At 40.1% G+C, this 576716-nt stretch overlaps 3 protein-coding genes across 5 annotated transcripts; 2 read left to right on the forward strand and 1 right to left on the reverse strand.

Annotated features, from left to right (window-relative positions):
• Positions 1–49433: 49433 nt before the first annotated feature.
• Positions 49434–414197, forward strand: ENOX1 (ecto-NOX disulfide-thiol exchanger 1). Its single transcript, XM_034074319.1, has 17 exons — positions 49434–49543; positions 124111–124184; positions 163768–163845; positions 275656–275790; positions 276631–276768; positions 308444–308617; positions 310516–310722; positions 317207–317440; positions 329245–329457; positions 346231–346337; positions 349631–349748; positions 369428–369612; positions 385202–385309; positions 390226–390282; positions 407015–407117; positions 410000–410085; positions 413229–414197. Exons 4-17 carry the CDS (start codon positions 275781–275783, stop codon positions 413358–413360), a joined length of 1872 nt encoding a protein of 623 aa, XP_033930210.1. The 5' UTR covers positions 49434–49543; positions 124111–124184; positions 163768–163845; positions 275656–275780; the 3' UTR covers positions 413361–414197.
• A 36149-nt stretch (positions 414198–450346) lies between these two features.
• DNAJC15 (DnaJ heat shock protein family (Hsp40) member C15) lies at positions 450347–476425 on the reverse strand. Of its 3 annotated transcripts, none has more exons than XM_005145654.4 (6): positions 476249–476425; positions 469126–469177; positions 467124–467197; positions 459880–459956; positions 456215–456285; positions 450347–453105 (listed from the first exon to the last, which is right to left on the reverse strand). In XM_005145654.4, exons 1-6 carry the CDS (start codon positions 476348–476350, stop codon positions 453035–453037), a joined length of 447 nt encoding a protein of 148 aa, XP_005145711.1. In that variant the 5' UTR covers positions 476351–476425; the 3' UTR covers positions 450347–453034. The 3 variants fall into 3 exon arrangements, with proteins under 3 accessions (XP_005145711.1, XP_030901775.1, XP_030901774.1); XM_031045915.2 differs by lacking the exon at positions 476249–476425 and adding an exon at positions 473654–473877; XM_031045914.2 differs by lacking the exon at positions 476249–476425 and adding an exon at positions 469861–470051.
• A 9128-nt stretch (positions 476426–485553) lies between these two features.
• On the forward strand, positions 485554–534889 carry EPSTI1 (epithelial stromal interaction 1). Its single transcript, XM_034074555.1, is given in 11 exon segments — positions 485554–485803; positions 496039–496097; positions 498046–498129; positions 502240–502313; positions 502942–503025; positions 508437–508510; positions 518267–518360; positions 521602–521685; positions 526285–526358; positions 527891–527996; positions 534327–534889. Coding segments are annotated over 10 exon segments (912 nt in total). The 5' UTR covers positions 485554–485606; the 3' UTR covers positions 527979–527996; positions 534327–534889.
• The last annotated feature ends 41827 nt before the right edge of the window (positions 534890–576716 follow it).

A 576716-nucleotide genomic window follows, 5' to 3' on the forward strand; every position in this document is an offset into this window, starting at 1 on the left:
ATTCACTTAACTTTGTGTCAGTGTCCCTTGCAGAAACTGTCTGAACTCTCTTGGTGTATCTGCGTAGAGGGGTTACGATGGTTGGTCCATTTCCTTTGTGCACTTGCCGCTAAAATGGAAAAAGGACAAGAAAAGGCATCAGCCACCCTTAATCACATGTGCACACCCTAGGCAAGACTCAGCAGGCTAATTCACTTAACTTTGTGTCAGGGTCTTTTGCAGAAACTGTCTGAACTCTCTTGGTGTATCTGCGTAGAGGGGTTACGATGGTTGGTCCATTTTTTTTGTGGACTTGCAGCCATATTTGGAAAATGACAAGAAAAGACAACAGCCACCCTTGCTCACGACGGAACACCCTAGGCAAGACTCTGCAGGCTAATTCACTTAACTTTGTGTCAGGGTCCTTTGCAGAAGGCATTTAAACTCTCTTGGTATAGCAGAGTAGGAGAGTTACCATGGCTGGTCCATTCCCTTTGTGGAGCTGCAGCTGAAATGGCAAAAGTACAAGAGAAGACATCAGCCACCCTTTGTCACATGGGCAACGTCTGACAAGTGCTCTACAGTATCAAGGACTTAAATTTGTGCCAGTGTCCTTTGCAGAAGGCATTTAAACTCTCTTTTTGTAGCAGAGTAGAGGGGTGCACGAGTGTTGGTCCATTTCCTTTGTGGACTTGCAGCTATAATGGGAAAATGAGAAGAAAAGGCATCAGCCACCCTTGCTCATGTGGGAACACCCTAGACATGGCTCTGCAGAGTAATTCACTTAACTTTGTGTCAGGGTCCTTTGCAGAATGTATTTGTACTCTCTTGGTGTATCTGGGTAGAGGGGTTACGATGGTTGGTCCATTTCCTTTGTGGACTTGCAGCTGAAATGGGAAGAGGACAAGAAAAGGCATCAGCCACCCTTGCTCACGTGGGCACACCCTAGGCAAGACTCTGCAGGCTAATTCACTTAACTTTGTGTCAGGGTCCTTTGCAGAAGGCATTTAAAGACTCTTGGTATAGCAGAGTAGGAGAGTTACCATGACTGGTCCATTCCCTTTGTGGAGTTGCAGCTGAAATGGCAAAACTACAAGAGAAGACATCAGCCACCCTTTGTCACATGGACAACGTCTGACAAATGCTCTACAGTATCAAGGACTTAACTTTGTGCCAGTGTCCTTTGCAGAAGGCATTTAAACTCTCTTTTTGTAGCTGAGTAGGGGGGTGCACGAGTGTTGGTCCATTTCCTTTGTGGAATAGCAGCTATAATATGAAAATGACAAGAAAAGGCATCAGCCACCCTTGCTCATGTGGGAACACCCGAGACATGGCTCTGCAGACTAATTCACTTAACTTTGTGTCAGGGTCCTTTGCAGAATGTATTTGAACACTCTTGGTGTGTCTGCGTAGAGGGATGACAATGGTTGGTCCATTTCCTTTGTGGACTTGCAGTCATAATGGGAAAATAACAAGAAAAGACAACAGCCACCCTTGCTCACGTGGGCACACCCTAGGCAAGACTCTGCAGGCTAATTCACTTAACTTTGTGTCTGGGTCCTTTGCAGAAGGCATTTAAAGTCTCTTTTTGTAGGAGAGTAGGAGAGTTACCATGGCTGGTCCATTCCCTTTGTGGAGCTGCAGCTGAAATGGCAAAAGTACAAGAGAAGATATCCGCCACCCTTTATCACATGGGCAACGTCTGACAAGTGCTCTACAGTATCAAGAACTTAAATTTGTGCCAGTGTCCTTTGCAGAAGGCATTTAAACTCTCTTTTTGTAGCAGAGTAGAGGGGTCCACGAGTGTTGGTCCATTTCCTTTGTGGACGTGCAACTATAATGGGAAAATGACAAGAAAAGGCATCAGCCAACCTTGCTCATGTGGGAACACCCTTGACATGGCTCTGCAGACTAATTCACTTAACTTTGTGACAGAGTCCTTTGCAGAATGTATTTGAACTCTCTTGGTGTGTCTGCGTAGAGGAGTGACGATGGTTGGTCCATTTCCTTTGTGAACTTGCATCTGAAATGGGAAAAGGACAAGAAAAGGCATCAGCCACCCCTGCTCACGTGGACACACCCTAGGCAAGACTCTGCAGGCTAATTCACTTAACTTTGTGTCAGTGTCCTTTGCAGAATGTGTCTGAACTGTATTGGTGTAGCTCCGTAGAGGGGTTACGATGGTTGGTCCATTTCCTTTGTGGACTTGCATTCATAATGGGAAAATGACAAGAAAAGACAACAGCCACCCTTGCTCACGACGGAACACCCTAGGCAAGACTCTGCAGGCTAATTCACTTAACTTTGTGTCAGTGTCCTTTGCAGAATGCACTTGAGCTCTCTTGGTGTATCTGCGTAGAGGGGTTACGATGGTTGGTCCATTTCCTTTGTGGACTTGCAGCTGAAATGGGAAAAGGACAAGAAAAGGCATCAACCACCCTTACTCACATGGGCACACCCTAGACATGGCTCTGCAGACTAATTCACTTAACTTTGTGCCAGTGTCCTTTGCAGAAGGCATTTAAACTCTCTTTTTGTAGCAGAGTAGGGGGGTGTACGAGTGTTGGTCCATTTCCTTTGTGGACTTGCACCTATAATGGGAAAATGACAAGAAAAGGCATCAGCCACCCTTGCTCATGTGGGAACACCCTAGACATGGCTCTGCAGACTAATTCACTTAACTTTGTGTCAGTGTCCTTTGCAGAATGTATTTGAACTCTCTTGGTGTAGCTCCGTAGAGGGGTTACGATGGTTGGTCCATTTCCTTTGTGGACTTGCAGCTGAAATGGGAAAATGACAAGAAAAGGCATCAGCCACCCTTGCTCACGTGGGCACACCCTAGGCAAGACTCTGCAGTCTAATTCACTTAACTTTGTGTCAGTGTCCTTTGCAGAATGCACTTGAACTCTCTTGGTGTATCTGCGTAGAGGGGTTACGATGGTTGGTCCATTTCCTTTGTGGACTTGCAGCTGAAATGGGAAAAGGACAAGAAAAGGCATCAACCACCCTTACTCACATGGGCACACCCTAGACATGGCTCTGCAGACTAATTCACTTAACTTTGTGTCAGGGTCCTTTGCAGAATGTATTTGAACTCTCTTGGTGTGTCTGCGTAGAGGGGTTACGATGGTTGGTCCATTTTTTTTGTGGACTTGCAGCCATATTGGGAAAACGACAAGAAAAGACAACAGCCACCCTTGCTCACGTCGGAACACCCTAGGCAAGACTCTGCAGGCTAATTCACTTAACTTTGTGTCTGGGTCCTTTGCAGAAGGCATTTAAACTCTCTTGGTATAGCAGAGTAGGAGAGTTACCATGCCTGGTCCATTCCCTTTGTGGAGTTGCAGCTGAAATGGCAAAACTACAAGAAAAGACATCAGCCACCCTTTGTCACATGGGCAACGTCTGACAAATGCTCTACAGTATCAAGGACTTAACTTTGTGCCAGTGTCCTTTGCAGAAGACATTTAAAGTCTCTTTTTGTAGCAGAGTAGGGGGTGCACGAGTGTTGGTCCATTTCCTTTGTCTAATTGCAGCTATAATATGAAAATGACAAGAAAAGGCATCAGCCAATCTTGCTCATGTGGGAACACCCGAGACATGGCTCTGCAGACTAAATTCACTTAACTTTGTGTCAGGGTCCTTTGCAGAAGGCATTTAAAGTCTCTTGGTATAGCAGAATAGGAGAGTTACCATGGCTGGTCCATTCCCTTTGTGGAGCTGCAGCTGAAATGGCAAAAGTACAAGAGAAGACATCAGCCACCCTTTGTCACATGGGCAACGTCTGACAAATGCTCTACAGTATCAAGGACTTAACTTTGTGCCAGTGTCCTTTGCAGAAGGCATTTAAACTCTCTTTTTCTAGCAGAGTTGGGGGGTGTACGAGTGTTGGTCCATTTCCTTTGTGGACTTGCAGCTATAATGGGAAAATGAGAAGAAAAGGCATCAGCCAATCTTGCTCATGTGGGAACACCCTAGACAGGACTCTGCAGACTAATTCACTTAACTTTGTGTCAGAGTCCTTTGCAGAATGTATTGGAACTCTCTTGGTGTGTCTGCGTAAATGAGTTACAATGGTTGGTCCATTTCCTTTGTGAACTTGCATCTGAAATGGGAAAAGGACAAGAAAAGGCATCAGCCACCCTTGCTCACGTGGGCACACCCTAGGCAAGACTCTGCAGGCTAATTCACTTAACTTTGTGTCAGGGTCATTTGCAGAAGGCATTTAAACTCTCTTGGTATAGCGGAGTAGGAGAGTTACCATGGCTGGTCCATTCCCTTTGTGGAGCTGCAGCTGAAACGGCAAAAGTACAAGAAAAGACATCAGCCACCCTTTGTCACATGGGCAACGTCTGACAAGTGCTCTACAGTATCAAGGATTTAAATTTGTGCAGGTGTCCTTTGCAGAATACATTTAAGCTCTCTTTTTGTAGCAGAGTCGTGGGGTGCACGAGTGTTGGTCCATTTCCTTTGTGGACTTGCAGCTATAATGGGAAAATGACAAGAAATGGCATCAGCCACGCTTGCTCATGTGGGAACACTCTAGACATAGCTCTGCAGGCTAATTCACTTTGTGTCAGGGTCTTTTGCAGAATGTATTTGAACTCTCTTGGTGTATCTGCGTAGAGGGGTTACGATGGTTGGTCCATTTCCTTTGTGGACTTGCAGCTGAAATGGGAAGAGGACAAGAAAAGGCATCAGCCACCCTTGCTCATGTGGGAACAACCTAGACATGGCTCTGCAGACTAATTCACTTAACTTTGTGTCAGGGTCCTTTGCAGAATGTATTTGAACTCTCTTGGTGTATCTGCGTAGAGGGATTACGATGGTTGGTCCATTTCCTTTGTGGACTTGCAGCTGAAATGGGAAGAGGACAAGAAAAGGCATCAGCCACCCTTGCTCACGTGGGCACACCCTAGGCAAGACTCTGCAGGCTAATTCACTTAACTTTGTGTCAGTGTCCTTTGCAGAAGGCATTTAAACTCTCTTGGTATAGCAGAGTAGGAGAGTTACCATGCCTGGTCCATTCCCTTTGTGGAGCTGCACTTGAAAATGCAAAACTACAAGAAAAGACATCAGCCACCCTTTGTCACATGGGCAACGTCTGACAAGTGCTCTACAGTATCAAGGATTTAACTGTGTGCCAGTGTCCATTGCAGAAGGCATTTAAACTCTCTTTTTCTAGCAGAGTAGAGGGGTGCACGAGTGTTGGTCCATTTACGTTGTGGACTTGCAGCTATAATGGGAAAATGACAAGAAAAGGCATCAGCCACTCTTGCTCATGTGGGAACAACCTAGACATGGCTCTGCATACTAATTCACTTAACTTTGTGTCAGGGTCCTTTGCAGAATGTATTTGAACTCTCTTGGTGTATCTGCGGAGAGGGGTTACGATGGTTGGTCCATTTACTTTGTGGACTTGCAGCTGAAATGGGAAGAGTACAAGAAAAGGCATCAGCCACCCTTGCTCACGTGGGCACACCCTAGACAAGACTCTGCAGGCTAATTCACTTAACTTTGTGTCAGGGTCCTTTGCAGAAGGCATTTAAACTCTCTTGGTATAGCAGAGTAGGAGAGTTACCATGCCTGGTCCATTCCCTTTGTGGAGCTGCAGCTGAAATGGCAAAAGTACAAGAAAAGACATCAGCCACCCTTTGTCACATGGGCAACGTCTGACAAGTGCTCTACTGTATCAAGGACTTAACTTTGTGCCATTGTCCTTTGCAGAAGGCATTTAAACTCTTTTTTTGTAGCAGAGTAGAGGGGTGCACGAGTGTTGGTCCATTTCCTTTGTGGACTTGCAGCTATAATGGGAAAATGACAAGAAAAGGCATCAGCCACCCTTGCTCATGTGGGAACACCCTAGACATGGCTCTGCAGACTAATTCACTTAACTTTGTGTCAGGGTCCTTTCCAGAATGTATTTGAACTCTGTTGCTGTATCTGCGTAGAGGGGTTACGATGGGTGGTCCATTTCCTTTGTGGACTTGCAGCTGAAATGGCAAAAGTACAAGAAAAGACATCAGCCACCCTTTGTCACATGGGCAACGTCTGACAAGTGCTCTACTGTATCAAGGACTTAACTTTGTGCCAGTGTCCTTTGCAGAAGGCATTTAAACTCTCTTTTTGTAGCAGAGTAGAGGGGTGCACGAGTGTTGGTCCATTTCCTTTGTGGACTTGCAGCTATAATGGGAAAATGACAAGAAAAGGCTTCAGCCACCCTTGCTCATGTGGGAACACCCTAGGCATGGCTCTGCAGACTAATTCACTTAACTTTGTGTCAGGGTCCTTCGCAGAATGTATTTGAACTCTCTTGGTGTATCTGCGTAGAGGTGTTACGATGGTTGGTCCATTTCCTTTGTGGACTTGCAGCTATAATGGGAAAATGACAAGAAAAGGCATCAGCCACCCTTGCTCATGTGGGAACACCCTAGACATGGCTCTGCAGATTAATTCACTTAACTTTGTGTCAGGGTCCTTTGCAGAATGTATTTGAACTCTCTTGGTGTGTCTGCGTAGAGGGATTACGATGGTTGGTCCATTTCCTTTGTGGACTTGCAGCCATAATGGGAAAATGACAAGAAAAGACAACAGCCACCCTTGCTCACGACGGAACACCCTAGGCAAGACTCTGCAGGCTAATTCACTTAGCTTTGTGTCAGGGTCCTTTGCAGAAGGCATTTAAACTCTCTTGGTATAGCAGAGTAGGAGAGTTACCATGGCTGGTCCATTCCCTTTGTGGAGCTGCAGCTGAAATGGCAAAAGTACAAGAAAAGACATCAGCCACCCTTTGTCACATGGGCAACGTCTGACAAGTGCTCTACTGTATCAAGGACTTAACTTTGTGCCAGTGTCCTTTGCAGAAGGCATTTAAACTCTCTTTTTGTAGCAGAGTAGAGGGGTGCACAAGTGTTGGTCCATTTCCTTTGTGGACTTGCAGCTATAATGGAAAAATGACAAGAAAAGGCATCAGCCACCCTTGCTCATGTGGGAACACCCTAGACATGGCTCTGCAGACTAATTCACTTAACTTTGTGTCAGGGTCCTTTGCAGAATGTATTCGAACTCTCTTGGTGTATCTGCGTAGAGGAGTTACGATGGTTGGTCCATTTCCTTTGTGGACTTGCAGCTGAAATGGGAAAAGGACAAGAAAAGGCATCAGCCACCCTTGCTCACGTGGACACACCCTAGGCAAGACTCTGCAGGCTAATTCACTTAACTTTGTGTCATTGTCCTTTGCAGAATGTGTCTGAACTGTCTTGGTGTAGCTCCGTAGAGGGGTTACGATGGTAGGTCCATTTCCTTTGTGGACTTGCAGGCATAATGGGAAAATGACAAGACAACAGCCACCCTTGCTCACGTGGGCACACCCTAGGCAAGACTCTGCAGGCTAATTCACTTAACTTTGTGTCAGGGTCCTTTGCAGAAGGCTTTTAAACTCTCTTGGTATAGCAGAGTAGGAGAGTTACCATGGCTGGTCCATTCCCTTTGTGGAGCTGCAGCTGAAATGGCAAAAGTACAAGAAAAGACATCAGCCACCCTTTGTCACATGGGCAACGTCTGACAAGTGCTCTGCTGTATCAAGGACTTAACTTTGTGCCAGTGTCCTTTGCAGAAGGCATTTAAACTCTCTTTTTGTAGCAGAGTAGGGGGGTGCACGAGTGTTGGTCCATTTCCTTTGTGGACTTGAAGCTATAATGGGAAAATGAGAAGAAAAGGCATCAGCCAATCTTGCTCATGTGGGAACACCCTTGACATGGCTCTGCAGACTAATTCACTTAACTTTGTGGCAGAGTCCTTTGCAGAATGTATTTGAACTCTCTTGGTGTGTCTGCGTAGAGGAGTTACGATGGTTGGTCCATTTCCTTTGTGAACTTGCATCTGAAATGGGAAAAGGACAAGAAAAGGCATCAGCCACACTTGCTCACGTGGACACACCCTAGGCAAGACTCTGCAGGCTAATTCACTTAACTTTGTGTCAGTGTCCTTTGCAGTATGTGTCTGAACTGTCTTGGTGTAGCTCCGTAGAGGGGTTACGATGGTTGGTCCATTTCCTTTGTGGACTTGCAGCTGAAATGGGAAGAGGACAAGAAAAGGCATCAGCCACCCTTGCTCACGTGGGCACACCCTAGACAAGACTCTGCAGGCTAATTCACTTAACTTTGTGTCAGGGTCCTTTGCAGAAGGCATTTAAACTCTCTTGGTATAGCGGAGTAGGAGAGTTACCATGCCTGGTCCATTCCCTTTGTGGAGCTGCAGCTGAAATGGCAAAAGTACAAGAAAAGACATCAGCCACCCTTTGTCACATGGGCAACGTCTGACAAGTGCTCTACTGTATCAAGGACTTAACTTTGTGCCATTGTCCTTTGCAGAAGGCATTTAAACTCTTTTTTTGTAGCAGTGTAGAGGGGTGCACGAGTGTTGGTCCATTTCCTTTGTGGACTTGCAGCTATAATGGGAAAATGACAAGAAAAGGCATCAGCCACCCTTGCTCATGTGGGAACACCCTAGACATGGCTCTGCAGACTAATTCACTTAACTTTGTGTCAGGGTCCTTTCCAGAATGTATTTGAACTCTCTTGCTGTATCTGCGTAGAGGGGTTACGATGGGTGGTCCATTTCCTTTGTGGACTTGCAGCTGAAATGGGAAAAGGACAAGAAAAGGCATCAGCCACCCTTGCTCACGTGGACACACCCTAGGCAAGACTCTGCAGGCTAATTCACTTAACTTTGTGTCATTGTCCTTTGCAGAATGTGTCTGAACTGTCTTGGTGTAGCTCCGTAGAGGGGTTACGATGGTAGGTCCATTTCCTTTGTGGACTTGCAGGCATAATGGGAAAATGACAAGACAACAGCCACCCTTGCTCACGTGGGCACACCCTAGGCAAGACTCTGCAGGCTAATTCACTTAACTTTGTGTCAGGGTCCTTTGCAGAAGGCTTTTAAACTCTCTTGGTATAGCAGAGTAGGAGAGTTACCATGGCTGGTCCATTCCCTTTGTGGAGCTGCAGCTGAAATGGCAAAAGTACAAGAAAAGACATCAGCCACCCTTTGTCACATGGGCAACGTCTGACAAGTGCTCTGCTGTATCAAGGACTTAACTTTGTGCCAGTGTCCTTTGCAGAAGGCATTTAAACTCTCTTTTTGTAGCAGAGTAGGGGGGTGCACGAGTGTTGGTCCATTTCCTTTGTGGACTTGAAGCTATAATGGGAAAATGAGAAGAAAGGCATCAGCCACCCTTGCTCATGTGGGAACACCCTTGACATGGCTCTGCAGACTAATTCACTTAACTTTGTGGCAGAGTCCTTTGCAGAATGTATTTGAACTCTCTTGGTGTGTCTGCGTAGAGGAGTTACGATGGTTGGTCCATTTCCTTTGTGAACTTGCATCTGAAATGGGAAAAGGACAAGAAAAGGCATCAGCCACACTTGCTCACGTGGACACACCCTAGGCAAGACTCTGCAGGCTAATTCACTTAACTTTGTGTCAGTGTCCTTTGCAGTATGTGTCTAAACTGTCTTGGTGTAGCTCCGTAGAGGGGTTACGATGGTTGGTCCATTTCCTTTGTGGACTTGCAGCTGAAATGGGAAGAGGACAAGAAAAGGCATCAGCCACCCTTGCTCACGTGGGCACACCCTAGACAAGACTCTGCAGGCTAATTCACTTAACTTTGTGTCAGGGTCCTTTGCAGAAGGCATTTAAACTCTCTTGGTATAGCAGAGTAGGAGAGTTACCATGCCTGGTCCATTCCGTTTGTGGAGCTGCAGCTGAAATGGCAAAAGTACAAGAAAAGACATCAGCCACCCTTTGTCACATGGGCAACGTCTGACAAGTGCTCTACTGTATCAAGGACTTAACTTTGTGCCATTGTCCTTTGCAGAAGGCATTTAAACTCTTTTTTTTGTAGCAGAGTAGAGGGGTGCACGAGTGTTGGTCCATTTCCTTTGTGGACTTGCAGCTATAATGGGAAAATGACAAGAAAAGGCATCAGCCACCCTTGCTCATGTGGGAACACCCTAGACATGGCTCTGCAGACTAATTCACTTAACTTTGTGTCAGGGTCCTTTCCAGAATGTATTTGAACTCTCTTGCTGTATCTGCGTAGAGGGGTTACGATGGGTGGTCCATTTCCTTTGTGGACTTGCAGCTGAAATGGGAAAAGGACAAGAAAAGGCATCAGCCACCCTTGCTCACGTGGACACACCCTAGGCAAGACTCTGCAGGCTAATTCACTTAACTTTGTGTCATTGTCCTTTGCAGAATGTGTCCTGAACTGTCTTGGTGTAGCTCCGTAGAGGGGTTACGATGGTAGGTCCATTTCCTTTGTGGACTTGCAGGCATAATGGCAAAAGTACAAGAAAAGACATCAGCCACCCTTTGTCACATGGGCAACGTCTGACAAATGCTCTACAGTATCAAGGACTTAACTTTGTGCCAGTGTCCTTTGCAGAAGGCATTTAAACTCTCTTTTTGTAGCAGAGTAGGGGAGTGCACGAGTGTTGGTCCATTTTCGTTGTGGAATTGCAGCTATAATATGAAAATGACAAGAAAAGTCATCAGCCAATCTTGCTCATGTGGGAACACCCTAGACATGGCTCTACAGACTAAAATCACTTAACTTTGTGCCAGTGTCCATTGCAGAAGTCATTTAAACTCTCTTTTTGTAGCAGAGTAGAGGGGTGCACGAGTGTTGGTCCATTTACGTTGTGGACTTGCAGCTATAATGGGAAAATGAGAAGAAAAGGCATCAGCCACCCTTGCTCATGTGGGAACACCCTCGACATGGCTCTGCAGGCTATTTCACATAACTTTGTGTCAGGGTCCTTTGAAGAATGTGTCTGAACTGTCTTGGTGTAGCAGAGTAGGAGAGTTACCATGCCTGGTCCATTCCCTTTGTAGAGTTGCAGCTGAAATGGCAAAAGTACAAGAAAAGACATCAGCCACGCTTTGTCACATGGGCAACGTCTGACAAGTGCTCTACAGTATCAAGGACTTAACTTTGTGCCAGTGTCCTTCGCAGAAGGCATTTAAACTCTCTTTTTCTAGCAGAGTAGGGGGGTGCACGAGTGTTGGTCCATTTCCTTTGTGGACTTGCAGCTATAATGGGAAAATGACAAGAAAAGGCTTCAGCCACCCTTGCTCATGTGGGAACACCCTAGACATGGCTCTGCAGACTAATTCACTTAACTTTGTGTCAGGGTCCTTTGCAGAATGTATTTGAACTCTCTTGGTGTATCTGCGGAGAGGGGTTATGATGGTTGGTCCATTTCCTTTGTGGACTTGCAGCTGAAATGGGAAGAGGACAAGAAAAGGCATCAGCCACCCTTGCTCACGTGGGCACACCCTAGGCAAGACTCTGCAGGCTAATTCACTTAACTTTGTGTCAGGGTCCTTTGCAGAAGGCATTTAAACTCTCTTGGTATAGCAGAGTAGGAGAGTTACCATGCCTGGTCCATTCCCTTTGTGGAGTTGCAGCTGAAATGGCAAAACTACAAGAGAAGACATCAGCCACCCTTTGTCACATGGGCAACGTCTGACAAATGCTCTACAGTATCAATGACTTAACTTTGTGCCAGTGTCCTTTGCAGAAGGCATTTAAACTCTCTTTTTCTAGCAGAGTAGAGTGGTGCACATGTGTTGGTGCATTTCCTTTGTGGACTTGCAGCTATAATGGGAAAATGACAAGAAAAGACAACAGCCACCCTTGCTCATGTGGGAACACTCTAGACATAGCTCTGCAGGCTAATTCACTTTGTGTCAGGGTCTTTTGCAGAATGTATTTGAACTCTCTTGGTGTATCTGCGTAGAGGGGTTACGATGGTTGGTCCATTTCCTTTGTGGACTTGCAGCTGAAATGGGAAGAGGACAAGAAAAGGCATCAGCCACCCTTGCTCACGTGGGCACACCCTAGGCAAGACTCTGCCGGCTAATTCACTTAACTTTGTGTCAGGGTCCTTTGCAGAAGGCATTTAAACTCTCTTGGTATAGCAGAGTAGGAGAGTTACCATGCCTGGTCCATTCCCTTTGTGGAGCTGCACTTGAAAATGCAAAACTACAAGAAAAGACATCAGCCACCCTTTGTCACATGGGCAACGTCTGACAAGTGCTCTACAGTATCAAGGATTTAACTGTGTGCCAATGTCCATTGCAGAAGGCATTTAAACTCTTTTTCTAGCAGAGTAGAGGGGTGCACGAGTGTTGGTCCATTTACGTTGTGGACTTGCAGCTATAATGGGAAAATGACAAGAAAAGGCATCAGCCACTCTTGCTCATGTGGGAACACCCTAGACATGGCTCTGCAGACTAATTCACTTAACTTTGTGTCAGGGTCCTTTGCAGAATGTGTCTGAACTCTCTTGGTGTGTCTGCGTAGAGGGGTTACGATTGTTGGTCCATTTCCTTTGTGGACTTGCAGCTGAAATGGGAAAAGGACAAGAAAAGGCATCAGCCACCCTTACTCACATGGGCACACCCTAGGCAAGACTCTGCAGGCTAATTCTCTTAACTTTGTGTCAGGGTCCTTTGCAGAAGGCATTTAAACTCTCTTGGTATAGCAGAGTAGGAGAGTTACCATGCCTGGTCCATTCCCTTTGTGGAGCTGCAGCTGAAATGGCAAAAGTACAAGAGAAGACATCAGCCACCCTTTGTCACATGGGCAACGTCTGACAAGTGCTCTACAGTATCAAGGATTTAACTTTGTGCCAGTGTCCTTTGCAGAAGGCATTTAAACTCTCTTTTTGTAGCAGAGTAGGGGAGTGCACGAGTGTTGGTCCATTTTCGTTGTGGAATTGCAGCTATAATATGAAAATGACAAGAAAAGGCCTCAGCCAATCTTGCTCATGTGGGAACACCCTAGACATGGCTCTACAGACTAAAATCACTTAACTTTGTGCCAGTGTCCATTGCAGAAGGCATTTAAACTCTCTTTTTGTAGCAGAGTAGAGGGGTGCACGAGTGTTGGTCCATTTACGTTGTGGACTTGCAGCTATAATGGGAAAATGAGAAGTAAAGGCATCAGCCACCCTTGCTCATGTGGGAACACCCTCGACATGGCTCTGCAGGCTATTTCACATAACTTTGTGTCAGGGTCCTTTGAAGAATGTGTCTGAACTGTCTTGGTGTAGCAGAGTAGGAGAGTTACCATGCCTGGTCCATTCCCTTTGTAGAGTTGCAGCTGAAATGGCAAAAGTACAAGAAAAGACATCAGCCACGCTTTGTCACATGGGCAACGTCTGACAAGTGCTCTACAGTATCAAGGACTTAACTTTGTGCCAGTGTCCTTCGCAGAAGGCATTTAAACTCTCTTTTTCTAGCAGAGTAGGGGGGTGCACGAGTGTTGGTCCATTTCCTTTGTGGACTTGCAGCTATAATGGGAAAATGAGATGAAAAGGACTCAGCCACCCTTGCTCATGTGGGAACACCCTAGACATGGCTCTGCAGACTAATTCACTTAACTTTGTGTCAGGGTCCTTTGCAGAATGTATTTGAACTCTCTTGGTGTATCTGCGGAGAGGGGTTATGATGGTTGGTCCATTTCCTTTGTGGACTTGCAGCTGAAATGGGAAGAGGACAAGAAAAGGCATCAGCCACCCTTGCTCACGTGGGCACACCCTAGGCAAGACTCTGCAGGCTAATTCACTTAACTTTGTGTCAGGGTCCTTTGCAGAAGGCATTTAAACTCTCTTGGTATAGCAGAGTAGGAGAGTTACCATGCCTGGTCCATTCCCTTTGTGGAGTTGCAGCTGAAATGGCAAAACTACAAGAGAAGACATCAGCCACCCTTTGTCACATGGGCAACGTCTGACAAATGCTCTACAGTATCAATGACTTAACTTTGTGCCAGTGTCCTTTGCAGAAGGCATTTAAACTCTCTTTTTCTAGCAGAGTAGAGTGGTGCACATGTGTTGGTGCATTTCCTTTGTGGACTTGCAGCTATAATGGGAAAATGACAAGAAAAGACAACAGCCACCCTTGCTCATGTGGGAACACTCTAGACATAGCTCTGCAGGCTAATTCACTTTGTGTCAGGGTCTTTTGCAGAATGTATTTGAACTCTCTTGGTGTATCTGCGTAGAGGGGTTACGATGGTTGGTCCATTTCCTTTGTGGACTTGCAGCTGAAATGGGAAGAGGACAAGAAAAGGCATCAGCCACCCTTGCTCACGTGGGCACACCCTAGGCAAGACTCTGCCGGCTAATTCACTTAACTTTGTGTCAGGGTCCTTTGCAGAAGGCATTTAAACTCTCTTGGTATAGCAGAGTAGGAGAGTTACCATGCCTGGTCCATTCCCTTTGTGGAGCTGCACTTGAAAATGCAAAACTACAAGAAAAGACATCAGCCACCCTTTGTCACATGGGCAACGTCTGACAAGTGCTCTACAGTATCAAGGATTTAACTGTGTGCCAATGTCCATTGCAGAAGGCATTTAAACTCTTTTTCTAGCAGAGTAGAGGGGTGCACGAGTGTTGGTCCATTTACGTTGTGGACTTGCAGCTATAATGGGAAAATGACAAGAAAAGGCATCAGCCACTCTTGCTCATGTGGGAACACCCTAGACATGGCTCTGCAGACTAATTCACTTAACTTTGTGTCAGGGTCCTTTGCAGAATGTGTCTGAACTCTCTTGGTGTGTCTGCGTAGAGGGGTTACGATTGTTGGTCCATTTCCTTTGTGGACTTGCAGCTGAAATGGGAAAAGGACAAGAAAAGGCATCAGCCACCCTTACTCACATGGGCACACCCTAGGCAAGACTCTGCAGGCTAATTCTCTTAACTTTGTGTCAGGGTCCTTTGCAGAAGGCATTTAAACTCTCTTGGTATAGCAGAGTAGGAGAGTTACCATGCCTGGTCCATTCCCTTTGTGGAGCTGCAGCTGAAATGGCAAAAGTACAAGAGAAGACATCAGCCACCCTTTGTCACATGGGCAACGTCTGACAAGTGCTCTACAGTATCAAGGATTTAACTTTGTGCCAGTGTCCTTTGCAGAAGGCATTTAAACTCTCTTTTTGTAGCAGAGTAGGGGAGTGCACGAGTGTTGGTCCATTTTCGTTGTGGAATTGCAGCTATAATATGAAAATGACAAGAAAAGGCCTCAGCCAATCTTGCTCATGTGGGAACACCCTAGACATGGCTCTACAGACTAAAATCACTTAACTTTGTGCCAGTGTCCATTGCAGAAGGCATTTAAACTCTCTTTTTGTAGCAGAGTAGAGGGGTGCACGAGTGTTGGTCCATTTACGTTGTGGACTTGCAGCTATAATGGGAAAATGAGAAGTAAAGGCATCAGCCACCCTTGCTCATGTGGGAACACCCTCGACATGGCTCTGCAGGCTATTTCACATAACTTTGTGTCAGGGTCCTTTGAAGAATGTGTCTGAACTGTCTTGGTGTAGCAGAGTAGGAGAGTTACCATGCCTGGTCCATTCCCTTTGCGGAGTTGCAGCTGAAATGGCAAAAGTACAAGAAAAGACATCAGCCACGCTTTGTCACATGGGCAACGTCTGACAAGTGCTCTACAGTATCAAGGACTTAACTTTGTGCCAGTGTCCTTCGCAGAAGGCGTTTAAACTCTCTTTTTCTAGCAGAGTAGGGGGGTGCACGAGTGTTGGTCCATTTCCTTTGTGGACTTGCAGCTATAATGGGAAAATGAGATGAAAAGGACTCAGCCACCCTTGCTCATGTGGGAACACCCTAGACATGGCTCTGCAGACTAATTCACTTAACTTTGTGTCAGGGTCCTTTGCAGAATGTATTTGAACTCTCTTGGTGTATCTGCGGAGAGGGGTTACGATGGTTGGTCCATTTCCTTTGTGGACTTGCAGCTGAAATGGGAAGAGGACAAGAAAAGGCATCAGCCACCCTTGCTCATGTGGGAACAACCTAGACATGGCTCTGCAGACTAATTCACTTAACTTTGTGTCAGGGTCCTTTGCAGAATGTATTTGAACTCTCTTGGTGTATCTGCGTAGAGGGATTACGATGGTTGGTCCATTTCCTTTGTGGACTTGCAGCTGAAATGGGAAGAGGACAAGAAAAGGCATCAGCCACCCTTGCTCACGTGGGCACACCCTAGGCAAGACTCTGCAGGCTAATTCACTTAACTTTGTGTCAGGGTCCTTTGCAGAAGGCATTTAAACTCTCTTGGTATAGCAGAGTAGGAGAGTTACCATGCCTGGTCCATTCCCTTTGTGGAGCTGCAGCTGAAATGGCAAAAGTACAAGAGAAGACATCAGCCACCCTTTGTCACATGGGCAACGTCTGACAAGTGCTCTACAGTATCAAGGATTTAACTTTGTGCCAGTGTCCTTTGCAGAAGGCATTTAAACTCTCTTTTTGTAGCAGAGTAGGGGAGTGCACGAGTGTTGGTCCATTTCCTTTGTGGACTTGCAGCTATAATGGGAAAATGAGAAGAAAAGGCATCAGCCACCCTTGCTCATGTGGGAACACCCTAGACATGGCTCTGCAGACTAATTCACTTAACTTTGTGTCAGTGTCCGTTGCAGAATGTGTCTGAGCTTTCTTGTAGCTCCGTAGAGGGGTTACGATGGTTGGTCCATTTCCTTTGTAGACTTGCAGCCATAATGGGAAAATGACAAGAAAAGACAACAGCCACCCTTGCTCACGTCTGAACACCCTAGGCAAGACTCTGCAGGCTAATTCACTTAACTTTGTGTCAGGGTCCTTTGCAGAAGGCATTTACACTCTCTTGGTATAGCAGAGTAGGAGAGTTACCATGCCTGGTCCATTCCCTTTGTGGAGCTGCAGCTGAAATGGCAAAAGTACAAGAAAAGACATCAGCCACCCTTTGTCACATGGGCAACGTCTGACAAGTGCTCTACAGTATCAAGGACTTAACTTTGTGCCAGTGTCCTTTGCAGAAGGCATTGAAACTCTCCTTTTGTGGCTGATTAGATGGGGCTACGATGATTGGTTCATTTCCTTTGTGGATTTGTCGCTGTAATGGGAAAAGACAAGAATAGGCATCAGGCACCTTTGCTCACACAGGCACACTCTGGGCAAGTCTATTCAGGCTAATTAACTTAACTTTTTGTCAGTGTCCTTTTCAGAGGGCATTGAAGGTCTTTTGGTCTAGCTGTGTATTGCGGTTACGATGGTTGGTCTATTTCCTTTGTGGACTTGCAGCTGAAATGGGAAGGGGACAAGAAAAGGCGTCAGCCACCCTTGCTCACATGGGCAACATCTGATTATGGCTCTACAGGATGAAAGACTTAACTTTGAGTCAGTGTCCTTAGCAGAAGTCATTTAAACTCTGTCTTTGTAGCTGAGTAGAGGGGTGTATGATGGTTGGTCCATTTCCTTTGTGAGGTTGCAGCTGAAATGTCAAAATACATGAAAAGGCATCAGCAACCCTTGCTCACATAAGGAACCTGTGCCCAGTGCTCTACATGCTCAATGATTTAACTTTGTGACGGCGTCCCTTGCAGAAGACATTTAAACTCTGTTGGTGTAGCTTAGTAAAGTGGGGTATGATGGTTGGTCCGTTTTGTTTTATGGACTTGCAGCTATAATGGGAAAATGAGAAGAAAAGGCATCAGCCACCCTTGCTCCTGTGGGAACACCCTAGGCAAGACTCTGCAGGCTAATTCACTTTGTGTCACTGTCCCTTGCAGAAGGCATTTGAACTCTGTTGGTGTATCTGCATAGAGGGTTTCATGAGTGTTGGTCCATTTCCTTTGTGGACTTGCAGCTGAATTGGCAAAAGGACAAGAAAAGGCATCAGTCACTGGGTGTCCCCTAGGCATGCCTCTGCTTGTTCAATGACGTAAGTTTTGTCAGTGTCCTTTGCAGGAGGCCTTTAAGCTCCTTTGATGTAGATGCCCTTTGCTATGTATGATGGTTGGTCCATTTCCTTTGTCTGGTGGCAGCTGAAATGTCAAAATGACAAGAAATTCCCTCAGCCACCCTTGCTGTCATGGGGAACCTCTGCCTAAGTGTCTGCAGTGTCAATGGCTTAACTTTGTCAGTGTCCTCCATGTCATGGCTTGCATCTGAAATGGCAGATGGGCAAGCCACAGCATCAGTGTCATGGTTTAAACTAAATCTGCACAGTTCCCCCTTTGTTTCCCCTCCCCCCCCTCACCCTCCCACTCCCGGAGGGATGGGGAGGAGAGCTTGAGGAATACAACTCCCACGGATTGAGGTAAAATCAGTCCAGCAATTAAGGTATAACAGAAATCACTACCGGTACCAATAACAAATCAATGTTAGAGGAGACAAACAGGGAGAGAGAATACGACACCACCCGCCGCCACGAGGCCAGCCTGGAAGAGAGAGCTAACCCCTCCCCCCCTTGCCAGCTTCCAGTCCCCTCCCCGAGCAGGACGTGCTGTGGTATGGAATACCTCCCTGACTAGCCCAGACCAGGTGCCCTATCTCTCCCTCCTCCCTGGCAGAGCATGAGCTACTGCTGAACCCATGACATTATCCACCCCTTATTTCATACCATTCACATCATGCTCAGATCCCACATTTTCAATATACCATCATATATATATACATCTGCATACACCCAGACAGATAGAAAGAAATAATTTCTTAATACATGGACCAATCCCTATAATGCTATTGAGTCCATTTGGTCCATGATGTTAGGTTTGTAATAGTCTTTTGTAGCAGGAGGGTCTGTGTGCAACACTGGATTGTTGCCTGCTGATGTTGATCATTCCTTTACTGCAGAACTCATCTGGTTCTATCAAAGTTCATTCTCTGTTGGGACGATGGTTAGAGGGATTTCAGGGCCAGTCTCTGGTGACCTGAAGACATCTAGTTGATGAACTACAAAAATATTACACAGCAAGCAACAACATATAATTAAGTTCATTGGCTGTTTTCCCCTAAAATCAAATCCCCTTGAGGTATACATCGGACTTCCCCATCTTCCTGCATTACCCACCAAGTATATCCGGGTCCTTGAGCAAAAGCAATCCCACGAGTGGGTTTGCCTTGGCCTGAAACAGGAGTAACCCAGACTGTCTTCCCTAGCAAATTTCTCATGTGCACTACAGGAACCTTGTCCCCCTCTACAATATGTAAAAGTTCTGACTGGGCTGGGCCAGCCTTGTTAGCAGATCCTCTGGTGTTGACCAACCAGGTGGCCTTTGGTAAATGTGTATCCCAATGCTTGAAAGTTCCCCCACCCATTGCTCTCAGTGTAGTTTTTAACAGCCCATTGTACTGTTCAATTTTCCCAGAGGCTGGTGCATGGTAGGGGATGTGATATACCCACTCAATGCCATGTTCTTTGGCCCAAGTGCCTATAAGGTTGTTCCGAAAATGAGTCCCATTGTCTGACTCAATTCTCTCTGGGGTGCCATGTCGCCACAAAATCTGGTTCTCAAGGCCCAGGATAGTGTTCTGGGCAGTGGCGTGGGACACAGCATATGTTTCCAGCCATCCTGTGGTTGTTTCCACCATGGTAAGCACATAGCGCTTGCCTTGGCAGGTTGGGGGGAGTGTGATATAGTCAATTTGCCAGGCCTCCCCATATTTATACTTCAGCCATCATCCTCCATACCAAAGAGGTTTTAACCGTTTAGCTTGTTTAATTGCAGCACATGTCTCACACTCATGAATAACCTGGGCGATAGTGTCCATTGTTAAGTCCACCCCTTGATAACGAGCCCATCTGTATGTTGTATCTCTACCCTGATGGCCTGAAGTGTCATGGGCCCACCGGGCCAAAAATAATTCACCTTTATGTTGCCAATCTAAGGCCATCTGAGCTACTTCAATCTTAGCAGCTTTATCCACTTGTTGGTTATTGTGGTGTTCCTCAGTGGCCCGACTCTTAGGTATGTGGGCATCTACATGGCGTACCCTCACCACCAGCTTCCTCACCCGGGCAGCGATATCTTGCCATAATGCAGCAGCCCAGATGGGTTTACCTCTGCGTTGCCAGTTGCTCTGCTTCCATTGCTGCAACCACCCCCACAGGGCATTTGCCACCATCCATGAGTCAGTATAAAGATAGAATACTGGCCACCTTTCTCGCTCAGCAATGTCCAGGGCCAGCTGGATGGCTTTCACCTCAGCAAACTGACTCGATTCACCCTCTCCTTCAGCAGTTTCAGCAACTTGTCGCTGAGGACTCCATACAGCTGCCTTCCATCTCCGATGCTTTCCCACAATACGGCAGGACCCATCAGTGAACAAGGCATACTGCTTTTCACTTTCTGACAATTTATTATATGGTGGTGCCTCTTCGGCACGCATCACCTCCTTCTCTGGTGACATTCCAAAATCTTAGCCCTCTGGCCAGTCCATGATGACTTCCAGAATGCCTGGACGACTGGGATTTCCTATCCGAGCTTGTTGTGTAATTAGTGCAGCCCATTTACTCCAAGTAGCATCAGTTGCATGATGTGTAGAGGAGACCCTGCCTTTGAACATCCAGCCCAGCACTGGCAAGTGGGGTGCCAAAAGGAGCTGTGCTTCAGTGCCAATCACTTCCGAAGCAGCTCGAACTCCTTCATAAGCTGCCAATATCTCCTTCTCCGTTGGGGTATAGCTGGCCTCCGAGCCTTTGTATGCCTGACTCCAAAAACCAAGGGGTCGACCTCGAGTCTCCTTGGAGTTTTCCGCCAGAGGCCCCAGGTAGGACCATTCTCCCCAGCTGCGGTGTACAGTACATTTTTCACATCTGGACCTGTCCAGACTGGTCCAAGGGCCACTGCATGAACTATCTCGCGTTTAATTTGCTCGAAGGCTTGTTGTTGCTCAGGACCCCATTTGAAATCATTCTTTTTCTGAGTCACATGATAGAGAGGGCTTACGATTGAACTGTAATTTGGAATGTGCATTCCCCAGAACCCCACAGCACCCAAGAAAGCTTGTGTTTCTTTCTTATCAGTTGGTGGAGACATTGCTGTTATCTTATTGATTACTTCTGTAGGGATATGTCTACGTCCATCTTGCCATTTTATTCCCCAAAATTGAATTTCCCGTGCAGGTCCCTTGACTTTACTCCGTTTTATGGCAAAACCAGCTTTCAGCAGGATTTGGATTATTTCCCTCCCTTTCTCAAAAACTTCTTCTGCTGTATCACCCCACACAATAATGCCATCGATGTATTGCAAGTGTTCTGGAGCTTGCCCCTGTTCCAGTGCTGTCTGGATCAGTCCGTGGCAGATGGTGGGGCTGTGTTTCCACCCCTGGGGCAGTCGGTTCCAAGTGAACTGGACAACCCTCCAAGTAAAAGCGAACTGTGGCTTGCACTCTGCTGACAAGGGAATTGAGAATAATGCATTGGCAATATCAATCGTGGCATACCACTTGGCTGCCTTTGACTCTAATTCATACTGCAGCTCTAACATATCGGGCACGGCAGCGCTCAGTGGTGGTGTGACTTCATTCAGGCCACGATAGTCTACTGTTAGTCTCCACTCTCCATTAGACTTTCGCACTGGCCATATGGGGCTATTAAAAGGTGAGTGGGTCCTGCTGATCACTCCCTGCCTCTCCAGTCTACGGATCAGATTATGGATGGGAATCAGGGAGTCTCAATTGGTGCGATATTGCTGCTGGTGCACTGTTGTGGTCGCAATTTGCACTTGTTGTTCTTTGACTTTCAGCAACCCCACAACAGAAGGATCCTCTGAGAGACCAGGCAAGGTGGACAGCTGCTCAATTTCCTCAGTCTCCAAAGCAGCAATACCAAAAGCCCACCGGTACCCTTTTGGATCTTTGAAGTACCCTCTCCTGAGGTAGTCCATGCCGAGGATGCATGGAGCCTCTGGACCAGTCACAATGGGGTGCTTCTGCCATTTCTTCCCAGTCAGGCTAATTTCAGCCTCTAGTACAGTCAACTCTTGGGACCCTCCTGTCACTCCAGAAATATAGATGGGTTCCACCCCTTGACAGTTCAATGGCATCAGGATACATTGTGCACTGGTATCAACTAGAGCCTTATACTTCTGTGGGGCTGATGTGCCAGGCCATTTGATCCACACAGTCCAGTAAATATGATCGTCCCCTACCTCCACCTGGCTGGAGGCAGGGCCCCTCTAATAGTCATCATCGTCACAATCTTGGACACTTAAGTCGTGTTGAAAGGGATTATTCTTCTTTATCACAGGAGCTGGAGTAAAATCAGCTCTTCCACTCCACCTGGGAACCTGTCCACCAGAGACTGAAGCTGCAGCTCTCATGGGGCGATCAAACTTGGTCCTTGCTCCTCTCTTCAATTCACCCACATGTTCCTCCAAGGCTGAAGTAGGTTTTCCATCCCACTTTGTCATGTCTTCTCCGTGGTCCTGCAGGTAAAACCATAGGGTGGCCCGTGGTGTGTATCTTATATATTTTCTCTCTCGAGCAATAGGACGCCTTTTGTTAATAGCTGAAATGCGTGTTGGCACACGTGAGGAGCTAGATAAATCAGACAGATTGTCCCTCAACTATTTGAGATCATGAGACAGTTTTTCCACAGCTGAGATGATGGAAGGGGTAAGATTGTCTTTGAATTCTTGGAGTTTATGAACCATTACAACCACTGTTAGTGGTGCTATGTCATTCCAGGTTACCGTTGCCAATGGATGGGCATATGACGACGGTGCATTTTGTGTAAGTTTTCGCCACATGGGTCGTGTGCATTCGACTTCATCTGGGTCTATGTATACATTCCCATTATTCGGCTTGGTGTGGTAGATCATCTCTACGATAGCTGATTCCCTCAGGGACTGGATACCTTTGTCTATAGTAGTCCACTTGGCCAAACGACTCAACATCATCCTTGTATGGGAACCTCTCTTTCACAGCTGCCAAAAGCCGCCTCCAAAGACTGAGGGACTTTTTCTCTCTTGCAATTGCTTTGTCAATTCCCCCCTCTCTAGCAAGTGACCCCAGCTGCTTGGCTTCTCTACCTGCTATTTCGTGACCATTGGCCCCATTATCCCAACGTTGGAGCAGCCAGGTGATGATGTGCTCCCCTGATTGATGAGTGAAATCTTTTTGCATATTCTGCAGCTCAGTTGAGGTCTGAGATCGAGGAGTCACCTCTTCTTCTTCATCATGTGATGATGACCCCTGATCAGATACTAGACCAGGTAGTGGATGCATAGTTTCTTCATCCTGCCTCTTCCTTCTTGCCTCCTTTCTGGTTTTTCTCTTCTGTACAGGAGCAACCGATATTGGTACGAATTGGTCCTCTAGTTCAGCTGCAGTGATTATCACTGTAGTTTGAGTAGCAACTGTACTTGTTGCTGGGGTAGCTGCACTGTCTGTCACAGTTGAGGGTTGAATAGCCGCTGTACTCATTACTGGGGTAGCTGCACTGTCTGTCACAGCTGAAGTTTGGGTAGCAACTGTACTTGCCGCTGAGGATGGTGTAGCTGCTGTACTTGGAGTTGGAACAGCTGCGCTGACTTCTGTGTTGCTCTCAGATCCAGGGACATTTTTTATTTTTGAAGGGGTTGGGTAGTGTCAAACAAGTCCCTATAGGCATAGGCCAAGCCCCAGCACATTGCCGTAATTTGTCCATCTCTGGTATGGCCAGGATGACAACACACCTCATTTAGGTGTTTTACTAATTCTTCCGGATTCTTCACTTGTTCGGAAGTAAAATTCCAAAGTACTGGAGGGGCCCACTGACCTAGATGCTTGCCCATACTATCCCACACACCCTGCCACTCATGACTGTCCAGACTCTGGGAAGATCTCCTGGTCCTCCTATGTCGTCGTTTAACCCCAATACAGGACCAGACCTGACTCCGCTTAACTCTTGAAATCAGATGAAATAACTGTGGGCAAAACACACTCTGTATGCGTGCTACTATGGTGATCCCCATCACAATCAGCATACAAGTCTCAACAGTATTAAAAGGCCATTCAAAAACTTCAAAACCCTTAAATGATGTTGCAGACCATCTGGAGAGAACACCGGGAGGATAGAAGAATGTCTCCTTCACAGGTTGACCACCCGAGAAGGAGAAAAAAGATGTGAAATTGCTAAGCACTTCTATTATATACCTCCCAAAATATAAAGTTGGTGACCATACCGGGAGCATAAACCAGATCAGTTTCATGATCAATGCTTCTATTGCATTACAAGTCATTAACATAAAGTACAATGAGACCAGAACCTTAGCCCAAACCCCATACTTGATAAACACTAACACAGCTAATATATATGAAAAGTAATTGGTAAAATCCTGAAACTGTGAGATCAAGCGAAAAAACTGTGAGAGCCAATAAAACAGCATTGTGACAAATGACTATAAATCCCTTCAGATTTGTTGTTATTTCGTGGGTTTGTGCCCCACGCTGGGCGCCAAAACTGTCGTGGTTTAAACTAAATCTGCACAGTTCCCCCTTTGTTTCCCCTCCCCCCCCCTCACCTTCCCACTCCCGGAGGGATAGGGAGGAGAGCCAGAGGAATACAACTCCCATGGATTGAGGTAAAATCAGTCCAGCAATTAAGGTATAACAGAAATCACTACCAGTACCAATAACAAATCAATGTTAGAGGAGACAAACAGGGAGAGAGAATACGATACCACCCGCCGCCACGAGGCCAGCCCGGAAGAGAGAGCTAACCCCTCCCCTCCCGGCCAGCTTCCAGTTCCCTCCCCGAGCAGGACGTGCTGTGGTATGGAATACCTCCCTGACTAGCCCAGACCAGGCGCCCTATCTCTCCCTCCTCCCTGGCAGAGCATGAGCTACTGCTGAACCCATGACAATCAGCCACCCTTGTTCACATGGGGACCCCCATCCCAGGGCTGTGCCAGGCTCCATGACTTAACTTTGTGTCATTGTCCTTATGGAAGGTAGCAAATCTCTCTGCACGAGAGGCTGAGGACTGGATTGCACCAAGGTCTGATCCTGTCCTATTTCGTGCTTGTGACTGCAAAAGTCAAGATAACTGCAGAGCAGCCACCACTACTCACCATCCGCAAGCCCTGCGCAGGGCCCTGCCAGACTTAACTTTGTGTCCTTGCAGCAGGAGGCAGTGTCTGGGTGTGTGGCCGGGGTCAGGGGTGCACCAGGTTCTGGTCTTGTCCTTGTGTGAGCTTCTGGCTCTGGAAGTGAAAGGAGGAGCAGCCACCATCTGCCGTGCATGGGGCAGCCGCTGCCTCCCTGCCCAGGCCCAGCAGCCCGGCCCTCCTCTCCCTGCCTTCCTCCTGCCCTCCCAGCTCAGCCCTGGCTCACACAACTGCTCACCTTCAGGCTGCTGTTGCCCTTGTCACCACACAGCCCTTTACATACCAGTCCTGGAACCTGGGCTACTAACCCCTGTGGAATGGAATGGCCACAACAACTATCCATTCAGTGTGACACAGTCACCACGGGCTATCATGGCCACCCCTTCCCTGCGGCCCTCCGCTGCCAGGGGGAAAAGACTATCTTTGGCCTTGTTATACTCAGTGGGATGGACAAAGCCCGCAACTCAGGCCCATAAGGAAAACAGCCAACAGAGAGCTGACTGTCAGTCCTCTCTGTGCTGGAGCACAGCCTATGGATCTGGGCTCTCATTGTCCTGTTCCCCCTCAGTTCCCCTAGGCCTCCCCCTGAAACAAGGGGAACACAAAATGGAATATATAAACCTTTATAATTAGTTTTAAGTAATATTCAGTTCGATGGCTTTGTAACAGTAGCAGTGAAAAATTACTGAGGTGCACAGTACATAGAAGAAAAAATAGAGTACAGATAGAGAACATACTGGCACAAGAGAAATCGTTATAGTTGATGTAGTCTTTAGAAAAACAGTCTAAAAAACAGGACACAGGGATAAGGAGTATCTGGGAATAGCAGGTGTCCAGGATAGGCTACAGGTAAATTAACTGATAAGTAGGAGGATAGGAGGGTTATTATGTCTCTGGTGCTAATGAACCAATTAAACTGGTACAAGCATCTACTGCACATGCTTCAAAGGCTGCCAGAAGTGATGAAGATTGTTGGAAGAAGTAAACGACCCTCAGAGACCACCACCACAATTCTGTATGCATGCGGGAAGCTTTCTGGAAAATGATGTAATCCATACGTAGCCTGATGAATATGTATGTATGCCCGGGGACTATATAAGGATGGCTTGTGTAGCAATAGGGGGACACACGTTAGGAGGAATTATCCCCCGTGTCTCCCGGTGCCGCAATAAAGAATACCTGCTTGTCAGCTTGAAAACTTTGTTGGCAAGTTTGTTCCTGGAATTGTCTCCGAATCAATTTGGCTACCCAGGTGGGACCCTCTCTGCTCGGCTGCAGGACCCGCTGAGGACAAGGCTCCCTAGGGCCCTCGGGAATTCTTCCCGGAGGGACCCCTCGACTCATTCGGATCACTGCGGGAGCAGACAAGGACCATCTTCATCAAAGGTATTCTTTTCTTTTGTATAGTCTGTAAGGTGCAAGGGGCATCTTGCATAAAGACTACATTGGTAATTGGGTTGGTTTGGCAAGCGTACAAGAGGTTTGGAAGCCTTCCGTAAATCAAGATAAGAAATCTCGTGGGTAAAGGCGTATACCCGGCTGCTAGCGTCCATTTGGTACACACCCACAGGAAGCAAGGGGCTTCTTGTGGTTTGGGTCCTGCAAGATGCAGGGGGTGTCTCGTGGAAATGGTTTTGGATCTTGTTGTGGCTTGTTACATTAAGGATTTTGGTCTTGTGATTTTGGTATTGGTGACAGGATGTTATAACTGTGTTATTAATTGTGATTTGTTTGATAGAATTTTAGTCTCTGTCTCTGTTTCAAGTGTTGTAACTGTGTGGAGTGTGTCTGTGGGATCCCTAGTGTGTGTGTGAGTGAGAGATTGATAATGGAAAATCAGCAGAGTGAAGAGATCATGCAAAAGAGTCCTTTAGGGTGCATTTTGGCACACTGGAAAGAACGTGGAGGGTCTCTTGGGGGCTCGGTAAATAAGAAATTGTTGGTAAAATATTGTAACTGATGGTGGCCTTTGTATACTTTGGAAGATCAGGAAAAACGGCCTAAAAAGGGAACCTGAACTTTAATACATTGTTACAATTAATGTTGTTTTGAGGCTGCAAGGAAAATGACATGAAGTAATGTATGCCGATATGTTTTTCACTATAAGAAACCATGTGGAGTGACAGACGCAATGCAAAATTAATATAGCTCCGCCAGATCCCTTAATTTTAGCTTTGGAAAAGGACAGGGAAAAACTGAAAGTTAAGATGGAGAGATGTTGTTCAGCCTGTGATACTGGGGAAAGATGTTTAAAGTTAAAAAACAGTAATCAGGAAAATAGGCTGTAAAATGATCTATCACAGGTACCTTGGAGAGGAGCACCCTCTGCATCTGTCCTATCTGATATTCTTAAGGAGCAAGAGATCTCTGTCCCTGGCAACAAGTGGCAGATGCACATTCAGAGTTAAGAAAGGGTTAAACCAGAAGTGCTGTTGCAGAGGCAGGCATCTGCAGCCCCTGCAGAGCAGGGTGAGCAGCTGTGAGGAAGAAAAAGAAAGGAAAACCAAGGGGGAAAGGAGGGGAGCTCACTCAGCTCCTGTGTTTGAGCATGGGATGGGTGCTGGGGCAGGCAAACAAGTGGGAACAGACATGTTCATGGACGGGACTGAGGGGTTGTTGGATAAATGTGGACAGCAGGAAGCATGGAGAGCATATAAGAATTGGGAACAGGTAGAAAAAAAAGGGGGTTTGGAACTAGATGATCTTGAGGTCCTTTCCAATCCTAACTATTCTATGATTCTATGAAAAAGTTGGGTCGTGCTATAGCCACGGCTGCGGTGGTTGCTTTGAAACTGTGGGGAGAGTTTGAACGGTGGAAGTGAGACTGCCCTGGGGGGGAGTAGTGCCATGGTGTGGCTCCAGCGACTGAATTGGAACTAGACTGACAGGGACCTGGGGAATCTACCCTAGCAGATCCACTGGTTAAATTAAAAGTAGGGACTAGAGGAAATAAAGTGGAATTTTAGTGGATAGAGGAGCAACTTACCTAGTGTTAAATCTGACAGAAAAGAATTTGTTACAGATGTGGTTGCTACTGACCACCAAGAAAAAGAGAAAATAAAAACCCACAAACAACCAACCTGAGGCATTCTTTCTGAAACCCTTGAAATACAAATCAGGAAAACAAATAGGAATGCATAAATTTTTATGCATGCCAAATTCTCTAAAATCTTTATTAGGGAGAGAAGCAACATTTAAAGAAGGCAGAATGGAATTTAGAGTTAAAAACAAACAGTTAATTGCAGTTTTGAGTTTATTTTTATTTCAACAGAAAAGCAAACAGGAGGACCTCCCTGAAATAGAAGAAATCCTTAATCAGGTATATCTGGGAGTATGGGCATCTGAAGTTCCAGGTAAGGCGAAAAATGCTTTGCCTGTTAAAGTGGAAATAAAAAGGGGGGCCTGCCCAGTTAGAATAAAACAATATCCCTTCAAATTAGAAGATCAAAGGGAATAATTAAAAAAAAAGTCGTTGATAAATTTTAAAATATATATTATTCATTGAATGTAAATTGGAATATAATACTCCTATCTGCACAGTAAAGAAATATGATGATAAAAGTTGCAGATTGGTTCAAGATCTCAGAGCAGTCAACAAAACTGCAGAGGATATTTGTCCAGTAGTAGCTAATTTGTATGATTTATTGACTAAATTGAATAATAATCAGAAATGGTTTGCCATCTTGGATTTAAAGGATGCTTTCTTTTGCTTACCATTGGCCAAAGAAAGACAAAATTTATTTTTAATGGGAAATTTATTTTTATTTTTGAAGGGGAAAATACTGACACAGGAAGGGAAACTCAATTAACTTGGACGGCATTACCTAAAGGGTTTAAAACAGTCCAGCAATTTTGGAAATCAGCAAGAGAACTAGAATCATGGAAGCCACCTACTCAGATGGGGACTCTGTTACAATATGTGGATGACCTATTAATTGCTACAGAAAGAGAGGAAGAATGTATCCAGTGGACAGTGGAATTATTAACTTTTTTGGGACTGAATGGTTATCAGATACCCAAACAAGGCCCAACTAATCCAAACCCTAGTTTCCTACCTAGGATATGAAATAACAGGAGGACAAAGAAAATCTGGAGCTGCTAGAAAAGAAGCCATCTGTCAGACTCCACGACCGTTAACCGGCAAGGAGCTCCGGCCATTACTGGGAACGACTGGATGATGCAGACTTTGGACCCATGATTATGATGTTCTGGTAAGACCACTATATGAACTGTTGAAGGGAAACTCTACCTCTTTAGAATGGACTGATTCAGCAGAGGGGGCTTTCAGAGATCTAAAAATAGAGCTAATGAGAGCTGCATCTCTGTGGCTTCCAGATGTAACTAAATCCTTTTGGCTATATTCCCGTGAAGAACAGGGAATAGCTTTGGGGGTCCTTGGTCGAAAACTAGGACCCTACAGAAGGGCAGTGATGTGTTTTTCAAAACAACTGGATGAAGTGAGCAAAGGATGGCCCAGATGCCTAAGGGCTGTGGCAGCAGTTGTCATGAATATTGAAGAGGCTCGCAAATTCACCTTGGGACAAAAATTACTGTGCTAATGTCCCATGTTGTATTAGCAGTCCTGGAACAGAAAGGAGCCCACTGGTTATCTCCTTTGTGTTTTTTTAAATACCAGGCCACCCTTGTGGAACAAGATGATATAGAAAATGTGGTCACCAACATTGTCAATTCAGCATCCTTTTTGCAGGATCAATTGACAGAACCACTAACATGCGACTGCTTGACCACCATAGAGACTGTATAGTTGAGCTGACCAGACTTGAAAGAAAAACTTTTGGAAAATGCTGATTCTTGGTTTACTGATGGTAATAGCTTCATGAAAAATTGTAAACAAAAGGCAGGATATGCCATTACCACCATTTCACAGGTAGTAGGGACTAAATCTTTAACACTCTAAAATCACATCCTTAATCCCTGATGGCAAACTAACAATTGAAAACTCTAAAGCTAGGTATTCAAAAGAGGACAGAAAATTGATTCAAGATCTAAAAGGATGGGAAAATAAAGAGGATCGGGTTCAGACACCTGATGGGTGAATTGTAATCCCCTATAACCAACTCTGGAAGTTAGTTCAGGGAGAACATAATAAAACTCATTGGGGTAGCAACTCTTTGTATAAATATTTAAACAAACAAATTGTAGGAAGAAATCTATACACCACAGTCCAATTGGTGACAAAACAATGTCAGCTATGTCCTAGGAATAATCCTAAAACTGAAAATAGAAATCAAATTGGGACAACTGGGAGAGGAAGTTATCTGGGACAGTACTGGCAAATAGATTTTTCTGAATTACCAAGAAAAGGGGGTGACCGATATTTGTTGGTGTTAACAGATACTTTTTCCGGCTGGCCAGAAGCATTCCCTTGTAGGATAAATAATGCAAGACAACTGTTTAAAACACTATTTAATGAGATAATACCTCGCTTTGGAGTACCAGCAGCAATTTCTTCCAACCGAGGTTCACAGTTTAGTGCAAAATTGTTACAAGAAATTAGCAAAAATTGGAAATTGATTGGCAAGTACATGTTCCATACAGGCCTCAGGCCAGTGGGCAAGTAGAAAAGATAAACCATCTGATCAAACAACAAATTAGTAAAATATGTCAGGAAACGAATTTATATTGGTACCAAGGTTTACCACTGGCTCTATTAAGAATTCGAACTAAACCTCGGTCAAAAGAAGAGGTTAGCCCGTTTGAGATTTTGTATGGAAGACCATATCAGTCCCAGTTTAAAGGAGAAAGTCTTCAGGAAGTAGGAGAAAGCTATCTCTGTGTCTTTTTGATCAATCTGGGAAAACAATTGGAGGAGATAAATAAGAGCATAGTAGGGACAAGAGAAATGGCAGATGGGCAAGCCACAGCATCAGCCACCCTTGTTCACATGGGGACCCCCATCCCAGGGCTGTGCCAGGCTCCATGACTTAACTTTGTGTCATTGTCCTTATGGAAGGTAGCAAATCTCTCTGCACGAGAGGCTGAGGACTGGATTGCACCAAGGTCTGATCCTGTCCTATTTCAGTGCCTTGTGACTGCAAAAGTCAAGATAACTGCAGAGCAGCCACCACTACTCACCATCCACAAGCCCTGCGCAGGGCCCTGCCAGACTTAACTTTGTGTCCTTGCAGCAGGAGGCAGTGTCTGGGTGTGTGGCCGGGGTCAGGGGTGCACCAGGTTCTGGTCTTGTCCTTGTGTGAGCTTCTGGCTCTGGAAGTGAAAGGAGGAGCAGCCACCATCTGCCGTGCATGGGGCAGCCGCTGCCTCCCTGCCCAGGCCCAGCAGCCCGGCCCTCCTCTCCCTGCCTTCCTCCTGCCCTCCCAGCTCAGCCCTGGCTCACACAACTGCTCACCTTCAGGCTGCTGTTGCCCTTGTCACCACACAGCCCTTTACATACCAGTCCTGGAACCTGGGCTACTAACCCCTGTGGAATGGAATGGCCACAACAACAATCCATTCACTATGACATAATCACCACCAACATTCTGTCAGCTATCATGGCCACCCCTTCCCTGCGGCCCTCCGCTGCCAGGGGGAAAAGACTATCTTTGGCCTTGTTATACTCAGTGGGATGGACAAAGCCCGCAACTCAGGCCCATAAGGAAAACAGCCAACAGAGAGCTGACTGTCAGTCCTCTCTGTGCTGGAGCACAGCCTATGGATCTGGGCTCTCACTGTCCTGTTCCCCCTCAGTTCCCCTGGGCCTCCCCCCTGCTGTCAGGCCTGGGGCAGGGCAAAATGGAGCTCAGCATGAGGGTGCAGACAAATTAATGTGATGTCTAAACACCAGGAAGCAATTCAAATGTTTGCCATACTGACCTAGTGCCACCTGGGCTGACCCAGTATCCTTTAGATATGCATGATAGTTGCAGAGAGGATGAAGGACTTGGAAAAATACACTAAATGCTTATTTTAATTCCAATCGTAACATGACGAATTCTGCTCTCTCCAAGCATGAAGAGTCCATTCACACCTGGTTGCACAGAGCATGGTCCTGGGGTCTGGATTTTGTCACTTCAGGTGCTGCAAGGAGACTCACATGGGCTGTAGCCACTACACAAGGGCAGGTCAGGGCTGGTGGGAACACGGCACTGCGCTGGTCTGCTCTGCTTGGGGTCTCAGGCACAGGGGAGACCTCCTAGTGACAGTGAGGATTTATCTGTTTGTTAGGAACACTGCAGATTAATTAATGTGCTCCAAGTTTGGTCTCCGGTGCACTTCAGATATCCTGAGATGTCTGGCCTAATCGAGGCCACTTCAGAGATCTCTCATACACAGATCCTGTGTCAGACACAGCAGCTCTATGGCTGGGAGGAACAAAGTGGATGAGGGAAGTTATGTCTGGAGAAAAGGCCGTGAAGGGGGGGCTTTAGTTTTTGTCTTTTGTCTGTTTAAACTGGAAATAAGTTTTCCCAAGTGAATCCTGTTTTGCCAATGACAATAACTTGTAAGGGATCTCCCTGTATTTTTCTCTGCGTAGGAGCTTTTCCATCCTGTTTCTGTCCTGGAGGAGTGATGGAGTGGCTGGTGGGTAACTGGCAGCCACCCATGGTTAACCTGCCTCAGTAGGCTATGTACTGCAGTAATGCAGTTTGGAGTGTGTGTACTGCAGAAAGAAGGGGTGGGTGGTGGTCATTTTAGCCTATAAAATCTCCTGGTATATGGTCCTCAGATGGTTAGTGTTTCTAACCCTCTAGAAATCTTAATACGTATGTAAGCCTATTCTATTCCATAGAACAGCTCATGTGTATAGAACTGCTCAAGAGGACTTTATAATCATGCACCTTTTTTTTCCCTTGGCAATCATCCTTATCTACGGTCATCTAAAGATCTAACTCTCACCTTGCTTACTTGTGAGACTAGGATAAGATCTCAAAGAAAATACTGCTACAACTGTTCATGGTCAAACTGTGGTAAGACCCAGAGATTAATTTTTCCAGGAAAACTTTAATCAGAAGGAGCAGACTGATGCACTTGATTAGACCTGGGACTAATAACCAGGGCTGATGTTAGCTTTCCTGACCATAGTGGAGCAGTCCTTCAAACTAGTTTGCAAAAGGACACCTGAACTATCTCTGTAAATATTACTCGATGTGCAATTATACTGTATGCTGAAGAAACGGTACCTAGGTGAGGTTTCTTGGTTTTTCTTTTTTTTTTTCCTTTTTTGTTCTTTTTTTTTGTATTGTATTGTACTCTAGTTATTAAACTGCTCTTATCTCAAACCACAGGGTTTGCATTCTTTTGATTCTCCTCCCCATCCTGCCCCACAGGGAGGAAAGGGAGAGTGAGTGAGTGGCTGCATGGTGCTAAGTTACCAATTGGGTTTCAACCATATCTAGGAGTCATAGATGACTTCAGATTTTCAGTTTCAAGTCTGTCACTGCAGTTTAAATAAAGATGGTATCATTCGGTGATCTGCTACATTTTCTTGCATATCACATACCACATCCCATTGCATCTTTGGTCTTTGTCCTTGTGGAAGGCATTTAATCTCTGGCAGTGTGGTGGAGGGGAAGAGTGCTCCATTATCTGGTCGTGTCCTGCTCTGGGCCTGAAATTGTAAAATCCAGGTCAACCAACTAAGCAGTAGCAACAGTCACTCACATGGGTAACCCCTGCCTAGGCCTCTGCAGGTCTGGGTGACTTAACTTTGTTTCAGTGTTCTCTGTAGAAGGAAGTGACTCTCTGGCTGTGTGGATGAGGACAGGAGTGCACCATGGTCTGGTCCATTAACTGTCGGAGTGCCAGCTGTTAAAGACAGAATAAGAATGTAGAGAGCAGACACCCTGACTCACCATGTGCATCACTGCTTAGGTCTCTGCAGGACTGAATACTTAACTTTGTGTCAGTGTCCTTTGCAGAAGACATTTAAGCTCTGTTGGTGTAGCTGTGTAGAGGGGTATATGGTGGTTGTTCTATTCCCTGTCTGGACTTGCAGCTGAAATGGCAGAAGGAAGGACATGAAATGTCCCATAGAACATTGTTGTAATTCCTCTTGCCACTTGCAGTGCTTCCTCACAGTTTGTAGTAGCTGCTTAAATTTTTTAAGGTAGTAAGTATATCAGATGGAGATGTAGCACCTAGATCCTGCTGCAGCTCAGTACTGCATCTGCTCTTTCAGTGTGTGAGCTAGTGGCTCAGGTGTATTCCACCATCGTGGAACCCAATATTTTTGCTTTCTTTTCCACTAAAAAAGAAATGGCTTGAAAGTCCAATGTGGAAGAGAGTTTTCTCATTGATGTTCTATGTTATTCTGCAGGGTCTTCAGTGGTGTTATAGTTAGTTCCTAGACTTCTAACACACTTGTGATCTGTTTTTACATGCAGAATTTGAATTTCAGTGAGTTTCCTATAATACAAGTTATGGCTGAACTTTGAACCATACCAGGATTACAGGTTTTCACAGCAGCATGTGGAGAAGACAGTCCCATAATGCAGTTGTCATTTCCTGGTCTGCTTTTGAAAGAAGCAGTGTTAATGAAAGATTTGTTCTTCTAGATAAGAAAAGATTGTTTTTCAACAAAGTGTTTGTATAGCTCCACACAACCTCTCACTGAATTGCTAGAAAATCTCATTTCTATAGCCATACCCATTTTAATGAACTTCTCCATTAATTATTCAATTATTCATTGTGCTGTTCAAAAAAAACAGCATAACAATGATTTAACACAGCATGACAGCAATTAGCACTCACAAAACAACAAAGAAACACCTAAGTACTCAAAGAGGGATCAAAGTAGGAAATCAAAAGTAACTCATTACAAAAGTAAATCATTCCAATAACACCACTTCTGTTCGTACAGTAGCGATCACAATGGTTTGGTGCTTTTGACTCCTTTCCTTTTATACCTAAAAAGAAGCTACAGAACATGCTTACTCCATTTTCAAAAATATAGCAGTTAAGAATTTCAAAGCCTTTTTGGTTTTCTGTTGACAAGTAGGAGCTGTTGCTGATTTACTGCAGCTTTTGTCTAGTCTAACTCTCCTCACTTCAGTAAGTCTGGAGTTGAAAAAGGAACCACACGTTGGCAGTTACACCTGTAGGTAGTTTAGTTGTCACTTTGAAAACTCAATCTAACTCACTTTGCCTTCATATTGCGCAGGCAGCTGCAGATGGCTTGCTTTCCATCTGAACAGTTTTGCAATGTTTGCTTTGTTTTTCTCAGTACTTGCTGTTCGTTTTTTTTTTTTTTTTCTTGGTGTTACATTACATTATTACCTGATGGCACAGGGGATTTTGACTATTTTTGAGGTTATTGGTGCCAGGGACATTTTTAAGCATGCTTATTAGATCTCAAAGAGTGCTAATTTTCTTGAACAAAGGGAGTGTTGAACCTTCATTAGTGTATTTCCCAACTGCTTTAATTTTCTGATACCATTTAGTATAATTATGTTTGGTTTTAATACATAAGTGTGGAAAATAATGTACATGAGGAAACAAACAACACAAAAGCTGTCATAAAAGCATAAAAGAGCAGCTGATAAGAAAAACAGCAATGCAATATTGTTTTTAGCATCAATGGAACACAAAAAGAGCTGACATATTGTGATGCTAACAACTTTAATTAATGATGTATAGGTCAAGTATAAATGAGAAGATCTGTTAAAAGAAAACATGTGCTAGTATACTAAAATTGGAAGTTTGGAAACGTGCAAGACAAAAGCAGAGAATTCTGATTTAATGTTTGATTGGAAATACATTCGGTGAGATTCTTTTCTCTCCTGAGTGGAAAACGAAGCATACTTACTAAAGAGAACAAAAGGGAAATTTGGGGTATTGAGTCTAAATTACCAGTGTGAAATACGAGTCCACTTTATTTCTTCCTCATTTGTGTATGACAGTCATCTTTAGGGCAGAGTTCTAGACATGCTTAGCCTAACAGTTTGGATCAATAGCCATGTGGGAGTGTCTTTTCAATGGGGATTTAGTGGTCATGAAAGCAAATGTTCTATTTCACAGCCATTAATTCTACTACTTTTGCAGCTGTACCTAATAAACTCCAACTGCGAATGATATTCCTTAGCAGATACAGTACTGCATTTCTTCAGGGGTGGAATTCCAAGTAATTTATCTGCAAAACATTTCCCCACAGGCTGAACTGAGATGTTGTGTTAGCTGATCAGCCCCCTCTCCACTATGGCAAAGAGACTTTTAAGAGTGGAGTGGACAGCAAGGCAGAAGACCATTTGTACTGAAGCTTGATGAATCTATGTGGGACTCTTCTTCCTTAACCTTAGCTGTACTAAGGATGCAAATCAGAGAACCATAGAATAGTTAGGGTTGGGAAGGACCTTAAGATCATCTAGTTCCAACCCCCCTGCCATGGGCAGGGACATCTTCACACTAAACCATGCCACCCAAGGCTCTGTCCAACCCAGCCTTAAACACTGTCAGGGATGGAGCATTCACAACCTCCCTGGGCAACCCATTCCAGTACCTCACCACCCTAACAGGAAAGAATTTCTTCCTTATATCCAATCTAAAGTTCCCTCTGTTGGAAGTTTTAACCCGTTACCCCTTGTCCTATCACTACAGTCCCCAGTGAAGAGTCCATCCCCAGCATCCATGTAGGCCCCCTTCAGATACTGGAAGGCTGCTATGAGGTCTCCATGCAGCCTTCTCTTCTCCAGGCTGAACAGCCCCAACTTCCTCAGCCTGTCTTCATACGGGAGGTGCTCCAGTCCCCTGATCATCCTTGTGGCCCTCCTCTGGACTTGTTCCAACAGTTCCATGTCTTTTTTATGTTGAGGACACCAGAACTGCACACAATACTCCAAGTGAGATCTCACAAGGCAGAGTAGAGGGGCAGGATCACCTCCTTTGTCCTGCTGGTCACGCTCCTTTTGATGCAGCCCAGATACAGTTGGCTTTCTGGGCTGCAAGCACACACTGAAGCTGGCTCATGTTCTTTTTCTCATCAACCAACACCCCCAAGTCCTTCTCTGCAGGGCTGCTCTGAATCTCTTCTCTGCCCCACCTGTAGCTGTGCCTGAGATTGCTCTGACCCAGGTGTAGGACCTTGCACTTGGCATGGTTAAACTTCCTGAGGTTGGCATCAGCCCACCTCACAAGTGTGTCAAGGTCCCTCTGAATGGCATTCCTTCCCTCTAGCGTATCAACCGAACCACACAGCCTGGTGTCATTGGCAACTTGCTGAGGGCACACTCAATCCCACTGTCCATGTCACCAACAAAGATGTTAAACAGGTCTGGTCCCAACACCGATCCCTGAGGGACACCACTCATTACTGGTCTCCAGCTGGACACTGAGCCACTGACCACAACTCTTTGTGTCCGGCCATCCAGCCATTTCTTTATCCACCAAGTGGTCCACCTATCAAATGATGTCTCTTCAATTTAGAGACAAGGATGTCGTGTGAGACAAATGAATGAGCTAGATGGAAAAAAAAAGGTACCTTAAGAAGGTGATTCACCCTTTGCTCAAGTAAGTGTTTTGGTGAAATCAATTGCTCTAAGAAAACAGAATTGCCTGACAGTGATTTCCTTCACTAGAGATGTTCCATTTGGCTGTGCTGGAATTTGTCTTGTCTAATATTTAGCCATTTAAGCATTAGCTAATGTAAGCTAATCATCTAGGCTTCTTGGACTGAGAATCATATCCAGTGCACGTACTAAACCTGATGCCTTTTAGAGATAGCATGAATCACTCTGTAGATATAACTCGTTCTATGTGCTACAGAAGGAGTCAACAGAACTAGCTTCAGCTGGATTCCTGACTTTTTCAGGTAAAATACAACACAGATGCAACTTTTAGCCATGTAAAATCTGCGTGTCTGGTTTAAATGAGGACACTGTTTTCACTCAGCCTATCTTCACCACTTAGTTTGGGTAACTTCTGGTCATTTCCTGTTGAAAGAAACACAGAAAAGTCTTTCTTCCTGTGTTTGTCTAGGATAGAGTGGCAACATTAAAAAAAGTCAAGTCAAAATAGCTGCTTTTAAATTTCACATTCCCTTTTGTGTTGAGGTGCTACAATAATGGTTCTGCCAGTATTTCCCACTGCAATCTCTTATATTTAGAAATATACAACTCCATCCACAATGAAAGAATAGAACTTGGCCCTCCAGATGGTGACATTTTTTTCCATGTGAGATAATTAAACAGATCCACATGGACAGTAAAATTCCTTCTGTTTGAACACTGTTTTGAGAAGATATTTTATACCTCTTCCATTCAAAAGAGGTTTTGTTTGTTTTACTGCATTGCAAGTGGCTGATCTGTAATGAGTATAGTAGTTTAAGTTTCTTTCATTTTAATAAAAGACAAAAAAAATCCTTAAAAAACACAGAGAACTTAGCTATTCTGTTCAAAAGTGAAGGCAGACAATCACTAATATTGTACCTCCCTCGAAGCAGTATAATCACAGTCATTTACTGTCCCAGAGCCTGTTAAATATGGCAAGGACATTACAGAAGACAAAGCCATAATTGTGACTCCAAAAATACTAAGATTTGTAGCCAGCAATCTCTGAAAAAGAAGAAAGTGCAAAAGTAGCTTTACATGGTATAAAGATTGCAGTGTGTTGCCATTCTTTAAACTGGAACAGTTTGATGGAACAGCTCCCAGACCTTTCCACTGGTTCCAGCATGCTCCTGAATTCTCATCCAGTTTCAAGCGCAGTCTTTTATTCATGCTTCCGGTTGTGAATCCCACTTTTGCAATAAAACTTCTGTCATGCTCACAACTCTTGCTGAGTTCTGATCCCTTGTTTATGAACCTCTGCTCTCCTGGTAGTTTTCACCCAGCATACTTTTTTGCACATATGGTAGGCTGTTCTGCTTTTCTTCTTTTATAATAATTACCAGGCTTTTTAAGAAAGCAGCAAAAATGCATTAGAACTGACAGCTCTCACATAACATTGCTGCCTCTTGACACTGTAAGAGGGACAAATCACATCTTCTGGTCTATGAAGAGTGTGCCAAGTCCAAGCTGCCAGTTCTGTGGCAAATTTGTTTAGCACAGTTGAGGAAAAACGATTGCCTGCACTGAAGTGATTGCTGTTTTTACTTTCTTTTTTGTGATTCCCATATCTGTAGCTTTTTGACATGGCAAATCACTGCTAAGAGAGAAATGCAGTGTCTACCAGAGGACAGCCCAAAATCAAAACAGACCAATTAGCAATGTCCACATCTGCTGCCTAGACTCATGCTTGCTCCCTGGCTGTTCCTGAAGCCAAGAATTGCACTGGAACTTATGGTTTTTCTCCAGTGCTACACCTTATCTGGAGATCTTCTTATAGGAGCTGGAGAATGGAAGTACTGTCAGTGCCTTTCTTACAGGAGCTAGGCCTCTTCATAAAACCAAATGTTGTTCAAGAGATCACTACAGACTAGTTTGGGTCCTTTTATGACAAAAGGTTAGAGCTGGTGCCAAAAGAGAGCTCTTACAGTTTCACACTAATACTGGGACAAAACCTGCCCTGCTTTGTGGGAAGGAATCAATGTGCTGAATTTCCTCTTCATTAGGTGAAATACACATATGACTGTAGGGTTTTCAGCCTGTGTTCTGTCATTCTACTTTCTAGAGCAACTCCAGTGTTCTGTGTTCATTCCAGCACAAGTCCAAATGGAGTTGTATTGCATGAAATACAACTGTGGCTGCTACCCAAACTTGCACTCCTGAGGGCTATATAAAAATCTTAACTGGGGGTCTGGGAGTGGAGATGAGAGTTTGCAATGAGAGATACTGACTCTCATTGTACTTCTGATTCAGGCATGGAGAGATTTACATCTGTGTCAAGACACAGTTTCCATGAACTCTTGTACTTTTAGATTCTCAAAGCACTCTATGAGGCACTGATAAACATAATCTTCCTTGATAGGACGTGAAGCTGAAGCCCAAAAATCTGTAACTTGCTCTGATGTAGGTCCCATTTGTAGCAACACAAATCTGATAACGTGCATTTCCATTACATCCCACTTATCTGTTTCTACCAGGTGAAGCCCATCATGACAAATATATTTCATGAAAAACTGAAGGAAAGCACCTTCCTATGGATTTGCATCTGGTGGGGCTGCCTGATGACTAAGATGAACTTCTGCTTGTGCTTTTTCCTCTGAAGGAGTGTTGTCACCCTGCTTTTTGTGAAGCATTTGACAAAATTGTGTATTTTTGAGACTGTTTTCCCTTTGCCAGCTGCTGTGATTGCACTGGTCTCTTTTTCTTAGTAAATCAGACTAAAATAGCTCTACAGCTGATTTTGCCTTTTCAAGCAAATTATCCAGATACATTAAAAGCAACAGCAAGAAAATATTCTGTAGCAGTTCCTTCATTCAGTGAGCACAGTTGGGCCTCAGAAGAGGTGCCAAGATTGCTTGATGTACCTAAGAGTAGAACACAGCACACTTCATGAGGCGTAACTCAGAGAGTCAAATCTTGCTCCCGGTGTAAATCACAGAAAAATATTGAGCTTTGAGAATGAAATTGACCCATAACTTCTCTGTCTATCTATATTTCTTCTGTCAGGGCTGTTTACATTTACTTCTTTGTGTAATAGTGGAAACTGGAGTGGGTGGAAGGGAAAAAACAGCAGGATTGGCTATTCTTTTTCAAACAGAAAATTAATTGGGAGGGATTGGAGAATCTCTGTTCTTCTCTCTGAGGAATTTCATCACTGATTTGTCCTATGGGATGGCTGCATCTGGTTCTGTTTAGCTGTATCTGTCTTCAGTATCGACCCTTCATCCAGTTTCACATGTCTGCTGGAGCTCTGCCTTTTCTCCCTTGCTTGCATCTTGCCATTTTTCTTTCTCCTACTATTCTTATTTCATTGTAGGCTTGTTTGCTTTACAGAAACCCCTGTAAATCATTCCAAGATCTGTTGTCAGGAAGTATGCTAGCTACAGTCATGTTGGCTTGATTTCTGTGGTGGTTTAATGCTACTTGCAGTAGCTATACTGTACGATCTAACCCTGACACTGATCAAAGGCGAAAGAGAGCCAGTAGATGGCACCATTTATTATATTATAGAAGATTCATAACCAAAGCATGGAGGGTTTTTCCCCCTTAAACCTGGCTTTCTGTGAAACATAAATCAACTCACCATTTTTAGAGATGTTACTTATAAGCTTAGTAGAGACCTCACTTTATATCCTCTCCCAGAGCTTCCTGGGAAGGATTCAGTGGCAATGCCTTAAATGGAAAAACATTTTAGAAACAGTAATGGAACTAGAGGTCAATAGGATACAGCCCAGGGGAGCTTTCTTCTGTTTTGCTCTTAAAACATACCCCGTTGCTGCTTTACTTTCCCGATTCTATTAAACAACAGATTTGCTTTGAGGCATATCTCCAAACCCAATAACTTCAGAAAAGATTCAGGCAATGGTCAATTACAAACATGGTTTAGCTCTTCTGTAATAATGAATAGTAGTATTTTCTTACAACATATACCAGCTGATATCTAGGGCTCTCTGAGTGCTTCAGAACACTAATGAAGTGTGCCTCACAACACCTCTGTCAGATAAGGAATATTAATTCTCTACGACTTCTACTGACCCCAGTGGGTGCTTTTGTGGTTCTGCGTATCTGAGAGATACTCATGTGAGTAAAGAATAGAGAGCCAGAAGCAAACAGTGTAATATATTTAATGCCATTACAAGCCTTTATTTTTTGCTGAAAGAAAAAGAGAAAATAGTTTTGCCTTTCAGGAGTTGGCAAAAGCAACTGCAGCAGTTTTGGTAGGGGATCAGATTGCTTGTTTGTAGGTAGCTGCAAGTTTCCAAGTGGTAGTGTGTGCAGAGTATGTGCTTCTAAGACAGATTTAGTGACTTCAGCATCATTTACTATTACAGGTTAAAAGCAGTTGCTCCTTCTAATCTCCTGCAGCACAGCCAATGTAATTTTAATACTGTGTACTATAGGAAAGGAAATAAAAGCAATGCTGAAACATTTAACAGGATATATTTTTCCATCTTTATTTTAAGTTATGAAAACTGGCTGCAAAAAGCTGGTGTTTCCAGTCAACGATAGTTTCCTGGCATCAAAAGATTTAGCAACTGAAACAAAATATCTAGTAAAAAAAAAAAAAAAAAAAAATCAAACAAAAAACCACAACAAACCTCCACTTCCCTCACCCCCCCCCCCCCCCAAAAAAAACCCAAAAAAACAAACAAAACCCAAACCAAACAAACAAACAAACAACAACAAAAAAAAACCTCCAAGAGGAGAGGACAAAGAAAAAGAGAACAACTTGGAGTTTCTATATTTATCTGTGTGTCATGCGAAACCACTTCACTGGGCTGTCAATTTTAATTGGACTGCAACCCACTGTAGCTGGGTTCACACTGGTTCAATTAAAAAATCCCGTTGTTACTTTTTCTCCCCATAGCCCACAAATAGAAGTATTGTAGGAGTAATAATGTTAATGCCAGTGTTCTGGCAGAATGCCAGCCCAGGTAATTATATTCTGCCTATGGAAAATTCTGTTGCCATTTCAGTTGAATACATTAGCCTTAATTTTCAACTCCTGATCATCGTACTATATATCACTGCTGCATGTTGCTAAAGAGCCACCCCAGATGTGGCTGCATTTTAGTAATCACTGAACTAAGGAAAAAAATCAGGATCTCCCCTCCTAGTAAAATTCTAGACTATTTACAAAGTGCAATGGTGGGGGTGAGAGTTGCTTGAATTAGGGATTACTTGGTGAAAGTATGCATGGAATGTATGGATGGACTATATAGATACTTAATGGCTTGTAGCACCTTTGCACAGTGTTGTGGTTATGACAAAGTACAGTGGCAGGATTTTGTAGTCTCACTCAGCAAGATCTTCACAACAAGGTAGGTCAGGTGGAGTCTTTGACTTATAGAGTGAATAAAACTTGGGAAAAGTAGTCCTTTAACAGCCTATCTGATAGGTTTGCACAAGGACTACTCATCATCTAAGGCAAAAAGAAGATGAACAGTGCTGAAAAAGTGGTGATAGTGCCCTCAGGAAAGAGTGGCTGGAAATGGTGACTTAGTACACTATTTTCTGCATAGCTGTAATTAGGAATGTTTTAAAATAAAGATACACACAACCCCCCTAAAAAAATCCCAAAACACCCCCCTCCCCCCCCAAATACGCCTAGTCTTCCAGCATGTTTACTTTTATCTGTTTTGAAAACTATGGTGTTGTTGAAAAACCGGACATTTGTCTACAAAGAATCAGTAGCAGCTTAATGCAGCATTTATTGACATTGACATGAGAAAGGTTGAGCAACTCTGTGCTTTCAGTGCTCCCCCTGGCCTCCAGAATGGTCCAATAATATATGGATAGCCCATGTCACAGTTAAGAACAGGGATAATACTTGCTTTGTGTGACTTCTAAATAAAAATGAAACGTGTTACAAAATGAGCAGAATAGTGATAAAGTACAATGGGCATTCAGGAAATCAGCAGCAAAGTGATCATCTAATGATCAAACCACCAACCTTCTCTTTCAAAAGCTCTTTGAAGTCAGGGAGGTGTGTGCTGACTCAAATGGCAGAGAGATAGATACCTACTTCTCACAGGCTTTTGATGATGATTTGTCACCTACCTGTCACTTATGCCTTGGGGACATCTCCAGCTTACAAATATTGCTGGCTTTTGCTTCATTAAGGTGGAAGTAGAAACTGCATTTTAGAATTTATCATTCTGCTATTTAGCTTGTATTATCCACACTATTTCTGTCTGGTTTTGCTGAGCATACGTAGTGGTGCCTTGTAAACTGTCTTCAGGTTTTCTCTTTCGGGAATACAAAGACCTCATGCAGCAGATTCTTGCTGATCTAAGTAAGAGTGATTATTTTGATGACCCTGCTTGCGTTAACTGGAGTTTCAATGCAACCGGCATACCATATGGCAGAGAACCACCTGCGTGACCAAGGATGCAAAGTTTGCACCAAGTCTTCCACTTCCGTTATGTGATGGTTTTAAATTCACCCAAATTTTATTTTTCAGATAAAAATACAATTGTTTTAATTTTCTGATGGTAATTGGAAGATGAAAAAACAGCCTCAGGCCTGGGGACAGTTCTCAGGACTGACAGCATTAGCTTATGTATCCAATCATAGAGTAACGATGCAATCCGTTGGCATACACGGGGAGCTGTCAGGTCTGTAGCAATCCAATTAAGTTACATGGTTCCTAAAGCTAGGTGATTTGAGGAAGCTTAAAACAGAGTTAACACTGTGCTGGCTCAGTGACTATGTCAATTATCTGGTTGGATGTGCTTGTATCTCTGACTGCTGAAGCATGTAGGATTCTTTTTTTCCTTTTTTCCCTAGAGCAAGACCATGGAGAACACATTTAATAGTTAATTATTACCTAGCTTTATTATTATTTATCAAATGAGAATCTTCGTATATATTTGAAGGAGATGGTCATGCCACTTGGGGAAAATAAAACAAAACAAAACAAAACCAACCACGAGAATTAATTGGTTGCATAATGTATTTTTCAGGCTTTTTGCTGAAACTGAAATATTAAAGTTCATTTATAGTAGCTGAAGTGGTATTAATTTGTGTGGAGGTCACTGTTTGACCTTTGCTGTGGGAAGACTGTGGTTCTTGTCAAAATCTTTTCATTCTAACCTTTAGTTTCAAATATCTGCCCGTGTTTCTGTTTGTGCTGTTCTTATTATCTTTGTCTCTGAAACATGCAAGACAGAAAAGGAAAGCAGGCATAGCTATCTTTTTGTACAACTTCTCCCTTCGTGGCAAGTTAATCAAAAACCCTGTGTGAAGTCCCCTCTGAACACAGCCTTCCAGCATTTCAAGGTGTCCAAGGGCTTTCAGGTAACCCTATCATGCTCTTAATGCAGGCTCCTCACAGGTGCACATGCTTCACTCTTTGTTTAGTAATTTGCACAAGGAGCTATGTGCTTTGTGGAAGATACCTTGCTTCTCAGAACTCTGCTTCTTTTTAACCAGAGGGGTTGTCCATCAACCCAAGATAATTTAGCTCCCCCTTAGCAAAAAGCCTGAGGAAATAGAAGGGTCACTCATAGGCTAAGAACACAATGCCACCTTCATCTTATCTGGCAATTACAGTCAATGTACAGTCCTCCACCGATAGCCTGCTGCCAGTAGTGAGAAGGAAAATCACAGCTATGATGAAAGGATCAATGATAAAATTCAAACTGATTTCACTGGGGACACGATTTCAGCCCAGATACCTAGATCTAAGAAATAATCAACTTGATCTCATGTGCCACTTCAGTGAAGGAAGTAGGAGAGCTGGCTGCTTCTGTAGAGGGTTAAAGATGGTGCAGCTTGTCAGGTGCTTTGTTTTAGGAAAGGCAAATTACAAAAACAAGGGAAAATTTATGAAATAAAGCCAAAGAGGGAGGAACAGTGCAGCTGCACATTCACATTGGAGATCTTTGTGCCAGGTCTGCAAAGGTTCCTCAGAATTTAGCACTACCAGAATTGATAAAACCATTTAATTCTTATACTGTGTAATGGAGAACACGTCCTGCTAAGTGCAGCGGTAGGTGAGTTGTCTGGCCCTCTGTGAAGAATTTGTCAATATTGGTGGTTGTTTTTTGCAATGACTTTTAAAGAGTTGAACCATAGATTGGTGCTTGCTCAGTTGCTCCATCCACCTTTTGATATCAATATATTTGTGGATACATAATGATATATTTCTTCCTAGCCTTCTGTTTGCAGGCCAGCAAAGCTGGCCATGAAGACAGATGTGTACATGTCTTCAGAAGAAAAATGGTATTCTCAGTAAAATTCAAGTCTTGGGCTGAGAACTTGAGCACACCATTGTATGCAGAAGGCAAGGGCTGAAAACAAAATCAACAAAACTGGCCCATCTGCAGCCACTGGCAAAACTCCCGAGAGAAAGCCAGGAAGAAAAAAGGAATCAAGAGCATTTTTAAAAGCAGTTTCCCCTTGTATCATGCTTCTAGTCCCATTTTCTTGGCTTCTTTTTGTCTTCCTTCATTGTTGTCTCCAGCATGTACATTCTCGAGGCTATATAATGCTTCATCTTAAGGGGGAACCTGAAGAGTGTATTTTGCCTGCTAACAAACAACCTGAATATTTTTAATCACCAAAGCCAATCAGAGGCAGGGGATTACAGTCGACGGAGGACTGAGATTTGCATATTAACAGCACAGTTATTGAAGCTGCCTTGTATTTAGCACAAACCATGCCCTCCGATTCGCCAGCGCCGGCTGCCAGCCAATGCACATGAGGGATTCAAAGGTCAGATGTATTCTTCAATTATTTTTTTTAAAGAGAGAACCATACATTGCTAATATAAACCACATGGTGAAACCCGCGTGCAGGAAGGCGAGAAAGCACAGCAACCCTGCTTGGTGCCAGCTCTGTAGCGGCACGGCCACTGTGCCCCCTCATTGGCTCAGATGGGTCTATCCCTGCATAATGTATCATATTGTGTATATTAATGTTTCAGCTTTACAGTTCTATATCCATTAGGGGAAGATTGCCTGTGAGCCTCTTAGTGGATAAATAGGAATTTACAGCTTTCAAAAATTTTCTTAAAGCTTGCAGGATCCACAGAAGAAGGAATTACACATGACTATTTCTGAAGCTTTAAAAGGTCCAAAGGGCCTAATTGTGCTCTCAGATGTGACTGTGCAGTTCTGACTGAAGTCTTGGAGTATAATGCACAGTTATATGACAGCTAAAATGAGTCCTTTTTTAAATTAAACAAAATAATCCTTCAGTTATTAAAAAATTAGACTATAAAGACTTCAGGGTCAAGGCAGCAACTTCCCAAGAGCTATTCAGAATGTAACAATGTGAGGTCTTGGCTGGAACCAGGCACTGTACCAACCTAGGAATGGTAAATAAATGATGAAAGTGTTAGAGAAAATCACACAAAGAGGGCAACATCTTCTTCTACAGATCTGTGCATGTGTGTGTATGTGCACACACTGCTCCAGGCAGTGGGAGCTAAGGAGGGAACAATCCAAAACTGTCCTAATGAAATAACCTTATCAAGTGTTCTCACACCTCTGTTAGTTACATTAAACAAGACCAACACTGGCAGAGTTATTTTCTTTTACCTCTGTTTTATACTGAGCAATTCTTATGCTACAGTCAAGAGAAGCATGTTTAAACTCTGTGTTGTGGTGGTGCATGTGTGTGGCAGTATTTCTGAGCACAACTGCATTCAGTGTCAGCAGAAAGATGAAGATGCAAATTTAATACAAATAAGGGAAATATATTCAGATACTGGAGTTCGTGTGATTTTTTTAAGCAGTCCTTGATTTCACAAGCTGGTTGACACTACACATGAAGGATGAATTGTGTGTGAATTTCCCTGCAAGTTTTCTCTGTGCTTTCTGAAAAGGTGTTCATCTAGGAAAGAACAGGCTTAAGGCCTGTGCTTGAGAAGACTGACCAGGTGTGTTTTACTGTAAATAATATAGAAAAGGATGGCCAAGTTATAATTATGTCATACTTTCATCAGTTCTACCTAACAGAAACACTCCAGCAACTTTTCCTTTATTCAGCTATCTGTATGGCCATTGGAAAGAGAAGGCATGACCAGTCAGGAAGTCAGCAATCCACATCTGCATAGCTGGGCTAAGAGCAGCTTCTGCTCCCCAGCAAAGGTAGTTAACACTTACCTAAGCCATTCCTGTGTTTCATCTTCCATGCGTGTCCTTGTGTTACTCAGTAGAATTTGTGTCAGTTTTATTTGCTGTCGCTTCTCAAACTGAAGCTGTGACACAAACCCTGCCAGCCAAGGGAGAAAAGCTACACACAGAGGCAGTGCAAGCCAGTATTGTTTAAATCAGATGAGCCCAGCGGTGTGGAAATTGCTTCTGTTGCATAAGTGTGCTTGCTGGTAAACCCAAACAAAGGGGCTGGTTGAGCATATGCAATTAGCCCAGTACCTGTGGATGTAATTCAGTACTGCTTTGGCAAAAAAGTACTGTGAAAAAAGAGAAGCAGGAGATTTTTCTATCAGATTTTCTTCCTACCACCAGAAATCATAGCTGCTGTGTGCAATACTCAGTATCTGATGTTAGTTTCCACCTTTCAGCCTCAGCCACTTTTCACTTCCCAACTAATCGTCACCTAGAAGTGTGCTGAAACGTATTATAAATGGGCATATAAAGGCGCTCTCTAGCACTAAATCACAACCATCTCTCCAGAGGAAAGGGACTGCTTACAGCAGCCCTGCATAGTAATTCAGGCCAGGAGAAGAACAGGCTTTTCCCTTTCAAATAGCAGGAAGAGTTCAGATTAGCAAGCACCTTCTGCAGAAGGGAGCAAAGATGCAGCCACAAAAGCCTTTGCTAACTCTCTGCTCTGACAAGGTGTTCGACAGCATCTATAGGAGTAGCACGTGGCTTTGGGGAAGTACTTGTTGCCACCAGGCCCCTGGGCCCGGCACTTTACTCTGGAAAGGGCTGTTCTTGGCCACCTGCTGGCTTGGGGGACAAAAGGTGAAGTTCCCTGCTCTTGCCACGCTTGAGAGTTATCCCCTGCCTAGGAAATGAATAAAGAAAGAAATCAGACCTGCAGCACCAAGGTCTTCTCCTGAAGGGTGATGATTTTAAGACAGGTCTAACTGGGGCTGGGGAGCTTTTACAGATACGACATGCAACTACTTCTCAAGGGAGGGTTTCCAGAGGAAGCACCAATCCCATCGGATGCTGTGTAGCTCCCAGAGGTACACTGGCCGCTAAGAACAGCGATCGGGTGTGTTTGAGGGGCGGACAAGGGCAAGAGTCGCGTCAGGATGCTTTGCTGGGAGTCCCGCCTGGAGCCCTCACGGCTCCAGGGGTTCCCGTCCCCCCATGGCTCTGCGGGACCGCTCCCCGCTGCTCACCATCGACTCTCCCACCCCATAAGCGCAGCAGGGCGTACTGCCCTCGGCACCCGGCGGGGCTTCACCCCGCTTCTTGCGGCCCCACGGCAGCCCCAGGGGCGGCACTCGGGACCTCCTCGGCGGAACCGCTGTCCCCGGGATGCCGTGAGGCCCCGCGGCTGCTCCCGCCGCCGGGCTGAGCGCCGTACGCTCCCCGCCCTCCTCACCGCCCCTCTTCCCCTTCCTCCTCCCCCCTCCTCCTCCGGGAGCAGTGCCTCCCCTGCACACCTGCCTTGCCATTTGTCGGCGGCTTTGCTAGGACGGGAGAATTTTCCCTCGGTCCCTTGCAGCATCCCTCCCCGGCACACTCACTCACACACACACAGATCCAGGCACCGCGCTGCCTGTGCATCGGCGGCCGCCGCCACCCCGGTCCCCCGCACCCCGGCTCCGCTCTGCTCCCGCCGCCGCGGGGCGTCCTCCGCCTGCTGCAGCGCCGCCGGACCCGGCAGCAGCCGGAGGGGGGCGGCGGCGGCTGCTCCCGCTGCTCCGCGGCCCCGCACCGGCAGCCGGTAGGTACGGCGGTCCCGCCGCGGCTGCCCGCCGCGGGCGGCTCCCGGCCGGGGAAGGCCGAGCTGGCACTGCGGAGGGAGAGAGGCGCGGAGGGAGGGAGGGAGGGAAGAAGGAAGGGGAGGGCGGCGGGAGCCGGGCGAGACGCACTGCCCCAGCCCCGCCGGCGGCGCCCGCCTCTCCCGGCTTCTGCTGTGCTCCCCGGCGCTGCGGGGCCGAGCGCAGTCCCGGCAGCCACCCGGGCACCGGCTGTCCCCGGTGAGTCAGAAAGTTTGCTCTCCTGGGCGGCCGGGTTGTGTTGTTGTTTGGGGTCCGCCTGTTTAGGGTAGGTTTTAGTCTCCCATTCCCGCTAGCGGGCTATTTATTTATTTATTTTGACCGGCCCCTTTTTATGGTCATTGTTTTAATCGCTGTTGTTGCTGCAGCGGGAGGACGGGGTCTGCGCCTGCCGCTGCCCCGCCGCATCGGACAGCCCCCCCCTAGGGCACCCGTGCAGCGCGCACCGGGCAGCCGGGGTCGGGCCCGGGGCTTCCTCCCATTTGCGAACCCCGTTCCCCTGCCGAGAGTTCGGTGGGTCCCCGGCAGCGCAGCTGCAGTTTGCCCAACAGTTTCTGATGGCAGCTCGGCAGGCGGCTGTCCCATCCCTCTCCTCCTCTTCCTCCCCGCTTCCTTAGAGAGGGCTTTAAACCAGGGTTCAGCGGAGCTGGAGGTGACAGAACCTCTGTGTGCCGCCGGTGAGGAACAGGGGAACCGCTGTTGGTAACTGGAAGTGGTGTTGTCGTGGGTTACCAGCTGTGGAATAGCCGTGTCCTGCCTTGGTGAGGTCTGGGTTTTCTTGTGGGTCGTATCCATCTCTCCGTGCTTTGATCTAGAATCACTAGGAGTAGCTTGCTGTTGTCTGGGGTGGAAGAAGCTCTCTCGCCTTTTACTCTTTTGTTCTTTAATTCTAAGTGTGGCTTTGGTGAGGGCTCCTGGTTTCTGAGAGCAAGGTTAGAGGCTGAATGAATCCATCCCTGGGCAAGAGAGACAAGAAGCTTTCAGGAATTGTGTATTTTCTATGTTGTGTGTTATTAGTTCCCTTTTTTTTTTTTATTTTTCAATCACTGGAAGTTCTTCCCTAACGTGTCAAAAGCTTTGATGTCCTTTGCAGTGTACCTCTTCTTTTTTTCCCCCTCAAATTTAAAATGGAGTGATAAAATGCATAGACATTAACAAATAAGTTGAAAAGACTTTGAAATAGTGCGTGTTGTGCATGGTGTGAAATTGTAGATATACATAAAAGAGTAGCAACTATTCTGCAGGTTTTATTAAAAAACCTTTTTCTCTATGGCTTTGTGCTGAACTCTCTTCATCTGTCTCTCAGCTTTTAAGTATGATGGTGTTTTTGTTGTTGAGGTCTCGTGTTGTGCTGTGAGGATGCCTTGACTGGTATCCACGTTAGCCTGGTTTTAATGATCTTTTAATCTTTCACTTTACAAAGACTTGCCACTGTAAAAATACACGAAATTTACTATAGTGGCTTTTTAAGATCTCTTTTCCTGATGCTTTTGTTTGTTTATCTATTTATTTATTTATTTATGTTACAACTGAAGGGGAGGGGGGGGGGGAGGAGGAGGAGGAGAGTAGGGAATTGTCTCCAACTCTTCTCTCTGTCCAAATGTGTAAAACATATATGAATGCATAAAGAAATTAAGGCACTGAAACAACCCTGAGCTGAATTCCAAGAACAAAAATGATTCCAGCGTGTGTGCTTGCCCGCACCAGGCATTCTGCAGCATGTGGTATTTGCAGAACTTGCGGCGCACAGTAGCTCTCGAGTAGTAGGAGGACGTTTTGTATCCTCAGGAGCAAAAGAGTCTTTGACAAGTTGGCAAAACTATAGACACAGTTGAGGAACGTTGATACACGTGTGAATGTATGCGTATATAAATATCACCAGTCTGCTTAAGTTCCCTTTTCCTCAGGATAGTTTGTCTTCCTTAACCTGGAATATATCCATCCTTTCCCCTGAATTTTGGGGTGTTTTTTTTACCATTCCTCCCTGTTTGCATGTGTTTTGATGCTAGTTTTAATCTCTCTGTAAAACAGAAAATAATCCAGTAATAGATTTAGAAGACTCTATTGCCAGGCAAACCAGGCGATAGATCATGAAATCAGACAATAGTATTTTGTTTCCTAGCAACCCCCTACTGCAAACAGAAAACAAAACTATGGTGGATGCTTCCACATAATGATAGCTATGTGTCAAACCTCCAGGTACAGAACTACTAATTGTGCAGTGAGATTTGCTCCTATTTGTTTCAGCTGCTATCGTAATAGTCTCCTTTTGTGAGGATTTGCTGGGGTAAATGCAGTTAAATGGTTAACATTTCATTCTGCTCTCTTAGCTTTCTACTACTGTCTGTTAGAATGAAGTGGGCACAAAATTTAAGTAGTAACTGTAGATTTTTTCTGACAGTAAGAGTGATTTGAAATACCCTGTTCTTATTGCTGGACAAATATATGCTATTACAGACCCTTGAAAATCAGATTTCTCATCTCCGGTACCCAGAATGCAGTATCTTTTTGGACTTTGTTTTGTTAGTCATCCTTTAGTTTTGTGTTTAAACTACATTAGTTAGAATGTATTGAAAGAAACATCCTTTGCCTCTCACAGGAACAGGAAATAAATCCTACCTGCTGCTTTGCTGTGTTTATATTCTTGGCACCCAGTTCACCCTTTCAAAGGGCCAGAGCTATCACAGTGCAGCAGGATCAGGTCATAAGGCATGATCTTTCTAAAAAGTGCTTTTGATAATACAGTAATTCCCTTAGTTAAAGTGTCTGAGCATTGAAATGGCATCTCAACCCTGGACCAATCTCAGATGCACTTTGTGTACTGCCATCTATCTGAAAAACAAAATCCATTAGTGCAAGCTGTGGATCTAACCCGGTATCGGTGATTACTGCCAGCGGGTTTCATCCTTCCAGCCAGCGTTAGTGCTTAGAGTCTGCTGGGGATGCTGAACAGCAGTGGGGAAAGGAGGTGTGTAGGCACAGATGAGTAGTACAATGCAGCAAAGGAGTTTCTATACTTTTGTCTCTTTGCCACCTTTCCTTCCTCAAAGTGGCAAAAAGTTGTTCACAGAGTTTTACCTACAAATCTTTGCTATCCAGTGGTATTTACAGCCATCACACCGCAAATAAAAACAGTGGTAGTTTTCCTATTGGTTACACTGGTGAATCAGTAAAAATTCAGGTATTATTTCCATCTGGGAAACTATAATATCACATGAATTTTTTTCTGTAGGGATGGCAGCGAACATGTGTGCATTATTAAATGACAGTGTTTATGCTAGGTGTGGGAACGGTGCTCTCTGAGCAACTTTGGGGTTCACAGCATTATTTAACAGAACCAATACGCAGTCATATACAATCCTTTTATATTGCCTGTAGGTTTTTTTTCTGGTTCATCTCAAGTACTGAGATACAAAAGCATTCCAACAAATGCCACTCCAATAAGAAAGGTGGAAGTGGAATAGTTGGAGTATTATAATTTCGATAAATATCAGTGAGCAGCTATGTTTTTGTCTATGTTTGAAATCACACATTTTAGTGCTGTAGCATGTGTGGATGGTTTAGTTTAGAACATGTTAACTGAATTTTGGAAACCTTTATGGATGGAGAGGAAGTAATCATTTTCCAATTTTTCTTCTCCATTTCTTTCTCAGATGGCACTCCTTCCAAACCTTGAGTCTCACAGTTAGGTAGCCTACAGATTAAGCTTGCTATGGCTGCCTAATTACAGGCCCCGTTTAGCCTCTGCTGTGTTTACCAGGCAGCAGAATGAGGGAAGGCAAAGAAGACAAAAAGTAAAAACAGAAACAAAAGGGAGAGAAAGATTGTGTAGTATTCTGCATGTAAACAATGGAACACATTTGGAAATGATTTTAAATACTCTCCATGGAATTCCTGTTATGCCAACTGCGTTTGAGGCTGGTGGTGAATGTAAAATCATACATCTGCTGCCATGTGGGTTGGCTACTGATGGAAATAGTCAACCCATGGCTAAAACAAAAGGGTAGTACCCTCTTCCCCCTAAAACCCCATCTTTCATGGAACAGTGATTGAAGCCCTTTTCATTTAAAGGCATTTGGTAGATAGGAATTAGGAAACGGACAGCTTTGTTCTCACCATTTAATGATGGCTGTGGCTAATGAGCTACCTGGGAATGTGCTCTGTATCTTGCTGGGATACGTACGCTTTTTCAGATTTGGTTTCAAAATATGTTTTTGAAGGAGGGTACTGCAATAACAAGAACATAGAATTACTTAGTGCATGTTTCAATTCTCTAGTCTTAATGATTACCGTACAGTTGCATATTTACTTAGATATTTATTTCCTTATTTCAAGAAAGGAACAAAAGCATGATGTCAGGTTTGGACTGTCTTGAAGCTTCACTTTTAAATCCTGCAACATAAAAGCATTGAGCTGTCAATTCTTGCCAAATATGGAAAATAAACCATCCAAGTGATTACAGAAACTGAGGATTTGCTTCAGCAAAACACTGACTTGCATGCCTAACTTCTTGGGGGTTTTTGTTTGTTTTTTGAATGTATGCTTAGTCTCGTCTCTGCTTGCTGAGATCAACTGGATTTAAGCATGTGGTTAGACATGTAATCAAATGCTCTGTTGAATAGGGGGCTTAAACAAAACCTATAACCTTTGAAACTAATGTCTTGGCTTTGGAATAAACAACCTCAGGAGACTTCCTACAAGATAGTAGAGAGAAGGGAACAAATCTGAGGAAAAAGCAAGTTCACAGGGCAAGGGCTATCAAATTGAGAACTTACTGACAGGTAATAGCAGTGCTAGAAGGGATCTAGAATTAAGACCCATCAGGAAGTAATACATGAGTCTGCAGTATGAACTGATTACAGAACAGCACAGTTTGTGCTTGAGCTGACAAGAAAAAGGTACCGTGTCTGTGAACACAGAGGTGAGTTTCTTACTTTATATATGTGAACTCATCTGAAAACTGAATATTGTAGCAGGAAGATATTGGCAATTTGAGGGAAGCTCAAAGAAGAGTAACAAAATAACCTGGTGTCTGGAGGATCTAGTTTGAGGGGAAATATTAAGAAATAGACATATTTCTAGTCTGGCACTGAATATGGGGAGATAGGTAAGCTACATGTAGATATTTGAAATGTATTTTGGTCAAAGAAATCTGGGTGTTTTTTTTGGTGCATTATGTGAGAGAATAATAGAATAGTTTAGCTAGGACTAAATGGTGAAATTGAGGAAATGAAAGTTTAAGGTGAATTCTGGACAAAATGTTAATAACAGAAAATTGTATTGGTGCCTGTGTTAGTCCAGGTGTAGTGAGATTCCCCTGTGCCTCTTCAGATCTTTAAAATAAGACTGGAGGAGGCAATTCTGTGTTTTCAAGGAGACAGAGTACAAGATCCATCAGCCTTTTTTTGTGTCTATGTTTTGGTTAGTTTCAGCTAAAGGCTGCAAGAGAAACTAGGTCAGATACTCGGCCAACTATCTTTGACTTGATTTTTCTCAAATTGGGATGCTCGTACTTTGGCCAAGTGGTTTCCAGTGCCAGGACAGTTGAGTTTCACACTTTTATAAATGCGTGACTAGGAACAGGGTCATCATGTGGGCTCAGGTTATATCGATGCAGGGATGTTGGATGTGAAAGCATCTGATACAGTAGATGTTTTAATAAACAGCTCTGGTTTATTCATTTGTTTGTTTTCTCTTTTGAAAACAATGGGCATGGCTGGTGGTATAAAGGGCACAGAGGTGACAGCTTCTTGTTTGTTGACAGTTTCTGCAGCATTTTGTGTGATCGTCTAAGGAAGCTGACTGCCATCAGGTAGGAATGATGGATAGCAGGTACAACTGCTTCCTTCCCCTACCCCTATCATGATGCCCTGATATCATAGCAGCTGTCCTCTGTGATCTGGCTAGTCTGTGTGCAGTGGAAGTCCAGAAGACATCTGCCATCAGTGATGTGTTTTCTGGGAGAGACTGAGAGAGGAGGAGAGACATATGGATGATCTTTCCTAGGGTGTGTTACTTTAAATGTTTTTGTCATCCATGTAGACTGAGAAGTCTTAGCCAGGAAGGGTGCAGGTTTAAGGTGTAGTGGCAGTTTTATTGATGAACCCCTGCCTGGAATGGTATTATTACACTGGTTTCTGGCAATTTATTTTATGTGAAGCAATTATTCAGAAAAAAAAATGTTGTGCAGACTGATACCATCAGGGAATGTTTTCCAAGAGCCATGCCAACTGCAGAGGAGGAGGGGGATTCTCCTTTGCCATGCTTTGTGGATACCTGAGAGCTAATTGTTTAAACAAGGCCTATTTTGGTAATCATAAGGTAAAAACAGGTGATTCAGGATAACCCTTCCTTGCATGATAATAATTAAAACAGTGCTCTTTCAGGAGTATGACATACAAGGGAAATCTGATCTGGGGTAGAGGTGAATGGTAAGATCGACTTCTGGTTTAAGTATTTGATGGTGTGAGAAAGGGGTGTTTTGAAAGTTGTGGAAGCCAGGTTTAGGTCTTCTGTGCACAGAATAAGACAGAAAAAGTTGGTCTGTCTATTGGAAAACAGTACACACCCAATACAACCCAGGTGACTGCTTAAAAACAAATCCTCTGACAGGTAAGCCAGGATCAGCCCTTGTGTTTGTCTCCACGGGGTGGTTGACAGCATTGGTGACGGAGGTCTGAGAAGGAGATTGAATGAAGCTGGAAGAATTTTGGTGTTTTTCTCTTAGGGAGAACATAAAGATTAAGATTAAAGTTCCTGCTAATGCATTGCTGATGTTTGAGGGACTTGTTTTTGATGGGTGGATAAATTGTGGATGGATGGATAAGGTAGATAACAGGAACCTATACAATTGGGTGGCTCAAGCTTGGTAGTTGCTGGTAATGAAATGGGGTAGATTGGTTTACTTAGGTTTACTTGTGTGTGTTAATAACACTCTTCTGTGTAAGTCTGTCTAAGATCAGTCTTGTTGGATGGAATCCTTTAGACTGAAAGATACTGTGTAAATGTAAGATTGTTATTCTGATGCTTTTGCAGGGAGAAGGTAGGTCAACAACAATCTTAATTACAATTTATTTCTGTTAATAGATCTTTATTTTTAGAATTAAGTTAAATGAGGCTTAAAAGCATTTTTATACAGGTACTTTTAACACAATGTTAGCATTTAGAATGTAGGATTTTGTAGACTAGATCTCATTGATACATGATGAGGAGCAGTTCCTCCATGGCCAGAATGGATAACGTACAACTAGTTTGGTATGATGGGTTGGCTTTATGTACATTTTAAAGGGGCATGTGCCCTACACACAGTGTAAAAATGCTTCAGGACATAACAGCTCTGCCTGGGGTAGAATACAGTGAAGGTTTAACAGTATTTTTTACAACTCTGTTTAGACTCACCGCTTCCTGTTAGGAAGCACTTTTTCAGGGAAGCAAACAAGAAATGAAATAGAAGTAGCTGATAAAGGTGTGGAGTGAATTTAGGGAGGTGGAATACAATGACCAAAATGAAAGCATGCTCTTAGAATGGATACTGGTACTTGTGCCCTTATAAGTATTTCAGCAATGACAGCTAAGTTTGCTTCATCTGAAAGAAGCAGATTGCTTCCTAATATTTTGCTGGTCTGACATTCTGTGAAATTGTGTTATATCCTAATTTGGTGGCTTCTCTGCATATAGAATAAGAGCTTACTATTTTCTATCAAGTGAAGCAATTCCCCCTCATTCGGCAGTGGTAGAGGCCTGTAGTTTGGTGGCAAAGATCCATGGATTAATCTCTTCTGATCACTTACGATGGATGCTGGCATTACTTCAACACTGACTCAGAAGAAAGAGTTTCAGAAAAGCATTTTCTGAATAAGTAATCCATGTAGTTTATTGAGAGTTTTCCTTGAAGCTGTGACCCTTGCTTAGCAGTGAAATCTGCTGAGATCACAGCCCAAGGTAGTGCAGTTATAGATGCATCAAAAAGTTGTGTGTTTATGGTTGTCTGCTGGCAAATAAGGATGTTGGGCACCTGGATAAGATGAGAACAAGCACTCTGTGCAGAATTGCCAGCTGTAAATGGGTGGTCTCTTCATGCATGCTCATGCCTCTTCTGTATGTGCACATCTGGCTTCCACCATCTGTAAACAGAGGTGTTGGTGGCAGGCTGGTACATGTGAAAGCTGAAGAATTAAAGGTCCTGGGAAGTACATTTGATTTAGAAACTTCTTTATGTTGTCTTTCCTTTAGCTAACCTAAAATGACAATCTCTTAAGTTAATATCATTGTAGCAAATGAAGGCACCCTTGGCCAGTTTTTTGATTCAAGGTTATTCATATCTTAACAGTAAGAGAAAATAATTTATGCTGATGACTTTCTCTCTGCAATCTCACCTCCCATTTTGTATGAACCAGATAGCCATTACCATCTTATTTTGTTGTCAGCCTGTGAGAGATCATGCATTTTCAGTTCCTAGAGAGAGCTGGGCTAAACCTGAGCTGATACACTTGAGGTGAAAGGCTTGGTGTACTGTTGCCAATATACTTAGCTATCCAGTTTCTTGCCAATTGTGTAAGCTTAATACTATTACAGAAAAACATGGGAAACCAGGTGTGGTGCGTATGTCATTAGTTGGGTCTTGCAGTTTTATTTTTCATGATGCGTTTGTTTAACTTCTGTATCGTTTTGCAGAACGTATGTAATGTGTAGTTTGTATTGTTTCCTTTGCAAAATAGAAGGCAGCTGTAATTTCAGCTTGGGAAGGAAACTATTGGCATTTTTTAAGTAAAAGAGAAAGGCTGAAAAATTGACATTTTTTTCAAGTTTCTTGGAAAATATTAAGGGAGATTATGTAACTGCATAAAGTGTCTAGGGAAAAGGAAAGAGAAGACTTGTTGGTAATGAAAAAACAGAGTAGCTGCTTAATGTAATCCGCTCTTCATGGATAGCAATGAGATGGAAGAGCGTGGAGAACTGCACGGTCTGAGCAGGCTTTATTTGTTCAAATCTGGAAGTAGGCAGCACATCTGGCAGGGTGGCTTTATACAAGGCCAGTTTCACACCAAGGTTTACCTTTTCTGTAATAACAAAGTTGATTCTGTTCGGTACCACACACTACAAATAAAATAGAAATGATAAAAGTAGTAATTTTCAGGCTCATCTCACCCAAGAATGAAGGGAGTAGTGTGACGCGAATCAGTCAACCCACTGCGATCAAACAGTTCTTCTGTACCTGGACTATAAGTGTCGCACGAGTAGCTAGACAGAAAAGACTAGTGGTCATCCTGACATCATGCAGAAAAAATCCGTTTCTCTTGGTTCTTCAATGTCAGACAGGCTGCCAGGTGAAATTGAATGTTGAATTGGAAGCAGAAGGTTGAATTTGATAATCCTGAAGATGAGATGCTTTGACAACCCTGTCATCATTGAACTATAGCTGTGATGATCACTGAAGTCACTGTTCTAAGTTGCTTCAATGGCTTCAGCATTATTTTGTGCTAGAGAAATCAGTTTGTTTTCAGGGAGGACAAAGAGTAATAGCCACTCCTATCTTAAACACTAGGAAAGTGATGACTACAGACTTGGTAAGAAACTTCTTTTCATGCTAACATTGCAGTCAGCATAACACAAAGTGAACAATATAGAGTGAGATGTGTTGTGGTTTAAGCCTGAGGTAAGCCTGCGTGTACTGCCCTTTTAGAGACATTTAAATTTACTAGTTTGCTGTTAAATGGGTGAAGGAAAAGGGAAATGCAGAACTAAAAACACAAACCTAAAATAAACAGCACTTCTATTAAAGCAAGGTGTTCAGTGAATATGCGAAGTGTTCAGGGAGTGGCTCTAAGCATCCATTCAAGGACAAATGCAGACCTTTGTAACACTCTCAGCTGTGTCTCTAAGGGACGCCATGGGATGATTGTACAACGAGGAAGTGTTCTGTAAGTGCCTGAGGAGCAAGTGTAGTAGAGACAGGAGCAAATTGAAATGAGAACTTCTGAAGTAAGTTTGTCCTGATGCTGAGTTCATCTTGGTGAGAAAGAACCATCTGTGTAATTAGCAGTTGGCTGGAAGAAAGAGTATTTACGCTTCCTTCTTTCAGTTACTCTTGGACATCCTGTGAGTAAGATACTTCTTTATTTTTGCCTCTACTCTGTGATCCTAAATAATGCCAGTTTATCTAAACTGAAGTTGAATGTGTATTTCGTAAAAAAATTCTGTACAGGAAGATACTCCTCAGAGAATCACTAATCTTAGGAAGGCAACTGATGGTGGTTTAGGAAGGATTTTGGCCAGCTACAGCCTGCTGACTGGAAAATTTCCCTGATCACATGGACATTTTCTTCCTCTAACTTGCAAATAAATAACACCAAATATTTGAGACAAATATTGAAGAAGGCCTCCGCAGCTGTAGAAGCTGAATAGCAAGATTAATGCTTTGAATGAAGATGAAGACCAGGAAGAACTCTGACATATGGGAAAAAGAAATCTGCAGTGTCCTCAGTGAGTAGAGTAAAAGTAATAGGCTGAATATGTTGCAAGGAATAACAAGTTTAGGAAACGTTTTCTAATGGTAAGGATGCAGAAGGGTCCTAGAATGGAATGTATGAACACTGCGGGCCTTTGCCAGTTGAAGTCTTCGAGAGTGTGGTAGATTTAACTGTGTTGTCTTTAAAGGGTGCAGCCAATGCTGTTGCGTAGCTGTTTCCAACTGTATTTGCCTGTGATTCTCACTAAGCCTTACAGTGAGTGGGATGAAAGGAAGTGGGACAGTCAGAAGGAGCATGGTTTCATAACTTAAGCTGAAATACAGATGATCAGTCTGTTTGTGTCAGAACAGTGGAATATCTAGCAGACAGATTACAGGAGACACTGGCAGTTAAACATGAATGTTTCAGACTCGAAAATATTTTCGTCCCTGCCCAGCTCAATATGGAGCATTTTGCCATATTGAAATGTTACTTAGGCTTGAAACATTTTGATAAATTCACTTTTTCATGCCTGATTCCTTGCTAGCACAACTTGAGTTTCAACCCTGGATGGTGCAAAGGCATCATAAAGGTAGAGAGAAAACTAATCTGTCTTCAGAAAGCTTATGTAGACATGTCCCAAGCTGTTAAAGCACAACTGAAAATGCACTAAAAGAATGGAAGACCAAGCAGTTTGGAGACTCGTGATTCAGCTATGACATTTGTTTTTTGGTGTATTTTATTTAGAGTTGCATGCTTTCAGTTTTGGACCATGTTGGAGGAATACTCCTGTTACAAAATTAATTCAGAAGTCTGTGGTTTGTTTTAGCTAACAAAAGCTTTGTAGACTCTCACAGTATTTCCAGTGTCTGTCTTTGGCCAGAGGAAGAAAGCTGCCCGTGTTTTGGCAAGTGTGTGGGGAAAAGATGGAGGGTCTATTAGGCCCCAGGTTTTGCTTTTCTGCAGATGTTCACTCCATAGCTAGTAGCCAAAGTAGCATGTAGACCAATAAAAATAATATGTTAAGAGTACCAGAATATGAGTTCTTTTGGCAGAGAATTTTGAACTCTCATAGAAAATGAATTGGTTCCTCTGTATTATGTGTTGGTAGCTACTGCACCCTTTTTACATGAGTAATGAGTCAAATATTCTGTCAAGATGCATGGGGCCATATTCTGATCTCCAGTTATTTAAATTTTGAGTAATTCAAGAGATACTTATGATTTACATTACAATAACAGATTACAATCTGGTTCTTATTTGTAGGATTTAAATATGGTTATAAAAGGGATATTCATCTTTGTTTCCTACATGTGTAGCAAGTTACCTAATTAATCCAATACTGTCTTCATTCTGGAGGAGGTTGTTTAATTTGAATTTTGTTGTCAAATACCATACAGACGAGCTCGTATGGTGGTAATATTAAATGATAGAGTTACCCAAATATACAGTTCTATCATTATGTTGAATTACAGTGTAAATTCAATTGTTTTCAGTAGAGAAAGACCACATTGCTGAAAGGAAGAAAGCACACTATTTTTGCAGCCACTATGCAATTAACTCATATAACCTCTGTACTTGTCATGCTTTGTATAAGATCCAGGGTGACCAATTGTAGGTCACTTCTATGAGAACAAAGATCCTGGGGGCTGAGAGACAGTTTATTAAAATAATACTGTGGTGCGAAGATCAGCTGCCACAGCAGCTGCCAATGAAAGCATGTCTGTGTTTACTGTATACTGCAGTAAATAAGAGTTGCCTGAGTTGGGGTGTTTTGAATACTAGAAGAAAAAATACTAGAAAGAATGAGTAGAATAACCAGACAAATGGTGGTGGTTGTGTGAGCTTGGAGGCAGCATGTACTCTGCAGGTTCTCCTTTGGTGGTGATTGCTCTGTGGATTTTCTGATGCAGAGTTGAGTACCTACCATTCAAACCATGGAGCATTTAATTTTTCTCTATTATTCAACCACTTATGTTCATGAAAATGAAGGGACTCTGCCCTCTGTCGGTTTTGGATGCTCTTGACCAATGTCACCCAAAGTTATTGAAGAGAAGGAAAGCGAAACAAATGAAGATGCAGACAGAGCATTGCTTAAGCTTCATTCTCAGAAAATAGGGCTAAAACATATTTTGTACAGACATAGCTCTTTCAGATAGAAAAAAAAAGAAGCTGAATTGAATTCTTTCATCCATGTCAAGGAGTACAAAGTGTGTTGTCACTTGCTGGTGTCTTAGTGTATTTGTCATTGGGAAGCCCACAGCAATGTGCTTTCTAAATGGTCTATGAAAAATGGACATAAAATCTGTTTAAAACAAAATAAACTTGTTGCTTTTATCTGTTAAAGCAAAATGAAGCTGCTATGGTTTATAAACTGCTTGTTGACCTTAGAGTGTGTATAATGGAAAGTCTGGTGCATCACAACTGACCACAGTAAGAAAAGCAAGTTCTTCCTCACAATGCCTCTTTAAACATTTTCTGTGTAAGTTCTTCTTCTAAAAAATCTTTGATAATGTATAGTTAAGTTTGAAAGAGTGCTATTTCAGCTTTACAAGAGCATCACATTATTCTCTCTGAAGCACAAAGAAAACTACACGCTTAAGATTCGGTTTTGCAAACCCTTCCCCCTTCTTCAAACATTCATATGGAAATACACCATTAACTGTGAAATTTCCTAGCAACCTTAGCAGCCTAGGAGAAGGGATCCAAACCCCAGCAATACTTAATTCTCAAGAGAATTTGTTCTATTGTTTATATTCATTATATTCTAATAAGCAATTTGAGAAATTCTTTTCAGGGTCTCTCTCTCAACTGCAATGGTTGTTTTGTCGGAATGGTGCAATATTCAGTGGTGGAAAGGAGAACCCAAAGCTTCTTTCTTACCATGTATCTCTGGAAAGCCTTCAGAAAATCCACTTTATTTCATGATGATTCCTTTGCTAACTGCTTCAACAGCCTTTTTCTTTTTAATTTTGATTAATTAGTCATTGGCAGCTGATAGAAGAATGATTAGTACTTTATAACAAGATAGATGGTTTGAGAACTCTTCTTAATGGGAGAACTCATAATTTCAGCTACATGGTGGCAATAGTATGTGCTATTATGTGTAGTACCATGGTGTTTTTTATGCCTTTTAATTCTTTTACATTGTAAAGACTAGTCATCCTAAAAAATCCAGAGCTGATGTCTCAGGTGTTTAAGTGCAGAAAATCATTCAGGTGCTGCTTTAGCTCAGCCTTAATCCCATGGGAGCTTAGAAGGTCTGGAAAACAGTCCCACTGCTTGACAGAGATAGGACTGAGCCTTGAGCCATCAGCGCTGAATGAAACTTTGTTAGCCAATGAGGTGAATTTCACTCGCTTTCCTTCCAGCTCTGGTTTCTAGAATAATTTCTGGGGAGGAATGTGGAGTTGTGGTAGTTTGTAGGACTGCATTTTATTTATCTACCTATCTACTTGTTTATGTACATGTGTACCAACCTACCTACATACCTATTTATCATTTTAAGCAGCTTCTCTCCTTTCATTTTGATAACCCTCTTGTCTCTTTCTCTTTGTATCTGTCTGTCCCATGACTTTTTACTATGATCTCAATTTCTTTTATATTTTGAACTTGCTATTTTCTGTTTAATGCAGTGTTCTCTTTATTACTTTCATTTTCTTTGCTCCCTTTATCCTTTCTATTTACTTTTCCCACTTTTTTATATTACGAGGCTCTGTTGTAAGTAACCTAATTAATTTATTTCTACAGGGATAAGAATGTAGACCTAATTTTTTTATTACTATTTTTCTTTAATATTATATTTGAAATTTGACACAAGTGCTCTCTCTCTGGAATACCTTCTCCTCTCCTCTAACTTCTTTTTTTTTGTACAAGTGACAGAAACATGCCTGTGTTGTACAAAGTAAAGATGGGTAGTGGATGTAGCCCATCAGTGCTGTATGGCCACACTCAATTTCTTCTTGTTCTAAGGCTTAGAAACTTGAGCTCAGGACTGGGGTAGGCTGTCCTGTCACCTGAGTTCCTTGATCTCAAAAACATTTTCTGAATAATAATTATGATTTTGCTCCTCAGATTATAGAAGATCTGCTGAAGGGGGCTGTCTGTGCCCAGTGTAACGGTTATGTACAGTTGTCAGAGTTTTCATGCTCTACGAAAGGTGCTTGCTTTTATGTAGGGATCCTTACTTTGAGGCAGCTGTTCCACAGGAAAGAATATTTGTAGCGTAAGGGACTTTTATTTGTCTTTTTATGTGGGTAAGTCAATTTGAGAAATGTGGTTATGTATCGTTAAGGCCCATAATCTTAAATGTTTGAAACCCACACTTACATGTCTTTAGTATCAAAATTTGAGTGCGAAAGAGGTAGTACTATTGAAAAGCTAAATGAGTGGTGAGTCAAAGTAATTAAGGGAAAGTAAATAATCTCTAAGGTTCTCATTCCCCATGAAACTAATTTCATATCTTACCCTTCATGTATTTAAAAATAGTTCCCTGCTAATTCAAGATGCTTGTGTACTATGAGTGTGAAGAGCACTTCAGTCCTATTGAAAGGATGGCAGATTAAGGAGTTATTTTCAACGGGGTAATTTTTACTTTCTTTTTTTTTCTTAATTTTAAGAGACACATTCTTTTGCGCAATCTAAGTGAACAAGTCTTGCTGGAAAAACAGCTTGAGGTGCATGCAAGGCAGCAGGTGATCAGCCAATAATTTTGTGACGGCTTATGACTAGAAAGCCTTTGTTTTGGTATTTAAAGGCATATAATGGCAGTACTTTCTCAGCAAAAGCAGGCTCTTCTCCAGTCTAGTGAGGCCTTAAATGTTCTGCTATACCTGCTTTCCTGTTGTATTTCCAAAAGATCTGTGTTGTCTTAGTCATTATATTATTGTGAATACAAATTATTTTATTTTTCTTCTTAAACTAATAAAAATACTTTGAAGACGAATGAAATGTATTAGAAGGGCTGGACTGCTCTGGAGCTTGAGATCTGCTGTGCATGAGCCTGATGGTGGTCTGATGGGAGGGTGACAAGATTGCACTGTTAACTCCATCAGGATCCTGAGTAGTTATCTTAAGACTGATAATATATGTTCATGACATGTCTCCAGGTTTCTGTGCCGAAGAAATGTCAGTTATTTCTGTGTACATCTTGCCCTTTAACTCCTGAGGTTTTCTATTGCTCAAAGAGGCGTATTGCATATATAGGTTTATTTTGCTTACTCTTGGAGATACAGGTAATGAAATGAGGTGTCAAGGCTGAAATAGCAAACAGACACTGGTTTTGTATATGTATGCATGCATGAAGAATAGTAGCGTGCTAAATTGTGTGTGGGGACTGCACAGGCTTGCTCTGGGCATGTAACGTAAGTGCCTGCATTAGGAGCTTTCACAGTATATGTAGTGCAGCCCCTTGGGCTCTGAATTGCCTGCTTCAGGTGTCTGAGTATCTGCTGAGAGTACAGAAACACTAGAATTACAAGGTTAAGTCACAGTGAAGTTACATGTCTAAAGTAGACAGTCTGGATGTATCCCCTCTGCATCAGATAAGAATGCTGTGTGTTACTTATTAAATAAGGATGCTAACTTGTTTGATAGTGAATTCAGAAGAGCTGAAGATGGTATTTTTTTCCAGATCTGCAGCCTTCAAGACAAGCTGGTAAAGCTGTTTTTTAATGCAAGTTAACAGAGGCTTTCTGGTTTATTAACTACAGATCCTTATGCAAGTTTAGAAGGACTGGAACTTAATGCTTATGTCCTGCTGTCATCTTCATGCTGTCTGAGATCAACGAGGAGTTCAATGCAGAAGAAGTCAATGCTTGGGCAGAGCCCTGAAGATATGGTGAAAGAAAATAAAACCATTAGTATTCTCAATAGTGTAAATGTAAGAGAGAATTCTATCACCTGTTATCTGTAGCAGGAAAGCTGCTTTTTATTTATCAATCAAGAAAATGTTAAAAATAATTGGGAGAATGACTTGAGGGAGGGAAAAACAGAGTTAAGGAATATTAGTAGGAGGCTGATACTGTTTGTGAAATCAGACTATTCTTAAAGCTTTCATATGCTTTATGTAGTGTATAGAAAAATGTAATTCCCTTTTCCCTCCTGAGAGAAGCCATGATTTTATCTCAGTAATTGAAAATAATGTCCAAAGTTGCTTCTTAACTAAACTTACATGAAGCCCTTTTAAATCAGTTGTTATCTTTCAGTGAATTTCTCAATAAATGTTGCTGCCTGTGCTTGGATGGCATGATTCTATATAGAAAATAAGGCTGAGCACATCCTATTTATGACTGAAAGCACAGCATTTCTAGCCTAATTATGGTGGCATTTGGCAGTGATGCTTTAGTTAAAGGTGCTTGTTGGTGTTTATATTATAATTTGTGTCTGCTTGAATGGCTTAATTCATCCCAGGCAGAAGTCTGGCTCGCTATCTCCTTAGTAATTTCTTTTCCTTTTATTAAAAGTCCTTAAGTGAAGGAAACAATTTTGAGGTCAGAGCTTCTTTGATCACATCTGTTTGTCTATAATTTATTTTTATATATATGTATATATAAAGTTATGCTTTTCCTTAATTTTAAAACTTTCTTTTGTTGTGCAATATGAGTGATTGCTGTTCAGTGACTTGCATCACTCTCAGCACTTTGGTAGCTCAGAGAAAGCTATGACAGAGAAAGCTATGACAGAGAAAGCTATGACATCTGTTTGTCTATAATTTATTTTTATATATATGTATATATAAAGTTATGCTTTTCCTTAATTTTAAAACTTTCTTTTGTTGTGCAATATGAGTGATTGCTGTTCAGTGACTTGCATCACTCTCAGCACTTTGGTAGCTCAGAGAAAGCTATGACAGTGAAAAGAGGGAAAGAAAACACAAGAACACATGGAATTGTCTGTGTTGAGTAATCTGTGTGCAGTGCTGCATATGAGCAAAGATGATTTCAGTCACCTCAGTTACCGCAATTGGGCAATATTAATTTAGAGACTTCTTGCTTACTATGGATGTTGCCAAGTGAATTTCTCACAGTTCTACAAACTGAGCAGTCCCTCTAGACGTCAGGCAGTAGTGGTATCTGTCACACTTGCATTAATACACATAAACTATTCTGTTATTTCCCACTGCATAATGACCAGTGCTAGATCCAGCTGTATTTATTCAACACTTTTGGAAGACATGGAAAAAAAAAATGGATCAAACTGGACTCAACTAGCAAGAAAGCAATTCCCTCAAAAAAACCCCAAAAATCCAAACTGGTGAGTTTTACAGAAATACTGATATAGGTGAGGTTTTCTAAAGCATGTCCTTTTAAGAGTTCTCTTTTTTATTTATTTTTTTTTTTTTTTTGTTTAGGCAAAGAGCCCCATCTGAAGTCTGTTGAACTTAATGAGAGTTTTCTGAGTCACCTTGTAATGTCTGTTTAAGGTTGTAGAGGCTCCCAAAGTGGTAATGCTGAGAGGTGTAATTGGCCCTATAAATCTTAGTGGATCATTAATTCTAAATCTCAATAATGTTAAGACCAGGATGCATGTAGCTGAAGCAGAGTGATGAGCATAGTTGCAAGATTTATGCAAGCATTGTCTTGCTTTGGTTTGCTCAGTAGTAGAAATTATTTGTAGGTTTGGCTTGGAAGCTTGCTTTTTATCTTAACATCGGTTTACATGTATCACCTGTGTGTTTCTGGAAACACATAAAAGAATCTTTTTGAGGGAGATGGATGGGATTTTTTTTTTTTGCCTATCAAGAGGTAATAGAACATGACTTGGCGTCATTTAACTGTATAAAAACAGTTTTCAAAACTTTACTGAACCTAACACATTTGCTCCTAATAATCATAGAATGGTTCAGGTTGGAAGGGGCCTTAAAGCTCATTCAGTTCCAAACCCCCTGCCATGGGCAGGGACACCTCCTGCTTGACCAGGTTACTCAAAGTCCCATCCAGCCTGGCCTTGAGCACTGCCAGGGATGGCACAGCCACAGCTTCTCTGGGCAACCTGTGCCAGTGCCTCACCACTCTCAGAGTGAAGAAGATGACAGCTCAAATTTTAAAGCACATATGTAGTTTTTGTTTGGCCCATGGCGATGGGATCCTGAAGTTTGTAGTGTCTGTAGCTGTCATGCAGATACACCCCAAAAGGGCCTGTCCATATTAGGATGCATTATGAATCCATCAGCTCTGCATGCACTCTGAGATTTGCAGCTAATGAAACCTTTGCCATTATTTACCATTATTCTCATTATTTTACTTTTCACTCTGTTCCTTTGGGGAGGGGGGAGGAAAAAAGAATGGCTTGCCTCAGTGAGAACTTCTGTGTTGCTTCCTGCAATTGGAAATTATTGTCCCTCTTTCATGGTATGAGGTGGGAGTGGTTGTTGCTGTACAAGTGTATAAGCAAGGAGTCAAATAGAAAGTTAACCAATGCAGTGGCATTGGTTTACGACTTTTACATTATGTCAGTTAACTGTCAGCCATGTGTTCAGTCCATCTTAAAGTCTCCTTTGATCTTTCCCATTGAACAAATTTTACCCTGCTGTGCTTCCGTACCCTGCCAGGGATTGTTCAGGGAGATGACCTTTGCATCATACCTCCAGGGACCCCAAATAGCCCCAGTGTATCCCAGCATAAAGAGAACACTTTGAGGAAACAGTTAAGGTAAAAGAATATACAACCACACAAAGAGTGATCAAATTCAGGACAGCTGTGAAGCTGCTTGAAGACAAAACTGTGCTGATGTAAGAGGACAGGTCTGGCCTGGTTGCAGAAGATGTTGGTCTTTAAGGAGCCCTCAGCCAGGCTGAGTGTCACATCAAATATTCTCAAATAAAAGGTTCTAAAATGTTCACCGTACTTACCTAAGCAGGACAGATCCGTAGTTTTCAAGACAGGTTGTTTTTCATTTCATGTGATACAGTTCCTCCTGCCATTTTTGGATGTAAATCAGAGTACAGTCCCAGGTTCTAGATTATATAACATTTTCCTTACGAAGATTTTCCTTCTTCTTTGTTTAGCTTTACTATTTAGTTAATGAAACCTTCTTGGTGTTTTTTTTCTGTTTATGCCACAGAAATTAATGTTTTTTTTTAAGCTACAAATATGGTCGTGTTTGGGTTAACATTGGAAAGTGTCCTTCCTTTTGCTACTTTCATTTCAGAAATAACAGGATCTAGATAAGAGCATTTGCAGGATCAACTCACTCCTCTGGGTTGTCATTACAGTGACAGGAAAGAGATGTATATTGAAACTTCACTTCTGTGTGCTGTATGTGGTGTCATTCCCTTAAATGATATGAACAGGAGAATTATCCCAGTGGATGTCTGTTATGATCCTTCTCTCTGGAAAGGTTGTTGATAATTGCTGTTTATCGTTTTGGAGAGGATTTGTTCAAATATATCTTGAGTATTCATTTTCCATAGATTTGTGTCTAGGGGACACAAAAGTGACAACAAGAAGCTTGCGTGGTAGAAAATAACTTTGCACAGAAGCAGTTTTCAGTAGAACTGAAAGAAGGAAAGAAGGACAAAAGTAATTTCTAATTATTTTTTTTTACAACTTCAGCTCTTTATTTCCTGTCTCAAGCCCTCCATTTTCACCTCTCTGCCATTCCCCCCCATCCTGGTTATGGACAAAAGTTCCTTTCGCTTAGTGAAATCTGAGGAAAGCTCAGAAGCATTCATAAGAACTCTGAAGTCCAAATATTTTCCTCTGTGTGTAGCAAAGTACTAATTTTTTTTTCTATTTAAATTTTTTGTTGTCAAATTTTAGGTGTTTTGACTACATCTTCGGTGTTCTTTACATCAAAAATGTTGGCCTTCCTTTCTGCAAGCTCTTAGGAAAACACATCTGAGGGGAGGAAAAAAAGGTATAGTTTGTATCTTCAGACTGCAGCTTTATTGTGATAAGTATATAATTCTGAGTAAGGTTTAATTTCCGATCTTATTTGCTTGGCTGCACAGACTTGTATGTCATATACATATCACAGAGGATATTACTGCGCTTTGGTACATTTTCTTCCCAGAAAGAAGTGTAGATCTTACTGTGGCATCTGACAGGAATTTTAGACCGGTTTAGAGCATGAGGTAAAAAAAAAAACCCTCATGAAGAACAGCATACTTGCCTTAATTTTATATGTTATCGTATTTCTACATAATGCCATTAGCACTGTAGGCAAGAAATTTGAAAATGGAATTTGTTTCCTTAATTGGGGGATTTAGGAAGGGCTGAAGGAAAGGCAGGCTTTGGTTGTGTTTTATTTCAAGGTTAGATCAAAACTTCAGAATTCTGAGTGAGACAGCATCTTTTTCCATACAGAGAAGAAGGAAATCTGGTGATCTAATTACTAGATTACCCCTGCTGATGAGAAGTGCCTAGGTTCTGCATTAGTTTAGCCATTTACTCAATACAACTTCATCTGGAGTAGAAAAACCCAAGAATGAATCTTCTGTTACAAGAAAGCAAGTTTTGTTGATGCTAGCTCACTGTCCTGTTGATACAGTTACATGCCATGAACACAAGCCTTTTTTCATTTTGGAGTTGCTAATTTCTGAGTTCACCAAAAGACTTGCTTGATTTTTCAAAAACACCTTGTGCAAGGAGTGAGAGTTGGCTTGGAAACTGTTGTATTTATGGAATTTCAGCATTCAGCTTATGAATTCTGGTTCAGTTGCTTTATCATGCAATGCCTCAGGCAATACGCTGTTGGGGCCCAGAGCAGGAGTGATAGATGACCATTAGCCTTGATGGTGCCCACTGAAGTGGGAACAACTGGTGCTGGAGTCTTAGGAAGAGAGGCTTTGGCCAAATTACACTGCAGGGAAAACAGTGGGAACATTCAGTATTTTTTCCAGAAGCAGAACAAAGAAAATTTATAAACAAGACCCTGGGGAACTTGCAGAACTTCGGGAAGCTAGGCTGACTTCTGCAGGAAAGAAGTTTGCATTGCTTGACTGCCCAGCCTTAGGAGGAAGGAAATGCCCTGTGTGAGTGACAGGGCAAAGTGATGAGATTGACATATATGAGGAAAAAATAATCCCATATTCCTTCTAGGTTCCAGTGTAAACATGCTTTAGGAAAGAGAATCAGAGAAATATAAGTAAATAAGGTAAATCTGTGCTAGCTGTGAACTATAAAGCCTGAGTGTTTGTAGGAACACAGTCGTGGGAAAAGCTATGATTTAACTAGCATGGGCTTCTTTAGTATCTTTGCATGCCCAGATAACATTTCTTTGAAAAGATAAAGATGGCAGGACTGTCCAAAAAGCATGTGTCACATGGCTCAGGTAAAGAGCAAACACTTCCTGCTAAAGGCTGCCTGGGGACATGCTGGCTGAATCTGTTGGGACGTGGATTCATTCAATTTACTGAATGTCTAGCTGGGAAATCCTTCCTGAGCTTTATGAAAATGTGTGAAAGTATGCTGTCTAATTCGGATTAATTTCCATAGAAAGGCTAGAGCATTTTACAGCAAATCGTGTCTTGAATGATACAAATTGAATGTCAGGTTGGAAGGGACCTCAAGGATTATCTGGTTCAACCTGTCTTGGCAAAAGCACAGTCTAGACAAGATGTCCCAGCACCCTGTCTAGCTGAATCTAGAAAGTGTCCAACATTGGGGAATCCACCACCTCCCAGAGGAGATTATTGTGATGGTTGATTGCTCTTATTGTGAAAAATCTTCTTGAATCTCCCTGGGAGTAACTTGTGCCCATTACCCATATCTTTTCCAAGTCACTCTTTGTAAAAAGGGAGTCTCCGTCTTCTTTGTAGCCACCCTTTAAATACAAAAACAGGTGATAAGTTCTCCCTTGAGCCTTCTTTTTTCAAGGCTGAACAAATTCAGTTCTCTCAGCCTCTCCTCATATGGCAGGCTTCCCAGTCCTTGGATCACCTCAGAACCATCTCCAGCCTGTCCATATCTTGTTTTTGTATAGTAGGGACCAAACCACCAAATATTCCAGGTGTGGCCTGACAAGCACTGAGTGGGATAGTGGCTTCTTTATCTCTGTTGGTAATACCCTTGTTGATGTAACCCAGCATCCTGTTGGCTTTCTTTGCTGCAGCTGCATGCTGTTCACTCATATTGAGCCTACCAGGCCCCTTTCCATAGAGCTGCTTTGCTGCTGGGTTGATCACAGGCTGTGCTGCACTCCTGTATTGTTTACCTAGGTGCAAGACTTTACACTTGTCCTGTTGAACTTCATAAGGTTCTTCTTAGACCAGTCTTTCAGTCTATCCAGATCTTCCTGCAGAGTAGTTCTCCCTTCTGAAGTGTCCACTTCCTAACTCAGTTTGGTATTGTTGGCAAAGTTGATCCCATCTTTCAGATTATTTATCATGATAGTGTTTGGCCCAATATTGATCCCTGGGGATGTCACTGGGTCACTAGCTGGAAAAGGAGCAATTCACCACCACCCCCTGGGTGCAGCTGATCAGCCAGTTACCTACCCACTGCACAGACCACTTGTCTAGGCCATAATACATCAATTTCTCTAGGAGGAGGCTGTAGGAAACCATATTGAAAGCCTTTGAGAAATCCAGGTGGATAATGTCCAAAGCTATTCGTCAAATCAAGAACTAGATAGAAGGATAGTTGTGTTTGTCATACTAAATGTAAATCTGAAGCAAATGGTGTGCAGACCCTTTTAGTTCCTGCCCTGACTCAGAGATCTGGAATAGTTTCTCAAGTGTGTGTTTGCCAACAAGTACGGCTTCCATTGTGTAAAACCTATCAATCATCTGCTTGTGTATCTGCAGTGTGCAGCAGAGCTAACAGGGCATCAAAATCTAGACTACCTCCTCTGATTCCACAGAATGGCAACAAAAGAGGCATTGTATTTACTGAGAGTGTCCATGTGTGGGGATGTCATGACAGACTTCATATTTTGTTTGGGGCTTTTTTTTTTCTTTTTTTTTTTTTTCTGTCATATGTGTCAGTCTCTTAGATGTCTACTATACTGCATGACCAAAACGGTTGTGTGTCCTAGATACCCTTGATGCCTTTGATGTTGCTGAGAAAATGAGGAAGTAGTTCGTATCCTGGGAAAGAGTAGCCTGAATTCGTCCTAGGTAACTTCTGAAGTGTTTAACAAGGCCATCTATTCTAGATTCTAGAAACATGTCACCCAACTTTCCTTTGAAGAGTGGCAGATACCTTTATAGGTCTGTATCTGTAGGTGTAGGTTTTGGTCTTAGTGTGGCTGACATCTTCTAAAGATACCTACTTCTCTGCATTGACTAGACAAAAAGTGTAGGAGGATTGTGTATTCAGTTCAGGTCCTTCAGCTGGGAACAACATTTAGGTAGAATCTGTCTTTGATAGTGTGGGATTTGTGAACAGCACCTTCTGTCCTGCCTTTCTTCACCAACTCTATACTGTTGTGCAGTAATTTAAAATAGATGGGCTACCTATATAACTGAGATAGCTAATGGTCAGTCTTCAGCTGTGTTGACAAAAGGTTGGGGTCTAGAAGAAATGCTGACCACCCAGCACATGTTGCAAGTAGCATGAAAGAAAAGGGGGAAGCTCTAATGATTTCTTACTTTCTGGCAGTCTTTCAAGGTACAGAGCAGAGAAGACAGCTGAGACCTAAGCAGTGAAGTGACTACTTCACTGTAAGCTTGCTAGGCAACTTTGGAGAATGATTTTAAGGGCTGAATATGCTTATGTTCAGGTGTTTTATGTCTGCCCAATTCTAATGGAAGAGATTACAACTCCATTTTGAGAAAGAGTAGAGGAAGACACTGTCAGTGATTTGTTTCAGCCCAAAGAGGTAACTTACCCTTTGAGTGCACTCAGAGATACACTTTAATAAATGGGAATACATGGAAAAAAAAGGGGTACCTTTGCTGGACATTCAGGTAAGAATTTGTGTGTAACTCTACAGAGGGATCAGTACTGTTCATATGTCTCATATTGTGGCAAATTGGATTTTTTTAAAAGAGCTCATTAGCAACTTTATTATAAGTTAAGCAAATTACACTTTTGATCATTTAACTACTAATATTTTATTAAAGAACGTTATTCACTAACTATAAGTGCACTGGGCACTACTCAGATGTGATTAAAAATTAATTCATGTAATCACTGCATAAAACACAGAATAAGCATTACTTCAATGCCTGTAGTTCACTGAGCATAGTGCCATTGGTGTGTGATCACATGAGCACATGCCTTCCAAGCTTCTTGCCTACCTTTCTGCTCCTCCTGAGTAATATCAGGTATGGGAACTGGAAATTGTTTAACTAGAAGTTAGTAGCATTCATAGGGCCCAGTGTGTCCGGGGAACTTCCCTGAGACAGACTTCAAGTACCTTATGTCCACATGTTCAGACTCCCTGGTAGTTCTTTCATCTAACGTGTCTGGCCTCCTTTGTCTTTGCTAGCAGGTGTTAGTTCAACTCAAGAGTAATTTAGAGTTCATTGGAGAAAACCACAAGGAAAAATAAATGGGTCAGAAACCAAACACTGCTGATCCAGAACTCTGATACATATTAGGTAGCTAGGAGGTAGGTATTGGCTTAACTATTTTAAGTTAAGGTGCAGAAAATTGCCTCTGAGATACATAGAATCATGTAACAGTTCTAGTTGGAAGGGACCTTCAAAGGTTGTCTAGTCCAACCGCCCTTCAATAAGCAGGGATACCTTCAACTACATCAGGTTTTCCAGAACCCCATCCAATCCTGTCTTGGATGTCTCCAGGGGTGGTGCATCCACCACCTCTCTGAGCAACCTGTGCTGGTATTTTACTACCCTCACAGTAAAAACTTTATTCCTCATGTCCAGCCTGAATCTCCCCTATTTTAGCTTACTACATCTTACACTGATATTTAAGTATGACTTTGAAAGCTATTCTTGCACAAATGGAGATGAGCAAGCACTTCTACCATGTACAGTTTCTGCTGTCCTAGTTGCAGGCAGAGCAGAACCTTTCTGGAAATTGGACTTGTCTTTTCACTGGCCTGGGGAAGTGTAGATATGTAAAGGCAGGGTTGGACAGAGCCTTGGATGACATGGTTTAGTGTGAGGTGTCCCTGCCCATGGAAGGTGGGTTGGAACTAGATGATCTTGAGGTCCTTTCCAACCCTAACTATTCTATGGTTCTAAAGAGGCATCATGGTGCTGATCTTGTCAGCCTGCTCTATGCTTAGGGGCAGCTCACTGGGGTGTGAGTTCCAGGACTCGGGAGGAATGGGCTGGGGGACAGGTGGATCAAGAACTTGTTGAAAGGAAGAAGGCAGAGAGTTGTGGTCAATGGGGCAGAATCTAGCTGGAGGTCTGTGACTAGTGGAGTCCCTCAGGGGTCGGTGCTGGGACCAGTGCTGTTTAATATTGTCATCAACGACCTGGATGAGGGAACTGAGTGTACCCTCAGCAAGTTTGCTGATGACACTGAATTGGGAGGAGTGGCTGACACACCAGAAGGCTGTGTTGCCATCCAGTGAGACCTGGACAGGCTGGAGAGTTGGGCAGGGAGAAACATGATGAAATTCAACAAGGGCAAGTGTAGAGTCGTGCACCTGGGGAAGAACAACCCTATGTACCAGTACAGGTTGGGGGTTGACCTGCTGGAAAGGAGTGAAGGGGAAAAGGACCTGGGGGTCCTGGTGGATAGGAGGATGACCATGGGCCAGCAATGTGCCCTTGTGGCCAAGAAGGCAAATGGCATCCTAGGATGCATTAGAAAGGGTGTGGTTAGTAGGGCAAGAGAGGTTCTCCTCCCCTTCTACTCTGCCTTGGTGAGGCTGCATCTGGAATATTGCATCCAGTTCTGGGCCCCCCAGTTCAAGAAGGACAGGGAATTGCTTGAAAGAGTCCAGCACAGAACCACAAAGATGATGAAGGGAGTGGAACACCTCCCTTATGAGGAGAGGCTGAGGGAGCTGGATCTCTTTAGCTTGGAGGAGACTGAGGGGTGACCTCATCAGTGTTTACAAACGTGTAAAGGGTGGGTGTCAGGATGATGGAGCTAGGCTTTTTTCAGTGATATCCAGTGGTAGGACAAGGGGCAATGGGTGTAAACTGGAGCATAGGAGGTTCCACGTTAACATCAGGAAGAACTTCTTTACTGTAAGAGTGACAGAGCACTGGAACAGGTTGCCCAGGGAGGTTGTGGAGTCTCCTACATTGGAGATATTCAAGGCTTGCCTGGACAAGTTCCTGTGTGATGTACTCTAGGTTACCCTGCTCTTGTGGGGGGGTTGGACTAGATGATCTTTTGAGGTCCCTTCCAACCCTCGGGATTCTGTGATTCTGTGACAGGGGTCCCCTGAAGTCAGAATGCTGCCATGATCAGTCTCGGACTGTGCCTGGGGGTGTAACAACTATAAAGAGTTTCCTCTTAACTTCAAGCAGACAGATTATTCTTTAACTGCTTCATCTGTATATTTTCATTTGTTGTTTGATTTGTGGCAGGGAGATATTATTGGTGTAGTCCTGCATAGCAATTCTGGTGCGCTGTTAAGTTGCAGAATTGGAAAAATCCGTAAGAATCAATATTAAAAAATGAAATATTAAACTCTGTTCCAAACTAAAATGAATTTGAGAGAGCTTTTTCCTGTTTTCTGCTCTTGTAAATCTCTTTGTAAAGAAGCCACTATTTTTCAACAGCTGGGGCTTGTAATATTTCGATCATTTGTAGATGGCAGGATGCTGCCTGGCTGTGATGAGTATCCCAGGATGCTGACACACCACATTTCTCTGTCTCTTCAGCAACAGGGAGAGTTGAGTGGTTTCAAGGGGGGCTCTGTTTCATTGGGGGACTTTTCTACAACTAGAATTGCATGAGTGAAAACTAGCATCATGCATTCTTAATACCATGATGGCAGTAAAAGGGTTATGTATTATTGGTATTGTAGCTAGCTCACTGTATTTTGAATGCTTTTATTAGGTCTGAAAACTTTAACATGTGCTTGTTTCAGTCTGTGTTCTGAGCATCCCACATCTATTATATGCCATGGAGGCTATTAAGCTTAGCTTTGCTCCCAGTATCATTTCCATATTGCAATAACTAACTTTTGGGCTGAGGGCACTTCTGAGAACTAATCTGGGATGTGTTTACTTTGGCTGCAGGAACTGAAATGCTTTAAAGGGGAAAAAAAAATAATTAAAAGCTCCCCAAATGTTCCTGCAGCTTTGCTTTCTTCTCTTATTATGCTAATCTGATTGTTTTTAATGCGAGGGCTTCTTTTGCCCTGGGCCCTATGTACTCTGCAGTGTCATAAAAGGTATGCAACTCTACAGCTAAGTAACACTGACTGCCTTGAAAATTTGAAAATCTGAGGTTCTCAGTTGGAATACTGCACTGTGTATGAACCTATCCTTTTTTCCCCTTACCTTCCTGAAATGTAGGAAGTCACTACATTTAATGTCTATGAGGTCTTACTGAGATGTCTAACAAAGGCTGTCTAAGTGAGCAGAAGCTTAGGAAACACTAAGACCTACTTTCATATGCAGTCTTTTTCATCTTTTGAAAGAGAATTTCTTACATGTTTTGTTGGTTATTGCCATCACTTAGTTAACAGGTAGACTAATGTACCATTTGAATCAATTGTCCTGTCTCTCTGATACAAAGAGATGAAGTTTCTTGGTTCTGTGTTAAGTTCACACCTGTGTGCAGTGCAAACACAGAGGCTGTTCTTGCCAATTTTCTGGACTTCTCTTGGAAAAGACCATGCTGATGTTCATGCTGATTCAAGGAGTAATGCAGATCCCTCCTTCAGTATGCTTGTACAATTCTTGCAAGGGTACCTAGAATTACAGTTAAGAATCTCTCTTTCTGCTCCTCAGTTCCTTCAGAGAATGCCAGTGGGTAATAATTGACCTTCAGGCTTTGTAGTGAGTGGTTCAGGCAAGTAGATTTCTTTTCACAGCCATGTACGTTTAATGTATAGACAAATGTGGTGAAGGAGAGTGCAGCCTGGGGATTCATTGATGTCGTGATGCTGATGATATGCAGGCCTGCAGCCTTCGTGCTGGACCCAGCTGGTAATATCCTAATGTTTGGCTGGGGCCTGGGCTTGGATGAAAGGGAGCTGGCTGTAGCTCGGGCCAGATAATTTGGAGATGCTAATGGCTCATTTGTTAAAACAAGTAGAAGGCTTGGCAAAGAGAGAGGGAGTTTCTTTCTGTCTTGTCTCACCCATCCTCTCCACAGTTCACACAGTGCGTGTTTTTTTGGGATCCTCATGGATTCCAAATGCCTGTTTCCATTGTTTTTTGTGATTGCAAATGTTTTCTTGTGAAGATGGATCTTACTGTCAGTGTATGTACTTCCATTTGGTGCAGTCTGGCTTGTTGCAGTGGCTTGCTCATGACTGTATCTTTGCAAACCACTTCAGAAGAGAGAAAGAAATGTCAGCTGTTGTAGGCTATTGACTGCCAGTTACTGATTTGGGCTGGCTGGCATGAATGTCTGTGGTTTAAATAAGCTCTAGATTTCTTTTCTCTGCTGGTTTAGATTCAAAGGGCTTAACATAGAATATTGTAGCTTTACTTGTGATTTATGACTGGAGTTCAGACTGCAGCTTCCTCACGTTCATTCATAACAGATGAGGTCTGTCTATATGTATGTCTTCAGCATGTTAGTCTAGACGGTGTGTACACAAGGCTCTCCTTTAGGACAGCGCTTTCTGTTCCTTATGCAGAGACCATCATTCACGGATCATGTTTCCCCACCAAGAGGTAAGTTGCAGAAGGAGGTGAACTTTCTAGTTGTGAGATTGTGGCTTCTGTTATGGCAAAGAAGGTATCTTGTGTTGCTTCTTAAAGAGGTGAATCCTGTACTCTGATATTCTGTCTGTCTTCCATAGAATTGCCCCAGCTCAACAGCTTGAGGTTGGGTACTTTAAGCTATTTTATCAGGGTCATCAACACTAGTGCTGTGTGAAGACAATTTCTTATAGGGTAGTCAGACCCTAATTCTCTACTACCTACAGACGAATTTTATGGCATGCAACACAAAGGTGATTTTTTAATATATATATGAAAAGTATAATGTATATGTTTTGCTCACTCCATATTCTCTAGCTCCAATATGGAGACATATGGCTGCAAGTTTTACAAGCTGTAGCTTCCATTGTCAACCATAAGTAGAAAACATTATGGAAGTGATGGTGGGATGGATAAGGTGGTTAGGTCTGCATTTGGGTGGTGCAGATGAAATTCTGCTAGGTAATGAAGAAAAGATACTTGTAGCCACTATCTACAAGTGAGGTGTCCAAATGTAGAGATATGAATTTGAACACTCACCAAGAGGCATGGGATCTCATTGAAAGAGCCGCAAACTTAGCCAGATCTGTCAATGTGCATATTTTAACTATCTTGGATTCAGCCTGGAATGAACACTTCTGAATACAAGAAAATAAGTAGGAAATGGACCTTGAAGTGAGCTTTCAGGCTTGTGTACCAGGTATACTTCCATTAATATTTCTTATTTCAGTAGAAGACTATTTGATACTTACTATATATTTCAAAAGATATGTAGTCAACTGCGATTAAAATATTGGGATTTTAATGAAGTTTTTCTTTTAAATTAACAAACTCCTGTGTTATGTGTGGTTTTGGTCACTAAGCAGGGATAGTAAAATCCTTTTGATATAACTTTAGATAGATACTAGGAAGAAATTCTTCACTATGAGGGTGGTGAGGCACTGGCACAGGTTGCTCAGAGAAGCTGTGACTGCGCCATCCCTGGAAGTGTTCAAGGCCAGGTTAGATGGGGCTTGGAGCAATCTGGTCTAGTTTACTTGACTTTGAAGGTGTCCCTACCCATGGCACTGGGGGTTGGAACTAGATGATATTTTTAATATCCCTTTCAAACCAAACCACTCTATGATTCTATGATTTACATTTAGGCATTTGCTATTTCATATGTCCTTAAGTGATCTGGTTTGTTTTAATTATTTATATCATTTCGTAGTGGTGAATTTGTTCTTGTTGCAGTTCTGGCTTTGTCATTTCACCTAGCACTTTTCCTGGGAAGTCAGAACATTAAATAAGTGTAGAAAGGATTTTCTGTACATCAGTTTTGATTATGCTGAAAGTAGTGCACAGTTTAGATCTATGAACACATAGACATATATTTTAAACATGGAGGCAACTCTGCTAAACTTGATGAGTCTGTTTTCAGAGTCAGAGGAATGAACAGGAGTTTCTAATAGTGCGGTAAGTACACTGTTAGTTCGGTTTAGGTTTGCCTTATCTGTCCATGAAATTAATTCTTTCCAGACTGTGGTTTACTAAAGCAGGGTGTATATTCTTTTAAGTGAGGTAATAGAAAAAAAAATTAGAGGGAAGCAAGGTCTCTCAGCTAGATGAAACTGATTGTTTGAAAGATGCTGTGTGTGGTTCATTTTACAGCTGATGCCCCTTCTATCCACAGTTGACAGCAACAGAAGAACAACAAAATCTAGCTGTTTAAATTTGATGATTCATCTGTAATGATCAACTTTCTTTGATTAGTAAATCACACTACCTCTTAAGGGGTTTTAGTACATGATACTATATTTTAATAGCTATCTGATGTAACTCTTATATTGCCCATTAAACTTTCTTACTAATTACTGAAGATTTTCTTCTGAGAAGGTGGTTTCCCACCCCCATCTCCTTTTGTCCATAGGAAGCTCTATTAATTTCAACAGAGAATTGCTAGTGATGTTGCTTCCTTTCTACAAAGGCATTGGAGCTCCTTTTAGTAGGATCTCTGGGTGTTTCTGGAAGTAGAGACATTAAAAAATAAAGACAAGTTGGGTTGTTCAGAGAGAAAGGAGAAGAAACAAAATAGAAACATGGAAAATCAAGGTGAAGACTTAATATTGCTCAGGGAATAAAATTATCCATATGTGAGGCAGGGGGGGGAAAAGACCACAGTGAAGCAGGAAAAGAAAGAAAATAACAAAATAAAGCCAGCTGCTGCACATTGCCCAGACATACAAAGAGTCCCCAGTAATATCTGCAAAAGCGACATTTCTACATATTGTGATGGAATTTGGGCATTTTTGTTGTTTTTCACGGGTTTTTCTCACAATTGAAAAACAGCTTATCAAGGATTTTTTTTTTTTTCTTTTCTACGGTAATTCCATGTTCATGCAGGTAAAAAATCTATTGCTTGTGGAAAAATCTCTCTTACTGGAGAAGTGAAAATGGTGCATCTGGAATTGCATACTTATGTTAGCATCATATTAGCCACACTGAGCAGAGCAGAGACTTTGTACTCACTGCGAAGACTCTAAGAACTTTCCTTGTCTGGGGAGCTGCCAAGAACTTAAAAGATTTTCGAAGGCAGTGCTGGTAAAGATCAGTATGTTGTTAGCACTATGAAAGCACTAAAGAGGCAATGGTCCCTGGGCACCATTAAACAGAGGACAAGATCTTTGTGTCACCAAAAAGCCTACAGTTCCACTGGCTCCACTTTAGGGAACAGAGAGACCCTGATACCCAGCTGGAACACAATACAGCAGCACAGTAAAGGGCACTTTTGCAAGTAAAGCCCTCAGACATGATGACACAGCAGAAGTGTATGGAGAGATCTACAAAATTTGTTTTAAATACCCAGTGGCAGCCAACTTTTTTACACAGAAAGAAACAAGAGTTTTCATTGTTGTTGTTTTTCTGGGGCCCTCTACTTTTCCCAGCCTCTGTGTTCTCCAAGTGACATTTGTCTGTACCAGGCAATTTCAGCACAGTGACAACCGTTCCCTTGCAAAGTGTAGATCCTCCCCATGAAAGACCCATTGCAACTTCCTCTTTTAATCTCGTTGTGCATCCCAACACTCCCTCTGCTGAGAAAACTGTCCCTCCTGTTTCACAAGGTCAGATTAATGGTACCACAGTTGCCTACTTTTTCCTTGAAAGGAGTGTGATAATGTTCAAAATTACATTTCAAAACCATAATTTTGAATCATGAAGGGAAAAAGCAAATTCAGTCACCTGACAATAGTTTGTGGAGGACATTTTCTAGAATTAGATGTTTTTTAAAAGATACACTGAGATAATAAAGCATATTGTTAAGCAGTAATCATACTCCTGGCATAAATCCAGCATGAATGTTGCAAGGTGCAGAAGCCTTCTCCAAGCAACTTTTATTCAGTCATCGATATTTTCATAAGCTCTGAGAAAATAAATCAGCAGATACATATCCGGTCTGTTTGGTAAATTCTTTGAGCAAGTTCTTTGTTCTTGGTATCATGTACTGCCTAAGGAATGCCATAAGGTTGGGGCTCATAAGGATGCTGGGAGGGACTCTTCATTAGGGCCTGTAGTGATAGGACAAGGTGTGTAAAGGTTTAAAACTTAAACAGGGGAAGTTTAGACTGGATATAAGGAAGAAGTTCTTTACTGTAAGTGTGGTGAGGCACTGGAATGGGTTACCCCTGGAAGCTGTGAATGCTCTATCCTTGGTGGTGTTCAAAGCCAGGTTGGACAGAGCCTTGCGTGACATGGTGTAGGGTGAGGTGTCCCTGCCCATGGCAGGGGGGTTGGAACTAGATGATCTTAAGGTCCTTTCAAACCCTAACTATTCTATGATTCTATAAAATAAAACTATGCAACTTATCAGCCTACTGGTCTGTCACTAACAATTTAGATTAAAACAGACTGTAAAGAAAGGTGAAGTAAGGTATGTTTTAGGATGATCTCCAAGTGTATGCAACACTGAGAGCAAAGTGATGATTCTTCCACTGTTTAGAAAAGCAGTGCTTTATCAGTGCTACCACAATATTGGCAGCAGTACAGCAGCTGTTTGCCCTTTTCCACAGCCTTTACACTTAACATCCAGAGCACACAGGGGAGAGAACATTATCAACTGTAAAATGTGTGACATATCGCTGGGACAAGTGGAGAAGTTCCAACAATTAAATCTTTAGTGGCCTCTTGGTGGCATTACAGGAGGAGCTTTCCTGGATCTAAACTCATCTGTAAAGACAGAGGAAGGGAAAGTTGCAGTGCCCAGACACTAACCCAGCTGCTCTCACTGCCCCTACTCAGCAGGAGGGTGAGAAAATAAGAGAGAAAACCTCACGGGTTGAGATAAAGGCAGTTTAATGAATCAAAGCAAAAGCTGCATGCAGAAGCAAAGCAGAAAGATGTATTCCCTACTTCTCATCAGCAGGCAATGTCCATCCACTTGGGGGGAAGCAGAACACATAACAGCTGCTTCAGAAGACATGCCTTAATAATGAATGCTCTTCCTCCTTTCTCTTAGCTTTTATTGCTGAGCAAATTGTATGGTATGGGGTATCCCCTAGGTCAGCTGGGGTCAGCAGTCCTGGCTGTGTCCACTCCCAATCTTTTGCCCATCCCCAGCCTGCCAGACTTTGGTGGATGTTGGAGAGAGAGTTCTGGTACTGTGTGCGTGTTGCTGAGCAGCAGGCAACACATGGGTGGGCTAACAACACAAGTGCAAAGCACAACACTGTAAGGGCTGCTATGGGTAGAGTTAACTCCACCTCAATACAGAAAGGAAAGAAAACCTTCCATGAAGTGGTAAAAGGACAGAGAAACTGTCTTTGCAGAGGCAGAGAAGAGCAGGTACAGTACAAAACGGGCATCTGTGAACAGAAGCAGCTCTTGCAGTTGTGCAGAGGACAGAACTGGTGGTGTACATGTAAGTGTGATCTAGCACTGGTATAGCCATGTCCTACAGTCTCTACAAAGCAATGATCATAAGAAGTCAATGACTGTTCAAGTTTTACAGCAGATGTGCAATACTTTCAACATTTGATGCTCAGAGCTAGTAATGATTGTCTTCGGACAGTACTTTTCACTACCCTAAGCAAAAATTAGCAGTCAAAAATCTTGTACTTACAGATGCTCATGATCAAAGAGCACAATCACAAACAACATTTCAAAGTGTGACACTATATATGTGTGATAAAGTTTGAACTATCCTGCGATGTGGTTAGTTAGTACAGGAGAAATCTGCACATACTTACTTGGGCAGTAACTGGTTTTATTACTCATGCAGTTTCTTCAGGGAGTTATTTTGTACTAAAGTGCCACAGTTTTACAAAATGATCCATCAACTTATAATAAAATGCCCTTTTAGTAACTTACTACTGAAAAGATGTACACAGAAAGTAATGAAAATCTACCAGGCTTCATAACACAAGTTTTCATTTCCGTTCTTTCAGTCTGTTGCAAAGTTCCTAGACAGGGCATCCATAACAGGGCCATAATAATTTGCTTAGGAAGCTGTCTTGGCTGTATTTAACATTTTTTGTGTGTGCAGTATCTTATTTTTCTATATCCTACTTCATTAATGAGGTTGAAAAATGCTGCTATAGTGAATTAGTTATGGGTCAGCAGCTGCTAATTTTGCCAGGCTGCACCATTTCCTTCTCAGCTTTGCAGGCAAGCTCATATCTCATTCCGTGGTTGCTCATTGTAGATGAGAATGTCAAATAGAATCCAGAACAGGTTTTTTTCTCTTGTACCAAAAAAATCCTGTCCAATGGTTCCACTAAAATTTGGAGGAATAAATTAAGTCTTCTAAAAGTGAAGGGTTGTATGTATAGCTGAATAGATAAAAGGGTAACAGTTGTGAGGGGTTGTGGGGTTTTATGGGTGGGTTTTTTTGTTTGCTTGTTTTTATTTGTGGGCTTTTTTCTTTGTTCTTTTTTTTGGGGGGAGGGGGATAGTGGTTGTGGGTTTTTTTGTTTGTTTTGTGTTTTGTTTTGTTTAGTTTTTTGATAAAAAAATAAATATATCCTAGAGCTCATGGATGTGTCCAGCCTATGTGAGTATGAGAGTATGGTGTGGTTCTCAACTGAGAAACTTCTCTTTATGAATAGCAATGACAGTGTTGGTCAGAATGACAGAAGCTGTGCCAGGAAAAGTTAATATCTTCCTCTTCTTGTACTCCTTTGTCTAGAAGAGGTCGGAAACCTTGTGGCTTCTGCCATAGCTGTGTGACTTGTTGCAAATGTAATGTGTTAGTGACCGGAAGGGGAGGTGAATGTAGTATTTCCTCAACATTGGTTTGCGTAAGTTTGTAAATGCCGCAATGACCCACAAAGAAAAAGCTGTCCGTGAAATGTTAGGAAAGAATCTGGGGAATTACCTGGTTAACCAGTGTGGTTCATGGCTGTGAGTTCAGTGGAAAGCTGGTGGAAGCCAGATGTGTGGATCCAGCTATTCAAAAATGTTTCTTTTCAATCAGCTAGAGCATGAGTAGTGATGAGGGGAGAGCAAGCCCAGCAGACATTGCCTGTAGACAAACCCATGAAGCTGCCCAGGTTCTGGCTTCTGGCCTCTAGAATCTGAGATTTCTGGGGCTTGTCTACATATGACCTTATGAAAGATACAAAGGCTAGGGCCTTTGCAATGAAGAGTCAGGAGGAAACGTGTCTACGTTTTTAATTTGTTTTGGTTAATTTTTGTTGAAGACCAAAGCTCAGACCTGCTTTTCTGAGGATTCAAAGAATTAATAAGGTCATGTTTCTGCTTTTATTCATGGGTTTGTTATGACTTGGAGTTCAGTTAAGCAAACATGCAGACGAATTGCTAGTTCTAGACACTCTCAGTGAAATTTTTTTAATTTCATGCCTCTGGTTGCAAATCAACCGAACTATATTCAGTAAGGTCCTATTAGAGATTTTAATAATTTTTTTTAAACATTCAGTCTTTTGGCTTCAATGAACTTCACATGAAGTGGCACTTTTGAAAGTTTTTCAGGCAATGTCAGACTATTTTCATGATGCTTCAGAGATGTGGGTTTATGGAAGAGCTTGGACAGAGCAACCTGATGCTTCTGAGGTTCATAGAGCTGGCAGGAGTGTGAGCAAGAACATAGGCATAGGGAATTCCAGTCTCTGCCACAAAAATTTCCTCCTGCTTAGGGTTCTGATTTCCTCATTCCTCACTGGTAGCCTTTATGTCCCTTTTTATAGCAAGTGGTACTCTGTACTGAAGCAGTCCTGTGCTGGAGAATCAGGAGTCATGAGGGCTCCAAAACCAAATTGTTGGGTCCCTAATTCCTACTGAGTAGATGTGCATGTCTTCCACAAATCTGCTCCAAAATACATCCAGCTTTGCATGTTGTTCTCTTGTCTATTCATCTATCTTTTGTGAATATGCTCAATATTAATTGAAAGTCTCTAAACCCACAGCTGAATCCAGCCAAACACTTTAGGTGGTTTGATTTGTTTTGTTTCAATTGTACTGCAGGGATTTTCTCTTTTTTACTTTTATTCTATTCTCCAAAACCTATAGCCAGAAAAAGTAGTTACAACCAGCATTGCAGCTTTGGCTAAACTGAGAAAAGCAAAGCAGGAGTTCAGGCTGAAAGCTGGATTGTATGATTAACTATCCACCTCATTTTGTTGGTGGTGATTACATTAGTGCCCAAGAAAATGTGCGATCTTATATATTACGCATGCTATAGTCCTTAGGCATGACAGGGTTAGTTGAGGACAGAGTGTCAGATGTAGTATTTGTCATCACCCTTCCCTTGCCTAGTTGCAGACTATTAATATTTGAATGTAGATTTTTCTCTTAGTGATTTTTATTTTTTTTTTAATTTCATGCCATGCTTTATTTCCCTGTCATCTTCAATAGCAGAAATGTTTCCTGCTAAATGCAGTTTTGATTCTTCTTTAAAGAAAACAGCATGTTAAAGTGAATGGTACAAATGCAACTCTTCGCTTCTCTTTTGTGAATGCTGGTAATGTGTGTTATTAATTACACTGGGATTGTATGGTAAAAATCTCTTTTTTATTTTCCGTTCAGCAACTCTACCTTCTGTTGTGTAACTGTTCATAAAGGTCATCTTTTTACCAGACAATAATCTTAAATGTCATGCTTTCCAGTATGTTTAGCCACTTCATATCTAGATATATACTTGGTGGAGCAGAGCACTTTGCTAAATGAGTTTTGGAGACTGGAAGAGTAATTTAATTCAGAAGAAACTGAACTTCAGTATTCTTCCTATGTCTGTAGCTTGCTACTTTGATATCATCAGCCAATTTTGAGAATACATACAGTTGATCCCTGTTTTCTGTTTATAAATGTGACTGATGTACTTTACACCAAAAAACAGCCCTTAACCCAGTGGCAATGATTTAACAAAAAGAAACACTATGTCTGAAAGCCGTTTGCCTTCTGGCATTCTCTTGGGATTCCAATAAAACAGTGGGAAGTGAAACGACTACCTGCATGTTTGAGTAGGTCTGTAAATGCTCAGGATGCATGTATCTGACCAGAGGCACTTATATGTGGTGGTTGTGTATTTTTGGAACAGTGTTTTGAATATTTCATAGTAGCTCATTTGGGCATACATGTGCTAGGTGTAGACATGCTGTGCACACTATGGCAGAGAGTGACCTGTAACCTCTAAAACATTAAAGGCTTTTAGTGCAGGATTTAGCTTAGTATTTCAAAACCTCTTCCTCTCTGCTGTGTGTTCTTGAGGGAGAACACAAACCTGACAGTCTTTTGTTCCTATTCTCATTCTTTTCCATTATTATTCCAAACTCTTTGTTTTTAATTTAGATGCTTGGCATTTTGTTTCCTTCTTACTCCTTCCCATATATAGAATAGCTGTTTGGAAGGGACTAAAAAGGGGAGACAGGAAGGCTTCTTAATACCTCACAGAGGAGGAGCTTACTTCATGAAGCAAAGAGTTAAACTGTCTTACACAGCCAATTAAACGTATTCTGTCTTTTACTATGCATGCATGCCCTTGTACAGTTAAATGTAATTTATGTCGGTAGCGTATGTCAGTCATGCTTAGTGACCTGGGCTCACACTGTGACACGTTCAGTGCAGCCTGAAAATGAGAAAAAAATGACCTACATCTATACACAGGTGCAAGACAGAACTGTTAAAACCGAGGCTGTAAGGTGAAGTTAAAGATCATATTGTCTGCTTGCCATTTCCAAGGGGATAAAAGTCAGCTCTGGTAACTCTTACAAGGTCCTTGACCAGTCATTAAACTGCTTGCCTTTAGAAGGACCTGCCAAGTGGGCAATTAATGAGACTTAGTCTGGTTAAGAATGTTTTAAAATTAGTTGTGTATGAAATAGTGATACAAATTTCTTTTGCCTCCCTACAGTTTTTGCTGGTTCATAAGTGGTGAATCACTGACGGTCTATCTTTGAGCTGGGACTGAGCTTATCTGAAATGATACTAAATACAGAGATAATTTTGCACTTTCTGAGATTTGAAAGTGTGTTGCCATCTTTAAAAGATACATGCCCAAGTGTAAAGTAAGAGTACACTTTAAATCTATTAGGATTTTTTTTTCTGAGATTACATATATATGTAGCTGCAAAAATGTATCTAGATATGTAGGTATATGTGTAAAGTATATGTATTTTATAAAATACTGCAGTCTGGGTAATACATACTTTCCTTGCTCTGGCCTGAGTTTCAGCTTTGTGTCTTTTCATGTCACCAAGAAAAATATTTGGTTGACTTTGAGAAGAGCATCAACAAAAACATTCTCTTCTTTTGACACCATTATCATCTGGTTGCTTCTCAGTGTCTTAAACACAGTAATCCTCATTTCCTTATTCATATGTATGAAATCTCATAGACTAAGGCCAGTAAAGTCTCAAGATGTGAATCATGAATGAAGGACCTTTCTTTGTGTGGACACAAAACTGAAATGCATGTAAGCCATTTAGGAAAGTAACCAGAGTGTGAGGTAAGAGGTAACAGATGGCTATGGACAGATTGGAGGAGTACAAGGGAATGATGAGACAGTACTGACCAGCATGATAAACAGTAGTTTTCACAGTTAGCACAGTGAGAAGAAAAGTATTTTGGAGGCACCTTGACAAAGCATATTTTATTGGAGTCTGCTTGGACTTGGACGCTATTTAGTTAGTAGGCAGTGGAAGCTGGCATTGTTGGAAGAGCTGAGATCACCATAAAAAGTGAGAAAACATATCAGGTGTGAGATGATCAGTAAAGAACCTTAAAAGTGATAACAAATTGTACTTGATATGCCAAAGGCAAAGATGAGCAACATGGTTAAAGTGAATTACAAAAGAAAACAACCTTTGCAAACAGGTGTGTGTCAAGTATAGAGAGGAGGATGTTTGTAATGATGGATCTGATGAGAGCTTTGGCCAGGAACACAAGCTGTGTGAGTGGATAGGAGAAGCTATATAATAGAGAGGTTATGTAGAACAAATCCGCTGAACTGACACATAATTGGGATTTAAAAGACTATCTGAATTGAAAATATCATCCATGTTATGGTTTGCATGACAGGCAGGACAGTGATGTTGTCCAGAGTGATTATAGAAGGATGTGGAGAGCTGAGACAGGGGAAGAATTTGCCTGTTTTATTTTACTCATTCTGGTCTGAAGCAGGGGGGGGAAGAGGGAGAAGGACTGCAAGGGGCATGTTAGCAATAGAGGAAGAGGTTTTAATGGGGACAGAAGAAAGCAAGCCAAGAGCAGTAGTGTTAGATTTATGGTTTATCCATTGGGAATTTCTGTTTGCTGATGTTGTGCAGAGATAAGGCATGGATGAAAGGAGTTTAAGGACAGAGTTGCATTGGGTTTCTCACAGGAAGCTGTTGAAAAAGGATGAGGCGACTTGAAATTTGGCATTTGTTGATTAAGAGGATTTTCAGGATAAAATATCCATGAAGCTTTCATGGATATTTTATCATGTATCTACAACACAAGACGCTAGGATATAGTATATTTGGGATAATTTTCAAAGGCAGCTGACTTTATTGCCAAAACCATTTGGATTGGGGCAACTTTTAAAAGACTACTGAAAACTGATCTGCAGTATCATGGGCTTTAGGGAGCAATGATGACTCTGCCAGAAGATTACAAACTTGTTGGGGTGCTGCATTTTAGGTAAGAATAGTCTCTTTTTGAAGACAGCCATGGGAACCAAATAAAAGTTTATTCATCCTGTACTTCAATTAACCATAGATCAGAATTTTTGAGTAGATCATGCTGTAGCTGAGTAAATATGTTTTTTAGAGGTGTTGAATGATTGTTCTTTCCTCTCTTTAATGCTGATTTCTATGATGCAGACTTTGAAAACAAGGGAAGAAACCACAGCCTCCCCTGGGTTTTCAGCCATATTCAAGAAGGCAAGAAGCAAATTAGGATTTTTAGATTTCACTGGTTTCTAGGACCTAGATTGTCAGTTTGTGTAAATTGGCACAAAGCTGTTGAAATGAGGAGTTCAGAAGAACTGACAATGTACATTAAAAAGTGTGTTTGGAGCAGAATGCATGTTAAAAACCAAACCAAGTATTGTTTCAAGTTGCTTAGAGAATTTCTTTTGTTGTGTGAGACTGAAATATAAGAATATTGTGTGTGTGTGCATAAGGTCCCAAGTGACATCTGAAAACAAGTAAGTAGAATAATAACTTAAGGCACAAGATTAGCCATTTGTTGTAGTCCCAGACTTGAGTATGGCTAGACCAAGGATGTAAATTCTTTTCAGTACTCTAATTCATAAAATGACTCCTCAGCTCATTGAGAAAGTCTCAAGTGATGTCTCCAGTGATGCTTTTAAAGAATTTTTGTCAATAAATAAGAATAAAAGCATGAAACTTCTGAAAAAAACCCACCAAACCCTGAATCCCAAATAGAATTTATGCCCAATCTTAGTCATTTGTGGAAGATAAAATTACTATTTTGAGTTCTTGAGTAAAAAAAACCCCACATCTTTTGATAAAGAATATGAGTCCATATTCCTTATGCGGCTCTTCTTTTATTTTTTTATAACTTCCGCTTTAATGTTACACTATTGAATGTAGTATAATTTTTAATTAAAAAAGTTGAATGAGGTCTTTGAGTCAGAAGGGTTATGCATAGACTTTTATTTTGTTCTGTGTATTTGTTTTATCTCATTTTTTTTGTACCAGGGATTTTGAATTATTAGAGATTGCTGTGAAGGATCAGACCCTGCTCAATATTGCAGAAAAGTACCACAGGGCTCTTTGAATATGGCCTGAAAGGAGAGCTGAAAGCTTACAGTCTGCAGGGGACCATCAGTGGGCTAAAGCTGGCACTTCAGGCTTTCTGCCAGACTTCTCCCTCAGTCTGACTAACCTGACAAGGAGGGATCTCCAGGTGGCTAAACATCCTGTTTTACCTTCTCTCTGCTCCATTGACTGAATTCACCTGCAGTGCAGCCCAAATGATTCGATCCTACATTCAGAGATTAGGCAATATATAAAAACAAGGAAGCAAAGAGAAAAAATAAATAATAAAAAAAAGGAACCCGCCCCCCCAAAACTGAAAGAAAGGAAAGCTTAAAATCCATTGATGTTGTTGGCGAAGACTGAGTTTCCCCATAGCTTCCTAGTTAATGCTAATCGTCAGGGACCTCTGGAGGCTTGTAGTCAAATTTCCTGCTAAAAGCAGGATGATTACTAACACTACTTTAGGTCAGCCAGGCTTTCACTGATGTACATTTATAAGATGGTTTCATACACTGGAGCATTGTGCAGTCAAGGAACTTCTTTACAGAAAACACAGCTCCCTCTCTGTCTTTCCTTCTCAAACAGTCTGCATCCATGAAAATGCTTTGGTCATGTACATTACCCCAGATCTGTGATTTTGATCATGCCATAGCTCTGACATCACACACAGACTTCCACTTCTATCTGGTTTTTGCTCAGGCTCTGTGCAGTAGTGTACAGTTATTTGAGAAGTCTGAATGCCCTTTGTTTCATGACCTCCTCCAGCATGTATTTCTCCTTTACCTGCATTGCGTCCATATTTACTTCTGTATTTAGATACCATCCTCTCATGAACCCAGCTTAAAGCTTTCTCTACTTGGTAGCAAGCCTGTTTGTAAAGATATTCTTCCTGTATCATGTGAAGTCTGTCTCCTTCTCTTTGTTCTCAGGACTTTCTAGTACTTACCAGGGTTTTCATCTGAGATCATCCAGTAATTCCTGTTTGAAAACATGTGACTGGGAAAGGCAGAAGGAACTACACTGGACACTTGGTTGAGATTGAGATGTTACTTTACATTTTTACTGCCAGACATTACCCTTATGATAAGGCAGTGAAATTCACCTGAACACAGTCACCTCCTGCTGTGTCCTTAGTGCATGAGTTTCATTAAATTGCAAGGACTTAGGCAGCTTCCGGGGGCTTGTGTGAGATGTTCAGAAGTTAATGAGCTGAATTAATTCTAAGAAAACTGAAAATAAAGTCTCAACTATATATAGATAGAGAGATATGTATAGAAACGTATATAGCTGTCGGAGAGACCATTCCTGGGGAGGAAAAAGAGTTAATGAGGCATTTCAGTGTCTTTATATGGAGCTGTAGAAATTTCAGCCACTTAACTTTAGCCGGAATATCCTGGAGCGTTTGAAGTGCGGTGAATAATTTAAAATAAATAAGGTCAATGAAGAAGACCCTGTTTGCCATTCTGAAATGTAAATACTGAGGAGCCTTTAAAGTTTTTGCTCATACAGAAAAAAAAAAGAGAGTAAATGGTTAGGTCCTGCATTTTATGAACAGTTGGGGTGAGGACAAGTGCAGTTATCTCTACACTCTGTTTGATCTATGTCTTTCAGCATGTGGTCATCTGTCTTTGTTATGTGGAAATTTAACTGATTATTTTTTCCAAGCATTCTTGAATTGCGTCCAAGAGGGTTTATGAAGACCACATGAGATTTGTTAGGATGGTTTCCTCAGAAGCAGTCTGTGTAAAATATGGCATCTTTTACAAACATTATTAAAGCTGTTCTTGCCTGTTCCAGCATTACCCTTGGCTTTAAGAATAGGTAAAATTTTTATGGTGACATTTGAATTCTCTAGTATTAAATAGGTGAGTTTGTTACTAAATCAAAAGTTACAGTTTTACTTCAGGGCAGGTATTTGGCAAAACCAGCAACTCTCGCTAGTTGGATTGAATTCCTTTCCGAAAATTTTTATTGCCCATGAAAGCCCAGTGTGGACATCTGCAGTAAAATTTAAAGTACATATAGTGGATATCACAGAAAAGGTAATTTGCCAGCATTTTCTTTTTTTGTAAGTGTATTTGTAATCATGAAAATGCTCAGACAAACTTTGTCTTTTGACAGAATTTGTTGGTCAGTAAGTGTAAGACAGAGGGACCACATGAGTATGGTTTTGGCCAGTACTCATCTCATTTCTCCTCTGCCTTTGCAAGAAGTCATAAGGGAGCTTGGTGGAACTCTACCCACCTCCTTTGCTGTCACTGATGGCTCTGGAGGTCTGTGTTTGAACACCAGGAAGACATTCTGTGTGGAGATGTGGTGGTCACTGTGTGTCTGCCACGAGTTCTAACCTTTATGAATCAATCTGACACATGTTCCTCTGTTAACTGGCCCTGGGAATCATGGAACATCATTGGCACACATGATTGTGCACCTGACCCAAGGATCAGTAACTGAATTCAGCCATCTCCTGGGTTATCCTGGATCAGTTATATTGTGTCAGATCTCTGGTTTGTTCTTAAAAACCTTCTACTCCTTGCCCTTTTCTTACTGAAAGTAAAAATCTTCCTTGCTGCAATTTGAACACATCACATATCACACTGTCTGTCATGGATGTCTCCTCCTATTTTTAGCAGCCAGTTTGGTATATAGCAACTTACAGAGCTCTTTCTTGGTGTCCCTTTTCATACATTAAACAATCCTCATTCTGTCCATGTTTCCTCAGAGGTTATGTTTTCTAGCAGTCTGTCTCTGCAGTCGTTCTGCATCTTTCTTGGAGTGTGATGCCCCAAACTGAACATAAGACAGCTCTGTTGAGAGAGGATTATTTCACATGCCATAATTCTGTTATGGTGTTTTATATTTATGCAACAGTACGATACATATTCTTTACTTGCGATCCTACCCTGCAGAAATGCAACTGAAGAAGTGGTTCCTCTTCCTGCATTTATAAAGTTCATAATTTATACAGTTCGTCATACAATTAATTAATCAAGATATGCAAATATCTTGCATGTGTTCCTACTGACTGACTCCTATACTGCCCTCAAACTGTAGATTAGATACAGTTTCAGGTTATAAACATTTGCATGTAGGTGCCTAAATGTGCATTGTATCTTAGCTGGGTCACTAAATTCCCAATCTAGTCAATGAAGCCTTGCCAATTGGACCTGTCTTACGGAGGGTCAATTGAAGAGTCCCATTAAAGTTCACAAACACCAGTGACTCTATTGACTTGTCCTCCATTAACTGTAAAAATAATTTGTTTGCAACCTGGACCTGAATCCCATTCAATCTTTCCAATTTACCCATATGATTTTGGATTCTAATCCAGCCTTCAAAGTTACTTGCAGACTCTTAGAGCTCCGTATTGTCTGTGAATTTCATAAACATACCTTCTATTCCACTGTTGAAGCCATTGATGTAAATATTGAATGACATTGGACCTGAAACACAGCCCTGTGGAACCCTATGGAACATGCTGCTCATTTGTGGTTGTGATTGTTTTCTGAGTGTTTCTTCAACTAGACAGCACCCATGTTAGTACTTTAATAATTTATTTAAGCCTGCTGTTGAAAAATGCTTTGCTGTTTTGTGGTTTTGCATCCTCAGGATTACGAACTCTGTTACTTTTCAGTGACATTAGAACAGCCGTCCTGTTCCCCTCCTCCCTTTACTAGTTGCTCTCTATACCTTCTATATCAAAAGCTGACTTAAGTTTATTCTGATTTTTTGCTGAACAAAATGTCCTGATGTATTTCTTTCTCAACTACTCCCAGATGTGGGAGTAGTTAAAGTACATGTTATTCCAGTCCTTTACTCTGGATGATTCTACCAGTTGTTTCAAAAACTCTTTTTGCTCTAATTTTCCCTGGCTTGGAGATTTGCAATAGATCCCCACCATGGGAGTATCCCTGCTTTTTTAATCTCTAACTTCATAATCATTGCATGGAAGTTTCTCTAAGATCTGAATTTCCTTATGGCCTGGAACTACATCAATTGTGTATGTTCTTGATGCACAATGCGATATCCTTTTAGCATTGCCAATCCTTTTGAAAGAGCAGTACCTCTTTATATTCATATTTTAAACACATGGGTTATCTAAGATTTTGTTACTCCAATAAAATAATGTTTTCTTTAGATATTTGGCATCTTCAGTTTGCTTCCAGTACTATCCTGCAGGCACACAGAACTTCAGTGGACTCATTTATTGTTCTTCATTTATGTCCTTCTTGATTAGTTTATTTCAAGTAGCTTTTAGACCCTTCTTTAGATCATTCCTCTTAATACATCCACACAGGCTTTTGTTATTTCTCTCTGCCCCACACCAATCAATCCTGACTTAAAGTGTTTTTCAGTTAACGTAATAGATGAGCGTGTAAAGATGCTTATCTTTTTCACAAGAGAATCTCCACTCCCATCCGTTTGCTTGCACAGCACTTGCTAAGGAAGCCAAAATTCCTCAGCATCTTCAAAGTCTAAATTAGAAAAATGCCTCATCAGAAAAAGGAAGAGAGAAAAATCTTTTTGTTTATAGACCTAGCAAGTTCTTTCACTGCTGCTGCACTGGTGGCGTTGACAGTGGTAGCTGTAACAGTAAGTTGGCATCATCCACTGTGTTTCTGCTCCTTAGTGCTCCTAACCTGGATCCTGTTTGTGCTGGAGATGAGACTTTCCCAACCACTTTGTGTATTGCACAGGAGTGGAATGCTGTCTTTCAGATTTCACTCTAAAAACTTCTTTGATCTTTCAGTTCCATTTCAGCACATACAATTTCTGTCAGCACTTGTAAGAGCACAAATAAGAGCCCTGAAACTTTTAATCCAGGCTCCTTGTGCTCAAACCTGTTTCCTCATCAGGGGTGTAGAAATTAGCTATGCTTTGATGTGGCAGACTGAGAATTGTGTCTCATTTTAGTATTTGATGATACCAGAGCTTCATAAATATAAGGTGTGGTATTACAGCTAGGATACTTGATCTCCAAGTATTTATTTTCCATTCAAATAAATTAATTTTACATTGTTGTGATGAGGTCACAGTGCCAGCCCTTAGGTTTGCTTGATCTTATGAGAAGTGGGTGTTGTGCTAAAGAAATTCCACTGCGCTGGGAGGGTTTGAACCTTGTGGTTTTGGCAACTGTGACTTTTGGCTTGCCAGCAGACATGTGGGAAATACCAGGGTATCTATTATGAACAGCAGTGAAATAGTTAACAATGCTGACATTTAGAACAGCTGGAGTTAGTTCTCTGATGTTACCATCTAAAGAAAGGAGCAGGGTCTTGAGCATGGACCTCCCTGATGGCAAGGTGGGACCACAGCCAAGACACATGGCGTTCAGGCCCTTTGTATACAGCCAAGTCAGTTTAGATGGAGGATTTTTCTTGAAAGCCAGGTAAATCAGAAGTGAAATTGTAAACTATGGGCAAATACTTATTTCATGTGTTTTTTCTGGACGTGATGCCCAAGCAGTTTTAAACTGCTTTAATCTCCTTTCTTATATATATATAAAGTCCTGCCCTTTAGCTAATTTCTAACCCTACAATTTTTAGCTCCAAAAACTCCATCTTAGTCTTGGGTGTTACCCATTATTTGGGAGTCTCAAGTTGTAAAATTGTATAATTTTTCCCTTTGAATTGCTTAGTTCAGCAGTTGTAGGAAGAGATGTGCAAAGTGGGGCCTTTCCCTCTCCATGGCTCAAAGGGCCTGTGTGTGTTTATGACACAATCTAATCAAATGGAATTAGTGGGAGGATGCACACTGTGGTTTTGATTCCTATTAATAACAGCCTGAAAAATTACTTTCCTGCATGATCTCTGGTGTTCACTATGTTATTTAAAGACCTAGTGTCATGTATGTATGCCATAGAGGTGCATATCTATTGTATTAGGTGCAGAAAGATATTAGCAGCAGTAAACTTCTGTATTTATACTTTTTTTTTCTTCAGTGGTAAACAAGAGATACCACCAAAGATCAGGCTCTTTGAACAGTCTTTTTTTTTTCTATAAGTTTCTTTTTTCTGCTCACAGAACCATAGAATCAGAACTCTTCTAGGCTGGAGTGGATCTCTGAAGGCCATCTGGTCCAACCACTGCTCAAAGTAGGACAAACTAGGTTAAGTTGCTCAAAGCATTGTCCAGTTAGATTTTGAGCATCTCCAAGGATTCAGATCCCAGCTTCTGTTGCTGTGCATTCCACTCTGACTGTCCTCATGGCATTTTTCCCCTGTTGGGTTCTGAGAACATCCCTTATTGTACATTGTGTTTGTTGCCTTTTGTGTTACCAGTGTTCACCTTTGGAAAGAGTTTGCTTGTCTTCTCTATACTCTCCAGTTAAGTAGTTATAGACAGTAGTAAAATCTCATCTTAGTGTTCTCTTCTTAAAGATGCAAAAAAAAGTAATTTTCTCTAGAAATTCATTTGTTTATGGGACAAAACTATACTCTAGTGCAACTTGAAAGTTATATTTTATTTTGAAAAGTGCAAAAGAAATCCTCAAATGTAACATGTGTACTTTGAGAGATGGTCCTTTGTGAGATAGTTTTGTCGGGAATTCTAGATCACTGTTGTGTGCACTTTTTTGTTTTTGCAGAGCATATATGTTATTGTATGTGTTTGAAGTTTGTCTGGAGTACTGTATGTGGAGCTTGATAATTAATTCTACTGGAATTTTCAATCTTTTTTAAAAAAAAAAAACATAAAAGTAATATCAGATGGAAACCTACAGTAATATGTTATATTCATCTATATATCTTCAACAGCATGACATAAGAGGAGGAAAATAACTCTGTCCTTGAAGTTTTATCTCACTAAAAGTATGTCATCACCTGTTGATTTCTTCTGCTCAGCCTGGAAGACACAATCCTTAACTAGATTCCTCTGAGAGCTAATCAGAGTCAGCTTTACTGTTGGGAGTAGCAATGAGAAATTGCTGTGCTCCTTGGCAACTCCTGCCAACTCTGGATCATTTGTTGTCAACAGAAAGACTGAATTCAATCTCCACCAAACCTGACTGATAGTGGGCAGGAGACCATGCCCCGTAGCATCACACAGCCCTGCTAGAAAGGTTAGGAGGCTGCTGGCTAAGGTGCATAGTCAAGGAATATGGAGAATCTACTGTCCAGAACTAGCCCCTTTGGCACTCAGGTTTGCAGATTTAAATTAGAGATTATAGAGACTTTAAATTTCACTTTGGACACGGATGTTATTGTTTTCTATGTGCAGGTACCAGAACCTTTAGGCTGTCTTCTGGTAAGGCCTTGTAAACTAATGGCTTCTCAGAGAAGACAGTAATTGATGCTGTCCTTGAAGCCCTTGGTTTTGGCACAGAGTTTATTACTTACATATGAAAAAGACAGGAGTTAACACACAAACAGTTCCCTGATCTTAGCAGATGGCCAACTCCAGAGACCTTTTCCTCCTGTTCTTTCTGAGTTCCTGGAAAAGGGTATTCCCCTTAATTCTACCCTGGTCTTTGACTTGTCTGTTTTTTCCTCTAAGCCCCAGACCAAGCCAGGTACAGAATACACATGCTTCCCAGGAGATACTAAGTGGTAGGTTGTAACCAAACTGTGGGCTGGAAACAATCTACCACTGGATCACAGTGGATCACAGCTATTTCAGAGATGCCTGACTAGTAACTGAGTTATCCACTTTCTTAGCAAGGAAGTATCTTGGCATCCCATCTGCTGATTTCTTCTGGAAGAATGGCTTATTTACAAATTATGTTGGTTTTTCTTTTTCTCCTACTTGGAAGTAACTTTGTGTTTACTGGCTACTCTGTCTTTTAGCTCTCACTAAAAAGAGTATTTCTAATACTAAATTTCTAATTTCTATTAAAAAGTGTTTCTAATCTTCTCTTGAGTTCTTAAACTTTGGTAGAGACTATACCCTGCCTTGGTGTCCAGTGTAAATCCTTTCAATGTGAAAATTTTGGATCCTTTTACATCAAAATTTGAATATGTCTCTGATAAGATGCCTGTTTCCTACATATCAGGTCAAACAAATATTTGTGTACTTACAGCAAATATTATCTTTTTAGTGATATGTAATGAGATTTTAACTATAGCTATCATTTTCAGAGTCCTGATACGCAACTGTATAGGAATATATTAAAACCTGTGTATATGACCCATCTTTCTGAGCTCATTCTTTCCCACTTTGCTTGCTGTAGCCCCATAAATACACAGTTTTGTTTCATGTTTCTATCACTGAATGCTGCAAAACTCATGTTTTTAAAGAACTGTATAAATACCCATCTCCCAGAGCCTTTGTCTCTCTTTGCTGCTTTCCTTTCCCTTGACAATGATCCATCTTCCTGAGCATCATCTTTACAAATCGCCACTTTTATAATCCTGCCTTTTTTTTACTACTTTTACCTAGTTTTACATTCTCCCTCATTTCGATGGCAGTTGCAGCAAAGGATCTCAGCAGCTTGCTTGGTGAGGCCCCCTCTTCAGGATGTGCCATGAAAGACAGGCACGTTGCGAATTGGGCATGGGAGGTACAGCAGATTGGAGCTGTTGGAAGACAGGAACTTCTGAAGTGGCCTCTTTGCTTACTGAAGAGCCCTGTCATGGTGCCCTGCCTGAGAGCAGACGAGGAGTAGGGAGGAGACAAACTGAAACTGCCATTGCTTATCTCCAAACTCTTCTCAATTGCTCTGTTTTTCATGACTCTAGCCCAGCTGTAAAGCAATAATTAACCCGAGCCTTTTAATTTTTCCCCAGTTGGCTTTAAATTAGCGCTGTTGTCATGTTGTGTGGAGTAATCCTTCAGGCATCTGTGGGGTACACTACCATTTAAATTGTTCATGAGCGCACGGGTATTTACTGTTTGGTCAGTATTTATTTTACTATTATAGTATTCATTATTTTGGGGATTTCATGTTTGTGGAAGAGCCATAATAGGGGGCTTTATTGTCTTAGATACTGCACACACAGAGAATAAAAAGCAAAATCCCTGCTCTGTCTGTGCTGCAGGGAAGTCCCAAGCTCTTTAACAGCACTTGTGGCCAAACCTCCTAACATGAAAGAGAATGTGTCAAATTAGTTTGAGGAATTTTCAGATCAAAATCCTGTTGATTACAGAGCTTTGTTTTTTGCATAGACTGTTGCTTGTTTAGATGTATTGAAATGGTATTGTTTGCAGCTAGTTTAGATATAGACAGCTCTTTTCAAGGCAGGAAAATTTGTGATTTCTTGTAAATGGCATTCTTAAAATAGTTTGTAATAGGAAAGAGTCAAAGAGAAGACAGGATCTTTATTTAAGCCAATTAAACCTTTCTCACAGGTGCTCATAAATCTCATATTAGTATCAAAACAGTGGGACACGTGGGGGTTTTATTTTTTTTAAATCACAGGTGTCTTTGTGCTCTGTTTAATAGAGTCTAAAACTGGTATTTTATTAGTATTGTGCAGTAATATGGTCCATAACTATGGAGCCTATTAAACACTTCATAAATTCTTCAGGGAAACTTCTTTCAAATGTTGCACTGTGTTTTTATAAGTTATAACCCTCTGGAAATTGGCTTATTATCAGTTTTCCATCAAAGTAAAGTGTTCCAGGAAAGTGAAGGATGACTTAATGTGAACTAGATTGAAAGCATCAGTGAAACTTGATTATTATCCTTGTTTTGATACTGTATGTGTTACCAGTGGATTCTTGTCAAAACGCATTTAGATTGATGAAAGCCAAGCCAGAAAGACATACCTAGAAATTAAGGTTCCTGCTTGCATCACTGTAATAATAATGATTTTAAAAGTGAAGCTGTAACCTTCATATTTACTTGTGAATTGAGTGGCAGAAACCCCAGCACAGGACAGGATAATATGGATATGGTGAACTTTAAATATTCAGAACATGAACTTGCGTCTTTGCATTTGTAAAATGATGGTATGAAAATCTAGTAGCGTACAAAAACTAATCTAGCAGTGTGCCAAAGTAATTAAAGCAAAGTAAATAATCTCCTGTGTTCTTATTCCCCACAGAAATTGTTTAGTTAGTATCTTATCTTTTCAAACTAGTTTTCTGCTAATTCATGATGTCTTTGTAAGACTCTCCTTATACAGCCAGTGCTGTTGTTTTCCATGGTGTGGGAATATCTCTCCTCCTGTCTTTGGGACACACACACACATACATACTGCCCACATTCCAAAAAAAGGTGTTTTTTTTTTCCATAGAGTGGAAATGCTTATTTACATAGTGGAAGGACTTTGATTGTCTCAAGTGTATGTGGTATATGACACTTTTTAATGTTTTGGTGCTGTGGGATGTTTTGTTGCTGGAAACCAGGGACCTGATGCTGATCTTGTTTTGGTACAAATTAGACCTAACTCTGTTCGAACAAGGAGGGCATAAGACTGTTGTGAGGTAGATCAGATTATCTGTCTTTGAGATATCCCGAAATATTAGACCCCAATGACCTCTGGCTCTTCCAGTTCCCTATTACTGCAGCCAAGAGACATGAGAGGTGGAGCAGGACATAAATTATGTTAAAATCATCCAGTATTCTTACATAGGAGAGAATATTTCCTTACATACCTGTATATCCTGCAGCACAGTTTTAACTGGGAAAAGTAAGTAAAGTACAGGTTGGTGATGTGGTGCAGTGGTGTGACCTGGAACTTTTCCTTTCTGATGCTGATTAAAAGAATGTACTGTTGTGTGTAGATAGTGTAAATGACTTAAGACTGCAAAAGCAGACGCTGGGCAACTGTCATCCTTTTTTTGCCCCCCCCAATGATTTTTCTGTTTCTAAACAAAAGATCTTTCTGAGACTGCCATGACAAACTTTCTGTCTGGGCTTTCTGTCTGTGCCACAGCTGTGAGAGGATCATGACCACGGCAGTTGGCAGGGAATGGCCAGTTCTATTGCACCTCTTTGTTTCCAAACAAATGTTAGTTTGTCCATGATGAATCACACCTTTCTTGGAAACTTCTATATGTTATGAGGAGGCTGAATCCAGCACTCCAGTCAAGATGAGACTGCAGCAGCTCCCATGTCCTGGTGTCCAGACAACAGCAAGGATGGCTGCTGGATTCCTACAGTGGTGTGCCCATAGGCACACACAGAGACACACATACACAACATATGTATGACCAGGCACACAGATCAATAGATACAGTCAGTACTCATGCAAACATGAACACCAGCAGTGACCATATAGAATGGCTTGGATTGGAAGGGACCTCAAAGGTCATCCAGTTCCACCCCTCCTGCCATAGGCAGGGACACCTTCCACCAGACCAGGTTGCTGAAAGCTCCATCCGCACATGCTTCTCTCCTTACTGGCTGCTCAGGATTAACTCCTGTTGGTGGGGATATATAAGGTATATATGTGTGCAGTATGGATCCCTCCAGCAGCTGGGCTTAAACAGTCCCTCTCCCCAGCATCTGGCTCTAGATATCCAGTCTCCGATGATGCCGGCACCTGGACATAGGAGCCGCCAAAGGCAGTTACTCAGAGCCCCCAGCCCCTGCACACTAGAAAGGGCCCCTTGTCCTGCGGGAAAGCAGTGTTTAATGAGGAGACAGGACAGACTGTGCAGATCAAGGCAGGGCATGGCCAGACAAGTACAGTGACAAGCCTGTTCACATACAACCGGCCTCTTTTATCCATTTATCCATTTGCTTTCTTACAGTTGTTCCTCCCCAGATCACCTTGATGTCTCCTTCTCCCTACTTCTAGTTCCTCCTTAGACACTGAGGTCTTACACAATCCCAAAATGCCCTTCCCCTGCATCCCACAGTGTGCCCCATGCTCCCAGGCTGTGACCACTGACAAGCTGTGGGGTGACCTAAGTACCATTTCCCATGTCCTGACCTGATCCCCAAGGCTAAGGCTCTCTTGGGGGGTCTGGCTTGTGTCTTCCAGGGATTATTGGAGCTCTCCAAGCTTCTATGGTGGCTCTGGACTCCCCATGTGCTGCAAATGCATTGACTCCAATGATGGGCTCCAATGTGGGGAGCAGATGAATTTGGGTCCCCACCACCAAATTCCCCATGCTTCTTCAGGTGCGTGCAGAGTGTTTTTTTATCACAGAACCAGGTAGCTAGACAGAGCAAGTTCAATGGAGCAGTTTTTTAAATGTTTCTTGACATCAACAGCTCCATTTCTCAATTAGAATGGAAAATAGATTATGTGTGTCAGCAGGGTGACACTGTACTTTTGCCCAGTAACTGTAAAGTAAATGGGAAAGGTTACAATAAATAGTATTTCAGTTTAATTATTCCTAGAAGACCATAATGGCTCACTGCAGGGATTTTTGTTGTTCCTACAGCTAGTGAGCAATGTTTAGAAGACTTTATATATTTATAGAGGGACAGATTTGGATTACATGGCTCTGTTTTTTTCAATTTTTTACTTATAAAAAATATATATATTTTTTATGAGTAAAAATATATGTATAATTTTTTATACATATATTTTTACATATATATTTATACATATACTATATACATATCTATATGTATATATATTTTATTTATATTATATTTTATTATGTAAAATATTGTATTTTACATATTTTACAAAATATATGTAAAAATATATGTAAATATATTTTATACATATATTTTATACATATATATTTATACATATACTATTTTTTATAAGTAAAAATACATGTATACTTTTTTACTCTATATTTCTGTAAATATAAAAAAAGTGTTGTTCAAGTTTCTTTGGTAGCATTTCCATGTATTTGTTTTGGTTTCAGTAAATACTGCAAGCTTAAGCCTGCCTATAAAGTAGCTTCCATCTTCACATGCAATCTGTGACAGAAACTGCATTCTGAGATGAAATCTACAGATGATGATATTTGTAGAAAATAGTGGATTTGCTTAGATAATATTGATGCTTTCATAGGGTTGGTAAGAAAGATCTGGCAGAGCTAACAAAAGTGGTTCAGAGGGTAAAAAACAGAAGTGTTTAGTGTTAACTTTAGTTTTATTTTTGCTAGTTAGGCCACACTCATTTCCTCCAAGGAAAACAGGGCTGATTATTTTTGCTAGTTAGACATACATTACTGGTCTGAATCACATCTGTAATTAGTAGGAAGATTTTAAGTAGATGTTGGAGATTTTTTTTTTGGCACATGATTTGCATTGTTCATTTACTATATATACATACATATGTGTATTTACTGATTTAATGAACAAAAGGAACAGCCAGTTGTCATTCAAAGCAATCGGTTAAAGGTGCTTCATAGGCTGGCATTGCTATTACTTCTGCTTGGGGCTAAATTTGCTGCTTCTGGACAGCTTGAGTTTGTCACTGTAAAGTAAGTGGGGTTGGGAAACCAGAAAATAAGCCTGTGCTTTGCTCCTGTCATCCACTCAGTCTGGTAATTCACTCCACAGAAGTGCTGGTGAAAATAACACTCCTTAAGTTTGCTCAGCTGGTTTCTGAGACAAATAAAAAAATGCTGAAGGTAGGGAATGATTTTGAGGGAAGGCTTGCAGCAAAGCAGGCCTGGAAGATGGAAGAGCTGGGCTGGAACGTGGCTTGTGTTCCCCTGCTGCAATCCAAACTGAACCACTGAATAGGTACAAATGTAGATGGCAGGATAAAAATGGAAACTATTCAAACCAAAAGCAATTAACTTGTATACAGATGGCTTTCTGGCATTCACAGCTGTATAGATTTTGGTAGTGTACTTTTTCAGATGTGCCACGGAAGGTTAAAGCCTCTATATGTCTATCTCCAGCTGTTCCTGCACGTAAAATAGATAAGGAAATGAAGCCAAGTGAGCATTGTGTATAGCGCTAGACTTGCTTGCGGAGATAGGCATCTCAAACATTAGTGCAACATCCTGTCCCATCAAATGGCCCTTGTATTGGCCTTTTATGAGAAGAAATTACATATTTTGCATCAAAAGAGTCACTTCAATTTCATAAAAATGAAGTAAGGGGAACTGCTATTTATACGTCATATCTGTAGGATAAAGCCTAGGGCTGAGAATCCTGAGCAGAAGTGGAGGATTGCTGAAAGTATGAAACACATGAGATCTTCAAGCATCATCCGTATATGCTGGAAACTGTGTCTCTGGAAACCCTAGGAGTTAAACTGCTTCACATAGAGCAAAGTGTGCTGTTCATGTGCCATGATTCTTTACAGTGCAATGCAACTTCTCAAAACACTCATTTTGCCATGCTTTAAAATAACAAAACCATTTTGTGTTAACATGAAATCTACATTGATTTGCATTTTCACATAGAACATAACAAATACTAGTTTGGGTCTGTGGAAACCTGCATTCTTTTGTCTTGCATTTTGTCAGACTTTTAAAAATCAATTTAAAAAAAAAAAGTTGTAAATATCTTATTGAAATGGTCAAAATGTTCAGAGCAGGCTTCCCAAAACTGTGGTTGTAAGTGCATTTCTGAATATTTCAGGCTGGTACAAGGCCACCATTGCAATAACCAGCCTCATGCGCATGTATTGGCTGTGAGTTGTCACCACTAATGGAGAAACTGCTCAAGAGAAACAGTTACAGCCCTGGTGTTTATTTGTCTGAATTTTGTTTCTCAGTTTCTTTCTGGTGACACTGTTAACTGGAATGATTTGTCTGTAGCCTCAGGATTTTCTGTTTGGTTCCTAGTTGGCTTGCAGACTGCTGGAGTGCCTTTCAGAGGTCCCAGTCTTTCCTTATCACATTGTGTTATGGTATGGATCTGTGTATGGATTGCTTTTAGTTTCCGCCTGTTCCTGCTGTGTTTCCACAGTGGTGTCTGCAGTTGTAGGAGCCATGTGCTTTATCTTCCTGCTTATTTCTTACAGAGTGCTCTTTTGGCAAGTTAGATACCTGGGAAGGGGTGTCAAGAGCCCAGCTTGTATTCTGTTGTGAAAGGTGGGACCTAGTCTTTCACAGAGGAATTTTCTATGGGAAATGGAAGATTCCATCCCACAATTTCTAGATGAATATTGCACCTGTTTACTTATCACTAATAAGACTTCTCTATTTAATGTTCTCTGGGGTACGTGTTTTTCCCTTGATCCACTTGAAGTGCTTTCTCATGGTTAATGATCTGAATTTGCCAAGCACACTGACTCATTTCAGTGCTGTTTTTCATTATGTAAGCTGTTAACGGGTCACTGCTCAGATGCTGGAAAATCTGTTTCAGGCTAATAACGAGGTGCACAAGTGTCTCTCCATGGTATATTTGCTACTTGTGCACACGTGCTCTGGCTTGGTAGTTGGTAGAAAATCCCATGGCAATATGGGATGCAGCATCTATGCCATTAGCAGTCAATTCCTAATCAGCCTTTCATTTACACATACAACACTTTTTCTAGGATTTTTGCACTATATGACTGAAGGAGGGTGAGAGGAAACACGCTGATGTGCAGAGGAAGGTGTTGATAAGTAAGGAAGTAAGTTCTTTCCAGGAGAATCAGCGTTCTTGCAGTAGAGGAGGTAATAAAGCACAATAAAGAACTGTCTTGGAGCTGCATATGAAAATCTGGCTCTCTGGCATAGAATATTTTCCCTGAAAGTCAGTAAAAAGGCTGTTCAGGAGTATGAATTTATGAAGATAATTCAGAAGAGAAGTAGTTGGACACAGAAAAGCCTTGAAGAAAACATGAAGGAAGTTATTTTAGGTCCCAAGTTTTGACAGCTCAGAATTGCACTGTTACAGCAGACAGTAATTACTAGAGAAGCAGATCCTCATGTTGCCTTTTCTTTGTTTGATAATGTCCTTTTGCTTACAGATGGCTGCTTTCACATGCACACAGAAATTTTTAGTGTTTTCTTCAGTGTACAGACAAATTGTTTGAGAATGGATGAATGAAAATTAGAAATGGGTCCAAGCTTGGATTTTATTCCTGAACTTCACCCATTTTCCAGGAGCAGAAAAGAAGATCATATTTCCTGGATGTGGTAGAACATCTAGAAGAAAACAGTTCATGGTTTCCTCTTTTTATACACTGTTTCAAACAAAAAACCCTGAAAAACCCCACCATTCACACCTTACTCATTTTAGAGGGAGATCTAAGTTATGTTTCCCCTAACTAGGACAATTCTAGGAGGAGCTTTCATCCGTTCAGAGATTCACAACACCCAACTGGTAGAGTTCAGGATCTTTGATGTCAACAGCTTTCCTTATCAGGGGGAAAATTAAAAAGACAATCTTTGGATGCACTTGCACAGGAAGGAAGTATTACAGTTAATGCATGGTCTGAGGTCTGAAAAATCTTTTAAGCAGAGACAGTTTCCCTGACAGAAAACAGGGACACTGGAGGATTTCATAGAACCGTAGAATGGTTTGGGTTGGAAGGGACCTTCAAGATCATCTAGTTCTAACCCCTCTGCAAAGTATAAAAACACCTTCCACTAGACAAGGTTGGTCTAAGCCCCATCCAACCTGATCTTGAACATTGCCAGGGATGGGGCAATCACAGCTTCTCTGGGCAACCTGTGCCAGTGTCTAAACACCCTCATAGTGAAGAATTTCTTCCCAACGTCCAATGTAAATCTACCTTCTTTCAGTTTAAAGCCATTCCCCCTTTTCCTATCCCTAAATGCCCTTGTAAAAAGTCCCTCTTCATATTTCTTGTAGGCTCTCTTTAGGTACTACAAGAAGCTGCTGTAAGATCTCTGTGGAGCCTTCTCTTCTCCAGGCTGAACAAGCCCAACTCTCTCAGCCTGTCTTCATAGGAGATTGTGTCATTGTGTTTGTTATGTAAGAGATAATTGCATGATAGAAACAGAAAGCAGGTTTCATTCAGAATCAAGAGGACAGGATGAATGATGTTAATGAAAAGCTGATTGATGGAAGCAGGAGTTTGTCTACCACACCACTCACATTTTCTCAACCCCAGAAATCATTGTATGGACCTCTGAGTTAAATGACGGGTAGATTAATCCTTTGGCATGCTGAATTTCTATGGAGAGTCTGCTGTGCCACTGTGGAAGAGGAATGAATCCAGATCTGATCCTGTGGATTTTAGTTAGGTGCCTGCTCTCCTCATGCAGTCAAGAGGACAGCTTCAGAGAATGATTCAGCCCAGCTATGTTTTGCATTGCTTTTAGGCATTACCTATCTCTCCCTGCACTATATGGAAATGAGATACATCAAGAGCTTGGATTTACTCAATGCATCCCTAGGTCTTTAACCGGCCATCTCAGTCAGGAATCCAGTTGCCAGAAGCTCCTTGTTTTTCTCCAAACCTAGGGGCAACCTAGACAAGGGGTGGATGGCACTGCAAATGCGTCTCTTTTTTTCTTGAAATACAGAAACCTTGTGGTACTCTGACAGCTGGGATTGTTCTGTTTATTTTAGTTATTGTTCTAAGAATAAGACTGCTTGAATGGCTGTGTTAATAAATAGGATCCCAAGTAGAGTCATGTGTGTTGAAGAATATTTTGTTATCTGCTATGGCTTCTCCACATCCTCCTTTTATGACTAAGTCAAACCCACAGTCTGCCAAGTGTCTGCCAGTATAAAAACCCACCTGCCAGACTCAATGCCATTAATCATTTCCCTATTTTGTTTATTTCAGTTAACATCCCTAAGCATCTCCTGACAAGAGCTTGTCGGGTAGATTCTGGGTCCTGATTTCTCTGTGATAACTATTAGTGTTGTATTTCTGTCCATAGGTGGTGCGGCAGCATCCCAATGAGTTTTCTATGACATTGACAGAGCTTGAGATTTCTTTGAGCCCCTTTTGCAGCAAATGCAGATTTCTTACAAGGATTTAACTCTGCAAGGATCTGGGGCTTGTAAGTCATGCATTCATAATGACACCTTGAACTCAGGTACTGTGCAAAGCCAAAGAAGACGTGCCCTCACTTGAAGCCTAGCAATCAAGACAACAGTGTAGACATTGCCTTGTGATATCATATTATCAAGTAACCACCTGTCAGGGATGTTCTGTGATTCAGAGAGGCAATGGTTGGCTGGCTGCTGCTTTCTGGATAGTCCCTCATAATATGGTCCTATGTCCTCTGTTTTAGGTAAAATCTAATCCTTGACATTGCAAACAATTTGTATTCATGCTCATTATGTGATGCATGTGTGTGAGATGAGTCAGCCACACAACTCATCATGACCAAGACAGATGAAATTATACAGAAGATACTGATTTAGTCACTGTTATTGTTTTTCCTAATATATGGGAAGTCAACCGCATGTTAATTATTTTTCTTAAGGACAGCTCCATTAACATTTAAACTGGTGTTACTAGTGGCAAGAAAAATCTCTTCTAGTCATGTGAAAACATTGTGTAAACAGCAGACCTCATGATCCTATGCTTGGGATATAAATCCTTCAAAAGTTGGTGTGCCAGAGTGTGCCTTGCTTTCTTAAGTGAAAGATAGGGCTCTTTAGTCTTTGTATTTACAAGTAGTCTTGATTAGTTACACGTATTTTGAATTGTGGACAAGTGGTTTCCCTTTACCTGCACCCACAGAGGAATCTAATGCAGGAGGACCCCAACATGATTTTTTAAGACTGTAGTGGGGATGGTGGTTAAAGAACCCAGGCATTCAATTTGGATGAAGTTGTGGGATATGTGCCTCTATACCCACGTTTTCTGAATTATGAAACCTGTACAATGCTTTCAATATTTGCTTCTCTGTGCTTTAGGGAGGTTTAAGACGAAAAATCCAACCCACCTGAGATCTAAAGGAAAACTAGAAAGATCTTTTTCTTTCAAATGTTGAATGGGTTCATGTGCAGAAAGGGAGTATTATCTGATTGGGATAATTTTAAAATATTATATGCCTGCACTGCATGAATAAATGTGACACTTTGAGGCTTAATTGGGTAATGCAATTGCACTCACAGACACTTCAACATTGTGGCAACAATTAATGCACGTAAACTTGCTAGATTTTTGTGTGTAGTTACAGTACACTTAAGAATCTCATTTGTAACGAATTAGTCTCCTTTTCTTCTAATTCAGAATGCTAATTTTGATATCTTTTTGTAAGTGTTTCTCATTTTAAAAAGCTCTGTAATTGTTACATTTGCTCAGCGTGATGTTACACAGTGGAGGGGGAGCCCAGGAGCATTTTGGCTTTGCAAGTATCTGAGTGTGTCACCTGCTAGACACAAAAGGCCTTAATCCCTAAAAACTCTTGGGAAATACTGAAAAAATAGATGAATTCTTTCTAAAGATTATTATTCCCTTGTACTCTGTTTTTCTTCCCTCATCCCCAGAACTCAAAACCATCCAAACAAAGCCTTGCAAGAGTCTTCACTATGCACCTGAAAGCAAAACAAGAGGGGTACCCTTGATAGCAACCTAAGCTTAAAAGTCAGGCCCTCAAATTAGAAGACTGTAAAAATAAGGAAAATTTTTTTTCTTCCACTCTTCTTGGATTTTAATTTCTCTCAACTTCTCTCACTTGTGAATGGGAGCGTGTGGGAAATAATTTGATGATGAAAAGTGAACATTTAATTCAAAACCTTCTCTGCTTTCACCAGCTGAAGGTTTCCTTTTACTTACCCTAAAACAAGGCAGTTTTAGTTTCCTAAAAGTGAGCACACTGAATCAATGACCCCAAAACCTTCAGGTACCTAATGCTGAGTGTTATAGTGCATGATACTAAACTAGAGCAAAATTATTCTTAATAGAGAAAACTGTGACCTGCAATGAAAGACAGCCTGAAATAAAGGGACTGAAAAGAGGTCTGTCCCCCTGTAGATGGTCTCCTTGGGATAGTCTTTTCCTTTAGTCATTCTTTCCAGCCTGCAGCTCTCAAGTTTAACCACAGATGCTATGAAATTCTCATGGGAATATTTCCATGAGCAAAGCCCTGTTGTTTCTGCCACCTCTGGAGCCTTGCTGTGGGTTTACTCCCCACTTCCCTCTGCAGGAATGGCTGTCTCTCTCTCCCTTTCCTACCCACCCTTGAGAAACTACCTGTATCTGAACATTCTCCATCATTAAATCATCCCTCTTTCCAGATATTTCCTGCAGTAGCAAATTATGTGGCTTCATGGCTGCTGCCCAGCCACACATCTTCTAACAGAGCAAAGCAAAACTGGACAAAGAAATCAAGTAGTTACTCTGCTGTAAAGCTGTGAAGGTATTTTCATGGCATAGCACCTTTTCTATGTTGACAGTCCTGCTGACTACTGGAAAAAGCCATCCTTCAAGCTGAGCTTTATGTAGTCTTTACGTGAGATTAGTTTTCAATGATTGATTCTCACCAATTTAGTTAGAACAGAAATAGAATATTTATTCTCTCTTTTTTTTTTTCCTCAATACTTTCAACATTGTAAGTAATTGAAAAATTGCAGCAAGGTTAGGTTTTGGTCACAGTATCCTCATTAGAAATAGCTGAGTTAAGTATAATACAACCAATTTCCTAGTGATAATTTCCTAAAGCTTATTAAAAATATATAAAAAAATATTCCTTCCATTTCTTTCATGATCTGCCCTTCTGTGCAGGACTTGGAAAATGCTTTATTCAACTTCTCCATTGCTCTGTCTCATCATACCCTGGACTTGGTGTTTGTATTTTGGTTTTCCTTTGCTTAGACAACAAGTGGAAAAGAAACCCAAGTGCACCAGCAGAGATTTTGTGGCTGGGTTTGCATGCAGAGCTCTGCCCACATTGCCCAGAAAGCTGCAGGGTACAAGGAACTCCTCACATATCTAGGGCTTTCTGGTAGGCAGTGTCTTCTGCTTCATGGTCATTCTGCAGATGATAAAATGCTGCTTCGTATGGGCCCCTTCCCCATCTGCTCCATTTCCTCCTCCTGTTGTGCACCTCCAGTTCTGTGGTCTGTAGACCTTCATGTTGGACCCCAGTGCCTTCCTGCTGACTATCTTCTATCTTTTATGGCATCTCAAGCTGCTCTTTGAACACTGTCCTGCAGCAGTGTCCAACCCCTGTGAACTGTAATGCAGCAGCTGGTTTTTCTCTCAGCACGTGTTCAGACCAATTAAAAGTAGTGGGTCGCTTCTGCTAAAACAACCTCAGTTTCAGGTGCAGGTAGACTGCAGGGACACAGCTGTCACTTTATTGCCTTACTGCTATCGCCAGGAGTGGGAATTAGCAGCTGTATCGGTTAAAGGGTAACTCATATTTTATGTCTCGTATTGTCTTAAGAGAGCAGGAAAAATCTCAAATGTATAAGCATTTTGGAAGGATTGTGTGTGGTAAAATTCTAATACTTGCCTTTTCTTAACTCCTTTGACAAAGGATAAAAAAGGTAGGAAAATAGTAATTTGGGTTCTGATTTGAAAAGTTCCTTGTAAAAGGGGAAGAAATCAAGGAGAAATTGTGTGAATAATTCAGAATCAGTGGTGTAAGCTGTGAGCTGTTGATCACTGTTCTGTTATGCAGATGCAGGTTTCCATTAATATTGCTTTTTTTTTGGAAAACACAAATCCTGTCTCTGTTGTTGTATGCTTAATTGAGCACTTGAGGCAGAAAAAAACCAACAAACTGCAACAAAACCCAAACCCCCTAAGGCAAACCAACCCCAAACCCCTATGGCATGCAAATCTGTTCTTCAGATGATGATAATGTTCTCTTTTAAAATATTTCTTAGAGAAGCTGTCCCTCCTATATATCCCAAATACATTCTTTGAAATATCAGACTTCTCCATGAAGTGGATATAAGAGGTTTGGTCAGCATTACAGAGTGCAACTGCTATGGGAAAAGCAGAGTTGTGGTGGGTTATAGAAAGCTACTGTTACACTTGAAAGCACTTTCTCCAGAAAATATTTTTGTATTTATATACATATATATAGTGTTAAGACCATCTTGTATTCTTTGGAGAAGGGAAACCAAATCCAAACCCACAGTTAAATTGAATAGTCTTTCTTTAAGACTTCCATTAACTTCCGGCTTAAGCATATCTGAAACCAGACAGTATGTTAACACAGACTCCCAGCAAGATATTTTAACTATAAAATGTCAAAGCCTCTTCAAAACTAAAGAGTAAACTATTGCACAGCTTTAAACATGTGTATCATAGCTTTAGAAAAACATTGTTACTGTATTCCTTGTAGATCACCAGGTGGCAAGATTATTTCCGTGTGCCTACAGGCTATTCATTTTTTGTGTTTTGTTTAACACCAGTTGGCATTTGAGATCAAGAAAGCTTAAACCAATTATGAGTAGCTGGTGCAGCAAAAATCGTGATTGATGCATTCACAACACAGGGTCGATTCTTCTGGTAATGTTATTTTATTAAGGAGTGGAGCAAGAGGGAGAAGGGGACATCAGGCATTATGACTTTGTAGTACCAAATTAACCCAGTACTCTGACACATACAGATGTTTCCTCCCTCAGTGCAATCAGTACAAGGCACACTGATTGCAGCATGCAGACCTCGAAGAAGAGCCAGCTGTGCTGCTGTTGCTAAGCCTATTTCCCTCTTCCCTTTGGGTTATTGGATTATTTTATGCAGTGGAATGATAGGAATTTAAAAATGAAAAAGTGCTGTTGAGTCATCTAGTCCATCTTGCAGCTAATGCAGGATTGTTCTCTGCAGATCTTTGTCCAGTTGGCTTTAGATGTGATTGGACTTCAGCCAATTTCCTCTGGAAGGTTATTCTATAATAGAATACACTTCATTATTAGGATTTTTCCCCTGTCAGCCTAAATTTTACCTTGCTCAGTATAATCACATTACTCTTAGCTATAGTTTCCTGAAAATCCCTATTAAAAAAAATCCTTAATGCGTGTATCCTTCCAGAGCTTGTAGATAATTATCATATTTAGTTTTCAATAGTGGCTTTAGTCAAGCTATGCATATTTAGTTATTTTAATATTTTTTCATAAATTCGTGTTCCTGATGACTTTTATTGCTGCTATTATTGAGCCAAATCTCAAATTCTTCTATTTAAAATTCAAGAAGAAAAGGCTGGGCTGAATAAAGACTTAAAGACTAGAATATGGTGCCATTGAAAACCCATCCTTTGAACTCCTGTTTGTGACTTCAGATCTGACTAAATGTTAGCTCTCCTGAGGCAGACTTCAGCAATAGGATTTGTCTCAGCTACCCTGAGTTACCTACTGCATAATTGCCTGCATCAAAGCTACTCTCCCTAGATTCCTTTTACTATCATTGGACCCTCTAGTTGGGGGCAGTTTGTCTAAGATGTTTTAGATATCCACATTAGGATGGGAGGAGTTGAGCCCTAGGGGTAAATATTTGTTTGTCTCAGGTCTCTGTCGTGGGCCTCAGACTTCCTTGGGTATTTAATTATAGAGTCTGTGGATATTCAGACATCATGGTTCAAGCTGTGAGAAGTCTCACTGCTGTCCATGGTGTTACAACCACAGGAAACAACACCATGGCGTTCTGGCACTCAGAGAGACTTGATGCATTGTGTGTCCTAACACCATTCCAAACATAGTTGAATGGCATTGAATTCAATACAGAACTGTGATGGTGTCCTGGTTTAGGCTGGGGTAGAGTTAATGATGGCTCTTACATGATAGAAGTCTACTGCTAACTCCTGCTCTATCACGTATTTGTTCTCCACTGACAACTTAGTGCTCACAGTCCCCACTGCAGCCCTAGGCAGATGCTGCTCAGATGCAGTTCTTGTGTCTAGGCTAGCTATAGGTTATAGGTTGCTTTCCATGCAGGTATAATTATCCCTGATTTATACTGGAGTAACTAGGAAAAGAAATCAGCATCTGCCTTTTCGTCATTAGCAAAAAAATAAGTAAGTTCTCCCAGTGGATAGTTAGCTTCTGTCAGACTTTGTGACAAAATATGCCGAACCTCCGTTCCCTATAATTTGTGTAATATCCAGGAAAACACTTTGTTCTAAATACCTTTGAAGGGCAAACACTGGGGAGGGAGGAGAGCTGTTGAAATTGAAGGATAATACCAGCACAAGATAATATGTTTATTAATTAGTCCTGAATGAATTTAGACTGAAAATTGAAATAATTTTTTCAAACAACCCAAGAGGCCAAGTTCTGGAATAAACTCCAAGTGCATTACTTGAGTAGAAAACCAAAATATCTGGAACACAGAATTTGGTAAATTTAGGGAAGTTTTTGTGAGAATGCATAAAAGCATTTACGGAGGTTAATTAAAAATAATTAAGCATGCAATATGAAGTCATAGTGTTCCCAAAGGTGCTAAAAAGAAAAATGGCCACTGCTCATGTGTTTGCTAACAGACGCCAGAAGGTCCTAGTCTGAGGTTAGTGTACGAAACTCCTTGCTCCTTCCAGACCCTTGGGTTTGGGAATGTCAGCTGCCTTCAGAACTATTTGGGACATGGGTCTGGGTCTTTTACTGGTGCTGCTAGGAAGTTGTGTGCATGTGTCTGTGTAACAGATAGTGTGTGGTTAGTCCTCCTGAAGAAAGCAAGATCAGAAGACTAGACAAGACCCAGTTTAGCTTTCTGAGTAGTATATTCTTTCAATAATACAGCACAAGCACTGTACCCAGGCTTTTCCCAGCTGAAGCTTGTGCTGAAAGCTTGCCAGACAGCAAGGTTCTGCTCCTAATACACAGTAACTGAAACAAAATGCAGCTATCCTCATCATTCATACAGACACACAATCCCTGGAGACTACAGGCCTACCACAGCCTACCATGCTTCATCTTGCTCTAGCAGACAGAGTTGTCTGTTGGACAGTTAACTTTGAAGCATCGTCATAGTGAAAACAAGAAGGACTTAGAGGAATGTGCATTGTGCAGGTATTTTTAGCTCCCTTTCCTTAAAATTGCTCGGCTTTCTTAGTACTGTTTTATCATCACTGTGGTGAATTCATTCTGCCACTAGCCTGTCTGCTAATAATCTTTATCTTGATAAGATTTTCCTCATTATATCTGGCTCTTCAGGGAATGGCATCTTGGTGCTTGTCCTCCACTTTTAGCAGGAGATACGACTGACTGATTAAAAAGGCTTCCTAGACTCCTCTCAAGCTGTTTGATCCTGCTTCTCTTCACAGCTCCAGCTTCCATATTTGCTTCTGAGACAAGAGGGAACATTGGCCTTGCTTTCAGTTAATGCTAAAAATAATGTGAGCAAACACCAGTGGGTTTCAGCTAGCCCCCACTACAATGGGTGATCATTTCAAGGAGAGCATGATGGACCTCTTGTTTCTTCTGTGGATCTTTTTGAATCACCTGTAATTTCTGAGACTGGATATTACTGATGCCTAGTTCTAAATTATTCCTCCTTTTATGCAGGAATGAGGAAGCATGATTTCTTGATATTGTGGTGCTAGATGTTATTTAAGGGCCTTCCAGGACAACTAAATGTCATAGGCATGCCGAACTTACTGATGTTGTCCTCATAGAGCTTACTTGTAAAAAATGTGATCTATATTCAACTTACTGGAATCCCTTTTTACATTCTTTGTGATTATTTGAACAGGGTTTCCCAACAGTTGTCACTGTAGTTAAAGAGAGGGATTAGAGATTTATTGCATGTATTGCGTTCAGTTGCTTACTCAGTCTTTCACTGGGATTAAATAGTGCAGCTTAGTGCTTCTTCCTTACTTTTAAAAGAAAAGGGGGAAAAATCTATTTCCTTATGGAGTTTCTGTTCCAACCTCTAGACTGCAATGATGGCAAAGACACATTTCTGTGTATCCCAGACCCTCTGTAGACATACAGCAAGGTAGTGTAGGCTGCATGTTGTGAAACTCTTCACCTTCAGAAGTGCTTGTCACAGTAAAGTTGCTCAATACTTTCATGGAAATATTTCAGGTTGGGAGTCTTTGCACCTTGGACACTACTTTTGAGACAGACTTAAAAGCATTGAGTCCTTTCTCTCATATTCCCACACCCCAGGGGAAGAGGGCATTTTCAGCTCCCCTCTGAGCAGCAAAAGGTCTGTATTTGTACAGACCTCCCCATTTTAGCTTGTTCAACAGGGAGCATGGGTTTGTATTAGCTTGCCAAGAAGCTAATAAAAGGAAGAATTTCACTTTCTGGTCTATTTCACTGTCAGTTTAGGACAGTCCCAGAGCTGTTTGCTGTTATTGATTACACTGCTGTCCAGTATAGGTTACTTTGTCTGTAACAGAGGTAGGTGAATACCCTCGCTGTGACGGGTGGCAAGAATCTGTTAGAGCAGGGACTAGGGACTAGTAGGCTTAGGGAAGAGTGGCTGGTAAGCTGTTCAGTAGAAAAGGACCTGGGGGTGCTGACTGATGTAGCTGAATGTGAGCCAACTTGTGTCCATGCAGCCAAGAAGGCCAGTGGCATCCTGACATGTATCAGCAGTAGTGTGGCCAGCAGGACCAGCACAGTGATTATGCCCCTGTACTGGCACTGGTGAGGCTGCAGCTCAAATCCTGTGTTCAGTTCTGGGCCTCTCACTATAAGAGAGACATTGAGGTGTTGGAGCTGGTCCAGGAAAGGACAATGTAGCTGATGAAGGATCTGGAGCACAAGTGTGATGAGGAACAGCTGAGGGACCTGGGGGTGTTTGGTCTGGAGAAGAGAAGACTCAGGGAGACCTTATTGCTCTCTACAACTGCCTGAAAGGAGGTTGCAGTGAGATGGGGGTCTCTTTCTTTTCCCAAGTAACAAGTGATAGGATAAGAGGTAACAGCCTCAAGCTGCACCAGGGGAGGTTTAGATTGGGTATTAGGAACAATTTCTTCACAGAGAGGTTAATCAGGCATTGGAACAGGCTGCCCATGGCAGTGGTGAAGTCACCGTCACTGGAGGTGTTCAGAAACCGTGTAGCTGAGGCCCTCCGTGACATGGTTTAGTGGTGGTCTTGGCAGTCCTGGGGTAACTGTTGGACTTGATGACCTTAAGAGTTTTTTCCAACCTAGCTGATTCTGTGATTCTGTGTGGGACTGGGGGAACCAGCTCTATTTCCTGCCTATTTTATTAAAGCAATGCTCCCTGACTTTGAACACTTATAACCCCAATAGAAAAAAACCCAAAGTAACAAGTTAAAAAGAATGTTTCATTGCATTATTGTGTAGCACACTTCATTGCACACAGTGTAACTAATTTTGTTGATGCTGTTGCGCAGGTTAATGTACTTTTTGGAGCTGTTTTGTTAGACTAAAACTGAATTCATAGAATCATAGAATGGTTTTGGTTAGAAAGGACCTTAAGATCATCTGGTCGCAGCTGCCTGCCATGGGCAGGGATGCCTCCCACTAAACCATGTCACCCAAGACTTTGTTCAGCCTGGCCTTGTACACTGCCAGGGATGGAGCATTTACAGCTTCTTTGAGCAATCTGTTTCAGTGTCTCAGCACCCTCACAGTAATGAACTTCCTCCTTATATCCAACCTGAACTTTCCCTGTTGAAGTTTAAACGCTTTATTCCAAGGCTCTTTTTAACCCTGAAATCTATTAGATGTTGCCCCTTAAAGCATCTGTAAGAAGACTGACTCCCAAGAATACTTTCCTCCCTATTTCAGGGAACAGTTAGAATGTTTAATTTTACTTAGGATAATTAGTATAATTTCATATGGGCTTAGGAGATAAAAGAGAAGGTGTGTGATAGAGCTTCCGCAATTTGCCTTTATTAGCTATATCGACTGTGAATCTGTTGGCCTGGATGTACAGTCAAAAGGGGAGATATTTTTCTGTACTTGTAGATTTATGTTAAAAGGAACAGATTTAAAATAGGTATGGTAATGATGGAACCTGAAAGAGTTACTTTGAGAAATGAGGTATAATATAGGAAGGCTTATTGTGTTCATTTATTCCCAGATTTCAGTCTTTGACTGAATGCAAAGCTGGAGAACCCATCATCTTGCAAATTTGAAAAAACGAGAATAGCCTGCTTTGTTAAATATTGTTAACCAGCATCTAAAAGTGATAGAGGGCTAAAGATATGACCCCTTAATTTTCAGAGATACAAACCCAATTCTAGGAAAATACTATACACACTCACTCTAATGTATATTCATTGGCAGAGAGATAAAAACTTTTTCCACAGTGCCTGGCACATACTGAATATTCAGTGTAACAGAATTTACACAAAGATTTTACAAGTTAATGCCTTACAATGAGAAGATCACAATACATTTCTGCCATAGTGTTTCAACCTGAACTCTTATTTAACAGTTTAGTTAATTCTTAATGAGAAACTGCAGTCCCATGATGCAGAGATTTGAGAATCCTGCAGCAAGTACTGCCCAAATTTGTCATTTTGCCTGAGGCACTGAGCAAAACTTGTGTCTAGCTTTGACAATAACAGCAATTACTTCTGTAGTAACGTGGAACATGCAATGGATGATATAAAATAGGAGTTGAAACTGTTTATCTATTAGACTACTATACTGGGTATTCTTCTCCTAGCATAACATAACTAAGATCCACCCAAGAAAGTGTTACTTAGGAAGTGTTTGTTTTCCTTTTGCAGTCCCAGCATGAGAGTTCTTTTGATTTCCTATGAAAACTTGAATTCTGTAGAATAGGATGGACACCCTCTAGCTGGAGAGTTGTAGGCCTAATAAATGGCATGTAAAAGAGCTGACACACTGCACCCCAGACTTTGTCCATCACAGACTCCAGAGAAATACGACTGAAGGCAAGATGGAGAAGCCAGACAGTTTGTGTTCTATATCCATAGTCTGTGAATGACTGGTGGGCTGAAGGTTATCAAATTATCAAGGACCAGTTTTATGTTAGTACATATGACGAATATTATCAAAGGAGTGAAAATTATCAAGGATCAGTTTTGTGATAGTACATATGATGATGTAACAATTTCTTTAAAGGGTGAGTAGCACCTCTCCTGAAAAATAGAGTGCAGAAACAGTGATATAATCCCTCTGAGTCCTGAGGCATCACTAGCTGTACCTAGGCTCCTCTGACAGAACTTTTCAGAGAAAACAAGTCTTTAAAAGGGAATAATCATGCTATTTCACAGTCCTCTTTCTCATTCCCACCTGCTCAGCCCAAATAATAAAGCCAAGATCCAGAAACTCTGCATCTTCTAGTTTCTGCTTACTATGCCATGTTCTTTTCTATGTGCTTTTTTCTGAGTAAAAAATCAGAGAAGTTTTATTTATTTTCCCATAAATTCATAAAGGATGATTGTGGGATTTAGCTTCTTTGACAAAACACTAAAAATACATTAGTTTTTTGTTTAAGTAAGTTGGTGGAAAGAAAATTCAGTTGTCAGGGGGAAAATGCTGTAGAAAATGTTGGGTTTTTTTAATCAAAAGTTATTTTAGCTCATAAGCTATTCTTTCCTTATCTTGATGAAAAGCAGATGGTCAGATCTCTAGATCAATAATGTTGAAAACAGCAACAGCAGCGATCATCCTGGATGCGTGTTGTTTTGTGATGTGCTTTCATATCTAAGCAGTTCCTTATTCTGTAAATATCAGCCTGACTTGCACTCAGGCTTCAACACCACATCGAGCTACAATGAAAAAAATAAGGGCTGTTTAAATGCAGCAAGGCTTGGAAATAACAGTTTTTTAAAATTGCCAGCATGTCAAAACATTGAAGGAAAATATTGAAGTGTACCACTGTGCTTCCAGTTTGTCTGCTGCTGAATGCTTTTTCTATTGAATAATCACATCTTCTAGGGTCTAAAGCAGTGGTTCATTGTACATAACACATTGCTGTCATGCCACAGGGCATTGAAAAAAAAAGAGATTGAAATTATCTGGAGGAAACCAAATCACTTTATTTCAAAGACAAATTAGATTGATCGATCTTACCATTCTCCGTAGATTTCATAAGCATATTACTTGTTGAAGTGGTATCAGGCATTTTATATATTATAGCAATTTGCATGCGTTCATTAAGCTGTGCTTTATAAAGCTTTCTGACAGGGGCATTTGATGAATCCTGTTGTGGACTATGTTCTTTCTTTACGCAGACCAATCTGTTAAATCATGCCTTTGTCCTTGAGTTTGTCAGAATCAGTAAATGAAGCAGATGTTAATAAATGTGGGAGGGTTTGGGGTTTTTTTGGTGTTTGCAGAATATGGGATAACTGTGAAGGGCATGATTTGTAAAGCGACAGCTGGTGTTATTAAAGATAGAAAGTGTGCTACAAGTAAAAACTTTCCCTGGCAATTCCTTAAGGGTTTTTGGAACAGTCAGATGGGTGGCCATTTCTAAAATAAACACATCTAATGTGATGCACAGCAAAACATGTGCTTATACTTACATACGATTGTTCTTATCTTTGGCTGCAAACGTTCTGTCACAGAGATATCTCAGCCATGCAATAATTCATAATGTTTCTCTATAAATATGTCATAAGCAATTCTCAGGTCAGCAATCCCTTGAGACTTATCTTTGAGCAACATCATTTCACGCGTTACCGCATTAGTAGATTTTTACACCCGGTTGATATTTTGAAGGTTACCTTTATGACACAAAAGTTTTGCTGGACTTCAGTTCAGTCCCTGGAATCTACTACCTATTGTGAAGGTCACTTGGCTGAAGATGTTACAGCCCGGGAACATTGTGCATTTAGGTGGTAAGCGTGCCTAAGAGATGGGTGGTAAATCCTGTCAAGGTGTGGTCGACTACAAGAAGTGCCTATAGGGTCCTTGCAAGTGAAGATAAAACAGGCAGCCAGAGATGAGGAGGATAAGAGGGTTGGGCATAGTCTAGAGAATGCCTCAAGAGGGGCAGTGGAGGTGGAGGTGCTGATCTCCACTCCGGTGACTGGCAATAGGACAATAAGGAAATTGAATGCACCAGGGGAAGTTCTGATTGGACATTAGGAAAAGGTTCTTCACTGGAATGGTAAGTTGGTCACTGGAGCAAGCGTCCCTAAACCAGTTTAGTTTTAGGTAGTTCTGCAAGGAGAGGATATTGGACTTCATGATCCTTATGGCTCCCTTCCAACTTAACATATTCTGGGATTCTAGGCAGAAAAGTTGTTACAAGGCTAACTGACAAAGAAGGACATACAGAAAAAAATGGAGGGCATTACTGTAGAAAATAAAGGGTAGACATTGACTAGCCTCTGATCCTGCAGATTTTTATTGGTATTACCTAGTAAATAGCTTCCACTCCTTTTAGAGGTAATATTTGACTAATTTTCACATTAACTTCAGTGGCATTGTCTTTGTGATTTCTCTATGCCTTATTGTGAAAATCTGTTGGGTAATTGAGTAGGAGGTGCAAAGGGCAGAGGTGTAGCAATGTTACTCATACCTCTCATGGAATCTGAACTTCGAGTCTGGCTTGTCTGTAGTTGTCCTCAATAGCAGAAATGGCAACAACTAGCAGCACAGACATAAATCCATAGGGGCTGCTGCACTGTGGCATTATACTGCTACCTGAGTGGAGAGCCTGTTTGTGAAGGTTCCTCACATAGAGGAGAGTTTACCCAAGACTCAGGTCACTGAAGAACATCAAAACAACAGGTGAATCAGGCTGCTAAAACTGAAGTGGCTTAGGTGGATCTGGATTGACAACATAAGGGTGAATTATTTATAGCTCAGGTGGCTGTATGGAGCCTCTTATGACAAGCCATAAACATTGCTGAACATTGAAAGATGGACATCATCAGATCCCAGTGGATGTGGTGACAAAGTAATGAATATGTCCCCACTAAGTACTAAAAAGGCAACACAAGCTTTCTTAGGCATTGGTGGTGTAGTGGTGAGCATAGCTGCCTTTGAAGCAGTTGATGGGGTGGGGGTGATTGCAGCTTGGGGACAGGATGGACATCAGTCAGTGGGTGGTGAGCAATTGTATTTTGTGTCATTTGTCCGTCTTGGGGTTTATCTCTCTCTTTTTGTTGTCTTCCTTTTCATTATTATTATTGTTATTATTATTATTGATATTATTATTAAATTTTATTTCAGTTATTAAACTGTTCTTATCTCCTGCTCAAATAAGAGATAAAAAACTTAGCAAACTGTTCAAAACCCCATGGGTTTTGCCTTTTTTTCCGATTGTCCTCCCCATCCACAGGGGAGGGGATTGAGCGCGAGCAGGCAGCTGCAAGATACTGAGTTGCCTGCTGAGGTTAAACAATGACAGTCCAGGATAAATAATCCTAGAGGTTGTCATGTTTATAGGGATTGCCTGGAAATATATAGAGAAAACCAGTGAGGGATTTCTGTAGTTGTTGTTCTTGCACATGAAAGTAGGCAGCAGCTACAAATCAACGAACTGTTGCTTTTGTAAGAATTGGCAGAATCTTTCATGCAGTTGCTGCATAAACATTTCTACTGCTTCTGTTTCTCAGAACGAGCCTTATCTTTCTGATTATCTTGCAAAAAATGAGCAGTGAAATAATTATCTATGCAGATATTTACATTTTGTCTCTGCTTTAAAATTACCAGCTCACAGAAGGGAACAGAGGGAGTCTAGGGCTCCTTTGGTGGGCCAAGACTTTGGAGAATGTGCCTGCTCTTCAGCTGGAGTACCTATGTGCTTCCAGCCAGGTGACCATTGATGCAAAGTGGATATAGGCTGTTCTGTAGCTGATTTGTCTTAACTCTCCTGGAGTGATTCACTTTGCCTACACTGGGAATCATGTGGTGGGCACCAATAATGCAGCTGCAGACAAAGCTGTGGGGAAAGGAAAAAGCCAATTATTTTTTTAAGAGTTGTGACTGTACGGCAGCACTGTGTGAAACAGTTTTTACTGCTGCAGAATTCAGGAATGCTAATGGTGCTACTGGAATACTCAACAGAGCATGTACTCATGAAGGTGAAGCTGATGTGGTCGTCTCAGAAATCATTGTCCAAAACAAAGATCAGTCTGAGTGCATTTAGACTCATTAATTATTTCTCTCATATCTTTCTTCCCTGTTTATGTCTTGCCTTGGTCCACAGAGCCAGTTTCTTTCTCCTGATGCATCCTCTCCCTCTTTTTTGCTTTCTGAAGCAGATGAGACTTATCAGATGCATGGCACTTAGGGTCACTGTGAGGGAATAACCAAGAAAATTTACAGAGACTCTGAGACTAATGAGACTAATGATGATTAGATGTTATACTTATGCTTACAAAAATGTACAGCTAGAATATCACACCTGTAGCAGAACTGACATGTTGAGCATTTTTAGACAATAAAGAGGCAATGTGCATAAAAATATTCATGATTTTTTATGTAGTTTCTGCATTCGTACGGTGGTCTTGTTGCAAACTAAAGGCAGAATATTGCTTAAATGTACATAGGGATGTTTGTGGTTTCCTAAATCATGTATATTTTCTCATATACCACTGGATGTTTTGCATATTTAATACTCTGGGTTTGTTCTTTCATTAGAAATAGTTGTACCAAAATTGCTAATTGAAAATTTGGTGTGTTTTCAGAGTTTTATACTAATTTAGAGCTTGCATGTAGGAACTGACTGAGAATCTATGCGATATCATATATCTTAAATTTAATACCCTATAAATTATCATACCATCATTGCTATTACCCACAACATTTCCGAGGTGATGCACAACGTTAGAAGGAGTATCTCATAAACTCATTTTAAAATAAGAATTTTTCACTGGAGATTTTTTTCTTTTATATGCTTACACCGTATACTTTTAGTGACTTTTACAAATATATATTATCTCCTTTTCAGATCTTGGACTCTGAACTTGGCATAATTCTTGGTTATATGCTTCTTGAAACTTGGAGAGTGTCTGCAACAAATAGGTATGTGTAATGGATACATTCATGCTTTATACTGGATGATTTAGAGTGTGTGTGAGTTTTGTTGACAGTTTAATGCTGAACTTCTTAAAGCTCTTGATAAATCTCATCTGCCATGAATGGGACAGTATGATGGATCTTTGCAGGCTGAATTTTCAGTAGAACATGTGGTATTTGTAAGGCAGAAGCTGGGAAAGGGTATGATGCTCACCGTTACTCAGAGAGAAATGTGTGGCCAAACTTAAAAATTTAGCTTCAAACTGAACAAAAAAGTGAGTCTCCATGAACAAGTAAGAAGTATTGAAGGGAAAATCAACGAGTCAGAAAAAAATAAATGTACTCTTGATCCCCCCAGTACTTCACTCCAGGCTGTGTTGTAACTGGCTTTTCATCTGTTTTCTTTGGTTTTCTTTGCATCTGTTAAAGGTAGTGAAGGTATGAATGTGACTAAATACTGGAAGAATATGGCCATAAAAGTCAAAATCTTGGTTATGCTGAAATTCCTGGAAATTTTTTCAAGTATTTCAGTGAAGCTAATATCTCACTTGGAACATTTACAGAAAATATTCAGGCAATCTCAGAAAAACATTCTTGCATATAACAAAGCAATTTCTATGTGATTTCTTTTTTAAAAGTCAGGTCACACTTTATGATGCTTGAAACTCTGCTGAGCTCCTAGCAATGAAGAAAGAAACAAGAAGGTTTTATTTCAGAAGAGTTTATAGGCCTAGTCAATTTTTTCAGTCTCAGCACTAAAGAAAGAGAAGCTTCTTTGAATATGTGGATGTAACAGTTGAACTTACCTTGATCTATATGAGACATTTTTAATGTGGGAGAGGTTGGATTCTTCTTATGAATAATACCCAGAACCAGTTTTTTGTGTATGTCATGGTTTAAGCCCAGCTGGCAGCCGAGAACCATGAAGCCACTCACTGACTTCCCCCTCCTTCCTTTCCCCACTCCCAGAGGGATGGGGAGGAGAAGTGAAAGAATGTAACTTCCATAGGTTGAGGTAAGAACAGTCCAGTAACTAAGGTATAACACAAACCACTGCTGCTACCACCAATAATAATAATGGTAAGGGAAATAATAAGGGGAGAGAATACAACCATTCACCACTCACCGATCGATACCCAGCTTGACCCGAGCAGAGATCTAACCCTTCTGGGTAACTGCACCCAAGTTATATACTGGGCATGACATGCTGTGGTATGGAATCCCTCTTTAGCTAGTTTGGGTCAGGTGTCCTGTCTCTGCTTCCTCCCAGCTTCCCCTCCTCCCTGGCAGAGCATGAGACTCAGAAAGTCTTTGGTCAGTGTAAACATTACTGAGCAACAGTGAAAAACATCAGTGTTATCACAGCTGTTCCCAGGCTGAAAATCAAAAACACAGCACTGTACCAGCTACTAAAAGGAGAAAAATGACTGCTACTGCTGAAGCCAGGACAGTGTAGAGGACCCCTCCACAAAAATGGTTTTCACAGTAAGTTGCTGGTTCTGTAAGAATCAGAATGCAAAATGTTGTCATAGTCTGCTTTACCTGTAGGTCCCAAGACCTACAGGTCTATTTAGCAGACCTGTTTGGCAAAAGAAGAGCCAATTGTCTCCATTTTATGTAGGGGTCAGGTACCTGTCTGAGTCACTTAATGTATAATTGTCCTACTGCTGGATCTCCTGGATGTTCAGACCCATGTTCCGGCCTGTCAAAGGATCCTATGTCTAATGGTGTTTTCAGAGTGTGTACAAAAGATCTCAACATTGTTTCTGATTATTAAATTTCCTTAATATTTCTCATATGTATTGATGTGCCTTCTCTCATTTTCATTCCTTCCCTTTTTTGTGGAGAATTTATTCAGTCTTGTTTGTTCTGTTTTATTTTCTGCTTTGCTCCTTTGTTTTGTGTTTCCATATTTTTTGCCTCTTCCTCCTCTTTTTAATTCATTTGCAGTCTCTGGAGATTGGCAGCAGTGGGATCTTACACAAGGAGGAGCTTCAGGAAAAAAAAAACCTTAGCAGAATGAGCTTCCCTTTTACTGCCTCTCTAGAGAGCCTGCTGTAAAAGGCAACTTGCTGTCATTGCTGTAAATTTTCTTTTGCAGCCAGCTCTGCTGGGTGTCCCCTTTGTGCCCTGTGAACATCTGTGTTGCAGCTTATGTCTGAACCCAATTGGAGAGCAAATGTGTGAAGCTGCTTCTTATTTTGAGCAGGAAGCTGCTGCTATTAGTAGGGCACGTGGCCCTGCTTCACCTGTGTGACTTCTAAGCCCCATCTGGGAGCAAACCAGCCTCTCCCTTCCCACCACCTGTGCCCTTGTCCATGGGGTAGCATGTTTCCCTGCTTTTCTCAAGACACTGCCAGTGCCTGTCAGTTGTCAGCATTCATTTTCTCCCTGATTTTTTCCCAAGATCTCATGCAGAAAGGAAGAAAGGAGTAAGCACTGTACTACTTTGATCGCATAGCTTACTTTCCATTGCTCATGGAAACTTCTCCCTGCATGTGTACAGTCATGCAGGCACCACCCACTAGCACCACCCTTCTGCATATGGAAGAAGTCTTCAAGCCCTGAAATACTGAGGCTCAAGGAATGCTGGAGCAGAAAAGGAAGCCCCATTCCCCAGGCTGCGCACAGGGTTCCAGGAAATGGTGACAATATTTCTGTGCTGGTTTTGGACACAGTACAAAACAGCTCATTGAGCATGAATTGTGAACTTAACCTCAGACTTGCTTTAACCAACTTTTTACTTTAAAAGAAAAAAAAGAGGGGGATGAAGAAAAAGAAGAGGAAGCACTGCCCTGATTGCAAAAGTGCCATCCCACGTGAGTGTGCCCAGCATCATTTGAGAAGTGTAGGTGGTGAACTGCAGTCTTTGAAGCATATGGGTGCCTTCAAGAGAAGACCCAAATCTGTTATGTCAAGTTGGCTTTGGCTTATGCTCCAAGGGTTGTTGTGATGAGCCTGGAAGATGTGGAAACTTCTGTGGAAGATCAGGCGTAATAGCAGAGAATGACTGTAACTCTGAGGGGAGAGAGCTGGAGGATTTGAGGTCAGAGTAAATAAGCAGCCAACAGCTGGGAAAGGAGCACAGCTGATTTAGGAAATCATGCACCAAATTCAATGTGGGTTGAAGGACTCAGAAATAACGGATCTTCCTGGCTGACATTAGCTGAAATGGCTACTGGGTAACCTTGTTTTTCTTCCCTTCCAGTAAATGAGATCCCTTCTGGCAGAAAGGTGCATTATTTTCAGAGCTTTCCATTCCAGGTTAGAAAACATTATCCCATTTCTTTCCATAACTAGCCATCAAGGCAGTCCCAATGCACCCCAGATGTCTCTGCATGCATGAATTCTACACAGGCCATGGTCTCCTTTTGTGTATGCACTTGTTACGGAGAGGAGGATTGGTCTGGCTGATTGCACGACTGCGAGTACTAAACAGCTGAAATTTCTAAAGAAGTAATCTGGTCCTCTTTAAATGTTGGCGGCCAGATATCTGTCTTCCATCTGTGGCAGCCTTTGCCAAACAGCAGAACTGCAATGTTTGTGTTCTGAAACATCAGGGAAATAAGTGGCACCATCCAAATTTTTGTATTCTTTTTAAATACATGCAAATCTAAGACATCAAACATAGAAAATAATGTTAAATTGTGACAAACAGGCAGAAGCTGGGGAGTTCAGCTGTAAGGATTGCGTCTCCTTCATCCATAGGACAAAGCTTCAGCACAGGGCCCTTCAGCACTTGCTGTATGGGCATCGCTGTTAACAGTGGGCAGTGGACATTGTGTGTGTGTGGGGGTGACAGTACCCTGGCTGTTCCCTGCAGCTGGGTCACTCAAAGTGTTGCATGGCCTGACATAGTAGGGAGGAGGGTGGTTGGTAGTCTTGCAGGTGTGTATGGCTCACAAGACCCCTCCAGAGATACAGGATGGCAGTTTTCCTCCCCTTACAACCAGAAAGGCTGTACACCACAGAAGACTGTGCCAGGTTTGAATGGGTGTTTCCTCAAACAGCTCCTTGCTGGAGTACTTGAACAAATGAACTCTGTTCAGAGGAGAGGCGAATGTGGACTCTAACCACTGTTTGTTCCTTAGGGCCATGGACTGCAGGGAAGAGAGTCAGAACAGCCTTGAAGCTGCTCCAGCAAATAAACTGGGATTGTAACAGTCCTCAGCCAGCCCTGAGCCAGGAGTTACATGCAGATGTTTTGTCTATTCTTGTTCTTAATTGAGGCTTCATCCAAAAGGGACTATGTTGCTTTTGGTGATCTTTGGATCAGTCCCATCGAGCATCTGGGAAATAAAGCAGGACTGTGCTTCAGCCAGTAGCGACTGGGCAGTAGCAATTTGGTTTGGTTAGAGAAAGTGTCAGCTTTTAGTAGCTCCCTGTTTATTTTTAATTTGCTTCTTCATCTATACACTATGTTGTATTTAGTAATGTGAGTCTCTGCTGTGCTTTCCCTTCTATTTATCAAGGTTATGCAAAGAAGTTACACATTAAAACTATTTCCCTTTTCTGAATTGGCTTGGTGTTGCCACTGTTTGTCTCCCTTTCAAGTGCTAGAAAATGCATGTTTACAATAGGTGATTACAAGGATGCCACTTTGGTACCTGTGAGCAGTGTCTTCTGATTCACTGGAATGGTCATAGCTGAGTCACGCTGCTACACATGCTGTATGTTCCTGAGCAACACATGGTGTCATTAACTGAGGATGTCAGTTATGTGTTATTTGACTGTCAGACTTAAAGCACTAATAAGGAGCTTTGAAATAGTCTTGTTTAAGAACGTTTGCTGTATATAATGATAATTCTGAACACAAATTTAATTACAAATGCAAGAAAAGGAAGGCAGTCTTTCTGCTTGAATGGATTAATGACTTTTGAGTATTTAAGAAAGTGGTAGTCCCCTTATAATGTAATTTGTCCACCTTACAGTATTCACCTAGCAGGCTGTCACCTGCAAGATTAATTCCTGTAGACCTCCTGAACCTCCACTGCAGAGCTGCTGCCTGTCACTACATACCATACATGTGAAGATGGTAAATGTCTGAGTGGGTTTTTTAATATGAACGCCCAAGAAACCAGTGCCAACAGTGGAGAAGTGGATATGATCTGCTGTTGATTCTGCTATGCTTTTTTACTGTGTTTGCTTGAGGAAGATATTTCTGAATTGGAGAGGCAGGTGCACACTTGTGTTGTGTGTTCTGTATAGGCACTAATCAGCCTTCTGCTTCCCGTCCACATGCATCCTGGTGATGCTATTCACTGCACAGTGATTAGGTCTCTAATCTTGCCCATATATAAAGTGTGTGGTAGCCAAATGTAGCAACATGGGAACAAAGTATCATTATTTTGTCAAGACAAGATGCCCAACATAGAGTATCATAAATTGATCCCAGGAGGACAGACCTAGAATATAAACTCTAGTGGTTTGAATATATGCATGCTGTAATAGTCTTTGCAGCAATTTGTATTGTGTTAGAGCTGACAAAGTATTTTACCTCCTAGTAACGAAATAATGTAAATAGCATTGCTATTTTTCTTTTCCATATTTATAATTGCATTAATTGCTTTGCATATTATTAACTATCAGTTAAGTGTCAGAGCCCAAGCTGTAGCTGCCAGTAATCTACAAGAAACTTGTTTGCATATTCAAAGTATGAAACTGAAGAGTAATGCCCTTTTTGCAAGCTCATATATTTAAAGCTTACATTTTACATAGAAAAGCTCATTGTGTTACCTAAATATTGTCATGTTCAATATCAAATCTTGTGCTAAAAGAACATCTTTCAGAAATGAAGAGAAACTTTGGGCAGAGATCAGAAGACATCCGATGAAAAATAAATGAATAGCTCACATTAACTAGGAGTTGTGACTTATTTCCAAATAACGCTAAGCTTTGAAAAAGATGTTTCCTGCCTTTGAAAATAGCATTTTTCAGAAGCCAAAGCTGGAAGATCCGCATGCAGTACAGTTTTTTCATTTCATAATGTGATTTAATTGGGCCAGCAGTGTCACAAGGAAGCATTCGAGGATTGTCTAAATTTTTCAAGCAGGAGCTGTTTTTCTGGAAAGCTTCCAGAGAAATAATCTTTCTGCATTGGTGTCTTGCAGACTTGAGCATTTTTATTCTTAGGGACAAAGCAAATCGAGATTTCAGCATAAATGTGGCTAAAACTTCAGTTAAAGAAAGCCTCCTGTTCAGCTTTTTTGTCTGTTTTTTCTTTTAATTTTTGTTTTCTCTGTCATTCTGATGCTTTATTTGTGTGTAACTCTTTGCTAGAGGCCAGTATTTAATCCGTTTGATGCTTTTGAAAGTTTGCAAACTGCTGGTATTTGTGAGGGCTGCAGAGTGAAGAATCGGTTCCAACTTAATATTGCAGATGTACACTGAACTATCTGGGGAAGAGCAAAGGTTGATTAAATTCACAGAATAAGGTGATTCAGAGTTTTCTAAATATGTCACTCAACCTAAAATTAACTCAATTATTTACCAGTCACACACATGCTAATGAATCCTGACAATCTCAATCGACCTGCTGTGATGAACCTCACTGTCACCTAATATTATTTTTTCTGTATTTTCCCCAGAAAAGAATAGTGGTTGTAGCATTTATCACGTGCAAAGCAAAGAGTTTGGAGATTTTATTTTTTTTATGATACCTGCAATTTCAGGTCTCTAGTAAGTTAATTACATTTAATTAGCGAGGCTATAAAAGAAGCACTTGTTTTTTGTGATAGTCTCCTGAAGTTTAATCCCCCAGAAATTTCACATGTGATAGTGATGAAAGTGGCTGCATCTAAGTCAGCGTCTATGATAACTATTTAAGAAATAAAGTTGAAGTTATCTTTTAAAGCAAAATGTGACAAAATTGTAAAGCTTTAAAACATTAAGGTAATATAGGAAATAGGATTTATTATTATTTCTAAGGTTAGAATCTCCTTGGAATGGTATTTTTAGCTGTGTTTTACAAGCAAGTATAAGATATATGTAAGAAATTTGTAAGTTAGCAAAGCTCCTAAACAGGTTTATCTACTTTCCTGCTAAATACAGAAATACATTATTTGAATAAAAGTGTGGTTATCCTGCATTTGTACTGGAGTTATGGGTAAATCTTCAAAAGGCTGCCCTGGATTGTGAAATGGTATCACTCTTTGCATTTCCAAGGTTTTTCCCCCAAAGCTTTATAGAATCCTGGATGAAAATCAGCATTGATCCACAAAATAGACACAACTGTAGCATTGATATGAGTAGGGCAGAACAGCTGAAAAGATTTCTGGCCTAGAGTTACTTTCTGTCCAGAAAATTGAGGTAGATATTATATATATATATATATATATATATATATATATATATATAACATAATTGAAGCTGCTGGGCAATGGCAGGCTGTTTGTGGACAGCTGTGCGTCCAGCCTTTTTGGCTGGAATGGTTAAGTGGCTAATTAAATGGACAAGTCAGGTCTCAGCATGCCCTTAGGGAGAAGACTGCCATGCCTCAGCTTCTCATGAAAGTTTTGGCAGAGATGGGTTTGAAGCTGCAGCAATCTCATTGTGAGGTGTGGTGCTGGGTACGGGATGGGCTTGCTAGAACCCATTTTACTGGATTTTACTTAGTGTCTTCCACTCACAGAGTAACATAAAAAGTTTAAAAACCTCTGCAATTTTGAAAACTGGGATTAAGTCATCACATTCAATTGAATTTCTTTCCAGGTTGTTCAGAGTTGTTACTGAATTTGTTTAGAGAGTTGGCTGGTTGATTTTAATTTCCATGATTTTCTTACATGATTCATTCAGTGACATCAGTTACAGTGACCGAACAGTTGTTTCTATAGTGACAAATTGCATTGGTGCAAACATGCTTGTATGAATCGGGTAAGGGAATAAAAAGTTTGTTGGAAAGGTAAACCAGAAATATTTGGTAAAGTTTTTCAGGAGAATGGCTTGTAAACATAAAAAAAAAATATTTTAATATAGCTGAGTCTTCAGTACATCCAAAGATGGCAGCATGGCTAGTTTCACAGTGAAGCACAAAGGGATCTGTCCACATCTTGTAAGAGCAGCCACCAGGAGAACATTTAAAATAGGGAAGTAACTCCATAGTAAGAGTGAATGAATTAAACTGCAGTTAGAAAAATAAAGCTTCTTGCTCATCTTCTAAACTATGGCAACCAGCATCACAGATCACTATGATTAATGTCTATCTCCTTAATAAGTTGCACCTTAAAAGGGTCTTTAATATTTCTGTTACGTGACAGATCCAGTTCTGATTATGTAATAGCACAAGTCATTATCTTGACCACTGAAGATGATGGAGCTGCATCAGGCTTATGTAAATGCAGGTGAAATCTGACTTGCATTCGGTATACAAAGCAAGGAACATGCATCCAAACTGAGGAGGCCCCAAATGATATCGTTGTATAGTATACTGTATCATCGTGGATTTAAATACTATTTGAGGTACATGCTAATAATGCCAAAAAGACCCTTGGTGTGTACAGTGACAGTAAGAATTAATTCCACTCCCGTCATGACAACTCTCAGTGGGAATATTGTGCCTTGCCTGGGCTCAGACGTTATTTCCAATAAGTATGGAAATAATGGCTCACAGAGCTGCAAAGTGTTAGGAGATCTCAAGGGAAATCTCATCAGATTATGTGATAGGTTTGAAATTAATCCATGTCCCCACTGTATTTACACAATATACAGTTGTCTCTCTGATGGCTTATAAGGAAAGGTAAATGCTGCCATCCTAAATCAGCAAAGGGACTTGCTGCAGTATGTTCTCTTGGAGGCTAGATTTCTTCCTGAATCGATACAGGCAACTCAGAAAATGGTTATATAACTTTTTTACACTGCAGACTTATTGTTGTCTGGTTTGTAATCTCATTATGCCACATCATCATCTTTCTTGCAGTTCTCCTGGCCTCTAGTCCAGCAGACATTAATTTTTACATTACCCAGTTGAAAAATCTGAAAGGGAAAACATTGTTGAGAACTTCTTGCTTCTAGTGTGGATATGACCCAGCTATAGATCCATCCATCTGTCATTCCTAGATTGCTCTTTGGTGAAGGTTTCTCTGTGGCACTGTTCCTACCTCTTTGCAGGCTGGTTTGGGATTGTGCCAGGCTTTGCCTGGTCAGGTGTGCAGAGCTGGTCGTGTTAGGTCAAAACCTGTCTTCTCTCTGTCTTTTCTGGAGGAGAAAGGAATTATCATCCGCAGAAGAATGTGCACTTTAGCAGACTTGTAAAGCAGTGAATATCTCAAGAAGCATATGACAAACTTGTCAGCCCATGGGTTTGGTTTCTCAAATCCTGCGTGTTCTGGAGGGCATAAGCTAAAAGCTCAATTATGAATCCTATAAGATTTTAAGCATGCAGGAAAGATGTTCTCTGGTCAAGAAGTCTTAAAAGGGCTGGAAAAGGAATGGTTTTCTTCAGTGATCTGCTTTTAGCCCTAAGTTTGAATACCAATGCCAAGTAGTTCTAGAGGCCCAAATCAAAGGGGAAGTTAGCACCATCTGAGATGTACAAGGGCTGCTAGCCTGGACTAGACCTTTACTTGTTTAAAGCAAATTGTATTTCTACTTTGCTTTTGTGGACATGGAAATAAAACAGAGGTGACACCATGCATTTCTGCAGCTTCTCCTCTCACTGATTTAGCTTCATTTGTATCTGGCTTCCACGTTTAGTTCCTAGTCTTCCCTGGGGCTTCCTTCCCATTGTTAGGGCTATCCATTCTCCAAAAGGCATTGTCTTTAGAATCAGAATAGTTAGGGTTGGAAAGAGCCTTGAGATCATCTAGTTCCATCCCCCCTGCCATAGGCAGAGACAAATTGTCTTTGTTCTGTTGTAAGTTCTTTCTCTTCCTTGAAGATGCAGCAATGCAGTGAAGAACCTCTAGGATCCTTTCTGTTGACTTTTCTTCTTCCCTGGTAGGTTGCCTAAAGAGAATCTTCCAATTATTTTTTTTCCCTTACTGTCTGTGCTTGATTTTGCACTTAAGAGAACCTGTCTTTCCTTTTCCTTCTAGTGGCAGGCAATGGGTTAATCATTCAAACCATTTCTATCTTTCTGCAGATTTGTTGGGATCAGGGAAACATTTGGTACAGTGGTTTGATTTGCTATAAGCTGTAGTTCTACTTAGACCTTCTTTTTCCCCCCTCCATTTTGATAGACTGTTGAGTAAGTGTACCAGCAGTCACATCTGACACAAGTGTCAAAACACATTAGATTCCTGGCTCCCTTTAATTAATCACGCAGAAGAGAAAACAAGAGAAAACCCACATACTAATTTATTTCCTTTAATACTAATGCTTCCAGATTCCAATCGTCTTTATCAGCTTTTAAAAACCATCTGACCATGTATTAGAATCTTGTACCTTTTATCTGATGGGTACAAATACAACCAGCTTTTTTTCTGCATCTTGTTATTAATGGTAGCTGAATTTTATATCTCATTTGTATTTGCATTTTTCCCTTATATGCGTTAAGGGAGGAGAAAGGACTATATAGCTCTTTATTCTTCTTTACCTTGCTGAGCCAAAGCAGTTAGAATTGGGCATGCACCATCCAAAGAGCCATGTGCTAAATTCTGATCAATCAGTCACCAAGATGACCAAAAAGGAGGCATAGATTGGTGATATGGCTGCTGCTGACAGCACAAATACAAGACAGTGAGGTTGCAGCAGGAGTATCTGAGGAATCATTATAACTAGTAATGATGTATGAGATGGAAAGAAAAGAGGTTGTTTCAGAAGCAACATTGGCTTTGTATGTGGCAGTCTAGAGAAAACCAGTTATTTATCAACTGAACTGGTTTTCAGTAGAGTTGTTTGGGCTTTTTTAACTTTATATACTGTCAAATTAATAATTTAAGTACATCTCTTCATGCTTTCTGAAGCATTGAAAAGTATGAACCAAGATAGTGTGCGGTACTTGAAATTGCATTTAGCATAAAGGTATTTATCTATTTGTCATATGGAAGGAAAATTAATAATCTTCTTTGTGCACCAAAACTTTTATACAGAATGTTTTCTGAAATTTCATTATGTAGAAGCCCTATGGAAGCTATGCTATTCAGAACATTTTTGTTTTCATGTACTGTAATGTGTATTTGTTCAAAGAAAGAAATGCTTATCTGTTGAAAAGATAGCAGTGATAAATTACTTCAGCTTTCATGCTTACCTACTGTTTTCCATTTGGTATTAAATTCCTGGTTGAATCCCAGAGGTAGATAGATTGGAATTCAGAAAGTTACTTTGATGCCTTTTTTAGCCAACCCCCATGACCTGATGATAAAAAGGAAATTTAGTCGTCTAAAGCATCATCTTTCTTGTATAGTTTAAATCCCACTAGATACTGAAAGGGTTGCAATTTTTACCATTTTCTGTGAACTGTATTAATTTTCAAAGGATGTACAAGACCTTTACCTTTACTGTCAAAACAACCACACTTTAGATATCAACAGTTTAACTATCTGTTGAATCTAAATAGCATGCAAATTGAGCTTCCCATACTCATCCTGCCTCATTATGGGTAATGCTGCATATGCTCTGTTAATCCTTTTGAAAATTTATTGACTCCTGAATAACTTTCTTTTAGAACTATGAATCATATCTTTATGGTTTGATGTTTGGGTTTTTTTTGTGTCATTGACTTTTGAGTTCAAAGGTCTGGTTTATTTCTTATCAGAAAACAATTTTCTCTCTATGCTTAACATGAAGTATTCTGGGATTGTGTGTTCCATTTTAATGGCTATTTATCACTCTCCCCCTCACTGAATAAGTGATTCTTATGCAGTGTACAATGAGAGCATACAGAAAACGTAAGAGAAACAGAACAGTTCAAACAGCTAAAAGGCAACATGCTGTAAGTTAGCTGTATTAGCGTATTTGAATGTGTAAGAAAAAGTAATTAGGAACTCTTCCCTCATTTGCCAATCTTTACCCTGTATCAGTTGACAGAATAGTTGATGTTTACAAAATAGCAGCATTGGCCTTCAAATAGGAGATGCTGTGTATCCCAGCTGACTCTTGAGGTCTTCATCTACATTTAGCTGGTCTATATTGGCTGCCTGCTGAAGACTGTAGACATCTGCTTGTGGAGAGGTGTAGTTTCACAGACTGCTTTAAGAGGAGGATTCCTGCCTTGGGATAAAAGAACATGTGCACTTGACCAAGCACATAACATCAATATGTACCGGTTTCTGTCTAATTATTTTGAAAGGAGCCTGAGCAGACTGGGTTTGCTCTGGACAGTGATACTTTATCTGATAAGGCCAACCCACTGTGTCCAGAGATTCCTGCCTGCTAATTTTCCTTTTGATAGGCCAAGATTTCTCCAGAGCACTTTTGCACCATTAGTTCTGTTGCTGCTCTTCCTTTTGTACTGTCTTCTCATACGACTGAGGCTCTCTTCCCTCACTGCTGCTCAGAACATTTGGAGTCTTGTGTTTTGGTATGGAAGCACACTGGTCTACTAACTAAAAGAGTTAGTTCAAGTGTTTGGACATTTGTTCCTCTACCACCATCCTCTGGCTTTGCACTGGGTGATGATGATACTGGCTTGTGTTCTGGTTTCCTTAAATAGGAGCACTGATGATGATTGCTCATGTACTAGAATAGAATAGTCCAGTTGGAAGGCACCTACAGTGGTCTTCCAATCCAACTGTTCGACCACTTCAGGACTGAAGTGTAGTTGCTGTGCCATGTAAGCTGAGACACAAGATATCTTTTGTAAGTTAGAATTCTGCAAAGCTTAATAAACTGCTCATTATTAAAAATATTTTTAGCATCATTAATATTACCAGCTCTGGATTCCAGCTTGGTCTTCTGCATTCCTAAAGGGATTGGTTTTAGTGTAAAATCCTATCAGGAAAGGTACACTTTTAAATAATGAAAGTCAAGGACATTTAATATCTTGCAGAGCTGGCTCTACAGGAAAGGGAATATTACTATTACTTCAGGGCCATCAGAATTCAAGCCCTTCCTGCATGGAAGAGCTGCCTGACAAAATGATATTGAAAATGCTACTTCACATTAGAAGTAGCAGGAAAAAAATCAATCCCAGGATGGTATTATCTGTGTGTAGCCAGTGGTTTAACAAGGAGCTCTTCCAGATATAGTCCTACTCTTTTGGATAAAAAAATCAATTTTCTGGAGTACATTAACCTGCAGAGGGGGAGAAACAGGGAAGCTATTAATATGATTACCCATTTAAACTCAAATGCTTTCTCCTAACACTAACAAAGAACAGAAGTAGTTCTCCTTTGGCAAACAAATGCCTGTTAAGGGCACTTTGCTGGATGCATTTGTGCTGTTCTGTAATCTTGGTGGTCTTCACAAATGGGCACAATCCCCAGAAAAATGACAGCAGGCATAAGTTAATTAAACAAAGGAATCACACTGGCATGTTGGTGGGAGACCACACAGCTCACCTCCAACCGATTATGTGCTTGACTTTGTGAATTATTTCCCAATCCTGCAGTCCTTCCCTTTTGTAAGGGCAGGGTTTTGATGGTGGGAGTTAGAATTAGTGGGATTTTGCCAGGAAATACCCTCTTAGTTAAGAGAGCCAGGCTACTGCAATTCTTTCTTCCCAAAGGAAACATATGTGTTTGTGTATATATATTTGATTTTATTGATAATGTTTAGACTGGGTAATCTGAAATGCGAGCAGAGCGGACAAGCTGTATTTTATGGAATCTGAGGGCATCCTTTTTCTTGAAAATACTTTTGAAATTATCTCTTCTAGAATTCAAGTAGAATTTGATCCATTCTGTAGATAAAAGAGGTTGCTGTTTATACAGGTATTTTGGTGAAACGTAGACACTCTCATGTCTAGGTAGTATGATAGATTTCTTTATAATCAAAGCCTGTTAGAGAAAAGTAAATAGCCTCAAATCTTTTCCTTCCTTGCTTCCTTGCTTCTTCCTTCCTTCCTTTCTCCCTCCCTCCCTTGCTTCCTTTCTCCCTCTCTCCTTTCTTCTCTCTCCCTCTCCCTCTCCTTTCCTCTGTAGCGCCTCAGTTTTGACAATGAGTTCTTGAAGAAATCTTTGGTGACCCTTCACACGTAGTACTGCTCAGTGTGAAATTTTATTACAATAAAATCATCAGTGGAAAACAAGAAATCAATCTGGCCAGATAGTTATTACCATGTTTCAAAAAGGTAAAAACCAGCGGAGACCAGAGTTTCAGGGGACAGATAATGTGTCACAGCAGAACAGTCTCTTCCCCCTGCAAATCATTGTCTGAGGTGGTCACAAGGAAACAAAATACTCTGCCATCAGGCTCTTGCCCTCCTCCTACCCCACCCTTAACAGCAGCATGGTGTTTACTGTTAGTAGCCACCTGCTTCCCTTCAAATCTTTTTCATGCAAAACATGGTTGTTTCAGAATAGTCATTATATGTTTGGAAATGGCAAAGCAATTCTCCAAGTCCCACTGATTATATTGTAAAGCAACCCTACTGTATGCCATTTTTGCTGCTTGGAAGGCTGGTGGCTGCTTGGCAAGCTAAAGAAGAAGCTTCTTTCCAATAACAGTGTTTTTCTTTTATCCTGGAGTGTAGTATTATTTTTCTAGTAGTATGATTAGAAAAGAAAATATATACAAAGCTAAAGAAATATTCCACTATATTTATAATATAATATTATGATGTGCATTAAATAAAGTCATTGAAGTGCTTGAGTTAGTTCAAGTATTTTGGGGGCTTTTAAAAAGAAATAATTATTGCACAGAAAGTCTCGTCTGAATAGCAATTATTTGATTAAAAGAATACTGGCCCAGGTCTTGTGCTTGGCTTTCTAAAAGCTTAACCATGCAATCATTTTTTTATTGCCATTGTTGAGCATGGATGGATTTAAATAGGGCTTCTCCCACGTAGGTTCTTTAGTGATACATTTAAGGAAGAGAGCACAAGCGAATTGGAATGAAATCCCAAACCCACAGCTCAGGAAGAGGGTGGGACGGGGTGTGAAAGGAACCATGGAGCTGTCAGAAATGGCAGGAGTAACATTACACAGCAAGGAGACCAGGGAGCTGGAGTCCTTCTGGGGATGGAGAAATAACATTCTTTCTCTCAAGAGCCCTTTGCTTTGACTGGATGTGGGCCCCATTCTCTTTGAATCTATTGCTGCCTATAACAATACTTCCAAATGCAATTGGTACCCATTCTATCTGCCCACAGGCAGTTATAGAAAGCAAGCTGGGTATCTAGGGTTTCTAAGACCCACCCTACCTAAGAAATACAATTTCTTAAATGTGCATAAGGAGAACAAAAAAAATCAAATGGAAAAATCATGCAAAAATCATTGTAAAACTTGAAACAACTTGTTTTCAGTCCATTGTGATCTGAAGTAATGAGCTGGAAAGATATATTGCATTGTTGCAGGTCTCGACAAAGGAGTAGATAAGTGCCAGAGGTTGACCCTGTAAGACTCTGGGCAAAGTTTCATGCTGCTGGAAACATTCTGGTTTTGCAAAGTGAATAGTATCTGATTGTTAAAAACATGGTCCCTGCTGATGGCAGGAGGTTAGAAAATGGCTAAAACTCTCAAATGAAATATAGCTGAAAGTAAGTTTTAAATAAGAAGAATCCTGTCTGCAAAAGCCTGTGTGCTGTATGACTCTGTCTGCCAAGAATGGAGCAAGCAGGGACTCAACAGATAAAGAAGTAGCAACAAACAGCTTTTCCGGAGGTGATGGAAATGTGCTCAGAGCCCTTGGTGAGTCTGGGTGTGTTAGCCACATCTTTCCCTTCCAAAGAAGTCCAGAAATACTTGCTGTGTCCTTAATAGTCTGGAGTGACTTGGCAAGAGCTGTCACTGAGTATTTATTTGAAACGTAGTTCCAAGGAAGTGTGAAGCAGATGCTCATATAATCTCAAGACTACAGAAATAATAAATAAATAATAAATATTAAAAAGCAAATGGAGGTGTAATTATTTACCTCAAGGTGTCTGTTTTTAACTGGTTCAAAGAAAACAGATGTGTTTCTTGTCTAGTGCTGTTGGAAACTTTGCAGGGTTTATATAGATGTACTCTGATTGTCAACAAATAAGTATCTTTAAATGGTTCTAAATGCCAGTGGGCTTTTTAGCAGAATTCTGGAGAAAGACCACAATGGTTTATTCCTGTTAACGTAACTGATACTGTCTGACAAGCTGCCACTGTAACTCTCTGTTATTAGTGTTTTGGCATATATTTGTATCCATTCACTTCTGTATTTTGCATGTCCTAAGAGGATGTTGCAAGGGTTTTTGTCTGGAACACAAATATGTGAAATTACTTTTTGGTTTTAAGTTTTTTTTGTTTGGTTGGTTTTGTTGGGTTTTTTTTGGGTGTTTTTTGTTTTTTTTTCAGTAACAGTGTGGAACTGAAGCAGGTTGTGTGGATGGGAGGAAGAAATTGTTGGTTTGCATTTCTTTCTGGTTGTCAGGATGGAGATGGTTTGAATAGATACGAGATAACTCAGTTCTATAGGAGCATGTCTGAATACATCAGAGAAAGGCATGTTGTACTTTTAGTTCCACATCTACTCTCTGAAACAGCCAAATAAAATTAGAGTTAGATTTGTTTGGATTTTGTTGGGGTTTTGGTTGTTTGGTTTTTTTTTTTTGTGGTGGTGGGGGTTTTTTTGTTATAATAAACATACATTTCAGCAAAAAAAGTAAAGTAAAAATTTAAAGGACTGTGCCTGCCCATTGTTGACGGAAAGCTCCATAAACAGGAAAAGATACAAAAGCAAAAATAGCATTGAGTACTATAAAGTCTGTAGGAATTTCACCACCACATAAAAAAGGGGCTGCATAAAATCAATACACTTAAGCAATTCAGCTTTAGCTGTTAGGGATTTTACTAAGTGAGTGCATTCGCTTTGTAGATCTTATAGGTTAATATAAACTATTTCTGTTACAGACATTGCACAAGGCCAGGAGTTTGACATCACAGAATCCCAAGGGTTGGAAGGGACCTCAAAAGATCATCTAGTCCAACCCCCCTGCAAGAGCAGGGTAACCTAGAGTACATCACACAGGAACTTGTCCAGGCGGACCTTGAATATCTCCAATGTAGGAGACTCCACAACCCCCCTGGGTAACCTGTTCCAGTGCTCTGTCACTCCTACAGTAAAGTTCTTCCTGATGATAACGTGGACAGAATCACTTGAGATGATGTCGAACAAAAACAGGGTTTCCAGCAGAGAATCCCCATTACTCAGTTGCTTTGGACATCAGGCAAAAAGGTCTTGCTGGTTGTTATTAGATTACCCTTACGCTGAGTTATTTTTCATCCAGACACTGACTTGGTGGGAAATGGGTATGCCTGTTTGAGGATAAGATTTCACCTAAGTTTGCTTCTTGGTCATATTTGCATACTGACATCTTCTTTGGGAACTCCAAACTATCTCTGTCTGAAAAAAAATTGCTGAGCAATCCATGTTAGTAATTTCTGTTTCAAACCCCCACATTTCTTTGCTGATCTGTTCTGTTTGTGTATGGCTGTAAGTGGGCTCCCTAATCAACTCTGGTGTCTCAGGAGAAGAAAAAGAAGTTGGTGTGGTAGGGAGGGGAGGGGACTGGGCTTTAACCTTTTCAATAGTGTGAAGGAGGGAATGAGCTAGTAAATGATGTTCAGATGCAGCAGTTGTTTCCTGTTCATCACCATTATGCTGTGAATTAAGAGCAGCAAGAAAGAGAGAGAGAAAGGTCACTCGGGGAAAAAGAAACCAAAGGGGTAAAGTAGAAAAGCATAGTATAGAGCAAAGCAGGGGAAGCAGGTGGAACAAGTTTGCCAAGAGCTGGAGAAAAAGACCAGAGGAAGTGTGGTAAAGCCCCTGCCAGGCACTGTGTGTAAACATGCTTTGCACTTAAAGGCAGCTTTCTCCAGGCTAGAAATTATATCTACCTGGTCTGGGGAGCTCCAGTTAGCAACAAAGATGCAAGGCAAAGACATCAGCTCTAGCTGTTGGGGGATCCTAAAAATGTATTTTGGATGCTGTCATGCTGATATTTGTTTACTTTAACAACCGTGACCAGCCAGGAAAGACAGATTAAGGTAGCACAGTAATGTCTCTATGCTGCAGATGCACCTTTGTTCACTCCTTTCTTTCCTCCCCATTGCCCAAAGGCTTTTCTCCTCTGCTACTCCTATCAGATAAGGGTCCCTGACTAAATGTGTAGCAAGCAAGGCTGCTTGAAGCAATTCTTGACCAGACTTTAATCCAGCTTCAGATTTGTGTATGAAAATGTAATAGAGTAATTTGTCCCCTTTATTCAGGTAAACAGATAAAATTGTGGGCAGCTAACAACCTTTATTTGTATGCTGAAAGTTAGAGGAAAGTTAGGCAGTTAAGTAACTGCACATTTCCTTGTCTGACATGGATTACTTAGAAGGAAGTAATCATCATTCATAGTTTTCCACTGGCAACTTTACCTGACACTGGCAGGTAAATCATGGAGCAGGGCATAGTGCTGTCCTCTGGCTTTGATACTTGTAACTGTAGCACTTCTTCAGCAAACATCCAGTCTAGCCCATGCAGGACTTTCAGTGTAGCTTTTAAAAATAACTGAGGAGTTTGGAATAACTGTGGTGTATATAAGAGCAAACAATAAAGCGCATGCGGAGGAGGCTTCATTAAGATTGTTTGACCTATGAGCAAAATAAAAAGGAGGACAGGACAGGCTTTCCTAGTGATTTATTTTCTATGCCCATGAATCATGGTTTTTTTCCTCTGTTATTGTGATTACAATTTTTTTCCTCAGCACTGCTCACCCTGCCATTATGGGTAGAAAATGTAAAGGGATTGTGATATTTTCTCAGCAGTGATGAAAGGAACAGGACACTTCAAGGACGTGCTATAAAAGTTGTTAGGACTGCAAGATGCTGTAACTTCTTCAGGATAAAAGTACTGTGTATGGTCTGTGTTGGCTTAATATGAGTCATGCTAAAGGATGCCAGCTATACCATAAGCGATATTGATCTTGTATATTTGCCTTTCAACTTATCAATTGTACTAACTTGCTTTTTCCCCCAGCATTTGTGGGTGAGGACACTTTTTGGGGTATAAAACCCATGGGAAGGAGCCAGGCAGTTTACGTTGGCAGAGAATCTAGCAAAAGACATTGTTTAAATATTTGCCACTAACAGAGGGTTGTTTAAAAAATAACTGTGAGTTTCAGTGTATTGTGTCCAATGGGCTAATTGGAAAAGAAAAAAATCAAGACACAAAATTTTGCAATTTTTAAAGCGCTTTCAAAATGTGAAGGAGCATTTGCAAAGTAGAGTTAAGTTAAATATAGTTTAACGTGGATTGATGTGGGTTGTCTTTTTCCCTATTTTTGGCAGAGAGGAAGGGAAGGGAAAGCAGGAGGCACTGGGTGCTCCGCAGTCAGCAAGAAGCCCTAGGATTGGAAACCACAAAATGAAAAACAGCAGATGTGAAACAGTGGCTTCTGACTTCCTTCGTATCAGCACAAATGTAAAACTTAATAACATCATTTAAAACTCCTCTTTTGGGGCCATGGAAGAAAAGAATATGGTAGGAATTAGTACTAGTCTGAAAAACCCCACAAAAACACATTTGTCCTTGGTATGATGTTTCTCCATATTGCTTTATGGATTCTATTTATCCAGACAAATTACTCCCCAGACCTAAAGCAACACTTCTGACTTCATACAAGGTTACTATTACTACGCAAGATTATAATGTGGATGTGCTTTTGTCACAAAAGACAAATGTTCCTTGGGCAGTAGAGCTGTCTGGTGAGTGAAGGGAAGCATGGAAACCTACACAATACACCAGACTTCAAGTTGTAGTTCCCTTCAAAAATAATAATTTTAATCCAATTATACTAGCAGGTCAGAGAATCAAGGGGCTTTCCTCCTGATGGTATTGTGTGAAATGTTAGTTGAGCTATGCAGCTGAATAACTAGAAAGGATTTAATTATGACAGTTACTGGTGTTTTTCAGAACATCAAAGACCTAACCAGCAGATGATGCGGCAGATACATTACATGAAGTAGAAGTTGATCACAATTTTCTGGATATTTGGGGGTTTTGTGCCAAATGAGAGTATAATCATTGAATAACTTTTATAGGTGTAGAAGTGTGTTACAGGTCTTGTTTTGGTTTGTTCCCCTCTCCCCCATGTAATTACCTTTACCTGGTAGAATATGAATTTTCCCTTAATAGAAGTTGTGGAGAAGGACCATGAACTTGTAATAGCTTGGAACACTGAACATCATACTGCCAAGCATGTGGTTTGGCACACAGAATGGCTAAAGGTAGATTGGTTTGTCTTAAAGTTGATGTTCTTTAGCTCATGCAACATGAGAAGTATTTTTCTTCAAAAGGTGTTTGGGCAGTAAGAGTGGCACAAATCTTCTCAAGCTGTGGAGGAATGGCAGAAAACATAGGCTATCAGCAGAGGTTATTGATAGAGCAAACACTTGTGATTCACAGGTGGGCTGAAGGATATTCTTTTCCATTTTGTTAAATTATCCTAATTTTTGTTGTGGTGTTTTATTAATTGTAAGAACCTTATGAAATTTTTACATATGAGCTGCATTGTGAAGTCTTAGCTCTTCTGAAGACAGCAACTACAGTGGATCTAGTTTGTGAGAGGTCAAGGTAGACAGTATAGAACACCTACCACATTCACCAGCATTCTGCTTTTCCATGGTATGATAAGTTAATACTATAAACACCAACCACCTCCAAAGCTGGTCAAATTCCTGTGCTAAAGCTGGGGGGTGGGCATAACAGACCAAGGAAATTATGGCAGTGGACTTGTTTGGTGTCTCTACTGCACAGCAGCTTTTCAGCTGTGAAGGGATGAAACATCATTGATATCAATGGAATTGCTCCCCTTTATACCAGCAGCAGTGTTAGTTCTGTGGCATGAATGTACCACGGGACTTGAGTCTTGTGGCAGATTTCTGAGAGAGTGTCTAACCAAGAGAAGTTTTGTTTAGGTTTCCCATGAAAAAAACCCACAAAACCAAAAGGGATCACTGGGGAGAACAAGTTTGCGATGTTTAGATCAGTGTATTTCCTAATAACAGCACTGACTATAGTAATAGATATTCCTCTGTTATCTGCCACATGTAGTTCAGATTGAAAGCTGTACACAAGTGTGAAAACATCCCTTTTTACAGTAGCAGTGTTTGAAGAATTTCTTCTGTGAAGAGCACTGAACTGGTAGATAACTGCTGAGGTCCTTTTGACCTAACAGGCTCTTTCACTTCCATAAAGCTGACACTAGTTAAGGGGCCTTTTCTGGGACGCTACATCAGTTGTATGAGAAAAGGAAGTGGGTCATTCCAGACATGAAATTTCATGGAAATATGTTTTGTCAGCATTAAGACATTTGAAGACCCATCTGCTGAGGGTGTGTCTGCTTCTTCTGCCATGACATCTGTTTGGAGGGAGGTGTAAAATTCCCCTTGTGATTCATGCCAGTGCTACAGAGCTGGGAAACTCCTGCTCCTTCTCTTATGTTTAGTGTCTCACCCTTAAGTGGAAGAACTGTGGTTTGCTAAGGGTTCTAGTAGAAAAGAGATTTAAACAAAAATGAGGGGAATCAAATGATAATTTATCATATTGTAGATGGTGTGAAATTTGGCTCTTAATTGTGGCACTATTAAAATGTCTAAAAATGGTTTATTTTTTACGACACCATAGAAAAGATTGTTGTGATGCATCTTTTCCAAAATGGTATAATGATTAAGAAAGTGGAAGGCAAAATGAAGGAGTTTGTTTCAGAATCATGGATACTGTGCATAGATACTATAGATTAGAATTCAAAGCTTGTTACTTAAAACTGATATTCAAAATTTCATGGTTTGGACTAGTTCATTTTCTCTTCCACTTGTGTTTCGACATTTCGTGTCCATTGGAAATTAGATGTTGAAACTAATGTTCCCAGTAATAATGCATTAAGCTGGAAAGTGCTGGATCTTTAGCATATTAAGCAATAAATACTCTGAATTTTTATTGTTGCCACATACTTTTTGATAGTCAGTCCCATAATAATATAATGTGACGCTTCAAACTGATCTGTTTGTTGTTCTAAAAGGATGAATAGGCAGATGTTGACCATGGCTGCCAGATAGAAAGGAAGATTTTCAAACATTAAATGTAATATTGAACTTGCTGCATTAAATGGTTTATATTTTGGCTAAGTAATTTATCTGTCAATTGTGATCTGTAAATCTAGTTACATTTTTTTAAAAATACTCTAAGAAAATGAAATCCTTCATTTGTAATCCTAGTGGGCAGAGGAGCAAGTCAGTCTTTTATGGTGGTGTCCTGAACACTTCAAAATGCTTCCACATCTATGCATTTTGAGGTGAATGCTGCTGTAAAATCCAGGTCACTTCAGTTGCACTGAAGCTGAAACACAGTCTCAGAGGTTTTGTTGTAATATTGAGTAATGTGTTTGGCTCTGGGGCCCCCAACATAAGAAAGATGTAGACCTGTTTGAGCAAGTCCAGAGGAGGCCACAAAGATGATCAGAGGGCTGGAGCATCTCTCCTGTGAAGACGGGCTGAGAGAGCTGGGCCTTGAGAAGAGAAGGCGCCAGGGACATCTTATAGCAGTCTTCCAGTACCTAAAGGGGGCCTACAAGAAATCTGGAGAGGGACTTTTTGTAAGGGACTTTTTGTAAGTAGTCATATTAGAAGGGGGAATGGCTTTAAACTGAAAGAGGTACTTTTAGATTAGACATTAGGAAGAAGTTTATTACTGTAAGAGTAGTAGGACATTGTCACAGGCTGCCCAGAGAAGCTGTGATTTGTGGCTGTCCCATCCCTTGCAGCGTTCAAGGCCAGATTGGATGGAGCTTGGAGCAACCTGATGTAGTGGAAGGTTTCCCTGCCATGGCAGAGGGCTTGAAATTAGATGATCTTTAAGGTCCCTTCCAATCCAAGCCATTCTATCATACTGTGATGAATCTATACTCTATGCCCACTAAGTTACAAAACTTGTTTTCCTCAAGGCATGCTTGTTTAGCGTGGATGCAGTCTTACGGTGAAATGCCAAAGTGGTGGTTTTTTTTTGTAGCATGGATCTGCCTCTATCTTAAATTTTGCAGGTTAAATAATGGGCAGATGAGGCTCAAGACAACCGCTGAGCAGATAAACATATCCTTAAAGTGATCTATTTTGTGCAATTAGAGAAAATAGAGTCCGTTTGGAATAATCTAGCTAAACTACCAAATATTCAACTTCCATTTATTTTCAGTTGTCTGTGAAGGTAAGGAGATTAGTGTTTCCTACAGAGGAATCACAGTGCTGTCTGCCTTTTAAATTGTTACAGGATATACAGTTGGGTAGGCACATCTGTAGGGCTGAAATGAGGGAACTGTCTCTCATTTGTTTTCTCCAGTCAAGCGTAAGTCTCTAATTTTAAGGACATTCTACCCTTGGCTTAGATTTGTTTATTTTGGGTTTATAGGCCCAATTTTATATACATTTTAATGAGCTATTTATGCAATTGCAGTGGTTTTAATATATGTTTAGGTTCTATGCAACTCTAAGGCAATGATGCATGAAGGGTGCATGAATTAATTATAGAATCACAGAATGGTTTGGGTTGGAAGGGACCTTAAAGACCATCTAGTTCCAAACCCCCTGCTATAGTTGAGGACACCAACCACTAGACCAGGTTGCTCCAAGCCCCATCCAACCTGGCCTCAAACACTGCCATGGATGGGACAGCCACAGCTTTTCTGGGTAACCTTTCCAGTGCCTTACCACCCTCACAGTAACAAATTTCTTCCTAAAACCTACCTCTTTCAGTTTAAAGCCATTCCTCCTTGTCATATAACTACTCTCCCTTGTAAAAAGTCCCTCTCCAGATTGCTTGTAGGCCCCTTTAGGTACTGGGAAGCTACTAAAGGGTCTCCCCTTTACCAACAGTTCAAGCTGCCGTTTCTTTCCTCGGGAGTGACTGATTTTACTGGCCCTGATGCATCCTGCAGCAGCCTGGTGCATGAATGATCTTAATGATGCCGTGGCTGTGAGCGTGGGATGAAGTTCAGGAATGGAGGAATGGTGGGAACCAGCATTTCATCCTGGATGTCGTCTGCAGAATAATTGTTCTGTACTTAGGTCACTCCCTATGGGTAAAATGAAGTAGAATGATACTAAGACTCAAGCCAGCATCTCTAATCAGCTCAGTAGCCAGATTCTTCCATGGCTATAACTGGCCAACTTGAGAACGTTTGCAAGTATTTGAAAAGTGTTGCAAGCAAACACAGATCCCGCAGCTTCTCTTGTAGGGAGCATGATGCATGGATGTTGGCTGGGCAGAAGACTTTTCAGATGCTTTTTTTTTCCTGCAGCTTTTCTAATCCTGTCATGGATTAGAAAAGATCTGCATGGGACAGTTTGGTGACTTGAGCCTTGCCACAACGCAAGGTATGACAAGGCCTTTTGATGTTCTTTATGTGTGCCTACATCCTGGACACTCATAAGGAGCTTTGTAACTCATCTCCAGACATATCTTGACTATAATAAGAGGAATAATTAAAATTCAAGTAGCAATTTGATTTTCTGACCATCTGGGATCCAGGCTGAGATGAGATACAGTACAGACCCTAAAGCTCTTAGTGAGGTAAGCTTTCTTACTCTTTTTTTGTAATTAATTTATATGGTTCTTAAATGATTTTTAAATGAGTTCATGCTCAAAACAGCTTTGAAAATCTGTGATTTGCCGGTGGGATGTGACTGCTGTTTCTGCTGCTGTGTCTCAGTCTGATTCCCAGCTGGAAAAACCAAACCTCTGTATGAGCTGGGTGCAACCTCAGCACAGTGATAAAGGAAAGCAAATGGAAATAGTTGGAAGCTTTTCTAAACACTTGTCATGGTTTAAGTGCAGTCAGTAACTCAGATCCATGCAGCCGCTCTCTCACTTCCCCCCTTCTTCCCCCCCAACTCCTAGAGAGGCGGGGAGGAAAATCGAAGGAATGTAACTCCCACAAGTTGAGATAAGAACAGTCCAGTAACTAAGGTATAACACAAATCACTACTGCTACCACCAATAATAAGGGAAATAACAAGGGAGGAGAATACAATACCACCCCTTGATACCCAGCCTGACTGAGCAGTGAACTAGCCCTTCTGGGTAACTCTCCGTTACATCCTGGGCATGACGTGCTGTGGTATGGAATACCTCTTTGGCTAGCCTGGGTCAGGTGTCCTGTCTCTGCTTCTTCCCAGCTTCCCCTCCTCCCTGGCAGAGCATAAGACTCAGAAAGTCCTTGGTCAGACAAAACATCTGAGCAGTAACGAAAAACATCAGTGTTATCAGCGCTGTTTCCAGGGCAAAAGTCAAAAACACAGCACTGCACCAGCAACTAGGAAGGATAAAAATGACTGCTACTGCTGAACCCAGGATAGCACCATTAAGAGAAAGCCTTTTCTAATATATGGACTCTTGAGAGAACAGAAAACAGGGAAGAAGAGGATACTGCATGTGCTTTATTAGCATAAACGTGAGATCACTGTGTTACTTGCTGGAAAAGAGGATGCTGAGAAGTATTGAGTGTATGAAGTTAAAGCTGATGAAAATGTAACATACAGTAGTGCTTTATGCAATATCACTTTTTAACAGGGTTTTCTTTCCCCTGGTAGAATAGCCTGGAAAGGTTGAATTGGGTTTTATTCCATTAAGGCAAGAAACTACACACTGAGATATAAAGGAGGAACTAGAGGAGTGGCAGAGCCAGAGCAGTTAGTTCTGGGCTTACCTTTGTGCTTCTACATTCTAAGTATAGCAGCAGAGGAAAGAGGACTCACAACTGCACCGATCTTTCCCAACCTGAAAGAGTGTCTCCATGGCAGGGTGCTGCCATTCCCAGGCTCATTAGACTTGTTAAGAGACAAAGCTAATGTTATGAGGTGCAGTGGTACACTGATACAAATGAGCAGGGCCCAAGTTAAGCTGGTATGGCACTTTTCCCTATGACCATGGCAGCTCATTTGGAGTTAAGGAGAGGTTATGCTAAAGCTGAGTATCAACACCAAGGTGGTTGATTTATCTCATGTCTACTTAGCTGCAGAAAGGCTCTAGTGAGTGTGGTGGAGTTAGACTTCCAAAAGCCTGTCTATGAGGACTGACAAGAATGGATTCCAGTTAGCAGGAAGGAGGAGAGGGAACCCATCCAGATGCCAGATGATGGGTTCAGCAGAAAAGGAAAGGGAGAAAGGGTATCTGTTTACGCAAATGAATTATAATCCTTTTAAGTTAGTGAACCTGGGGCAAGTGAGAAACTCTGTCTTATCTAAGGATGGATATAAGTTTTTGGCCAGGTGAGTAGTCTAATACTGACCACACCATTTTTATTCCATTAAAATCCTCTGTCTTTAATGCAAGAAGAGCAGAAGAAAGACATCCTGAGATTTTTTGGTTTTGTAGCCAACATCACAAAGCACAAAATCAGCTCTTGGCAGCCCAGCTATTAGCAGTGCTGTCCCATGCTTTGCTCCAGCGGTGAAGTTTGAAGAGCTGATGCTGCCCCAGATTGCCAGCCAAGCCCTGATTTTGGCTTCTGGCTAACCCTTTTAAAGGGCAGCCAGCTGATGTCTGCACAATGCTATCAGCTTCAGGGTCTGTTGGTCAGACAACTTATACCTTTTAGTCTCAAAAAGCTTGTGTTACTAGCAAGATTTAGGACTAAAGCAGCCAAAAGGCACTTTTTTCAGGACCACCAAAAGGTGCATTTTTCTACCAGGGGCTCCCATTATTTTTTTTTCCTGTTTGCTATTATGCCTGAGAGACACATTCAATCCTCACTTGAAGATTCACACCATGGAGGGCAGCCTGGAGTTAACCTGAGCACTTCCACCAGATGTCCTTCAGACCTGGGTTTACCAGCCTGACCTCAGCTGTTAGTATTTGCTGCTGAGAATTATCAGGCCCAAGAACAAGTACCATCACCAAAAGTCTGTTCAGAGGCTTGCATTTCAGTCCTTCTTTAGCAATTGTCTCTTAAATTGTCTGTGGATCCTGTAGGAACCATCTGAGATACTCTGGGAACCTTTATCAGATGAGGGATACCAAGATATCAGTGGGAATTGCCACCGAGGGTTTCCATACCAGCTTCTCAGCCATTTTCAGCTCATTCCCAGTCTGTGAGCCAGGAAAGTTCCTGCTCAGTTCAAGCGTGCCAGAGTGTGATTCCCAGATATCTTAGCTGTGTCCAGGGGATGCCTCATGGTAAGAGTACAGCTGTACAGCTAAGTACAGCTGAGAAGAGTGCTGGGAGAGGGGGAGGATAGGTACCAGCAGGAAGGGACCAGCAGGAAGGGACCAGCAGGACTAGACAGTTTAATTGTGAGACACTGAAGCCCTTCCCTTCTCCCTCACCTGGGCAATCAGACAGTCCCTTCAGCTTGCATCTGAGGAGCTTCTCTTCAGGGTCCCACCAGGCCCAGGAGAAATAAATAAATACATACATCTATATATGAATAAAAAAAATCCTAGCAAATGAAACAAACCAAAATCACCAGCAGAAAAACAGAATCAGTGGTAAGAAGGAGGGGTGCTTGGTTGTAAGTAGGTCACTTACAGGAGAAACTGCAAATTTTTGCTCCATAACGAATCATTTCTACCTTTGGTGCTGTTCACAGTAGAGGAGCTCCACTGATTTGGTGCTCAAATAAGAGAAAAGAGGAGGATGACATCTGAAAACAGTCTTCTACCACCTTGTGAAGGGTTGAGACAATCCCTCAGCTGAGAGTTTCAGAATGACTGGTTTTGTTGCGTGAGACCTTTGATGCCTTGAAGAACCAGGAACAGGGCTGGTTCAGTCCAAATTGCCTTGCTGCTGTATAAGAAGGACAGCACATTTGTACATTGCCTACATGAACAGAATGACAATGTCGAAAGTGCCCCTCCAGAAGGCGCCTACATACATGGGGGCACTGTTCCTTTTTTGCTCCAAGTTGGAAGTCTTTTGGGACAGTTAGGGACTGACTGAGGATATCACCTTGAGACAAGAGGAAGGGGAAATTAGCATCCCAAGAATACCAATTTATTGTAGCAGTGGTGTATGGATGCTGCCCTGGAGCTGTTGGGGTAGAGCATGACAGAGACAAATTCTGCCAAGGGGAAAGCCTGCCTACTCCTCAGCCCTCCTGTGTGGCCACTCACTCCCGTACTCTCCTTGCAAATCTTAATTTCTGATGGCTTTTCTTTCATGCTCTGCCTCACTCTGTTGGTCACTTAGTCTGAACTTCACTTTCAGCAGCATTAGAACACTTCAGCCACTGCCCTCCTTCCCATCTCTTTGTCCTACTTTACTTAATCTAGTGTCGCTCCTCACCTTTCCTGTATATTCCCAGGGGAACACGAGTTGCTGCAAAATGCCATCAGTAGTATCAGGCTGGATGTGAGGAAGATGTTTTTTACAGTGAGGAGGATAAAATGCTGGCACAGGTTGCCCAGAGAGGTGGTGGATGCACCATCCCTGGAAACATTCAAGGCCGGACTGTATGTGGTTCTGGACAACCTGATCTAGTTGAAGATGTTCCTACCTATTGCAGGGGAGTTGGAACTAGATGACCTTTATAAGGTCCCTTCCAACCCAAACTGTTCTGTGATTCTATAATACTGTGTGGATGTAGTGACTTTAATTAACTGTCTAATCTTGTGACGATTGTCATCTCTTCCCTTTCTTTCTCCCTTAGGCTTTGCTGTTCACTCTCACTCTTTCACTTATGCATTGGATTAAATCCCTTGTGACAGAGGATTGTCTTTTGTTTGTTTCGTGTGCCTATCTGTTTTAAGCATTACCTTACTGGTAATTCTGAGAGTACAAAGCACAGAGTAGTTCCTGTACCGAAACTGTACTGAGATCCTATAGCATGTTATTGGAAAAGTTTATCTTATTCCTGTGGGTGAAACTACAGATCTTCTTAACGGGAAATGAAATGACTAATAGCAACTGGCTTGTGCTGCTTATGTGACAGGCCAGCTTGTTGAGAGTGGTTTGTTGACTGATAAGATAAGGGAATGGAAAAGAGATGTTGAGAGGCCATTTCATTGAAAGTTAAACAAATCTCTTGCTCTGTAGATTGGTTGATGTCCTGCCCTAATACTTCAATTTTATTATTAATCAGAAAACCAAAATAAAATCAAAGTTCCCAAGATACAACAAAACAAAGCAAAAGTTCCCAAGGCACAACAAACTAAAACAGACTAAATAAAAATATGCTCAAAGACATGCATAATGTATTAACTGTATTTTGCTTAATTTGTAAAGAGCAAAAGAGAACAAATAACCACTGTTTTTGCCCCTTATGGGTCTTTCTCAGGGACACACTGAGCTGTTCAGTGGGGAAAAAAAATTTAAATACATTTTTTTCATAAGAGTTTTTCAGGCTGCCCTACATATTAACTATTGCGTGGTCTTGGGTTTTATTTGGAGCAGGACATTTCCATCTCTCTAATTGGAAGAAATTAATGCCACAAATAAAATAACAAATTTAAACTTGCAAGCCTGTTGTTAGCCACATGTCCTCGTTTATGAAAGTGGGTGCTACTGAGCTGTACAGAACTAACATGCATGTGGGCTGCCGGGATTGGACTTTTAAACATAGTTTCTGTGATGTACTCCTCGAAATTGCAAGTAATAATTTAGAAGCTTTTTTTTCTTCCTATTTTAGTCATAAATCCTCTTACAATGTAAGTCTGAGTAAAGTAGATTTAAAGACTGTATTTTAAAATCAAGTGGGGTTTTTTTTTGGTTGTTCTTTTGTTCGTTTCTTTTTCTTTTCTTTGAGGGGGAGTATCCTGCAGATGCTTTAGAAATTAGAGCCTTATTTCCAGTGCAGAAACAACCATTCTGGCTCAAGTGCTGTGCTTAGCCTGACTCCTGTCCACATTGTTGTGTGGTCCACACCCAGCTGTCTGGTGCTTTGTGCCAGAACTTGCTAACACAGCCATCACTTGGAAACTTGTAGGAAATATCATCAAAAGATGTCCTAAACGTAATAGCATGCATTTTCTAAAGAGATTTCATATCCTCTTCTGCACTTAAAGCGCTATATATATGCTGTGGTGCTATTGGTGGACAGAAACTGGTGGTTTTAGCAAGCTGGTTTTAAAGGTGGCAGATTCCAGGCAAACAAAACAATCCAGGTTTCCTTCCTATTCTAATTCCCACTGGATGTACACCTGGATATCTAAAGAGACAGTATGAATTTCAAACCTTTACCTGAAATGACCTTTTCAGAAATCCAGATCTATGTTTTTGCAGATTTCTAGTCAGTCAACTGTGTGTAGTGATTTCTTTTGTTGAGCTAATTCTCAAAATAGGCTCAGGCTTTCTCTGTGATCCGGAAATCCCTTTCTAATTTTTTAACAGGTTCTATATTCAAAAGCTTAAAAACCTGAATTGAAGTATTTCACTCTAACTGGAAAGCATGTATATGTATTTCAGAGAAAAGTCCCTTTTAGGCACAGGAGCTATATGTTTATGTTCAAAGCATGACCTTAATTCACATGGCCATAGTTGCCTGAGTGCAGACACTTTGTAATTTTAGTGTTTGTGCAAGCATAAGTGCTTTAAGACTTTGTTTCAATGCAGTATGATTGCTGCTCTTTAGTGTTCAATGAATACAGGCTGGTTTTGCAAAAATTCCCCATATGTAAGGCTGTCGAGATGCAAGAAGATGCCATTAGGATTTCCCCTTGGAAGGCACCTCCTAATATATGATTACTGTCTTTTAGGGGGGTTGTTTATTATTATTTCATTCAAGTTTTTCTTTGCTGAAAGCTTCTTGCCAGCAGTTGCAGGCTTCAAAATCAGTGGTAATATGGCAAAGGCAGATCCCAAATCTACCAGATCCTAATTATACTTTTGTTTCTTAAAGTCTCTGTCAGGCTGATTTCTGCCTGAAGAGCAGCTTGCTAAAATGGAAGCGAGCAGGCTGGTGGTGCGGTAGGGAAGCTGCTTGGAAAAAATGTTGACCCTTCCATCAAGGGCATCTGTCTGCTTGTTACTGCAGTGGTACAGAGTTGCAGAATCCCTCAGGTGTTCTCACTGATTCTTGCTGATAGATAGCCAGAAAGCCTCCTCTCATTGCCAGCAGAACCTGTTGCATGCCAACGGTGGCATGGCAAGACACTCACATGTCCCCTCCAGGCTTAATTATGTGACACGCGACTGGGAGTAAAAGTGGAGGTCAGCAAGAAGCTCCAGCAAATCTCCATCCCAACAATTTCTCCAGGAAGAAATAGCCTTTGGGAACCCCACAAGCACTGCTCATTCCTCTAGTCTGTAATACAAAATAAATAAATAAATAATAATAATATGTTTCCAAGTCATAGCTTTGCTTTTCTCTGAATATTCTGTGTTTTTCAGCCTTAGTTGTGCTGTTAACCTCTTCCAACCACAAACATTACTTTGTGGCCCCAGTCCCATCAGGTTATTTTAAATAAATACAAACATGTCAAGTGGTTCTACGCCTGCTAGAAACAGTTTGCAACTGTTTTTAAAGTCATGGACCTTGATTTTAGAGAAGGCAGTTCAGTCCAAATGATGATCTGACACAGTCAGTGCATAAATTTTGATGGGTCAAGGACAAGAATTTATCATAAGTATATCTTTATAAGAAACCAGTATCAAAAGAAATCAGAATAACCCTTTTGCAAGAGAGGGCAAAGTTAAAGTGCAGTACTAAAAAAAGAGAGTAAGTTTGTATAACTCATTAACATCTGACATTTTAATGCCTTCCTTCCAGGAAAAGGAAAGAAGTGGGCGATGTTTCTGATCTAGAGGGACTTGTTGAAAGCCTTGTCCACATAGTAAATCCATGTTGGCAGAAGAGTATCCATGACAGAGAGTTACTCATCTGAATATTATTTTAAATATTAACTAGAATTTGTATTTCATATGCAGATTTCTCATATCATTGCACTGATCTTGAACTTTTGCCAGCTGCTCCAGTACTTTGAACACTATTCCTGACATAAGAGCTTCTTTCCTTCTCTTTCTTTTCCTCTGTTAAAAAAAGAAGAAACCCAAGTTTTGCTTTCCATTGCTTCTTATGATCTGCTCAGTATGAACTCAAATCATGCTGCTGTTTCCACCATACAAGACTTATATTAATGCAAAGTTGCCTTTTTGTTAGTTGAGCCAGCATTTGCAGTCTTTATAAAAGCATTCTCTTCCAGGCTGTTGTTTTCTCTAGACTTCCTGCTGCTGTTGTGTCTCAGGCAGACTTCATGGTGTTATTTCTAAAATGCTGAGGGAGCTACTCACAAAGGTGGTAGATGCATCACAATTTGTCCTCCCACATGCATGCGACACTTCCTTTCTGGTATCACTTGGACATTCTTCCCTCCTGTTGTCAGTGGTCTCATTTGTAGGTATATGGAGTGTTGTGTATTGGAAATGAAGCTTTGCAGGAGAATGAATGGTTTATTTGAAGAATACCATTGGTCTGGATAGAAGATACGAATATGTAATTTCTTAACATAGACTGAATGGATTTCAGTCTTATTCTTCCCTTCTGCTCCCCTGCAGTCAGCTGGTTTATACCACTTTTGGCCCATCTTACAGTCATCTCGTGTTGGTGTTATACAGCGTTTAATCACACTACATTGATATTAGAAAAATCTGTTTTTGCGTGATACAGTTACTTATTATGCTATAATGGCACATTACTGCTGGTTTTATTCGTTAGGATCAGTGTTAATTTAAACTCAGTTGTAGCTGCTTCATACTAATATTCAAGTAGTTATGTACTCTGAAATATTATGGTGCTCTCTAACTTTCTCCCCTCATTTCTGTGCAGTCTCACTCAGCTGGTTGGTCTGTCTTCCATGTGTGCCTGCTATTGCTCTGGGCTCAGGTGGCCAACTCTCACCTCCTTATTTCAGTCCTAGTCCACTCATAGCAAAAAATCTGTATATTTTGCTCACAGTTGGGCACACATTTCTAGGGCATTTTGTTCTAGCTCTGTGCTCTGCAGCCTCCTGGATGCTTTCAGCTAGAACTAGCTTAGCTAGGGAAGTGATTATTGTCCCCCATTGACCCTAAGCAACCTGCTTTGAGCAACAGGTTGGACCAGATGACCCCCAAGGGTCCCTTCCAATGTAAATTATTCTAGACAATCTTATCCTCAGAGGGGAAGAGTAGGTTATATGGATAGGAAGCTCTGGGAATCAGTCTCCAGAGAAACAGAATTTGGGATGAATGGAATCATTGAACAGCCAAGGTAGAAAGAGACCTTGAAAGACTATCTGCCTAACTTTTCATGGGAAAGAGAGCCTGGATGAGTCTATCTAGCACCTTGTCCAATTGCATCTTGAAAACCTTCACTGATGAAGACTTCTACCACCTCCCTGGGGAGGTTGTTCCAGTGGCTGATTGTTCTCACTGTAAAAAAATTGTTTCCTATATCGGTATGAAATTTCTGCTGGTGCAGTTTGTACCTGTTGCCCTTTGCCTTTTCCATGTGGCTCCTCATGAAGCCAGAACCTCCATCCTCTTTCAGCCACCCTTTAAGTACTGGAATATTGTGATGAGGCCCTCCTGAGCCTTCTTTTCTCCAGGGTGAAGAGACGCAATGGCTAAATAAAACTCCCCTCTGGATTTTCGTAATCACTGGCACTGAAAGGAAGGAGAGCAAGATGGCTTTCAGGGAGGTGAAGGACAAGAACCAGAACTCTAGCCAGTTCCTTTTCTATTTTTGGAGGACTTGGAGAGGAATTGAGGCACAGGATACTACTGTTGACCTGTGGTTTGTCCAGGACACAGGTAATAAACAAATGAGATGGAGCACTGGCTCACTCCCCTACGTGGGGCAGTAAGCAGGATCTTGAACAAGGCACTCACACCTAGGCAGGGCTGCTAGACTTCCTTTGCTCCGTGCCAACCTGCCTGCCTTCAGTCCTGGGGAACCCCCAGGCTGCTGGCAGCGCAGCAAGGAGGCTGGTGAGTATCATTGCATTAGCCTTTGGTAAAGGCTGTTAGTATTTTGTGCTGTGACATGTACCTGGTATTTATTGCTTTTTCCCTGGGTTGCATGTTGCCATCTTAGATGAATGTGAGCCAGTTTCCAAATCCTGCCCTTCCTCTTTCCCTCCAGCTATAAAATCCGGCTGTATTCAGCAAGTATAAAAGCGCTGACCTACAGAGCCCATGACAGCCACCTGCAGTCCCTTGCCCCCCTGCTTTCTGGTTTCCCTTGCTCATTTTTCAGTTGAAGCAGTTCCACTCTGATGCTCAAAATGGGGACTGTGCTTCTCAGTGCAGAAACTTGCTGCCCCTGCCATCAGTCATGCAAGGAGTTCACGTGCCAGCTGCACCAGGTTAGGTAAAGAATGACTTGTACCATAGAAGAGTGTAGTGAGAGCCAGCTAGTCCATAATTCAGTTTTCAAGTCTGTAACAGGTTTTGCTCAAGCAAATAATTAATTCCATTCAGCATTTCGCATTTGTTATGAGCAGTAATTGCAGTAAGGCACTGTTCAGCAGTGTAAATCCTAGGAAGTCCTTATTTCTAAGTATAAATCTTACTGTGGCATCTTCTGATCAGTAGAACAGGTCTTTTGATGTCTGTTCAGACATCCTTTGTATTACAACTGCCTGGGGAAGAGTAAACAAAGCACTAGACTGCCCAGATGAATATTCGCCTTCACCTCCTTTCCTCATGCAGCAAACTGTCCCTAAATTGCGGTTCATTGATATCTTCACCCTATGGCCCCCTTCCCACAACAGGTCCCTGGGTAGAGGAATCACAGAGTAGTCAAACATGCAGAGGAATATCAATCCAGATTGCCCTCTGCAGTAAACATAAGTCTGGCTTACATCGTCCAGGTGCTGGAGAAGCTGGAGAAGAGCTACTAACTCCCAGATTCTGTGCTTTGGAAGTCAGTAGGAGAAGTAGAGGAAAAGAGACCTATGATGTGCCGAAGTGGAAACAGGCTCCGTTCCTGGCATTGTAGAATTGTGGGTGAAAAATACATATTTTTTGCAATGAAAAACTGAACAATAAATAGCATCTGTATTTTTCCTTGCCTTTTGGCTATCTCACATGAAAGGTCCAGACCCATCAAGACACCACCGTTTGTGAATAGCTGGCATGGCTTAATTATGTGACACAGAATTACTGGGAGTGAAAGTCTTAATTTTGAGAGCTTTTAATTTCCCCCTTTACATATTGTTCTTGCACTATAAAAAGGCATCATCTGCTGCTTTTAAAATGTACTGTAAGCTGTAAGACTTGCATAACAAAAGCTACATTAAGTTAATCAGCCTCTTCAGATCAGTAGGTTATGGCACTGAAACTGGCTGTTCATGAAAGCACAACTTCCTCAGCTTTAGAAACCCATGAAAGCACACAAATCACTCAAAACAAACCCACACAGAAATCACCTCCCCTTCCCACTTCTGCCCTTCTGTGGGAAAAACCTTTCACTGTCCCCAGTTTCTCCCTAGAGTGAAATCACATCCACCACCCAATATAAAATTAATATAGGTATATAGAGCATGTTGAGCAAACAGTGACGCATCCCCAGTTGTGAAATTAACACCACCACTCCCTCTCCCATCCCTCCCCCCCCCCCCCCCCCCCCCCCCAGTCTGTTTAAAATTAATAAAGGAAGACAGAGCACATAAAACCGACACAGGAAAGTATAAAGCCCCACGTGTAGTGCCCACTGAGGCTGGGCACTGTGAAGGAGCTGCTGTGCTGGAATAAGCAGCTCTAAGCATTAGGCAAAGCACGTGTTGGAAATGACGGTTCCCTTTCTTGGCCAGGTTCAGGAGGACTCCCTGGCACAAATCCACCTGGCAGTGTGCCTGGTGGATTTGTCACTCGGGAGTGAGCATTGCTTGCATTATTTGTTGTGTTCTTTTGCCATTCCCTTCTTCCTGCAGGTGATATGCAGGATAAAAGATGCTGTTACTATCAGAGGCTTGCTCAGCTGCATCTTGCCTTCCGCTTGCCTTATGCCCTTCCTCTCCCAAAAGCACACTTAGCTGTCATTGGCATGCAGTTATGGGACTGTAGAAATGTTCTGTGATCTGAATAGCCAGCCAAAGGCTTCATTGGCTATGGTGAGGGACCAGGGACTCCTGGAGCAAGGGAATGCAGATACTATGAATGTCCATGGCATTAATCCACTTCTGCAAACTGCTGTGTTTTAGTATAGAAAATAGATGACAGTGACCAAATATTGCCTTGGGTAAATCTACATGAACAGTTACCTGTTTGTTGGGTACATCTTTACGAAATGTAAGTCTGGCATGGAAGTCAAGTACCAGGAAGATGGGCTCTAGCAAATGTCCTACTGTGATTAAATATAACCTTTTCTACTCAAAGTGATCAGTAACCTCTTCTTGACCGATACATGCTACATCTGTATCCTTCAGGGCCATCCAGACCCCCTCCACAAGTGCAAGCCATTGGTCTGGCTGCAGGAACTTCACACAACCAATTGGGAGCAGTTGGAAACTGTCAGTTTTCAAAGTTATTATGGCTGCACGTTTCTGGAGAGATCAGAGTTGTCTCGTATTGTGTGCTGGCTTCAGGTTAAGCTGTTCATTATCGCTCTGATGTTCTGCAGACACTGCCGGTTACCCCCAGGTTTGCAGTACTAGCTTCTCCCACCAGTTAATGTGTATTTTATGAGCCCAGAGATGATGCTGCGGAGAGTGGAGCTGTGCCAAGAAGAGTTGTTCCTGCTTGTCTTCATCCTTATCTTTATTTCTTTTTTGTACTTGCAGTAGCTGAAGCAGGGGGAATGCTGTGATTGTGGCAACAAAAAAGCAGCCCAAATTGCTGTGTATCATGATGGCTGGTGTGCAAATTTACAGCTGCCTGGGAGCAATGTGTCAACCACGTGTCTTAGGCTCCTCATATACCAACTTGCTTCTGAGAGGAAAAGCAGTACTCTGTGATGTTCTGTTAGAGCTCTCAAATGGTATTGTCTGCCCTGAAAGTGGAATCTGTTTGGAGATGGGCTTGCAAAGAATCCAGAGATTTTTCAAATTTGATCCCCATGGTGGGATCAAATCCATCACCCTTGTATCCTGTGAGACAGACCCACAGTGTCCTCCACCTGGCAGCACCTCAGTGAGTGCTAAACCATGAATTTCAGAACCATATTTTGTAAGCAATGCCTTACACCTAGCTTAAAGGTGAACTTTTCATTCGGATGAGGTGGTTGTGTGTTAGGTAGGATGAAGCTGTACCAACAAAACATCTTCCTTCTAAGAAAATCCTTTCCTGTAGGCAAGTCTTTAGTCATCTCCGTAACCTTTGTCATCCTCGCCTCCCTGGGGAATCTTCTCTGTGACCTTTGCTATTCTACCAAGCGTCTCATAAATTATTGTTCTTTTAAATGGCACTTAGCCTGTCGTAGTGGCTGCTAGCCTTGAAGATTTGCAGTCCACCCTGTAATTTTGAGAGGAAAAAAAAAATGGTTGTGACAGAAGAAATATTGTACTTTACGATAAAACTACTTTTGTGTTTCATTTTCCACTCAAGTCATTCATATCCCTGTCACTAACCTCATTCAGGTCAAGGGCTTGAGGCAGAGAATGGGCATAATATTTTTGGTCAGACTGATACATCTGAATATTACAAACATCTGTAATTTTGAAATTGAAATGAGTGTTGTGTTAAATCCTCAGGCAAATAATATTAAACCATAATATATTACTGAAGTTTGCATTTCTTTTGGCAATACAGACCAAGGCACTTTTGGCTGGTTATTCCAGACATTAATGAATCTGCTCACACAAAAGGAGCTGCTCCTTATGGCTGCAGATTGGATCCCAGATTCTGTGAACTTCATAGGAAATTCTGTGGGCCAAGTAGTTGAAATAATAAAGAAAAAATTAATCAGGCACACATTAAATGTGAAGCATGGAAGAAAGCATCTGCAGCACTCAGTGGACGTCTGGGTAGCGTACTTGCAGTGCTGTTTTGCCAGCTTACATCTGGAGTGGTTGATCAGAAGAGAACAGATGCTAGTGTGAAATAGGGCATCATAGCAGCAGGGCATCAGAACAGAGGCATTTCCCTTTTTCTGTTTTTTCTTGAAGTAATACCTATTCTTTTTTATACACACCAATTATGAAAATGGTAGCCAAGTCTGAAATGTGAATGCATGTATTGTGACAAGCCAATACTCCTAAAGGGCATCAAGGCAAAAACTAGCATAACTAGGAAGCTTCAGAGAAGCTGTCATTTTGCAGTACGCGCTGAGTATCCTGTAACAGACATAGTGACTATTTTTTGTTAAGATTATGATTTTCTTTCCCTTGCTTTATTTTTGTATTTTAGTAGAGATGTTACTGAATGCCTTCTTGGTGGCAAATGCCCAGAAGTGGAGATGCTAATTCAGGGGAGTTTCATCAGTCATTTCAAAGCAGAGGTCACATAGATAAGAAAAATGAACAGTACACAGTATGTGAAGCAGTGACATTCAACGAGTCCTTGTCACTAGCAGCCATTAGCATGCAAGCCTACTGTTATATTTCAGTGCTTTATGTGCTTTTCTTGACCAGGCAGGGAGCCTTTGGAGCACTGTAGCAGTTAATACCATACAAGTTATTGTTTCTTTCTTGAATGCCTTATATTTTTAGTACCATTTAGATGCTTCTCTGCCCCCTTGTGCTTCTAAAATTTTAAAGAGAACCAAAGAATGCATAATTTATATGTGTCCCAGAGGTAATGGAGTGACTCAATGATATCTGTGAAGGGGATGATTTTAAATTTCATGTCTTATGCAAGAGGTGATTTTTATATGAAAACTGCAAAAATTGGCCTCGGGGATAGCCAGATAATTATCCTTACAACAACGGGTGTGGATTCCAAGGGGATTATAGCAGAAAGCTTTATTTTCTTGTGTATCATCATCCCTTGTGTATCATGGTTGTCATAGTCGAAAACATAGCAACTGATAGATCTCGGGGAATTTAACTTGTATTTTGACTTAGAATAGCACATGCAGGAGGTGTGAAAAGACAGGTTTGCTTTGACTCTGTTGGAGAATTCATGCAAGACGTGAGGCATTTGTTTACTGCTGAAATTCCTTCCTTCAGTTAAAGGAAAAAACAATTGTTTACCAGTGTTGGGCAGAACCCATCAGTACATGCTTTGTCACACAGCACAGTTCCACTAGACTGTTTCTGCTTTCATTTACCAAAAGCCTAGAAGTGCCATGGCTAGAAATAAATGTCTGCTTCTTTGATATGCTATATGTTTGAAAATGCACTTTAAGGTCTGTATTACAGACAGTTCAAAGGGAATATAAATTGGTGCAGTATTCTCTCTTTCTTCTTTTCTTTTCAAACCAGTCCCACATATTCATTGCATTTTTATCGTGGCTGTTTTCAATAACATGTCTTTAAAAACAACTTACCATTTTGTATTTTATGTAACTTGGACTTTGTTATATTTAAGTAATTGTTATGATCTTGTTGCTTCTGTAGTTTAAAATGTTTAACATCCTCTAGAACAGTTCTATGTTGACTTTTAGCATTGTGTATCCAAGGAGACAGCTGATCTTATTTGCTTGGCTGTTGGAAACTCTGTAGTTTTAATTATTCTGTCCGATTCTTGCAGGACTGGCTATGAGAATTTGCAACATTCCTTTGGAAATACCATGATGGGGCTGCTGAGAAGTCAGCTGCCTTCGTACAGGTCTGTAAACTCTATTGCATTCTGACTATTTCCAATCTCCACTTGTTATCTTTTTTTTACCTCAAATGCTTGCAAACCAAATTAAAATCTAATTCTATTCTGGAGCAAGAGTTGTGGAAAATTATTTTTGTTTCTAACAAAATGTTTAGGACATAACTGTTCTGTTATAGTTATATAAATGTAGAGTAACCCATTCATCTTTCCTTTGAAGTGAATTATTGCAGTTCATAGAGTTGAACTGCAGAAAGGAATTGGGCCTGTAAGTCATTTTCACCTCACCACTATGTCTTTCAATGTGTGTTGAAATGCATTACCCTAAAAGGTCCTGCAATCAATTGCTCCCACCCAGGTTGCTAACATGTGAGCGGCTATCCCACAGCTATAGCTGTGGATGTTTCGAGAAGCACGCTTAGCAAAGGGTCAGCAGAATTACTGGGGCTTCTGGGTCAGGAGGAGTTCGGGTTCATGGAAAGTTTAAGAAAATTAAAATACTAAAAAAAAAGAACGTTGGTATGTAAGAGATTGTTAAAAGACCAGAATAATGATGGCTTGACTTCTGTAGTGTCAGCACGGCAAGGAGTGGTGAGGAGCCTGTAGCTAATGCTGTGCCCTTGTCAACCAGAACGATAGTGTTATAAGCACTGTGGCCCACAATCCCGATGATTTAAAGGGTAGAAAACACTCCCCTGCATTTCAATATGTTTTTCTATGCAGCTATATAACAGAGAAAAAATTTGATTTCTCACTGCTTTCAAAGGTAGGACTGAACAGCATTTTTATAGAAATCTGCTCAGAAAAAAACAATGGGAATCAACTTTTCCACCTAGGTGGTCATACCCTGCTATCAGAAAACACACAGGGTCTGTGGGAGCTGTATATGGCCCTAAGTAATAATTCTCAAGAATGTTCATGTTTGGAATATGCTCTATTTCATTTGCTTGCTTTACCTGAGAGCACTTTTGGTATTATTGCTTTTGGTTTTGCCTCTGTAGTCACTTACTATTCCATTAGTCTGTAGGAATTCTGTAGGTATTCTGCAGGAAAAGCTTCTTGTAAACCTTAAACAAAAAGAAAAACAGCCGGATTTAGGGGATGAGAGGTAGCCAAAACAACTTTTAATCCGTTCTTGGAAATTATGATTTGGTAATACTTTTTAAAGCTAACCCAGATCCAGAATGCTTTAGAAGTGACTTGAACCTAGATGTAAACCTCACAAAAGGCTAGAGCTTCCTTAATGAGCAAAAGCCCTAGATCAGACTGTGATACTGTAGGCACAGATCTGATTGATGCCTTGGGCTTGTGTGGAGTGAAAGCTCTGTGTTCAAAAATAAGTGGCTTTTCAGAGTAATTGCACAACTGTTGAATGATCTGTGTCATGCTAAAGCTTTGGCTGCACTGTTTCTTTCTTTAATGATGATATTCCTGAGGGCAAAATTTGTGTTTTTCTTTGGCAGCGGGGAGAAAGAAGTGCAAACACTGAAAGACATATAGTGTAAGGGAGAAAACTTGTTGCACATGTTGGCATTTGGGTTGTAAATCCTTTACTAGCAGGAGCAGCTTCATAAAATCTTCTTTTCCAGACCTGTCGTTGAGTGTTGTTTGAATCATGGCTCACCAAAGACTTCCAAGAGATGCTGCAAATTTGCTGAAGCAAAGTATGGTTGGGCCTGTGTCCTAATGAATTTAATATAAATACAGTCAACAGTTCCTCAAAAAAAGCTTAGGCAAGTCATTTGTCTAAAACATGTTTTACAAGTTTCCTTGTTCATAAGTCTGATTACTGAAGAATAATGTCTTTGTGATACACATACAAACTTGTATTGTGCTGTTTAAAATGAGGATAAATATGAAATTAATTTGGTATATGTACATATTATATATATGTATACTAAGTGGCATAAAGTAGCTCGGGTATGCCTCTACTGTGTCTTCGTTGTAATGCAGAAGCAAAGGAAAGCCAATTAAATTAAGAGGCAAGACATTTCTACTGAAAAGGAGATAGAAGGTGTAATTTCCCTCTGGAAAATATTGCCCCAAGGTATTATCAAAAGGTATTGCATTGAACCTTTGCGAGAAATAGATATTTACATCAATAAGAATGCCATCACAGTTATATTTTTCATATTACACAGTTATAAAGCAATTACACAGCTTACGCTGAAGGCTAAACTCACTGATTGAGTGAAGCTTCTTCTGCAGCCGTATAGGTATCTCTTGTACCACTTCTCTGCAGCATCTGGTGTTGACATTGAAGAAAACCAGGATACTGATCTAGCCAAATAATTAGTTTAATCCTGGTCAGTTTTTTCCATTTGTCCCATATTTTTCACTGCAAATTTAATGTTTTTTTTTCTCCTCCTATTGCACAGTTCTTGTTTTCTTAATCTCTCTTTTATGTCCTGCCTACAGTCGCTCACCCATTCATCAGAGAAGCCTCCTTTCCTCTGACATCTCTGTTACTTGTTCTTGATTTGTTGGAGCTTTATTCATTTATTGGTGTTTTTTCTTAAGTTTTTCTTTTGGGGTCACTAAATGATGTATCCTTCCAAACACCTCTTGGGGTTGCCTCAAACCTTTGCTCTTGGCACCCCTGTGGTGAAACAGCTGCCTTGGTTTTAGGGGTAGCAGAGAAAATCAAAGATAATTAAAACAGCTCATAGCTTCCGCTTTGGGTGGGAGTCCCCCATCTCCAGAGGCTTAGCTGTCTGCCCTGTCCTCCTGTTACAGCCTCCTGGGCACACGGTCAGCCCAGGTCTGAATCCTAGGTGGGTTTTGGTGCAGGAAGTGCTACTCCATTGTCTTGCTGCTTCTTCAGTAGTGAAAACACAACTGGCAAAACACCAGTCTATCAAAAGTCATGGTGGGGGATGGAGAAAGGAGAAGAGCCTAGGGAGAGCACTTTTCCATGAGAGCATGTACGCATGGCAACCATACCTTTGATCTCTGTACCAGCTCTGCATGTGGACCTGGAGAGTCCTGCTGCTGCTGTGTTAGATAAACATGCCTGCCTTAATGCCATGCTGCCAGAGAGGCCAAGCCCTGAATGCCACTGGGCTTTGCTGAACCCACCAGAGGCTGTGAAGGCAATGAAGTAGCTGCTTGCATGCAATGCATGGAGGTTGTCAAAGAGGAAGTGGGGAGAGCTGATGCATAAACCAGAACTGGGGGGGAGCATGTTATATTTGTGCAGCTATATGCAGATTACCTGGCTATGAAAAAGCTGAAAGGAAAGGGGATGCTACTACCTGGAAATGTGCCATGTGTGTATTTAATGCATATATTTTAATTATTGAACAGATGGAAACCACATAGCCTGGTAGTGGAGCAAATCTATAAGCTAGATGCTCAGAGGAAATGTGGCAGAATAAAAAGGGAGGGTGGGGGAAGTAAATCTCACAGATCTTCCATGGAGGGACAGTTGCATTTTATTACAACGGAAATTAAACAAAACTGTGAGTTTGTAAAGACTATTGTGTCCAAATCATAGTTGTGCAAACTAATATAAACACATACATGTATTTCTTATTTTCAAATGGTGGTTCAGAGGGTCTGTGACCATACAACTCTGTATATTTTATTGCCCACAGCAAGACAAGGAGCAAGTGATTATTAGAAAAAATGAAATTACAATTTGCTCACCTGAGTAAGAGCTGTGGCCAGGGAAGGAGTTCTGGAAGAGACTGAAATTAATACAAATACTGGGAAAATGGACCAACCAACCTAGCCAGCACACTTACCTCCAACTGGCTTTTAAGTTTTGAGTAGTTTACAAGGAATTCTTGTAGTTTACAAGGAATCTTCGTCGGTGACATGGACAGTGGGATTGAGTGCGCCCTCAGCAAGTTTGCTGATGACATCAGGCTGTGTGGTTCGGTTGATATGCTGGAGGGAAGGAATGACATTCAGAGGGACCTTGACACACTTGTGAAGTGGGCTGATGCCAGCCTCATGAAGTTTATCCATGACAGGTACAAGGTCCTACACCTGAGCCAGAGCAATTCCAGGCACAGCTACAGGTTGGGCAGAGAAGAGATTCAGAGCAGCACTGTGGAGGACTTGGGGGTGTTAGTCAATGAGAAAATGAACATGAGTCGGCTTCAGTGTGCGCTCGCAGCCCAGAAAGCCAACTGTATCTGGGCTGCATCAAAAGGAGAATGACCAGCAGGTCAAAGGAGGTGATCCTGCCCCTCTGCTCTGCTCTCATGAGACCTCACTTGGAGTATTGTGTGCAGTTCTGGTGTCCTCAACATAAAAAGGACATGGAACTGTTGGAACAGGTCCAGAGGAGGCCACAAGGATGATCAAGGGACTGGAGCACCTCCCATTTGAAGAGAGGCTGAGAAAGTTGGGGCTGTTCAGCCTGGAGAAGGGGAGGCTGCGTGGAGACCTCATAGCAGCCTTCCAGTATCTGAAGGGGGCCCTACAGGGATGCTGGGGAGGGACTCTTCATTAGGGACTGTAGTGACAGGACAAGGGATAATGGGTTAAAACTTAAACAGGGGAAGTTTAGATTGGATATAAGGAGGAAATTTTTTACTGTAAGGGTGGTGAGGCACTGGAATGGGTTGCCCAGGGAGGTTGTGAATGCTCCATCCCTGGTGGTGTTCAAGGCCAGGTTGGACAAAGCCTTGGGTGGCATGGTTTAGTGTGAGGTGTCCCTATACATGGCAGGGGGGTTGGAACTTGATGATCCTATGGTCCTTTCCAACTCTAATTATTCTATGATTCTGTAATTCCTAGAAATGGTGGCAAGTTCTTCCTTTGCTGGAGGAACAGTCCGGAAGCATCCTTAAATACCTGCCTGCTGTTTAATCATAGCTATTTCCCAGAAAAATCATAGAATCATAGAATGGTTCAAGAGTAAGGCTCATTACTAGTCTCATATCAGTGCCCATCATCTTCTGTTCCAAAGTGGCAGTTAGATGATTAGCTTTGCTGATCTCAACTCCTGGGGCATTACATCAAAAAAAAAGAAAAACAACAAAAAACCAAAAACCAACAAACCAACAAACCAAGATCTTTATTGTTATTAGGCAAGAACACCTTAGGGACACCAAAGATAATTTGGGTCATTTGACTGTGTTACCTACAAAAGAACAAAGATGTCTAGATAATCTGTGAGAGATACTTATCTAATCTTACAGTGAGGAACATTTCAGTGTCACCACATGTAATCTCCTCTAGAGCTACACAAATCTTAGGGGGTATTTCTAAAATTAATGTTATGCTTTATTTGTTCCATAGGAAACCATTTGTTGTCTTATTTATAGTGAAGATAGAGAATAGTTGAACATAAGTTCCTTTCTGGTGATCTATCAAATATTAGAAAGGCCAATGACTTTACACTGTAGTTGATTTCATTTGTTTAGCTATTTTTCAGAATAAACATTTACAGATCCTATAGGTCACATTCCAAAGCTACTTTTTCTGTCATCTTCCCTGTACGTGGATCCCTCATGTATTGTTGATTGAAGTGCCCGTATTAAGAAGCTGAATATGGTCAATAAGACTTTCAGATGGATACAAAATATATAAAATAACCCTAGAATTTAGAAGCTCAATAATGAATTATGAAGATATACCCTTAATTAAAATTACTCTGATCCATATTTTACCTCAGCTTTGTCTAAATGGAATCACTGCTTGTGTCTTCTCACTCTTCAATCCTTTAACTCTTCTCAGTATGATAGTAGGTAATGAATGACGTTGGAGAGACAGTAAGTGTGCAACTTATTGTCCAGCATATGGATAATGACACATCTTGCACCTTTTTATTGCCCACATTCTGGCTGCACAGAGATATCTGAACTATAGATGAGATGAAATGGTGACTGTAGCACATTTCAGAAACAATAATTGTCCATTCAGGTCCCTTTAAAAGAAGGACATTAAAGAACTGCTAAGTTTTGTACCACTAAGGTCCTCAGAAGAGTCAGTCACACATCATGAATAATAATAATAGAAGAGGGAGGACAGCTGCTTCACTGAACATCATCAGTATTGACACCTTCCAGGAGGAGTAATCAGTAATCCCCTTGACCAAAACAGGTGTGACAACAAGATAAAAGTCATAAGCTATAGCTGCAGCAAGAGTCTGCTTGCAATAGACAGAAAGATATGAATTGATTTCACTTCTGAAAGGCAGCTAAAACACCTTCTCCAGTGAGAGAAAGAGAAATCCACTGTCACTGCTACTGTCCAAGTCTCCAGAAACAGCAGTGAAACTTGCAGAGCTTATTACTTAAAAAACCCAAGGAGTGTTCAGATGGCAAAGTGCCAGCCAAAATGAACAGTTACAAAAAAAATTCCTTTCTTTTTTCTGCAACAACGCAGCACAACGTTGGCAAGTTTACGTCCTTTCTCCCATGCTTTTTAGCTAAAGTATGCAGAGAGGGTGCCCATTCAAATGGTAATGATAACAAACTGGTTTTTGATTTGTGTACATAAGAGAGAATCATAGAATTGTAGAATCATTTAGGTTGGAAAGGACCTTTAAGATCATCAAGTCCAACTGTTAACACTGCCAAGTCCACTACTAAACCACGTCCCTAAGCATCACATCTATATGTCTTTTAAGTATCTCCAGTGATGGTGACTCAACCACTTCTCAGGGCAGTCTGTTCCAATGCTTCCAGCTCTTCTTACTATTGTTAATAGTGGCCTTCTTAATATTACACTTAGTTGTTTTCTTTGGAATGTGTTCTACTTTTACATTGCCTTACCAAAAGTACATTGCAATGTTACACAGACTAGAGGAAGGGATTGAAAGACCACTTAAATTTTCGTAATATGAGACTCCACAGAGGCACTAGATTTACAAGAGCAATTGAAGACAGTTATAGCAGTACTTGACAGGTAGCACACAGATGTCCCTATGCTTATAATCTCAGTGGAAACCTGACTCGATCTAATTAATAACAAGGAAGCAGCACCAAAGAGAATAAAGGAAAACGTAGAAAAGGATCTTCAAAGCAAAGGTCATATGTTAAATTCAGGAGAAAGTTCAGTCTGAAAGACTCATCCTGCTAATAAAATTGACTGGCATCATGTGTTTTGCTTAGAGAAGACTTAATTTCTTCATTATGCTGTTCTTCTAATCTTTGAAAGCCACCAATTCACTTATGCAGTTAGTCACAATACTCTGTTTTTCTTTTACTCGATGAAAACATACCAAGTGTTCTTATATTTGATTCTTCTGTCTTCACACAGCCTTTTTACTATTTTAAGGTGACAAATAAACAGGGGAAGAGAAAGGAGGTGATTACAGACTAATAAGTTAAAGACAGCATCTTCTGCAATGAGCTCTAATGCTGTTGTCAAATATTCCTTTGTTTTGCTGGAGTTTTTTTGGTGTGTGTGAGCTATTCAGTAACATCTCTGAGATCCTGGCCAAGGTTCTACAGACCAGTTGCTGACAGGTTCTCATGGCAGTCACACATGAGTGAGATCTGTCAAATGCACTACCTGGTCCCAGTGAAGTGTAGATATACAGAGAAAGCTGGTTGTCCTCTTGTTCTGGGGCACAGAGCATTTTGAACCTCTGATCTTTCTATAAACCCTCCAGGAGTATTCCTTTCTAATGCTAGATACCTTTGCCTCCAGATTGTATAATGGTCAGTCCCGAAATCCTTCCTCCATTAATGCATCTTTGACTTTTCCATCTCTGTATTTTCAAGGGAGTGGAGATTTCTGTTGGGAAGATTGTCTCTGTCAAGAGCCATACAGCCAGCAAGCAGCTTGCAGTGCCATAAGACAGGCTTTCAGAAAAAAAGTCAGTGTTTGATAGCCAAATACAACATGCTGTTTTAAGGTTTTAAGTTATAATAAAAATCCCACAAGTCTGCGTGGGTGTCCTTTATGACAGCATTTTGTTTGCTTCTTTGAAGACATTTTACTGCACGTGCTGAGCATTTACTGGACTGCTGACAGTCTCACCACAGAATGCATGATGTGCTTAAGACTATGGAGCCTGAATCAAATCTGGACTGTGCTCTGCAATCCCAGCCTTCCCCCAGCATGTGGTCAGGCTACAGACTTTTTGCCTGGCACTCCCAGTCGGGAGCTGTAACTCAGCAGCCTATGGCCTTTGGTCGAGGGTCAGTTCCTCACTCCCTTAGCTCTCCTTCCATACCCCCTTCTGCAAAATTTCCCGAGACGTTTGGAGTGCTTAGTTTATGCTTATTTACCAGGATTCAGGCGCTCAGTGAGAGTCCACAGACCTACAGATAAGGGTTTACATCTACACAGTTCGGGTAGGAGTGGCCTCTGCAGATTTTCCAAGTCATCCAGAAGCTGTGTAGCACAGTTAGTGTGATGCTGAGTACAAGCTCATAAATTACCTTGACTGACAGTGTTTATTAGCTGTGACTCAGTGCAGTTAGCTTGGCCTCAGCACTGCTAGTAACTTTGTGTCTTCTAGTTGTCTCCTCCCCTGAGCAGAACAATGCTGAATTTGATCTGCATGGGCCAACCAGGCTGGTGTCAACACCCAGACTGTGCAGGCACATATTGTGGTAGGCTTTGCCCAGCGCTTAAAGCACTATAGATCCCTCGAAAAAAGTTGCTCTGTGAGTGGTGGAGAAGCCTCTCTTCATGTATTAGTCCCCCAGTCCCCTGTCCTCTAAAACTCCCATCTCAGTTTTGTGGCTCCCCCTCATGTCCCTGCAGGCAATGGCAGCCCACGCTGTGGAGGCACATCCGTGCCAGCCAGATCTGCCCACACCTTCCCAATGAATGGCCTTTCCCAGGCAGAGTTTAAGCCGGCTGCTCTGCCTCCGTAGGCAGCAATTTGTGTGCTGCTTCACTGTCTGGCTGCTGGTTTTCATTAAACTTCTAGTAATGGAATTACCTCTTCTGATTTCTCTCCAACTTTTACTCTGGCTTGAAAGTGAGTTCAGATTTGCTACTGCCCCAGCTCTGACAGTGAGGGTGTAATAGATGAACAGTCAGAGGTTCAGTTAAAAATAACCAGAGATAATGAAAATTGTACCTGCTCTTTGCTCTTGGGCTGCATTTTTATATTATTTTGATAGTGTATTATACAGATCTGATCTTGGAGCATACTGCCTTCAAGCCCTCATTTCCACACTCATCATGAGAAGTTACCCTGCCTTCAGCTAGCCTGAGTGGATCAGCAGCTTCTTTCTAAATTGGATCTGAGAAATTATTCATGTTATAAGAGTCTTTTTAAAATTATTATTATTTTTTTAAATTTTTTTTTTAATGTATAGATTTGTGTAAGGCCAGGCAAATGCTTGAATTGAGACAACGGAAAGGTTGTGGTGGAAGGAGGAATGGGTCAGGAACAAGGCCCTGGTGTACTCACCAACATCTAGGGCTTTATATCCCTCACTGCAGTGCTGTTATCAAAGAGCTAAATCTCTGCTCCCTAGTCCCCTTATGTCTACATGTTTTATCTCTACAGTTGGTAGCCTATTGGACCTTGTCCCGGGAGAAAAACTGCTCTACCAGCCCCAAATTAAACAATAAAAAAGTGAATGTGTAAACCATTGGAAATATTTTAACTAAAATTTGGGAATTTCTCATGTTCTTTAGGTCACTCTATATTTCTGGCAGTGCAGCTTTCATGGTTGCATTATTGGTGTTCATATTCCTTGGGCATGATGGGAGATAGCCAAAAACCTGCCCTTTCAAGAGGTGAGAGAAAGAACAAAACAATTTGATCTCAATAAAGTTTAACTGTGCCATGGTCTGTAGCTGAGCCAGCTACTTCAGGTATCAAAAATATAGGAAAATAATTGGGGAATTTGAGTTTGACTGTAGGAAATCGCTAATATAATGAGGAACATAAGTCCCATTGCCCTCATGTTTATTTTGTTTTCCTTGGTGGAAAGAGTTGACTGATGTGACTAGAGCATTTTGTACCTGGGATTATTAGCAGCTTCTTAATCAAGGAAGTCTGAGTACTTTGGCTACATTGCCATGCTCTAAGTCATCCCTGCTCCCTACTCCAACTGAGACAGATTATAGATTGGACAGGGTTTGAAATGACTCTCATTTTCAAAGCATGGTTTTGTGAAGGAACGAAGAGCAGTTACTGCTTTAAGAGAATCTGTCACCTTGTCCTCTAGAAGAAAGGCAACAACAATCTTTTCCAATAATGGACCTGTTATCTCCCTCCTGGAATTTATCAGGCAAGAAACATATTGATCCAATTTGCAGGTTGCAGCCTGTAGTTCTCTAAACATGTCCAAACCCCTAGCACATGATGATGGCCAGGACTTAACTTTGCATTTAATTTGCAGATGTGTATCTCCCCCTTCTTTCTCCCTTGTGGGCTGCTGTTCTCTTTACAATCCAAGCAACCTAAAGTGGAAGAAAAATTCTTCTCTTTCAACTAATTAATTTTAACTCTGTTCTTTATGAAATTTTCTTACAATATTTTTCCTCTGTGGTCTCTCACCAGCTGTGAATTTGGAGCAAAAAACAGTGCATGCAAGTATTTATATCCAAGAAAAACATGCTTAACTGCAGTTAAAAAAAATCTAGAAACTTTATTCATTATTTATAAATTGTTGTCATATTTTAAGATTCCTTTTGGAGCCAGTATTTTTGTTTGCATGGAGGTGGCACTTCCCTTTTAATCTCTGGATCTGCTTTTCAAGATTGCTTTTCAAGATAACTGACACCTTATCCTTCTCAGAAGATCACATTGTAATGATTCAATTGCTTTACCTGTCATTATGAAACAAAAATGAATGTTAAATCATTCGTTTTCTGATCGATTCAGAGTGAGAAAGATAAATCTTCCTTGTTTGTTAGAAATCATTTATAGAGGCTACTATGGCAACAAAATTAATGACAAATAAAGAGGTTGTTAATTAATTGTTCAGGCTGACTAGAATAAGAAAATCCCGAGTCTTTGCTGAATCCATTTACTACCATCCCAATAGCACTTGATTATTTGTTTGAAGAGTTTGTGCATCTTTTTACTGTACTGGAACAAAAAAAAAAGAAGTTTTATGATAGTAGAATTAAAAGGGTGCACGGGCTCCATTAGCCTTACCCGTGTGATCCCATTGGGTATGATCACTAAAGTTTGGGTTGTGATTTCAATGATCCCCTCTGCTGCTGATAATTTGATGAATAAAGCAGTTAATGCCTTTAGGCCATTAAGGACATAAACAAATAGGAGCAGACCCTGCCTCCAGTGGCTTATACTCTACAAAGCTGATATAAGCCAAGCAAAAAGTAACACTTTAGGATGAAGGCAAAAGGGTGTTTCCAATTGCTTTTTAAAATAATCATGGATTGCTAGCAGAGATATTATGTTGATATGTGTTAGTGGGCATGCAACGAAGGGAAGAGTACCTATTCTCCCTGGGAAGAGAGGAATAACCCTTGGGAGGCCTATAGGCAGTTAAGTATATAAACTATAGCAGTTTCTTTACTACTAAAGTTGGCATATTATGCTCTGTATAGCAGGATTGATATGTTTTCTGCAACAGAAGTACCAGCCAACAAATCGATTTGAGGTGTAACTTATGAAGAGACTGATCCACTTTACTTTTTGGAATAAATTACAGTTTGAGAAAATACATCTAGTGAGAGAGTCCAGAGCATGAAACATTCGGGCATTGCTCAATTTTATGTATGCATTTAAGTTAAAGATGTAGACACGTGGTGGAAACCTGTATGACCAACATGTGATAAGGTCTATTACTGCATGGCCAAAACTCTTGCCTTTACAGAGAATATTTTGACGGGTGGGTAAGATCTCTGACAGCCCAGAGTGGAGAGAGGAGCTATCACATAGCAACAGGATGCTCCTCCTCCTTTCCTCTTCAGGCATTGTTTGCTTCCTTGAGATGTCAGCTTTACAGCCATAAACCTAAAGTGTCAGCTATATGGAAGTAAAAGCATATGAGAGCCAAAGACTACTCACTTTGACTTCCACACTGAAATTCCTTCAACAATTGACTTTCCTTTACAAAGTCAGCTGTTGCTGCACCTGATTAAATTAGGAACAAGTTTCCAAGGCTGTGACAGGGATCAAAAGTAGTGACTGAACAACTGAGAAACTTTTGCTTTTGTGTAATAACTCTTCAGTAAGGAGTTAAATCCAGACTATTCAAACTAAAGAATTAAATAGAGTACTGGCTACAACAGTATATTACATTTTTCCTCTGGTGGAAATTCATGCGGTTATTGCTCTAGTGGCTCTTTCCCCAGTACATTTTATCATTTTTCTATTGGGTTGAAAGTTAACGCTATAAAACAAAAGCATCCTGTGCATTTGTATTTCTAAGAAAGGTAGTGGTGGCTGCTCACAAGCTGTGCACTAGTGCACTCCATAGCAACATCTAGATTTGCAACACCATATGAAATGTCTTGGCATGCCTTATCTTCTTCTCACAGCTATATATGTATATAAAGAGGGTTACCTACTGGGCAGGACAAGTTCATGATCATGATCCCTCAAGCCTTACTTGGACAGAACTCCGATTAACTCTACTAAGAACTGCCTTCTTGGTCGTGTGGCTAAGAAAGCTGTATGGCTACATGTGATGTGGGGCAAACAGTGATATGCAGTGTCTGCTGAGAGAAGTTTCCTTGCTTGAAAGCAGCCATTAGAATATTTCTTCCCTTTGCTTACTCCAATGTTTACAAATCTTCACTTTTTCTTAGCTAGTTGAGGTGTAGAGTAAGAAAAAGCCTCAGTGTAAATAACAGCAAGGGGATTCTTTTCACTGCAATAGTAAAGATGCCACAGGCCGTTGTGTTTTTCAGGTACTCTTCTGTTTCTGCCTCCTATGATATCTACACCAAACATGGTGTCATCAGTCAGCTATGGCGCGGTGGGTTCATGCATATTTACCATTTTGCAAATTACGCATGTGGAGCTCTTAGCATAGCTGTTTCTTTGTCTTTCTGCTTTTCTTCCTTCACTGATGATTTAAAATGCTTACATGCCTAGCATCAGAGGGCTGTATTCTATGCTTGCTGCTTGCCTTTGTACACCAATTAGGTCTTTGTAATTTAAATTATGTTTTATTTGCTGATTTGGAAGTATCCTTGTTGGTAGAATGAGGTTTTTTTCATCCTGCAACTGTTCTTTGATATAATGATTTATTAAGGTACTAGGAGAAATATTGATCCTGCTAATAGCTTCTGCCTTGCCACAGAATGCCTTACATTTTATTTACTGAAAGGGCCATATTCCTTTTCTCATCATCTGATTGACCATAAATGCTTTGGCCTTTCCCCAGCAATTATCACACTTACCAAAGCAGTGGGTAAAAGTCAAGTATTTATGGGACAATTAGAGAAATCAAAATGTCCAAATGTGTACTTTACATAGTACAAAGTTATTGGATAGGGACTTTGAAAATAGGGAGTGGTTTCATACTGTTGAAAAACAAATTTACAAATTCAGAGGAGTTATGTGTGTATTATTGATTAGGAATGTCTTTCTGGGAATTACTATGTGGAGTTATATGCTGGGCCTGTGATTTATTAATGGCATTTATGCTTACATTTCATTGGTATTTTCCGCTCTGCTCTCCTTTGTCTATCCTAACCTCCACTTCCTTGAGAAAGCTGTCTAATATTAATACCTGAAAGGTGGTGGTGAAGGCATTAACTTTGTAACCCATTTGGAATTGATTCCTTTTGCATTTTTTGTTCTCAGACTTGGAAAGTGAATTATTCCTAAGGTAGCCACAAATGAGGAAAGGGAATAAAGGGCAGTTGCAGCATGGAAAATGCAGGACACAGTCTTGTTCACCAAAATAAAGCCTGGACATTGGAGATGGACATGACCTGATCACCCGGAGACCAGGTCACCACTGTCTCCAATGAGCTGTTTAAGACTGTGGACACAGCATCATGGAAAACAGTTTCCTCTACTTTACCCTGTCTTCATTTCCCTTCCTGTAATTCAGGCACAAATAACTCAGATTGAGGAATGGCAAACCTGAGTCATTCACTTAATGCTAATTTAAAGGAAATTCTTCTTCGTAAGATTTGGGAACTCATTGTTTCCAAGTATTATTTGATCAATATCTTGATTGCCTGGATTCAGATAAGGTTGGGACATCCATAGATTTGTGTGCCAGAGTTATAGCAGTTAGTGAAAACCCATTAGTAGAGGTATGTTAATTTTTATGCTTCACAGTTACAGCTAATTCCTGGCTATTTAGGGGTCAGAAAGACTTTGCCTGTGTATGGAAGATTATAAAAAGTTGTTTGTTTGGGTTTTTTTTTTGTAATCCTTTGAAAAATTTTGTCCAGCAAAAGCTGTTGAAAACAGAACATGGAGCAAATTTTGCTGCTGTTCATAAATGTCTCTTGTTTCTGTGGAATCACAAAGCCCCTGAACTCTGGCCTGAATGCATGGAGTATCAAAGTATTGATGTCGCCTTGCACTGAGATCAGTATCTATAAAATATGCAAGTGTGTTCAAAAATTGGTTTTAGTTAACATTTAGTAGTTGTTTTTTTTTTTTTATTTTGCTCACTGTTACTGAGGAAGCTGTCACATAGGTGAGATGACTTTCATCACCTGCATACAAACTAGTCACACTCCATAGTCAATGAAGACAAGAAGGCATTTCTAGGACAGAAATCATCTCAGTTTTAAATAGACATGCAAAATAAATCAGATTTATAGCACCCTAAAAGTGTTTTACTCTGTAAACAGTGAAAGGAGATAGGAATGACTACCTCAGAGGGAGGTATCCACAATTCAGTGAGATGAACCTATGGTGACGTGATACATAGGATGAATTACCCTCTGTAAGTCACCAAAGGAGAACAGATACTGCTGATAAAGCCTAGATAGCAGGTTCAGGTTCAATCCCAGTGGTTTAGATTGTCTAAGTTAGCTGAGGTCTACCTTATATGTCCGATGTGCTGCATTACTCCTGATCTGGAATTGGTTTGAGTGTAGGAGATGAGGCTCTTATGGATGTAAATCTTTACAGCCCTGTTAATGCCAGTGAACTCTCCTAACTACATCAGTGCAAGATTTGGTCCTCGGAAAAGTAATTCTGTATCTGAATTACAGCAGCAGTAAACAGTTAAACAGTTAAACAATATGAGGCACAGATTTGCTTTGTTCCAAATATAGTAACTTGGTGTAACTGTGATGGGAGGACCAAGGGGAAGGAGGAATCCCCTTTGCAGTACCTGCAAATGGATGTGTTGTATCTGGGGCATGGCTGCTCCTGTTTTGTTTAAATCATGGTGACACATATACAGAGAACAGGAAGGACTCTCGTCATCCTCAGAAGAGAAGGCTCCACAGAGACAGTAGAGCAGCCTTCCAATACCTAAAGGTGGCCTACGAGAAGTCTAGAGAGGCAAAGTTACAACCAAATCGCATGTATAGCCTTGATCTACAAACACTTTTGCCCATGAATAATTTTAGTTATTACAACTGAACTCACTGGGACTCACATATGCTTTTGTGGGATGAGAGCCACAATGTTGATTGGATTAATTTTTTCATACACTACATGTGTTCAAATGAAACTGATTTATCTGTCACATATCTAGGCATTTCTCAGTATATATCATGTAATTATTTTTTTTTAAGTTTGTTTCTAGTGAATCAGAGTCCTGGCTAATATTTCCAGTAGATGTTTAGATGAAAACTAATCCAAGTTCATGTTATGAGATAGAATCTTAATTTATATGTGACTATGTGTGGATGTGTATTATCTTATTTAACACATACTGTTATATATGTAAGAAATTATAGATGTCTACACATAGATGGGCATAGACACATAGATATGCATGCGTATATATGTAAGTGCAAGTAAGACTCTCTCCATATAGATACACATGTTGCATTTATAGGTACACACATTTTATGCACTTGAAAATACGGACAATTGTTTTATTACTAAATAAATCGAGATATACCCACACTAGTGTAACTCAAACCCATCTATCTTCTCATTCCAGTAAACAATCTGATTCTATTTATGGAGTTTAAAATAGATCATTCCCCTTACGGGGCCCAGTATGCTGTGTAACTCTGTAAAGAAGGAAACTCATAAGATTCAGTTTAATGCTCATCCTGTGTCTCAGTGTGGACAAATGTCATCTGCCTTGTGTCTGTGTATTGTGAGACTGAAGAAATGTTGCAGTTTGTAATGACATTGTGCTTATATATTGCTTCACTGAGAAGAGGGAATGAAGGGAAGGTAAGAACCCTGCTGATAGCCTTTCTATTTAAAAATAGAAAATAAAAAGTTATCTATATTTTTGTATTTAAATGAAACAATAAGGAAATATACTGAGCTTGCTCTAAGGATTTTGCTTAATGATATACAAATAATCACTCCAATTGCAGTGTCTGAAATGAGTGTGGTTTATGATCTGATGTCTAAAGATCATTAACCAACATCTGCTATTTTCTGGAAACAGTAATGAAAAAAGCCCCAAATATAAACTCCTTCGGTTTAAATTGCCCTTTTTATATGCTGTAAGTAATGGGGAGAGAACCTTAGGGAAGTCTGGAGGTGCTGCTCGCATTTGGGTAAAATGAGATTGTTCTCTGTCATTCAGAATTGACCTGGAGAGATTACTTGGTTTCCCTTGTAAAGGAAAAAGTGGTTGTTATGCTTACTTCTTTTATTTTAAATGGACTCAGGCAGCCATGAAGGCTTTTAGGCAGGACTTAGTACATTTGGTCTGCGGGGCTAGCAGTGCTGGCTTTAATGCATTGCTTACTAACCCTAATCCCTGATAGCGTGGGCCTCAGGGTGCTCAGCGTTCCCACATGGAGCTGATTTCTGATAGCCAAGCTTGAGTGGTGATGTACCTCAGTTCACCAGATGCCCTGTTCACATTGGTGCACAGGACTGCTAGATATAAATAAAGCTATCCAGGGGTGGCCCCTGCAGGAGAAATTCTGGGCTTGAGGTGCTGGTGTGTGGGTATCAATCCCTTCACTTACCTGGTCATGGTATTTGTCTAGTATTAATGTAGGAGTTAAGATAAATTGGCTATGTACTGTTGTGCTTATAGACAGAGCTCATAATGTATAAATGCACAGTCTTCCAACCTTTGCTCGTAAGGTATCTTTATATTCACAGGCTTTTCCAATGAGTTTGTCAGGCTGCTTGTAAAAGGAAGGCTTTTAAGATGGATCCCTTAGAAAAGATGACTGTAGGTAGAAATGCATCAGTGCACTTTTCATTAGGGATAAAATTTTCAAAGCAAGAACATCCTGTTGATCTCTGTTTTGTCATTGTTGGCTTACATGTTCCTTCTTTTGTGTGTACCACATGCAAACATCTCTGCCAGAGGCCTTAGATTTCAGGGTTGATCTGAATTCAAGGTCAACCACTTAAAAATGAGATTAAGCAAAAGTGATAACATTATACTGAGTGAGCTGTTTCAATAAAATTTATGGTTTTAAAAACAAACATACAGGGTGGCACTTAAATTGTTGTAGTGGCAAACAGCTACCATTCCTGAATGTATTTCAGCAAACATACGTCTGCAGGGGAAAATATGATCTCTGCACAGCATCACCCCCCAGTAAATGAAAGCAGTTTGGGGTAGTAGGTTTGTCAGTGAAACAGCCAAAAGCTTTGGGTTTTCTTTACTGTGGGCCAGAACATAATTTGAGCTGATACAACAGCAGCTGATACACAGCTGATTCTCACCCTAAGGTTTCTCTAATGAGGTTTATTTATGTCATTGCTCTCTGCATGATCACCAGTCATTTAATACTGTCATTCAGGAGTATATATGTGTTTAGGGTCTTTGCAGAGATGCTGATAACATGTAAATGGGTTAGTGGAGCTCAGCAACATTTGGTTGCATTTTTCAGTTCATTGTTTTGACGTGTTCCCTTGCAAGTGGTTTAACCCTTGGTGTACTCCAGTTCTGTAAAATGAGGCAAAAAAAATCACTATCCACCAAACAGAACTTAATCCAGGCATGAATTTATAAATGTAAGGGAGCTCAAGAATCATGGACAATGTCACTGAAGATACTGAAAACAGTCTAAATGATACTAATATTTATTTAAAAAAACCCACAACCCTTTCCAAACTTTTATTTTAAGAAGTGTAGTATAGATAAAAGCAATCCTTTAGTTTTATTAAAATAGACTTGTAATTTATCAGCCCTCAGAGTAATATACTTCCCTTTAGATATAATAGAAAATGTCCCTCCTTACATCAGGCTGGCCTCAGTTGTCATTTTCTTATAGGCAATTGAGAAATCTGCCTTCTTTTTCCTGTGATTCAAGATCGTGCAATCCAAGGAGAAAAAGGGTTTTCAGAAGGAGAGATGACAGTTCCTTTAAGTTTATGTTAACATTATCACACCAACTGAAAAGGTCAGGAAATTCAAGATTGTAATGTTATAGGCTGTAATGCTGGCACAGGTGAGTTATCCAGCCTACGAAAGGTGACGGGCTTGTGCCGACATAGCACATGCAGCTTTGGAGCTACATATTTAACCATTTTTGGTTAACGGATATGCTAAAAATTCATTTTTATGTGTCTTGGGACATGTACTGCTGGGGAAATGTCAACTTGAACGTAGAGGAAGACTGGAGATTTCCTAGTGAGCTTCTCTGCTCACCAACTTTAGCTGGACAGACAGGGTCAAATAGACATGCCCAAATCACAGTCCTGGACCAACCTTTGTAAATCTTGTCTTTTCCAAAGAGTTGGCTCTTTAATTAGCCGTTGTTCTTCTGGTGGGGCAGGACCAGATTAATTTCTCCATTAAAGAACTACAGAGCTATGAGTTGTAATACTGTTCAGGAACAAAAAAAACCCAGAAGGAATAAATTAAAGATGCTTCTAACCTGACATATGTAACCTTGATCACTGCACCATGTCATGCATGAAAGTTGTTTTTTGCTAACAAACTGGGCAAGCAGCTTTGAGTTTGTAGACATTGGAAACCAATGTTTTGTTTTGGTTTTTATTTTGTTTTCTCTTATTCTTTCTGAGGTTCTTATTTTGAATCCAATTATAAGTCACCAATACCATAAGCAAAATATTTCATTATTACATTGAAGGAAGAGAAGTGTCCTTGGCCTGTGGTCACATTGGCCAAGATTTTATAGGGGAATTTTAAATCCCCTAACCATAGGGATTTGTAAATTGAAATGTAGATGCAACCTTGAAATGTACAGTTTCAGCACTCTTGGCTGTGATAAATATGAGCCATAAAATAAACCTGTGCTCTGAACCAGACTGGATCAAGCATCATTGCTGAAGCTCCTTTGCCATTTTTCTGTTTCTCTTCTCAGCATCTGGTTCTACAGATCACTTTTCTCCATTTCAAGGTTGTATTTTTTTTCTGAGGCTGGGGTTAAGGAATTGTCACATCCCAAGGGGAATCTTTGTTTTATTTTTTAATCTGTCTTGCTGTAGCTTTATTTCTACAGCGAGTGGTTTCAGTAATCCATACTGATGAGTTGTCCACTCTCCAGGTAGGGTTGACAGGTAGATTTATGAACCAGGAGAAGATAATCTGCTTCCACAAGGGGTCACTGGTACCGGTGCACATAGCAACTAGTTTCTGCCATGCTTCTGTAAAGGGCAGGTTTAGACAAGCTTCTCATCAAAAGGAGTAAAAAAGAAAAACGTGTTCTTACTCTTCAGACGCTACCTACAAAGAAAAGGGGAAAAACAGATAAATGAGAAATTTTTAAGAGCTTCTTTCATTTCATTAGTCAAGTAGCCAGATGTCAGAAGTTGTTTGTGACATCCCTGTGTGAGCTGGGACTTCACTGCTCTTTGCTGATGTGGGATGCTTGTCTAATATCGCTTCGGAGTCTGTGTTTTAATGGCCATGAGGATTGCCAGACCTACAGATAGCATAACAATAAATTGTTAATTCATCCATAAAGTTGAATCTGTGTGAGTATTTAAAATGATTTTTCCTGAAATCCACAAGCCTGCCTGCCTATTGTTAAAAGAGGTTACCACAGGGTATAATTTTAGGACACTTCTCTCCTGGTTTCTTTGTGAGCAGGAGGCAAAGGTTCCTGTTGTCAAGGGACATATATACCTTTTAATTTTTCAGTCTGCCTGAAAATCACCTTTGGAGAGAGGCAACTACATTAACAGCAATTAATGGAACCCTTTCTGTAGGCATGGTTCTGCCCAGAGTGCTGGTGTTTGTTATAATCATGACATTTCACGAGCATATTATTTCTGTGTTCCTAGAACTTTATTTTGAAGCTGGTTGTCTCAGAGTGCATGTAGCTCCCCAGCACACTCAAAAATACCACGAGATTTTTTGTCTTGTTTTGGCATCCTGTCTGTGTGCATCTCCCAGTCCCCCAAGGATAAACAGAGGAAAGCTTTTCTCTGCTATCTGGTGATAATTTTCTAAAGGTCAGTGTTGTCGTATCTTTTACAGGAAATCCTACCTGTCAACTGCTGCCTAAAATGGTTAGAAGGTATTTCTTTGCATTTCACTTGCAGTGGGGCTTTCCATGTGCAGCACCACCCAAGCCTTTTTTTTTCATTCAGATATGCTTTATGCTATTTTATTTAATATTTTAAGCGACATTCTACCTCTACAAAAAATCATCATGTCTCTTGTTCCTTCCCTGCCATTCATGACAGTTCCAAGATCCCTGGAATTTATGGCACAGATTCCCAACATAATGCTGTAAGTGCTGATGGGTTTTTCCCCTCCTCTTTTCTTTTTTCTGGAAGAAGAACAAATTTAAGATTCATGCGAGGTGAGGAGACTGTAACTCCCTATGGTGTTGTTTTATCTCTTAACATTTAAAGGTGACTTTTAGAACAGGGCAGTATGAGAAATGAGTTACTCAACAGAAAATTCTCATTGCCATCAGTTTGACATGTATTTACCAGGTTCCAAAAGGGCTTTATCTCCTCCTGTATCCTCATTCTGCACTGTTCAGAGGTGGGGACGGTCTTGTACTGCCTGACATAATCACAGCTGCCCAGTCCTCTTGGCCAGATGGGAGCCTCATTCACCTCTCAATTTTCTAGAAACAGATGTTTTCCTCAGAGGAAAGGAAAAAGAGATGGAAAAACATAGCAGCTGTCATCAAATTTCTATTGTGGAAAGATCTATCTAATCCAGGCTTGAATTTCTGGTCACAGCCCATAAGTAAATGCCTGTCCTGGGAGCTCTGGCTAATTTGTACCTAGGTAGATGGCACTCACCTGAGTAGGTTGCAATTTCAAACTGTCAGGTTGCAGTTTTCAGTGAAAACTTCTCTACAAAAATCTTCAACAACTGAAATTGGTATTTTCACCCCACTGCAGATTCCTTTTGTTCTCTTGTAGTTAGCAGGCTTTTGTGGGCTATAAGTACTGCTTCTTGCCCAGCTGTAATCCTATGCCAGTGTTTGAGCTAAAAGAAGGAAGAAAATGAAAAAAAAAAAAGAAAGATTTTATTTTTTTAATTTGGATTAAATAAACATTTATCTCCTTGAGCTGGTCAGAGAGAAATTAATTTTTATTCTTCTGATCTACTAATTGCATGTACAGGCAAGACCATTTAAGATCTTCCTGCATGCTTTATCATTAAAGAATGGATTATGTCTGAATTAAATTACTGTATTTCCATCAAAGGTCTCAGTGGGTCATGGTAGTTGGCAAGATTTATAGGCTAAAGAGAAGAAGGTCAATGGTTAAGAAATATATTGTTCTGCTGGGGGAGTTGCCCTTCTCTGAGAATCTGAATTGCTCTTTTTCTTATTCTTAGCATCTCTTCGCACCCTTGCACTGCATGGACATTAATTCTAAACTCCTGTAGTTTCTTGTCAGTTCCTACCCTTTCAACCACCAAGAAACAGTGTCAAGTGCATGCTTTCTAAGTCCCTGCCTTAGAAAAGGGAGTGTAAGAGATCATGATGGCAATGCTTAATTTTCCAGGATGAGATCTATTCTTAGTCCCTTTCTGTCTACAGAGGAGGGGCTTTGTGTTTGCTAGCAGTGACTACAGACACAATTGCTTTCTCGCTGCTATAACTACAATAACTGTCTTCTTCCTCTTTCTCTGGCTATGTAAAAAAGGAGATGAGAGTGGAAAAGTGAGAAAAAACTTGACAAAAAAATTGTTCTTGAACATGAGATTCACAGGGAGAAAAGACAGTAGATGTCACCTTCAGGTCAGCAGCACAGAACAGTGATTTAAGAAGGAGGGAATAACTCTATTATTGTTTTTAAAAGTGACAGACAACTTTGGATATCCAGTTGTTTTTCTACCCTATCGTAAGAGGCCTTTTCCTAAATTTTGATTTCATTATTAGAAAATATGTGTAATTATGACACAATCCAAAATGCTTCATTAAACACAGAAAATTACACATGTCAGATTACCTTATTCCTTCTCCCAGGTAGAGAAAAAGAGTGCAAAAGAGAAAAAATTGCAGACACATGAAATGTAACTGGCCACTTAACAAAAATTAAACACGTAAATACCTAAATTTCTGCTGATTTCTAATCAACTATCTGTTTAGGCAGCACACAAAGGAAAAGCAGGAAATCATAAGCACCGTTTGAGACTTGCTTCCCTAAGCCATATTAGTTTTGTTATTACCATAATTAACACATTCTCTAATAGAACTGAATACACCAGAGGTAGCCTCAGGTTCTGGGCTTTGGGACAAATGACTTCTCTGTATGAAAGAGAGCAAAAAGGCAGAGGTTTCTTTCGCAGTCTCAGGAGCATCAGCATTCCCATTGCCTGGGTGAGGAGCTTTTGCAGGTCTGGAGCAGAGCCAAGGTTTTACGAGAGGAGCCGCACATCCCTCCCTCGGTGCAGTCCTGACCTGTTCAACTGCACAGCAGTCCAGGAGATACAGAGTGGGTTTATGTGTCAGCAACACAGGTGCACTAGTCACCTAAGGGGACATATTAATAATGAAAGCACATGCACCAAGTGAACAGACAAATCTTACTTCACCAGGACTAAGCAGACCTTTAAGAGGTCCTACCAGCCTCTCCCCACCTGCGTGCAATTTGCCCTTGAGGCTCATCGATTTTCCAGCCTGGCAGTTTCTGTGTGTGCAGAAAAATCCCAGTGAGACTTTGGTGACTTGCACAGTTCCATCAGATTTTACTGAATAGTTATTTACAGAGAGAGTGAATGAGTGAATGGCTGCCAGACAATTTGTAATGTGTGTTGCTGTAAAGCAGAAGATAAGACGGCGTTTCCTATCATAATCTATTAACTCAGGCATGTGCAATCTTGCTGTGTTTTTTCCTAGTGCATGAAGAAATTTGTCGGAGAGGATGGGGAGATGGCTGAGAACACTGTTCTGACCTTGAATTTGCAGCTATATATTTATTGAAATTAGGCTCTTCCCTGAATGCTATTTTTCCATGTGAGCAGTTACTATGACAGGGAATAGGCAAGGCAGAAAGCTGCATGACTGTGAGTGGGCCAGTTGTTATGTTGTCCACATCTTTGGGAATCATGTTGGTGGGAAGTCTCTGGATCCCAGATGTCTGCTGGCCCAGGCTGAACCTTACACAACTATGTGGAGAGGGAAGGTATTTTTATAGAATCACAGGAACTGACACATAATTTAGGTGCTCTTGAATTTTGTACTGGCTGTAAAAATAGCTGAGAAAAAAAGGTGAAGCAAGTCAGAAAGGAACTAAGAAATTTCCTCTTGGATTTCATCAGAAACCCTGGAGGAATGAGGTTTTATGTATTACTGTTCCAAAATTTCACAGTCTTATTCTTTAATATATACAGAGTCACAAAATCACAGAAGGGTGGAGACTGGAACCATCAAGGAGATCATCTAGTCCAGCCCCATTACTCAAAGCACAGCCACATGAAGTCAGGTTTTGAATATCTCCAAGGATGGAGACTCCATAAACCTCTCTGGGCAACCTATGCCAGTGTTCAGCCACCTGTACAGTAAAAAAGTTGGTTTTAGGTTTTTTCCTGTATTTCAGTCTGTGCTCTTTGCCTCTTGTACAATTCCTGGGTGCCACTGAGAGGAGTCTGGCTCCACTTTCTTTACCTGCCTCAGATACATATATACAGAAGGATAGGATCCCTTTGACCCCATTCTTCTCCAGTCTGAAAAGTCCAGCTCTCTGAGGCTTTCCTCGCAAGATAGATGCTCCAGTCCCTTCATCATCTTTATGGCCCTTCTCTGGACTGAGTCTCTTTTGCCCCAGGGATTGGACATGGTCAGATACACTAGACACACAACAGTTGGACACGTCAGCCTTATCTATCTCAGGACTTTTTTAATCTTTTCATCCTAGTTCTAATGGTGGAAGTTTACATTGACCTGTGTGAAGCAGTATAGAGAGCTCAGACTTGTAATAATTGACATGGGAAGGGACTTGAGGATCCAGTCCAATGCCTCAGTCAAAGCAGGGCCAGCCTCTTCAGTTAGTACAGGTCCTTCAGACTGATATCCTTTTGCATTCCAAAACTGTCTCAGGGTGTTGATTCCACAGCCTTTTCAGGCCTTTCTGCCAATGCTGCATCACTCTTATCAGAGAGGAAATTTTCTGTGTGTCCAGCTGGAATTTCCCTTTGTACAAGTCGTAATTGCTGGCTTTTGTTCTTTAACTGTGGACCCCAAGAAGGGTCTAGCTTCACCCTTGCTCTAACCCATCTCCTGCAACCTCTCGCGAGCCATGCACTCCACCCTGTACTCTCATAGTTACTTTAAACTGGAATCACTTCAATTTGCCAATATCTTTCTCGTATTGGGAAGCTCAAAGCTGGACACGTCAACCATGATATGGCCTTACAAGGGCCAAATGCAGGTCAACAACCACTTCCCTTGGTCTGAGAGCTGACCCACTTAATGCTGTGCTGGAGTACACTGTGTCATCCAGTATGTATTGCTTGGAATTCACTAGCATTGATGTTTATTGTTTTGTTATGATACCTTAGTTTAGGTCTCTCTAAAGTTTCTCACAAACCTCCCAGGTGATAAATGTAAGTTATCCACAACTTTCATTATCTTGCAGTCCTCACCACATACATGCTTTCCTGTTCTGAAGTATATTTATGGAATATCATAAGACAAGAGGAAATCTCAAAAGAATTGTTTTGTTTTGTTTTGCAAGATGGAAGTTAGCAATTAAACACTATTCCTTTTATTCTGTCTCCTGCCTATTTTTCATCTATGACATTATGCTTCAGTCATCCATGGCTGGTTAGTTTCTCTATTAGCTTCTTGTATTACAACTCATAACAAATCTGTTGGAGGTTGTCTGGTGCCTTATTGTAAGGTATCAGTTAGAGAGAAGGAAAAGGTGCTGGAAATGCTGCAGAAACAGAGAATGAAAAGTTGGTAACCACCTTAAAGACCTCAAAAAGAGATCTGTGTTGAGACTAAATGTTGTGAGTCAGCATATCTCAACCTGTGCCTGGCTGCTTTGGGAAGGGACTTTGTGTGGTATTTCTGGAAGCTTCCGACGTTATGGCGTCTCCTTTCATGCAACATTAGCCTTAACAAAGGATATCACAGCCACTTGAGCCCACCTGCAGCAGAACTGCTGGCAAGACATTTTTCGGCAAGAAGGTACTTCTGAAGAGAGGTTCAGGGGCTGCAAAAAATAGTATTGCAGTTCTACAAATACTTTCTCACAAATGTGCAGAGTCTCAAGAGACACTACAAAGACACCTAATTGCAAAGCTGTCAAGTGATGACTGAAAGCAGGGACTATGGACTGTTCAGGTGTGCAAGCTGATGTTTTGATGATGAATAAAATGGCAATAAGGTGGAGAAGTCCTTGAAAGTGAAGGCCAGTTGATTGATATGACAGAGAAAAGGAGCTAGGAAGATGAGCAAAAAGAAAGTGTGAGGCTACAGAATGATCTCTGCAGCAGCACTGTGGATCGATACACCATCAGGGCAGGACTGAGTTTGTCAGTGACCAGGAAAAAGGATGTTGCAGTAATTGAGACATGAGGTGATAAGAGCCTAGATAAGTATATAACAGTATGGCTGGCAGTGAAAGGTGCATCTGAGAGATGTTAATTGGATGGAATATGCAAAATGCTAGGTATGTCTGTGGAGCAGGCAGGTTTCCTATGGATCAGCCTGCAGAAGGTTCACTCTAGATTGCCCAGCAAATAGAAGCGGTGAAGTTGACGTGACATGGGCTTTGATGTGGGCTAGCTGTACTCAAAAGGGCTGTCATGACTTCAGATGTTGACGCCACTGGATTTACTACTCCTTTTGCTTGTGTTCCACATCTCCTGGGTGGGGGGGCAAAAGAAATTTCTAAAACCCTTAAGAAATTGTTCCTATCTTTGGTTGTCTTTTTTCTCTTTGGGCTCTTTGGCCCATGTGCACATGAGTAGACGGAGTTTCCAGCTCACAGGGTTTGGCAGATTCTCAGATCTCATTGATTCCTGTACATTCCCTTCTTTGTTTTGATACTGTAGTCACTAGCATTGGTAAATACTGAAGAAAACGGAAAACTTAGGGATGTTTTCAAGCTCTGGAAGAAGACAGAATTTGGCCAGTTGAAGAACTGTGTGCAGGAAATTATAAAGCAAAATCCAAACAACTTCATCTCCTCAAGGCAAACAGTAAAATCAGCCAAAAATACTGCCAAAGGTGGAAAAACTGGTCACAGTTCTGTAGGATGTTAGGGTGGGAGGCAGAGGGGAAGGACCACAGTATAATGTAGTCACTGTTTCCCAGTAGCTGTAATTTAGCTCCAAGTCTTCTTTCCAAGTCACTTATCTCATTAAAATCTGTCATATGCCCTTTCCTGAGGCCAATTTGTTGCATTTTCATATGAGTGGCACAGTGCTTTGTGGGGAGGAATGAGCCTACACGCGTCAGAAGCATGAGTGCTGCAAACGACTTTAAGTCATTTGGCTTCAAGGTGTGCAGGGCTGAGCTTTACTCACCATGCCAGCTGAAATCCTGGTGGATCTCTCCTTTGACAGGGAAAAGCTGCATCTGTAAAGGAACAAGTGCTTCCTTACAACAACAGAACATACATACAGCCCTGGGGTTAATATTTGTTTTTGTTTATAGTGGCATAGGAGTGATTTTACATTCTTTGGCACATACACAACACACCTGCTAAAGATGAGGGTTTTTACAAAAGTAGAAACTTTAGATGTATGATTCAAGCAGTGAATTACTCATAGGGAAAAATCACCATTTAGAAATTCTTTATAACATCTGCTGTGGATTATTTTTCAAAGAAGTCTGGAAACTTTGAATTAACCTTGGTACTCTAAGTACAGTTTCTAGGGAGCCATGATAAAGCTTGTGCTCTAATACCTTTCAAAGTGAGCAAGTAGGAAAAAAATCAGTGGGAGCAGAGGGATGCAGCAGCGTGAGAAATGTCGCTTGTGACATTTAAACTTGAATTAATCTGCTGTGACACTGTAACGTTTGTTGGTGACTTAGGGAGAGGATGTTTGCAGTGGTGGGTGGGATCACAGATTTCATCTGGCTTTAAGACTAGTGCCCTGGATGAACCATTTTCCCTCCATTTTCCCTATTTTCATGGTGCTGATATGGAGCTTTTTACTGAAGCAGGGAAAACCTTGTAATAGGTAGTTTGTCAGGCTGTTTGCTTTAGTCCAGTGTGGGTAATGTAGTGCATATTTTGCATTAACGTTCAGCAACATGTTAAAATCTTATGCAGGGAAATTCCATCTAATGTGAGATGATAATAAAATTCCCTGGCTGTTCAGTTCTTTAACCATGATTTCTTTCTGTGATACATGTCACTGGAAACGAGGTGGAGGACACCAAATGATTTTAATACCAGAGTGTCTATCCTATAAGAAACATACAATTAAAGCAATTTCTAAGCCCTAAGCTATGGAATTTCATGAATATGATGAAATTGCATCAACCACCAGGGTGATGCAATTTCAGCTGATAACACAGATGGATTACAGAGAAATTCACATGAGGACAATGCAGAACTTTCTGCTTTAACAGCAGAGACCCCAACTCTTTTTGGGGGTAGTGTTTTAGGGGGAAGGTGTTTGGTGTTTCTGCTTCAGGATATTGTTTCTACATTTCTTTTTCACCTTTCTCTTTTGCCCTACAGTTCTGAAACTTTGGCAATAGAAGCAGACTTCACTCTCAACCTTGACATTTTAATTTTTTATAGCTAAGACTCAGCAGCATTTGATTTTGCCCTAAGTCTTAAAGAAAAGAAAAAAGGAAATCCAAACCAAATGCAGGATGAAGTCTGATAAATTCTTTGCAATGTATCATTCCAAATGTAAGAGTCAGATGTCACCAAGTGGGATTATTTGTCTTAAACTCTGACAGCTTTACATGTCAGGGAAAAATTAAATTTCATTCTGCTAGACTTGTCCTATGCCATTTCATTTAGCAAGCTAGCAAAAACAAGTGTATATGGTTGGCCTACATATGCACATGTTTTGATGACTGGATTATGTCATTTATTTGCTATGCTACTCTTGGTAAAATGTGTATTTGTTTTACAGCTTTTGATATTTTGGTTGGGTTTGATATTTTGCTAGCAAGAAAGAATGGAAAGAGTGGGTAAAGCTCTTAGGTAAAGTACATCATCTGCTTGGGAACTGATGTGCTGTCTGCTTTGAGTTGCTCTGGGGAATTAATTGCTGTCTGCTGGAACTGAGCCCGAAAGTGTCTTTTAAATTACACCAGTGTATTCCCTGTCCTCTGTTAGCTGAATTCCCAACAGGACATGGCATGGTGGGTCCATCCCACTGTACCTCAGACACCAGCATTGTGAAAATCTCCCCAGTGCCTCAGTGCAGGGCAGTCTTTCCTAAACGTATCTGATCTCTGTTGCATTATCTTTGTGCTTTTAATTAGTGTAAAGAAGCCAGAAATGGAGTAGGAATCTGGTATAGGTTTCTTCTGAGAAAAACAAGTGGTTTTTCACACCTCTTCCCCCTTTGGCCACGTGTCTTTTTGGGATCCTCTGTAAGGATAGAAAGCTGACTTCTCAGAGGAATTGAACTCACTTAAAAAAAGTGAACTCAGTGTGGGTACTCTGGATAAAGGTGACAGCATGTCTCTAGCTGAGGGAAGCATTTTCCAAGCTGAAGGAAACAAGTATAAACATTGAAAGCCAAGCATGACTTAAAACTAAACAAAGAACACCTGCAAAAGCCTGCAAAAGACTGCCAGATTGCAGAGTCCTTATCTTTTGAGTCCATGCTCATGACCCGTAAAAATATGATAAATTATACTGAAGAATATAGAGCCCAGAAACTTCTCATTAATAATAACCATGGGCTTTTATCTGCTGGAATAGGTAGCAGCATTATAGATTTCCTAAATACCCAGGTCTTGAACTGGTTTAATACCTTGGTAAACAAAGGCTGGAGCCTGTACTCCATACTTTCAAAACAGAGTTGAAAATAATGGGTAAAATGGTAAGTATGTTAACAAGGGCCCTCAACTCTGTTAACAAGGGCCATCTAGTCCCAGGTAGGCACATTAAAACCCTGCAGGGCAAGAAAATAGGGCTGGCAGAGTGGGACTCCTCCTGTTGTTTGGAAATCTGTTATATTTTGATGCAATATTTTTGAATGGATGAAAAGGTGAAGGACAATTGCTGCAGAAAAAGACAGTTATCATCATGCCTAGGCAATACAGGGGGTACCCTGAATGTTGAGGTTTGCAGAATTGCAGCTTCTACATGCCAGACCAATTTCAGGGTCTGCTTGCAGCATGCTTTGGAGCCAGGACCATGCTGTTATGCTCTGATTCTTGTCATGGCTTTCAAAAATTACATTCAGCAAATTCTGCTCCCCACTGTCATTTCCTCTCCCAAACAAAATCCTGTCGGTGTGGGTACATAGAATATATCAATCAGTGAGTGAGACTTTCAAAGAAGGAATTGGCCATTATACCATTGCATAGTGCCTGAATGTGAATGCAGGCATGGATCCTGCTGACAGGCTTGAATACCACAAGGTAGGACTTAGCAAGGTCTGAATCCTTGTGCTTTTACTGACTGGTTTTCTCCAAAATGCTGAGAGCAGGAGTGTGATTGAAGGTACACAGCTTAGTGTAGTAAGTGCAGAGGCCTTGGTCTTCAGAAATGACTCATGGCCAGGGAGGAAAACCAACAGAGAGCTATATATACCTCCTTGCTGACATGACAGAGCATGGGTGGGAGAGGAGGTGAATGTGAAACGATTGCAAGGATCAAAGTGCCATCCCTGCCTGAAATCACCCCAGCCAGTGTGAACAGTTGCAGTTCCATCTCCAGCACGTTCCAGAGCAGAGGCGTCAGTTCTGCTGGTGCCAGGCATGCAGTGGCAGGGATTGAGCTAATCTTGATGTCTCTCGTGCCTCTGCTCTCCCTCCTCAGTCAGGTTTCATCTTGTGTTTCCCCTGCTGAGGTGCTGCCTACAAACCCACAGCTCTGCTTGTGGTCTTGCATCCTCTAGGACTCCAACCACAATCCCAAATGTCCCTGAGGCATTGTTCTGGATGAAGAAGTTGGTACAGTTCTGTCCCCTGTTCAGGCAGTTTGTATTTTTGGTAAGATTCCTTTCAGCTTTTTGCCTTTTTTTTTTTTTTGCATTTATTTTCCCCCTCTTTTGTGTCCCTCATTCATGCCTAAGCTGAAGAAGCCATGTTATATCTGAGTTCTACTCTGCAAAGCATGGATTTGAAGTTAGCAGAATGAGTTAGTCCATTCCCAGTTTATTAAAAACTATTTTTCTGGGACTGATAAGAAAACCAATTAAAAACTATGAAGTCTATTTTCATAATAATGCTAAATGGGGCACTTCATAAATTGAAGATTCACCATGCAAAGAAAAAGTGATTTATTGGAGTTTATTAAAATGAGTCCAGCATTCTTTAAAGAGTGAATTAGTTACTTTTTTTCCTCTTGTTTTGAAATTTGTCCTGAATTCCTGTTCCTCATTCAAACAAACTTCCTGCAAACAGCCAGGAGGCAGTTCAACAGCTGTTCTGTGGACTGAAAGTGATGTGGTATTTGCTTGAGGACATGGCAGAAGAGGGTGAATTATATGCAGTGAACAAATAATTTATTAGGTTGGCCCTATTTCTGCTTTGTCATTTATCTGTGAACAGATCCCGATTTCGGCAGTGCTGTTTGTTTTTCAGAACTGGACACATGAAAACATAAATAAACAAATATGACTGCTGAATTTCTCATGAACTTTGATCACTTATACTACCAGTTGCACAACATATTCAAATTTTATTGGTCTTGCTCTTTTAATTGAGTATGTGATACTGGTTTCAGTATCCCAGCTGAGTAAGATTTAGTGACTTCTGGAATGATGTGGCAAAATCAAAATGTATTTTCTATAAGACTCCTGCAGAGTCATTTTTAGAATTCCAGCCACAGAATTAATTTTTAAAGATGTGGGGAATGGACTGGAAAGAAATTAGTAAAACAGTAAAAATAAATTTATTTACTTGCTTTCAGACAAATGTGTGGAGGGACTTGGTTATTCTGGCAATTTGTATTAGGGATTTAGCCATCTTAGTCAGCAGATATGATCACAAGTGTAATGATTGTGCTTTATAGCAGTTTTAAAGTTAAAAACAAGAGACTTTTATTGATACTGTCTGTAAACAGTGTTCTACTTTTCGCTCATGTCTAAATGCCATGTGCATATTAAGTGCCTATTCTCCTAGCAATAAACATGGTTTAGTAAAATTTATATTTTAATGTGCATGGAAGTAAATCAGCAGAAGATTGGGTGAACTGAAATGTGCAAACTTTGCTAACTGAAGGAACCAAATTACCGAAATGCAAAACTGGTTACCTGCTTCATTAGGAACCGTAAGTACAGAGGATTTTTGTGGAAAAAAGTGATGGGAAGCAATTGGCTAGAGAATGTTTGCAAGAGATAGTCTCTGCACTAATTGGATTGTTCAGGATGTACACAAAATCTGATTTACCAATTATTTGTAGCTTTTGTAAATAATAAGATCGTGGCAGTTAAAGGATGAATCATTTTTACATGATGTTGCTATATTAACTTAAATAATCAGATGGGTTTAATTCAGGTCTAAGAAGAAACATTTACTTAAAATGTTACCTTTCAGGTCTCATTTCTTTGCCTGTGCTCCAAGTGGCTATCCTTTTGTCTGCTAGATATTGTGGGTTCTCATTCTCAGACTGCAAATCCTAAGGGTGTTCATATAAACAGATGTTCCTCATATCCTGTCTGGGTTATTTTTTTCCCCGTTCTTTATAGAAGTCGTAATTCTACTGTATGTAGTGCTGTAGACATTTTCATGGTAGAAAGCCACAGTGTCTTTCATAAATGCCGTTTCCCATGATGGACCAAAGAGCGTGCGGATCCCACAGTGACAGATGTTCATTGAGACTGCCTGGGCAGCAGCAGGAGGAAATAAGTATGTGAGATGCTGAGGCAGAGCTTCGTGTGGGAAAGATGTAGTTAACCTTAGGGGGAAGCAGACTAAAATGTGAAAACAAACTTATTAAGAGATTTTACCCAGTAGGTTGGAGAGAAAAGTGAAATTCTCTTCTGTAAAGGTCTTTTTCTTGTTTTACCCTGTGCTTCACCTATTTCACTTTCAATTTGCTAAGATTTCCTCTGCACACAGAGCAATTATTTCTCTCATGTCTACATGACTGACTGGGGTGGGGGGTTAGCTGAATCAGAGTCTTCTCCTAGGCTTCAGACCCCTAAGGGTCTGTCATTCAGCACTGAAATGCTGTGTTTGTTAGCTGGGGGAGAAAGGGTCTAAGGCTCCAAACCAAAAGATCTCTCATACTGAACAAGAATCACACAACTCTGTTCTTGGAAATGGGCTGAGGACTGATGGCTTTTTGGAAGTTTTTCTTTACTCTTGCTGCAGGTGGAGGAATGATGGATTTTGTTTTAATCCAGCCCTGTAGGATGAGAGAAAAGGAAGCTATGTTGAACAGGATTCAGAGAAAAAAAAAAAAAAAAAAGAAAAGAAAAGAAGCCCCTGAGTTTGCTACAAAACGATAAAATGTTTCTCACATTTCGCAGAAATTACAGTGACAAATGAACTGGGACATGGAGACAGCATGGCTTTTGTTTATAAATATTTGTATTTCATGCCGAGAATTCCTTCAGCTGTATGCATTCATTTAAAAATATCTGAAGATTAGAAAATCTGCCTCTGACAAAGTAAATTCAATGGATTAAATGTTACCAGAATTTAATTCTTGAGGCAGAACAGAGTGGAAGTGCTCACTAGGCAGCTGTTCACGCGGGTGTCTGTGCTGTTCTTGAGCCCAATTCCCTCTAAAACTGTGCTCACAAGCTGATATGTGTTTTGCAAACCACTCATTAACACCTTCATCACCCTGGACAGATGAGCTATTCAGGGGTCTAAACTGGCTGCAGGCTGTTTTTACATGTCTTTTTTATTGTAGTAATTCAAAGTTCTGAAATAGAGCAGGGAAAAAAGAAAGTGTGTGTGTGGGATGAAATTAAAGTAAAAGCATTAGCACTTTTTAATTTTTCTGAACAATTGACCAAAACCCATGTTCTGATCTTCAGTCGTATGTCTTCACCCACTTTTTATGTGTTCTCTCTTCATCCTTCTCCTCTTTCCCTATCAAGCACCCCGAGGCATGGAGGGTCTCCTTCCTTCTGCCTTCTCCTCCCAGCTTATGTCTATTTTGTACATTGTCCTTCTAATGTTCTCCTCCTAAACATTAATTATCTGCTCAAGTGCTGTTAATAGGACACTACAGATACTACTCAATACAGCTTATAATATATCCAGTGCTTTACACTGTATCTCTAAAATGCCTGCAGGTAGCTGTTAAAATCCTTCAATTATCTGCTGAAACCAAGCTCTTTGGAATATTATTTTTTTATTCCATCCCGAACACTCATTGGTTTCCATATCTTACCTCCACTGAAATAGATGGCAGTGCTGCCACTTGGTTTCAATGAAGAGATATCTGATTACCTGCCTGTTTTCAAATATGCCCAGAGGTCACAGCAGGAGGCATTTTTCAGAAAGTTTCAGATTCCAGCCCACATCCTGAGCACGCACCTGGGGGTTTCAAAAGGATGTAGCAAAGAAGGTTAAGCTATCCAGAAATCCTTGCTATAAATATTGATGAGGGAGCTGTGGGGAACTCGCTGTGTTGAAAGATGTTACTTACATGTGGAAAATGCAATGAGGAAGGAACTAAGCTCTTTGGAAAACACATGTTTGTGGGTGATGAGCACCTGAGAACATGATGCTGAATAGTGAAATGCTTTATCAGTATTGTGATGGGCATGAAGTCTCCATGGGACAGGAATAAGTACAGAGTGGAGGTACCTTTGTTCCTCTGTGGTTTATTTTGGAGGATTTCCAGTCATTTTAACAAGCTCACCATCTCCCACATCTCTTGGTGTGCACTGAAAATCTCTGTGCTTCAGCAAGATCAAGCCATTAGGGCCACAGCTGTTCAGTAGCGTAGGCAGCTCTCGGTACAAAGGGAACCTGCTGAGGATCCTTTGCTGCTGTCTCAAGGAGCGTTATCTACAGTTGAATATTAAAATACTTGTGTCTGTGTGAGAGTTTGTCTTAACACTGTTGAATTATATCTTCAGCCTGAACTACAAACATGTACTGCTCTGAGTATAATGTCCTCGACTGTGTTGAGCAGCTTATCTTTATTTGTTCTCTTGAAAGTGTTTTGTTAGCAGAGTTGCTTACTTCTCAGAGCTCAGCAACATCAGCCAAGCAAGCCAGTATGCACATTTCTGGAGGAATAGTCATCCTCATTTATACTTCTTAGACCTAAGGGTTTGGTGGCCACTGACGTATTCTGCAACAGCCTTCTGGAACAGGCAGGTGCTGTTATCCCAGTTTCCTGAGTAAGGAACTAGAAAAATAGTGAAATTCAAGTGACTTTCCAAGGCATAGACTTTCCAGGGCACTGTTTTGTCTGCCCAGTAATGTCTGTCTCACAGACAATTTTCTTTTAAAGTTAAAATACAAATCTTTGGGTTTGATGTATCTTGAATTTTGTTATGGCTTTGTGTATATAATGGATTTTAAGCTATCTCTCTTTTAAAATTTGCTGTTCCTGACATACAGAGCTGCACTGCATAGGAGGTGGAGATGGAAAACGCAGTGTCAATGAGCTCTTTCCCCTCTAAGCATCACACCTGCAGGCCATCCTCTCCATCCTTATCCTGCCTGGGAGCAGATGATGGCAGTAAAAAGAATGGACCTCTCCAGGGGAAAGACGCAAATCCAACATGGCTCTGGTGAGGAAGAGTAGGACATGGATATTTCCAAAGGTTTTAGTAGGGTGAAAAAATTGTCACTGCCTTCTCCACTTCTGGCTACTCTGTTGTTTCACAGTAGCCACACACACTTGTGCAGCAGTTTCATGCAAAATGTATCATAGAATCATAGAATGGTTTGGGTTGGAAGAGACCTTAAAGACACCTAATTCCAACCCCCTGCCATAGCCAGAGACACCTTCCACTAGACCAGATTGCTCAAAGCCCTGTCCAACGTGGCCTTGAATGATTACAGTGGATATTTAAGGAGATACTTGCTTTTCTCCCATTTTTTGGCACCTTCAAAGTGAAACCAACTATTCTCTTTTCTTCATTTTAGACAAAATTTCAGAAAATACCCTACACAAATAAATATCAAAGATTAGACTCTTTTGAATAATTTTCAGTAATCTGCAGATTTGTGTCACACAGTGGCTGTTAAAGTCTGCATTCAAAACATTTCTTCAGAGAATGCTTTCAGGCTGCAATACCGTTAAATGCTAACTAAAAATCAAGAACATTTCAAATATCTGCTTCAGAAACTTAATTATACCATGGTTCAAAATTCATAGGCTTCAGTATCTATAAGAATGTTACTTAATTTCCTGCAAATGCTGTTGGACTTCAGCTCCCATCAGCTGGAATATTTTTATGCATAATCATGTGGTGCTCATTGCCCATAATTAACAATTGTGTGTCAATTTGTCAAGCACCATAAAAGACAAATGGGAATGCAAACTGTACTTTAATTTTTCTGTGGGTCAGCAAATATTTTTCATTGTAAATTCCATTTACCAGAGGACTTCCTGAGATTACTTTGGCATTATAGTAATTTAAAAACAAACAGTAGCCAGTTTGCAATTACATTTATTCCTGACTTGAAACTATTCTGGATACTGTAATGCTGTTTAACTTATGTAAATAAGATTTCTAAATAAGGATCAAATCCAGAGGAGGGCCACGAGGATGATCGGGGGACTGGAGCACCTCCTGTATGAAAACAGGCTGAGAAACTTGGGGCTGCTCAGCCTGGAGAAGAGAAGGCTGAGTGGAGACCTCATAGCATCCTTCCAGTATCTGAAGGGGGCCTACAAGCATGCCAGAGAGGGATTCTTCATCAGGGACTGTAGTGATAGGACAAGGGGTAATGGCTTCAAAGTTCAACAGGTGAGATTTAGGTTAGATATAAGCAAGAAATTCTTTACTATGTGAGTAAACCCTGGCACAGGTTGGCCAGAGAAGCTGTGGATGCCCCATCCCTGGCAGTGGTCAAGGCCAAGGTTGAACAGGGCCTTGAGCATCCTGGTCTAGTGGAAGGTGTCCCTGCCCATGGCAGTGGTGTTGGAACAGAATGGGTTTTAAGAGCTTTTCCAACCCAAACCATTCTATGATTCTATCAGCTGTCAGAAATATTTGGCAGATGGCTAAATCGTCCTGTTTGGTTTGGGGTAGGTGCTAATCTGGTGAGTTGCCTCTGCTCCCAGTTTGCCGTGTGGGCCATTGTGAGGTGCTCAGCTCCTTGGAAGATCATGACCTGTTCTGTTTATCTCATTGCAGCAGCTCTTTCTTTTTCCCTCTTCTCTTTTGTTTCTCAACTCATTCCCAGTGCTGATAACTATATATGTGAATGCACAATGAGACACTGCATTAATTTCTGTGTATCTTGACATTAAATCACAATCAGGCATCCGAAGAAGGATAATTAAAAAAACCAAATAAACACAATCAATTGATGGTTCTAGCAATCAGTTGCTTATTCCCTGCTAGTGTAGTAAAACTGTTGTCATCACCTCAGTTTTCTTCACAAGGTGAAAAATCCTGCCTTACCCTGTCCTGTATAGCAAGAATCAGACTTCAATAGAGGTAAGTATTGAACGGGTTAAGTCTAATACACTTCAGTCATATGTACATGTGATTGATACAATATATGAAGGCTCTGCAGACCACTGGATTTCTACCCTTTCTATTGGATCTGTCCATCTCAATACACATCTGTGGTTTCTGTGGGGAACAGATTTGTAAGCTGAGATTAGAAATGTGCTGCATTCATTTTGTACACCCCTCATCTTTTGCAGTCAGAAATCCCAGTACAGAAATGCTGGTTTAAAAGCAGAGGGTAGTTTTTCCTTATTTATAGTGACTAATATTCCTATAGGACTTCTGCACAGAACAAATGCAAACCAAACAAACCCAACCAAAACCAAGCAAACCCTGAAAATGATGAAACTGGAATAGTTAATGCATTTTCTGCTATTGGGGGGTTTCACTGGTTGTTCTGTAAAACTTCCAGTTACATCAGTTGAAATTGCTGGACACCAGGCACAATACCAGGAGATAGAGACTGACAGTTCTGATTCCACAGATGAGACTAGTATCTCACTAATCCTGGCTGGTGACCCTGTATAACTACTTTGATATGACTGTAGAGCAAAGAAAATATGGAAGAACATATTTTAGTGGAAAAAAAATATGTATGTTCTTTTGGCTATTCGACTGCCTTGAAAGCGGGGTGACTGAACTGAATTTAAATCATCACAACTGAAGAGCAAGGGATCAGTGTGGCTATCTTGGGAAGTCGGGATTTGTCTGTGGAGTTTCTGTAATACATTTATTTTTTTGTATGATTTGTAATGTGTATATTTTTATATGAATATTAAATGTCACCTCTGTATTATAAATATCAGTTGTGTGTTCATGACAGAGCACTAACCACAATAGCTTTCAATAGGCAAGGTAGTCAGTGTAGTACTACATTTGAGATTTAAACAATTTCTTCTTGAAAACTTCATTTGGAGCACCCCCCACTGCCCCTGTAACCACATATTTCATGATTCTGGTGATGGTTCCATGGGCTTGAGGCAGATCTTTGGATAGCTGTGCAGCTGCAGAGATTGAAAATAAGCTTCAGAGCCACTAGTTCAGAGTCAGGCCAGGGTGGTAGCTGTGAAGTGCCGTGAACATCTGACAGCAGGTCAGATGACCAGATAGAGGTCTAATTCCAGCTCATACTGAAAGTGGACTTCATCGTATAAAATACAAATAGCAGTTATCAACAACCCTGTGAGACTGTATGTTTTACTTACTGTGTTTAGAAAAGAAAATTTTCTGACTTTGTCCTTGCCCAATATTTAGGAAAGGACATTAAAAACTAGGGCTTAGCATCTTCGCTTAGCAGGAAGACAAAAAAAGAACAGATTTGAGATATAAGACTTGAACCATGTCTTGGTGCACGGAGTTCAGGGACATACATTTTCTTCATACAGGCATCATTTTACAAGTGTTCAAGGGCTTTTCATTCTACTTGTCCCATTCGAAGGCTGATTCCAAACCCAATTAATGGCTAGGAATTCTATTTGCATTCCTAGCCTAAATATATTCATGAACAACCTTTATCCATTTGTTTTGTGACACTATTACCTTTTATCTTGAATAGTTCTTTATTAATAATTGAGTATTAATAAATATTTAATAGAGAGCAAATATATCCTCCATTACCTTTCCCCTTAGCTGTTCCTCTTCATTTTACTAGACTAAACAATCTAAGCTCCTCTAATTTCCCTTAAAAAATAATAATAAAAAAAGCTTTCTCCAAACTGATTTTTGAAACTTTTTTCTACAGCTGGTCCATTTTCATTTAGTGATAACTATGGCCAAACCCCAGCTTGCAAAATGCATGTGGCTCATAAGCTCTTACAATGTGTCTCTTTTGCTGATTATTCAGTGTTAGTGGTGCTGCCCAAAACGCAAGTGAAATGTCTTGCTGGCATGACAAGGGAAGAAAACAGAATAAATAGGCACAGGATCAATGTATAATGTTCTGTGTGGTGCTTCTAGTATGAAACAACAGCTTCCAGCTCTGGTGTGCATTCCATTGTGCCTGCAGAACCTCCTGACCAAGGATGCAGGAACAAGGTAGGACATGGCATTTCATCAAAGAGATGTACAATAGAAGGGAAGGAGGGAGGCTGATAAGGTTGAAACAATAGTTATAGAGAAAGTGTAGAGTGCAAAATGTGAAGGTGAGAGAGAAGCATCCTTAAGCTGTGAATGTTTTGCAGTGGGCTCATAGACCATGGATTAGATGAAATATTGATGCACATAGTCTGGAGGCCAGCTGTCCTGCTAGCTTTAGCACCCTATGATGTGCCTATGTGGCAGACTGCAGTAACACCTGAGCTGTGTGAACACACTAACCGTGGTGCTGAGAGGTTGTTTTAATGTGATATTCCACCTGGGTGAATTAGCCCTTCTCACATAGCCAGCCTGCTCCCAGTACCAGGGCTGGCTGCTATGGTCAGCCTGACCTTGGATATCACAGGCAAGCATTAGAGGCTTAGATGATGGGTGTATAAACAACAGAGTAATCTCCCAGAGTCTTGAATGTTTGTCAGGTACGTAAATATATCAGATTATTTTCCTTAAATTATCCCTATGGGGATCATTTATGCAGCAGTTTTATAACTAGTTTCTGCATAAAATATAGTCCTAGTACTCAGGTTATCTTTTATATAGTCAAACATTTTCTTGTTTGCATGCTAATCTAAACTCTTCATCACTGAATAACTTCAGCAGCTGTAGTGTGGTTTTCTTATGGTGATTTGCTTTGGAAAAGAAAATTAATGTGTCTGCTTTTCTCAATCATAAATTCAGTCTCCTGCTTCTTTGTTATAATTCTTTTGATGTGAACAAAACTCCAAATCCTTTTTTTGTGAAATTTAAATACCAAGCATATTTAAGAAACTCATGTGTTAACAATGAATCCTCTGCAACAGGATGCTTAGGAAAAGCTGGGGCAATGTATATATTTAAAGACTTCTTTGATTTTTCACTCTTTACTTTTGATTGTGCCTGAGATATCATTTCCAGCTTCAGAATAAGTACAAGGTTTGCTGTTCCAAAGTGGTAAAGTGATAAATTCAGACTTCTAGTTTACTTTTTTCAGGGGCCTCTTTTCAATGTCTCATAGAAAATTACAGCCCTAGTAGAGTTCCTGGGTGACACAGGGAGCCTGGTTGACACAGGATTTCTAGTATGCTGGAATATGTTCAGCATGTTTAAACCTTTTATGCTGTGATGACTGCCCTCACAGTTATGAATGGTTGTCTGCTTCTTGGCAGTGTGATACTTACAGACTGACTACAGAAGTGTTACTATGCTTCAGCTCTTGCTTTGGGGTACAAAGCAAGTAGATCAGTGACATGTCACTGCAAGCATTTGTTTGGGCCCAAACCATTTATGTGCACCTAGTCAATGGTAGGAGGGATGTTGAAGGCAAAATAATGATAATTTCCTTATCCAGGCTACAGCAAGCAGGCCAGGTGCCTTCCCTTGCAGAGGCTGAGACCAAAGAATGCCTCAGGGCATAAGGAAGTGACTTACTGTGGCACAAGACATCTTTGGGGCCCAGAGCTCCTGCCACAGCAGCATTTATAGTCTAGTAGTAGTCCAAGAACCAAGTCAGGACAGTGTATCAACTGAGCATGGGATTGGGGTATCCCACAGGTAAATATAAAACCTATCCTTGGGAATTAGCAAGTCTGACTCGAATGCTGGCCATGACTTGACCTTTTCTCATGATTGATCAAGGTCTAAGCTCTAGTTGTTAATGTCACTTGTTTGATGATATGGGTATCTTCCGCAGCTAACAAAGCTACTGAGGCACATTATTGTGTTGCACCCATCACGCCACTTCAGAGTTACTTTCTATAATCTAACTGCATCTCTGATTTGTTTTCTTTTTCTATCTTTTCCTCTTATTTTTCTTCTTTTTTTTTTCCTGTAAAGCTTAGCATTCCAGATTGAAAAAAAAAAAAATAAAATTGAAAGTCTCTGCTGTAGCGATGCCTGGAACGATAATTGGATCAAATGAATAATGCACATTTATACTCATAGTCTGAAGTGTCCTACTTTATGTGATGGATTAATCACCTTTTCCTTGTGAGTTATGTCATCACTTCCAAAATAATAGCTTAGTTTACATAGAGCAGCTGAAGGCATAGACAGCTGCCTTATTAACTGCTTGTTCATAGCAACATTATGGAACTAGAATTTTAGTTAGTGTTAATGGTTAAAGAAGGTAGGGAAAAAAAAAACCCAGGAGGTCCCAGTTTTTTTCAAATAACCACTTTCATCAAGATGCAGCCATCATTTTTTAATTATGTGTTGTTGGTTTCTGTATGGGTCTTGTTGAATAAAGTAATCATGTTCACAGTTAATCAGGATGTATATGATTCCCCCTCAAAAATAAGGAAGCCAAATTGTGGCAGATGCAGATCTTATTTCAGCTGTGTCCTGTATTTAAAATAAAAACAGCTGGGAGTGATAGTTATTATCATTAGCGACATCCAGCCAACATATGCAGTCTTTTGGACTCCATTATAAATATGACAAAATCACAGTTCGCAAAACACAGGGACCAAATGCTTTTTACAGTAACTCATCCCTGGCACCAAATATCAATGTTTTATTTGAAGCTGTAAATAAAAACATTACAAAACTGGGTACTTTTAGATTAGTCTGATTACCATATGGGTTTCAAGGGGTGAAGGGAAAATGGAACTTTTCCAAACTGTTCCCAAATTCACCTTTGATAGAAGAAAAGGGAAAGACCCAAAACAGGGAAACATTTGTAAAGAATAAAAAAAAGAAAAAAAAAATAAAAGGGGGGAGGGGAGAGTAACTACTGTAAGTGATTTTTTTTTTTTTAGTAAAAGTATTTGGTTTTATTCTCTGAGGCATAATAAATATTGTCCAAAAGGCAAAATGTGCAATTCTGTGAGACAGACTCAAAACACTACAATCAAATCCTTCAGCCTGCTGAGAGTGTTCAACCTACCATAATTTAGTTTGTTGCTAATAACTGACATGCTTTACTGACATATTTTTTTTCTGCCATGTATATGAAATTTTAATCGAATTGATCTTAGCATACTAAAAGCATGATCATTTGCTAGGAAATTTCATTGGGAAAGAATGAGTGCATTGAAAAATTACAATTCTGAATGCTGAAGGACAATTTAGTCTTGCAGAAATGTATTTTCTGTGACTTTCACTGTTTTCCACCATCTTCATGTAGGGCTGTGATGTGTAAATCCTTTCCACAGCACAGGTTTAGGTTATAAATCTAAGTCTCCAATATCATGTTCCAGAGTAAACAAAGTAAAACAAAAAATCAAATTTCTGTTGAGCCAACCTATTTTTCCTCTTTTTCTTTTCTTTTTTTTTTTTCTGTTTAGGGTCAATTTTTGACTTTTTATTTAGTGGACTAGTCCCATTGACTAGTGACTGAAAGGCTAATAGAAACACAGGAGCAGCCACACTGGGCCAGATCAAAAGTCAGTCTAACCCAATACCCCATTTTCAGCTCTGCAATTAATGCCTGGGAAAGACTACAAGAAGCAGGCAGGCAGGTATTGTTATTTCCAAAAAAATACTCTGTATTTCCACACTTCATTGCTCAAAGACTAGCTGAGCCAGACCTGATAGTCTTTGGCAGGTTATCCTTCCTATGACTTGGTCCAGTCAGTTTTTCAGTCCATATAAACTTCAAGCAGTCACAGCTTCCCATGGCAAGAACTTGCATGCAACTTATCAATGTGTTGTATAAAGAACCACATGTTTTTTGCTAGTTCTGAATCCACTACATACTAGTTTCATGCAATGTACGCCAGTTCTTTTCTGTATCTTCAGACAGAGTGAACAGTTAGTTGTTCCTTTCCACCCTCTGCATTTATCTAATGATACCATGAATGTCTGTCACATCCTATGCTCAGCCATGTCTTTCCCAGGCTGAAAAGCTCTCTGCTTAGTTATTTTCACCTGGGGGCCATACCGTCCCTTTGAATGTGCTTGCCTATTGGTCTGTTCAATTTGACGATGTATTTTTAGGGTGGAGAAAGCAGGAGATAAGACAATAAGACTGAAAATTTTACAATGAGAGAATGATATTTCTGTTTGCTTTCTTTTCCTTTCCTAGTAACTTGATTTACTTTCATGAGCACTGAGCTGAGCTGTTCTTAGGGCTGACTATTGTGACTCTGAGATCTCTTTTGTGCCTAATAATAGTCTACCCAGAATTCATCACCCCGTGTACAAAATCATGATTGTTTGCTTTTTCTATACATCCAGCACTCTAAATTTATCTGTCTTCTTTTCTGCTTGTTATTTTATTGCTTGGTCACTGAACTTCATAGAGTGCACCTGTACTGGTGGTGCAGGAGCAGGAGCATGCTTTTGAAGCAAACCTCCAGGTTATCTGCACTTATTGTCCACTTGTACACATTGAAGATGATCTGAGAGCCTATAGCCCATAGACTTGACTCCTTTTGGATGTAATTAAACTGAAATATAAGCTCCAGAATTTCAACTTCACTGCCCTGTCCCCAGACATTCAATCCATGGAAGCAGACTGGAATGAGTCCAAATTTAAAAAAATAAATAAGTCCTAAAATGTGGATCATGTGTGGTCTTTAGCAGCAACTGTTTCACTGTACAGATCTGCTCCTATTGAGCCTTCTTTCTTCCTAGTTTTGACATGACTTTAAGTCCTATTGAAGTACTTAACCAGTTGCCCCCATCTTTACTTTCCAGAGCAAATTAGTGTAATCTGCAAGCTTTGCAACCATTCTGGTTGCTGCCTTTCAACTTCATTAAATAAATATGCTCAGTATCTGGGGTTGCCACACTGCTCCCCTCCTAACATCATTGGTGACCTCTCTTCATTGTGAAAATGGATATGTACCTTCTGTTTCCTTTCTTTAAGTCAAACTTGAAACATTTTGAGGACTTAAATCCTTGTCTGTGGGTGTTTGGATATTTTGAAACCGTTTGGGCAAGAGGTTTTGCTGAATACCTGACTGTATTAGCCAAATTTGCCATATCCATATGCACAATAGTTCCTTCAAGGGCTGCCAGTACAACAGTGAGGTATGACTTCTTCTTCTTCTTTCTGTGTTGACTCTGTTAATTTTTGTCCATGTGCCAACTAAATGAATTCTCTTGTGTAGTCTTTATCATCTTGTCATTTTGGACAGGTAGTTCCCAAGATCCCTCATCAAATCCTTTGAAAAAATGGCCTTATGTTTTGCACAGTTCAGTCCTTTAGTACCAGAGTGGTCTTTAGCACAGACTTACATGCTGCAATTAATAGTTTAATTATCTTTCATTGCCTTTTGAACTCATGGTTGAATACCAGATTCCAGTTGCTGATTTTTCTATTTGCTCCATAATACTAGCATGTTGTCTGGGGACAGATCCTTTGAGTGTGTTGTTTGAAAATTTCAACCCTAAGAGCTTCCTGATATTCCTCCACAGTGAGTGGAGATGAATAAAATGTGCATTAGTTTTCCTACTCTTCTGAATGTTCCTTTCACACCCTATTTGTTTGTTGCCCTGTCATCTGCGAATTATTTTCTGTTCATGTGTTTCCACTTTTCTGGCAAGTAGAACATGCAATTTTTCTTCAGTTATCAAAGCAAATGGCAGAAGACTTTCAGTTGTTAATTTCTGGGAGATGTCTTCAGCAAGTTAGATGTGATCCTCAGCCTCAGCCATCAAGCACAGTTCAGCAGAGAATACCTGGTAGAAAAGTGGGATTTTCATTCCCCATGTCCCATTGCATGGCAGCATTCATCTTCTGGCTCACATTAGAGCAGCGTGAAGAGTGTTATGGTTTGTGCTAGACATCAGCGGTCCCCATGAGCATTTGAAGCACATGGGACTACAACATACACAGGGGAGTGTGCGTCCCACTCCCCTAAACTCATTACTAACTTGCACTAAGAAAGGGTGTGTTAAAAAAAGCTACTTCTTTTAATAACAAATATGCAATTTTGTGGTCAAGATATTAATCCAACATCACTGAGTAGGAATGCATTTTTCTTCTAGATCTTCATATATTTCTTACCAGCTCTCTTCTGTTACTGTGGCTGTTACTTTGAATCTTTTTTTAATTAAAAAATAATAAAATAAAAACTTGTCTGTTTCCTATTTGAGTATTCAGGATGAATATTTCAGTATCTGCTTTATATTGTTCTTTTTCAATGAAAGAGAAGTTGCCAAAAGTAAGGAAGGGAAGTACATGAGTTTGGGGGAATGGTATATCCTTGAAAATTGGCATAATCAATAACTGATCTTCAACAATTGATTACTGGTAAATGAAAATAAGGACTGGTCTCGAATGAAATGTTGTTGAGGAGTGATGAACAAGCTATGCAGACAGTCCCTATGTGCTGAAAATCAAACTGGCAGCGAAGAAAACAGCTTGGCTGAATAGGGAGATACTGCTTGAACTCGGAGGGGAAAAAAGAGAATTTATCACCTGTGGAAGAAGGGACTGTCACCTCATGAATAGTACAAGGATGTTATTAGGTTATATAGAAAAAAAAGTTAGAAAGGTGAAGGCACAGAGGCAATTAAATCTGGCCACTGCCATAAATGATAATAAAATGTAGTTTTACAAATATGTTAGCAATAAAAGGACGGCTAAGGAGAACCTCCTCTACGGGATACTAAGGGAAACCTAGTGACCAAGGACAGAAGAAAAGGCTGAGGTACTTACTATTGCCTTTGCCTCAGTCTTTAATAGTCGTACCAACCATCCGCAGGGTACTGTTTTCTGAGTTGGATGGCAGAGATGGGGAGCTGATTGAAGTCTCCGTAGTCTTCAAGAAGAAACGGTTAGTGACCTCCTGCTCCACTTAAACATATACAAGTCTATGCAGCCAAATGGGTTACATGTAAGAGTGCTGAAGGAGCTGGCAGAGGAGCGTGCTAAGCCACTGTCCATCATCTGTCAGCAGTCCTGATCTAGATGGCAGGTCCCAGAGGATTGGAGGTTGGCTAATGTTACTCCTTTCTAGAAAAAGGGTAGGAAGAAAGACCCTAGGAACTACAGACCTGTCAGCCTGAGCTCAGTGCCAGGGAAGGTCATGGAGCAGGTGATCCTAAGTGAGATCAGAACACACATGCAGGAAAACAGAGGGATCAGGCCCAGTCAGCATGGTTTCATGAAGAGCAGATCCTGCTTGACCAACCTGATCTCCTCTTACAGTAAGGGTGACCCACCTGGTTGATAAGGGAAAGGCTGTGGACATTGTCTATTTGGACTTCAGCAAAGCATTTGAAAGTGTCTCTGCAGTGTTCTCCTGGACAGATTGGCTGCTCATAGCCAGGATAGGTGGATTCTTCACTGGGTTGGAAGCTGGCTGGATGGCCAAACCCAAAGAGTGTTGGTAAATGGCATCATATCTAACTGACAGTCAGTCACTAGTGTTGTCCCTCAGGGCTTAGTGTTAGGGCCAGTGTTTAATATCTTCATTGATGATTTGAATCAGGGGACTGAGTGCACCCTAAGTAAATTTGCAGATGACACCAGTTTGGTGGGGAGCGTTGATCTGCTGGAGGGTAGGAAGACTGTATTTGCTGTCTGGACAAGCTGGACAAGCAGTGGCCAATGGTATATGGTTCAATGAGGCAAAATGCTGGTTGGGGTTGTTGAGCCACAACATCCCCATGCAATTCTACAAGTTTGGGGAAGAGTGGTTGGAAAGCTGCTTGGTGGAACAGGACCTGGGGTGCGATTGACAGCTGAATGTGAGCCAGCTTGTGCCCAGGCAGCCAAGAAGGCCAATGGCATCCTGGCCTGTATCAGCAATAGTGTGGCCAGCAGGGCCAGGGCAGTGATCATCGCCCTGTACTGGCACTGGTGAGGCTGCACCTTGAATCCTGTGTTCAGTTCTGGGCCCCTCACTACAAGAGAGACATTGAGGTGTTGGAGCTGGTCCAGAAGAGGGCAGCAAAGCTGATAAAGGATCTGGAGCACAGGTCTTACGAAGAATGGCTGAGGGAACTGAGGGGTTTAGTCTGGAGAAGAGAAGGCTAGGGAGGACCTTATTGCTCTCTACAACTGCCTGAAAGGAGGTTGTAATGAGGTGGGGGTCGATCTGTTCTCCCAAGTAACAAGTGATAGGACAAGAGGTAACAGCCTCAAGCTGCACCAGGGGAGGTTTAGATTGGATATTAGGAAAACTTTCTTCACCGAAAGGGTGCTCAGGCATTGGAACAGGCTGCACAGAGAAGTGGTGGAGTCATTGTCCCTGGAAGTGTTCAAAAACTGTGTAGATTAGACCTTTAGTAACACGGTTTAGTGGTGGACTTGTCAGTCCTGGGGTAATGGTTGGACTCGATGATCTTAAAGGTCTTTTCCAACCTAGCTGATTCTGTGATCCTACGATTCTATGAAGCTGGTGTAGCTAATATAAATTGTATCACTAACTTTGTGGTGACAGCAGTGATTATGATATAAAACCTTTTCAGCTTGCAGGATTATCACATTTCTCAGTACTCTGTTTTTCCATTTCAATAGGCAAAATTTCACTTATTGGAGCATTTGATTGGGGATCTGAAGAAACCAATTTTCTGCTCTTTTTTTAGATGGAAACTAATCTTGCTGGACTTCTATTTAAGAACTCTTGACAATGCTTATATTTTCTTTTAGGAAACAGTTTTCATTACTTTAGTCTGCTCAACCAAACACCTCCAGGCACTTTATTTGACTTTAGGTACACAGAGTAGGATAAACACATAAACAGATGGTGTGTAATGATTTACAATTTATTTAACCTTTTGCAGTTTCATGTCTAGTTTGTGCCATCTATCACACCTCATATAGAGCCTTCGGATAGAAGTAGCCATGGTGGAGGAGTAAAAAAAAGGAAAGTGCTCTAATCATCCCTCTGTGAAACAGGGGTCTGAGAACTCCTTTTCCCTAGAAACTTCTGATTACTGCAAAGCTGTAACTGGCTTCATATAACAGGATCTGTGATTCAGTGCTCCTTGGTGTCCAGTCTGTTAAACTCTTTTAACTAGTGATGTGAAATCCACCTTGAGATTAGAGACAATCTAATGTGGAGAATCTTTCAGGGAGATATTTTTGAATGCTTAACAGAAAATAAACCTTGTATTGTTATTATATTGAGTAATAGCCTCTCCTTTGTTAAATGACGAACGTGCTTCACAACTGCAATCTTCCTTGCAGTTGTTCTGCCAAAACTCCTAATAAATTAAATCCTTATTGTTAGGCATATTTATGAGACATTTTGCTTCATTCCTGAGCTTCATGCCTTTTTTTCAGCACAGTTATGGAACTAACATACTTCTGTTACATATTTATGAATCTTAAATATTATTAACTTCGAATCACAGAATTAAGTGCTAACCCTAATTATTCTTTTACGGTGAGAATGGAATAAGCATTTGTGCATTTAGTTTACAAGATAACATCTGGTGCGGAGGGTGCCAAACAGCCAGCTATTCTCAAATTGAGTGCCAGAAGATGACTTTTAAACCAGAGTGTGCTGCAAAGACAATACTGCAATGCTTGGACAGAATTCAGAGGACGTGTGCTTCAAGGGGATCGCAGACGTGCTGTCAGTGGGCAGGAGGCATGCTACCCCCACATCTCTCTCACTGTACAAACAGGGTTTGGCACCTGCTATTCTCTGTGATCTTCTTGTATATATTAATAGAGTGGCTGAGACAGGACTCCACTGAGCCACTGACCCTTTCAAGTAGCTACCACACATAGGGTGTTGATTAGAGAGACCTTGTCTACTTACTCCCTGCTTGCATTAGTAGTAGCTCTAGTTCAATATAGATTGTGGAAACTGAGTGTGCCTGCTTTTCTCCCCTCTCAGTTCACAGCAGGGTGTTCAAGCACAGCCTTTGGGGCACACCTGTGCTATCTGCTGTTAGCATGGGACAGGATTTGTCCATTGCTTTAGCAGTTCCTGGCACAGATGCCCAGTAACATTTTAGAGACAACTGCATATCAAAATCCATTTGCAAACTCGTGGTTACTTCTCACCATTAGCATTCAGAAGCCCGCAGTGCCTCCTGTGCTGGCAGTTGTTAAACACAGTACTATTCACTGGATACTCTGCCAAGATTAAATGTGTATCATGGTTTAAACCCAGCTGGTAATTCGGTACCATGGAGCCACTCGGTGACTTCCCCCTCCTTCCTCCCCCGACTCCCAGAGGGATAGGGAGGAGAATCGAAAGAATGTACCTCCCACGGGTTGAGGTAAGAACAGTTCAGTAACTAAGGTATAACACAAACCAGTGCTGCTGCCACCAATAATAATAATGATAAGGTAAATAACAAGGGAAAAGGATACAACCGTTCACCACCCACAGACCGATACCCAGCCTGACCCGAGCAGAGATCTAACCCTTCTGGGTAACTGCCCCCAGTTTGTGTAGTGGGCATGACGTGCTGTGGTATGGAATACCTCTTTGGCTAGTTTGGGTCAGGTGTCCTGTCTCTGCTTCCTCCCAGCTTCCCCTCCTCCCTGGGAGAGCTCTGAGACTCAGAAAGTCCTTGGTCAGATGAAACATTACTGAGCAGCAACTAAAAACATCGCTATTATCAGCGCTGTTCCCAGGGCGAAAGTCAAAACCACAGCATTGCACCAGCTACTAAGAAGGAGAAAAAGTGACTGCTACTACTGAACCAAGGACACTGTGGTTTTCCTATTCTTTTAAGAAGGCAAGTCTGTGGCAATTGCACTCAACCTGAAAGCAGCTGATGCTGGTTTTCTGCAGAAACGAGCCTGGAATGACGACTCTTGGTCTGGCACTGCCAAAGAATTAAAGCAGAGAAAGACTAAGAACCAGCAAATCAGTAAAGCATCAGATGTGAAATCAAGATTGTGGAGATGCAAAAGTCTCTAAATGAGACAATAATTTAGATTATTTAGACGGGGGGGTTTAGATATTAGAAACTTTGTTTCCTTTCACAGGAAGCTTTATCTTCAGCTTTGGATTCCCTTGGCACACTGGTTGATGTTTTCTGCAATCAGACTGAAGCTGAAGTTTCTCTTTCTAGGAACTTGAAGGGATCTGTGTCCTGTATGAACACTGCTACTGCCATAGAGCAGCATACAGCATGTAAACATATTTATGTTGCTATTTTAAAAGAACTTACATGGTCAAATAACAAATCCATGTGATCTGCTGATGAGTAGTTTGCATATAGTTGTGAGTATATCATGTTCTGAAAAGCATATAAGAGGTGAAGCAATAGTAAATAAAAGAGCATTTGCATTCTAACAGACAAGGGGACAGTTGAAAGCCTACAAAAACTGAAGCAATGTAATCTCAGACCCTCCAGATGCAGACCTGCTTAGCATATCATGGATCTATAAATATTAGTATAAAATTTACTTATTTTTTTCCAAATTGTTTGCAATAATTTTTCCCTTCCTCAAATTTTTCCCTCTCTTCTGCTCAGTCATTTCTCTTTTCTTGCCTAAATGAGCCATTCAGGAAAAAATGAACCAAACAAAAACAAACCCACGGCTTTTTATTTCTTGTAATTATTTGGAGCAGAATTCTTGAGTTCACACTGCTCATTCTTCAGTCACTCTATTCCGACCCAGAGAGGATTAGTGTGATTCGTGTTAACACAGTTTTGGAAAATATTACTGGGAAGGGAAAGAGAAGTTTCAGTTGTATTAGAGCATTATAACATTGCCTTCACACTGCACCTTTGGAAAAATAATACATTTTTAACAACACTGCATGGAATCTCAGCTGGAGTTGACTCTATAGCAATATGTATGTTATGTTAGATCTGAATTTAATCTGACTGTAGTCAAAGAAAAGCAGATGCAGCATTAGCCATATAAGTTGGATATAAATAATTAAGGTAGCCACTTCGCTGGGACAATCTTTAACAAAACACTTATTTCCTATTATTTTCAGATTTTTACATTGTTCTAAGGGGCTGATGGCAAATGTTCAGGCCATTTTGATGAGGGTTTCTGATTGACATCTGTTTTCATTAGAGGCATTAATATTGAAGGAAAGGGTCATGTGTTGGTCATGGTTCATTCTACCTGCCTATCTCACTCAGCAGCAACCAGGAAACGTCCAGTAATTTTCTGGTTTTATGCTCCTTTTAATGTTTTAATATTTCAGATGGGTAAAGTGCAAGTTAATCATGTTTATGCATTAATAAAAGGTACATAAAGCGTTTCAGTTATTCTGTTGAATGAAATGATTTCAGAGATGTGGTAATAACCTTAAGTGATGTTTTGAATACACTTCATACAAATTAGATCCATTAAACAGGACGAAAGTGATGTTTTGTAGGCAACCACTACTAATTGGCATGTTGGCTAATTCCTGCAGCTACTTGGAGCACATGCTGGTAGCTCACCTTCATTTTCCGAATTTTTCCACACCATGTACCTTATGTTATGAATAGCACACCCACTCCAATTTTCTTCTCCCAGGTAAAGCCTCCATAGATTAGAAAATAAAAGATATATTTTCAAAACCCCAAGGACCATTCAGCCTCTTTCTGAGTAGGGTGGTTTTCTTGCCTGCATGGATTTCCAACCAGATTCCATCAGGTGTCCAGAGATGAGAGATATCTTCACCCATTACAGTTTCTACTTGCTTCATCTCTATGCAGAGCAGTTTTCAGACTTATAGATGGGGGGGGGGGGGGGGGGGAGGGGTGGTGAATCTGACCACAGTGATTCTTCCTGCCCTTTTATCATGCCTCTGCTCATTCAACAGAGGAAAGAATGTATTAACCTGTCTTTTGTCATTTGGATCAGAATGACACACGTTGAACAGTCAACCACTCAGGCATTGCATCCAGAAATAAAACAGGCAGAAAAATAATAAAATGGAAAAGGATAGTTCAGAGGAAGAGCTCTTTAATTCTGTGTTGCATTTTGAAAGGTGCTTTTGTGGAAAATTAAAGGCATAACCAGTTCAAATAATGTAAATTGATCTTTATCTGATATAGCAGTCTTCTTCCCGCAAATTAGTGCTAAACTCCATCTATAGTAAATAATACTGCAATCTGTAGTAAATACTTGAACTCGTCTCCATCTTATTTTTACTCAATAAATGATGATTGCATTAAGTAAATATTTAGCAGCTAGATACCATACCTATTTTGGCTTTTTTCCCCCACTTGTAGCTTTGAGCACGCTACAAAAAGCTCAAAGCTGTGTTTGTCTCTCCCATGTTTTCTGCTTTCTTCTATGTAAATATGCAGTTGAAATTTCCTGTTGTATATTTCTCAGCTTGTCAGTGAAAAGGCCATTTAAAAGCTAGTCTATGCAGCTTAGCAGAGGATAAAGGAAATGAGGAGCAAGAGCAGTCTATAGCTTCAGTATAGATGAGGTTACACAGCAGAACAGGTCAGATTTTCTGCATTTCTCCCATAAGCAGACCTTAGGAGAAAGAAAAATAAAAAAATCTAGTGACAAGAGATCTTAATATGCTGGAATTTTAGATAGTCATTAAAGGGTCTGGAGTCAAACAGTGTCTGTTTTGAGAGGTGAGAAATGCTTTGGCTCTCATTAATTTTTGATGCAGAACACATTGCAGAATTGAACACACAAATAAAAACATTCTGTTTGGTATGTACATCTTTAGTGTGTCCCTTACTGTAGGCAGAAAAGACCCCACCTTCCTGCATTTAAAAGATGTTCCTTTTTGTCAGTGGAAAGTAACAAAGCTTACGTACATAGTCACTGTTTTCTCTAATTCTAGACTAGTAGCAGCACCATACTATTTTAGCCTCCACCCTCAACAATATATCTTGTTCTCTAAAAGGTATTTTCAGTCTCTAGTGAGAACTCTTTCTGTTCCTAAACAAACCCCTGAAAAGGTCGCATTGGAAATTTGAGTTTCAGGTAATTCAAACGTAAACCTAAGTTAAAAAATGATGTGTCTGCAGCTTGCCAAGTGCTATTAGAATCTACAGTGTTAGTTTAGATTCAAGTCGAATAGAACAGTATCCACTGGGAAATTATGCTTTCCTGAGAAGTATGTATGGATTTTTTTTCTTCCTGTATACCTTTCCTATAAATATTATGATAGCAAGATTCTGTTTCCCATGAATTCTTTATTTAGGTTAAGTATTACGTGTGAACTCTGATTTCATGGTTTAATCCTGATCAAAGTAGTTGATTTTTTAGTGTATCTGGTACAGAATTGTACTAAAACATGCAGAAGACACATGACAGTCCTCATAAACATAGTTTGCAATACTACAAGTCAAGTTATATAGTAAGGAATAAAAATGAAAATATTTGAAACTTCAGCAGAGGAGAATTTTGTTTTTACCTTTCCATGGTATAAATCCATGGTGTTCTCTGCCACTATGTGTGTAAACTAGCCCTGAACAGAAAAAAGCTTTCTTCTACTTCTCTGATTCCTTTCCATTATACATCTAATATCTGATACATAAATATTCAGTACCTACATTTAAATCAGAATAGTTGTAGGTAAGAATAGGGTGGGATGAAAATTTTGACTGCTTATGCTCCATAGAAGAGCTCTAGAATAAAAAGCAATGGCTCACTGCTTGCTATTTACTTACTAATGGCCCAAATCCATTTTAATCTAAGCCTACTTTGTGAAGGTACCGCACTCCCTCTATTTCTAGGTACAAGTGCATTAGCTGGTTGTGATTATCTTTTTGCAAGATTAAGCCTCATATTCTTTCTTGTGTTTTTGAAGTCCAGTAAGTACAAGTTCAGTTGTAAGAGACTTTGATCAGCATGGCTTTCCCTACTTCTGTGGAACATGTGAGTGTGTAACACTTCATAGGCTGTGCTTCATCCTAGTCTTTGGAAGTTTGTTGCCCATCCTGCAATCTGACAGCCATTTGTTTCTGTACAAAGTGCAAGCTAACTGATAACACTGAAAAGCATGTCCATGTAAAGGTGACTGACATTAGTTGTGGGGTTGGGAGGCTTTGAGTTTTGGTCCAGATAGACTTTGAACAGGATGTCAGAGTTGTAGAAGGGCTTCCTGTGCCTACTACTATACATCTGAAAATGCAGGCATTCAGAGTATGAATTAAATTCTTCTCCTGTATATTTTGCACTCCAAGTGAAAGGTAAACATGAAAAGTGTTAAAACTAATAGAAAAGAACGGAGGATGCATGTTGCTAAGCGCCACTTAAAAGGCCATTCTTCTCTGAAAAGTGTTGGTAAATACAACACTATTTGACTCAGGAGATCTAATCCCAGAGTGTATTTAGTATGCCATCTTCAAATGCTAACAATAAAAATAAAGGGTTTTTCTCCCTTGTATTTTATTTGTGTTAGCATAGAAGAGTCAACATTGCTAAACGTGAGCTCTCTATTCCTTTTCACCTGTCAACAGAGTAGTTCTGCACATTCTGTTTACAAAGCCAAAATCATCCTCCAGTGGAAAGGACATGAGGGGGCAAATTGCTCTTACACCATTACTGTTTACTTCAGAACTAGCCAGAAGTTTGCAACCAATCTAGAAAATGCCAGTTTGGTGAACTGGAAATATTTAATCTGAAACACATGGGGTTTGATCATCCTTAGAAGCAGTCCAACTGAGGACAGTTCTGTCATGGTTTGTGGCTATAGTGCCATGATCTATAGCAGTATTTCCACATTTGCTGGCCAAGAAGTGCAGAACCAAGGAACTCAGAAACGTGTCATAATTTCTGACCCCATTACAGAGACATGGAGGCCAAGCAAAACCTACTGTGTTCCAAAGGATTTGAACATGTATGTGATCATGTTAAGAGTGTGTTTAAAGGAGAGTATATCTGAGAGCAATGAGTATATCTGAGAGCAACACATGGGAATCACCTAGTAAGTTAAACATTTTTCTAGAAATCTTACTAGTCCTGTTGCCATGGACTTATCTGGGAGTTAAACAACAAAGATGCAGAACTTGGCATACTGAATATGAAGCACCCTATCCCTGAGAAACAGGAGACCGAGGAAGATTTTTGTGTTATTTCCTAAGCTGCTGATTTGACGTATTCAGTTAAAGTCCACACAAGGTAATCATATTGATACTATTTAAAGAATGGTTTTGTGCTACCAGATAAGGAAGCAAAACAAAAGTGTCAGAGTATGCGGAAATGCAATGAAGAAAGCCAAAGCCCATTTGGAATTGTGTCTGTCAAGGATGTCAAGGACAAGAAGAAGGGCTTCTTGAAATAAATCAATAATAGTAGGAAAAGCAGGGAAAATATGGATCCACTACTGAATAGAGCAGGGACTCTGGTGACAGAGGATGCAGGGAAGGTGGAGATACTAAATGCCTGATGTTGAACGTGGTTCTGTGTCCACAGAAGTTCATGCTGCTTCTTCCTCTCCTGATAACGCTAGACTAAGTTTCATCCATACAAGGCAACTGAAGATTTCTAGGGGCAGGCAAAGAGAGAGGAGTCCATTTTCAAGACGTAGCTACACAAATTCCTGGATTGTCCTGGGATGTTGTCGTAACAAAAACATTGCACGTGCTACCATTAGTACCAAAAGTGTAAAAAGTTTTTAACCCAGCCTTTATTAATGGGGGTGAATAAGGGCATTCTTCAAGAGGAAGTAAGTTCAATAGTGGAAATAAAGAGACTGTGGAAATTAAGCCCATTGGCAGGAAAAAAAATCTCCCTGGAATCTGCAAATAAAGATATTGAACCACCTTTAATGGTAAAATATGATTTTATTAATTGGCATACCCTGTCAAAACCCATTAAAAACTTGCCAGAGTACTGAGAGAAGAGTTCATGTCCCTTGTTGCAAAGATCTGTAGCTAGAACATCCTTGTGGGCATTCTGGAATGAAGCAGCACAGTCCTAGGCTTGAGCAACATCCCTTGCCATGCACAGATCATTTTGGCTTTACTCCTCTGAAACCCCTAAAGAAGTACAACTGGCAATTTTTGGCCTTCCAGATTGTCCAGTGCAAAGCAACTTACGCACCTCAGTGCAGCCATCAGGTTTCTGGGGGTGTATATTCACCCTCTCTCTTTCAGAAACAATATACACCAGAACCTCATCAAAAGCAAAAGTCATTTTTACAGGGCAGCAGACCTCGTATTGTCATCTGTCCCCTGTGGCTTCAGAGCATCAGATTTGACAGCTCATCTAAATGCAAAGATGAGTTATGCCATTTTATATTTGTCTCTTTCCCAACCTGTATTGACCTTTTACTCTGAATGTCAAGTCTTTCATGAGAATACATGTGTCGTGTTGGTGTTTCTTGTTCTTAGGCTTTCCAGGCAACTGGATATTTCTCAACAAGTCTCAAACCTTGCTTAATACACAGGTAAATATTGCAACTGAAAAACATAACACAAAGTGGCTTTCTTCATGATTCAAAATACACTGTTAGCTGGAGCATCAAGAAGAAAGTTTGATGAAGTTTCAGGCTGCTTAAGTAGTTTCTTCCAGAAATGTGCCTCTTGGTAACAAATTGATTGAAGTAGTCTAGTTGTTCCATTTACCTATTACTGTGCTACTGCATGAAAGAGAGAAGTGAAGCAGGGCCCAACTGCAATGCTGATACAATTTAAATAGTGTATTTAGCAAGGATTAACTGCTGGGGAAATCCAGGCTCTAGTGTGTATATATGTACATGCATGTGTGTGTATGCACAGACATGCAGAAGACTGCCTTTTTTTGCAGAGCTGGCACAGCTTTTTGACCATGCTGGACACACATGTCTGTGGCCTCTTAGTCTAATCTTGCACTGTGTTGGAGCTGAATATTAGGATTTTTTTATGGATGGCTTGATTAGTCCAGCGTTGTGCACCACCAGTTTAGAAACACAAGAGCATGAAGGACACCACTGCAATGGTCTGAGACCTCCAGCGCAGCAACCAAGGAATTACACAATATTTCTTTAGGAACTGCAGCCTCTGCACAAGGAATTAACTACCTTTTACTGTCAGCCGTGTTATGGAAATTAATTTTCTCACATTTTACATCTTGCCTCCATGCTTTTCCATTACTGTTATGAAGAACTACAATCCTCCTCAACTGTAGCCTAAGTGGGTATTAGCAAAAGAGCAAATACGGAACACAATGCTGTGATGAATTTTATATTTCAGCTGTTTTTCAGAAGGAACCTGTAAACCAGATAAATTTAGTCTGCAAACAAAGAAACTATAAAGCAGTCAAAGATGTTGTTTCTTTTTAAGCACAGTGTAAATAAGACTATTCATAAAACTTTTATGGACTGTGTCTCTACCTTTTTCCTGCAATGCTATAGAAAAAAAAATAATAACTCCAATCATCAAATAAAACAAATAATTTTGCCCTAGTTTCATGGTGAAAGAGATAAATTCTAAGTGTAATCTTATGTTCCCTATATATGCATTAGTATACAACTTCTGGTAGCCTGTAAAAATAAATGTTGACTTTTACACCACCAATGTCTAGTTAGATTAGTCTCATAGAACAGATGAAAATCTTGACCGTACAGTCACCATCACACATGTAGCGATTGTAGTCACATTTTCAGGGATAACAGAAGATCCACTTTTTTTCTCTTATAAGCATCTTTTATGTAGGTGCATCAGATCTGCATTGCCATAACTTTGTTCAATGAAACCTCATAGCACTCAGATTTATATTTCACCTGAGGGGCTAACATTTTTAAGGTTTTGAAGGATTTCAGCCTTTATTATGAAAGATTTTACAGATTCTCTTTGAAACTTTTGTAGTTAAGACTCTGCCAGTGGTTAGATTAGGAATTTAACATCTGGAAATTTGTAAGAGTAATTTATATACGTGTAACAGAGTATTGATTACTTGAAGTTACTGCTTCAAATGCTACATGTCTTGCACAGAAGTGGTTTCTAAGTGAATACAAGTTGCATACTTGTATGAGAATTAAAAAATAATAAGGAATTGGAAAAAGCTGTTTTCTACAATTTGATGGGGATGTCTTTAGAAAATAAAGCAAAAGCTTTAGCTGGGAATGTAATTGTGTTTAGTACCTGATTCATATTCTCCAGCTGAGCAGCAGATTTGCTGTGGACTAAAATGAAAGATATTTTATCAGAAAATTTAGACCAGCTCCAGTTTGCTAGACCTCTTTCACTTCTTGCCTGGACAAGGACTTGTGCCATAAAGAGAACTTTAAAAAGCACAATAAATATATGAAATAAAATCACATTAGTTATGCTAGCACCTAGTAGATGTATTCATGTAAGCCATACACATTTTTCAGGCTATCCTTTATGGCAGCTAATTTGCAGAGGTCATGCAACAGGAGAAGAATTGAGGTTGCTCTTCAGCAGAAACAAAGGAACATCTCTTTTCAGTTTTGCATTGTGCAGTGCTCTCTGTTTGAAATGATAAGGCTCAGTAAAAGTACAATGCACTAAATGGTATGTGGAAAGCTGCTTTGTAAGTCTGGCCTTAAGTGGCCCACCTGTAAGCTCTCTCAGCAGATAGCAGCGACTGAAGAAAGAAGCAAGAGACCTTCTTTATTCAGAGGGCAAAGTGAAATAATGAGAATATGTAGAGTTTGTGTGTCCTTGGAAGTTTAATAAAATTGAGATACTGCAAAGTCAGAACAGCTTGGTCCTTAAAAAAGGAGGAACTAATATTTATCTGCAAAGCTTTATCTCACTTTTGAGCTTTCTTTTAATAATATGGAGTCCTGGTTTGTTTCTTTTTGTTGGGTGGGATTTTTGTTTTTGCATCTGTAGACAACTTACATCTCAAGATCCCCAATCTTTACTAATATAGCAGTTGTGGTGACAATTCAATCACTCAGGAAGGTAGCGAAAAAATAAAATATTTCTCAACACTTCATTCTCTAGGTTACACAAACCCCTTCATGATATACAGAAAATAATAGGAAGTTCAGAGGATTAAGTTTAAGAAGAAAAATAATAAAAAATATAGTAGAAAAATAAATTACTCTTATAGAAATTATAACTGTGTATAAATAATAATTACACTGGAAATTTCCTGGGCATACTCCCATGCTTAATTTCTTTTTTTTTTTTTGGCACTGAGTTAATTGGAGGTTTGCATTTATATCCCCTTTTTTTCTTCTTGGCTTCCTTTCTTTTCTACCCCCTTAAGAAGCAGAAAAAGCTATTAATGCTCCAATGATGCCTTTGTGGTACTAAACCACTTTCCAAGCACCTTTAAAGCTGTTCATAAATACCCCAGCCTTGCAGAATCACTTTAACAGTTTGTCCTTATCTGTGTATCTGTCAAAGTAGGTGGTCATGGAGGCTTATCTGTGCATGTTCAATATCCTAAATCTGTCCAAGATAAGGACAACAAGGAAAAACGACTATAAAATTGTAAGATGTATGAAAATGTTAAAACCCTGAGACAAATGTACTTCTGCGTAAATCCATTTAATTTCAGTGATTTTGGCCTCTGTATTTGAAAGAGGAAGTGACAGGCGGGTTTCATTTTGCCTGCATTTGGACCCCTCCAATGCAGAGATCTACAACAGCAGTACTTGCCTGACATTCTTGGCATAGCTAGAGAAGAGAAACAGGCACATCTAAAATAGGTCAGATGAACTGCCAAAACCCTCTCTTGTGCCTTTACGAAGAGCATCAGATGAGTACCTGTAATGTAAATATCTGTTTTTCCAATGTCCAGTGTTCAGCAAGATGAACCACACACTGTCCTACAGATAGTGATTAGCAAAGCACATTAAGCAATAGGAGAGGTGTTAAGTGCTGCTCAGATACAAAGTTCCTGCTTTAAAAAAAAACACTGTCAGATCAGACACAGCAGAAAAGAATGGAACAAAGTCAAGGTTTTATCTCTCTTTTGCAGAAATAGAGACATGGTTAAGAGAGGTTAAACTAGTTTCAGTCATCTGGAAATTAACCATCCCTGAGGTTAATGGGAGGGCTGGAACACTGAAATTCCCAGCACGTCTGTCCCAGTTGAGCTTTACCAAATACATTGACCTATTTTTGGTGTCCAGGCTGGGATATTGATTTTTCAGGGCATTTTTGATATTTTAGAGTACAGGACATTTTCATAGCATTTTATGTGTTCCAGATACAATGGATGATGGTTTCAATCTGCAGCCGTGCACCTGCCACATCACCCCAAACTCAAAATGAAATTGATTTGCATAGCTCATCCAGTACCCCAGAGATAATTTATAATCTGCCAAATGCAGAAACTGGATCTCCCCACTGAAATCCCACTGCTTCTACATATGGTCTTTTTGTTGTAGTTCCCCAAATGCCTTCGGTCTTCTGCAGCTAACTAGCTGTCCTAACTAGAGTCCTGGAGGAAATAGTGTTCTCACTTTGGAGCCTAAACCTAGTCAATAAAAATAACCTATACTGAACTGCTGAGTGCAACAGACATTAACATATAATCCCATGCATAATCTGTATCATAATTATAGATGTTCTAGTAAAACATGCCTACATTGGGGTATTGCTTACCTCCTGGGAGCCTGAATTAAGACTGTTTTAGTGTTTTCAAAATGTAAACTATAAAAAGCTGTTTTACATGTTACTGCTCACAGGCTAACCATAGGTTGAAATGTTTGGATTCATAGTTTGTACATGTCTCATTTGAGTTAGTGGAGCAGCTGATAGTAATAATAAGCTGTCTGCCCTCTATGGAGACCAGACATTAATGGAGGGCTGACAGTCTTTTTCCCTGTGCATTTCAGAGTTATTTTGTAAAAACAGAAAAATGTGGGAAGTCAAGCTCTCTAGGATCAATTCCAGGCTTTGAAGTGAGACATGTAACCGTTACTTACAGTCTCATTTATTTTTTATACCTTCCAAGCTGGTGGTTATTCTGCTACTCAAATATTTTCACCCCAACCTGTATCCTTTTTTCCATCCTTTATTTTTTTTTACTTTGTTTTTTAATTATTTGTCCTTTCTGTACCTGTCCTCTTCTTGCATCTTATATTAGCTATGGCCCCTCTTCCATCCACTATTTACTTCTCTGCACACAATCAGAATGAGTAGGTTTAGTCTACCCTGTTTGAGTCATCTGAAACCTAAATGTTGAATTTGAGCTAGTTTCTCAGAGCTTCCTCTATATTCTCTGGAGAAAAGTAAGCCTTTCCAGAGACAACTCACGCCATCATCAAATACACAGCTAAGATCAGTTAGATCTAAAATATGCATCTAAGATCAGATAGCCTCTTGTTTCTACTGACTGTAAAGAGTCAATTCAGATTTAAATGTGTTTTTATGAAGTAAAAGCTAGGATATGTGAATCCTCTCTGCAGCTTCCTTTCCTCCTATGGTAAGTGGACATTAGTGCAGGGAAAAGAGTGGGCACACATATAAAGATCCTTCGTTGTCTTGGAGGTGGTGCCCATGATGAGCAGGAGCAGTCCTTGGCTAAGGTGAGTTTAATATGTGAAGATACAGTTGGAGGACTGGAGCTTTACTGGTTAGGGCACACTCAAGTGCAGACCTCATCTGTGGAGACTTTGGTGCTACCAAAAGCCTGTGCGTGTGAATTATCTGCCAAGGATAGGCAAAGAATATTTCTCAGATCCTGCTCTTTGCAGACAGATTTGAATATGCTATAACAAACATAGCAAATGCAGCCTTGCTTAACCCTGCTCAATATTAATGTTTTTCTGGAGACAGTGGAACATTTTACCAAAACAATATGCAAAAAAAAATAAATCTCTGTCAGAGTTGTTTTCAGAAACAACTCAGTTGTTTAGATGAACTTGTACAAGTTGATTTTCATTCTTGATCTGCTGAGAGCAGGGTGACGGGAGAGGATAGGCAAGGGAGAACAGTTTGAGGCAGATACTTTACATGGAAAACTTCAGCCTTCATGGCAGGTGAAGTTCTAAACTACAATTATGGTTCTACAGTGTTATTAAATCTTAATGCATGTCACTAGAGTGGTTTAAGTTGAATGTTTAATTATAGGTTTCTTTCATTGCAATTCAAGGTGTAAGAGTGCAATCTCTGTTTTCAAATGGGACTGTTTTTATCAGTATAACCAGTCATAATTTACTTTCCCCATGTTCTTCATATCTCGATGTATTAGAAGATTTTTCTGAACAGAGGCAAGCAGAAATGTGAGGTTTTTCAGCCTGCTCCATTTTCAATCCAGCCTGCTTTGCTCTTACAATATCAAATCTTCTGGGAGTCTCTTTACATGCCATGGACAATAAAAGGTATCAATAGCAACAGGAGTGGAAGGGTACTGTAATGCAATTGCTTAGGATCTGGAGATTCATTATCAAGACAACGGATGTTCTGAAGTCTTGCTCTTTTGGATATATTCTGTCTCTCCCTAACAAATTACCACTTCTAGAGTGAATTTTATTTTATTTATTTGCTTATTTATTTACTTTCAAAATAACTGAGCAAAAAGCAGTGCAGCTCCACAAGTGGCAGAATATCAGAAGTGGGAAAAAAAAAAAAGGCTGCTGACAAATAATTTAAGAAATAGTAATAGAAGATTAAATGGTTTACATACATTCTCATTTTAGTCTCTGATTTAAAGCTTGATGACCACAAACTTGGACTGCATTCCCAACAAGTATTAAGAAGGCATATTTCTCCTTGTGTACATGAAATAAGATGTGTTTGTGTAGCTGTAAGTCCTGGATTTGGAGAGTACTTTGGTTCTCATAATAGAGGAATAAATATTAGTTTTATGCTAGATAATTTTAACAGCATTTGAAAAATAGGACATAATAAAACATAAACATTATATTTAAAAATATAGACATGTATTTTCTTTACTTGCAGGTATATATTTCACCTCTGTACACAGTGAGAGCTTGCTAAGGAAAAGCACATTTGCAATATAACTTGCCTGCAATCATTAATTTCTTTCTACTTTTTAAACTATTCCTTTTAAATGACTGTAAAGTAATCTTACCAGAAAAATGTTTCTGTCTTATTGGTTTTGGCACTGTGCCGTATTAAGATGTTTTTTGTTGTCTATTCTCATTTTTCAATTCATATGGATATATGAACACCATAACTAATTGCCCAAAGCACTATTCCCTGCCTTCTGCAGGTGTTTAATTTCCAGATTTCCACACTGAAGTTTATGAGAGTTGCAAGTAATTGGCACCCCTTTGAAGATCATACTACTAAGTTTTTATTCTAGAAATTTAGATCAGTTATTTCCAGTAATTAATGCATCTGTGAATACGCACCAGATCACACATTAATGGTATAAGCACTGTTAGTAAGAATTGACAAAAAAATCCCAAGCAACAAAACCACAGAATTACTATAGAAATAATTTGAGTCTCAAAAGGCTGTAAAGAGTCCTTGTATGACTGTCCAGATGTAGACCTCTGTAATTCCATGCATTACATGCAATTCTTCATATGTTTGTGCCATTTGTCATAATGAAATAACATATTCCAAAATCAGCCCTTCCGTTACAATAGAAGTATCAAATAAAGCTCAATACAGCTTAGAGATAAAGCGTAACAGTTAAATGCTGTTATTTTACATACATTCAGAAAGGTCTATTCTCAAAGCTTTTTCTCCTAATGCTTGGAAAAATTGTTACTGAGGTAATTTTTTGTGATAACATGGGCCCCAGAAGCCTGTTGGAGATCCTGAATATCTGAGCATTGTTATTCATTTCGGTATAGCTGTGCTCCAATTTATTCCAACCTTGGCATGGGTTGCAAAAACACTTCTGACAGCCCTGAACAAGCCACCTAATTCAGTCCAACCTAGACAGAAAGATTAATCCTCCATGTGACACTGAAAAACAAGTCAGCAGTAGCCATCTTCTTAGATGCCTGGCTTTTTCAAAAGGCATGGCCACCAGCTCTTCCAAAATACTCTACATGTACCCCATTTCTGTACTGAGAGACATTCTTACTCTTAAGGTCATCAACTAAATATTTGACTACCAGTCACCAGAGAATCCACTTGGAGATGCAAACACCTTTTGTGCAAGGTGTTTTCCTTTAACCACGTGTCTGTCCTTTAGGCAGCAGAGCTGTCCCAGAATCTTACAAAACTTTGTCTGTATGTCTGTCCATCCATTCAGCCAGCCAGCCAGCCAGCCAGCCTTCCATCACCTGCACTATAGAATCAAACTGATAGATAGAACTTGATGACCACAGGTGTCTGGTGGTTGTTGTAGGTCCTCAATGCTGCTAGAACCCCCTCTAGTATCACATTCTCCTCATGATGACATCCAGTTTGGCACATACACATCCATCTACTTAAATGTAAACACAGCTACACTTGGGTACTTTTTCCATAGCTGCAGGCAGAACTAATATACTTTCTTAAAAGCTGTCCTTACAAAAGGCTCCAGAGTTCAGGCCTTGTAGACAGATGAGCTCTGGTAGGTCTTATTTGCAGCACTTTAAGACCTTGCAATATTCAATTTTTGCTTGGTAATTCAATAATAATTCTCTGAGGTCACTGCCCTTGAAGTGAAGAGTGGGCATGAGGGATCATGTGCTTATACATGTTAAGTCTCAACACAGAGTCTGGCGTTTTTGCTTCTGCCAACAGAAGATGTAGTTATGTGATATTATGGGTAGGATGGGTATTGAGTAAATGGAATGTAGGCATATGTTCCCTTCTGCTACCTCTGCTACACAGCCAGGCATGAACAAAAGACAGTTAACAGCAGTAATATATGGAATCACTCTACCTTTTGCATACAAGAGATGTAGGTCTGGATGTCTATCTGTGTTTCAAATGCCAACCAGTAAAATAACATATCTTATGAGAGGGCCTTTCTTTGTTTCTCTAGAGTCACATCCAGTCCACTTCAGTATCTACAGTAAATTCAGGGTTTTCATGCTTACAGAGTACCCACGAGGAGAGGAGAAAAAGGAGAGGAAACTGAATTCTCTTTCTTTTCCTATAATAGCAACAAAGTTATTCATTACATTTAAATCATTATCACCTATGCAAAAGTCTGCACAGCTGTCAAAGAGACTATAGGTTTTGAAATCATCAGGGTAGAAGTATAAATAGTGGCCTGATTTTGTTTGCCAGTCCTTTAATGCTGCTAAAGATGCAGATAGATAAATGTCCATCTCTTTTTCAGATCCCAGTGTGATTACTCAGAGCTGGGAATTAATCCTTTTGCTATTTTCTTTTTTTGCATTTAACATGACACAGTTCATGTCAAGCCACTAGTAAACAGCAGGAGTGAGCCTAAATATAGACGTTGAAGTGTCCCTTTGTTAGTACTAAGAATGGGTTTAAACTGGGTTTGTCAGTGCAAACTAGCAAAGCAATGGCTGAAATGCTGAGAGTCTTTTTTTCTCCAGTGTCACCACTCTGATGCACCTTTACAATCTTTGCATTGTTGAAGGACTGTATGTTTAAAAGTGTGCTAAAGCATGCTTTAAATCTCTTTTGGAGAACAGGGATAACTTTGGAAAGCCTCCCATACAAAAAGTACTGTAAATATTGCTTTAAAAACCAAGAAGGTGGCTAAAGCAAACTCTTTATTTTTAACTGAGTTTGCCTTCAGAATGCCCCAAGTGATTTGACTGTGCAGTTCTATGGATTTATCACTTGCCAAGTTTCATATTTTTAAAAATCAAAGACCTTTTCTTGAAGACCACTAACAAGCATAAAAAATGTCCTTTGCACTGTTAACCACAGAAAAATTACCCAGATTTTATTTGTTTTGAGAATTTATTTGTAGTGAGAATATACTCCCAGGCTGAACTGTTCTTTGGCAAATGTAGCTTACAGTGAGAGTCTGCAGGCCAAATTCTGAAACCACTGGAAAAGAGGGCTCATGAGGGGAAATCCTGGCATTATCTTTGTCTACCTACATGTTTGGGGGCATTGCAGTGATGTTCACTAGTTCACTGCATTCAAAATCAATGTATTTGCTTAGTAGATCCATCATTTTATGAGAGGTTTAAAAATTCTTCATTAAACTCACTTTATGCCTCCCCAAATCTATATTTTTTATTGATAGTGAAAATAAGATAGAGTCATTGGAAGCAGACAATAAAACCTGTATGCATAGGGCAGTTTACTTACTGTTTATGCTAAGAGAATGCACAGTTGTTATAGTTTTGATGAACTATCCAGGCACTGTTTATATAGTGGATTTTTTATCCTGCAGTATTCATACAGTATTTCACTGAATGCTTCTTATCTGAACCCTGGGGTACTCTGTAATTCTTGAATCCAAGAGTAGAGGCATGTCAGACATAAAATAGGAAATGTAGAACGTGAGGTTTTGAGGAGGATTTCAGGTTATTTTGAAAAATATATCATAGCTAATAACAAGAAATGCTGCTCTAGGGTAAAGAAAAAATTTAAGGAGTGAGAAGTAGAGATATTCTTTAAAAGAGGTTTTAGCTAGGATAGGAGAAAAAGAACATGTGCAAAATGAAGTCAGCAATATACTTGTGAATAATGAGGGAGTAGTTACATTTGGGGAATGGATGCTAAGAAATGTATTTTTCAGTGAGGATGGATGGAGAGAGGCGACAGGCATCAAACTGAATAATGGAAATCAGACTATCGGGTTTGCAATATCTGTGTGGGAGAAGAATGTCTTCCTGTAAGTCTTACCCTATGACTAAGGATGGGAAGAGAGTAGAGGAAGTGCAGCAAAATGCTGGAAGAGTAGGATATCAAGTGCATATTCAAAGCTTTTTAACCTAGTACTTACTCAGCTCTGAGTAGGACATTTGAGCTGTAGTGATGATGGGGTGTGAGCTTCAGGATGAATTTTGAGGGGTGAGGATTTCTTTTCTATGGTTAGATTTTTTATTCATATACAACATGATGGAAACCATGTGGCTGTTATGGCTGGGAGGTTTCGTCTGTGTACTTGTGAAAGTGCCCTCTTTTACAGAGCTTTGGAAAGAAATTACAAACTACATATATCATGACTTTATGAATCTGATGCATTTGATGGACCTTATGAAATTGTACCTCAGAATACCTAACTGTTATGTGCATGCTCTAGAAAAGAGTGTGATAAAAGCCCTGCTTCACACCTCCCTGGGTGGGATAAGGACAAGAATCAAAATAATCTAAAATACTTGGGTTGAGATAGGAGCAGTTCAATAACTAAAATTAAGTGCAATATAATATTAATATGGAGAACAGCAAGGAGAGAGATATAAAACTAAAGGGTGAAAGAAAAAAAAAAAATAAGCAACAGTTTTGCTCACCGCTTGCTGACCAATACCCAGCCCAGCCCAAGCACTGATCACTCTCTTCTGGGTGACTCCCCCAGTTTGTATACTGAGCACGATGTGCTGTGGTATGGAATACCCCTTTGGCTAGTTTGGGTCAGGTGTCCTATCTCCCTCGCAGCTTCTTGTGCCCCTTCTCACTGGCAGAGATGAGAGACTGAAAAGTTCTTGAACAGGGTAAGCACTACTTAGCAACAACCAAAACATCAGTGTGTTATCAGCATAATTCTCAGAGTAAAGGCAAAACATAGCACTGTACAGCTAGGAGGAAAATTATCTCTGTCCCAGTCAAACTCAGGACACTGGCTCACAGTCAACCAGTCCCACAGGTCCCACAGGTTCTTTTCTGCAAAGCCACTTCCCAGCTACTCATGGCTTCAGCGTGCAATGGTGCTTGGCATTATTCCTCCCCAGGGGCAGGACTTGACATCTTCCTTAGTTGAAATGCATGGGATACCTGTCAGTCCATTTCTCCAGCTTGTTCAGGTCCTTCTAGATGAAAGACCAACTCTCTAGTATACTAGCTCTCTGTATTCTCTCCAAACTTGTTAGAGTGTGCCATCATCCAGGTGCTGATCATCCAAGATGCTGAACACTATTGGCCTCAGTACCAACCCCTGGGGTTCACCACAAGTGACCAGCCTCCAGCTGGACTTTGTGCCACTGACCACAGTCCTCTAGGCCCAGCTATTCAGGCAGTTTTCAGGCCACCAAATCTGTCTCCCATCTCTGTTCTCAGCATCCTTAGAAATCCTGTGCAGTTTCTCACAGTGGCTCAAGCTTTCCTTGCATATGTGATGGTATGCAAAATCACAAGGAGGTTTGTCTGGTTTACCTCAGAGATTGTCCAAGGTCATGCAAGAAATTCTTGACGAGTTACAGGGTAAAACCAGTTTTCATATATTTAGATGTTAAATTAAATTTCCCGTGTCTCCTACCTTTACTGGCCAACATTATAATGTTCACCTGTATCTGCACAGAGACTTTTCTTTGTCACAGTCTCTTTTTTTCCCCACTCTATTTTAAATATATGTATGATTTTTTAATAACCCTTTGTATTTTTCCATTGTGGGTACTGTAAAGGATGGAAAATATAACCCGTGAGAACATCCTTCTGACAGCTGCATCATCACAAGCGTGTTTTCATTGAAAACACCACTTCTAATGGAAATAGAAATAAACAAACTTGAGGAAATTCGGCTTGTCTGCTGCAAACCATTCTTACTGCTTCTGTTAAAAGCTTCGCCTGAGGAGGAGTTGTCTGAAACAGACTGAGAACAGCTGTGCTAAGAAAAGGTGGTGTATGGGGATAGAGTGAAGTGGACACAGTTCCATAAGTAGTACAAATACACATGTTCACACACAATAAAGGCACAGCATTTGGTTTAATTAATAAATTAATTTAATAAATTAATTAATTTACTTATTTATTTGATCAGTACTTTCGAGGGGAGGGCAGCAATTCTGAAAAATTCACATTGTCTTTTATATATATATGTATGTATGTGTGTGTGTGCGCGTGCATGTGTGTATCTCTACCATTTATTTTTTGGAGAGTTTAGTCTGTTTAGAAACTTCAGGAAGTTTTCATCTTTCTTGGGCCCCTCTTCCCTCCAGAGCTTTATCCCATGGTACTCTACCAAGCAGAACCCTAAAGATACCAAAGTCTCCTCTCCTGTTGTCCAGGGTAGTGAGCTTTCTGTGTACCCTCCTCACTGCCCTAAGGATTTTGAGCTCCACTATTTCACAGTTGCTGCAGCCAACGCTGCCATTGAGCTTCACATCCTCCAGCCTCCCCCCCCCCCGTTGATGAAAACAAAGTCCAGCATAATATCACTCCACATTTCTTCCTCTATCTCTTGGAGAAGGAATTTGTCATCAACACATTCCAGGAACCTCCTAGATTGATTATGCCCTGCTGTGTTGTCCCTCCAACAGACACTGGGATGGTTGAAATCTGCCATGAGGACCAGGGCTTGTGAATATGAGGCAGCTCCTAAACTATAGAGGGCCTCAGCCACTTGGTCTTCCTGGTCAGCTGGCCTATAGCAGACCCCCCCACTATAATGCCACCTGTCCCTGCCCTCCGTTTAATCCTGACTCATAAGCTCTCAGTTGGCTTCTCATCCATACCCAGGTGCAGCTCCATGCACACCAGCTGGTCATTGATGTAGACAGTGACGCCCCCTCCCTATCTCCTCTGCCTGTCCTTCCTAAAGAGCCTGTGTACTTCCATTCCAGTGCTTAAGTCATAGGAGCCATCACACCACATCTCAGTGATGCCATTAATATCATAAGTCCTGAAGGCATGTATGTGTTTCTAACTCCTCTTGTTTATTTCCCATGCTACATGTGTTTGCATAAGGGCAATTAAGCTGGGCTCCGCTGAAAGCAAACTTACTGGCTGGAGTGGCTGGAATTTCTTTTTACTGCTATTCTGGTGCACAGACCAGAGGTCTGTTGAGCACTGCCATCACATATTAGTTGAGTCATTTTACTTTTACAGGTCACCTTAACATTTTCAGGTAGAGGGCCTGATGTTGAGTGCTTCTGTCATGACTCATGTCGTCCATACTGCAGCTGGTGCAGACGATCCTTACAGAGATGCAGCCAAGTATCTCTGCTTTCCACATCTCTGAGTTAACGGAGCTTCTAGTTAAAACTGTTTTTCACCAGTGAGTGCTTACAGGTTTCCTAACAGGAGATTTTTAGAAGGGGAGAGCTTTAGAGAAAATAAATGAGAACTATAGTGTTATTCTTTTAGTCTGCAGTTGTCTGAAGTTGTTGTCAATAGAAATAGTTGTATACATTTGTCTTCATTAATCATTTCAAGGTGTTGCTTTTTGATGAAGCCAGCCCTAGCAGTTCACAGGCATTTTAATTTTCCAATTATTGTACCTGTGGCTCAGAACAGATACTGATTAGTTTCACATTTTGCTCTGTGGGCAGCTTAATGTTCTTGTCACTTTACATTGAGTTTTAAATGTGGAGAGTGTAAGAGAATGTCAGATGTGCTCCCAAGTCTTCTGGGTCAGGCTCCACAAATTATGATGTGTACAGGTACTGTACTGATAGGTTTCTGAAAGATGGATGAAAGAACAAGTATAATTTTAGGATCCTATCACAAAAGTAACAATTGCTTTTGTAAAGGAGGTGTGAGTGATTCTGTGTTGTCTTCTTTTTCACACAAATTTTTAGCTGGAGATGAAGATGGTGCTGCTGGATGCTGTAAGCAATACAAAAGGAAGTTATGATAGCAGCAAGGCAAGAGCAATGCTTCTCAATATTTGCACACAATTACCTGACCTTTTCAAACTGTAGTAGTGAAAGTGAACGCGAAAATACATTTTGAAAGCCCTAAGCACAAAGATTAATTTTTTAACAAATAGAAATGTTGCCTGTCTCCTCTTTATCAATTGTGTACCAGCTATGACTCATTCGTGCATGCTTTTTTTTCTTCCATGGAAGAAATCCCCTCCAAAACACAAAACCACGATGAACATCTGCTGTCTAGGTATTCATTAGTTCTGTCTGCTCTGCTTTTGGCTAATTGCCTGGGAGTGAAGTTGAATTGTTTATGGAGACTTAACCTGGTGCCAGTTATAGCAGTAAAGATTGTGTAACGTTCCGACAAAACCCAGGAAATGTCAAACATGTAGGCTCCCAAACATAAAGTTTATTTACTGGTTTCTCCTGCACTTTGTTTGCTACAATATTGCCTGCACAACTGATAACAGAAAATGTATTTAATAACTACTCAGTGCTAATATGCTGTAGTATGCATGACTGACTAATTTAATTTATCTCTGATTAAGCCTATTATGTTTGAGATCACTTTACAGAAGAGACTTTTTTTGCCAGCTGTAAGCTTATTTGAATTGTAATATAAGTTAATAATGTGTGAAATAACTACTGGTGCCTGCTTCTAAATGTTAATTTTACCAAATGACTTCCTGAGTTAGTGCGTACACAGCTCGTCCATTGCAATGTAGTTAGGATGGTGTTTGGACATAGGATTGTGTAGGTAAAAAGGCAGGTGCATGGCAAAGGGTTAAATGGCTGTTATTTCTGCTGAGAAAAAGTGAAGGAATAGTCATAGCTCAGTCAGGGGCGGCATGCAGTCTATATGTTGACAGCATCAGCTAAGAAGCCCTCATGATGTTCTCCATCTTGAACTATTTGTTTCCTACAAGGTGTAAAAAGGAATAGGGACTCCTTTGAAAAACATAGAGAGGAATGCATGAAACAAAAAATGCTGACAAAGGCTAACCTGAGTACGTTTAAATAGGAAAATAGCCATTTGGGTGGAATTCTAGATTTTTCCAAACTGAGGTTAGAGCTGGAAAGAAGTGGGAAGAAAAATGAAACAAAACAAACCCCAAACAATTAAAACCTGAGAAATGGGGGTGGGGGGAAGGCTTGGGGAAGGAGAGAGAGGAGGAGTTAACTCAGTCGAGGAAAACTAAACATTTTTCCCTATAGAAAAAGACATCTGTGTCCTGTTTGCCCTTCAGTGGTCTAACTGTTAAAGTAGGCATGTGTCTAATGGAGAGGTAAGCCAAGCTTTTTGTGTGTGTAAGTCGCATCCCAGGGCTATTGACCACTGGCAAACAAGACTTTGCAATGTCTGTGCTTTAGCCACTTATGTCTCTGAGAGGCTGCAGAGCGCTAGCGATTGTTGGTTTGAATAAGCTCTGTGTTCATCAATTGTGGTTTTCATGAAAAAAATTAATTATACATATTCTTGCTTTAATACATGTTGATTTTAAATCTGCTGAGAAAAATTGGGTGGAGGGAATGAAGTCTTCTACCTTGTTTAAAGAAACAAGTGTGATAGTCTGCTTTAGTCTATGAGATTATATATAATCAGACACACAAATTATGTGTACTTTGCATTTAAATGTACACACCTCCAACTGAAATAAAAGGAAGTCAATGCTTTCCTCTGTCAGATTAGCATATCTCTTCAAATTAGAAAATACATAGGGTACTGTACTTACTGTGTCAGACTAAGCTGCCAAAACAATGTCACTTGCCTGGCATGGAAAGAAAAGTATGCTCCACATAATTTCTTTTTATGTCATTCTGTTCCACCCTCCAAACATCCCAGCATATGATAACATGCGGGATGTCAAGCATTATTGTTCACATTTTGTCATGCTATCTCCTATAGATCAGTTATCAGCAAGCTGAGCAGCACAGCAGATCTGCCTTTCAGGTCTATCTTCACAGCGTGTCAAATGCTCGCTGGCGGGACAAGAGTTTGGCAGGTCCACCACCGACTGTCAGGTTGCATGTACATTTGCAACTGAATGAAGGATGATTGTATTATGCAGATTAAACTTCCAGTGGTATGCGATTTAAGAAAAAATGCTGAATGTGATACACAGAGATCTGAAAGTGGTGCTGTATCTGATTTAGAGATAGCCACTCCTTCCCTGCGTGCTAGCACAGGCTCTGGAACAGCCAGTTGTCCTCCTGCCAGCTGGTCCTGGATCTGGACAGCTCATGCCTGGAGATGGGTTGTTACTAGGAAGGTCTTTCTGCTTTAAGAGCTGAGTCTCACTGGCCTGAGATAGCTCAGGTTTGCTCCAGGTGTGAAGGCTTCTTCTATATACTCTACCTTTTGCTTGACTGGCTATGGGTAGGGAGGGTATTTAGTTTGTTTTCTTCTATAAGGAGCAGGATTCTTTTAGAAATGGTAAGCTAACACTTTTTCCTTTTTTTTTCAATATCTTGGTAAAAGTAGCAGTCTAAGCTTCCTGACAGAGAGGCCAACTGTAATTCAATTTATTGACCAGTCAGTGCAGAAATTTTTTCCTGTTTCTACAAATCATACAGACTTAGTGACAGGTAAGTTGAATTTGATGCTTTGTATTTCCTTTCTGTAAGAGAGAAGTTGTGAAGAATAATTAAAGACTGTAAAATATATGATTATAAGTAATCTAATTTCAGTAACTTATATAGCTGTGGGGTAGTCTCCTAGGCGCTTTGAAGTGTATGAATTATAAATGTATTGTGCTATTATCCACAAGAGTGATTTTTCTGCAAAGTAAATGGTTAATCTCTCCCTGTTCAAGTCCTTTATGTGCAAGGCTCTTGAAATTTGCTGCAGCCCAGTTCAATACAGAAACCGTCAGTGGGTCAGGAAATTGCAGTGCTTTATAGAGAATCAAGTGAAGACTAGGGCTGCTTTCTCTCTGTCCTCTTTCATCTGTCTTTTCCCCCTAATAGCTAAATTGAGATTGATCATTTAGCAGAAAAAAAAATACCACTAGGAGCAATGAAGCGTAACTTAGTACAGTACCAAAAGCTGCTTAGGTGTCGTATCAGGCTCAGCTTACTCTTAAGCAAAGGTTAGTAAGGATAACTTATGTACAAGGTTGTAAATCTGCTTAGTGGTCTGTGACTCTCATGGACAAATAATGCTTCCTAAATGCAGCAGTTGGACATGGCAAGAGTCACCTTTTTTGAATGACTGATAAATAGGAGCCAGATGATTTCAGCTGGGAAAGAAAAATAATGTTCAGCATCCTAAAATATAGGATGCCAAAAGATAACTCATCTTACATGTTTGTTAACTGAGTTATGGTCTATCTAAATGTAGGTATATGTTGCAAAAGCTCATTATAACCATGAGTAACACCCCATAAAGTATTTGTTGCTATGAAACTTACTTTCTCCCAACAATGAGTTTCACCTTTTCCAAAGAAAAACCTCAGTAAACAAATAATGGCATTATACACCCAAATATTCCCTCCAAAAATACTTTTTGAAAGTTTACCTTTTTTTTGTTTTCATTACTTTGATATTGTTATAGCTCCTTAATTTACTATGAAATATGTACCACAAATACATAAAAGCAATCTGAGAGGAACTATGCAAAATCTTCTTTTACTCTGCTACATCTAAAAGCTCTGGACTTCATGAAGATCTAAGGTTTAGTAAAAACCAGCTTGTTTTTTTCCATGCATTATTTACACTTTACTTGTCGATCCTAAAGAGAAAGGAAACCCAAAGGTGTCCAAAGGATTCAGCACATATAAAAATATTTTAAAAATGAAAAGTGTCTAGAAGACACCATACTACATCAAATGGGATTCTTTTTTTTTGCTTTGTAATTAATCATTCAAACTTCTTTATTGTTTTAATCTAAATCTAAATGAAAAGCACACTGTAATGTTGAGTCTGGAACACAAAACAATTGGTAAGGATAAGGCTAAATGGTGGTTTATTTACTTCTTTTTCAAAGTCTCCCTTTTTCAAATTGGTGCAAGTTCCAGATTTTTGCTTTGAACAAATCCATTTGGATTTTTCTGTGGTCTTGTTCAGGAAATCCCTGTCATCAGTGAAGCTCGTTTAGGCAAGATTAACAACAGCTTTATGGCATGAAACCTGATAGCAAGCATTCTGGTTTTTTTGTTTGGGATTGATGAAGGGCTCATAGGGCTGTGCAGACCTCAACCATCCTATTTACCTTTTACAAAAACTGACATAGTTTTAGCTTTCTTCCACTGTTCTAGAATTTCTCTGGTAGGCTAAGATTAATTGAAAATCACTGTTGGTGTTTCAAAACCTCCTAAGCCAGCTTTTTATACAAAAGTGCTGATACAGCTTCTGTTTAATACACTTCTAAGCTACCAACAGCAAAGAAAGTATTTGTCGTAACTGAGCTTGAATTAAAACATCAAAGACCCTAGGTAAACTGCACCCATGTATCATGGAAGGGGTATTATGGCATGTGTCATGGGTAAAAGACAGCAATGGAGGGATTTCAGGCATCTCCTAAGAATGACACCTATATGACTTCTCTGCAGAGTTATTCCAGGTTCACTTATCACAGAGAAGGAAAGCTCAACCTAAGGAAACACTGTATAGGGCAATAATAAAAGAAATGTTGACCATCAAAACAACACTTGAAAATCCAAGTGGTCCAGCACAAAAGTAGAATAAAGAAGTGCATTGGCAGAGAGACATACTTGGTGTGGAAGGATAAACTTCAGAGAAGCTTCTTCTCACCCCCAAAGACAGAACTGATCTATTTATTGAGCATGTTGAACTTTCCTACATTATTATTGGCTTTTCTGTCATTTTTCTCCAGAAAAGGACCAGTGTCATTGCTGAGATTCCTATTCTGCTTGCCATGCTTAGAAAGTTGTTACTGTCCCTTAGTTTGCATAATATTGATTTTTTTTCTTTCTTCTATCATTTTTTTTCTTAATCACCTAATGTATGTTAATTGCAATCCATTTTCCTTTGGTCCCCAGTGTAGATTATTTTTTATAGCTCTTTTTACTTCAGTAAGCCAGTGTGAAAATTCAAGAAAATACTCATTTTTTTCTCATTCTTAATGTGTTTTTTTAGACTCTAGTAAAATGTTTTTAAACAGGTCCCAGCTTTCATCTTTTGCCCAAATAAACTATTTCTCCCAGCTGAATTTGCTCATAATTGTTCTCAGGATTGCAAAATGGATCCTTTTAAGGCACAGGTATATTTGTTTTCATGTTATACTGTTTGTGAATAAGAAACATAATGAGCAAATGGTGTCATTCCTAAAGAAGCAACTGCTAATTTTTAGTCCTCTAGTGAATTTTATGTTGTCTTTCAAGATCAGGTATGATACAAAATTCCTGCAAGCAAAAAGGCAATTCTGACTGAGTTCAAAAAACGTCCTTATGTAGAATTTTTGGTTTTATTTTTCTTATTTATTTCAAGGCAGCACAAAGCCTCCAGCACATGCTATTGAAATTGGACTCCTCCATGGTAATTCAGATTTCTCTGCTACACAGGATAAACAGATGCTTAATCCCTCATCAGCATTTTCTTCAGTGTATTTGTGGTGTGGAACAGATATCACCCTGTTTATCTTGCACAGCCTTCCTTCCAAAATGACCCAGGCTTCTTCCATCTCACCAGGACAGGCTGTGGGAAGACTTGGCTGTTTCTGTCCATCAAATATCTATCCATGCTGAGGGCTGTGGCTGCAGCCTGGCTTTACTGCTCAGTCAGCCTGGGGAAATCAAAGATTTCACTGGATTGTGTAAAACCACTTAATTCAAGAGGTAGATACATTTGGTATTTTTCAGTCCAGCCTTCCAGAAAGTGTTAGGCTGATAAAGTGCTGGCCTTACTGAGGGGAAGAAAGAGATGAGTAAAGAGTCTTTTGTTACAGTTATACGGGATAATACGGGAAATATGGGATATCTCCACACCTTCCTGTTCCAAGGCTGCTCTGCAGGACCAGGGGAACCGAGAGGGTGGCAAAACAGATGCTAAGCTGTTGAGGGGATAGGCATGGATCAAGCAGAACTGAAATGACTGCTGATCATTCCCGAGGGATTATTGCTTCTCATTATATCAGTAACATAAAAGCAAGGCTTCAGGTTACCAAGGCAGTGCTTGCTGATATGAAACATGGCATCAACTTTTTCTGCACATAGTGAGCCTAAAAAGACTATAATCTGAATTTAGTATGCTTTTCACTTGGATTCTGCACTAGGTCGAAATGAAAATTGTGTAAGAATGTCTTTTAATGTCATTTGCAAGAAGATAAAAGACCCTTAGTACAGCCCTCCAGATCCCAAAGTACAGAAAGCCATTAGGTATGTTATTATTTTAAATTTAATCTGTTCAGATGTTCCTGAAATGCTCTGTCTGTAATGCCTTTGTATTAATCATCATAAATATTTCATCCTTTTTGGAGAGGGCATGCTGACGTAATGTCTATGTGAAAGAGGCAACTTGTCTCAGCTACATTATGATACTTGCTAGACTTAAAATGAATATCAAGAAGTTCTAACAGAGATGTTGTACAGATAATAAAAGCAAAAAAAATGGACAAAGGTACAAAATAATAGTAACATGCAGGTATCTGCTTGCTTGCTCTTTTTTAATTTACAGGAAACAGAGCTCACTTGTAGTGCAGCTGTACAAATTCAGTAGGTGCAGCAGTCCCTGTTACAAAAGTGATGGAGCAGGGGAAGAAAGAACCAAGAGCCAAAAAGTGTGATAAGGGTTTCAAAAGCAGATAGTGCTGTGATTGTGTGATATTTGTTGATCTCTTGTATGGTTTTTCTTTATGCTGGTCTGTATAAAATGGTCAAACTTAACAGGACTAAGTCAGTAGCTCCATGCCTGTGCTTGGCCTCTGAAGAAAAGCAAAGGATATGTGCTGTGAAAGTTGAAGCACTGGCCTGAGGGATGTGAATATCTCCTATCTAACCACTGCTCATATGATGACAAGTATGAGCTTGGGTGTACAGCTCATTCCTAGTTTCCACGTGCAACCAAGTGTCTTTCAATAGGATCTATCTTAGGTTTTGTCAACATGCTCACATTGCAAGGAGAAGAACTATCTTGGCTAAAACTGTACTATGATGAGGCATCTTTACAATGGCAGGTGTCATGTAGGGCAATGCACATCATCTAGCTATTACCCTCCAAAATACGCAGATCAAACTTCCCCACTAATAGCACAGATAAGCTTGTGTTCAAAGCTTGACAAAGACTTCAGTTTAGCCTTCAGTATTGATGTTTAAGGCTCTAGCATGCATCACCCTTCTGTAAAATTACTGAGCAGTGCCCAGAATACGTGTTCTGGCTCCCTTTCCAGAGCCAGGCAGACTGGGACTGGCATGCACACCTAAATAATTAATGGCTGTTTATCCAGGTTCTAACAATGCTGTGTGGTTTGTGTTTTAATTGCAGCCTGCAAAGTGTGTTTCTTGGCTTGCTTCTTGGCTGAGAGTAGAGTGTGGTCAGAACAAGACAGCCAGAGAAAGGTGTATCTTAGAGTGCCAAATAGATTAAAAGAGTGGGGCTCTTTCTCCTGACAGCTGAAAGCGACTCACATTGTGTTCACACAGGCACACACAAATTGTGTCCATGTCCACAAAGTACGGGCATGCTCATTTCTCATCATTAGCTGTCATTTGAAGGAGAAAATGAACAATAAATATCTGGGGAAAGACTGCTGAATGCATGACAGACAAACCCTACCGGGGCTATAGGGGTAGGAGGGTGCAAATTTAATGTGTGATGTTGGTTGTGAGAGCATTTTGTACATCTGGTTCAGTTCATGGGCTGGCTCCGTATGTGGAGGGAGGCCTTGGCTATTGTTGTTTGGTCTTTGTCTTATTTTAGCTTCACATTACTCAATGTCTGATTATGTTGGACAATATTCACCGTTGCTCTTGAGAACATTTTGGACAGCAGTGAAAAAATGCCAAGGTTTATGTCCATATCATTCTATCAGTGCTTAGGAAACCTGTGAGAGTGAGCCAAGGCAGGCACTGGATTCTTTGCAGAAGGAGGGGTGCCAGCCTAGAATAAATAAATTAATAGAGAGATAAATTAATTTGTCTGCCCTCCTCTCTCCCACCTTGACTACCTATATAACAAGCAGATGGACTGGAAGTCCTCAAATCCCTTAAGTGATGGCCCTGAGTCTGAAAAATTAAAAGAGGGAAAAATAAACCTACTTTGTTGCCATAGTTAGTGGGATGCCATGGAGGCATCAGATTTGCAGACAGATTAATTAATAAATGTGCAGAAGATAACTCCTGCTAGCAGGGTTTGGGTGCAACTTCCTGACAAGAACTCCTCTGGTGGCAGGATGGGAATTTGCAGATCCTGTGAATTTTGGCATGTGTTAGAGCTGAGAGCATTACTGGGCATGCTGTTCAGCAAAGCAGGATTTCTGTCCATGCTTTCTTTTCAAGTTCATCCAGCCTGTTTTGCAGCTGTAATAACTTGTGGCACAGCACAGGCCAAAAGTTGGTGTGGCTATATATATATATATACACACACACATATATGTATGACATCAGCTGTTCATGCTTACTATCTGAAATAGTGAGGTGTTGCTTTGAGAAGAATGGGTACTTGAATTCTGGGTTGTTATTTTGAACCAAACAAAACCAGACAGAATATTTGGCACATAAGGAATTATTATACTTCATTTCATTGTAATGTTTTAAATGGAGCCAAAAATCTGTAACTATCCCAAATCCATACAGTGTCTTCAGTGCTGCATATTGTCTTTTAATCTCAGGCTTATCTGGAAGAAGTATCTCCATTAACCAAACTGGAGGTGATTCAGGAATACTGATTATTTCACTGAGGTTAATATTACCTTATAATAAAACCTATTCTTTATGGATTCACTTACTTAGGGCAATACGGCTCGCATGTATTAGATGATACTAAAATCTTCACAAATGTTTTTGTAAGTAACTAAAATTACTGTGACATTTATGGTATTCCCTTTCCTTAGATTAGGGAATAAAACAGTTACTTAAATTACCTTCACAGCAAAACTATAAAGGATTTACCTTGAAAACACCTTTTTCAAGGATTTACCTTGAAAAACCCCATGAAAACATGAAGTTCCATTTCGGGTAGTGTGACTGTATTCTGATATCTTCCATACCCTGTGCCATGTCACACTGCAAAGACTTGCAAACTGAATGTGGAGCAGATGAGCTTTGCAGAGGCAGTGGGGCTGGGGAGTAAGTGCAAGAGGCTACAGAAGGGTATTAGTGGGTGCTTGAGGCTTTTCCTTTCCTCCCCTCCCCCCCATCCCTAAAATCCCTCTTCCTCTGCATCCTCCTGTCCTTGGGATATCAGCCTCTGAGCTCACATCCCCTGGCACGTGCAGACCTATCTTGTCACCATCCAGCATCTTATTGTTACTCCAGCTTGTGAAAGGGAGGCCATCCTCCCCATTCATCTCCAATGATGTTGCCTTACTTTCTTGGTCATCCCAATAAGGAAGAGGAAAATTGATTTCTAAAAAGGAAATCTAGAGAGACCTGCTAGAGGGGAAGCTGCAGTTATTGACAGAATTGTGTGTGAAGGTGGCAGCTACTGAAATACAAAGTGATGCCCATTCTTCTCCGCCACCTTTGCTGTGCTCAGGGAGACTACTTAGCCCATCCTCACGTTTTCAGGCACTGACAATACTTTTTGGGCACTGATAAAGTAGGCAAGGGGCATCCCTGGAATTCTGTCTCAATAACACTCTCTGGATCTCAGGAAATAATTTGGTTCGTGGTAGACCCATTGACTCTATTCCAGTTCTTCCAGTCTTTTTATCTACTATCCTCATGGAGTGATGAGGAGTTTAACAAAAAAAAAAAAAAAGGAAAGAAAGGAGACTTACCTCTGGTACCTAACTCAGTAGCTGAACAAAATAATGCAAAAGTACTGGAATAGGAATTGGGTAAAAATGTCCACGTGGTAACTGTTCTGAGTATAGCTGCTCTTTCGTGACAACTCCTTTGAATTATTTCCATGTGGAACAGAGGAGCTCTGACAGCAGCTTTTTTTTTTTCAGAGGGAGGCAATTTCCCTCTATATGACTTGTCATCTGCTAACTGTGGGTGTGTAAATATAGCTGAAATTTGGAAATAGTGCTGATCTGGCAGAGGTTTAGGCAGTTATTACTTGTGGCTGAATGGATGAGGTTTACCCAGCTCATTTTGATGGTAAACATTGCAGGGCAGGTGCATTACCCAAGCTTGTGTTTGTGGAGCACCTTGGTAGTTTTATATTGATTTCAATAATGCAGTTGTTCTTGAAACAGCTCTGTAAGTGGTGAATAAAGCATGTAATTTATATAATAGCTGTAACAATAGTCAGAAGTACCTCACTTTAATTTTACTTCAGTCTCATTGACCCTTTCTCCTCCCTTTGTTTATATGGTTGTGTCCTCCCTCTCTCATAATTCTTACATCTCATTTGGGATTTCTCCCCCTCACACTCCATCTTTTGGCTGAACTCCCACAGGACATGGGATCCTCCCTCCATACCTCTGGTATGGGTGACCTCATTTGTTTGGAAAGCCTCTGCTCTAATCTCTGCACTTTTAACTCACAAATTTATTTCTTCTTGCTGATTTTGTCTCATGTCATTTATTGAGATAATTCTGGTTTGCATTCTCTCTCTGGTAAGTAACCTTTCTGAGCGTACTCCCTGCTCTAACTTACCTTGGCATGCTCTAGGTATGTCAGTTTGTAATTTCTCCCTACAGAAAAGGCAGGGGGTCTGTTACAGGACAGTTACCAGGTCAGCTTTCCCATAAAGCTAGTTGTTTCAAAGAAAATGTAAGTTCATGGAGCCTTAACTAAGAAAGGTCGTCAGAGCTTTTAAAGGGCTAAGGATACGTCTTTCATTGCGAGCTTACCAAAGGTGCAAGTACCAAAATTGTATTTCTCATAATTCTGACAGCTTCCTCTTTCACTGGAAGCCCTCTTCCTGAGAAATCATATTAAAATTTTTCTTCCTTACTTTCAAGGTCATATCTACCATTGGATCTGGATTTTTATGAGATCTCATCCACAAAACCCAGAAAGAGTGCCTAGAGAGCACAATGTGCTTTTTCCAGTGCAATTTCCATGTCTCAAGTGCCAGACCCCTCTGCCTCCTAAAATTCAAATAAATCTACTTTTTATTCCCTCCTTGTATCTAAATGTATCAAAATTACAGAAGAACCTCCTTGTTTTTACAGGAGACCTTCAAATCATTTTATTAGTCAATTTTTCACCCCAACACAGTGTTGCAGAATATGCAATACAGGGGTAAAGTTTGGACTTGATGATCTTAAAGGTCTTTTCCAACCTAGCTGATTCTGTGATTCCAATGTGCAGCAAACTCAAGGAATAATTAGTAAAAGAAATGGATAAATCAGCAGAAGATAACTTCCTGCTTCAATAGTAGCTTGTTTTAGTTGTGTCTAATACAATCTATACAACAGAGGATTGCCTTTATTTGTGCCATGTCTTTGCTGCGTACAGGAGCAGGCTTATACTGAAACTTCAAGTTAGTAATTTAGCTTGAGTACTCTGAAAGCTGGAAATTTTGTATGTGTTCGCATTTCTTGCAGATGTCTGTCACACAGCAAATGTTGCTGGCTGGCTGCCCTCAAAACACTAGGAATAAAAAAAGGATCCTTGAAAAAGTGAACCACTAATGACTTAGAGCCACTTCATATCTAATAGCTAGTGAGTGCACTTCTTGCTTCAAGGGAATGGGAACAATGAAACACTGCTTGGTGATGGAAGGTTTTGTGTTGTTTTTGAAGAAATACTTGCAAATTTCCTATTTAGTGGCTGACTTTTTAAAAAGCAGTCAAATCACTATGTGATGATGACAAAAGTGATCGCATTATTCTGAGTTTGACTTAAAACATGTATTGCGTTGGTCATAAAATAAGAAGTTATTCAGAAAATATGCTCTAATACGCTCTGCTGGGTTTCACTGTCTCCAGGGAGCTTCATTTTGTGGCTTTATCAGCTTTCCTTAAATCCGTAGAATATGTGATTCTCAATTTCACTGTCCTATTAGTTCATGCTTCTGTTAGGTAAGTGAATCAATTTGTGGACCTGGTGGGTGTATAAACATCTTTTTCCTTACAGTCACAAGGGAAATCATGAAATGTCCAAAGAATGAAGGTGCGCAGGGGTATAGATGAATTCCAGTGATGAAAGCTGGAAGTTAAGACATATCTCAACATTAGAACTTTGATAAAAATTCAGCGATCAGTGTTTCCCCAGCAATGTGGCAATGTGCTCTCTCCCACTTACCAGGTACTTGTACACAGTGTACTTTTGTCACTGGGTGCAGTAACCAGGAAAGAACAAAATACTTAAAAAATGAAATCTGAAGATATCCACTCCTCCTGTAGAACAGATAGGTGTAATGTACCATTTCATTTTAACCCAAATAATATGTCAGGACATTCAGATACTTATTTCTGAAGCCATATATGTATAACCTCTGATATAATAAGAACTGAGAAACTTAAATTCCAGTTATGAATTTTGATGATAAAATGTTGAAATAGAAACCAGAGATACTTAAACTAAGCAGCTCTGCAATATAATTAGTATTCCCTCTCCTCCTGCCTTTCCTATTGTTCATTCAAGTACACATGTAAAATAAGGACCTGATGAAAAGCCCTTTGAAAGAGATGATAATGTGTCAGCTAGCTTGGGTAGTGTTTGGATATCACCTGTATGTTTTGTCTTTATAATGAACACTTCAGAGATCTCTCGAGTGTTGGTGGAGCACATGAAATACAGGACAAAACTGAGACAACTGAATCTGTTCGACCTTAGGAAAAGGATTTTGAGGAAAGATGTCAATGTTATCTTCAGGATCGAAATGTTATCTTCAGCTGTCTAATGGGGATATAAGGAAGATGACACCAGACATTTCTTGTAAGGGGAAAATGATAGCATAATAAACACAAGTTGCAACATTGGAAATCCCAGCTGGATATTAGGAAAATAAAAAAAATCACGGCAATGTAGGCAAGTGTTGGAGCAGAAAGGCTGAACTCTCCATTCTTGGAGGTATTAAAACCTGACAGTCTTGAGCAATCAGATCTAAGTTGGCCATGCTTAGAGCAAGGGTTTGCACCAAATGACAGGCAAAGGTGCCCTCCAGCCTGTGTTATTCTGTGGTTCTCCGCTTCTGTAAATTCTGTTCTTTTTATATAGTTTGCTGTTTTCATCTAGCTCTTAAATAAATCTCAGATGTCCTCTGTGTTTTCAGAAACTACTGGATTTGCTCTCATTTGCTTACACAAATGAAAAATGAAAAGGTTGTTAAAGAAAGGATTCAGTGAACTGCAAAATTATGTACTTTTCTCTGGAACCATGCATTTTATACATTTGGTTTATAATACCAGGTAGAAAATATGTCCTGAGAGCTTACTGCTTTTATGAGCTATCTATATCCGTGAATAATATATATCATAGAATTACAGGGTGGTTTGGATTGGAAGAAAAGATCATCCAGTTCCAACTCCCTTACTGTGGGGAGGGACACCTTCCCCTAGACCAGGTTGCTCAAAGCCCTGTCCAACCCGGCTTTGAACACTTCCAGGGGTGGGGCATCCACAGCTTCTCTGGGGAACCTGTGGCAATGCCTCACCACCCTCACAGTACAGAATTTATTCCTCATATCTAATCTAAATCTATGCTCTTTCAGTTTAAAGCCATTCCCCCTTGTTCTACCCTACATGCCCTTGCAAAAAGTCCCGCTCCAGATTTCTTGTAGGTGCCCTTTAGGTACTGGAAGCTGCTCTAAGGTCTCCCTTGAGCCTTCTTTTCTCCAGGCTGAAGAAGCCCAACTCTCTTAGCCCGTCTTCATAGGAGGGTGCTCGTATGTGTTATACATATATGTTTTCTTCTCTCTCTTTAGTTTGGTTTTTGTTTGGTTTTGTTTTGTTTTCCCCTAAATGAGCAAAGCATATAAAAGCAGTCTACTTTTTTTGGAATATCAAAACATGCTTGCATTCACTCTGAAAGTAAGTCTAATAAATGTTATTATTGCCACAGATAGATCTGCTTTTCCATATAAATATAAGCATCTCTTTTTGTTTGTTCTATTAATCTGCATTTTAGTGGAAGTTTGTCTTTTGCACAGTTCACCTTTGCAATAACTTTGCCACAGAAGATTTTCTTTGGTAATTTAGTAGACTTTTAAAAACTCATTTGTCAACAGCTGACAATTAAAACTAATACCTGTTTGATATATAAAAAAGTTTTAAATGATTTTCCATTTGAATATCCCAGATGTGCTTTTGCAAACTAAGGAGTTATGTATTTCTATTTGAAATATTTTTTGAACATTAAGCTAAAGAATTTCAAAACTTTTTAAACAAATTCAACATGAAATATCTTATGAACTGAAATTCTCTTTGCAGTTCAACAAAATATTTAATATTATGGTCAATAAATTTGGCCCAATTTAGGGTAGTTAAGCAAACCTTGCATGTTGGAATTTCTTGTAGTGTGGGATAATGATCAGTAAAGCAAAAGGCACATGCACAAGCAAAGCAAACGAGAAAATTCATTCACCACTTCCCATGGACAGGCAGGTGTTCAGCCATCTCTGGGAAAATAGTGCTCCATCATGTGTAATAGGTATTTGAGAAGGTAAACACCATCACCCTGAATGTCCCGCCTTCCTTCTTCTTCCCCAGGTTTATATGTTGAACATGTCATATGGTGTGGAACATCCCTTTGGTCAGTTAGGGTCAGCTGTTCCCAATTGTGTCCTCTCCCAAATCCTTGTGCACCCCCAGCCTACTTGCTGGTGGGATGGTGCGGTGTCAGGAGCAGAAAAGGCCTTAGCTCTGTGTGAACACTGCTCAGCAATAACAAAAACATCCCTGTATTATCGAAACTTCTCAGCACAAATCCAAAACATGACCCCAAACTAGTTACTGCGCAGAAAATAAACCGTATCACAGCCAAAACCAGCACAATGCTCTTCAATAGATATCTTCTATAGTAAAAGTCCAGAAATAGGACAAACATGTCTGATCAAGATAAAAAATAAAAAGCTGAAACCTTTAATTCTGTAGATTTGACTGGATTGCAATTATGAGAGACACTCCAGTAATACTGCTTTAGATATCAAACAAACTGGGAAGTCAGTGATGATCAAAAGCATTAAACTGTGAAGGAAGTCTACATGTTTTCTTAAGGCTAGCTGCATCTGAATAAATGTTTGTGTGCTTCTCTGAAAACAGAGTAGAAACTAGCACAGAGCCAGAACAGTTTAACATAAATAGTGTACATGATTATTTCTGGCTACCACACCATCTTGTGATTATTGTTGAAATACCTGGTTTTATAACTAGTAATTTTTTTATTATTATTTTATTTATTTTTTATTATTATTTAGAACAGGTAATGCATAGTTCCACCTTCCTGGGGAGACAGAAAAAAAAATCTTGTGAAAACTGATGTTTCTTGCAAGAAATGTGTACAGTAAAGGCCAGATGGATTTCTCAGTATTATTGTCTTAGCCAGCAAGGGCTATTTATCAGTACAATATACACATCATTCTAAGCTTATAAAAGACAATGAAATAATTGTGGCCAGACTGGTTCAGTTTCACACATACTTTCATTTTGAACATTGACTTCTTGGCTACTGAATAAGGCTTTTAAGAAATAAAGCTTTGGCTTCACAAAACAAAATGTTTTGTTTAGTTTAACTGTAAGCAGCCAAGAGTGTAATTTTGGAGAGACTGTAGCAATTTGTCTTCTTCTATTAAGCCTTTCTGAAGCCTTTTCATGACAAAATTGTTGATGTTTTACACACAGAGTTTACTCTTGGACAAGGACTGCTTTAGATTGTATTTTATTTTCAGTATCTTTACCTGCTTGTTGAGCAAAACCAGGTAACACTAATTATTTCATTTAAAAATGTCTAATACACTAAATATCTATATGATACTTATACATCTATGAGATTTATATATCTATATAAATTTTCATCGATAATTAGCCATTGCTTAAATTGCAATATTCTCAAGATCTTGCAGGCTATATCAGATGACAGTCTGCACTCATTCATCATTAAGGGCATAGGGATTTCCAAACGAAGTGTATTTAGGTCCCCTTTGAAATATTTTTCCCTCATATTATTGAATATCAAACTTCAGACGAGATGCACATAGAAACATATGTTATGTTTTTTTAAATAATGTTTATATATAGGTATGCCTTCTGAAGAGGCTAGGATTATCTAAAAGTCAGTGGAGAAAACCTTTACATGTGAAGCACAGACACAAAAAAATACCTAGGAAAAAAAGGTCTAATTTAAACACATAGCTGGGAAATTACTGCTGCCCAGAGTGTTGAGTAAGCTCATAATGCAGAGCTAAGCCTTACAGAAATGTCTGAAGAGCACTCAGACACAAAATCAAGATAAATATCTCACTTCTATCCATGGCTTCCTTGTCAGGCTGCCCTCCTTTCCCTTTTCTTTCTGCTATTTTACAAGAAACATCTGCTTTCTAGAGAAGGGGGAGGTTCAGCTACAGTGAGTGTGAGGTTCCCCCCTTTTTTTGTATTTGCTAACTCTGGATCTGGTAATCATCTCTCTATTGTCTGGTTATTGCTTTTCTGTATAGCCAAATTGTTTCCACTGCTTGTTTGCTGGCTGCATTGAAAGATGGCAGCATGTCCTCAGCACACACCTCCTTAGCACACACATGCTTTAGGATTACCCTCCCGAGACCATATGTATATAGTATATTGATATGATTTCTATCACATGCCATGGGTTTCTTTCTAGTATGATGATCTGGATGATTTCCAACACAGTGGCTTTCAGGAGTAAGACAGTTACTGCTTCTTCACTCTGAGGCCACAGTTTCCCTGGGTTGGGTGGCCACTGTAGCATTAGGGGCACTTGGCACACCTTGACTTGTTAAAGATGAATGCTTTGCCATGAGAAATTATGCTGCCAGACAGCAAATTAGTAATTGATGTAAGATGGAGTGTTATAGATTGTAATTGTGCTAGCAAGATATGAGATGATGCTTAAAGCATAATTTTAACAGGATTTAATTAAGTGGAACAGTAGATTAACCACCACTATCCTAACTAAACACATACAGAAGAATTGCAAAATATAAATGCTCATTACTGCTAAGTTGCCTCTGCTGTCAGCAACTGACTTGGAGATGGAATGATTGACTTAGTGCTGATTTAAAATTATTTAATTTACAAACTGAATTTTAAATCTTTTCAAGTTGTTCTCCTTTAATGCAGGCAGGGGAAGGCAACTCGTCTGTTCAGTGCTGCATGGTTCACTGAGTGGGGAGAAGATGACATATTTTAGCCGGTCACTGAGATATCATTGTGACATTTCACTCTGTGTGTAGCAATTAAAGCAAAGTGAATCATTTACTCAACAAATTCAGTCTCTTGCTCTTCCAGTGGAAGTATTATTATCTCTAGTTTCTATTTGTTTGAATTGCCTGATGGCAAATTTCTCTCATCACCTCAGTTGCTGACAAACTGCAATTAGGTATCCTTGTGTATGGTGCTAGCTAAAGAAGTGCAGGGAGACAATTCCTTCACTGGTTTGTTTAATTACCTTTGCATGCTGGCTCCAAACGATTTTGGAAGTCCAACCTCCCTTACTTTGTCAAGCTGCGCAAATCCTGTATCAATTATACCTCCTATTCTGGAAGCAGATCATGTAGCAAAGACTATTTGTAGGAAGCAAACATAAAAGGAGCTTGTTCAGCCGCAATACATTCATTGTTAATTTGAAATAAATGTTTATAACTTTTTTTTTTCTATTTCCCTGACACTACTGGCAATTAATTGGGTGTTCAGCTAATTCTGCCCAGCCTATGCCTGGTCAGAATTTTTCTGTCCCTCCATTTCCAATAAATTTCTTGCATGCTATTTTATCCTTAATGCCTTTATAGCTTGTTTATTGGAAACAAGGTTTTAATTATTTTTCAACACTATTGGAGACCTGATTTAATGAGCAATTGTTAGATATGGTAGGGAGACACATTCACCTGATTAATGTGATAGTTAACTGAGCAACAAAATTGCCTCGTGAAGCAGCAGTTGTACACAGAGTTGAAGCAGTTAAGAAAGTTCAACGGAATGTGAGAGGAATATTTGAAGAAAGATAATTTTAAATAGGGTACCAAGCAAGATGAAGACTAAGTATAAATATACAGTGTTAGCTTGCTGGTTAATTGGTTGGTTGGTCTGTTAGTTGCATGCAAGTGCACATGCTTGTACTTATTAAGAGAGTTTATATAGTCTCGACTGAAAGATACTGTGTTGGACTGATGGGATATTCAAGAACTGCAGAAAAAATAAGAGAATACGTCCTTCAGGTGTGTGTTGGAGGTAAAACTGAGCTGCAGCCTGTGCTTTAGTTGTGTGCAGTGTTGGTGTCCAGATTCAGTGCTAATGTGTGCTCTTGGAAACAGATCCATTCTTTCTTTCCTCAGAGAGAAGAAGGAAAGAGAGAAGGATTTTGTCACTCTTTAGTTGGCATAGCTCACACTGGGCTATTTCCTGTGTTACTGACTTACTCCTACCAGAAGCACTTATGTTCTCAGTTTGCAGGCTTGTGGTCAGCTTAAAGGATCAGACTAGGATGATCACAGAATTTTAGTACAAGATACTTCCACTCATGCATTTGGATGGTATCTTCCCTCCTCTTTGCAAGAGGCATTTGCAAAGGGAGATGTTGCAGTGGGGTCCAGTAGAAACTCATGATTAGATCACCAGGTCTCATTCCTGCAAAGGGTTGTGGCATCTGTGGAGAGAAGAACTATGAGGAGATTAGTGGAGACATGGTGCACTGATGCTAGAAAGTGGCACAGCAGCAGAAACAGCTAGAAGAGAGAGAAGCTGAAGAGTGAATGCTAGAGGAAACACAGCTCACTTGGTTTCTCTCATGTAGCTTCCAATGTTGCTAATATCTTCCCACAAGACTGAAAATACAGAATATTTGAAGGTGATGGCATGGTGTAAACCATCCCACTCACAAACTTACTGGACCACTTACGGCCCAACACAACCCCTGTTTTCAGCTCAGGGCTAGCAGCTTTGTGTTCCTGCTCTCACATGCAACAGTGAGGGCAGGAGCTTTTCTCTCCAAAAGGGAGAGGTGAGCTGGCTTTTTGTATGGGATGTTGTATTTTTGTTCACATGGTTTTAGCCAGATGAGAGCTGTAAAGAGTACACAGAACTTGGCCTGGGAAATGAACTGGCTCTCTGTGCCATATGACCACTCTGGGAGCACTGAGTAGGGAGATGACTGATAAGATAATTTGCCAAGATTGAACAAAGCGAAGCTGGGCTGCACACATTACTGGAATTTATGAGTTTTTGAAGAAATTAGAGAAAAATAAGAAAGCAATTAACTTACACTTGTTTGGAAAAGGAAAATGCTCTTGTGAGCGATGAGCACCCTACACCACCTTCACTGGTTCAGCTCATCTCCATTGTGACAAGTAACTTGGACAGTTCTCTGCAAAGTGTTTTTAATTCCTTACTTCAGTTACATGATGGACATATAAATTACTTTAATTATGCTTTGAATGCTTATTTCAAAGCCATGAGGGATGCTGATCTAATGGTTGGAGAATCAGGGTAGAATTCAGCAGATCTGGATTTGTCTCAAATTACTCTCATAGCTTTGCTTTAGCAAATCTTTAACAGGTAACTTTTTTGGTTTTTGTCTGCATCACATTTTATTGTCTGCAAAAACAAAATAATGATCTTTATGTTCCATCCATGCTGTCCTGCCTTACCATTTTAGCTGGTAGGATTTCTGTGGCTGTATGTGTTCGTTCTTTGGGTCAGCGGTGCTTCAGTCCTTATGGCCCATATCAGCCCTCCATTTAAAAAGCTTTTGTCCTGTCTGGCTTGGAAGGAAAGTCCCCAGTGATACTGGGATTTGGGCTGTACTTGCTTTTGTTATCTTTCATACAGCACCTCCCTCAGACCTATTTTGTGGAGGACCCGCAGTGATTGGTGGCTGTGCAGGACAGCTCCGAGCATTGCAGATCACTTTGTGGAAGCCTGAGACCCTCCCCAGTGCAACAAACCGGCTGAGCACATGCTTAATCTCTGCCTCTTCAACAAATGCTTTAGACATAAACATGCTCCAGAGTGTTTTGCTATAGATGAGTGAACTCCAAAATGTGTTGCTATGCTTTGCTAGATAAGGATCGGTATTTCTCTCTGAAAGAAATCATTACAGGACAGACACATTAGCACTGCCTGCATTTTTAGGTAAGAGACTTTGCTATCTGTGTGGCAGCCGAAGTAGGTAAAGCCAGACAATATTTTTTAAAATTGCTTCCTGATGTGTAAATATAGATTATTTAGTGTGTTCATTTGCACATGTATTATAGACTAATGCTATCAAGCTATCAAGGCAACCACTGGTGTCAACATCATGTCCTTTATTCTTCAAAACCAACAAAACTCATCTGTTGAAGGATATACTGAATTGTTGAATTCAAGGGTTGTTTTTTTTTTATTTTCCTTATGTAAAATTTAAAGAACAAGGTAAGAGAGTTGAAGTGCTATAGGTTATGTGTTCCAATGCAGTTTTCCTGTTTTTTAAGGAGAAGCCTCAAATACTTCAAGAAATTGCTGACTTAAAAAAAAAATTAGAAAACTAATATATTACTTTGTCACCTTTAAAATCTCGGGGAGTTGAATGTAATTTAGCAGCTGGCCACTTATGTATGACTGCAACTTGTCATAAACTTAATGCCGTGCAGCTGATAAACAGCAACAGAAAAAGTGGGTGATGCAAGTACATAGAGTCAAAACATCCCAGCCCGCATGTATCAACTCTTGTATAAGTCACATATGGAAAACTACCAAACTTGGACTTTTAAAATGCCTGAGACAGTATAGCCTATGAACCAAATGCAGCAGCCAAAGTTTCTAAAAGCAACTGTCTAATACACATACACTACATATATGCATAATACATATATGTATTTATACACTGTACAGTATGTATTCAGACCTGATACACAAGTATGAAAGGCAAAAGTGTTGTACACTTGCCTTCTGGAAAACTGTGCATCAACCGCTGAGCCCTCTTCCCTCACCACTGTCCTCAAAATTACCAGTTATGTTTGCAAAGCTCAGCCCTTCACCAGCATCTTGCTGAAAGGAGTATTTGGCATGATGTCCTTCTTTGTAACTGGACTCATTTTCTTAATTTATTTGACAAAGAGTCAGTCCTCTGCAGTCCTTGAAAGGGATTCAAATCCCTCCCTACTGTCTTCGTCCTTTGTAATTTTTCCAGGTGCACACTTTGCAACTTTCTCAACAAAGTGATTTTTTTTATTTTCTTCCCAGGACCTAGGTATGAACATTTCTGGTAGGGGACAAAAGAAATGTGTTTTCCAAATGCTGCTTCTTCTTTCCTTGGATATGGGAAAGCATTTGGTTGAAATGGGAGAACCAAATGAATAGGGTCCGCCAGTCCCGCACGCCTCCTGTCTGTGAGCGTCCCCACCCTGGGGACGTGGGCTGTGTTACTGGCTCAGGGGCATGGGTTTAGAGGAGCCTTTTGTTGAAATATTGGCAGCACATCACTGGACTCGCTGTTGTTGCAGATGGAATGCTTAGCCGAACAGATGGATTCTCAGCTTTCTAAAAGAAAGGGAAGGTACTTGATGTACCATGATGGGAAAGGAGGGGATTATTCCAGGCATATGAAAAGGCAGGAAAGAAGGCACGCTCTGTGCTTTTGGTGTACTTGGAGACTAGTAACCTCTCTCTGGCAAACTTGTGGAAGCATATACATGGTGCTCTGTGAGAGGGTGAAGGGACTGTAGTAGACGTGGGGGAAGTAGTTTGCACAAAAGCAATAAAAATGATGGTAGAGTCTAGAAAAAGCCTGCTCTCCTATGCATGGGTGGGGAAGTGCTCCTGCACGGGATCAGAGGTGCACCCTATTAAGGCATAGGACGGCACAGGACTAGGTATGCCAGAACAGCATAGCTGGAACAGAGAACCAGTTAATATTTTTAGGTCTGTTGTGTTGTGAAAGAGGCTAGAGATAAATGTTACCTGCCACTGTGAAACCAGGAATCCACATTTTCCAGCAGTTTATTCATCAGTTTCGAACCATGGTGGAGCAGCATGTACAATGACATCATTTAGATACCATATTGCTTCTTACCTTGCTCCTTCTTTTACCTTCTTCCTTCCCTCCTTGCCTCCCTATCTTGTTCATACCTCACTTCCATCTCAACTGTTAGGGTAGGATCCATTCTGTGTAGCGCACAGGAGTCTAACTCAAAATGATGTTATCTGAATCCAACATTTACAGCTAAAATCTTCATGCAGTTGCCAAGTGGATAGTGATAAGGAAGCACGAACTGAAAGGAGTGATCATATTTTGGTGTGGTGTGTTCATTTACTACAACTTTTCAGTCACTTCACACACAGATACAGACTTAGCAGAAATATTATACTTTATTGTGGTACAATTTAGGATATGATGACAATGGACTTTAATCTTTACTTTTACCTCTTAACTTGATCAAACAATTTCAACACCTCTTGATTGCAGATGTTAAAAACTATTTAGCAACAGTAAGGATGCCAAAGGCCTTGGAAGTTCAGATTTTCTGAGGAAAAAATGTATGTGATAAAAAATGTATGTGATAAAGGGCAAAAATGTCAAGCTTCTTTCAAAGTGGGATTCACTCTGAAAACAGCTATGCAAAAATACCACTTTCTTAAATAATGGCTCAGGCTTTTGTTCATACTCAAAGTTGTTCTGCAGAAACAGAAAGTCTTTTCCCTGAAAAATAGAGTAAACTGGATTATGTGCCCACTTGTGGCAGCTGTGCTCCATTTTGCAGGACTGAATTCTCAGGGAGTCTCTGAGATAAAATAAACAAGGAATCCCATCATTGAACTTTAGTATGAACATTTTTCAGAGTGTTGTGTCTGGATCTCTGCCAAGTTTCAGCTCTATAATAAATTAATTCCAACCCACACAAAAGAGAAAGGTGAAAAAAATCCTCACCACCAACTTCTACACGACAAAAACACTGGGCAATTTTTATGGGGATACAAGTGGTCAAGAATAATTTATTGGGGAAAAAATAATTATCTAAAGAGAGTGGGTTCTTCTCTCTAATTGGAAACAAAAGCATTTTGCAGCTTTACTAAGCACAGCATAGGAGGAGCATCAGCATTTTTCATCAGCATCACCAATCAGGTTAAATCAAATATGAAGTTAAGATGTTGCTTTGCTCTTGTTTAATTTCTCCTTATACCAGTAATGCAACTCAGCCCACTTTCCTCTCTCTGTAGCAAAATCTAATCTGGCTGCCACAGGACCTGTGAAATTCATGGAGGTGATGAGCCAGGGTCTGCTTTCTGCATTGTATGTCTGGCTTTATTTAATCTCTAGTAACCCTCGGATAATAAATATTTCATACATTGGACAGGTGAAAGGTTTCATTCAACTGCAGATCTGCTTCCAAGGCAACCGATTCCTGTCATTTGAACAGTTTAAACATGTCAAAAACAAAGCTTTCTTTCTGATTTCTCCTCTATGATTTTACAGTAAAGCATTATCCATCCCTCTTCTGTTCCTCATACAAGCAGATACAGAAAAGCTGATAGCATTAGCAAGTAATTCTAAACAATTTATAACATAAATGTATTCTCTCTTCCAATCAAGATGGAATGAAAAATGCCATTTCATTTTACAAGCACAGAGTAAATACCTAGAGATATGGAACTGCCCAGGTTAGCATCTATAAATACTCTGTATGCAAAAAATGTATGCAACCACAGTACTACATTATGCTTTACAGTATGTTCCTCCATTATGATGAGTGTTTCCTCAGTACCATTGTCCAGTAATTCTCTTACAGAGTTGTTGGGCTTTTTTTTGGAGAGGAGCCAGTACCCCAATTATTTCTCTGAGAGAAGTTCAGAGAAGATTGTTAACAAAACACCAACCTTATCTGATTTCTGCCAATGTCAGTGCTTGTGACAGATCTGGAAAATGTCTGCTGTATCCTTTACCACTTGCAGCTGAAGAAGCTCTTCTAAAGTATAGCTTTGCTCATTCTTGCTCTGCACATTTCCAAGCATAATGGGCAGCTGCTCCGCCTCATCCTCTCAAGAACTGCCCATGTCTAGACTTTCTGACTTGTGCTGTGCTCAGTGACGCAGCTCCAGACCAATGTCTGCATCCACTGCTGAAGTTTTCAAGAAGCACTTCTCTTTCCTGCCTGATATGCCAATTGTGAAGAAAAGGGGAAATCTATTAGAAAGGTGGTGTAATTTTGGTAGACAGGCCCCAAGCAAAGGGATTTTCTGCCATCTCAGATCAGGCTCTGAGCCATTTTTGGTTGCATCTGACCTGCATGGAGATTCTCTTAATGCAATTTTGGCAGAATGGGTGAATTTCTCCAGAAAACAAACAGCTTTCTTGGGAAATAAGATGGAGAATACATTTTGGGGTGCGATCGAGGAGTTGTAGATGTTCTGATGGAGATCCATCCATCTCTCTGTCCTCTCTTTCTACTTACAGTACAGATGCTTTCCAGTGGTGCTCTTTCTGGGGACTGGGAAAGCATTCTAGATCCATTCAGAAAGACTGACATGACATGCACAACTGCTATTTTGGGTTTAGGGACATGATGGAAAGTGGGTACAGTTACTGATATGTGTCTTTGTGCCTGATAGCTCTGTGGCTGATCCCCCTCTTGGAAACAGTTTAACTGTTTTTTGACCATGCAGCCCTCTCACTTCTATTTCCAGGTGTATAGATTTTAGCCAGCAGGTCTCTGGTTAACCCCTCCTCTCTGTTGTTTATTTCCTGCCACTCTGCAGACACACCACTGAGCATTAAGTGTGTGAACTCAAAGACGCTCCCTCTCTCCCCAACAGTCTTAATAGCAGACAGTCACAAGACGGGTTTCTCCAGGAAGGATTATTTCTACCTAAGAAATACAGGCTTCAGGAGTATGCCCTTTCTTTCACCCTGTTCAGATTACATTAAAAGCATCCACTTCAAGAAACTACAACTGTGTTTATTTGAGCTCTGAATTTAGAAGTAGTGGAGGGATCCCTGCCACGGCAAGCTTGAACCGTGAAACCCAGGTCAGTTCCATTTTTTGGTTTTCTTGTACTGGCACAGTGCTGCAGCAGTTTGAGCTTCCAGGTCTCTGTGGAAGCAATACTTCTTTTAACATACAGAAAACATAATGTTTGATTTTATAACTTTACCTTTTGGGTGTTGTTTGGGGTTTTTTTTGTACTACTGAACCAAAATGTCAGGGTGTCATGTCAGTAAAACACAATGTGTTCACAAAGGATCATACTGACAAGCTCGAAAAATAAATGCTGTCTTTTAAAACAGACAGGAACATATCAGATTTTTCTTCCTGCCCACCAGGCTGTCCCTGGACTTGAGGGGACAGCTGTGCTCAATCTGCCTTTTGCTCTGTCACTGTGACTGCCGACTATCACACTATATAACACGCTCTTGGGGTATGGGAGAATAACAAGTTTCAATCAATGTTCACGGAGGCTGACTTTGTGACTCAAAGTCCATTGACTTAATAGCCCCTTAGTTTTGTCAGTGGGTCAATGCCTTCTCTCTCTTCCAGCCTTCAATGGTATTAGGGATTTTGTGGGTTTTTCATATTGCTTAAAGAGGAAGGTGCTGGGTGGCTAATGCACTGTCTGCAACTGAGGGGTGTTACTGTTGTTGCCTGTGGTACTTTCCTGAGAAGGCTGTTTTTGTTAATAAGTCTGCTCTAGATCTTAGGCTCCAAATTTCACCCAAACTGAGTCTGCGTTTCTGAAATTTCATGTGTGTAGTCTTCTACTGCAAGATGGATTTGGACAGGGACAATAAAGTTAAAAAGATTTGGTACCTGCAATATTTGTTCCTTCCAATATATGTTGGACGACTCTATCTGAAGGCACAGGACTGTTTTGTCTGCTTATTGGGAAAACATCTGGAGGTAACAATGCTTTGTGCAAGGAAATATGTTGGCGTTTGGTGTGGATCTGGTGCCCGTTTTGTCTCCTGATCCCCAGTGGTTGTATGCTGTGATGTTGCTACAGTGCTCTTGAAGTGCTCCTCTCAGTGAAAGTTATGCTGCTGTCATTTTATTATCTTTCATACAATGGGGGAAGAATAATATGGAATATACCAAACATGGGCTTTTCATCACCAAGAAACCTGCAGTTAGAGCCATTGTCCCCTTCAGTCACCAGATAAAGAGTCTGGAAATCACATACTATGTCCAGCCCCAAGTCTTCTCCAGCTTCTCTGCAGGACATTGAGTTACTCTGTTCCCCTTCTTTTCAACTGTTCTTTCTTTGTGCATTTGATCCATATCTAACTATTTTAGGCTGAGTCTGCAACAGCTGAACAGGATACAATACATGTAACACTCTGAGATCTTCCTGGGGAGTGAGAATTTTTATGAAGAGATAAATATCTTTTTTTAGGTATTATATTTATTGAAGACAATGGGGAGATAAGGTTTGAGTGACTGAAAGTCTTGTAACTGCACCATTAATGTTTAATTATTACTGGCAGCCGAGAAGTGCCTTTCTGGATTAACCAGACATTGCTCCAGGGATATGCATAGGTGGCAGAAAGTGATAAAGCTGGTGAAACCACACAACTCTGGGAACATGTAATGGGATCTTTCCTGTGATATGCAAATTGCACTGCCAAGTTGCTGTATAAACAATTCATGGGAGAAGTAGTAAGAGGTAGTTAAATAGCTGGATCACATATCACAGATAAAATCCATCACTGGAGATGGAAAAAATGTAATAAAAAAATGTGGTTTTGCTTTTAAAAATAAATAAATAATAATAAAAAAATCTTTGCCCAAAGCATGAAGTTGCACTGAAGGGTAAATAGCAAATGATTTATCACAGTTGTTGCAGTTCAGAGTAAATGAGCACTTAGGAAAACACTGTGCAGAGTTTGTGAAAAACAAGGCTTTTTCTAGTACAAGCAATCTAGCCAATAATGCTTTTTTTTAATCCCCCTTTTCCTAACTGAGAAAAAAGATTACTACACTAATGGTAATTTGGTTACTTTTTGGGCAGAAGACATGCACTGCTTACTTCTCAGTGATAAAACCAATCCTGCCATTTCGATTCTAAGCATGAGCAATGGTCTCAGGCAGCCCAGCAAAACATATTTCAGGGTCATGTACAGCCACAGATCAATGAGTGTGAACAAACCTTATTTACACCAGCAGAAGCTGAACCTCATGGCTTTGGTCTGGGTTTCCACTTTTTTATATTTTATACTGTATGAGGAAAGGATTCCAGCTAATAGCACTCCTCCAATAAATCACAGATTACTCTTTCACAAATGGTATCAAAGCCCTCACTGACACTGTGTCTAACTGCACAGAGGTCAATCCCTGTAGCACTTGTTTTCCCTCAGCCTTTTCCTCTATTTCTGCTCATTTAGGATCTGATGTGGCTCAGCTGAAGCCAAGAGAGAAGCCTCTGATTAACTTCAGTGGGAGCTGTATCATGCTCTAAAGTCCTAAGGGGCCAGCAGCAGAAAATTAAGGAAGACAGCAGGGAATATTAAAGCATCACAAGGCAAGGCAAATATTTTTGCTCTGTGACTTTCTCTTGTTTTGTTATGTAATAGGAATGATACTCTACACTGAATTGTACAGTCATAAGAAATAGATCCTGCATTCAACAAGTGCATCAGATTCTGTTCTGTGTTTAATCACCCACAAAAACTGTGTCAGATGCTCTTCCACCAGGAACAATATTTCCTAATTAACTGTAATTAAGGTATATTATAACAACAGGATGTGAATCTAGCTGGATCTGTCTCTTGACATTTCGAATTTGGGTATTTTTTTCCTGCCAAGTCTCTTAATATTCTTCAATTAATGATAACAGAGACCAAGCCAATCTCAGTGTTGGATCTGCATACATGAATCTTAGTACCACTGAGATGAGATGGAGTATGACTTTTTCCACCATTAAAGTCCCCTCAGAAACATGAACCCCAATTAAGCTGAATTTGCTGTCCTAGATGTTGATTACTAGGAAGCTAAGGTTCTTCAGAGGATCCCTAACTATTTGTGACAGGTATTCCGTTCACTGAGAAACCACGTGAAACTTTTATTCATGCACTATTCAAACAAACAAATGCTTGAGTACCCAAAGAAAGGGTTTGATTATCATCTAGAAAATCAATGCTTCTCATCTGACCTGTGGCAGATATCAAGTCTTCACCAGCTGATAAGCATTTTGAGAGCTAATCAGTGGTAAAGCTTAGGTATAGTCTTTGTATAGATAGCTTAATAATTAAGATTTTTTTAAACTATTCCTGAATAAAAGGAAATTGCCAACTTAAAAGAGAGAATTTCCTAGCTCAGGCATTTCTGGCTGTGTAATTAAACTGAATACACTGCTTCTTTGCCCCAAGCCACAGTTGTCCTAAAGAAGATTAACAGCATTGAATTTCTACCAAGGCTGGAATCTTGTTTGTACCCTGAAATATGGACTAACACAACAGAGTGCTGCAACTCCATCTGGCGATTCCTTCCAAAGTTGGTGATGCTTCACTGTATGCCAGTGATGCACTTTGCAGTGTCACCAACTCATGGGACTTGGGGAGGAGTTTACTGTTTCACATACGAGCATAGATGAAACTGGGTTTCTGCAGTATTTAGTATGGCATAGGTATCTGCCTGAGGTGATCTATTAGATGTCATACAGCATATGCAATCAGAAGGTCTTGTGTAAAACACTGGGGAAGAAAAGATTAAAAGCATCTCTCCCATGCTGTTCCACTGAGCAACTCTATTATGATCAGGACTTAAGTGATCCATATCTGTGTCTATATATGTCTATACTATATCTGTGTCTGCACAGTAGAGTCGTGTTCCTGGGTTTTAATTTTTTTTCCCCATTTATTTTTAGCTATCTCAGTTCCCTGTAACTTCCTAAAGAAAATATTTCATCGATTTATTTGAATTGTGTTCCCAAGCACAATTGTGTTCCCAAGTAAATCACTTACCTGACCAAGAAATGGCTTGATTACAAACTTTTAGTTTCCTTTTAAGATACCAGTAAACAATTTTTTAAAAGTCTCATATTTTATTTGCATCTTAAGTGCCCATACTTGCTTGATCACATGCAGGAAATATTTTTGTATGCTGCTGCTATGCATGACTAAGAAAGGGGCTGTAGATAGAACAAGATGAGCTACAGGCTGTAATTTACACCTGACAGAGTGTGAATTCCATTGCAAGTTCTTTTAAAGGAAACTTGCTATTTTCTCCGCACTCAGATAGACAGTGGTTTCATAAGAAATTGTGATAATTTTTCCTTTTTTGTTTGTTCTACTGGGTTTTGGTTTCGATTTTTGCTAGGAAAAAGAATATTCCTCAATGTTATGCAATGCTGTGTTATCTCTGTGATGCTGGACATGCCCCATAAGTGGAGAACAGCCTGACTAGGCAAGATTAATAAAGTGTGGGATAAAGAAAGGATTACACCATTTTGTGGGTGGGGGATCAAGGCACAGTCAGTTTAGCTTAGTTGCCTAAGGTCTATTGCAGAACTATATGAGAATCAGAAATCTCCTGAATCCCTGTCCATCTGCTTTTGCATTTCCAGAGAACTGAGGACTCCTTATTTGTTTTGGCTGGACTGTGATTTTTGATAGTTTGGAAGACATTTGGAGATAGAAAGGGTCTATTAGTCTTCCCTACTGAAAGAAATACTAGCAGGCAATTAAAAGAATAATAAATGGGACCCATTCAAACTGCTCCACTTGCTGTTGCTCTGAGCTTCAGGCAAGAAAGTACATAGAGGTCATTTAACCTGACCACTAGTGTCACCCAGGCATTCCTAAATTAAGCCATATATTTTAGACAGAAATACACCAGTCTCACAAAGTATTTTCTATTCGGATTGTAAATTCAAGGAACAGGGCTTTGTTCTTTACATGTATCTCCATTGCACCTACTGTAGTATCACCTGGATGAACACGGGCAGTTCATATTCCTTTAAACTTAATCCCTTGCATCGTCACAATTATTTTGATTAATTTGATACCTTGGAGCTTAAAAGAGCAAAGAAACCATTAACAACATGAGCAGAGATGGCGCCAAAGAGGTATGGACACTGACCCTGAAAGCCTGCTCTTCCTCCTGTGTGCCAGAAGAGCTCTGTGCTGCTGTAGGGAGGGTATTGAGTGGTGGCCATCAGGCTACCTTGGGGGAAGCTTGGAGAACTTGCTATGCCCTAGTGCCCCAGGAGAGCATGGTACAGAAGTTTGCTGGATGAAAATATAAACAAGTCAAAAGCCATCAGTTACCATGTTCATAGCTACAGGCCAAATGCTTTATTCATAATGTTACAGTGAGAAAGTATTAACATTGCATTTGTTTAAAAAGTAACTAGAAGGCCATTTGTGACCCTTATAATACACATGTGAAGCAGTGCTCTGCTGGTTTACACTGGTTACATTCTGCTTTATATTTTCCAGAGGGCCAATTTGCAAGGATTTTTACTGCTGTAACAATTGCTGTTTTATGGACATAAGTAACTAATTTACCAGTGTTTCACATAGTGGCTTCATGGCTTCTGGTTCACATTTAAAGGTTCTGCAAATTTTTCTGGTCTTGTTGTTGACTTTGGGTTGTTTCTGATTGTATCTTGAAGCCTGGGAATACTATATTACAGTAAAGTAAATACATTATTCTTGTTATTGCCCTTGTTATTAGAAAATACTTATATAGTGCAGTAAATTGACATTGTACTTCACCAACATAGATAAAGGCAAATTCTCTGCCCTCAAGAGCTTATAATTCAAATAAGACAAGACAAACAAACATGCAACACTTCGTAAAATGGTGGGTGAAATGATTATTAACTACGTGAAAGGGGGAAGGGCCTGCATGAGTAGAGGAGGATGCTGTCTTCATCAGTGTTCTGAGTTTTACATCACAGTAGCATCTTAAGAGTCTCAAAAGGCACAAAAGCCTGGCTACACAAGGTGCTATGCAGAAGCCTGGCAGGAGGGTGGCCTTGTCCCTGGACCTCAGAACATCTCTGTCTCGTTGACATCCCTGCCCTGGGGGCTCCTGGCTAAAGCCAGCATCAGTCCAATTACAGCACAAAAAGTGCCAGGTCTCTAGTAGGTTTTAGCCCTGCCTGAGGGAAAATCTATGTGATTTCCTGCCCTGAAGAAGTGCAGTTTAAATTGAAGAAAGCAAATGCAGGTACAAAAGGCATTGCAGGGAAAGGGAAAGGGGAGGCTTGTTGTCTGGGTAAAGGTACAGCAGGCCCACCTGGAGGGATTAAGGGCTTACTATACTTACCCTTATGTCCACCTCAAGCCTCCTCTGCCCTGACTCCCTGGCAGATAGTTATGAGGGAGAAACCTCAAAATCATTTTTGTTGCCTCTGCAACATATAGCTGATGCACAGTAACTGGTATTCTCCTTATCTGACCTTGTGTTAAATATGGCTTGCTTCTCCCTCAGTGGAAAAGAAGGTGTCCAAGTGTCCTGTGAAGGAGATCACACCCACAGAGTATGTGAAGTTCCTAAGTTTGCAGTCCTGCAGTAACTCTGTGATCCCATACATAACTGTTCAGAAAACAGATAAGATTCCTGTCTCTGTTTAGCAATTTAGTTCAACCTCTGCTGAAAGCTGGTGGGTATGACGGAGCACAGAGAGTACAGAAACTCTGCTCCATCCCGTGGGTTGTGGGAAATCATCTTTGTTCCCCTTATTTTCCCACAGGAAGCAATCTGGGAAAAGAGAAAGGACAGAGAGAAATTTCCTGTAGCTATCTTCACTTAATCAAAATAAGATACTGCCCCCAAGCATGGCATAAAAGGATAAAGAGAAGCAGTATCATCTTGGACTAGGCTGATGAGCAGAAATAGGGGACTATGGTAGTTGAGAGGGATGTGTGATCTACACCGATCTTTAAAGTGGAAGCTACAAGGAGCAAGGAAGTTAAGTGGTAAAGAAGAGGAGCTGAGGAGATGGGATTTATTTGGAAGTAGGAAGAAAAGGTCCGGGATGAATTATCTCTCTAGAGACCAGAAAGACGCAGGGCATCACAGTTGTAGGAAATGTGTTTGAGTGGGAGCTCCCGTTGTCAAACACTAATAGTCATATGTTGGTATATTCACTGAGGACAGGCAGGGAAAAAAAAAAAAACAGAAGGCAAATTATCTCTCTAAATATCCATATGTATCTATATTTGGGGACATTCTTATGAGCTACTGCAAACTGACTCATGATTTCTGTTCTCCTGAGGTTTGCTGTGCTGGAGTTATCAGGCAGGCAAAGGACAGGAGTGGGAGCCGAGTCCCTCAGACTGAGTGTCTCGTTGGGATTCATACAGCATGCAGGTTGCTGAGTGGTGGTTGCATTCCCAAGGCACAATTTGCTCAGCCCAGCTCATGTCATCCCATGGGTGTCTGACAAAACAGATGCCCATATCCAAAACTGCTGTGTAGAATTCTAGTCAGAGAAGTGAGATATGTACCTCCAAGGTGTGTTTCATTGCCTAGTACATGTAGGTGTTTGAAACAGGCTGTCAGAAGTATCTGGTCCTCTCCATTTGCAATGAGGGCAGCAGGAAAGCTCAGGCATAAATATCTGCATTGGCTGAAGTTAGGTGAAATAAACCCCTTCCTCCCAGCACAAGCAATACTGTCTTGGCTGTGATGAGATATTTGGATTAGGGAATGGCCCGTGGTAGATTAAGGCAAGAATTGTGCCTCCATTGTAAAGGGAAGTGTGGAGTCAATGGATGAAAATTAAAAAAAACAAAAGCAAACAAGCAAAGAAAAGCAAGGAAAAGTATTGGGAAGTAAATGGAGAAGAATAGGAGATATACTAAGAGGAATACAAGTAATACAAGATAAATGAGACCAGGAAGCACACTACTAATTTAGAGCTTGTAGCTGAAGAAAAGATCCTGAGTGTGATGTGCTAAGAGGGGATGGCAGTTTTCGGAGTAAGGACAGATGTAAGTTGATAGAAGAGATAGCGAGTTTTTCTCTTAAGCAGAATTTATCACCAGAAACCTTTCATTACAACAAACAGAACAAGCCTAAACCTCTTTTTCTAGAATTTCACTTAGCAGCTGTCACTGAGAGAATACTTGATGGTCTTGCATAAAATTTTGATCAATATGATTTCAGATCACTTCTGCACTCCGCAAAACAGGGCTCTGCAGATCACCCAGGCACTTAACCAAGGACACTTAAATGTCACCTCTTGTCACAGTTTGGTCCAATGATAAAAGCATGTTTTAAAAATATGAAAATAGTTTGATTGACAAGGATTCTTTTTCCCCCATGAATCTCTGCCTAAAAAGACAGGCTGCATTAACTCCAGGAGTTCAATTATACAGGCTTTGAAGGAGAAGAAAAATGATAATGAATACATTTTAGAAACTTCTAAAAAATTACTTAAAATAGATTTTCCGTATATAATGCTACCACATGATACTTAACTGTCTCCTGGTCTTCTGGGGCTAGAAGAGAGCAGCCTTTGTTCATTTAGAAATTCGATAACAAGGCTCACCTGCTTCTTATGGACTGTATGAAGCTGTCCCCAGGGCTCTGCCACAGACAGGGCTTTCCCATCACTATGTTCATTCTTACACGAGGTGGCATGGGAGTGATTTCACTTTAGGTTAGCCAAGAAACTGAAATGCTCTTTCTGGAAGTGTGTCCCAGCTTGCTTTGGTCTCTTTTTTTTCCTTAAAAAAAAACAACAACCAAACAACCCTTTATATTGCATCTGCTTGAAGTAACTCTAGTAAACATGAGGTAAGGACACTGGATGGTAGAGTGGGAGAAGGTATTTGTTTAGTGTGGTACATTTTTATAGGTTTTTCTCACGCCCAACTGAATAGCAATAGCATGTGTAGAAAACTTATAATGACTGATATGTTATAACACTAAGAAAGCATTCCAGCACATCTCATTTAAGTATTCAGCCTTCAAGTGAAGTTGTTGAAGTGTATTTGCTCAAGACTTGCTTTGGGTGCTTTCTCTGTTGTCTGGAATACGTTGGTGTGGGAGGATGTCCTGTATCTAAAGTTGTTGATGGCCTTTAGTAGAAAGCAGTGTGTTAAAAGGCCTATCATAAAAATGCTGCTGTAAGCAATGAAAAGATTTCAGAAGCAATTTTTTGTTGTTAAATATAAATTCTTGGAATGCAGAAACTTAAAGGAAGGATTAGACTAATTCAGTCAGCAATCCACTGTCCTCTTAAATGGGAAGCAAATGATTCACAATTACAAGCCATCTTGGCAGAGTGAATAACAGAGATGAAATCATCAATTCACAACGTTTTGTATTCAAGGAATAATCAGACCTGTTTTTATCAAGGCTGTGCTGCATTGCTAGCCGAAAAAGTGTTTTTTTCATTCTTTTTCCCCTTCCAGATGATTTTGGAACTGCATATGCTTTTTCAATAACTAAGCTGGGCTTCTATAATGCTTTCCTTAATGTGCCTCCAGATTCTGTTATTTATAGGCTTCAGCATATTCAGACTGCGGCTGCTAAAGTACACACAAAAGAAAAAGCTCATTTGTAACCTGTTAAGTGTTTGCTCTGAGATGCCAGTAAGGTTTGGGATTTAGCATGAAATATGAGCAGGTGACCTTTCAAGGAGCATCGTAAGAGAGCACCTGTTTATCTTGAAGACCTTTGTTTTATTTTTTTCTCATTGTGGAAATCTTCCAGTGTTCTGCTTTCCAAGGGAAATTTGGCCTTTGTGTGTACCGTGTGTTATCTTCAAGAAGTGCTGGGGCAGAAGATTTAAGTAATGCAGCATCTCAAATGAGCAGTTCCTCCAGAAAATGTGTTTTGTGTAAATTGGTTTTGTTAAATTTAGGGGAGAACTGTAAATATATTGTGATTCTTCTCAAAGTTGTCTTAGTCCTGTCAGTATGGCCATGATTTATGCATCAAATGTTTTTCAGTGAAAATTGGTGGAAAGGGTACTTTGCGACTATGCAAAAACCTACATATTCAGTGTACACAATGAAAAGTGAAATCTCTTAATGCTGCAGCATATGTTTTATGAGTTTATAAGAAAACAGTTTTTTAATGGCATAATCTTGAGTGAGCCAAGGTGTTATAATTCATTCATAACACAAAAAATCAGAAGATAATGTAAGTGTACACATACCCAGAGGCTCAAAGAGTAGGACCCTGCGTATATTCACTAGCTTCTGCCTAATGCAGGTGTTTTCTTAAGGACTGTGCCAGTTGCTGCAGAGTCAATATTTGCTTTCAAAGGCCTCTTGTAAAAGGAACATGTGACAGACAAAACCAGGTAAACAAGGTGACTCCTCTGAGGCCTTGGAAAGCATCTGGCCTCTATTCAGCAGAGCTGTAGAGGGCAGAAACATGCATTAGGTACCTAAGTTAAGATCCCATCACAGAAAATAAGTAACTCTAAAAAGAATGGTCTGGTGCCTCATAATTCTTTTTTAATTTAATTAGTAAATGCCATTTTGCAAATTGTTGGGAGAAATGTCCGTTTTCCTTCAATGTCTTTGGAATTTCAGAATTTAGGTGAGTTTTTCTAGGTGTTAACATACCACTGGTCATGCAAAGATATGGGACAATGCCTCTTCTTGAAATGACGACATACTGCGAATGCAATATAATTAATAAAAGCCATCTTCAGAGTCACATTGGAGATGTTCTATTTTTCTCATGTGTAGAATGGGTATGGCACAGAAGTATCATGTTCATTGAAGCTACTCCCAGTTCTCTTCTTTATCTAAGACGGTCAGAAGAAGTGGATAGTGACTGACAGCAAGTCCTTATCTATCCTTTCTTTTTTCTCTTCTTTACTGGGAGTCCTGTCTGTAGGACACTGGGAAGAACTAGTACAAAATGCTTGATATATTGTAGGAGACAGCTGGAGCTACCCTCATAAATGACCTGTACTTTGGCAGGTCAGTTGGAGTATGACCAACCTAATGACCGGTGCCTTATGAATCACAGAGCACAATGACACTTTGCACATGCCATGCTTTTAAGGACTAGAAAACTCACCTAGATGTTACAGTTCAAAAGATACCACATCGCTCCTTCCCATCTGCATTGTCTCAAGAACAGTCAACATTTAATGACTTTGCAACTTGTAGTCACAGGATCCCAGAATCCCAAGGGTTGGAAGGGACCTTGAAAGATCATCTAGTCCAACCCCCTGCAAGAGCAGGGTAACCTAGAGTACATCACACAGGAACTTGTCCAGGCAGGCCTTGAATATCTCCAACGTAGGAGACTCCACAACCTCCCTGGGCAACCTGTTCCAGTGCTCTGTCACTCTCACAGTAAAGAAGTTCTTCCTGATGTTAACATGGAACCTCCTATGCTCCAGTTTACACCCATTGCCCCTTGTCCTGTCACTGGATATCACTGAAGAAAGCCTAGCTCCATCATCCTGACACCCACCCTTTACATATTTGTAAACACTGATGAGGTCACCCCTCAGTCTCCTCCAAGCTAAAGAGACCCAGCTCCCTCAGCCTCTCCTCATAAGGGAGGTGTTCCACTCCCTTCATCATCTTTGTGGCTCTGCGCTGGACTCTTTCAAGCAATTCCCTGTCCTTCTTGAACTGAGGGGCCCAGAACTGGACGCAATATTCCAGATGCGGCCTCACCAAGGCAGAGTAGAGGGGGAGGAGAACCTCTCTTGCCCTACTAACCACACCCTTTCTAATGCACCCTAGGATGCCATTTGCCTTCTTGGCCCTGGTTTTATAAGATTGGTGGTATCAGTCTTTTTCTTGAAGGATTTAGTGGTCACTAAAATTAGACAAAAAGGCGAAATGGCTGAAGGTCACCCAGCAGGTCAGTGTCAAAGTTGTGTGGAGAACCTCCTCTTTGCATTGTGGGGCTGGCTGCTGATCGGGGCTCTCCACAGAGGCTCGTTACAGTGGTTCATTTAATCAGTTTCATTCCATGTCATAATTCATTGTCTGTGGTATTATGGATATCTAAAGGGTAGTATTTTAACTTAGCAATCTGCTATGTTATTGAATTAGTTTTATGTTGTGTTAATTTCTTTGTCTCATGGCATTCATTGCCTGTGATAATTGATGCACAATATATAACCAACTTCTGAAGTCATTTGGGTAACTGCATTTAATTGCCTGGTGTAAAATATGTGTACTAAGTACAATCTGCTGTGACTGCTGACTGAGAAGTGCTCATTGGTATGGACTTGAGAGTGCTTTATCTTTCTGACAACCTGTCTGAGGAAAGTCTAAATGTCTCCCACAATCTGCCATTCGAGGGCTGGTACTTGCATTATGTCTGCAAAAAGAGAGACCACTAAAAGTGTTACATGGAATTGTTTTGCAAAATGTTTGGCATTGAAATTTTGTTAATCAGAAACTCTCAAATAAGGAAGTTTGTATTAACATCCCAGCTTCCCCCAGACTTCCAGGAATTGCAGTACCCAGAAGACTTTACACATTTTCTCCTGTAAGTCAGGCTTATGGCTTTATTTGCTTCTGAAGTTACTCCCCTGGAGCAAAGCTGCTACCATGCACAAGTGTTTATAAACACAGATTTCTTTTACATCTATCTTCAGGTCATTAATGCCTGGAGGAGTACCTAATAAATCAGGAATGCTTTCTAAAGGTGTGATGTCAGTGAAATGGTGTTGATTAATGTCTGCTCAGGACACACAGGATCTCTGCATAAACTTACACTTTCTTGCCTGTTTAACCAGTATCACAGTAATTTCTTTATTTTTAAGAAAGCAAGAATCTTTGCTAGTAGATGTATTTCTCATCAAACTCAGCACTTTGCTTTTCATACAACCTAGGGAGTGAATTTATTTGTTTCACTGGCTTGTTTTGTTTCCAGAGTCATGAAGGGTATAATAGTGATGTCTGTGCTACACAGAGAATTGCTGAAATTTGCCCAAAGCTGATTTTACCTTAAGCATTAATGAAACCTCCCCCATCTGAATTTTCAAAAGTTTTTAAACAAAAGCTAATGTTTGAGTTTAAATCAGGTGTGAAATGCCTGTGAGATTACTTTAACTGTATTATGTTGTTCTGTACTAATGTAACCAGCAAGTTGTCAGTAGAAGCAATGTTTGCAATTAGTATTTTTCTTTTTAGGAGAACTGGTTTCTACAGGCTGTACCATTAGTTCTGCCTACAGCTTACTGCAAATTATTCCGTGTTCATAGGTGCATTTATGCTTGCTGCTCAGCTCTCTTCCACTGACAAGATGGCCTGCGGCAGTTCTAGGTTAGATATAACTAATTCCACTTTAGGCTCCTCACATGCTCTTTTGTGTTTTTATCCCCTGGTCCAGCCTGCATTGCATCCAGGTTCTGATGGTAAAACAGTAGACTTGATGGCCAGAGAGAAGGCAAAAGTGCACAAAGCCAGCATGGACTGTCAGATTATATTTCAAGCAAAGACTTTCATGGTGTATTGGGCAGACCTGGTGGCATAGAACAGCAGGAGTTTCACCAATTAACCCTCTGATTGAGCTTTATTTCATACTCATGGTGTTATGTTCTTCCTCCCCTGCAAGGACTTTGATATACTTCAATGAATTAGCCACAAGTAGTCATTAAAGTGTGATGTGGATGACCCGGTAGAAGGCAAACACAAAAAAAGCCACCTGTTAATTCCCAATAGGCTGAGGTGCATTTGTCTGACTCAGTGTCTGATTCTTTATGGAGCAGTTTCCATTTCTGGCACAGCTCATACAACTGCACTGTGGGTTTGGAGGAAAAACAGTGTAGAGTTTGGCAGCAGACCTTGTCACCTAAGGCACACTTCACAAGGCAGTAAAACAGGGGGACAGAGGGATTGGCAGAGAGAGTCTGAGACCCATTTCTAGACCTTATTTCAATAATCCAGGTCTTTCTGAGATGCCTTTACCCCAAAACCACAGGGCAGCACCTCCTTCCTCCCCAGCAGTCAGGGTGATGCATTATGCAGACAAGCAAGTAGCACACAGAAAGGTACGAAGAGGCATTTCATCACTCTTGGCTTTCAGACACACCTTTCTACATCAAGGCATCAATGCTGTTGGTCATGGGTAGAAGTGAACCACTCTCATCTGGGCTATTCAGCATATATGTGTAAATCAAGATTGATTTGGGAATGGTTCATAAAGAGCGAGGGGGGCTGTACTGTGTGAGAAATAACTTACTGACAAGGAGTAATTCAGCCAGCTCTAACCTTGAAATAGATGTTTGTGGTCAGAAGTTTATAGCCTGAGTGGAAAGAGCTAAGTGCAAGTTTAAGGAGCTGAACAGGAGACACCTAGTTTTTAAAAACTTGACATAAATCTTGGGTGGCTTGCCTTATGTTAGTCACAGTCCCTGTAGAGGACTTTAGTTCAATGTTTGTTTGGTGTTTATAAAAGTTATTTAAAAGCTAATTTTATGATAAAATTATGTTATTTATAATGAATAGTGGAGATCAAATAAGAATTGGAATTGCAAATTCAGTGTTAAGAGTTGATAAATACTGACTTTTAAATACTCCCACTGTAGATTTGAACAAAATGCTTTTTAACCTAGCATACTGGTTATTTGAAAATTGCAGCATACTAAAAAATGTACAGCAGTGTCTGATCCTGACTCTTCCCTCATTTTCACAGCTATTGATGTGGTTGTGTTCCTATGAAGTGATCTGTACAATGTCAGGGAATTATAATATAAAACTTTCTGGCTTGTACTTTATGCACATCACATGAAAAAAAGAAGAGTGTAGGAGGCACTAAGCTAAAATATAGCACAATCATGTTAATTGTGTCTTTTCTAAAGACAAATTCTTAGGGCTTGCATGTTGGCAACCTCTTAAAGTCTTTCAAGTACTTTATTAAAGACATCACAAATATCTTAGGGCTGAACCAGTCACTGAGGTGCTCCTGCACAGCCTTAAGGACCTTCCCTGTACTTGTAAGCATGCGGTCAGTTGTTGGCCACTAGCACCAAACAGAACCAAAAAATATTGCAGACCACCTTCACCCCCAGTGACATATAACTAGCGCACAAATAATAACATGGGCATGTATTTGTGGTCATCTTCACTGCAGTGTTTTCTCCCTCTGTTATGAGTTCTGAGAGCTCACAGCTTTTGCTCATGCCCCTTGCCTGTTCAGTCATTCAGCCTCCTTTCTGACCAGTGATGTGCTGATGTTGTTAGCTTCACAAACAACAGTAACAGCAAGAAGTTACTGTTATGTGCAGTTCATAGTTTGACAGATAATTGATGACAGCAATGTGCTTTTGCTAGAAGCAAATACTCCACCTTTGCTTTGAGCTAACTAACTTTTGTGAGCCAAAGATACAGTGTTACTTAAGGAGCAGGCATCTTCCTTACCTTTGTTAGGTTTTCTTACTTTTCCATGTCCCTGCAGGCTCCGTTCTGTAAGTCATTGCAGTGTATTATTTTTTCTCTGTTTATCTCAGAATAGGAAACTATCTCCTTGAAACTTGCAACGTCAGTTAATTATGAACAGTGAAAAAAAAAACCAAAACAAAACATATTCATCCCTTAATATATTCTTTCAGCTGAGGCCTTCAAGACTAGGAGGCTGTGTAGCTACTGATAAGACCTAATTTGTGAAGGGCTTTTCAGCAGTCAGACAGGTTCATACATGGCACTCTTTGTTCAGCAGCAAAGTAGAGCACTGAATGCATACAAGGAGGCTGGGGCAGTCAGTCCAGAGGGAGTGGGCAGCGGCAGTGTTGCTTGACAAGAAAAGCACAACATGGTCCCAAAAGCCAAACATATCCTGGACTGCATCCAAAGGAGTGTGACCAGAGGGTCAAGGGAGGGATTCTCCCCCTTTGCTCTCATGAGATCCCACCTGCAGTGTTACATTCAGCTCTGTTTCATCCCCAACATAAGGATGTGGACCTGCTGGTATGAGTCCAGAGAAGGGCACAAAGATGATCAAAGGACTGGAGAACCTCTCCTACGGAAATAGGCTGAGTTGAGCTTGTTCAGCCTGGTGAAGAGAAGGCTCTGGGGATACCTTAGAGCAGCTTCCAGTAACTAAAAAGAGCCTACAAGAGATCTGGAGAGGGACTTTTTACAAGAGCATTTAGTAGTGACAGGACAAGGGGTGCTTTAAGTGGGCAGAGGGGAGTTTCATATGATACATGAAACTAGGTGATCCTTAAGCTTTCTTCCAACTCAAACCATTCTATGATTTTATGATTCTGAAAGTGGTCTACTTTTTTGCAACTATACTCTGACTGCAATACTTGATAGTTCATTTCATCTTTTCTCTTTCAGAGCCTAATGAGCTGTTTGTGGGCCCTGTGTTCAGTGATATCCCATGTCAAGATGCTGCTAATACAGTAGTTAATTATTCCTAGCTGAAGAAGTCTAACAGGAGCAAAAGGAACTGGGGAAAAGCAATGGCTGCCGGTAAATATCTCAGGTCTTCAAAGGTCACAAGAAAATAGCTGTAAAGAGCTGATTTCAGCTGTGAGTGGGGAGGGGTGAAACAAAAATGTGTGATCACACCTTGAGTGTGGGGATTCGGTGTTGGAAAAATACCATTTCTTAGCTATCCAGCCCACTCTTCCTTGCACAACCCAGGGACATCCATGCCATATTCATAATTCTCTTTTGGTTTTAGACAAAACACCTTGATATTTCCCAAAGTAAATAGGTTTGACCTCTTTTTAGTTAAGGGCTAATGTATTCTTAAGTCTTTTATAAAACAACATACCTTTAGGAAAATGGTGTAACCAGGGGAAACTCTTTTCTTGGATTATCCTGACAGGTTTCTGGCAAGTTGTCACAGATTATATACAATTAGATCATATCAGAGGGTTTCAGGGCAATTCATTCAGATTGGGAAGGGCATTAGAAGCTCTCTAGTCCAACCTCCTGCTCAAAGCAAGGCCAGCCATAGGGCCAACCCAATTGCTTACAGCTTTATCAAGTTGAGTCTAGGAAGCTGCCAGAGGTGGCAACTGCACAGCCTGTTCCACTACTTTACTGTCCTCATGGTGTAAAAGTTTTCCATATAACCAGCCCAAATCACTCTTGTTTCATTTTATATCTTTTGAATGTTTCCAACGTCTTTATGTTTTGCTATATAATAGCAAGCACTATTATTAGTGGTCTAAAAGGTGAATCATAATTAAGAAACTAATCCAAAATAAGCAGTGCTTCTGATATTTCATTTTCACTTAAGGTTTTGGTTAAAGATCCTGGCATGTTGACTTTTCTACTTACAGTGTGCTTCTTTTCTTGCAGCAGCTGATGGTTTGGGAAGTATAGCTATAGATACCACACAACTTAACATGTCAGTCACTGATCCGACAGCTTGGGCTACAGCTATGAATAACCTAGGGATGGTTCCAGTTGGACTAGCTGGACAGCAGCTCGTGACAGGTAAGTCACAAAATTTTCTTTTTTAAATAGATTTCTTGTACCACCTATAAATTCTTTGAGTCCTTTTAAAAACATAAGGAATGATTTCTGAGATTATTATATTTTTATATTCTTAAAACATCGCCTGTGATTAATATTGCATACCATGTATTAGTCTCTTACTATAGTAGGTATATAATCCATATTATATTTTAACCTTGTGGAAAAGCCAAAACTCCTCGGGGAAATTAAACAACTAAACCATTGATCCTTATGCTGGGTCAAGATCAGAAGGCAGGTCACGTAAGGGAAGCGTTTGTTTCTGTTTCTCTGTTCAAGCAGGATGTCTTGAGGTTCTGCCAAGGAATACCCTGGGCTGGGAACTCTTGACTGGAGAAAGATTTTGAATTTATGTTAATTGGGCAGAAAACCACAAAGCCTGTTCAATTTGTATGCTCGGTTGATATTAGTGAGGTAGAGTTTTCTTGTCAGGTGTGTGCTTATTTACTTTCTGCCTGACTCCATAAATTGAATTTGAAGAGGTTGCTTTTGTTTGATTTTGTTATTTCACTTCCCAAATGTAGCTGGGGAGAGTGTTACAGGGGATTGGTTATTCTAACAACAATAAAAAGAACATTTTGAAACCAGCAGTGTTTCACAGACAAGCCTGGACTTATCAGATGTTGTTGTCAACATCAGAGGCCAACATCAGAGGCCCTGTAAGTTGGGATTAATAAATCTTCATTCCTCCTGTGAGGTAAAGAAAAAACTACTTTTATATGGGTGGGTGCCCTACAGACACAAACCACATGCCAAGCCTATGACAGATCTCCTCTGGAAGCTGCATTGCCATTTCAGCTTAAGAAGAGCTGTGCAACACATGGATCAGAGCAGCATCCTGTCTCATCTGTGCCTGTCCATGTAGTCATGGATGCAGTGAGGCAGGCCATGATGTAAATCACTCTGCCTTCCTCACCAGGGAAGTGTGACACTTAATTTTGGCCAAATATGTCCCCTTCTGACACTGGGAACTGAGTGGAGCTGTGCCAGATCACAGCTGATGGTCTGGCTCTGAATAACCTGTTTTACAGGCGGGTAAACTAAGCTGCAAGAAAGCTCATTTATAATGAATCCATCTCAAACAGAGAGTTTAGCTGGTGGAGGCTGTGAACTGATTCTTAGTCTCTGGTTTTAACCCCACGCTCGTGATTAAAAGACACAAGTAAAGCCACCCACTCATCAGGAGCCAGTTCTGTTCAGTATTTTTATCAATTACCTGGATGCAGGAGTTGAGTTCACACTAAGTTTGCTGATGATACCAAATTAGGAGGAGCAGTTGGTTACCTTGAGGGTAGAGAGGTCTACTGTAGAGATCTGAATAAAGTAGAGCAGTGGGCAGTCACCAACCATATAATGTTTAAATAGGACAAATGCCAAATTCTGGTATGTTCCTGGATGTACATGTGAACTGGGGGTATAAGAGGCTGGAGTGCAGCCCAGCAGAAAGGGGTCTGGTGTTTCTGATTTATGGGAAGCTCAAAAGGAGACAGCAGTGGTGGTGAAAGGACTAGAGAACGAAGCTTAAGAGGTGCAGCGGAGAAAAGCTGAGAAAAGGAGGCTGAGAGGAGACATTGCTGTCTACAACTTCCTCATGGGAGTGTGTGGAAAGAGCAGTGCTGATCTCTTCTCTTTGATGTTCAATGATACAATGTGAAGGAATAGCTAATCCTTTGACAGAGGATGTTCAGATTGGTTATTAAGAAAAAGTTCTTCAGTGTGAGGGTAGCCAGGCATTAGGTCATTGTGTGTTGGTGTTCAAGAATCTTTTGGACAGTGCTCTTTGATATGTGGTTTAACTTTTAGGTTGTCCTGTGTGGAGTTAGATTTGGACTTCATGATTTTTGTGGGTCCTTTCCAGATCAGGATGTTTTATGGTTGTAAATGCTGGTGGTAAGAAAGCTTTTTCCTTTTTCTGGTGGGCCTCTGCCTGCAGATGTTTCACTCAACCTGAATGCGATTACCTCCAAACCTGAAAATAGCCACATCAGTCAAAATCAGCTTCTGCTGCTTTCATTTAAAAGCATCTTGACTGCATATCCCTTGGAGGTTTACCCACCTTTTTGGCTTTCTCTCCTCCTCTGTCTCTCCGTTTTCCATGTAAATCGTGTCCTCAGGTGTGCTATGCAATCCCTACATGGCAGCCTCATCTCATGTGCAGTGCTTTTCCCCATAAGGGATGATCTCCAGGAATTTATTTCATTGCCAGCTCCCTACTGTAATTTCCATAAGTATGTGTATCACGTATTGTAGGAGTGTTGTACAAGTCAGTTTGTATTTGTTCAGCATTTTCTATGTATGAAAGGTGCCATAAGTAATAAATATTAATTGCTGAAGTGCTATCTGATTTCTCTGTGGGTGCAGAACTTCTTTCTTTTTGCTTTCCTTTGTTTGAGACTCTAGTATTTTCAAAGTAAATAGGTGCTTTGACACATCATTATATTTCCTCATGATTTATAGGTTTTTGACACATTTTCTTCATGGCAAATCCATAGTGGCAAAACCACAACTTACCATGAAAAGACAGACTTCTTTGCTATAATATATTTATTGTGTCTGCATTCAGTGAGTGTTTGCATCACGATGTCTGACCAAATACCTAGTCCTTAGCCCTTTCTGACTTTCTTTCATTTTTTCTGCTGTTAATCTTAGTAATGAACTCATCTTTGTCAGCAGTCACGTATTACTTTTGTTACTGTCATCTGTGACATTTCTCAGAGATGAAAATGGCACATCTATGTCCCAATGCTAACTTCATGTCTGTCTTTAAAAACTTATTTTAGTCTTTCTTTCCTGCCTTGATGACAGGTAGGAAAGCAGTAAGTAGTTTAGATTAATCTTGGAGAGAGTGTGATCTTTCCTGGATATCTTTACATAACCTGCCATAGTTTGAAATTTGGTGTATGGTATTCATCTATATCCTGACATATCTCTTAGTTCTCTGACCTTTCAGTTTCCAAAGGATTTATCCATTCACAGTTTTTCCTTCACAAAACTAACCAGTTCCTATTTCCTAAACTGTGTTTTCATTCTTGCAGGTATGGAGCCCATATGATCTATTAAGTCTTTTTAAAGGTTTTTGGTGGGTTTTTTTTTGCCAACTGTTGTTAACTTTGCTGCTGTGTAACATGCTGGGATGCCTGCCTTGTAACAGTTATGCTCCCCACTTTGCAATCTGTGAAGCTCTTGCCTAGCCTGAGAGTTTGTTAAAATGACAGCTAAAGCTTCTGCAACATCTGGCCAATGCTCTTCTCACAGCCTGAGGTGTAGGCTGTCTGGTCTTGGTAACTAATCAATTTTAAGCACTGCTAACCTTTTAATACCAGTTTAGATGATATCTGCACTCTATTTAATTCCTTATCTCCCAGTGTTGTAGAACTGGATTTTTGATCTAGGCAAATGTCAGAGTCCTTAATTTGTAAAGATGCATGCTTGTAAGTAGTTCTACATTATCTCTTCTGTTTCTACATATCTTCTGCTTACATTTATTATTATTTATAAAGCTTACATTTTTCCATAATATTTGGCTACTGCGTAACATATACACTAATATATTCATTTATACAGTATATATATATAATTCATACAATAAACTGTACTTTACTAACGCAATAGTTAAAGTGTTAAAGATTGATGTGAAATAGTTATGGCTGAAAAGCATTTTCATTCTAAACCTCACCTTTCAACAGATTATAATTTTTATATTTTTTTTCCCCAAAATTGCCCTTTGGGCCAAATTTTCTCATGGTTGGTCTCAGTCCAGAGTTAAAAATAATGCTGCAAAGGTTGGAGAATATCTGGTGTGTTACATTTTAGGATTAGCAGAAAAACTCGGTGACCTCAGGCCAATTAAGAATGTTTTATTTTGCTTTTCAATTGGTGCTTTTTAAGGGCGATTTTGGCATTTCTGAATTTAGTGTTCTTACACTTTAATTTGTTTCAGCAAATGGCAACAGGTCACCTGCCTTCTAAAGGAAGAAATCCTACCCGGAAAGTTATTTATGTCCCTGGTTCAGTTTAGTTTTTATTTCGCTAATGAACCATTGCCCTAAAAAACATGAAGCAATCTTGAGATAGTTTCCTCCATGACTTAGATGACCTAAACATTTTTTAGTTAAAAATGGTGTATGTCAAAAGTTCCTCAGTACAAATGAATATGAAGAGTGGTATGTAAGTGATAATTCTTTTAGACTTAGTTAAGCTCATACCTAGTGCTGCATACTCGTGCCTTTAAAGGGAAAAATAACAAGCCACAAGGGTAGACATCCATTAAAGTTATAGATCTGCCTAGAGGTCAAGGATATGCCTGAAAACTCATGCCTTCTACTTATTTACAGGACCGTTATAAAGGCATACTTTTCCATGGGAGTCTGGCCAGCAGGCCTCAGCCTCAGGACATTAAAATTTTCAGTGGTCCCTAGTCTTATTTCTGCTGAAGTTAGACTTCGACCAGTTGTACAAGATCCTAGTGAAATCAGAGCCTAGGAAGGTTTGAAGCCTAACATCTTGCTTACCAAAAAGTATAAAAAAAGGTAACACCATTTTTATGACCTCAAGCGTGTATTTTTTAGACACTGGAGGCTGTGAAATATTAGACACATCAAACTTTCTTGTTTCCCATTTGTCTTTGCTTTCCCCACACACTTGGCTTTTGACCTGATTTCAGTGGAACATAGGAGCTGTCAGTTCCAATCAGGTCACCTCACTCAGGACTGTGCTATTGGCAGTGTTGAGTATTAGATACTTCACAGGGAGAGGTGTACAAGTCAAATCAGTACTGAAGTGCTTCCCCCTCTGATGGGCTTTCCTTTTGATCATTAATATATAGAATAGGGTTCCCCAGACTAGAGGCTGTATTTTCTAACTAAGTCATAACTCAGCAAAACTTCACTTCGGGAAGCAGCCCCTGCAACAGTAAGTGTTGCAATTCTGAAACCTCACACTTACTGAGAACAGGAAAAAATTTCCATCTAGAGACTCCCAAATCCCAAGACACAAGGTTAAATATCCCTTCCAGAAGTTTATTAGCTCAAGACCTCCACATATTTGGAAACATAATATTCAGACTCTTTCTTCCTTCAGAATGAATACTGTAACGAAAAGCAATTATTAGATTCAGATTTCAGTTAGTCTCAAGCATTTTTTCCATGTGATGGGTGTATCAGGGAGAAAACTCTTACTCCAGTATCTCAAGATGTCACTGATGCCTGCACAGAGGAGAAGACCTAGGAATTGTTAAGAAAAATCAAGGGTGTGCTGAAACTTAAGAATTCTCTCACCATTCAGCCTTGGCTATGGAGAAGTCCTTTAATTTTCAGTGTTTTTCTACCCTAAAATAGATGAGGCATGCTTTATGAATTATTGCTCACTGCAGATAATCATACACTGACTAAATTGCAAACATATCCCTCATTGTTCTTGTTGTGTACTATTTTTGTAACGTTAATGAAGAAAAATCAAATAAACCAGGAAATCAAGGTATATTTGATTATATTCAGCATTTCAGTCCCCACACCCCCCTACCCCTCCTGCAGAAAAAGACTGTACAATAAGCAACACTGAAGTCTTATAGTCAACTGGCTAGAAGACTCTGCGAACTCTTGTGTGTATACTTCTTCTGTGCCCTCTCCATTACTGGAAGCTTGGAGCCAGTGATAGCCATCTGGCAGTCTCATTTCATTTTACCCATGCTATCCCATTACCTGTTAAAGCTTCCTTTTTCTACACTTCATTGCTTAGCCACTGAACCAGTGTGCCAATGTGCACATAACTTGAATTGTCTAAGACATGCCTAACAAAACACAGCTTCCTTTTCTGTAATTAATACTGACCTCCTTCTAATTGATTGCTGGGTCTTTCCACTGAAAAGTTTTAAAGTGAGACACTTGTATTATGACCAGTAGTCAGTTTTTAAAGGAAAAAAATTCTTCAGCATCCATAATTTGTGACTAAAATTTAGCACATTCGAGATGTAAGCTTTGAAATGCATAGGCAGCTGGTGAAGGCACACCATGGACCTTTGTTCCCCTGCCCCTGTAAGGTGCAGACCAGAAGTAGCTGTTGGCAGAGTTCATCAGGCCAGTGGCACAGTAGAGTGCAGAATGCTTACTCTTGTTCTCAATGCTGCACAGTCTTGACATCTGGCAGTAAAAGAAGATACGAAAAGTCTTAATAAAATCTGCAGCTTTCTATAGGTTTTGCAAACCCCTTGAGGTTACAATGTATCTTCAAAAAGGCATCTTCTCAGCTGTTACAGCTTCCCAACCTGTTTTATACGTTGTGTTTTGTTGACAAGCCAGCCCGTGGAGCTAGAGAAATGTAATAAGGCATATTTGGAAGAAAATGGTGTAATTTTCCTAATTTTATTTTAGTTCCTTCCTCCTTTATTTTTATAGTCTCCACTACAGAAACATTGCATTTTAGACAAGAGGAAAAGATTTACCATTTAAATTACCTGAATGAGCAATCAGAATAATTAAAGACATGTGAAACATACTCTAAAGGATGAACGTCAAGCCTGTACCCAGATAAAATCATGTATTTTTATTATTGAGACACAAGAAAGCAGCAAGAGTGGAAGAGAATAGCTTCTGTGGGAATCCCAGTATGTAGAGCCACTGGGAACATCTCTGAAGTATTATATATTAGTGTAACAACTAGGTTTTTTCATTGACCTGAAAAGCACCTGCAGAGTTAATCACACTTTCTGTCATGTGAGTGTTACTCAAGGAGACTTCACACCAGGGAACATTAAAGTGCTAGGAACAAACACAGCTTATAACTGAAAAAGGAGATAGATTTGAGGGCCAGAGGAAATGTATCAGAAACTCTTAAGTGCCTTTGACACACGATAGGGTTAAGTGTGCCTCTTAGGTCACTCAAGTACCTCTATATTAGACCTTAATTGAGGCCAAGGATGAAGATAATGACTAAAATCTGCTTGGAGCTTAAAGATAAATAGTGCTTTTAACATGGTATGAGGGGCTGAATGTCCCAAATAAGCAAGACTCAGAGGTGAATGGGGGTGCATAAAGGGAATTACTAAGTGCAAAGCTTGTGTTGTATGTGAAGTGGAGGCTTTTTCGGGAATATGGCATCTCTCTCTCTGTTGATATATTTTTGTCCAGGACAGTTAGCACATTAGGAAAACAGACTGGTTACTATTTGCGTAACTCTTCTTAATATTCTCAATATGCTGGAATAAATTTCTGATGGATTCTATATTGCTTGAATGATTTTGGAATTTTGTTTTGTTATTTAATCTCTGGATGTTGGTAATTATATCACCAATAATATAAACACAAGAGCGTGTTGTTATTTAAAGAAACATAAGGAAGTATTTTATTTTTGCAAGAGCTTTTCCCTTCTTCTATTTCACTTTGGAAAGCCTCAATTCCCACTATTTTTCATGCGTTTGTTTGTTCTAAAGAAAGTTTGTGAGTATTTATGAGCATCCCACTGCATAAAGTAAGCCAAGAGGCTGTTGGGAACCATTTGATACTAACTGTTGACTTCTGCTGGAGCACAGTTTATCTACGGTGCTTTCCCTTCACACATCAATCCCCATTCAAAGATCTCAGGTTCCTTGGCTGACACAGGAAATCCAGGGTAATCGCTGTGTGATACACATTTTGCTGATGGGAAAATTGAGTTACCGTGGATAGAAATCAACAGAAAGAACAAATTGACCATGTTAACTAATCAAAGACAAGTTATAAATACCAGATTATACATTTTTATGGGGAAAAAGGTTTGTTAATGGCAGATATTTGAAAGCTGAGCATAGTCATGGTGTCTAGGTGGCAAGGTGAAGGTGGTGCTACCTGAAGCCCTTAAGGCAAAGCTGTTTACAGGTTGTGTAGATGGTCTGCGGGAGAGAGGCACAGCAGTCCCAAGAGAACTGTTAACTCAGTCCATGTGCATATGTGCTCAGGATAGCACAGTGATCAGGCATCGCCAGAGGGAATCTTAGAGCAAGACTTCCTTGGGAGGGGAAGACTTGAATATAAATTTATCCCCAAGCAGCCATCCCAAATCAAGGGCTAGAAAATCTTTTGTTCTTCCCTATTCAGCCTCTCTATTTGCTTGCATGGACTAAGTTGACGGATAGAGCTTTGCCCCTGGAGAGCAAAAGAAGCTTGCTTTCTACATTTTACCTTGTGATGAAGGGTATAAGTGTGGTTTTCTTCCTGACATCTATCCTTCAAATGCCCTTTGCTTGTTGCACGAGAATTAGGTCTCACAAAGTGCATAAAGATGCACATCTAGATCACTGAAGGAGTCTGTGAAATATCAGCTGAGGCAATCAGTGTGGAAAAATGCCTTTTGATGGTCAGCATTGAAGAAGAAAGTTGGGCTTCAGCAAGCCTAATCCCTGGGCATGTGAGAGAGTTTGTAACATAATACTTAGCAAATGTTGACTTCGGTCAGATAAACAGTGGATTTACTGCACCTTCCCATGCTCTGCTGATGACAAGTGATGTGCATGATATCACCAGCTCTGAGTAATGTCTCTGTAATGGGAAGCAGCTGGTCACTGGAGTGGTGCTGTCAGTGGACATGGAGGTGAAAAATAATTAAACTTACTACATGCAAAATGCTGTATGTATACTCTGCAGTATGTATTTTGATTGTGTTCTGCCCAAATATTAAAGACACCCTTTGGTTACTGTGGCTTCAGAAATTTAGTAGGTCTATCCATGTAACAAGGGCAACTTTATCTGCTTGTCCTATATGTGCATGTTTCTTATTTGGATATTTTTTCTTTAAGAAATGGTTCTCTTCACCATAGATGATTTTCCTTTATAAATTATCTCTTCCTCCTGACCACAATGCCTACATTATTTCATAATTATTTGCTATTTCTATTCAGGAAAGACTTAGAGATAGAGAGCTCCACTAAGTTTAACACTGCCTGAACACAATCCCAGTCCAAATTACACATGGTATGTTTTCTTTCACTTGGACAAACCAGGTAGGTAAGGGACTGGATGGAAACAATGGGATAATACTGATTGGCATGAAAAGAAACAGTGATTATGGAGCTGCCTACCTATTGTGCAGCTTTTTTTTTTGTAGGTAGCTTGGCACAGCAGTAATATAGTGGTAAGTGAAAAAGCAGTTTAACTCTTTTTATTTGATATTCTGAGTCAGATAGGCAAACTCCAGACTCCATTAGGAACAGGCAAACAATTCCTTCCTGCTCGTGCCCTTTGACTATGCTGCTGTGATTTTTAGAGGATTGGGAAAAGGGAACGAAAAGAGCTTTGCTAGCATTTAGAGCAGACAGCACCAGGGGAGAAGGTGCAGATGTGCTTATTGTACACTTTACATTTTTTTGTAAAGATCTGGCAGCACAAGCTGTGTTTCAGAAGAGACTCAGACCAGACTGCCCAGACTGCAGTGGATGGAGAGGACAAGTTGTGTGCTTCTCCAGCAATTTTTCTCCTTTCTGATACAATTGTATTTCAAACAGTTCATTTCACTAGAAATAAATGTGGAATATTATAACTAATTGCAGTGTTGAAGTTTTATGCTATTTTGAGCTACATCTCTCAAATCTATTTAACTTTCTTATTGGAAGCCTCCTATTTCAGGAATTGATCTATACTTGGACTCTCATGACTGAGCCCTTTCCAGGAATAACCAGCAAAACCTTCTTTTCTGGGGCCTTTTGATAACAATTTTGGCACTTCAAGCGTACTTTGTAGGTTTTTTGAGACATTGCCGAATGTCTACAACTTTAACTGCTAGACTAGCCTGTACCATGAATTAATTATATATTCCTTAAAAATAACAATAAACTCACCAATTTTAGGAGGACAGGAAAGAGAAAAGTGACCAGATTTTATTTTCTTCTCGTTCCATGATATTTAGTGTTCCATGATATTTGGCTTATGCCCAAACGCAGTGCTGCTGTCCTTCAATGTAATAAATGCTGTAGCATCCTATTCTTTTTCACTGTGCTTCTAATACTTTTGTAACCCCCTAGAGACTTAAAAAGGTGTCATGGGTTCTGAAGGGAGAGAGCTCAGATGCTGCACCTGGATTTCAGGACTATGTGCTGGTAGCAGGGAATGCAAAACTGCAGCCTAAGCAGATCCAAGAGTAGCTGATTTAATAAAGAATTTATTATAAATATTGTGGGGTCCCTTTATGTTGTTAGCTAGAATCAGTATATGAAAAAAATTCAAATGCAAGTTCATTCTTGCTATTCACCAGCATCTGTAAAGTAAAATATCTCTTCCAATTCTTCCTACATATGTTGCTGTTTAACTTTGTGTCCTTTTGTTCTCATCTGTCTAATTACCTCAAGTAGATAATCAAGCTTGATTTTGTAAAAAAACATAGGTGGTTCAGGCTTGTCATGACTGATTTATTGACTCCCAAGACTTTCAGCCTTAAGACTAAGGTCATTGCTGGCTGCCATTCAAGGTGTTAATTCTGAGCTTTCTGGAGCATGTTTCCTGTTTTCCCTTCAAAAAGAGCAAACAGCCCTCATTTCTTTTGGCTTTTGGTGGTGATTGAGTGGAATTAAGATGGAATTAAAATAAAACAAACCCAGACCATCCAATGCAGAAAGTCTTGCATGTAATCATTGTGAGAATGTTTGTGCTCTTGAAGGCAAGGAGACTATTTTAAACAAATGGAGTGTCTAGCAGTGGGCCTCAAAAGGGAGCATACATCTCCATGAAGGATCCCAAGCTATATTCCGCTGTAACAAACTGTTTCAACATCACCTGATAGGGTGGCATATGCCTCTGCAAGTGTGCATATCTTAGAAATGTAAAGGTGCAATGCTAAGAAAGCAAAATTATGATAGCTAATAGCTCATATATACTATTTGGTGTTCCTTAGGAACTGCCTCTCCCAGTGTTTTACCTAAGTATTTGAGCTCATTGGGGACATGAGAGCTAAGCATCCTTCCAACTATTCATCCAGGGATTTGAGTTCTCAGTGAAGGTCTTTTTATCTGCAGTTTCCTTATCAGGCAGTTGTATTCCTACCTCCCTGTCTCCTCTTTCCCATGATTTCTAGTTTTCCATCAACAAAGAGTCAGCAGAGATCCAAGTGCAATCTCTGTAATGGAAAAAATATCTACTAATGAGCATCTCCTAGCTACCTCAAGTAGTAACAGAGGGATCCCATTATTTTAAGGATCATGTAACAGAAACATTATCACGTCTCCATATTCTAGCCACTGTTAGTGTATCCTGTAATTCTCTTTTCTTATTGCTAGCAGGCATCAGGTTGTTTGTCTTGTCCCAACTCAATTATTTTCCATTTTCTGATGCAGAATGGCATCAGACCTCCATGGGCCACATTGCACAGGAGCCACATCTCACTAGTCTTGATTACATGAGCTGTTATTTGCTGCACTTCCACATTTGTTTCTTCTGTAGCCTTGAAATATTGTATTTAATGCCCCATTCACATATGTATATAGTAATCATGAACTAAAGAAGTCCTCCAGAGGACTTTTTTATTGCTCACCATGCTTTTATGATCAAAAGCTGACAACGTGTCATAGTTTTCTTTTATGGCTGTGTTATGGATTGGAAATACCAGGAAAGTCCATGTTGCTTGTATATAAATAGAGTTTACAGGTTTGCAAGTACTGCCTGCTCTGCAAACTCATTTGGGGATTTAAAGGGTAACAAACCTGTTTTAGCCCTTGCATCACTAAAATATGGTAGTGAAATGTTGCTGGCCTGATATTGTGGTTTGGAGCCTTGATTGTCCCCCCTGGAGTTCCAGAGATAAACACAGAGTAGAGAGTGATCCTGGGGTTAGGCAGAGAGAGCCCCTGTATCAATAATACAGACCAGAATAGGACCCAGTTCCCCTCTTCCACTTGTAAGTGTCTGCAAAGCCAGCAGGAATAAGAGGTTGTAAATTTTTTTTCCTTGTGTTAGTAAAATAAAGAAAAATGAACCTGAGCATAAAATACCAAGCTTCATCTGTCTTTTAGCTTAGAAAACACAGAAAACGAACAAACAGAAAAAGTCTTTTCCATCACATGTAATTACCCCCCTCATTTAATTCCCAGGCCCACTCACAGCCTGTGCTGCCCTGACATCAGAGTCTGTGTGTGAATAAAAAAGAAAGCATTGCATGTGCAAAAGGGAGAAGAGGCAGGGTCACAGTGGGCTCCTCAATATACATTTGCTCACAGAGCAAGGAAATGAGTGCTGTGCGCTTCTAAGAGCAGGCTGTACACTTGCATGCCTTCTGCAAGAGGCAGATTTGTGGGTAAAAGTTATATTGCTTTTTGGAGCAACTCATGTAGCTGGAAAAATACCCTCTGATGGTCTGAGGCAACCAAGGGACTAAAACTTTAATTATAGCACACAGTAGAAAAGGCAAATTCAAAGGAAGGAGCAGTTTTGCAGCACATTATAATTTTCTTCCCCTTATTAATCTTTTCATCTGCCACACGCTTACCTATCTATTCCTTTACAGAATAACCACCATGTCACTGCTTCCCTATTAATATTCCGTTCTCTTTTTAAAGGTGCCAACCAGCTTTTTTTGTCTACCTGGCTTAACATATGTAATTAAACTCAAAGGATGTGTTCTTTGCTTGTTTTTAGCTTGGAAATTCACTGTGTCTTTCTTGACTATATTTGTCCATAAACCTTTTCTTGCTTATGACTTTAGACCTACAGCAATACTATTACAAATGTGTGACATTATTCTTAAAGTAACCCTTCAAATCCAGACCCACAGTATAATAGTCAGTTTATGGCTGTAAGGAAAAGATGGGTACTCTTTTTCTAAGTGCAAAACAACAATTTGAGTGAACTTTTATACATAGAAGGTTTTTTTATTTCTTTGTTCTTGTTCTGTACCTCTTAGTCATTAACCTCTTCTACAGAAACTTGTCAAATACTTTTGGAAATTGAAACAAATATTCTGCTTCCATACTTACCTTTCTTATAGTATATAACTGCAATGTCTTACAAAAAGCATCAGCGTCTCTTCCTGTGCTCTCTATATCCTAAATCCCTTTTGCCTCCTTCCAAATGGACTATCATTCCATTTCAGTCTGACACATTTGTCATCATGTCCCTTTACCACCAGTTTTCTAGTCAATGGTTTTTATGAAGTTTTCATGTGATGAAGCTCTTCAATGTTTTAAGCATGTCTGAACATCCTGTCCTTGTCAGTAAACGTGGCTGTTGCCTGTATGCGTAGCACTCAAAAATGTTTCTTTTCTAATGTGACTTAAGCAACACAAGACTGTTTTAAGTCACTTCTCTGGTTCAGAGTAAATTTTCTATCAAACCTGAGTTCAATAGGGCATTCCTTTTAGTTGTTCTTGATTTAATGAGGTACTGCGTTAAGGTACCAGTAGCTTCTTTATAGCAAGGAAGCATGTGCAAGGTTCTGCCTCCCTGTTACTAGATGTGCAACAAGAAAGGAGTGTGAGGACAGTAGTTTTCTGTCACAGCTTCTGGACAGAGATAGGAATCTCCTATGAGGGATGCAGAGATTACTGTGGGTGGGCTGTATCCCTCTATTCAATCTTCCACCTTTTCCATGGGCCATATGGGGAGGTGAAAAGGCTCCCGTCTGAAGTGCCATGGTTAGATGTTCTGGTGTGGAGTGATGTGAATATTTCTGAATCTATAGTGAGGTCCTGGGTTGGCATTATCTTCATTTCAGCTGAAGGTGGATTTCTACAATAAAGCTGCTATTTTTTTTTCTTGGCGAACAAAGAAATTCCTCACAAAAACCCCTCATTATTCCCTGATATTCGATTAGACCTGGGATGAAAGTAGACTTGCTTCAGAGCTAGAATTGAATTACAGAAAGGTTTCCTGGATTGTGTCATCTCAGAACTGTCATGTTGTTGCAAAAGAGTGGGGGGGGGGGGGGGGGGGGGAAGAAAAAAGAAGAAAGCAAAAAGAGAAAACATTGATTTTCCTGGGATTTGCCTTGCTTTGTAGATTTTAGGTGATATCAGCTTTTGAATTAGGAATGTTGCTGTGGCACTTAGGCCCTTGCAAGCTGTTGTGTTCATGGGAAACTGCCGAAACTGTGCAAAGAAACAGATGGAGGTGGGTAGAGGACGGGTGAGGTTCCTCTCTCCCAGGAGCTCCTGCTGGACCTGTGTGATGAAGCTATAAGGAACAGGTATGGGGGTGTGGGAGAAAGCTGAGCAAATCCATTCCAGAGTAGTTGCTGAGAAGTTGTCAAGAAGGTTTACTTTGAAAGGCTGTCATGAGAGTGAGCCTTGTGCTTTCTTGTGCAGCTTGTGGGAGAAGCAATTTTTGGGTTCCAAATCTGATATTTTGTGTATTTTGTTAATTAAGAAGTTAGAAATGATTACACATTACATGTTAGCAGTGCTGTGAAATTAATGTTTTGTGTGCAGAGATAAGCTAAACGTGACTTTAGACACACGCTCTGATGCCATTTCTCCACTAATTACATTTACAATATAGAGCTATCTGTAAGTAGAAGAGCTTACTATGCTGATATTTACCGACAGAAAAACTTTTCAAATCACCTTCCCAGCCAGATGTTCATAAACAAGGGTATGACAGTTGGTCCATAAATCAAGTCAAGCATTTAATCATTGTTCTCTTAGGTGGCTCTTGTGTTTAAGCCTGTTTAGCTAAACACATACATTTACTTAAGATGAACTGTAAAAATAACATCTGGAAATCCTTTTCTCTGAAAGAAAATGCCAAAGGGTCTTACACAAGGATCAAGCACATTTTATAAACTGTGGCTGGGTTTTTGGAATTCAAGCTGAATAAATGTGCTGTCAGCTTTTGAGGGGATCAAGGGCCAGTATTATTTAAATGTCCTTTTTACTTGCATGGCGCTCTGCAGGGAATGTGCTCTCACCAGCGCGTTCTTACATTTCTCATTCTATAATGAGTCTCTGTTTTCATCCTTGCCACCTGGGACCCTGGCACCGTCCTGCTAGTAGCAGTAGAGTCACACTGATGGAACTGGATACAAAGTGCAGTCCAAAATATTTGTTTTAGAATATTCTACTCTGCAGTAGACTGCCTTCAAAGTGGAATGTCAAAGAAGCAGTTGCTGGGTGTTTTACGTTTTTATCTTTGCTTATAACAGTCATCTCTCTTTTATCCCTCTTTTTCCTTTTCAAGATATGTAAGATTATGAGATTCTTTCTCCACTGAAGAGGCTCCTCCCCCACCCCCATTTTCTCAGAAAATCATGATAATAAGCTGTGGTTTGCTCACCTTCTGAATCAGTATTTAGCTTTACTGAGTATCAGTTTGGTCACTTTGCTTTTTCATATTCAGTTCACAACATGAAGGAGAATTCTGCTGAAATTTAACAAGCCCTAGGGAAAAAGATTCAGACAAGTGCAGTCAGATTTATAAAGTGGCAGATAAAGTGGGAAAGGCTTTGCATTATTTCTGCCACATTGGGGTTTTTTTTGATGGATGGGCTATATCTCATCTGTGACTCAGAATGATGTCGATTCATGTTTTGAGGGGTACCAAGACCATGGCTGTTCATGATAACACAAAACCTGTAAGCTGAAAATGCTGGAAAAGGTGAGTGCAAAACTAATACACATGAATTTCTGGTCTAGGACCATAGTTACTTTGTGATTTAGTTCTCAAGAACACAACCTGTTTCGTAATGTGAGACTGGCATTTAGTCTGAGAAATCTGATTGTTTTGAGAATTCTATAAGACAGCATGGGGCTGTTTTAATGCTTAACTGACAACAAAGCATAAAGATGCTGTCTGTAATTCTACCTGAAGAAATATACTTTCCTGTGAAGCTTGGATACATACATTCTTGATTTAAATATCTGGACCTACAGTAAGTTGTGTGAAACATAAATCTTCACAATGCTTGAACTCACAGACTAAAGGAGCCAGTTGGAAAATTCCAAACAGCAAATTTATTGGTTGAGGTTTAAGTATGTGTGCTAGACTTAGAAAGGACTTTTCCAAACCTGGTCCTTCTGTCACATTTCAGCAGGGCAAAGAAGCTATAAAGCTGCCTAAAAGTGAAAATTAACTGGCATGGCAAAGGTGGTTGAGAGCCAGTATTCCATCCCTGGAGACATTCATGGCCAGGCTGGATGTGGTTCTGGGCAACCTGACCTAGTTGAAGATGTCCCTGCTCATTGGAAACGGGTTGTATTAGATGATCCCTTCCAACCCAAGCTATTCTATGATTATGCAGAGCAGGGCAGCAGAGCATGTGGGCCATTCACAGCCTTCGTTAAGTACACCAGTACCACAAAACTCAAAGCTGTCGTGAGGCCAGTTCAGCACAAATCAAAGGACAAAGCAGTCACTGGTGGTCCCCGGTGCTAAAGGCCTTTTCTCTAAGCTCCCCTGCATACAGCTGTAGAACATTTGAGAACATGGCCCTCACAGCTGAACAAGTTCAGATGGTGTTACAAAAAAAAACTCACAAAAAAGACCCAAATCAGCTGACTCCAGTGAATCAACATTTTAAGCTATCTGCCTCATGCCAGCCAAGCTGATGGCACCATCAGTCACAATCCCATCCCTCCCACCAGCAGCCCCTCAAATGCTCTTTCCTATGCTTGTTGTAGAGCAACATGGTTTGCTGACTGCTTCTGATGGAGAGAAGGGCAAGGGAGGGTAGATGATGTGATCAGCTCTGCCCAGCTCTCTCTTTGGTCCTGGGGTACCTGCAGAAAGCTGCCTGAACCTGCTTTCACCCATCTGGTCCTCACTTACTGCTTGAAAAGCTTTTTTATTGCCTCCCTGGTGAAACTGATTTTGGGTGGTGAGCTAGCAGCTGGTTTAGAGTGCACTAGATACATCATGGTAATGATGTATTCTATTGCAGATTATAGTTTGAAAAGTTTGGTTCCCTTCAAAACTCTTGTGGAATAGAGATGTTTCAAATGAAATATCCAGCAAATGAAAAATGCTGAAATGTCAGAACTTTGCAAATCTCTCCTAGGATCAGCATAAAAGACACCTTTCCCCATAAACGAGGAGAGAGACAACAATAGCAAAACTTGGGAAAAATCTGCTTGCTGGCTCTGTTGCTCTCTATGTTCAGTTGTTGGAAAAAATCACAGGCAGAGCATGTGGGGTAAGACCCAATTAGCTGCTCCAGACCTGACAAGCTTTAGGAGAATCAAGCTGCTCAGACAATGTTCTGATTTAACCACTCTGATACTCTGATCTCTGCGAGTGTCACAAGGTTAGATTCGTCCTCGTTGGCGAAGCTGGAAACTTTGCAGGCTGAAAGCAAAAAGAGGACAGAAGTAGAAAGCAACTTTGGATTTCAAGTTATAAAAAACTGAACAAGTCATTTCAAATATTGATAATAGCTGGAATCTTTCTGCTTTAACTCTTTCCTGGTTGCCAAGCGGAGGTGCAAACATAATCCAGCACATTCATGGAAGATGTAATCCTTTGTGATTTCAGCTATTAAGGCCAAAAATAGACCTATTTTTCAGAGTGTTAGTGAATATTCTTTTATTGAAAGGCATAATTTGCCTGAATTGTCAGGTAGAATTTAAAGAAAATGGGAAATATCACTGCTACAATGTGAAGGCTTTTCACCTCTGAAACATTACATCCTCCTTCCAAAGTCTGGAGGGACTAAACTACCAAGGCAGAACGCTGAATTTTTCAACGTAAAAGAACACATACTTTTCTCTGGCTGTGTTTGTCCATCAGTTGAATTGCTACGACTAAAATTTTCCCGAGTATTCCAGCCTCAGGCAGATATTTGACATGTAAAATTTCAGTCCAAACTGTTCATGATTGGCAAAGCTAAAAGCAACTGACAAACAGCATGTTGTAATAGGAAGTGTCAGATGATTTTAATAATAGATGACCTTAGCAGCCCTGCCTCCTGTTTTATCATTTTGAACAATTTTGTTGTCTAAGTCTGTAGTGTATTTGTGTGTGTGGTACTGTCTGCATTTCTTTATTTATATTTTAATACTGATTAGGTCTTCCTTCAGTTAAGTTTTACATAACATGGAGTATCATGGGAGAAATTGCTTGTTGCAATTAAGAAGTGTTTCCACATACCTGTTCTTCATTTGCAACCTCCTTATTTATTTCACTAAATGCTTTCCAGTTTTGTATCACGGATCAGAGTCCACAGAACCTGTCCACCTACCCCCTCTGTAAAATTCATGAGCTTTATAATGCTCCTACAAAACTGCCTCTCCTCCCCAGTGAGTAATCTGAGGCTTTTTCAGCAGTGATTCCTATGTGCTACTTTATGTTTCTGGTGATACTCATTGTCCTATTTTTGCTGTGCTTTTATATTCCTTGGGGAGGATGGGGTGACTAATTCGGAACATGGTATACCAGGTGAGAATCTGGCTTTTCTAAGAGGCTTACGATATTTTTTCCCATACTTTTTCCTCTTGTCTCTTACCTAGGCTAATCTTTAATTGGCTTCACTGGCCCCTTCAATGCAGTGCCATCTGCCAGATCTTTACTGCATGAGCCATTCAACCGATCTTCTGAAAAGAGCCTCAACTGGGATTTGTTCTAGCCCATAAACTTTACAAAGAAACACATTTTCCCTGAAAAATCTATACAGAATCAATATAATTTGAAACAAAATCTGTCTGACATTTAATTTGAAAAAAAAACCCTTCTTGAAATAATGAATCTCTCTTCTGTTCATAGTATTTATAAACCTGCATCTTGCTTAAAGAATTGTCAAAGAGAGTCACAGGTAGAGTGTTCTGATAATAAATTGTAAATACCAAAAAGGCTAATTTCTTTTCTGAATGATGGGGTTGGTTCTGTGTGTGTGTGTGTGAAATTGCTATGCCTGTAGTTCGCTGCTCTGAAATATTAGCAGGTGAACCTTTGATGAAGGCTGCCAGAAATTACAGATTAAATTTTCAAGCTGCAAGAATTTTAAGTTACAAGTTACACAACCACTAATATGATCTAAATTAAAACGTGTTATGCACAAGAGATACAAAGCCTGGATTCTTCCTTAATTGGGATACAAGGTGAACTAATTCTGTGCACACAGTATCACATTCTGCTTCCTGAAGTATGCTGCTCACTTATAAAGACTCCTGATTTCTTTTCAAACAAAATCTTTTCCCTGTTAAACTGGATAATGAAATATGACATTGTCAGGATGTCATCAAGATTGCTGCTTTTTAAGGAAAGATATAATCCTTATTTTTTTCCCCATGCTGACAGACAGCCAAGAGCAATGCCTATATTTTAAACTATTTTAGAGGTACAGATATACAGGTGTTCTTGGAGAGATTCCTTTTTCCTCCTGAAAGTATTTATCATCTTTTAGTCCCTTTTTTGGTAAAGAACATGATAAGAGGTTTGTGTTTGTTACGAAATAAAAGCTATATCATAATGAACTCCTTGACAAGACTCAAGAGCTTTATACAAACATTCTAAGATTATTTTCTTTTCTGTTTGATTTGGAATTTTCTTTTTTACCCATCTTATTTTCACTTCTTTTCTTGAAGACTTTAGGTAGTGCTGTGATTGGGCCAGCTAATGGCTGTCCAGAGAGCCCCAGCTGTTTGATATTTGGCACTGTGTTCTCCACATGCTCTGTGTTAGTTTATTATTAGTTGACACATGCATTTCCCCTTGCTGTAAGAGACAGGAGAGATGTAAGGAGTCCCTGGGGGCCACAAGCATTAACCTACTTCTGTGCACAGGTCCCAGAGTAACTTAAAAGAACCTCAGGAATATTTAACCCATCCCAGCTGGCTATCTCTGGGCTATTTGCCAAATCAAGGTTTATTAGTCCTCACCGTTCCATTGATAATGGCTTGAGTACTGAGGCCCCGGGGAGGGAGGCCTGCAAAGCAGCTGGCTACTCTGGCATCTCTAGATGCTGCTGACCTTCCTTGTACTAGAGATAAGCCCAGATGGCAAAGAGAAGGGTTTTCTGCTCTGTGGGAGATGCAAAAGAAATGGAAATGAACTGAAAAAGCTAGTCATAATGTTATAATTATTGTACTTATGCTGGAAAACTTTACATTTGTGACCCAGATGTGAAAGGATGCAGAAGTGTCTGTTGAAAGTCTGAAATAACAGCTTTCAGACATATGGATGACCGTTACTTACCTTAGTGTGACAAACACTCTCCTAACACTTTTTTAATGTAAATCCTCTTCTAAATTGGTCAATGGAATAATTACTGTTCTCATATAGTGTGTTGAAGAAGGGGAATTGTTTTATTATGAAGTTAGGGGTATTCCATTTGGGATTTATCTGCCAGCCATGAAGAGCACTCCAGTTAGTACCATTGCTGGCCATTTGCCCATTATGTATGTCTTTCTAAAATAGGCACTTCAGAGAGCTGGGAGGGCCCTTGTGCTTATATCATCAGGATTTGAAAACAATCAGTCGGATTTGTAGATGCAAGGGGAAGCTGAAACGTTATCTTGAATTGCAGCCAATGCATCAGGAAATTTTCAAATGCTGTGAAATCTGAGAAGGGGGTGATATGGTTTAGTGTGAGGTGTCCCTGCCCATGGCAGGGGGGTTGGAACTAAATGATCTTATGGTCCTTTCCAACCCTAACTATTCTATGGTTCTATGGTCAAAGGAAGCCTTAACCTAATGAAAAGATGTTTCTGAAACTATCATTATAAATACTATTACCTCAAGCACAATATTACATTCATGAACTTGCCAGCTGCAGATGAAGACAATGCTAACATGTGGAAGCTTATAGCTTATATTTATTGATTCTTTTCTATTTATTTGTTTGTATTTGAGAACACGGATCAAATCACAGGTGCAACAATGGAAAAAGAAATGGTTGCCTCAGTACTTTGGCTCAATTCCATGGTCTTTTTTGCCATTTTTCCTCTTATGAATAATGGAAGAATCGTGCTTTGGATGGTACTTTCCATTCTCTTAGTTTTTCTGACTTTCATCCCATACTACTTTATGTAAAATGCTTACATATGCTGTGTCTGGTTTTACATCTTTTGTCATCTATGTCTGTGCACAAACTCTCTCATTGCCACAGCGCACTCTTCTTCCGCACATGATTACCCAAACTTCAGACCATATCTGGCTGAGACTCCTGTGAACTCACAAACCTTTCTGGTTTGAATGGAGAGATGCTGCTCATGTCCTCAGCCTGCCATTAGCTAAGATACCTGCTTTTGTAAAGCAGCTTAGTGGTTTCTCATGGTCCTAAAGAGCTCTAGTAACTAACTCATTGTATTTGCAATGAGAGCTAAGTACACAGGAATGCTTTAGGTTTGCTGAGGTGCTAGGTGGCTTTAAAAGCCAAAATCTAACAAAACAGCTTTGCCGTAGTGCATTGGAGTTTAATTAAGACAGCTATTTTTATGGATGCTCAGGAGCACTACTTGTTGCTATTAACTCTGGTCCCTTTTCGGATCATGTTTGATGTGGCATAGTATTTCTCAAGATAGGATTCTTAGTTAATTCTTAACCAATCAACAGTTTATTAATTCACCAAGTACCACTATATTACTTACTCAGCAGTTAGTTCATCAAATTCAAATCCAACAGGTGTTCTGACCATGCACAGAGTATTCAAATAGTGTCCTACAGGTTACTGCCATAGACTGTGGAGGTCACACAGTTCTAGTAGAGGATAATGCAAAATAGCAAGATTTCTTACTACATTAATTTATAGGCAGCAAATCTTTACTACATCTAGTATACTTACCCTGCTTCCAGTATTCTGTGAGGTAAATATAAAATAGTGTTACGAATTTGGACCGTGCTACTTAAATGGTTTTACATGAAAGAAACTAGGAAAATAGTACAAGGAAGTATTATTTAACATTATAGTTTAGGTCTGTCTTATGCCTGTTTGCTCAGACTGTTAAAAAAGAAGCACGCACATAGAACAACTGGGTTAAGAGTCTGAAATATCGTCACTCAAAATTTTCCAGCTGATTTCACAGGACAACTTTCTGTCATCTCCAGTAATGACACCAAGAGAAATACATCCCATGCAATAAAGCTCATTGGTTTTTGCATCCAAAAATAAACCTGAAGGAGGCAGAGAACTCCCCCTGGCTTAGGAAGCCCCTGAGCTGCAAAGTGTTTGAGACTGGGAGATCATTATATAGGGATTTCACTTCAGGATCATCCTGATACTAAACAAAATTTGCAGTTAGAGGCAGAATTCTGGGCTAGAGGGCTGGGAGGATCTTTCAGTATAGCAAAGCCTTGTTTTTCTTATGTTTCTGCAAGAACTTGCCCATGCAGGTGATATGACTTTCTGGACTGTACAGCTTCTTTCCAGTTCTGGCAAGGCTGTTATTACTCCTGTGACCTTGGCAAGGCAAGGAGTGTGTTTATATGCATTCCACAGATTGACGGATCCACAGAGTAACTCTGGCTTAATAGCCAGAACCTCTTTCACAATGCATGAGAAAAACGAGTCCCTTTTGTTTTCATTTGGGAAATGTTTGAGGGAATATCTGAAATTCATTCCCTTCTCCCACCACCCCCCCATTTTCTCTGAGGTCACATTAATATCCAGAAGATGGTATTTTACCATCTTTTACACATTGAGGCTTTTTATGTTTCATCTACGACAAGGGTTATATTTCAGTATTAGCGTAGCTTGCAAATTGAATTTTTTCCTATTTCTCCAGCTTCTTTCCTGGATTCATTTCCATCTTAAGAGCTAATATCCTCCAATAACCTTTATTTTATTTTTTCTGCCTGTTCAAATGCCTCTCAAATTTCTGGAATACAGCACTTCTGTAGATAGCAGGCACATAAAAATGTATTAACAGCTCCTAGGTCATATGACCAAGTTTTATTTATTTCTTTTGTCATCTTCTAGAGCTTTGAGGTGAAAGGTGATCTTGTTTTTAAGGAGCATAACAAAGTCTTTCTTACTTTAGGAAGAGGTTCATTAAGCAACACTGAACAGCTTCCAATGGAGGGAGCTTAAAGAGACTACTTCATTTGGCTAAGGTTAGTCTTACTAAGCAACCCACCATGATGAGTCCAAAACGGGGAATCAAATGAAGAAGTGCAAAACTGGAGACAGTTGTCCCAATTAGTGTGTAGAAAGGCTTTTGAAAGTCAGGAAATAACAGCTGTGCACATTTTACACTGTATAAGCAATGTATTACGTTGCATCTTGCATGTTGTTCAGTCCCATATTGTTAAAAACCAGCTTTGCAGCTATTAACTGAGGATCAGGTGGCAGTGTGCGGAATGTGCGGTCTCGTTATTTTCTTCACAATGAACTTGTGACTGACCCCATAGGAAGAAGTGATTTATTCATGAGGAGATGGAAGAAGACCATTATTCCCGTTGCAGGGCGTGGTTCTTAAGTAACAGGGACTTTGGGAAGATCAGGACTCTGGACATCATGAGGTGCTATAAACTCATGAAACCTTCAAAATCCAGGCAGTGGTCAAAACAGCCTGTGGACAAAGCATGGACCTGTGACACAGAAGTTCCCAGCAATAATGTTGTCTGTTCAGCTTTCCTTCTCCTTCATCTCCTTCCCTGCATTTCTCTTGATTTTTCTCTTTACCTTTTTCCTTCTTTCCCATTTTTCTGCTCTTTTCCCCTGTCAGTTTTCACCTCCACAAGTTTTTGCCACAATGGCAATGGGGTTTTACACATGGAAGAGCAGCTGATTGTGGATGGAGACTAAGATTAGTCAATTTTTTCTGACTTAGCTTCTTACACATGCAGCTGTCAGATGTGAAAAACTGACAAACCATCATCGGACTCCCTCAACATCAAGTCCTGAGTTTTCAAGCTTGCCTGGCAGGTACTTCTTTGCAGAGCTGTTCTAAGGGGAAACTAAATAGATATACCATGGGCAGGTAGTGTCTGAGAGCCCTTTGAGGTCAAAATGGCACTGATGGCTATCCATAAGCAGAAAGACTAATAGAAATAACATTAAAGTGACATTGTAGATTCTTTACACAACAACATTGAAGCTGCATCTTGGGAGGAGAGTGGCATCTACTGTGGTAACAGTTTGTATTATTATTATTTGCTATTCTCTCCTATTATTTGCATTGCATTAGAAGCTCTAAACAAGATTGAGGTCCTGTTGTGCCAAGCAGTGCAGCAATAAAAAATGAACCAAGAGTGATTCACCCCATGATTTGCTTGTAAAAAGAGAAAGTGGTTTTCTTTAATTTAGTCTTTGTCATTTATATTGCTCTAAATAAAGTGTTGCGTGATTTTGTGAGCAAGGATCAAGAGGAGGCCAGATTTGCTTTTAGTGCTTTCAGCTACAGCATAGCCAGCCCTGAGGAACAGCATCTAAGGTTTTGGGACTGTGTGCTGTGAACTATGTGCAGACACAGATCTTTCTTTAAAAAGGCAAACGTACAATAATACAGCCCTAAAGCTTTGTTAGTGATACAGGTCTCAAAGAGGTAATTTTCAAGTGGCAAGTGTTTTGATTATGCTACAAGAGCTTTGTTTATGAAGTGGGTCTGGCAGACACTGTAGTGCTCATATAAATTATGACTCAGTTTATTATTAATTTAAACATTCATTGAGATTCCCCTTCACCTCCCGTTTTTGTTAAAATTTACTTAGAGACTTGTTTTTTGTTACAGTCCAGGCTCTATTTCACAGAATATAGCTTTTGCTGAATGGTATTAAGATGGATCCCTGGCCAAATGAGAAAGCTGGTGATGAAGGAGGTGATTTTTCTGCCCCTCCTTCATTCACTCCCTTCCACTCCTCCAAATATAAAGACGTATGCAGGCACACAGACACACACACACACACATGCACGTTGATGCTGCGTGTCTTACTCCTGTTGTGCAGGAGTCCTGTGCCCACACGTAGCATCATCAGTTGGGTTTGTACAGTGCTTATTTAAAGGCATCTGCCAATGTCTTTAATATTTAGTTCTCAAAAAATTCAGGGCCGGATGAGCACTTTACAAAGACATCTCTGCCCTTGCAGTTGCCTTCTCAGGATTTTAAAAGGGGCCTCGATCAGAGGTTCTGTAACCATATTCCTTTGTAGCAGCTCTGCAGAGACAAAGATCACATGCCAAACAGACGGTGAAATAAAAAAGCAGAAATAAAATCTGTAGTCATGCGGATAAGGTGAATAAGGAACAGCTTTCACAATTTCTCAGGATGAAGGAACTAGAAGATATGCTTGGAACTGCCAAATACCTTGTTTTGCCAAAGCAAAGGAAGCATGTTTCCCCACTCTGTTACTACCCTGATACCAGCACACTGTGAAAGCCAGAGATATAAACAGGTTCTAATAGGTTCAAAATATAAATAGGTGCACAGTAGGATTTAGTGAAAAAGTATAAATCAAGTCATGTGGAATAGGTACCTGCTAGAAAGGATCATTCATCTATGATCTCTACCACGGGCAATATCTAATCACTCAATGTATACAAGCTAAAAATAGTTTGGTCTTTACCTGCCCATTTATTAACCTGATGCCCTGGGAATCACTGGTCACTATCACATGGTCCTTGCTTTGAGGCAGGATGACAGTGGTTATGCTGGTCAAATGGAAGAGCTGTCAGACTTCCCACCTGTCTTTTTTTATATTGGAATGTGTCTGGAGGTTTACCATATAATCCAGCATCTATTTTAGAAACAGAGAAGTCTAGAAGTTTAATGACTTCTCAATGTCCATTTCAAACTGGACAAGGAGATGTACTGGAAGATGCTGGTGGCTGCCACACTGCTCTGTTCCAAGGTCTGGCTTTTTGAGGTTGGTAACAGTGCTCTACATCAGGGCTCCTGCTCTGGATCAGCACCAAATTAAATTGGCACATCTCCTTGAACATCAGTGATTCGGTGCCCTACTGCCACTCCCATTCTTGTCTTTTATTTTTTTCCAGTGAGGAAGGCTTGTTACATTGAGAAAAGCCCTTTAATACTGACTAAATGAGTAATTTCCACCAAAAGCTTCCTGAAGCCCAGGAGATGGTAAGACTTGAATGACCAGGGAAACCAGTGATCCTGCTTTGATCTGTAGCTTGCAGCTTAATATTCGTTCTTAACTGCTGATACAGAAAAAAGGAGACCAACATGAGCATAAACACACTGGCAGACCATAGCATTTTGAGGGAGAATTTCAGATAAGGATGCAATGTGTTTTTAGAACAAAACCCTTTTCCATATTCTAATAAGGAACTTCCTTAATTTCAGAGAAAAAAAACAACTAAACACTAGTTACTCTTTCTCTGCTACTGCGAAGTAATACGTATACACGTATGTATTTATGTGTATACATGTATTTGTTTTAAGGGAGTCAGTACATTAGATTTGCCCTTTTTCAGGAAAGTTTGAATCTCAACTTTTAGAAATCAATTCTATCTTAAGTCTCAAAGTACTCAGCAATGGTATTTCAGAAGTACATAATCACATCTCTAGTCTCAAGAAGCTTTTCTTTATTCCTCCACAGAAAACAAAGTTTAACAAACATCTTACTACATTTATTACTGTCTCTGTCCTAAACCTTGCAGTGCACATTGGTAGGCAGCTCCATTCCTGGAACCAGATCTTGTTTTATCTTGCAACTTTACCAAAAACTAGGCTTTTTTTCTTAGGTGTAAAATTATGACTCAGCAGAAGGATTGGACTAGGCGACCTTTGAAGGTCGCTTCCAACCCAAACTATTCCATAATTCTGTGGCAACCCCTTCCTTTTTTTTTTTTTGTTCTTGTTTTTGTTTTTTGGGTTTGGTTTTTTTTTTTTGTTAGCTGTTTTGCACTCAGACCATTGTTCTCTGCACTCACAATCTCTCTTTGTGTTCAGCCAGCAGGTCTGAGCCACATGGCTGACAATGTCCATGGTGGAAATCTTCCATATGTGTGAGCAGGGGCACACAAACAAATCTCTGTTTGCACACATGGGTGTTCTTATGCATCCAACAGAAACACAATTTGGCAGCTGTCATAAAACACCACAGGAACAATTGGCAGTTACAGGCAAAACAAATGACATATCCAAAGTCTGAGACTTATAGAAGGGATGATACTCTTTAAAAATAATATTGAGCAGATATATAACTTGTGGTAAGGGCTGGTGGAAATGTGGTATTAAATTAATATTGGTGGTGGAGTGCAGTCCCCCAAAGCAGTGTTGGCAGAAGTATGCATCCACTTTGAGCAGAGCAATAACATGACAAAACCAGAAGGTGAATCAAACATCTGCTGTTGCCAAAGAAGGAAAGAAGGATGCTTCTCAAAAATTGTGTGGCTCTCTTTATAGATGACAAAGTTATTCCTGCACCCCCAAAATAGAGACTAATAAAACCAACTGTTTTATACTATATATTGTGTTAGAATATAGTTATCCTTAAAAGGATTTTATTGTTCTATTTTTCCGGACTCAAAGATTTAACGTGAAATGTATTGTTCTTATATTCTACTTGAAAGAAAAAGGAGCTTTAAAAACTACTCCAAGCATTTAAGAAGATTTTTCTTCTTGCCTCTCTGACTGCCAATTCCAGATATTTGTTCTTCAGAGGTTTTCATTGTTCTCCACCATGCCAATTTCTACTTATATGAAAGAAGAATTAACTAGTTTTGACAAATTTAGGCAGAACATGGATTTGAAATGTTGATGTTCAGTGCTTTGGCTTTCTTGTATACATGTGTGAATATTTAAGGCTTATGTGCAGTATCCACAGGGACTTTAACTTGAACAACATGTGCTTTTCAGTTCTTAAAGTTCTTTGTCATCTCTGATTACTTTCTATTTTAATGATTTCATTTAGTAATTATTTATTGACATTTTCAAATGCAAACTTTCTCTCTTCTGCCAAGTTGGTTTTCATAATTCCAAGAGATCATAAACCCTTACCTAGCTGCAGAAATATATGAATAGATCCCTTCAAAAATAATGCTATGATCACTGAAAACATAAAATATTACTGCTTAACTCAGCAGATGTGTACTATATAAATTTAATATATCTCTGTGTTTAGTGTAGCATATTCATGTTTACTATCTATTAATAATCATATGAACAAATGGATCTGTTAAAAAAACATGTGTGGGATGGGTTGATTCCCATTTTTTGTAATCCTCATAACTCAATCAGTGTCTTTGATTCTGAAGACAAATGAATTTACCAGCAAGTTCAACAGAAGTTGTCTCCAGCTCTAACTCTGGTGTCCTGGTCCTGCTCCAAACAGGATGTGGAGCAGATTGCAGTGGTGGTACTGATGGATGATTATCCTCTGTCCCTAGACAATAATTATGTATTTAACTTCTATTATTGCACCACTGGGTAGCTTTAATACAGTTAAACTTGGGACTTTTCTGGCTCCTATCACAGATGTGGCAAATTTATTGACTTTCCATTACAGTGACTTTATCAGTTCCCTTTTCTCTGCAGCTCGAAGTCCAGAACAGTATTTCTTTTGGACATCATATCTGTAGGCTCTCTTCTTGGTTTGTCAGCAACATGCAGGTGGTATGCATCAGCTTCTCTGTAGATGCAAGCACCACCAATCTCTTCAGGGATCTGAACAAGATCTTCACTGTTCAGAAATGCAGCTGAATTTTTTATCATTGCAATGCATAGTAATAGTTTCTAGTACTCAGAGAATAATTTTCGTTTCCAGGATGTTTTACAAATAGTACCTGTGAATCCTCCCAGTGCTCATGTGATGCAAGAAAGCATTTGATTCTCAGATTAACACACTGGGAAACTGAAGCAACTTAATCAAGAGAATAGAGAAAGTAAACCTGTCCTGTTTAAAAGTTGTTGATATCTTCAGTAGTCTTATTACTGACATTAGCAGATCAATTAGCAGGGTTTGGATTAGTGCCTGCAAGATATGGAATTAGAGTCCAGGAATTATTGACTGAGTCCTCTTCAATATACCTAAACAGAGTCACCTTTTGAAGGCATGGAGTCCTGGCACGCCTAGAATAATATTTCATGAGTGTTGACCCTCAGCACTCTACTCGTGCTCTTGTGGATTGATTCCAGTTGTAAAACAAAATAATGGCAAGGTCATGTTCTTAACACAAGCAAAGTTACTTATAAAGTCACGTTTCTTTGGATGTGCCAGCAATAACTGGCAAATAATTTTCTTCCCCTTAAGCCACAAACCTACTTTGATTGGCATACAACCTTGTATTGGCTCTCCCTCCTACCTCCTTTCAAGGCCATGTTCTTGGTGCTTGTGGGCATGATTTCATTGTTGCTGTCACCCTTAGATTAGTTGTTCTCTCCATCTACACCATTGCCAAATGAATATTCAGAAAACTGTAGCTTATTTGAACCTTCTATCTTTGTTTTGGGTGAGAGCCCGTGTCTGTGATTTAGGCAGAGTTTCATGTTCCAGTTAGCTGCTCTTGTAGAGAAATTAAAATGTATCTAGTGATTGTTTTAAAGAGAACAGCAGCAGTTCTATACAACTTGCAGCAGTCACCAGATCACCATGTTCATCCTTGGCTGTCACATGGGCCTGAAAGAGACTTGACTTTCTGTCCATTTTTCTGTAGATTTCTACTTGTTCCATCCTTGCCCCAGAACACTGTGTGTCTATTATGGATATTGGATTTAATAGGAAATTTCATATCTTGCTAGGACTGTAGCTGATCCTACATTTCACCAAAGGGAGGAACAAGATGCTTCCCTTGGCATCTCTCTAGTGCCAGTTTTCCCTGATCCTAGGAGAGGACTGGGATGACTCGGTATGTTGAGTTCTACTGTGGTGCTGCGGGGCTCTGTGGGCTGCATTAGCAGCTAGTAGGAATAATGGACTCCCACCCACAGCAGGAGAGTGTTGCACAGAATGGCCCACTGTGACTGTGAGAAGTCTGACTTTTAAAAATGAGATCAAGCAAATAAGCATAGCCTAAAGACTTCCTCAAGTTGTATGTTGCCCTTTCACCTCTGACTTTATCTTCCAGCTTTTGCTGACCATGAATATTTAATATGGCCACCACTGCACCTTGTGGAATAAATGACAGTCTCTGAGTTTCAAAGCTTAATCTGAAAAGCAATGCATATACATCAATACTGGAAAAAAAATCATCACACCCAGAGCAAATCCTTTTTCATAAGCCCACTTATTAAAAAAAGTAATGTAATATCATGAGTTTTCATTAATATTAGCCTTCAATAAGCCTAAAGCAAATCCTTGCTTGCTGTACGCTTGCTACGCTTGTTGTACAGAACTGCCTGAAAGTGATGAAGGTTCAGTCAGTGTGTGGAGAGCAGGGAGTGTGTGGCTGAGATAGATACAAACTCTATTTGAGTAGAGGTTCTCAATCCTCTGTTGTCTTTCCTGGAAAAGATGATTATGGATGTTTTACAGGAATAATAATGATAATTTTCAGCCCCCACAGAGTGCTTTGCACCTGCAAAGTTCTATAAAAATGTGAGCTGGTCCTTGCCAGTAAGTGACTATTATTGCACCTATTTTGCGGATGCAGAAGGGAGGAAAGGTCAGTGGGCTGACCCAGGGTCACATAGGTTCTCAGCAGCAGATTTAGAACAAAGGAACAGGCCTCTCTGCTCACATTGATCATGCTGCCATGCAGCAAATATAACTCAAATTTAATATATATATATTTAATCCTAGAAAAGAAGTTTTTTCCTCTTTGCTTCTTCAAAATAAACATGCTCCCAAGCTACCAAACCCCACGTTTACATGTATCATTAAATGCTTTCCAGTTGCTAGCCAGAAAATTCAGCAGAAAACCTGTAGAACACCAAAGTAACTCTTCTTTTAAATAATTGATGATGCCAAATAGCAGCAGTGTTATGCCAACAAAGAAATTGGTCTCTCAAAATATTTTATTCATTATGCTTCAAGAAACCCAAAGTCTTGTTTTTAACGAAAGCAATTTTCAGAAGTTGGCTCTCAGTTCATCTGAAACATCTGCTTATTACAGTTCTTGGTGTTAGAGCACTGGTGCTCCCTAGTAAATTTTTCAGCTTTAAATAATACGTATGGAAGTCTTGGCAGAGAGATGAGGAAGGAGAGAGTAGCATTTGCCAAATGTGCATTTTACTTTATAGGGCTGTTGTGCTATATTTTAATAATACATGTGTGGAAGAGAGTCTGCTAATCCGATTAAATAACAGGGCAAGAAGGAATTAATTCCAAGGTTCAAAAAGTCTCCATTCTATTCAGCTGAAACTTTATATTCCAGGGTAAAATGGTTAGCAGTCTTGACTAACTGCACTGCTATAAAACAGCCAGAAACAGATCTTTCTCTGCACTGTTCATAAATCAAGGTCACTTATGTGAGAAGGATATGTTGTGATAAATTTGTCTGACAATTAGATGAGGAGGGCATATCAATGTTAAATTATATTCTTTATACACTCTGATCAGAAGGTGATGATGTAAACACCACACCATTATGAAAGAGAAAATTACATTCCAGATAATAACAGATATTCATGGTACATGGTTTTGCACTTTAATGTGCTGTGTTTTACTCAGTCATTAGTATTTCAAATTATGTAACATTCCCTTCTTTATATGTAGTTGGGTTTTTTTTCCACCAAAAATGCACCTGCCTCACCTTTTTTACTCCCTGTTTCTCTGACTTTTCTCCTTTGCATTTTTCCTTCTCCTTTTTTTTTTATGCTGGGAAAAAAAAAAGCCTAAAGCAAAACTGTCTGTGCAAGAAAATGTTAACAAGTAGTTTCAAGATTTATAAGCCAGGATTTGATGTTATATATTTACAGATTCAATCTGCGTACCAGGCTTTGATCCAAGCCTTAGCATGATGACTGGAATCACTCCGATTAACCCAATGATACCAGGCATGGGGTTAGTACCGCCACCACCACCAACAGATGTGCCTGTAGTCAAAGAAATAATTCACTGCAAAAGCTGCACTCTCTTCCCTCCAAACCCAAGTAAGTAGATCTGATGAAAGAATGACATTTTCTCAAATTCATTGCATGAAATATTTTATAACTAATAAAAAATACGCATTTTTAATAGAGTGTAGGCAAGTATGGTGTTTCCTTTTAAGGTCTACTCTGTGAGCAAAGCGTGGTATGGTATTACCATACTTACTCATTCTGTGAGGTCATGTTAAAAAAACCTACGCAGTTTGTACAACAAAGAGAAATAATTACATAAACAAAGCTAACAGAGCCTGAAGATCTAGCTTCTCATAGTAGAAATCAGTCTTTCCTATAGATCAGAATGTCACAAAATATAACGGTTATATAGTGCTTATCATCTCCCATCTCACTGCGGGCTCCCCTCCACGTGCCCGCAGTGAGATGGAACCAGTGTGGGTTCGTGTTCCTGAACACAGCACCTTGCACCCAAATGTTGGCTAGCTGTGGTCCCTCCCTGGGAGAGGTGGAGGGAAAGAGGGTCTGTGGCTACTCTCTTGACATTTTTGGGGAGCACCTTGTCAGGTAAGTTTCTTCTCCTCTCTGAAAGGCTTCCTTTTGCCCCTTCTGGGACTTTATGTAAAGGAAAGGTCTTCCCACTGAGCCACCTGCTCAGGCACAAAGCCTAATTTTGTGCATGTTAGTCCCAGGAGTTTAGTTTCAGGGACACCAGACCAGCACTTTCACTATCACTGCAAAGACAAAAGAGAAAATTAAGCAAATAGTCTGCTACTCTGAATTTGCAGTGTACCCAGATCATGCTTTATTTACTGGCTGTGTATGAGAACACGTGTGTATATATATATGTATGTTTTAAGATTTTTAACCCCATTTACTGTGTTAAAGGGCCAAAAAACAAAGTCATATCAATCATATTCCTTCTTAGAAAGTTACTTTTAGAGGAATACTCAAGTCATCTACATATAAACAAGTTGAAGTGTTATGACAGAATATATTATTTATGGACCCTTCAAAATTTAATAGTTTTCTGATTTAAGTTTGTATTTATTTTCTGTACATATACACATAAAAATAACATTTCTTGCCACTCCACCTCATGAGCACTTGTAAACAGTGAGGTTATCCTTCCTGTGCACTGGCACCCACTCCGTTATCTGGCAACAAGACAAAACAGATAACCAGCAGAGCATTTTCATCATGCTGTCACTTCATCGTGTTTACCACTTTGTTTTTCTGTTTGCTGTGCTCCTGTACTCTGAGACAGAAATGAAATTATGCTAAGAACAGAGAAAAGTGTCCAGCACAAGCACCCAGGGTTTACCCAGCATGGGCCTGCTTGCAGAGGGCTCACACACTTGGTAAGTGTGGCAAGTGATGGGTGGAAGCCAAAGACAGAATTATAGAATCATAGAATGGCTTGGATTGCAAGGGACCTTAAAGATCATCCAGTTCCAACCCATCTGCCACGGACAGAGACACCTTTCATTAGACCAGGTTACTCAAAGCCACATCCAACCTGGTCTTGAACACTGCCAGGGACGGAGCATCCACAACTTCTCTAAGTTCAGGCTTTGAATGTACTGCACCAGTGCTTGAGATCTGTGCTCAGTCAAATCAGAAGCTCCCCTGCTTTGAAACTGAATATGTTATATTTTTTGTGTGGCAGTGCTGGGAAAAGAAGGATCCTTTTAGACCTTGCTGTGGAGAGCAGCCCACAGTGGCAGGAATTGATCTCCAAAATGCCACCTAAAATTTGAAAAGGTTTAGATTCAAGTAATCAGTTCTGGACAACCTCTACAATAGTCAATAATTTTGCTTCTTCCCCTCTCTCACCCGCATGCTATGTCAAATAAATGTTGCTGCCCAGAACTGATTAGGGGAATGAATAGAGCCAATGGATCAAAAGACAAATTTTGTATTCCAATATGATTTCTGTTTTGACTTAGATCTTCCACCACCTTCAACAAGAGAGAGACCTCCTGGGTGTAAAACAGTGTTTGTTGGAGGATTACCAGAAAACGCAACGGAGGAAATTATTCAGGAAGTCTTTGAGCAGTGTGGAGATATAACAGCAATTCGGAAAAGCAAGAAGAATTTTTGTCACATTCGTTTTGCAGAGGAGTTCATGGTTGATAAAGCCATTTACCTTTCTGGTACTTCACATTCTTTAATGGATTTTCCTTGCTTCTCATTTGTATTTTGTGATGCTAATGTTTGCTTATTTTCTTAGCTTTTATCTCAGCAAGTCTTTCTTCAGCTCAGTGGCTGTAGCTTGGAGTGGCAAGGGGCAATTCTGTATTTCTCTGTCTGCCAAGACCTGTGTATGGTTTTGTATGTTGATTACCCGGGAGCAATATCCTGCCACCCCACAACATTGCAGCAGATCCTGACATGCACTATAGAACAATCTTATTTTTGATTTACACAGGTTTATATAGTTTTGCTCACAGGTTGTGGAAAGAGGAGGGCAGTAGGCCAGGAATACTGCTGGTTTCCAGTGCCAATTTCTGTGACAGGCTAGCAATTTCATTGGCATATTTTTATAGATTTGCAGTGCAATTTGAATGAAGTCTGTCTGTGTGCATGCATGTATTCCACTGCTGCATGGGTTAGATTCTGAGCCCCATGTTTAGGCTCTGTCTGTTTCCTCTAAGGACAATGAGTGCCACAGAAACTCAGTCATAAAATTTCAGAATCTATTCTATTTTCCACCAAAGGAACAGACAAAAATGAAACAAAACAAAACAAAACCCCAAGCAAACAAATAAACACCACAAAAGTAACCCAACCTCTAACTCACAAGTTAAAAATAAAAAAAAAGGCAGAAGAAGAAAGATGGAAAATAATTCTGCTTTCACTTATCAGGCTTGTGAGACTCTCAGTGTCCTCTTATGGGTTACAGCTTCCTTCATGTGAGGATTGGCTTCCTAACTGCGCCCTTCTTCACCTTTCTGAAGATGTGTCTGTCTTCACAGGCTAGTTCATCTCTCTTTCTGGATCCTGGGAAACCCCACAAATGTTGTTCTGCCCCACAAGTGTAGTGTAGCACTTTCACCCCACATGAAAGGTATTTTTACATAAACAAGGGCCAGGAACTGCTGCTTGGCCAAGACATAGACTGGCTTATAGCCACCCACCCTGTGTAGGGTGACCTTGAAGGGACCCACTGGAATCACTGGAAATGGAGCTTGGGAGGCAGCTGATGTTTAGAAAACCCTTGTTTGAGCTTCCACCCTGACCGTCTTCTGTCTAGCAGTAAGGATGTAACCTCAGTGTCCTGCAGGTGTACATAGGAAGCTTACACAGCTAGGAACAAGTGGCCTCTCAAATCACCATCAATTACATTCTAAAATGAAAGAAAGAAAGAAAAGAAAACATCTGAACTTTTGAAATATGTGGTCAGGAATAACACAACTCCTTTTTTTCACAAAGTTTTTTGGGTTTGGGTTTGTGGGGCTTTTTTTCCTAACTTGGCTGCTTGCTTTAAATATCTCTTTGAAGAGCTACAGAAAATTGTGAGGTTTATGAGATCTATATAAAAAGTTCTTTGAAATATTGTTGTATTTTCAGGTTTCTCCTAGATCTTCATTCTACCCTGTTTATTTCTTTTTTTTTTTTTTAATTTTCACTTCATTTCTTCTTCCATCTTCATTCTCTCTTCCCAGTTCCCATCCTTCCTGTTCATTTGTTTATTCACATTACTTGTGTAACACTGTAGTTCATTGGGACAGATTACAGGAATTGCAGTAGTAAGAAGCAGCAGCACATTTTCCAGCTTCCAACTTCTGTTTAAGGGGTCCCATCGCCAGATGAGATGAAGAGACACACCAGACTAAGTAGGAGGTGGTATTACTGTAATGATAAACAAAATAGTATGAAAAAGGGAGCAAGGAAAAGCTCAGAAACCTACAGGCTGCTACCCAGCGCCAGAGCCAGTGTCCCTCTATATCAGTTTCCTGCTTCTTGGCAGCTGATTTTGCTTCACTCCAAGTCAAGTTTTATTTTACTTTTATATGCCTTAAATCCTGGAGGACCAGATTTGATGATTAGAGGTAGGAAATTCCCTGTGCTGCCATCTGTCCTCATTCATAGCACACTAGAGTGTGCTTTCAGAATAAGGGAAATGAGCAGAAATGGAGGTGGCAGATTCCCTTTCTCATCCTTCCTCATCCTGAATTTTCTGCAGTTAATTTTCAAGTTCTTGATCCATCCTTCCTTCCTTCGTTCCCTTTCATCACAGTTGCATTGCTCTCTATGCTTCCTTTTACCGTCTGCTCTGCAGCTTCCCTCCCCGTCTGTCTTTTCCTCCACACTTTCTCTTTCTTCTAGAGTATTGTAACTTAGTATCTCTGACCAGTAGATTTGATGGGAGGAAGAAAAGCAGAAGCACTCTGCAGCCAAGTTTCACATCTTTTTACTGCCAGCACTGAACTCTGCAGATGAAACTGACTGTCCCGCACCACTGCAAAACAGGGAGATCACACTAGGCAGGGGCATGTTTTATTTGTACTGAAATACTGGGTGGTTTTAATCAGTCTTTCTTCCATTCTCAGCCATAATGTATTCTGAAGTGATGGGGATAAAGCATATTGTTAAAGCATTCTCTTTTCCCTGTAAAAGACAAGAGATACACAAACAGAATGTGGTTAATACAGTATGCATATTATATGAGGACAAAGTCCTGCCTTTGTTATCTGTAATATAATGATAATTTTGTCTACCTAATCAGTTTTATCTGTCTACCCCATCTAATCTCATCAAATTTTGCATTTATCCTGTGCTTATCATCAGAATAGTGCAAGTGATTACAAAATTCACCAAGTGGCTTTATCACTGAGTTTTTCAATACTCAAGTAAACTTGTATGAAAAGGGTACTGGGACATTGATAGAAGACTATGATAAAAGAATTTACTTAATGAAAGGCAGATTTCATTTAGCCCTGAAATTTAAATTTTTATCTCCTGAAGAAAAGACTTTCTAAAATTGACATACCAGCCCCTGAGAAAGCTCTTTGTCCAAACTGTATGTACTTTACTCTTGTGGCTGACAATTCAGTATCTCCTGGTAATATTGATGGTCCTGGACTTGAAAATAGGCGACAAAGAGGTGGCTTGAGACAGACCCATTTATATCCCAAAAGCCTGTGTATGCGTTTTTTCCTGTGCTGGTATTTTCCCTTATGGGTTTCCATTTAGTACCATGTACTTGTTTTATTTTGTTCTCGCTGATCATCATCAACACTCTGATCTAGATCCCCAGTTAGAGAGCAGCTATTGACCGGTCCCCAGTCTAGCAACACTCAAAGGTAAGTCAAGCCACAGAATTTTGACTAGACCTGTGATATGGAAATACTGTGTTTGATTTTTTTCCTGTTGCTGCTGCTTTAAAGTGAGGATCTTGGCAAGTTCCCAAAGTCCTTTCCTCTGCTATTGTTCGCAAAACTGAAATTAAAAATGACAAGCCAGGCACACAGTTCGTGCTAGCTGCAATCCTGAGCAAAGAGATGTGGAAAAGGGTCTGTGAGGGCAGTTCATTACCCATGCATGAAGGGGAGGCAATGGCAGGTGGTTCTCTCATACATTTCCATACCCTCAAACATCAATAAGGAGACACGGTATTGGAAAAGAGCAAGCCTCCCAGTTGCCCCACAGCTCAAAGTTGCCAACCCAGATAGATGCCTGAGGATTCCATATAGAAAATGTGACCTGCCAGTTGTGCACCCATTGCTACATGGCATATTCTTGTCTATCAACCTGTTGAGGAGTCTGCTCTTCACTAGCCAGGCCTTTGTCCCTATGCTTTTGTTAAGGGAAAGATGCCAAGCCCTGAGCAACCTGATCTGACTTTGGAGTTTGCCCCTGCTCTGGGTGGGAGACTGAACTACATGATGACCAAGGTCCCTTCTGACCCAAGTTTCTTTGCTGGTGGAAACTACCTGGTTGGCTGACCACCTTCAGCTTTAAGAGTTAAACTAGCAGTAAGATTTTTTCAGTATCATTCATGAGCATTTTCAAGAGTCTCTTAATTTGGAGTCACTTGGTCACTTGGTTAGCTAAAAGGAGCCATTTGTCCAGTGCTACACAGGATATTGGGTTTTGAACTGCAGTTTGCAGTTTATTTCTATTATTCCCATTTACTTCAAAGATGAGGGCCACTTTAATAATATCCAACTTTGCTGGTGAACACACACAACCTGTAGATGCACAGTCCATTTCATTAGTTCTTTATTCAGATGAAGTGTATCTTTGTGGTCCACAAGAGTCTTGCATCCTCCAGTGTTCCTTGCTGTGTACATACCAGCATGCTCCTGCCCACAGAGGCAAAAGAGCTGGGGAGAGGAAGAGAGACTGTGTCTTCCTGGAAAGTATAGCCCAGCTGGGAGTTCTAATTTTAGGTTCATGAGACCTGGCACCTTGGCAGTGTCCTTTCACTTTGCTGATAATGCCGTTTTGGCGCAGAACAATCACTGTTTGGGGAATGCAGCTGGCGAGTCAGACTGGCAGGGAGGGGGGTAACATTTGTCACCCGTCAACATCTGTTATCAGGGTAGCTGTACTACTGACCCCTTTTGGATTACCCCTTCATGCCTACACCTCTGTGGATAAAACATAATTACTCCTCATTAGTTTAGGGTCCAGCTTTGAAAGGTCACCCACACTCTTCTGTTATGTCTCACTAAATAAGGTGTATCTGTAATTCTTCCTTTCAACACCTTGTGACTAGAGCTAAGTATATGATCACAAACAGCCTTCTGGGGGGAAGAGCAGTGTTTACTCCTCCAAGCAAAAGAAAGCAGAGTAAAATAAAGGGACTTTAAAATAACAGACAATATTTACCCCTGTTGCAATATTCAGTCTACTTCATCCCAAGCTCATGAACCTTGGAGACCAGATTTCGTAGGTTCCATGGAAGTTTTTGATGCCTTCTGGCTTTGAAGGACCTTTTAAATCCTCAGGTTGAGTTTTTCATATGGGTTTGGGCTCATTGCTGTAAAATGAAAGTCATACCTCTTGCTCACTAACAGGCTACATAGATGAACTCCACAAGATGTTTGAAAGGAAAACATCAAATCAGAAAGTACTCACATTGCGTTTCTTTGGAAGGATCACTACATACATAAATATTCAATGTCTGAAGTTATTTTCTCATATGTGCTGATGTACAGACAGTCTCTTGTATTCACACAGTAGGATGTTTTCCAGCGGTAAAATAAATAGAGTATGCCTAGATATGCATGTTTTACAAAGATGCTCTTAATCTACTACACAAGCCTTAGTTTTGCTGTCCCTGGAGAGAGTTCAAAACTGAGTTTTAACTGTGGTAGTTAGGTGCTGAAGCTCTTCAAACCACAGGGAAGCCAAAAGACTGAAAGGTTGGTTCTCTCGGATTGCTGTTCAAAAGAAGGTAACACTATTTTTCCTGCCATTTTGAGCAGGAGTTTCCTGTCCCTGGAGTTAGTACGCAGTGATTGTAGTAGTGTGTGTTTCTGAAGAGCCTCTTACATGCCAGCTCATCACAGAATTCATCTCTGCAGCATCCCATGACTTGAGAAGTCTCTACTGTGCTGCTCTGCTTCTGAGCCTACTGCAGTGGGTTGGCTTTGAGAAATTAGAGCTAGCCCTGTGCAGTGATTAATTTTACATACATCTGAAGGGTCTGCTTGCAGTTTTCTATGTAGTGTCTTCTCAGGCTTTCTCTGAATTGGCATTTTGAAAGTTAGAGAAAATGAGAGTATATTTCAGCATTGGGAATAAAACTTGACAAAAGATAGCTGTCCAACGTATGTTCTTCCACAGTATGGTCGCAAAAAGCTCCTTCTGTAGCTTTGGCATGATTTGTTTGTCCTCTGTGAAAAGTCAAAAGTTTTAGTTCAGAGCAGGACCCTGTTGTACTGCTGTGTAGCCCCTTAAAGCCTTCACAGTCTGCTAGCTTTGACATATTATACATTGAACAAATTATTGAAATACAGAACATGGCTAAAGATAAGGCACAGCAGGTTTCATTATTTGTTCTGAAAGGGCCTTGCAAATGTCTTCTAAATTCATCAGTACTTTCAAAATAACTTTAAAGAATGCTAACCTCAGTTCATTTGTGGATGATTTATATTTGCTACCAGATTATTTCCCTCTTTGTGGTACAGGAATTTATGTAGCACAATTTCCTCATTCATAAATAGTCATGATTTTTATAAAAGTCAGCCTTTCCTCTTACTTCCAATCCCTTTGGCAAGCTAGAGAAAGGTACTAAGCTGTATCTGATATCAGTAAGATCAGGGGAGGAAGGACTCTACATACAGATGAAAGCAAATCTTTGTTTAGTTGTTGGTTTTTGTTTACCTGGCACTTATAAAGGTTGGGAGCATCAAGTAGAAAAATTACATATACTTCTAAACAAAAGTATAGATTCTGTAACTTTGGGTTGACTTTTCAGCTCACCCTCTGTGTTGATAGGCAATGCAGAGAATTGCGAGGAAAAAGCAGTGGATGATGTTCATCTTCCTGTGAAAACAGTTATCGATAGATCCTGTGTAGATATATGAGAATCTATTAATGTATATTTTTACTTAGCTGCACTTGAGGGGGACAAGAAATAAGCAAAGAAGTCCTGCAACAGTTAGTTCTGCTTGTTGATTTCAGGTTACCGCATGAGATTAGGATCTAGCACAGACAAAAAGGATTCAGGTCGCCTTCATGTTGATTTTGCTCAGGCAAGAGATGACTTTTATGAATGGGAATGCAAACAAAGAATGCTGGCCAGAGAAGAGCGCCACAGACGCAAAATGGAAGAAGACAGACTGCGCCCTCCTTCACCTCCAGCAATAATGCATTATTCTGAACACGAAGCTGCTTTGCTGGCTGAAAAATTGAAAGGTAAGCAGCATTTGATACTTTTCAGTGTATTATTCCTTAAGAGCAGGAGCCACGCAGAAGTCAGAACAGGAGAGCTGATTTCTCTCTGATATATTTCATTACTTGCCTGTTAGCTTTCCCTAATTCTTTTGCCATTTTTATGCCTACAGTAATGATACCCACCTGCTAGAAATGTATATTTGTCTATCTACCTGTGCTTTAACAGCTATGACACAACCTTCAGAATACTACAAGAGTGTTTTTTTCTGTTCAATTGCTTTCATCATATACCTTGGGCACACTCTAAAAACAAGACAACCTTTTACAAACATCCTTCATATTAAAGGCCTCATTCTTAAAATGTCTTTATTCCTTGACTGGTATGTTGCTACATCACATGCACATGACCGTGCCAATTTCTGGCATTTAAATTGCCCTCATGAGCTGCATTTTGATGTGCCCCTCAGAGGCAGCAGTTGCAACTTATCTCTGACACACACCATCCATTCTTTCATTCCCTCTTTAGGGCTGGAATTTCTTGTGCAAGATAGTGTCTTGTTTTGGTATGTGTTTGCTTGCTTGTTTGGTTTTTTTCTAGGTACACTTAACAAGTTAATATTTTGAAGGGTGCAGCTTGAGGATTCCTGAGGTTAATAGTTAACATAGAAAGTAAGAAGCAAAAAAAATAATATTATTTATGGTAAAGAAATTAAAGATCAAGGAAACAACTCCTTGTACCCCGTAGAGTTTTGTTTGTTTTCATTAAGTGTTTAGCTACTGTGTTTGGCATTTTTTATCTATGTACTGGCCAAGCACGTTACTTTACTGTGTGCCAGGTCACAAGAAACTGTGATTCTTGCCACTGTTTCAGAATTATCCAGATTAGAGTTAGGCTATCTAGCTGTCAACACACTGGCCTCTATTCTAACTATGAAACATGTTTGGGAAGCTGAAGATGGACAGCACAAATTGTTGCATCCTTGGAGCATGGAGCAAAGATGCACCCTACTGTCTCTGAGTACTACATTGGTAACTTAGTTGCCACTGTTACCTCAGTCTGTTATTAGCTTGTATAACAGATATTGCCACCACATATACTGTTAAATAAGTCATGGAATAACTGGGATATTGGTAAAATAACTGAGATAGGTTGATAGAGCAGAAGAAAAAGAGGAAAGAGGCTCAAATATAAGAATTTTTAATTCTTACCTAGCTTCCAGTCCAGCTCCTCTAGACATTATACAATACAATAGAGAGTATTAGATCCATCTGTTCCCTGAATCTGTTTTCAGTTGAATATTTTAGGAGTTAATATTTTATAGAGAAGTTTTCCCTTATGTAGTAAGGCATAGAGGTTTCCTGAACTAAAACAGAAAATGCAAGAAGTCTGGACAATTTATTCCATATGGCTAGCCACTGCCTGGGGCAACTGAATGCAGGGGTTTGCAAGATATTTAAGATGTCTTTATTTGGAAAGGTTATTCTTTTCATTCTGGGAAGTTTCTATACTTAATTAAAACTTATTCCAAGCATTTAAAACTTTGGTTCTCCCAAAGGACATTTGATGAGAGCTTGGTGTGTAGGCACAAGTTTAATAAAGAAATATTTTTTGCATGGTATAGACCAACACCACGTACATGACTATTTCTCTGGAAATAAAGATAAACTTTCAGAAGCATACAGAATTAAATATAAGAAATTAAGAAACCAAAATAGTAAGTTTATTTTAATTGGTAAAAAAATAATTAAAATCCAGCAAAAAATGATACTGCAATCTTAAAAACTTCACTAATTAGCAATTGCCTTGTATGAAGATTAATGGCAGCTCTGGATCTGTACAGGCTGTTGGGCTTGGAGAATGCAAAAAAGCCCTCTCTCTTTTCACCAGTCATGAACTGTCTCCTGTACTAGGTAAGGCAGAGAGCAGAGGAGGGGTTCAGTCCTTATACTGGTCTGCTTTACCTTTCCTATGGTATTATGGCCAGTATCTATAACATAGTGAGGCAGAACATTATGGCCTCCCTTGGGCAACATGAATTCATCACATAAGCCCTTTGTGACATCCTAAAAACAGAAGTAAAGCAACAGTAAATTAGCTTCTTTAACTCTGGCAAAGCACAGTTCATGTCTTCATATATTCACAATTCAACTGTGGACTTCAATGAAGCTCACAGAAGATATGTATTTGTACATACAAAGACACACATATATATCAAACTTGGGGTCCAAATCTCAGGTCTCTGGATATCACCAGATTTGCATTGCTGCAAAGGCCTGGTAGATTCATCCTAAGGAAGAGAGGGGTCAAAATATATCTGCTTTTGGCAGGATTTATTTTGAAAGACTGGCTTTTGAGCTTTGCAGTTGTTTTCTTAAGAAAAGTTATAACCTCTCCATGGTACCCACTTCAAAAGGCTCCTGAGCTCTGTTGCCAACTCATGAGACAGAGCTGCAGGTGCCAGTGTGCAGGTTTCAGCTCCTGCAGAGCCTCCAGAAGTTCACTGAGGAACACTAGCTGAAAACAAGCCAAAATAGCCAAACATCTGTCATCCCAAGATACTGCTTTGCAATCACAGATGTAGACAACTTGGTCTGAATCCAAGCAAGTTTTGTTGTCAAAATAACCTTGGAAATTCCTGACAGCAGGGAAATCTGATGGTGAGCAGAGATGAACTAGGCTCATCAGCCAGTCCCCTGTTGTGGTCTAGATATTTATTGAGTCTGTAGCAGAGGTGACAATATCTTTTTTCACCTTCTGTAAACTGCAGCATAAGGCTAAAAGAAATCATTGAGTCTATGTACAAGACTTGGCTGGAAACTCACCCCAGTGTTATCAGTGTATTCCTATTCCTCTCATGTGCTGAATTCACGTGCTGCAGCAGTAACTGTCATAGAGGAGAAGGGGTGGGAGAGTATAGAGGATCTTTTATGCCAGTTGGAATCAAAAGTTCATTATAAAATTTCAGCCAGGTAGTCTCTACTGGTGTGGTGTTTCATATTAAAAGAGAACTGGTTTCTCAGAAGGCACTGCCTGGGACTGGGACTGGGAACTCACTGAGTATGAGGCCTTGCATACCTAAAAAAGCGTGAAGGTTTATGACTTGCTCTTGGTTCCCTGCTCTCTGTGGACTATCCCAAATCTCTTCATATCTACAAAGAACTTGGTTTGAATACCTGATTTATGAAGGAATAAGGAAAACACATTAAACTGTGTACCAGTGCAATTTTTCACCACTTTCCATTTTAGACAATGGTAGGCAGTGGTGGTTTATGGGTATTTTTCTTTTCCTTTACTGTTTCCTTTCCCTTTGCTTTGCCTCCTATGCCTTTGCCTGGTTTTCTCAGTTAAGGTCGAACAAATGAAATCCTTCATAACTTTTCCTTGTTGGCAGTGTGGATATTTTTTCCTGCACCTTTAGTGTTGTTAGCCAAGAGTGTACTCACTTTTCTCTAAGTGCCTGTGCTGTTTTTCCTCTCCTCAGCCACCCATTGTGCTTTGTTATTGCCACCTTTCACTATGTGGCAGTGGCATGCTGCCACTATCTTGGGTGTAGGTCTCATGGATTTGAGCCCATAGCTCTAAAAATATAGGCCTACACTATTAACTCTCATTGATTAAGCGTATTTTGAGCTTCTTGGCATTGATAATTTACCAGTGATGTTCTCTGCTGGTTCCAGCCAAAGAGAAGCCAAGAAGGTGATAGTTCATAAAAGAGGAAATTTCCTGCAATGAAAAGATGACTCGTCACAAAATATTTGATTTAAATTTGTTTCATGCACTGCCATGAGAGAGTTCCATTCTTCATGAGTCAAGCACAAAGAAGGCGGAGGGGACCTGAGCCTGGGTTGTCAGAAGTAAATGAACTCCAGTATTCAAAATTGATAGGTAACATGGGGAAGAACATGAGCTCCTCCTCATACCAGAGCTATACAGGTCAGTTTTCAGTCTGTACCACACATTTTAGTTTTGCAGGCTTGTTGGGAAAGCAAAACTATTATTTAATTTTGCACAAGTTATTTTTGTTTGGATTTTTTTTTCTTTTTTACTTTCCGAAGCATGAAAACAGATTTGAAATGAAAAAGCAAAATAAAAATAGGCCCAATTTATTTAAAGTAGTAAAATTTCATATTTTCAAAAGGTACTCTTCAAATCTACATTTTGATCCAAATATTCCATAATGTGTCATGCCATTGCAAATAGTTTCATCAAACCATTGCTTGATTGCCATGAAATAAGATAACAGCTAAGCATAACTCAGGCTACTGAAACTTATGGCTTCCTTTCTGACAACTTCTGCCTTAAGTAAAAATCTGTATTTCCTTGAGGAAATATCTCAGTAAATTCATAGATGTGAATTCTGGGAAACCAAGGTCTTGTACAGTGAAGTGTAAATCTGAAGTGCCTCCTCAAATAGCCTTTGAGAATAGATCCTAAGTTCTTGTTCTGACAAAACCAGCAGAATATTGTGTCTTCTGTTATTACATTACAAAGACGTGACCTTCTTGTCTTCTGGTTCATTGCAGCATTTTGCTTGGTCTTTGAGATTTTAATTCTGCAGTATTAAATCAGATGTGTTATTACTGCACAGTGAGATGTGCCAGTAGGTATTTAGGATCAAATTTGCATACTCTGACATCTGTTTTCCTGGGTGCTTTATAAACGGTTGAGTAATGTGGTGCCCAGAACATCGCACAACTGGAGATAGTCTAAACCTTTTATCATTAAGTGGAACACTGCTCTGTCAGGTGCATTGAAACAAAACGTTTTTATCTCTTTGTTTATGACATTCGCGTTTCAAAGCAGAATTTTGAACATTATGGTTTTCTTAATTCAAGCATATCTGTACCTAATGGTATCATCTTCAGAAATCACTTATTGCAAATAAGCTCCTTTAAAATGCTACATCTGTCTTATTTGCTGCAGGTAGCTAAATAGTTTCACCATCTAACAAAGACATCTCATTACATTTGAATATCTGGTTTTTAAATATTTTGAGCAAAGGAGACATAAATATCTGCAAGTTATGTACAATATACTGGAATTTACCTCCTTTTAAAATACAGTGTTTCTGTATGAGCACAAGGAAGTTATTCATGTGGCTTTCCATTTTAAAAAATATAATTTGAAAAACTGAGAGGCTGCTTCTTTGCCAGGCACTGTATTATCCCCTGAAGAGAGAACAGATTGGAAATTTAAATAAATAGATGGCAGTTACAGTGGAATGAACTAACCAGGGATGCATCTTGTGCAAGATTCAGGTAGCATCAAGCCTGACAATCTCAACCCTTGCACATCATTTGATATATAAACAACATTTAATTGCTTGGGAAATGGGATATTTCAATGAGAAGAAAGCCATGCTGCTTTCATTATCACTCAAAACTTGAGACCCAGACTCGTGGAGTGCTGCAGAAGCTTTGCAGTTATCCAGAGAGGCAAGTCTTACACAGCAATGATAGAATTCAGAGCAGGGCTACATCAGAAGGGGATGCAAAGCTAAGATTCTCCGAACAAATCCAATGAATGCCAGGTTTAATTGCTGCTGAAAGACTCTAGACCCTTTTTTTAGCATAGTCTTTTTTTATTAGTAGTATATGAGGACAGAGCCTTACAACAGACATGTTGCGACACTTTAGTGTCAAATCTGTTCGCTCACCCTTCCTGTTCTTAGATCATCATTTTCTCCTTCCTTCTTCCATATGCTGCTGACATCTGCTGTGACACAATACATCTGGTTCCAAAAGCTTTGCACAGGGGCTGGGAGCAGGCACATTGCGAGGGCACTGCAGGAGAGTGTAAGGTGTGTTCAGCTATCAGCAAGCTGGTAACCCAATTGCCCAGGCATCATTCTCCCAAAGCCTGCAAGTGCATTCATTGTTAAGTGTATTCCTACGTGTCCTCCCTCACCTACTCTGAATTGTATCAATGCAAATTTTAGTATTTTAATATAAACCCACTTGATTAAATGTACCATACTGCAAAATGACTCCAGTTAATTAGTATGAACTGGGAAATTGCAGCTCACGGATCTGAAAGTTTGTGGTGTGATTTTGAGAAATAGGGAGGAAACTCAATACCCTCATAATTACTTTTTATTGGAAATAATGGCATCAGCAGGATAAGATAATGGATTTCTGTGTCTCACATGAAACACCCACCTTACAGAGGTGGGTGTTTCATGTGATTTAATTTGGAAGAAAGAGTTTGATGATAAAGGGGAAGAAAGCACCTTTTAAGATACCTTCTAGTAAAGGCATATGCATATTTTTCTCAAATCTAGTTTCAGCTAGTCATTTATTACATAACTGGAAAAGTTTCTTGGTTCTAGCACAGTTAAGGCTGTTTAAGAAATAGGTGGATATTAAACACTCTTTAAAAGAGCCCTGTGGCAGTCAGAATTTATATTCCTTGATTCTCACTTATTATGTAGTGTCATTGGGTTAAAAATGTTATTAATCCCAAAAGTACCAGACTAATATGTGTGTTGCATAGCACAATTATATAAGTATTTGAGCTGGGGAAAAAAGAAGGTGAAGGTAGTGGGCTGAAGAGTTGTGTTTCTAGGTCAGTGGCAGGCACTCTGTACAAGAGAAGCTCTTAAGCCAAGAGAAAAAATAGGTTGTCATTGTGGCAGTGAATGTGGTGTATGCTGGGAAGCAAATTGTTCCTGATGCACAGGGGAGCTGCTCTGAGCCTGCTGATGAGAGAGGTTAGTAAACCTTTTCCCTGACCTAATTCACCCTCAGAAGTCATCTGCTGTGGGTTATTATTTTTTTGTGTTAAATTCAGCGTTTGCAGTTCATAAATCTTAGTTATAAACGGGTAAATTATCAAATCAGAGGTCAGCTTAACAGTAACCTTGGCCATACATTTGGCTGCAGTTCTATGGTGTTTGCATCTCGAACTGGCCTCTACCACTTTCCTGCAATAGCTGAACTGGACTTAGTTTGACAAACTGGAACTGGAGTGTATCACAGCTGAGCAGCTCGAGGCAGCCCTGAGGCCAGAGTAGCCAGCAGCAAAGGGGTAGTGCTGAGTAGCTGGAGATGAGGCAGGGGACATGGCATCTTCCTATGGGACCGCTATAGCTGACAGAAGACAGGCTGTCAATCAGAGGTAAATAGATGAGACATATCCCATGACTCCTATCCCCTGTTGCACACCCTGCAGCCCAGACATTCTCAGTCCTCACAAGAATATCTCTGAGGGGTGTTTGTTGGCTGGATTTCTATTGGTCAAACCAGAGCTTACCATGAAGACACACCAGACCCTTCCCATCTTCTAGAAGGGACAGAGAAAAATGAGATCATTAATGCAACCCAAAACATATGCAGCCAGCATAGGAGCCTTCTTGGTGTAGCCATTAGAATAAAGAACAATAGCTCTCTCTTTTCAGCATCGCCTTGCAAGCCTAGGAGATTGCGTTAGGGGAGCAAGATTAAGGGCAAGGGATAGTATGTGCTGACTCTGGACAGCACCATGGCCCATAGGACAACACAGAAGGATTGCTGTGGTGTGGTGATTCAAACAACTTGAAGTTGTTTGAATCATCTCAGATACTTTTCAAACATGTGAGAAAGCCCAGGGTTGAGAAGATACTAACAAGTCTAAAAGCAACTGTAGCCCAATGTTTGATCTTGTCCTGTCTAGAGGTCCAGGACACAATGTCTCTCTCAAAATACAGAAATATAAAGTTAGCTATATTTTCAGTACATCTATAAATGTCAAAATTACAGTAATGAGTGTTTCAGTGCCTGTCTTCACAGTGATGGATTAGTCTATCTCTTGTCTAATGGCTAAGGCCTTAGACACCATTGCCCAAGTTGTGAAAGCACCTTATGGAGGTGCTTGACACTGAGAGATAAATAGTCACAACATTTCAGATTACTCTGAGCTGAATTCTGCCCTGTGTTACAGTAAGGAAACTCAATAAACTGAAATTAAAATCTCTCTTTTCAACATTTTTTCCCAGTACACCATTTTGTAGCATTTCTTGTCATAGCTTCTTCTTCTAAAATGTTCATTCCACTTGGAGTTGCTGAAATTACAAGCAGAAAACTGCAAAACATTTGTCAACAATTATTCCTTTTTTTTTTTAATATAGAAATATCCCTGTTGACAATTTCCCAGGCAGCTTAGGGATGTATTTTCTTTCCTTTATGTTTCATTTCATCGAAGTTGTGAGCTAGGATTTAAACACCAAATATTTTCAGTTGATATCAGAGAAAGTTGAAATATCTTCTCTCTAGAGAGCTGTGATTGAGTCTGGCAGCACCTGGAAATCTATCCACAGACACCCAGCAAGCCATCCTCAATAGATGGGTAAATATTAAAACAACATAGTATGCATCACAGCTTGCAGTCAAACTGAAAACCTAACACAGGTACACAAATGCTGGGTAGGTGGCTGTATCTGGTGTACTTGTGTAACAATTGGAATTACTCTGACTAAATGTAGATGTCTATGGCAGAAATGTCTATATATGAGCAAGTCACCCCAAGCTCCCTTTACAGCTGGTTGAAGCAGGCACTTCTGGGGCACAGTTCACCTCACCCTCAAATACACAGCTAAAGCAGGACTGATGAAGCCTGTCCAACAAGTGTCCATCTCTTGCAATGGAATGTAGCAGGATCCTGGGGTTATTGAATCAGATGTTTACATAGAAGAGATGAATCCTTCCTTATTTGCTTAAAGCATGCTGTACCTTGAAGGAGAAAAAAGCTTTAGGTGTGAGAAATAATTTGTTGTGTGCTCATTTTAAAAGAACAATTACATATGGGAGCATGTTTTATATAAGCAAATTTATTTTAAAGGTATGTTTTTAAACACTGTATGTTTATGTGAATCCTACTGCAAGGAAATAATTTTGAACAGAATTAGGAGTTTTGTTTTATTTTTTTAACGAATGGCTGCAATCATGAGGCAGTTCATGCTCTGCTTAAATTAGATTCTATTGCTGCATTTCTCCTACTATTTATCTACTAAATAAAAAATAAATGAACAATCTGGTATAAGAATCTGATTTTCTAAATGAACCTCTGATTGCTCAGAAAGAGTCACTGCATTCTGGATGAAGAAAATTAATTCACGGTGAGTTACCTCATGCCAGCCACTGAGTAGTCAAATCGAATATAAAACTTAAAAATGAAGGTGAAATAAGGAAATTTTAAAACTGTAGAGAAAAAAAATAGTAGCTAATGTGCTCCTGTTGTGCATGTATTGCCCTATAGCATTTTTTAATGTATCGTCTAATTATGTAATCAATGAAGATGCTGATGTTTACCAATGAAGGTATTTTTTCCTTCATTGGAAGGAAATTTGCTATTACAGAGCCATGAATTAACTGTAAGAGGTCCACAGACCTTTGCAGCTCCCTGGAAGTATAATATGTTGAAAACATGGGCATGGGTTGAATCAATGTGACAGAAGGATGGCATATTTATGAATCTCCCTTACATACACCAACTTTGCCCAATAAAAACAAAAGGAGAGGTGTTTTAATACAGCAAAACAACATAAAGATGTATACTGGAGAGAGATTAAAGAAAGAAAAAGAAAGAATGTTTCTGTGCAACTGATCTTCCTCAGGCATTGCCATGAAACATTTTTGCTCAGTGCTGTGCACTGTTTCTGCACTGGTCACAGTGTACTTCTTCAGAGGTGCTTCTAAATGTGCATAATTTCTCCCAACTTTGCTGTTCATGTCTTGACATAGATTGAATGGAATAATTGACTCTAAATGGTACTTCTGTGTTGGGTGGTAAATTATATGTGATGATCTACAATGATGTATACAAGGAAAAATGTGGAATATTCTATCTGTAGTTGCTCTCTACTCACAGTCAGGCACATCACTGGTGTTAACAGGCTGGTGCCATCCAGAGTGACCTGACTGTACAGTATGTTGGAAATTGCATGATAACATTGCCAGAAGCCATTGCAGGTTATTCTTATTGACTACTGTAATTATAGTAAACATCATATTCCAGGGATGAGTTCTTGGCTGTACTGGATCTGTGGCATTCAGCTCCCAATATTTTGCCTAAGCCTTTTGAATACCTTTATCCTAGTGTTTTCCTACAATGAAGAGGTTTTGCATGAGTCTTGTTTACATTTGGCTTTTCCGAGGCCCGTATTCTGCCAACCTCACTCTTCAGAGCTACTTAATACACACTTGCCACATACATATCCAGCAAAGCTTGGAAGTGGGGTCTAATCCACGGGGGCAATATGGAAAGAAAAGATGCTCGTCTGACTCTTTCTCCCCAGAGACAATTATTTAATGAATTATGATGATGAATCATATGTTAATGCAATGTCAACAAGTACATCATCATACAAGGAAGAATGATACGATATTCTTATTTTGCAATTCTTTTCAGGGATCTTGGACAAACATGCCTCTCCAGCTGTGTAGAGCAAAGCCTATTGCTGTAGCTGAAAGCATGTTTCACTTAATAAGATGCTAAAGATCAGGCAATGTAAAATGTATGCTTCACAGGCTGTGGGCACAGAGCATGTCACTAGTCCTCTCTGTACCATAGGCTTCTTGGGGAGGAGAATGATTACTGATTCAGAATAGAATCTTAAATCATCGCTTAAGAATTAGTATTTCATTGTTCTTTGTACGTGGAAAGCAGAGTCTTATAAACTATGTCCCACATTTCTTTATCCTGTAACACGGTTAGGTTTAGTATTTTCCAGTTTTTATTTTAAGTATCTTCTGGTTATAACTATACTATTTCTCCCCACCATAACTGTTAGCTTCTCCTATAGAAAGGCATACCTACTACCTAAAATATATATATAAATAAATCTAACCAAGAAGGACTAGATGAGATTCTGAAAATGATTCCTTGGGAAATTGAAGGTTTATAGAATAAAATCCTGGGGTAAAAATAAGACCAAATTACACAAAAATGGTTCCACATAAAGACACTGTGTTGTAATAGTATTTTCTAGCAGTTCAGCCTGAATCAGGCTTAAAAAGAAATGTGTCCTTTTAATCCTGATGAAGGCAGAAGTGTAATGGATGCTGCGCTAAGAGTCTTCTGAGGAAGCTGAGAGCACTGTCAGAGGAAAGAAGATTACTTGTAGAAGGAGCACACAAAATCTAGCCACCAGTTTTGGCAATCTTTCTGCAGAGAACTATAACTTCAGTTACCTGTAACCATAAAGCTGTAAGCCAGGTGTTTGCCTGGATTCGGCTGGAATCCTTTTAAAACAATATGTAAACCAAGATACAGATGGATCATACAAAACAAATACAGACACATCATCTGTTCAAAGCAGTTCCTTGTAATTAATCAGTGCTTTGAGGAGGAATTGTTCAGCCTCGTCATTGTTCATTAATTAAGAATGTGATATTAGTGAAATCCATTGACAAAAGTACAGCTGAGCTCAAGTTCCAAGGCTGAGCTTTTGGACGAGCAGATTAACACAGATACATTTCGTTTCTTCAGTGGGGTCCAGTAACATAGTGGTCTCCTCACTCCCACTGTAGGGTCATTCCGTATCACTGAACAGCTTAAACGAGACATTGTGAAAGTAAAAAGTCAGCCTACAGGAAAGGGGGGAGGGGGTGCTTTTTGTTGAGCGAAAGCTATTAAAATAAGCAGGAGACAAGTCTTGAAGGAAGATTTATGTAGCTTCATGTGCAGTATTGGCGTCTTACATCTGATAGAACGAAGGACCCAAAAGTTGCCCAAAATGATATACTGCAGGCAGGATTTATGGTGATTTTAATGTGACACAGAGCAGAAAATGTGTTCTTGGCAGGATATTTATGCCTGCAATTTAAAACCTGTGCTTTGATTGTTCTAGATGATAGCAAGTTTTCAGAGGCCATCACAGTGCTGCTTACCTGGATTGAGCGAGGTGAGGTGAATCGTCGCTCTGCAAACCAGTTTTATTCGATGGTGCAGTCAGCCAACAGCCATGTCCGCCGGCTCATGAATGAAAAGGCTGCTCATGAGCAAGAAATGGAGCAAGCCAAGGAGAGTTTCAAAAATGCCTTAACAGGGATCCTCACTCAATGTAAGTAACTCCTTTTTATCCACTGTTGTTGTAGTGATAGTGGTGGTGGTGGTAGTAGTATTTTTATTGTTTATTTGGGGGTAAGTAGTTGCAATGCAGTCATATTCTACTTCATATCCTATTCCATACTCTATGGCAATTTGGAGCAACAAGGACCATTCCTAAGGGCTTATTTCTCAAGGTGAGCAAAGTTTCAGTAGTTTTTTTATTAATAGATGAAGACGTGCTCTATGCATAATGTCTACTTTTGCGTAGACGTAACGCTTCAGGAACAGACCAGACTCAAGCCTTCCTGCTCTGAGCAAAGATTATGCTTATGTGGAGAGAAGTGATATGTAGCCTGTGTGTCGCAGCTAGTTAACTAGGCCACTTACAGAATAGAGGACAATTAGGTTATATTTTTAGTCTGGGTTTACGTGAAAGGAAGGAGGATTCAGCAACTTTTAGGGGCATATTCAAAGTATACAGGCCACTCCCAAAGTAGAGGTAAATGCTGTACTGCTGCTGGCTTCAGGACTGTTTGGCTGAAATAATGCCATTATTAATTTGACAGATAAACTGCCTTAAATATTTAGTGCTGGCAGCTATTTTCTTAGTACAGAAATATAATCAATGAAGTTACCTTAATGAGGTTCTCTCATAAAACAATAATTGGGATACTTACCTAGAAGTGTTCTTCAAATGGAAGGAAAGAGAAGAGAGGAGAGGAGAGGAAAGGGGAGGAGAGGAGAAAGGAGAGAGGCCAAAAAAGAAGATATGGAAAGACATGAGAAAAAACAAAAGACAAGAAGGAGAAAGAAAACTGATTTCATTGTTGCTGGATTTTAATATGTCTACTCATGACTGCTCAAGCAAGATGCTTTATGATACTCAGAAGGGTGGAGCCTGAAGCCAGCTCTGACATGCAAGTTAAAAACAAAAACCAAGACAATTTTTCAGATGGAGGCCAATGCACTTGTTTGTTACACTGTCATTTCTGAATCATACTCCTAATCTTTACATTAAAAAATAAGCCCTAAATGCTTTAATGCAGTATTTTTCTGGTCCCTCAGTGGTCATCCTTCAGAAGTTAGGGCTGAAAGCATAAATTTGGATGGGCTTGCCTTGGTTAAGAGAGCAGCCCCTGGAAGCTTCCTACATATGTGATGGAGAGTTCAGCATCCCAGAAGACCAGTTCACCCCAGGGCACTAATTAAATGTCCTTCTATTTAAGAGCTTAGATACATGAATTTATGAAGAAAGATTTGAGGCCAAAGGCATTTGATTTCTGAGGACATGTGTTCAGTGAGTAAATTTTAAAGACCGGCTAATTCCCTTTGTGATTTGCTAGGCAATGCTGTCTTCCATCTCGGCATCTAAAAGACAGTGTGAGGAGCAGAAACGCAGGCACCACACATGGCCGTGCTGTTCAGTTCACACCAGGGCCTCTGTAGTTTTGTGTGCAGCAGCCAGCCCTAGTGCTCAGAAATGCCTTCTTCAGCTGCATTAAAAAAAAATCCCCCATTGTCAGCAGGCAGAACTTTAGTTAAATCAGTCTAAATTAGCCCATTTGTCACCAACTGTTGTAGAACATCTGTCACTTGTAAATAGAGATCCCTGTAGTTTCAGGTGGAAACTTGCAGTTTTGGCTCTCTGGTTTGCTCCAATAATGTGCTGAATGACGAACTTATGAAAACAGAAATGGGTCTAGCTTCAGTACATGAGTTTGGCAGTGCCACAGTCACAGCTATGCCTGGAAGAGGAGAATTTCTGGCAGATCTGGCCTAGGAGGACAAGGTCAGCAAAAAAACAGGCTCAGGGAAGGGTGTTGCACTCTGTGGATTTTATAAGAACAAATTTTACGAGTTTTCCAGATGTTCCACATTGGTTATTTTATAAACATCATAAACATTGGCCATTATTAGCATTAGTGTGTCTTATTGAAATGCTCTGCAAACTTGCTACAAAATGGATAATGTTTTTGCTTTACTCATGTATATGCCTAAGATTGCTAAACATGAGACTGTGAAATGAGCTTCCCTTTCTCAAGAATTTTCCTGGACTTGAACTGATCTGAGGTTTTCATGCATCCTTTTCCATTGTTTACCCACAGCCTTGTCTAATCTGTTATATGTCACTTGCTTTATGAAGAAGAATTTGAAAATACTAGATGACCAAAATAGGTGTGTGCCATCTATTAAATTCTGCAGAGTGACAAAAATAACACTTCTGCTGTTCTGCAATAAGGATCCAAAAGCCTAGTGTAATGCTGCAGCTATGTGGCCATTTGACATAAATATTACAGTACTCCTAAAATGCCATGTGGCATTTGTCTTTCATGAACTAGGTCAGATGTCCAACTCTGAGCTGACCATTCTGAGCTTTCTTTGCAGTCAGAAGAGAAAAATAAGCATCTCCAGGGGATGAGTCATCAGACCAACCTCATGGTGCTCTTCCAGTGAGATGAATCATCCTTTGGAGATGCCATTATTTCTCTGCTCCCCATGGAGGATTCGCAGGGGACCTAGCTCAGAACTGAATGTCCAACTTTTTTACATGCCTTATGCAGGGCAGATTAAGAGCACTTACTGTGTGTAGTCTTGATATAGAAGGATGTAGTGTAAGGGAAAAACTTCAGGTCAGATAAAAATGCCAGCATTGTAGCGGTGAATGTTAAGGAGAGTAAATTAGAAATACATGAAGAAATGGACTTCAAGTGCGCTCACCTGGAACACACGCACGTCAATGTAGGTCTTAGTATAAAATGCTTTCTTATTAATGAGGATTAGTGTGGCCAGAGCATTTCATCTTATGGCCCAACTACTAAAGAAGTACAGGTATTGAAATCCCTGCTACACATTTCTTCTTGGAGGTATTTAGAAGATTACCGAGAGGATTACCCCTAAAAATTTGGGTCAAGTGTTCAGCATGTGAATTAATTATCTGACCAGGATACTTGTGCCAGGATAATCTGTGAAATAAAGTGTATTACTGCTGTCAGACCACCAACTTACAGCACCTGATGTAAGTTCTGCAGGGAGTGTTAGTGTTCTTGTGGTGCTTCTTCAGTTATTTAAGGGATAAAGAGAGAAAAATGTCACTTCCTTCTTTTTTTTATTAAATCACTTAGTTTTTCAATATTTGAATCAGTGCTTAAAAATATGATTGTTTTCCAGGAGTTCTGATGTTTCTGTCTTTGTGGTTTGATTTCCAGATTCTTCCAGTTTGCTTCCATGTCACAGTTACATGTGACACTGCTCCCTGACTTTTCCATGCACCTCTGTTTCATTTCCTCTCAAACCACCTTTTCAGCCTAAAGCTTATAGATGTTGATCCTCATGTTTAAGAAAAATAGAAGCCCTAGAGACACCTGCATTGAGCTGGGTTTTTTTAGGCTACACCAAAGCTGCAATTCTCTCATATGACTTTTCCCTCCATGCACTGTAAACTTCATCTACCTTTTATTGAGGTTTCAGACTATTTAGTGCAGTCTCCACAATAACATTTTCAAAAGTACCTATAAGTGAGTGAAGATGCCAAATCACATATTCGAAAGTTAATTTGATATCTTGAGAGTCAGATGTACAAGGGGGTGGAAGTGTCCCAGTGTGCAAGTAGATAGATACACAGTGTAATGAACATAAGTGCCCCATGGATGTGTACTGAGCAGCTTATGACACTCATTTGGTCATTTTTGTCAATTTTAAATTGCCTCTTTAAGGGACTTTAGGCACAAGGTCCATATCAAGGTCTATGAATCAGTCTCTCATGCTTGTGGTGGAAAATAGGGGGCTGTGTTTTTATCATGGAGCCCCGCCAGCCAGATTACCTCCTTGTCCCATGGTGGCGTTCACTTTCATCCTCTCCTGGAACTTCTGAGAAGTTCAGTGTGTATTAATGAGGATGATCTTTTGGAAAAATCATAGATCATAGAATAGTTGGGGTTGGGAAGGACCGTAAGATCATCTAGTTCCAACCCCCGGGCCATGGGCAGGGACATCTTCACACTAAACTACGCCACCCAAGGCTCTGTCCAACCCAGCCTTAAACACTGCCAGGGATGGAGCATTCACAACCTCCCTGGGCAACCCATTCCAGTACCTCACCACCCTTACTGTAAAGAGCTTCTTCCTTATATCCAATCTAAACTTGCCCTGCTTAAGTTTTAACCCATTACCCCTTGTCTTATCACTACAGTCCCTAGTGAAGACTCCCTCTCCATCATCCTTGTAGGCCTCCTTCAGATACTGGAAGGCTGCTATGAAGTCTCCATGCAGCCTTCTTTTCTCCAGGATGAACAGCCCCAACCTTCTCAGCCTCTCTTCATATGGGAGGTGCTCCAGTCCCCTGATCATCCTCGTGGCCCTCCTCTGGACTTGTTCTAACAGTTCCATGTCCTTTTTATGTTGAGGACACCAGAACTGCACACAATACTCTAAGTGAGGTCTCACGAGAGCAGAGTAGAAGGGCAAGATCACCTCCTTCGACCTGCTGGTCACGCTCCTTTTGATGCAGCCCAGGATACAGTTGGCTTTCTGGGCTGTAAGCGCACACTGAAGCCAGCTCATGTTCATTTTCTCATTAACCAACACCCCCAAGTCCTTCTCATCAGGGCTGCTCTGAATCTCTTCTCTGCCCAACCTGTAACTCTGCCTGGGATTGCTCCGACCCAGGTGTAGGACCTTGCACTTGGCATAGTTAAACTTCATGAGGTTGGCATCAGGCCACCTCACAAGTGTGTCAAGGTCCCTCTGGATGGCATTCCTTCCCTCCAGTGTATCAACTGAACCACACAGTTTGGTGTCATCAGCAAACTTGCTGAGGGCACACTCAATCCCACTGTCTTTGTCTCTGACAAAGATGTTGAACAAGACTGGTCCCAACACTGATCCCTGAGGGACACCACTCGTTACTGGTCTCCAGCTGGACATTGAACCATTGTCTACAACTCTTTGCATGTTTAGGTGTTTATAAACATATAAAAGTATGTTTAAATATCCTGAATACCAGTGAAGGAGCTGAATTTAAGCCTCCTTTCTTTCAAGAGTGCTCTAAATGGTGAGGTCCAGTGTTCTAAAAGGTGATATTGACTTTTCTTTGGGTGTTTTGACAGGCAGCTTTTAGGCACCTGATTCAGAATGAATGCCAGTGAGTGGGAGAGGTCTCTCCAGGAGATTAGGGTTTTTTTGTCTCCCTTCCTCCTGTAACACCACACTGGACAGAGAGAACAGCTGTATCTATGGCACATCCCCATCTGGGGAATGTGTCTATCAACTAGTAAGGCAGTGGCAATCCAGTGTAGCAATCCCCAGCACTCAGTATTCAGGGCCAGTATATACCAGTAGCCCATCCTGATATTCCCAGAGGACTTTGTGGACAAGCTATATACTGACAACTTGTCTTTTCATTTCAGCTAGTGAATGTCATGCCATCATAATAAACAGCAAAAACAGAACTGTTATGAAGTTTAACACAATTAATAAGTGACAGGATGCAGTCTTCATTAGTATTGCTGAGGTATTTGTAATTTGTAAAATAGACTTTTCCACTAGCTAAAAAGAAAGTGTTGGGATCTTTTTCTTGGTGCGGTTCTAACTGTGTTCAGGGACCCAAACATTGTAGTTTTTTTGGACAATAGGCTGATTTCTGAGAGGGTCAGAAAAAGCACTGCAATTTTCATAATGTCACTGATGGACATTTGCCACAAAAACCACAGCGGTGGGAGAGGAAAAGCCATCTGTATGTGAGTGGTATCCCAGCTTTGCAAGAATCTGTGATCGGGGTGATATGCTATCCTCTAAATCTAAGAGCTCCCACATAGGCATGCTATGGTACTATGCTGATATAGGTGAGGGAGAAAGTGGGGAGTAACTCCACAGCAACTGGGGTATAAGGCACCATCTAAAGCAAGTGCACAGCACCACCAGCAAGAATTTTATGACAACTCTACCTGCCATTGTGTGCTTTGATTTTTTGAAGATGCTCTCAAGATCCTAACTACATAGTCCAGTTCTAGTCATTGTGTAGGTGTTCTTCTCCTCTTGCCATCTATCGATAAAAACTAATTTTTACTCCGCAGGTCAATATACAGGGTGCCTGACACTTTTTTTTTCCGCTGCTGATAAGCTAGTTCGCTTCCTTATGCTCTTGTATTGTTTGTAAATGTGTAGGTAAAATTAGAAACAAAGAAATCTTTCAAGAAGTCCTGAAGCCAGAGAGACCTGGAATTACAAGATTATGCAGTTTACCTGATTAGCTTGTTGCTAAGCATCCTTAGCCCTTTTATTCATGACACAGGATATGAGACTAGGTGCACCTTTAAGCTAATTCAGTAAGGCTGTTCATTAAGAAGAATCAAATGTTTGGGGAGCAGACCTTTGTGTGTCATGACACAGCATGTGTATCATGTCCCCCTCCTTGGGAAGGTCAGGATTTTCCCCTTGAGTTTTCCCACCCTTCCTACTGAAGCACTTCAGTGGTGTATTCAAGTACACTGACTTTTTATCAATAGCTAATAGGTTTTGCTATAAATACCCCTCTCCCCCCCCCAAAAAAAAAGAAAAAGGAAGTTAAATAATTGTGAAGGGAAATGCATTCTCAACCAACTGAATAAAATTGTCTCTTCAGGTCTGTTCATTTTCAGTCTCTGATCTCTGTATACGACTAGATGTGTTTTAATATTATCAGTGCCTTCACAGATAGGATCTGATCTTTTGATATAAAGTGGTAGAAAAAATATATAAAATCCTTTTTGAGTTTTCTTCAATAAACGATTGAGATCAGTTCTGTTTTTCATATTAAAGGCTCATTTCAAAAGTTGCTCTCTTACTTCAGAAAAGGTAGAATTTACATTGCTATGATGGTGATTACTAAAATCACCATCTTATCTGATTTGCTTTACAATCCTTACTGAAGTCCTTTCTCCCAATAATCCTTCCACTTTTTATTATATTCTCTTAGTACTAAAAATGGAGCCAGTTTCATTACAGATATTGAAAGCATGCTGGTTAAAATTCTCTTAGAAGTCAGGCTTGTTATACACATTCATGCTTTCCGAGAATTCTTTCAATTGCTCTGCATTAATAAAAACTTTTAAAAGGATTTTCCTGCTCTTTAATTGTCCAGGCTTACACTCTTTCTTTCATTTGCCAGTGACTAATTCAAAAATATGAGCTTACTTAATGTGCAATTTTTAGGTCATCATTAAGCTCTTTGTGAAAGAGATTGAGTCATATAATGTGTTTTTACAGTGCAGCCCAGATCTCAGTTGGTGTCATAGAATGCCGTTATAATACAAATAAAAACATTAATCATTCATGTCATTAGTTGCCACTGTTACTTTCTACCTTGATGTATTTCTAAAAAAAAAAAAAAAATAAATACAAAATAGCCTCCACAATCCATCCAGTTCCTTTTGATTAGCTCATTTAGTCAGTGTGCTCTTTGCCTGCTTCTGTACCAATAATTTGTCCAGTAAAACTCAGCTGGGTATTTCTGTCCTTTTTTACTTGTCCTCCAATTTTCTGTCTCATGTACACATGTCCTCAAAAGCATTTCTATCCAGGATGCTGTGGCAGTAGTAGAGAATAGAGATGAAAGACTCCATTTCTGTTTCACCTTGCATTCTTACAATTCCTTTCCACTTTCTGGTAGCATAACCCTTTGTGGTTGCAACCTGTAGTGTTTCAGATAGCTTATTCCTTTGTGTTTCTTTTTCTTTGAATTTCTTTGTTCCTTTCATTGTCTGTAGCCTTCACTCCACCTAAAGTCAATAGGAATCTTGGTATCGATTTAGACATGGCCAGAATTTCAACAGAAGCTCTTCTCCTGTTATTAAGACTTTATTATTATTATTATTATTATTAGTTAGGCCATTAAATATGCATCGTGGTTTTTAGCAAAATCAAAGCACTGACTCCAAACAGGTTTCAGTCTAAGGCCTCATTTTGGCACATCAGACCACTTGCATGGATCCTGAAGATTTCCTAGATGATGAAGCAAAGTTTAAAGCAAACAAACACGTGTTTGAATCACATAGAAATCTCTGCTTGATTCTGAGCAGCTTTGTTGAGTAGAGATGGAGGTAAGGGCCTGATGCTTCACATAACTGAACTGTAAATGTTGTATGGAAATGAATAGTAAGGGATGGGAGTAAGACATTAGAGCAAGGAAGGAAAGTTGGAGGGTTCACCTAAAAGGTTTTCTGAATTGGTTGTGCATATAATGCAGCCTGCACATCTCAAACTCTTTATGCTGGTTATAAGTGAATGAAAAAAACCTTATGAATATGAATAGCACTATGCAGCTATTACTGATTGAAATACGTACTTCCTTCAGTAGACACTAGCCTTGCTCCATGTCAGGTCACTGGATTTGTCCCAAATGATGTAGTTCATGGTGATAACTAAGAGATGTTATGAGGGCAGGAAAAGAGTTTTTGAAAGGGGTAGGCTATGTGGGAGGGAAAGATGGACACACACAGTATGAGGGAACAAATATACAGAAGGAAGATAAGACTGAAGGCAGTAAACAAAGAGATGAAGACAAGTCATGGCAGGCAAGGAAACATAAGGTATGCCAACAAATGAAAAAGCAAAAAAAAAGATGTGTGAGACAATTTTTTTTTGTTTTGGTTGCCAGAAGAGCCTATGGCTGTTGAAGCCTCCTCATCCACCTCCCTTTTCTTTTTCATTAGCAAAAGAAACCATATTATACCTGAAACAAACAGCCTTCCTGATGTCCTAGAAGAATTCTAATCTTCAAGATCCCTGGACTATTATTACTTAGAGGCAATCCACTCACTAATGAGACCTAGCAGAGTTCAGTCACATTTGTGATACTCCTTCATCTCAGAGTTCCCTTGGGGACCATTTTTTTTAGACAGGCTTACCTAAAATAGTTGTTCCTACATTTGCTATTTTTAAATCTCAGAACTGAAGAAAAGGTCCTCCTAACCATAAGTACAATGAGAACAGCTAATTAAATGCAGTGAGTTCAGGATGTCTTACAATCTTGTCAAGATAAGAAAGTATCATTCATTTAATCTTCCTTTGGACTGGGGGCTATGGGTTCTGTGGCACTTGGTTTTGTTGTTTTTTTTTTTTTTATAATTGTAAATAAGGTTTGTGAAGTCTGTTCTGTAATATAAGGTACTGTACATTTGTACCTGCCCTACTGTGTTGTGCTGGCCTAATGTCAGGTTACTGTTTGTTGAGAAATGACATGGAGGTGAAGCAGTCTTGTTGAGTCCAACTGATTTGCCACATGGCACAGCGCCAGCATTTGCTGTTACACCAAGCTGTCAGTTTCTTTGTTGTAAATTAAACCATGTTTCATAACCTAAAAGATTTTCAAAGCTTATTTTATAGACAGATTTTCTAGCAGGTTCTGCCCTTGCAGGTCAAACTGGGCTATCTTTAATCAGAGTGTATTATTTTTATTTCAAAATTTAACAAGGATTTTTCTCCCATTTTTAGAGCTAATAACTCTTGATCTAAATACCTTAGACAAGTTACTGTGCAGTTTTAAATATAAATCCTGAAAATGTGGCATTTTCAGTATCCCCATAATGCTGCTTCTTTTAGTGTTCTTCCCTGGATTTCTTAGCTCAAAGAAGAGGAAAGGAAAACAACAGCTGCTGACACTGAAGTTTGATGGCTTTAGAAGACAGGGATTATGATACGTGCTGCAGTATTTTTTATGTTGTCCTTCATCTGTGAGGAAGAATCTGCTTATTGTTTTATTGTATTATGAAAAAATATTTCTATCTGCATCACTCAGGTGTAGACCATTGACATTCACTCAGCTTCTTAATAACTCATACAAGCATGCTGACTAGGACCAGTCTAAGTCAGGCGGAAGAGGAGGTCACCAGATCAACACCTTCTGCTTGTCTCAAACACTGAAGGCATAGTCCAAGGGAAATGTAGAAATAATACAGTGTAATTTAGGGGAGGACACTTAGACTTGTTTCTCATTCTTTCTAGTATTCAGGTAGGTGAGACATGGCAGACAAAAGAGAAAAACGTCCTTCTTCTTTTGGTAAGCCTTGTAATGCCTCTGCAACACCGAGACCTCTGCATCAGAATGAGAACAGAAGAGATGTCACTGCTAGTAGATGACTCTTTCTAGAGGTTTAAATTAAGCTGAGCTAGAGCAGGCTTGTACATACTATTCAACTGTAAGAAAGATGGTGCTCTGAGTCAGGTAGGATTTCTCCGCAAAGTGTGGGCACAATTTAGAGTTTGGTGCAGGTCAAGTAGTTTCCCTGGGAACAATCTTTTTTGGGGAGAGAGAAGGGTTGCTGCTGCATTGACACCCAGCATGTTGTGCTAGCTGGTTTCAGGGAATTAGAATAGTCCCTGTCTGGTTTTGATTGCTAGTACAGATGTCGTTGTTGGCTTTAGGGCAAGTTGAAGAATGGTAACCTGCAAGCTGACTTCCTACACAGCAAAACAATTTGGGAGATGAATCACTGGAGGTTCTGTTCTCTTCGTCTGTCCAAAAAGATAGAATTTGGGGATATAATTGAGAAGTCTTGTAGTTTTCTCCTTTACCATGCTATGTCTTAAGATTGCATCTTAAGGAACCTACAGCCACCTAGACAGCAAGCAGACCAAACAGTAGCTTCCTCTTCTCCGATGGAGTTGCAGCCACAATTCGCCTTCTTTTTGATACCCATGGATTTAATTCTGTGTTGCTTTTTGTTTTGATTCAAACAAACAAAAAAACAAAAAAAAACCCACAAAACTCCAACAAAACCAAAACCAAACCAAACAAGGATGCCATTTATTTGTGGCAGATGAGCCACTTTGTGTAGCTGTCAAAATCTGCCTTTGCCGAACAAATCTATAACGGTGTTTGCTTACGTACACAGTTGATGACCAGAAGTATGCTTCACTTTAGGACCCATCCCTTGCAATATCTGCAGTCTTGTCCAGGGTGACATTTCCAACTTTTTTGTTTTCCTACTCTGCCAGTCAATGGCTATCACATCTGTTTCTCCCTCTGTGTCATGTGAGTTGGGTAACAGGAAGGGGCTGCAGGTTTTCAGCTGTTAATGTGTGAAAGGCAAATTCTTTTCTGAAAATAAACAGTATCATAACCAAAACACAGAGGGTTTGTCCCAAATTAATAAAAAAAAAACCCATATTTTTCTTTCATTACTGTGCAATCTGTCAATGGTTTTTCTTATTGATGTCACATGTCATTTGCATACATGCAATTTTAGCCTTGGACTTAATGCTAGGTTCTGTTCAGTATGTCACCAAATGCCTTCTAGGACTGCTGCCAAAAATATTCTTTTTCCTACCCAAAACTGACCTGGAGACTCTAATTCATTCACTTACAGCATCTAGCCTTGACTACTGTAATTCCTTGGTTTGCTGGGCTTGGAGCCAAATCAATTGGCAGACTCCAGCTTAGTCAGAATTCAGCAGCAAGGCTTCTGACCCAAACCACGCCAACTCTGTATCCTGTCTGTGCTGTGAATCTATATTTGAAAAACATGTTATACATTTACTGTAACAGTTTCCTTTACACTGTAATTTTATGGGTGGAATTTTTCTTTTACCCTGCATGTCAACTGTCGCACTCTCACAGAATTTTTCTGAGCTAAATTGCCATATATTCTACTTTTGCACTTACAGTAATATAGTGCAAAGCCCTTTTCATCCCGTATCCCTAATTGGTGGAATTTGGAGTGAAATTCTACAGGAAATCTGGTTATTTTATCTGCCAGTGAAGACTTTATTTTAATACATTGTGTTTCAGTTTCTATTTAGTGTCTTTTGTATTGTGAGGCATTATAAAATATTTGGTTGCTGATGTTCTTTATTATTACAAGAAATTAAAAATAAACATGTATGGATGGCAGCTGACAATGTAATAAGCAAAGGAAAAATTGAGTACTTCTTGTCTCCTGAACCCAAGGAGAAATTTCAGCCTTTGCTCAATCATGTATTTAAAATAGCCTACTTGATAAGTGTAACGGAGGGTAAAAGTGTTCTCTCTACCTCTTAATCTATGGATGAGGCTATAATTTGGTTTTCATTTATTTCTGTTCTTCCTTGGTACTATCACTTCCAAATATCCTGTATCAAATATTCTCTTGCCCTGGAGATATTCTAGTTTTCCCTTTAATCCAATCTTGTATACAACTTTTGCAGGCATCTTTTAAGGGATTTTTGTTGTTGTTGTGCTTCTTCTTCCTAGTTTTCTGGTCAGTTTTACATTTATACTTAATAACAATGCCCTACTCTGGTAACATGTTTTATAGCAGCAGAAACTGAGGTTTAAACTTTCCTTTAATATGCTTTATTATGAGCTGGCACCCCTAATAAAGTGTATTGCAGTTATACTGCATTTGTTAAACATTTTGCAAGTCACCCTAGGCTTAGTTGTTTGGGTCTTTTTATTTATTTATAACTCAGTAGAAAACAATTAGACAGTAAACCTTTCTCTGAAACATGCCACATAAATTACCAGCTGCAGAATAAGTCATTAGAAAAGTTGCAGTTATTTGCATCCTGTAAGTTATATTGATAGGAAAATCAATGATGTGGTACAGACTCTTCCAGAACAATGCAGGTTTTTGAACTCTAATTTAGTAAGGAAGCAGCTTTGCATATGGTCAATGAAAATTTGATAGAGCATAGAACTTACCAACAGATGTTTGACAATGAATATTTCATATTCCTTAATAATTCTACTTACCAGTCACAGTTGATAATACAGTGCATTCTAGGGTTCGAGGTGCCTCAGAAAGATAGATATAATCCGTTATATGTAATCTTAAAAATGTCTTTCTGGAGGTCAGGAAATAGCCTGAAAGCCACAGTCAGCAGTGAGACCAGGAATAACCGTTTCACTCAGATTCTGCAGATATCAGCCCAAAATCTGGGGCCTCTCTTTGGACAAATCTTAACCAGGCATGGAGTTAAAAATGAGTAAACTGGAGAGTTTCTGAGCTAATATAAACTCTTCTATATAAAGCTTCTTCTTATGGATAAGTCTACCATTCCTATGGCCTGTGTGCTGCTAGTTCACTTACCCACACAAATTTGATTCTGATCAGAGGTGGGTACTTATGTAATTTCTCCCAATTACACAGAGCACAGGAGCTGTTATGCCAGCTTTAGGCTTCCAGGGTGTCTGTGGGAGAAAAATTAATCTCAATGAAACATGAATTAGCCTATGAAAAAATGTGAACTGGAAAAACAGGTTTATATTGGAGAGTCATCAATTTGATAGGTGGACCACTCAGTGGATAAAGGACTGGCTGGATGGCCATATGCAAAGAGTTGTGCTCAACGGCTCTGTGTCCAGCTGGAGACCAGTAACAAGTGGTGTCCCTCAGGGATGAGTGTTGTGACCGGTCTTGTTCAACAACTTTGTCGGTGACATGGACAGTGGGATTGAGTGTGCCCTCAGCAAGTTTGCTGATGACACCAAGCTGTGTGGTTCGTTTGATATGCTAGAGGGAAGGAATGCCATTCAGAGGGACCTTGACACGCTTGTGAGGTGGGCTGATGCCAACCTCAGGAAGTTTATCCATGCCAAGTGCAAGGTCCTACAGCAGGGTCGGAGCAATCCCAGGCAGAGTTACAGGTTGGGCAGAGAAGAGATTCAGAGCAGCCCTGAGGAGAAGGACTTGGGGGTGTTGGTCGATGAGAAAATGAACATGAGCCAGCTTCAGTGTGCGCTTACAGCCCAGAAAGCCAACTGTATCCTGGGCTGCATCAAAAGGAGTGGGACCAGCAGGTTGAAGGAGGTGATCCTGACCCTTTGCTCTGCTCTTGTGAGACCTCACCTGGAGTATTGTGTGCAGTTCTGGTGTCCTCAACATAAAAAGGGTATGGAACTGTTGGAACAGGTCTAGAGGAGGTCCATGAGAATAATCAGGGGACTGAAGCACCTCCCATATGAAGACAGGCTGAGAAAGTTGGGGCTGTTCATCCTGGAGAAGAGAAGGCTGCATGGAGACCTCATAGCAGCTTTCCAGTATCTGAAGGGGCCCTACAGGGATGCTGGTGAGGGACTATTCATTAGGGACTATAGTGACAGGACAAGGGGTAATGGGTTGAAACTTAAACAGCAGAGATTTAGACTGGATATAAGGAAGAAATTCTTTACTGTTAGGGTGGTGAGGTACTGGAATGGGTTGCCCAGGGAGGTAGTGAATGCTCCATCCCTGGCGGCATTCAAGGCCAGCTTGGACAAAGCCTTGAGTGACATGGTTTAGGGGGAAGGGTGGTTTGAACTAGATGATCTTAAGGTCCTTTCCAACCCTAACTATTCTATGATTCTATGATTCTATATTGGATTGCCATCTCATGACACATGAATGCAGGCATTTGATGCAACACAAAAAGATGTGAAGGCGCTTTCCTGTACTATCAAGTCATGGAATTGGTTGCTTTTTAGCTCTAATGTAAAGCTTAGAGACTTTTTATGTTGGGTGTTACCTGTGGATATTTGCAACACTTCATAGCCTAGATTGCCGTGAAATTGCTGTACGTACATTGACAGTTTCTCTGAAAAGAGTAGTGGGATTTTGGTCTTTGCTATGAACTAAATTAATATTCTCTTCTGCATTTCCCTTTTCTTATTATTCCTAGCTGCTTTCATAAGGTTTATTTAAATGTCTTGAGTTTTATCATCTAGTACTCACAGTATCCTACCTCCTTTTGATTTTTTTTCATTTCTGAAACTTAGGTAGGTGAAGGAGGTCCTTTTTCTACTCATTTTGTCTACTGCAGTTATGCAAGAAAACTCTTTGACATCTTTCTAGCTTGTGTTTCCTTTGAGAAGACTTTCTGAAATGATCAGATAATGACTTTTGAAAAATCTTAGCACCTGTTCACAGAATGGAAATTAAACACTTGAAAGTTCAAATGTTTTTAAAAATTCAGATGATCTAATTAATACCTATTAATAAAAAATGGCAAACCAGCCCTTTCTCATATCCTTATGAATCTTTTCTATTTGAACTTCCACTTGCAAACGAAAAGCAGATTATTAATTAAGCAAGATTCTCTGAGCACCTAGGTCATCAACACAACAATAGTAATTAAATTCTAGGCTCAGTTTCTACACACATAATAATAGAGTGCTTTAGCATTTTCATTCTTTTCAAATTAATTGTATAAATATACACAGCATAGCTTCCTTGATACAGCCACCCTTCACTCCAAGCAAGTTCTGATATATTTCTGATTTTACTGAAATTATCATATCTGCTATTAAAATATGAATGGACAAATGGATCTGATGACCTCAGCAGTTTTGAAGAACCTTCTTTAGTATAAACTATATATAAGCATTAATTTTAAAAGTTTACCTTTATTTTCTATGGCTTTAGAAGTTAATTGACCAGCCCTGATGATTGCAGTGAAAAGCTTCCATAGGTGTCTCAGAATGTTGTAATCTTCCTGAATTTGAAAGCAGCCTGAAAAGGGGTAAAAAAACAGAATAGGATTGTGCTCCTATTCAAGTAAGTGAGGTAAACTTTCAGGACTAGAGATAAAAGATACGTAACTGACTTACTAGGTGAGCTCACCATTTCTGGAAAGATAGATAGGTTGTTATGTATGTAAGACTGTCTACATCTAGGACTTGAGGGGAGAACAGCTGTTGATAAACTTGATGATGAGAGACTAGATTAGGGAGTGTTACAGAGCTCCTGACACCATTTCTTGATGAGAGAGGAGGGAGGTGCTGAAAGCCGGAGCTTTATGAAGCAGTGGATTGTTTCAGCCCAACAATGTAAAGAGATAAATGTCCAAGAATCTTGTCAAAGAGTTGAAGCATTTTTCGGTTTGACTTCATAGAACAGCACAATTCAGGAGGACAGCCCAAGTCATTTGTAGAAAATTTGGTTTTCTTGGTGACCCTTCAGTTAACTGTGTTGGGACCAAGGCAACTTACATCTTGGTCAAATCATTTTGAGGCAGGCCACTGCTGTGGAAGCTCAGCATTTCTTGCAGCTGATGCAAAGAGAAAGAAGAGTGTTGGGAGAAAAGGTTTTGAACTACAATGGACAAGTAGCTAAAAACTTAAGAATCTGAATTGGCCTAGATAATTGACCTAAATATTGACTTCTGGCTTCAAACAAATTCATTAGAGCTGAATGAGGGAAGCCCATTTCACATCTTTTCTTCATCTTATATGCAAAAATTGAGACTGTTCATGTACATAAAAATACATAGGCCATGGACACAGGACAGAATGATCTACCACAGGTGAGCCCATTTATATTACATAAAAGAGAAGCAGCATATGCAGTTATAGGATGCAGCATTAATGTGTGGTTTAGCCCTTCCCATCTGCTGACAAATTCCCACAATCACCTAGTCACCCGTCAAAGCAGAGCCTGCTTGTCTTTCACGCTTTGGTTTGTATAGCCTGCACATCTGTTACACAGCTGCCTCAGGGGAACATGTGTCAGGTTTATGCCTCGAGTGTCATATCTGTAGTCACACACCTATAAGCACACACGCAAAAGCATGTGGCTGCACAGAGAGCTGTAGACGACATCACGGGGGAGCAGCTGCATGTGTAGTTTGTGGTGCATAGTTAGAAGTTGTATAGACTTAAAGTTATGGAGGCAGACTTGAAGGGAGACATCTCCAACATTGATAAAATGTAAGTACGAAAGACACATCATTGGATGGATATTGATGATGTTGTTTCAGTAATGACATCATCCATAGACTCCTAGTGTCTTTGCTTTGCTTCTCTATAGTGATCACAACATAAATTGCTTGTCTTGTTTGACTTCCTTGTTCACCAAAGTTGAGCAGATTGTCGCCGTTTTCAACGCTTCTACCAGACAAAAAGCTTGGGACCATTTCTCGAAAGCCCAGAGAAAGAACATAGACATTTGGCGAAAGCATTCTGAGGTTGGTGATTTTATTATTACTTTCTATCCATCATCTCACAGCTGGATTGACACAGAACGAGTGTGATTGTAGCTGAACATAGTGTACTCAGCAATGTTTATGGCTACCATTTTAGCTGTTAATCAACTGGCCATTATACAATCTCATCTACAGTATGAATTTCTCCCATTGCTCTCATTATGATAATAGTCATTAAATAGCACTAAGACAGAGAGCAATGTGCTTTTATTTTTCATGCAAAATTTGATAAATCATTGGAGAATTATGTTTACTCCCTCAAATAATGAACTGCAGTAGTGAAATTAGGAACAATATTTTCAACTGAGGATAGAATTAAGAATTATTTCTGAAAAATATCATTTTAGGAGTCATCATGATCTGTTTTTAAAAGAAATATTCTGTAGTACTGATTTTTTTTCTCATTGTGCCATTATACGGTCATTATAAGATGACTTTGCCTGAAAATAAAATAGACAATTTCTTTCCTAAGTAATGACTTAAGCATATTAAGTCCAGAAGAATGGCATACTCCTTTCAATTTGTTTTATGCTGAACTTCTAAAAAGTAGATACATCACTTCTATTGATTATAAGTATTATGCTTGCAGAGAAAACTATTAATTTAATCACACACAGAGTTAGCAGTGTGGGACCATGCATGTGTGACTGTCATAAGCATGAGCAGAGGAAATGGGATTCTAAGTCCCCTTGCTGCGAGTGGCAGCAAAGGAAGCACTAGACCTCATCCTGTGTTTTGGTCATCCAGCTTTCGTTTTTAATTCAGTATATACGCTATGAGCCTGTATTTTACAAAGTAAGTACCGCTGTCTTTGTTTTCTTTCTTTTTCCTTTATTTTTTTTCTTTTTAATATGAGCAAATTACATACACTTGGTTTATTTTCATGTAATGCAGTATGTTAATTATTAGTATCACAGTCCTCTAAATGATTTTCTCTGTCTCAGAATAAAAACTTTAGAAGGTAAGGTGCACTTATTTAATTATTTTGTAGTACACTTGTAAAATAAGTGTTGTACACTTAGTTTGAGAAACACTAAAGTGCTGCGATATAAATCATTTGGATAACATTTTAAGTGCCCATTAACTAATGCTAAATTACAGTTGCATACCAATGGCACTAACTGTAACATCCACATGAATACCAAATGAATTCTTTATTATCAGTGTTATTATGGTGAATACCAAATGAGTTCACAATAATGGGACACTTAAAATAAAATGTTAGCATAATTTATTGGTACAAACTGTATTTTGCATTTTGCTCACAAATATTTCATGTAAGTAGTGGATAAAGCCTTTGTTCAATTGAAAGTTGGGAAGTTGGGGATTGATGTTTGTCTTATCTTCTAGAGAAGCATGAAAATATCTGCTAGTATATTATTTCAATTCTGTTAAGACCATCCCTTCTTTAACTTTTTGTAAAGGGATGTGGTGTGTCATTCATTTTCTGGCTTTTAAATCTTTAATAAACTGAAATGTGTAAGAGTTGAGTTTTCCAGAAATGTTACTCACTAATCAATTTTTTTCAAATGTGATTGCCTTTGGTTTTTCTAAGAAGAGGGCAACCAAAACAATTCAAAAACATGTGGAGGCTCTCACAAAACCAATCTATTTTAGAATACATTTAGAAATGCCTCGTTTTCAGTTTGAAATAAGATACAAATGTACCAAATAGCATCTTTGATTTAAATCCTATTTTCTACCCATGACATTATCTGCTAATTTGTTTAATTAACTGATCACCTTCTCCTTTTTTTCTGAATGGAAGAAACCCAAACCCAAATCAACATTCACATATACAGCCATTCTCTGTGGAGGATTATTGACTTTGCTGTTAATGTAGACATTGATGCATCAAGGACATTTATCCCCTAAAGAGGGAATAAATGTAAGCGGATGTCTGCTCATGTATGCAATATACTTCCCAGGAAAAAGTGCAGGTGGCCTTTTCCAATACAGAAAGAAATGCTGTACTAATTTCTTCCAGAGGTGCCTCTGATTGCATGAGGCACTGGTCGACGATTTACCTTTTTAATCACTTCTATTTTAATTTGAAATTATTCTCAACCCACTAATTAGCTGCCTTGCTTTTGCTGGGATTAATGGACACATATACATTTATCAGAATATTTGAGATCTGACGATGAAACAAGGGTACAGCTCAAGGGAAACGCCTTTGCTTTTTTTATACAGTCCCTCTCTGACAGCTTATTGTTAATTGCAGGGAATTGCAGTTGGACTCCTCAATGCTGTCTCCTCCTTCCACACGAATCTTCCTTGTTTCAGAGATTTCAAACCACCTCTTTGGGAATTAAGCTCTTTGTTGGCAGAAAAATTAGCTGTCTGCAGACGGACAAGGCCTACACTAATCACAGTGCAGCATCCCCATGTTACACCTGACAGGATTATTAGGACAAAATAGAGTCCTCTCAATCTTCTCAGCGCTGCCATTAAAAAGCCAGCCACTACACCCGTGCCGGCTTTTCTACCCAGAACAAAGACTGTCTAGACTCCCACAAAGCCAGCATGCCTGCTGATCATTTACCTAGTGACATATGAAGGGTCTCCCAGCCTGCCTGCCTGCCCTTGACGCTGTCACCTAGAGACCAGGCTGTCAGCACTGGCACTCATTTTGGATCAAGATACAGAGATTTTCAGGACAGCATCATGGGGCTTTGTCTTTTAAATCCAAGGAGATCTGGGCATAAGGACAGAGAGTGAGATTCATTTGGCTAGCATTAGGCACTTGCAATACAGAGTGCTCTGTCTGCACTGGATGCTTTCAGCTGCTTTTACCATTTTCAGCAGAGAGAACCAGGCACTTTTAGGGTGCAGCTAATATCACTTTGTTTAATGGAGACACGTATACTTGACTTTGACTAGGTGAATCCTACCCCAAGTGGCAGAGAGAAGCAAGAATTATCTATACCTTAAGCAAGCTGACAATCTCTTTTATCAGTCTGTTTTATATACAGTTTTAAGCATCATCCCTGCTATTAAAGCATTCTCCTATGTTTAGCAGAACTAAAGATCACTCAACATGGAGACTCACTTTCTCTCTTGTTTTCCCTGAGTGTTGCCTTTGATAAACTCTGTTCTTTCACAGGCAGAATTCCCTGTGCTACTGTTGTTATAAATATTCATATACAAATAAATATGATTACAATGATAAATGATGTATAATTAAAATCAGAGCAGCATTAAAACCAGATACTAAATAATACATAATGACTTTAAGGAAGTTAATACTGACAGAAGGTCATTTTGGGTTTTAGGAGCTCCGAAATGCTCACAGCGAACAGCTCATGGGAATCCGCCGGGAAGAGGAGATGGAAATGTCTGATGATGACAGTGGTGACAATCCTAGTAAAAAGCTGAGAGTAGATGATTCAGGTAAAGCCAAGCCCCATTATAATGTCAATTATATGCAACTATTGTTTTTTTAAAGAAAAAAAAACCTCTTACATATGAGAAATGACACATTAATAGCTGATTATATAACCCTCATAAACTAGTTATTTGAATGATGCAAGCTGTCACTAGGAGGTGTCTGTCACCTGCTATGATCCATAACAATGAAAATTCTCCGGTTCTGCCCTTGGCTGGAATTATCGTGTTTCTTTAATGCATTCTGAAAATTTCCGTGGCAGTATTTCCTTTTATTCACGTTATGTGTTATTATGAGGCCAAGTGAAGTTATGTTTTGGTAGTATTCTCTAAGCTTTACCTTTCTTTTCAATAGACAAATAAATAATACTGTATGAACTCTCTATCAAATACACCATACCATATTAACTGCTTAATGGAATTCTCTTTTAAGGGTACATGGTTCACAGTATGGTACTGCATGCTGTAATAATTTCACACTTGTTAAGTGGCTGTCATGAAAGAAAGGACAAGGGGGCATGCGATCTGAGTAAAGAAAAGCAATTTTTCAGCCATCTACAAATAGTCTGCTATCCGGGGTGGACACAAAGAGGTGACTCAGAAGCTGCCTAAATTACTGACTGGTAACATGATCTGGATGAATGCTTTGCTTGATTTCTTGTCATTGTCTAATAAAGCTGTGAGCAGCTAACAAGGGTTTACATGTTTAGCCATTCATCTTTGGAAACAAAATTTGCAAAAGCTGTAGCCAAAGCATGACTGGAAACTGCTGGCCATCAGTGAGCTTTATAGAGGTAAAGAAGAAGGGAATTAATGTGGAAAGAAACTGAGAGCCTGATGATGAGGATAATTATTAACTCCTTTGCATACAGGCACCATATTAAGAAAGGGAAGAATTTAATGCATTTGATAGTTTAAAGTCCTTGTATGCTGGCACAAAAGTGTGGATTCAAGTTTACCTAGAGAAGAGCTCTTTGGCTCCTCCTGAAACAAGATGCTGTGTGAGATCAAATGGCTTCAGAAGTAAAGACCAAAGAAATTTTTACTATGACATCTTTCTTGAGGGAAGATTTAGTACTTTCACTGGAAGAAAAATGCCACAATAAAACCTGTAGAAGGCAACCTTAATCTTGCTTGGCTAATTGTGTAGATTTGAACTAGAAAATTAGACACCATTAGCAGAATGTTTGGAGCTAAGACAGCGGGTCGATGCAAACAAAGCACTGCTAGCAGTCAGAGATTTTTATGAATATCTAATTATTTTGCCTTGACTGTGTCCACTCTTATGGAGGAAAGTCATTAGAAATAACAACAGGAAGATAGAGCCCGAAACACCCAGAGCCTGCACATCAGAAGATGAACAATGATGTTTTGAGCTGTCATATTTATCAGCTCAGCTAGGTTTAACATATGCATACTTAGGGCAGAGCTATGCCAGTCTTTTTGTAACATCACAAATAGGAAAGCATGTTTGGTTTTCTTTCACAAAAAGGGACATTTCTATCAAAAAAGTTGATACCTGAAATTTCTACAGCATTCTTTCCTGAACAACTTCAGTTTATTTGTATTTTTATAATGAGTCCCCTCAGCGGTAACTGTAGCAAACCATGTGCTGTATTAAATACTGAATCAAAATGTAGCAATAAGAATCCATATGGTCCATTGTACCATTCATCGTCATTTTTCTTAGTGTAGTTCATTCAGCCTGCTGTATACATAGAGTCATCCAGTTCTAAAATGAATTTTATAGCTTTCTTTTTTCAACGTTACATCTGAACTAAAGCAAGTGCATTTGTTTCTTCTTCCATTGGCAACAGAGGAAACTCGAAGTTAAACTAGAAAAGTTATTGAGTATAAAACCTTGGTAAATGAAAAGGAAGTGAGAGAAGGACGTTTATTTTCTCATTTATATGTGTAGAGAAGTGATTCTTCCTTCCTTCTCTTATAATTTCAAAAAACAACCAAAACAAAACACAAAAACCAAACCCAAAGCTATTTGTGTCAGCTGCCTTCTCTTTTTTCTTTTTTTGTGTTTTGAGTATGTCATCCCAGAACCACTGTTTTATTTCACTGGAGTACCTATTTGAATTCAGTAACCTCTGTTCTACAAAGAATGTCTCTTAAAGAATCTATTCTCAACAAAGAAACAATTCTGCACAGTAAGAAAACATTGGCACTTTCTTTATTTTTAACCCCTTTTCTTAAAGCATTTGTCTAAATGCTCAACCATGGCAAGGGCAAGGTTTGTATAACACAAAGAAGATATTGTAACACTTAATTCAAGGACAGTGCACACATATAAAGGCTTGAAAGTCTAAATCTGAAAGTGGCTGAAGCAATGAGACATGATGAATCAATTTGGATTGTTCCAGAATTCTGGACTGCCCGTCCTGCCATCCTAGTGGTTTTCTTGAGGATATTATTTTTCAGCCTGTCCTACTCACCAGTGGGAACAAGACACCTGGGAAGTTACCATCCCCAAAGCTACAGCAAGGGATAGCAGGCTTCAATAGCTGTGTCAGGTAATTTTTCACTAGTTCACTTAGTTACATTACTGCTAATACAAGATGAGCATCGAGATAGCATGGTGCTGTGTCACATTTCCTCACAGCTAGACTACTTAGAATGAAAACTCTCCTCTAGGATATCTGAATAGAAACCTATTCTTCATCCTGAAAAAAAGAAGGTGGATTCCAGCTCCAGCATTTGAAAACACAGTACAACAGGTTGCTGTGCAAAAAGACTTCAGAGCCTGACTGCCTATCCAAAAGTGCTGGTTTGCAGATTTCAGAGGAACATTACAGTAATCTGAGGTCCTCGTAGACAGAAAATTATGGGGATTTGGGTAGGTGATGAAAAAGTTATTACTAAGAATAGTTTACCTTTTCCTTTCAGTTGTGCAAGATACTAAGTCACACAAGAAATCAAGTTGAAATATTAGAAATCTACTAGTAGCCATTTGTTTGGCAAGATTTGGGCTTGCTACTTATAACAATACAGAACAGCTCCAGAGGGACTTGTTGCAAAGTGCATCACTCCATTCTAGACTCAAATCATATTTTATCTGACAATTGCTCTTTTCCTGGTTGTTTATGAGCTTGATTTACTAATATTAGCAACTCGGTGGTGCAGCAGGAATGAGAATTGGGACCTCCAGTCTCTTGAACCTGTCTTCCACACTCTAGTCTGTTGCAGGGCTGGGGCATTGCCTCTTGCATGAAGACCTTCTGCTCCTCCAGGTGTTTTACAGGTCATTCTCCCCAGGCATAGTTAGTACCTTACTCTATCATGTACAAGCGGGATCTTCAAGGAGAAGGAAGGCATCATTGCCTGCTTGTTCTTTTGGAAAACATTTCCAGCCACTGAAAGGACACTCCAAGTATCCCCCCAGGGAATCCAGTATGTTGGCTGAACTATCATACATGCCTGCTTTATAGGAAATCCTCTTGGTTTCACAAACTAAAAGTTATTTGAATTATTGGAAAACCTGGCAAAAGGCTGACCTGAGATCGAGTGAATCATACCTGTGGGATCACCTATTCTTTTAGATTCTTTTTCTTCTTTCCTCAAAAAAAAAAAAAAACAGCCTTTAAACAGTGATTTTTCTGCAATATGGGTTTTGGAGTTTGAAAAGGACAAGAGGATTGCTTAAAGCTGGGATATTGTTGAGAAAATAATAATGATGATTGGCAACTCAGTACATTTAAAAGTCAAGGTGCAGCTATTGAAGCATTAGCTGAATGGGGAAAAAAGGAGATTCATTGCTGGAGTATAAAGGATATACAAAAATCTTCAGAATGATCAGGATTTACGGATGCTTTGTTTCCCACCTACTGGCACTGGGAGTAAGGATCCACAAGTAAAAGCCTCCAAAGTAATTTTAAGAATTAGTGAAGTGAAGCTGTGTGTTGTAGAAAAGAGCTGAAGTTTGGTTTATGCCTACAAGTCACCTGTAATTTTATTTTAAAGAGAGGTGGGTTAATCTCTTCCTTTTTCAGTTCTCAGTGATGTGCTATTAATTCTAGCAACCCCAGTTTCAATGGAAGACTGCAGCTGGCACTGTGGAAAAGAAGGAAGTGCACAGTGCTTGCAGAAGAACACAGGAAGAGTAGTCACATGTTTAAGGCTTTTGACTGGGATCCCAGAGCTCTGGGCCAAATTCCATCTCTTCTGTAGATCCCCTGCCTGGACTAATCAATAAATTTGTGTTATCCCAGTTCCCTACTATCAAATGGAGACAAGGATGCTTCCTTTCATTCAACCACTGCCTCTTCTGTCCATGTGGATAATAAGTGCCTTTGTATTGAGCTCTCTCCAGCTCTACAGATTGCAGTACCCTACTCACTGGGCCTCTGGAGGATTTTACCACCACGGTATTACCTGTGGCAAAGCAACATAACATCTTAAGAACTGCATTCAAATAATACATCACAAGTTAGGTAGTGAAAGCCCAGTTTAAACATGTAAGATAGGTATACTTTCCAAGCCAGGAAAGGTACCCTCTATAGCAGGGTTTTCAAACATAACTAAAGTAGGTGCCAAATTTGAATAATGAAGCTTTTTCTGTCTTGAACAGTACCCTGGATCTTTAATGCTCTTCTGAACTGATCTGTACTGCCTGCAACAGCAGCTTGCCATAGGAGATAGACTGAATAGCAGGCAGACCATCTCACTGAAGACTGTAAGTCCTTGTAAAAACGCACCCTGGTGCACACAGCATAAAACAGGCTTTGTGATATTGTTCACAAGTCTATCTTGAAAGTTGCAAGTCTGGCAAGTCTTCAAGAAAAGCCTGAAACAACACCAAAGTCATCTGTGTGATGCTTATTCATCTTTTCTCTGAAATTCAGTCATGTTTTTGCTTTCTCTAAGGCTTGTGTGAATGCAGAGATGCACACATGGAATGGAAATTGTGTTTTGTAGCTGGATTAAACTAGTAGGAAAGCTTTATATAGCTTGTTACAACTTTGAATAGAAATTGCTGAGCCCTAGCTGTGGGGAGCTGAGCTCTGCTCTTCCTTTTCTTCCAATGGGCAGATCTCATGTCAGATCTTCTTATTCCTCCTGAACCCAGGGATCAGATATTTCTCCCTTCCTTTCTTGTAAGTCTGATCTTTTGGCATTTATGGGAGATTCTGTTTTAAACACAAGTTTGATTTATTTTTCTGTCATTACCTCTCCATCTCATAGCTTTTCAGCATCAGATTTTGTGAAAATTATACTGATATTTAATAAGTCCATAATTTAAAAAAAAATTATTTACTTTAGAAATTAATGGGCTAACATGATCTTTTCCTAAATAAATCAATTCCATTTCAAAGCCATCAGCAGCTGGTATCATAATCAACCCTGCAGTAATAAACATATAAAGGCATATGTAGAGGAAAATAAACCCTGTTAACAGAAGCTATTAGCCAGGTTTTATAAGCAATCTCGAAGAAAAGAACGTTTTTAAAATCTGGAGCTCTGAATTGTCACTGTATTGACACAGTTCCCTCTCTGGCCTGAGAAGACAGCTGAACAATCCCTTTGAGCTATTTGAGTGGAGTAACTTCTCTTTGAATGGAAATGCTCCGGACACAGCAGACAATCAGCTTTTCTCACTAGGACCATCAGGGGTGATCACTAGAAAGCAGCACAAGTTGATTACTCCCTTTCCACCAGGAAAACTCTGCTCTAGTGTCTTTCACAGCATGCCAGTTCCCAGCTGCTATCATCAGGAAGACTCCAATTTTGTGCCTTAAAATGCATTCCATTTTTCCTACAGCTTTTACAAAAATAGGCTGAGATTCAGGAAGCATATAGTCAGGGACCTAATTTTATGGCACTGGTTTTAAGTCTGTTTGGCTCTAATAATGCTTCTTGTGCAGCTGGATTTAGCAGAAAAGCCTTGATGAATCAGGGCTGAAAGTAGATGCCAAGCCTGTCTTCCCTGGGGAATAAAAGCATCTTTGTCCTCTCCCAGGTACTGGGGCAGTTCCTCCGGATCATGCACAACACATCAGCTCTGGGGTGGAGGTTTGTGCTGGTCCTGTGGACACAGCAGTGAAGGGGTTAACTTAACTTTTAATTTTTAGAGGAAACAGAAACTTCAAAGGCATTTTTCTAGTATGGGTTTTAGGAAGATGTCCTGTTTACTACAAAACAAGTCTGTTGTGCTTTGATGCTTTTCAACTGCTGGAAATACTATTATCTAGATTACATTTTATCACATTTTCTGGGTATTTCATACTGATAAGGTTTTATGCAGGATCATTACATATGAGAATAGATTTAATCCTGGTTTTAGTAAGCTTTAAGGACACTGAGGGATTATTTATGTAATAAGATGCAAAGTCGCTATGGAAAATGCTATAGCAACCTAACATCTTCACAAAACCAAGCAGCCACTTGTGACAGCAATCTAAATTTACATTTATTTTAGTGTCATTTTATTGACATTCTTAGTATCTCATTTTGACAGCATGTTAAAATATGTTTTGCATTCATGCTAGAACAAAATTAACTGCATGTTGTTGGAATATTGCTTATAATTTTTGGAGATAATTTTAGCATATTTCATTTTGTGTAAATAACATTAAAATAGTAGTGAAGAGAAGTTTGGGTGCATCCCCTCTATTTGTAACAGAGCAAACAATGCACATTGAAAGCAGTATTTTACTGAAAGGTAAACTGTTTTTATTTACTTCATATCTGAATGAAAATATTTTTAAGAAAGAAATGATTTTGTTATTAGAGTTTATTTCAAATCCTATGTATTTTATTGTAACTTTCCCAGTTCAGGATACAGGCTATAATTTTTCATTAGGATTCATAAAGCAAGGCATAATTTCTGAATGTGTAGACTTGCAGTTTGGTAGGGAATTGCCCTATTTAAATGGGGCTTTTCTAAAACAGATGATAACAGTACGCATTGCCCCTTAGGAGGTTAAATAAAAATGGAAAGAAAAAATAAACACAAAGTGACAAAATAGTCTGAACTCTGTCCTGTGCTCATTGCAGTTAATAATGAAACTTGCATTGACTTCAACAGGAGCAGAAGCAAGCTCTGTATATTGATTTTCTCCATCCCCTCCATTAAGGATCCTGAAGTGCAGCTGTAACATTGTTGAAGTGGGATGTTGGCAGCAAAATCAATAAAAGACAATATTAGAACATATGCTGTTTTCGGCTTCCTCACAATCTGATATAGCTGGTACTAGCATTCTTCTCCAAATTACACTTCATACTTCCTATAAAGCGACCTTCCTTATAGTGCCCTCTCCAACATAAAGCTTTTGAGTTCTTACTCTCATATTTAGACTTCAAGAGGATGAACCCTATTTATAACAGTGAAGACAGTTGCTTCTGAACAGAGGATAAAGAACATACTCCTTCAAGAGTGGCTTCAGCCTAAACCCTATTTCTGACCTCCAATGAAAGAGCATTTCTATTATCGTTTAAGCTTTTGAGTTTAGGTATTTTTAATTATGCTGTCCTTCATGCTCTGTTGTTTTTAGGAATCCTTTTCACCCCAGCACGTTAGAGGAACTTATATATATTGTTTAAGGTGGAGATTTAGGTGCCTTCTTATCCACTGTGAAATCCAAGAAACATCAGCCATTGTTGAAGTGTCAGGAAATAATGATCAGAAAGCAGAGCCTTTTCCAACATCAGTACAAGCTTCTAAACTCATTATTGCTGGTTTGGGAAGCATCCTTATGCCATGAGCAGTGCAAGCCTGGCTGAAATTTCCAAAGCATTAAAAGCTATCTTTTCAAAGCATGCAACTTCTCATTCTTTGTGTGTCCATCTGACTGCCACTCTGTCGTGTGGTTTAAAAATACACCCAGCAGAGCTCATGCTCAAAGCCAGATGGCCATAGAAGTTCCCAAAACTATGAGTTCTTGATGCTGGTTTACATTGCTGAATTAATCTTAAATTCAGAGAAGTTTCATAATGTCTTGCTCTTTGGTTTTGACTTAAAAGCCGTCTCAAGAAAATAAGCTTCCTACAAATTACATATATCCATAGCATAGTGTTTTTGTGACCAACATATTAAAGGATTCCGTTCATAAAGTTGAAAATCAAATGAATTCAAAGTTGCTTGTAGGTGAGTAATCTCCATTTAGATTCATGGCAGAGAGAAAATAAAGAACAATCCTCTAGGATATGAACTGACAGACTGAAGAACTAGGTACCATACCAAAACCATAACTTTTTATTCAATTTTTCTACTAATTCTACCATGTGTCTCCTTCAACACCAGCATACAGAACTCTAAAGAAGGAAAATCTGTTTTTTCTCTGTTAAAAGAAAAGTGGTTTGTTTTTGTTTTAATTGAGAGTTCTAATTGTTTTGGTTGGTTGGTTGGGTTTTTTTGCCTTTTGATGGGCAAAATAGTTGCAACTTTTTTGTTTATTCAGCCCTCCACATATTTGGTGCATTTCAAGTTTCGTCAAGTGCAACTGTGCCAAGCATGTCCTTACAGCACTTGTATCCAGCGAGTGCTCAGCTGCTTCTACAACTGCCAAATGACCACCTCACATGTCAACCAGAGATCTTTCTGAAGAGATCTGAGTGGTTGCTAGAACACAGCATCAGTTTCTTCATTGGTTCTTTCTCATGCATTAGATATAAACTGTCTTCCCTCTTGAACATCTAAGCTCTGGAGACAAGGAAGCACTTTTAATAGTTAAGGAAAAATATGATAAAAAGCAATAGCTCTCCCTATGTCTCGCTATTATCAGGTACTCATCTGTCTCATCATGTTTTGTTGATACGTTTTGAGATGACGATGCTGTTAGACCTTGATCCCACAAGCTACTGCCTGCTGCTTGGAGTGTTTGCACTCACCTTCTGCTCAACACCCACAGATGCAAAGTCCTAAAAGCAGTGGCTTAACCAGAAAGTCTGTTACAAGGAGTTTTTCACAGTTACCTATACAAAGTTACACACTTCTTGCAAATTGCAATAAATTGTCTGTCTCTGATGGGTCTGGAAGCACCACTAAGCTCTGTAGAACCCTGTCATCTTCAAATTTGCAACACACTCAATTTTTTTTGCTAGCTGAAAAAGTACCTACAAAACATGTTAAATTGTGGACTAGCACAGTGACCTGTCTGTGCGGATACTGAATATGCTGGAGACAGGATTCAGGGGAGAAAAGAATGTTTTTGCTTGCACATACAGCTCTTCAGGATGCACTTCCATTCACATAAGGGATAAATGCTTCAAGATATGCTGTCTCTGAATGTGAGAGTCAAGAAATTAGGAGCTTCATGTGATCATAGAATCATAGAATCACAGAATGGTTTGTGTGAGAAAGGAACTTAAGATCATAGGTCCATAGACATGGACAACTTCTACTGGACCAGGTTGCTCAAAGCCTCATCCAACCTGGCCTTAAACACTGCCAGGGATGGAGCATTCAGCTTCCTTGGGCAGCCTGTTCCAGTGCCTCACCACCCTCACAGTAGTGAGAGTGGTGCTTATGCCTTTGAAAGGAGTAAAAACATGTTCCCTTATTTAAAAACTATTTTTATATAAGGCCAAAGTAATTGAGCAAGTATTTCAGTATTATGCACAATTTTAAAAGAAAAATTAGCTCATCCATCCAATTCAGTACAAAGTCAAAGAGATAGGTGGAATAATCCTCTCCTGCAATTTAAGTTGCAATAGAATTTTGTACAAAAGTGGTTTATCCTCACATTTATAGAAAGTAGCTTGTCTGCAAACAAAATTTGACTATTATAATCAGAACAATTCAAGCCACTATAGTCACTTAAAACATTCAGATCAGCCCTTTCTTCTCTAATGAATGTGACAAATTGACGGATTCATGTGCACACTGTCAAGTTTGTTTTCAAGTAGCAATGACAGTTTCTTCATCTTTATAAGCCCTACAGATTCTTCTTTTTCAAGTTGATGCAGTGATGCTGGGCATGAATGCAATTCCTAGTTTGAATGCCGACAACAGCAATGCAGTCATGCATTTTTTAAATGCCGGTGTTTATTCTTTGTCTGAATAAAAATATAGCAATTACTTTGACTCCTAAGAAGTAACCATAAGTAACCTACCTACACAGATGTTTATCTGTATACAATAAAGTTTGAATATCCTTAGTAATTTAGGTGTCATGTGTGCACACATACATACGATCCATTTATGCCATATACATAAGAATAACATAACATATGAAACACTGAACATTCATCAGCATCTCTTCTGCTATGCAGAGTTCAAATGTCTGTACTCTCAGTTGCAAAGTACCATTAATACAAGCAGCATTATTCCACTACTGATGTGGCAGAGGGTCATCAATGCCACTTGGAATCTCCCCAGTAACCAGTACTTTTCTTGAGTAAACATATTTCTTCTCCCTCAAGACTAAAATCTCCTCTGTTCCCTTTTAGTGTTAAAGAAATAAAGTAATTTTTTTAATATCATTGATTGAAGGAGAAGCTAGCTTCTTTGATGGCATCTTTAAAGTGCAATCTCTGTAAAAGTGTTGTAACAGTTCTATTTGTCAATTAGGTAAGAAAGCGGAGGCTTTTAAAGAGATTCAGTACTTGATTAATTATATTTAACAGAGGCAGCAGTTATTGGTAAACATAAAATATCCAAGAAATTCTCTTCATCACAAACCAAATAGTTTTGAAAAGTAAACAGGTGTGATTTTTACTGAATTTTGAAAATATCTGAGAACTCCTATTTTTGGTCAGTTTTACCCCTATATTTTCTTATGATAGTTTGATTCCTATGTCCCTAGTTCAACAGGAGAGCCAAGAAGTAAAGACAATGCAACAACCAACCTAACAGTTTTCTGTGCAGAGCCAACTTTTCCATCTTCTGTCTATGCACATGCCAAGTTGGGTGGTGGTGTCATGGGTAGTGGTAGAAGAAATGCAGCCCAAAAGGGAGAGGGGAAAAGGGCCCTTTGCTTTAAAGAGGTAACCTGGAGAAACTGTTCTCAATGGGGCAGATTAACTAGCAACTGTCAAAATATCATTTACAAGCTATGTAGATTCCTGTTCTCCAAAGATATGCTGTCAAGTAAAATAGACCTAAAATGTGACAGGCTTTGGTATTATTGTAACTAAGTGATCTCTTCCAAATTCTAAATATGCATTTCAGTAATTGGATGTGACATCTTTGTAGAAAAAGTCCAAAACACTTAATGCTGAAATTTATCTGGGACAGAACTGGGTAAGAGGGGATTGGAGAACATGCTGCAAAATAAGCATGAGTGAGGGAAGTGAGAAACATCTGGAAATGTCAGGCAAGTGAGGATTACAAATGAACAAAGAGATGGAGTCATGCATTTGGAGCTGAAGGAGAAAGTAAACTGAACATAAACAATACAAAGGTAAAAGAAAAATATGAAAAGAGGGATAGAAAGATTGGCTTAATGTGGGAAATTAGACTTCTGGGTTTTGAGCCCTTTAGAGAAAGTGTTCTCACTGTTTGAGTGATTTTCTGCAGCCATGAGGTCTAGCTCAATGATCCCAAACTGAGCTTCTGAGCCAATGATCATTTGTAAGACTGTAGTAAGTAATCTGCATCTTATTCCTAGGACTGGCTGAAACACTGAGGTTAAATTGCCTTGTTAGTGTTTTTAATTAAAAGTTGGATTTTGTAAGAGCATGGTAAAACATGGAAAGCTGGTACTGATCCACTGTCTAGAAAGTTTGGAAGCTACTTGTCCAGAAACTTAAAGGAGGTTTTTAATTAATGATTGCTCTAGGGCTTTAAGTAAAATGTCAGATATCATGAGACTCATCCTAACACCACAAGAGTTGGAAGTGCTGCTCTCTGGGGCATTCTTAGTCCATTGCAGAGCTGGCATTTGCATGCTACTTTTGTTACCAGGCCCAGATGGACTGTCATCTGCCCTCCCTTTCCTTCCACCTTCTTTGCTATTTGCAAAGAGATATGCTTCATTACACAACAAATAATAAGCCTTCATAAATTACTCCTAAGCCACGTGTGTAGCAAACCTAGGAAAGAGCAGTGCTATTGCTGGTCTGCTAGGCAGGAAAAAGTTTTGAAAACTAAGAAAATCCCTCTTCAGAGATGCTTTATTTTCTCAAATGTTACGTCTGTCTGTACTGGATGGAATTGATAAGGCTGCAGTTAAATGATAGTGCAACTTTTTCTTTCTATTTTTCTTCTTCTTCTTTTATTTATTTATTTTTTAGCATGCTTCCACTTAGTAATTGTTTGCCAGCAAGTTTTATGTGAATAGGAAGCCCGAAAATAATTCTCATGAGTATTCAATTTGAACATCTGGTATCATCATGAACGTAACTGGTATAATGAGCTTCTCTGCATTGAACATAGGCTGCATGGTGAGGAAAGGACTTTAAAGCAACTGCACCTGAATAAAGCAGATTCTGTAAAAGAGTATATCTCCCTCACAGTGTGTGGGCCCTAACTCCCACAAACATTAATAACAATAACCCCTCTATGTATAGGATAATAGTGCCCTTAGAGTTTAAATTTGCAGATACTGAGGCATTCAAATGAAGTGTACCTAACATAAAAGAAAACGTTGAAATTGCTTCATTGTTTGGTTACATTATGTCTGAAGGGGAAAGAAGAAAGTGTTCACAGCTTGGTTAGCTTCTAATTGCCCCTAATTATTTATTTTTGTACCATTCTAATTCTGTTTTCAGAGTTTATTCAGGCTAGTCAGATAGCTGCTTTTAAGCTTGAACCAAAGGATTTCTTTTTTTATAAAGATCCATGTGACATAGTCAATTTTGCAGAAACATGGGAAAACAATGAAAGAAGCATTTATCAAAGAATGCAGTATAGGAATAATGTTGCTTTTGTCTGCTAATATCAGACATATTTATGTGCATCCACATTGACATCCGAGCACCATTTATGGTGGTGATCAGTTATTTAGTAACTCTCCATAAAGAAAAGATAGTTTCTCAAGGAGCTTGAGGCAATGGATCAAAACCAGTTTTGATTTTGGGGAACTCAGGAACATGACACTGTTATAAAGTGGTCTGAGAAGATGCCTCAAAGTGATCAAGGTTTACCTTAGCCTTACTCTTCCAGTAGGCTTCTTGGAGATATCTTTAAGGAGTTGATTTCCCAAATGCCTTTGAACTGTGCACAGAGCATATATAACTAAAACTTATTCTTAGAGCTGAGTTTTTATGGTAGGGTTTACAAAAGTCATGTGTGAGACAAGTGGATCTATACCTGGGCAGTTATACATACAGCATAGGTTAACAACTTTTTAGTTGTTTGTTGTGTCCCGCCACCTCAGGAGCCATCCAGCAATTTCCATCTGCAATGAGGGCCATGCTTTCCTTTCCATCACCTTGCAAACCTTACCTTTCCACCCACCTCAAGCTGTGGGTCCCTCACTGCCATCACCTCACACACCGCTGCCACTGAATGCCCATCATGGGATCCTCAGACTGTGGCACAAAATCTAATTTCCTGCAGGTTAAAGCACTAAATAGAGCTTTATAGGGTAAAATGAATGAGGGTGTAGTGATCCCACGTAGTGTATGAAACTTTTTTCCTTCAAGGGAGCCGCAGCCTCAACATCACCCTTTCCTGACACATGCCAGCACTTACACACCAGTGTATCCTCTCACAGTTTCTCATTCAGTATGAAACTGGGACCATTACTCGCTTTTGAACTCTTCCTCCTAACCCAGTAACTGTTAAAAATGCCACGTGACCTTTTGTGTGCCACCACCAGGAGTCTTTCCACACTTTCTTTTTTCTCCCTTTACATATAGAACACTGGTCCAAAACTTTCTGTTGTTCCACCTAGCTCTGCCCTCGTGCATTTATTCTATCAAAATTCATACCCAAACCTTGTGACCTCCTGTTTGACTTCTAGGAGTTAATTTTCTTTGTCTCTCTCTTTGAGCCCTTTCTCAAGATAACACACAATGTATCTTCTAACACTGTCCATGCTATACTTCTGCTAAGACAATCTTCCTTATGAGTGACAAGTGCCATTATTGTATAACTCACCCTGTTTTCTACAGCATCAGGAAATAGGTCATGTCCTTCCAGACCTTCCAGAAACATTTTTCCTAGCTGATTTTCCATTGGTTTGACTGACTCATAGTTCACCTATTTGAAAAACAAGCAAGGTAGCTAGAGGCCAGAGCTAACTTTCAGTGTTTGTATCTATAGTTGTGGACTTTGTGTCCTCTCACATTTGTTCAGTCCCTCAAGCTGAAAATTCTTTGAAGAAGTAGCTGTGTCTTGCAAGATGGCTTTTTTTTTTTACATTATAAATGCTCTGCAATGGGAGTGATGCCAAAAATTACCATCGTAACAGCCATTATTTTAGCAGTTTTTGATGCTTTTCTCGTTGCCATTATCAAAAGGAGCATTATATAATTTAAAATCTTATTTTCAAGTCAGAAAATTAGGATAATGGCATTAGTAGAACTCAGATGGCAGGAAGGTTTGGGAATATGCTCTTCATCTCTTTTCATCAGCCTCACTATAGATACATTGCCTGAAGTTCCAAAATCATAAGAAATTCTGCTGGAGTGTTTAGAGCAAAAATCTGAAGAAAGACAAATAAGCACAGAAGTTTGCAACTTACGATCCATTTATATACAAGTATAGAAGAATCTATAAAAACAAGAATCTATGGGAAAGTTCTGCTAGGAGGACCTAAGGGAAGTTTGTGCTCTAGAATTTACGAGTGAATTTTCTGTTGCTGTTTTTAGTGTTTGCACATTTGTTTTTCAGATACTACTTCCAGATTACCTCAGACTCTTGAGATAACCTGCTTATGCATTTTATCTCAGAATGTCCCTAGTTTCTGAATTAGTAGTCTGCCATTAGAGGTAATTTTAATGTTATTAGGGCATCATCTAATGAGAAATGCACAGCACAGGTGTGCTTTAGTAGAACTGGTAGAAAATTTTTAATTCCCCTGATAGCCTTGATACATAGATACATCCAGAGATGTGGCATGTTCACATCATTTCCTGGACACTATGACATGATGTGAGTCATAAAATACTTCAGTTACCCTGTATCATCTGTGAAGACTTACTCTATGTCATCTCCAGTGGGCATTATTATATATTAGGTTAAATGTAGCCAACAGAGCAACAGCTAAAAGTAAAAGGTACAGATCAGTACTACTCATAAAGAAAGCATCCTCCTAACTATCTGAGACAGATGGCCTAGAAAAATAAAGTTGTTTGTTTTTCTCTGAGGCGTCAGTCAATGAGTTTGTCCTTAGATTCAGTGGATTTCTGATCAGACAGTCTCTTCTTGCAAAAAGAGTGTCATTTCAATTTGGATCTAGCCTGAGTCCACTGCATCAAATCTATCTTGTCACTGAGGCTGTTGCCAAACTCTATATAGCACTTGTGCCTCAGCACAAGGAAATCGCAGTAACCTTTTAGATGTCCTCAAAATATCCATGTGAAGGCTTCTCCCACTTATATATGTATAAACTTCCTCCAACTGCTCTGAGACTGGCAGGTATCATTTTGCATCCCTCAGTAAAAAGTGCTGTAAAGCGTATATTGAGTTGGTTTCCAGCTGAGATTGTTTAGGTAGGAATATTTTCTTCTGCTTGCACCATGGGCAGCTATTCAGGATTCTTGACAGAGTTTTCTTTTGATTATAGCTTTCTTGTATATAGTTCTTCTGTAAATGCTTTCAGCATTTATTGTCTTTTTATACTAAGATACTTTTTATCATGTCTCAGAGAGGAATTTTGTAGATGAATAACTGAACTACCAAGCTTAAAATAGCTTGAGAAGTAGCATGGAGATAAGCTGAGTAAGCGTCTTGGTGTGTTTTTTTCCAACTAAAACTACATTCATCAGCTTTTTTCAATCAGAGCAAAAATTTCTGTAAAAATTGGAAAAATATTTACTTTTTTAAAATGCAGATTCCTTCCCCCCCAAATTCTCTTCTAATTTTAATTTACTGTTCAATTAAGTATCTTTCTTTATAGAAAGTTAATTACATATTAATACATATAATTATTATAATGACAATAATTTTTAAATATCATTTGTTTTATATATAATGTATATTTTGTTTGGAATCAAAGGGGACATTGGTCTGAATTCAGAATTATTTTAATTTTAATGCACTAAAATGTAAATATCTTAAATTTATAATTATGTTAGGTCAACACAAAGAACATTTCTGATCTTGTTTGAAACAGTTACCCAGTGTTGAATGAGCTGTAGCCCTTGGGGTCCACTCAATATCTGTCTCTGACTTATTTTCCTTTTCTGCTAACCACTCTGCACATGTTAAGAACCAGCTATTTGCAGCTTTAAATTAAGCAGCAAAGGAACTACGTACATTTAATGTTGTATCATTTTGGACTCTTATCTATAATTAATTCACTTAAAAGCCTGTGACAATCTAATATGCTGTTGCACTGCTGCTGAGTATGGTGTATTGCATCCTCCTTATTTAAGGACATATTTCTACCTTGGACTCCAGCTTTAATTGCTTACTATGAGTGGCTAGGAAGATCACAAGAGTGTATAAGAATGTTGATGAGAAATTGTACACCTCTGGGAATCCTGACTAATATCATAAACTTGCCTCTGCTGTGTTCTTATTCTCTTGCTTTAGGCTGTTTGAGATATTTCCATTTTGTCCTAAGACAGAGTGTAACCTCTTCCAAACACAGCATTTGTCTACTGGAGTAGAATCACAGGGTACCTGTCCTTGGATGGGACTTCTTGGTTGTAACAGAATGTAAATTACTGTCATATAAATTTTAAGATGGCATATTGAATATAATTCTAAAATAATGAAAATATTTAATATTTAAAATAATGGCATTTAGAGGTGCAACCCTGATTTTTTTTAGCAGTAAAAGTTTGTATTGTGTTTCTGCAGGAAGAATGGGCAGTTACCTTCACTGTTCATGTATCCTGTGGCCTGTTCTGTTTTGATGTGTTATTTTTTGAAACACAAACAGGTTTATCACATACTGGTTACTTACTTTTGCAATATGTCATAGCCCTTTCCATCCTCCCTGATTTACTGTCCTTGTAGCAAACTTCTTGTGCTGTTCCTAGCCCTGCACAGTAGCATGAACTCACCTAGGAGGACAAAAGACCTTACTTGGAGTATTGTGTGCAGTTCTGGTGCCCTCAACATAAAAAGGACATGGAACTGTTAGAACAAGTCCAGAGGAGGGCCACGAGGATGATCAGGGGACTGGAGCACCTCCCATATGAAGACAGGCTGAGAAAGTTGGGGCTGTTCAGCCTGGAGAAGAGAAGGCTGCGTGGAGACCTCATATCAGCCTTCCAGTATCTGAAGGGGGCCTCCAGGGATGCTGTTGAGGGACTCTTCATTAGGGAGTGTAGTGATAGGAGAAGGGGTAACAGGTTGAAACTTAAACAGCAGAGGTTTAGATTGGATATTAGGAAGAAATTCTTTACTGTGAAGGTGATGAGGTACTGGAATGGGTTGCCCAGAGAAGTTGTGAATGCTCCATCCCTGGCAGTGTTCAAGGCCAGTTTGGATGAAGCCTTGGGTGATATGGTTTAGTGTGAGGTGTCCCTGCTCATGGCAGGGGGGTTGGAACTAGATGATCTTAAGGTCCTTTCCAACCCTAACTATTCTTTGATTCTATGAAAAGGGAGTTCTCTAACTGAGCTGTAGTGTGACCCAGAAAATACGTAACAGCAGCTGTGTAGATAGGGCAGCCTGAATTTTGAGTGAATATCGGTCCTAACCCACGTATTAGTGAGGACAGTGATTAACACATACACAGGCCTTACACTCAGGAGTTTATTAAGAGCTGGATTAGGTAATGGACAGCAGATGAATTACTGCTTCTGATCTGGTGAAAGGGGTCCCTGTCTATGACAAGTGGCTTGGATTAGATGATCTTTAGAAGTCCCTTCCAACCCAAATTATTTAATTTTTACTGGATCTTTTTGTGTTTATTTCCTTGACCTCTTTTTTCCTTTTTTTTTTTGTCTACTTTCTTTTATTATATCTTGTAGACTTTTACCAAGAAAAAAAATAGTAAAAAGGATTTCATCCTCTTATTTGCCTGTTGGACTAATCATTTCAGTTTCTGGAAGGTAATTTTTGTCATGGAAGGATGATTACATGCTTTTCAGAACAATTTAATTTGATGTAACAATACTGTAGCTGTTGCTAAATCTTCCAGAGAGATTATGTAGAATATTTATCCAAATTAAGTGCAAAAACCAGTCCATGTCTGTATTTGAATAGGAGCTAACTATACTTTGTTTTAGATAATGCATTTGTACTATTTTAAAATTAATAAAAACTACCTTAGAAAAAGTTAGATTTGTCCTACCAAAGATAAAACTTTTTTGTTGGTAATGAAATATTGTGACATTCTATCTAAGTGTCAATATAACTTCACAAGCATTTTGAATGATGTTATCATAGGGAACAGGGGACTCTTTAATCTGCAGAAGTCTAGTCAAGAGAGGCCTAACATTAAATGGAGTTAATAAACAATTTCCTGTAATTTAGATTTTAACCATATTGCCATTGTAGGTGGGCAAGAAGGAATTCTGTGGTACCAAGCCTGGAATCGTTTAATCAGGAATGTAAATCAGTTATGCGTTTCAGTTACCAAATGTTGATAGAATTGGCTATGGTAGATTGTTGTTTTTTAATTACAGCTGCTCTATAATGCTGTTGTGTTACCAGGTTCCAAGAAGGAAAATAGTATAGTATGGCACTTTGCTATGCCAAATGACCACTACTTCTGCCAAGTATAAATATTACCAGAAATGGGTTCTTCTATAGGCTGATAACCACATCCCTAAAAGTAATGAATGTCATGCTTCCCTATATGTATTTATGTTTAGATAATTTATTTAAATAATGTTCCTAGTACATGCTTTATAGCCCTCTGCCTTTTGCTACACAAATTTTAGCTTATATTGCAGACTGTGCAAGTCATTTGGCAAATGTAATTTCCATCCCTGCATACTAATCGATTTCTTCACAAACACCTGCTATCAGTTATGATAATAAAAATGCCATTCTAAATTGAAAAGGGGCCAAATGGAGCTTCCTAAGGAAATGACTTAAGTATCTTTCAATGCCTTTAATGTAGTAATGTTCTTGTAGTGCCAACACTTTTTTTGAGCATTTGCATTTTATATAATTTTACTCTATTACATAATTTTTCTGTCTAAATGGCTCCTCATAACCATTGCTATGAAGTAGTTCATAGTAAGACTGGAGAGGAATTTCTGTGTTTCCTCTCTCATGGGACTAAATCCAGCAACTTTATGTAGTCAAAATTCCTTAGTACAGATCTGATTGGAGCATCTGGCTGCTACACTAATATAAATACTAAACGGCTGTATCAGTTCCTATAGCATCACTGGGAAAATGCTGTAAAGTTGGTGGAAGCTTTGCCCTTGGACTGCATGCCAGTTTCTTCCTAAAATATAAGCCTAAATTTAGCAACCAGATTGCAAGTAACATTCGAATTATCCAGGGTCGCTTGATGGCTCCTTCCATCTGAGGGAATAACTTCCCAGCAACAGTCTTTGCCAGAACCCAATAATTTTCAGCTCTGCTGGGTCTTGTTTCAGCTCTGAAATATCTCACTGGCTTTCAGCTATATTGTCATCTCCCCTGACAATGTCCTCTGCCTTATTTGCAAAGAAACAACCCATTTTACTGATTCCTTCACATTTTCATTTTCTCTTAGCTCTAGCTGCCCAAGCATATGCGCTGAAGGAAGAGAACGATAGTCTTCGATGGCAGCTGGATGCTTATAGAAATGAAGTGGAACTCCTGAAACAGGAGAAAGGACAGCTCTTTCGGACAGAAGAAAGCCTTACAAAGGACCAGCAGCTGCAGTTCCTACAGCAGACAATGCAAGGCATGCAGCAGGTATTACTAAGGAAGAAAAGTACTGGTCTTTTTTAGGAAAGTAGTGCCATGGGGCTGTGCTACACTTAAGACTATTAGTCAGGAAGGTTCTGGTTTCTTTTCAGAGTCAAAATCTGATGGATTTTAGATGGAGGAGAGGGAAAGAGGAATTGGGGGCATATTTAGGGATAGTTATAAACTGTAAACTTTTTTTTCAAGAAAACTCCTTATGCATGTTCTGGTTAGAAGAAAATTACTTCAGTACATCCTTTATTGCTCTCCTCACTTAATTCAATTGGCCCTGATTCTACAGGATTCTGCAAGAAAGTTTGTCCGTTATAGCATAGACAATATTCTGTGGTATCTCCATTTGTATCCATCTGCATCTTTAAATGCATCTCTGCTTCTCAGTTTTGCCTTTTTTTTCTGCTCTTGTTTGTGGGTGACTGAAGTATCTCCAGCTTGTCCAGGCTAGCCTCCTGCTAACTTACAAGTGGATAGCAACATCAGCCTTATCTCCTGAGCTTTTATCAGTTAAGCTGTCCAATGGCTGTAACCTTTTCATTCACCCGTTTTTTAAAGTGGGTTAGTGCAGCAACAAAGCGTTTTCTCTGACAGCAGTCAGTGAGAAACTGCAATGTGTCCCTCCAGGGGGAGGCATTTATCATAAGCATTCTCCCTTGTTTGTTAGTTGCTGCTGACATTGTGCTGGGCAAGTCTTGGCAAGCACATCCAGACTGTTTCCAATGCTTCGTCTGACACATGCACTAACACATAAGCACCACTCATTCAACATGCATGTATGTAACATCTTTCCTTCCCAGGCTTTTGTAAGTCAGCTGATACATGACAGAATGCCAGGGCAGTGGCTCGACACAACACTGGATTGGGTTCTGAGCTAGAATAAAGCTTCTCAAAATGTCACTGCAGAGATTCCTTCCTTTGTGTTCTGAAGTGTGTGCTCCTCTATCACTCCTGGTTATTGGATTCCAGAAGGGGACAAGTTATATCCACTTCCAAATTTTACTAAGCTGCTCTATTATGATGAAAACCAGGAGACATTCACTTACGTATGAGCTGCCTCATTGGGTTAGGAATTGCATGGCTACCACAGTACCCACCCAATCCGACAAGTCTGTAAATTCTGCCTAACACCAAATAACGGAGCACAAGACAAAACTACACATATTCATATGAACATAAGCACCTTTAAATATGCAGAGGTTTAGAAAATTTGGGTGATTTATGATACAGTGTAATAATTCTGAACAAAATATTTGAAAAATAGAAAAGTAATTGATAATTCAGGAATAAAATCTTTCCTGAACTTAGCAATGAAGTAATTAATCAGAAATACTTCAGTTTTCAGTATACTTTAGATATGCTTGAGGTCTATTCACGATCTTTTCCTTATATAAATGGATACTTAAATATCACTGGCTTCATTAAATTTAACTGCATATATAAATATTGTGCTAAATTTCAGCCTGGTGCTAATTCTCCATTAAAATTAGTGAAAAGTGGGCACAAAATACTACTAAATCAAAACACTAGAGCTCTAGCCCTCATTTTGTGTTATCATAATTTCCTACCTGGGGGCTGGATGAAGGATAATCAAGTCTGTAGAATATAAATAGAATTCTATTGAACTTCAAGCAAATGTTAATAATGCAAGTCAATAATAGAGCTAGCAGTGGACACTATGGTCCCTATTCCTCTGAGAGTTACTATGTGCGTGACAATTTTGCTGTGAGGTTCTGCATTTTTCCAGTTTGCCGTCTCCGGGTCAGACCTACTAACTCCCAATGGGATATAATTAGAGATGGCCCAAGGAGCTTGAGAACACATTGCAGATAATCCAGTCTGACAATATGCTGAGGAGGGCAGCAACACAGAAGCACAGGAGGTGGAGTTCAGAATATTTGGTGGGAAATTATCAGTCAATTAAGCAGCTGGATGATGGCTTTGGATTTCAATGATTAGCCATAATCATGACATCCCATAACCTTTGTGCTTTTCATGTAGTTGATGCGTGAATATTTAGAAAAACCTCTTTGATTTAGGTAGACTCTTTTATTCCAGCGTCATTTTGTAAGTATTGAGAGATGACAACCTTAGCTGAAATCCATCACTATAGCAGGTGCTCAGCATCTACAGAATTCAGTCTTTCTATGAAATAGTAAACATATATCAGGACTTGAGTAGCGATAATTTAACAAGAATACCTATATTCTCTTTTATCCTTTTGTGTATATTAAAATTAATTTCAGACAAAGCAAACAATGTCATTGAATTCCTGAACCCTGCATATATGTCAGCTTTAAAAATATTTATTCTTCCTTATTCTTTCCTCTTCATTCTCCTCCACTTTTTTATACACCTCTTCTTGTTCTGACTTTGAAATCTAGAGAAAAAGTGGATGTATTTTCAAAAACAAGATTTTTTTTTGTAAACGTATTTGGTGCCAAACAGTAGCAAATAACACAACATCAGTGTGTTTTTAATGTACTTCTACCATCTGGATATTCTTTCACACATTTTCAGGACTGATGAAATGAATGTTTATTTTCTTTTCCATCACTCCTACCAATCCAAAGTAGCATCAGCAAAATCACACAGATTTTTGCTTATGGAGTATACCTTATGGGCAATAATAGCAACTTGCTTATTTATTGTGTCTAAAAAAGAAAATTCTTTGGTCTAATGACATTGAACTTATGGGGGTTTTAGTCAACTTCCTTCATAAAGCTGTGTCACAGTTTAATTTCATACCTACTGTGAGATCTCAAACAAATGGAAATAATGTCTTGTATCCATGGTAACAAATGAGATACACTTTACCTGATTTTGAGATGGAAATTGAATTAACTTGTCACTGCTGCATAGGTGGTATTGCCTTCAATTTATTTCTGTACGAGAACACACATACCAAGCAGATCACTTTTTGAATGGCTATGTCTTTCCAGCAGTGTTCAGTATCCTCTAACAATGTCTGCGGTCACAGGGAAGGATGTTTTAGTTGTAACTATTTTTACAATACTTCACAGCACAGCTACAAGGAATTTTTAAATCTTGTCTTTCTTTCTGGAATGCTTTACCAGGTACATGACTGTAGGTAATGCAGAAAATACTACTTCATAGTGCTTAACACTTGCCATTCTAAGACTCAGTTTTCAGTGTATATGTAATTTCTCCAAATTTTAACCATTTGGGTTAGCATATTCCACATGGAATAGCAAGCAGAGCTCTTTTGAAAAAAGTCTCATCAAAATGTTTCAGGCATTCCAAGACCAAAGATGAAAAATATGCTTTTCTTCTTTGTTGTCCACCAAGGAAAATTCTTGAGGAAATGCACTTGCCACCTTCATGCTTTGAAACAAAACAACAGAGTTTGACAGTGAGTCTCGATTGGATTAATGATGTGGTTTCTATATATTTTATAAAATCTGTCTGAAATCTATAATGTTCACAAGCCTTTGAAAAATGCTAGTTTGCCACATAGGAGATAGCACCATTAGCATATGTCCAAGTAAATTTTAGATTTTTACTGGTCATCTGGGGTTGTTCACAGCACAGCCATTTGTGCAAATGTTTTAAGCCTCAGGTTCATCCTAAGTCTACAGCACACACCTCCTTTACCATGGCTCTCTAAATGAACAAGTTAGTTCTACCTTTTCATCAGGCTTAATTGACCAAAGTATGGGGCAATTCTGGCATAGCTGTACTGATTCCCAAACTGGTTCATTTACAAAGAGACTGATAGTTCTTCATGGTGCTTCATTGCATCATGTAAATATATGATGGTGTTCTTCACCCTCGCAGCTTCCTGAACAGGGTGGGCTAAATTTAAGCTCCTGCAGGCGAGGGGGTAATCCAGAAATCCCCATTTAAATCATGTTTCCATGTATGTTTTCTCCAGGGAATGTACACAAGTGCCTACAGTTCTGCTATTCCACATGCTGGGGTATATCTGGGGCACTCAAGAGGCACCTCATTACCCCCATCCCCTAAGGGGCCTGATTCAATAGCTGAGCTCAGATTCATCTGCCTAACACAAAGGGAAAGCAGAAGCTCCTGTTCATTGGCGGTGATGCATTAAAGACTAGCCATAGGGTTATTGCATGTGCAAGGAATGTGCAGGGCTGCCTCTCCTAAAATTAGTGCTCAGGGTGGAAAGAAAGAACAATAGTAACAGTTATGGGTGGTAGGTGTAGGGCTGACATAAAGGGTGATACACTATTGGGGGTGCTACTGACTGTTAGCTGGGGATGTCTCAGCAGGCAACGGGACATATTCTGGCCCTGTTGATGACCCACATGGGTATCACTCTGGTGCAGCATGATGAAAGTTCTCTTTTGTCCTGTCTTCCTTTTTTCTCCAAACAATATCAATTTCACTCAAATAGAAATGCAGATTGTGAACCTGAGCACTCAGAAGCCAGAAATTGCCAGAACTACTGCCTGAGTACTGCTTGGAATACCTCAGAGACCCTTCCCCATTCAGTGCTGCAGGCAGAGAGTACACAGTTAATCATCACCTGTTCAATACCCTCCAGTCTTTGCTGCTCAATATGCAATTCAAGGTCTTAATGCAAAGGCCACACTGCTCCTGACATTTCCTACTTACTGAGGACTAGCTTTTATGGTTTACTAATCATTTAGCATGTAAAATAAATAGCATGTGCATCTGAGACACATACACATTTTTTAAAAGGGCTCTGATAAATGCCAGATGACTAGCAATCATTTCAGGCTTTCAGTGGACCCTTTTGTCTAAGTGAGACTGCACAAGAGTCATCTCTCAGCTTTTGAATCAAGATCATATACCTCTAATGTGTAGTAACCATTCTGAGTAGAAAAGCCAGAGGCAGCTGGTGTTGGCCTCACTGTGCTGCCTTTGAAATTAAGTGGATTTCTACCATTTCCAGCCACTGGAGCAGAGCTAGACCATACTGAGAAGTCCTCATCGAGTTAGCAGGATTTTTTTTCTACAAGATGTCATTGCTCAGGCCTTCCCACTCCTGTCCTATGTGAGAAGCAGGTTTCTTTCATACAAGTAGTGGAAGAACTGACTATTCCCATGATCCGCTCTCTTTCAGTGGGAGCAGAGAAGAAAAGCAGATTTCTGTCCAGGAGGCTTCAACAGCTAGTAGGGCCACTGTGTGACTTTTTTCCACATCATTCTTCTAACAAATCAAGCACCAATTCCAGTAAGCCTCAGCTAGCATTTTGCTCTGGAGCTCTCAGATCCTTTACAGATATTGGTAACTGTCACAGCCATTCCTTTCTCTCACATACAAATGTCCTGAAATGTCAGAAGTCACAGAAACATGCTTTTAGCTGAAAATTGCCAAATCTGGCCCAATGTGAATGCTGTGACCATTATAACAACCACTTGCATTTGAATATACAGATTCTAATAGCAGTTTAGCACTAAAATTAGCATCATCGTTTAATAGATCGAGCATGTTATGGCTATATTTATTAATATAGCCTAAATGCAGAGGAGATTTCTAGTCTATTTTATCCCCCTACCTTCTGCTTACCAAACGTCTATTCAGCACTCAGTGTGGTTATGCACAGCTATAAACTGATTCTTCTCAAAATATAGTATTAAAGTCAAGAGTAAATAAAAGAGATAAAAAACATTATCCCTTGTATTTGTGTTTCACCTGCTGAATAAACAGAACAGAATAATTAAGTTGGAAATGTTTTTTATTACTACTCCTGCTGTATATATTCCACTTAGATCTTTCTGTTTTCCTATAAAAATGGCACTGTAGTAATAAGTTAAATCTTTATCAGCAGTGATAAATTTCTAGGGAATGGATACAAGTGTGAGGGACTGGACCCAAAGTCCAGATGTTCACTTCTAAGCCTGTCTCTTCTTCTCTCACCTAATGGTTGATATTTGGATGCTGGTTAAGAAACAGGGTTGCTCCAAGGACAGAGAAAAATGTTCCCATAAGTATTATGTTTGTTCCCTTGTGCTTTCCAGGGCTTTGCACAGTACTGTCCACATTTAAACTTCTAGAAAATGCTCACTCCTGATTATATTAAAAAAAAAAAAAGAAAAATAAAGAGCATCTGGCTGTTAAGTGCTAGTTATTTACCAGGTCTCAGACAAGACAAATGGGTTCTCTCTGTGTTTAACAAACTTTCCATATTGAAAGTATTGTTTAGTTTCCCACTTCTGCCACCATCACTTCAACAATATTATGGGAAGTGCAAGTAAGGGTCCACAGATGCTTTAATCACCATAATCTTGATTGATAGGTGTTCTAGTGGTAAAATGGTGGAGGGTAGCATCTTTTTGCCTAATACCACTGGTAAAGCTAAACTGAGATTGGCAGCAAGAACAAACACTTTGGAAAGAAATAATCAGGTTAAAACTTTATTTAAAATACAAAGTAAATCAACTATTATCTTCATGAACATGCTTGTGTAGCCTAGTGGTAGTAAAGGACAAATCTGCTAAGTTTTACAGTTTAGTTACATGAGTTTTAAAAGATACTAAATAGCAGTGGCTTGCTGATTACATAGTTTCCAAATGTGTCTGATGCTACCATGACTAGTAACTGTTTCCACAGCTAGGAATTGTGCTTCAGTGGAATTGCACTGGGCAAATTGATTCTCTTCCCTAATATCATTCCTCTAATCTAAATGTGTCAGGTCTTAATTCTCCTTCAAAATAAATAAAATATTTCTTCTTAAATATGAAATCAAAGTATGAAAAATGTAATTTCCTCAGCTGAGAAAGAGCATGCTGTATCATGCTCATTTGCAGTCCATGAGAGAAGAGATGGGATCATACAGGTCAAATGCAATTGCATGGTAAGGAAGTATCCACAATGGTCAGGTGCAGGTGAAAGAAGGAAAAGATGAGGTTGCTGTGAATGGATGATCAGGTCTTATTTTGCCTGTGCATCCTACCAGCTGCCAGCTGGTTGCCTCATAGTACAGATATGAGGGCAGAGGGAATATGACACTCATCTGGGATCAGCCTTCTTCCTTTGATCAGGTTCAGAGCAAACTATAAGCCCACCTGTCCAGTCACCAATTGCCTGTAAAGTCAAGGACTATGTAATATGCCAGTCACTTAATTTAACAAAGGTAGGAGGGAGTTTTATTGACGAGAAGCAATGGGCTTTGGTCAGACTTCTCCCTTTCATAGGTCACCATGAAAATCAAACACTGTGTAATGTGCCGTAAAAGTCAGATACCAGAGAGGGATCCCTGATGCTAACATTAACTATTAGTAAACTGCAAGAACATAATTTCTGAGAGGACAGACGGATTCTCTAAGGTTCTGGAGGACTTGGGTCTTTTCCTCTTTTGCTGCAGCAGCCCAAACCTGAACAAAGAGAACTTGTCCAGGAGCAAGAGATGTATTTAAAATTATTTGGCAAAGGAAAGCTGTAGACTGGCTCTAAAGTCATTGCTTCATCCATGTTCTCCTTTCATCTGCTGTCCTCCTTCTAACACTGCCTCTTGTAGCTGCTGTGGCTGAATTATTATGCCTTATAGAAACAAAATAAAAAATAAATGGGGAGCTAGTTATCTGATATCAGTTAAATATTCTTTAGAATCACAGGACACAGATCAGAAGGTACGTCTGGAGGTCACATAGACCATCCCTCTGCTCAAAACAGGGGCTGTTCTGTCCAGCTATGTTCTCAGTGTCTCTGAGGATGGAAACTCCACAGCTTCTCTGAGCCCTTGTTCAAGTGCTGGCCACCCTCACTGTGGAATATTTTCCTTATATCTAATAGAACTATTCCTTGTTGAATATGTACCTATTCTCCCTCAGCTCTTACCTAAGAAAAGTCTGAGTCCAACTTCTCTGTAACCTCCCTTTAGATAGTTTCAGTGTCCATCTGTTTGATTTTTCATTTGGCATATTTCTTGGGTTCAGTCTTGCCTGTTTGTACTCTGCTGTAAAGCTGTGGGATCTTTGCAGTCAATCTACTAGCAGGGGGTGGGGAGCACAGTAAAAATCAGCAGTTTGTCCTGGGTTCAGCAGTGGCAGTCATTTTTTCTCAGTCTTAGTAGCTGGTGCAGTGCTGTGTTTTTGACTTTTGATCTGGGAACAGTGCTGATAACACTGACGTTTTTAGTTGTTGATAAGTAATAGTTACGCCAACCAAGGATTTTCTCAGTCTCATGCTTTGCCAGGGAGGAGGGGAAGTCAGGAGGAAGCAGAGACAGGATACTAACCCAAGAGGTATTCCATACCACAGCATGTCATGCCCAGTATATAAATTGGGGACAATTACCCAGAAGGGCTAGACCACTGCTCGGGTTGGGCTGGATATCGGTCTGCAGGTGGTGAGCAGTTGTATTCTCTCCTCTTGTTATTTCCCTTATTATTATTATATATTACTATATTACATATTACTGCAGCAGCGGTGGTTTGTGTTATACCTTAGTTCCTGGACTGTTGTTACCTCAACCCCTGGGAGTTACATTCTTTCAATTCTCCTCCCCATCCCTCCAGGAGCGGGGTGAGGAAGGGAAGGAGTGAGAGAGTGGCTGCATGGTTCTGAGTGACAGGCTGAGTTTAAACCATGACACAGCTACACAGAGCTCTTCAGTAGTGCCCCCAAATGCACTCAGCCATCAGGTATGTTTCCAGCCCCTTGGCTCCCTCTGGGGTGGTTAATCTGTGGAGCTAATACATTCAGCATGGCCTTTGCCTCTGGCCAGAGAGCCAGGGAAACTCACTTTGTAGGTGGATGTCCAACAAGCAGGAGCTGGGCTGTTGACCCATGTGTAGCACACATCCAGTGACTGGGGCAGGGTGGATCAGGGCTAGAACTCTTTAGTCATTGAAACTCCATGATCCATCCAAATAATGCCATCTGTGTAGCTCCAGTGAGACAGACAGACGCTAAGAGGTGGGAGCGGTGAGAAGCATAGCAATGTTACAGTTTCTTTTTACTTTCTTGAAAAAAAAAATCCATAATCATACTCTTTATTTTAATAATTCCTTTCATACATTAGGATGGATGTTGCACTGATGCTGCAACATGGCTAACTTCCTTGAGGGCTCATTTCTAAAGCTTCTTTGACTTGCCTTTCACATTCTCCTGTTTCCTTGGTGATTTGTCTGGCCTCATCAGTGTCTTGTTACTAATGCATATTTGCTCAGCTGGGAAGTCACTTTCTCATTATCTCTCAAGCCTGCCATGTGCTGGCCATTTGTGATATGAAATCTTGTGCGTGTTACAAAAAGAAAAAGACACTCTTCCAGACAGTCTGTGGAAGTACTGGGAGAGAGATTTTTATTCTTATTTTGCAATTAGTTGTGTACCTGAGATTTTATTTTAATTTGTTGTTTCTTTTTCTCCTACCTAAGGAGGATTCCAAAAAGAAATATTTACCATCCTTCTCCTCTGTATTAATGAACAGTTCCTAAGAATTTTGAAATACTTCTTTTCCTTGATGATTTTTGTCCTTTTCCATTTGCCAAATGGTACCTTCTTTTTCTTTATAGAAAGTTAAAAGAGACACAGCGAAGTTTTACTTTATGGAAAAGAAGAAAATAAATCCTCAGAAATTGCTAGCATAAGTGTGTGTTTTAATTTTCTGGTGAACTCTGCAGTCTGTAAACGCCTGTGATTTCATACTTTTTAGGTCTCTGATTCTAGTGGAGTTTAAGGGAAAGGGCCACACTTTTGCACAAGTGAGAACTGCTTCCTGGGGTTACTGTTTGATGTGCAAGCCTTCATTTAATTTGGACTGAAAATGGTGGCCTTATCTGGGATACAGCCTGCTTATCTGAGGCACATTCTGCCTTCATTTTAGGCACCTAGTGAATCACATCTTCCCATTTTTCCCGTATAGGGATATATTTCCTATAGGTAGTAAGTAGAAAGTAATATGCTGCCCCAAAACATTATATGGATAGGAAGATTCAGTTTGCCTGAGTACACTAGGTGTCTAAATGGCCATTAACTGAGCTGGCTCAGTTAGGCTGTGTAAGACCATCCCTCTGTGACTGAAAAACACAATTCAGAAAGATTTGCCCCAGATCTTTTCTGGACACTCTGCAGATATTCCAGAAATGGGAGAGGGAGTCTGTGACTGCTTCCCATGGCTGAACAGGCTGGGTTTGCTGAAACTGCCTGCACAACCTGTGTCAAATATCATGCTCCCACCTCAGAGGTGTTCTTTTGTCTGCTCTTCTTTACTGCCCTTTCCTTAGGTCTTTGTAACCTTTTCATACTTCATTTCAAGCAGCTGTAGAGAAAACCATAGCCAAAATAGGAAGGGCAGAACCATTCAGCAGTATAATGGCTAAACTTGTGGCAAATGCTGGTTTTCCTTTTTCATTATTCTGTCAGCTTTACAGTATGTTAAGTACAGCCCCAGGCCCCATGGTCTCTTCTGATCTGCCTCCCTTTTCTTAGCATGATAAGTTGATGGTTTCATGCTGGAAACCACACTTTCCTTCTGAGACCCTTCTCTGTCCTGCTAGGCTCAGTGGGAGACCACATTTCTAGATATGTCCATAATTTATGTTTAAATGTATACATGTAACACTGCCTTTTGGGGAGCGATGAAGAACTGTGAGCAGGGAGGAGGAGAGGAAAGAGAAGGAATATTTCATGGCTGCACAGTGGTATACAACAGCAAGCTATTACTTTCCCTTTAGGGCTTCTCATATATTTTGAGCACTGCGTGTTGTTCGGTTGTTAGCATTCTTGGCCACACTGGCACCGCATTGTACACAGTCTGAGTAATTCAGCTGGCTTCAATAATACAATCTATATTTAATGTTTCAGAAGCTGCGAGATTGGTTTAAGATGGTAATTTTCTGTCTGCACTTTTGAGATCTACGCAATATGGGTGGTACTGAACTGTCTCTGACAGAGATTCAGCATTGGAGGTGGGAATGTGTAAAAACCCCAACAAAATAAAACACACACACACACTTCCCCCATATAAAGAAATTAGCTACCCATTTATGTACAGGGAGAATTTCATCCTCATGAATGGAGGAAGCTTAACACTGGAGAGCGATATTCACCATTTCTATAAAGAGCAGCTCCAGAGCTGCCATGGGAAAGACAATCTGTCTTGCTTTTTTTTTTTCTTTGTCTTAAATACATTGATTGATCTCTGGAGAGACAACGTGTAGGGGGTTTTATGTCCTTTTCTCTCTCTCCTCTGGAAATTACTGTAAGAGGATATCAGTGATGTCTACCAGTCTGACCTGGACTTACTCCGTGGCTTCACCTCTTAGGGTAAACCATGGTGACAAATGTTTCTGGCCGCATGAAGATCAGCTTAGCTTTCAGACTGGTGCTGGCGAAGCTCTAGACTGTGCAGGTGTGTCTGTCAAGGATCCTCAGAGCTGCAGTGGGCATCATAAGATGCTTTTCTGCTTCCTGAAACTGTGATTTTCACTCAGGGAAAAGGCCATTGTATAATTTACAGGAGATCCTCAGAGACCCAAAGGATTGCACACTGAGGACCCCTGGAAGAGACAGAAGAATGAGCCAGGCATTTGCTGGCTGTGTAACTGAGAAGTTCCTTTGGGGGAAGTGGGGAGCTGCTGTCTGAATGCCATGGCTGTGCCACGAAGCAGGCCTAAAGGAAATGACCAGAGAGATGAGACAAGATTGAAGGAAGGGACACTTTGATAGCTGTGTTGGCAGTAGCTGTGAGACAAGCCAGCAGGACATAAGAGGTGGGAAGTGGGGTAGCAAATGCTTCATGAGTAGGTGGGAAAGGAGGAAAGCTCTGGTAGAAGGGCTAGATGAGATGGCAAAGTAGATGGAACAGTATCAGACAGAACAAACATTAAAACAAGGAACAACATTTTGTTTTAATTGATCATGGTGTATACTTGCAAGCAACCTGAAGGGCAGGAGAAGTATCTGAAGGATGAAATTTTAATAAGTGCATTTATGTGCAAAACAAAGTAATTCTGAATAATTAAATATAATCATCTTGGCATCATTTCTTACAATCTTTATGGAGAGGCTGTCTGTTTATAAGTGAGCATGACAGCAATCCCTGTTTACAAATTCCTACCAGTATAACATCCTCTTCCCATTTGCTTCTAACTTTGCCAAACATCACGTGTTTGTGCTGAAATTTTTCAGGCTGTTTGTCTGTCTTAGGCTGATATTTTTTTTTCATCAAATCTATTTCTTCATTTTCCAAACTGAGAACTAGAAGAGAAAACTACGCTGTTTGGCAAGTATAATTTCTCGTTGCATCTTCTTGGTGGCGGCATCAAGAAAAAGAAATGTCAGCAGCTGACCCATGCAAGGTTAGCAGGTTCTGCAGCTTTTGGAGATATATACAAGGTAGCAAACAAAAAAAAGTTTAAACCCCCAGGGGATGGATGCAAGGTTTATACAATTCTGATGTCTTTAGGAGCTGGGTGGGAGGATCCCAGTTCTGTGAGTATAAAACCTTGTGTGTGACTGGGAATATAGTACTTTAGTTACAGACTGTTTCCCTCCCCCATGAAAATAGGACCCATTTGTTGCTTTTGAAAATAAGAGCCTATGCACACACAATAAGCCTGCAGTAGTTGACAGTTTAACCATTAAGACTGCTGGAAGGTTTTATATCAGGTGCTTTGCAGCTCACGCTGCAACCAAAATGCACACTCTTACCCTGGGAAACAACATGTTAGGTATTTTCCTGGGATTCCTGTTCCTGGCTGGTCCAGAGCTGAGTGCAAAGAGCAGGGAATATCTCTCTCTCTCTCTCATGCTTTCAGATCAGAGAATTATCTTCCACACCACTTTCTCCAATGCTTGGGCACTCTTGGAAAAATTACCTCAAAGACAAAACAGAAAAAGTCAGGATCAAAGGAAGGGAAATAAAATTAGACTAAATCACAGTGGGAGAGCACAGTGGGAGATGTGAAAATTAAACAGTGGAAGTTGGTGAGCTGATCTGCAGTATGTGAATTTTGGCCATGATAAAAACATGGGGATCGGATGGGTAGGATAGGGAAGGAGATTTCAGTTCTGGTGGAAGTGTAAGAAATTCAACCCACAAGTGAAACTTGGTTCCCCATTTGTAACAGTCATTCAGTAGTGAAAAGGTTTTTCAGGGACAGAGATGGACTGAAAACTCACTTGGGATCTTCCAAATGGGAGTTTGTATTGTTCAGAGGGGTGGGCTCTAGTTTCTCCCAGAAACTGGAGTAAAATTTCTGAAACAGGATGAAGTCTGGCTGGTGGTGGTTTTCTTCTTGGATATGCATAGCTACTCACTTCCTTCATAGGCTGTAGAGCAAACAAAATCCATAGTGATGATTTCCTCAGACTCCCTAGTACTTGTAGCACCTCAGTGGGACAATGATGATAATCAAATCACATCGAGTAGAGACAAACAGAAGGGTTTCCCTCCCCAGTAGATAACTGGCTATATGCATTCCTGCTTTTGTGTGATGATAATTTTGTCTGTTTTCACTGCTATATTTGAATCTTCAGAGGCTGACCACACAGGTGAGACATAACTGCTCAGAGAAGACTGCGCGATGGGGGAAAAGATGCCTTTCTCTTAACAATCGTAGCCATGCTCAGGTGTGTAAGGGCCAACAGATTTCAACTGGGAAAGACAAGATATTTCACCAGCCCCTATTAGGTGACACAACTGCTTGCCAAACCTCAGGTGTTCCAGCTAGTGACTTCTGAAAGGGCATAAGCTATCTTTCTGGTGTCTTATGCTCTGTTTCTCTTCTGAGGATTGAAGTCCCTAGTTTCTAAATTGCAGAGATCAGCTAGAGCTATCCTGGATAAGGCTTAATGGTCTGTAATAATAAGAGGTTACATGGGGTGACCAAATAGTCCCTTTTGGGCTAAAAAGTTATGAAATATCTGGAAAGCTATAACGGTGCTAAGGACCTGCATGGGTACCAGTGTGTGACATATGACAGTAGAAACAAAACCTGTGATTCTTCTGAAAACATAGGGGGTAGTACCCAACAGGCAAGATGAACGCAAGCCTGAAGTGGCAGTCCATTCCTGGTCATGGAATGCCAAGGTACAGCTTCCCCACAAAAATGCTTGAGCAAGAGCATCAGTAGAACAGGCCTTGTTATTTCATGGAAAATCTTGAGTTCTGAAATGCCCTGGTGCTGCGGTAGAGTCAATACACATACCTGAATGTCTATTAAAGGCTTCCAGAGAGCATTCCGGGCAGCAAGACCCATCAAAAAGCTCATGTAGCTAGACTGTAGAGTGTGTGAGATATAATCAGACATATAACCACATTCATTTCTACTTCAGTGGCTGAATTAATCCATCATAGTGGTGCTCAGTACAACAGAAATACACTATCAATAATGCCATCAGTCTCTGAAATGTCATCTGTTCCCAAGCAGCTCTGAAAACAGTACTGGTGACAAGTCATTTGATTCCTGGGACTTCCAGTGAAGTGGAACAAGGGCAGGGACTATTTCTAGTTTTGCTGTCTGTAACTTACCAAGATGCTGAAGATCTGCAACACTGGTTTGAGTCAGAGTTACCAGTCCTAAGCACAAGCATAAACTAAACTTTAGATGCTTAGATACATGATTAGATAGAATTATAGATTCATAGAATGGTTAGAGTTGGAAAGGACCTTAAGATCACCTAGTTCCAAAGCTCCTGCCATGGGCAGTGACACCTTCCACTAGACCAGGTTGCCCTGTCCAACTGGGCCTTGAAATTCCTCATTCAAGAAGTCTTTAGGAAGGAGTGTGCTTACAACCAATATGTGGCCCCAGCAAATCAGTTCCCTTCCTTGATCACTAAGCGAAAGCACCATAAACTGCTTTGTCATCTTGTCTTTGTCTCCTTGCTCTTCAGCAGTGTCTAACATTCATCTCATCAATACAAAAATATATAATTATTTCAGTATTAATTGAATCTACTGATCTGCTCTTGACAGACACAATAAATCTATGCTGAACCTAATGCTAGACAAGACCAGGGGACATGAGCTTTTATAGATGTCCCTACATTCCAGAATTATCTTCATAAAAATAGGTTTTGGTCACAGCTTTTTGTTTTGACAGTTCAGATCAGCAGTCTTTGTGGCTGATATATTGATTGTAGGGCGTCAGTCTTCCTGATCTAATAAAATATCACTGCACAAGGGATAAAAAGGAAAGCTTTTGTCTTCTTGGCAACTCAGTGTGAAAGCTTTCCAGAATATTGCTTTGCATAGAATGAAAATGGCTGTGGGCCAATGACTAATTATATTAAAGGGCTGTGCTTTTAAATTATTTATGTACCATAGTGTTTACCCTAGTATTATTAAAACCAACGCATGTACTTCTACAAATAAGATTTTGGTTCAGATGAGTGTGACAGTCGCTCTGTGGGTGATATACTGTACCAGGAGTTTCTACTTTAATGTAATAAATAGCTTAACACACATTAACAGATGTATTATTCGTGGAGCACTGCTGCAGAAGGAGATGCAGATGAAAATAATTTACCTCTGGTCCATTTAGACACAGCAGATTATGCAACAACAATAAATGTGGGAGCAGACTGCAAAGCACTGTTTGAAGTGAGGATTTATCAAAATGAGGATTTGAAACCTCTTTGGATGCAGACAACGCTAACCAGAAATTTCTTTTGTTTGTGCAGCAATTGCTGAGCATACAGGAAGAATTAAATAACAAAAAATCTGAACTGGAGCAAGCCAAGGAAGAGCAAACACATACACAAGCAATGCTTAAAGTCCTGCAAGAACAGGTGAGTATTTGTGATGGGATTAAAGCGCTAGCTAAGGGGATGGAGGACTCATGGCTTCACCTCCAAAATCCATAGAATTCTGACCACAGAATATCCTATGAGCAAGACAGAACCTTATGTGGCCTGTGTGTCTGCTCTGATTAGCATTAGCGAACACAGCTGAGGCTAATACAGAGTTTGAGAAAACAGTGGAAAGGGAACCTTATTTTGTACTATTCAGTACTTACAATCATGTCTTTAATAACGTTTCCTCTTATCTTTCTGCATAGATACCAGTGGTGTCTGTTTTCTCTCTCTGAATTAACAGAGGGAGTTAAATATACCTGAAACAAAACAGCTGTTTCTTTTAAGACGAGTATTGGGGAAAAAAAAAATACCCAAACAAAAGAGCTTGGCATGTTGTGTGTTATTCATGCAGGCATGAATATACAAAACTCTTTATCATAATGGCATTAAAAGAGCAGTTATCAATGCACTTATTTAAGCAGTGAGAAACAAACCTCTGTAAATCTGATTATCATGCCTTCTTTGATACTAAGGTGTCTTATGACAGTGAGTATATCTGATAGTTGTAGAAGCAAAAAGAAAATCTGGTGTTCAATCTGTAAATCTGTAGATGGAACATTGCACTGTGTGAAAGCACAGTGTGCTCAAATACATGTTGTTTATAGACCATGTGGCTGGGATACACTGAGATCACAAATCCCCACCTTTGCTGCACAGGCACAGTTTTGCGACCGTATTTTAATCCTTTCTATATAAACTTTGAGCTAAAATATTTGGTGAATTGGTTAAATGTTTGCAATTTAAAGGCTGTGGGATCTGAATTGATTAGATGGCAGAGATTCAAAATGCTGATGATTCTTATGTTCGATGTTTCTCAGCATGTATGTCTGAATATGACTGCAGAGATATTTATACATTCAATGTATATATTGGGAAAATTAAACTGTTTATTTCAGATTTTTTTAATACTCACTATGCAAGCTGTGTATTGTTCCACATTTAACATTTATCTTTGAACATATCTAGTGACAAATGCATTCTAGAAACTAATAATTTAGATTCAGGGGAAAAATAAGCTTTTATATTCAGATACATGTACTTAGCAATTCTGGTTACAGAGATAACCTTCCAAATGAGAACTGATACAAGACTGTAAGTCACAAATGCTATGAGGAAGGATGGATTTGGTAATGACAGAATCTTTATAAACACAAAAATCCATGCAATCTCTTGAGTTAATTGCATCTCATTTCCATTTTTACATGGCATGCAAGGTATAGTGTTATGAAATACTTAAATGACAATGAAATTTCATTAATTTACTTTGCATCTTGGTAGCAATTAAATGCTGCCAAACCATATAGGAAGATCTTGCAATGCTAGGTCCCAGCAGGGACCACCAGGGCAGCCTTCTGAATCTCTGCAGAGTCCTACTAATTGTGAATCAAATGTGCGCTCATGCTAGGCAGACAGACGAAACAGTAGCTGGAAGAAAGGCAGGGTGGATCTGCCTTTCTCTTGAGAATTAGTTCTGAAACACGCCCAAAGCCAAGACTGTAAGTAGCCAGAATTCCTAAGGAGTACTACACAGCCAGTGTGCTTCTCCAACTAACCTGAACCAGTTCCAAAACTTTCCCAAACAGCAGAAGCCCTCACAGTAATGACCCCCACTTGCCAAGGCTCCCAGATTTCCTTTACAAGCACTAGAACTCATCTGTGTGTTTTATCCACGAGTATTAAAAATCACGCTGCGGACTCAAGTAAATATGAACATTTCATTCAAAAATAAATAGCACCAGGCTCCTGCCTCTATTGCACAGCTTAGTTTTGTGATACATTTGCTAAAATCTTCCTTTTCATCTCAAGCTGGCAGGGGGATCCTGCCTTGCCTCACCACGGGCATGTGCAGAGGGGTGCAGCTGTGTCTGAACATGTCTGCTGGCTCAGCACATGTCACACTGATCCAGTTGCACCAACCCAGCTGTGTCCAGGCTGGGATGTCCTGCTGGGAGAGATCCCATTGGCTTGTGCACCATATTGCATTTCTTTATCCAAAAGGCATCTGGATCAGATCTGTCATGTGGCCACCAGCTCTGGTTTGTCAGATGGATTCATGCCCACTGGTTTGAGTCAGACTGATGTCTAATGACTGACTCCTCAGTCCTTCTCCTTTCCTTCCGGGAGGGCCCTTGGTTGTTACTGGCACTAGTTCAGTGTGTTGCCTCAGCATGCTCTCTGCTGATAACATCACACTCCCCACCAACCTGCAATGGAACTGTCTTAGGGGGTAAGGCAAGTCCTGTTTTTCCAATATTGTATGTTTTTCTGAGATTCCTATTCCAACATTTCATTATTTAGGATGTGAGAGAATAAAATACTTTATATTTTAATTTAGGAAAAAAAACACAATATTGGAAAAAAAAGGGACTTTACCCCATTAGCCTGTGGGAATGCAGCTGAACATTTTCTACTCATACGTTTTCCACCATTATCTCCATTGCCTCACCTCACCTCCTACTGTATTGCTCTCAATGCAGATGTGAATGCTAGCACCTTCTTGCCTGAGATCTGGCATCCTTTCAGAGCATGGCATGCTATAAAAGAGATGGAAAGGCTCAAGCATCCTGTCTGCATTAGATTAACCAGTGGAGCAGTGCCAGGGCAACAATGGTGGGAAACCATGGTGGGATGAGATCCTGCCAGATCAATGTAAGCTAGAGGCTGAGCTCACTTTCCCATCAAATGCACATGTGGCTGGGGGTGGTATGTCAGTGGTCACCAAGGGCTGATGGCACTTTACCAACCTGGAAAAGGAAAGGTAAAAAGTAATGAACAGCACTCCTTGATCATTCAGGACATGGCATTATCATGCAGAGCAGTTTTACATACCTGAGCACGCTCTTCTGATGTCGTATTCAGATGAGTAATTCAGCTTAACTCAACAGGACTGTTCACGTGAGGTGAATTTCTATAATGAAGAGTTGGCAGAAACAGCAAATGGCCTTTCAGTCACACCGTGATGCAGAAATACCTAATTCTGGTGCTTGGTTGGAAGTAGCTATCTGAGCTCATTCCTACCAGACATCCTCAAAGTGAGGTGGTTCCACAGGATCTTTATTTTTTCAGTATAGGGAAAACATATAGTATTCATTGGAAATTCATCACCCTGCTGTCAGTATAAATTGCAGACTTTTTGAGGGTATTGAAAGATAAGCATCAGTGAATTGAACCAGGAAACTTAATGAGTTTACAGTCCCCAGCTATCCTCTTTACTACTTTATCAGGAATTGTTACCCCCTTCCCTCTCTGTCAGGATGGGATTAGTGGCATGAGCAGGCATTCCTGAACTGGTGCAGTTAACAGCCCTACATAATAAATCTCTCTACAATTACCTGAAAGGAGGATGGAGTGAGGAGGTAGCTAGTCTCGTCTCCCAAGTAACCAGTGGCAGGACAAGAGGTAATAGCCTCAGGCTGTGCCAGGGGAAGTTTAGACTGGATATTAGGAAAACATTCTTCAGCAAAAGGCTGATCAGGCATTGGAACAGGCTGCACAGGGCAGTGGTGGAATCACCATCCCTGGAAGTATTTATAAACTATGCAGCTGAGGCTCTTAGTGACATGGTCTGGTGGTGGACTTGGCAGTCCTGGGGTAACGGTTGGACTTGATCTTAAAGGTCTTTTTCAACCTAGGTGATTCTCTGAGTCTATAATGAGGTATGCAGAGACTATGGCCTTCTTAATTGTCAGATTGGAAACTCTGAGAAGCTGGGAAATGAATCACATGCAGTTTAGTTGATGCCACATAGCAGAAAGATTAGGAAGGTAATGTAGCCACACTAGGATGATAGTCCACAGTGCTACAGATTCACACACCTAATGAAACAAACCCGGTGTTCCATTTCATCTGGGGTTTAGGATTGTTGTCATTCAGGATCACAGCTCAATGGTTACATCAACCCCAGTTTCTTTGGCAAGAAGACTGCAGAGGAAAGTTTCTGACCGCAGAAGAAAGTTTCTTTTATTGCTACCTATCTCCCACTGCCACAGATACCTACTCTGAATTAAGTTAGAATAAAAGCATGACTCTTCAGAGATTTACCAAAAGAACAAAAGGCTCCAAGTCCTTCATTTAAGTGTACAAACCTCCACGGCTTAGTGGCTCAGGAGAGCTGCAGTGGTTCCTCCTTTCTGTGTTTGCTTAGCCACAGGATGAACAGCTGCATCTTTCACTGTGGCTTTGAAGTACGAGCTAGATCATTCCTTAAATATCCCAAGAGTAATTTTTACAATGCCCAGTGCAAGCCTGGATTTTCCCCAGAAAGCCAATTCAGGAGGAAAAATAAAGTTTTGGTTCAGAGCATATATCTGGAATTGTCAGTGTGTCCTCAGTTCTTCCTGCCACTGGTTGTATAAAAGAGCTGTTCTTCACTTCTTTTTCCATCATACCCAGAAGTCATGTCATTTATTTGGATGCTTCCTCAGGAAGGAAACATAGTCACGCATCTTAAACAGTGAAAAAGTAATCATTAGCAAAATACTATTTAGCTAGTGGCAACTCGCAAATACTGTAAAGTTTCAATTAATAGCAACAAGAATGGGAAATGAAATTGTTTATTATTCTTGAGACCCAATTCTGTACACTTTTTATATCTTGAAACTGCTTTCTAATCTTATTATTTAAAAAATAATGACCCAGTCTTATTCTTTTTATTTTTTTTTCCAACCAATCAAGACTTAAGTATGTTGGTTTCAAAATGGCTTGAGCAAAAACTCATTCGAATTATATGCTCCATCTGTTTTTCTCATTGGAAGTTTTATAAAGTGCTCCTTCAAATAAATCAAAGATAACCGTGTGAAATACTGAAGTAATGTGCTTGTGTTGTTCTGTTTTTTGTTCACTCTTTGCAGTTAAAAAGCACCAAGGAATTAGCAGAAATCAATGGGCATGATGAATCTCAAGCAAATGTAGGTACAGCTATCGATGTATAGATTATGATATATATACACGTGTATATATACACGCATGCATATAGTCTCAAATTTACTGTTTATGTCTTAAAGCTGATAGAATGGCTGAATGATTCGCACATCAAGTCTGAAGTGCCTGTTTCTTTTTTTTCTTGAAGCCACAGGTTCAAATCCCAGCAAACTTCATTTTAAGGTAGATAAATTGGGTTCTATGCAATTTACTTTGTAGGATTTATTTGGATGAGACTTTAACAACCAATGTCCTACTAGCTGTATGTGGGTGTTAAAGATACCATAGAAACGACTGCAAGAGAAATGCTTTGCCTTAGTGTCCTGTCCAGGATTACTGAAGCTACAAAGTTATATTGTTTGTCTTTTTGCTGCCACCTTGCAGCTGAGCAAGTCTGGCCATATTTCAGTTCTGAGTGAAGTCATTCATACACATGTATAATTTGGAAACAGTTAATTTGCACAAGAAGACTGAATTAATTCAGTGAGTCATTATTTTGTCCAAAATTGTTAAAATACTTGTTAAGGTCATGCTTTTTCAAATCTGCCACAGAAAAAAAAAATTGCTTCTGTTATTCCATTTGTGATTGCAGTCAAAACAGCAATTTGGATAAGGGGAGACAGAAAAAAAGGAAAGCTTTCCTGCTATGTTTGTCATCCAAACCACGCAGCTTTGTGCTTTGTCATAAACATATGAAAATTAAAACTGATTATATATGATATCTTCCTCCTAACCAAGAGAACTAGCAACAGTCTGAACACCAATGTATTTAACATCTGTTTTAGTCAATGTGTTGTCTAATGGCACAGCCAGGAAAGCAGTTTTATTTTAAACCTGAAGGGAAGGCTCAAATTTTGTGGGCTGCTTTGTGATAAGGAAATGTTGTCTCCTCTTTTTTAATCTTTTCCTGAATCTCATTCATTGTGGTCTGTTTCCGCAGTGAAGTCAATAGAGCCTCATAGCTCTCTGCATTTGGACAGGAGACATTCAATATTGTCTGATAGCTCCAACAAATCTGCAATTGCAGTCTGTCTGCTTGGCGTCTCATTGTCCCTTTGAAAGATTCTGTTTGCAAACCAAAATAAAGACATTAATCCACTGATGATCTTCCAATGCTCACATTTGCTACCTACAAATTTATCATTGTACAACTGTTGGCTGCAGGTTTCCTAAAGGAATTTACAAATGTAAGACTTAGAAACTTACTAAAGGAACTTGCTTCCTCTCCAAAAATGTGGATGGAACAATGTTCTGCAGGGTTGAAATGTTTTAAAGGAAAATTACCTAAATGCTTCAACTTGTATCATCCTGGCTCATATGTAATGGGATAAGAAAGAAGAGCCTGAAAGTTTTATTTTTATATAATATGAAGGTTAAAATAGCATTAAAATGAAACATTTCAATTGTGTAAAGTCAGTGTTTCAGTACATCATTCCCACTCTAAACCAAAATATTTCAGAATCTTTGTTTAATGGTAAATTTTCCAAAATGTAGTATTTTGTTCCAGTTTGTACTAGTAGGAATTATTCAAATGCCTGAATTTTCCATAGGATAGAAACTATTTTCTGCCTCTCTTTTCCATGAGCTTTTCCTGTGATTATCTCATAGCAATATTAGACTACTAAGAAAAGAAGTCAATACCTAAATTTATGATGAAGAGGGAGATCAGACAGCTGCAATTATTGAGTCACAGTCGCAGCCATGTATTCAACGATTATGCCACCATGAAATCAGAGAAAGCACAGCAACACAATGGAAGTAGAGAAATAGAGGGAAAAACTGATGTTAAAGCATTTGCTACAGTAATGACCTTTGTAAAATGGAAGTTGAGGTACTCTTCAAACAATTGTCATTTATATCAAATACGTGGTGCTCAGGTATTGTGCCTTGCAGGTTGTCTCTCCACATCTGTTCTTAGCAGACTTCATGCTTCTTGCCCTTGGCCAATGTGAAAATCTGGGATGATCAAAGAGGAAAAGGCTTCGTGGCTCCTATGAGGCTGTTAGTGAACTATGGTGCATATAATGGGATTAGGACATATTTGTTACAGTTGACAGGTTGAATTCAGAAAATTAAATACCTCTACATGCTGAGCAATAGTAGGAGGTGTTGGTATGGAAAAATGGCAACGTATGTCTATATCTAATCTTCACACTGTGGTATATTTAGATTACTTACTCTGCAGAAAATCAGGCTCCTAGAAAGTACAGTGGAAGCTTCAGGCACACTGCATACACATCAAGAAAGCCCATATTGTAGTCTTAAAAATATTGTTTTCTGCAGTCCTCAGATTTTCTGCTAATGGCACTGGTCTGCACCATATAAGGTTAGGGTTACATTAGAAAATGTTATTTCTTAAAATAAAACCTGGAAATATTTTTCTTCGTAAAATGAGATACAGGTGAAAATATATACTTAAACCTATCCTGGTATGTTTTCTACATTTCCATTATGTGAGACCATCCTGAAAGGGAAATAAGAATCTGGACACCTTTGGAAAAAAGAAAAACATCACCCCTGAAATGTGCCCAAACTATAAATAGACCAGACTTTTCTTTTTTTTTTTCTCTTGTTTTGGTGGGAGAATTGAGCACTGTTAACTAAGAGGCTGAAGCTATTGCAATGTCACCCTCCCTGTCCTGGCAGTTCACATACAAATCTGGGGGGAAAAGAAAATGAAATTTTAGTGTATTGCCAGTGTATCTACTTTTTGCAGAAAGAAACCCATCTTACAAGCCTTTGTAAACAGTTATAAGGATGTTTCATGAATGACTTGCCAGGTACATGCACTAATATTTGTTATGGCTGTTGACATTTCCCAGCTATGCTCTGTGTCAGGAAAGGCCAAATGTCAGGCTCAAGTGGTACATGGAGCCTGAGATCCTGGCCTGGTGTTAACAGAGGCTTCAAAATCCAGAACTGTCATGCTGTCACTGAGTGTTCATTTCCTTCAGCTGCGTGGTTAGGAAAAGATTGCTTCTTGTTCCTAATCTGCCCCCCTTTTAATTTCCTTTTCATTGCTGCATATAATGATACTTAATTCACATCTCTGTCTTAGCTGAAGAGAAAATAATGGCTAACAGACAGTTATAATTTCAGATATAATCCTCTTCCAGGATGTTCCCAGAGTCTTGGGAGCTGATTAGTCCCAACATGAAAAAACACCTTGCTTGGGAAGTTTGCACAAGTAAAGAACATTTTGCAAACTGAAAATGCTAATCATATGTTTTGTGGCTAACTCCATAAAGGCAATTTATTCCTCCACTTTTTCTGCAAGGTCAGTGGCTTTCTGTGGAGCCTTTTGTATATACATTAATTCTGTGTTTTGATCAAAGTTCTCCTCTTGCTAACTGCTGAGTTGAATATACATAGGGCACTGCATGCAAGTAAGTTATATAGCCTTGATGAGTATATCCCTGTTTTAGGGGTGGAAATGTTGATATCCATGGTGTCCCTCTATTGTTAATGGAGAAAGGAGATTTCTTTTTTACCAGGCCTTATTTTAGAAGTACTCAGTGATATTTTTCCAGGGGTTTGGCACTCTCCGTTGTCAGTTATCTGCCTTCATGAGGTAACTGGTGAATAACTCATATGTAGATATGCCATAAAATGGTAGTCAAGAGTATCAGCCCTCCAAGTTCAGACTGAAGCAAGAGGTGGGTCGTGATCACAGAAATACTTTGAATGCTCAGACTGCAGTTGCTTGGTGAAGTCCTGACTCTGTTGAAGTCAATAATTAAATTCTCATCAGACTAAAAAAGTCTGATATATTTCAGAGAGTAAAACTGATTTCAATGCAAGTTTTTTTTTTACCAGCTTTTTGTTCTGTTTGAGTTTCATTGTTTGAACAAAGTAATGACTTTGACCTCATTTGTCTGTCTGCCTCCAGCTAGCATCTCCAGCAGCTTGGACACAATATTCTGTGGGTTTTTCTCCAGACGTGAAATCAATATTATTAAGTAGGGATACATTTTTCCATTTGAATCCTTGAAGTTGTTATCAGAGTATTCCTCCAGTTCAACCAAGCATCTTACATTTGACGTGAATTCTTCCCTTAATTGAAATATTAATTTAAGTGACATATTTCAACAGTTTTACTAAACTGCTCACTTTATGCTACATTGAAGTGATATCATTCCTAACTACACGCTAGTCTTCTGTTTTCACATAGTAGGATAATCACTGATGATCTCTACTAAAGACAAGTAAAGATGACTCATATGAGGCTCATTTTTCCAACAAGATGGGCCAAGATTTAAAAACCTAACCCACTTCAATTTTTGGAGAAGCCTGTAATTCCATCAGACTCATCAGAGTTCAGTTCTTGTACTTTACTGTGCTTTTTCAGGAAATACAAGTTCCATTCTTGTACTTTAAGGGAAGCAACCAAGGGTACCTGCTCTGAATGTCCTGTGTCAGTGTATGTGTTAGTACACATATGCCATAGGATAGGGTACCTCTGTGTGGTATGACTGCCTCACATTGAGCCAGGTAAGAGGAAAAGGGTCCTTGAACACGTGAAGAGAGGAGCTAGAAGAGTTCAGTGCTTGCTCAGATCATCCCAGTGGTTTGGGACTATGAGGGAAAAGCTGGTCACTTTTAATTATGAAGATCCCAAGTGATTGCAGATGCTTTTGCTTCACTTCATTGTGAGTACAACAGCCATTTCCTTACTAGCCTACTCTTCAAAAGGCTTTCTCCCCCCACAACAACATAGGCTCATGATAAAAAATATGATTAACAATCTATTATAAGAGCAATTTGGGCCTGAAGTTACAGGCTAGAAAAGTTCAGTACAAGGCTTGCACACATCAGGAAATGTGTGTTTCTTTTATATCCCAGTTTCCCAGGTTTGTATGCTGTGAAACTCAACCTCAGACAGCTGACATGAGTCACTGAGTAACTTCCTTGTCATCAACGGGGTCCTTGCAGCAGGCTCTCCTAGAGCACACAGGAGTGAGTGGGCACTGCAAAAAGTGAGGTGCTGACAGCTGGGTACGTTTGAGGGTAGGGAGAGAGTGGTGGCAGCCTTTCTGTATCCAAGAGCTGAGGGGTAATGTCCCCTCCTGCAGAGTAGTTGTCATCTTTCCTCCACCCGAGAAGGTTCCAAATGGCATTTTCAGACAAGAGCGTGGGCTATGTGCTCTCTTCAGCCTCTCTGGTCCAAGTGCTCCTCTTTGCAAGACTGTATTCAGTCAACTAATCAATTCATGTAACAAGTGCAGTTAATTTTCTAAAAAGGACAAACAGAAGTAATGGTGCAGTGCAGGGATGAGGGTAGCCCCTTGAGGAGAGAGAGATGCGGGGTTTAGTTTCTTGTCATGGCTGGTTTTGTTATTAGAAGAAGGTGCAAGGACCCTGTACCCTGATTTGAGTGGGGTGTAAAGCCCCCAGAGATTACAGAGATCCATTTACTCTATGTATTCAGGTTATTTGTGTCCTGGTGGGGCCAGCACCAGGGGGTGAGGTGTGTCTGTGCCTCTTTCTGCTCTCTGCCTTTTTCATTTCAGGCATTTATTTATAGCCCTTCTATCACTCATTTCTTCTAATTTCCTTAAATTTAAGGCATGTGGAGTATGAAAAATTTAAGCAGCTATGACCATTGGCAGATCAGCAGCTTTCCTACTTGCCACAGCAGGCACAAGGAATGGCCACCTCATGAATTCAATACTATGAGGCCTGAAAAATAACAGAAGTTTAACTGGCTGTTTAGGACCATGGTATCAAACTTGTTCAGCCTTCAGAAGTTCTTACACACTGATAGATCAAGCTCCCCTGAGTCCTCCCTTTGCTATCCCAGCCCCAGTTCAGCACATTAGAGGACGACAGTATAGATTCCTTAGCACAGTGCAAAACTCTGCCAGCTGAATCACAATCTCTGTGGTTTCAGCTACAATCTAGGCCTATGAGAGTGTCATGGGTTCAGCTGGAAGGCAAATGGCTACAGCAGACGTGGGTATGTTCTGACACAAAGTGTGCTATCTGAAGCAAATCTGGGCTCTACCAATAACCCCTTTGTTAATGTGCAGAAAGAAATCACACCACTTCCCAAGTCCCTGATTAAAAGTGTTAGAGTAGCATCGTAACTTGGCTTTTGATTGGAGTGAATTCCTGTCATCTGAGGGAGGAGAAGAGAGAATTCTGAGACAAAATGATAAAACCCATTCAGCCACCCACTCGGCAAATCACAAAAGTTTTTAACTTTATATTTCATATAAGCTCCAGGGGAGACAGTTCTTCAATGCCCAGAGCTACTTGACATTTTAATAATATCTGATCACTATGAGCAGCCTTTCATCCCAAATCATTTTCACAGAGTATTTATACTGCACACGTATACAGGAGTCAACCCATCATTTCTAGTAAGGAATAACATTCAGCTTTATGCATATGCAGCTGTGTGCTTAACCCACACAGTGTACGAGGCAGATTGGCTGTCAGAGCACTCAGGCTCCCCCGCAGCCACCTGAAGGATGATGGGCCACCTCTGCTTTAGCCACAAGCCTAGTGCTGCATTCCTGGGCATTGTACACCAAATTCATGTTCCTCCAACTTGGTAAAGTCCTTCAAGGAACAGGACAGCAAAAAGTGACAGAAGCAAGAAGGGAACTTCAATATTTCAAGGAGACACTCTTCTTAGAATCATTGAATGGTTTGGGCTGGAAAGGATCGTAAAGATCATCTAGTTCCAATCCCCCTGCCACAGGCAGAAGCACCTTCCACTAGACCAGGTTGCTCAAAGCCCCATCCAACCTGGCCTTGAACTCTTCCAGTCTGGGACATCCACACTTCTCTAAACAACCTCTTCTAGTGCCTCATCACCCTCATAGTAAAGAATTTATTCCCAATATCTAATCTAAATCTCCCCTCTTTCCATTTAGAACCATTTCCCCTTGTCCTGTTCCTACATGCCCTTGTGAAAAGTCCATATCCAGATTTCTTGCAGGCCCCCTTTATGTACTGGAAGGCTGCTCTAAGATCTCTCTATCAAGGCTCTTTTCACCAGGCTGAACAAGCCCAATTCTCTCTGCTTGTCTTCATAGGAAAGGTGTTCCAGCCCTCTGAGCATCTGCATGGCCTCCTCTGGACTCACTCCAAGAGGTCCATGTCCTTATGTTAGGGCCCCAGACCTGAACTCAATACTCTAGGTGGGATATCACAAGAGCAGAGAAAAGGGGGACAATCTGTTACCTTGACCTACCTTGACCTGACTCCTTTTACTTCAGCCCAGGATGTGGTTGGCTTTCTGCACACACTGCTGGGTCATGTTGAGCTTTTTGTCAACCAGCACCCCCAGGTCCTTCTCCTTAGAAAGAGTTCATGGTCCTAATCATGATCCAGTCTAAAGGAATGAGAGCTCCAAAATGTTTGTTTCAAGTACTTTCTGTATATTCAGATGTGGAGATTCTTGTGAATAGGGGAGTCACCCTGTTTTTTCATATGCCTTAAATTAATAATTTTCAAATACAAATCCTTCCTGAAAACTGTTTAGTCTCATAAAATATTTAAAATTGGTTTGTTTTTTTTCCCCAAAAGTAGTTCCTTTTATTTCAACAAAGACATTTTCAAAACAATTCTACACATCCCAGGAGGGAAACAAATTACCTTTTTTTCCTCTCCTTAACTTTTTCTTAGAAGCGCATTGTTCTTGAGGAGATTGCTGGAGCAATATTTGTGTTAAAGACCATTTGAAAGGTCTTTCATAAGTTCTCAGTCTCAAGTAAACATGAACTATCCCCTCCTACTATGACTTCAGCAGAGCTGGTAGGCAGGTGATGCTTTCGTTCAGCTAACCATGGGCTTGCTGCAATTCCCTAGCATAAGGTGTGCAAAATTACAATTACCTTTTCCCTTGCAAAACAACCACCTTCACATCACATAAAACATCTGTGTTAACTCATCAGGAACCTACACATAAATCCAGCTTTAGAAAATGAAGAAACCTGATCATACTTTTAAAAATAAGCATGAAGTAACTTTCATATTAGTCATCTGTATTTTGTATATGTACATTACCATAAAATAGATGTGCACCAATACAATGAGAGCAATATAAAGAGATAGTTTCAATGAGAAAGGCATTTTCAGATTATTGCTAGTTGCCTAAACTCAGCAGGTGAAAGTTATAATAGTGAAAGCTTTGTAATGAAAAAGTTAAAAGCATCTCTCTGGCAAATGGATTGTAAAAGTGGGATGTCAAGAGCACCATAATACAATTAATCTTCACTCCTGAAAACAATTCTATCATGTAGGATAAATCAGACAAACAAATATTAGATCCATAGAGGTGTGTTTGAAGTGCTTTGTTTGGAAGGTCTTATGTTCACTCTTAATTTTTCTTCATTGTTGTTTCTATAGTTTTAATGCCAGATAGTTTTTCAAACCAGTTTTCAACCCTTTATTTGTTTATATCAGCACACTCTTATATTTACTCTTGAATTGGTAAATTCTATATTAGTGTACTTCAAAAATAAATTTTTATATTAGTGTACTTCAAAAGCAATTACATTGTGCTGTGGCTGACAAAACCAGTAGTGATTTCTTGCATAGCAGAAAATAAGTTCTCAAGTTTAGGCTTGATGTGAATGAAAAGGTGTATAATTTCTAATGATAGACCAGTCACATTCACCAGCAGTGTAGCATATGGTAAATATGTTCTTCTGCGTCACTGGGTAAGGAACAGAGGGAGAAGGATCCTCTGAGACCCTGAAATAAAAATACCAGAAAGTAAGGGTTTCTTTTTGCTGAATGTTGACCTAGTGCTAACTGTAAAAGTAGCACAGGCTGCTTCTGAGAACTCTGGCTTTGAGCAGATGGTTGGATGACTTACTTCTTGCCTTACTCTTTTTATATGTAATGCAACACTGTAATTTTTACTGTAAACCTAGTTACTCCAGCACACATAGAAAAGGCCAGAAAACCTCTCTACACAGAGGCAGTGTCAGCAAGACCACCTAGCTTAATGTCAGCCACTTTACAGAAATCAGCTCTTAGGCTGTGACGAGCCAGGACTGTGTAAAATATAATGTTCCTAGGAAGCAGTTAATTTGCCAGCAGAAGATCAATTAATTTACAGCAACAATAGAATTATATTAATTAAAGATTATGAGCAATTTTCTAGTCATTAGAGTATTTTTAGAGGACTAGTCAGCAGATAATCAGAAACAGTCACTGTAAGAGGACATGCTGAAAGGAGAGCTCTGTAATACAGTGTTCCTGAAGAATTTTGAGTTAGTTTGAGTGTTCAGACTCTCAACCAAATTTCCATGTCACATTAGAGCACAGTACTGTGGTATCCCATGAAGGGGAGCAAACTCAGTTAAAGGAAGAATTAGAGCCATTTGGGCCAAACCAACCATTGCTGCTGTCAGGAGTTACTGAATCTTGCAGCCCAACAGAGACAAGGTAGTTGTAGCTGCATGCAGCCACCCTGCAGCAAGGCTGAACATGTATTCCCCACAGGTACGTGCATAAACTCATGTATACAACAGATGCATGACATGCATACATATGCACATGGCCTGCCACACAGATCAACACAGACTCAGCATTCATAAACAGAAACAATACTGTTGGCCTCACCATGCTCCTCTTTCTGGCTGATCAGGATAAAGTTCTGTTAGTGGGAAATATATATGCAGACTTAAACATATATATAATGTGGATCCCTCCAGTAACTGTCCTTTGACTCTCATTCTATTCTGTAACTGTCCCCTGCCTCACATGTACACACACACGAACAGGATCTTTTAGTCATTCCCCAGATCCCACAGTGTCCTACCTGCTGGCTTGCACTCCCTGGTCCCTCCACTAAGTCACATGCGGTCTCTCTGTGTAGTCTCTCCTGTCTCTTCTAGGTTCATCCCATATCTATGGCTACTTCAATACAGGGCTCACAAGCTTATTATCCTACTCAGTGTCTAGCCTGGTTTGATGCTCATCAGTGGTCACAGAACAGCACGTGTCACACATGCTGGTCTCTCTAACTGTGGCACTCCAGACAGCCCTCTGACACCTGGTCCCACTCCAGCTACTGTTCTCAGACCCACTCACACACCTCCATGCACACAAAACAGAGAGTTCCTCATGCAGGAAAAGAGTTAGAAATTGAGTTTAACAAGTGTAATGCACTGATCAGGGCATGGCATGTCCAGACAAGCATACCAGGAATCTGTTTATATTCAGCTAGCCCCTTTATCCCCTTCCCAAACCATGATCCCTCTCTTTTCCTGCCTTTTGTTCCCTATTAAGGACCCTCAACTAAGTCTTGTACAATCCTAAGATGTTCTTCCCTTCATCCCGTAGCAACTCCCATATCCATATAGGCAGAACCTCCTCAGTCTGTAAGATGATGCAGAGAACATTTCCATTGCCTGTTCTTGATAGGTGTCATGCTTGACCCCTGAGGCTTGATGCTTTCCTGTAACAGCCCTGGGAAAAGCTGGATCAGGGGATGACTGTTTAGGTTACTGGGCTTTCCCCATCTGTGATAGTGCCTCTGTCCTTCTTTGTGCTCATGAAGATAGGACTTTAATCACAAGTGTCAGGAGGAAACAGCACTTGATGGTGGCTAGGAAATCCCTTCTGCAGGGGATAGAGGCATCAGTCTATTGATGACACAACCCACATGTGGTTTGCTGAGGGCACAGGCCTGGAATGTTGCAGAGAAACTGCTGAGGTTAATCCGGACATTGGACTATTGGCCCTTGTTGCACATCCATGTGCTCTGTGCTAGCAGCTGATCCTGCTTGGAGCAGGAAGTTGATCTAGAGACTTCCCAAGGTGACCTGACTGATTTTGTGATTCTGTGATCATTTGAGTCACCATCACCATCTGTGAGGGTACTCATACATTGCCACGTTTGCAAGGAAATTTGCAAGGAAATTTGATTAAAGTTAAATTTAAATAAGCTCTTTCATTGTAGTTTAGCTCAACTTGGATTGAATAATTTTGCATTTACCATGGATAAGATCATAGACAAGGACAGTAGCCTGTTCTCAACTGACAACCATGTTAAGCTATCAGAAGTTGTCCTATACCTCAACCTTGTATGTCCCCAGAAATTTAAGATGCCTGACTTGATGTGCATTGAAACTATTACAAGGCTTCCAGTCACTTGATTGGAAATTGAATTAGGCTCCATTCAGGCTAAAACAGCAAGATTAAATTTTCAGATGTGGGTCTGAAGTACATTTAAATTAAAAACAGCAAAGGAAACACAACTACATCAGACTTTAAGAGATCCCCAGGTAAATGAAAATAAATTAAAAATGTGCAGTCTTTGTGTCACACACCAGTTTCTACTCATGTTTGCAGTAGAATCAGCAAACCTACCTGTCTGTCAATAAGCAATTTGGGCAAGCATGTCTGAAGTCAGAGACCAGTTCTGTGGGCTCAGAGCAGGTATACATGTGCTTTTCAAGATCTTAAGGACTGCAGATTTGGTATCACATGTGAATGTGTTTTTCTTCTATCAAAATCATAAGATTACTTTTTCTTTCAAGCTTACAGCATCTCTCTGGCCTGATGTTAATAGCCTACTATATTTTTGCGTAAGATTCAGATATATAGTTTTTCTCCTACTGCTGGTTTTGTCTCATTAATCTCCTGGCTGATAAGAAAGTGTATCCCTTGCGTCTGACAACATTCAATAGCTGCTCTGTCATATGCCTGCTATGTCCAACATCTAGTCTTTTCTTCTTCTGCTACTGTTTTAATGCCTCGGACAGCTGGCTTTGTACATACAAGGGAAACACCAACATATCCTGTAAACCAAGACTCTGGTAGAATTCTGGTTTTTACTGGTCTTTCAGAGGGCACAATATTATTTTTCTCGCCTCATCACTCAATTCTTCAGAATCTGATATACTACAACAAAGAGAATGAGGTCTTTGAAAACAAAATACAAGTAGTCATCATTCCCCCTAGATTTAACAGTAATTATTAAATATTTGGATTACCCAGATAGCAGAGGGAGTGTTTCAGCTCTGAATATTTGTCATTTGCATCCTGCTTACGTGCCAGTTGTCTTCAGTGTCACATTCATTAAATCCCATTTGCAGAGTCCTGAGCTGCACTGTGGCAGGAATAGTTTCCAGGTAGGGCAGCTACTGTTGAAGCCCTACTCAGCTCTTGGCTAGCATTTATGGAGAATGACAAGTCCTCACTCCTCCCATTTTTAGGGGATCACAAAACTTTTTAGACTAAAGAGAGACATTTTTGCTAAAGATAGAAGTCCGAGAGCAATCATTTTGTATTCTTTCTGCCTTTTTTGTGCTGGTGCAAGACTGACCTGTAGGGGGTTAGTGATGTCTGGATTGAGAACTGTTTATTTAACATCATATTTTCCCATAGGAGGAAAAAAGAAACCAATGAAGGACTGAAATACCTAAGTCATCCAGCCTAAATATCTGGGGCTTTCTGGTCTGCTAGTCCCCTAGAGTGCAAAGCTAGCCTTTGTTCTTAAAGTACCTGTGACTGTCTTCTGTAGAAAGTCACCACATCTCTTCTACTCTTCAGGACTTCTGCGTGTATCTTTGGCAAATGCAGCTGTCAGGAGTCATGCTCTTATTTGCTGTCTACAGTGCTGGACACAGGTGCTCTGTAGTGGGCCACAGTGGACAGTGAGACCAGGCACCTTTTGGAGCAATCTGCTTGCCCATGCCTCTGCTCTTGCTTTCAAAAGAAGGCAGGGTACGTGAGAGAATTACACAAAACTAACTTCTGTCCCACCTTGCAGACGGGACATGGTGAAGATACACATCCATGTGCTAAAACTGACATGAATGACTCTCCACAGCCATCAGCTCTGCATCAGTTGTAGTATCAGAGATCTGCCCATGGAAGTGAATAGTCTGTGTGAGAAAACCGTTATTTGCTGTCCTCTGAGCCTCAGGTCTCCTGAATGTTTTCCAGACAGACCCTCTCTCTGTCCTTCCCTTCCTGGCTCAAAAGCAGGAAGCCCCAAATCAAAATGCTGGTCCCAAGGGGTGTCTTTAGAATCATAGAGTTCATCAAGGGAAATTCATGTCTTTTCAGCATCTGCTGATGGATGAAAGCGTCATTTGCAGGGAAAAGCTCCAAGCTGGCAATGGTGAGAGCATCACAAAGAACAGTTGCATTCATGCTGAGCAGCTCTGGAGCTGTCATCAAATCAGGCCTCCATGTTCTCAGATGCCTGACATAATTTGTGAATACTGAATAGGTTTCTAATGATCTCCAGGTGTGATTTAACCTGGATTAAGCCTTTCATATGTTGTATTTGGTTATTGCAAGGTCATTTCTCTCCTAATAAGTACTGGTTTGCATGTGCTCAGCTGTGTTCTTGTCCTTTAGTGTAGTAGCTGACAGATGGTAACAAAATATTCCTTTTATAATACAAGAAAACTGAAGAATACTGCTTTGGACCTCAGAAAATATAATTTGCCAAATAAAGGATGGTCTCCAGGAAAGAAAGGGAATAATGTAATGTGGGATATATTAAGTAGTTTTTCTCAGGCATCTGGTGATCAGTGGCTCTTTTCTCATGTCAGAGATGTGACCTAACTGTTTTTTTCCAATTAGTTATTGCCTCATTCCCCTTTGTACTCTTAAAAGTCTTGTTTCTGCGGGTTGGCAAAAGTAGTGCCTCTAAAAATGTGCAAATTAACTGTGTGAGGATTTGTTGTAGAACCTTCATAGATACTGGATTTTATCTGCAGCGTGTAGTCAGATACCTAAGGTTTTCACTTGCATTATAACTAGCCAGGTTTCTGGGTCAATTTCACACTTGTTTTTTTAGAGACAATTATGCCCATTTCTCTTAAATCACTATTAATTCCTGAATCCTTTATGTGACCATGCACACCCTGTATTTTCTCATGGCCTTTGCAAACTTATTTTGGCAGCTGAATACTTCAGAGTTGTCTAATTTAGCATGTTCTGTGAGGCAGGTGGTTTTGAATGGCAGAACTCTCTCCTCTTCAGACCTCCAAGAACCTTCTTCTTAAGCCAGTCTTTTGCCACTCTTAGTTGCCTCATGCTTCCCTATAACCCATTTTTTACTCTTTTATCCCCTGTACCAACACACCGTTAAGGAAGACTTGATGTGACTTCCTTTAGCATCCATTTACACTGTCCTATAAATCATACAAAATGTTCTGCACAGGCTCAGATCTAGGCATTAAATGAGAATCCATCTGTTCGTTGCTCCCAATGGGAATATAGTTTCTTTCTCTGCATCACTGCTTGACAAAACTTCTAATCCCATCTGAAACTGCTAGTGTGTTGTGTTTGGGGCCTGTTTTATCAAATACGCATCTCTCTGCTCTCTCCTTCTCCTCTCACGAATTGTTATTTTTAAACTGCTTTTCTACCTCTGATGGAGTCAAAAGTTACATCTGAACCTATACAAGCTCTAGTGGCATATGCTGCTTCGCTCCTCTGCTGCAGTATCATGAAATCTGTCACCCAGCTCTGTTCTCCTGATCTGTAACCCCCTTGTCATTGCTGCCCTTACGGAGAAATTAATGCAAACATTTCTCTTATTTCTGTTTCTTATCTGGGTTTTCTTCCACTGTTCTTGGATGTCATGGCCAGCAGTAGATCAGTATTTGCATTAACCTTTGGCTTATCAGGAGGGGAATCAGCATTACTGGACAACTCAGAGCATACTCCTGCTGCTATAATGTGCTCTGTGCATTACAACACTACAGGAGTGTTAGTGTCAAGGTGATGTATCTGCCAAAGCACTGAGGCACACCATTATTTTAAGAGGGAATCACAGCAACTCTTGAACTGCAAGCTCCTTCCTACTTGCAGGTGTCTAAATCTGTGCTAAGTTTCCCTTTGCAGCCAATAAGGAATACAAAATAGGCACCTTGAAGGTCCAATTTATTTCAACCTAAAGTAAATAAAATATATGATTAAAAAGTTACATTATTCCTACTGACTAAAAAGGCAGCAAAGGCTGACTGGCTTGCATGTACACATCCACACACAGATATCTGACCAGGAGACATGCCTCGGTTGGCCACTACAACTGCAGCCACTACACACAGGTGGCTCACTGGATGTCACTCTTCCTTCATTGTGGGCTAAGGTCTGTTAGAGCCCCTTGTTAATGAGGGCTAAGGATACACATATGCATGTATGTGACTCAAATGCACATGCAGTTTCTTAGCTGATACATGGCAGCTTGCTCCTTTTCACAATGCAAGGAACATTTGAACCCATGATGCAATCTGAACCATAAGGGCTGTATTGGGCAGCTGCTCCTTCAAGCCAGCCTATAAAGAGCACTGAGTATTGGGGGGGAGAGGGGTGTGTTTTGATTTTGTTTGTCTTGTTCTGGGTGTTTTGCATTGTTTTTTAGTTGGAAATGAGGAAGGGCCTGACTCTTCTTACCAATCGCACAGGCTATGAAGCCTCTAGTCACCTATAGAGAGGCACATTTGACATATTTTGAGGTTTGGCCTTTTCTCAGCATGGATTATTCACACCTTCAGAAATGCCCTAGGGCAGCCTAAGCCCAGTGTCTCTTTCCTTGCCAAAAATGCTTGCCAAGAATTTTGGAGCAAGCCACCACCCCAAGTGCATGTTCTAGATGGGCCACATCATTACACTGAAGAGTGCAAGTTTACTCCCATTTAAGGCTGACCAGTCCCATGCAGCCTCCAGCTGCTTACCCTACCTTCCCCAACCAGAACATAAAGAGCACCATTCCTGCACAGCCCCATCTCATACCACCAGATCTCCAGCCCCATGCTCTTTGCCTCCGAGGTTCTTTGGAATTGCTGAGCATTTCACAGAGCAGATGCAGCAGAATGAGTCACTGCCAAAACAAGGAATGAGTTACTGCATATCAGTTGCTCCATGGAAACAGCCCATGTATATGCTTGAATTTTGTGCGCTGCACTTTGAGGCCACTTACATGACTCTGAAATGGAGATAATTTGTTTACTTCACACACACCCAGGAGAAGAGCAGTCTGTGTCACACAGCTGCCTGGGTACTTCTGGTGGAGCACCTAGCATGCTAGCTTGGCTGAGATTTAGGTGGCTCAGGCCACTTGGTTGCAGAAAAAGGAGCTCAAAGCAGGATCATTCACTTCTTTGTCCTTAAAGCTTTCTCGCGATCCTCAAAACAAGATAGCTTTATGCAAACTGCCTGTTAGGAATGATCCCTGAAATGTGCTGACCCCCAAAATGTTTCTGTGAATTGTCTGGGACAAGGGCCAACATCATGCCAGGTACTGGTTGAAGAGTATAACAGGGTAGATGGTTGCGCTCTAGTAGCTAGAAGCATTACTAGTGCCTTTTGAATTTACTCTTACAGCTGCAGCTGAATGTTTCTATCCGTGTTCCCTAGAGGCAGTCTTTGTTTACAACTTTAATAGTGAGAAAATGTGAGTTTTCTGACCATTGTCACACTTTATGGCACATCTTTCAAGCTGTTATAATGAAGAAGCACTAACAACAAAGTTATTACTTAGTCCACAAGCAAAATTTCTCTTCTTGGCAGCTCTTGCATGAAGGTACTTCATAAAGTGTCTTAATATTCTGCAAACAATTATTTGTTTTTATATTCTGCAAATCAGTTATTTATAATTGTCTTGTCTTTAGATATGAATTAAAGTAGTGATCTTTTTACAGTGTTGAAAGGAAGCAGGAAGGTTTAATTGAAGTAAATGAAATCTACATGACCACCTGTTTTGTTTGTTTGTTTTTTTTAACTTTATAGGAAATCAATGTATTGACAGTAGCATTGGTCAACCAAGACAGAGAAAAGAATTCAGAGAAACGAAGCCCGGGTTTAAAATCAGAGAAAGAGGCACTATTAATAGGTAAGATAACCTCAAAAAAGAATTTTGAGAACAAAATGCCTTTTAATAAGTTTCTCATTTGCATGTGTGTTTACACGCATCTTTATGCGAATAAAAGTAAAAAAAGATATTTTTTAATTTTCATCTCTATTCATAGTGGCTTTTAGTATGAGAAATCCTAAAATACAAGTTAACTGTTCAGTTCTGAAAAATTCTGTCGCTTAAAGAAAGGATTTCAGGTAGGAAGAAAATTGCAGGATCTGCATTTAGGTTTGCAGCATGAATGTATGAAGACTTTATTTATATCAAGATTAGCAGGCTAGACTTGTATAACGTATTATCTGATTATTAGACAAAATGGTGAAGAAGAAGGGAATAGAAATAATATTAATAAACTACCAAGCAAAAATTATGTATACTGGATGTATTAAGCAAGCCAGATTTGCGCTTTTGACATGAGGAGTACATGAAAGCTAAAGCTTATAGGCAGTGGGCCAGCTAACTGCTACCTGGCATTTAGCCACATAGGAATGTTGGCTGTACCCGTGCTATCCTTGGAGGGAACATGCCCCCTTGATACCCATGCATATCTTGCATTTGGTTTCAGTGGGTTTTAGTGGGCTTGGTTTCAGTTTGGCTTTCATAGAGTCTAAAGTCCCACAGTCCAAAGTGCTCCCTATGGCATGGTTGTACTTTACAGGGATGCTGACCTGAAAGACCAGGTCTCATTTCTTTGGTTTGGTCTTTTCACAAAATCAGCAGTATCCTGGTAGGTGATAGTTCCAGAACTACCTTAATTTGTCTAGATGCAACTCATTTGCATCTGCTAAGCACCAGGAAAGTAGCTGGCTTATTGCTGGGTCAGGGATTCAGACAGTTCAGACCAGAAAGGTCATTTCAAAGTGAAGAATGTATTTAAATATTTAAAAGTACACAAACATCTGTGACTGGTGAAATGTGGAACAGTGGGACATACAGAAATGCATCAATTGATCTTATTTTGCTTGTTATAGTAAAATGTGGAACTTTGAGTTGCAGTGTTTGATCTTTTCAAAGATAACTTCTGTGAGAAGGGTAGGAAGGGTGGGATTTTAAGAATAGAATAACAAACTTTTTTTCTAGGTCACTCATTATTTCACTGTGACAAGTGGTGGCAGTGTCCCAAAGTGGGTTCCATCCACCAGCTGTTCAGTGGCACATTCACATAAACAGTCTAATCTTAGTCTAGGTATTACCCCACAACTGGCTTATTGTTACAGTTGAAAAGCAAAAGATTTCTTACGATGGACTTCATGTTATCTTTTCCTCCGAGGAATGTTCAGGTGTGGCAAGGAAAAAATGAGCCCTGCCTCCATCCATTTTCTAAGTTTGTCTATATTTTACAATATTCGATGTTGTGTTAGAGGAAAAGAGCTCAAAAGAAAAAGAGCTAATAAAAAGTTATCATGGAATTCCAGTCAAAAACTACAAAATATTTTCAAATTACTTTTTATTTACATTATATGAAGGAGCTAGCTTTGAACATCCTGAATTGAAAAGCCTTGGAAATACACATAACAAAAGCAATGCCACTGGTAAAATGTGATTTGAATACAAATTGGATTTCCAGTCAACTCGTCCAAGTGTGATGGTCTTGGCTTTTGCTTCAAGAGCTCTTGTGTGCATGCTTATATCACAGCACAAACAAAGCAACTGCTGCTAGGACTTGCCATAGTATAAAATTAAATACATGCCACTCCCTTTGCAGGATCAGAATTTTGTACATGCTGTTGGAAAAATGAAGGAGGAAAAAAGGTGCTCTTTGCAAAGACAGTCTAAAATGAGTTAAATTTTCCTAATCATTTTCACCTATGGCCAGTATTTGAGGGAAAATGAAATCCAAGATTATCCTAATTCTTTCAGCATCAAGAAAGCAGAATGGCCTGCAGTACACAAGATACAGTGACCCATTTTTGTCATTTGTAAGCATTTTTAATCCTGGTGTTTATGCTTTAAATATAAGGAACTTCCCCTAGGGTGGTTTAGCTAAGAAACCCATCCAAACAGAGTTGAAAATATTTGCTCTGATTCTTACAGTTCAAGTCTCCCCAAACAGTAAGTAACACATATGCCATTTTGTATTTTCATTCTTTGTTTAGAAGAAAAGAAATTGGATAGTGCTTTTAATAGCAATTATGATGCTCCAAATCTTGTTTTCTCTGGTCATCACTCATATACTGTCACTTCATTTTCACTGCAGAAAAAAATCCCTGGACCTAGATCCTCACTTCTTTTAAACCACTTCTATTCCTGTGCCTTTTACAACACTGTAAATAACAGTGAAGATAGACATAACTGGCTGTCTTTTAAGAGAAAGTAAATACGTAAATATGTCATAAAGGGTTTGTGTTGTCTTCAGCAGCAGTTAGGGGTAATACAGATTAAACACTTTTCATAACCAGCATCAATGTAATTACTAGAAAAAATTGAGGGAGTGAGGTTTCTGACACAATTATATGAAACATTTTCACAACAGAACATCCAGTGAAGGGGAAAAAAGCAATAATTTTACCATTACAATATCCACAATTTTATATTGGTAAATCAAGCATAAAATTGGTAGCTGAAATGTTTCCAGCAAGTCTTTGTTTAGAAATTCCTTTATTCATCAGTATATTATCTTGGTCACTTACTTGCTAACTGCTGTCATTCCTGAAGATGAGCTATTGTGTTTACTGTGTTATTATGACTGTATTAAAAATGTGCCATTTTGTTATGATTATTGGGGTGTGTAAGAAAAATAAGAATCATAACTCATACTGAAAAACCTGCAAGAACAGATTATTCAGAATTATTTTGCTTATTTTAATGGTCTTTTTTCTGAGGCAGTTTCAATAACTTGTGTGCATTTGTTTTTCATACAGGTATCATATCCACATTTCTCCACGTCCACCCTTTTGGAGCCAATATAGAATATCTTTGGTCTTATATGCAGCAGTTGGACTCTAGGGTAAAAAAAATTAATCAAAATCTGCTTTCTCTATAGAAATATTGTATTATTCTTTACTGCAGGTTAAACTCTTAGTGCGCTTCCATTAGAAAGATAATGGGATATGGGGCTTGGGGGTTTGCGGTCTTTATTCATTCGCAAATTACAGTGCACGTGTTTGTGCTGAGGTCTTTGCCTCATGCTGCTGAGCTATTCTTTATGGCAAAGAAGAGCAGAGCTTTAAATGGCAAAGACTAGCAGCTGATTTTATGATACATGATCCTGAAATACAGCTGAGGAGAAAGAAAACAGAACAAGAGGCAGGTATAGCCACAGCTGTCAAACTGTGCAGAGTTTTGAGAGACAATTCCTTATTCTTCTAACAGTTGTTAGGCATGGGTCATACTGAAGATGAACTTTCATGAACATGTGAATGGTCAATGAAGCATATACCCTTTGTCTCCACATGGAAGTGGAGAGGGCCTCATAAAAGGATTGACTGACCCTATTGCTAAACTCAGAAAAGGTGTAGCCACTGCAGAAGTGAGGCCAGCACACTACAGTGTGCAAAGTGGTTTTTAATGCATCAGTTCATGCAGTCCATAGTCAAAACATAGCTGTAGGATAAAATTCATTGACTTCCTTTTAAATATCTACTGTAGAATGAGACTAAGTCAACACCAAAAGGCCCTATTCCTCTCCAGTGGATTTAAGTTTGTCAAGGGTGAGAAGCTCAGCTGTGAAATAGACACCTTTGATTAGGTGAATGCTATTCTAAGTGCTAAACAGCTCTGCAGGATGACAGATTGCATGAAATACTTAGCAGATGCAGGGGTCACCCTGCGGTTAACCACAGCTCTGATCCATATCTACCAGTACTTCCTATGGACATGGAGATGATGGTGTTTGCTCAGATCTTCTTGCAACAGACAGTCAGAATGTAGCTATGGTTTCAGAATGTGTCACTCCTTGTGTAGTGGTCATTAGACCATTAGTACAACTGTAAACCTATCACTGCCAAGTCCACCAGTAAACCATGTTCCCACATCTACATGTCTTATAAATTCCTCTAGGGATGGTGGTTCCACCACTTCCATGGACAGCCTGTTCAAATGCTTGACAACTCTTCTGGGGAAGGAATTTTTCTTATATCCAATCTAAACTTCCCCTGGCACATCTTGACATAATTTTCTCTTGTCTTGTTGCTTGTTATCTGGGAGAAGAGACCAACATCCACTTTGCTACAACCTCCTTCCAGGTAGCTGTGGAGAGTGATAAGGTCTCCCCTGAACTTCCTTTTCTTCAGGCTAAACAACTCCAGTTCCTTCAGCCACTCCTCACATGACTTGTGTTCTAAACACTTCATCACCTTCGTTGCCCTCCTTGTGTATGTCTGTGGGCTCTGTCCTTGAATTTCTGCTCATGTGAGTAATGTGCTGGCTTCTGTGACTTTTGTGTCTTCTGTGACCACCAGGATCAAACCCTGAACTTGCAAACACAGCCTTCCTGCAAGGCGCATTGTCTCCATCTCACCATGGTGCCAGCATACCAGTCCCTGTAACTACCACTGGACCTAGCTGTTGCATAATATGCACAAGCCACAAAATTTGACCTTGCTGGTTTATTTTGGAAGTAACTGCTTGTAGCAACAAATTGCTTTTAAATAGTGCAATCCACAGATGCAGTTTCAGAGATGAATTTCAATTACTTTCCATGGTTAGCCTGTCATTCTTCACCTGAGAAGGAATGATAAGGTCAGCAGACCCATGTGTGCTGAGGCCTCAGTATAGAGCTCAGATACATTACCCAAAGGTAACCAGCTCTCCATTGCTGCCATGACAATATGTACAAGATGGATCTGATTACTCTGGGGCTTTAGAATTTCTCCAAGACTGATTTTCAGCACCTACTAATATTAATAAGCAGAATTATCATTGACAGAGAAGCCTATCAAACCATGAAGATACCTATGGGTAACAGGCAGCACCTGTTTTTTTCATGATTTTTTCATGCCATTACTTTAGAAGAAGTAGCAGTAAGAGAAAATCTTTCATTTTCATAGAATCATAGAATGGTTTGGGTTAGAAGGGACCTTGAAGACCTTGGATGGGCAGGGACACCTTCCACTAGAGAAGGTTGCTCAAAGTCACACACGACCTGGCCTTGAACACTGCCAGGGATGGGGTAGCCATAGCTTCTCTGGACAACCTCTTCCAGTACCTCACCACCCTCACAGTAAAGAAGGTCTTCCTTTTATCTAATATAAATCGACCCTTTTTCAGTTGAAAGCTGTTCTGCTTTGTCTTACCCTTACATGCCCAAGGCCAAAGTCACTTTCCAGATTTCTTGTAACCCCCCTTTAGGCACTGGAAGGCTGCTGTAAGGTCTCCCCAGAGCCTTCTCTTCTCCAGGCTGAACAATCCTCATGTCAGCCTTTCTCCATAGGAGAGGTACTTCAGCCTTATGATCAACATTTTATGTGACTGTTCATTTCTTGACTTCACTACTGATTATACCAGAAAGGTTGCCTTAATGAAAGTGTTTTCTGCAATGAGAACATCCTTCCCATTAGGAAGGTGACCAGTGATTATGGTTTCAAAACCATAAAAACATCCTGAATAATGCCAAGTCAAGTACGTTATGGCTTAGTTATCTAGAGATGCTGAATAGTTCAAAATGGGACAATAGGGTTCCATGGATAGTCAGCCCTAAGTAACAAAAGTGAACTGATTAAAATTAAAGTCTGTGTGTCAGCTTTTTTTCAAGAGAACTGATGGAGCAGGAGGAGGATTCAAGAGCTCCTGGGATGAGAAAGAAGAATAAGGTCCCATTTGCTTCCTCCTTCCCACAAGTATATCCACAACTGTAGTTCTTAGATGGACTTCGTATCACATGGTGGGGCTGCAGCTCCAACATAGCAGTTGTTATCCTTTTACAGTGGGAAGCCACTTACAAAAGCAGAAGCATTCCTGCAAGGAATCTGCACTTGCTTTGGAGTCAGGAAATTCCTGTCAGCCTAAGGTTAAAAAAAATATAAATGGTTGGTTGTTTTCATCTGGCCCGTATTCCCCACCTTTGTCCCCGTATTCCTATTCTCCCTGTTTCCCCTTTCCAATCTATAGGACAGTTTTCTCACTTTAATTTTACTTTTATTTCTTTCTCAGATCTCTGCAAATGAGATAGAAATGCTTTTGATGAGACTGCCACGCATGTTTAAACAAGAATTCACTGGTGTAGGAGCAACACTGGAAAAGAGGTGGAAGTTTTGTGCCTTTGAAGGAATTAAAACTATCTGACTGTGACTAGTAATGAAGCTATGCAGAAGAGAAATTCCTAGAGCATGGCAGGGTTATAAAGTATTAAAGTAAGAAATTTGGGTTTGGGCACATAGTAGTATGTTTTCAAAGTTATCCAAGCCTGATTTTAGTTACATTTGTGACGTTCTCTTGTGAGTGGAAATGTAGTTGTGCACCAGTTCCTAAAATAAAATAAAATTAAAAAAAAATGTTTCAAAATGTGACAGATCTGTTTCCTATGAAAACTGAAGAAAGATACCACAGTCATAATGATTTCAAAATACTACATGTCCTACATCTAAGAAAAGCTCATTGAGCAAACAGTTAAGGAGAAAGACTGCCCGGTTATGGTCGCTAAGCTACAGCGATGTATATGTAATATGTAGTAGAACTCACTAAATTTTGTTATTGAAAGTTCTTTCTGTTTAGTAAGAGAATGGAGTAATTTTGCAGTGACAAAAAGCATACCAAAAGAAAACTTGAAGATGTGTCTGAAGTTATTGTATTTTGTAAATTAAGTTATATGCTGTACCAGGGATTTTTGCCTTATTGAAAGAGGCCTGAAAATGTGATTGGAGTCCTCAAGAATGCTTTATCAAGAATATTATTTTTCTAATGTAACTATTCTCCATTACAAGTTCTTTTAACATGGATTGCATATCAATTTTCATAAACATGTAAATAAGGAGGAAACCAGTGTTACTGTATTGTATTTGGTATGTAACATTCAGGTTTATGCATCAACATAAATATTCAGTTGCATTACTGTTACAAATTTTATAGCAGATATATTAATTTTTATCAATAAATATGACTTCTACCATATTGTTTGTACAAGTTTTTCTTCTGATGTTTTTGAGTTCTGTCAATCCAGCAAGAGTCTTCTGGCACTTACCTTTCTCCTACCTAAGCTGTTAATTGCAGTTAATTTGGTTAAATTAATTAGGAGTCAAAAAAGAGCTTGCCATATTAGTTAAGATTAAAATAATTAAAAATATTGGCAGAGGAAGTACCAGTATGGATCTTTGTTTACCTGAACAGATTTCATTTGTTTTTTCAGACAAGCAGCCAAGTTAAAAATGAACACCTTCAGATTTCTCATTTTCACTGTTGTGCTGGGTAGTTGCAATGCATCCAATTAGTTGATCCTTCTAACTCTCAGCTAATGCTTCTGGCCTTTGGCCAGCCAAGGAAAGGAATAACTCACCTTTGGTGGTGTCCCTTAATGACATCAGTGTAAATTATCATTTAGGATTTACTGTCACACAGCACTCCAGCATTACTGTAAAAGCCAGCAAAAGCTGAAGAAGTTTGTGTATCAACCAAGCTGGGAGAGTTATGGAAGCAATCACTCCTTCCAGAGCCCTACTTTAAAGAACTGAATCAGTACAGCATTTAGCATGGTGCTGGATAAGAAACAGCAGCCTCCTCCGAGTCACACCTCTATGTAAGCAGAGGAGTCATCCACAAGAGAGCTGGCCCTATCAAGTGGGGCACCAATAGCAGGAAATACGGCAAATTGCAACAGATGCAGGCAGTATCCAGATACTTGTCAGAGTGATGTTTCACTCAGGTTTTTCAATAAACAGCAATTAGTGTCAAATGCAATTAGTCATGAAGGAACTCTCTTACATGACTGCTAGTAATTACTACTTTAGGACCAATTTCTCTTCTGGCATCTATCTGGAATATAGAAATATTAAATGAAATGTTAATTGTGTGCAAAAGGCAAACAGAAAGAGCCTTGGTAGATCTATTGTAGGAAAAAAATAAGCTTTCAGTCAGGACACACAGAACTTTTTTTAAAGAACATGTATGTCTATTAAGGTTGCTGCAGGACCTGTGCTAAGGTAAGTTACTTGAATGAAACTAGTAATTATATGCCAGTTATGTTAATGAAAATTAGTTTAATCCAAGTAACTCCTTCTTCTCTTGTGATCATACAGATTTATGAATAATTCAGGCAAAAATGTGTTAGGCCTGACAGCTCTTATTTAAGTACTGCAACACAAATGTGTATGGATGGCACTGAAGCTAGGGAAAAGAGATGTGAGAAAACTTTCACCTCAGCTTTCTTCACGCCATACTTATTTGTGATACTCTGTCCTCCCTTTTCTCATGTCCTCCTTTTTCTTTAGCTCATGTCCTCTCCCACAAAACAACTGCAAACGTAGATGGCCACAAAACATCTTAAAACTGACAGGACCTTGTCACCTAATCACCATATTTTCTGAGCTTGTGTTTTCTTTTCCTCTTTTACTTCCTGAGTTCTTCATGTCTGTCTAGACCAATAAGTGTTTTAGAAAAGTGACATTTTAGTCCTTGTGTAGTGCAAGCTAAAAGGGAATCTCCTTCACTGGCCTTTGGAGACCACCAGAAAAGATCTAAACTTTAAGTATAAGCAGCATGCAGGCATCCTGCGATATTGTAATGTTTCATTAGACCTTGAAACCTGGGGGACCCTTATGAGTTTCAGATGGGGTCCCAAAACTGGGTTTAACATTATGCTCTCAATTGCTTTGGGGGAAACTGGATTAAAATGCTCAGCTCTATCACTGAGCTGCTGAAATGTATTTGAACTCTTGGGGGATCAAGCTGAGGATCCTGAAGTGATAAAATAGGATAAATATCAAGGAAGCCATGTTTGAAACACATCTAGACTGGACACGAGGAAGCATTTCTTAATTGAGAATGTGGTCAAACACTGGAACAGGTTTCCTAGAGAGGTTGTTGATACCCCAAGCCTGTCTGTGTTTAAGAGGCATTTGGACAGTATCCCATTTGGGCAATGCCCTTAATAAGATGCTCTAATTTTGTCAGCCCTTAAGTGCTTAAGCAGTTGGACTAAATTATCATTGTAGGTCGCTTCTAACTAACATAGTTTGTAGCCAATTCTATCACCTCCAGATATGTTACTAATATATGGAGAAGACAGTGACGTTCTGCAAGCCAAAGCTAATTCTGGCAAAGCATCCTTTAGACAGCTTCTCTGAGCAGTGCTGTCAGCCAATCTGATGCCCTCATAGCCCAGAAAGATGTACTCTATATGAAGTGTGCCACTGCAGAATGGTTGTAGAACCATGGAGCCATGGCTGTGGGTGAGCACTGTTGGGCATTGCAGCAAAGCAACTTGTGAAAATGCCACGAGGTGATGCCATGTAACTATGATAAAAGAAGTCATTATAATGGAAAAGAAGACTAGTCCTTCTCTACATCACTTTATCCTAATGACTGGAACAGAGGCTTGGTCAGCTGCGTCAGAAGTCAGTATGCTCTCCCCCCGAAAAAGGAAGATATTGAGGTAACTAAATGTACTTAGTGAAATGAGGCAGTGCAAGACCTGAATCAAGTTTCTTCAGCTGGCTCAGGTTGAAGGAGGATACTCATTTGGCAGAAACTCAAAACTAGTTTACAGTTAACAGGATCCTCACAACGGTAGTGGGAAAGAAAACGAAGGAAAGGCCAAAGGGGCACTACATCATCATGCTAACCATGAGCTGAAGAGGTAAGACTGTGCATAGTCTGGCATGCAACTGCAAGTTGTGGCAGAAAGACATATCTGTGTCACCTCTTCTCAAATAGGGACTACTGAAACAGGAGAAGATTTGGTTTCTAACTGCCCAAACATGCTCAGGGTATTTTGCATGGAGTTGTAAGCTCAGTTGGCCTGAACTCCTGTTGTCTCAAGAGAGCTTTTGAGCTCATCATCAGCATTGAATTGTCTTGGAGCCGTGGTATGGTTGACTTTCATCAGTTTAGAGGGCAAGCCTCCTACTGCACTGTATTTGATTACCACTTTAAGGCCTAAGAGATACAATGTGCAAAACCTCTTGGACAAATGAGCATTACACCCTGCACATTTGAGAGATGAGTGTAACCCTTCTGCTAAATTGCATTTTATGCCCACAAGAGACAGCAATGTTTGATGAAGACTACGTTATCCCCATTACTAAAAAGGAAATTTCTAATATTTCTCCATGTTATTGCACACAGTGGAGTCTTAATTGTTTATTGAAGTGTGTGTATTTCAGGGAAAACTTGCATGTTCACAACTGTCAGAGCATTACATTCACTTAAGGAAACACTATACTGAGATTTAGGGGAAATCCTGTATGAAGCTATGCTACATTTAGCTACACATCATATACAGTAAATGCTGTGGAATCTAAAGCTAAGAAATTTGCTGTAAGAGCATTCTGGGTGGCTTGTTTAAATCAAAATTTTGGTCTTGCAAGCACTGTTTTACTTAAAATCAGAATGGCTCTGTCAGTGTTAGTATGACAAAAACATTCTGAGCTGGTGTGAGCTGATTTGGGGAACAAGGCTTGGGGAGATGAAGAAGGAAAATAAGTGGAGAGATGTCTTCTTTTTGTGCCTGTAGTACCAGGCTGGTAACTAATACACAACTGATGTCCACTTTGTCCACTCAAGAAAAGCATCTCAGAGTTCAGCATCTCCTGTGAAAGGTACAAGTTGTGCCTTGATTTGTCACTCTGGTTACCCCGGAAAGATCTGCAGCTGTTTTACCCTAACTTTTCTGCAGAAAGAAAGTAGAAACGGCAGCAGATTCCTTCTGGATCTGTTCTGTAGTCAATCTCCTTTGGAAGCAACTGCTGAGGTGCTCAGGAAAAAACAAAATCTTGCTACATTTATCAGCTGTAAGTGCCCATAAAGCAGGATGCAACACTGAAGAAGCCATTCTTTCTTCAGACTCTCTGAGAGCACAGATTGAGACTCCTTGGACTTCAAAGGGTGAATATTTGCTTACTGATTTAAAACTGCTTCAAAACCAAGTCAATGGAAAAAGCAGCCAAATCAGTAAATTATGCTTACAAGGTGCAGAACTCCAGACTACATCAACTCATTACACTGAATACTTGGAAATCCTAATTCATAAACAAAATCAAATGGATACGCTCAGGAGTACCTCTGATTAAGTGTTTTGCTTCACATTGAATAATAAACATTGTGCCTATTCAGACTTAATGGTCTGACTCCAATATAATAATCCCTCTCAATGGGGATATTTGGGGGGCAGCAAGAGGAAAAAAATACGTATCCCTTCAAACCCAGCAGAGAGCATTCCTGCAATCCTACCACAGCCGTACTATAACCATTTGCTCAGATTTCTGGCTGGTAAATACTTCTTGACAATTTTTTTTTCTCAATAGTTTGTTAGAAGATATTATTACTGTCAAAATTGTGTCCTTATTTCCTAACTTCATTTTTTTTTCTTTCTGGCTGCTTCTAGCCAGTTTTGCTTTTCTCTGCAAGATTAAATAATCCTTTAGTACTGCATATTTTCTCCCTATGAAGATATTTATATTTTGTAGTCTATTTACTTCTCAGTATTCTTCCTCATAAACTAAACAGATTGAGCTTTTAAGTGCTTTGCTATAAACCATTTCTCTTCTCTTTCTCAAATCATTGCATCCTGTTTTTTAATATCCTTTCCAATTTTTCAACACCTGTTTCAAAATGTGCAGAGAAAAGCTCTTACATGAATTAGTCTGATCAATGCTGTATACAGACAAGAAGTCTCATCTCTGCTCTTGATTCCTTTCAGACTATTAGCTAACCACACATGTCAAAGCAGTAGTCCAAGTTAATCACTGTTAGGTCATTTTCTTCACCCTTCTGGTGTAACAGATTCCTCTGCACAGAAGTGTTTCTGTATGCTACAGCCTGGCTTTTCCAACCCTGCTGATAGGCTTGTTTGTGCAAGGGCAAAGGTCTCACCCCATGAGGGTATTCAGGAGCTTGGATCCCATGCACAGCCTTGAGAGTTTGTTCTTCACTACCAGGAAAGTCTGGATAATTCTCCAACATTTATAGCCTTGCATGATTAAAATGGGGTAATCAGATCTGCTGTCAGGATGTTAGCTGATCGCATCAAGCATTCAGAGGGCAATCGCACAGGCTTTGTCTAGACTAGGGTTTAAATACGTGTCATTAGCACATATTAGCTGATACATTTTAAAAGTCTGATGCAGACAAAGCATAATGCTTTTAATGGGAAAAGCTGGCTGAGTTAGGCCCTTGGGCATTGACATTGACACTGGTTTGTCTATTTTAGAGTTTTAGAGTAAGTTAGCCAAGGGCTTGTCTGCAAAGACTCTAAGACCAGAATAGATTCATTCTCAAGTAGTTGCTCTGAAGTAGCTCTATATAATAGTTTCATACATTTAACTAGGTAAGTTTTCTCTCTTTTATATTTTGGGTTGTTTGTTTTGTTTTTTACCTTCCTCTCTCGCTGTATGAGACGTATTATATTTAAAAATTAACCCTCTGGTGCATTTCTCTCTCCATCACTGCTCCTTGTTGAATACAGCTGATTAGCCTGGTCATGTCTGGGGAGGAGGCTGGAAAACTTGTATACTCCACAGATCTGGTTGCTGACATTAAAAATTGACTTGCATTTCACAGAGGGTAGGCATGGTACTCTTGTGAGAGGAATGGGAGTGGAGCAACAGAAAACCATGAAATAGGATTAAAAATAAAGACTTGAGGGATTTTGTTAGAACCTGGCATTCCATCAAAAGCCACTCAAATCCCAAGACATCCCAGAAGCCTGTTATAAACTAAGAGGGGGAACAGGGAAGAAAAGAGATAAGATTTCAGAGTAAAACTAATTATAAAGTATGGTGGTACTGAATGCATGAGAATTTGTGAGCTTTCTTAGCTGTTTCTATGCATGGAGTCAGCTCGAGCAGGTGTTGTGTCTGAGCCTCTGTAAAGTGGAACCTTCCAAAATCAGTTTGCAGTTGGCTCCATCCCAGAAATGATACTCGAATAATACAAACTACTCAAATAATACAAACTTCCAAAGGCAGAGGAGCCTCCCTGCAAGAAAAATCTGCATCTCTACCTCTACAGTTCACTGGTTGATAAAGAATGGTTAGCACATGTTAGCAAAACAATTTTTCTTCTCCTTGAAGGCTAGTGAGGACATACATCTTTCATAGAAAGCAAGTATTTGCCAGGTAGTCAAAAGTCATTTCAGTATGTGATTTCCATCCCTCTGCTCTGACTGGCTGTCACCTCGTTAGAACTTCTCACTTGGTTAGATGGAGAAAAAAAATCTGAAGACTCATCAGAGTGGAATCTACACTTTGTCTTCAGAAGACGAACAGCCATGGATAAACACCATGCCACTAGTCCAAGGCTGATTTGTCTAATAAAGAATTGCAAGTCAGGAACTGTTTTGCAGGATGATGCTGGAAGCTCATTATGTACAATAAAGCATATCAACAAAGAAGGAAGCCAGAGGGTGGCTCAACAGCACAAGTTTTCTAAAACACATTTCCTACCCTGAGAGGTTCTTGACTGACAGCTCTGGAAACCAGCTCTTTATTTGTGCACAGGGCAGGACAGGGAAGGCATTTAAAATTGACCTGTCAGAGGTTTACAGAAATCACCTGCCATATCTTTCCCAACCGTATGAAGTCCTTGCCTCATCTGTGCAAACTGCAGAGGAAGGAGACATCTCCAGGGGCCACAGAACTTCTGCTACTTTAAAGATTCATTTCAGGGCTGGATTTTAATCTTGCATTCATAAAATGAATTCCTACTGTCTTAGTAGAAAATTATTCAGTGACTGAGGATGGAAGGCATACACTTGTGACCCCATTCTTCCCCCTCAACCTGCATGATGAAAGAGAAGATTTGGAAGTACGTAGCTGGCAAAGAGGTTCATCCTATTAGAAACACAGAAAAGGAGCTCATATTATGTTCACACAGAATGTTTTGAGATGATTTTTAACTCTAAAGAAAACCCTCTGTAGTTTATAGCTGTGAGATGCTCTAAAACAAAGGTTAGTACAGGGAAATGGATCAGCGATGAAAAAAAAATATTATCTTTTACGAGCACTTCTCTACTTTTCCTCTTCAAAGATACTTCAGTGCGGAGGCTGAAATCCCCACTGTTTCAAAGGTTTACAGTCAAGAGCAGGACTAACTTTGGATTTACAGCCTTTCTTTGATTTTTGTGGTCCATGCAGTTCAAACGTCTCAAGAAAAACAAGGAGGTGCGTGCCCAGGTGAAATGGAGCTGGGCAGTTGTTCATGCAACAGCTCTGCAGTGCAGAGCTTTTTATTCACAGCAATAAAATATGGGCAATGGTCAAGAGTTCAATGACATATATTGGTCATGCAACCAGCAAGAAATCTGTACATGTTCAGGATTCAGACTTCAATTTTTTGTTTGTCTTTCAAGAACTATGAGATTTCTGTTATAACACAGCCTTGTCAAAGATAATGGAGGGTAAACTGGATGGATCTGGGCAAAGAGTGCTAATGAAAGGCTAGTTAGTGATGTGACTAGTTAGTGATGTGACTGTTGTACAGTACTGTGCAGAGATATTGACACTAAGAGTGAACAGGCTAGTTTGGCCACAAGAGACATCATAAACGTGTTTGTACAGCCTCCATCCAGCTCAATATACACAAGTTACTGCTGCCTGGTTATATGATTTGGTACTATCTGGGCTGTCTTTTTCTGGATTTATTTCTACATGGTTTCTTCTTCTGAAAAGTTTATTTTGGATAGTTCAAGCCTTGTTTCAGGCAGTTAACAAGCTCTGTTGTCAACAGGAGAATATGAATTATCTGCAGCAAAAGTAGGTGGATCCTAATTGAAAAAGAACCCGGACACCTTTTTTCTGAATTTCCTAAAAGCCTTGAAATTCCTTTATTTGCCAATTTCCAAAGAAGATGGAGCAGCAAAAACATTCCCAGAAACAACCAGAAAGAGGTTTCTGCTCCCAGACCTATTTGGCTTGTAGGTGTCCAAAGTTCTCCAATCCAAGCATGCAAAAATACTCGGAGGACAGCAAAAGCTGCTCAGAGTTTAAGTCATGTAAGTAATTCAAAGCTTTGGGAGAGTTACAAAAAGGTCTCTTGCGGGCAATCCCAGGATCAATGCTACTGTTCTTCTGTGTAACTAATCTAAAACAAGGTTTTCATTAACTCTCTATTTGATGCATTGTGAAACAAACTGAATGAGAATGTTTAGGCTGACAAAAAAAAAAAGAAGGCAACAAAAAGTCCCACAAGAGCCCAGCTTAACAACATACATCATTCATAGAAAGCAAGTATTTGCCAGGTAGTCAAAAGTCATTTCAGTATGTCATTTTGATCCCTCTGCTCTGACTGGCTGTCACCTGAAATGTGAACTGAAACACAACAGACGTCTTCTGACATGAAGGAAAAAAACCAAACACTACAAAAAAGTAACTTTAACTAGAGACCTCATAGCAGCCTTCCAGTATCTGAAGGGGGCCTATAAGGATGCTGGGGGGCGGCTCTTCATTAGGGACTGCAGTGATAGGACAAGGGGTAATGGGTTAAAAATTCAACAGGAGAAGTTTAGATTGGATATAAAGAGGAAGTTCTTCACTGTGAGGGTGGTGAGACACTGGAATGGGTTGCCCAAGGACGTTGTTAATGTTCCATCCCTGGCAGTGTTCAAGGCCAGGTTGGACAAAGCCTTGCTTTAGTGTGAGGTGTTCCTGCCCATGGCAGGGGGGTTGGAACTAAATGATCTTAAGGTCCTTTCCAACCCTAACTATTCTATGATTCTATAATTCTAAGAGCTGAGTAACAAAGAAAATAACTCTTGATACCCAAAGTCTCAGTTTTGCAGCTACGCGGGAAATGGACAAGTTCAAAGCTATACATGGGATCAAGACTCTTCTCCCAGCAGAAATGTTGCGAAGCTGCCACTTTGTGCCATGTCATAGAAGTATAACTCACTACTAAAAAGTTCTTCTTAATCACATGTATTACATGATAATACACAGACTTGGATTAAGCCACAGTCTGTTGGCTTCCTGAACTATGGAAAGTAATCTGAGAACTGTCACAGGATAAATACACAAGCAAGGGAATCCGTGACCAAGACTGGTATTAAAGCTACTTAGCAACACTCCAAAAAACAGTCAGACAGTACATGTTTTCTACTAAGAATTTGCTTTTAAATGACATCAATACCAGGATTTTCACTAGAATGTGGATGTAGAGCTAAAGATGTGAGAGATGTTAGCCACTTGGCAGACTTCGCAGAATATCTTGTGATTGCAGTCATTTACCTCCTTATGCTGTGGAGCAGAAACCAGAGCCTAATTTTTCCTTGTCCAGGTAAACACCTCATCTGCTCAACTGTTGGATAAGCAAGATGCCACACTGCCCCAGTTTCCACCAATTTGTGCAAGGATTTATCCATCCGGCATGTTCGGAGGGTATCAGATACTGATCCACTACTTGCAGCTGTAGGTACACACCTAATTGCTCAGTTCTTAAGGCCACTGCTGGGTTTTCAGAGAGTCTTTGGATGTTTTTATGGCATACGTTTGTGCTACTGTGATTGATAACTATGGTCCTCTGAATTCAAAGTCTGAGAGTCACCCACTTGCATTCTGCACGAGATAGGGAAACACAAGTCCTCAAAGTATAGCACATGGATGGGTAGGACATTCTTCCTGGTCTTCTAAGGAGGCCTCTCTTCTGCTCTTAATCCTTCCTTTACCTCCTCTCATCTTATCTGAAGATGGGTGTGGGTTTGTGTATATGTCTGTGTGAGGTCTCAGGACTATTCAAGTGGACTACAACTTTTTATCTCCGCAGTACATCCCACCTTTTAGTTTGTTCATTTCATAATATCTGTTTATTTCACTGGAAGTCATATGTGTAGAGGGGCACTACAAAAAGAAAAATTATCTACATGTAAATGGCAACCTGTCTAATTGAAGAAGTAAGGAACACACAACAGCAATTGAGAGCCTAGAAAGATTTATATAAATGCTTAGTATGAATTAATGACTAAAAATATGCATGAAATAGTATGCTTAGTATGAAATAATAATACAAAGTATTTAGTACAAAGTAAATAGTTTGCTGTCATGTACGTGGTGAATAGTAATGCCAGACATCCTAGAATAGAGGAGAGGAGGGGAAAACATAAATTTCCCCTTGCTTATAATTTATTTAATGATCAGAATCAGTGGAAAATGAAGCTGAGATGATGTGGTTAGGAGAGGACTTCCTTGCTTAAGCTTTTTTCCCCTTCCCTATCTGAAGACTCTATATAAAAGACAACATCTGTAATGCATGTATAAATGAGCAAAACCTGTAGTGCATACCAACTCTCCAACACAATAATTTGTATTTGAATGTTTTAGCAAAAACTGTGACTACAAACACTTCATACACTAATTTGCAGATTCAGGAGTTTTTGCTTGGTTTGCCTGCATGTTCTCCAAGCATAGTGCCAAAGCGATATTTCCTTCCTTGCATTGAAATGTAACACAGACATGTGTCAAACTACTTTTGTATGGGCTAAAGCATACTTCATCTTTCTGCTTTTTGTGGATTCATACGTATTAGACACACATCTTTGGGTTTTAATTATAAAATTGATGCAGACAGCAACCAGAAATAAAACTGACAAATCTAATTTCCTAAGTAACTCAATATCATCTCAGGATCTCTGAGGAGGAAAAGAAAAAAAAACAACAAAGTCCAAGGAGTTACAAGAATGTTTCTAAAGGGACAAATTAGAAGACTAAACAAATAAAGAAGTTGATCAGACTAATAGAGGAGCATCTCCCCTGCCAAATTCTGTATTTATTGCAGGGGATATATGGGTATATATATATGCCAGGGGAATGTGGTAGTATTTTAAACATGAAAATGACTTTCCATGCAGATTCGAATATCAGACATGAAGAGGCAAAAACCTACATAAATATACATCGTAAATGCATCTTAAAAAAAAAGTTTCTAAAAATAGTTGTCTAATGATCCTATACTGTGCTGTGCCAGCTCAAATAATGTAAAATCCATCCCAATCCTTAGATTTAATCTAAATCTTTATCAAAGTGATTGACCTGTCCCAATCATTGACAGAAAAAGAGGATTGCTGTAAGGTAAGCAGAGAAAGCTGTCAAGTGACCAATCACAGCCATGCTGAGACCTGCACTGATATGGAAGGGGCATAGGTAGCTTTCATGTCCCACAACAAAATGTCACAGATAGATACACAAAGATAATCCTGGACATACAAAAGATAAATAAACTTAAATGCCAGCCAGCAGCTGTGTTTTGTTTCCAGGAGCAGGTCAGGAAATACAAAGAAACCCTGAGAGAACAACGTAGTTAGCAAAACAGGAATTCGAACACAGATTTATTGAGGCATTTATTTAAGTCGCTTTTTGCAATTTTCTGCTCTTTTGTTAACCCAGAAAAGAGTATAGCATTAGGATACACATTCACATCCATAAATCTAAATCTCAGGCTGCAATTGTGATAAACCAGCAGGCACGGATGAATTCTGACTCTGGCATCTGCTTTGCCTGTGCCCTGCAGAGATGGACTTGTGTTGCTGGAGCCAGGTACACCCTGCTTTTCACTGTTTCTTTGTGTCCATTTTCTCTACATTGGAAACTGGGAAAAGTGTATCTTTAAACCTTAAAAGGCCAAAATGCTGTGTTTATGGACAATATTGCTTTCAAAAGGAAAACCAGGGTGAATTGTAAAAGCAGACACAGTGGATTAGGGTAAGTCTTAACCATCCCAGCACCCATACCAAGTAGTGGCTTCCAGAGCAGATGCCCATGTATTTATTATCCTTTTATGATTTTTTCTTCCATTAATTTATTTTATTTCCTAAAATTATACAATGATGACATTGTTTGGATTGGAAGGGACCTTAAAGCTCATCCAGTTCCAACCCTCCTGCCATGGGCAGGGACACATTCCAGTAGACCAGGTTGCTTAAAGCCCTGTCCAACCTGGCCTTGCACATTGCCAGGGATGGGGCAGCCATAGCTTCTCTTGGCAACCTGTGCCAGTGTCTCATTACCCTTATAGTGAACAATTTTCTTCATTGGCTTTCCTAAGCTAACCCCTGGCTGCTTGGGCAATTTCTCTATAATCCTCCCAGGCTACCTCCCCTTGCTTTTACCCTTTGTAGGCTTAATTTTTGTGTTTGAGCTTGTTTCTTTTGGGAACTAATGGAAAATTTTGGCATCTGCAGCAAGGAGTTACACAACTAGAGTGTTCACTTTGAAGAAGTCTGGTTTAAAACCAGGCGGATTAATTTGATATTTCCTAATTTTACTGTAAAAGGAAAAGACTTCAAAATTAGTTGATCTACCCAAATCTGCTATAATGACTGGTCACTGAACTGCTGTCAAAATTCATGCTTCAAGTCAGCCTTACAACTTGTTAGAGTACAGCTCCTCTTGGCAAAAGCAGAGGTCCCAAGAAGAGATGCCTTGTCCTCATCAGGGGAAGATCTCTTACAGCAGTGCTATTGTTGCACCCATTGAAGGAAGACTTGCTGATGATGTTCTGCTGCAAGGAGTAGGTGGTGATCAAACCTTCATTAGGCAGTCTGAGGATTGATAGAATAGATTAATAGGCATGGTCTGAAGGTGAATCTTAGCACTTATACATCAGCTTCAAAGAGGCTTCAGTCATTTTCAGCAACTTCTGCTTCACTCAGTCATCATGACAAAAGGTTGTTATACTTTTTTTTGGAAATGACTCAATCTTGTGAAGGTAAGGAGGTCTTCCACCCAACATCAGCAGTGTCATCCCATGGAACTATAGTCTAATCAATTAATGTGATTTTAATGGCAGGTCTGCATGCAACTAGACATGGTAGATCAATATAAAAAAACATGTTACAGCACTGGTGTCAAGTTACTGCCTCCTAAATAGGCTGATCACAACCTAACCACTACCAATACGCTTGTTTGAACTAGTCCCAACATACAGGACAGACTGTTTCCTCCCCCAGAGTAACAGTATACAGTAAATTGTAAAACAAACAGTTCTGTAAGGATTCAGTATATCTGCATACAAAGGCCAGACTTTAGTCTCCAGAGAAGTTGTTATCCTTCTCCACTGCCCTCAATAGACAAGCAAGTATCTCAGTCCAGAGAGGAAAACTGAAAGATTAGGCCCAGAGAACTGTGCAAGAAACCCACAAAGGTCCTGCCAGGGCCACAGAGCAACTGAGAAATATCTTTATGACACAGTACTTTTTGAAGTCCTCAGCTCTCTTCTGAAGGACTGAGCTGAAGCTAGTCTGTGGACTGCCATGTAGTCCAGCTCACTAATGTGCACACAGCAGCTTATCCTGCCTAAACCAAACTGGAAAATAAACAGAGAGTGGCTCAGCAGCCTTGAGACAAAGATTAGAAGTTTGCAGGTCTGCTTCTTCCCTTCTCCTTGGAAAAGGATTTTGGGATCTGAATCTTACTGCACAGTGCACCCTTGTGTACGAGCACTCAGGCCATGGAAAAGCAACCAGTTTCTCTCACACTGCAATGTCTTTCAGGTAATCTTCAAACCTGTCTATGTGTACAAGGAGCAAGTCAGAGAAACACAAGAGAAGCATTTGCTAGCGTAGCTCAAAGACAAAGGCCCCAGTTTACACTCCCAAAGGTACAGATTGGTGTGTGAGCAGAGTGCCTATTTCCCCACTACAGGCACTAACCTAGGCTGAAAGAATCTGCAGGGCTCTTCAGCTACCCAGATGTAGATGCCTACTTTAGGAAGAGGTACACACTCCTGTATCCAGCCAGCTGAGTAGCTCCCCAGACTCCACTCACCAGGAGTATGATAGCAGCTTAGTCATCCTCATTGCAGACACCTACCAGTTCATCTGCATAAGATTTAGCTTAGGCTAATGTGGACAGTATCTACTTCTAAAGCCAAGGCAGAAAGTAAAAACCAGAATTCCTACCTTATTCTCCAGTCTGTAAAAATATTAACATCATCCATAGCCAAAAAGTGTATGTAGCTTTTTGCCTAGGAGTCTTGATGACTTTCCAATCACTCCTTTATCTCATACGCCACCACTCTGAGTTGTGCATGAATGTACTTGGGCTCTAACGTGCAAAACTTTTCAGAATCTTGTAACAGCTTTCATTTAGAAGTGGAATTTATGCAAGTGTGTTAATGATTTGGCATCTTACAGGAGTTATTTTGAGTGCTATCTTTAACTTCATTACCATTAAATTATTCTAAAGAGATTCTGGAAGCTTGTGGTCTAATGCTTTGAACCAATTTAAAAATTCATATGTAGAGTTTGTGATAATCCACAGTCAAGAGGACATTTCAACAATGGGAACCAATTAAGCAGCTTTTGGGAAGTCAAGAGGTGTTTACCTCAGTTATACAATGTTGATCTTTTCCTACGTCTTTTCTGCATAGAGTGGGCTGGCAATCAGGCGGAAATCCATTGCAAATATCGAAATTATTTGGTAAAACACAATCCACACAGCCTTTATTTTTGCAAGTAATTACTGTCACATGCACGTAGTAAAGCTGGAAAGCTTCTAGAAATCAAGTTCCATTTGAACAGTCAATCCCAGATGGTTTCCACTCCTAAGGAAGACCATCATAAAAACAGCATCTTGAGAGAAGCATTCATCTCCAGTACTTTGTCTGTCTCTGTAAGGTCAGCATGCAGCTAGTCCAAATCTCAGGATTGTGTTCCATTTCCCTTATATAAGTGATACAAAAGAAAAAAACAGGGAATGATCATCTTAATCTTTTATGTGATCCAAACCCTGGTTGTAGGGGCTACTGCTGCTAGGAGTTGCTAACTGGAAAGTTTGGGCAGTATAGCTATTCCACAAAAACTGCCCTAATAAATGTTGTTCATCCTTATCCAGTGCTGCACTGAATCACTGTAAGGGAAAAGGAAATACAGACAACATAATGTACAGTCAGATTCATCCGTAGGTTAATGCAGTCAGAGTAGTCTTTTAGCTGCTGACCAAGAGATAATGACTTATTCTGATCAATACCACTGAGAATCTTTGATTCTTTCAGAAATGGGGGATAAAGGAAACATCTTTAAAGGTGAAATCCTTGCTTTCTGAGGTGTTTTCTTAGTTAGAAGAAACTTTGGCTTTCTAAACATGATTTTTGGGGGTTAAGGGAAATGTAAAGGGCAATTTTGATACTTACATGAACATGCTATTTTCCTGTCATACATTCCAACACCTCCTGAGGTTCTGCTAAGCACTTTAAAGTTATTGTGGGATAGGGGATAATTGGTATTACCACTATAAAATCTTCCCCTCAGTTCTCTACAGCATGAATCAGAAGTATAAACTGCTGCGCCTAACTGGGAGAAGTAAGAAATAGACTGTTCCCACTGGAAAGATAAGTGACTGGAAATGAGCCCAAAAAAAATTGTGTTTAGGAGTCTCAAAGCTGGAATACTGCTAGAGTGGATTACCAGGGAAACCAGCAATGAGTAGGAACCAGAGCCTAAACATCTGACTTTGTTTGCCTGGCGTATATTTTGGAAAGATGCACTGAGCATAAAGACCTCGGATTTACTTCGTCACACATCTCAATAAAGAGATATTTTCTACTAAATTGCCATAGAACATAATTTCCCAATGGTTCAACTTTTGGTTTCTTAGCCGTAGTGTGCTCCTGTGTACATCCAATGACCCTGAGTTACAGCAAGCAGCATCTTTTTGCCTACCTGAACACTCTGGTGTGGTGAAAGAGGGAAGGAGGAACCTGTGCAGTGTAACTCCTTATTTACAGTGACACCGGCCCCTCTATATGTCTTCCTCTGGCCAGTGATGGAGGTAGGGTGCTCAACTGCCCTACATTTCCTCTTTTGAAAAATCTTGCCTGTGAACCAGCCTCTTTCCAACAGACAATTATAGCAACATTCCCCCCCCCCCCCATCTCCCCCTCTCCATCTTTCCACTTGCTGAAAAAAGAATCCTGCTACTTTTATATATCTATATTTTCTAAATCTCTGCCACGGCTTCTGGGTTTTGCATCTTCGGCTGGCCTTCAATCACACCTTCAAGGAGGTTTTTTCCTTACACTTATAAGAACTGGAAATATATTCCAGAGAAGTGTCTTAAAAACCACCAAGGACCCTGAGATGACAAGCCCAGACATGTCCTGTGTACACATACGCATACATGCAACTTCTCTGCAAGGTCTACTATGAATGCAGAATCTGCCCTAATTCCGAGAAAGTAACTTTTAACCCTCCTCCACACTGACACATACTCTAATGCACTCCCTCTTGTACGAATTCACCCCCTCCCACGCTGACATATATATTCTCTCTCTCCTTCACCACTCTCTTTGCCTTTGAGCTAAATTACTCTACTGTGGAAATTGCCATCAGCAATTTTCACCCTTTTCTGCTCTTTCAAGGAGTTTATGCAGTGGTGCAGTCATGATGTTCAATTAGCTACTTGATATTTTTTGAGCTTTCTTGCAGCTACTTGCACCCATATGTTACAGGGCAGCTGTGTTTCTCATGACACCTCCATGGACTTAGGGCATGGACTGAGCTGGATGAGGTTGAGCTTTCGTGTTGATTACTTACTCAGGCTCAAATTGATGTTTTGGGGATGACATAGAGCCCATTATCAGCTCTCTGTTAACTCTGATGTGTGCTGCATGCTTGCATTTTATGGGAAAAAGGTTAGCTCAGAGGCTGAAGCGGTGTCCTAGGAATCAGAGGTACAGTTAGATCTTGGTGCTGCTACTGAGGGAATAGATGTCCTTCCAGGCTTTTTGCTAAAGCATGTAGCACCATCCAGCTGCTTGCTCCCATCCTCACAGCTCATGGTAAAGAGTGTGATGACTGAGGTGAACACTCTGAGGCTGTTTCAGTTTACAGTCAGATCCAGACATACCCCATGAGGACACTGCATGATTCCCTGGTCAGAGATGTGGGAGTGGCTGTGATCCATTTTCCCTACATACAGGCTTGAAAGGAAGTGAGAAGGTCCTAGCTGAATTAATGGCTTGAGCTCTCGACCTTTCCTGACTTTTGCAGATGGCCATGAGAAAAGTCTTCTAACTTTCCTGCACTTCAGTTTCTCAGTTATAATAAAACAGCACTTTCTACCACAGGGGGAAATTTTGAGGGTAAACATATGAAAGTCTGTGGACACTATCATGCTAGAGTAACAAAGTATGCAAGTCTGCAGAGCTCTGAGATGCTGTAGAACCAGTTGGTGACAGAATGACACCATTATCTACACAGTTTGATGAGCTGAACAAGTCCTAGGAGATGTTTTATCTTTTCTTTTTTTTTTTAACTTTAAGGCCAACCCTTTAGATTTATTATTTGTGAATCACAAAATATAAACAAATGCATGTATATGAGCAGGCTTAATGGAGGAAAAAGCGCTGCAGCTTGACAAAGTGCATGAATCTTTATTTCACATTAAAATGGTGAGTCCTTCGTATTGATTATTCCCAGGCAATAACCTTGGTGGTTATATGTAAGTAGCTGAGCCTCAGCACTCAGTTGCTGAAGGAAGAGTAGTAGGGAAAAAACATTTCTCACCCAAGGGCATGACAAGGCAATAGAAATTTAGGGAAACTACAACTTGGAAATTTAGATGAATATTTAGTGATCCCCTTGGAAAAAATTTCCACTGACATTACCTGTTCATCCCCACCCCCCATGAAAATCTTGTGCTGCCAGGAACAGCTTTTTGTTCTTGAGAAATGCTGATTTTGTGGGAAGTGAAGGGAACCTTTACTCAGCTGTTCTGATCTTTTAAGTAAATATTTATTTATTTCCTGTATGAAGTTATAAAGTTTCTTGGGAATACAGATAATGTAGCAGGAGGCAAAGTAATTACTGTAATTTTGCCTATGCTTTTGGAAAATAATCCATCTGATAAGCACCCCATTTGCATTTTATGAATTGCACAGCTCAGCATATGAGCATCTTTACTAGATGCATGCAGACCCTATTTATCAAATACTATTATTCTCATGCTAAGAGAAGTACTTGTCTTGGCCTTTTTGCTTTTCAAAGGCCATGTGATTAAGATGCTGTTTACATTAAGCATGCCTTGCATCCATTTCTTGAGGAATAGGCATGGTTGATGCTCAGAGGTGCTCCCTGAGGGTTAGCAATGCTTTGAAAGGAGGAAGAGCTGCAGCCCATCAGGGCAGTCAGACACAAAATAGCAGCCTCTATTTTCAGCATAGCTTACAGAGACCTGAAGCAGGTCCAAACCTCTCTCCCCTCTGAGAAAGGGATGGTGCAAGCATCTAGCCAGCTCTTTTCCTTCATCTTCTTACAGGTTTATATTCTCACAGAGGGAAATATCAGAACCTCTGATTTTCTGGGGATAAATAGGAAGACTCTGATGGAAAACCTCATTAACTCCCTGTGCTACAGAAGACATCAAGTAAGACATTCTTTAGGACGTGAAGTGACAGAGTGCAGGGGAGAGGGAAATGAGAAATGACCGAGCAACCATGCCTGCCAGTTAGCCTGAGGACAGTCAGTTCCCATCAACATGAATGAGGACCAAAGGCACTCAGCACCTTGCATGCTTAAGACCAAAATGAAAGCAGACTCTCATCAAAATTGCACTGCCTTCCTCCTTCCCACAAGGCATGTTAATTTGTTAAGAATTTGCTATCCTTGGCAGTTGTTTCCTACTGAGCTCTTTTGACCTCCCTTTCTATCATTTGATGGCAGAGAGACATGTGCACACCAGCTAAGAGCTTCCAGGCACTGCAAAAGCAGCCCAAGGCTACCACCATTGCCCACACCACCATTTTTCCTGAGGAAATTGCTATTTGGGTAGGTATGGAACAGAGAAAGATGGATACCTTGTCAGCAGGAGGTGATGTAGGAGATGGGCCTCCTTCCGCACCCCAGGGTAGCAACGGTGACACCTCCATCAGGGAGACCATGCAGTGAGTGGATGGAATTCAAGAAAAGTATCATCCCACTTTGGCTCAGCATCAGCTGTGTCTGCTTTTTCCAGGCAAAGCTTGGGAAAAGGCCAAGCAGGAGCACCTCCATCACAGCTTGTGGCTTCATTCAAGCATGGATTCCAAGGTTTTCAGGGACACCTGTGTCACACACTGCCTGAGCATGGGAATGAGAAAGGCAGAATGCCATCTGCTTGGAAAGGTCTGAGGGCTCCTTTTTTCCCCCCCTCTCCTCCTGGTTCCTTACCTACCAAGTCTCAACTATCGTGGCAGCTGAGCTGTGGCTTTTCATGTAGGTTGCTAGCAGGAGAGTTGTTTATTGTGTTTTATTATGCTTTGTGCAGGAATCTGTAACTCTCAAACAGCGTTCATGTGACATATAGCAATACATTTGCTGAATACTTTCCTCTGTGTTTTTACACTTTCTATGCTCTGCAGAGGAACATACGAAATATTTATAAGGTATCATGTTTGTTACACAGATTTTTCATCACTGCCTATATGCTGAAGCATTTCACAGTGGTAAAAATTATGAGGCTGCATACAGTGAAATGCAGGGAAAGCTGCTGCAGAACAACACTGCACAGCATGAGTGGGAGAGGGAAGGAGGAGTCAGTCATGAGACCAACAACTGAAGGAGAAATAAATTAAGAGTCATAAAACAAACTGCCATTCAAAACTCCCTTTCCACAGCAAAGCCATTACTGCAGTTTCTGACAGCTTCATAAAATGAGGATAATTTGGGAATGGTCCTGAGGATACATTTCTGCTCCTGTCCTGTGTGCCACAGGACATGTCAGACCTCTTCCATAGCCATGCTCTGAAATACAGCAGAACACTGGAATAGGAAATTCATAAAGATAATGAGAACAGCTGTAGACAGAGCAAATGGATAAAAAAAGGAAAGGAATAAAAAGTCTGGCTTCCAAAGCAAAGCCCTCTGCTTACTGGGATGCCGCTGAAAGTTCCAGTGCCTGATGCCTCCTTGCCTGGCATGTAGTCATGGGACACATATGTACCGTTAGTGGAGACTGGGAAGGCAGGACCCCTGGCTCAGTTTGGGGGAGCACCTGCCCTGTCAGCTCTCTGTGTTTACACATTCAGGAGTCCCTAAGTGGATGTGCATGTTTCCAAGGGGTCCCACCTACCCCAGACAGGAAGTAAACTGGCACTACAGCACCATGGAGCACCTTTGCATATTAATATAGGGTGGTGAGCCCTAAAGAAGAAACACAGACTGGCCAGTAAAACTGCTAACATGTGGTGGGAAACAAATATAACCCTAACAGCCTGTGCTATTTATTGTCTACTTGCAGATATAGAGGAAAACAACTGGCTTAGTGACACCACCTTATAACAACATCGATATGCTTCAGAGTGCATGAAGAAAATAGTGGTCAAAAAATGGAAACATTTTAATACCAACCAGTGCTTTCCTCCCACTTGCTACTGCCAACATTGCAGCACAATATACAAATAAAAGCATTTGTTGTGATTTTGGTGTTTTGTCTTTATTGCACTTGCACGTAAAGAAACACACACCAAGTACTGATGACTTTGCATGAAGAAAGTGTCAGTGCAAAATACAGAATAGAAGAAACTGTCAGTGTAAAATACAATATATACATGTGCTACTGAGAGTTTTCAAAACAAAAGGAATCTGCATTTGTTTAATGACATCTAACTTGTGTCTTAGAACACCTCTTGAGACACTAAGCAAACAAAATATTATGCGTATCTCTCATCAAAGCTTGCTGCTTCTCTTAGATTTCATGATGAATCTTACCAGACCGTGCTCAGCATATACAAAAACACCAAAAGGGAATCTCTTTGCAACAAAGGTTAGATAATCTTCTGCCTCTTTAGAAGAAGCATCTTCAGAAAAGGGTTTATCTCTGTCTTGCGTCACACTGGTTATTTTTTACACCCCCTCCTCTGCTTCCCACACACCCTCCCTACCTGTTGGTGGTTTTGGCTAGCCGTCTTGTCTTATAAAAAGTTATATGCTCTTGCCCAAAAATGCTGTGGATACCAGCAGTGCTGTGAATAAACTACACTGTTTAACACCTCACCAGTAAAATACGCTGTTTAATGTCCCACCAGTAGCTATGCCAGGTATAAATAGAGTTCAAAGATTAAATGGATTCTGGAGGTGATTATACAAACTATAGTGGTACCCAGGAAAAAAATGTGACTTTTACAGAGCTCTGCTTGGGATGAGTGGGTGCAATGGGTGTGCTTCACTATGTAGACAATGTACACGTCTTTCCATGGATGTGATGTGTTTTGAATACTTTTTCTACCCCTCACTGTGCCACATAAGAGAAATGTTTTGGGAATGTCTTTCCCTCTCTGTATGTCCATAACTCTCAGATATTCCAGAGCAATCAAGATCATTATGCTCTGCTGGCTCAGCATCCAGTCTCTTACCCACTTCTCTGATGCATTAAAATACAAAATCACTTGGATCTTGAAGCAGATAACACAAGCTTTGATGCTGCTGCTGAAGCTGTCAGCAAGATGGTAATCTACTTGCTTTAAAGCGTGCAAAATGTTAGAAGCTGTTTGTGCTTGCATTGGTGTCAAAGCAGATGGAACCTCTTGCTTCCTATGAACTGTATTTAGCCCACCTCACTGCACACACACCACTCACTCCAGTGCTAATTGTTAGGGTTTGCTATTGCTGCTTAACCAAAACTCATTTCACAATGTTCTTTGGGCAATGCTATAATGAAGCACTTTGCAGATGCACACTACGTGTAGCAGAACTGTAACCTACATCGAGAACCCCCATCACATATGATGGGTAAAACAGGACTTCAAAATATGTCTATGCAAAGGAGAGAAACACCAGTGACGTGTTGTGCATGTTTTCCTTTCCATCATGAGACAGAGCAGAGAGGAGGATCAAATCACCTGCAGAAGGGGCAGCATGACAGAAGGGGCAGATGCAGTCATTCAAGAGGAAAAGGTTAGAAGCTGCTTTTTCCACTGATCGGCTGCTGCTGCTGGCCTGAGAAGGTCTGCAGGGTGTAGGTGATTCTGGTTGTACCTCAATACAATGTCCCCAGCACCAGAGACTCACAGCAACTCACAGAAACTCACAGCATGCAGGTCTCCTGCTTGTTGCAGCACAGTGCAGTAGTGGACGATTCTAGGATCCAAGCCTGGATTGTCTTAATGTTGTTCAATGTGTCTATATTGTAGACACAGTCATTTCTCACATTTAAACCAGTAGTAGCCTCATTGGATTTTCAATGCTTTACATGGACTATAAAGTCCTTCCTACTCATCTGTCTTATCTGCTAGGGAAGAGCTCTCCTTTTGAGTGTGATATAACCTGATCTTTCCCAACAGCTATCGATTACATTTGTGTCTTCCTTCAAATGTTCACATGTCAGCTGATGCGTGTGCTCTTTCAATTAAGTAATGTCAGGCTTTTCTGCTAGTTTGGTGACCTGAGAATCCTGAAATACTTACCAGCACAAGGTAAGTTGCAATATTTTGCAACCAAGCATTTTGTGATATCTATTTCCAGAGAGTAACTGGGTCTCAGTCTTTATCAATATCTATTCTTTATATGCTTAAGGCTGTCTTAACACGTACACACAAGTCTACTATCTTTGCAAGATAGTGTATCTAGAAGCCACACGAGGTAATTAGAAGTTTACAACCGGATTTTCAGCTTGTTTCTAATCAGACACTGTCTATAGCACTTCAGTCTCTGAACATAAAACATCCTTTTTTACCTGTCTTTATCTTGCCAAGTACAGTGGGTGAATACAGAAAGCCACTTCCCTTCCTTCTCATGCTCTGCTTCTCTGGATTCCTAAATCTCACAAATGAAAAGCTACAGTTTTCTTCTTCATCCAAACAGTTCTGTAGGAAAGGATAAGAAGGTTAAAATTCACAAGATAACCATTTCATACCCAAAGCCATGAAAAAACTGCAGCATAAGGTTTGGGGAGCAGGGGAGAGAAGTCTCTGGAGAATGATATTTCCAAAAGACTCATCTTAGCAGTTGCAATTAACTTCCTTAATACCCTTTTGGATAAAAGTTATCAGATAAGAGATCAAGAGAGCAAACATGATTCAGCTCTAGCAAGTCTCGATTTACAACCTGTCTTCTCTGATCTGAGTTCATTTTGTGCAACTCCTGTGTCATCTTCCTCTCTTGCAGAGATGGAAGAAAGAATTTAAGTCAAAGTAGGTAAGTGTAGAGCCTCCGGAAGCCAAAATGAAATGTCTCTTAATGGCCTTTTTATGGCACTCCCAGGATATCACCATATCCTACAGGGCTATTATGAGGGGGATTTCATCTCCTTTACTCGAAAAAGCTTTGGTGACATTCTGAAAAAATGCTTAATGCATCAATTTAAAGTAGCTAAAATATTTGGTTCGAGTTTTCCTTGCCTGAGGAAAGAGTGTGTGGGGAGGGAGATGCAAAAAGGAAAGAACTAGAAATAACCCCCTCTGCCTTTCTCCTTTTGCTCTCTTTTCCCACCACTTTTCAACGTTCAAAATCAACCCAAGGATTGAGGGGGAGGATGCTGCTGTTGATGAGCACTCTCCACCAGGCTTCTCCATGGAAAAGTCTGATTTTCATGAGCATGAACAGGAGACCTCTCCTTGATTATGTTTCCAGGCCTGGATTATTAACAGTTGCATTTGCAGCCCTTTAATTGCTTCCTTTTCTGATGATGTCTTTTTCGGCCTTGCTATAGCTAATGCACGCTCGGTACAAAGTCAGTAATGAAAATGCACAATCAAGGCACACATGCCTTGCAACTGCTGTTTATACTCAAGGACTTCAAGCTAGTAACAAGGGAGGTTAATGTTATTCTTAGGAGATAACACTCGTTGCTATGGTGAAGACGTCTTCTGTCACTCACTGTTGGGAAGATGGCGCCTGTGCTACAAATGCTTGATGGTAGTTTTTTTGCTTTTGAGATTAGCAATAGTAATTATCCCAATGCAGATACCAGTCAGACTGTTTCTGTGCAGATTCTGAGATAGATGCTTTGTAGCTAAACAAGCTCCTCTCTGCCCTCTTAGTGGAGTCAACCTACTGGTATTAATAGGGTTTTTTCAATGCCTGAAGAAACAATGCAAAACAGCAAGAGCTTGTGTCTGAAGACAGCAGTAATCTTGCAAAAAAAAAAGATAAAAAAAGATATCAGCCAATTTAATTTTTGTGTTGTTTAATGCATGTTGTCATTTGCATCATATTTTGGAGGTCCTTCAGCTTTTAAAATACATAAAATTTCATTCTGCCTGATCTGCTGCTCACAACTTCATGATCTGCACTTCCTGCTAAAATTTATTCATGCAATAATCCACAAGAAATTGGTTGTTTTCAGCAGTTTATGACTTGTTATTTAACATTTAACAGAATGGCAGTTTATTTTGGTAACAACCAATACTGAGAGGTTTATTGCCATTGTAAACCATAATCAACCATTTGCATCATTACTAGTTTTTCAAGATACAAAAATGGCCAGCTGCATTGGAAAATTGTTTAGCAGCTATAAAAATTTGCATTCAGGATTATGCATGGGGTTATTTCACCTTAAAGGTCAGAAGTATTTAGCGAAACCACTCACTTCAGTGTAAATTATTCAGCAGATTGGTAAAACCCAATCCTGAAAAGACAATAAGGAAGCAATTCCCAGTCATTTTTTCAATTACGGTCATGAAAAAGGAATCTGCAAGAGATGGACAATACAGAAGACTGCATTTTATTTACCACAGCATCAGGTCAGACACTAAGGCTTGCTGCCTTTATAGATGTTGCAACTGTTTTGCTGAATAATTTATTGTACTGTACACACAAATAGCTTAATCATCAAGGTTTCCCTTTTCTTAGCATCAGGCAACAGGCCACAGATTTCATAATTGGCACGTTTAGAAAAATTCAAAATACTTCCATTTTGACTGGAATATGTTTCAAAGAAAGCACATGTTTTAGAATACCAGTTCCTCTTCATCCGTTACAGTGGGCCAAATCTAAGTGAGTAATTCACAGTGAATAATTCGAATGTACAAATTAGTTTCTATTTTTGCTGTCAAAAGTATATTTGTAGACAGGCTGCTATTTCCTTTTTTTTCTACCTATTTCACTAATACCTCTTTTTACTCCATAGTTGAACAGGTAGTTACTGCAGAATATGTGAGCCGAGTTTAATCACAATAGCTCTTCTATTGCCACTGTCTCAGTGGATATATACGTTTACACAGTCCATGCACATGTTCATTTATGAATAAAAGAATTGTTTCCTCTTAACACTTGTGCCTGGCTGTAAAGTTCATTTTTCTAAACTGTGCTAGTAAAACTTTCACAAAGCAAAGCCACTGCACGCAGAGGAAAAATGGATTAAAAACATCCATTTAAATCTTTGAGCAGGCAAGAAGAGTTTTCCTTTTTAAATTTATGTTTAGTAGTATTCATTCACCTCTTCAATGCTGATTGGAATTTCTGGCAGAAAGCTTTAACTCATTTTTTCCACCAATCTTCAAACATTATGAGGCAAATTAATCCCTACTATAACTCCAGTGAATTTGAGGACATTATAGCAGTGATTACTTTGGCACTGTATTTCTTTTTTAAAGTGCTTACCTGCTCACACACACTTTTTATGGAGTCAAGAGTGATGGTTGCTGGATTTCATTATTCACATTCTAATGATGTGAAATATGGGAGACACCATGGCTTTAATTTTTGTGGGTTCTACCTTTTATAACTTGGAGTGCATTATTAGAATTGCCCAGATATATGCAGCTGCTGCCACACTGCTTAACTGGAAATGTTTTCTGAACCTCCACAAAAGTGCCCAGCAGGCTGACAAAGAAAAGAAAACTGAAGAGACATCTCCCTTGGGAGCACTGTCCAACACATCAATCCATTTTGAAGGGAGAAGAGAATTTCCCTTTTTATAAAAAAATCAAAAGAACAACAAACACTTATTTTTGCCTCCCTCACAAGCTGAGAAATAATAGAGGACATGAAAGAAAACCAACCAAAGTATCCAAGAAAAGAAAAAAATCAAACCCCAAATCTACCCAGTCACATTTCATGCTGTTAAAAATTCTCTTCAGCCCTTGGCAGAGCTGCAGCAATGAGGCAATCCTGCCTGCCAGTCAGCAGCATTAACAATTTGCTGGTTGCAGAAAACCTAAAAATAAAAGCGGAGCATTTCATAAAGCAACAAAAGCAAGGCAGCCTTCTTTCTAGTGGGCTGCATCGCTATAGCTATAGGCTACCAGGTATCGGAGGTGAAGAGCACCTAGCCCTGTTCAGTGCTTTTTTCACAAGTGCAAGCAGGGATACAAAAGCAGGAACAAAGATTGGTGGAAAAAAAAAAACTTGTATTCTTCAGTTTACTTTTACTGACTAAACTAAGACTAGATACTTGCAATCAGAATCATTACCAGCCTCCGCTGACCTGATACAGTAGAGGAAAATGTGAATCAGAGCATGGCTTTTCCAGGCATGGAAGATTTATCTAATTAAAAAGGTGCCTCTGTCTTTTGTGAAATCATTTTCCCCTCTATACTTTTATAAAACAATGAGTCATTAAAAAAAAAAAAAAAGCATTTATGTTCATACCTTTTGCTGAATTTCGGGAAATATTACAAATTAATGGTGTTGCCTTCCCACCCCACTGTCCTTTTGTAAGTGCTAGCTTACTCAGACTCCTTTCTTCTTAGGTGCACAATCCCACAGGCTAGCCATAGGCATCATTAATAGCTTTCATGTTGTTGTGTTTCCAACTTTTAAACTGGGCTTTAAAAGATTATGCTTGCATATTTATTAAGGACATATTTATTAAGGTAACATCAGCTTGTATCAGTAGACTCATTTTCAGGGCTGTAAACCCATTTGCTTAAGAGTTCAGAACGCTCACCCAAGCCGTGAGCTCAGCAGGCAGCAAGAAAACCTCAGCACTCTGCTTTTTCTGTTTCCTTGTCACCCATGAACAGGCTTTTGAAATAAGACTTGAACAATACAGAATGAAATTATGTGCCCTCCCCACCTCCTCTCTTAATCCAACAAAACCTGGGTGGTTTTTCAGGTAAGCTTCACATTGACCTGAGGAAACAGGTCACCTTTCCCGAACACTGGCTGCTCAGCAGCTAATGTTGAAGTAGCATAAGCTAATTTATATTCTGTAGGGTCACTTAAACTCTTGAGTGTTAAGCTAAAGTGTCAGCCAGGTCCCAATGGGGCAAGTCACTGCAGCTCTTGGAACACTTTTTCTTATGAGGAGAATTTTGTCCCTCATTAGAATTCGTTTCATATTATGGATTCCTTCCTTCCTTCCTCCCAGAAGTGGAAGGACTAATTAGGAATAGTTATCACTGCTGACATTCAAAGCATTATTAGAATTGCAGCCCACTGAAACAAAAAGGGGATTTATATCTATTGTTAGAGCTCCTGACAACTCAGGCCCTGTTAGACTCCAGTAGGGTCACCTTTAAAGCTTTCCTCAGCTTCAGCTCCAGCACCCTGGCTTTCACTACAAACCAGAGTACAATGGATGTTGTCTGGATCTCTGGGTTGGTTGGTTGGGTTATTTTTGTGGGGTTGGGAAAAGCTGTTTAAATGACTATAAAGAGTCCAGGCAAGCTTCTGTGTTTCAGAGCTAACCCCTCATGCTGTTCTCACTTCTACTGCCACATTAACCTCTGCAGGTACTTAATTTGCTTTGGTTATATGGCTTTTGTAGGGTACTACCTGTAGTTTTGTCACTTCAAAATGTCAGCTGAGCATAAATAGGGAAGCACCCACTGCTGAAAGATTATGCACTAGCCAAACCTGAAGCATATGGAGGATGCTAGGTTGCAATTGGCATAAGCAGATCAAGGATGTGCCACTACCAAAGGCTGCTCCTCTCCAGCAACTGTATATGCCCCTATGCATTCACATCAGTGCAAGCCAGACAGTGTGGTTACACTGTGCATTGAAATACAGCCGCATCACCAGTGCTAATGCAACGGGGAACAATGTGCAAGCGAAGGGGGCCTTCAGCAGCTACATGCTATTAAGATGGTATAAATAGGTCATGCTGCTGCAGCAAGTGCCCAAAGAGAATCTGAGAGTCCCAGTCATTTAGGAAGAGGTCTGACATTTTCATTCTGCCTTTAGACTCTAACAGAGCCTACAGAGTCTAGCATCACACCTTCTAAGCTATACCTCTTTGGGGGAAGGGAGAGTGCTGAGGGGAAGAAGAAAACCCTTTCCTATTTAATTCTCAGCAGCTGGTAATGTAATCAATTCTCTAGCCCACTTTACATATGCAGCTTCAACGCTTAGCAGTACACAGAGTACATAGATTCACAAGTGCATGGAAGGGCAAAAAAACCTCCTCAACAACCTAAAATAAATCACATTTAGAGATTTCAGTATCAAAATGGAAACAGGGATAAAGTGTCCAGAAGCTTAGGAAAAAAAAGTGTTGTAAAGTCTACATAAGTCTTCATTATAGTGTAATACTTCCTTCCATCCCCCCAGACATTTTTATCTTCCCTGTTCATGATTACCTTTACATTGTCATTGACATTGTGTTGCATTAAGTCGATCTCTAATATTAGATGCAATTATGATACATGACATTGAAAGTATGTCTAAAGTAAGATTCCACTTGAAGGAGTCACCTTAAATCTATGCCTTTATAAGGCTGTTTATTGCTTTTGTGATTGTGCTATCAAGCATTCTTTGTATACAAGTACCAAGGTGCCAACAAGCAGATCCAAAAGAGATAAAAGGAGCCAAACTTTTGAGTAACTTGAATTCTGATCTCTGCAGTCAAATTCATGCTCTACAAACTCCTCCACAGCTGCTTCTTCATCTCCATTTTGGAAAGTGCTACAGCTGTGGTTTTGCTTGAACTAACCTCTATTTCCCCAGAACTATATTTTGGCTCTGGACATTGGTAATATTAAGTCTATTAGTGCTAACTGCCCGTATGCCCAGCAGGCATCAAGAAACTAGGAAATTAGATTGAGCTATGAATGCTGATCGAGCTGAAGTGATTCTGGACCCATCGCTAGAGATGTTGGCACCTATGCTGTCAAATCAAGCAGAAATTAAGAGTTTAAGACATTTTGTGGACTTACCTCAGAATTCCCAGTTAACATTTTTTTCCCAGACTTACAAGACTGGGCCAAAGCCTGATCTTTTCACCTCAACATCACGCTCAAAAAGGTTTCTGAGGTCAGATTGTGCCATGAGTGACACTGCCTTGTGCCTTCTGTCTTTAATGAATATCTGTAATACTGCCTCATCAGCAGCAACACAAGTGTAACTCACTGGCAGTTAACTCCGCTAGGGCTAGGATCTGGCTACTTCATGGTTAAAATCATGACAGCAACACAGCAGCAACACCTCCCCCCCAAAAAAATTTAGCGTGAGAAGAAAAAAATAAAATCAACAAAAATAAGATGTGACAAGTGCTTATTTACGTAGTCATTTTTCAGGAGCTGTGCTGCACTTCAGTACATAAATGCATTGTACCTCTAGTGAAACCTTCCTCCTGAATAGCTAATATGTTATGTTTAAGTGCTTTCACCAATGAACTGACTTGCTTTAGTTACTGTGAAATCACTTTTATTATTCTTCTGCTCAAAAAAGTTGGAGGTTGCTAAAATCATTTTGGGGCACCTCCTGCAAGCTTATGAATTATTGAACATTGGAGGTAGAGTGGCTACATTGAGAAAAAAGCATTTTCACCATTACTGAGAAGACAGGAGCCCTGCAAACATCTGCGGGATTGTATTCTTAATGACGGTGGTGGTGAGAAAGACTGAAGCTGACTCACCAAATATTCAAATAGTCAATTGTGTAGTATCAGCATAGGAAGATGCTAACCAAGCACATAAGCAAGCTGCAGATGTTGCTATGTGGCACAGCACCTGGCTTCTAGCTCACTCTCCCAGGTATTTAAGGGCCCTGTTGAAATGATATCAGGAATATCAGGAGAAATGTAACAAGAGCTTGCTAAGGACCTTTTCCTCAAAGGGGAATCCCACTGCTTCCTCCTGAGCTACGAGTAAAGAAAATCTAACCGGGAATGTTGTAGCCCTCTACTTAACTCAGGAAACCTGAATTGCTGTCAGTAACCTCAACACTCAGATCTTTAAGCCTCTCTCAGCTGATCAATTTGTCCCCTACAGCAGTTCCTACCGCAGTAATTCCCACTGACGCCAGCGAGGGAAGCACTAAACAATTACAGGCTGGCTGGCTGCTGAACCTGCTAACTAGGTGCTCATGATTTGAGGAGGTATTTCTGCCTGCTTAGGCCACTGGCAGTTTTACAAGGCAAAATGTCCTTGCTCTCAGCCCAGTGGAGACTAGGCGGCTTCCCACCACCTGGTATTAAGAACAAAAGACTGATTTAATCAGTGACACAAGGATTCAACTTAGATTCCTCCAAGAAATCACCACAGAGCAGTATTAGAATACCGCTATTTTGTGTTGTGCAGCTCTCCAAACATTCAAGACCATATAACTATGCTTCTAAATTCAGCTGTACTTTAGATGTTGTAAGAGGCAAGCAAACAAAAACCACTAAACTGTTACAGGATACTTCCCTCATATGACTGTTCTGCTATTATACCTCTGCTATCTGTCCTCCCCACTGGATCTTGTAGCACTTATCAGGGCCACACACAGTGTTTAAACCATACAACTATTTTGGAAAGGAAACAACTTGCAGAACTTTGCCACTATTTAAAACTAGTTTATTAGATGCACTATCTGCTGTATTAAAAAAAAACCATAAACTGATTAACCTATCCTTGTATAAGTTAGTATTTAAATAAGGAAACTGTAATAGCACAGTAGGGGTGTTTTAATGTCACATGAAGCTGTACAGTAATTATTCTGTGTACCATGACTAACTCTTGGAAAATCTTCAGAATATTAATTGCATGATGCTGCCATTGTCAAAATGATATTTCTCATTCCAAATATAGTTCTGTTATTTCCTAAAGTTACAGGAAGTAGGTGTATTGTTATCTAGGCTGACAATTCAACTTATTCACATGGGGAGTTTCTTACCCCATGCTTCATGGATCACCACGTCAGTCAGACATCAAATAATGACCTAAAATCCCCTCCCTCCTACTCAATCCCCTGAGGAAGTGCATAAACTTACAAAACAAGAGAAAGTAAAGTATAAAAGCATATTTTAAATGTAGCTAAATCGTTTGCAAATGAAAAAATTGGGCAATATCCCCAAAAGTTCTAGCATTTTTTTGTTGTTGCTGTTTTACAGAAAGTTTTATAGTGTCCTCATCTAAAAAAAAGTAGGAACATTGATCTGTAAAAAAAAAAACAAAAACTTGTACAAATACAGTATGATGATGGCAGAAGAATGATGGCAGAAGTACAGTGCCACTATTTCTTTAAGACAGATAACTATGCTGTATGATCCATTCCAGAGCAAAAATGGACATAAAGAAACCCAATAAAGTGCCTAAATTGGAGATGTTTGGGTGGTTTGTTTGGTTTGGTTTTGGTTTTATTGGCTTCCTATTTATCCAACCATCATTAAATCAAGACCTATAATTTACTTTGGAATTACTGTTTCTGTCTTTAAAAGAATGAGAGGTGTGTCAGAAATTGCATATACCCAGAAAGAGGGAAGCTTTTCTCACTGTCAAACTGTAATTATCTGATTTGGAAAATTTAAGTAAAAAAAAAAAAATTAAGAAAAATGCTATTTTAACTGTCAGCCCCAGTACATGAACACATACATGTGCATACATACACACTCTGTTGCTTGAGAGCAATCATTGAAATGACAAAGCTCAAAAGTCCCAAGATTGTGCTGGTTTCACTGATGATGCCAATTCACAAATACGTCTTAACAACTTACACGCCAAAAGCTGTTGTTTATGACCCAAGGAAAACGTTCATTTTATCACCATTGCACTAAAATGTTCTGGAAACTGTAGTTGGCAATTCAGTGCCTGTCCACTGCTTTTCAAGGATAGAGAGACTGACAGACAAGCTCATAGAAAAATGTGAATTAAAGACCCTAAAGCCTGACATGTGGAAAGTGAGGCTCCTAAGGAGGTTAGCAGTAACTCTGCTGGTGAACTTCTTTAGGTTGTTTTGACACCATTCAAAAGTTTTAAGCTGACTGGAGCTTAGTACTCTGGCCATGGGATCTTGGAGGCTTTATGAACTTTCCATTTTGCAGCAAGGCACAACTTCACCAAGAAGCAGACAAGTGCCATCACCTCCTTAGCCCAGCTTAACCACCAGCCTCGGCCAAGTTCTGGGTCAGGTACTGGGATTTTCACACCAAGGCGGATGAGGCATCCTATAGCCATAGCTACAGGACCAGGCTTTGCAGACACTAAACACCTAATCTACTGATTTCAGGATGAAAAGAAGTGTTAAACTGAGCAAAGTCCTGGCAAGAAGGAAGTAGAACACCTATGCAGAAGCAGAAATCTAAGCACATAGAAGGGAGTTTTTGCCTATGAAATTACCTAGAAGATCATATAAGGTTTTGTGAATTGTACCCTTGCAATTATGTCTCAATTCTACCCAAGTCCCACTCTAGGCCAGCAAAGGTTTTGCAAAAGGTACTTGTATCACTGCCTGTGCAGACAGATAACCAGATTAACACTGTGTCTCTTTGTGGACCTATGCTGAAGTCTGCTGTGGCAAGGGTAAAGAATGAAATTTGAGTGAAAACTTCCATAGACTAATTGCCAAAACCATGCAGATGAGCAAGCTGTGCTTCATTAAATAAATTGGGAATCCCCTACAGCAATGCCAAATGAACACATGCAGTAGTGCCTAGCTTCTGAAGTAACAGTGGATACCTGGGCCTGGCTATCATGCAAGCAGAAAACTACCTGGGAATTCCCAAGCTAACAAGTTACAGATGAACACTTTCTGAACATTAAAGTACACACAAAAAAGTGAGTCTGCTTGCTCCTGGTGTTATGGATTGCCAGAAATCATACCAGAATAGATCAGTTTTTATGCAGTTTTCATACATAAAAACTTCTGTATCTGACAAGCAAAGCAAAGTCTCAAGGGGAGTTGCCCTTTATGCTAGGGATAGACTGGAGAGTATGGAAGTTTGTCTGGGGACAGGTGATCAGTTAATAGAGAGTTTGTGGGTCAGGGTTAAGGGGAAATCGGTGATGGGACACATTACTGTGGGGATCTGTTACAGACTGCCTGATCAAGAGGAACCTGTGGATGAAGAACTCTACAGACAAATAGGAAAAGCCTCACACTTGCAGGCCTTTGTTCTCATGGGGGACTTCAACCACCCTGACATCTGTTGGAGCGATGGTACTGCCCAGCAAAAGCAATCCAGGAGGTTTCTCGATTGTGTGGAACACAACTTCCTTCTGCAAGTAATAGAGGAGCCGACAAGTAGAGGTGCCCTCCTTGACCTCGTGCTCACCAACAGGGAAGGGCTCGTTGGAAATGTGACTCTCCAGGGAAGTCTTGGATGCAGCGATCATGAGATGGTTGAGTTCGAGATCCTCAGGACAGTGAGAAGAGCGTGCAGCAAGCTCACTGCCCTGGACTGCAAGAGAACAGACTTTGGCCTCTTCAGGAACGTGCTTAGTAGGTTCCATGGGATAGAGCCCTAGAGGGCAGGGGGGCCCAAGACTTTTGGTTAACATTCAAGGATCACCTGCTACAAGCTCAGGAGTGTTGCATCCCAACTAGAAGGAAGTGCAGCAGGAGGGTCAGGAGACCCCCTTGGATGGATAAGGAGCTGCTGAGGATAATTCACAGGAAAAAAGAGGCTTATCAAAGGTGGAAACAAGGACAGGTGGCCTGGGATGAATACAGGGATGTTGTCCGGATAGTTAGGGACCAAGTTAGGAAAGCTAAGGCCCAATTGGAGCTAAACTTAGCAAGGGATGTTAAAGATAATAGGAAGGGATTTTATAGGTATGTAGCAGTTAAAAAACAGACTAAGGACAATGTAGGCCCCTCCAGAAACTTTCAGGAGAACTGGCTATACAGGACTTGGAGAAGGCTGAGGTTCTGAATGACTTTTTTGCCTCGGTCTTCACTGGCAAAGGCTCTGACCGCAGCACCATAGTCTTGGAAGGCAGATGCAGGGACTGTGAAAACCTAGACCTCGGGCCCACTGTAGGAGAGGATCTGGTTCAAGACCATCTTAAGAACCTGAATGTACACAAGTCCATGGGACCTGATGAAATCCATCTGCGGGTCCTGAAGGAACTGGCGAATGAAGTTGCAAAGTCATGGCCATCATGTTTGAAAAATCATGGCAGTCAGGTGAAGTTCCCAATGATGGCTGGAAAAAGGGAAATATAACCCCCATTTTCAAGAAGGGGAAAATGGATGACCTGGGGAATTACAGACCAGTCAGTCTCACCTCTGTGCCTGGCAGAATCTGGGAGCAGATTCTCCTGGAAGGCATGCTAGGGCACATGAAAAACAACAAGGTGCTTGTTGACAGCCAGCATGGCTCCACTAAGGGGAAATCCTGACTGACCAACTTGGTGGCCTTCTATGATGGGGCTACGAAAATGATGGACAGGGGTGGAGCAGTTGATGTCATCTACCTGGACTTGTGCAAAGCATTCAACACTGTCCCACATGACATCCTTGTCTCTAAATTGGAGAGACATCAATTTGATAGGTGGACCACTCGGTGGATAAAGAACTGGCTGGATGGCTGCACACAAAGAGTTGTGGTCAATGGCTCAATGTCCAGCTGGAAACCAGTAACGAGTGGTGTCCCTCAGGGATTGGTGTTGGGACCAGTCTTGTTCAACATCTTTGTCGCTGACATGGACAATGGAATTGCGTGCACCCTCAGCAAGTTTGCCGATGACACCAAGCTGTGTGGTTCTGTTGATACACTGGAGGGAAGGAATGCCATTCAGAGGGACCTTGACACACTTGTGAGGTGGGTTGATGCCAACCTCATGAAGTTTAACCATGACAAGTGGAAGGTCCTACACCTGGGTTGGGGCAATCCCAGGCACAGCTACAGGTTGGGCAGAGAAGAGATTCAGAGCAGCCCTACAGAGAAGGACTTGGGGGTGTTGGTCAATCAGAAAATGAACATGAGCCAGCTTCAGTGTGCGCTTACAGCCCAGAAAGCCAACTGTATCCTGGGCTGCATCAAGAGGAGCATGACCAGCAGGTCAAAGGAGGTGATCCTGCCCCTCTACTCTGCTCTTGTGAGACCTCACTTGGAGTATTGTGTGCAGTTCTGGTGTCCTCAACATAAAAAGGACATGGAACTGTTGGAACAAGTCCAGAGGAGGGCCACGAGGATGATCAGGGGACTGGAGCACCTCCTGTATGAAGCCAGGATGAGAAAGCTGGGGCTGTTCAGCCTGGAGAAGGCTGTGTGGAGACCTCACAGCAGCCTTCCAGTATCTGAAGGGGGCCTATAGGGATGCTGGGGAGGTACTCTATTAGGGACTGTAGTGATAGGACAAGGGGTAAAGGGTTAAAACTTAAATAGGGGAAGTTTAGATTGGATATAAGGAATTCTTTACTGTTAGGGTGGTGAGGTACTGGTATGGGTTGCCCAGGGAAGTTGTGAATGCTCCATCCCTGGCAGTGTTCAAGGCCAGGCTGGACGGACCCTTGGGTGATCTGGTTTAGTGAGAGGTGTCCCTGACCATGGCACGGGGGTTGGAACTAGATGATCTTAAGGTCCTTTCCAACCCTAACTATTCTATAATTCTATGAGGGTAAATATTTATAAGGTTAAATTAGCAGGCTATGATTTTTTTGTTTAAAATGTAGTATCCTATTCTTTCTAGTCCAGTTGAGAGCCAAACAAGGTGCTGTTCTGTCAGGCAGCCTCCAAAGACATTCCTTAGCCTGCAGTGCTATCAGTGACAACAAATTGAACAGCATTGACATGATTTGCTTGACTACCTCTGTTGCTTGCACTGTCCTATCTTCATCCTTCCAAACATCATTTAGTAGGTAAAAGCAAGCTTTGCCAGCAAACAAACAGGGAAAATTAGTTGTTTCCACGGATACAGACTTACGCTATTGTATGTGTGATGTTGTGGCACTGGCCATACAACAATGATGCTTTCACGACTGCTGTTCATTAGCTTCACTCATACTACAGCATTTTGCAAATATACAAACGGGCAGTTAATTTGCTGAATTTTCCTATTTGCTAATTTTACAAATTTGCTAATTGGTCAGGTGTCTGCTCTGAAAAGTGAGAAAGCAGAATCAGAACTTGGCTTTAGTGCATTTTATTGAGAACAAGCTTTCTTACAACTGAAGACCAGAAAAAAGTGTGTTTTCACCAAAACAAACAGATAAAAATAATTAGAACAGCAAGAAAATGATAAGCAACACGATCCCACAAAAATAAAACAGAGACATGGGAAGTTAAGTTTCAGGAACAGAACAAGTGGCCATCTTTAATGCATTTGTTTTAGTTGGCATCTTAGAATACCTCTTTTACATTTCATTTTACTCAGGGAAAATAAATAATAAAAGTTGTTTACCATATGTGAACAACTAGTCCCTTCAAAATCATTGGAGAACGGTTTTGCTACCTACCATACACATCAATTTTGCTTTTGAACAATGACTCTGAGCACTTACAGACTCCACTTAAAATTAGGAATAACCCCACCATTTTACTTCACTCCTCCCAAAATAAAGACCTTCATGATTTTTTTCTTCTTGCTAATACTTCCTGCTACACCAGTGAAAGGACTAACTTATCTTGAACGTGCATTAATTACTGGTTACTCCTTTAGCAAAAACCAATTAAGGCTACTGCATGGGAACAAAGCTCACTATCTTTAAATGAAAGCTTTTTTTGTATTAGAGCATTAGTTTAATGACGCAAGTATGATACTCATCCAGTGTTTGCCTATTACCAGGCAGGTTTTTGCTTGTAGCCTGTTTTGCTCTACCCAGTCACGTTGTGTCCTAGGTCTTGTCACTCTAGCTGTGAAGAAGTCTATAAATTACCTAAAGTTAGTATTTTCCTCCAGGGTCAACTTAAGCCATTTTCATTCCTCTTTAATGAAAATAAGAAAGTTGTTGACAACATGGGAGGAACCTGATAAAAAAGAAAAAAAAAATCCAATTTTTTCTTCAAGGAAAAATCTGTATGATGTGGGCATCCACCATGGATGAACAGATAAAGGCATGTTCTGGTGGATAAAGTGAGGTTGGATGCTTGAATTATTTAACTGCTCTTAGCCACTTTCCTCTGGCTAAATAACCTAGGAAATGGGATATCTAAATTTTATATTTGTAGCACTTTAGCGAGTTTGTTGTACCTCAAATGATATGAGTTTGAATGGATACTAGCACACTTTTCAGTCTTGCACTGAACCCACTATACTGTCTCCACTCATCATCATACTCTTAAGAGTGTTAACTCCTCTGCAGCCAACTTACTGGTAGGAATTTGCAGCAGCCAAGTGCCCAGAATAGCACCTAGTCTCAGCTGTCAATTAAACCTTCTCTTTAAAGGCAGAGACCCATTACTGCAATATTCCCTGAAGCCTGCCCTAGGTTGCTAGGGTGCTACATAAGGAGGTATGTACAATACTTCACATAATGAAGTATAATGCAGAGATGTAAGAATTAATGGAGAAATAACCCAGTTAGAGCCATAGGCAAAGCAACTGTCATTAGCACAGTCCTGCTTGTTCCCTGCTATACAAGTCCTACATTAGGCTGATATGACTGAACTGAGACAACCACAGCCTATAAAACCATACAATCCTAGAGTAGTTTGGGTTGGAAGGGACTTTAAAGACCACCTACTTTCAGCCCCCTGCCACAGGCAGGGCCACTTTCCACTACACCAGGTTGATCAAAACCCTGTCCAGCCTGGATCTGAACACTGCCCAGGATGAAGCAGCCACAGCTTCTCTGGGCAACCTGTTCCAGTCTCTCACCACCTTCATAGTGAGGAATTTCTTCCTAATGTCTAATCTAACTCTATCTATCAGTTTAAAGTCATTTCTGAACACAAAGGTCCCCTGCAGATGGGGCCTCATGAGAAAGTGTACAGGGGGAGACGCACCTGCAAGCCCAGGATACAGTTGTCTCCATCTGAACTCCATGCTACATGGACCCATCTTCTTCAGTTCCACCATCATGAAAACCCCTTCACCACCACAGTTGCTGCAGAGTAAATGTGCTCTGTGATCCAAAGTAAAAGCATGTCCAAATAATTCTTTAACAATTTCAGAGACCTTATAGTATGCAAAACATTAACCAAAACCAAGATTCTTCCTTTGTATCTTCAAACACCATACATATAGCTAACGGAAAACGCCACCTGTAGTATTGCTAGTAATTTTGTTCAAAGTTGTACCTCTCAAACTGCATTCATAAATAAACCCTGCTATTTGACCAGTGAACGAGATTCAAGTGTAAGGTGATGCTGAAAACTTGCCATCAAGTCTGCCATACTTACTGTGACTCAAAACATTGTCACAGAATTTCTGGCAATAGTCAAATCTTCCTCAATGAAGAAAAATCCCTGTATTTAAGACTATTTCTTAGATTTTAAAGAATTCCAAAAGTTTAATGAAAGAAGCTGCTACTTCTGGAGAAAAACACTGACAGTAAGAGAATATTTTCAGCGCTTGTAATGGATCATTCAGTAAAAATACACCAAAATTGAGACAGAGAATCACAGAATATCTTGGGTTGGAAGGAACTCATATGGATCATCAAATCCAACTGCCTGCTCCTCGCAGGAGCATAACTGTATATAACTTTACACAATTGTAAAATATTTCAGTTTTCTTTTAAATAATCTTAAACTTTAATTATGAAAATAAATAGGAAAAATCAATGCAGCATTAGGAAACTGTGCCGAGCAAGCAGAAATGAAGCTATTGCACAATGCATCTGCTGAATCTCCTACGACCCAGGACTCTGGATTTCAGTTTTTGGCACTGGATTCCAACAAGTCTTTTGCTTCATTTATTTTTGTTGCTAAGTAAGGTGATCCACCTGAGAAGAAAAAGGGGACAGGAATACCATTTAAACATCAGTATTAAGTACCAAACTCTTCACTTGCAACACCTCTTTATTACTCACTTTTATTAACTCTTCCTTCCTAAATTGACCCTTTTCATAAAACTGCTTAAAAATGACATTGATATGAAGCAAACTAATTAATATGAGAAATGTAACCAAAACTGAAGTCATTAAAGAGTAACACTGAACAATTTATCTCAGAGAGAAGACTGAAATGTGAAATCACTTTACATCACTGTGATTTAGACTCACAGTGCAATGCTGCTGCAAATGTATGCAAGGTCAGCTGTCTTGAACATTTAGCTAGAGCTAACAGCTATTATTTCCACTCACCCTAAAAAACTAAGAGGTGAAATTTTATAAGTCATTTTGACAAAGAATCATTACATGTGTGCACATGCGTACATCCCCCAAGTCTCTAGTGTGCTAGATGCCCAAAATCACCAGCCAGAAAACATCACATTAAAGCTATTTAAACATGGTACGCCTTCTAACTTCTAGTCCCGAACACTGTCATTGCTTTATGCTCCATCTAACAATCTGATTACAGTTCAGTGGTCTTTTTGTGTTTGGGATTTTTTTTCACTCTCCCCTTGAGTGTCAACCATCTGCCTACAGTCACTGAAGCCAACCTGACAAGGTCTGTCTCAATAACTTACCATTTACTATAACACACCTGTATATTTACATGAAAACGTGATTCTAACAAAACTGTGCACTGAATAGCATTTTCCAAGGCATCTATTCAATCATAGTTTTTCATTCATCATTTCATTCATTCAATTAATCAGAAAAGATAATGATGGAAGAAACACAGAACTAGCTGTAGACACACAAAAAAAACCCCCAAACCATAATTGTAAGGCTGTCTTAAAGACTTCTTTAGGAGATTCCTGCAGGAATCCAAATCATTATAAAGTCATATTTAATGGTGTAAGAAAACAACTGGAAAAGGTAAAAGAGTTCTCTTGTTCATTTTTTGGTTTTGTTTGAACGTAGTCCTAATGGAAGACACACTGGAAGAAAGTGAGGCAGGGCAGGGGAAGGGTAGAAAACTGGTTACTGGAAAATTTCTTTTTTTTTTTTTTTTAAACAACTGGACTTTTATGCAGGAATAGAATTTACTACATCAGGTATTGCTTCATTCAAAGAGTAGCCAGGAGGATCAAACAGTAAAGACTAAACCTGCAATAAACAATGTATGCCAAGTAATTTCTAAATGTGCGCTGATTTTCTACATGTCTAGAGTGCAGGATCTTAAAGTAAATTTAAATCTGCTGGAAGTGTTTTCACTACATTTACATCCTTAAGTGCCATATTAATTTTGTAGCCCTCCAATGAGAGAAAATTCAATCTCATGATTGCCTAAGTGTTTGTTTATAATTAGGGCAAGTCCAAAAGGCTTCTCTCTCACTCTTTTTCCGTGAGCAAATACTCTCACAAAATTACTAACCGACAAATTAACATACAATTTTTCAATTAAAACTCTTTAAAACTGAACTGTAAAGGTTAATAGCAACCATTTTAGTAGTGCTCACTGGGGAAAGTTTTAATGCACACTTCTATATATTTCTTATTTATTTCTAGTAACTCTCTCCAACATTTTTGATCTCGTAACATATGTAACTTTTAAAATCTGTAGTTATTGCCCTTTCTTCTGTCAACTCCAGCTGGTAAAACAGTAATTTAAAATAACTTTCTAATGTCAAATATTATTTGTTAAAAGCACATCTGTGCTACCCACAGCCAGAAGAAATCAAGATATACATAAGCAAAGAAGTCTCTCTGTGATGCCACATGCTCAAGATGACTCCAGGCCCTCTCTCTGCAGCTGAAGACATTACACAAGCTTTTTTATTATGACCATGCCAGAAGAGCTGCAGGGCCAGCAAAGAGGCACAAATCCCTTCAACTGGTGCTCCTACTGAGAAAATGCTCCAACTTAATAGCACACACGAGGGCTCACTGCATCCATCCAAACCTACACTGTGCCCAACTGCAGGTGCATTACAGCTGTAAGAGCAGGTCATTAAAATGTATGATCTTTGTAACAGGAACTGCCTCTTTAGGTCTCCTCAACATTCCACACAGAGATTCACAGTGCTGGCTCACATCTCTAAGTACTGCTACAATAAGCTTAGAAGTTCATTATAAAAAATTTTTACCTAACTAGTACCCTGATGGTTAAGAGGCCTTTGGCCATCATAATACATCAGGAATGCAGCAGAAGATTTCTTTTCTGTGTCTGTGCAGTTTATGCATTATAAAAAGTGTAAAAAATGAAGGCGTGGAATTGGATAAGCAAGACAACTTTAGTATTAAAGTGCGGAGTGAAGACAAAAAAGAAAAGCAACACCTAAAACCTTTCCATGGCCAGTTACTTTTTTTCATTTTCTTAAAGCAGGGTGCTGGCAAGGAGCCCTGTAATTCTGTCAAGAAGATATAAAAACCCTCCAATTTCCCCTTTTGACTTCTGAAATACAGTGCAATTCTTCACCATCTGTTATTTTAAAGTAGAAACAGCAATGAACATATGGGCTTTCTTTCTCAACCAGCTGTAGTGTAGTTAAAGTTATAATAATAGCCTTTCTGTAAGATAAATTTACATTAAAAAACCGGCCACTAAGGCAACATTGCCCAGCTTTACATTTCTTCCAAATGAAATCCAGGAAGTCTGAAATTCATCAGTGACGTACTTAGTGACTGCAGAACATTTGCTCCCAGAAAGTTACTTTCTTATGTGTGACTGGTCCCTCTCAGTTCAAAATAGGAATGTCAGTTTACTATAAAAATGTTATAACTAATTTTTCTTATTTTTAATTTTCCTTTTTTAAAGTGTGGAAGACTCATCCCTGAGCTCATAGTTTTAACTGAAGTATAGAAAACAACATTAAAGAAAAATGGGTAAAACTGTGGTTCATAAAGCCTAGTTTATCTGCAAGTAGACACACAGAAACTCAAGTCTATAAATAAACAAGATACATTTGCACTCAGTGGTTATTTACACACTCAATAAACTTAAAGGATCTCGTTTAAGTTTCTTCCTTTCCAACCCTGGCTAAGGAAAGTAATCATTATTTACCTTTATCAGGATGATTCAAAATCATGATTCTTCTATGGGCTGTTCTGATTTTGGCCTTGTCAGCAGATGGACTGCAAAAATAAATTGAAGTGCTTACCATAAATGTCACTGAGCTCAGGCTATAAATTAACAGTTTATACTGGCTGAAAAATAATTAAAACTTGAGATTTTCACCATCTTGTGGACAAAACATAAAACTGCACCTCTAAAGAACTAAACAAAGGCATGTAAGACACACCAAGAAGGACATTTTTCAAAAGCCCGCGCACTTGATACACAAGTATCTTTCAGGAGTTTTAAGAAAATCATTTAAAATAAATGTTTTTTAAAAACGAAAAAATCCAACAGCTCTAGGGTGTATCTAGCTAATTATTCTCATCTTTAAACACAGAAAACACTTTTTTTTTTCTTGTAGAAAATGAGTATTTTCATGACCAGAGACAAAACAACAAATATTTAGTATTAGCACATTCTGTTCTACTGTAAATATTTTTATAGCCGCTAGAAATAATTCTTCTTTCTGCAGGAGCCTGGAAAAAAAACCAAACAAAAAACAAAACCCAAACTAAAGCTGTATGTTATTTTTGCAAATCTGTTCAGTGTGTTAGGATCAGGGACATGTGGATTTACAAGTGCTACAGGATGTTGTTCTCTTCAATAACAGTTACATAAAATATGTACTTTGCTTAAATGAAGTATGTACCTTACCAGACAAATAATCACTTATGGATGCAGTAGACCAACACAGTATGGCTATCACATGCAAAAAGACAGTCTGAATGGTTTAGTTTTTCATAATTTGTTAGCATGAAGAAATGAAGCTGTGTTTCCCACTTCAGGTGACTTCTTAATCAGTGATGAATCAATTAATCTTTTTGTAGGTACAGTCTGAATGCGAGGTATCAGTCTAACTAAATTCCTGAGGTAAACAACCTTTAATTATTATTCCATCACAGGGAAATTAGGGTATGTTGCAAAAATAGTTCACACAACTGCATAAGAAAAGAGTACTTCAATGGAACAGAAAGTAACCCAGAAAGCAAGATTTAAACAGAGGGCGGAAGGTCTTGAACTACATAAATACAAGAATGAAATGTTTTGTTACTCGACAGCTAAAAATAATAATTATCTATATTTTGATTTGTAAAGCTGTGGTTTAGTAATAAAAAGGAAAGTCAATATACCACATTTAGAAACTCAGAGGGCCAAAGAGTAACTGTGGAAATATTGCAGTTGCATACCATGGAAAAACATGCAGCTCTGCTTCAACTACAAAATTAGGTAGTTTACATCAAATTTGTTTAGTTTCTGAGATACTGTTTATCCCAGTCAGACTGGTTTCTAAAGATTCTTCATCACTATCAAAAACCCCTTTAATGTGAAAATCACATTTCTGTTGAACTGGTACAACCTGACAACATGAGTCTCACCAACCAGCCAAATCATGGCACCTTCTAATATCACTAACTGGCTGAGAAGTCCATCACCTTGGTGGGAATAATCAATACATCGGAGAGCATAGCTGACATTCAGAAGGACCTGGACAGGCTGCCAGAATGGGGTGACAGGAACCTTTCAACAAGGACAGATGCAGAGCCCAGTGTTTGGGAAGGAAGAGCCCCTTGCAGTGCTACAGGCTGGGGAGTAGCTCTGCTGGAAGGGACCCGAAACACAGCAAAACAAAAAGCCTCAGCAGCTTACACTGGCTGCAGAGGACAACAGCCTCCTGAGCTGTGTGAAGGGGCACATGGTCACTAGGTCAACAACAGGAGCTGTTCTCTATTCAGCCAGACACATCTAGCTGCTGCCTCCAGTTTTGGAGCCTCTGTACAGGAAAGATACTGGCCAACCAAAGCAGGTCCAAGCAAAGGCCACCACAATGGTTTGGGGCAGGAGCACTCACCCTTTGAGGAGTGGTTGAGGGAGCCGGGCTTGTTCAGCTTGGACAAGAGAGGGGGGACCTCACAACAGCCTCCTCAGCATATATAGAAAGGAATGTGTAATGGGCCACTATGTTGAAAATCTAAAAGCTACCATCAAATGCTCACCTTTATCATGGCTGATATTTAGCATTTATACACACTCAGCATTTGAAATACTGAAGAAAGTCTTTACCTCAAAATTTAGTATGATTTGGAAGTGGTGGTAGAGAGGACAAGTGTTACAAGAAGATCAGGGCCTGAACAGATCCAGTTTGTGCATACCCTGGCATTTTCCATAACACTTTTAAAACTCACTTGCCTTTTTCTTTTTTTGGGGTGGTATTTATATATATATACACACACATATATACCATACAGTAAGCAGCGAGTTAAATCTGGTCTAGAAAAGTGTGTTTAAACAATATCAAAATTTCCTATAGAAATGTTAACTGTGCTTCTACACATTTCAAGGCTCAAACCTTTAAATATTAAGAAGAACATTCCTCAAATCTGCTTAAGTCTTAACACATGCAAGACTCAGTCTAAACACGACAGATAGTTTCAGTGTTCCTTGTGAAGACTCAAGCTATTAAAATTAAAAAGGAACTGATTTTGGTTCTGATGAAACTTCAGACATATCCATGAGCAGTGTTCAGGCTATGCATTGCCACTGTAAACACACTTTAATAAGTTGCCGTGTGCTGCTCTGGAGTATCATTGAATGTGCCCTTACAAAGTGGAAGTGTTAATACATTATCCAACTTAAAGGCCAAATGAAATATTTCTGAAGAGCATTCCCATAAATCTCTTCCTCAGTGTGCAAGCATGAAATATTTCAAATAGATGCAATTTATTTTCTGAAGTGAATGCTAAATCTGTATAATTTCCATTATGTTAGAGGTAAACACAACACACTGAACAGGATTTTAAGTCCCAGTTTTCTCCATCTGAAATTATTTCTTCTGGGGATAATTAAAACCATCCCCCTCCCCTTTTTTTTTTATTCAGAACTCACTGATCTAGACCATAAATGAGGAATCTACTACCTAAGGTTAGACCTGCTCCCTCATCTGGAAAGTCCTCAAACCCACCACACTGCCTGCTTTACAGAAAACACCAAGCCATGTGCTAACATTTGCCACCCAAATGTTTTTTAAAAATCCGCTGAAAAATTCATTGAATACTCAAGATTATTTCCACATAAAATGGAAATTATTCATCATACGTACTTTAAACCAAGTTGGGGTTTTTCGGTTTTGTTGGGTTGTTTTGTTTGGGTTTTTTTTTTTGTTTGGAATATGCCTCAACCGTTGAAATCCAAACAAATCAGAATGGAGAAAGAAAAAAAAAATGTTACTGAATTCTGAAAAAAAACAAGCAAAATTGATTTATTCTCATTTATTAATAAAATCTTCAATACTCCTTGTCTCACGGGTTTTTCTGGAGACCAGACCACATGATTACACTAATTAGCACAGTATGTGCTATTCTGATTATTTCTAGAGCACCAATTCTCCCCTGCAATATGTTACCATGCCTTCAAGCCAAACACAAGTTGTATGTTTTATTAGCATTTTATTGTTTGCTTTTTAGCTTCAGTAGAATATTAGAATGGTTTATAAGCCACTAGATGTCTTTTTTGAAAAGTTAAGATTTTGGCAAGAGCATTGCACATTCTCACAACATGCATTTTTTTCATTCAACACATACCAGACAAACAACATCTTAATGCAACACACCTACCTTACACCTAAAATAAGACTAGCTTCTCGCCTACTCATTTTCTGTTCAAATCCTCCTTTATAGTATGATGAAAGACTCTAAAAAGAAGAAAGGAAAAACAAGCAATAATTAGCTTCATGTACAAGGTGCCAGGACTTAGCTCATATTTATATGACCTCGTTCAGCAAATTGCATTCATCTATAATTTATTTTGAAGGCATGGAATGACTACAAACCAGGTAATATGAAAGGACTTCTCCCAAGTGTTAACACATACGAAAAACAGACTTAAAAATAACTGTGTTTTTACAATCTCCTACTGCTTGTAAGAGATATTAATAGATACAACCATTAAAAATCCTGCCTCTTGGCAAAAGAGTCCAGAATCAAAGTACAAACTGGCACAGAGTGGTACAGTGTATGTCTTGGAAAGGGCAAGAGAGGCAAAGGGGTAAACTTATTTGGAACAGCTTTGGTACCACTGCAGTGGAAAATTACAAAAGTCAAAATACTTTGGCATCCAAGGAACTATGGACAATCATTCTGAAGTCCAGCTATTTCTACAAATTAAGTAAAATCAATAAAAGGATAAGAACAGATAACTTTTCATGGGAAAGAATGTTACTTCAAAAAATATCTATTGCAAGTTCTTTGAAGGAACCCTGAAAAATATACAAAAAGCAAAAAGAAAGAGAAGGAAAAAAAAAAAAGAAAAAGGCTTAGCATAAAGTTATAATGTCTATTTCAGGAAAGCTGGAGAACAGTGGAAAGTATCAGAATACATGGAGAAATCCTAACCAACTTTTGCCTTTACATCCTTGCCTGGAGAGAGGTTTTTTTTTTAAACTCATTGGCATGTGATACTTTAGCCACTGTTTTAAGAAGGGGACAGAAAAGACACAAGTGGGAAAAGAACATTAAAAAGGAGTAGATGGAGATAGGAGTAGATTACAGTATGTAAATGTTATAGGGAATGGTTTGGAAGTATATTTGCCAATTTATTTTTAAAAAAAAACTTTAAAATGTGAGAGTTACTCAACCACCACTGATAGTTAGATGTGATGTCTTCAATGTAAAGGTTTCTGTAAGTAGCATTAAGAACTAGCCCATTGCTACACAAACAATAGTCTAAGATGCACAAATCCCAGAGGCAGCAGATGTAGCTCCAAGCCAGCTTGCCTTTCGGAACTGGCACACAGAATTCACTCAACAGACTGGCGGTTTTTCCTCAGTGCAAAACCTATCAACTGGGGAAAAATAAGTTTCTTTTGTTGCTATCAAAGAGAAGTCTGTCCCAAGAGCTGCGATTTTTTTTAAAGTGTTCCTTTTACCCACAAGTAAAAATGTGCCTGGCCCTTAATAAACACCTTTCTCACCCAATATAGTCATTCATATTCAGTGAGAATTTTGCCTTATGTTTACTCAAACTCTTTTTTACGTAATTTCAAAAGCATTAAAGCATTTAAAGGGCTTTGTCTGCAATATGCAAGCAAAGCCTCTCATTAAGCTTGAAGCAATATTCACCAAAAGCATGGTCCAGAAATACTTCACCTGTTGCTACCATGAAGTCATACAGAGTAGTCACACACACAGATTTTCTGTTGTGCTGCTATGATTTTAAAACAATTTTATCTTCCTTCTTCCCACCCCAAATCTTACATGAAATAAGCACTACCATAACACTACAGGTATCAAAGCTGAAGCAACTGTGGATGTGGCACGCCTACAACAAAAATCTGTTGAGAAACCACTCCTATAGCTACAGCATAACAAAAAGGAGGTCTGCAATTGTTAGTGCACATCGACTTTATAGGTTAGAGTATATAACACTAAAGGAATACACAGGGCTTCTCCAGTCCTCCAAGAGGAAATGATACTAATAATTTAATGGTCACCAGGTAACACCCTTGAGGAGGCTGAACTGCACAGAAATTTGCAGTGATGCTGAACAGTTACTACTGCCAGGAGAGAAAAACACACTTTAATGGCCTCTGAAAGATTTTCCAGGACTTCTCCCAGAGCAGCTTAGGTGAAGATGGATTTCTGGAAAGGTTAATTCTTCTTTGTCCATCACCTCTGGCATAGAACTCTTATACACGAGGATACTGGTTCAGTATTCATGTAAAGATCAGTACTTGAATTATCTCTAACAAAGCTCATCTCTGTTCTTGGTAGATTTCACCTAAAACACTATTTGAAACATGAAAATAGGGTGAGGTGGCTATAGGGTTACATTCAGAAATACTTCATGTTTTTAAAGCCTACCTCCTTGACACCGTTCTAACCTTGGGGAGCCTTGATGCGGCTCACAGGCAAGAGGAATGAAAAAGGAAAAAGAAAAAAGAAAAAGGAAATTCTGCTGTCTCCTTTGGCACATCAGCAAAACCAGTTTGTTGAACTGCTCATCAGGAAAAAGCATTTTCTTCTCAGAAGTGAAGCATATCGTAAGAATAATAAATTCTTAAATTAAGATCTTGCTCCTAAACAGAATTTAAAGCAAAAGGAAATTAGACACAAAAGCCATTTTCCCCATTGTTCAGAATAAAGGGAAGAAATCGAGTCTTCATTTTAGGAAGCATCTTGGCAAATTTCTAGCTCCCTAATGAAACAACTTTTGCACGTTACTGAAATTAAAGCTTTTATCCCCTGGTCTCCCAATTGTAAATTCTGAGTAATGTCTGCAATGAAATGAAACGATACTCAAGGTATTTTTCTGTTATGAGAACTCCTCAATGAGCAGGCAGTTCTAGACACTTGATTATTTATTAACCCCAGCTATTGCAAACAAACTCTGTACTGGAAAAATCGCTGAAATAAGCTCTATTTCTTCATACTATTTGAGGTGAGGGGCTATAATTTAATTTATTTAATTTCTTTGCATGTTGTTACTGTTCAGCTACTTATATAAGCAAGCTCTGCTTTCTAAGCAAATGCTGTTGGTAGGGGGGACATGGACATGACAAGACATGACACAAAACAGCTGGATTTCTGCAAATAACTATTCACTCTTGCAAATTTTCACAAAAGCAGTCAGCTAAGAATCCATTTGGACTGTGACATCTTCAAGACACTTTTCCTGGCATAGCGCAGGGAAAGCATAATCACTGTTTCCATGCCAAGCAAGAGATGCAAAATTCCATAATTCAGACCATCCATCATAAGTCCATGAAGTGGTAAATTTTTCCAAAAGCTCTGTTTTGTTCCACTACCAATACAGTCCTCTATTGAAAAAATAACAAACACTGGGGGGAAAACAAACAAACAAACCCCAAAATAAACAAACAAAAAGCCAAACAAAAAAACACACACACACACAAAAAAAACCCAAACCAAAACAAAAAAACCCCAGTCAAAACCCACCAAACTACAATAACAAACTATTTACAAGTTGCGTTAAAATATAACCTACAATTTGCCAAGATCAACTTTAATGTCCTTAACTTCAATTAGAAAATAAAATATATGAAACAAACTGCAATTGCATTATTCTCTCAAAACTTTATTTTCAATGAAGGACATGATGGAGCTAGGTTTGTCTCCATGATATCCAGTGGTAGGACAAGGGGCAAAGGGTGTAAACTGGAGCATAGGAGGTTCCATGTGAACATCAGGAAGAACTTCTTTACTGTACGAGTGACAGAGCACTGGAATAGGTTGCCCAGGGGGGTTGTGGAGTCTCCTACGTTGGAGATATTGGACAAGTTCCTGTGTGATGTACTCTAGGTTACCCTGCTCTTGCAGGGGGGTTGGACTAGATGATCTTTCGAGGTCCCTTCCAACCCTTGGGATTCTGGGATTCTGTGACAAGGGAAATGGTTGTTACTTTTACCTCTCAATTCATAATTCTATGAGCCTGAGCAGAATCAGAACCAACAAGGGAAACAGTACAAAAAATCTCTAATGCACTATAGAAGATACCCTTTTCTTCTGGAACACAGAATTTTCAGGATTGTGGGGTTTGTGTATTTTTGTCTAGAACTGCTGTTTCTACCTTCAGTATCTTCTATCTCTCAATTACAATATCATTGATTCAACAAAGAAACGTAATGAATGCTATTGAAACACTTTTTTTTTAATTTCATATTTTACAGAAATACTAACATGCTAATTAACAGCATTAAGGTCTGAGAAAGAAAAGCTAAATGATTGCTTATTGCTACCACCTTCTATTGGCAACAGACTCAGTCACTACACACAGAAACAGAACAATGTCACTGGCATTTGCAACACCAGTAACAAAACTAGGCTAAAACAAGAAAATAGAAAAAAAACACCAAAACATTTCTCTGGAAACAAGCATTATGACTTGTCATAGAGGGGAATTAACAATGTTTCCTCTTATATCTTCCTCCACTGAAAGGAAGAGAGTAGAAAAATTAGGGACTAAATCACAGTAGCATTTACATTTCATATTTAGAATATATATTTAACTGCCATAAATGAGAGGTAGAAATTCAGAACAAAACATAACATTTTTACTTGCCTTTACTTACTCTTTCTGAATAAAAGATGAGTGCGGTTGCTGAATGTACACATTATTTATTTAGGTAAGTAAATACAAAGTGTTAAATACCCAAAATACAACAAGCAGGCATTTTAAACCATGGCTTCATAATTGCTCAAGTTGACCGTACCCAAGTAACTTCTTTGTGAGCAGGAAGAAAGGATAAACAGCATTTGGATTACCTTGCATGGTGACTGCAACCAACATGAACTGTAATTTCTACTGCAAATGGAAGGTGAGAATGGGGTAAGGAGGAGTGGTGGCTTACAGAAAGAACAAGCCAGCTTTTAAATAGGCAGCTGCTTCACAGCCTCTCAAAAGAAAGTGGTGATGAAGGACAGGGTTTGATTCTAGAAAGCTAGAGTAACAACTGAAAATTACTACAATGACTAAATTAGGCACTTCCAAACACCATAGAAAACCAGCAAAGTAATACTAAGCCCAGACACTAAATGTTACATGAGACACTTTATCCAGTAAGCATAGGTTAGATGCTTGATTTCCTTTGTCAGTAGAGTTTTGAGAGCAATATGCTGTAAAGAAACATGATGAAAGTGCTAATCCACAGATTATATTCAGCAGCTTCAAATTTCCCAAACGAAAGCATGTAAGGCAGCTAAACAAGAAGTTTTCACAGTAAGCACTTACACAGGATCTTTGGACCTAATGTTTTTACTGTTTTAGAGAAAAAGTTATAAATAGGAAATAACTGATTGTTACGTGGAGGAAAAAAGGTAGAAAAAATAAAATCAAAAAAAGCAGTAGCTGTATAGAGTAGTAAAGAACATATAACCTTGGCTAAGAATTATAAAAGGGTCTTAATATTGCACTATGATTGTAGAAGAAAATACTATTACCTTCACAAATGTAAAGTTGACAAATACATACAGTTAATGGCAACCAGGAAGAGAGAGCTTTTACTTTATTCAGCCGATCTCATCTTGCACTGAAAACTTGTATTTTCAAGTTCAGAATAGAATAGCAGAGGAGAGATCTCTACTGGAAATCGACACACAATTCTACACTGTAAGGCAGGATGTGAAGGCAGACAGAGGATACAGCTCCAGGGAGTAGGAATACTGTGAATGCAAAAGCACCCGGCTTGCTCTTTATGGTTGTTCATGAATTCTGCAAGACTCTGAAAGTCACTGCAGTAAAAATGAGATAGGCCTGTAATGAGCTTGGCTCAGCCAGTATACCAGTACTGAGGGGTACAGTTTCCTAGGAACAGACACCTCTCTGTGCAGTAGCATGTCATATTTCAATGTGTTAAAGAGTCACTGCCTGCTTTCTTAGACGAAGATGTCTGAATTTAGATTCTCTAGCCTGTATCTACAAATGTATAGGAGAAATGCTGGAGTAAAACTGCTGGGGTGGGAGGGTGAAGACTGAAGCACTCCCTACTCTGAAACCACATGTCCTTACTGCGAGCTACCTCTAGCAAGCCTGCAAGTCAGACTGTAGCCATATCATGTGAAAGCAATTTAATTCACAGTATCTACGATCTCCTCTGCTGTTTTGGCAGGCAACCTGGGAATCTCACAAAAAATTACTTTGAAAAGGAAAAAAAACAGTTGGCCTCACAACAGCAATGCAACAGAGGGACAGAGAGCAAAAACTGATTGAGGAATAACATTTCTGGCTGATACACGCTGCAATTAAGAACAAGCACGGACTAGCCCCAAGAGGACAGTCCATGTTTAGTCTTCTCCCTCACCATTGATCAAGCCTGCACCTTCAGCACATGAACACAAAGTACAGACAGCATTGTATTTGAACTCTAGCATCTGTCTATATAATGTAGACACTGTGTTGCAACTGGTCTCATATTAATAGGTACAATGCAAATGATTACTTTAAAAACAAACTAACTAACTAACTAACTTTAATATATTTTTCAGGAAATAATAATCTACAACTACTCCCTCAACACTCTTATAGAGAGAGGAACTGTATTCCTTCTGCTGTGGAAAAGTGCTCAGAGTATGAACTCTGAAGGAATACACTTCTACAATCAAACATCTGCCTCACTAGGAATTACTTTAATCAAACAGGAATGGAATGAATTTATTTATTTACCACAGGACAGTATAGCCACTGAAGCAAAAAGTAAATGCTCTTGAATATTCCCTGAATATGCCCCTCTCACAAGACCCCATCTCTTGATTATTCTTTTTTACCTCATTATTACATTTTTAAATATATAGGGCAAAACAAAGAGCAAAAAATTGGTTAAAAGTTCAAATTAGATAGGGAATTAAAAAAGACAACTTATATGTGAACAAGAAAACAAGCTCCCCAATCTCTATGGCAACCTTTCTTAGAAGTTTATCAATTTGCCTTCTTGATTTTAACACTGTATCTGGGAGGAAAAAAAAAATGGAAAAAAAGACTAACTTCTTACATTTTTAGCTTCTTGAAATGAAACTGTGTCATCACTTTGTAATCTCTAGGAATTAGCTATTTTCTCACAGCAGCCTTTAACCATTTATCACACACTTATTAGCAAACGGTTCTGAAACATGGAGCATCACCAGAAAATTCTGTTTATCAAGCTCACAAACATCTTTTGATGCTATTTTATCCACATGAATTTAAAAACATACTAGATAATATGCAGGAACACGTACAGTGAGGAACACCCCTATCCTGGAAAACAGGATAATCAAAGTGACACTTGCTGTATGTAACATAAAATGTCTCCCCCCTAAATGCTTGAAATAAAATCATTAATTCAGCATAAAGTAACCTCTAAACTTACAGAAGTTGAAATCCTCTTTGCTGTCTCTGTAATTGCCTGCTCCAGCGGTTTCCAAAGGTGGAAAGCATAACGACCTGAAAAAGATTGAAGTTAAATGAAATTATAACCAACATTCACTAAAAGGAGAAAAAGTCTCCAACTTATGTTCATTGGCGTAAAGCAGAAAGAATTTTGGTTTCTAAAAAAAAAAAAACCAAAACAAAAAAACCCGAATAAAATCAAACCCCTTCCTTTTAAATCTTTTTGTCTCATTTATCTGTTGTACAGCACCACTGCACTTTACTGCTTTTCAAGATGTTCCCTCAACAGCCATTTCTGGATCCTGCCCAGAAGTCATCCCACAGTAAACTTGCTATGGTTTACATTTTTCAATCTTTGTACTCTTTGGGGAGGGAAGGGAAGAAGCTCAGCATACTTCATCTAAAAACCTAGTCAGGGATTGCAAAGATCCATCGTGTTTGCTCACAAAATAGATAGATCTAAATGCATTTCAATATGATAAATGAAGAGATATGCCTTGTGAACTTCAAGAAAAAGGGTAGTATGAAACATTAGCTTTGGATGTAAATTATTTATTAGATAACGTTCAAAGGTTATGTCTTCAAGAAAAGAAATCTATGTACTGCATGTTTCTTGCTGTGATGTTGTATGCTTAATCACACATTTTGTAAGTACTGCATTTTTTATTTTGCTACAAAGAGAGGATCTTCTGGGATTCAGAGCCATTCAACTCCCCACTGGTAGTGAATATCTATAGCTAGGAAAGGCTAGAGTAAACTGCATTAGACTGTGTTCTCAGAAGTACAAAGCATGTCTATCAATTTCAGAATCAAGATTTGTGCCATGTTACAGGAGAATTTTCTCGCTACATTCCCTCTTCCCAATTATTGTTTTGATTAAGCCTTCATTAGCAATGTAACTTATTGTTAGACACAATGGAAAAACTTTTTATAAAAATGGGGCTGTTTCATTCAGATAGCACCTTGCTTTCTCAAAATACCATAAATTTTTTAATAATAAATTCTTAAAATAACCATCTAAACCCATGCTTATGTTAACACAGAAGCTAAAGTCACTATTAGAGCATCACTGCTGAAATGCCATGATTTGTGATCTCACTTTCATACTTTCTGCTACCACTTTTCTGCTAGCTGCCATTAATTTTTCAGCTCAACCAGTGGAAATTCTAAAAAGCATTCCTCTTTTGGTTCTACACAAACACATACATAAACTGACTGCTTAAAGGCATACACTACCACAGATCTTGTCTTTCATTCCCCTAATCACTGTACCCAGCAAACAGCCAATGAACTTTGGTGCAACTTGGTCATCTTTTGAATCAGTTCTTGGTGTATGTGTTTGCACACAGGTGACCTGGCTGCTTTTATATACTGAAAATTATGGAAATCAATTTGTGTCTTTGAAAACCAAAATAGACCACAGTCATCCAGTCTGGGTAACCCAAAGTATCAGTCACCTTAAGCTCATCCCCTGTGCTCAGACTAGAACCCATTTTTTCAGAACATGCAGTCCAGATGTAAAGAGTTCAGATAACAAACAGTGTACTATGGGAACAGTTTAATGTGATAAATCACTGCAGCCACCTAAACCTTCTATTTTTCTCTTTTTTAATTTGTTAGGTGTTACCTTTACATTACAAGATCCTGCTGCACTCTTCTATACTACAGAGTATCCAACTTGCAATGTGTTATTAAATAAACAAAGTAAACTTTTCACTTTACATCTTGCAGGCAAAAAGCAGATGGAACCTTTTAGCTGCTGTCCATAAAAGTAGTTTCGAACTGTGACTTTTCAGAAAGAATTTTGGTAAGCATGTCCAGGATTTTGAAGGGATGGGAACTACACCTGCACACAGTTCTTCATAGGACTTTCAAACAAACTTTCTATTTTCCAATGTTTATATTTGTAAAAGCGTCATTAACGTTTTGGAAATAGCAGCTCACAAGTGACAGTTCCACACTCGGCTGGTAATTCAGCTTACCTGCAAATGCAACAGTTGCAACACCAAGTCCAACAGCTATCATTGTTCTGGCCTAAAGCAGAGAAACAGGAATCAGAATAACACACAAATTCCAATTTGAAATACATGGACCTTTTATTTTATCAGCAAGCATTTCTGATGTCTGACATTTACAAGAAAGATAAAAGTAAGTTCTGTATTCCACAGGCTACATTAGATTTTTAGAGTTCAGCCCCATTAGCCCCTGCCAGCACATCAGGTTTAACCAGGAACTACCCATTAGCAAATCAGTAAAACACTGACAAAGCAGCTCACAGTATGTATTGATAAAAACAACAGGCAAACAACTATTCAGGATCACCTGAGATTAGTTGTGGCGAATGATTCAATACAAAAAAGTGTCAGTTTATTACACAAATATGAAGAGCTTAAAAAATATATATTGTTTTGCAAAGTCCTTCACTGGGAATCTCGTCATGATATTGCTTGAAAACGATACTGGAATGTTAACCTCTATGTCCACAAACATACATTAGCATCTTCCATTGTTCATGCTTTGACCTGTGGAAGCCCCAGTAAAGAAATGAAGCCCAGAAACCTCTTTTCATTACTTCACATCAATCACTGGACTGTACCTTATAGATTCACTTTTAGTCTAACTGCGGTTTTGGAACCAAACCCACAAAAAAAAAAAAGGAAAAAAAAGGAGAGAAAAAAAAAGACTTGAACATCTGATGAAGACAACAAGTCACCTACACAGTGCTTGAAGAAAGTCAGGCATCTCAACAAGGACAGTACGTATCATCTCCATGTCAAACAAGAACCTGCTGAAAGCTATGTAGTACACCTTGAAGAATGCACTGACTTTTCACACACCTGCAGAAATCAAGAAGGAAAATGAGCACTGCAAGTGTTGGGGGCATCTCTCCACTTCCAAAAAGGCAAGATGTAATCTCCAAAACAGATTAAATAGTCATCTGTGGCACTACCTGTCTTATAATAGTTCAATAATGCCTTGAACTTTCCCCCAGGAAACCTAAGCAATCGAATTCGACCTGTTTAGCTTGAATTCAAAACATAACATAACAATGAAAATGTTTTTATCACCAGACTGTCTCTTCTAAAAGTGACTTACTTCTGCATTTATCCAATAACTGGTTTATACTTTTTCTATCAACAAGCCTGACAGCAGGACTTAAAAAGCCCAAATTTCAAGATGCGTGCCCTCATAACTGGATTTGGAGCCAAGCTGCCTTTGCTACTAAGCCTCCTGGGGCTAAAATTCTGCTTTTGATAGTACCCAATCTCAATTCTAGACTGTAAAGAAATAAAGGAAATTAGTCATTTAGCGTAACTTACTTCGCATTAGTAGCTAGATGTGCTGAAGCTTCAGGCCACAAGCTGTGAATTTTCTCATAGATATGCTGAGCTTTTTACCTACTTAAGTAAAAGGGGGCCCCAGAGCCAGTGTATGATAAGGAAGCAAGGTAGCACACTACCCCTTGTCAGCATAACCTGCAAACTTAGAGACAGGAGAAACAGCCTGCCTAGAGACAGTGAAGGGACCCAACTGAGAACAAGTTGACCCCAGACCCTAATATTATTGTACCAAACCATTGCATGAGGGGTGGGAAACTTAAATTGTAAGGGTACAACTGCTTGGGGATTTCTTTGTTTGAGGGTCCTCTCTGGAGGTAACCAGCTTGAGCTGCTTTTACCACTGCACCACTCAAATAAATGATTGTATTTAGAGCCTATGATTCTGCTACAGGATACCTAGGGTAGAGAAGCACCATTAACACAGAGAGGGAGTAGGGAAAGTGTTGGGAAATGACAGTTTTAGAACACAGGTCAACAACTTTCCCAGCAAAAGGGCAGCTGTATAAGATGTAGGCACTGCCATCATGCCAAGTAGCTCCTACAGCTTTGGCTGTGAAGGCAACTGGTTGTTATTGCTGCTTGTAGTATTGAGGTCAGAACAGAGAAAGTGGTAGTCTGCTCTGAGCTCATCCAGAAGAGGATGTATTCCTCCATATCTAGCTTCTTGACCCCATCCATTTTAACTAAGTTCTTACCTCCTACTTACCCAGTTGGGGCTATTCTAGCTATTCACATAACACAATGCTGCAATTGCCTAGAGGTTTCTCATAGAATAGAAGAGACTAAACATACTGAAATGGAAGCTCCAAAGTTAAGACTGGGGGAATTTCGGCCTTAAAAATCTACTCATTTCAGTAATCTAACTCTTCCATTTCAGTGTAGTCTTCAGTCTCAATACTAGCACTCTTTTCTGAATGCAAAAATAACACGGTAGTTTTATGTCTGTTGTTCTTTTGAGTTCCACTAAATTTCCCCTTATCTTTAGACCGTGAAAAAATATAAGTATGTTACCTTAAATGGTAGAAGATAAAAAATAGCAAAGCATACCATTCATCTCCACACTAAACTAAAACTCGTCATTTCTTCTCACAAACCAGTTTTTCCCCAGGCTCTCAATATTCAAACCTTCTAAAAGTCTCCAATTCCTGTTTAGAAACTAACCAATATCAGCCATAACATTAATGAAAATATCATAACCCTACAGAAATCTATATTATTCTTTTCTGTGGTTTGTGACTGTGGATTTATATTCAAGAGATTCCATTAGAATCTAAGTTGTTACAGCCAATTAAGGGCTCAATGTGTTAAATAGATCACGCTAGCAAAAAAAGAGTACTAACTTGTGCTTGTCCAAATTAAGTTATACTTGCTTTGCCACCAAAGAGGTAGGTTAACAGTCTACAACAAGGTATGCTGGTTGCAACTGGGCATTAGCAGCAGACACTATCACAGGTAAGGCCAAGCACTGAGACCAGGCTAATAAATAATCCCTGGACTCTGTCAGTTCAGTGCAGAAACAGCTTAAGTGTTTTTGCACAGTAGTCTGGGAACACAGTATCAAAGGCCTTCAGGGGTCTCTACAGAGTCAGCCATGTCCACTGGAATGCATTATTTCAATCTCAGTGGAAAGTACTAGCAGTTAGTGGAAAGCTAGGACTGCCTGAAAAACAGCAAGCAAAAAAAGCATGGTCACAGCTCTAGAATAGGAGCAGGATGTAGGATCACAGGAATATGACAAGCCAGAAAACTAGGTAAAAGTGACAGAAAGTTAAAACCAGGGAGGCATGAATGTCCGTATTTTGAAGAGAGGCACAACCACCAAGAAAGCTAAGAAATACTGGTTGACAGTAACTCACCTTGTTTGCATTATGAGCAGGTTAGAGAAGAATTACCTGCCACAAAGTGGCAAAGAAGTGATAATTTGTCATACCAAAGCACCCTCAATGTTATAGTGTGAACATACTCAAACTATATATATGTGATAAAAAATGAATTTCAATCAAGGTAAGAAAGATTTCAGGTTGTCTCTTACTGACCCAGCCACTCTCTTAAAATTAGTGGCAACTTTAAGTACTAACCAGGAAGTCCTTTAAGTCCAGCTTGACTCATTTTCCGTGCTCACTTAACTCAGTTGATTATTTAGAAGAGTAAGTCAAGAAGAATGGTGCTTTGAAACGTAAACTATAAAGTGCAAAACTTTAATTACATGCACTCTTTTCACATCAATATTAAATAAAAGTAACTATCAGTGCAGAAGGGATCAGGTCGTTTATGGCATGCTAACACAACTACTACCAAAACTGTTTTTGGGTCCCAGTGTTTAAAAATGCCTCATATTTTAAACTCATAAAAGCTATATATATATATATACACACATATATATATACACACATAAATAAATAAATATACTTACTGGCTTTCAATTATGACAGAGTGGATTTCCCTCAATTGTAAAAAATGCCATTACAAAATTTCTCAGGTACAAGTTTTAAATTAAAGTATTCTGTTAAGGCCCAAGAGGGAAAAATAAAGAAATAAAAGATTAAAAAGTAACATCTGTCTCTTTCTTTATTCAATGAATCAGCTCCCAAAGGTTAGTCATCAACCCTATGTTATTCTGCTGATCTCAGTATTTTAATTTTACTACACAGTTCAGTTTTCATTAACAAACCCTCTTAGTTACAGAAAACAAATCAGCTTTTGCCAAATCTGCAAAACCCTATTTTTAAAAAAAATTCTTTTCAGAAGCATGTATAAGAAAACACAAACATTAGAAAGGCTGTTGCAAGACCTGACTTACCAAAGCATTTTGCAAACAAAAGAGGATAAAGCATATTAATTAACATATATTTCATATACTGTCAGCATATGGACATCTGTGGTCTAATCCTTCAATATCTAATTTTTCAGTAGCCCTAATATTTTAGGAGAAGAAACAGGCAAGAGTAAGACATTCTTTTTGCACGTTCTTAAACCACACTGCTCTGCTAACTTAACCATAGTCAAAAATAAGACTTTTGTAATTAGCACTGCAGCTTCTCCTTCTACAAAGCAGAAAAAAGTTAAACTTATAAACAAAAGGAGAATCGCAAATGCATAATTTTAAAATTTCAGCACAATATTTTTACACCTAAGTAAAAGAACAACCTTTAGAAATTTCAAAGCATACCTGCTTGCACAGGATTTGGATTTCACACACCAGCTCTTCTACCACAATCAGTGAAAACACCCTTCTTGGTCAAATGAAATATATTTTGCTCTTCTCACAACTAGCTTTTAGACACACAGCAAGAGCTCTACAGTCTTTTGCCTCTGAACCTACAGTGTAATAGAATAAAAAGCACAGTGAAAATAACTTGTTCTGATGGATTGGATGGTGTTTTGTAATTAGTCTATGCTTAGTCATGGATCAACAAACTAGGAAGTATGTACTTACATTCAAATAAGTACACAAGTGTAAATTGTTTAACCAAAACCTTCATTTTAAGAAGGTTTGGCTGGGTTTATTTATTCCTCTCTCCCCCTCCCCCCTCCCCCCCCCCAAAGTGCTGTATTCCACTAAGAAGCAGGATATGCAATTTTAGTAACCAAGTGTAAAAGATATTTCTGAAACTACTTTTTCTGTTATGTAAAAATTCTTCATTTGAAATACGTAACTGTTCAGTACAGAAGCTAGAATAAGGTTCCTATTCCTCATAAGAGTAGCTACAGCTTATTGGAAGATTACTTCAGAGCAAATCACCTAATTAACTCTATGTGGAGCCAGATACGTTTTGAAGTGGGTCTATGTTATAAACTATCTGCAACAGATTTGATTGCATAATTTAATGTTTTCCTTCCAGTCTTACCTTCCTCTGAAACTTAATTTGTCTTTCAACAGTGAACTAAAAGTAATTTCAGTTAGATGATGTTCTCCATACTCACTCAATTCTCATGTCCATTTGTGTCATTTATTTTAATAGCAACTTTCTTGGTTTGTATATAAAGTTATGCCTACAGTTTCTGACAGTTTTTCATAGGAAATTGCAACAGATTCACTAATGAAAGCATTACCATACAGCATTCAACCCAATCTTTTTGAGTATGTATTAACAATGGTCTGTCTTTGTGAACACTCTTTGTGTTCCTACTGTTCTCTTCCATCACTCGAAATGCTTTTGTAAAACAGCTACAAAGGTAGAAGTGATTAAGTGTCTTCAGCTAACATCCTGGACAACTCACAACCAAGATTCAGGGCATGGTATCGAACAGAGCTCTTTTACTTCCAAGAGATGAATGCTGCTGTTATCTCCTACTACTCTTCTACTGTGGCAAGACAGACTTCTTAACCCTGCAGAACACCAGAGGAACAGATGCACAGCACTACAATTGATCTATTTCTCTCCAGCTAAATTTTTGAATTTTATTATACACAACTTGATCTCCTTATGGATTCCTTAGCTGAGAAAGCACCAAGTACAAATACTGTCCTTTCTTCCACTATCTATCTGATGTTATACAAAGAGCTTCTACTACCAACTGCATGCTAACAGTTTACAATGTATATATGCCTGAAAAACACCACATTCTCCACTGAAACGTCTGCCTAAACAATATATTTCAATAGAAAACTGCAGCAATCCAGATTTTAGTCTCTAAAGGCCAACCTGAATCTCTGGACCTTAGTAAGAGCCTGACAAAAAACTCACACCAACAAAGCCACATTAAATCCCAAATGCAATTATCATCCCAGACGCAATTTTCATCCCAGACAGGTAACAAGGTCCAAAGACTCCACAAAATTCACCAGGAACTTCCCCTCTAGCATTCCACAGAGAGAGAGTACATGGATGTGACAATAATGAGTTTGGGAGTCAGCTCAAGATTACATAGGTTGCTGTTAAATACACGGAAAGACTAACCAGGAGGAAAATGAGTCCTAGACTGTAGTAACAATGGATTAATAACTTAGAGACAACTATGATTTTAAAAACTGTGTTAAAAATAAAAATATTATAGAGACTACAACAAGTACACAATGAAAGCAAATGCATTTTTAAAGCCATTTTAAAAATGTGAAGACTTCACCATCCAGTATGTTACGCAGTGTTCCATATGTATTTTACAAATATCCAATTCTCTTCCAAAGAGAACTCGCTGTTGCATGAATTAGTTGAAAGAAGACCAGAAGGAAGCAGTGGGATAAAGTTCCAGCACCCTTCCCTCTACAGCACACTACCGAATAGGAAACCTAGAAAGCATTTTTGCCTTCACTCCAGATCCATCCACCCTCTCCCATGCTACAAAACATCAGATGGGAATTACTTTTCTGAAACAGAGCTCTACAAAACCATTAACACTTGAACCAGCCATAATAAATCCTGCACAGTATGTGAAAACACCACATGTATCACCCCTTTGCGGCAAGAGAACACAACTTTAGGCCTTGTGTGCTCACTCCGAGGCAACAGATCATCACCCCCCGACCTTCCTGCCCACCGCGGGGGGGGCTCGGAAAGCATGCCCGCCCGCCGCAGCCCCGGTGCCCACACACGTTGGGTGTGAAGGCCCTGGGCTGAGAAGCAGCGTTGGAGAGGGTGGAAGCCTGGGCCTGAGGGAGGAATCGAAGGGAGACGCGACCTTCGCCCTGGCTCTGCCGGCAGCGGGGGTGGGGCATGAGGAGAAGGAAGAGAAGGAGGAAGACCGCCAGAGCTGTTGCTCTGCCTTCTCCTCAGCAGCCTCTCGCGGGATGGTTTGCCCCCCTCCCAACCCCCGCCATACTCACCAGCCCTCGGTCCAGCTCGGCTTGTCCCTTACCGGCGCCCGTAGGGACTCTGGCGTATTCGGCATAGCGCAGACCCTCGGAGGAGGCCGCGGCTCCTTCCATGATGGAGGGGGAACACGAGAAAGCGCTACGGGTCGGCTGGAGGGACAAACCAATTCGGAGGACGGAGTGCGAAGCTCCCTCCTCCCCTTGCCAATCTTCCGCGCGAGGGGCGGGGCCAGCGCTGGAGCGTCGATAGGCCCCGCCCCGCCGCCCGGGTACGGGGACGGTGTGGATGGGGTTAGGGTCGGTGCTGACGGGGATAACTTGGCTCCTTGGGGAGGCTTTTCTTACCGAGCGGCTTAACGCTGGGTGAGGGACCAGGGCCGGTGTGTCCGTTATTTGCCCTCCTGAGCGGTTTGAAAGATGGGGACAGACTTTATCAGAGCCTGCTGTGATAGGATGAGGGGAGATGGTTTTAAACTGAAAGAGGAGAGATTCAGGCTGGATGTGAGGAAAAACATTCTTTACAACGAGGATGGTAAAACACTGGCTCAGGTTTACCAGAAAGGTGGTGGACGTACCATCCCTGGAGACGTTCAAGGCCAGGCTGGATGTGGTTCTGAGCAACCTGAAGATGTCCCTGCTCTTTGAAGGGGAGCTGGAACTAGATGACCTTTGAAGGTCCCTTCCAACCCAAACAATTCTGTAACTCTATATCTCTATGTTTTCCTGCAAATGCTGACCCTTGGGATCATAGTTCAGCCTTCAGAAGATCTTCAAGCAGTAACTCATAAGCAGAAGCTGTCAATCACTATTAGTTCTGTATCACAAAATGTAAAATGCTGAATTTCATTTCTGTACAGCAGCATAGCAGCTCATCTCTTGCCCTTATGCTGGTTTTCCTTCTGTCCTACCTGGTAGTGCTGGCAATGGAATTATCTGCAGATTGCTAAATGGTGCAACTCAACAAAGAGAATTACTCTCCTCATTTCCTATTTCAAACATTAATTGCTCTGCTGAGGCATCTTTCTGAGCACATATCATGGTATTGTATATTTGATTGATACTCATCAGTCCTACAACACCAAACGGCAACTGCTTTAGCTCATAAGTATCTTTTTAAAGTACAGCTGCTATTAACCATAAAGGTGAGATGACCATACAGAGCATTACATCCATCTTAGACATATGCATAAATTTAACTGTCTGTAGCACTGAAGTCAGTGGAAGTTGTATAATGAGTCACTTGGGAAAAAATGCATTCCTTTTTACTCTCTCCTTCAACACTTAACATACAATCATATATGATTAATTTTTTAAACCTTCAGAAAAATTGAATTTCTTGTAATCTTGAAACCTATTTTAAAATCAATAAAAATGTCCCCGAGTAACCACTTTTTGTTCATTGATTTGCATAGAAGTAAAGGAGAATAGCATGTCAACTTACCACTTTTTAGATTAGCAAACTCAGTTTGAAAAATAATAAATTGCAAGTATTGGGATTTTTTTTCCCTTAGTTTTCCTATTCCACAATTTATTGCAAGTTGTTTGAAAAAATCCAGGCCTCTCCTGATGATATAAAGCTCTTTGTTAAAAGATAATCAGCTATAAGAAAAGTACCTATACATAGAAGTAACACCTTTGAGTCTGATGTGACAGCAAAGTGAATGAGAGTTACTCTTTTTAGCCACCAGTGTTTGGCCAAGCAATTAGGAAATGCACATGGATGGTTCTAAACAAGAAGAGCTACATTGCTTTGGAAAACTTAAAAGACTCAGTGGGGAAAAATCAGCAGAACATCAACAGCAATGAATTTTAACAATGCTTTGCAATTCTGGACAACCAAAACCCAAAGTAGTCCAGAAGAGTTTCTCTAATATACAGGTATAGAACCATAATTTACAAAATCTGCCTAAGTGGTACCATATAAAATCTATGTGAAATACAGGAGGGTGAGGAATCCCAAATGTTTTGCTGTCTTACTGCCAGCTTGCCCACCAGGAATTATTTGCTGCACCACCTTCATTCTCCTTCTTGTACATTCAGGCACTGGATACTTGCCCCTGCTCCTACCTCCTGTACTCTTCTTGAGAGCTTAGTCAAGAGCAGCTTGTTCATCCACACAGGCTTCCCGCCACTCTTGTTTGATTTCCTATTGTCAGGAGGGACTGTTCTTAAGCTTTAAGGTAGGGAACCTTGAAAATAAAAACAACTCTCCTGGACTTCTCTTCAGCACTGTATCTTATGGGATCCTTCCAAGCTGATCCCTGAGACCCCTGAAAAGGTCAAAGTCTGCTCTCATTAAGTCTGGGGCTGTGATTCTGTTATTTTGCCCTGATTCTACTGTTTCATGGTCCCTGTAGCCAAGTTCTTCCCCATCTGTAAATATCAGGTCGAGAAGAGCACTTCCCCTTGTCAGCTCCTTGATAACCTTTGCAAGGAAGTTATCATCAATGTGCTTGACAAACACCTTATGTCATCGTAAGGGTAGCAAAATTTGGTCTTTAAAAACACTGGGTCAAACTATGGTCAATCCAAATACACCTAGGCAAGCTCTAAAATAGAGAACAGTGCCTTCCTTTTATCACCAGCTATGCTACTACTACTGTATTTCTGGAAAGTAAGGCTCAGGAAGCATATAGATTAAGCAGAACAAACCAGATAATCAACACAAGGAAAATACATCTTTTGCTAGGAGACCGTAGGTTGTTTCCCCTGGAAGCAAGGAAATGGGGAATGAGAGCAGCTGGGTCTTTGGTTATGGTTCCCTCCCAAAGCTCCTCTCAGCATGGCACAGCTGTGTGCTATACTATGCACAGGATGGTGCTGGTAGAGACAATCTGTCCATACTATTTCAATTTTATGCTAAACACTGGTATGTTCCAGCATATTGTCACTATTAATGTGTAGCAATGTTGTCCAGATTTGTTATGTCATTTAAGTTAATTGTCTGCATACTTTTCCTGTAAATTACTTTCCTAAACAGTCTGGTGCTACAGTATTCCACGATGCATTGGGATCAATGCCGGCAAGAATCTCTCAGGAATGAAGGATAACCTGGAAACAGAAACCAGATTAAAGCTTGTTAAATTGATAGCAAAGAGGGGAGGCCTTTTGGGTTTACTCTTTACTGCTGAGAGTTTCCAAAGTACCTCTAAGTGTGGCACATGCCCAGTGACATTAAAATAGTAGGGACTAAAGTTTCATGCTGAAGATTAAAGTTTCTGAGGTCAGGCAGAGAAGAGAGCATAATTGAGAGTTATCAAGGAAATCATAAGGCGTATCATATAAAACTGATAAAGTCAGTACTTGAGCCTTGCTGAATTGTCATGTGCATACAAATGAATAAAGAATAAATCTTCCCAGCCACTGCACCAGGATTAGAGGTTGGAAGAGTTCATTGCTCCTAAAAGCATTTGTACAGTTCTTTCATTACTGCAATATACTATAAAGGCAAAAAGAAGCATGAGCTGTGGTCGTCTACTAATTTCTTTAAGTAACATATCCTGAAACATTTAACAATAAAAAAATATAATGTTCTTTATAGATACTGTAATAATTGTCTATATGACACCTTTGGTTGACTAGGTACCACAGGGTAGTATATTATGCAAAATCTTAAAATGGAACTACTCATGGCCTTCAGGAATTGCAAGAGTACAATTATTTCTTGAAGAAGATGGTATATACAGCAAAAGGCTCAGGTATCTTTTGTGAACAAGAGTGTTAAAATAATTTATGCACCAATGATCTCCTCTGCTTGAAAAACTGTTAAGAAAGAGATGTATTCAGGAATTTTACAAATCCTATTTTAATATTGTCAGACTTCTCAAGGACTTTTTCCTTCTGGTCACAGTGATGCAGCTATAGCTGTAAGAGTTTTTTGTTTCTGACAGTATTTGTGGAGTTTACCAGTTAATTTTGCCTTTTCCAGTAGGTTTATGGTGGGAATTTTTAATGGCATGAAATATTAATTTGTAGCCCTGATTGGTTTTATAACATCAGACCTTTAAAATAGCCCTGCTCTATTATTTGTTATTATTTATGTAGCAATGTAGATATGCATAGCACTCTCCAGGCATACGAATACCCCTAAAATATAGCAATAATTTTCAGGCACTACTTCAGGACCTCAATATAGCAAGTTCTGGACATCAGGTCAATTATATTTTCAATTACACTTCCTTTTTTTCTGAAGTAGTATTAACCAAAGGAGAGGTAGACCTCCTCTACTGCTGAAGGGTACTGCAGAGAAACCAAGGGTCAATTTTCTTTTAGAGACTAGGAGATGATAGTTTTTGACAGGGACCATCAATTTCTGCTTTTTGCAACAAAATGGGAAGTGTGTGCAGCATTTTACATCTCCTAAATAGATTACCCAACACAGACACACACATGCACTTGTCAGAGCTAATGGAATTCTTTCTGCTGAGCCTGACAAATTCCAGTCCTAAATCTAAACAAGAATAAATCTTGGCCGAATGTTGACACTTCACCCTCCTTCTTGGGACTACCTTTCCAGGGAGCAGAGAAATTTCTCTTCTCCAGCATCCTGAGTTGGAACAATTAGTGCTGTAGGCCCTGCAGAGTACACTGTCCTCACAAAAAGGGACAGTCTTGCTCCTAAAGTAACATTTTCTGTGAAGTGCCCAAAACCAAAGGTGATACTATAGCTTTCATTCATATTCATGTTTTGTGGTTTTTGTCTGCAGTGAGCTTGGATATTTTGCTCACCACAAGTATGTCTTTTCAAAGTCCAGCTGAACATTACTTGTCGTCCAGTTTAAGGTTTTCTGTTCACAACTAATTGTGCAGCAAGCTAGGGTATTAAGCCAGTAAAATTTTGGTAAAATGAAAGACATCTTTAAAAACTGAATTTTTAATTTACCATCATGGTATAAAACCACTATATGCAGTGCTAGTTACAGATATGCTTCTAGGTATATTTGCTATCCCTTGTCATTGCCATAAAATACAGGGAGATGTTCCCAATGATAAATTGCACATGTATGCTCTGTAGTGTATTTAGCTGTGTATCTTGCATACTTAGCCAAAATATCCAGGGAAAAAACTACCTTAAGCATCATACTCAGCTGCAAGGCTACGTATTTTAGCTGACAGCACAAGAAAAAGCAATTTTCTAGCAGTCAAAGCCTTCTGATACCATTTGCTGGCTCCTGGGAAAAAGAGAGTGGCTACAGGAAAGCTAACCTGTCCTGGCTCTCTTTCTCAAAAGTCTCCTGCAGTTTTACACTTTTCTTCAGGCTGTGATCTTCTTGTCTCCTTGGATTAAATGAACATCTTAGCTTTTAATGAAACATGTCTGTGATTGTGGAGAAAAAACTTAAAAATGCAAAACTTTAAAATTTGTAAAACCAACAGGGAAATAATGAAGAATGAACAGGTGTTTTCAGGGAAGGAAAGGTAGGGGGCATTGCACTGTTTTAAATACTTCTAATTTTATTTTATTTTATTTTTTTAGTACTGTTTCTTTCCTAGAAGAGAGTTTTATCCCATCTGACATTTCCAAAGAAAGGTTAAGGTGCCTGCCTGGGATTCTCAGTATGCTTTCTAGTGAGAAGGGATTTCTGACTTCTCTCATTTTTTGTATAGTTCATGGTGCTGCTGAGTTGGAAATAAAGGTTCAATACAAAATATTCTTCTATGTAAGTTATTTTGGTTTAATATTGTAATCTCGTGAAAAACACATATGAGGGAGGGAATGTGGTGATTCTTAATATTTCATGTGTCCACTGAGGGATTTTCTCAAAGCAAAAGAAAGACCGTTTTCTGTCTTTGGATCTCACATAAAATATATATATATATGAAAAAAAATTGTAATAGCTGGAGGCAACAGAGCTTTACAGACAAAGAAGCTTTATTTTGTCTGATTAATTTTCTCACTCCTATTGCTGTTTTATCTCCTGTCCCACTGGCAGGAAGGGATGGAAGGTGCAAGCCGCCAGCTGTGGGGTGCTTGCCTGTTAGCAAGGGCCAATGTACCACAGCATCAGACCCAGTTAGGGATGTAAGAATACTATAAACATAAACCATCAGATAGAATAGGCAGCAAATATTTAGTGGGTCTAGAAAAAAGTAAGTACCGGTTATAATTCTTACAGAGGATTTGGGAAGGGTTGAGATTTGGGGGGTTTCAGGAGTCTGAATACATTGGCATTCTGATACTTAGGAAGCACAGGTGCTTTAGCATCTATTTAGCACCTACAACACTAAATAAAATAGGGCTGGAGAGTGATCCTTTGTCCTAAAACCAGCTAGCACAGGCTTGTTCATATACATGCTGCCTAAGACTAGACTCCACTAGGCTAGGAGGAGCTTAAGAGGCTAGGAGGAGCCTTAGTGGCTAGGAGGAGTCTAGTGGAGGCAATATGCATGTCCTAACTGCACAGCACTTAAATAAGCTCCAAGTGTCTTGAGAGGCCTGGGTGGCACTGCTGTGACCCTAAAATTTCATTATTATTTTGGGGGATATTTCAGCTCAATGTGTCTGAAACAATATGAGGGATGGGTTGCAGCCCACTGAACATTGTGGTAGTGTGAAACTGGGCTGCTGAATGACATGTTATGGAACACCACACAGAGTCATATTGGGTGAACTTGAGATGCAGAGATTGCTGGGACATTGTTGGAGAGGTATTTTGGGCAGGAGGAAGATAAATCTGGTGTAGTCATATTCATACTGATTTTTCTGGGAGTCGTGTCTGGCATGAACCATCCTTAGAGCCAGGACTGGACATTGTCCCAAAGAGAATTAGTTTGGCTTGTCCACAACAAACCTGAGAAATAAAAGAGCATTGAAGTGATCTAAGTGATTGAGCTTCTAGTGCTTGGGTTCATTTTACATCCCTCTTTTTTGATCAATATAGATGTAAGCTCTTTAGATTCTACAGTTATTGTTTGCAGCCAAAACTTTCTAAATTTCAACAAGAAACAGATGTTAGATCTGAATTTTACATAACAATATGGGATTGAAGATGCAGCAGCAATGGCCACATTAATTATAATCAATTTGTGTCGTTAAATTTTGGTTATTAAGACATCAATCTGTATCACTTAAAAAGAAATCAGATGTTAAAGGTGGATTTTTTACCAAATAGGGTGTATCTGTAGACACAGCTGTTATTCCAAATCTTTGCAGTCTTCAGACATGACTTTGCTGTAATTTTGTACTTCTTCTAGTCTCTCTACACCAAGTATTTACCCCACACTCCTGCATAAGGGACTAACCTTTGTGCTTACTTTGATTTGCCAGCACCTTGCACATTATGTGTATGTATAGGTATATGTATATGTATATGAAAAGGAGGGGGAACCTGTGTGAAGAGATCATCCCCAGGGCCTGCCTTTATCTGTGCCAGGCACCTCACGAAGGAGGACAGCAAGCTTTGAGCCTTCTGACCTACCTGAACACCTCAGTCAACTTGGGAGATGGCTCAGATTGTGAAGTGCCATGCATTTGATTTCTGTTAAGAGCCCTGTCACTATGTAGGACAAAATGTCTGTGTTTGCCACAGAGAGGTAAAGAATAACCCCACACATCTAGTCCAAGACTGTAATGCCTTTTGTCTTTTAGTAGTTCCTGAAGATGTCTGGCAGAGGAGACACTTACCCAGACCAACCTGAGACCCTTAAACAAAAAACCTGCCTATGTTGGCTGTTGGCAGTGTCTAGAGTTGCCTTGGAGCTATGACCCAGCAGTGTCTTACAGGCTAGATGTACTCCTTTGACCACAACATACAGCTTTAAATGATATGACGCAAATAAGGCTGTTACAGTCCATGTTTATTTTATGCTCTGGCCTCATGAGCAGTTTCCAAATTAAAACAGAGGCTGCATGAGCAAGCAATCTGATGCTGCATTGGGATTAGAGACATCAGGGCTTGGTAGAAGATAGGCAGAAGGCCTTTGGGTGATTTCTGCTATCTATCTCCAGGAAGTGAGTATACTGGACTCTCCCACAGTGTTTCTGTGTGTTCATAGACCAGGCTAGACCAATCATGGCCCAAAAGTGAGACAGTTCTGGAAGAGGTGTGAAGGACTAGGCATCAGTCCATCTCTTTGCAACACACTGCCATTGCATGCAGAGTCTCAGCAGAATGATTTCTGTACAAATGAGGATCATCCCAGCTGCAGAGTGTGTTAGGAGGGATGGTGGGAGGGAAAGACTGCTGATGCTGTCATCATTGGGCAGCCCTAGGAGATATGTCCTGCTGGATGTGCCACCTCTTGGAGGTGTGCTGCTGGTCATGGAGTCTCGTATGGTACCCCAAGGGCCAGCATTAACAAGCAGCCTGTGGCTCTCCATGTGGCATTTTATTTTGCTACTTTCCCAGCATGTGTAGTGTGTGCTGTAAGACCTACACAGTCTGGACAGTCAGGACACCTGGCCACAAAAAAATCCGTTTAGCAATGTGGAGTATGTGCAGCTTGAGCAGCTGAGGACCAAAAGCAACAGGATCTGTGTGTGTAGAGCTGGATTTCTGTAGCTCTGCTGCATAAAGCTTCAGTAGCATTACTAGTTCTTTTTTTTCTTTGGTTAGGAACTGCCAAACATCTTTATTTTAATAGTGATATTGAGCAGGTTTCTGGTTTTCCTCAGCCCTGCAGACCCCACAGATAACAGTAACAGTGGTTAGATGCGTTCACTGAAGGGATCTGTGGTTTTGCTTAAGAGGATCATGTATTTGTCCGCTATTCATCAGGTAGAATTAGGAAGTCAAAGTAAAAGGTTTTCTGGTTGAGCAGAATTGAAATGCAGAATCAGAGTTGTGCAGGACCATTACCTTAGGATTTATCTGAGGGTTAATTTTGAGTTTCACTTTCATTTTTCTTTGTACACTCCTGAAAAATAGAAACTAGCAAACCCTCTGGAGTTATTCCCCTCTGTCACAGGGGAATTTGAAATGCTGGGGTAAAAAATTGTCAGAAATATGGCTTTCAGCCAGACCTCACCGTGCTTATCATAGAATCATAAAATCATTTAGGTTGGAAAAGACCTTTAAGATCAAGTCCAAACATTAATCTAGCACTGCCAAGTTCACTACTAAGCACATCTTAGCATGAAGCAGTCTATTCCAAGACAGCACAAACTGCTGTTGACTGTTCTATTAGCTTTGCTGTCAGCCCATGACTCCAGTCTGCCTGGGTGCTGTGGTTAAGATGATCAATCTGAGCTTCAGCTAGGGAGTGACTCAGAATCCAGTGCATGTGTTTGCATATGTTACAGCTGAGAGTCCAGGCAGGGGCGGGTCTTAAAAGGAGTTGAAACTAACTTGTGAGAAGTCAGAAGTTTTGAGTCTTTCTCTAGCCTTAGCAGTGATACTGCTTTCTGACAAGGCAAGGTACTCCTGAAGTGATGTCTGGAATTCAAGGATGGAGGGATGGCAGCAGGTACAGGATGGCTACTACCTCCGGTACCCCAGGATCCTCTCAGGATTACCTCTGGGATAGCAACAACAAAAGAGAGGAGGCTGAAAAGCCCCAGAAGCCAACAACATCTAAAGAGGAGCAAAGTGGCCAAGCATCAGGCTACCAATAACAGCAAGAGCAGTAGTAAGTAATAAGGAGCCTAAGATGATGTTTCATGTATCTGGTGCCTGTTCTTCACTTCACTCGAAGTGTGCACCTTCAAAGGTGGAAATACTTTATAGAGATCCTGTAAATAGGACTGGGCACAAAAGCAGAATGTCTTCCTCTTCCTGCAGCCACCTGCTTCCTACATGGGACCTGAGTTTTTCTGGCAGACTTCCTGATAGCATGGCCTACACCTCGTGTGATAGCAGTGGGCAGTTCTGTAGATCTGGATATTGGTGTATGTGGTGTCTGTTTCTTGGCATCCTTTTTCAAAGTGGAATTTCAAATGTGATTCTAGCTCCCTGTTTTCTGTCTCCTATGTCATCCTGCAAAGTCTAAAAATACTTCCTTTGGCTTAACAGATAAAGGAAAAAGGCTATGTTCCAGCACTGATCTGAATGCAATCCAGGACACAGAACAGCTTCAGACAATTTATGCTGACAAGAGTAAAACCAAAGCTTCAGTCCTCAATTTCATTTTAGGCTTTACTGGCATCTATGCTCAGCCCATCTCTGATTTTCTAGTGACAGTTCTTAGATGGCTTGTATAAGTTCTAGCTTGCACATATAATACAGAATAGAAACTGAAAGTAGTGTGTGTGTGGTTTGAGCAGTAGCAGTCATTTTTCTCCTTCTTGGTAGCTGGTGCAGTGCTGTGTTTTGACTTTCAGGCTGGGAATGGTTGCTGATAGCAAGTATGTTTTGAGTTACTGCTCAAATGTTTGGTTTGTCCAAGGCCTTTTCTGAGCTCATGCTCTGCCAGGGAGGAGGGGAGGCCGGGAGGAAGGAGAGACAGGACACATGACCCAGGCTAGCCAAAGAGGTATTCCATACCATAGCACGTCATACCCAGGATGTAACCAGGAGTTACCCGGAAGGGCTGGAGCTCTGTGGGGATGGAGGAGGTGTCAGTCGGTGCTCAGTCGGGCAGGGTGCGGTGAGTTATGGGTCAGTGGCTGGTGAGGTGTTGTATTCTCTTCACTTGTTATAGGCTTTATCATTATTATTTGTAGTAGTAGTAGCAGTAGTGATTTGTGTTGTGCCTTAGTTATTAAACTGTTCTTATCTCAACCCATGGGGGCTACATTCTTTGGATTCTCCTTCCTAACTCTCTGGGAGTTGGGGGAGCGAGGGGGGGGAAGTGAGTGAACGAGCTGTGTGTGGACTTGGTTTAAACCATGACAGTTTGTATTTTATGTGTTTGTATTTTATGTGTGTGTATTTTATGTGTGTGTGCTTACTACAAATATGCTTAGCTGACCAAATCTAATTCTTTACAGTCTTTTCCCCCAAATGTTCTTTTTCTGAGCTATTAGTAACAGTGCATGTAACGCTGCATGCTATTATATGTGCTGACTCTGCTTAGTTTTCTCTTCTCCCCCTTCCTTTCAAAGTGTAGCTGATGGAAAATGAAGACTGTTTCGGTTTCCCTTCCTTTCTTTTGGACAAAGAATGTGAAACCACAGTGTGAAGGAGGTGGCAGGCAGCAGGCTGCAGACTGCAAGCAGCGATCAGCAGCTTTCCATTAAAACCCACAAATGCTTGCCTACTAGGCAGTAATGATACAGGGACTATTAAGAGCTGGGTAGCTTTGAAATCTCTCAGCACTCTAATGGCTGACTTTCAGAGAGCAAACAGCCATTCCTGAGTCACAATCTTTGTTTATTTCCTGCCACTTCCAAACATGAAAGACCCTCCTTGCCTGCCCTAACACAGGCATATATCCACAGTAGAGTGCAGGCAGCCCTAAGTTTGCTTGTGTATTTGTGCTATGTATAATTTTTTGTTGTGTTTTGGAGGTGCACGGAGTCCAGGGTGTGGATAGTGAGAGTTTTCCCATTGGTATAACTGTCTTTGGCCAGACTTGGTCTGGGATACAAAGCCCCTTGTACAGGTTACATAAATGCTTAACCAATTGGTTAGCCTGAGATCCCTGTAAAGCAAATACGTTCACCCAGATTCTGACCAGATGATCACAGAATCATAGAATGGTTAGGATTGGAAAGGACCTTAAGAGCATCTAGTTCCAACCCCTATGGTGGAATCCTCCTTAAAGCTAAATAAGCTTTGGGGGAAGAATAATTAAAAACCCTGTTCCCGTTCTCATCTTTGTATGACGCTTACAGAAAGCTGTTGTGCATCCACTGCAGGGACTGCTGAATGTTTTTCTGCTATGTGATATGAGCGATTCTGTGTTTTCATAAAGTTGCAACAAAGAATTAATTCTTAAACATGGAGTGTACAAATTAAAGTCAGCATTACTATGTAGCTGGTGAGGAAAGGTGAGGGAAATGCAGATTCAAACAGAAATTGTGTAGTATGAGTGGGAAACATACTCAAAAAGCTAACAAGACTGAGGTTTACTTCCTTCTCTCGAGGAGGTGGATGCTAGCAGTCAGTCTGGATGGGATGAAACTGCTTAAACTATGATTTCCTTTAACTAACCCAGGTTGAAATGGTAAATAGTGTCTGAAATGCTGAAGGAGTCAAGGGCTGCTCTTTACTCTTAAAATATAAAATTGCTATTTCGTTCATTGTTATCTTCAGCTCTCTCAAGTTATGTTTCAAGCAAGATCTCAGATTAAAATGTAATTTTAAGAGTGATAAAGCTGACTCAGCCTTTTAGCCAACACACCTTTTGAACATGATCTTTAAAATTAAAATGCTAAGACACCCTCAAAGTAGTCCAGGTTTTCAGACTCTGGGATAACCAGGGGTTGAACAGAGCAGTTGGAGAGCTGAAGTCATAAGGTATCAGTAGAAGAAACAAATGCACAGACTAGCATTAACCTAGAAGATTTTTTGGAATATGCATAGCAGAGGGAGCATGAGGGGCCCAAGCTGGATACCTCTGTGCCAATGTGTGCCTCTATTCCAGCTTGTCTGCTGCTTCCTATTTTTTGAAAACAGGCAGGATGTGGTTTTGCTAGCAAAGCAGAAGTTGGAGTCTCTTGAAATTTCTCTGTGAACTGTTTCCATGCAAACCCTGTCTGAAGCTGTGCTTCGGAGCAATTGGGAGTGGGAAAACACCTTTGCATCATGTCAGTGATATCTGATGACATTTCATGTAGATTGGACACATGAAATATGTATGGGATGTGGCATGTTGCGGTCTTATCCGCTAGTCAATATTCAAACTTGACTATTAAGAAGTACAAGGTAAGCAACTGATATTAGAGGGTAATTTTGCTTTGGAAAATCCCTTATTATGATAGGTCAAGGCTGAGAAGTTATAATAAAATGGTCCTAATTAAGTTAAGAAAAATACTTTTGCAAGTGCAAAATTCAGATCAAACTTTGCACATCCCCTTATAGTTATATATAGTATATGATTTCAGTCCATGGAGAAAAAATCACCAGGATGACAAGTTCTTGAAACTGCATATAATAATAAGCTTGAATGTAAGTTACTTCACTTTGTCTGCTAAGTGCCATGAAATTAACTTGTAGAAAGTGAATTCACAAATTGCCCCTGTTCATGTCTATTCAGAAACAAAAGACTGTATGAAGAAAAAGTGGATGAAATTGGGGAAATTAGAGGCTGACCTATAGCTACCTCCTGAAAAAGAAAATGCTGCTCTCATTCAGCATTCTGCCCTTGGCACCTTTAAAGCTGGCAAGAATAATATTGGTTCTGGTAAAATCCATTAAAAAAAAATTCAGATAATAAAATCTGAAGATACATTGTCACACAGCTGGTAACAATGCCTCATCATTTTGTATGAAACAAGAGCAGAGAATGCTTGACTAGTAAAATTGTATTCTTTGACTGCTGGAGCCAAATCCATCAGGGTTTTTCTTTCCTTCCTTTTCCATTCTTTGTCCTAAATTAAAAAGAAAAATATCCATAGTATTGTCAGACTTCTCAATCTTTTTCTGACAGAGTATATTTAGCAATTCTTCTGAAAATTTTATTTTGTTTCACAATCTGAGATTTATTTTTAAAAGCACCAAATTAGTCTATGAAATGGCAGACAGATGCTTAGCAAAATGCTTCTTTCACCCACTGCCCTGGCAGTGGAGGGAGTCCTAAAAGGGTAATTTGAATTATGGACAATCTGTTTACAGCTGGGTTCTGCTGCACAGGAGAAATCTCCTAACTCTGTCTTTCAGGCTGATCTACTAATCTTTACAGCCCAGAGATGCTTGGCTTCACAGTGGTCAGTAGCCAGCCTCGTCGGCGCCAAATGTCTGGTGGCAGGTCTGCATAAAAGGATAACTGCAGTAAGATTTCTGTTAATCTGGATTCTGATGGCTGCTGTGTTCCTTATAGAGGTGGGGAGTAAGTCCTCCTAATTCCTGTATTAGAAGGTTTTCTCAGAAGAGCTTGATGTGCACAAGACCTGGCATGTTCCCTTGGTGCATAGCTTGATGAGTAGCTGTGGTGAGCTAGTGGATGAGGAACATATGGGAGGATAATGTGTTTGGGCAGGGGAAATGAACAGACAAAAAATACTGTGAGGCAGAAGCGGATGAAATATACTGTTGAAAAGAAAGTGGGGGAAGCAGAGGTGTACACACCACTAGTGTATGTCTTAATCTTAATGGGATACTGCATCTGACCTGCTCAGCTCTCCAGGCATGCTGGCAAGCCTGACTCACAACACATGGATACCTCTGCAGGAGGTAGCTCTGCTCAGCACTGGTATTGCCAAGCCCATTGCCCAGTCTGCCCACTTATGGATACTTTGTGCTCCTCATGGCTGGTGACTAAAATGTGCTCCAGCTGGCTCTGGCACACTCACTGCATCCCTGGCACTGTGCTGTGCTGAGGTAGCTGAGCTGCTTTGGGACTTAGGGACAGCATAAACACAGCTGTATTTGATTTCATCAGATTTTGTTGGGTCTGATATTAGCCTATCACACTGGCACAGCTAACTCACACTGGTGCCCGAGAGTGTATGCTGACTAATAGCATGTTAGCATTTCCAGAGAAGAGAGAAAGCATCTCTGTAAGCCAAGTTTGGGCTGAGAGATACCCCTTGGCTCACTGGTTTGGTCCATCACTGTGACAATTTCCTTAGAACTTTAGAAGGTGGTTGAGATAGTCCAAAATGGGATGCTGGCTGAAGCACCTGCTGTTCTTTCTACTGTACTGTCACATGCCGAGCCCTGACCAAGCTGCTGAGTCTGAGCTCCACCTTAACTCCTGGAAATTCACTTCTGAGATTTACTCTTTGGACCAAATTGTAACTTCAGGAATTTCTCTACAAGCTTCTGGGTAACAGGACTGAGATTTGATTGCCAACAGCAGAACCACAGTTCTGCTGCCTTCCTGCTTGTTTCTGACTCCTATCTTCTCCTGGGCCTCTCCCTGATGCTGTTTTCCCTCTGCTTTTTCCCTGCATAAGTTAATTTCTGCAGGATTTAACTCACTATGGGAAAAATGCTGTCTGTTTTAATGAAAGCTTTAGCTAACCAGAGGGACCAGATAGAGAAGTGAGTTACCCTGGCTTAATAAGCTTCCAGCCATGAGATGAACTGTGGTAATTAAGTTCACACTTAGCCTGTGGCAAAAAAAAAGAGGACAAAATCCATGAATGTAGACTTTTGATGATAAACATTTTCTGCTAATGCAGTTTATTTTCTGCCTCTCATGTAAAGAGTACACATGCAGCTAGGATGAATCAGTGTGTAGTGTTTAGGCCCAGTAAATCACTTTTGTCTCTGAGCTGCAAACTGGTAAGATGCTGCTTCTGATAAAGATGGAAAGGGAGAGACTCAAGCCTGCATGCAAGATTTGTATACCCTCCTGGAGCTCTGCTTATGGCAGTGCCATGGCATAGAGCATATTGAGCTGTGGCTGTCAGTTATTGTTAGCATCTGGCCTGGTGGGCATTGCAAAATAGGAATACCTACAGGACAGTTGTCTACTCATTGGGATTTGGCATCCTGTAGCCCTCTGACTTGGCAGCTTCCGTGGAGCTTAGCAGCATATAGCTGTTTCATCAGGCATGGGAGCATTGGTGAAAACAATACTTTGTGGTGTCATGGATGCTCTTAAAACAATTCCTGATAATTGACTGAAACATTTAGCTTGATGCATCCTTGAATGAGATTTAACAATTGTGTTTGACACTTTGATCCCTTATCTCTATTAAATTCAGGCTTAACATATTATTTAATGCAGTATTTCACCTATATCTGCCCTTCTGTCCTTTCTCCATACTGAACCTGCCCAGATCTTCTTCCCAGGCTTTAATCATCTGTGTTGCTCTCAAACTACACTCAGATTTGGTCTCTTACATAGAGCCCATTGCCCAGCAGAGCAAAATATTTAGCTTTTAGCTTTGAGTCATTCATGTACCAATGCACAGCAGCACAAAACACAGTAGAACTGGAAATATTTTACAATAGCCATTACTTTTGTAACTCTTTAAGCTACTTCACATATCATTTGGAAAGCTCTCCAGTGGCAGGTGACTGGAGTAGGCTTGAAGAAAAGCTCAAGGACATAGCTGTACAGAAAACATTATTAGTGAATGACACTTCTCATGTTTTTTCAATGTTAGAAATAAGCTATTTTATACAAATCCAAAAGAAAGTAGGACAAAGGTTTCTGTGGTCTATACACTGAAAACATTTAAAAGGTGCTCTTGAGTAGTGCTAGTTAGATGAATAGACTTATACACAGGATGCAGAATTTAAGATGGCAGACATGGTGTTCTCTGTGTTGCTGATCACTCAAACTGTAAACTCTTTTTGGCAATTTTCTGTGACTGTGTTGCATGTTTCTCCAAACTGAAACATTTCTCTATATATATCTATTTATATATATTGTTATCTAGGTACTTATCTTCCCACTACTGTGGTATTTGACATGTATCTGAAAAATCATATGAGGTTGCATTTTGGTTTTATTTCAATAAAGATAAATTCTCTTATTGGGTTATAATTTCCTTACTCTCATTAATTAATTAATTCTGTCTAATTAGTCAATACATTCCCATGTTCTGTGGACAAAGTAAACAAAAAAATTCTTATCAAGCTTAATATGATCTAGAATGGTAGAAGACAATTTGCTTCTCCTTTTTGAAGAGTTATAAACTGGGTAAGATGTTCTCCCCACCTCCTCTAGTGGTTTCTGTATTTTTATTTATAAAAAAACCCTACTTCAAAGATAGGCTCCAGACGTATAACAATAAGAATCACTGTTAGGGAACCTGTAAAGTTAAATTCCTTATCATCTTATTTGGTTGTGAATTTTGAAGTACTTCATATACTGATATAAAGTATAAAAAGTCTGTACAGCACTGATAGCTTCAAATTTTCACATTTCCTTAATTGCTACCCAGGTAAGTAGGATAATATGCTCCAGACTTACGGCTACTGTGACAGCTCAGAAACTGACTGGAATATTAAATTGACAGGCTGTAGCAGGTTTTATGGTCTTTACTGGATCAGAGGTTTTGTCTGAACAAAGAAATAACATGTGATATCCTGCAAATTGGCTAAAAAAAAAAAAACAGGTGAAAGCTGGTGGTGGGGTTTTTGCATTAACCTGCTTTCCTTCAAAATAATCTCAAGAAAACAACAGTCAGTAGGTATGGATTTTAATTTTAGCATTAAAACTGGTAGTGCAGGTGAAGTCTCTAAAGCAACAGCCCATCTGTCTCTCCTCTTGCTGTAGGCTTGTAGACTTTCATCCACTCCACAAGAAGTTTACCATGTGCATACTCCTCCTTTCCCCTGATCCCAGTACCCATACGTTATATATATATATCTCCGGAGACAAAGGTGAACAGTATAAAATTAGATAAACTTACTGATGCTTTTTCTTCTATTTTATGTACTCTTAACTTGGAGTAAAACAAAACATGTAATACAAGCACTAGGTAATAGACAGCCAAAAGATAGTATCCTGTTCTTCCTTGCTCTCTCCCACTGGTGACTTGACATCACAATTTTATGTTAACTTTGCCTTTATTTCAATAACATGGAAACCAAACTGGCCTTTAATTAAACACTCTTCTAATCACAATGACTTTAAACCTCTCTTTGGAAAACAGAGCAGAGCTTTCCCTGGTGATAAGTGTATCGTCACCTCTAAGCCTTTCATAAACTGATTGACCTTTGCTGTATTGCATGTGCTGTCCTTCTGAGTTCAGAGATAATGACCATGGTCATATGTCAGAAGAGTGGCCCCCACATGGCCTCACAGACTCCTAGGCTTCCAGCCAAAAAGCAGAAGCAGATAAAGGAAATGATTCATGGCATAAGGGCTAGAACTGATACCATGATTTCTCATGCATGTGCAAACAGACATTTTCTTTTGAAAATGATTCCTAATGTTTTAAAAAAGCAACCAATCAAACACTGTTGGAAGTCATCAAATTGCATCTGATGATGTAAAAACTCTTTTGTTCTCTAGTGCTGTGAAGCAGTGCAATGTCTGAGATGCACTGATGGCTTTTTTTGGGGGTGGAAATAGGTAGCCTTGCAACCCAGCCATTTTTTTTCACTGACAAAGAGAGAGGGCTGTAGGATCCTTATTTTTTTATCATGAACTTGAGAAAAATATGATCTTAATATCTGAAATGGCCAAGAAAAACTACTAAAAAAATCGTGGCACTGAGAACTGCACAGCAGCTTGTCAAGGTGGTTTGGGATAAGGTAAATGCTACTACTCAGTCAAATAAAGAAAACTCTGAGAAACATCACTGATGGGGAATGTTATGCCATAAGCAAGAGGGTTGTCAAAACTTCTTTAAGTAACTGTTGTACTTGTGAATCAAATGCCAGAGGAGTATTGTTGCTCTCTTAGTTCCTGCCTTTGAGGGCCTGGGATTTGGTGGAGAGGTGAAGAGCAGTCTCATGGGCACCAGACTATGCTGGCAGGAAGGAAAAGGATCCTACTAAATGGCACCATTAAAGTTCACAGCTCTATCTTTACTAGTTTAATCTTATAAATTAATCCACAGCCTCCTGGAATAAGTCTTCAAAGAGAAAGAGGTAATTGGATATAAATACTTTCATTCCCAAACCCTGAATTACAGTGATACAGCAGCAGGCAGCTTTTTGCACTTTGATCTCTTTGCATGATTTTTATTCCCTTTTCAGCTTTAGTCTCAGGCCTCATTCTCTCATTACTTTTCCACAGCCAACAGTGGTCTCTCTACTTTCTATTTTGTCCTCTAGCAAGCTGCTGTGGCCCTTTCTTCTTTTAAGAGGCTTGGCCTTCACCCCTCATTATTCTTTGTTGTCTGCTCTTCTCCTTGAGCCTTCTTCATAATGAAGTCAGATTAAATACTTGTGACCATGCATTCAGGTAAAACCTTGCTGAATGCTGCAGAGAGACTGAGCTTACTCTGATGCATGGAGCCAACTGCTTTTAGTGCTTTTCTGGTAAAGCTGCACCCCTGTGGCTCAGCCTCTGCTGAGTTGGAGCAGTATAAATTCCTACCTGCACAATACACTGTCTGATAAACCCCTTTGTTTTCTCCAAGTGGAACTGACATGTTTTCATCACTCTTTTGATCACCTGGAGTCTCTAATACACTCTGAACCCTGTCCTTCCTCTTTGCTGTCACGTTAGATTGATAGCTCCTCGAGACAGCAACTGCATTTTGAATTGAGTCTAGCAAACAGGGCCTTTGTCCTGATTCAGTGAGTCGCACCTTAGGTATGACAGCAAGATAAATACACCCAAGGAATTCCTCCTGCCTGACAAACACAAGGCTAATAAAGAAGCTAAGGCTTAGGAAGAGAGCAAGTCATCTGGGTCCTTCATGAACAGTGTGATTTTACATGTTCCTTGGACTGTTTTTTGGACAGACTGCCTAAACTCACAAGGAGGTGCCTGTGAGGTGCCCTTGACGTATGGGGTGGGACTGGAGCACCAGTGCTCTTCTCAGTAAACTGTTCTCTGTGCCTGAGCAAGCTATGGAAGTAGTTGTATACTGCATGGAATGTTCTGAATCAAGGAAATAATTTGATTTGAAATGTGTGAGGTTTGAGGTCAGCAATCTGGCATGAGGCTTGAATAAGAAAAGTGAAGGCTATGCTAACATGTTATCCTTGGTATTTGCAGCCAACTCTAACAATAGCAAGTATTTCTAGAGTATTTACAAAAAATTCCTGAAGAGCTGAATCAAATTAAATACCAGGTTTGATACAAAGTTAGTTGGTAAAACAGCAGAAAGCTGATGAAGGAGCCCCCATCTAGTCCTGGTTTTCTGCAGACAGGAAACTGAATGGTTTTTTTTTTCTTTTTAGCGTCAACCCATATGTCTTGATAACTCCAAACAAAACCAGAAGAAACCAGCTGCAGCAAAGTAAGTTGAGTTGGCTAATATGGTAATACATTATTTCTGTTTGAATAAATGTATGGGTTTGTGACTTTATTGCCTTTGCAACTTTCATCTTCATTTTCACAATGTTTTTCTATGTGCAGTGATAACAGTGAGGTCAGTGCTATGAGCATTCTTCATCATAATGTATGCTTTTCGTAGGATTAACTTCTCCTCTGACTAAACTTCATGAAGAATAAGCCTTGTTCAGGAAAAGGTTTTTGGTAATATCAGTGCCGGAGCTGTTCAAGTTGGATTCTACAAGACTCATCTGGAATTAGCTCTGTCCCACTTTTACAGGGTTGAGGTCAGATGGCAGAACACAACTTTGAATACTCTCTGGGTTAGGGGGAGGAAGAAGGAAAAGTAAGTAAGAAATGTTGAGACTAAAGCAACTAGAGCCACTGTTGGTTCTTGAATCTCCATGTAAGGATTGTAGGTGGCTCTTTAATGAAGCTTGTAAAGATCATTTTAGATGGAAAATATCTGTAGATACAAGTTCACTTTTGCTTGGCTTTAAGTCTTGCCTTTGAAAGTAGCCAAGTGGGATAACTTCTACCAGAAAGATTAGGTGGAGTTACAAGAGGTGGTTGTAAAAGAAATTCTGTATGCTGAGGTGACCAAGCACTGCAGCCCTACATTCCTGGGTGTTAATTTGCACAAGTTAGGAAAGTCTGAAGGAATGTCACTCACATTTCGAGCCCTCAAGAAAGCAGTACAATTAAAACATTTCTTCTCAAACATAATGAGTTCATCTCAAATGCTTCACCATCAGATTGGTGTAGGGTTGGGTTTCATCTGGCTGCAAAAAAGAAAATGTATTTTTCCTGAATCAAACTATAATCTTCTGGAAGGAGAAATAAAAACATGATTTTAGAGCTGGCTCTGACGTTAACAGCAAAGATGCTTCTGCTCTAATAAAGATCTGTTTTCACTCTGTGCCACCAGTGCTCAAGTTTGAAGCATGCCAGGTATTTCTGCCTTGGATACTGGCAGAAATATGCTCTCAACAAATCCAGTCTCTACATAAGTGGTTGTTTTAAAGGTGAAATAACAAGCTAGATTGTCTCTTGAGCCTCTTTAGGGACTTGCCCAGGTACTAACTTTGTCTTGTTAGAAGAGAGCTGGTGTTATCATCTGATAGCCATAGACTGCCACTAGAAAATATGATTCTTATTAGTTTTAGTAAGAGTAAAATGAGTGCCTAGAGGAATTATGTACTTCTGTAAAACACAGCTCCTCTTTCCATATGCTTTGTCAGCCTTGCTATTGAAAGGAACTGTTGGTTTTTTTCCCTTTGTCAGTCAATTTGAAAGTGCAGATTAACCAGCTAGCCATCCTTGAGCATGAGGCTAGTGCCTCTGGCTGTATTGACTAGACTTCACCTGACTATACTGGGAACTTGCCACCCACCACACATGGATGAGATGTTGAAGTGTCTTACTCTGAAGCTGAATTATGCATTCCTCCTGTTGTTATATAGGGAGCATGTGGTTAGAAGGGAAGATCACTTTTTTTTTAATTACCCTGCTGGGGAGTGTTACACTATAAGCATTTCCCTCCATGCAGCAATAACATCTTAAACGTAACAACTTCTGCTTTATCTAGAAGAGTAAACACCATGGCATTTACCTACAGGTTCCTAGGGGTTAAAAAGCAGTCTATTATCTGTCCCTTTGCTCTTTTTTTGTTTTGCTTTTGGGGTTAAGTCCTAACTTTTTCTCACCATACAGTCTGAAGTTAGGCAAAATGTTTGTTTTGTTAGCTTGTCATTGCTGTGACTATGTAACCTCCTGGGGGGTGTCTGCACCCCTTAAAAACAAGTTTGTCTGTTCTTGGAGGGTCTTCAGGGTTACATAAAATTAGCAACAATGCCTCCTTTTTAGTGTTGCCTCTATCTTTCATATATTTGTTTCTTTTTGTGCCTGCTCAGTTGCTAAGAAAGAGCTGGATGACCTGCAGCGGTGGAAGGAAGAGCACAGGCGAAGGCCTATTAACTTGGTTCCACAGAGACTGGGTAAGACATACAAGTCAGCTATTATGAGTTACAAAAATTTATTCTCCCGGTCATGAGACATTTTTCACTTTTTCTCACATGCTACTTATTAAAGAGATTCAATGTCCATCAAGGCAAATGTGAGCCCACTGTGTGTACTCTCCTGTTTTTTGATGGTCATGGCAACAAAGACATTTCTGAAACAAAACAGCATAGATTGTCACCCAAGAAACCTGTCAAGATCAGTGTAGAATATCTATACTAATATTTGGGAAAACCAGGTGGATTATCCCTCCTGCTGGTGACATCGTCTGTGATTGGTGTCTCTGTTAGGATGCGCACTTGGCATTAGTGTGCAGACAGACAGCATGTGTCAGAGACCCTCCAGTTACCTACAAGAAAACTCCTCTGTGTTAGGGGCCAGTGCATGTACTTTCCTGACTGCTGGCTCTTGAAAAGGTGAAAGTGATCCCTTCAGGTTCAGCCATTTGCAAGCTAAACATGTGAGGCTCTGTATTACCAATTTTATAAAAAATAACAGCAGACACAGGTAAATGGAAAACAGGATAAAAAGCTGCAGGAACTAAAGTCACTCTGAACTGATGTGTTTGATAAGGTAGCCATTTTTTTTTCTAGACAGGAGATCTATTCAATTGTAATTCATATAAATAATTTAATTTAGTGTTATTTGGGTGTTAGCTAAAAAAATAAAAAGATGAAAAGTTAAAAAACTAATGAACCTACGTCCAATCTTGTATGGAAATTAAGACTGCAGATTGTGCTGAAGCAAGAGGAAAGCTATTAGAAGTGCTTTTGAAGTACCAGTCTTCAGACCTATCTTGTTTTACTATCTTTCTTTAATGTTTTTGGCATAAAATGTAGGAAAGAGCTGATGAAACTTGCTAGCCAGACAAAACTTGAAAGCATCATTCATAATAGGACATGATGAGGACACTGCACAGCAAAAATGGGATGACCTTCAGGAACTGCACTAATAGAAACGGGGCAAAATTAATTCTGACAAAGTAGAGGATTAAAATGATTCCTCTATTAATTTTGTAGATCTGTAACTACTCGCCCTTTGTTTTGCTGTCATAGGAGAATTTGGGGTAAACAGTTCAGGTTATCATCTGCCTTGACCTGGGAACTAAGTTCTTTCTTTGCCATGCTGCACAATATAAATCTGGTGTGGTGCACTGTGTATAAAAAATTGTATCAGGTAGGAGATGGAGGAATTCAGATTGACTCCAATGAAGATCTGTGTTTGTGGTCAAGATGATACTGGTCCCAGTTGTTTGCAGTGATGAGACTAACCTTGAAATTTGGTGTAACAATTTGGTGTAATAACCCTGTATTCCCAACCATTTATGTGCAGTCATGTAGCCAGACATACTCTTTGTGAATTCAAACTGCTGCTTCTTGCCTGTGAGCAGTTCCCAGTAGACATGCTTCTGTCCCAAGAGGAACACAAAGAGAAATCTAAAACCAGAAGTTTTGTGTGTGTTATCTATGCAGAATGTGTGCAGGCTGGCTGTGTGACTGGGGATGTGGTGACAAACCTGCAGTGACTGGTTGTGGGAAGTCTTCTTCTGGTCCCACTGCATTTCTTTGGAAAGAAGCAAATTAAGATGGGGAAAGAAAGCTGAAAGAACTCAAGGAGTTTATATGAGCTCTTCAGTCAGTGTCTAGCTATCACTTCGAAAGACCCCTGGGGACTGAGACACATGCACTATGTTCAGTACCTCTTAAAAGAGGTAAGGTGCAAAGATTATTAGATCTTATCATTCCCACAGGAACAAATTTGGAAGAGAAGAGAGCTCAAAGAAGGAGAAAAAAATACAAGTGTCATCTCTAATTTCACAAATGTAGGTACTCATTAAGGTAAAAGAGTATCGTATATTATTTCCTCAGAGTGATTTTAAGAGACTACACATCTAGTCCAAGTCACCAGAGAATTCTTAAAGTTGAAGTTTCTAACGCTCATGTGTTCCATAGGGAAATACATATTCTGGATTTCAACTCTCTAATATTTGACTGGCAAATTTTCAGGTACTATGGAGGGTTGAGAGTAATGAAAGATGCATGTTCCACTGTTCTCCATGACCTTTAAGTGGAGCAAAAATCATGCTTAATAAATGCCATAGTCTCTTTTTTTGATCATACTATATAAAACCCATCACAACATACTCTGACTTCATAGGAATGTTTGACACATTATATGCAAGTCAAACTGAATGAATTATACCTGTCTGAAAGGCTATAGGCAGTGGCTAATAATGATGAGAAAACTGTTTAGAGCTTATGTCCAGCAAAACACGCAGAAAAACGCAGTGAACACAAGAGCTCTAAATGTTGCCAATAAAAGACTAGAAAGAAAGGCCACACATCCAAAAAGATTTAAAACTTGGTCAGTAGCGATCTTATTTTCTAGGCTTGGGGAAGAGATACTCTACAATGCAAGCTGTATGCTTATTGCTACTGTAAACTTGTTGCTTGTGTACTGTATGGCCAATCTTTCTTGAGAGTTTCATCTTAACTGAGTTATTTGTGTGTGCAGAAATGTTGCCACACTTAGGGAATTGATCTCTTATACACTGAACCTCACAAAAGTACCTAAAAAATAGTTACCTTTCATTACTAATTGGAGAAAGCTACTTTAATGAAGACTGATCTCTCCTGAAAGATCTGGTATAATATAGTTGTCTTATGTTTCATAGAACCATAGAGTGGTTTTAGTTGAAAAGGAGCTTAAAGATCATCTAGCTCCAACCCCTCTGACACGGGACACCTTCCACTAGACCAAGTTGCTCAAAGCCCTGTCCAACCTGGCCTTGAACACTGCCAGAGATGAGGCATCCACAGCTTCTCTAGAAACCCCTTCCAGTGTCTCACCACTCTCACAGTAAAGAATTTCTCACCAAAATCTAATCTAAATCTACCCTCTTTCAATTTAAACCATTCCCCCTTGTCTTGTCACTACGTGCCCTTATGAAAAAATCCCTCTCCAGATTTTTTGCAGGCCCTCTTTAGGCACTGGAAACTGCTCTAGGGTCTCCCAGAGCTTTCTCTTCTCCAGGCTGAACCAAGTCCAGCCCCCTCAGTCTATCTTCACAGGAGAGGTGCTCCAGCCCTCTGAGCATCTTCACGGCCTCCTCTGGACTTGCTCCGACAGATCCATGTTCTTACATTGAGGGCCCCAGAGCAGAATGCAGCACTGCAGGTGGGGTCGCACCAAAGCAGAGGGGGAGAATCACCTCCTTCCACCTACTCACACTCCATTTGATGCAGCCCAAGATGTCAGGCACCTCACCAGGCTTTCCTGGTTTTCCTAAAGCAAGAAAATACTTTGGAAAAAAGTAGACAAAATGATAGAGTCAAACCCACTCTCTCCAGCCCTTAAGACCTATTATCACTTTCTCTGTGTGGCTGGTTTTTCATTTGGGTTTGTTCGTGGCGGGGGTTTTATTGTTGTTGTTGTTATTGTTTAAATGAAGGTTGAATATTATGGACAAAGGTTTAGATGTTTTCAAAAGAGAGCTTATGCCTTTGGAAAGGGCATCTTCCGCTGCCTGAATAAGAGGTCTGTGGGTAAAGGATTTGATTTCCATTTCAGAAAGGTGATTCTTCCTAAAGCTCCAAGATATTACTTAGAATATATTCAAATGATAGCATCCCATTAGCTGGCAGACTCCAAGCTCCTAAACTTGATAAAAAAGGAACCTTTTGGTAATAAAATTTCTGAATCTATATGTGTATGTGTGACAAACAGAGCAAAGGTGGCAAGAGCTAGATCTGAAAATGAAGACTCACCTGCAAAGCGTAACTGATTTTCTGAGAATGGAATAGTTCCTCAGTTAGCTGATCATCTACCGTAGGACTTATTTGCTGGTAGAATGGATGATACAGTGGATGCTCTGTAAATAACTAGTTGGTGCTTTTGATGGATGGATAAAATGATCAAAAAAGTCTCCTATCTGTTCTCTTTAATGTCAGGCAGCTACTGTAATTATGAAAAATTTCCTGTATATGCATACATCCAATCTGTTATATTGCTCTGTTCTGCAGTGGCTGATATTTGAACTTAAAATGCTCATGCAAAATGCAATTTATCCTTTTTTTTTTCCCTTTAAGGTGGAAAGCAATCAGAAGCTCAAGTAAGGCAAAACCAGCAAATGATGCTCGTGCAATCCAAATACTAGCAAAAGGTCAGGAAGAATAAATTTGTTTATTATAAAACTCAAAACCCCTTGCTTTTCATGAAGTGTTTCATATGGCTATAAAATGAACTCACAGCTGCTTGACAAAAGAAAGCCCTGAAACCTGAAGGAAGCAGCAGAAAACTAGAAACAAATGTTCTGCACCAAAGAAAATGAGAAATCTAGCTATAAATATGTAGCAAGCAGTATCACAGATCATATGTAAAGTGATAACCCATACAGTTGTAAAGCTACTTATATGCCTCCCTGTATCATCTGGCACGCTGCCTACACTTCAACTAATTGATCAATATACCACCCCATCCAGTGCTTATATGAAGATGTTGTTCCTATTATAAAAGGTTTAAATGCTATTAAGTTATCAATCAACTGTGTGATTCCTTGCATGAATACCCATTTATCAGTCCCAGATTTCTCAGCCATCTTAAAGCTGATATCAGAGTAGCTGGTGCACAGCCTGCTTTATTCAGTGTCTCATAATAAAAAATCTGTAAACTTTCCTCAAACACACTTTAGATTTGAAAGACATTCATTACAGGAGTGAAGTCAAGTCACCTTATGTGTTCTTTGTAGGCATATGTATGTAAAATTATTTTTTATGTTTATGTCAATACAGCTCAAGAGAATAGAACATATAAAAGCAAAAAAGGAAGCTGAAGAAACTGAAATCCTGAAAAAGAAAGCACTGCAGAGAGAAAAGGTAAGTACGGTTGCTACAGAGTTGCAGCTATAAAACAAAGGACATGTCTTGATACTTGATTTAGCTGAACTACATGGAACAGACAAATGGTAGTCCTGGACTGCATCAAGGAGTTAGGAAATCCAGTTCTCCTTTGTCTCTGACTAAAGCATGCCTTACTTGGTGTTCTCGAGGGCTTGAGCATTCCTCTGGTTCTTCAGAAACTCCATTATCTCACTTGCCCTCATCCCGAAGAGTTGACAGAAAGGGAGTACACTAGGGTCAGAGGAACACAGGTCACACATTGTTGTGTATACAGATTAGATAATTCACTTTGGCATGAGCTTTCTCTGTAAAATCAGACTGTGGCAGATTACACAAAGACCTTATTGAAATCCATAGTTGCCTGCTGTACACATTGGAAGAATACAAGAAAATACAGCCTGTCATGGTGGAAAAGGAATCCAAATCATGAAAAGGTCAGTGTAGTCTATTTGCATTGTGCTGAGCCCACCCTGAAATTCAAATGCCCTTCCAGCCCCTCTGGGGCTTGCACACCCAGGTGTATTGCTAATATATAAGGTCACTTTTCCTTCTAATATTCTCCATACATTGACACCGATGGTAGCTAGCTTTCAAATATGTTTTATTTTGTGTTTCTTCAGGGTTTTTTTTCCTAGTTATTCTCACAAAGGATCTTATACTGTGTGTTGCATAAACCTTTGCAAATGTTAACTCATGTCTCCTTGGTGGCAACTAAGTAACAATCTCTTGACATTATAATGTGGAACTTAAATAAAAAAAGAAAAGAGGAGGAGCATGGTACTGATGTACACAGTAATGATGACAGAAAGGGAGATTTCAGGTTTGCAGGTTTTGTCTTCACAGCATAAAAATGATCTTCTGTGCAGAAGCTGAATGCTGAGAGTTAATTTAAAAAATCATCACTCCTGGATGGCTTACGATGGCACCCACAAACAAAAATAGCATTAATTGCCTATAGGTAAGGGTTAGTCTGTTCTCAATCTTTTAGTAGTTAGCATTGCTCTTTGAGCTATAAATATTTGCCCATACCTGATAGCTCTCAGGGGCAATAAATACTGTCATGTGAAAATGTCATTAACAGTTACCAGCTCATGTATAGCTCCAGAAGCAGTGATGATAGCAATTGTAGAAAGGGGATTAATTATACTTTATTTACCTATTAAATGTATTGTTTCCCCATGGGCTTTTGACATGAAAGATGTTGCAAGACTGCTATAATTTAAAGTTACACCTAAAAAATATATTGATGTATCAGTTTTCTTTTCATGCTCTTTAATTTCTTTCCCTTCACTCCCACAGAATATAAAATCGTTATAGATGTTGTAGATAGTAAAACTGTAACTATCAGTTTCTTATAAAGGAGAAAGCTACATCATGGCAAAACATCTTTGCCAAACAGACGGTTTAATTTGAATAAGCAAACATATATCCACAAAGCAAACAAACAAAACAGAGGAACATGAAAGGGAACTCTTAATTTGAATTCCTTTATTTGGTCTGTCTTCCACAATAGTGATTGAGCTGATGATGATTTCTGTTTGGAAGATATTTTATATATAAAAAATGTAGCTCTGTGTATAAGGAAAGCATGCTGAAAAGCCTCTTTTTAGTATCAATTTGGCTGCCTCACCCTGCCTGCAGATGAAAGGCTCACAAGAACCAAGTATGACAGGAAAGGGATCCTAAAGAACTGGTACTGTACAAGCAACGTTAGGCCCTGGTTAGTGCAGGGGATCTTTATTTTTGAAGTGACAGATCTGTAGACAATTGCACCTGCAGAAACTCAGTGGAGAGCACACCTTTCTACAAATGCACAAGCTTTCTTTTCTTGCTGGCAAGTCCTTCTGCTGAAGGTTATTATTCATGGTCTAGTGTGAGGCTTCCCTGCCTGTAGTAGGGGTTTGGAACTAGATGATCTTGAGGTCCTTTCCAGCCCTAACCATTCTATGATCCTATGATTCTATGATTCAATAAAACCCAAACCGTCAGTCTGAAAGGAGATAATGGCTAACCAGCTTTATCAGCAGGGCCTCTGAAGCTTTCACAGCTGGCAAGCTGCTTTGCCAACAAATGTGAATGGTGAAGCCCTATGGACTAATAATGTGCAATTACTAGAATGGGTGCTGGTACCCAGCTCAGTTCTTCCTTGATTGTAAAGATGATGTACTGTAAGCCAGTGCTGCTCATAAACGCAGGATCCGTTTATGTTACCGCTTTAATGCTGGTTTTGCAGAGAAAAGCAGTATCCACTCTCCCATTACCTTTGTGACCAAGAGAAAATTGGGTGCCTGCCAAAGCAGTACCCAAATGTGGAAGGTCTGCCTTACCATCTGTGCGAGTCCACCTGTTTGTCCTATTTTCATTAACCATGAGATTTGGTGCTGGACTGCCAATGCTCTTGGCATCTACCTTGTCCTTCTCCAGCTCCCATAGAGTAGGGTGGATCCTTCCCCCTCATTCTGTGATGTCCCCCCACAGGCCCCGTTTGTGTGAATTGGCACTCAAGTGTCTGTGTGGAGCAGTGAATGGGATTTGGGATCCCCTGCACTTCATGTCAGGGAGCTTGTCCTGGGACTGCTTTGATTTGTTCATGGGGTAACTCTGGGCTGCATGAGTTTGGATATTATTCTAAGCTAGTGATCTTTCAGTGCTCACTGAAATAATTTTGGAAAGACTTTGCAACACTAGCAGGGAAGTCCCTACTTCTGTATTTGTCCCAAATGCTGAGATGTGTGTTTGTTCTGCAGAAAGTGTGGGAGTACATGGGAAGTAGACTGTTATTAGTTACCCATTAGTAGCAGGCATCTGCTGTTAGATATCTTTTGTGTAGCCCTCCACATCACAGATTTTGATCAGACCAAATCATACTTTCTTTGTGTCTTTAGATTGGATATTAGGAACATTTTCTTCACCAAAAGGGTGCTCAAGCATTGGAACAGGCTGCACAGAGAAGTGGTGGAGTCACTGTCCCTGGAAGTGTTCAAAAACCATGTAGATGACATGGTTTAGTGGTGGACTTGGCAGTCCTGGGGTAACAGTTGGATGTGATGGTCTTAAAGCTCTTTTCAAACATAGTTGATTCTGTGATTCTATGATTCTGTGATTTTGGGTGGAAGGATTGTCTAAGGTCCCAGAAAAATAAGCAAGTGGGTGATATTTGGCTTCTTGGTTTTTAAGCTTTCTGCGTTTGTGCTGTACAGAAAATATCATAACTTAGTGCACTGGATATTTGTTTCCTGCCATTCAATCTCTGTTCCTATTACCCTACTTTAAGTCTTTCCTTGTATAGTCTAAATCTTGACGAAATATTTAAAGATTCAAAAGATGTTAAAAGGCTTAGAGTAATTCTACTGTGTGCAAATTTCTTTTGCTCTTACATTACATAGTAACAGTCCTGCCATCTTTGGATGGAAACTGTCGTATTTAGAATAAGCTGTAATTTCATTTTATTCTTTATCAGATCATGTGCTCTTTAATTTGACTGTGTTAATCAGCATGAAAGGCCTTTTTCGGGAATTTGTTAAAACCAGGCACTTTACGGACCTTCTGCTAATGCTTTTCAACATGTTTACCTTCAATATCACAGCTGTTCTGCTCTTGGCTTTGTTTTTGAAGACTGTGCCAAATGTGGAGTACTTTGGCAACATCTATTGATAGATTATCATTAGTTAGAGAATGTCCCAGTCCCATTGTCTGTCCTAAGCAGGGGTCCCAGAGTAAACCTCCAGAGGAGAAAACAATCACACCAGCCATAAGTAAATAATTTCAATATGCTGGAGTTTTCTTCAGACACCATTCTGAATAGCTGTAGGGTATTTCCTTCATTTTTATATACTGTGAGATGGAGGTGATATTGAAGGACTGTTCGAAGTTAACATCACTGTCTTGTTCTAGCTAGAAGCTAGACCACAGCATCTCTGGTGAACTTCGGGTTTGAACTTTCAGGAGCCTTGTAATATCATGGTGGATCCCACATCAAGTGTTGTTTTCAGAGGTGAAGGTATCAGCTTGATGTGTTGAGCCATGTTGGGGAAAAGCCTGGGAGCTATTACTGATGTCTGAGGGTAGCAACATCAATTTTGACCATAATAGATGCTGTCAGATTTCCTTTCTTCCTCTGTCCTTTTTTTGCTTATAAATTGTTAAGTCGCACAGATGCATAGGAGCCTTTTGCCTAAAAGATCGTCTGTCTTTGTGTAAGAGCAAACAAAATGACCATTGAACACTGTCAAAATTTACCTATATTGTGGGGTGAAATCCCTTACTTTAGTTTGATATGTTGTTTTTTTAATTGCATCAGTACTACCACTGTCCCAGCATGACAAATGACAGAGCAATGGGACATCTTATTCAGATTCATCTTCCTCCTTTTGTTTATTTTCCCATTATTTTTTTTCTAAATAGCAAGTCCTTTGCCTTCCAACAGTTTATATTGTTGCACAGCAGAATGACTCTTTTCCCATCAGCAGACATCTGACAGGATTTTTTTTGTCTTAATTCAATACATTCCAAGGAGGAATTTGCACTTGTTTTGCAAATCTCTTCCAGACAGTCATTCTTTATCCAATTAAAAAATGCTCACCCTGAAATCACTGAAGGCAAAGTAATTGAGTAACTGCCAGGAGAACTGTAATTTTACTGAAATGTTATTGATTGCAGAACAAGAAGAAAATGATGGGGGTGGGGGTTATAGCCCAGTTTCTGACACCATTTTCCCATTTTCACAAGCACACACCCCATTCTACCCAGCCCTGCACAAAACCTCCACCCAGGTACAGTGTCCTGCCCCTGATCTGGGGCTCTGAGCAAATGGGCCATTCCCACTTACACCTCCCTTCTGTTCTCTGCAAGTCATTGTCTGAAATTTCCAGGGCACTTTCTTTAGAGCAATGCCTGGTTGCTGGGTTACCCAACAGTTAGTTTTATTTCATTCTCAGGGTGGGTGATAAGCAGTGACAGTCCAAGGTTGCAGTCTGCTCAATGTGCTACTTGTTGTGAACCTTGGGTAGGAGCTCCTCTTGGAGCATCTTCCACCCCCCCGAACTGCAATGGGGGAGCTTCTGCTCAAAATACAGCAAGGCCGAAATCCCAGCTTGGCATTTCTGATTTGTGCTTTTAATACACTGAGCTACCTTTTGACTGCTCTTTTTGCTGTACCTTGTGCTGTTGTATTTCAGACTGATCTCTTGACTAGGAGCTGTTTGGTCATATCTGAATACTTCTAAATTTGAGATTGGGTCACTTCCGCACCCAACTGCTGCTATAGCTGTTTGAAAAAAAAACAACAAACCAAAACCATAATATTGAAATTCTTAAATTGAAATAATCAATGTTTGTTTCTGGCTCACTAAAATCTTAGTTATGTTTTCCTGGTTTTAATGCTATAGGCAGAGAGACTTGAAGCTAAGAAAAGACAGCAAGAAATGCAAAGAAGAGAGATGTTCCTTGAAGATCAACATTAGTAAGTAAAACCTGAAATTTATTACCTAAAATTCTTCATCTGCTTGTCCTTCTGGTTTGGGTGGGCTTGGTGTTTTATTTTACTTATTATTTGTTTGCTTTTGTCCAGTTTGGGGCTCAGGGAGGGTTTGGCTTCTGTTGCTGTTTTTTCACCTTTTGACTTGAAACTTTTGACTTTAGGGGAAGAGGCAATGGGCACAAGCAGAACCACAGGAGGTTCCTCCTGAGCATCAGGAAACACTTCTTTACCATGAGGATGACTAAGCATACGAAAAGGTTGCCCAGGGATGTTGTGGAGTCTCTGTCCCTGGAGATATTCAAAAGTTCTGAACAACTGGTTCTAGGTTGCCCTGCTTGAGCAGGAAGTTGGACAAGATGATTCCAGAGGTCCCTTCCAGCTTCAGTCACTGATTCTGTGAAATATTCCAAGCCTTGTCCATACCTTACTCTGAGAAATTTGGTTCAGTAGATTTCTCTCAGCTTCTCAAAACATACACTTTGAAATGAAAACTGTGAATTATAGAATGACTTTGTGCTTTCTTTCTCTAACTGAATCAATATATGATCATTCAATCCAAGACTAATTATCAAAATGGGATCTAAATTACCCATTTATTTTAGTAACTAGTAAAGAAATCCAACCCACATGAAAATAATGAAGATTTCCTATATTTAGCATGGTCCTACAGCTTAAATGTAAAGATCTGCTGTGAAGACCTACTTCCTAAGAATACTTCCTTAATGTCAGATTTAGATACTGTTCAACTTCTGGCATCATTAATTCCATTGGCAGTGAAATTCCTGCCCTGGCAGTTCACTCTATCCTATTTATTTAGTTTTAACTGATCCAGACTGACTCTATCACATAATTAACACACAATGCTCTTTAGTCACCTTTACCTTTTTTTATCTTTGGCTCCTGAAATTGCTCACCTGTGTTCTTAACATGATTGATTGCTCTTTCCTCCTCTGTGACCTTTAAAGGAGTCAATTTTGTCCCATGCTAGTAGCTCCAGTTCTTTCATCATTTGCCCAGACTGTTCTCTGATGTATAGACATTTTAGTACTTTCTCACTGATCTCTGCCATTCTTGACTTTTTCCTTTTATTTCTTCCCACTTGGCTTTAGGTACAGCTTTTTCTTTAAATACATTGCCAAAGTTTGCCTGTAGATACTGGTGTTTTGACTGCTGTTTGTTCGCTGTTTGTCCGCTGTTTGTCCCAGTATGGATTTCCCACACACCTGGATTCCTCAGGATTTCTGAAGACCCTGCACAGCTTTAGATCTCTGTCTGTTACTGACAGACTAGACACCTTCATGCTCTTTGAGCCTACCTCAATAACGAACTCATCAGATCTTTTCATTTTAGGGTCCTCAGTTATGGGACTTGTTTTTTCCTGAAGGGATTGTCAGTTTCCCATTTAAGCTTATTTTTGTTTTAAATCTTATTCAGTTATGCACAGAGACATATTTCTTGCTGCCCCTCACCTTCACTTGCTACAATTTTTTGCTCAGGGTTAAATGAATTCTGCTGATCAGCACTTTTTCAATTAAAAGTAAGCTTGGTTCTGCCAAAAGCAGGCCCAAACCATCTGAAACAACTTCTTGTGGGCAGCTGGTTGGTCCCCAGGTGGTGCAGACACTGAGAAGGAGACTGCTTGACAGGTGTTCTGTCCCCTGATTTAGGAATGAGTGAGCATTCAGTTAGTGTCATCTTAAGAAACCAAACTGACTGATGCAACTGAAGGTAAAGATATATTGTTGAGCTCCTTTGCTCAAGATTATGTTCAACTATCAGAAGATTATTTGTACATATCATGTTTTGAACACACACCATAAGGGCCCTACAGATACTGCACCTGGAGGCAGTGAGTTGAAAACCTACCTACTGTGAATGCAATTTTGGTTAAGCAAAAACCTCCCATGTTGTACAGTGACACTAGTGCCTTCCCTGGTCTGAAGGATGGCCTCTGGTGGGCCCAGAAAAAGGAGTCTTTACCACTGGGCATTGTTGAGATTGTATTGCTGAGAGATACTGGCTTTATAGAGCACAACATCCAGAAGTAATGGAAAGATACTGTATGACAACTCAGATCTTGTAAAGTAACTCCACTGAAGTACCGACAGTTGTTAGACGTGTTCACATAGAAGTGCCTTGATATTTAAAGATGTGCTTTTGCCTGCTATGCAAAAATTAGTAACTCATTACTTTCATCATTTAGGACTCTATGTCTAGAGGCAAAAAGAACAAATATGAGGTTATGCCCTTTTCCTTGCTGTCTCTGCTAGAGTATTTTGATCTCCTCCCATGCTTGCTGGGGAAGAGGTAAAGGAAGGTCATGCACTGCATATAAATCAGTGACCTCTGCAAAGTCATGTCCTGTGGAGCCCTTTCAAAAGATAAGCTGCCTTGTTAGCTTGTCCTCTGTAAGCATCTGCAGCTGCAACATCACAATTTTCCTGAGGAGATCAATGCCTACCAGCAGTCTCATTAGCTGGGAAACCTTTTAAAATTGATCACCACCTCTAGCTGTATCAAGCTTCAGAGTGTACAGCCCAATCAGTACCTCTCCTTTATGAAATGCCATTTCTATTTGATAAGGAAAGGTAATTAAGATTCTCATGTCATTAACATACTCTGGCAATAAAGTATAATGCTGCCTAGGAGTTTGTTGTTCTGATTAAATTCCTGTCACTTTCAAAACCAGGAACATCTCACTGAAATCACCTTTCAAAGGGTGCAACATGAAGTAAGTAAATGCCAAAAGGGAAAATTGTCTGCAATGTTGTTCACTGTCTTCAGAATACAGTCACTTCCTATCTTTTGGGAGCTTTGTTAGCTTCTTTGTGTACAAGTAGCCCTTGGAAGTCAACTGTATCTGTTGTCACAGTTGCTTGGGTATGTGTTTATGTCTCATGAGAATGAGGTCTAGGCATGCATACAGAATGCTGTGGAAAAGTCTGCAAGCCTCTCTCTTTTAGGATCAGCAACTCCTCTAGCTCCTCTGACCCAGGTGGACTCAGACTCTCTTAGGTGACAAAAATGGACAAAACTTACAAGGTACCTCTTAAAGCAGCTGTGTATAAACAGCCTGAAGGGCACTCACAAACAGACTTTGGGCTGGGGGAACTGATGCATGACTGGTTTCTACTAACAGAGGAGAAGCACTTGAGAGATTTGTGTTTTTATTGCTGTAGTTCTGCCTTTGCAGATGCCAGATCTAGAAAATGAGTATTTGTCCCCTTGTCTACCAGAAACTGCTTACACATGAAATGGAGCTCTTGCTTCTGAGTAATGGTGTCTTAGATATATTTTACATTGATGGCCTGTGACAGAGACTGCATTTCTGTCAGAATGCATTAAAAGATGATAAATGACTGTGTAATCCTTACTTTGCAATTGCTAATCCTGGTGAGGAAAGGACTAACTGTCCATCTTTCCAAGTGGGAACAATGAAGAGGTTAGATGGCGAGGACATTTCAGGACATCCCTCTTTAGATGGGACACAAAAATTGTCATTTAAACTATAATGAGAGACAGCTACCTCATGCCTCACTTTTCCCTGTGGCTTGCTGTGCAGGCTGTGTGAATCTGTGCCTGAACTTCAGCATGTCTCATCGTGTGGTTTGAACCCAGCTCTTTAGTAAGGTGCTTTAATTTAATTTGGATTTGACTTCCCAGTAACTAGTGTTGGAAGGGGTTTGCTGCTTTCCTAATAGCTATCTACCTATTTACATAATGAGAAAAGCAGTCTAGAACATAGGGTTACTTTTCAATAGTACACCATGGCTTTTAGGTCACTTCATCCTTCCCTTTGTTACATGTTTATGCCTCTATTTTTGTGAAGGTTGTACTCCTGTAGAAATTCCTGGCACTGCTGCACTCAGGTACATGTGTGCCCTCAATATGTTCTGCTCAGAATCTGGAGCCAGAAACAGAACTTGCCAGAGTGCCTCTAAGTGCGTATTCTGAGCACAATGCAGAAGGTTCACCAAACCAAGCTGATATACAGTTGCCTGCCAAAGCAGTTTTCTCAAAAGTCATAAAATGCAAGAAAATAAAACCTGAATCAGACCAGAATTTTATTTTTTTTATCTATTTTCACAGGATAAATAGTGGTGTCCTTGCCAGTTTTCAGTCCCCTATGATGTGTGGTTCAAACAACAGGCTGGTAACAAATTTTCCCCACAGAAGTGCAAGTGGAAACCTGACCAGACTTTTAATATAGATTGCTAGAGAGAATGAAAGAGGGCTTGCACAAAAAGGGTTTGCAGCCTTGAGAATCTTTTGTTTGCTTCTTTTCGCCACAATGATCTTCATTTTGTTCATTTGCTCCTTATTATTTTAAGCATTGTTAATTATTTAGCTAACAGGCAGAAAACTAGGCTTTTATAGACATCCAAAGGGACTCTCTTGAGTGTAATAATGAAGGCAGTTTATTGAATGCCTGTGAGGTTGCTTTCTAATTGTATGCATTATTCTGCCCATGCAAGCTGGCTGAAAATATAGAAGCAGATTGCACATGCAGATGGAGCACACAGAATGGAAGATCTATGCAACAGACTTACACAAAACTGCATTTTCCTTAAAACTGAATTTATGCTTATTACTTCAGATAATAAATTAAACTTACGTCTAAAATAACACTGAAGAGTATTGGATGAGTTGGTAGGAGGAAAGAATAGCCTAGCTGTATTATTTCATTCAGCCAGGGGGAAAAAAATGAGCAAGTGGGTTGACAGGAAAGGTTAGTTTTGGGTGTGGGTAAGAAGTGACAAAATAATTCTGCTGAGAATTTTTTTTTAACCTATTTTTATAGTTTCTTGAAGCTTTATACCTAAAATGAACTAGTGCCACTTTTTTTGTTCTTATCCCCAAGAAAAGGAACACACGCTCAAGAACTCAGACAAGAAAGCCTACCAGCCAAAGACAGTACAGTTTTGATCTCTATAATTAGATATGTCCAAGTCCTCCTGACTATGCTTGTGCTTTACTCCCACTGAAGTCCATGAATGCTGCATTAAACTTGATATGTGGCTATTGGAAGGGTTTGTATTGGAAAGCAAGTGAACTAAATACCCAGAGGATGGCCTTTCTTCCCAGTCAAGGGAATTGCAGGAAAGCCATCAATATCCTACAGGAATTTAGTGGATTAATTATGTCATATTGTATTTTTTCACCTTATAGCTTGCAGCAAAAGATGAATCTCCTGCTCACATGCACACCAAAGAATGGACATTAGTTCACACTGGCAACTTTGCACATGTCTGATGTTTGTTTTTTAATTCTTATCAAAAACTGTGCTCTGTCCTGCAGGCATGGATTCAGGTTAAGGTACAAGTAAACCAGAATCCATGTAGAGTTGAAGGCATGTTTCTTGCTAAAAGATGGACATGCCCCTTGTCATGGCCCAGTTATGGGAAACATGGCAGTTGCTTGTAGCCTTCTAAATTATATAACCCTTGCAAACTTCTTGCTGTGATAAATCTCTGCAAAGATGGCATGTGATAGGAGAAATGTAGAACTGTATGCCATCAAAAAGCATTGGTGTCCCCACTGAGGCTACTTGCAACTTGCTTAATGGCTTAATTTTGAGATATGTACCTTTTGTGGGATTATTTTTGCAAATAGTATTATGGAGTCCCTGGCTTCATTTCCCACTTTAACAAACGATTTTCATTACTGAAAATTCCAAGCATACCTCCCTCTGAAGTCTCTTTCTCCATCTCTGAAATCAGAATCTGTGGGAAAAATGCATAAATGTATCACAATTTCATCAATCTTTGCACTGACTTCGGGAATTTCTTGTATTTTAACATTTGATTTTGTTAGGCAGAGAAGCACCAATGGCCCAATACTAGCCAGGCTGGCTGTAGTACAATAGCAAATGCCTGATCAGGATGTTTATGGCAATTCACGAGGCAGAATCCTTGCTGAGGAAGGAACAAGGGCATCAGTAAGAACACAGTCACCATGGACCTTACGGAAATGAAGGGTAGCTTTTCTTTTGGGTAGGCTTTAGTAGTGTTAAGCAGCTGAGCTGAATTCCTGGAAAATTTGAGGAAGTTGTTATGTTTGGCCAATTAAATATGTTGAAGTGAGGAGAAGTGCAGATATGTTTGCTGGTGCTGCAAAAAGATGCATCTTGAATGAAATTCAGTTTGTTTTTATTTTCTTTTTTTTTGTTTTGTTTTTTGTTGGGTTTTTTTTGGAGGGGAGGGGTGTTGGGCGGCCTACTACTGTTTCGAAGCCATCATGAAACTTCTGAGTAGATATGTGAAACTAGCATTATGTATGCATTATGTGTGGTTCTTAGTTTTTCAGCTGACTTGGAAGAAAATGATGAAACATCACTTTAGTATTGCTTACTGGCAGTGAATTCGGAAGCTGGTGTGTCTGTGTCATTCAGCACTAGATACTACTTCTATTATTTTAGCAGCTACTCATGTTGTCTTCTCTCTGAAACTGCTATAATGACTTACCTGGCTTGGGATTCTTTATTTCTACTTTTTATTATTGTTTCTGAATAGCTCTTATCATGCTTGTGGACGTTCATTAGAATAGAATTGCTGGAGATCCTTCAGCCTGAGAGAACAAGGAGCTGTCTTGTGTTCGATAGTAATAAGTATGGCCATTATCTTTAAAAAATTGTCAAGAGAAATAAATAGATTTATGATATATGCAACAGTACTGTGCTGCTTTTATTTTCAAAAGCACTGGCATAAAAGCCAGCATATTTTTCTGTATCCTGGTATTTCAATATCCATCAATTTAAGCGAAATTATTAACTGCCACTGGTGTCATTGGGAGGGAATAATGAAGATTACAAGAAGCCCTTTTAATTGATGCATTTTTAATGTTAGTCTGTAAAACAGCCTTAAACCCAAGAACTTTATGTGTAGTCAGAAAAAATTATTTTCTTTACATCTTTGTACTGAGAGAAATAAAATCTCAAATTGTATGCATTGCTTAGCAAGCAGTGTTGTGCAACTCGGTGGTGGAACAAAATGCTGGAGCCTGAGCCCATGTCCTTATTCATGTCCCTAAGGATGAATCCACCCCTAAATTGGGGCAGTTGCATCCAAAGTGCCTGTTGGGAATTAATTGTGGTTGATCCTCATTCCTGAACAGCAGCCAGGAGTTATTTGGGAAAGTGCTGTTTGAAATAGGTCAAAACTATTCCAGGAACTGTTACCACAATATAGATGGCTGGGTTCCCATGCTAAAAGCATTGCTGGGTGCTATTAAATGTATCAGTATGGGAGTAGCCTATTTTAATTAGAGAGCAAAAGGCTTGTTCCCAATGGTGTGATGGGAAACAGGGCTACCAAGAAGACAAAAGACCATAAGATTGCTCAGCTTAACCAAAGTTTCTGAATGGCTCTCTTCCTTTCAGCCTGGTGCTTAAGTATAGTCAGAGCTCAGGTTAGCAGCCTGTTAGGATGCTGCCATCTTCTTTGTCTAAATTTTGGGTCTCCTTTTGTCTAGCTATTTTTGAAGGGTATCAGGATTCTGCTGTTTTCAAATTAATTTCTCCAGCTCATGCTCTTCTTTCCTTAATATTAATTAGAGGAACATATTTAATTAGCATCTTTGATTAGCCCTTGAAGTTTTAGCAAGATGTTGTTCCAACTCTCTGAATGCAGAACACCTATGGACACTTTGATATGCTGATTTCCTTCTGGAGATAATGCTTTCCTCTCTGGAACATTAATTGGACTGTCATCTCTGACTTCACCCTTTCTCTGCAGCATGGCTTATGCGATGCTCTGCATTGTTACGATTCTAAGTTTAATATTATGAAAAACACAATTCAGACAATATTTTGATAGTCTGGCAACTCCAGATGCATTGCTAGGTTTCTGTAGAGATGTTACAGAAAGAATTAACATATATGACTGACTTGACTGAGTTTACCTTTAGTCAGGTTCAGAAACCTGAATCCCTTTCTTGTGACAGGGACACTTTACTAATGTATTACTTAATTGGCATAGTAGGGTGTTTTCTGTATTCAAAGGCAGTGCATAGTCTTGCAGAGAAATTTTATTTACTTCCACTCTTGTAATCATAGTTTCTAATACTGAAACTGAGTTAATTTTCCATCTATCCATGTGCTGATCTGGAAAATGCAGTATCTTAAGCTTCCACCTCTTTTTATCCAAATAATGAGAACCCCCACATACCCCATGCCATTCTTTTGCCATCCATAAGGAATTAGAACATCCAGGTATACCTCCAAGTTGCCAGATATTTCTTTGCAGAGCTTCAGCCTTCTCAAATATATTCCAGACTTTCTGTAGGAGTTCTGACTCTGCTGTAGAAATAAATTATTTTAGCATAGGTAGAGCAACACAAAATCTGCAATGTAAAACCTCAAGTTCCCAAAATTGTTCTGTGCAGTCTCACTACTTAACTACTCATCTTTCATGCGAAAAAATATATGAACTTTATGCTTGGTTAAGAAGACTATTAATTTATTTAGCTTTGATGTGCTTTGTATATAAGGGAATCTTATGCTTCACTTGATTCTTTCTGTATTGTGAGTTGGCTGAGGTCCAGGTAATGGAAAAAAGGGAGTGAACTGGGAATGCTGAGACTTTAAAAGCACGGTTTGCTACAGCCTGATCAAGTTCTGTAACTGAACTGGTAACATGGTTTTGTGTTGTGTAGAGTAGCGGAGAACTCATATGTTCCTGTTCTTTTTCCTGACTTCTCAAGTGAAAAGTCACCCACTGACCAGCAGGACATTTTCCAAAAAGGCATCTACTCACCATTTGAGATCAGAGAGTGAAAGAAAAAAGCACACTTGGTAGTCTGTTTCAGCAGTTAGTCAGCATCACTCATAGGCCAAGTTTTTTTCTCCAAGGTTAAGCAGTTATCTTTGGTAGCAGCATCTTCTCCCCCTGCCAGAGCTAGCTGATTGTGCTATTAGCAGAGTAAACCTTTGCCTGTTGAAGCAGTCTTTCTGCTCTCACTTCAGTACTGTCATGCTTTCCAAAGCTGCATACAGAAATAAAGTTTCCTCTTTCCTCTAATTTGATTGCTCTGAGTGAGTGAAGATTTGAATAGATATGCCTGGGACTGCAGTTTTGCAAACTGGTTCCTGATCATGGCACTGGAACTCCTGTTCTTGATGTTTGGTTTGTTTCTGCTAATGACTTTATTTAACTGTACTTGATTAAAACTGTGAACAAAGCAATGCTGCTTTGAAAATCCTGTTTAGTTGTGCAATTCTGCTTCAACTAAAGGCAAATATTTTTTTCAGTGTACAAAATGCTTGTATTTCTGCTTAATTAAGAAATTTGCTGTAAATTTGCATTATATTAAGCATAAAGGAAATATCCTTAAAATGATCTTTTAAATAACTTATCTGAGATTTACAGATCTGGTAGAAGGATTTGCAACAATTCAGTGAAGCAATTGCATCCTGGTGAAGTCCAATAGTATGTGAGTCTTTGTTTTAGATGCTTTACAATGAGGAAAGAAAGCATAGCCACTTATTTAAACCATAAATATGCAAATAATAAGAATTGTTTGCTTAAAAGGTCCTCCCAGCAAATGTCTTATCCATAATATAGGCTCTGATCCTCTGTCCCATTTCATTCTGTCTGTCTCCGTAACCTTCTGTTCCACCTGTGGTGTTTTTAAGCTGGCACATGATAAAATGTCTAGGCTAGATTCCAAGGGTGGAATAAAAAACTGTATTTATTTTTATGGAAACACTAACAATTCTATTTGGATTGGATTTCTTCATAGCAAAACCAATGAATTATTGAACAGATTGGACTTGGGTTTGCCAAAGAGTGATTCCTGTCAGATTGCTAATCATGGCGCAGAATCTACAGCATGGGTAAGAAAAATCATGGCATGTGCTATATTTTCTATCAGCTTTCCAGGTGCTGTCAATAGTGTAATATTAGAATATTCTAATTGAGCTTAATTGCCTAGACAGAGCTCAGCAATTGCCAGGACTCTTTCTGGGTGAATGAGATTGTCTACATTGTTTCTTACACACTGATAATATCCTACATAGTAGGGGGCTGCCTCTGTTACTCACAGACCTCTTTTTGGTAAATGAGAACCAGATTTATACTCTAAGGTCAGATCAGAATCTTAAATATGCTCTGTACCCATCCACTGGTGGAAAGCTTTTATGAAATCTCAACTAGTTCATGTCAGCAGATGCTTAACTTCTCGCCAGAAGAGAAACCTACTCCTCACTGCATCCTAAGAGTGATTCCACAGACTGCTTGGAGACTTTGTCCCAGTTTGAATCAGCCTGTTAAGTATCAATGTAACTAGGAAGTAGAAAAAGTACTGCTTTAAGTTTCATTATACTATTTGCCTCAGAAAGGCTTTTCCACATATGGTTAGTCTCTTCATGTCTAAACCACTTTCCTCCTAATGTAAGAACTTCCAGTGATGGATATTAAGCCTGAGACAGAAGTATTTCTCCTTTAGGAAGGTTCATAACTGGGGGAAAGACAAAGAGCAGGCAGCCAAGTGGACAGAAATTGCTGTTACAAGCAATAGTCCTTAGTCAGCAGAAATTTGGAATTATCCCATCCGGATAGCACTCAGTTGCATACACCCTTGAATAGGTTTGAACAGAACCAACAGCAGAGTAAAGAGAAAAAAAGCTTTACCTCCATATTTCATAAGAAGCTTGGAAACGTGCAAGATCCTCCTGTTACAGAGATTGCTGTGGGCAGTATATATGACAGCTCTGTCTTGCCTCTAGTATTGCTTCCTGCTTTTCATTGCATGAAAAGGGAAAGTGATAGAAAAATTATTCTTTTCCACTTCGATTTCTCAGGTCATTTTGTGTCTCTAAGAACCATAAAGAAATTTTAGCATGTGTAGGCAGATATACAGTTTGAAGGAGCCAATCTCTGCCCAGCATTGTTTGGCAGAATGTCAATTGCAAAGAGTGGCTTTCAGATTGCCTTTGTACTCTTGAGTGTACAAGTAAGATGAAGGATTACGAGAAGGGAGAAAATAGGTCTTGAAACCCCTTCTACCTACCTCTTGAAGCATTCAACATTGAGCAGTGGGGAGCTTGTTCTTTGGTAGGGAAGACCCAGATCTGCAGCCTTTCATACGGTGTGAACAGTGAACTGCAAAGACAACCAAGCTCATGTCCTCATGACTGACTTGGACCTCAGTATTCTGGTGTCTTCATATCTATACAGAAGGGCATGAATGCCTGAGAGAACACTGAATTCTTTCAGGTGTATAGGTCCTACTTGCAGTCTTTATGCCTTTTCCTTCACTTACCTATATGTGCCTTTGTCATATCAGTTTTTGAAAGGTTTCTTTATAAATTATGCCAGCTTACATACTATAATTCATCTTTGGATTTACTAGTATCAAAGCAAATAATATACATCTTTTATCTGTAATGTTCTTTAGCACTAGCTGATATTATACATGTCTTTTAATGGCAGCATTTCTATAGCTTTGTGGATCAATATGTCACTTGCTTATAATGCAGCAACACAGTTAGCAAAATGTCTTCCCAAGCACCTTGTATGAGGTTCAGTCTGTAGGCTTACACACAGCCTCTGTGCTCTGTGTGAGGAACCTGAAGCACATAACCAATGAGTTGTTATCTAAATAGACTTGGTGTACTACCAAAATGCTAAACCAGTGGAAAACCTGAACTCTAATTTTGATGTTATCATGGACCTGTCCTTTTTTAGAGTAATTAAAAGATTCAGAAGCAACGTATTTGAAATAGTGAAATGTGATAAGCTTAGGAAGTGCCTGACATGCATGCTAAAAGGGTGGTGGTGGGTAAATATATGACTTTTTAAATTTAAAATTTATGTTAGAAAAAAGTTTGGGGCAATGTAAAGTTGATTGATTTTTTTTTTTCCACTCACATAATTTCTTTGGTAGTTGTATTCATGTAACACACTTAATTCAAATATTAGTGTTAAATATTACTTGGTGTACATGAACAAATTTAACTTCTTTGGAGTGACTCTGTCATTGGTGACTTCTCTGGCCTGCTTATTTAATCAAGCCCATAATTATTTTAATCCTGTCTTTCAAAGTGTTACCAATCCTGTGTAGATTTTTACTGTCTTCCAACTTGATTAACACACACTTCACACAATTCTCCAAGCCATTACAGAGAGTAATGAATAATATTGGACCTAGAATGAGTCTCCCTGGACACATGTAACAACTTCTCCCAGCTCAAAATTGAGCTATTAATAATTGCTTTCTCTTTTCAGTCTTTTTAGCAAATTATGTGCCTGTTGTTTTAATGGTGTCAGTCTGCATGCATACATCAAATTTTGAGAACATTCTGCGGACCTGCAACAAATCCCTCACTAAAGTCAAACGTGCACACTTCTTGTATTAAATTATACTGGCTCATTATTTAGTGTGCTACACTATGTCTCTGATCAAAGACTTTACAGTATAAGTTCCTATGTAAAAGATCCTAAGGATCCTATAAGATCTTACTGGTAGGCTGGCTCTTCACTAACTGTAACTTCTGAAACACCAGGGTTAGTTATTGTACTGAACATCTACTACACAGCTGAATGCATTATTCATGATGCATAGTTCAGATTTTCAGCTGTCTTGGCTGCCCCACAAATAATACTGCACTTTTGATTTCTTGGTTTCTGTTGCCCTACCTCCACAAATACCTTTCTACAAATAATCCACAAATAACAAACCACAAATAATCCCTCTGTGTTACCAGGCCTCCATTCTGCTTTGTTAGCTTTGTAATGTTTTCTTTCTTCCCAGAATAGCCCATCTCACTATCAGTTCCTGATTGTGCTTTCTGACTGCTCAGGGCATGTTTATGCCTGCCACTGGGACACCAAGTAGTACATGCTCTGGTTACCTGGTTGTGATGTGCAAGTGAACATTGAGCCAAACCAAATGACCAAGAGTCTTTAGACCACTTCTTGTTTAAATTCTAGTCTTGAGACTAATCTATTTTTTAAGTAACTGTAATCATTCAACTAGTTCTCTTTTCTTAAATACCTGTATAACAATTTGGGAATAAGATTTGCGAATTTGTCCCCTTCTCCCCACCCAATATGTTTATATTTGCTGAACAATAGATGAGAAGCCATACATATAAGCAAGCTCTTCGAGAGGATGAAACCAGAAGATTAGAGGAAATGAAGCAAGAACAACGGAGGAAGGTAATTATATATTAACAGTTTGCATATTGTATCATTTTTGCATGCTGTGAAACCAATTATATACATTGATTACTTGTAGCCTACGCACAGAACTTCTCTTTAGCAAAAGTGATTCAGTCGGTGTTTTCAAATATTGTGAGAGAGATGAGCCAAGCTGTAAAATTTGGACAGGGACAGGACAATTACCTTCTGGGCTCAAGGCTGTTTACAACTGGATGACTGGTTTTGTTCACCTCTCTATCTGAACAATTGTGCAGAGAAGTTTTTTGACCATGGCACCTGATTTCATAGGCTAAAGAAACCAATTTCCTCTCTTTCAGGCAGAAGTAATCTTATGAGATTCTCAATATCATTCATGATATTCATGATGATCTCAAACTGAATAATCTTTTTTCTTTTTCTAGAGAATTAAGGCCCACGTGCTCTGCCTTTCCAAAAGGGGATGTGGAAGCTCTTAGTTTTGCTTTTAAGTCTATTTTCTTCTCTGCTCCCTTGCTAACCACCTAAATGAAGAGTTCTGAGTTGCCTAAAAAGCAGGCATACTGTAACTGCAAGTCTGAACTCCACCTTCTGCATATGTAGCACATATTGCCTGAAATGTGTCTGCACCACTGTAGTCCCTGTGGCATAGATTTAAGTACCATGTCCACATAATCATAGAATCATAGAATAGTTAGGGTTGGAAAGGACCTTACGATCGTCTAGTTCCAACCCCCGTGCCATGGGCAGGAATACCTCACACTAAATCATGTCACCCAAGGCTCTGTCCAACCTGTCCTTGAACACTGCCAGGGATGGAGCATTCAAAGCCTCCCTGGGCAACCCATTCCAGTGCCTCACCACCCTGACAAGAAAGAATTTCTTCCTTATATCCAATCTAAGCTTCCCCTGTTGAAGTTTTAACCCGTTACCCCTTGTCCTATCACTACAGTCCTGAATGAAGAGTCCCTCCCCAGCATCCCTATAGGCCCCCTTCAGATACTGGAAGGCTGCTATGAGGTCTCCAGGCTGAGCAGCCACAACTTTCTCAGCTTGTCTTCATACAGGAGGTGCTCCAGTCCCCTGATCATCCTCGTGGACCTCCTCTGGACTTGTTCCAACAGTTCCATGTCCTTTTTGTGTTGAGGACACCAGAACTGCACACAATACTCCAAGTGGGGTCTCCCAAGAGCAGAGTAGAGGGGCAGGATCACCTCCTTCGACCTGCAGCCCAGGATACAGTTGGCTTTCTGGGCTGTGAGTGCACACTGAAGCCGACTCATGTTCATTTTCTCATTGACCAACACCCCCAAGTCCTTCTCCACAGGGCTGCTCTGAATCTCTTCTCTGCCCAATCTGTAGCTGTGCCTGGGATTGCTCTGTCTCAGGTGTAGGACCTTGCACTTGTCATGGTTAAACTTCATGAGGTTGGCATCAGCCCACCTCACAAGTGTGTCAAGGTCCCTCTGGATGGCATTCCTTCCCTCCAGTGTATCAACCGAACCACACAGCTTGGTGTCATCGGCAAACTTGCTGAGGGCACACTCAATGCCACTGTCCATGTCACTGACAAAGATGTTGAACAAGACTGGTCCCAACCCCGATCCCTGAGGGACACCACTCGTTACTGGTCTCCAGCCGGACATTGAGCCATTGACCACAACTCTTTGTGTGAGGCCATCCAGCCAGTTCTTTATCCACCAAGTGGTCCACATAAAGTTCACTACAGAAAGCCATGGCACTGTGCTGCTATCTGCCTTGTTCTAGGTGTGACTGTGCAAGTACAGGGAAGGCAGGATTTGCAATCATATTAGCGAATAATTTGAAAACATATTAGCAAACACTGAGCCTCTTGCTATGCCTCTGCTGTTACTAACATCCAAATTAATGTTAAATTTCTTCCCAGTAGCAGCAAACAAACACAACAAATTCCACACAATGAGCTTCTACTAGAGCTGGACAAACCCCTCTCATGGATGTATCTTTCTTTAAATGTTTGGGACAAGTGTCCTCATTTCATAGTATTCTAGCAACCAGGATTCTGGAAACAAAAGGTGGAGGGAAAATGAGACATTCCCATCAGATCTATGCTTACCATCACAAGCTGTACAGAGGAAATATTTTTGAAAGTTAGTCCTGATGGGTGTAAGGCTGGTAGCTGTTGTATTCTTTACATTGATTCTTCCATAGAGAAAAAAACTACAGATGTGAATTAGCATGTTCCTTCTTTATGAAGGTTTGGTTTAAAGGATTTACAGAGCTTTAAAGTCTTTACTAATTTCAACACATTGCTAAGAAGGTGTTGGCTGTTTCTAAGGTTGTTCTTGCTTGGCACATGGTTCCAAATGCTCCTTGCCTTCATAGTTGCTGCTGCCTATTGTGCAGAGTAATGTACTACTTACAAACCTACTGTAAATAATATGTATTTTAACAGCTCCAATAATTGTCCCTCAGGTATGTGTTGGCTCATTTCCACTTCAAACCAATATTTATTAACGTAATTGTGAATTGTGTCTTGTGTGTACCTCCTAGCACAGTATAGCTATAAAACATGTAGGTATTGTAAGTTCTCCCCCTGCTTTTTTTTCTCAGAGCAGGTTTTAGTATGTATTGCTTGATTTAGAATTTTTCAGTATGCTTTGAACACTGCATCATATACACACCATATATTTCAGAACATTACTCCAAGAGAGGACTCAGCATATTGGAAAGTCAGATACTGGGTTTTAATTTTCAGGTTGAATAGTTATTTAAAACAGTGAAAATTAAGGTTGGCTTTTTTATTTCTTAATCCTGTTTCTTCTTTTAGGGGGCTAGACAAATATTGATACACAACACATTCACAGATATTGATTTTCTTCATACGTCTATTGCATAGTTTTTATTTAATGGAACTTGAATTGATTTTTTTTTAACTTTTGTGGTTTCATTCAGTTATTGAAGCTTTTCTCTAACTGCATAATTTTATTTTAGTTTCTATTCCTACTGCTGCTCAGTTGCTATGGAAAATATGAAAGATGGGTCTGATCATATCCCTTCCCTCTCACCCTGCAAGCCAAATTTTCTTCACAGAAAAATCTGCAACTTCAGTTCTTGGGTGCACTGCAGAGAGCAAGAGCCAAACAAGCACACATGCAAAGCAGAATCATACAAGCTGCATGACTTTACTTTGCAGTTCTGACTAAAATTGCACAATTAAACTCTCCTCTGAAAAGAATTACCTTTGACATTGTTTGTATACCTTAATATTGGGTAATGTAAGAATGGTAGGCTGCTGCAATGCTGTGAGCTTGCACGCTGTTTCACCAACCCAACAGAATCGTAGAACTGTAGAATCATAGAATCAGCTAGTTTGGAAATGAGCTTAAAGACCATCAAGTCCAATCATTACCCCAGAACTGCCAAGTCTACCACCAAACCGTGTCAATGAGGACCTAATTACACAGTTTTTGAACACTTCCAGGGACAGTGGCTCCACCACTTCCCTGGGCAGCCTGTTCCAATGCCTGAGCACCCTCTCAGTGAAGAAATTTTTACTAATTTCAATCTGAACCTCCCAGCTTGAGGCTGTTACCTCTTGTCCTATCACTTCTTACTTGGGAGAAGAGAGCAACCCCCACCTCACTCCATCCTACTTTCAAGTAGTTGCAGAGAGCAATAAGGTCCCCCTGAACCTCCTTTTCTCCAGACTAAACACCCCCAGTTCCCTCAGCCACTCCTCATAAAACTTGTTCTCCAGAACCTTCACCAGCTCTATTGCCCTTTTCTGGACCTGCTCCAGCACCTCAATGTCTCTCTTGTAGTGAGGGGCCCAGAACTGAACACAGGATTCAAGGTGCAGACTCACCAGTGCCAGTACAGGGGGATGATCACTGTGCTGGTCCTGCTGGCCACACTATTGCTGATACAAGTCAGGATGCTATTGGCCTTCTTGGCTGTCTGGGCGCAAGCTGGCTCATGTTCAGCTGTCAGTCAGCACCCCCAGGTCCTTTTCCATTGAGCAGCTTTCCAGCCATTCCTCCCAAAACCTGTAGCATTGCATGGGGGTGTTGTGGGCCAAGAGCAGGACCTGGCACTGAGCCTTGTTGAACTTCATACCGTTGTCACAGCCCAGGTACTATTTGCCCTTTCCTCACTCTTTGGAGAGCCCCAGAGAGCTGGAGGTGACACACCCCTATTCCCATCTTCTCCTTGTGTTCCATGGAGGCAGAAGGTGAAGGACATGTCTCCTTCATACCCTACAGGCATGACAGCTGTGTCTGCTCCTGCTAGAAGATGTTGGCTTGGACCCACAGGGAAATGCAAATATGTGGGCTGGGGCAAGTGAAGCAGGCATGTGTCTAGCTTACCCCTTTAAATGCAGGACTGTAAATGTCTGAATTCTGTTAATTCCCAGTTTTTAACACACAAACAAAACTCATGCTGTGCAATGCAGAACAGAAAAGTTAGCTAGGCTTTTAACATAGTGCTGTCACTTAAATAAAACGCTATTGAGAAAAGTTCTGGGTATGACAAGTGGCTCTAGCTGAAGTTATCACCATGTGGAATTAATTGGGTTTGCAACATAGGTATGTTAATTAAAAATAAGTTTGTTGTTTGTTTCACTTTTATCATTCCCAGGCTGAATTAATGGAATTTAAACAAAAGCAGGAAGAGGAAGACAGGATGAGAGCACGTCAAGATGAACAAAGGAGGTATGATGCAAAAATGCAGAGCACACTTTAATTGAATTCCTATCTGGAAACTGTCTCAAAATGCAAGCATTCGTGCGTTAGAAGACAGTTGCAATAAGGATCCCAGACCTCAGCTCTGGCTTAACTTTGCCTTCAAATAAGCCACTAATATCCATCATTAAAACTGCTCACTGTAATGCAGTATGACCCATAGTGCCATTTTGACTTTATTTATCCTGTCAGTGTCGAATATGGCATAGAGTGGAAACTATTAGTAGTTTCATGGGTAACTACTAGTACAGTAGCTTCATCTGGGGAAGTATTTACTTATCTATGTGTTTGTTTAATTTTTCTTCCCTTGGTTTAGAGTGGGCTGCTTTTTCCATGCCATATTTTGTGGCTGACTGTCACCGAGTTTAACAGGCAGAGCTAAGTGTGGGATTTGATGTTGATACAGATGGAAGATGCAGTGCCTCAAGGCCTTCTGCAACTGTATTGCTTTGTGCCCCAGGCTATGCCCCACTGCCATGCCCTCTCTGTGCTCAGTGGTTCTAATCTTGCATGTCTGTCGCTTACCTGACTTTCCATTATCTTGAAGCACAGATATATTCTCAGCTTTGTTTTTGGCTGGCAGAAATAAACTATGCCCAGGCTCAAAAATAAAATCGCCATTTGTTTTCCTTTTTATATCATTAGGGACACATATAAAAAAATAAATTACTTTTGTAAGCAGCCACTTTTCATGCCATTTTCATTTCTTTTTTTTTTCTTTTTTCTCTAGCAAAGATATCAAGATAATTACCCATAGAAGTTAATGAAGGGTTTTCGATTCAGTCCATCTCATGTCCCTAGACAGAAATAATCCAGCATCTTGCATTTTACATCATCCTTACCAATAGCGTTGTAAAACATTGAAACAACAGTCATGTCTAAGCATGTGTGTCAGTTCTAAGCATTAATAGGGGAGGAAAAAAGGCATAGTTTTCAGAAGGTTTGAAAATATTTAAAACAGATTGAGGAAAAGTGTATTTGCATTGGTGCATGCTTTCTGGATTGATAGAGCAGTACAAGAAAATGCTAGAATGGATTTCAGAGCTGGATGGTAGGAAAAGAAGTTGTCAGCTACATAAATTGTGTCTGTTAGATCAAGCTGAAGTGTTTTTTTTGATTCACATTAGGAAAGCAATATTTCTAGAATCTCTTCTTCTGTACTGAACACAAGTCTGCCTAGGGTGAATTGTCGAAAGAGCTCATCTTCCTAATGAGGTGGGTGGTGGTATGCAAGTTGTCTTTCTATGGAGAATTTTAGTGCATTTCTCACAGCAGCCAAGGCATGCCTTTTAATCACAAATGACTGATCACAGGATAAGGAAGCATCCAGTGATCTGAAAATGAAATCCACCCTATCTCATGCCTGTCCATGGTTTTGCAGCACAGGCTTGAAAACATAGGAAGATAGGTATTGAACTGAGAATAGGGAAAACCACTGAATTTCAAGTTTGTGAACTCCTCAGATGCTTTCAAGCATTGTTCATTTTTTATTGTATTCTAAGGGTAAATAATGCTTTCCTGGACCGACTCCAGAACAAAACACAACCTACTAACATCCACCAACCTGAACATTCTGGGGGCCTGGACTAATGCAGTAGCAGTGGCTGGGTAAGATTTTTGGGTGCAGAACACAAAATCAATGAAATTGTTTAAAAGTTGAATTTTTCCCTAGATACTATTATGTGTCTGTGTGTTTTTATCCTGTCTGACAGAACTCACCATCCTGGCTGTCAGTCTACAATAGCTTTTAAGAAGAAATTCTATCTTAAATACAAGCTGTTCAAATAGAAGGAGGGAGGTTCTCTTGCAGCAGAACTCACTTGCATATTTTGCATGCAAGGTACTTACTGCAAGGAACCGCATCTAAGTACTTCCTTAAGCTCAGAACAAGGGTACTGAAATGGTAAGGGATTTTTGAAAAGTTTTAAAACGAAACATGTTTGAAAATGCTGTAAACATTTTACTGTGATACTGAAATTGAAGGAGAAAATGTCACATGAAAGGTAAAGCTGGTCATTTTTTATCTATATAAAATTGCGACATAGAAGACCCAACTGCATCAATTTAAAGTACATAGTATTTGTAAAGATACTTTGAAGAAAAGATTAGGCTATCTTGACTGTAGCCTATTAAACATCCATTATTTTTTCAGCTGTACTAATGAGGCATTAATGTGACTGTTATTTAGAATTGCACTCTTCAGTGTAAAAAACAAAATTATGTAGTATTCGCATTATGGAAATTTCCATTAGATTGAAATTCAATGCTGGGAGGATCCTAGTGCAGAAATGAAAGATTTACAAAGAATGAGCAGCAAAAGGATGAGAGTCTGAGAAAATTTAGTTCCAGTGTGAAGATGTTTAGCTGATAAACCAGAAAAATTTGAATTGTATTAGTTGGACTGGATATTGGTAGATGAATGCCAGGAAGACTTGGGTTCAAGCATCTATGAAGTCAAGACATGATTAAGAAGCAAATATTATTGCTGCTGGAGTTTTCCATATACTGGAAGCAGAAAAGGAGTGTCTTCATCACTACAAGCTTTGGGGAAGTCCTGGGCCATGGAGAGGGCTCAGGCATCTTGAATTGGTTCTCTTGGCCTTTCTAAGAGAAGGCAGGATCTGGCCCCTCAACCTCCCATAAGGTCTGCGGGCAGCTGCTTGGAGAACCAGTTGGTCAGAGGCTTTACTTGTAAAGCCTGTATTACATGCCAGGCAATCTAGGAGCTGTTGGAAACCAGACTACAAATGTCCAGGCTTGTAAAAGAGTGTGAGTAAGAGAGTACTCTGTCTGAAGCATCTTCTGAAGGATAGCACATGTGCGGATAGCAGAATTAGACTTCAGAGTAGGAAGGAGCTTAGTGATGCCTTGTAAGAGGTAAAAGGCAAAGTCTGCAGAAGGGTTAATAAAGGCAGCAAGGGCAGAAATTAGTATTTTTATTTCACTTTGTGTCCTTTGTCCCAATTTGTAAACTGTTTCCTGATAAACTCAAAAGAAAATGTGTGGCACAGCTGAGATTCCCAATATGTAAACTCTAGCATCTCCATCAGAATGCCTGCTGTCACCATTACAACCCCTTGCTGTTGTCTGCAGAGAGAGGAGGTTTGCCTTTAGCCAGATGCCATATGTCATCTTCCACAGAGTGGGTGTTAGTACCACCAAACAAGTTCAGTCAGCCCAGCACAGTTTTAACAAGACAACTCTGTGACATACGCAGCCAATTTACGTGTTTTGGTTTGTTTTTTTTTTTTTTAATATATATTGTCAAGGACTGCATCAACATAAATGCAATAAAAGCCAGTGTGTAGAAATGATAGATGTCCTACTATGATGTTTACTTAATGGCTCCCAAGGAGCCTGCCTTCTGTTGGGTAATGCTTGATTATCCATTTTTCCTTTATGCTGTGATGTGGGATATGAAGACTGAACAAAGCAGGGAAAGAATAAGCTATGAAAGAATATGACATCATGGAAAGGAATTAAGAAAGTGTATTTGTAACAAAAGTAAGAAAAAAAAGTAATTCTCAAAAGATAGGCTAGAGGTTGCAATCTCACTGTCTTTGATTATACGAAGATACTTCTCCCTTCCCTTGGGATTTTAAACAAAAAGATCTGAACTCCAGGTTGGGCTTGCAAGTCCTGTAGTCTGCAGTGTGGCATTTACATTACAAGGGAGCTAACTGTAGCAGGTCAGACTATAAATGACGATTAAATTAAAAATGTTTCCAAAGTTAAGACCTGCAGGTAATTTTTGAGCCTGCTCCGTCTGTGCAGTGGCACTGAAAAAGAAGTATTTGTTTTCTTTCCCCCTTCTCTTTTTTTTTCTTCTGTTTGAACTCTTTACAGTCACAACAGCTTCACACAGAACAGAAACTGAACATGGCACCATGACGTCAATATACCTGCTGTATTTTTCACTATTATATCTATTAGACTGATTTCCTCAGTAAATTAAGTTTGTATGATCATGCTGTCTGTCTGCATGCAATAAGGTTTTCAACCTGCTGGCCAACCTTAGCCAAATTTGAAAGGGAGTATAAGTCTCAAAAGTGATCATGTTTCAGTGCTGGCAGTGGAGAAGCTCCAAATCAGTGCCCTAGCCTGAGGGGTGGTGGAAGGACCTGGGCATTCTGTGCATTGCTCAGCTGCAGCCCTCTGGTCGATTGGCATGGGCACAGCTCCAAAGCAGCTGCAGCTCTGTTCTGTTTTCCTGGGGGCTAGGGGACACAGAAGGGGACATGGAGAGGAGGGGGGAAGGAAAATATATTGTGTGTTTCTGTGCGGGGCGGAGGAGAGCAGTTGCATTGCCCAATTGTCCCTTGATCAATAGGAAATTCATTAATTCATCTGCCCTCCAGACATCTTGTGTTTTATTAGGAATATCTGTAAGCTGTTATTTCCAGAAGGATCTTTGTGAAAGTAATCTTTTCTCCCTTTTTGATTCTAAATGGCAGGGCACTGTCTGGGTGGTTTGTGTGGTTTCCTTTTTTAATGGGAAGACAAATTAATAAATCTCCACTTCTGTCTGTAAGATATTGCACCCTTGAGGGAACATTGAATCTTGTTGTGTGCTATCAAGAAAGTTTTGATGTCCTTTGCAGTGCCGTTGTCTCTAACATAAGGATAAACCTTTTAGGATAGGAGGGGATATGAGGGTAATAAAGTAACAGTTGTCATTTTGACATCAAAATTTAATCAGTAAGATATAACCCTTACTCAGATGGGACCTGTGACTGGAACAGTATCTGTTCACTCTAGCAGCACAAATTATCAGTTTTATTTAAATGCTAAAACACTTAAATTTTTACAAAATAATAACTTTAAAACAGTTGCACATTTCTTTATTAACTCCCTCAAGAGATTTGCCCATGTTCAGGAACGGAGGGCCTTCTAAAGACCCAGTGCTGATGCATGGCAAGCCTATAACAGAGCCCTTGCTTTTTTTTTTGTTTGAAAATGGAGCACTGCCAGGGACCCTTTTGCTTATTCTATTAATGAGAAGAGGTCACATGGTAAACATATGAAATTTATTTGCCTACTCTTCTTTAATGAAATACTAGTTGTCTTGTTGAAACTCTCTGAGTTATAGTAAAGCCAGAATCTAGGAGGCAACATGACATATTACACCCTCTCCTTTCATGTCTCCATTACACCTGGTGTGATGCATAAGAATGAGAAATGCTCTTTTGGATGCTGACTCTACATTTTCAGTGGATGCATAATTCTAGATATTTGTTGAGTGAAGCAACTGTGCCCTGAATACACAGGTGCAGTGTGACAGAAAACCCTATTCTTTTCCTTTCTCATGTGCAGAATAGGAACTCAATGTATGCTGGATAAATCTGTTTTGAGGAAACATGATTTATGGATAAAACTATTTAAAATAAACATGGTTTGTGGGTTACACTTGGTTTAGTTCTTGTAGTATGATCCATGGGAATGTTTCCTTGGAGCCTCAGCCAGCACTTGATTTATACTGTTTGCTACCGTTTCGAGAGGGAGCATGTCATAAAGTCAGCTATTGCATAACAAAGAGCCATAGCTCAAAGATCCCTGAAATTACAAGGCCAGGGTGCGCACCACAGTTTTCCATACACAACAAGTCTTTAATGCAGACATTAATGAACTTTTAGATGGATAAAGTGGCACTGAAAATGATGGTTGCCCAACACAAAGAAAAACCTTTTACTTTACATGGGCATATTGAGAATAGAATATTTATATGAATAAGTTCCAGAGTGCAATCCACAGTGGTCATGTTTGTTTTAACAAAAAATGTGGTTTGCTAACTTAGCTTTAACCTGGTTAGTCTATGTATAATCTGAGTTGAAAAGGTTATTATTTTTTTCCTAAAACTTGCTGTTTTGTGGTTTTCAACTGAGAGTAATGTGCTTGTCTTTCCTGGCAGAAGTACGGCAGTAAATACACTACTCACAGAAGTATCAGCATCAATACAGGGACCTCAGAAGAGTAGGTGCAAGCATGCCATAGCTAAGTTTAATGACTTCCTTCTGACAAAGCACTCAAACAGCACATGCAGATGTGTACTGCCTGGCTTGACTTTCAGTTCAATCACTTTCTTTTGAAAATCCTATCATAAAAGAGATTAGTAGGAGTCCAGAGAGGAACAGTAGAAACTTTTCACTCTTTCAAATTTTGTGAGAACAAGAAAGGATTGAGGCATCTGAAGATATTTGCAACATTTCTAGATTGATTTTTTTTTTTACCAGCAAAAGCAAGATATGCTTATCTCCTGAATTGATACATCATGTTAGTCATATTGAGTTCAAATCAGAGAAATATTTACTACTGGAACTGGAATCTTGCAGAAGGGCTTACTTGTTACTTTAAATGGAGTTTCAAAAGACAGGAAAGTGTGCTAAATAATCAAGAAAGCTCCACACCACTAGATAACCATGATTGTACATTTGTTTTTCTTTATCCAGGAGTCCAAACTACTTGGAATAAAGGAGGAGAAAGGTTTTTAGTACCGATGCTGGTGTTAATTTAGCTTCATATTTGGCATTTCATTATGACAGCTTACACGGTTTAATTTTCAAGTAACAAGGGAAGGGATCCTAAAATAAATGCTTTTCACCTCTGTGTTTGGGGCCATGCAATGCCGCATACTTATTTTGAAACACCTTCTTTCATACAGAACTGCAGAACATGTATTTCAAGTCAGAGGAAGTGCTTGTGGCATGGAAAGCATGTATTATGGATGCTTTGATATTTAGGCTAAAACTTCAATACAGCCATGTTCTCTGTATTGTGGATGGTGAGTGGATAAACCTGGGCAGCTGAGGAATGTGGCTGGAAATGCAGTAGGCAATTCTGCAAGGTTTCAGTGGGCTTTCTTAAGTGAAAGTGTGACTCTCTTGTGTGCTGCATTCTTCATGCTATTTCCCACTGGCAAAAAGACTATTCGTATTGGTGAATGCTATTGGTAGAACACCACAACTGAATCAGAGAAATCAGGACCTCTGTTTTCAAATTACCTTTTCTTAAGGTTTGCTGCACCTTTGTTCTTTTCTGAAAGGGATTCCTTACCCTGATTCCCAGTTCTGATATAAAGATTTTTGCAGAGCCTTTGCTTCTAGGCTTGAAGACTTTGAAAGCAAGTTCAGGCACTGACACATATTATTCTTGCCATAGGAGATGGCTTTGACATAACTTTTTTTTTTTTTTTTGAGAGCTAGGATTTTATAAAGAGAAATTTAAAAAAAAAATCAAGCCTATAAAGGCCTTTGTTTTCAACCCTTCTCCCACAAATGCAGGTATTCTGTGACCTTCCTCCTCATTTTCTGCTTCAACAGTTATTTTAGTATTTTTGCAGCAGGGTTGCATTCTGAAGATGGTATCTAAATAATATTATTGGCCTCTCATGAGTTGTCTTTTCAGTTTTATGAGCAGTAAAATTGTTATTAAAAATTAATTCAAATTCGCTAAAGATATGACAATGAACAGATAGAGGCAGTTCCCCACAGGGGAAGAAATGGCCATCTTTTTCAGCTCACAATACTGTTAGGTTTTGTAAACTGTGGGCAGCTGGAGGAATTAAAATCAGGCATTCTTTGTTGGTTTTCACAATATATACAATACCAATAATATATTTACACATGAACTGTACAAGAATTATGGATGTGTGTACTTTTTTAAGTGTTGTTTAACTGCTGTTTTGAAAACACATTTCAGCTTGCTACAAATACATTTTTCAAAGTTATTAGTATGTCTGCAGACAATTAGGACATTTTGTGAATTAAATTCCCAAAAAATAGAAATCCCCTCATGAGGGCTTTGCATAATTAAAAGCTAAAACCTGTCAGAAGAACAGGAGACTTTATTTTCCAGTGGACTTCATCCTAGAGACACTGACTTTGATTTTTGGTTTTGCTGCAAAAGATAATTTTTAATTCTATTTTCTCCCTCTTGTTACAGGGTATTGGAGAAATGCTCACTTTTATCTGGCCTGGACCAAATGACCTTGTAAAAGCACCAAGAAAGTGCTCTTTTACCACTGTGATTTTTTTCTTACCCTGACTTCAGCTTCACACCCACTTCATGAGCAATCTGCAGAGACTGCTTTCTAGCTGTCATTCTTTGCGTACATTTGACGCAGCTGATTATGGAAATCCTATTTAATTTTTAATAAGAGAATGTGTGTGTGTGGGGGGAGGGGGTTTATATAAATTGTTTTGCCTCTTGCAGAATGTAATTATCCCAGCCTTTGGGATCTCAGAAAAAGTAAACATTAGTGGCTGCAGAAGCCGCAGTAATATCTGTGTTTACTTACTGCTCTATATCCAGCCAAAACTGTCTCAGAGACTCAAATTAAAGAAGCAGGTAGAAGGTTTTCTTTTGGGATATGAGGAAGAAGTGTTTTTTTGTTTTGTGTTGTTGGAGATTTTGTGGAATTGCTTTATCATTGTATTCAACAGCAGATACTTGAGAGAAAATGTGTGTATTGTAGACAGGCTCTTTTAAATATGTTCTTAAAAAAATACAACACATGAAAGAAATAAAACTTGAAATAACACTGAAACTTATTTGATTTCTCCCACATCTTCTGTGACGTTTTTCACTTTGCCTGTTTTACCTTTGTAACTTCTGTTACATGAGTCAAGAAAGCTACTCCAAGGTTAGCTTTGGTTTCTAACTTTTCTTTGTTCCTCTAGTCTAATGGAATTTAATTTTTATCCCCCTGTTTCTGCAGGAGAAAACACTTTAATGATTTCTAAAAGGCAGATGCATGATCAAGATATTTCTAATGGAAATGAAGGATCCACACAACATGTTACATAAACCAGGCAGACAAGATTAGCTGCAGCATTTATGAGCGTATCTTAGGCAAAGTTAAAGGTTTCCTGAGCAGTTTTTTTCAGTATGCAGGCATGACATGATATTTTTCCATAACACTTGCAATATGGAAACTTTATAATTGATCACCTGAAATTTTCTTTTGAACCATGATTGTTGCTATGTTTCCTTTTGTGTCTGGGACTTTCTGCAGTTGCCCTGAGCTCTTTTTCCCTCAAAGAATTGTTCAAATAATTTATTCTACTAGTTAGATGATGTTAATAGGAAATACTGGATATCTTGGTAATGCTCTGTGGTTTACCCATTTTTAGAGTATCTGACACTGGGAAAAATCTGTGGGAAGACTTTTACATACCTACGCAATGGCACTGTATTGCAGGTGGTACTTGGCTGTGCTAGCAGATTGCTGCTTTGGAAATGAAATTCACATCTCCCTCCAAGGACTCCCTCATCCAGCCTCCTTCAGTAGTTATCAGGGCTGGGCTAAACATCTGCAGAGTGGTATATATGTACATGCACACACATATATTTTAAAGGAAATGTTGTGTTGTATTCTAACAAGACCAAGACTTGTAGGTGGTCTTTTTGAGATAGAGAACCTGCAGCCGGTCCGCACTTGATGTATGGTAACTCTAGACCCTGCTGACAGAGGCTGAGTGGGAGGGGAAGTCACAATGGTCATTGACAAGTTAAAATTCAGTGTGATCATGTTGCTGTTTCGATATAAAAAAAAAAAAACAACAAACCAACAACCCCAACTAAAAAACAAAAAACAACTTTTTGCTAATCTGCTACTTCCACATTCAGGAACAGTAATGGCAACTCACCCTGAGTAACCCCTTCCATTAAGCTTGTCTACTTTCATCTAGTTGTCTTCAAAGACGAAGCTTGATCATAATCTTCAAAGTGCTTCCACTTATCCAGCATTTCAATCTGTTATTTGAAATGCTCTCTATAAACTATTTCAGACATTAACTATTCCAGCCCTTTTTAATGTCAAAGTATCTGATTTTTTCCTTTCCTATCTTTCTGAACAGAACAAACAAATCTATACGAACAGTGGCCCAGGAAGTGTGTTTGAGAGCCATAGCCTGCAACAGAGATGATAAGAAGTTATAGCATCCACAAATTGATGTTAGCAGGATGCCTGGGAAATGCTGTTCTTATCCTGTTGGAAAGCTTCCAATATCTCAGAATTACCACTTCCCCACACACACATCCTGCAAAACTTTAAGCTCGAAGGCTTGACATCTCCTTAAAAGGGCTATAATGAAGTGAATTGGACTGGGAAAATGGCTTCATGGCTATCAAGACTTAGGAAGCAATATTTCAGTATGTTTGCTCTCTATCAGAGTAAAACTTTAACAAAGGTTTTCAAATAAAATGGGTTCCTCTAGTTATAATTTACACTAACCAAAATAATTACCTAGTATGCAGTGGCATAAAACCAGATGTTCTTACTATATAACAGTAAATGGAAGTTGTTTTTATTGTTCTGAAAATTGTTGTTTTCTCAATCTAATCTGCACTGATGATCTCCTTGCTATTTCAGAAACAAACCTTCCAACAGAGAGTGGCATTGGGCTGGAAGTTACGAAAGGAAACCCTTTTGCTTTTTCATTGCTGAGACAAAATTCTTTTAACAAACTGACTAAAGTATTACAATCAGCTATTCTGAATTCCAATATAACTTGACAGCAAGATTCCTACATTTAGATTTTATAGTCTACCTATAAATCACAAACTACGTTCCTATTCATGTAGAGAATTACAAGATTGATTCTCTATTATGTATCTAAAAGTTCCAATGGCTCAACTATCCCTGCTTTTAAAAATATCTGCCTGACTCCTAGTTCAAACTTGACAATTTTCAGGTAGATTTACTGAATTTTCTTAACCACTTACCTGGTAAATTAAAAAGTTTTATGCACTCGGATCTCTTTGTTTTGATATTTGTATATTTGAAGAACTTAATTCAATTTGCAGTCATGTCAGCTTTTATTCTTAACAATATCTCACATTTACAGAAAGCCTTGGGTATGATAGTATTCGGTATAAGTGTATCTTCTTTTTGGTATGTGCTGCACTACTCAGACACTGAGGCAGAATATTACTACCTGGAAAGTCTAGAAAGGGACCCAAATATATAACTTATATTTTATGGTACTTATCTAAGTTCAGTTCACATCTCTGGTTCAAGCAATGCAAATCCCAGTCTCCTGTGTTGGAGAATATCTTAACTGCTGGGCTCTTTAGATTAGTTCTCAGAATCTAGGCTGTTATGGCCTTCTGTTTTATGCAAAAAAATAGAAACTCATATGAAGTGAGAAGGCATGTGGTTTTATCTAGCCCAAGACCTGAATGTTCCTACTGTGGCCCATGCCATGACTCTTAATTCCATTTGTAGTCTTTCTTAATAGCTTCCTCTGTACTGCACTCCCTTACACTTCCATATATTTGTTTTCTCTAGTCCTGCTCCTGGCAGAAATAACTTTTGTTCCCTCTATTAAGCATCCCTCCTCCTTTCCCTTCAGTCATGCCCCCTGTCTTGTTAAATTGCTCTACTTCACCAACTGAATTGAATTGGGTGCCTGTAATCCATGGATTTTTCTTTGGCACTCTTTCCTCCTTCATCAACAAACTCTCTGCTTATCTTATCGATGAAAGAATAGAAAAAAATACTATTCCTTTTTGCTGCTCCACCTTAACTTTTTTCTTTTGCAGTCATTTCTCTCTCCTATCTGGGAGTCAGCTGTGTTTTCCTGACTCATTTCTATGTCCCCTACTCCTCTACTTGTCCCATCTCTTCCCATCTTGGTATGGGTCAGCACTGGGAAGAGCAGGAGAGAGGTGATCTTTCCTGTCTGCTTAGCACTGGTGAAATATATCTGGATTGTTGGATCCAGTGCTGGGTTCCCCAGTACAAGAAGATGTGGACATGTTGGAAGGAGTTCAGCAAAAGGGCAAGAAGATGAAGAGACTGGATCATATTTGGTAGGAGGACAGACTGAGAGAGCTGTGCCTGTTGAGCCTGGAGAATATTGACTCAGAAGAATCTTATCCATGTGGGTAAATACTGGAAGAGGGGGAGTAAAGGAGATAGAGCCAGTTTCTTCTTGGTGCCCACCGAGAAGACAAGAGGCAATAGACATAAGTTACAATGCAGAAAATTCTGTCTAAACACACAACCCCCCTATTTTTTGTACTGTGAGGGTTATGAGGCACTGGCACAGGCTGCCAGAGAGGCTGCTGATTCCCATCCTTGAAGACATTCAAAACCAAACTAGACAGTAGTGAGCAGCTTGCTGTAGGTGACCCTGCTCTGAGCAGGAAGATTGAATTAGATAACCTCCAGAGATGCTTATGAACCTCACCTGTCCTGCCATGGTCTCCCAATGTCCATAGCTATTTTCATCTTCTGCTATCTCCAACCTTGCGTTTTCCACTCTCAGCTCACAGGCAAAGTGTTGTTGCTTCATCCTGCAGACATAAACCAAAATTTTTATGCTCCAATTAACTTTACATGCTTCCCATCCTCTTCATATTTTTTTTTAATTTTGCAGCTTGTTTACAATATTTCTACACTTTATTCTTTTTAAGAAATTGTTTATATCTCAGATTATTTCTTTTTTCCTGAATCTTAGAGCTGATCTTTTGTCTTCACCCTCCTTTCTTGTTAGCAGCAGCCAGTCTTGGCCCTCTTGAGCTGTGCCGATGGTGGCTCTCCTCTCTGTCTGCTTGCTCCCCTAGGCAACTATGGATAGCTCTGCAGGACCCTTAATGCTATCTTGCGTGCATCTGAGGTCCGAACTGCTCATTTTCCTCCCTCAGCTGTGGAGAAGGAACCTGTAAGTTATCTGGAATAAATGCCTTCTCTCGTCACGGCCTTAAAGGAGTCACCTCAGTCCCAGTGACCATGGGGAGGCACACAACAGATGCTGATACTGTTAGTAGAGGGGAGCATTTGCTGTGACTGGGTAGAAATGTAAACTTGAAGATGAGAGAAAATTCACTTGGGCTTCTCCAATCTCTCATTAAAGGCTTTCTAAATTTGAGACTATTCTAGGGATCCCATCTGAGCTCTCTCCAGTCTGCTCTCATTAAAAATGGGTGGGTTTTTTTTCTTACCAACATTAATGCAGTTTTTATTCCACTTACAGGCTACATTCCCTGTTCCTAGCTGTTTGATCTTTGCACCTAGCTTTTTAATTAAAAGAAGGAAAGCCCAGATTTTGCTGCTCTCTGAGCCTCTCTCTAGAAGCTATCTTTATCTCTCATTCAGTCAGTGCCAACCACAAGCTTGCCTTCCTTTCCCACCCATGAACTCCCCTGAACTATATTTGGATAAGAAAAGCCTACCAGAAATGTTATTTTTGAAAGATCATTCCTATTTAGTATTTTTTTAAAATATCTCTACTATTTTTTTTTATTTGCTTACCTTGACTCTGAAGTTTGAATAGTTGTTTTTTTTTTTCCTTTCTTAATGAGAAAGATATATGGCCTCATATAACCCTGCTGTTTTAACAAAAGCACATTTTGTCAGGCTAGTAACCCCACCAAAAATGCAATTTATTTATCTTTAAAGTTTTATCTTTCAGTAGACAATGAGGTCTGGTATTAATTAGGCTTTTCATCCTTAATTCTTTATTGAGCGCATCCTATATTGCCTTCCTGAGATTTTGCCCTGGGTAAGCATTAAATTGACAGACCTATAGTTACATTTTCAGCACATTATCCCTTGTAAATATTGAAAAATTTGTTTACTGTCTTCTCTGTTCAATCTTTCGGACATTCGCCATATCTCAAAGGATTTACCCACAATCCTACATTGAAAACATCAGTTTAACAACCTCATCCGTCAATAGTCTAGAGCCAACGGTCCAAGTTTTCTGCTTTGTCGACATTTAGTATCCCACTGCATTACTTAAAGAATAAAAAACATATGTTTTCCTATTCTAATTTGGTAAGAGTAACCAGTCTGTTTCTCAGATGAGTAAGAATCAATTTCATTGTCAGAACCATTTTACACTTTTGCCTCCTCTTTGGCACAGTGTTTGTTACTGACCTAATCTGTGGGATTGGCAGTTTTTTCCTGGTGCTCCTTGTCTTGGATACTTTGGTATCTGCCTCTAGTGGGGTGTTTCCTTGGAGGCACACACATAGTAGCAATAGTCCCCAAAATTATAGAATCATAGAAAAGTTTGGGTTGGAAGGGATCTTCAAAGTTTAGGGTTAGGGTTAGTCCCTTGCAATGGACAGGAGCATCTTCAACTAGATCAGGTTGCCCAGAGCCACATCCAGCCTGGCCTTGAATGTTTCCAGGAATGATGCATCCACCACCTCTCTGAGCAACATGTGCCAGTATTTTACCACCCTCATTGTAAAGAATTTTTTTCTCACATCCAGCCTGAATCTCTCCTCTTTTAGTTTAAAACCATCACTCCTCGTCGTACTACAATAGGCCCTGCTAAAAGTCTCTCCCTATCTTTCTCATTTGCCCCTTTAAAGAACTGAAAAGTGGCAATAATGTCTCTCCAGAGCCTTCTCTTTTCCCGGCTGAACAACCCCAGCTCTCTCAGCCTTTCCTCATAGGAGAGGTGTTCCATTCCTCTGATCATTTTTGTGGTCCTCCTCTGGAGCCCCTCAATAGCTTCAGGTCTTCCCTCTGCTGACAGCCTGCAATTCCCTAATTAATCTTAAGTTACAAATGTTCCCAGAGGCTCTGTTTTCACAAGCCATGACTAGTGCCCGCTGAACAAGCAGAGTATCTCATTTTTGTAAAATCTGATCACAGCATATGAGACTTTAATAGCCACCCTCCATTTTTACTCCACCAATGAAAGGTAAAGTCTTGGATTTCAAAAGTGAAAACAAAGTTATAAAAACAGGAAAATAACAAATACAGTCTTGGTGTATCACAGATAGCAAAGCTCTCATCTAACCATCACTTCAATACTTCAAAGTATTTGAAGTGTTTGGCCCAGCAGCCATGAGGAAAACAGCCAGAGCCAGGTCTACTCTTCAATACCATCCTGTCAGTTACAGCCAAGAGTGTTCTGATTTGTTCAATTGCATTGGTTCAATACAAAACTAGGAAAAAAAAAGCATTTCTCACCTTGAGAATCTACCATTTCCTCCTTAGTGCTGAGTACTCTATGCTATTTCAGTTTTGCTTTGCTTTTGTGGAGACTTTGTTATTATTGATTCTCTCTTCTTTTTTATTTTTATTTTAAAGGTACAAAAAGCTTGTTGGAAAGCTTATGCCTTGATTTGTAATTGTTTTGTTGATCTACACAACTGAACTGCTTCCTTCACCTTCATGATGATTGTGGGAAACAGATGTTGTGCTGTTGTAGAACACCCTGAAGGTCCGCAATTGCTAGCACAGCAAAGCAGAGACTAAGGCATTCTACCGTAGAAACTGGACTACTTCTCCTTATTCACATACCTGATCCAACCCCATTTAACGAATCAAAAAGATTTAAATGAATCTATACCTTTTACTGGAGGTTAAGGTAAGCAAATTGCAACTGCAAAGATGTAATACCTGAGAAAGTTTCTTAGGTAAATTTAACCTTTTTTGCCCAATTTGTTTTTAACCTGAATAAAATAACAAACAAACAAAAAAGTCACAAAAACAAATAAACAAACAAAAAGACCCTCTTTTTTTCTTTTTCACTTTCTTCTTCATTTGCCCCCCCGAAAAGAAGAAATTATTAAATTTAATAGGCTGAAATTTTGGGGGGTTTAGTTTCTATTTTACAAGACTTCTCAGAAGTTTTGCAGTTCTTTGTCACACTGGATCAATTCTGGTGAATTTTCTATTCTCTTGAGCCTTTATGTTTCTATATGTGAGATCAAAATTTGAAGTGCCAATTGCTTTACTCTTTAAATCAATGTCTTTCTTGTCTCTCCTTCAAAAAAAAAAAAGGCTCTATAAAGCAGTGATTCACTGTGCTTTCTCTGTTTAATCTGCAAAAATGCATTGCTTGCTCTTTGTACCCTGCCAATTGTCTCCAGCAGAAAGAAATTGAAGATACTGGAACTGAAATATGTTAAACTGATAAGAAACCCAACCATAAAGATAAAATAATTTAATAAACAGTTTCAATGTAATTATTGCCTTAGAAGATGCAGTTGCTTTTGATTCAAGTGGGATAAGGCAGCACTTGGGTCTTTTGCAGCTTAACTCTCTGGTATCACAAAAAGGATATACAAAATGGGCAGCTTGTAAGGACTTGGGTATATGGGCTCATGAACAAGTACTGAAAACAGCTCCTAACATATTGGCATTTTGCAAAGTCTATGATTCATAGATGATATCTTCCTTACTGTGTCTATTTTCTATTTAATATAGGCAATGGTAATCTTCATAGCAGCCTTTTAATGTGAGACAGGATAAACTGGAAAGGTAGGTGAAATCCAAATATTGTGTTAGTACAAACTGAACTTATATTAGGTTCGTAGTTTTCATGCGAAGAGGAGAAATGAATACGATTTGGTCCTGCAGGAACAGGTTATTTTCTGTTCCAAGTAGTGTGTTTACTGAGGGAAATATACAGTTTTCTGAACTATCTGTAGAGCAGATCTGTGGAGCCATCTGGCAGGGAATCTTTGACACCTAAGATGAATCAGCCTCTGAGGATCTCTCTTTTTGCTATGAAAAGAACACAAACGATGACCACAGACTATGTTCCTAATTTTAGGGTGATGTGAATCCCAGCTGTAACAGCCTAACCACCTAGAAAAGTGATATACTTGCAGCATACACCCATAGTTTCAATGCTATTATGTAGTTTTAGGACCTTCTTAGAAAATTACTTTCTCAAATAAACACAAAGATTCTCTACAAGGTTACAGTACTCCACACTTCAGTCTGTCAGTTATCACAAATCAGCCCTTAACACAAATATAGGGATCACAGATTAAAATGGAAGCCTTGGTACTCATTGATATCTATTAACTGAAATTATATGCTGATATTTGTGGCAGTCTAAGCTTAAGGGTTGTTGAAGGGACAACTGAGATTAGAAGCCCATTGTGTGAGCACACAGTGCTGTGTGTTGCTGCTCACTGAGAGTACCTGACACAAAAAGGCTTTGTGTGAACAGACAAGGCAGAGGGAAGGGGAAAGAGGAATATAGTATGTGAACAGAGCGACAGCAGGCAAACAACAAATGAATTCTCAGACATATTTTTTAATTATTTAATTCTTTGGGAATTCATTAGAGAGGATTAACTAAACAAAGGAAATAAAGGAAGGTGAAGAGGCACCTGGGATATAAGAAACATGATTATTGTGGGTCAGAATAGAGCAGAGAAGCCTGCAGCTGAAGTGAAAGGACGTTGGAGAAGTATGTGAGCAACCAGCCTTTTGGCTGATTTTGTGGTCCAGGAAGGTGGCATCTCTCTAGAACTGCTTTCCATTGAGTCCATATTGATCAAGGGATAAGAAAGAAATTACTCTGAACACAACATATGTTGAGAGAAATGGCTTAGTGAATCCTGATTGTGTTAGAGTTGGAGAGGGACTACTCAGTACCTCTGGACTGTGATTACTAGGAGACAGCTCTGACTATGGCTAGATGTCATCTTTCTCTTTCTTCCCTTTCTATGGTTTGCAGAGATGCCTTTGCCACTGATGGGCTTCCATTCACATCCCAACTAGAAAGTATCTAGGCAGAGTCAGAATCTAAGAAGATGATGTGTTATGACTTCATTTTTCCTATTGTTCTTATTGTTTAGCTTGAATATAAGGAGGAAGCTCTTTACTGTTAGGGTGGTGAGGCACTGCAATGGGTTGCCCAAGGAAGCTGTAAATGCTCCATCCCTGGTCATGTTGTAGGCCAGGCTGGACAAAGACTTGGGTGACATGGTTTAGTGTGAGGTGTCTCTGCCCATGGCAGGGGGGTTGGAACTTGATCATCTTAAGGTCCTTTCCAACCCTAACTATTCTATGATTCTAAAAACACTTTTTATCCCTGAGCCACCTTGCTTCACTCTGCTACTGTTTGTCAGGCATCTGTTTGAAGAGGGCAACAGCATGCATAAATAGCAGTACTGAGTTTTTTGTCACTTGATACACTATTTCATCCTAAAGGCAATATGGGCCACACAGACATCTAAGATAGCTTGAATCTGACAGCATTTTAAAGAAATACTTATGGTCAGATCATAAAGAGGAATAAATCAGCATAGCCTCAGTGAAACTGGTTCCTTTAAATTGCACATGAATTACATATCTCAGTACAACCATCCCTGAGCAGCTGAGTTTCATGCATCGTGAAGGAGCTGCATAGCTGGCTCTGTGCCGGCTGGGGTGGAATTGCAGACACCCCCTATGGCAGATTGCACTGGTAATCCTTTCAGCAAGCTGTAGCTTATTGCTACCCTACCTCCTTGCACCCAACTCCTAAGAACACCAACTGTGCACCTGCCATGGGTGCCAAAGCAGTGCAACCATGCACATCACTAAAGGAGACAGACAGCAGATACCCATCAGGGTCAGAGATGTGCCAAGCCACTGTCTGATCTTCATTACAGCTAAAGCCCACAGATGAAGGCAGAATCAGCCTGACTGTGTTTAATTGCAAAAGCACATTAACTGCAGAGCTGTGAAGCCGTAGACTTGACTGTTATGTTCAACCCTTCCACATGTCAGGGAAAAAGGCCAGTAGTGTTATGTGCTAATAGCTCCCAGTAGTGACAAGTTAGTCTTTTCCTTGCTAATGGATCTATGAAGTGTTTTCCTACTTTAATAAGGTACAGTGAGCCTGTCAAAGGTGGTCCCCTATACCAAAGCCTATTCAAAGAGGTTCACAAATATTTTGTCCAACTATTTCTCTAAGATCCCAGCAAATGGTTAGTCATTCATTCACCAAATGTTGCATTCCTCAAGTGTTAAGGGGACAGTAAAAGTCTACCATACATTTCATAACCAGCTTCTGTACTGAGTATCCAGCAGTCTCACTTTCTCTGTTACCTGTCCTTGCACATGCATGGACCAGACCCAGTGTGTTCTAGGGTACTTCTGTCTGTTGCCAGGAACAGATCATGCCAGAATTTATTAATCCACCTTGCTCAGCTCTGCCAGCCCAGTCAGCACTGCAGCATTAGTTCTGTTCTCTCAGTATTTCTACTCTTATGTGATGATTACATCTGAGCAGCAGGGACTGGTGAGTCATGAAAGGGTATAAATTCCAGGCTCTGTTTAAATGTTAAAAAGGTGGTAAATGCACGATATATGAACTGTTAAAACCTTTTACAGTTGGGAAGGCAGTATGCTATAAACAGGATTTATTTTCAATATATTAAAAATTTCTTGAGTATTTTGCTGATAAATATCACATGGGGCTGTACAATTATTGTGCTGTAATTAAAGTGAATGTTTCAAAAATGCCTGCCCCAGGCTGACAATAATGATAGTGGAAACAGGTGAGGAAAATAAAAGTTAATGAAACTGGCCAGAGTTAAGAGATGTCACAAAACTGACTTTGTTCCATATGTGCACAAGTTTCATTTGGAAATATTTAATAGTAAGTGTATAACTATTATTACACTCAGAAATTAATCTCTGCTGACAGTTCATTATTGGCTACTCAGAGTCAGAGTTTAACACCAAGCACACAGCTTGCCAAAACCTTTCAGCTAAGGGGCAACAATCTTCAAACGATGACAATGACAAATATCCCACACATTTAATCCAAAAGGTCTTTGGATGCAGCTCTGTAATCTTTGAAGGAGCACCTCAAGACAGCTTTCCGGTAGAATTGCAGGCCTGGATGTCCCACAGGGCTTCCCCCACAGTGCAGGAGAGGCTGTGCATTCAAGTGTGCCTATGGCACTGGTGTGAAGTCTGTTGCCAGCCCTTTCTGCCATCGGGGTGGCTGGAAGGCATCCATATGTCTGGGAACTGAGTAAGTCAGGGAGCACCGTATGTTCCTGCCTGCTCTTAAAAAAAACACAAAACAACAACAATAACAAAAAAACCAAAACCAAACAAAAAACAACAACAAAAAATAAACAAAACCCAAGAATAAAACCAGCAACAACAGCAAAAAGTGCTGATCCAGTCATTGGGCAGGGATTAGCTTTAAGTATTAATTCCTAATGTGATCACCAGCACAAGAAGAAGGCTTAGTTGTCTTTGCTGCAGGGTTGTGCAAAAACGCAAAACCACAGCAGAATACAGAATTCTGTCTTCTGAAAACATCTTTGTCTTGTGGTAAAACAGCCAGCCAGGAAAACCAGAAGATACATAACAAATAACTAAAAGATATCCAACCAACCAAACCAAAACACAAAACCAAAACAAACCCCCAAAGAAAAAACAAAACCAAAAAAATCTACAAAAAAAACCAAACCCAAAACAAAGAAGCAAAAAAACCAAACAGAAAAAAATCAACAAAATGCAACCAAACATAAAAGCTCATTTGATTAGTTACAATAATTAGGGTGTAAAACTACCTGAAATAATGAAATAAGAAGATTCATATCTTGTATGGTATAAATAAAATTGTAAGAAGAAACAAATGTACTTTCAACCTAATGATAGCATAAGAAGGAGATCAGGAAGAAGTTTATTCAATTTATGAAGGAAATCCTGAAAGGAAGCAAAGAACTGAAAGTCGTAAAAAGATAAAGGAAAGAGAAAGGAGACAATATGTACAGCTAGACAGAGATGGAAATTAAGTGCTAGTCAAGCCCTTAATAGCAAGATCTATGAGCAGGACTGAGGTGTGATATATGGCTCAGGGCTATTGCAAGTCTTTCTTCCACGTCCCTTGGAGATAAAACTTCATTCCAAGGCACATCTTTGGAAGAAGTCTTGTAAAAATGATTGCACTAAAAAGAAGTTGGTCAAAAAGCCTATACACTTTCAGAAGGCATTTATCCATCTTGTTTTACTGACCCATAGCATCAACTAGCAAAAGTGCAGTCATTTACAAAGTGCTGTGATACAGCTTTAAAATGCTCCAGAAAGCTTTACAAAATCTACCGATTTATATATGACTTACAGGAGGACAAAAGCCAAAAAACAAAGGAAGAAGGAAATACCTGGAAGAGATAGAACCAGCACTTATATTGGTAGCAAAGAACAGATACCCAAGTACAGTATGGAAAGTATATCACTAAGATGGGGCAATGCAACAGAGGGATTTTTCTCTAAGGAGAAAAAACTTTAACGTCCTCATCTGCTTTTACTAGTGTGTCACTCCATATACCAAGTGTATTGTAGAACAAAAAAGAACAAGCTACAGGACTTACTAGTTCTAGTGAATTGTGATGACATCCACAAATCCTAGTTTGATGACATGAATTATCTTAATTTCTTCACTCTGTAACAGACATACATTCATACAAAGGGGATGGAGTTGATTTGATACCGTCAAGCAAGCAGCAGTGAAAACAAGAGTGAGAAGGCACGAAATAGATAATATACTGGTAGGAAAACAAGGAACAAATGCCTTATCCTCACCATGAAAGAGAAAAAGATAAATGAAAAGAATTTACTGGTTTGACATGACTAGAATAGCGTGAAGCTTAGCTTAAGGTAATGATACTGAGCAACACTCCTAGATATGCTTTTTTTAATTTAATGTTTGGAAGCCCATCTCTGTTCGCTGCAGAAGGAGCCTCCTGGAATTAGCTCAGCTTTAGATGTCCAGTGCTGGATGGTGAAAACAGGCTGGTTTGGATCCCTTGAAAACTGAGGGGGTTGGGTCAATCGTGGTTTGTGGGTCAATGGAGCATGGTGAAACTGCATCATAAATCAGTAGGTAGCATCTAGAAGTCCAGATGTTCCTTGTCCTGTCAAGTCCTATGCTTTGTTTATAATGCTTCAAAGATCTTTAAATTGAGATCTTCAAAGCTCAGATCAGACTGCAGGGAAGCTGCCTTTGTGAAACCAAGAGTCCTGCCTGGGGCTGATAACAGCATTGCTAGGAAAAATAAATAAAACATACCATAGGTAATAATAATGAAGACTAGCAAGGATGTGGGAAATTTTGTGCATTTAAATGTTGTTTGTGCATTTAAATTTGTTGGATTGGCTGAGATACAATGGCTATTTCATATTAAAAACGTGTTTTGCTCAATAAGATCAGATTTGTAGAGCAAAACTGTTGTTTCTGAGGAACCCAGGCCCACACTGTCCTTATACTCAGTGGTTTCACTATGGACTAATTATAGATTGAAGACCCATTACTGACTGGAGCATACTGGAGGCACCATAGGAGTTCTTCTTATCCTCTAGCTTCATTGGGAAAGAACATGATCCAAGACTATTATGAAATGTGAGCCTAAATGTAGTGACTGCTGCACCAAAATTTGCTTCAAATATACACTGGTAACCTCAATTAAAATACTGATATAGACTCACCCAAAATTTCAGTTCCATTGGAAATCTCAAGACCTTGAAGAAGATGTTCATGCAGAGGTCAGAACTAAGAGCCAAAGTATTTGCTTTCATTTCCCCTTTCCACAGTATTTTATTTCAGAAACGCTGAGAACTATTTGTTTTTCTTGTAATGATGAATGAGCTCCCCGTGTCTACAGGAGCAGAAAAGCAAGGCTTCTCTACCTGCAGTGCATAGAGGACTCCTTGGTTTGGGAACTCCTAAGGCAGCTTGCCTGAAAATATGTTCAAAACATTAGACAAGTTGCAGGTATAAATTTCATCACATGCAATATATGTGTCCCCCACCATGTCCTTTGGAGTTTATTGAATCAGCATTTTTTTTTACATGTGGTGAAAATTCTTTAATTATTTATTTAAATGCAATGAAATATAAAGTCATCTCTCTAGAAATAAAGAACAGAGATGGAACAGTCCAGGTGATTGTCTTACAAAGCAATAACTTTGAGAAGACTTTGAATATCTTGTTAGACATCCTTATTGTATAAATAACTAACCATTACCTCCTAGCAGTTTACTCCTAACTCCTGGGGATATGGCTGCTTGTAAGGATGCTAATACATTTCTTACATATAGGTGTAGGAAGGTGGTTCTTACCCTTTCTCTAGCAATGGGAAAAATGTTATTTATGTCTAGTGTGATTCTGTTGTGAGTGCTTTTGAGAAAATGACATTTAAAAAAAGTTAGAGTTCAGAGAGGAAACACAATAGACACGAAGTCTGAAAACTGCATTTCAGCATGACAGGCTGAGCCATCTTCATTGTCTGCTGAGAAGCTTAGGTGATGACTTGTTCAAATGCAACAAGCTCTATTGTAAAGAGAAAGTGTAGGAGAGTGCTCTAGTAAAGTGTAGAAAAGAACCAAGGATGGAATGTTAAGAAAACTGGATAAAATAACATAGAAGACTGTCAGGACTAAGAAAGGGATATCCAAGTGAAAAAAAAAAAAGTGAGAGACACCAAAGATTGAAAGTCAAGAATTTTTACCCCATTTCCAAGATTATACCTTCAAGGTTCAATGTTTTCTCAGCAAAGTGATTTCTCGGTGTACTTTTGCTCCAAGGTACTAGCAGGCTTTAGGCTTTTTGCCTTTAAATCACTGTATCAGAGTGATGCCTACTGGAGTAATGCTGAAGAAGCAAGTGACCAGACAAATCAGAAACCTCTCCATCATAACAAGTTATTAAGCAAAGCTAGATGACTTTCTAAAAACAAGTGTTTCTTATTCCCTGAGGGAGACCAGTTTGATCTTAACAGTTACACAAAGGGTGTCAGGATTAACTTTAGCAAATTTCAGCATTAGAGCATTTACATATGGCAGTGCCAGCTAGGAGAATTTAGGCTATGGCTAGTAAGATCCCGGTTCTCATTGTTATCATCTACTTGAACTTACAACCCTAAAGGTTGTAAAAATGTAGTCCAAGTTCAACTACAAGTGTGCAGTGTTGATGGGAGAGCACTATTTCAATGTAATTGTATGGTCTTTGCTGGTGCATAAAACACATAATCCGGTGTCCCTTAAAATCAGGAGTTATTCCAGGAAACTGCAGGGAGATCTGAGCCATATTTACCATGTTTCTGGTTGAGTGTTAATGTGGAAAAGACAGTCATATGAATTGGGAAAGAGCTATGCTCCTCGCTTTCCAAATCACTGCCTTCCTCTAACATAACCATAGAAGGGAAATGGTGAGGTGATCCCAAATTCAGGTATTTTAATGTATTTCCTGGTATTGGTTTATGAACTAGGAATGCACCTCCTTCTCTGCTGAGGTTAGCAGAGGCCCATGCACCATGAACAGCAATAGAAATAATAAACAACATTAATAAACTCTGTAATTAGATATTCTAGTGTTTCCAGCCTTTCTAAAATACACGCACTCCTGCACTGCTGGTGTAAAAGTAAGTAATATCAATGTGTGCAATCTGTATCTAAAACATCATTAGGCTTTGAGTCTGAACTACCACTTCTTCACATCCCAGTACAAGACTGAAAGATTTGGAAAGACAATCTTTTTTTTTTTTCATTAATCCCTTTCTTGTGCTGTGTGTGCAGACCCCCCCCCCCCCCTTCCTTCTGACAGTAAATCTATTGACACAGGGATACCATTTATGATAGAATATTGCCAGCTCTGGGACTCCTGGCACAAAGCAAAGCAAATTTGATGTAATTTCAATGATTTTATGACATTACAGCTGCCTTACTCCGTGCTGGTTTTGGGTCTCCACAACCTTTTCCCTTCCTCGATTATTCCTGCTGGAGAGCTGACTGCCATCTAGTGATCCCTTAACCACCTTGTTCCCTATTGTCACTTTATAATATGCTTGTCTTACAGCTCCAATCTTTTAGTTTATAGCATGCCCTCTTTCTCTTTTTCCCTGGTGTTATGAGCAATATCAATTATAAAGCTTTGAAACACAGCCTACCAATCCTAGCAAAGGACAAACTAAATGTGATATTAAGTCATAATTTTAGTCCACATAATTTTTTTCTCCATCTGTATTTTATAGAAAGGAGATTGGATTTCTGTGTTTCATTATAACCTTGTTGTCAAATAAAATCCTTCAGCAAGGGATAAGGTTGTTTAACCCACCAGCAATGGACCATTGATTATGGCTGAATGTATTTAGCACGTTAATATGCCCATCTACCCTGGTACATGCTGTCCGTGCTTTTTGGCTGTTTCTCTAAGTGGCTTGGTGCAGCTGCCTGTGTATTGAGGGAGCAGACAGAGCTCAAATGTTTCTAGCATCATGCCAAGAAAACCTGCTCAGAGCAAACCCTAGTGACTCCATGCTGCAAAAAGAAGTATCCTCACTGCACAAGCCCTTAAACATCAGCCATTCCCCAGCAGGTGCTTCCTCCAACAGCGACAAAATGAGACACTGTATATAGGAACATGGTCTTTTTCCCGAGCTCCTTAGTCACCTAGTCCAAATTAGATGCAAACTGTCCTTAATTCATTAACATCTGAGCAAGGCTCAGAGGAGGTAGAGCACTCTAACTGCTGAGAATCATGATAATTAATTTCTGAGTCCAATCCAATTAAAAAAGAACTTCAAAGGGACTTTAAGCAGGGAAATCCAAGATGTAAGTTATTTGAAATATAAAACTCTCTTCCCATACAGTCCTAGATATTTCCACTTAAGCAAGTGAAGGTCCTTCTATCTTTCTGTGTGCCCATTTGGAAACAGATGGAGGAGGAGAATGAGATTGACAAAGTCATTTACAGTGGCAGGCAAGCAGCATACTCTTTAGACTGACAGGTAACCAGTCTGCATTTAAAAAAACCTCAACCAATAACTGCAGGACTAACGTTGAGCTAGCAAATTTTTCCATGCATCAGAAGAGCAATCTCAGTAAAAAGGCAGGTGCTCAAAAACACTAGAGAAATCAGTGTGATTTATTCAATGCATTCAGGGAATCCCAGACATCTGTTGATTCTGGGAGAAGAGCTAAAAGCTTGATTTCTCAGTGAGGAGAGAAAGAAGGGACAATTTGTCTGAAGACCATGACGACTAGAAAATGCAAATAGTATCAAGGCATTATGAATGCATCTGCTACAGGCACAAGCATCACGCACATCCTAGTATAAACCAACCAAAGCTGCAATGCAATATACTTGGTGTAGCCACATTGAGCATCCAGATCAGATTCATAGGTCTAGGGCTGATGTAAACAACATAACTAGCTTTGAAAATTAGTCAGGTGAGATCCATCATTTCTTTTCTCTTAGAGCAAATGACTTCCCAGGGGAACTGAAGAAGCAAGCATGAGCAGATACTAGGAAATAGTGCACCTAGGAGGGATTTTGCAAATGACCTGGATTAATTTTCAGCCTCAGCCATTGATTTCTTGATGATCAAAAGTAATTGCTACTGTCTCCGTGCCTCAGTCTTCCCATCTGGTAAAGGGGGTAATTGTAACAGTCTTTGTCAAGCATCTCAAGACCTATCGAGGTAAAACACTATTTCATAAAGAGTTACCTGCAACAAAGCAAACTGCCTTCAAAACTCCTTCATACAATACAGGCAAATGGGGTGAGATGTACACCTCCTACTTGCTAGCAGCACCTCAGCTGCTAGCTTGAGGGCAGGTTGTCTACAAAATCTGAAGTCATGGGATTATGCCCACTGACTGGAAAAGGGGAAATATAACCCCCCATTTTTAAAAAGGAAAAAAAGAGGAAAACACAGGGAACTACAGGCTGGTCAGTCTCACCTCTGTGCTTGGCAAGATTATATAACAGATCTTCCTGGAAACTATGCTAAGACACATGGACATTAAGGAGGTGATTGGCGACAGCCACATGGCTGCATGAAGGGCAAATTGTGCCTGAACAAATTCAGTGACCTTCTACAACAGGCTTACAGGCACTGGTGGGCAAGGAAAGAGTGACAGACACCATCTACCTGGACTTGTGCAAAGCATTTAACACTGTCCCAAATGACATCCTTGTTTCTAAACTGGAGAGACATGGATTTGATGAATGGACCACTTGTTCGTTTGATCAAACTGGATGGTTGCATTCAAAGAGTTGCAGTCAACAGCTCAATATCCAATTGGAGACAAGTGAGGAGTAGCATTCCTCAGAGGTCAGTATTCTGGCTGCTGCTTTTTAACATCTTTATAATATGGACAGTGGGATGAAGTGCACCCCCAGAAGGTTTGCCGGTGACACTAAACTGTGTGGTGTGGTCAGCATGCTGAAGTGAAGGGATGCCATCCAGAGGGACCTGACACTCTTGAGAGGTGGGCCAGTGAGAACCTCATGAAGTTCAGCAAGGTCAAGTGTAAGGTCCTGCAACTGGGTTGGGGCAATCCAAAGTACAAATACAGGATGGAGGATGAAGGGATCAAGAACAGCCCTGAGGAAAAAGACCTGGGACTGTTGGTTAATGAGAAACTCAACATAAGCAAGCTTGCAGCCCAGAAAGACAACCATATTCTGGTCTGCATCAACAGGAGTGTGACCAGCAGATTAAGGAAGTGACTCTCCCTCTCTACTCCACTCTCATTAGACCCCCTCTGGATGGAATACTGCATTCAGCTCCAGGGCCCCCAATGTAAGAAGGAAATGGAGCTGTTGGAGCAAGCCCAGAGGAGGGTCACAAAGATGAACAGAGGGCTGGAGCACCTCTGCTATGAAGAAAGACTGAGAGAGTGAGGTTGCTCAGCCTGGAGAAGAGAAGACTCCAGGGAGACCCTTTAGTAGCTTTCTAGTACCTAAAGCAGCTTACAAGAAATCTGGAGGGACCTTTTACAAGGGCAAATAGTGACAGAAAAAGTGGGAATGGCTTTAAACTAAAAAAAGGTAGACTTAGGTGAGATATTAGGAAGAAATTCATCACTATGAAGGTCATGAGACATTGGAGCAGGCTGCCCATAGAAGTTGTGGATGCCCCATCCCTGGAAGTGTTCAAGACCGGATTGGATGGGGCTTTGAACAGCCTGGTCTAGTGGAAGATGTCCCTACCCATGGCAGGTGGGTTGGAACTAAGTGATCTTTAAGGTCCCTTCCAACCCAAACTGTTCCGTGGTTCTATGATTATGTTATGATGAAGGCACCCCTGTGTGCCAGGCATTTACATTGATGACAGAAAACCTTCACACCTAGCAATTTTTCTGCTAAACATAGCAGTGAGCAGAGGAGATGTTTCAATCTGGCTGTAGCAGCAGGAGGCTTAGTGGTAATTAGTCACATTCTTCTCTCTTTACAGAAATCAATTAATTTCCACATTATGTCTCTGTGTCTGTCTTATTGGTTAGAGATATAGAGCACAACCCAGGGAAGCCATTCCTGGTTGCACAGAACATTCAGTTACCATGCAGGAAAATATGCTGTGAAAATTGACTACCCAAGCAAGGTTCCCAAGCAAAAATAGAAAGCAGAGTTCCCAGGAGACAGCATGTCATGTCCGTGACACTGTCCACATGTAAGAGGTCACAGCCAAACTGCAAACCTAAGTGCTACAGGTATCTGCCCAAGAAAATCATTCACAGGGAAGCATGAGCCCCAGAAACCTGAAAGGTTATGTTCCCAGATGCTGAAATCTCTTGCTTGTGAGGCTCGGGGTTCACGGTGGTCAGAACTAAAGCAAGACCTTTCCCCAAGGCAACATGAGAACTTGGTGCCAGTGCTTTCCTGAAAAAAACCAAATCAACCAAACCAAGCTCTCCGTAGAGGTGAAACCTGGCCCAGCAGATGTCCTCAGTAGGATTGACTTAAGCAGCAGCAATACTTCACACAACAGCAGGCAATGTCATGGAGGACCATCCAACTTGCAGATTGGACTAATGAAAGGACTGTTACTCTGCCAGCTGGACAATCAATGTCTTTTGTACTATTACAGAAACAAATCATTTGCTGGCTACCTTTATAAAGTAGAATAGCTCTCAAGGCCATTAGATTAAAAAAAGAACAAACGAACCCTTTAATGGATACAGAGAATATTTCCTGTTTTCCTGTGTTCATATAGCATCAGATTTCAAGAAGTCCTAAAAATGTTGCTCTCCACATGAAGGAGTGAATTGAAGGAAGGAATTAATTCCTTCCAACTTCTGAGACTGCTGAGAAAGCACCAGGAATTGAACTGTAGCATCAGTTGTTTCATGTTGCCTTCAGTGATGATGAAGTAATTTTTCCCCATTATATAAGTGGACATTTTGTAGCTCACTTGTCTTATTTGGGCTGTAAAAGGTTTTCTGTGAGATGTTTATTATTTACTCAATACTTAATTGCCACGCTAGAGTGCATTCACAGAAAAGCACATACCAATTCTTATTATCAATAGGGTGGTTCTGTTTTTCTTTAAGAAGTAAACAAAATATTTCCTGTTGTGTTCCAGTTACCCATCGATCCTTAGGCAAAGATAGAGCAAAAATTCAGAATAATATGGCTGGGATATAATAAACAGCTTTATTGCAGAATTGTTTTTGTCTGTTTATGTTTCTGAGTGGCTGCTGGGCAGATGGAAATTAAGACCTAAAGAATAAGTTGCTATATATGATGCTTCATTTCTGGAGGAATGGCAATGGAAATATGTGGGCTGGGGTTCCCATACATTCATCTCTCTTGGTATCCAGAAATGAAATGAAATGTCACATACAGCTGCCCTAGCCCTTCACAGCTTATTTTACTGTAACGTTTCAGTAAAACACAGTATTAAAACGAAACCCAAAACCTCAAACAGTGTTCCTCTGAACAGCTTCTGTGTGACTCTGTTTTTTAGTACACAGATGGCAGCCCCCTGCTTTATCTCTCTAACCTTTCTAAGTTTGCCTGGCTATGGTATCATTTCATCCAGTACTGAATGAGCAGCAGTGTGTCTTATTGCTTAGGGCATAGAATGGTTTGGGCTGGAAGGGAACTTAAAGCTCATACAGTTTCAACTCCCTGCCACGAGCAAGGACACCTTCCACTAGACCAGGTTGCTCCAAGCCCCGTCCAACCTGGCCTTGAACACTGCCAGGGATGGGGCAGCCGCAACCTCTTTTAGAAGCCGGTGTCAGTGCATCACTACCTTCACAGGGAAGAACTTCTTGCTTATATCCAATCTAAATCTACCCTCTTTCAGTTTAAAGCCATTACCCCGTGTCCTGTCACTACTTGCCCTACAGAAACTGGTTTGGAAGGTTCCCCCTGTGCTCCTGCATAGTCCTTGCATGTCTTTGAGCAGGTGCCTAACCACAGCATGGCTGTGCTCTGAGAAATCAAACCTATTCTCTGATCAGCACTTCTGCTTTCTTTTCCTTAATTTTCCTTTTCCTTTTTCTTTTTCTCTTTTTTTATATATGAGCAACCAATTTTCAAGAAAGAATAGAAAGAAAATAAGTCACTTAAGAAGCCCAATAACATTAAAAAGTACAGATTTAAAATGCAGTTTGATAAGTAGCTCCTTCATTCTTTTTCAGATACCTTTGCCTTTTTCTGTAGTGAAAGGGAATATTTTCTTTAAATGGCCACTGGAATGCCAGCAGGGGGTTGACTTCAATGAAAGCTACATTTAGCCATAAAGTTTGATGTGATGCCAAACCATCATGATTAAGGAATTACATTACGCTGGGTCTTGAAAGGTGAACAGAAATACTGTTAAGAAAAAATGGCATTGTACTACATAGTCGGGCAAAACGTCCTCATATGTATTGTTAGCAGACACTTCAGTAATTTTTTCCTAAGTATGAATTTTCCTCCCTTAATGGGTTGATTGCACTGCTGGTACATTGCTAGTCTCCTGCACGGGTCCAGGCCACAGATTCCTGTAGTCCCCAGGACTCCATCTCTGCTCGTCAACAGGTACTGGACAGCATTAGCCACAACCTGTTCTGGTTGTTCTTGCCTGAGGGGATCAACAGAATTCCAGATGACTACTGAAGAGCAAAACCTGCTGATAGGAACATGGGAATACATATTTTTCCCCCCTGAATTTTGTAAAAGAATTCTACAGCATTATTAATCTGAAAAAAATAGCTTCTCTTTTTTTTTTTCCCCCAGGAAAGCATATATACATATATAGAAATATATACATGTACTTACATTAAACAAATCAGGTAATTTCCTTTTACAGGTTGCCAGTGAGTGCGCTGAAGTGAAAGGAGAGCAAGAGTAAGTACCACCAGTGCTGGCCCAGCACCCATGAGGAGTGGGAAAGGTGCTAATAACAGCCATGTAGAGCAAACGTAGGAAACGTTGTCTCTGTGTTGTGGCATAGCCACCACCCATGAAGACGTAGGCTGGTACATCTCACCAGGGTCTATTGCAGGGCATTGCAGCCCCCTTGACCTGACTACAAAACTGAAGGAAAATAGGCAGAACAGTACTGGGGACTGGACAGAGAGGACTTTCTAATCCACACTGCACACCATGGAGATGTCTTGAGTGAAGGCTGAATCAATGTTTTGAATAGTATGCTCCAGCAGATACTTGCTTCTGTAGCGCTAACCCAGAAGCTTATGTAGGCTAAGCCTTGCCATGGCTACCAAAGCTTCTTATTAGAGGTCCCAGTGAGTATGGGACATATCCTGTTTGTGAAATGAACTGCATTTCTTGCCTGTAAATGCCAGACTCCTGAACTGCTCATGCAGAGTGAAGCAGGTACTCACAGCTCTTGAAGGAACAAAGGAAAAAGAGCATGCTGAGATGATATTTTGTGTTGCCTTGAGGTAGGAACTTACATTGTGTTCAAGGCAGGGTCTCATTGAAGCTGCCCACCAGAGTAGAATGCAATGAATTGGGCTCTTCAGGGCTTTAGTGATCAGTGTTTTTTTTTAAAGTTTTACTTTTGAAAATGCTCCTTTCTGATCATAGGTCTTATCAGAATATGCTCAAAAGAACAGAAAACAGCTGTCTGCCGTGTCCTGTAAAAGTAAACAAGGCTTTCTAATTTTTCATGTAGGTGAAAGCAATATCTTGACTGCAGTTGACTTCTGACTTCTGACTTTCCTGTCTGTTCTCTGTATAACCATTGCACTATCTACTGCACCCTTGCAACCAGTAATTCTTGCCATATGCTTCTGGATTGTCTCAATACCTGTTTATCTCATGACAGAAGGAATAACTGCTTGGGTGTACCAAAACACATACTTGCTTGCACATACCCAGCCTGTCTTTTACATAAGAATGGTATCTTCTGCCATTACATCTTTGAAAACTATCCAGTCCTGGATAAAGGTGGTTTCCCTGCCTTCATCCTGCTTCATGTTCCATTTGGCTGTGTGGGTCTCACCCTCTGAATAGAAAAAGGAGCCATTTGCTAGGAACATGCATTTTGAGGTACTTGTCCCATTTACGGGAAAAGTCCAGGGAAGTCTTCAGTCCATGACATGTTAAAGATGTGGCTCTCAGGAACACATGGCAATGGCTCTTCATCAGCATTCCTGATCACTGGTGCATCCATCTTATTCCTGGAAGTATCGCACTGGCATCATCCTGTTTCCAGGAGCAGAGCCAACAATTACTTTTTTGGAGGTTTTTTGTTTGTTTTTTTCTTTCTTTTTCTGAGCTAATAATTTCCTTGTGCCCCCTGGGCTTCTTTTGGCAAACGTCTGAGTCAATGGTTTTGTGTAACTGATGTTCTCCACTGGAGTCTCAGACTTCAGCTGTAGCTGGTCCACAGAACTGTAACACTGCAGAAATTGTGTTTACTTGGAACTGCTTTTAATCTTACAGAAGCTGCTCCTCTGGTCTTCCCCACTCATTATGTAGTGACTGTATTAATAGCTCTTGGCCTTCTGACACAATGTGCCCATCCATGGATAGCAAACCTTTTAGATATTGGCAGCAAATGTAGCTTAAAAAGCACCCCAACTCTCTCATTACCGATGGTGCCAAGACTAATCTCTGTCAGTGTCAGATTTGGTAACAGGGCCAAGGACTTATCATTGCTTCCCTAATTTGAAATTTAAATCTATTCTCTTCCTTTCAATCCAATCTTGTCTATTTAGTCCTTTTCCCTTGGTACTTAACCATATGCTGAAGAATCCAATTCTTTTTATGGTTGCAAACCTAGACAGGGAGAGTTATTATCTCTTTAAGTGCCAACCTTAGGTTGGTTAAATTTCTTCTTTTTAAGATGATCCTGATGATGTGGACTTCTCTGCTCTCTATTCCCTGCTGAGAGGAAACAGAGTGTGCATTAGCTTATGTGCTGTCAGGATGCATGGTTTCTGCTACTGTGCAGTAGGTCAACACACATGTGCAGGGAACTAGACAGACTTCCAGGAGAATGTGCCTGTGGGCAACACAAGCTCACAAGCTCCGTTTACTGTAGATAAGTGAATCTCTTCACTCTAACTACAGATTTTTCCACTGTTATTTCCTGCCTACCTTGCAATAATTGGGTGAAAATTAATTGGTAAATGTTTACAAAATGCTCCAGACATAAAACTGCTAGATAAGTACTGAGTATTATTTTAATTAGAATTAATAAGAATAATAGAACTAGATTGAGAGACTTTTCATAACCATAATACTCGTTTTCAGAGAGAGACCTTAAATGACCTGAATATTTAGCAATTACAGCTACATAGTGTAAATAATTAAAAATAAATTACTATCAGGGTTCTAAAAGTAATTGAAAATGACACTAATAAATTTGGAAGGGAAAATAAAAAGAGCCCAGTGCAGAAAACAAACCAGCTCAGCTAGCCATCCCAGGGGTTTCTGAACAAGTGCAAAGGATTGATGCCTACAGGATATAGAACAAACCTGTAAATCTCTGAGCACCGCTGGCAATTCTTACTGCTTGCCTAAAGACCTGACCTCTTAAGAAATGGAGCAGAATCAAAAGTGGCCAGGTGTGTCCAGCAGAAAGCAAGATGTAACCACCCCTTGAGATAAAATAGAGAGGAAAATATGATGACAGCAGTTTGCAGATAGATCAGGTCATGCTCTGTTTGGATTAAGTGCTGTTGGAAGCTGAAAAGGGTCTTTACTGTCTTCTTTATCACAGAATCAAAAGCACTCAGGTGGCTGATTGTAACAACTCCCCTGTGCTACATGCACAGCCAATGGCTTAAACTGCCCTATCTCCAGCTCAAGCCAGGACCCTCCATATGGAAATTCCAGGTTTTCCACTTGGGCTTAAAATAAATATTGCTGACAAAATGGACAGTGAGGTACTTGGGAAACTGCCTGGGTTGGAAGGCCCAGAGAACTGTGATTGGTAGCACAAAATCCTGCCAGACACCAGTCAGCAGTGATGTGTCCAAGGGGTTAATACAGGGGCCAGTACTGTTCAACATCTTCATTAATGACTGGGATGACGGGTGAGAAGGCACCCTCAGCAAACTCACAGATGATACAAGACTGTGTCAAGTGGCTGATATACCATAGATTCATGCTTCCATCCAGAGGGATCTTGACAGGCTGGAGAAACAGGCTGACAGGAACCTCACTGAGCTCAACAAGGTGGAAAGGCAAGGGAGGAATAACCCAAGGCACCAATACACACTGGTGACCAACTGACTGGAAAGCAATTCTTCAGAGAAGGACTTCAGGGTCTTTGTGGACAGTAAAGTAACTATAAGCCAGCAATACGCTGTCATGGCAAAGAAGACCAACAGTTCCTTGCATGAGGAAAGTCATTGACAGCAGGTCAAGGAAGGTCATCTTTGCTCTCTAATCAGCACCTGGAGTGCTGTGTCCAGTCCTGGGCTCTTCAGCACAAGAGAGACATGAGCTAGACGTGAGTCTAATGAAGGGCCACAAATATGGTTAAGCAACTGCAGCATCTTTGACACAAGAAGAAGCTGAGAGAGTTGGGACTGCTCACCCTCCAGAGAAGAAAAGACTGACAAGGATATTATCCATGTGGATAAATGCCTGATGGGGGAAATAAAGAAGACGGAGATGGGAAGGGGTTTTTTTGAGCAATGGGCACAGAGGCTGTCACATTACAGCCTCTATCCTAAGGTCTGCTGTACACACATTGTTAGGTGGAGTAGAGCAGAAGTGCTGTCTCTGAAGAGCTCAGATTCAGGGTAAAATTTGCAAGTAAGAGGACAGCAAATTTTCAGGATTAGCATGACATAGGATTTTGTAATTCAAAAACCTGTTGGTGCTACCAAAATGCCCTTAGGGAAATCTCTCAAAGTCAGGAGGAACCCTACCAGTCAGGTTCAATAAGAAGGAACACAGAAGAATACAAATTCAAACCCCGTGTGCTGGCTTTGGATATTCAGTGGCTTACTTGGGCTAAATTTTCCTCTTCACAAGGTAGAATAGGAAGTAGGAAAGATTAAGCAATAACTCCATTAACAGCCTAGGCATTTTTTGCCTTGTAGAAACAGGTGATTGCTACATGGTCACTGGATTAAGACCCTAAGACAAGTCTTGAGATTTTGTTTAAAGAGGTACTTGCAGAAAGAGACAATCCTGTACAGAAAGAAAAGGTTGGGTGCCATACCCAAGAGAAGGCTGGGGTCAAGAGGAAGGTAAAGAGGAGATAGAACTTGGACACCCTCCTCCCCCCAAAAAAAACCCAAACAAACACACAAGTGTGTCAAAAGAAAAAGAGGCTAACATGGTAGGAAAGAAGAGCTGTTGCTTTGGACTAGGTGCTAAAGGAGAAAACCAAAGCATCTCTCTCTGAAGAGGCAGAGCTACCCACACTTCTGTAGATGTGCATCTGCTACTATAGGGATGGGAAAGATTGAGTCTCAAGGGTAAGTGATGAAAGGAGGTGTTGCAGAGATTGATACTCAGGGGTTCAGTTCCTCACTAATGAGGAATTTGTGCCAGGCAAACACTTTTGCAGTTGCATTGTCACCAGTACTGCTAAAGATTTCTTTCAGTTCTGGTTTTAGTATCTGTGCAAATGACCTCTGCAGTGCATGAATTGTTATTAATAACAGTGGTATGATTGCTCTTTATATATATAGACTGTTATCCAACTCTTTTCTAATTCCTGCTAGGTTGCTCACTCCCTAAGCTTGGCAGACAAGAGCTGCGGCACTAAACGTGAGTGAAATGAGAGTCTTGACTGCTCATGGTTTAATCAATAATAGATTTCGGAGACGAAGTCGCCCATGCTCTTCATTTCTGAATCTCAAGCCCCATCTGCTGCTCACTCACTGATTTGGTCTCTTTCCTGTGAATGCCTCTGATGATCTTGTTGTTTACTGCAAGCAAAATACTTGCTACTTAGGAGTTCAGTCAAGTACATACTTTTGTGATCTTACCAATAATAGAAAACATTGGTATTGCCAAAATACACTCTCTTTTGCATCATAAATGCCGCCTGATGACACATGAATGTTTATTTTTTATCATTTTTTATCTGAAAAAATAGAAGCTATAGAGACACCACAAAATCAGAGATCTGGATGAGAAAATCCTGCCTCCATCCAGTATTTAACTTTCTGCTGATGAACAAAGTATAAACCAATCTGTACTTCTAGAAAGTCCATTTGCATAAGAAAGTTACTGACACAGTCCACTGCACACAATGGCTACAGAATTGGGCCAGAAATGAGGCCAGAAATTAGGGCTGACTTTTGCTACTCCAGTGCCACAGCTGCATGTATTGAGCAGGCATGAATATGTGTTGCAACTCTCATGGCTTATCTTAGACAGTTGGCAGTAAACCATTAATATAGATGTTCCAGTGCTGACAATTAGGAACAGGGAAGGACACACATCAGTTGCACTAAGCAGCCCATCAGCGCAGCATCTAACTGCTGCTTCTTTCTGCAGCGGCTAAAACTGGTCCAGCTGCACCAATTGCTCTCTCCTGTCTTCTGCATCAGGACTGATCAAAGTGTAAACAGGCCTCAAATCTTCTGCATGCAAAGTGTTTTCAAACAGACAACTATAATATAGGAACTGTACAACTAAAAGTATGGGCACTCTGTTCTTAGGTATCACTTTCTGATGTCCACTGAACTGTGGTTTCTGCTCAAGTGGTGTGACCCCTGCTTCATCCAGGCAGATCCCAGCAACAACATAAACTGCTACAGGCAAGGCAAAAAGGCTTGAGGAGCTTGGTCCCTAGAGTTTCAGAGCAACCTTTCAATAATGTTTCAGGATGTTATTATCTCCAGAACATAGCAAATCTGCAAGATCTATTGTGTTGCTCAGTCAACAAACTCCTTCTACCCAAAAAAACCCACAACCAAAAAACCCATACCAGTAAACAAAGAAAATCTCCTAGTAGATTTGAACTCAGAAAACAGCTTTGATTCAGCCATAATATAAAAGGGTGAAAATCCCTTAAGGTGGATGAAATTCCACCCTTTTACAACAAGAATAAGTGTTTCTCAGAACAATCAACTCTTGCTTACAACAAGGCCACTCAGTGCTTTCACATACAGAGTTCATACTGAAATACTGAAAATCTTCATGGGAAAAGGAGGTGGGGCACCTGCAGTCTATGGACTTTGCAAGCACTGTCATTTCATTTCATGCCAGCTGTGGGTGCATCATTTGTTTTTTATGGCATTCATGTGAGATTACAGGAAGATGCATGCTGATTTGTGGCTCAGCAGCAACGAGAGTACAGTATCACCAACATCTGAGGAAGACCCAAACACATTTCCGTGTGTAACTGTAGAGGTTGTATTTACAGAGTAACTACAGAGTGATATTTTAAATACAATTATACTGATTCAGCTTCTAGTACAGGTGAAAATATATTATCTCAAAAGCTGCTCACTGCAGCTGTGTTCATTCTGGAGAAAGTTTGTATTGCTTTAACAATATTGGTCCTGTTAAGAGACAACTTCTACGTGTGGACTTGAAAATTGAAATCAGTGTCCTAATTGAAATTGATGCACTCACTCGAAGACTGTCTTGTTGCAGTTGTGCAGAAAAGCGTTTTTAGCTGTCTAGCTTTTTCTCCCTCAAATACTGTGTATTGCTCCTTAGTCATCTCTCTAATTGTAGCATATTGGCATGAATATTGGATGATGATTTAGAGATGCTTAGCACCTCAGGAAAAATTATTGCAGCTTGACCTCCAGTTTAAACCATCACCTTATTCTTATGCATGGCAGCTACTTTACACTGTATTTTTAATAAGGCTAACACCTTATTTCCTTCATCTCATTTATTAGAAACTGCTATGTGAATGAGATTTGGGCATTTTTTTCCTAAACCCAGTAGATTGCTGGTCCACCTTTTTAATGTGCATGCCCTCCTTTTGCAGCATTTTAGATTCTACCAAACTCTGGGGAAAGTGAAAGGAAGCCTTGCTCCTGTTAACAGGTTTAGTTGGCTATGACAAGACAATGACCTAACTCTCCCTTCTACTGCATCTGAATTTTATGGTGCCTATGTAAAGCTGGTGTAAGAGTCAGGCCCTTCACTCAATATTCACCACTCACCCTTTCCCCCTTGCAGAATCACAGATACAGCAGCTGCTCTGTGTGTGCAGAATTACACACTATTGCATTTCTTCTGGTTTAAATGTCATGTCATATTGTATAGCATTCCCACAGCATGGCATGTACCTAAGAAAAACCAACCAACAGAACTGCAATAAAGCTGAGTACAGCAGCAGCACAATAACAGGCAAGTAGAGAACATGGAAAACATGAACAGTTAATTGCCAATTGCTAGCACATGCCCCCACTGCACACAGGTGAAGTAGAGATAGCTGTACTAAATTTGTCTAATATAAACTTCTAATAACATTTTCTGTGGGAGATCTGCCTTTGTTTCTTTGTGTTCTCAGATCCATTGCTAATTGAAAGCAAACACATTTTTTTTATTTAATGCATTCCTGAATGGAGAGTTGTGATTACGATCAGACATATTTTTACATGTGTATCATTTATTCACTAAAAAAGCATGCTTTGGACTGACAATATTTTAATTTATTGCAAAATGCACAAATATTTACAGATTAAATCAAAATGACCTTTTTCAGGGGTGGAGGGATGCAAGTCTAATAATTTTTTTTTAATACTGGAACAATCAAAATATTTTCAAATTTTGAAATACATATAGATTTTTGTATTTATCACAGGTAGTATTAATGTAGTGATATTTCAAGACTATCCAGCTAAATTTTATTTTTTAAAGTATGAGAAAAATGCACAAAACTAAAACTAAAAATATCTCATTTGGGATTGAATGGAAAGGATTTGTCAGTTGAAATGCAATTTTCTTTATTATATTTTTGCTTGAACAGCCAAGCTAAAATAACAAATGAGTTAGTGTTATTAGCAAGGCCATAGATTAAATAACATTAAATCCACAGCATTATTGGAATGGGCTAGGAGATAGAGAAACGGTGCTTTATAATACCCTATGTCAAAGACAAGTGAAGCACTGGGGAGAGGACAGCTGCTTTAGGACAGGCATGCTGCTGGGAACAAGAACTTTGTGTCACTGTTGAAAGCACCTCTTCCCTACTAGGAAGCAATATGTGTATGCTTTTTAATTCACCCCTCTGAAGAAACCAATCTGTGGCTGCAAGCAGCCGAGTTAGTGGGAAGAAAAGGGAGCAGGCACTGTGCTAATAAAAATCCCTGTGCTGGCACAAAGGGCAGACAGATTAAATACCTCATGGGTCCCAGGACCACCAAGATACATACCAGTAATTTCATATGAAATAAGAAGGATCCCCAGATCCCTGAACAATAGCTCTGGTCCCTAGGAGACAAGATGAAGGCTGCAAGAGGTGGCAGCAGTGACAAAATAGAGAAGTCTCAAGAGATGCTGCTGAAATTTTGTCCCCTTGATAGGGTAACAGCTCTAAGCAGTAGCAGAGGCCCATAGCAGAATATTGCCCTGCTTCAGACTGCAAGTCCTTATTATAGCATTTCTAGGAAAGTGCTGGAGTACCTAATGAGAGATCTACAGACAGATATTATTTCTTGGCAGAATAACAGGCTATCTGAGCAAGGTCTGCCATTGCTGCTGCTGTTATAATACAGGGAGAGGAAATGGAGGATATTGTCTGTGATCTGGTTGTCAGATTTGGCCTTGGTACAAACCAGAGATTTTACACTGCAGAAAGATGTAGATCCTAATCTTTTCATGATACTTACAGCACTGGGACACTTTATTTGTGTGAGATTCTTTTAGTGTTTTCAAATAAATAGGTAATCTGTGGAGATTACTTACAGTGTGTATAGCACAGCAGGAGGGTACTACTGAGTGGATATGTGATTTCCAAACTAATCAGTTCACCTCTCTAGTAAGCTTCCTTCTTGCTTGCTGATGCCTTGGCCAGTCAAAGTAATACATAGACTTTACAGTTAACTGAAGATGAGTGATATATCATTTAAAGTATCCCTCTGCTAGACAAGAACTACACACAGTTTCTGTGCTGTCAGCCTTTAAATCTTCAAGACCACAGAGGTGGTCCCCTTGGATCTAGATGATGACATACATATTTGTTTGAATGTTCCTCTCTAAATCATGAAGATCATGCACTGTAGATTTGTAGTCACTGGAGAAATCAGTACTGCTTATCTAAAATTCCAGCAGGCAAGGCCCAGCACTGTGTGTTAACACCCACACTTCAGTTCTATATAACCACGGCGCTTTTTTTCTCTTCTTTCTTTTTTGCTTTCAGGGTTTTTTTACAGTTGTAGACCTCACTGACCTTACAAAGCTTTTCAAATAAATTAGGAAATAAAGCCATAAATTTGCTAAGGAAAAAGCAGACAGCCATCATGAGTACAGCTCCCAATTATCTTCCCCATTTGCTACTTATCATTTCTTGGAAAACTAATTCTGACCAGGGCCTGAATGTCACCTGTTATTTCTTTCTCCCACCTTTAACTTCATGCCTGACCTAACATGACATCCATTTGTCCAAAAGGTGGCACTGCATCTTTGAGCATCTCATGGGCTGAAATTGCTCTGGTGCAGGAGAGGTCTTCTGTATAAGTAAGTAGAGCTGCTTTGCAGATCTGCTAAACATCCCCATGAGTTTCCAGCCATGGACCATTTCTAAATAAATCCTTAAAGTCTTTAAAAATTTAAAGCTCTGATAAAAACTAAGGTTTGACCTTGAGTTTTCTGACATCTAATTTTAATGTTGTGACTAAGAGCAAGCTCTCCAGCCAAGCACATCCAGGTAAGAGACAGCTCCTCTTTATGAATGTCTTAAAGGAGAGTTGCAGCTCTGAACTTCCAGGAAAGCCCAATGTCTTCCACTATGACAGCAAAACTGTTGCTCCTTCTGATTGCTTGTCCTCTCTTTTAAATTTACTGGCTGTTTCATGCAAAGAGATATAATATACTTTAATATAAAAGGTTGAAACTCTCACTTAAGACAGCCCTTTCTCCTCAAGCCACCAGGCACAAGCTGCAGCCACAATTTTTCAGGCCCATGGTAGTCTTACGAGTATACAGTTTGGTTTAAGAAATACAGAGCTGGCCTTTCCACAGCACTCCCCACAAAGCAATTGGACTCTTGGCATCAAACCACAATGGCATATCCTAAATTGGCTCCTTTGTGGGCACCGGTCTCTTTCTCACAGTTTTCTGGTACCACATGGGTGGTAGGACTGCCACTAACCCTTCTCTGCCTTTTGTCAGTTTTCCCATGAAGGTTTTTTTACGCCGTCTTCCTTGCTTGCTTCTTGCATTTCTAGGTCTTGCTGCAACCTGGATCAAGGCACCTGTTGTCTGACTCCCAGAACCCCTGCAGAGGTGTCAGGCTCACATTCTTATTGCCTTCTCCTGTCAGGTCAATCCCTATTCCCCTTCTATCTTTCTTCTCTTTAGAAATCCAACTACTTTTTTTTCTATTTGCCAATGAGTTCAGCTTCCTTCCTTTTTCCTGATTTTTTTTTCTCTATTTCAAGTCCTCTCTTCCTTAGGAGACCAGACTTCAGTTTCGGTGTTGACAGTTAGCCTGGCTCTAGTCTTTCACTTCTTGAATTTAAATTCTTGGATTACTGTCAGCTTTCAACTCTTCTATTGAGTTTTCACTCAGTCTTTCCACTCCCTTCAGTCACTTCTTGCTTTTCTTCCTTATATTCATTCCTTCTTGTGTCTTATGAGCTTTCTAATGAATTTCACTCTCCACTTTAGCCTGCCTTTTCCTCTCCCAAATAGCCTTCCACACTCATTCTCCTGCTTCCTTTCCTGTGATGTTTTCCATTGCTTTACATCTGAGGGCAACCAAAGTATACCCCTCAAATTTTATTTTTAAGTTTCTCTTTTCTGCCTTGCTGCTTTCATCTTGTTGCCTTGATATACACTTAGGACTCACAGAGTGAGAAACCCCATACAGGGACCGTTCAATTGCAGGAAGCTGTGGTCTGCAATTGGGAAAGAAACTGAACTCCTCAGGAGCTCTATTTTGGTGTCTAAGGTTGATCAATGCCAGAAATCAGAATTCCCTGCCAAACTCTTACCTAGCTTATAAAAAATGCAGACCATTATATAGTGCTTGTATGTAGCATGTGTTTCAATAATACTTATGAGCTATAGGGCAGATGATGTAGCTATGCATGGCTTTGTGAATGTTTTATAAGGATCTTATGTTGCTGACAGAGTGGCCAACTGAATAATGTAAAGTGCCAATGATGATGAGAACTGCCTAACTACTTACACAGACATGGGAGCTGTGTAGTGGGCATTGCCAATAAAAGGTTTATTCTTGAGAGTCTATTGTAGTCAGAAAGTATCTTTTTCTAGATTTTTTACTTTGTGGGTTTGTTGGGTGTCGTGGTTTAAAACCACACTCCTGGAGGGATGGGGAGGAGAATCGAAAGAATGTAACTCCCATGGGTTGAGATAAGAGCAGTCCAGTAACTAAGGTATAACACAAACCACTGCTGCTGCCACCAATAATAATAATGATAAGGGAAATAACAAGGGAAGAGAACACGATATCACCTGCCGACTGAGCCCGACCGAGCAGTGAGTGCCCCTCTGGGTAACTCTGTTACATCCTCAGCATGATGTGATGTGTTATGGAGTACCCCGTTGGCTAGTTTCGGTCAGGTGTCCTGTCTCTGCTTCCTCCTGGCTTCCCCTCCTCCCTGGCAGAGCATAAGACTCAGAAAGTCCTTGGTCAGAGTAAACATTTGAACAGTAACTAAAAACATCAGTGTTATCAGCACTGTCCCAGGCTGAAAGTCAAAATACAGTGCTGCACCAGCTACTAAGAAGGAGAAAAAAATTACTGCTACTGCTGAACCCAGGACATTGGGGTATTTTTTCCCCATTAATCCAATCATCCTCATGTTTCATTCACTTTTTCTCTTGTGAGAGGTAACAGTATTACATAAAAATGTCTTTTCCAGTAAAATGTTTCTTTAACAATTTGGCCATGATACAAGTCCAGATTCCCACCAGAAAAGATTTTTATCTCCAACCATATTGCAGCCAGTTTCCTTCCTAATTAATACTATATCCACCTCCAAATTCCAGTTCAGTTCCCAAATGAAAATTGATGAGGCAGTCAAACACAAATAAGCACAATATACCATTGATAATTCAATCAGCACAATTTTCAGCATAGTGTGTAACTAAAGCACAACCAGCATTTATATTTTCATGTCCCTTGGACATGCCCTGCTTATAGAATGTTACTATGAGAACTTCAGGTTATACTTAAGGTTTTTATCATGAAGTTTGGTCAAAAAGTCAGCTATGTATGTGTCAAAAGGAAACAGGATAGGTAAAATCTTTCTAAGGAAAGAGAATGATGGCATGCTTGAATGGGAGACCACAGAATCTGGAGCAAAGAGAGTTGCATAGACCATGTATGCTCTTCCCTGGTGTACTGGGTAGTTTGCAGTATCATTCCCATGGCATGATATACAACTGCAAGACAATCCAGCTGAAAGTAGCCCTGCAAATGAGGACTTGAAATGACTTTTTCCATTACCAGGCTGAATGGTATTTTGTCCCTGATCAGATGGGATCTGGATTTGTCTCACACCAGTGCTACCAATCAGTGTAATCAATGCTGATTGTGGTGCCAGTGTTTGCAACTTATTCACCTGACTTTGACAATGAAACTGTGACTGGTCCTTGTTGGTACACATTTAAGACTCTTATTGGGAGCTGACATCAGGGAATTAAGTGATAATTAGTATGTATAAATATGCTGGCTACCATCTTCAAACTATATGCAAAACTTAAGTGTCTACAGTGCAATTGTTCTCTTCTCTGAGCAGAACCTATGTGAAACTACTTACTGCCTTTCAGGAAAGAAAATGTGTTTACTGAATGAACCCAGACAACCAAAGTCTTTGTATTTTAGATAAAAGCACACTCTACATTGATTGTCAGACCCACTTTCATACAAACTAAAAAGCTTCTGTTTAGAGTACCCCTATGTTTGTTCACCTTGCCTGCATACAGAAAATCACAGAGGATATTTTGAAGGGTATGTTTTCCAGTACAGAGGGTGCTTAGAAACTAAATTACTTTATTTTAAAGTTGCAAAACATGTGAAAGAAAGTGGCAAAGCTAGATATTGGCAATAGTCCTTTAAAGTAGCTGTAACAGCTATGGACACGTTTTCCTCTGTTGGGGCTTATCCATGAAGCACAGCTGTTAGCTGGTAAAATAGAAGAATCCTTTCATGTAGATGAAAATACTCTGACTCTAATGTTTCTAAATCTATTTGCCTAGGTCTAGAAAAGATTATTTTAAAGGGCAGCTCCTTCTTTAGAAATTTCTCAGTAATTAACGTATTATGCATATTATGGTGGAGGTATTCTCAAAGCTGGCTGCAAAAGCTGATGTAATGTCCCAGAAATTGGAGGAATCCCAGCCAGGAGAAGCATGGCACAAGAAAACTGCTTTCACATTAACTGTACCTTTAGCAAAAGAGATTAATGAAATAACCAAACAGATTAATAAGCACAGTAATAAGGAAAATTAGTGTGGTGAGGGCAGTAGATCCTGCACTCCCTACAGACTTCCTTCCTCTAACACTAAATGATAGCAACTCTCTTGAGAAGGGCCAGTCAGCTAATGCCTCCACATCTATTATTATAACTGTTACTATTACTACTACTACTTCAACTACAACTACTACTGCTATTATTACTACCCTGCAAATAAATGTGGTGCTTGTGATGGGCATGACCTGAGCTTGTGCTCCAAACATAGTGGTATTGCAGGTTTGTTCTCCTCAGTGGTATTAATCCTGACCTAGAGGAAAGAGACAACTAGCACTTTCCAGACCTTTGCAGACCTTTGGGCTCTCCACAGAGAGGGGACAAATTCCATTAGTGATCTTTCTTTCTCATTAATATTACTAATGCCATATATCAGAGCTCGCTGCCCAGGGACACCAGCCAAGCTAAGGTAATAACGTGTTGTACAAGCACGTAGTACTGGATATATTATCATCCTGAAGGAAATAAAACCCTAGAAATATTAATTAACTGGGTTTTGTGGGGGGCTGGGAAGTGAGCCTGAATGCTTTGCTCTAATGCAACCCTTGAGTTACATTCTCCCTAGAATCTTTCTTAAAAGATACCCGAAAATGGAATCCATAGATCTATCTAGCTAGCTACAGCAAGTGGCCACTATAAACAGAAAAAAACCCCAGCACTGACTTCAGCAAGAGCTGAATCCAACCCATGGATGGTGAAATAGCAACCTTATTTCATTACATTTCCTCTTCATTTTCATTTAAATGGAAAACAGCTTTCATAAAGAAAGTTTGCAAGGCTGCTCAGGCTATCTGCCATTCACATAATGATGGCTAGTCCTTTAGTGTTTCCATTCAGGGACTGTTGATCTTTTAGCTATCAAGTTTGTAATTAAGAAGAATTTACCCTGGGGACTCTGTTTATACATGTGTTAAGCTTTCCTAATTAGAAAAAAATATGATCAATTTAATAGGTGTATCACCCGTTACATAAAAACATACTGCTTCTATGTATTACCTTTCAGTCAGTTACATTTGCAGCTCTCCACTTTTCTAGAAATCAGCATTCATTATTTTCCCAACATTTCCCCTTTTATTCATGCTGGGTTAGAGAAACAATTCTTTGCGCAGTGGAAAACCACCATGGCTACCTTCCAGATACTTAAGGGACATGCTCTGTTCTCATAAAATGGAGGAATTTGCAGCTCCTCATACATTGTATGTAGATGAATCATGCTGCAGGTACAGGCCCTTAATATATTTTCCCTGGGGTGTAAATGAACTGCAGACCATTACAGTTTCTAGACATAACTTCCTGTGGGGACAGCTCTGATCTTGACTTCAGCAGGAGCTGATCTGTCAGGTTTCAATGCACGGATGACATAGTCATCCTCCAAAGTCCTGGAGACCAGAAGACACAGTCTCTCCACCTGTGTAGTTCATTGTATTCAAGCCTCACTGGCTAATCACAGAATGGTTTGGGTTGGAAGGGACCTTAAAGATCGTACAGTTCCGACCCCCTGCCATGGGCAGGGACACCTTCCACTAGACCAGGCTGCTCCAAGCCCCATCCAGCCTGGCCTTGAATACTTTCAGTGATGGGACAGCCACAGCTCTTCTGGGCAACCTGTGCCAGTGCTTCACCATCCTCACAGTGAAATTGTTCCTAATATCTACTCTAGATCTACCATCTTTTACCTTAAAGCCATTTCCTCTAATGATTACACATTTACAATTTATTCTGCTGTATATAAAAAATTAATATCACTGACAAAATAAAACTTGGCTGCATGCTTTCCTTGCCTATGGAACATTCAGCTGCTAAAAATAATATGTTATAGCTTGGGAAAGCCAAATTCTTCATGTTATTGCAGCCAGACTGTCTAGACTGCCTAATAAGATGGAGGCTGTTCTGGGATGGCCTCATACTCTTTTTAACATTGACTGTTTGTTTCAGCAATTGCTTTGTTGGTAGATATTGCCTATATGTCACACTCATTTCAGATTCGGTGGCTTTTTGTGGGGGATGAAAGATTGTAGGTTTCCCTCCTAGGATAATTGCTCTATAAATATTAGTCTTTTCAGTTCAGTTAAGCCAAGAGTATGAAAATGTTTTGAACACTTTCTACCTAAACAAAATATGATGCCAGTTCTAAGCAGTGACATCAGGAATGACAAGTGATTATTTAATATTCAAGGCTCGAACTGGCTAGTCCTCCGTATACACAAGTCAGTGTGAATTCCATGCATGGAGGCTTTAAAGGATCAGGTTTGTGGTTTGTAGAGCACTAAGAAACTAGTGCTCATTTTTAAAATGTCACTGCACATTTGGTCATCAACACAATAATTCAGCAGTGCGAGGCCATTGTGTTTCCCTTGACTTGGTGCTAAATGTCGTGTTGTTCCTGAAGAGCAGCTACCTCTGATGTATAAGTCTGGCCTCCATCCTGGCAAGAGGCGAAGTACTTCTGAGCATCTGCTGAGCCCCACATCCTGTTACAGTGGACTTTGTGCTCCTTCAGAAAAGGCATCCTTTTAGTGCCATTTCTACCATACAAGAGAGCAAGGTAAAACCATGCAGACTAACAGTGAGCAACTTTTCTCCCTTGGAGTTTGCATATACACTAGGTTTGTACATATGATTATGTGATTAACAGCAACTTACTACTAACTGAGTCTAGATAGTATCCTGTTCTGCATATAGATTGCAGTCAGAGGTCAGGTGCTTGTTTTATTTACTCTGTTGATATACCACTGTAACTGATAATTTCAGTTACCTCTCCTCTTTTTACTCTCTGGTGACCTTATGTTCTTCTGTTGAAGCTACCTAACAGTAAGCACAAAATATACAGGCTGTGTTCCAGTCTTCACCACAATCTTTCCAACACTTCCTCAAATAAACAGGCAATACATTTTATAAGTCACCTAAAACTCTATTTCTGCATGTGATCCACACTGCCATCATCTCTGCCAGCTATACATAACCACATTTATCTGAAAAAATGGTCTGACGAGGAGGAAGACACCTTTTCCCTTCAGTAGTTCAGTGGCAAGAGGAGTGGGACCTCCATGGGAGTCAGATATGCAAGATGGGTTCCTAGGACCTTCCTACCTTAGCAGCTTCAGACCGTATTCCAGGAAAACATCCTGGGCTGTTCTGTGACAAAAAACATTCTGCTCTCCCCTGATTGAAACAGCGATCTTTGACAAAAAAATTATATAATCCCACTGAGTTGGGAGGAGTGAACACAGTCATGCAGCAACTGGGTTAGAAGGGACCTTCAGAATCTGTCTGTCTAGTCCATCCATCTAGCTTAATGAAGGATCATTAATACCATCTGTTTGTCTAATTGGTACTGATCCTCCTGGGTAAAGACTGCTATATATTCCTAGGAAATCTATGCCACTGCTTCTCTATGCATAGATTTAGGAGACTTTTCCTATTATTCTTGTTTGCGCTATCCATTATGGGAAAAGGAAACAGGTTATTCTTTTCTCTCTAAAAGTGTTTGTGGTCTGTTATCACCTCCCTAATCAGTCTGTAAATTAAACAATCCCAAGTCCTTTAATCTTTCCCAATAGTTCATACTTTCAAAATCACTTTCTTATATAAGACTGACTCTGGCTTGACTTTCTGATATTCAAAACTAAACAGAGCACTGCAGCTGAACTCTTACAAAAAGTGGAACAAAGCAGTATGTTTCACAAGCTGTTCTTCTGCATGTAAAACCTGACCTAATGTCTGCCATTTTTGCAATGAAAAATTTATGCTGATTTCAGTTAATGATACCTGATGGTAGGCATGCACATTAACATTTCAGTTGTTACAGGAATATTTTAGGTGGTTGACTCTATTCAAATATAACGTCTTATTTTGCGTTACAGAACAATCTTAAAGTGCATGACCTGCTTTCCTTTGGGATGAAACTAAACCAAAAGATACTCCTCCATGATGCACTTACTGATGATTTTCTGCTAATGAACAGTCAGTCCACAAGACCAGACTAGAGCTAGACTGAAGTAAGCCCTCTAAAAGTTAATTCAAGAGAGCAGGGTCTTCAGATATTTCCCCTTCATTTCCATTTCACAGCCCTGCTTGCATACCTCTGCATCAAAGAGAAGTACCCCACAACCTTCAGAATCTGTCTTGAAGAAGAGTGCCTTACCAATTGTACTGTATACCACATACGTATCATTGCTCACTTTTGCCTTAATGTCATATCTTGTATTTATCTACTTTGAATTTTATTCAAAACATTTCATCTCTCGGGCTCTCCTTACATTCTAGATCCGTTCTCCAATACATTTACTGTCTTTAGGCCATCTGTAAATTTAATATTTAATATTTTCTCTTCCATCATCCAAGTCATTAATAAAAATATCAAAGAGAGAGACATCCAAGTAAGACCCCTCAGGCACACGACTCAGTAACTCCTTATATCTCAACAGCAAACTAGAGAATATATTCCTAGCGTATTATTATCTGGTCAATTTTGTCCCACGCTGTAGAAGTTCCATCAAGGCTATAAACATGCATATTTTTAATAAGAATGTCATATACAACAGTGTTGACATCAAAATATGTGAAATGAACTGCCTTATCTCTAAAATCTTGCCATAGACAGAAGTTGGACTCCTTTAATGCAATCTGGGTTTGATAAATTCCAGTGGGCTATTATTTATCTTGTTATCCTTCAGATACTTACATATAATTTACTCAATTATTTGTTCTAGATTTTTTTTCTAGGAACTGATGTCAACTGATCATTTTTGTATTTAAGAATGCTGACTATGCTTGCCATTTTTCCTGTCTTCTGATACCTTATTTGACCTCCATGACTCTCAAAGGCTTCATTTTGCACTACCAAATAAAACAGACTGAGGATCACACTCTGGCCCTGAAGCCAAGCGGCACATCACAATTCATCTCCACAGAGCAAGCCTTTCCCTCACTCATCAGAAAAGAGTCTGCACATTCAAACTGTCCCTCACCCACGTTATTCCCTTATGTCCAGAACCTCTCTGGGAAAATAGTAGAACAAAAAGATAAAACTATGCTAGAGACCTTTTAGCAATAAACACTTTAGGTGATCTCAGGACAGCATGTTAGCCTATTACCTGTCTCTGTTCTACTTATGACTATAGCCATAGCCAAAAGAATGATCACTAAACCATCTGAGATGCATCAGTTTAGTGGTGGTGATGATGAGACAGTGATGCTCAGCTCAGTGCTTAGGATGTAAGATCCATTTTACCCCCTTAAGAACTGCAGTAACAGTATGGGCAGTGGGAGAAGAAGCTTTTTCACAGATGCAGAGATAGAAAACTGCCTGTATGTTCCAATTTATTTAGGAATGTAATTTATTCCTTTGTCACCATTCCATAATGAATATTTCCTTTCTGTTCATCATATCTACTTTTATTTCCTTGGGTTACTTACTTACTTGCCCTCATTTTCAAATGTCCTTGCTATTGTGATTCTGTAATATTCTCTGCTACCCATTTCATCCCAGACCTTCTTTTTAGTTATCATATTGTTACATTATGCAAGAAACATTATTTGGTCCCGTCTTAAAGACAGAACCTCTAGCTGTAACATAATGCAGGTACAGATTCAATGCATTTCTAATGCTGAAAATTTCTCTTCTTTCCCATTGTTCATATAACCAGAAATATCCTGTGGAAAAACTAAAAATAAATCTTCACCCAGTAGAATATTGCTTGTAATGTCTCTTGATATGGGCATTATATCAGATTTAGCTCAGCTCACTTTGTATGGGAGATAGAGAGTGATTC

Source organism: Melopsittacus undulatus, chromosome 2 (assembly GCF_012275295.1).
Source record: "Melopsittacus undulatus isolate bMelUnd1 chromosome 2, bMelUnd1.mat.Z, whole genome shotgun sequence".
In the NCBI taxonomy this organism is placed as follows: domain Eukaryota; kingdom Metazoa; phylum Chordata; class Aves; order Psittaciformes; family Psittaculidae; genus Melopsittacus; species Melopsittacus undulatus.

What these genes read in the sequence shown, in the direction of transcription:
- ENOX1 (XM_034074319.1), top strand. An exon ending in TCTCTTCCCTCCAAACCCAA is followed by an intron (nt 308,618 to 310,515) that starts GTAAGTAGATCT and finishes GTTTTGACTTAG; the next exon opens with ATCTTCCACCACCTTCAACA. An exon ending in TGCAGCAGTTGGACTCTAGG is followed by an intron (nt 410,086 to 413,228) that starts GTAAAAAAAATT and finishes TTTCTTTCTCAG; the next exon opens with ATCTCTGCAAATGAGATAGA.
- DNAJC15 (XM_005145654.4), bottom strand. Translation starts at nt 476,350, where the DNA reads ATGGAAGGAGCCGCGGCCTCCTCCGAGGGTCTGCGCTATGCCGAATAC. An exon ending in CCGAGCTGGACCGAGGGCTG is followed by an intron (nt 469,178 to 476,248) that starts GTGAGTATGGCG and finishes TCTCTGCTTTAG; the next exon opens with GCCAGAACAATGATAGCTGT. An exon ending in CAAAGAGGATTTCAACTTCT is followed by an intron (nt 459,957 to 467,123) that starts GTAAGTTTAGAG and finishes TCTTCTTTTTAG; the next exon opens with AGTCTTTCATCATACTATAA.